The sequence below is a fragment of the Haliotis asinina genome, chromosome 1, assembly GCF_037392515.1.
Source record: "Haliotis asinina isolate JCU_RB_2024 chromosome 1, JCU_Hal_asi_v2, whole genome shotgun sequence".
Lineage (NCBI taxonomy): Eukaryota > Metazoa > Mollusca > Gastropoda > Lepetellida > Haliotidae > Haliotis > Haliotis asinina.
Window position 1 is genome coordinate 11,331,332 of NC_090280.1, and position 558,313 is coordinate 11,889,644.

At 40.8% G+C, this 558,313-nt stretch overlaps 9 protein-coding genes and 1 pseudogene across 11 annotated transcripts; 6 read left to right on the forward strand and 4 right to left on the reverse strand.

The window, feature by feature from the left end:
- Nucleotides 1-13,075: 13,075 nt before the first annotated feature.
- LOC137287091 (ATP synthase subunit g, mitochondrial-like) lies at nt 13,076-15,899 on the reverse strand. The gene is made up of 3 exons (XM_067819222.1): nt 15,762-15,899; nt 14,031-14,191; nt 13,076-13,338 (listed from the first exon to the last, which is right to left on the reverse strand). Exons 1-3 carry the CDS (start codon nt 15,832-15,834, stop codon nt 13,210-13,212), a joined length of 363 nt encoding a protein of 120 aa, XP_067675323.1. The 5' UTR covers nt 15,835-15,899; the 3' UTR covers nt 13,076-13,209.
- A 3,940-nt stretch (nt 15,900-19,839) lies between these two features.
- On the forward strand, nt 19,840-29,186 carry LOC137287097 (lathosterol oxidase-like). Its single transcript, XM_067819236.1, has 4 exons — nt 19,840-19,954; nt 23,656-23,882; nt 24,728-24,860; nt 26,136-29,186. The coding sequence occupies exons 2-4, from the start codon at nt 23,673-23,675 to the stop codon at nt 26,699-26,701; spliced, it is 909 nt and encodes a 302-aa protein (XP_067675337.1). The 5' UTR covers nt 19,840-19,954; nt 23,656-23,672; the 3' UTR covers nt 26,702-29,186.
- Nucleotides 29,187-47,993: 18,807 nt separating this feature from the next.
- LOC137287136 (NADH-ubiquinone oxidoreductase 49 kDa subunit-like) lies at nt 47,994-67,031 on the forward strand. Of its 3 annotated transcripts, none has more exons than XM_067819297.1 (15): nt 47,994-48,158; nt 52,338-52,447; nt 53,565-53,674; nt 53,938-54,018; nt 55,199-55,319; nt 55,671-55,783; nt 59,683-59,757; nt 61,016-61,179; nt 61,617-61,736; nt 62,446-62,575; nt 64,288-64,383; nt 65,125-65,208; nt 65,906-65,963; nt 66,255-66,317; nt 66,817-67,031. In XM_067819297.1, exons 1-14 carry the CDS (start codon nt 48,058-48,060, stop codon nt 66,290-66,292), a joined length of 1,401 nt encoding a protein of 466 aa, XP_067675398.1. In that variant the 5' UTR covers nt 47,994-48,057; the 3' UTR covers nt 66,293-66,317; nt 66,817-67,031. The 3 variants fall into 3 exon arrangements, with proteins under 3 accessions (XP_067675398.1, XP_067675408.1, XP_067675413.1); XM_067819307.1 differs by having other exon boundaries at nt 48,013-48,158; nt 66,620-67,031; XM_067819312.1 differs by having other exon boundaries at nt 48,013-48,158; nt 66,718-67,031.
- Nucleotides 67,032-100,757: 33,726 nt separating this feature from the next.
- On the reverse strand, nt 100,758-450,268 carry LOC137287108 (contactin-2-like). The gene is made up of 21 exons (XM_067819247.1): nt 449,792-450,268; nt 336,070-336,405; nt 289,380-289,661; nt 277,421-277,684; nt 271,247-271,516; nt 265,021-265,299; nt 248,127-248,396; nt 242,485-242,763; nt 231,257-231,538; nt 205,205-205,510; nt 136,783-137,091; nt 133,161-133,268; nt 132,276-132,297; nt 124,529-124,572; nt 116,154-116,198; nt 114,449-114,640; nt 111,007-111,042; nt 107,760-107,789; nt 106,751-106,795; nt 105,219-105,322; nt 100,758-104,827 (listed from the first exon to the last, which is right to left on the reverse strand). The coding sequence occupies exons 1-21, from the start codon at nt 449,829-449,831 to the stop codon at nt 104,651-104,653; spliced, it is 3,720 nt and encodes a 1,239-aa protein (XP_067675348.1). The 5' UTR covers nt 449,832-450,268; the 3' UTR covers nt 100,758-104,650.
- On the forward strand, nt 201,513-204,678 carry LOC137257972 (uncharacterized). The gene is made up of 2 exons (XM_067795500.1): nt 201,513-202,596; nt 204,134-204,678. The coding sequence occupies exons 1-2, from the start codon at nt 201,513-201,515 to the stop codon at nt 204,676-204,678; spliced, it is 1,629 nt and encodes a 542-aa protein (XP_067651601.1).
- Nucleotides 403,341-404,106, forward strand: LOC137257982 (uncharacterized; annotated as a pseudogene).
- A 25,242-nt stretch (nt 450,269-475,510) lies between the features above and the next one.
- Nucleotides 475,511-520,994, reverse strand: LOC137283412 (uncharacterized). Its single transcript, XM_067814924.1, has 5 exons — nt 520,726-520,994; nt 476,322-476,381; nt 476,157-476,198; nt 475,888-476,010; nt 475,511-475,799 (listed from the first exon to the last, which is right to left on the reverse strand). Exons 2-5 carry the CDS (start codon nt 476,336-476,338, stop codon nt 475,676-475,678), a joined length of 306 nt encoding a protein of 101 aa, XP_067671025.1. The 5' UTR covers nt 476,339-476,381; nt 520,726-520,994; the 3' UTR covers nt 475,511-475,675.
- Nucleotides 520,995-523,466: 2,472 nt separating this feature from the next.
- Nucleotides 523,467-525,200, forward strand: LOC137291007 (uncharacterized). The gene is made up of 3 exons (XM_067822287.1): nt 523,467-523,854; nt 523,979-524,156; nt 524,348-525,200. The coding sequence occupies exons 1-3, from the start codon at nt 523,467-523,469 to the stop codon at nt 525,198-525,200; spliced, it is 1,419 nt and encodes a 472-aa protein (XP_067678388.1).
- An 8,088-nt stretch (nt 525,201-533,288) lies between these two features.
- Nucleotides 533,289-533,864, reverse strand: LOC137291083 (uncharacterized). The gene has a single exon (XM_067822399.1). The coding sequence runs from the start codon at nt 533,862-533,864 to the stop codon at nt 533,289-533,291; it is 576 nt and encodes a 191-aa protein (XP_067678500.1).
- Nucleotides 533,865-549,182: 15,318 nt separating this feature from the next.
- LOC137291177 (uncharacterized protein F54H12.2-like) lies at nt 549,183-550,145 on the forward strand. The gene has a single exon (XM_067822501.1). It carries the CDS (start codon nt 549,183-549,185, stop codon nt 550,143-550,145), a length of 963 nt encoding a protein of 320 aa, XP_067678602.1.
- The last annotated feature ends 8,168 nt before the right edge of the window (nt 550,146-558,313 follow it).

Below are 558,313 nucleotides of genomic sequence, written 5' to 3' on the forward strand. Positions count from 1 at the left end.
TTGTTTTCTGACATCTTGAATTTGAACTTATTGTTGGGTGTGCTTATAATGTATGCCATTGTACCACCAAGATTTTTATTGTTTGAACTGTGCGACCTGTGTTTACTCACAAGATAGATTTCCTAGATAAAGATACAGTGAACACCGTTAACATTATCATGGATGCTTGTTAAGCCTGAGTTCAGGTCACCCATTTGCTGCTGTTGAGCATTTGCAACTCCGTGCTTGTATACTTACAGTAGCTGTTAATCCTTTTCAGGGTGGTGGCAAAACGAGGATAAGCCACTCTTTTGTGGTGAACTAATGATTAAAGTTCTTTTCGTTTACAGAGAGCTAGATGGCGGCTGTTTGTAGTCGTTGTAGAAGAATTATGTCTCCCCGTGTATTTTGAATAATGTCCTACCATTTAGGGCATAAGTGTCTGACAATGACACGTTCTGATGGAAACCATTTTAAAGGAGTTATTCAGTTTTTATCGCTGAGTCAGGAAATGGCCATTCTGAAAGTATTACACTTACGATGTGATACGTGGGGATGTCAATAAGTTTTGAACCTTGTATAGAAAAACACAAAATATTGGTATGAACCACATTTATATTTCAACATAGTCCCCTTGTGAGTCAAGACACTCGTTCCATCTTTTCTGCCTGGCGCTGATGCCATCTCTGTAGAAGGCGCCATTTTGGTCCTCAAACCAAGCCTCAGTAGCAGCAATAAGCTCATTATCATCCTGAAATCTACGACCACGCAAGTGTTTCTTGAGATTTGCGAACAGATGGTAATCAGTTTTCGTACCCGCATTCCTGGACAGCAGCGACTGCAACGCGAGAGGTGTGTACTGGAGCATTGTCTTGATGTAGAAGAATACCACGTCTGATCTTGCCCCGGCGCTTCTCCTTGATAGACTGTCGCATTTGCCTCAACAAGTTCATTGTTCTTCCTTTTGGTAAGTAATCTATGTGGATGACGCCTTTGCTATCCCAGAAGACTGTCGCCATTACCTTCTGCACTGATCTGGAGGCTTTGACCTTTTAGGTCCTGGGAGAAGTGACATGTTTCCATTCCATGGATTCTTGTTTGCTCTCAGGTTTATAGTGGTGGATCCGGGTTTCATCACAGGTTACTAGCCAAAAGTGAAAATCTTCTGGATTCTTGTTGTATCTGGTTAGCATAGAGTTGTTTATGGTGACCCTTGTTTGCTTCATTTCATCTGTAAGCCTTCTAGGCACCCATCTTGCGCACATCTTAGACATGACGAGATGTTGATGAAGAATTTTCTCGATGGATCCGTGTGAAATGCCTGTGGTCTCCTCTAACACGTGGAGTGTAATTCGACGATTTTCCAGCACAAGACTATGCACTCTGTCAATGTTTTCCTGACTATTGCTTGTTGTTGGGCGACCTGAACGGGGGTCATCTTCAAGACTATCTCTACCATGCTTAAATTCATTGACCCACCGTTTGATGGTAGCAGATGAAGGGGAAGGCTTCCCATAAACTGCTGAAAGCCTTTCTTCAATGTTCTTCGCCGAGTTTCCTTCAAGAACTAAAAACCTAATTACTGCTCTATACACCATTTTATTCATCTTCACTGCCGTGAGGGGGGTCTCTTTCTGTCAGTGAGCTGTTCAATACCTTGTGAGAGTAGGATACCAAAACTTATATATCACATCAGCTACACCCCAAGGTTCAATGTCGTACCATAGGCTGTGACACCTGGGTATGAAAAATGCTCAAGGCTCAAAACTTGTTGACATCCCCTCGTACAATCAACCATAACACACTCTTAGTCGGAGAAATCCCTCAAATCTGATTACTCGCTTTACACAAAGTTTTCGGGAGGGATCTGACTTAGTCCCTCTTTAAGAAAACAAACCGTAGTTCAGTTTTAATGTCAATGTTTGTCATCGATTTATTCAGTTTGACGTCAGACCTTGAACAATGGCGATTCATCGAGCTATCGACCTTGCTGGTCATTGGTAGTGTTTAACCGTGTCATCTGTTTCAGCCACTTCCTGTCATGGAGTGTTCGCGGAAACGCGCCCGCCGACAACTAGCTGTGTCATGCCTGCTTCGTGACTTGTTCTGTGTAACCAATGTCGTACTATTAGTCATGCTTTGGTATTCTCGAAGACGGAGGAATTGTAATGTGATATCGATGTTTTAACTGTTCGTGTTTTGTGATAAGTGATAGAGAATTCAACAGTCTTCTGTGACGTGCAGGAAAATGTCACTCGTGGGCGCAGAGTTCGATGCAGTGAGAGGTTCATGCTGAGATATAGGATATTGCTGTTGGTCGCTAAATGCAGAATAAACACCAGAGCTATCGGAATATAAGCTGATAGTTAACCTTCGTGCCTGTATATCACATGCCGGCAAAAGCAGATGTCTGTCCGTGTAGGATAGCTTTTATTGTTTTGTTGATTCCTGACTCAAGATTGAAGCTCGGCTGGGATGTTCACTTGAATCAGACTAAGTCAAATAACACTGCAGTGTCGTGCATTTCACAATGTACTAATAGGACAAACACCCCAAGTTCCAAATCATTCATATTTGTACTCAACACTATCTCACCGACACTGTTTAAAACATACTTGATGTTTCACATCCTTCAAATTAAGCAAGCACTCTCCGTTTCACACTGACTGCCAAGATAAACCAATCACTCTCTGTTCCGCGCCGTTCAGATAAACCCACCTCTCTCCGTTTCACACATTCAACTAAACCCATATATCACTCTCCGTTTCACACTGACTGCCAAGATAAACCAATCACTCTCCGTTCCACGCCGTTCGGATAAACCCACCACTCTCCGTTTCACACATTCAACTAAACCCATATATCACTCTCCGTTTCACATCGTTCAAATAAACCCATCACCCTTCGTGTCACACCATGGCTATAAACCCATGTATCACTCTCCGTTCCATACCATTCCAATAAATCCATCACTCTCCGTGTCACTGAGATAAACCCATCACTCTCCGTTCTGCATGACAGAACCATGTCCATTATTGAGCTTTCACACTGTGGTCTTCACTCAAAACTAATGAGCCCAAAGAATTGGCCATCAGCACCTGATGTCTGTCGGACGAGGCGATTGTCCTGGTTGTTAGAGGCGATTGTCCTAGGCGATTGTCCTGGTTGTTAGAGGCGATTGTCCTAGGCGATTGTCCTGGTTGTTAGAGGCGATTGTCCTAGGCGATTGTCCTGGTTGTTAGAGGCGATTGTCCTAGGCGATTGTCCTGGTTGTTAGAGGCGATTGTCCTGGTTGTTAGAGCCTATTGTCCTAGGCGATTGTCCTGGTTGTTAGAGGCGATTGTCCTTGTTGTTAGAGGCTACGAAGGTCATCGATCGATGTTCATGATGTAAATCACTGGTCCGTCTGGTTTAGACTCGACTGATGCCACGTACGTGGACTGAACTGTTTGTGACAGCCAAGAATGCGTTTTGCTGTATCTTATATTTGCTCATTTACTGTGTACATCGCAGCGATGTTGCAGGAGTATTGGCAAAACGGACATAAACACCGCACTTCGACATCCTCCAAAACAGCGACACAGCAGGGACATGGTTTGTGATGTAGTTGCTGGTGAAGCTGCTGTAGTATCTCTCACTAGTCTTGGTGGTTCATAGTCGATTGTTGCTGAGAGCGGCGTGAAACTATAAACTTTGTGCAAAATTGCTTAGACCTACAAACAATACTGCATCGTCATCACTAACCGACCATCATGTCATAGATGTCCTGCTGAATCCCCGGGTCGGACCGAGTCATGGGTGTTTCTGGATTATCTCCTCTATAGGGCGTCCGCACTCAGATTGCCCTCTGTATTATCCGGTTCATACTCGGTTAATTTCGGGTAGCCTTAAAGTAAACCGGAAACTGAAAATTGTGTTAAGTGCAGCGTTGTTGTTTAACGCCGCAGCCAGCAATATTCCATCTATATGGCAGCGGTCTGGGCCGGTGATCAACTGTGGAGGCATCGATCTACCCAAATCAGATACAGTGACCAAGTCAGCCAGTCTGACAACCCGATTCCGTGTAAATGAAAAAGAAGTGTCATGTATTCATGATCCCACCAGACGCCACTTGTGACTAGCACAGGTTCCTGAAGACCTGTTCCAACCGTGATCTTCACAGGCCATTGGCGTGGAAAGATACTATTGCCTAGCAACTATTTATATCACACCAGAAGGTACGCCAGTTCAGAGATGGTGAATGTTTATAGAAAGGTGCATGCTTGTGACAGTAAGTGTCGGGGTGTTTCAATGACTGACGTGTCCTGGGAGGCACCGGCTGTGAAGAATGAGTGAAATGAACGCAGGAATGGATAATAGGGCCCGGATGTGACTGACTGAAAGCTCTCACAGCAGGAATTAAGCGTTTCCGAGCAGCAGCTAGTCAACGGAAACTTGATGTAGATTGTGTAGAGGAAAGAGGAATGTTCCATGGAAGGGAATGCAGGTTTGAGAATATCAGTGGTTAGACACAAACCATGGAGTGAGAGTGACAATTCAGGTTAGGAATTAAGTTGATAATTCTGTTGTTTGGCAGTCGCCTCGCAGCATTCAGCGTTCGCATGCCGGCAGACAAGAACGAGCCCAGTCTTAGTGGATTAGGGTCCGTGGTAAAGGAGGGATGGTTGTCGGTGAGCAGTAGTAATGGCAGCAACAATGACAGGAGGTCTGACAGGGGTTGAGGTAGACTAACATCGAGTCTCTGTAATAAACATATATTACAGAAACAACGGTTCCTGAAGTATACTCAGAAACTAAAACAAAAAGGAGACCAGAGAGAGACATCATTTTCTGAGAATAACCGATTCCGCAGAGCTGAAATTGATCGTAATTTTAACAAGTAAATATTCTTTCCACTAATCACTGACATGCCAGTGGAAGTGTGACAGGAATATCTATTGCAAAAAACACACTCTGCCAGCACCACCCTTTACATGTTTTGTTCAATTTAACCCTATAAGCATTTTTTAAAAAATCATCCCTTCTCGTTACCAGAGTAACACTGAAACAACTTAATATATAGAACTGGTGTGTGTCACTACGACAGCAACGTGATCACACGTTGTCCAAGGAGAGGTCTTGACCATTCTACATGTACTTCATTCAGGGTCTGACGGCTTGAGATCGAGTCTGAGATCTACTAAATCACTTCGTCGACTTGAACTAGCCGTCCGTTGTATTTGTAGGATTTGACAACTGAACGACAAATGAGAGAACTGTATTCTGATTGTTCAATGTGTTTACCAGACTGTCACCATTCTGTTGTTTAACGAAAGAGCCCGATCCAGTAGGCTTTATCCGCAGGATACCTGTGTTCGTATTCTGACGTCCATACCCGGGATCTGATACAGATAATGATCTGTTTCCAAGGGCCACACAATATCTCATGACTTACATGCTACAATGATCTGTTTCCATATCCACACAATATCTCACGGCTTACATACTACAATGATCTGTTTCCATATCCACACAATACCTCACGACTTACATGCTACAATGATCTGTTTCCACATATACACACAATATCTCACGACTTACATGCTACAATGATCTGTTTCCACATACACACAATACCTCATAACTTACATACTACAATGATCTGTTTCCATGTCCACACAATATCTCACGACTTACATACTACAATGATCTGTTTCCACATACACACAATACCTCATAACTTACATACTACAATGATCTGTTTCCATGTCCACACAATATCTCACGACTTACATACTACAATGATCTGTTTCCACATACACACAATACCTCACGACTTACATACTACAATGATCTGTTTCCATATACACACAATATCTCACGGCTTACACACTACAATGATCTGTTTCCAAGGGCCACACAATATCTCATTACTTACATACTACAATGATCTGTTTCCATATACACACAATATCGTACATACTACAATGATCTGTTTCCATATACACACAATATCTCACGACTTACATACTACAATGATCGGTTTCCACATATACACACTATCTCATGACTTACATACTACAATGATCTGTTTCCACATATACACAATACCTCACGACTTACATACTACAATGATCTGTTTCCAAGGGCCACACGATATCTCATAACTTACATGCTACAATGATCTGTTTCCACATCCATACAATGCCTCATGACTTACACATGACAATGATCTGTTTCCAAGGGCCACACGATGTCTCATAACTTACATGCTACAAGGAACTGTTTCCATGTCCACACAATACCTCATAACTTACATACTACAATGATCTGTTTCCATGTCCACACAATACCTCATGACTTACATACTACAATGATCTGTTTCCAGATACACACAATACCTCATGACTTACATATTACAATGATCTGTTTCCATATCCATACAATGTCTCATGACTTACACATTACAATGATCTGTTTCCAAGGGCCACACGATGTCTCATGACTTACATGCTACAAGGAACGGTTTCCATGTCCACAAAATACCTCATGACTTACATACTACAATGATCTGTTTCCATGTCCACACAATATCTCACGACTTACATACTACAATGATCTGTTTCCATATCCATACAATGTCTCATGACTTACATGCTACAAGGAACTGTTTCCATGTCCACACAATACCTCATGACTTACATACTACAGTGATCTGTTTCCATGTCCACACAATACCTCATGACTTACATACTACAATGATCTGTTTCCATGTCCACACAATACCTCATGACTTACATACTACAATGATCTGTTTCCATGTCGACACAATATCTCATGACTTACATACTACAATGATCGGTTTCCACATATACACAATACCTCACGACTTACATACTACAATGATCTGTTTCCATATACACACAATATCTCATGACTTACATATTACAATGATCGGTTTCCATGTCCATACAATGCCTCATGACGTACACATGACAATGATCTGTTTCCAAGGGCCACACGATGTCTCATAACTTACATGCTACAAGGAACTGTTTCCATGTCCACACAATACCTCATAACTTACATACTACAATGATCTGTTTCCATATACACACAATACCTCATGACTTACATACTACAATGATCGGTTTCCACATATACACAATACCTCACGACTTACATACTACAATGATCTGTTTCCATGTCCACACAATACCTCATGACTTACATACTACAATGATCTGTTTCCATATACACACAATACCTCATGACTTACTTACTACAATGATCGGTTTCCACATATACACAATACCTCACGACTTACATACTACAATGATCTGTTTCCATGTCCACACAATATCTCATGACTTACATACTACAATGATCTGTTTCCATGTCCACACAATATCTCATGACTTACATACTACAATGATCTGTTTCCAAGGGCCACACAATATCTCACGACTTACATAGTACAATGATCTGTTTCCATGTACACACAATACCTCATGACTTACATACTACAATGATCTGTTTCCATGTCCACACAATATCTCATGACTTACATACTACAATGATCTGTTTCCATGTCCACACAATATCTCACGACTTACATACTACAATGATCGGTTTCCACATATACACAATACCTCATGACTTACATACTACAATGATCTGTTTCCAGATACACGCAATACCTCATGACTTACATACTACAATGATCGGTTTCCACATATACACAATACCTCATGACTTACATACTACAATGATCTGTTTCCAGATACACACAATACCTCATGACTTACATACTACAATGATCGGTTTCCACATATACACAATACCTCATGACTTACATACTACAATGATCTGTTTCCATGTCCACACAATATCTCACGACTTACATACTACAATGATCTGTTTCCATGTCCACACAATATCTCATGACTTACACATTACAATGATCTGTTTCCAAGGGCCACACGATGTCTCATAACTTACATGCTACAAGGAACGGTTTCCATGTCCACACAATACCTCATGACTTACATACTACAATGATCTGTTTCCATGTCCACACAATACCTCATGACTTACATACTACAATGATCTGTTTCCATGTCCACACAATACCTCATGACTTACATACTACAATGATCTGTTTCCATGTCCACACAATATCTCATGACTTACATACTACAATGATCTGTTTCCATGTCCACACGATATCTCATGACTTACATACTACAATGATCGGTTTCCATATACACACAATACCTCATGACTTACATACTACAATGATCTGTTTCCATGTCCACACAATACCTCATGACTTACATACTACAATGATCTGTTTCCATGTCCACACAATACCTCATGACTTACATACTACAATGATCTGTTTCCATGTCCACACAATATCTCATGACTTACATACTACAATGATCTGTTTCCATGTCCACACAATACCTCATGACTTACATACTACAATGATCTGTTTCCATGTCCACACGATATCTCATGACTTACATACTACAATGATCTGTTTCCATATACACACAATACCTCATGACTTACATACTACAATGATCTGTTTCCATATCCATACAATGCCTCATGACTTACACATTACAATGATCTGTTTCCAAGGGCCACACAATATCTCATGACTTACATACTACAATGATCTGTTTCCATGTCCACACAATACCTCATGACTTACATACTACAATGATCTGTTTCCATGTCCACACAATATCTCATGACTTACATACTACAATGATCGGTTTCCATATACACACAATACCTCATGACTTACATACTACAATGATCTGTTTCCATATCCATACAATGCCTCATGACTTACACATTACAATGATCTGTTTCCAAGGGCCACACGATGTCTCATAACTTACATGCTACAAGGAACTGTTTCCATGTCCACACAATACCTCATGACTTACATACTACAATGATCTGTTTCCATGTCCACACAATACCTCATGACTTACATACTACAATGATCTGTTTCCATATACACACAATACCTCATGACTTACATACTACAATGATCTGTTTCCATATCCACGCAATATCTCACGCATTATGAGCCGAGAGACAAAACACATGAACTCTTTATTACAAGATTCACCTTTTCGCAGACCCTACAGTGGGTTATCTTTGGGAATTTTTTTAATCTATTATAAATTCCGAAAGATTTTATTCAAAAGGCATTATGTAGCTTTCTGAATGAAAGCTTTTGAAAATGGGTACTTCTGATAACAATGATAATTCGGCAAGGAGACGATGGCGTCGTCTTTGGCATCTTTCAACGTGAAGTGTTCATGGAATCGATTCAGAAAATTCCGTGTTGTACATTAGCATGAGTTCTAAATACAATGGATCCGATTGTTTTACACACCACTAGGTTCGGGATATTGCTCTATATATGATGGACACTCTACTGAGACACTGTCATGAAGGTTAACCAAAATAGAAATATGAAATCTATCAATAACCAAACACTATGAACAACTGCGATCTGTTGAAACACAGAGGATTACGTTAAGAATCATGATCAAAAACACAAAAGTGGGTCTTGAATGATGAGTTGAGAAATGTAAAGAAATGGAAACTGATGAGTTCACTGTACAGAAAGGGGACTGAACCTGATAAGTACTCGGACAGGTTTTGAACGATAAAACGTCACCACTAAAGGAGTGAGTTATTCGAGATATGTCGTGAGAGGTTTACTGTAGTCCAACAAAACAAGTAGCATTTTATGAGCGCCTCATTCTAGTGTGATCAGAGACGATGCTTCCACGAACAGTCATCTGAAACAGAGTTACAGCGCACGATGATACAATAACTTGTATTGTTGACAAGACGCCTGTGTGATCATTTCCAAGACAAACTGGAGAAAACAAGATAAAACTTGCCGGAAGTTTGCCGTTTACAGCACTACAGAAATACGTATATGACAATACCTTGAAAAGTTTTATTGATGTTTTCTCACTTCCAGATACTGTATATTATGCGATCAAAACAAAATGTCTAAATAAAAGGACTTATTTCATTTCGGTAAATTTTCACGTAATTAAATAGTATTTACAAACATATACAGTAGTATAGAGGTCAGCTTCATTCCTTCGAGCATGTTAGATCACGACGGTTATACTTAACACCTAACTTATATTATCACTAAAACTTTGTTAGTACTTTGAATAGGTCGAAAGGCTCATTCTTTTCTCGAGTTTAAGACAATTACATTTCTGTGAACGTCTTTCGTTATTGCTTTGTGGATAGTGTGGATAGCCGTCCTTATTTCATAAAGACACGAGTTTATTTTATGGAAGATAACTTCTTTATTGTGAAGAGTCGCGACGTTTCGAAGTATATTCTTACTTTTTCATCAGGTGAATGAAACAATGGAGTACAACAAGCTATTTATGTACATGTAGAAACAACAACATTGTGACAAAGGAAGCCAGTAGTTAATTGGTGGATGGACAGGAGTGGAAGCCTGGGGGAGGGGTTGTTAACCCAGGCATGATTGGTAAGACAAACAATTGGAAGCCAGATAGGGTGGGTATAATGGACAAGGGAATCCAGGGAGTGAGTGTTAATCCAGGTGTGGCTGTTGTGGTAACAGTGGCAGTGTGTATAACGTTTGTAAGAGACAAGTGGGAGCGGGCCTTATTGGTAGTACGTACAAGGATGCTGCAAGGACAAGGACAAATGGGCTGTAAAGATAATGAATTATTCCAATATTAATAAGTCCCAAGAGCTGGGGAGATGTGTTCCTTGGTCACGGTTGATAGCTGGTCGGCTTCTTCTGATGTCTATGACCTCTTGCAGTTTCCTTTGCCGCCAGTTGCTGTTGTTGGTAGATAGGGACTTGGTGACTTCCCATATGATGGTGTGGTCCTGGTTTTTGCTGAGGTTTCAGACTAATTCCAGTAAGGTTTGTCTTCACTTTCTTACCACCACAGTTTCAAACCTTACCACAGCAAAACATAACCACCATGAAATGCAAATGTTCCCTCTCTTGGCTGACTGCTTGGGTGGAGTTGCTACCGCACTCAAAAACAATGGGATGTATAAAATATTCCAAATGTAAGGGTTCAAGTGGACTTGAAAAAGCAGGAATTGGTTTACAAAAAAGAAAGGCATTAAATTTGTTTAAGTCTTTAACAGACTCTAATTGCCAGTGATTTGTCCTGGAAAGGGCCTAAATTTGGCACTATTTGTCAAGTTATGAGTTTATTGTTTGGAAATGTGGTAAACCTGCATTCATGTTTCACACAACTGTACCAGGAAGCTTGGAAGTTGTTACTGATGGAAATTTCACCTGGCATTACATCTCAGATACAAAGCTATCCCCCAGAGCTACAATGCTGATGACGAAACAGGATCATTACTACCAGGTATGGACTAGTATCAGTAGTCACAGATTGTTTATGATTTTTAACAATATGGAGCCTAAAGTTAACAGCCTGTATAAAACCAAACATGTTGTAGATTTGACAGTATAGACATGATGAACACATATAGTGGACTATCATCTACAACCCCAGCAATCTATGCAAAATTAGTTTCTTTGATTCATTTGCAAATTTTATATAAAAAATATCCTAACTTCATACATAGTTGAAGTGCCTGATTGAGAAAAGGAAATGATACCTTTCATCAAACTCCAGATCAATGAAAGGCTTAAGTGTATATGAAGTTTAATGAAGATTTGTTCTAAAAGCCCTATTTTCAGAGTGAGAAATCTGAGTTGAGCTTAAAATGCCAGTTTAGTGTGCCGATCATGGTGGGTCTGCTTAATGTGAGAGGGAAGTCCCAAATGACGTTAGTCTGAGACATTTACCACCTCGGTGGAAACTTTGAGCAAGGTAATGCTGTCAATGAAAAATCAGGGCTAACTGAGATTCAAATTGGTAATCAAATGGCTCCTGCATGCTCAAGAGATGCAACTCTCCCAGCTCTCACAGCAAATACATGTAATATATCTAAAGAATAATAATTCCAGATGACAGTATTCAAACTTAACAAAATATTTCTCCCATAATGAGTGCAGAATGGCATCTGTGGTTACCAGACAAACTTGTCTCCATGGACATTTACTGAGCACTGAGGTCAGAGGATCAAACAAGGGCCATAATTGTGTAAATGAACAAAACTTGATACTGGGTTTTGAAGTCTACCATATTTACCATTTCATCATAAATACAAACGGTCATCCCTGTGTCATTAACTGATTCTCAGAAAAGCTTTTCACTCTTGGGAACTGAACAATTTCTAAACACATCAAGCTACTCCTTTATTGATAATACAGTGGTCAATTTGTATGCACAGAGTTTTGTGAAAAAAAAACCCCAAATTTAGTAATAGTGATGTCCCAGTCTAAGTTAACTTAGTCTCAGTGTATTTTGTTACACTCCACCACTGAGTCTAACAAAACCTAGTAGAACGTCGCATCAGGTAACCTTTGAACGTCCAATCAAACGCGAGGCGGTTAAATAGATTTAACCAATCAGACAATGGCTACTATTTACGGATCGGAGGGACTTTCAAAATATTCAGGTCACTGACACAGATCTCTCCACAAACATATCTGCATATAACACAGTTATTTGACCTGCAGTATATACGCTTTGGGGTTTCTGTTGCCATGGTTACCATTAGCTAATATTTTCGCCAGATAACTTCCTCGAGTATTGCCAAAAACACTATTTTCAGCAACTGTTTACTCACCGTTGTCATGGTTGTACGTACGCCATGTGCATTACCCGGAAGCTAAATAGCATTTGGAATCGTTTGGGTACGAACCTTTTCGAGATTAAAAGTTCAAAAGGTATGTGCGACTGTCCACTTTCGTGATTTGGTAAGCTGTGTTCTGATTGGTCAATCTCAAAGGTTACCTGACGCAACCTCCCATAAGGTTTTGTTAGACTCTGGAGTGGAGTGTAACGAAAAGTACTGAGGATAAGTTTACTTAGACTGGGTGAAGTCCAAACCTGTGCCCATCTCCCAAATCTATTGCAGATGATTCCAAGAGATCCAAGCAGACTCCAGCATTAGTGGTACATACTGAACAACAAGAACACCCTCCTAGATCTTATATTTTTTAATACACCTAAGAAAAGGTTCCATGAATAATTACAAACTGATGGAACATCGAAAGTTTGGATCTTGATGGCAGATGTCTAGCAGTCCAATCAACACACACAGCCTCAATGATGCACACTATACAGAGCCTTCGTAGTGGACCGCGCCTGGTATATAATAACCTACGATGTTTCTCTTGCCAATGATTTCGCCAATGTAGAACCACATGAGTACCTCTAGACCCACTAATGTGTTCAGACCTGCTTGCTGCAAAGAAAGAGATACATGATTCAATCCTTTTGATATCTGAAGTTCAGCTATTAAATACACGTTGGTGTAACAGGTGAGGTGAAATGGGGTTTAATGTCTTACTTAAGAATGTTTCACTCATTTGACGATGTGCATGTGTGGCTAGTCATAAGCTAGTGATATAGATTATAGTAGTGCAAGCTCACTGAGATCCCATGCTACAGTTAAGCATGAATACCCTACACAGATGCATCATGCTGACTCTCAGAGTCAACCAATCCTTGTTGTGCACCAGAATGAACAGCACCAGACAGGGACCAATAAGGTCCATATTTTCTTTTGAAATGACGTGGCCAGAGAGTGAGAATGCTATCTTCCACTCTCCGGGCGGACGCTGTTACCACTATAGCATGGAGGCGGTTAATTTCTGTAACAGCGTGCTCCACGCCGCAGTAGAAAAGTGACACATCGGATCTCTCTCTCTCTCTCTCTCTCTCTCTCTCTCTCTCTCATATATATATATATATATATATATATATATATATATGAACATGTACAGCAGTCTTATTCCATTACAACAGTAAACATAGGCATCTTTTAAGATAAAAAAACCCCAACATTTATGCTGGAATGCCAAGATCAACATGACATAATTACATTTTGGAAATGATTATTCAATCAGCTTTTGGTACCATGAGGATGTTACTCACCCTAACTGTGAGCTGCTTCCACTTCCCTGTGCGTGCCGACACAATGATGTTGTTGATCCCCTCCTGCACCTGACCCATCTCGCCTAGTGATGGGGGCTTCATCTCAACCTTTGCATACTTCCAGAAAGTCTGCAGACGTGGGATGGCATAGGCTTGAAGACCTAATTAAAAAACAGCAAAATATAGATAAATTACAACCTACAGATTGAAACTATATCCACAATTCTGCTGGCAAACACACAGATGTTTAACCCCTGCAAGAATCGAGTTGGTGTAAATGTAATAGCTGTCAATGGCCTATTTCACTGAAGAATTAGGATTTGGCTGAAACTCTGTGCAGCTCAAAACTTACACGTGATTATTAACAGCCACTATCATCATATGTGCCACTGAACCACGACAAAGTATAAAGTGTACTGCCTTTTAGTTTTATTTTCTGTCTTGCTTTTGTGATACTAATGATACTTCTTGATAAGTGAAACAATAAGATAATTGATGAAATCAATGCATCAAAAAGATATTGTGACTAGTACCAAAACCAAATTGTGTCAGTAAGTGTGAGGCACTAAACTTTAATTTCAACTGCGACAGGATAATACTACTATAACCCTGACAACATACATCAGCACCACAGTGAAACCAGTTAAACTTTTATTACACTGGCATTTCCTAGTTTCCCAGCACCAATAATATTGTATGAATGCTTGTTTTCAAATGAAGAGACTCTTGCTCTAACATCTGCACCTATCAACTATTGGATCCATCAGCTGTATTACCACTCTTGACTTTGGTAAAAAAACAAGGTCGTCCACCTCTGACTTCATGAGGCATCTCCCATTCTCGCAGCACGAGAAAGTAACGTTATGAAGTGTAAGGAAGAGGGATCTTGTCTGAAGGCGCAAGTTACGAAGTTAGTAAAAACCCACCAGTATTCATTACATTGAAAAATTTTGATCTTTTGCAGACTTGGACACTTCCTTCTTACCAGCGAGTGATATAAAAAAACTGTTAAGTATTGTGCATCGGCGATCTCGGCAGAAAACGTGTTTACCACCAGAATAGGAGACGGAGCTGTGTTTCCAGAATGAAGAAAACTGTGTAGACAATCTGAATGGCAAAATGCTGGGTCCCTTGTCATTTTAAGAACCTTTGGATTAAAGTGCACAGCAGAATTCTGTGCATTATTTTAAGTGTAGCAATAACCTATACAAAGGTAATTCCTTTGCCATGATAACTAGGCATTTCTTGACCTTGGTCAGCTGGACTTGAACTGCTTGAATAACAATCTATTTCAGTTCGCAGTGATTATTTACTGTTGAATTCACTTAAAACACGTCCCCAGGTCATATTCATCAACTGGTCACAGAACGTCTACGGCAAAGGACCCGTTTATTTGAACGTAATTGATGAAGAATATGACATCAACATACCAGGCACACAATCAGTAATTACTGTAAAGTGGTGTTTGATAGGCAGGAGCTACCTGACCCTTAGAATCGTAAGAGAGAAATCGCACCCATGCCACACCACTTACATTGTGATCATATTAAGCCTGCTGACATTCGAGTTGGTCAATATCCTACATGATTCCACAAAACCATAACAACTTTTACCAAGGTCAAGTCAATACCACGGAGGATTCATCAAGCTGCCAGCGAAATGAGGTCACCGAACACACACTATTTGGAGAACTAATAACCGCGATAGACTGCTATGTTTCTGTATAATCACCCTTAGCTGAGTTCCCTGTCTTTGTGACAAGGGACATGCCCATTCGCGACACGGCTGCTGCAGCTTTCGCCATCTTGAATCGAGGCCGAAACGCTTTCAACACGTCACGGATGTTTCTCCTATATCTCGGATACGGTAGAGCCGAGTGCAACAATCTCGCTCTCTTCACGATATATTCCGAATGAATGCCGCATGGAAATCTAAGGGGCATAACTCTTTATAACTACACGTTCTTGCTTTTGCAGCAAATAAAAACGAGTAAGAAATTCATTTGTTCGGATCAGAAAATATGACTTGACACAGCGTGTCTTTATTGAACGTTTTTCATCCCGTAGAACTAAAATTAAGAAGCACTTCAATAACATGAAACGCTATGATCTTGGTCTAATTACGATTATATTATGTTCAAAAGAGAAATAATGTACGAATGATTGAATTCTCTTCCAGATACATGCCGAATGCAGTATGACAAAATGCCGTTTATACGACATCAATAAATACATTTATCGATATCTCAGATCCGATTTTTCGGGTAATTGTATGCTTAGATGTTCAGTAATTCAATGACTAACCTACCACGAATTACCGATAAAACACATTCAGTCAAAAACATTTCTGTTGATATCTTAAAGTCGGATTAATGATCTCAATGGTTTACTTCTGACTACACACAATCATCACAAAAACATGTTGCTATTTCATATCCTTAACTTGGATTCTGCTATTATAATCAGAGCAATTCTGGATCGATCCATGTTGAACGAGGAATTCTTATATCACAAATTTTATTCATAAAGTTCACCTTTAGTTTAATATATAAAATTAATCATTGTGGTAGATAGAACTTTGTACATAGGTATTATTTCAGTGTTTTATTTCTGAGTACAAGTTTATATACTGATCAGTAGGATAGTTAAGCTAAAACTAAAAAGTCGCCTTGCTGCGAATGAACCGGTCATGTGTCCCTCAAGCCCTTAACAAACCCAAGACATGACGTGCTCAAATGATTGGCCAAGTTCATGGTCTTATTACTATTAGAATGTTTGTAAATATATATCGCGAAGTATATTTGGCTAGACTGGTTGTAACCTTACTGTGTATTGTATGCTAATCTCTTCACAACTACTTGTAAGAACTATTTCAGCGTTGATGGTGGTATTTTATGTACTATCAATGTATCGCTATTTTTATAAATGTTTCAGGGTGAATTATCGACTAATAAATGCTCCATTGGGCAATAGCTCACACCCATAGTATTTCTTTGTAGATAGTAGCTTTTACTGTCCTGCTTCGTCATGGTGTCATTAAATCGAATGAATCATATGAACCATTTCTTTATTTTAAAAAATGACTTATTTACAGAGTGAAATAGGGCATAAACAAGTAAAATAACTCACCAAACCACTATGAAATTTGTTATGGTAAAATTACGTGGGCAAAAATAACTATTCCCCTCAAATCCATGTAATAGGTACATATGCAATATAGTTTCGATTATATTACACATTGAAGACTCTCTTAGAACACTGATGTCAAAACGCAGCCCTTTGGAGATGGAGTAGATGCTTTAAAATGGAAACGTATGTGAGGTATTTGATTTACTGTTGCGATATACAGTGTATCTATAAAATATATATTGCCTATGCAGATTCTGATGTAATGGGGATACTAGGAAAACAAGGGCAGCATATCAACAAGCTTAACGATCAGTCTGTTCAATTCCAGTGTCAAGACGGTCCTACATTATGACATAGAGCAATGTCCAGGACAGGACAAATTTTATTCATTGCATCTTCTTGAGCGCATTTTACTTTACTGCGTTTCGAGCCTTATCCTTATCTGTTAAGCCTACTGCTCAGTTCAGCTCAACCTGATGAAGGGGCTAGGATAAGCCCCGAAACGTCGTAAAGTAAAATAAACTCAAGAAGCTACAAACCATAAAATTTGTCTTGTATTATTACGCAAACTTCTAGATGTCTTTGAAGAATAATATTTATTCCGAGAACCCGGGTTCGACTCTCACATATCTGCTGAGTGAAGCTCTTATGTGCCTTGCGTCGTGATAGGAATACTTGTTTTAAAAGTACTGCAGGAAATAGAGAGAAAAAACTGTTTTAGACTGTTACTCTGTATCCCTAAAATTACACAGTTAAAGAAACAAGAGATTGTAAAAAAATAAATAAAATAAATGACACAGTCGCAAACAGCGTATGTAGAAGTAAACCATTTCGGCCTAAATGGACTTTTGGGATGTGTATTAGGATATCCAGAAAGTATGTTTACTCGTAAAATCTGACAAAATTTAGACAAAGTAAGAACAGCTGTTAAAACAATATACCTGTGAATGCGGCGTAAAACTAAACTCGCTCAGTCAAAACAATAGATCAGACTATAGATTGTCGTAATGTCACAAAGCTAAGTAGGACGACGGACCGTCGGCTCACTTGGCTTGGAATGCACGTGCTGCCTAAAGGCACAATGGGTCATCTCAAGGGGAATTTTATGCTTTGTTTATGTGCTTTGACTGTGTCTCTTTTATTGATTAATTTCATTAAGTTCAGTTGAGATATGTAAAAGTATGATATCCATAGAAAAGATTAAATCAGTCATTGTATTAAATGTCTCAATATATGGACGTGGAATGACCACCCAAAGGTCGTCAGGACTGATATTATTTGTAAATTGTTATGACATGCCGTGTACTTTCCCATCTTACTTGCCCTCGAACATTATTGTACTAGTATCTACGGTGATATCTCAATGCCCGACCCAACCTGGGTCACTCCTCCTGCTTTTACTTTTGAGACGACCCCTTCTATCTGTTAATTTTATAGTGATAGTGAGACACCATGGAGGCATTTTCAGTATTAAAGTTATAATTTTTACGCCAACCTTCGTTTATAATGAAGCTATTTAAATTTCAAGTGTCAAAATAGGCATTTAAAAAGTGTCCTTTGTAATGCAATAGCATCGAAAACTGATTTCCATAAAGCCATGGTCTGTTCAAAATATGTCGCTTTGCAATTTTTATTTCCTACAGTACTCTTTGTGTTTTATTCATACTCACTAATTTAAAAGGTTGATACTACTTATTCATTTTATTCGAACTGCAGGTCCAGTTATTACTCCGCATGTACACAATACACCTCTCATTATCATCACGTCAGGGTATTCGCATGACCATAATGAACTCATAATCTAAATTATTACCACTGATCACGTGGTATTGATAAGTCAGATAAGTCTCTGACGCCGACACGCATAAAAAAGTCGACATTACAGTACTCTGTATACACTGTATTTCCACATTTGTAAAAAGGTTTAGTTTGTGTGTGTGTGTGTGTGTGTGTGTGTGTGTGTGTGTGTGTGTGTGTGTGTGTGTGTGTGTGTGTGTGTGTGTGTGTGTGTGTGTGTGTGTGTGTGTGTGTGTGTTGGGGTTGGGGAGCAGCGCTTGGAGCAGACATCTAGCTCTATAAAAATACACTCATTATAAGACCCTTGTAAATTCTGTTTTCCTGTGTAGGGTTTACTCCTATAACGCAGACCTCCTAAACCGCAGATCTCACTGTCTAACGGAATTTGGAATTTTCTGCATGGAAGGGTGTTAGGTAACAGACCCCATGTGATGTGATCAAAATATGAAATTATGTAAGATCTTGCATTGCACAGGGAACAATCTTCAAAACAAGTGTTTCCGTTTTTGTGTTTGTTTTTTTTTTGTATTTGTATATTTTCCATTTGTTGGGAACACGCACATGTATCTTGTGATGTTTCATATTGCACTGCACACTTATTTGTACATTGCATGTTTCAATATCAGCATACATGTATTCCAGTGGGTGGGTCAGATATACGCAGTCTTCATAAAGGGTTAATCCACTACTGATTAAAATGTATTGGGCCTCATATCTAACCTTGCTTTTAATATAGGCCACAGACTAAGAGTAATCCTGTGTGAGGATGACAAATAATAGATCAAGACATTCACTGAAAACGTGATTCTTCCCATGAATGTACCACTGTGCGGTATGGTCATTTATCGTACGGCTCTGGCTCGACAAACTTCAGCCAATCAGTGGTCGTGTAAGGGCATTACGCGATTACAAGATGGCGGTAGTTCTGTTCGTGGGGTAGCCTGTTATTCTTCAGCACGAACTTATACATCTGTTTCAAAGGTTGACAACTGGCAAAGTGTAAGTGTTACTGTTTCAAAGGCAGAAACAGAAGGTTTTACTGAACCTGTTTAGTTCCCATGGCTTTGTGTTGATGGTTATGTGGATGGAGGATGACAGCTGATCGGTCTACAGGGGCCTGGTAGAGGTTGGATCATTTGTTACTGTCACAATTGGTATTCGATATGTTTGGTTTGTGTTTTGATTTTAAAAAAAGAAAAACTGCACATTTTGTGACATGACATGATATATAATGCTTGCTGCTCTTTCGTGCCAGCTGTCTTGTTGTTTAGGGAGAAATTGTTGAAATTACAGAACTGCTTTCATCGTCAGTTGTGAAATTAATATGACCAGTTGGTATTTAAACTAAAACAAGTTATGAATGGACAAAATTGTTGTGCCTGAAATTCAGAGCAGAGTATGTCCTTACCTTAATGTTTCTGTATCACTGGGAAACTGGAAACTTTATTTGACCATACTACCTTTCACACTGTATTAGTTAATCTAGTGTATATTAGTATATATTTGGGGAACAGGTCAAAATGTCCACACGACAAAATGGCCACAACCCCTAGTCAAAATGGCCACACAAAAAAGTCAAAATGGCCATACATTGTTTTATTAGTTTTTAATGCTCATGACATTTGTATTATTTGATATCAAAGTGTGAAACTGACAAAAGAAGCTATATCACACAACAAAACGGTGTTTGTTATTGAGGTACTTTCCTAATTAATACTTTGAGACTGAGGTGGATGAGAAGTTCACCCTTCTCGAGACTGGCTCACAGAAGGGGAAACCTCTACTGATGGAGTCTAGTGGACGAACCTATGTCCAAAAGGCACTCTAGCAATGTTTTCTTATCTACCACTTGTAGATGTTTATTTAAAACATTGCAATGTTTTCTTTCTTAAAACATGGAGATGTTTAATTAATCCCTCAATGTTTTCCTCCTTGATACTTAGAGGTGTTATTTCAAGACCCTTTAATCATTTGGTAGTGTTCTGATAACAATACAATACGTAAACAACTTACTTACTTGACTCAACTCAGTGTCATGATACATTACTATATAATGCTGGACAGATATGAACATGATATCACTTACCTCTATCATGGCTGTAAAGTGAGTTAAGTGTACCAAGATCGTCAGGAAAAACCAGCATGTTAATGCATTTGCATGTGATGAAGTGCCTTGCAACTGTAATTCATGACTAAGGCGGTTTGTTAATTACTGTTTAGCATGTGATTACATTCATAATTAAGATGCCTCATTATCTGATTAAGCCTTAATTGATTGATTATTTGTTGATCGCTGTGTTTATTGTAATCGTTCTTATACAATCATGTGGAAGGTGAGTATAAATAAATAATAAGTAATGCTGTACATGAATATAGGACATGGACATATATATTTGTTAATTCACTAGAATTAAAATGGTCTCACGAATGACACATAAAAATAAACAGTAAAGAGGTGTTTGTACTTGAAAAACATGCATAAATATATTTGTTATCTGTTGAAAATGATTTAATATTACATGTGTAATAAACATCAAGTTTTGCCTGATATAACTTCTTATGTCGCTTTTTACAAATAAGTATAAATGATAAAATAATAAAATAATGTATGGCCATTTTGACTTTTCGGTGTGGCCATTTTGACTTTTTGGTGTAGCCTTTCTGACTAGGGGTTTGTGGCCATTTTGACTTTTTTGTGGCCATTTTGACATGTGGCCATTTTGACTGGGACCCTATATTTGGAGCATAAATTTATGTAAACAATGCTACAAAATGGGTTTTGGTGCTCATTCTATAATTATATATATAGGAAAATGTTTCATACCATATAGCGCATAAACCAAGCGTTACCTATCTTGACCAACAGTTGTATGGGAGATTGTTATCAGATAAGTCCTGGTTTACCCTCAAGAAATCAGAAAAGTCCTGGTTTACCCTCAAGAAATCAGAAAACTTTGCAGTGTACATGGTTGTATGAAATAAGCCGTAACATCACCCAAGTCACAGAGATTTTCATGCATTGCATGGGAAGGGGTCATCTCATAAGTTAGTTGATCACTGTACAAGAATACCAAATGCCATAAGCACATGCCTGGGGTAAATTGAACTTCTAGCAAAGGAGGCATAGATCAGGTTCATGACTTCAAATAGTTTAAACGTCGTGTTGTTTCTGGATATGAACCCATTGCAATTAGCCCAGACGAGCTCACAGTGCCTGACTGGTGAACGGAGGACAAAGTGACTATGTCGAACAGCCAGGTCATCAATGTGGTGCTGGACTGGATTTTGGGTACTAGGAACTCGCATGTTATGGTAACTAGCGTTATCCATGGTAATGACGCTGAGTTTGTCTAGGGAAGGCAACAGTTGGTGTTCAAACCAGCCCAAGAATACCTCACCATTCATTTCATGGTTATATTCCCCTTCTTTGCCTTGAATACACGATCACACCCCTCTGTCAAGCCCTTGTCAGAGGTGCCTGAGTGAAGGATGACCAGACGCTTGCCCTTTCCTGATGGCAGTGCAGGCGTGTCAGCTTTATACCTTGCCATACCTGTCACAGTAATGGTTATGTGACATCTCCCGATGTGCTTGGGACTAGTCTTCCAAGTGGGTTCATATTTGTAGCTTCTACAGAGATTTTAGCTCTCATAGCCTGTTGCTATGTGTTGTGTATTAAAACATAGTTTTGCCACAAGTACTATGTGGGTAGACCGATGGGGGTCACGGTTGGATGAACATTGGTCAAAAAAAGAGTGAGTGTGTGAGTGAGTTTATTTTTACGCCACTTCAATATTCTAGCATTATCACTGGGTCTCACACATTGTACCCATTTGGGGAATCGAACCCAAGTCTTCAGCATGACGAGCGAGCACTTTCGCCACAAGGTTATCTCATCACCCCCAGTCAGGAAGAGCAACAATATATCTGTGGTTCTGATACTTTTCAAGGAGTGCTCATTCCTGTATTGAGAAACGGATGTATACCTGCCTTGGACAACCCGTGAAGATCCGGGTTAGAATTGATCTTCAGCAACCCATGCCTGTCGTAAGAGACAACTAATGGGATTGTTTGGTCAGGTTTGCTGGCTTGATTGACACGTGTATAGATCAATGCTCATGCTGTTGATCACTGCATTGTTTCTTCCAGATTCGATTATTTACAGACTGCCACCATGTAGCTGAAATATTACCGAGAGCTCTGTAAAACTGAACTGACTCGCTTCCTCACTGCCTCGGACAACTTTGTGATTGCTGACACAGTGATTTAAGCATGTGCTGACACAGTGGTTTAAGCTGTGTGGACACAGTGGTTTAAGCATGTGCTGACACAGTGGTTTAAGCATGTGCTGACACAGTGGTTTAAGCATGTTTAGGGCAAACCCACTTAATGGACGATGGTTGGCATCACTTTGTCATTTGTCTTACTAATGTTCAACTATGAGCAGATTTCATCAATTGAAATTAATTATATGGATGCACCATCTTGACAGAATAGGAAGAATGATTAGATGATGGGAGGTAATTTCAAGAGCATCATGACATCAACCTGTTACAATGTAACTAAAACAAATTCACACCTATGAACACCATCTCAGAATGCAATATTTTTCAATATGATGATGTTCACAATACACAGTCTTTTTGGGTTTTAATGCAAATGTTTCTCTCGCGTTACCAGATTACTATTGATGTTCACAGACTGATATTACTGCATCATGGATCTGGTTCTGAATGTGGCTGACCACTACTTCCTGACTCCCTATGTTTACCCTGAGACGTGGGCGGAGAATGACCATGTACGTCAAGTCGTCAGTCTGCTCGTCATTGCCAATTTGGGGGCATACCTGCTCTACCTGATTGTGGCATCATTCAGCTATGTGTTCATATTTGACAAGAGACACCTGCAACATCCTCAGATATTAAAGGTAAATCTAGTAACTATTTAGGTTATTTCAGATAAGGTCAAAAGGTAAGTATAGTCCATTTGGCTCAAAAGCGGGCTGATACAGTGCAGTGTAACTTGAAAACAAATAAACATAACATACTCAATGAAACTCTGATCATAATCAAAACATCATACCAACTCTGTGAGGTTTTTGAGGAATTTTTGTCCTAATAATAAAAGTGGTGTTTAACAAACTGTCATTAAAATAGACACAGTTCACTGTTTGTTACGAGGGAGGAATTCAGAGAAAGGCACAGCCAGGTGTTCGTAAAGCATGTGTACAAGTGTTGAGAAAGTTGTTGATGGTACCAGGATACACTAGTCATGGGCTGTTATCCCTACTCTGATCCTGGCTTTTGTATTTAATCAAAATCAAAATACGAAATGCTTACATCATAATAGACCATGGTGAAGTTATTTTCATCCTGCTAGTGAAAATACAAATTATACTTAATTGAATATTTTATTTTTTATGCAAGAATTGTTATTCAACTGTCAAATATGCAGATTGCCTGCCAAAGTGTCAGTGACTGATATTTGGCTGAATTTAGGGTTCTGTTTGTTGTGACTCAGACTGAAAGTTGAATATTGTTGTTTCACTTCTATCAGATTTCTCCTTGTACTTAGTAGTATTAAAACCAGTTGTTTAAAGAAATAAAAAATATGGCTGGGTTAATATCATGTAGCTAGCCTCTAATACTAGTACTATGGAACTTTTGTTTCCCACTCTGTAAGCTATATATAAGACTGTGATTAAATTGGACATATTACTGCCATGAACAGTATTCAGTGTTGTACTTGTCTGACTTGTAGTTTGTTCCCCAGAACCAGGTGTTCCTGGAAATCCAGGTGGCCTGCACCTCCATCCCCTTCATGAGCATCCCCACAGTCGCTCTCTTCTTCCTGGAGGTTCGTGGATACAGCAAGCTGTACGACTCAATGCAGGACACCAGTCTAGGTCAGGTTTTACACCATACTTCTCTAACACCTTATCTCATCATCATTTTTAGTTTTGAAACTTGCTTTAAGGTCACATGCAACCAAATAGCAAACATAATTAAAACCCAATTATCACTTATTCATGATATGTAAGAATACATTGCTGATAAACAAAAAAAACAAACCAAAAAAACAAAATTATTGGTGTATAATTGCAAATGAAAAGTGCAGTATTCTGTACTTGAGTTTACCGCCCTCGAAACAAAGCAACCACAATAACTAACCCAGTCAGAGTCGGTGGATGTGCACTCAAGTGTAGCAAAGCCTTTTCATTGGCTTTTGGTTCATTTGCAGATATTTTTAGCCGGGTCTTTATTTATGGCTTATAAGCCAAATAGGTGTTGACTTCAAATTGCATGTGGTCAGTGATTGAAGTTGTGCATTGCATATTGTCATTAGCAGACAGGCAGGCAGACATATTTCTGTCAATAAACCAGACATCGAGCTTTCTCTGTGACAGAGCTTGCTTATTACAATGAATGTGTTTGTGTTTTTTTTTGTTTTTTTTATATGTAACGAGTAGGTTATTTATTTGTTTGTGTACACAACCGAGATTAGACTACTGCTCCCTACCTCATACTCTGGGCAGGCATAGTGATTCAAGCTCTGTGAACCTACTCACTGCGCATGTGTTATGAGTGCAATGAGCATAGCTGTTGAAACCATTTTTTTTCCCCTTTGCTGGTGAATCGTTTGTACTCCGATTTCATGGAGTTTTTTTATATAATTTTTTTTTCAACATTATTGGTTGAATTAGCATGTTTGATGATTTGTTTTGGTAAGTGCATGCTGAAAGGTATTAGAATCTGCAAAGTTGTATTTTGGTGACTAATCTAAGGTTTATCTGAAGTTATGCAGTTTAAAATTACCCGATGAGCACTCATTTCAGTTTACTGTCTATTGGTGAATAATAATATCAATAGGCAGACATGCAATTATTTAAGCACAGTAAAATTGTTTCAGGTTTCTCGAACACAAATGCAGGATGTTAGCTGAAAATATGAAAAAGTAACGTCTACCAGTGCCAAGTACTAATTAGAGCGGTGGTAATCTTATCAAAGATGTGGTAGCACACCCTGGTTGACAATGTAATGAAAACCACAACATGTATGCGGGTATAGTGTCTGTTCATGACAAGTTAGGAGCATAACAAGCCTCAGGTATTGTGTAATGTGTGTTCAAGCTAGCTGGTATTGTTCATAAAATGTCAGTGTTCATCTAATGTCTGTTCCAGGTTGGATCGGTGTGTTCTCGAGTGTGATTACATTTATCCTGTTCACGGACATGTGCATCTACTGGATCCACCGCTATCTGCACCATAAGTATGTGTACAAGTGGCTGCACAAGCTACATCACAAGTGGAAGGTCCCCACCCCTTTTGCCAGCCACGCCTTCCACCCTCTGGATGGCTTCTTGCAGTCCCTACCCTACCACATCTATCCCTTCCTCTTCCCCCTACACAAAGTCACCTACCTTTGTCTCTTCGTCTTTGTCAACTTATGGACCGTGTCCATCCATGACGGAGACTACCGTGTTCCCAGGCTCCTCCGTCCGTTCATCAATGGGTCTGCACATCACATGGACCATCATTTGTTTTACCTGTACAACTATGGACAGTTCTTCACACTATGGGACAAGATCGGGGGGTCCTTCCGCAGCCCCAGTGCATTGGAGGGCTGTGGCCCACTAGACGAGGTCAGGAAGATGCAGAAAATTAAAGATGGAGAAAATGGGACTGTGATGAATGGAAATGCCAAAAGTCAGAATGGGTACAACTTGCGTAGTCGGAAGAATAGTTAAATGATGTGATACAGACATGTGAAGATGGAAGGAAAGAGGAATGTGAAATGATATATCCCCTTCCATGTCCAGATTTCAGTATGTTCATGTGACATAAAGTTTATGTTCGGTGTATGCTGCCCACTGTGTACTGGGTAATGAACCCCAATTTAACTTGACCCTTGCCTACATTAACTGGTAATTTGACATGAATGTTTGTCCATTTATGTCTATTGAGTTGAGATAATCCTGTCAAGTGATAATTCTTATTCCTGTTACCATGACAACAGTAAATTCACCCATCCTGGCATTAATGTCTACTTATTTTAGTACAAGTACCTTTTAATGTGTACATTTTGAAATCTTTTCCTTGCTAGTGTTTACACAATAGTATTTTTTTTAAGTGAAAACTTTGTAGACGTCGTCTAATCATAGTTTTTTTTACACCATAGATTTTCAGACGTCAGCGATCACTTGGGGTGTCATGAGGTGTTGCATCACTCTGAAATTGTAAATCCTATAGTGATGGTTTGTGTGTAGGATAATGTTATGTTTGTAAGCTAGTGACATGTTCTATGATTGGTTATTCAGTAACCAAAACAACAACGGATACACTAAATGTCCCATAATACAAATATGTATTTATGTGTATAGTATATAAAAGAAATAATATTCTTTAATGGGTAATGTTGTCAGTTATGTGATCACTGCTAATAGTTAACATAGGAATTTGTTACATGTCTGTTTACCTATTAAGATCACTACAGATCATGTCTATAGAATAGTGCAGACAGGAACCGTACTATTTTTAGAAATACTGGAGATATCTTTTAAAGGAGTGGTTTGACAGAGTAAGTCACACAATGTGAGTGTGTGTCCTGCCACTTGTGGGAGATAGGCCTTAAGTAAATGGCCAAATATTGTTTTGAATAAACAAAGAATGAAAAATAATGGATCAAAAGCAGTTCATTTTTGTTACAGATATTTAATCCCCGTTTTTATGTTGCATTTTATGCATGATTTGAGTGATGATATATATCAGCATTGTTGTTGAGTGAATGCTGTTTGTGGTCTCGTACGTATTGTAGCTGTTTTACTTGTGTTGTCTTCTTTCAGTATATGTCAGGCCCTATTTATGATCATCATTCCAAAGATCCAGATAATCTGTGTATTTGTGTAACTACGCTAATTTATTCACCATCACCCCATCAGCTCCTGTATCTTGAACACAAATAATCTGGGAAAGATACAGCTGCACTATAGTACGTTGACGCTGTGTGTGACTGCCAAGTCTATCCTGTGTATCAGGATATTTTATACTGAACGTTTCTTGTAAAGATGGACTTTCCTGTTGTGAATAATGCTGAAAGTGCTAATCAGTAGCTTCAAAAGCTGCTGGAAACCATGCTGTTGAATGTATATTGTATTTGTATGTTAAACCAAGGTGGAATGAACATATTGAATACAGTAAGAGAAATATGTTTGTATCCAGTGCAAGTAATAACATAAGGATAAACCTCAGTGGGGGTGGAAGGTTACCTGAAGCCCCGTCACAACAGACATCCTGTTTCTCCTTGATGACATATCATTCAGTTACCTTGGTAGTTGAAAGCCTAACAACCACTTGGACCTCAGTACTATAAACAGTGCCTTTGTATTTGCCAGTGTAGTCTGCCTGAATGCAGGGCTCTCTCATTGCTTGAGTAACTGAATGTACATTTACTGGTCTTCTGAATGACTGAACACTTACGTTTTCTTACAGATATTGGTGTATGTGTGAAGTAAATCACGCTACATGAGAAAAATAGAAACAGTTCTTTAATGCAGGGTTTGATTTAAGCAGTTATGAAGAAGTTGCACTTGCGTCTGAAACAAACTCATATTTGTGGCCATTTTCACTCTGTGCATGTTAACATTTTCAAGTTGTCAACTCCTTTAATTTATGTAGAAATAGTCGTGCTACTTATTGCCTTGTATTCCTTGGTTGAGTGACTTACTGCAGGTCCATATAATTTTATCGTAGTGTTCTCAATCATCAATACAAAATTTCAAGTATTACATATACTGTTTGTTATGCAGCAGGTGCAATTTGTTTTTTTTTCTGGTGCAACATGTTTTTTTTCACCTAATGTTGCAACAGTGAAAGTAGGTTTCATTTCCTTAAATCAAACCCTGTAATGAATTAAACATCATGTCAGTAATTATCCCCAGTGATTTCTTGTGACCCCTGAAAGCACATGCTGGAGTTTGTTCATTTGACTACTGACGAGTCAATTCATGGCTCATTTTAAGTAATTGAATTGTTAATCTGATTTCTGTACAAATTAAAGTTCTGTTGATGAACTCATTAGCAAAGTAGATGATCCACAATAATGGGAATCTGTTGTACAGAAAATACAACATAGGTATTACTGATAGATACTGATGAAAGAAATAAATATCTGTGATAATGAATTGTTATAATACTTTTCATCATACATGTCAATAAAAATCTGGAATTATGAAAGAGTTTGTGTTGTTGACGGCTGTGTCATCTTTGTCCAGTTCTACAGGAAATTCAAAGGCATCTCATGATTCCTGTTTTGAACAGGAACAGGAAACACATCCTTTGTAAATTCTTATACAAATTATTCTTAACAAATTTCATCATTTAAAAACATCCTTCAACTTTTTATTCAAACATCTTTCTCTCTGTATTATTATTTAAATGGTTGTCATATATATAAGTATATTTACCGAGTCATGTATAGATTACACAACTGTTGTTAATACAAACATACCCTCACCAATGAGGGGGTGTGCTGCACTGTGGCAGTAGGGCTCAAATCTGAAGTGTTCTCAAGTACACTACAATCCTGGTTTAAGCTCGTAATAGAGCTGCGATATGATGCAATATTGTCTACACACAAGCAAACATGGCTCAGTTTGTGTTATTCGGTTATGCAATTGTTTGTGGATTTTACAAAGGCTTTATGCACTACACGTTGAGTGTCTTTATTGCACCACAAGGAGTCACATGCTTAAAAGCAATTCTTGTTCCTGTGCACACTTGCCACACCTTATTGTTATGTAGATGTCCATTACTACGTGTGGAGGTCAAGTGCGCTATTGTAGCACAGAAGACTTTACGTATCTGTTGGGGTAATGCCACAATAGCTTTATAAGTTCATTTCAAGTTGGTATTATGGACTGGTCGTTTAAACTGGTTGAAAGTCCATTGATCTGTTTGAGTGTCACCAGTACAAAATGTTTCTTCTGCCTTACTTCAGGGAGCCTATATAGAGGGGAGAAGAAACTCCTCGAAAAGCTGATGAACGTATGTCTCGGGTCGCTACGTAACCAGTGTAGCCAATATGGTGGCAGCGTAGTGAGCCGGTTTATTTTCAACAGCTGATTAAGTTCGCTCAGTGTTGTAACAACTGAAATCCTACTTATAGAAGATAGGTTAACTATTTTGTCACTTCAGTTTAAGTCAAGTAATTGGTATTAGTGTCCGTATTAGGACAGCAGATTTGTAGTAAAGTTTCAAGTCAGCATGTTATAGCTCACTGGCTTCTATTCTCGATTTACCGCGAAGATAGTAGACTAAACTGTCGCGATAAAAACTTCTTTCACACATTCGTTTAATTTTTAAAAGGAAAACATACCTTTAGTTGAAAGGTATTTGCAAGTAATGACTTAGAAAATGGTTAGGGTGTAATTGAGGTGTGTGAAAAATATGACATTTCGCCGATCTGCTCTGATCCGCCATTAAAACGCTATACGCCCTTGTTTGAGTATTCCAAGTTACTTCTTCAAAAATATCCTTCACATACACCTTTAATTCATATGAGGGGAATATACTATTTGCTGAAATGTGTTTGCAAGTAATAGTGAGTTTGAGTTTCATGACCTAAAAAGGAATGTTAGGGTGTATTTGAGGTGTGTGAAAAATGTGACATATCGCCGACCTGCTCTGTTCCGCCAATAAAATACTACACGTCTCTGTTTGAGTGTTTCTAGTTATTACTTCAAAAACATCTTTCACATACAACTTTAATTCTTATGAGGGGAATATACTATCAGGTGAAATGTGTTTCAGAGTAATAGTGATAGTTTCATAATCAAAAACAAAATGTTAGGGTGTATTTGAGGTGTGTGAAAAATATGGTGTAGCGCCGATCTGATTCGCCATTGATGCTAGAGGGTTATAGTTCCATAACTTCTTTCTTTCTTGATGATGTTATTATTTGACAAAACTGGAAAGGTGTCTTAGAACGCCTTGTGACAGTTTTACATATTATTTTTGAGGGCAGTGTGACAGTGCCAGGTAACATTTTGTCCATTCCATTCACCGCATGCAATAAGATATCTGCATTAATTACTAATGTAGACAAAAATGTCTCAAAGTAGATTTTCTAAAAGGACAGCTGATGTTAACACGTGTTCTCGCGATACTTTTGCGTTCTTTAACATGTTTTGGGAGGGAAGGTATCATTTATTCTTTCATTCATTCACATATGTACATCTTTCTTTTATTCGTTTTCTTTGTTTCTTTCATTTATTCACATAATTCTTGGTCTTAATTCTTACTATCATTCATTCATTGTAAAATTCCGACTGATACAATAAACTGGCTGAAGTTCTGTTAAACACAGCTGAAGTTGCGCTGGGAACGAGCCAAGTCACTGGGTGCGTTGGAGCATGACGAGGCACACGTTAATTAGTACAAATGGTAAAGAAAGCAAGCGAGTTGTTGAGTATCCCTGCTTACTTGCATGTGATCACTGGAATATGCTGTTACGTGCTAATATCAATAATGTTCGTTTACCGACCATGAATGAGGATATTGTTTGGTTGCTAGAGAAAACACCACGTATGTCTTTGAGCAGTCTTGTGATCAGCACTCCAAGATACACCAATACCAATAGATACAGGACAGCTACACCAGGTGCTCCACTAGTTTCGTGAAGCGCTTAAAAGCATTCAGACAAAAACAGAACAAGTTTTTCAGCCTCGTGTTTGCATATATTTTGTACACGATAAAGGATCGCAATGGTCACATTTGTCGTATTTATGTTACAAAACGTAAAAATAACTAATAAACTACCCATACCGTCAGCATTAGAATAGATTTTGCGATTAAAAGACATGGACTTAAAACCGATCTGGTGGATCTGGTTCCGTTTCTAAATTGTTTCGAATTGTGTCGACTGTTTTCTTCACTTGTGATCATTACCACATTTTACGGGCGCATTAACATATGGAACGATGACTGCATGTGTAAACCGGTGACTCGGTTTATAATGTCCGCTACACTGACTGAGAACCACATTACTAACAGTAATCTGTCCATCTGAACTGTCGAGTTTGTAACGCTATTGGTCGTCAACAGTTCAAGGTCTGTTTGTACTCTGTGGCTCAGTTAATGATGACGTTTAGCGCAACCTCCAGCTCCAGCACGCCGCACTGTATACAGCTCATAGGAGTCACTGTTTGGGTAAATAACAGACCTATGAACAGGGTGGAAGTTAGGATATCTGCTGGTGTTGGCTCTCCACTTCCACGTAAACAGTTCTGGTCGACGCTGTCAGTCTTATAGCATCACTCAGCGCCTGCAATACAATAACAAAGACAACTGCTAACAAACAGACTGCACAAATACCTACGTTATATTTATACAATTACAGTAACAACTGTTGTGAGGTACATGCGCACACGCACACACAGACTAGCACACACATCTCATCTCTCACGGACGCGCTCACACGCACGCGCACGCACGCGCACGCACGACACACTACGCTCTCTCCAACAGGCTACACAGACAATTATCTTACATACCCACCTTTCTTCGACATAGCGATGCCAAGATTGTGTTGCAGTAAGATGGCGTCTGTACCAAACCAATGCCTTCAGGGAACTCGCCATCGAAATTGTAGCCCATGAACTGGAGAGACCTGCATACACGTAAGAGCATTAAGCCTCCAAACCCTAGCGCATGGAGCAACCACTGGGTCAAGTTGGGGTCATACCCGGTGACCATCACGTCCAGCAAAGCCCACAGTCCGTGCCAGTAACATACCGCACTGAAGCACACCAGCATTACACAGGCGTCCTCGAACGCTACCTGAAGAAGTGGATATGTCGTGTGCAAGTGTCCGGCAAGCTTTCTGGCGGGAAACTGTGTGACGATCAGTATGATTTCCAGCGCGTTACCGGCACTGAAGACGATGATTCCCCGCCAGAGGTCGTTGTTGGGTGAAAAGATGAGTTGGAGAACCATCCATTGTCCCCACCAAACCAATACTACCAGCGTCGACACCACAACCACTCCGAAGAGGACGTCAAGGACATACAGGACGCTGCCCTTCTGAAAATGAAAAAGGAATGGATACACCTTTTACTTTTAATATTACCTTTTACTTGCACCGTTATCTTTTAATATACATGTAGATAGATAGATAGATAGATAGAGAGAGAGATAGAGAGAGATAGTCAGTCAGACAGACAAATAGATAGATAGACAGATAGATAGATAGAGAGAGATAGAGATAGAGAGATAGAGAGAGAGATAGTCAGTCAGACAGACAGATAGGTAGATAGATAGATAGATAGACAGATAGATAGATAGATAGATAGATAACTGGACAATATTTCGTCTGTGTTTTGTTTTTGTTTTGCTTTTTTATTGAACACATTGGGCGCATAAAATATGAAGAATGTTTGTGTTGCTTCAGAAGCACAGAGACTCTAGGTGCAAGGTTCTAACCCGACACAGCACAACAGAACACTTAAAAATATTCCTTCTCGTCTTACCTTTGTCCCGAACAGATGAACGACGGTGAAATAGTTGTCAGTATCAACGTCAAGAACCCAAGCTCCTGGTGGCGTCAAAACATTCCTGTACGAACGAAGGGCCATCAGACCAACAGTTCCGATACCAAGAGTTGCCAGTGAGCCAGGCATTGTTATGCCGATGTACAGGTTGAGAAGTTCCCATATTCCTCGCCAGTTGCTCACCTGGCTAAACGACATGACGTAGGTAAAGAGGCGAGACACCAGGTAAAATGACACGTACTTTTCTTTCTTGACATACTGGTTCAAAAAGTCCTGAGTGAAAAATGACGCCACCATCAATACAATGCTTATTACTACCAATAACAACCCGGATGCTGTCTTGTTGCTTGGCAACAGATATAGTCCAATGAGGTTCCAGGTACTATTCCAGTAACAAACAACCAATGGGCTGAAGATGAACAACACGAACAACGCGTCCATAATGAGTCCATTGATGCTGGTCGCCATCTTAAATATCGTTTCTTACCATTACATTTCACACAGTTTCTTCGTTTATCCCATGTCAGTATAATGATATCCGGCTTAAATCACAATTCAAAACATGAAGTCTAAGCACACCGCGTAGAAGGGAAATTTCGTTTTAAACTGCCAGCGTAGACGTTAATTGGTACTCTCTCTGTGTATTGATGCAGCCAATATCAACTCTGTTTTACAACACCACATATTCATGTTAAACTCTTCTGGAGTTGTATACACGTGCACTGACAGCTGGTTTCTACCCGTAGACCAACTGGAAACTCTGAAACAAAGGTAACAATAGTTTCACTAGTGAGAGTGGACCGTAGCGCCGTGTGGAGACCTTACGTAGCGTTGCTGGAGCACGCCAAACTCTGAAAAATAGACAATAATGGTTTAACTTATGATTTGCAAGATGAAGCAAACAGGAACAGGCACAGGAACTCATCTTTATTCCCAGATATAAATACATGTGTGTTTGCTACAGAGATGTGACATTAGGGATAACGGTACATTTGGGTTTACACAGTTAATTTCCGATGCCTTTTGGAAAGTGGCCAAATATAACCATGCAGACCAATCATTCAATATACCTGTTCGAAGTATTTAAGTAAGGACTAAGTATCCCTTGCAATGTGCACTTGAAATCGTTGCATGGAATATAGTAGTCGCAGCTGCTGAGCGGTCTAGGCGGCCAGCATCTACGAAGGAAGAGTATATTGTTTTGACATGGATGTTCACTAGAGCAGGACAAAGTGCCATATAAGTTTGAAAAGACTTATATGAATGGATTTATAACAGTGCCTTGGATGTAAATTTTAGCACTTATGTTGCCGGTTCAGAAATATAGTGGAGAAGCTGTAGTTCTCTTTAAAATTTGACAGTGGAGTGGTAGTTTAAATTTGTGATGATGACGTGACTCATTGAAAGCAGCATTATGATGGCTTGTAGTTGTCCGTCCATGTGTTGAATTAATATTGTACTTTCTTTGTAAATCATCTTGTTGAATGGTACCATGTCATGCAAATACGTTTGCTATAAATGATTAACACTGATTTTCAAACACCTGGTTTGGGGACATTGACAACAAACAACGTTAATATTTTGAAATGTTTTGATTATGACTTACACATTCAGTGTGAAATGCCAAAACAATACCAAATGCACATTTATTACATGAACTTTATCCGTACATTGATTAGATTACAAAGTTTGAAGTTGTGCTGATTAAATCTTCACTGATAAATGAAGTGTTTGATATGTATACATAACCAATATGAAGGTTTGGATAGGCTATTATAGATAGGGTGCTATTTGGATTGGGTGCATGTTGCATATTGCGGAACGCTTCTCTCCTGTACTGTTTTATCCTGCTAACCGGGTGTTGCTTGTGGGTAGTGATTTGGATAGGGTGCATGTTGCATATTGCGGAACGCTTCTCTCCTGTACTGTTTTATCCTGCTAACCGGGTGTTGCTTGTGGGTAGTGATTTGGATAGGGTGCATGTTGCATATTGCGGAACGCTTCTCTCCTGTACTGTTTTATCCTGCTAACCGGGTGTTGCTTGTGGGTAGTGATTTGGATAGGGTGCATGTTGCATATTGCGGAACGCTTCTCTCCTGTACTGTTTTATCCTGCTAACCGGGTGTTGCTTGTGGGTAGAGATTTGGATAGGGTGCATGTTGCATATTGCGGAACGCTTCTCTCCTGTACTGTTTTATCCTGCTAACCGGGTGTTGCTTGTGGGTAGAGATTTGGATAGGGTGCATGTTGCATATTGCGGAACGCTTCTCTCCTGTACTGTTTTATCCTGCTAACCGGGTGTTGCTTGTGGGTAGTGATTTGGATAGGGTGCATGTTGCATATTGCGGAACGCTTCTCTCCTGTACTGTTTTATCCTGCTAACCGGGTGTTGCTTGTGGGTAGTGATTTGGATAGGGTGCATGTTGCATATTGCGGAACGCTTCTCTCCTGTACTGTTTTATCCTGCTAACCGGGTGTTGCTTGTGGGTAGAGATTTGGATAGGGTGCATGTTGCATATTGCGGAACGCTTCTCTCCTGTACTGTTTTATCCTGCTAACCGGGTGTTGCTTGTGGGTAGAGATTTGGATAGGGTGCATGTTGCATATTGCGGAACGCTTCTCTCCTGTACTGTTTTATCCTGCTAACCGGGTGTTGCTTGTGGGTAGTGATTTGGATAGGGTGCATGTTGCATATTGCGGAACGCTTCTCTCCTGTACTGTTTTATCCTGCTAACCGGGTGTTGCTTGTGGGTAGAGATTTGGATAGGGTGCATGTTGCATATTGCGGAACGCTTCTCTCCTGTACTGTTTTGTCCTGCTAACCGGGTGTTGCTTGTGGGTAGAGATTTGGATAGGGTGCATGTTGCATATTGCGGAACGCTTCTCTCCTGTACTGTTTTATCCTGCTAACCGGGTGTTGCTTGTGGGTAGAGATTTGGATAGGGTGCATGTTGCATATTGCGGAACGCTTCTCTCCTGTACTGTTTTATCCTGCTAACCGGGTGTTGCTTGTGGGTAGTGATTTGGATAGGGTGCATGTTGCATATTGCGGAACGCTTCTCTCCTGTACTGTTTTATCCTGCTAACCGGGTGTTGCTTGTGGGTAGTGATTTGGTTCAAGTATACACGCATGTACATAGTAGAGTGATTTCACTCTGTGAACTGATTTGATCCAAGAATATAAACATTATAGACTGATTTGACCCGTGGAAGTCCAAGAATATAATAATATTAAAACCTTTAGAGTGATCTGAGCCTTGGGAGTGATTCGATCTCAGGATATAAACATTATAGAGTGATTTAATCATGGGGAGTTATTTGGTCCTGGCATCTGAACAGTATATAGTGATAAGACCCTATGAATGACCTAGTCCATGTGCACCAGCATCCAGTCACGCATTCGACAATGTCGTCTTTAGGCTGAGAATTTATAGGCATTTTCATGAAATATAGAAAGTAATCGTAATAGATCAAACACTTTGTTCCAAACAAAAAAGGAAAACGACGACAATTACAATGAACTAAAGTGAACGTCGAAGTTGCTGACCCTTACAGATTATCTACAAATAGCCTCCTGCAGTTCCTGCATCACTGTTGGAGGATTCGGATGACGTGGTAAACGTCTCTCCATTTCACAGTGGGTGGCAAACATGGGGGCCGTGCGCGCCAGGGTTACACAATAACATCGTTTTGATTACGATTGCTATACATTTAGCAACATGTGGCATACTCATAAAACCGTGCGCGGAGGGTCAACTCAATTTGCTACTCGTATTTGCCTTCTGTTTATTGTGACTTCTCAGTCTCATAGGCCTCTGAGTGTATTCGTAATAGCGAATAAGTCCGGTGTTTATCGATCTTAATAGAAAAGAATGAATACGATGGCTGACAGAGGGCGTTGTTGTTCCCTAAATTGCAAGTACACAGAAAATCAGAAACAGCCTTCAAATACAAGCAGTTAATATCATTACGAGAAGTACTGAAAAACTGAAAAAAATACGTGAAATGAACAATTTACTACAATCACAATCGCTGCTGATCAAGAGCATTCGTATGGTTTGCTGTCGGATGGTAGTTCAGGATGGCTGATGGACGGGTGACAAATATGTTGATATTTATGTAGATATATAACTTTAAGCAAGTGATAAAAGCCTTAGTAGCTAATCCAGAACGTCGCTCATATTAATATTAAAGAAGTTGTATATCCACTGAATTCCCCTCGTTGTTTGAAATTGTACAAGATGATGTTAAACTCGTCACAGAACGCACCAGAGTGACGAAAGTGCTTAGTGCGGGAACCCGGGGATTCTTTATCGACGACGTAGTCGTTAGGGAGGCGACTACCTTGACCGACGCCAAGACTGGTCGCACATTCCGCCCTCTTCTGTCGATTGTGTCTCCTAGCTGGTCTCCCTGGAGATTGTCTCTCTGACATACAATATCGGTCAGATAAATATATTACGCAATGTGATGAAAAGTCGCTGACCTTTGCACATGTACACACGTAATATCCGCCGACGGAGGAAGGTGTTAATTGACATGTACAGATAGCCTTGAAAATCCAGGGTCCTGTCGAGGGTTTTATGATAACAGGGGATACGCAGAAAGTTTGCCGAATGCATTAAACAGACAAAGGAAGGAACTTAGGACACACATTGAAACATTTAGGTCGTTTGAAGTTTTAAAGGAGCGTAATGACATGGGTTATTTTATGACAGATGAAGACAACTTCTTTTGTTAACGGCTATTATTTCATCCATATCACCCTATCAAAAAGTATTTGTCTCTATGATTCTCGGGATTTACCCTGAACAGTGAAAAATCTAAAGGTGTAATATAACATTGAATATATATATTTAAAATACCAGGAACCAGTGAATATGGTGAATATGCATTTTGTGTATGATTAGGCTACGTTAGACAGTGCACAACAGTTAAATTATTCAGGATTATCGGTGGTATTAAATGGTAATTTCAGTCAATCAAAGGGCTAGCTGAGGAGGGACAAGAGTTAATCAACTTAATGCGTTAGTAGTAAATAAGGTTAAGAAAAATAAGTTAGACGTTAAACTTTCACTTGAATTTTGTGATACTTGCTCTGTGCCAGTGTTGCAGTATAGATGTCGAATTTAGGACTGGAAACAATCGGAGTGTATTGAACGAAGATATCGTGCGTTCTGTATAACTATTCTCAGTGCAAAAATAGTACTAAATATCTTTTTGTATTTGGAATTAGGAAGATTCCCGGTAGTCATTCTGAGGCAAGTGAATGTGGTTTAAACTATATTAATATAGTATATCATCGAGTTCTTATATTTTAAGGAAATATATACGGTAATGCGGGCAATCGTTCCGGTCATCCGTATTGTTACCTTAAGCATCTACTGCTAGTATCTGAAAAGGTCTTTCACCGTAAATGGTTATCTCCCCTCATTGTCAAGTACCTACTTTTCTGTTAAACTGCCCCAAGGAGAAGAATTTGGCAAGAAAATGTTGGCACATCTAATTGGCCTTATTTGTATAAAAATCTTAAAGTGAAATTCTGTCAGAAAGATTATCTTTACAAAGTTTCAAACTGTAAAAATAGATGTGCACTTACAAGATTACGACTGTCCTCTCATTCTGTATACTTACAGAAACCGGGGCAGTGGGGTAGTCCAGTGATTAAAGCGTTAACTCGTCACGTCGAAAAAACCGGGTTCGATTTCCCACATGGGTACAGAGTGTGAAGCCAATTTCTGGTGTCCCCGCCGTGATATTGCTGGAATATTGCTACAAGCGGCGTAAATTCCCATCTCACCCACCACATATACAAACTAGCAGACGTGGAGGCAATAGAAACCTGCTGTGAAAAAATCTGTTTAAAAAGTGAAATACTGATATAGAATACGGATGCCATTTTGCTTTGATATGTTCTTTGTATATAAGGTTATGTCAGAATATTAAGCAAAACTGCAGCCTCTAGTATTCACAATGCTAAAATATTTACAGTCACGTCAATGCCTAAGTATCCCCATACAAAGAAACTTCGGGAAATATGTTTGTGAAGCGCTGAAGTTGACAAACAATATATAGTAGTCGGAGTGATGTATATAGTAATTGCTAAACCACATTCTCGCCAGGTATAGCTTCTAAGGTTAATCTTGGCTGCCCATCACAAACCACTTTAAATATGACCGACTCTGCACTACAAGAGGTCAGCTATGGCTTGAGGTAATAAAGTATGTCTGTCTGTGACTTCCTGTCCCCTCCCACAAAAATTATTTCATTGTAACAATATCAGTTTTAAGCATCTTTTGCAATTCTGCGCGTGAAATTAGCTGTTATCGGTTCAATATTAACATACAAATATTTATATGACAATGTAATATTTAATGCTCATCACATCTGTGACATTACTCACTTTTTTCTTCCGTTCATCCCTGGCAAATGCAGTCCCACTGATGGATAGAATCCGAGGTTTTCACCGATGATGATCTTGTCTTTGTGCCAGTGATTTCACGGAGGTTGTCCTGGTCAAAGACCTGTCTCAGTCAGAGTTGTCCCCGTACATTAAGAGGGCAAATACCCCATGCTAAAATTTGGAATATTTGTTGTCATCACACAAAGCAGTCAGAGTCAACCTTCAGCAAGCACAAAGACTTCTTCTGTCGGCGACAAGTCACTGTGATGGAAGGGTTATGGTTGTCGCGTGCCACAACGTCACGCTCCGGTGGCCACCTAACTTCCGGTTCAGGGAGCTGACCTGTCCACGACCCGTCATCCCGTAACAACAAGACCAGCTGATATTACTTAAGTTTTATTGATTCTTTGTGGTTGTCCAAACAGATGTATCTAACATCCTTACCCCAGAACAAATGCTAGGTTAAATAGACTACCTGACAATACAGATTTTAAAGAGTTACCATAACAAAGTAATGGTATTGCAGGAAACGTTTCTAGGTGACAGTCAATCATTTAACAACACACGTTCCATTATCTGCTCAGGGATCAGATCAGGGATAGAACTGATCTTTAGTAACCCATGCTTGTCGTACGAGGCGACTTACGGGATCGGTAGTCAGGCTCGCTGACTTGGTGGACACATGTCATCGTATCCCATTCACGTATGCTCATGATGTTGATCAGTGGATTGTCCATTTACAGACTGCTGCCATATAGCTGGAATACTGCTTAGTGCAGTGTGAAACTAAACTCACACACAACTTCTCCCCTAACTAATAGAAACATGAAGTGTGCTTCTCACTATATATTAGGTCATCTCTTGTTTTTCCAGAATAACCGCATCTGAGGTTTTTGTTTTGGAGGGACAGGTTTTACTTTTGGTCAGTAAGACCACTTCCCAGATTTTACTTTTCCTAAGTACAAATGATACATGAGTGTTTGAAATCAACTGAAAAATATCGCTCAAGATTAAACCTACAATACAAATGTTTTCCAAATGGGAAACAGAACTGCAATAGATTCGGAAGCAGACGCTCTACCGCACGGCCACCGGGTCGACGAAGGTAGTGGAGTTAAATTGCCTACTTAAAGTTACTGTCAATAAATTGATTTTGCGCTCGCTTCAGTTATTGTTATGTAGCTTCATTAAATGATCATCTACATTGTAATTACCCTTCATTGACTATATATATATGTTAGAGAAACCACACCTCCGAGGTTTTGGTAGACAATGTAAAACCATCGGGGTAGGGGTTTTTCCCTCCCCCTCCTATACTTAATCTATGCTTCTGTTATCACTATCTAACTGAATGAATACGCCGAGACGAGGTTTTACATCCAGATAACCGTGAGTTCCAAATGAACAACTTGTCCTAGTTACTGTCCTACCACTCAGTATTGGCTTCTACATGATCTGGGGCGGCGGGGTAGGCTAGTGGTTAAAGCGTTCGAAGACCCCGGTTCGATTCTCCACATGGGTACAATGCGTGAAGCCCATTTCTGGTGTTCCCTCGCTGGATTTTTGCAAAAAGCGGCACAAAATCAAATTCACTCAGTCTCTCTGATCTAGATTCTACACATTGCTCTCCATACCCATCATTCAGCGCCTCACAGCAGAAATAATACAGAATGACAATGACATGTGTGTCCTCTGCTCGTCACTCACTGTCCGGACCTGAGAATGTGGTTTCGGTAGTCGCTGCCTTGTGTATGGCATGACTCAATGCCTGAAATAAGCATATAAACTGGATTTAAAATTGTTCTCACAACAAAATTTACATTGAACCTATGAAATCGACTCATTTGAGATGTGTATATAAGTATCCCGGGCTGCTGGGATAACTTTTCTGGGCGGTTGGGATAACTGTTTCTCCACATACACAGGTCCATCAGCGGGTCCACTGGGTCGTGATTAGACGTGTATCATAGCAATGGATATATCTGGCGATCGTCAGCTGAAGGTCAAATCTCGATTAAGCCCAAGCATTATAGTTATTTATCCATGAGAGTCGTGCCCAGGTCACTTGTCGAATTCGCGACACACGTATGGTCAGTTGACAGTATCACGACCTCATCAACATTGTCCTGCATCTGTGGCCAACCAGTCATTCTCTTAACTGTGTTTATGTGACACTGTTTTTCGATATAGAAAGTACAAAGTAGCATCAATTTAGGGTGGGTACAGCGTAGAAAGGGGTGGGGAGAGAACATTGTTCGGGGAAGGTTGAAAATAAGAATCCTCTCCTTCTGACTTTTGATGAAAGACAGGACAGACGTGAATTTCTCAGAACCAGACATTCTGCACCTTTCATCTGCCACTTCGTCACTTTCTATCATGTCTGGCAAAGTGTCATGACGCGTGGTGACATTACATTGAACGATAGTGGGAATGCGTTTCTGAAAATGTGGTCTTTAACAAACTTTTCAACATTACTTTCCAAAAGAGATTTTCTGTCAATCAGCGTTTTGGGGGCTATTACTCTGATTTGACATGATGCAGCAAAGAGGTGTGATGCAGACACGTGGTGAGGAAGTGCTGTGATGTAGACTCGTGGTGGAGAGGGGTTGTGATGCAGACACGTAATGAGGGAAGGGCTGTGATGCAGACACGTGATGAGGGAAGGGATGTGATGCAGACACGTGGTGGGGAGGGGCTGTGATGCAGACACGTGATGAGGGAAGGGCTGTGATGTAGACACGTGGTGGGGAAGGGCTGTGATGCAGACACGTGGTGGAGAGGGGATGTGATGCAGACACGTGATGGGGGAATGATGTGATGCACACACGTGGTGGAGAGAGGTTGTGATGCAGACACGTGAAGAGGGAAGGGATGTGATGCAGACACGTGGTGTGGAGGGGTTGTGATGCAGACACGTGATGAGGGAAGGGCTGTGATGCAGACACGTGGTGGGGAGGGGTTGTGATGCAGACACGTGATGAGGGAAGGGCTGTGATGCAGACATGTGGTGTTGAAGGGTTGTGATACAGACACGTGGTGTTGAAGAGCTGTGATGCAGACACGTGATGGCGAAGGCTGTGATGCAGACACGTGGTGGGGAGGGGTTGTGATGCAGACACGTGATGAGGGAAGGGATGTGATGCAGACACGTGGTGTTGAAGGGCTGTGATGAAGACACGTGATGGCGAAGGCTGTGATGCAGACACGTGGTGGGGAGGGGTTGTGATGCAGACACGTGATGAGGGAAGGGCTGTGATGCAGACACGTGGTGTTGAAGGGCTGTGATGAAGACGCGTGGTGGGGAAGGGCAATGATGTAGACACGTGATGAGTCAAGGGCAGGTATTTCTGAGGTTATATGTATGGTCATGTTTTAGCAGGCTTGTTACCTCCGGACATATTTGCTCTGAATGTATTCTCACTTTTCGCTGTAGCAGATTAACCAGCTACAAACTATTCACGTTTAACTCTTCCCTTTCTCTCGTATACCGTTTGTTCAAATACATTTTGGAGAAATTGTTTCAGTTATTCGGTGGAATGAACTAAAACTGTTTACCTAACCTACTCAGACAACTAACTTATATACCTACCTCTCTTCGACACAACGATGCCAAGATTGTGTTGCAGTAAGATGGCGTCTGTACCAAACCAATGCCTTCAGGGAACTCGCCATCGAAATTGTAGCCCATGAACTGGAGAGACCTACATACACGTAAGAGCATTAAGCCTCCAAACCCTAGCGCATGGAGCAACCATTGGGTCAAGTTAGGGTCATACCCGGTGACCATCACGTCCAGCAAAGCCCACAGTCCGTGCCAGTAACACACCGCACTGAAGCACACCAGCATTACACAGGCGTCCTCGAACACTACCTGAAGAAGTGGATATGTCGTGTGCAAGTGTCCGGCAAGCTTTCTGGCGGGAAACTGTGTGACGATCAGTATGATTTCGAGCACGTTACCGGCACTGAAGACGATGATTCCCCGCCAGAGGTCGTTGTTGGGTGAAATGGTGAGTTGGAGAACCATCCACTGTCCCCGCCAGACCAACACCACCAGTGTTGACACCACAACCACTCCGAAGAGGACGTCAAGGACATACAGGACGCTGCCCTTCTGGAAGAGGGGATGCATTATTTGCTTATACTCATGATAAATGACATACCTTCAAAATGAACGAATATTTTTTTGCTTCAAGTATCTGTTCAACTATAAGAACATACAAACAAAATTTAAATCATTGTGCCATTTGTGCTTGTATGAATCATATGTTGTTTCACAGCATTGTGACAATTCACGATGAAAGGGGTGAATCTACATTGTTTCATTCCGATATGTAGAGAGAATTGTCCGAATCTGAACATCGATTACACTCTGTAAATGCGATGTAAAGAGGGTACCATATGCAATTACATTTACAAAATGCGGTTACCTGGTGTTGAAAGCTCGTCACGCACATGATACTTGGGTACAACAAGTGCGTGTCACTTTTTGGGATATCCGATATTGCTGGGATACTGCTAAATAGTCTCTCAAATACACAAGTTCACCTTTAAAAGACACTGCTCACACTATAACACAACAGAAACAAATGAACATGTACTCTGAAAAAGTATGACATGTCCAGTTCCTTAGCTTTGCCGAACCGCCTATGACTTTGTTTGTATCGTCTTACCTTTGTTCCGAACAGATGAACGATGGTGAAATAGTTGTCAGTGTCAACGTCAAGAACCCAAGCTCCCGGTGGCGTCAAGACGTTCCTGTACGAACGAAGGGCCATCAGACCAACAGTTCCGATACCAAGAGTTGCCAGTGAGCCAGGCATTGTTATGCCGATGTACAGATTGAGAAGTTCCCATATTCCTCGCCAGTTGCTCACCTGGCTAAACGACATGATGTAGGTAAAGAGGCGAGACACCAGGTAAAATGACACGTACTTTTCTTTCTTGACATACTGGTTCAAAAAGTCCTGAGTGAAAAATGACGCCACCATCAATACAATGCTTATTGCCACCGATATCCATCCGGATACTATCTTGTTGCTTGGCAACAGATATAGTCCAATGAGGTTCCAGGTACTGTTCCAGTAACAAACAACCAATGGGCTGAAGATGAACAACACGAACAACGCGTCCACTATGTGTTCTGTAATTCTAGACAGCATATTGAATACTGTTTTATAAAGACTGTTTCCTACATTAGATATAATTAGGATGTTGTTCTGTATATCTCTGACACGGTGTTGTCAACATCAGACGGCCGTACACGACTTCCATACTTAATTCAGTTGCAGAGTGCAATCCAAATCTCGACAACACGAACTTAACTACATACTTTGTTCAATCGATACAGATATAATCATCATTAAATTCTTGTATTATACAGATATGTAACATATTGATGTACACTGTTCCGACTGTGCATTGGATATCTGCCGTAGCTGCCGCTTTCCTTTGACGGAGTTCGCTACTGCAATGCCGACAGCTGTCGTCTGTGGGGCAATCAAATCGTACAGGTGGACATTCTGACACAAAGTTTCAACATGAACTGGGTAATTTTTATACAGCAGATTGTGCCTCACTATAAACTCGTCCTGCTTCCTCTGATTCAGCACTGTCCTCGAACTTTCATGTATGAATAGGCTCATGTCACCTAACGCAGCAAAACACTTATGGTCCACAACGTAATAAATGAAAGTCTTGCTCAAAATAGACGTTAAACTAAAAACTGTCACTATCTATACATATGCACAAGGAATGATACAAGTAAAACATTCTCGTCTGACTCTGAAATGATTGGCATCTTATGTACAGGTTCATGGACCGGACTATGACATGACGGAGAACATATTGAGATGATCTTTATCTCTTGTCACTTTATCAGCAGAGATGATCTTTATCTCTTGTCACTTTATCAGCAGACATAAGTTGATATGACTGTCGACCCCAGTTCAGTGACTCACTGTCAAGAGTTTATCTTTCATCATTCACTTGAAGCTTTGCCACATTGGGTAATTAGAAGATACCATACTTTCGTCACAATATGCTGCATCTGAAAAAGAAATAATTCATTTCCCATTCAGGTGAAAGAATATCTTTAGTGTATCTCATGGAATGACTCGATAAAGACAATGTTGAACAGCAAAAATGAAACAAATTATTAACGAACAGATGTTAAGACGCATGTTCTGATTTTACATGCCTTAAAAATCCCCAGTTTCAGCAGATGTCGCGTAGGTTATTAACTCACTGCAACACTCGTAATCCCGCAAATAGCAGTCATAGGTTCAGATTCATAAAGGAAGTAATGTTCAAAATGAGGTGAGTGAGGGAGTTTAGTTTCACGCCGAATTCTTCAAATATTCCAGCTATGGGGCGGCTGCCTGTAAATAATTGAGTTTGAACCAGACAACCCAGTGATCAACAACATGCCCATCGATCTATGCAGTTGCGAACCGATGGCATGTGTCAACCACGTCAGTAAGCCTGACCACCCGATCCTGTTAGTCGCCTCTTACGACAAGCATGGGTTACTGAAGATCAGTCCTTACCCGGATCTTGACGGGTACTTAATCTTCAAATATGTTAAAACAATATATCAACTTAAGGAATAAAATATAACTAATTACATTATTTTCATATTTTCGGAGATATAGAATACTTACCACGCTTATCACATAGCAGCAAGGCAGGTTGGCCTATGTTCTGGTTTACCGACTTGTCCAGCTATACATCACTGCTCTGGGATGACTGACATGTTCCAGTTTATCAGCTGAAGTATCAACCTGTTGCCAGATAACGTTCTGGTATGTTAGCATATCGGCAATTTAAATGTATTTGTACAATGAATGCTTTTGCATCAAATTGCATCAAATTGCATCAAACTGTTCAGCGGGTCAACTCTCCTCGCCTCTCGATTTACTAACATATGTTTATAGGAAAACGGAAAAAATCCAAGAAAATCGCAATAATAGTCCTGGAGGTGTGAGTAGAGAACATTCTACAGACGTTTCTCTTGTGATTCGTCAGTATGTCATGATTGTGTCTGCAGTAAGTTGACGTCTGTACCAGAAGAAATACCCCAAGGGACTTCGCGATCATAATGAGTGAATTTAGTTTTACGCTGCAATATGCCTTCTATATGGTGGCGGTCTGTAAATAATCGTGTCGGGACCAAACAATCCAGAGATCAATAGCATGAGTCGACAATGGCAACCAAGTCGGCGAGGGTGACTATCCGATCCCTTCAGTCGCCTCTTATCACAAGCATGGGTTACTGAAGAGCAATTCTACCCCAGATCGTCACGGGTCCTCGCAACCGTGCTTGTCTCACAGGCATGTTGAACGGCGTTAACGTCCAAATCATTTACATGACGGAGTAACCATTGTGTCAAGCTCGGACACTATTGAACGATGTAATAAATTTTGCAGTGTTGTCGACGTATTTTTCCCTTGATAAACGCAAAAATTATTTCTTCATCAGCCAATCATATGCTTTGGCATCACACCCAAGGTAATTGTGATCATAATTTAGGTCCGTATAGCGATAACTTGAACTAATGATTAAGCAATGACGTTTGTCTCTTTTGAACCCATATTCCTAACTGATGTATATCTATTTGATAGGGTACTGATAAACATCTGTACTAATTTTGCCTGTAACAGTATGTGACGCCATTCTGCTAACGGCATCGAAACATTATGCAGAGGAAACTAATTTAAATTAATTATACGTAAGTAGACAATTTTCCGCAACAATGGTGCATTTTTCTGTTACAGTGTCAGTGAGTTTAACCAAAGACTATCAGGCGTGTTATATACAACCGTACATATCACTGTTTCCAACAGCAACTGACTATGGGTGGATCTACTCAAAACTTTCGTGGTTATGCGCCAGGCACGTTTAGGTTTTATGCAACGGAAATCAATCAAAACCATGGTATTATATTCAGGGTGGCATTATAACCAGGGTTCACTGTATATCTTATAATGTCTCATTTATTAGGTACCCCCACCCCCACCCCACCCCTCACAATTGTTTGCTCCACTGACGTCTACTAAAAGCGTACTCAGGAACAAAATTGAAACATAATCAAATCAATGCAAGGGGAGCTAACTTATTTCCGCTTCCTGAACGATTTGGCGTCAAGGCTCCAAGATGGCAGCTTTGGGGATATTGCTACGAAAAGCTGGCCCTAATGCCGCGTCGCTTTTGCAGAAAACAGCTTTCCGAAATGGAGCACCTCTTTATTTCGCAAGGTAAGCCCATGCCTGCAACAGCAATACACACGGGTGAAAATTAAACAGTTCACTTCTTCCTTGGGCAACGTTTGACCTTTTATGAAACTTCAAGTTCATCATTTTCCAGTGTTTGTATTTCGATGCACGTTGCTAAATACTGGTCATTACTTACGACAGCTCTGAACATATTTGACATCACAGTTTAGTGCATCATCATATCTGAGAATTCCATCAGTGTGATTAAAGCCTGTCAGGGCTGCAACTTGCTGTGGTCTTCGCTTTTTACGTAACTCATCTTGTTCATATTAAATTAGATCACTTTGCACAATTACTGGAAACAGTTCCGCCCGTTAGCCCCGTTTTATTCATCATTATTTAATCATTCTGTGACTAAGAACGAATGGGTCCTTTTAATCAAACAAATTTAACCGTTACTTTTACCTTAACGCACACCCTAGCCCTATATCCCTAACCATTAGAGCCAAATCCTAACCCTAAACGTGTTAAAACGTCTAAATAATCTAAATAAACAGGCTACATTTCAAATGGGGGCAATGAGCGGAACTCTCGGGAGTTTTTCCGATTTTTTTCGCTGGGCTGGCGGGACTCGAACGCTCTCAGCAGGGTTTGTGGGATTCTAACTGGTGCTAATTAGGCTAATTAGACTAATTAGCGGACACGCTACCTCGGGACCACCGGTGCGATCACAGTAAGTTAGTGCTCGTTTAACGGGTCACTACCCCACTAGCTCTGCCCATGCGCAGTGAATGAAAACAAATTATTATGATTTGTTTTCATTCACTGCGCATGCGCAGAGCTAGGCCCCGCCTACCCATTCATCAAAGCGAGAAGCCACACCTAGGCATTGTTTTCAAGATGTCCTGGTGGGATGAAACGTGTTTCAAATTCACAATGGATGGATATATGGATATAACCCTAACCCTAACCTTGATCTAAGGTAAGCCAACCCTAACCTTTACTCCCTAACCCTAAGGATCTAGAAGGGGGGTCCCTAACCCTAAGGATCTAGAATGGGGTCCCTAACCCTAAGGACCTAGAAGGGGGGTCCCTAACCCTAAGGATACATCAGCGCGGTAAAGTGAACCAGTTCAGTAGCTCTACAGCGCACTATCACTATAGCGCGCTCATTAGCGAGCGCTCAGCAGTCCCGCGCCCAGTAAACTGCACTCTAGCCGAACTCTCATCCAGTAGCTAAAGCATTGATGATCCAGGACCTGTCAACACCATCTGCATGAAAATGTCAAAACAAGTGACCCTCTAAATATTTACAATGTTTGTGTGACATATTGCCAATGGAAGAAGTATCCTGTCAGAAAACCAATAGAATACAGTTTACTGGGCGTACCCCAAGACTGCAAGACATGCATTTTGTGGAGCAATTTTCTTGCTACATAGTAAATGCTATCTTGCTACATTGCTGCTTGCCTCACTTCTTATTAAGATATCCCAGTGTTAGGGGTTTTCGACGATGTAAGACAAAAGAGTAATTTTTATCTTTAATGTCGTTTAAAGATTTGTGACTGATACAGGTATATTCATCTATTTCACACAAAAATATCATGTGTTTCCTACAAAATTAGCGTTGATGACATCGTATCAGCAAAACTATAGCCGCTTGCAACATCCATGTACTTTCTGTTTTCGACGATACGCCCTACTTTTACCTCCGCACATCGAGAGAGTGTTTTGATCACATGGCTTCCTGTTTAATACATAACCTGCATTTTGCATCTGAAATGGTATTAACGAGCTTGGGTAAATAATATCGATGTTCATTTGCTCTTTACATAACTTAACTTCTGGATTTCAGTTGTCAGTAAAACGTCTCATGACAGGAACTGGGCATGTGCCCTACCGATGAAACTGTTTGTGCACTCCAATCACGAACATGCTTCCCCGATGTAGTGCTAGCAATGCAATTGTCAAAATCACCATAATGTGAAATTCAGCTAGCTTTGGGATACAAGGAGTAGCCTAGTGGTTACTACATTCGCTTTTCACTTGGGTTTGATTCAACTCACTCTAAACAAACCTTTCTGATCCTTGCAAACAAACCTTTCTGATCCTTGAGGAGCTGACACATGTTTATAGACAAGCAACCCTTTCTGATCTGTTGGGTTTTGGGAAAGACCTTACTATAGGCAGGGGTTCTAAAAAGATTTTTAAATGCCACTTGCAATAGGGCAAGTGAATTTAGGAATGTAACTTGTCATGACTAATTTGCCTTTTGCCCTGATTTTATTACATAATCAAGAGTGATAAATAGCAAAGAAATGTAACTCTACTTTAATATTAATATTATTGCAAAATTTACTAGCTACATTGTGAGCAGGTATGAAATGAAATCCAAATTTATTTGCAGTTTGAAAACCATAGCTGGAAAACATTGAGTAGCCCACAGACACATAAGGTACCATTTTTTTGCCCAAAATGAAAACTAACTTGTTGCGGGCGTCGGATGATGGGATTTTTGAACCCCTGTATAGGGCAGTGCTATCAGTTATTACCAATTTGAACACATATTGTCCTCTTTGGGACCCTACAGTGCAGTCCTGGAAACAATGGCGGGAAAACATGAATGGGCAAGGCATAGTGTGGTGCATGCACAAGAATTGAAAAACAAATCATTGCAGTTGTGCCTCACTACTGTGCTAATGACTTGTTTAACAACGACTTGTTGAGTTAGTTGTTAATCTGGCGACATGCGTTCAAGCCCCCATTGCTACGAAGTCTGAAAAAGTGCACTGGTAAAGTGCAGTGCTCCCTGATTTAATTCAATGATAATGAAGGAGGTAAACTGGCAGTAGTAAAACAAACATGAACTATTACCTTCTTCTTCTTGACATGCTTTAGTATCAGTTTTACTTTACTTTTCTTTGTCCAGGTGGGTATTGTTCGGGTGGGAATTGTCTGGGTGGGAATTGTCCTGCTCCCTTGTCTGTCAGGTCTAGGACAATTCTCACCTGCACAATTGCAATTTATATTTTATCAGAGTGAATATTGCACAAAATAAAACCTTCATGTGGTGTGGTGGCGATTATAGCGAAAATAACTGGGTAGGAAGTGTCCAGGTGGCATTTGTCTGGGTGGTTATTGTCTGCATTCCATCTTCAACTGGAATCTGCAAAATGTTTGGACACTAGCAAATCTAATCTAAGTAAACTTAGTCTCAGTATTATTCAATACGCACCTCCACTGAGTCGTGTGTCAGGTCGCATCAGGTAACCTTTGAGATTGACCAATCAGAACACTGCTTACCATATCGCAAAAGTGGACATCTGCCCATGCCTCGAAACATTGTTTGTACCCAAACGATTAAAAATGCTATTTTCTGTACGATCGCTTATGGGTGATGTACTTGGAGCACACTGCAACACTGTCAAGAGGGAGTAAACAGTTGCTTAAAATAGAATTTTTGTCAATATTCAAGGATGTCAGCTTGCGGAAATAATAGCCAGTGGTAACCATGTCACCAGAAAGCACTAAGCGTATATACTGCATGTCAGATATCTGTGTTTTATGCAGATATTCGTTTGTTGAGGGTTCAGGGGAACTTCAACTGTGATTGGGGAATTTTGTAAGTCCCGGCAAACCCTAAACAGTAGCTTTTGTCTGATTGGTTAAATGTGTTCAGCCACCTCACATTTGATTGGACGGTCATAGGTCACTTGAAGTGAAATGTTTCTTTAGCATCGCTTTTATTTGTGCGCGTAACAGTTTTTTACTGTTATTTAAAAAGAAATAATTTTGACTTTGTTATGTCCCGATCATCCATTTGTGTCCTATAAGCTGATAAGTGTAAGAGTGAGTGTCTGCAAGAATGAGTGTGACTGAATCTACAACTCATTAAGACATGCTAAAGTTTCTAATCAGTATTTCTGAGAGAAGAAAAAATGTGTTCCTCCCTCATCACTTTTTTCTGTCAAAAGTGTAAACAAGGTCCAAATGCCCTTGAAATGCCCTCGAGATATTAAATAAAAAGTGTTATGCAGCTTTACCTGACACGACCTACTACTAGGGGTTTTTTTAAACTCAGTGTAAGAATGTAATGAATAATGCTGATTCTAAATTTACTTAGACTTGATTAATAGAGTAATGTCTATAATATGCTTAATATAGGAACACATTTACAATGACAAGTATACAATGTTCATGTGTACTTTCTCTGTTTCTCAGCAAAGGAGCCAAGACATGGATACCTGACAAAGACTACTTTGACCAGTTCAACAGCCCTTGCATGTATCCTGACAGCCTCACCTCCAAATGGAAACTCCCAGCCGTAAATGGTATGTTGAGCTCATATGTTGCTCTCTAAAAGTGCAAACAATCCTGGACCTGCCAAGTTTTTATGCATGATATCTAAATTCTGGTTTCATTTGGTCGTGAAATGCAAAGAACTGAATCAACCACAGTTGGTTATTGTGAGTCAGCAGCTACTGATTCATATTTCATGTGAGTTTAATTGATGATTGCTTGGAATACTTCATTTCCATGATGGTTGACCAAAACCTTTTTGTGTCAACTCCCTAAATCATGTGTTAACATTGACAACTTCCAAATGTTTGTACTTGGTTTCCGAAAAAGATGTCAGTGAAAGTTCATTTTGCCTTCAGATCTGAGCAATGTTTTAAACAAGTACCAGTACATAGTAGATCAGTTTAGATTTTGTTCAAGATGGTATTTCTTGTTATGAATGAAGAGCTGTCATTGGTCAGTCATTACCATGATTAGTGATGTATTTCTGTTTTGAATATAAAAGTGTATTCCAGTTATATGTCCTGCCTCTATTATCCACTGTTTGCTCACTGACAGACAGTGTTAATTCTAGGTTGCACCCTTGTGCCATTCGCTTGCAAAATATTTAACATGGCACAGTGTATGTGTATGGGTGAGTTGAGTTGGCACAGCCATAAATGTAAATCTGAAACTCATCACCAGTTGGATTTCCCTTGGCAAGTCAAGCAAGTTAAGCAAAAGTCAAGGACGTCTTTGGTTTCTCTTGTTGACCTCACCTAGATTGCAAGTTTAAATAAAACAAATGAACTCATGCTAGTAACTAGTCATGTATGGCTAAAATGGTTGACATGATCCACAAGAATTGTAAATGACCCATATAACTGAAGGCTGGTGGACCATGGACTCACTTTCTAGAAATGCTTGTATGAACTCTGGACATCTAATGAAATATGATTTGTATTGTAATTAAGTATGGAAGTCAAGAATGTCATGCAGTAAACTGTAGAAGAATTGAGATTTGGGGTTTCAGCTGCAAATGGAAGGAACCCAAAGGGCCTCTTGATTTTTCACAGTGAAGCTATTTCAACATCATAGTCAACAAGCTATAAACAGATACATTATCATGATACTGTTTCAAATTTTGTCAGTTATCATTCATTTGTGCAGAAAAATCTGAGGTTCATGAGAAGCAAGTGCAGAACTTGACACTGAACTTTGGACCTCAGCACCCAGCAGCTCACGGTGTGCTACGACTGGTACTGACTCTTGATGGGGAGGTGAGTAACTCATAATGTGTTAGGACTTATGATGACCATAGTAACTCATAGTGTTTTATGACTTATGATAACCATAGTAACTCATAGTGTTTTATGTCTTATGATGACCATAGATGGGAGGTTTTAACTCCGGGTTTATTCTGACGTGTGATGACTGTAGATGGAAGATGTAACCCACTGCAGGAGTGCTAGAGGTATTTTAGTGAGAAGGGACTAAATGATGATTAATGCATGTGTTTCAAGAAAATACTCGCTTCTTTTAGACGGTGGTTCGAGCAGATCCCCACATCGGCCTGCTACACAGAGGAACTGAGAAGCTGATAGAGTACAAGACATATCTACAGGTATACTCATGAGTAATATGTGTCTCAGTTGTGCCATTTGTGTTCCCTGTCTCAGTTGTGCCATTTGTGTTCCCTGTCTCAGTTGTGCCATTTGTGTTCCCTGTCTCAGTTGTGCCATTTGTGTTCCCTGTCTCAGTTGTGCCATTTGTGTTCCCTGTCTCAGTTGTGCCATTTGATGTCCAGACATATCTCTTGTCTTACTTGTACCATTTACTGTCAAGAGTTATATCCCTTGTCTTAGTTGTGCCAATTGCTCTCCAGAGTAGTGTCCCTTTGCCTTTGTCAGATGTTTCTTGTTGTCATGGTTTTCTTGCATATTTGTCAGTACCATTGCTTTGTGGGTTCCCCAAAGTAGTGAATATTCACCAACTGATCGCTTTTAACCTCCCACATAAAGCTGACACATTCACAACTTATGTACTCAGCAAACGCATTGTTTTTTTTTAGTTATCTAATGTTGGTGGTATTTTTTGTTTCTGTAAGAATTAGTGTAAACATGGTAAATGGACATTACATCACTGAATAAATAAGATCATTAATAAAATTGTCTCTAGGCCTAATGTGTACATGTCTGCTTGTCCTTGTTTTCATTGGAGTGTATTGTGATCTGATGTTACTGGAGCCTAAATGTTTGCCCCATTATTGTTTGTGGTATCCTTACCAATTATCATATTTCTCAGTCGCTGGTTGGTAAGTTCTTGTTTAATGCAGCCCTCAGCAATATGGCAGCTTTACGACAAGGATCAGTAAGAAACTGTGTCTCTAGCAAACATTCATCCTGTGTTGGTTAAATAACACCTCTGTGAAACTTCAGTTTCACTGGGGTGGAAAAATGTACATCTTTACTTCTGAATTAATGAATAGATGTGTTTTATGTGCACCCTGCTTTTCACAGAGGGTGTTTTTAAAGAGAAATGGAGTGCACAATATGCAAGAAAAATGTGGTATACATTGGTAAACTGACACTTGATTCTATTCATTTATTCCTATATAATGACTGTCCAACAATACATGAAGCCCTGTTTATGGTCAAACCATGCACTTTACCATAAGCACTTAACCATGAGCAAAGGTGACAAACAGTGACTCGGGCAGTCTAATCATGGAGCCAGGGTCTCTCTTTGTGACTAGGACTTTCCTGCCACATTCTATTTTTGTAGTTAAACGTCTGTTTGTTTAGGCTCTTCCATATTTTGATCGGCTGGACTATGTGTCGATGATGTGTAATGAGCAGTGTTACTCCCTGGCAGTGGAGAAGCTCCTGAACATCGAGGTGCCAGAGAGAGCCAAGTGGATCAGAAGTAAGTCACACAACACCAAACTGTAAATCATCCATGGTTGTACACCTGTTCACATCCAAGACCTCAAAACTAAGTTTGAGTAGAATAAAACTGGTGAATTGATTTGGAAAAAAACACTGGTTTGCAGTAACCACAGATGGTATGAGTGTTTCATTTAAGTCTAGTAGGTATTCTTTCTATGTATGTGTCGACTGATCGATAATGAGAGTCTCCATCCATCTCCTACTGTCACTGAACATTGCTAGTGTGCTATCATTGAGAATAATTGGAAATGTTATGGCCCAGACTATGAACTCATGTATTATCCTTGTGGGGTAAATTTGTTTCTAGATTATTCCTGTGCTGTTTCAGCTTTATTTGGTGAGATCACCCGCCTGCTGAATCACATGATGGCTGTAGGAACCCATGCCCTTGACGTGGGAGCCATGACACCATTCTTCTGGCTGTTTGAGGAGAGAGAGAAGGTAAACTAGACTAGTTCTCCTGTGATTGGTATTACAGTTGAATATCTGTGTCCATGTAGGACACTTTACATGCAATTGAAGTTTAGTTAATAGTGGTTTCATTTTCATCCTTATTTGGAGTTATATTTGGGTCATGATAACATGACAGTTTAAAATTTTGTTATTTGTTTTGTTTTATTACTATTTTACTTATCTGCTCTGTATGCTTATTATATTATTTTTCCTTATCCTGATTCATGCTAATTGCATATCTCCTCTTCCCTGGCGAAGTTAGTGGAATACCTGAAATCCCTTGAAGTTCCCCTCTAAAAAGAAGCAGAGGTAAAATGACATGTGTCATGTGACTCCTATCGCAGTTCGAAGAGAGATCCTCCTACGTCGAGTGATTGCACCCGCACGGGCGAGTGCACTCGCGTGGGCCGTCAGCACGCATGAGTACACTCATGAGGCACTCGTGTGAGTGAGGAGCACGTGGGTGAGTGTACTCACAGATCTACTTGTCAACGAGGAGGATCCTCAGCAGTCTCCCCAACTGGTTGAAGGCGCCGTCAGCACTTGTCGTCCCCTTCAGACCTGGACTCACATGAGAAGGATCGTTGACATCCATCCATGCGTCCCACTCACAGAAGGGTGAAGACAGATTTTACTGATCATCTTCTCCGAAGGAAGATCTCGTCTCGGACTCAGGAGTCACATCGTGAATCACGAATACCAAGGACTCCAATGAACCCAACATTTATAGGATGAAGAAGGAAGGTATTCGTTGACGTTTCTACCGATAACTTCGATATCTACAATTTCTGAGAAGTTATCTACGGCAAGTTTCAACAACAACCTTTGCCATCTTTCAACGTAGACGAGGCATACAAGATCATCAGCAGCCCCTGCAACAGCTGGACACGGCTTACTCAGCTGGACACCTCTGAGAGACGCACTTTCTTCGGACGGGCTCGATTTAGAGCGGTCACCGAGACTTTCATCTCAAGTTCAGCAATCCTGTGAATGAGGAAGAGTGAGTGATCCTGTCAACTTTTGTCACTCAGAAGAAGGATCAACAGTTTACATCCGAACACCTCGTCACAACTCAACTGAATCTACTTCCTCGACAAGATTGAAGAGGTAGCAAGGAGGATTGCCCAAGACTTCAGAGAAGTCACAATGATCTAATCCATTGACACCTTGACAACAGTGCTCAAGCACACAAGTCAGCTTTCTACTAACAACTCCAGAGTTCTCCAGAGTCCAGAGAGCGAGAGATAAGAATTTTAATACCGGAGCGTCCATTAGATAAACATTGAAGATCAGTTTCGGAAGGACAGGAGTTTCAACCATCAGCCGTTCCCATACAACCGTGTCCAGTGGATGAATGTTTTCAACTCTACTGGAGAAGTGGGGAATTCTCAATGATGAATATGTCACAAAGATTCTTCGAGACGACTGCAACATACCACTGTATACTACACTTCTGATCACAAGAAATGACGGTATTATCTTTGGTGGAGAAATTCCGACACATATCAGATATGATCAGACGAAGACGCCTACTACTGTGTCTATGACAGTGGTTCCTGAGTCACAGTTTCACGTCCTGACCGGTTTATGATGCTGGACATCTTGAGAGCAGACTCGTTATGGTAGACTCGCCAGTCAATATATGCTCAGGAACTTACATGTTAGAGCCGGCATTCAGCAACCATCTCTACGTAGATGGATCGCTGAAAGGCTGGGGAACCCATCTAGACAACAAAGTAGCAGCAAGAATGTGGACCAAAGGAGAGCAAGCTCTTCATATCAACCACTCGCGCCCTTTATGATGACAAAAGGAAGCGGTTTGAGACATACGCCAAGAAGAAAGGCTTCACGGAGATGAAGGCAACATATCCATGGATAGCAGAATATCTATGTCACCTACGACAGTCCAAAAGTCTGACAGGTTCTACATTATCCACATATTTGGCAGCTCTCAGCTCAGTTGTCACCATGGAAACAGGAACCAAGTTGACTAAAGTACCTGAGTTACTTGCCTTACTACGCTCTTTCAAGTTGGAAGATCAATAGCGTAGATTTAAAGCTCCAGCATGGGATCTAAACATCATACTTCAACATCTCAGAAGTGATGCATACGAACCGCTTGATCGGTCCTCATTTGAACTGCTAACTCAGAAGACGCTGTTTTTACTTGCCTTGGCTGCAGCTGCACGAATGTCAGAAATCATACTCTAGACTTTAACGGCACAAGTTTTGATGCAAATCATCAACAGACAGCCCATCGGGGCCTACGATGGGTTTTTTATTGCGAAAAATCAATTGCCAGGTCAACCGGATAGGCAATTTCATATGCCGGCATTATCTTCAATCTGAGGACCGCAGGATACTCAAGATTTATCGTTATGTCCAGTCAGAGCATTGAAGATATACATTGCACGTACTAAGCCTAGAAGGCAGTGTTTCAAGCGTCTGTGTACCCCTATATCCACTGAGACACCTACGGAAGTATCCCGCAACACTATCTCAGTGTGGATCAGAGCTGTTATATTGAGGGCTTATAAAGCAGCAGGATTGGATCCTGCTTCCAACCCACACAAAGTTACAGCCTTGGCCTCTACACTTGTGCTACATGGAAATTGGTCGCTTTCAGCTATAATGGAAGGCTGCTTTTGGAAGTCATACACAGTGTTTGCCAACCATTATCTATGAGACATATCCACGGAGGACGTCTCTGGCATTCATCAGTTTGAGCCACTTGTCGTTGCTCAGCAACTAACAGTTCCCCGAAGGCGTTGAGTTCACTCACCCATTTTATCACATGACTTGTGGAAGCCAGACGCTCTGCAGACTATAATGTTGGAAAGTCCATGCGCTTCTTAAACAGACAAGCATGAGTGATTATGAGCCTGTACTCATAATGAAGATACTTGTACATGAAGAAGGGTCGCAACTAGTCTTGATTACAATGTCTTGGCAATTAGTTGCATCAGAAACTAGCAGGACGCTGGTTACTTTCAATGTCACACATTCCAGTCAACAAAACCTTTGGCTGAAGACAAGTTGGACTGGATGTGATCCCGCCAGAGTCTACAAGATGCTACAGAGTCAGGATAAAGAAAAATATGTAATTTTCTTAATAAAGTTGATATTTTATACTTATCCTGACTCATGACTAAAGCCCTCCCAGCTGCCCCGCACAGGCATGCTGAATTGCTATAATTCTCGTGTCGGGCGATATACAAGGAGAGAGTAAAGAGCATGGCTGGTCACATGACCAATGCGTGGGAAAGGGGAGGCTACACATGGGTGAGTGTATTTTACATTCACTTCTTTTTAGAAGGAAACTTCAAGGGATTTCAGGTATTCCACTACCTTCGCCAGGGAAGAGGAGATAAGCAATAAGCACGAGTCAGGATAAGTATAAAATATCAATTTTATTTAAAAAATTATATGTTTAGGTCAGCTTTTTTTACATGTAGATTTTCTAATTTACCTTATTCTGGTTATAAGAACCCAGTTTATTTTAGTCAGAGACTGGCCAGGCTAACATCAACAGCAACCAGGGAGGGATAGTGGAGTGGTAAAGTGTATATTCAGCTGATAAATACAATACAAACCATATTGCTGTATCATAGGAATGGTCAAAACTGATATGTTGTTTGGAATTGCTCATTTACCGTTCTGATACACCCAGTTTCCATAGATATCCCTAACTGCCTCCTTTAAGGGTTGGCATGTTTATGTAGACAGGGCTATGTAGACACAAATAGGAAGCAGAACTAACTTATAATGATGACAGTGTATTATAACCAAGCATGTATGCCCAGTTAACGTATTACTCAGTTTGCCAGTTTAGAGACGTATTTCTACAGGCCTTCTGTTGTCAGTGATATGTCTAATATTTCTTATAGCTGATGGAGTTTTATGAGCGAGTGTCAGGAGCCCGTATGCATGCTGCGTACGTCCGACCAGGAGGTGTATCACTGGTGAGTTCATCTGTCTCTATAGTTGTGGGCTTTTCAGATTTTGCCCGGGTACAACACGTCAGTGAACTCAGTTTGGCAGTCGCTGTGTTATATTTCCTTTCTGTTAACTGCAAGAGACTCATATTGATGGTTTTGCTAATTGAAATGATATTAAATTTTACAAGAGTATGGAGGACACATTTACCTCTGTTGTTGATGGATTCTGTCAGGAATGTTTGATCTTGTGATGTGGCAGTGTTGTAGTGTGAAGATTCACCTCTTGGTACCTCGTGTGGAGTAGTTAGTTCTCCATGGTGCCTCTCTGATCTATGCATATTTACTCTCAAAAGATAAGAGTTGTGGAACATACATAGTCATCTTGGAATAACATTTTGTTAGAAATTGAATTTTTTTCCCAGATAGTTTATTTTGCATTCATTGCTGTCTTGAAAAATTAAGTATCAAAGCATTTTCCTTTCTAACAGCCCTTTGTTTTAGTTGTATGTTCAGTGGAGTACAAGTCTCTGAAGCCAAGATATTTGCCATAATTACAGTAACTTGAATTTGTTAATGTTAAGATCTATTTGGGAGGGCCCATCTAACACATACTGTAAACCTGCGATCACACATCATCCTCTTAAAGTGCCTAGACAAATCTCTGGACTTATTCCGCATGGTATCAGAATGAGTGGGACACTGTAACTTGATAATGCCCCTAAATTATCATGCCTATCGTTAGGTGATGTGATAAGGAGCTCAGCTCTTGATGTTTAATTACCTATGGCTTGTTTGAACTTTGGTTGAATATTGACAAAATTTCTGACACACATTCATCACATGTACCATTATATGCATTTTTGCTGCTACCAACAATAATAAATGTACCATAAATTACAACATGCAGCTATGGAAACATTGTCTGAAACTCTAACAATGTTAAGCATTGGGAACAAAAAGGTGGCTGGTAGAATGGGTCAAGGTCAAGGTTGAAAGTTGTCACTCTCAATAACGACTTCATCTGTTTTGTTCTATGACGTTTTGGTATTTGTCTAAAGGGTCACTTACATCCATCACACAGTTAATGAAAAACCTTGGGATTCTGCAAATGACAGTGCACTGAAAAATAGCGTTACCTGGTCATCAGCTGTCACTTTGATGGCCAAGAATTTTGGAGTATGTCAGTGACTATTTTTTATGGCTGTCACCAGTGATTGTGTAAACATAAAGTCAGTAGTACCTACTCAACATTCTGGTCAGCCTGTAAAGTGAATTTCCCCAGGACATGCCACTGGGACTGATGGATGACATCTTTGAGTTCATTGAGAAGTTTGGGCAGAGGATTGATGAGGTGGATGATCTACTGACACTGAACAGGATCTGGAAGGCCCGCACTGTTGACATAGGAGTCATTTCTGCTGAAGATGCTCTCAATTATGGATTCAGGCAAGTACTAATGTGCTAGTGAGTGAATTTGGATGTATGTCAGTGTTGTTCATTTATCCAGTGTCTGTAAATCACTTTATAAACAAACATACATAAAAAACTGAAAACACCAGGCTTGATGGGTCAGTAAGTCAAGTGATTAGTCTTATTTTACCTGTTTGGGTGGATTTGTTGGAAAAACAGTAAGCTGGGACCTCAACTGCATGTGATGAGTACAGTTTTCAAGCACCTCTGCTGAAATATCTTGACAACAGTAGAAGAGAACAGAAATTCTGCTACATCATTGCAGAAGCAAGATCATATTACAAGCAAGTGATGTGTCTTCAGACTTCTGTTTACTGCTTAACGGAGCCATTATTATTTGAGGAACCACCCTAATATCAGTACGTATATCATTGCATGTATGTCATGTACAGGATGTATTTATGTCCTTGCAGTGGGGTTATGCTGCGTGGATCAGGCATCAAGTGGGATCTGAGGAAGACACAACCATATGATGCCTATGACAAGGTGGACTTTGACGTCCCTATTGGTCGTGTTGGAGACTGCTACGACAGGTTAGTTTAGTAACAGATTTCTTTCTGTCTTGTATTGAGATTCTTGTACGTTATTGCTTACTGATTGGGCAGTTCCAAATGCCTGCCGGAAAATGCTGAATTTTGTACCAATGCAATTAATGAGTATTCATTTTTTCTGTGGATATATTCACAAAATAATATGGCCATGACAAGACAGTTTAGTTTGCTTTTGTTTTGAAATCAAACATATGCAGCTATAAGTGAATGAATTTTATGCTGCACTCAGCTATATATAATCAAGTCTGGACAAGACAATCCAGTAATCAACAGCTTGAGCATTGATCAACCTAACTGGATACTGATGGTATGTGTCAACCAAGTCAGTGAGCTTAACCACCTGATCCCATCAGTCGCCCCTTATGGCAAGCATGGGCTACTGAAGATCAGTTCTAAGGCTGATCTTCATGGGTGCAGTCATAAAGGGTTATTATGATTGTATAGATATTGATGCCATGTCATGTCAGTGTTTTCGTAAGCTAAGACTTTTAATGGCATGTTATGTTTGAGATACCTCCTTCAATTAGACATATTATTTTATCTAATTTTGACCAGTCAGATTAAAGCGTTCAGTGTCAGTATTAGTATTGAAAATGAAAGATAGCTTGTAACAGTCAAGTTTAATTTTACTAGACAGTTGTTTTGCTTGCGTAGGGCAATGATGATGAAATTCACATCATTGTTGTTGCAGATACCTGATCCGTATGGAGGAGATGAGACAGTCACTGAGGATTATCCACCAGTGTCTCAACAAGATGCCACCAGGTGAAGTGCGTGTTGATGACAACAAGATTTCTCCCCCTAAGCGGGCAGAGATGAAGGTAAATAGTCATTAGGTCTGGTATCAAGTTTCCATCTGTCAACAGAGAAGTTAAGTGGGATCTATGAACAAGAACATTTCTTTCTAGTCTTTTTTTTTAAAATAGACTGTCCTGATATTCTTATAGCTTGCTGGTATACAGTTGAACAGTTACTTGATATCTGGGAACTGTAGTTAAACTAACAAGATAAAAAGACAAAATTTGATCATAGAAGTAAATATATACCATTCAGAAATAGTAGGGGATAATGGATTCACAAGATTGAAAAAATGCAAATGATGAAGCCAAGGAGGAAACAGACGATGAAGAGAAATGAAGGGAAAATGTGACAATTTATTCCATTTCTTTGGAAATGTTTCGTCTGTATGGATATACAGTGGAAACTCTCAAAACTGGCATCCCTCCAATTTGGCATGCTCTCAATATCGGCACTAGAATTTGGTCCCAGCAGAAGCTAGTAAATTTATGATCATTTGCACGCCCTCTAATCTGGCGGTTCCCAGTTGCACAGACTGATGCGCATATTGTTGATCAGATTGTTTGACAGACTGTCCGACGTTTTACTTAGTAATACTGATGTATTGGGGGAAAGTTTCCTTATTTGGAAATACTGGTAAGAATCTTTGTTTTATCAGTTTCTCTCTTCAGTTTGAGAACTGAAATGGTGAAAGTAATGATGAAACTAATATGCAAGGGAAGCAACTCTGTACCTTGGATTGTAAGATTGTCTGCCCCTACTCCACAGGTCTTCCGTCAGCTTCGTTCACATAGCAATCAATACCATTGTTCCATTTTGTGTGGTACTTGCATGTTGCAAACAGCTCACCCTTTGCATACTAACTGAACAGGAGTTAATAAGTAATGGATAATTTTAAATGAAGATTTCTTTGTACATGCTTTTTAATGAAAATATGCCATCTTGTGCTTATGTCTCCAATATTGTTTCACATTATTTGACATCTATAAGCTCACTGTCTACTTGGAGGCTTTCTGTTTATATGTTGAGTGACTTGACACGTCTTTCTCACATAAAATGATGTTTCAACTTTAATATTTTCACTGATAAAAACAAAGTGAATGACTATATTATACAGAAGAGGACACTGTGTGTATGCGAGACTGTTCCTGTTGTGCATGCAAGTGACTATGTGGGAGGTAGTCAGAACTGACTGACTGCCTGACCACACCAGGGGAATTCTCCATGTTACGTAACAACATGTCTAACAGTTATATTTATAAAAAATAATGAAGCAACATTTGGTGCAGTCATTGATGGTTGCTCAAGTTATTGAACGACATGAATGAAAACAAACAGAAAATTCACATTGTCAGATTTTAATAAAAAATATGCATCTTTTTATCAACATCTGATGATTTTCATCTATGTGCATATATTTCAGAAACATAAGTTTAGTATTTTCTGAAAGCTCATTCATCATTGATTCAAAATCAATGTATGCAGATTTCAAGGCAAATGAGTGCACATCTCATGGTCTGGTTGAAACATATTGACTTCCTTTCAAACTGACATGCATAGAAGTGACTGGAGCTGATAGTGGAAGGTAACCGATGCTGGACTAAATTGTTCACTTAAAACATCCGTCCTGTGAAGCGTATGTGAAACGTGTACATAAATATAGGGCTGAATGTATTCAGATTTGTAGACTTTGATTTGGAAAGTGAATGTTCATGATGATGTGTTTGTGTTGCAGGAGTCTATGGAGTCCCTGATCCACCACTTCAAGCTGTACTCGGAGGGCTACCAGGTTCCCCCAGGCTCTACCTACACAGCCATTGAGGCACCCAAGGTGAGCCCCTGATGTGGTGCAATACAGCCATTGAAGCACCCAAGGTGAGCCCCTGATGTGGTACGATACAGCCATTGAAGCACCCAAGGTGAGCCCCTGATGTGGTACGATACAGCCATTGAAGCACCCAAGGTGAGCCCCTGATGTGGTACGATACAGCCATTGAAGCACCCAAGGTGAGCCCCTGATGTGGTACGATACAGCCATTGAAGCACCCAAGGTGAGCCCCTTATGTAGTACGATACAGCCATTGATGCACCCGAGGTGAGGTGAGTTCACAACACATTACTACACAGCCATCAGCAGTCTCTAGGTGAGTATATGACACAGTACTCTACAGCCATCGGGACTCCCAAGGTGAGTTCGTGACACGTTACTACACAGCCATCGTGACTCTCTAGTTGAGTTCATGACACATTACTACACAGGTATCACAGCTCTGCTACATTTGTTGCAGCACACAAGATGACCTAATGACAATACACCCTGTACATTTTGTATGACAAATGATAAAGCTAATTTCTTCTAGATTGCCAGGATCTAGCAATACATATGTATAATACAATTGCAATGATCCTGTGTCCAGTTTACAATCGTACATAACTACTTCTATCCAGGTTGCATTGATGTGGCTGTACTTCTCTCCATATATTGCAAGTTGTGTTCTTCTATTCAGATTGCATTTAACCATCGTTTTATTAAACAACATCAAAATTACCGATCCACTGTTTTGTATTTCAGGGAGAGTTTGGCGTTTACTTAGTGTCTGATGGCACCAACAGACCTTACAGGTGCAAGATCAAAGCTCCAGGATTTGCTCATCTGGTAAGTCACATCGAGACTTACTTGTCATTCTTTGGTTCTGGCACACATTACAATGCATGCTACATCTTCATTTCCAGGGGATCCGTGAAGGTCACAGGCTAGAATAGGCCTTCAGCAACCCATGCTTGTCATAAGAGGCGACTAAAGGGATCGGGTGGTCAGACTCTCTGACTTGGTTGACACGTCATCGGTTCCCAGTTGCACAGATCGATACTCATATTGTTGATCACTGGATTGTCTGGTCCAAACGTTTATTTACAGACCACCGCTATATAGCTGAAATATTGCTGAGTGCGGTGTAAAATCACTCACTCACTCACTCACTCACTCACTCACTCACTCACTCACTCACTCACTCACCCACCCACCCACTTACTCACTCACTCACTCACTCACTCACTCACTTCCTGGGTGCAGTAAACATGTAGCACTAACACTGTTTTATGTCTATGTTGAGGTATGGAACAGTCGCCTTAGGGCTTAGATTATGTACAGTGGCACCCTGGATCATTGCTCATGCTCACATCCTCTGGTTTGCCAGACCCAACCACAGTTTAATCACACTTACAAAATAATGGGCAAGTAATAATTCAAGAACATTTGTATCAGTGTTTATTGGTTCCATGTCAACTTGCCCATAATCTGTAAAATTATGATATCACTAAATTTTGCTTTGAAAGTCAACTCATTATTTCAGGCTGGTTTGGACAAATTGTCAAGGAAGCACATGTTGGCGGATGTTGTTGCTATTATAGGTAAGGCAGACCCTTGCATATTCAAGAATGTTTGCTCCATTTATAAATCGGGATAAGATTATTTAAGCTGATCTCTTTCATGTTTCTCCAGCAATAAAATAACATCAGTCAGGAATTCTTGTGAAGTTCAGGCAATATCCTGGGCAAATATGATTTCATGTTTGAAAGATAATTGCAAGTTGGACATGGGAGGTGACTGTGTAATGTATAATTGAGATTGCATTCCCATGCTCACTACTTGTCTAATCGTGTCATTTTTCACAGTGTACCTGATGTAACTGATTGTTTCAGGAACCCTGGATGTTGTGTTTGGTGAAGTAGACCGATAGAGCAGAAGAGAGCACCTTGAGACAAGTATGTAGTGCGTAGGGAACAATATGTGTTCAGACAATGTAACGTAGAAGATATTAAGGATGATATGTGTTCACAAACCAGATGATGGCCATGTCAATATGTGCTCACACCTAGTTGTGGGTACAGCAATGATTGAAGCACTAGTTACACTGATATGCGCGCAATATGAATATCCTATAATAACAGACATTGTGATCAAGTAGTGTGCTTGGATAGCATGTTCGCATACAATGCAAGAAAATACAAGACTGTGTGATATACATGAACTTAGGCATGTTATGGGTTCACTTATTTGTCTTTAGGTGAAGATTAACTCTCTGTGGCACAACTAGCTGTGGCATGGTTGAAGGAGTGGACGGTATCTCTTTGTTCTCACTGTACCTCTGATTTCACCTTACAGCTCCATACCAAGCCTGATCAAGTTCTGTATTCTTTGTTCTTGGAGAGCTGTAACTATATGACTAGTGTGGCCAGTTCTGATATGTGTGTTGCGTTGCAGACACTATCTCTTGTGACACAGACCAATGAACACAGGAGGGTGAACAGCTACATGAAGAAATATTGTTGTACATATGGTGTGTTGAAGCACTCCCCGTCTCAGCAGTAGATTGCTACACCAGCCTGTCATTGGTAATTGTTCTGTACATAAAGGCCATATTTGTGAAACATTTTGTAAATGTTATGATTTGATGGCATTAAAACTTAACCAACAAAGACAGTCTTTGTTGTTTGTAATGCTTGGAAAACTGAACATAATGCAGGTTACATAACATCATAGACAAGTGTGCTGAGGGGAGTCGCAGTTAGAAAACGTCCCTAGCAGCGTAGGTTTGTTGTACAATGTGACTCTAAATAATGTGGGTCAGATTTATTGATGTGGTTGATAATCTGTCACCTTACCCTGAGATTGTTGATTATGCCGTGGTCATTTAGCAGCAATACTTCTGTGTGTTGTATGAAGCAAGGAGAATATAGATTAGTGGTTCATTTAGTACAGATGTGATTCATTAAAGAAAAGTTAAGAGTGAAGCAGTTAGAAAGTATACAAAGTATGAAATGGGGGAAATGTTTTCCTTCTGAAGCAATAGTGCAAATACTGATATTTTCACTTTATCAATCTCACCAATGCTGCAAATGGATGAAAGTGACATGTGTAGATAGTAACACTTGAAGATTGAAATCAGTACAGTTGGATGACAGTTGGACAGACTGAATAATAATGTGTGTGATATCATCTGAACAGCTGACACCTTTTATTTCAGAATGCTCAATACAGATGCGTTTGCATTGTGAATTGTAATATTTATCTTATGTAATATATCCTACAGTTATTTTGAAAATGTTTTCAGTTGTTTTAGCAGGTCTCATTTCATATTTGTCACTCAACTGAAAATGAACATGTGTGAACATCATGTTGCTTCAAAGTGTCCAACAAACAAGGGTCTTTTTGAAAGTCAGGTCAGCAATAACATAATACTTCAGTCACAAAGACAAGTATCTGAAAAAGCAGACAGAGTACAGGTGTACAGGATGTGAAACTTAGAAAAAGATTTGACATGTCCTGGTCATCCATCTCTGGTGTCTACACAATTCTACTGATTGATTCTCATTGTTTTGCAAATAATATACACGTGCAAAATACATTCATGACAATTTGAAGTTTGTGTTCGTGTCAAGTCACGTACAAGGGGTCTCCCAAAAATGGTCTGCCTCACTATATTCTCGATGTAGAATGTTAGAAAAGCTTCAATTTTATTTTGAAGAAATCATTAGGCAAGGCATATAAAGAATTTCAGGAATGTGGTTAATGTGATTAACGAGATATTTGTGATCACAACACACTGGGTGTAATATTTCTTTAAACATTGCAGAAAGTGAAAAACAATCTGTCATCTGGTACCTCATGGATGACGGCTTGTGCTCAGATAATATGATATAAAATATGCTATGGTATGGTTGACAATATTCACCATTTAAAGATTTGGATTGCTTGATTTATGTTTAGATGAGGCTGTTTTGAAGGAGACCTCCATTCTATTCTTTCAAAAACATTTTGCCCAGACATTCAAGTTGGCACTGTTTACAATTTATTGAGAGCTAACACTTGTGTGACCATTCAGTATTTCGTTTGAACCCTTGGCATCATGCATGAATAAGTGAATACATTAGAATCAGTTATGTCCTTTTAATAATGTGATCTGAAAGTGAAGGTGGATAGTGTCACCAAAACAAGCTCTGTCAGTAAATATCATGGGGGAGTCACTTTAATTAGCAATTGTAGTTTCAAATTGCATTTTCATGCACTTGATATCTACGTTTCAGTCGAGAGTACTTCTGTTTATCTCAAACACATAGAATGTCTCTTTAACATTTTGTTTCCAGAAGTAATTGCTGCATCTATTGCTGATTTTGCAATTTTTGAGGGTACCAAGATCATTGCGAAAACAATTTGCTTAAGCTTGACAGAGAATATGTAGAAAAATCAAACATAAAAACAGTTGAATTATTGTAATTGTCCATGTGAGGCCGACCACTTCTGGGGCACCCCTTGTATAATTCCTGAATACCACATTGTATACTTTGGTATATTGACTTTGATATGTCTCATTTTCCAATTCCCACAAAGCAACAGGAAAACAAAATCTCATGATAAGGGAAAAGTCAGTTGTGACTTGCCTTCTATGTTAGTGCAAATCTACAACTTAGTGAGGGGTAATGGATATGGCTTTAGCAAGCCTTATGAAAGTGTTTTAGATTATGACAGAAAAGGACAATTGACTTTTTGTTCAAAACATGTACTGCATCCTTGTAGGGGCTGTAAAAATGACAAGTGACTTCAGTGTTCTTTATCAACATTTCAGGAAATATCCTAAAAAATGGTTATTTGTTGGTTCAACATCCTTGTAGTGGTTTTATGTAATAACATTTGAATTTTTAAACTTATCCTATCTCACCTTATGCTGCACTCTTCTTACTCTTTGACCATGTGTGGAAACATGCTGTGAGTTAAGTTGAATCAAATCTTACTGGCCTCTGCCCACCCGACCTTTGCCCCACCTTGACAATCATCCCTGCATGCTCTGATGAACATGTGACAATCTGTGCTTGTCATTCTCTTTCTTCCCACTACATCATATGGGCATGTTTTTCACTGATAAGTTTGGTTATTCTTTCAAGAAGATGGGTAGATCTAATTGGAATATTTTGAAGAAACGGAAACAGTGCAGCAATTGTAACAGTAAGTTTTTTGTGGCTGACACGCACACTCTGTGTCTGGATTGTTATCCCCCCCCGCCCATAATCATTTTGTTTCCGGAGCATAACTTAAAAACCATTCGATATTTTTAGACCAAAATTGATAGATATAATAATCTGAACCTGTGGATGTGCCTTTTGCTATTTACAGATTTTTGGCATTTTTATCCGTGAGTTCCCCCCCATCCATAATCATTTTGTTTCCGGAGCATAACTCAGAAACTGTTCAATATTTTTAGACCAAACTTGATAGATATAGTAATTTCAGCCTATGGTTGTGCTTTTTGCTATTTGCAGAGTTTTGGTATTTCTATTTTTGTTTTCTTTCCATGGAACATTTTGGTGTTGGTTTAACGGTGGGGTGGACTTGAGAGGTGGACTTCATTTCTGGAGCAGAACTCGAAAACCTTTCAATATTTTTCTGCAAAATGTGGTAGATATATCAGTCAGAAGCTGAAGTGGTGCCTTTTGCTATGAACAGGTTCTTGTGATTTATTATTTTCTTGGTTTCCATGGAAACGTTTTGGACATAGTCTCAAAATGGAGGGATGGGCTTTGTTCCCAAAGCACAAGACGAAAACCGTTTCATATCTTTCAACAGATCTTTACAGATATATGAGACAGATCTTGAAATTGTGACTTTGCTGATTACAGATATATGGCGTTTATAATTTTCATGAATTCCATGGACACAATTCAAAAAACAATGAGTAACTGTGAGATGACTTGTCCTTTCAAACATGTGGGGGCCGGGGTAATATGTCATCTTCTGATGACTCTTGTTATTTTTTTTTTGTTGTTCCATGAAACATTTTGGTCTTAGTCTGGGGTGTTGTTCTTCGTTTCCGGAGCAGAACTCAAAATACGTTCAATATTTTTCTTGGTAGATATATATATCAATCAGAACCTGTAGTGGTGCCTTTTGCTATTTGTAGGTTTTTGTGATTCATTATTTTCTCGCTTTCCATGGAAATGTTTCGGACTTTGTTTCAAAATGGAGCGATGGGCTTCGTGTCCGAAGCATAACACGATTCGAGCTTAGTCTCAAAATGGAGGCTCTGGGCTTTACTGCCAGGGCAGAACTCAAAAACTTCTTAATATCTTTCTGCAAAACTTGGCAGATATGTAGGGGAGACCCTAATGTGGTGCCCTTTGCTGTTTACAGATTTATGTGATATATCATTTTCCCAGTTTCCATGGAAACGATTCAGACTTTGTCTCAAAATTGAGGGATGGGCTTCATTTCCTGACTATTTGATATCTTTCAGCAAAACTTGGCAGATATTTGAGGGAGACCACAAAGTTGTGCTTTTGCTATTTACAGAGTTTTAGCATTTTTATTTTTCCTGGTTTCCATGGAAACACTTCAGACTTAGTCTCAAAATGGAGGAATGAGTTTCATGTCCAGAGCACAACTTGAAAACCATTTGATATCTTTCAACAGATCTTGGCAGATATATGAGACAGATCATGAAGTGGTGCCTTTTGCTGTTTAGAGATATTTGGCATTTATATTTTACATGATTTCCATGGAAACGATTCAAACGTAATCTAAAAAAAACACCAAGTAACTGTCAGATGATTTGTCCTTTCATACATGTAGGGGCCGCCGGGATATGTCATATGACTCTTGTTTGGGGTGCTGTGAGTGGCACTCTTTTGTACGAACCTGGATGAAAAAGTCTTTTCGGAGTATCAGCAAGTTTATCAGACATCGAAGGAGGTTGCATGAGGGCCCTTCTACACTGAAACAACCTAAGACAGAGTGTTGAAGACGTTGACGGCATGTTGATCTTTGTCAAAGTCTCCTTATGAAGATATTTTGGAGGAAACTTCCAACTCCTACCTTAGCGGGAATCTTCAGCATTTGTTTAGGCCTTGTGCACCTAGTCCTGTTCTGGAGGAAAGTTTATGTCCTCTTCGAGGGGTAGTTTTGTTGTCGTCTGATTTCCTGTCAGTTCGATGGTGGCTGCATAACAGCTTCCCCACATTCAATCTGTAGTTGGGTCCTATGCGCCACTTGGTGTGATTCCCTGTAGAACTTTTCAAGAAGCGAGTTGATATAGTGGTTCAGTCCACATTTGCTTCTTGTGCGTTGTGTGTAGTGCTTCAGCAAGGATAGGTGACGGATTTCGGTTTGGTTCTCTCGTCCTCTTCAACATGGACGTGTTAAGTCAAGGACAACCTTTCAACCTTCACCCCTGTATCAGCACGGGATCTTCACACGTATCGCTTGTGTCAATGGTCACTTGGAGCATGTCTGGGGTGACAGCTGGTCACGGGGCATCTGATTTGGTGTGTCCTCATAGTGCTTGGACTTCGTCGGTGGTATGTGTCGTTCACTTCTGCCTCAACGCTTGCCTCTTATGCGACTTTGGTTCCAGGTATTCTGATACTTTCCCTTGCACCATTCCCTACTTCTCAAGTGTTGGCTTCAGCGGTGACAGTGTCTCCCTTGATGAGTTCTGCCATTTCTTTGCAAGATCTTGGGCTAGCAAATGTTAGCTTCTTAGGCTCCGGTATCTGAAGCGTTAACATCTCAATCTTTGGACTTTGATACATTTGTGCAAATATTGCTTCTGCATTACGTCCCCTAACTTCAGTTTCTGACCCTGCTCCGTCAGCTGTTCCAGTTCAGAATTTGAGTGTTTGTTGCTCTGCTACTCCTTCTCCCGCGCCAGATATTAGCATCAATGTGATTGACAAGGCTCAGTTGTTGGTTTGGATTGCCAACAGTGTTCAGCTACAACAAAGTATTTCGCCTGCGGACTGTTGTCTAGCTTTGATATGAGGTCAGGTGATTAGGCCTCCATCTTCCAGCCATGTCCCTGTATCACTCAACTAGCGGCGTCTTAAGATACGACCTTTGATAACTTAAGGAAGACCATGGATGGGTCTGCAGCTCCACTCTTGAACTGAGCATTAAATAGCTTTTTGGACGATGATTGTGTCTCCTCTGATGGATGATGATAGGACACTGATAGGGTAGGTAGATCTCAGTTGTGGGGCTATTCAGGAAGTGGCCACTCAAGTAGGGCAAGATGCTCACCTAAAAGTTACTGCAGTATTGCTGAAATATGTTTACAGGTTGAAAATTCAATGCACCAAAGACGACCTGCTCAGTATATTCCTTCAAACCCAAATCTGTATTCTGGTTCTACATCTTCCTTTTGAGGTTGAGGGAACAAGGGACACACTGGACACCACACTTGGTCCTTTACTACCACTAGACCTGATTCCACATCCGACCAATCAAACTCGACAAACAATGACTACGAGATTCGAGCATAACTTGGTCCATGTGCCCCCAGTTGTGACTATTCAGATTTCTCCGGTAGGTGGAAGACTTGGAACTGCCCCAAACTCGACCATTTTGAATGACCCTTATGTTCTTGCCACCCTGTTGAAGAGGTTTCAACTTCCTATTGTTGGCAATGTTCTGCAATTGGTTGTGCTACAATCCACAATATACACATTACTTCAAAGATGGCGATAGTCATTAGGCCCAACTCTGACCAAGACGGGTTTCTGCTCTCTAAGTTTTTGGTTCCAAAGAAAGACTCGGACAAGTTGGGACTCGTCTTCAAAATGAAGTTGTTCAGAAAGATGTTTCTTCAGCTGCCATCTCCTTTCAAGATGGTATCAGTGGCCCTTGTCAGAACTATCATCAAGCTGGCTTGACTTGCAGGATGCACTCCTCCACATCCTGATCTGCAAGTTCCTTTGGTTTGTCTTCAAGGGCACCCACTATCAGTGGCGTGTCCTCCCGCTTAGAATTTCGGCTGTTTACACAGGTCATGGAGCCAATTGTCTGCTGGATAGTGTTTGATGCTTAAATTGACCACTACATTCAAGCTCAGACTGTTTGGTCTTTCCTATTGCGAGACATGGATTTCGTGATGTGGCTACTTCAGCTATTTGGTTGGATGGTCAATAGGCAGAAATAAAAAATGATCCCTACTCGCCATCTTCAGTTCACTGGTGTGGTGTTTGACACAGAAGTCAACAAACTGTTTGTCCCTAGGGATCATTTCTGCAAAATGCAATGTCTCATTCTTCTGTTGTAAGCTCAGACATTGACCCTTCAGGATCAACAACTGTTTTGGCCATTGCAACAATTTCTAGCTCCTTGTATCAGATTGGGCGATCGGCTTGCACTGATCACTCTTCCCCTGGAGCTACAACCTTATCTCCTGTGGAGGATGGACGAGTTGAACGTTTGCGGAGGAGTTCATTTAGAGCTGTTTATCCCGTCTCACCACAGTAGATGCATCTCTACAGGGGTGGAAAGCACAGCTACTTGATGAGCAAGTGTTCCTTGCAGTGGTCTCCCACAGATCACGTTTGTCACATCAACGCTGTAGAGCTCAGGGCAGTGATTCTTGCCATCATTCATCAAGTAAGGTCTGGTATGTGAGGGAGATTGGTACTGAACGTTGAACTGGGGTCAGCTGATAAGTCGTGAGGTGGCGGGATTTACTTGCCAAACTGCATCCTTTTGTTTATTGAAAGTTACGGCTGAAAACCACATTAATTCGGGAGCGCCCATTCCTTACAGTTTTGGTGCTGTGTAAGCCAAGGGCTTTTCTAGCAGCAACCCATTACAAGTGTGCAGTTAGCATATCGGGAGTTGGTGCTTCTTTTGGCCTCCTTGTGTTTGTATACTCACATTCACAGAGTTGTCAGGGTAATCTGCGGCCCTCCTGCCAACTATGGGATACTGCATAACATGAGGTAGGATAAGTTTAAAACATATGGAAATTTTAACCATAAATTCTATATCTATATATTTATTCTACGTGATGGATGCCCATCCAACCTACCCCACATCACAGATTACAGGGTAGCTCCAAGACGAAAATGACAAGCACAGATTGTCATGTGATCATCGGTGCATGCTGCACGAGCAGAGATGATTGATAGGTTCCGATGTCAAGGTGGGGGCAGAGGTCGGGTGGTCAGAGGCCAGTAAGATTTGATTCAACTTAACTCATAGCACGTTATCACACATGGTCAAAGAGTAAGAGGAGAGCTGCATAATGTGAGATATGATGAGTATATAAATATACAACTCTTGAGTTATTATCATACTTAACATTCTGAAACTAAATCCTTTTCGAAGATTAAGAGAACCACAAGGCGTCAAAGCCGTGCGTCAAAGGTTACTATTACAAACAACCCCAGCAAAATAGACCAGAACCAAGTACTGTTGGTTAGATTCCCAAACTTGGGTGAGAACGATGTCATAGTGCCAAGTACGGCACGATTAGCGTTTAACATCAAGTTGACTTCGGACAACGACAAACGGGAGCTCGTGAATAATGTGGGCCGTCAAGAAGACCACCATAAAAATTAGCGGCAGCGAGGTGCTTAGCATAGATGACAGCGATGTATATTACTGTTACACAGATCTGTGGAAAAGTGAGGGAGAACGCGCCAACAGCGCGCACCAGGGAATCAGCGGCAGGAAATCGAATGGCTTACGTATAATAGTACGCCTTCACGCCAAAAGAGACGGCCAATCTATCGAAAAGTGAAAAATCAATCGATAATGCATATGGGAAAAGGTTTTGTATCCCACTAGACTTTGAGTTGCTAACTGGGCATGCGCCATTTTACCAAGCCGCATTGGGTGACAGGCTGGAATACGAACTCAAGTTCAAGGATTACGCCGAATGGTGATGAGGGTAGTTATGAGATCGACAACATCTCATTAGAGTTGGACATGGTGACTAGTCAGGATCTTGCCTGGCAGATTCGAAATCAGTACTCTGGGAAAATGACCATCCTGTACGATAGGATACTGTTCACAGAATGATAGTACGTGACAAGGTATGGAATATCAACATGAACGTGCTGGCGCGATCGATGAAAGGTATATTCATCATACCCATGCAGAACGAAGATTCATTCGAAAGAGACAGCGGGAAAGTTTTCAACCCAGAAATCACCAAAGTAGAAGTGACCACAGAGAGAGTGCCTAATCAGTTATTTAGCCATGGAATGAGAGCATACCAGCAGTGGGATGAAATAATGAAGCTACCGGTGATCAAACAAAACTCAGTAGTCAACAATGTGGCCAGTGACCTGGATCTATACTTCGTGAATATCATGTTATGATCAGACGAAACTCAATAGTCAACAATATGGTCAGTGACCTAGATCTATACTCCATGAATATCAGTGAATACTTAACCAGAAAGTATGCGTTGTGGTTGGATATGAGATCAACACATGATAACACTCTACACGATAATGGACGTCACCGCATCAACACCAGAGGCGAGGGTATAACCATTCAAATAACGAAGAAGGCTCAAACATCTGGTAAATTAAAATTATATCTAAAAAAAAAATTTATATGTAATTATGGACGCGCAACTTAACATAGACAATGGGAGATTTGTGCAAGCCATCTATTGACCTGCGGTCGGCCGCCTACTGTGCACGGGACTCAGATGTTCACAAAACTTCACTAGGGGAACTCCCCCACTTACCACGCACTCTGCACTGCGCAATAATATGTGGCCAGACGGGTTGTGGTAAGACCGTTTTCGTACTGGATTTGTTTGAGGGGTGCTATAAATACGTATTTGACAAAATTGTTTTCTTATGTCCTACTATAGACATGTACAAGACTTACAAGGATAGATGCTGGGTGATGATGCACCTGGACGTACACAGAGTCGGTCCGGGGGCACTCCTAAAAGAGTATTTAAAAAAATTTTCGCAACCAATTTAAAGGAAAAACGATGTTGTTCATCCTGGATGACTGCAGAGATAGATAGAGAGATAACAAAAGAGACATATTCTCGTATTTAGGGTTTTCAGGCCGGCACGCATATGGGAGATGACACAAAAATTCAATTCTGTGTTGGAAGATTTGAGGGAGCAGATGCGATGGGTGGCATTATTTCACTGCAAGGACAGGGATTCGTTCGAGGAGTGTTTGATTGAGAACGATGTGATGTGTAAACCAGACAGGAAATGGGTGAAGAAACAGCTCACTTAAAGGTCACATGCAACGTAAAACACAACTTTGCAGATTCTGATACTTTTAGGTATGCACTTACCGAAACAACTCATGAAAAGTGCCAATTCAGTCTATAAAGTTGAAAAAAAACGCGATGAAAAAAAAGCCCGCGAAATCAGAGTTCAAACGATTCACTAAAATTCCCCCAGTGCTCGGGGGAAAACTGGTTTCAACAGCTGTGCTGCGCTGCACCCATAACGCATGCACAGTGAATAGGTTCACGGAGCTTGAAACAGTATGCATGCTCGGAGTATGAGGTCGTGAGCAGTAGTCTAATGTTGGTTGTGTACACAAACAAGTAAATAATCTACTCATTACATAAGAAACTCGTTGATTGCAGTAAGCAGCCTCTGTCACAGAGAAAGCTCAATGTCTGGTTTGTTGACACCTGTATGTCTGCCTGCCTGTCTGCGAAAGACAATATACAATAGACAGCTTCAACCATTGACCACATGCAATTTGAACTTAACACCTATCTGGCTATACGACATAAACAAAATAAATAGATTTATGACTCGTGCAACCGAGTCCAGTCTCTGCCACATTTTGTAATTAGGCGCATGTGATACTTGTACACATGACAAGTTTTTATGTCTATGGCAAACAAACTACAGCCATTTTTTCGGATGACTGGATTTGACGGAAACTGGTGCAAACTCTTTGTCAGTTTCAAGTCCTTCTTTGTACTTGGACAAATGACACTTTCCAGTCACGCAGTAGTTCACCATCTCTGATGAGATGATTTTTGATTCGATCGAACTCAAATTCAGAGAACATGTATTTACAAAACCCAACATCTCTATATACATTCTCTAGGGATGACAACATATTCTAGTGTAAATGATATTGTTTGACAACGGTATATGAATCCATACTGAAACGACGCATCAAGTACACAAAAAGAAGTTATCCATAAAGAATCTTACTTTCTTGTGACTCGCCATACTTCTAAAAGGCCCATCAAACAGATCATCTTTCTGTACACACAATGAGCCCTCAGCATATCAGCAAATGAACCAGCCAATTGGAAGCCGTCGTTACACTTGAGTGCATATCCACCCGCTACGACTGGGTTCGGTCTCCCGAGGGCTTCGTTTTGAGGGAAGTAAGCCCAAGTACAAAATATTGTACTTTTGAATCGCGATTGTACGCTTATCATTTTGTTTATTTGTTTTTTAACAAGCAACAATGTATATTAGATGTCATGAATATGTGATAATTGTGTTTTAATTATGTTTGATTTTTTGGTTGCATGTGACCTTTAAACTAAGCATGCTCCTGTTGAAAACCAATGGATTACCAAGTAATAGTTTAGTAAATTTTAGTAATTTTTAGTAATGTTTTAGAAATTTTTATTAATGTCAGTTTTTGAAGTTCCAGTGTAACATAACCTCTATCTCTCTGTGTTTTGTGTGTGTTGAGTATTATTTTTTAAAAATAAAACCCAGATTACTATGTTATGAAATGGAGTGCGATGAATTACTGGAACAGATGTTACTTGCAGAGGAACAAAAGGACAACAAGCAGTGAGACAGACTGACAACACTGGTTGTGTCCAAAACGTAACTGCTGATAAAGTTTAAAAATTCAGAAACCGGCATAGCATCGCACTTTTTACTGGAACGACGGGCTTAGAGGACAAGATATTTATAAGACGTTTATCGATAATGCCTTGAGCTATATCAGTTGTGCTTTGTATCATAAATATGGTATGCATCTAGCCCGGTGACGGCAGCGATCATCACGGCAAAGCATTGTAAATTTGATAATACAGATAATGAAATTATTTATATCATTGAATTTTCTGTCCCTTTTGACAGCAATGTGATTAGCAAGATTCAGGAAAAGCATGATAAATATGCGGACCTCGCCTTTGAAATGTCTCGCTTGCATCCCAAGTACACTGTCGTCAGGCTCCCCATTGTTCTCGGTGCCCTTGGTTTGGTACCTCCTGATCTCTTGGCGCAGATCAGGAGAGTGCCTAGGTTCTCTACCGGGAGCACAGCCCTTCTGACAATCTGGGTAATGCAGAAGGCTGCAGTGTTGGGGAGCCTCCATATTCTCCAGAAAGTTCTTGGTGGGCTGGACTAGGCAGTGTTTCCTGGGAGAAGTCCCATTCGCTGTCTGGGCTGCGTGTAGAGGGGGTGAGGGCCCTGAGCTGATGATGAGCTTTACCCATTCTGAAGTCTCTTCAGTGTATAGACCTCCCTGAGCGACTACTTGATTTACTCAAGTCTGTAATGAGTTGCTGGTCGACTCAACTTGAGATGTACTCGCAAGGAGAGGTGCAGACATCGGAATCTATTCCAGTCAGAAGGGGAATTTTCCAGGGGGACTCCTTCAGTCCTTTGCTATTTTGTCTGTCTCTAAATCCTTTGAGTTTCCTGCTCAATAGGGAGGGAGGTTACCATCCCGGGCCTCCTCAGCACAGATCCCCAGCAACTCTTACTCATCTCCTCTACATGGATGACATCGAGCTCCTTGCCAAAGGAGATACCAATTTGAAAGAACAGGTTCTCCTTGTCGAGTCCTTCTCAAATGATATGGGCATGACTTTTGGACTGGATAAATGTAATACTCTTCATTTGAAACGTGGCAAGGTAACTAATGATGGATTGGTTAAGTTACAAGGGGGAGGAGTTATGTGAGCATCTTGTGGAAGATCAGGCCTACACCTATCTTGGAATGCAAGTTCGAGACAAGCTCCAGAATGCCCAGATTCAAGATAAACTTCGGGCCGAGTATAAATCTCGTTTAAAGAAAATCTGGAGCTCAGAGTTAAATGCTCGAAACAAGATCAAAGCCACCAATACCTTTGCTGTGCCAGTCCTCTCCTATTCCTTTGGAGTAGTTGATTGGACAAAACAAGACATCCAGAGTCTTGACCGCCTGACCAGGAGGATCATGTCTGATAACAGAGTACACCACCCTCGTTCCTCCCTTAATCGTTTATACATGCCAATCAATTCGGGAGGTCGGGGTTTGATTAATGTGGAAGCTCTTCATAATAGAATTCTATTGTGCACTTTTGCACATATTTATTTATCAGATGATCCTCTGGTGATGCACGGCAAGATTCATGATGAAAGCAAGGAATTCCACAGCTATTTTAAGCGTGCCAAGGTTGTTGGACACAATCTGAAATTTGAAGTTGATTTTGCTCATGGCGATGTACTGCTGGATGGTACAGTGATGGGAGTAAACCAGGTGAAGTCCTTCACCAAGTCTGCCCAGAGTCGGTCCTTTGTGGAGAAGCTGTCTGAGAAGCCATTGCATCGTGTTTACATGCAGTGTGTGGAACAGAACAGCAATCCAACTGACTCCTTCGCCTGGATGAAGTAGGCTGGTCTCAAATGTGAAACTGAGGGCTTCGTTTTTGCTGCTCAGGACCAGTCACTTCCCACTTGCAATCGGCAGAATGTGATTCTGAAAGGAAATATCAATATGAAATATCGTCTTTGCAGTGAATTTACAGAGACTGTCCAACACCTTGTCAGTGGATGCCCTTCCTTGGCACAAACAGCATATCTTAAAAGACATGATGGCATGGCTCGCGGCTTTTACTAGTGTCTCCGCCATGCCTGTGGCTTTGACCCCGAGGTCCATCCATGGTACGACCCTGAACATGTCCAGGGCGTCCTGGAAAATGATGCTTTCAGACTTCTCTGGAATAGGCCAATATACAGCCTGAGACGAATTCTAACAAACCTGATCTTGTCCTTTTTGATAAAACCAATGAAATTATTTATATCATAGAATTTTCTGTCCCTTTTGACAGCAATGTGATTAGCAAGATTCAGGAAAAGCATGATAAATATGCGGACCTCGCCTTTGAAATGTCTCGCTTGCATCCCAAGTACACTGTCGTCAGGCTCCCCATTGTTCTCGGTGCCCTTGGTTTGGTACCTCCTGATCTCTTGGCGCAGATCAGGAGAGTGCCTAGGTTCTCTACCGGAAGCACAGCCCTTCTGACAATCTGGGTAATGCAGAAGGCTGCAGTGTTGGGGAGCCTCCATATTCTCCGGAAAGTTCTTGGTGGGCTGGACTAGGCAGTGTTTCCTGGGAGAAGTCCCATTCGCTGTCTGGGCTGCGTGTAGAGGGGGTGAGAGCCCTGAGCTGATGATGAGCTTTACCAGCCTGACTGTGCCAGGATCACCCAAACCCTCTCTGCTGCATATCAATCTTAATCTGTAAAACATAATAATATTATGCAAGATGGATGCTGCCTAAGAAGAGATAACCAGAGTTGATGGGAATCTTTTCTCCAAGGAGAACAAAAAAGAGTTGAAACTGGCAGAAAAAACGTCTTAGCCAGGCACAAACAAATAATTACATGTGGGGGTACCCCATGTGGATGACAGTCTGTGGTGTAGTAGCCACTGCTGGTGTTTCATTAAATATGTTATATAAACCAAAACAACCCCCACAGGGAAATACCCCCACACCCTGAGTGGAGATCGATCCTCATATTATGTTATAATTAAAATTATATTTCCATTAATCCATATTATGTCTGACGGAAAATCATTCGTTAACGATGCATACCACACATTAGTGATTTCCGGATTAGCAGTAGGATACACTCGGTTGACTAAAATGATTATAAAACAACCGATTATGAAACTCAATTTCGATCTGCAAGATATTTTCATGCTTACTACGAATATTGGTATGGTGATGGCCACCAAGGACGTTCTGGTAAAACAAGGTATTATACCTGAAATTATTTTAAAGTAATATATATAATATGGCCACGATAGCAATGATGGTTGGTGGAGCTCTTGTGACTGCCATAACATTTTCTCGGAGTAATTTTCTTGTTTCTCAATTAAGAGATTCAAACGCGGCTGAGGTAGAACGAAAACGACACAAATGAAAACTACAGGCAGCTAAGGCTGAATACGCTATGAGGCGAATGAAGAGACTAGATTTTATCAATGATCAACTCCAACGCGAAACTCATTCTGTTAGAACTTTCAAGGATGTTGATGAAGCTATGAAAGAATACTACATCTTAATGGGTAAACAACTAGAACCATTAGGTAATGCGCCAAAGATGATAGAAAGATCGTCATTTGGTCTTCATGGCACTTGGTTAAGCAGCGACAGTGTTGTTAAAAAATTAGACTAATTACACAAATTATTATACCAAAAAATGAGAACAGCACCGTTTATGGGCACTTATGGGGAAAACTAAAATTTGCGGTAAAAAAATTACGCATTCAGGGTTATTGTTGCTTTCACCGTAAAGGTTGTACTAACTATATGTGCTTGTTGTGTTTTATGTGCCGATTATGTAAAGCCCATGGCAGGGAAAAATCATGATTTCAATTTATTTACGAGGAAAATAAAGACTACATCCGCAAAGCACTTAGTAAAGATCAAGGTATGATTTGTAGTTATGGGTGTCTCCCTCCTATTCACCCGGTTGATATAAATATCTAACTATCATGTGATCTGGAATTTTTTTTTCTCTTTTGAGATGGGGTGCTGCTGCCTCTGATATGACAGATTTCATTTGGTGTTTCTGTGTGGTTTGCCCAAGTCTAAATTGTGTGAATATTGGTGTGCAAACAAAGGTTCAACTATGGAGCGATTGAATCTCTCATCTATTGCTTGACTTTGATGTTCTCCGGCCGCACCACGTCTTACCTTGGTATTGTTTTTGGCTAGCAGCTGTGACACGGCATCCATGAATTCCCGGTCTGGATCGACTTGTAGCTCCGAGGGCCATGTCAGCAGACTGCTTTTGTATATGCATTGAATCCGCAGACTACATGAGACTCATCCTTCGCGGTCAAGGGTTCGGCTTCCTTGTAGCGGCTGACTACGTCGGGGCGTACTTATGAGTTTTACCTCTGACCTTATTGTGTAGAAGAAACAACAGGTCGGCTTGGTGAACTTGATTAGGTATATGAATACCCAAATTTCTCCTTGGTATATGTTTTGGTGCCGGCAAGTATATTTGTCAGAGAGCTTTTTTCTGTAACCAGACTTTGGCTTTTTCTTCTGAAACACGTGCGGCTTTAGCTAATTTTTTAATAGCGTCTACCCCTTTCCAATCTCCTTCCAGGCTGTAATAAATTTTCTCCATTATGTATATGTAATTTAAATATTTTTATGACCATAAGCGTAGGTATTGACACCATCTGAAGCTATCCATCGTTTTGTATCCATCGGCGATAGAGACGTCTTATTTAAAGTTAGCCCGTATATATGTCATGCCCGTCACCACGCTCTTTTTCATACCTTTAGCCTTTCTTATTTCAACGTCATCTGCTTTTTTGACAGAATACATCTTAAGTCTCAATCCAATGTATTCAGTGATTGGTATGCCTGCACATTCATCCTTCATCTTACCTAACACCTTTTTGTTGACTTCGCTATGCATAGAGTAGTCTCTCATGTAATCACTGGTATTATCGTATTGATGTATATTTTATTCATATCCTCGTACACGTCCTCGGTCTCCATCAGCAGGGAATCCGTATATGTGTACAACACCTCACACCTGTCACCGTACTGCTTCTTGAGCTCATTGTAGTAGAAGTCATACATCAGGTGTTTGGACGGGTCTAGAATACTAATGCTGGCATAGACCAGTCGATTAAGTTTAATGTGACTCTTTTTCATATGTTTGCTATCAGTTTCCGGATCTTGTCATCCTCGTTTGACCGAACTAGCTTCACATTAACCCGTTTTCGTAAATTCTCCATTGTTTTGTCAAATACAGAGTTGTTCTTTAGTTTGTACAGATTTTTCTCGAAGTCATTAGTGGCCAGCTTTCTCAGGTCCGTGTTCATCCTCATGTATGGTTCCATCCAGGGGCTCTGGTCAAACTTCATGCCCAGCGGTAGATACAGTTGTAAATTACGATAGTGAACGATATGCTTTGTTTTGTTCATTAAATTCAATACCAGTTTTTCAACGTTTGTCAGCGGTCCATCCAGTAAGTTATGTTGGTACTCCGACATCCAGTCTTGGTTAACCCTCAAATGTTTGGGGGCCAGGGGGTAGCTGTTGTGTGATGTGTGCAGTTCCTCAGGATACTCTTTGTGGAATCTGGTGCAATGCTCATAATGTCCACCTGCTGGTCAGTCTTGCAGGTCAGGCATCCATTTGAATCCATCAGTGGGTAGATATTGGCTCACAGCCCACCCATACAGGTTGTTGGCATCGAGGTAGAGTAGGTGGTTTCTAGGTTTCTTAAGGATGTAACCTTTCACACTGTTAAACTGAGACCAGTCATAGATGTATTCGTACGGATAAATACCCTTGCGCAGCAGCAAAGCTCTAGTTTTCTCTTCTGTGTAATGATTTAGTTTTAGCCAGATCGTCTAGGTTATTAGCCTTTACTAAACTGTCTAGAGAGGACAACAGAAATTGAACACTATCAATAAATCGCAGGCTATTTAATGAAAAAGATATATATCTTTCCATATTGTTTGGGATATGGGTTATGTGGCCTTCTACCTTTGAAAAAGCCTGCATAATCAAGTGTGAATCATAGATTATGAAATACGATGGGGATGTGCATCAATTTCGGATTTATCCGTAACTTTAAGTTGCACGCATTGTGAGCCACCCCTTGGTATTTCCGAGTAACGTGACAGTGATCTCGCACTGAATCACCGTTCAGAGGTTTACCGCACACATGACAATGCATGCTTTTGTTTTGGGTTTTCCCAATCCGCTGGGGTCATGCGCACTGGTATTTTGTTGTTAAATATTTCTTTGATCGCCTCCTCCTCGTGTTGTAAACACTTCAGAAATTTTGCAGATGCAAATTGGCTCTCTATAAATAACTGGGGGTTTAGTTTTATCATCACAACAAACGACCACATACCCGAATCCACAGGCTTCGTGCTCTTGGACTCTTTGTGTGAAACTTATATCAGTGGATTGGGCTACTGTGCTGATTGGTTTCATGATCGCTTTGAAATCAGCATAGATAATGTACAGCACCAGCATTTGATTTTTGTGGTTGTAAAATTTCAGGATATTATAGGGTTCCTTGGGCATCTCTATCCATACAGTCGCTTCCCCCATTTCCAGTGTGAGATGAGCATATCCGGCTTTGAGAATCCGTGAGGCACCTTTCACAGAAGTGTTTCTTCCCCTTATATTTTGATTGATATACCAAGCGGCTGAAATGTAGTATCGTTATGTACTGACATTGTCCACCTTTTTGTATTAGAAATAGATTAGCTGTTTTTCTACAATAAAGGACTTATCCTGTGGACTATGACTTTTTTCCCTTCACATCTGAATACACCTATAGCCAAATCTGGATTCTGTTTTTGTACACTGAGTGATAAGGGTGGGTTCCTCTATAGCATCCCAAATGATCCCATCATCTTCTGGATAACTGGAAAGTCTGCATGGATGTTTCTTGGTTGGAAATTTGGCGACTCTTTACGCTATGCTCATGCAATTCTCACCTGTATTTGGAATGTTAGCCATAGCGTGTTTGTCTGCGAAATATCTAGGAGTGGGCAAAGATCTCCCTCCTTTCAATGGCACATAATTTGCGATATCCAGGTAGACCATGTCAATCTTGTCAAACACCCAGCCAGATCCCTGATTAATGTACTGTTCTAATGTTTCAGAAATTTTTGCAAATGACCTGTCAATTGTGGAGTTAATAGTTGTAACTTCCTGTTTACCTCTGAAGTAAACATGGGTGTATTCAGTTGCTCCATTCGCCTGTTGTTTCTCTAGTGTCATATTTAACGTGAGTTGAACTTAATACCTCTTAAATCTTTCAGTTTTTCATTCGCTTCATGAAGTACCAATTGTTTGATATCTCCAACATCTATATTTCTTTGAACTTCCATCTTCCAAACTCACAAATATTCTCCTATAGCACGCTCAGTAGGCATGAATTGTAATTCTGTTGGTTCTCATTCCATCACTAATTCAATGCGCTCAGACTTCATATGGGAATACCCTCGCATTCCACGTTCACGAGCTTCCTGTATTAGCTCTTTCACTGTAGGTGTTTTTTGATACTTTAAACCTAATAAATCTTTTATCTCATGTTTGCTCATACGAGAATACCCTCGCATTCCACGTTCACGTGCTTGCTTTTTCAACTCAGGCACTGTAATCATGTTACAGTGTTCAGACTATATGTGAAACAATTGTCTAAATGTACGTGAAGGAAGTGGTATGCATTGTATACTGCCATTGTCATAGAGCTATCACGTGATGACAGTGTTCATAACAGGATAGACCCGTTAAACTGAGGTTATTGCTCTCGTTCCTGAGTAGCTCAATGGGTTAAGGTGTGGGCTTATTGTGTGCAGTTGCGCAGCTGTGCATTGTGAGTTTGTATCCTGCCGTTGCCTCAATTGACTTCCTTGCACAATTTCGAGGCAAGGTACCGTGATCATATCAGCTAGGTCTCTGAAAAGGGCCTTTCTGAGCAGGGCACTCTCAAGGTGACAGAAGGCACCGACACAGCCCTCCTTGGAAGAAATGCGCAAACAAATCTTTCTAGGGTCCCTTGGAGGACTCTTTTACTCTTTTTTATCTTTCTGTGGGGGAAATACACGTAAAGTAGTATAGGGGGTAGTTGGTTTGGGATCACTCCCAAATAAGCCGTCGACGTTGAAAGGATTTTTTAGAATCCAGTCACCTTATGTGGAAGTAGACGGAAAGTGTCTGTATTTTCAGTGTTTGTTAAAAAGAGGGTCTAGATTGTTGTCACTGGCGATTGTATGGCTTAAAGGGGGTGTGGCCCAAAACCCCTATTCCCTATACTACTATTTTTGTTGCTGAATTTAGTGCCTTTTCTCCATGAAGTGAAACATTGCCCTTAAATTAACAATAGCAATTTTCTGTCCTTGACATTTTTAGTTGTTCTTGTTACTAAATGAAAGGGAACCAATATCAAATAGAGAACAGGAGGATAAACTGTACATAATCTTTGTAGAAAAGTTCCCAAAAAAGTTGATTCAATGTGAAAAGATCGAGGCAAGACTGGAAAGGGAGGCAAGACTGACACTGTAGATGCGATCATTATTTTGAGAGAAATGTACGTTATTGTCAATTATAGTGCCAACTACTAACTACTTCTGTGACATTCGCATTGATAATCACGGGATAATTTGTTTGCCTATTTCTCAGAAAATCAATGATAATGATCAGTTCCTCTGTGTTTGATCCCAAAATGTTTTCATTATATCCTATCATTGTATGTCCCCAAACATTCAAAGTAAATTTAAACATACCAGTATCTTTAACCATAGAATATGCATTATCGTAATTTATGGCTAGATTGTCAAAACTTCCTAACAGCTGAAGTGATGGTGTAAATTCAGCAAAGGTCCATGAAGGAAGCAAATGTACTGTAGTCCCCATGGTCCCATGTATGGTGATCTGCCGTCTATTTGTCAAAGAATACCTTAACCTCTTCTTGATGGGACCCATGAATTCCTAGGTAGAACAAGTATTCAGCAAACCATGCTTGCCATAAAGGCGACTGTGCTTGTTGTGGGAGGCGATTAACGGGTCGGTTGGTCATTCTCGCTGACTTGGTTGACTCATGTCATCGGTTCCCAATTGTGTAGATCGATGCTCATGCTGTTGTCCACTGCATTGTCTGGTCCATACTCAATTATTTACAGACCGCAGCCATATAGCAGGAATATTGCTGAATGCGGTCTAACACTTAACTTACTCTTCTTGATGGTAAAATTCCTGTTCCAACTACATGACTGAATACATACCATATGGCTGACAGCAGGTAGACGAGTGGAAAACTGTCAGGGAATTGACTAAATATCTCGGCTGAGTGACCAGTGCACCAAATCTAAAACTGTTAAAATCGAAAATTGGAATTACTGCACAACAGTTTTGTGCTAAAATTGGATGTTTTGCATACACCCAGTGGTGGATGTGTCGACGTGCGATGTGCTCTTGCATACCACGTAAACAAGCAATGGCGAGCAAGGCTACCCGGATCACAGTGCTGAATCTTATACTTGCTCTGCTACTGTGTGCGGGCGTGGAGTCTAACCCAGGCCCCACAGATCGACAGGTGGACAACAGAAGAGAGACTAGAAGTAGCGGAGCCACAAAACAGACGTATTTGTCACCGGAAAACGAGTCTGAACAATCACAGTCTGACCCAGTTTTTCAAGCTGTCCGAGATCTCACACACAGGTTCGACGAAACAGTGAAGTCCAATAAGGATGTGCACAGTAAGTTAGACACTATTAACTCATCGATTGTGAACATGAGTACCTAGTTACATGAAGCTGAGAGACTATGCATACAAACCTTGAAGACAAGATAGACTATCTCGAAAATCAGAGCAGACGTGCAAATGTGATCTTTCATGGAGTTCCGAAAGCAAAGCCGAATGAGTCGTGGGATGATTGTGAAGATATTGTGAGAAATATCATGAAAAATGACCTTGAGCTCGATGAGTCAAATATCTGTATCAATCAGATCAACGGGAAAGCGATAATTGCGTGCGTACCCGATGACCATGATCGATGAAACATATTCACATCAGCCAAGAAACTAAAGGGCACAGATGCGTGGATCAGTGAAGACTTCTCTAATACAGTCTGGGAAAATAGGAGAAAAGTGAAACCAGCGACGATGGATGCCAGGGACAGGGATGAACGAGCATATCTACGGTTTGACAAATTGATTACTGCCGATCGCGTGTACACATACGATCTAAAAAATGACAAACTTGTTATGTTGAAGGAGACACACGGCACGCCCACAAATCCACGTGCTAGAATGACGTCAGATGTCAACAAAAAAACACTTGACTGAAGATAAGAATGCGGCCTGGCTCTGACAGACAGTGAAATTGACAATGAAATCGACAACGACGCAGACACTATTGAGCGTGCTTCCCTCATGTGTTGAAATGTAAATGGATTGAAATATAAACTCTGCATTGACGATTTCAAAGAATATTGTGCTAACTTTAATATTTTTGGGTTACTTGAAATCTGGAATAATTGTATGAAAGAATGTATTGAACTTGCCTTTCCAGCTTATCACGTATTTTGTAGTTACCGGGAGTTTAACGATAGAGGTGGTGTCTCTGTGTGTATTCATTCTTCTCTCATTTGTTACTTAAAGCATATGTTTACAATATACATTGACATATTATTAATTGTATTGGATAGGACCATGTTTGCTACAACACGTGATGTGATACTAGGCTTTGTGTATATTGACCCTGCGACCTCCTCTGTGTTGACCGACACCAGGCCTTGGAAAGGTGTTGACTATCTGAAGCGTTTCCTCTCGGAGGTGCTGTTTGAGTATCCAGATTGTGACATAATTTTGACGGGAGATTTTAATGCTCGTACAGGAGATATGAATGATTTCATCATAGAAGATAATAACCGTTATATACCAAGTCTTGAAGATATGGATTATGAAATAGATGAATTCACTATGCAACGTCAGTCATGTGATGATGTAATTAATGACTATGTCAGATCACTTCCCTTTGTGTGTTAAATTCAACATTGGCACTACATCTAGGCATAGCACGGATGTAGACACGAATAGAATCAGTATCACCAGATTCGTATGGAAGGAAGCTAACTCAGCAACATTTAGGAACATTGTATCTTCCTCCTTAAACGACTCGCATATAGACTTACTACTTCAGAATCAGGTGGATAATATAGATCAGATTGTCAGTGATGTCTCCCTAACTATTCAGAATGCAGCTGTAGCATGTGGTATGTTGAGCAGACCATACCAGGAACGAGTGAACAACACATGGTACGACCATGAGTGTAAAAATCTCAAGGACAAAAAGTTCAAGTTATTGAACAAATTCAGAATTACCGGTGATAAACAACTACTGACTAAATACAATAAGCTCCGAAATATGTACAGATGCATGTGTCGAAGTAAGAAACAACAATACCAAGATCGTCAGATAAATAAATTGACTGATGTGGATATCAACAACAGGGAGTTCTGGCAAAAAGTAAAGAAAATGTCAAGTAATAGAAAAGTAAAAACATCTATTGGTCAGAGCGAGTGGACCGACTATTTCAAAGACATTTTGAATATAACAGGTAATTCGGCGGATCAACTTCATCTCGAAAACGTAGAGGAAACCGTACGTGACCACTGCAGTCTGTTATGTGAGGTATGTCAGGATGACGACATTATGCATCTGCTAAATAGGGACATATCCGGACAAGAGGTCGAGACAGCTATTTGGAACTTAAATGACGGTAAAGCACCAGGTCCAGATGGTATAAAGACAGAGATGGTAAAATGTTGTAATGACTTACTTACTCCTTACCTTACGATCATCTTCAACGAGATATTAGCTGCCGTAAACTACCCCACTGAGTGGGCCTAGGGTATAATCGTACCTATCCACAAAAAAGGTGACGTCAACGATGTGAATAATTATAGAGGCATATCCCTCATGGATGTTTTTGGAGAATATTTTGCTCAACTCTAAACGAACGCTTACAACTGTTTGCAGATGTTTACGATAAAATCCCCGAGGCCCAAGCAGGATTAAGGAAGAATTACAGTACAACTGACAATATGTTTCACTCTTCAAAGTTTGATTCAGAAATATCTCTCAAAACGTGGCGGTCGCTTTTCTTGCATATTTGTGGACTTTAAAAGGGCCTTCGATTCCATTAATGGAAAGCTTCTTTGGTACTCACTAATAAGAAAATATATCCATGGCCGAATATTTACAGTGTTAAGAAATATGTACGCTAAAATACAGTCAGCTGTGAGAATAGGTACTAACTCAATTTCCGACTATTTCAAGTGCAAGTGTTCGTTTCAAGCTCTTCGACAGTAAAATAAAACCAATATTACCTTACGGTGCAGAAGTATGGGGTTATCAGGACAGAGAAGTTATTAACAAATTCCACTCTAATTTTTGTAAATTTGTACTCGGAGTAGGTAAGCATGTGTCTAGTAACGCAGCATCAGCAGAATGTGGTAGATATTGTATTAGTATTATCAGATTTAATGCATTTGGTACTGGTGTAAACTGTTATGTATGCCTACTGATAGGTATCCCAAACAAGCCTATATTCTTATGAAAAAGCTTGATAATTGTTACAGAATTACCCGGGCATGTTATATTAGGACATTGTTAAACATGTACGTATGGCTTTGGTTTTGTTTGGGTAAGCCAAGAAGTTGGTACTGGCAATGACTTTCTAGCTGTATTTAAACACAGACTTACAGATCCTGCAAAGCAAAATACGTTCAGCAAAATAAGTGAGTCAGTTCATTTATCTCATTATAAATGATTTAAGTCATTACTGGATGTTGAGTACTATATCCCCAATGTACATCTAAAGGAACACAGACGTTATTTATGCTTATTACGTATTCAACAATTGCCAATCCTATGTAATGTAAGATTTAAAGATGTCACTGGAACCAGCAAAATATGTAAAATGTGTAACAGTAATAGTTTGGAAGATCAACCACATTTTCTAATTGTTTGTGATGCATATTCCAATTTAAGAAGCAAATATTTACCTGAACTAAATTGTCCATCTAGCGTAGGCAAATATTATAAGTAGTTAACATGTAAAGATAAGAATCTGCTTATGAAAATTGTGCTGTTTATTAAACATGCTCTTTATAAAAGGAATTGTATCCAGAGATAAACGAGACATACATATTTACTCTGAGGTATATCTTAAAACCATTTTGTCAATACATCATATATCACCTTGCATTTATTTACTGTACATGGGCCAATGGCCTCTATACCGAAATAAAATCTCTATTCATTGCCACTATTGCCAGTACTATCTCTAATATAAGGTTTGCTTTGGCGCTGGATGTTCTTTAAAGTTCGTTCACTTACTACTGCCCTTATGCTGGTCACCCTGTCAAAGTGGTGATGGCTACAGATCTCATTTACATTGCTTCAACTACCGGATTGTCCCAGACTTGTCTCTGACACTTTGCCCTTCATATTGGAATATTCAGCCACCTTGCACTATGGACAACCTTCAAATTTCAAGTTATGTCTTCCCTACTTTCTCTGTCGATTGGCAAGGATTCACCAAGCTGACTGCAACGTCCCTTGTCATCCGTAACAACGCAGGGATATCTTTCCTTAATGCCCGTCAACTCCAAAAGATTTTATCACAACCTTTAATGCATACATTGTTAAAGTCCACAACAGTTTCCATAAGGTCCTATATCTGACAGACATGGTGTAAGTAATTTTGTGCGTGGTCATTGCACCTGAGCAATACATTATATTGTGTGCTCGTTTATATATCTGATGTTTGATGTGATTTGTTTCTTGCATTCCCTTCTTCTTGTTTATCTGTATATTGTTTAATTTTTTACTGCTTTGAACATAAAAGCTTTTTTAGGACAAAAGCTCTACGACGCCCAGACTTCAAATCTTCCTTTATCTTATATACATAATTCTGACGTTATGAGATAGTACTAAACAGCACATTTTCTTTTTTCACTCAATAACAAAAACACAAGTGTTAGTGATCTTCATTTTCCAAGCTGTAACATAATTAGCATTGCATGGTCCGTCTTAAGTATTTAATCCTTTTAAAACTGGCAAGGGTAAAATTTTGCGCCAGGCCGAGATGCTTGAAGGGGCTAGAATAAGCGAATGATCTAGGGGGACACCAAACATGGACTTCACACAATGTATACGTACCCATGTGGGGAATCGAACCCGAGCGTGAAGAGCAAGCGCTGTACCACTAGGCTACCCCGTGCACCGCCCACATAGCAATGAAACTGTTTTGGAGTTTTCAATACATATATACATCATCTCACTAATTATGTGTTAACTTGTCTCTGCAAGTGTCTTCACTATTACGACCGGTGAAGTTCCGGGGTAGACTAGGCCTTCAGCTACCCATGCTTGCCATGAAAAGGACTATGCTTCACGTAAGAGGCGACTAACGGGATCGGGTGGTCAGACTTGCTGACTTGGTTGACACATGTCATCGGTTTCCAGCTGTGCAGATCAATGCTCATGCCGTTGGATACTGGATTGTTAGGTCCAGACTCGATTATTTACAGACCGCCTCCATTTAAGCTGAAATATTGCTGAGTGCGGCGTAAACATGTCGACCCTATGATAACACACTCCCCGAGAAAACTGCATCAGTAGTGTATATAACATCCCTTATTCGGGGTATTTCACTCTTGAAGTGTACCGAATAAGGACTGGTCGATGCTCTCTTGGTTATATGAAGGTAATCCATGTTGATCTTATTTGTAAATTATGCTCTGTATTGCGTTCCATACTGTTCGTTTATACCAATATTGTCATTGAAACTATGCAGTATTCAGTACAACAGGAAATGTTTGTATCATCGGTTAGGTAGTCCACGTAGCACCAAACTACAAGTGTATCTCAAAATAGTTTACAATATAATTTACTGGTTTTAAAAACTCGTGGGCGCACATAATCGGTGTTGTTTCATTCTGTTGCTTAAATATTGGTACGTTTTCAATATCGTTAAGCTCTAATTATGTATACGTTGAACACTTTCAGGAGCATGGCAGCGTTGTTAATTCATGATAGCCCACATGATTCAACTAGCAGACTGAACATTTATATTAGTTGTGTAGTTTTATTATTCTGTTTAAGTTGTATTCTGTCAGCATCGCTTATCTTTTACAACCTTCACAAACGTAGCAATTGATAACATGTTCTTCGTGTCTTACTAAAGTCTACACATATGTCTCAGCTGCGCTACATCACATGTGTTCATGTAATGTCATCACTTCCGTGTGATCTTTGCATTGCAATTGTTTATTGCTAAGTGTATTGTCAGTAAGGGTTATCTAATTATTAATTCCCACAATTTTCAAATGTATTAATTGTCGAAGTATGAAATATTACTAATGTTTTATTATAAAAGTTGACTCATGAAATGCACCGAATACAGGCTGGCAACTAATCGATGTACTGGTTATTGGAAGGCGTTGCGGTCCCCTAATGGCTGGCGTCTGAGTTCCTATACTGCTATGTCAGAGTGAATTGATAAAAGAAAACATCTTAATTGGCTTGTAGACGTCATCTCGAACGTGTAGGCTATAGACATAAGTAATCTCTCCTATTTAAGTTAAGTTTCGAGAAATCAAGAATATTCATGAGACTATATGAGCTATCAGAAATATGCTTCAGACTTAGGCAGACAGTAGTCTTCCTAAATTCGCAGTCATGGAAGGGAAACTCCATTACCTTGTTATTGTGATACATTATCTTGTATTCACATACACGTTTCATGCAGGGATAATGGTTAGGTAAACCACTTTCTGCCACTTCCTTGTAGGCCAACCTGTCGAATCATATGAGCTGGGTAGGGAATAGTCTATACGTGCATCTAATACAACAGATCTTTTTTCCAACTTGAATATCACATAACATTGAATTGAGAACGCACGTACCAAGACAATATGCACAAATGTGTGCAAATTCACCCTTAGCTCATAAGACATTGAATTGGATTGAAGCATCGTGAATAGTCCCATGTTATGCGACTCCCTTAGCAACCATGCATAACGTATGAAGTGTATTCAACTACAGGCAAACAAGTACCAATTTGTTTGTCGATTGTTATTTCATGCCTACCTCTAAATGAATTAGATATGTGCATTTGCCTGTGTGCTCCCTTGACGACAACATTCCACGATACTTACACCACATTTTCCTCTGAAAACAATTGTCTACAGCCGCATACTGTGTTGTTGACTATCACGCAATAACACAGCATTTTAAAGTGGACAGTTTTATATTGCAGTTTATGAAGCGAGTGTATATGTTTTCTGCTATAGACGGGTCCAAAGTTTTTACCCGTCTACCCCATCCCCTGTTTCCGTATCCTGATACCCGTTATATTAATTCTTGATATCATATTTGTAAGAAATGGCAATATATTCTTCAGTGACGATTTAACGAGATAGCACGTTTACATAATTTTTGGGGCCCAAGTCTATAAACAAGTAATGGCTGGGAAAGGTGGCCCATTCCCAGCTTGTGTACGTGATAGTGGTCAAGAAGATAGTCGTAGGTGTTCAAGTTCAGTTGAATCGGATCCTCTGATTCCTACACAAACTCCAGATTTCTAAAATGATTCTTGTTCGGGTGTCGTTGTTAGGGATATCACTTTATATGAAGTGGGGTGAAATAAAAAAAGACGCATACCCTCTCTCAAATATCAATTATTGCCATGATGTGCTTGGTGGTTCTGTGTTCATGAGTTCTTTGGATATGGCTTCAGATAGTCATGACTGAAGAGAATAGGGATAAAACTGCGTTTATCATCCATGGATGTGTCCCACAGGAGATATCGGCTAGGAGATATTGCTTTGTCAGTAGATTTTGCACAATGCCCTGACAATGCTATGGCGTCATGAACTTGATGACGCCACAATGCTATGACATGCTATTGCACTGGAAATCTAATGCCAGCGCTGGGTTCAGAGATGTACATTTTTCATTAAAAACTAATGAAGAATGATTTTGGATGATAAACAGTATCTCATACTAGTGTCTACTGAACACTTGTTGATAAAGGTAAAAATATCTATTTGTTACTTTACCAACTCGTGTTGATATGTTTGATATCAGTAGACACTTGTTTGAGATTCTCTATTTATCACAAAGTATGGACTCTTTGCATATGTTAGAATGCCTTTCAGTGTTTGTGATACACCAGCTACGTTTCAGAGAGCGACGGAGAAGGGACTGACGTGGGAAGAATGGTTAGCTCATCTGGACGATATAAATTGTATGGGGAACAAGGTTTGAAGGGCATCTGTCTAACCTTCGAGCAGCTTTGAGCAGACTCGGGCAATACCTCAAACTTAAGCTGTCGAAGTGCTACTTGCTTCAGACAAAGGTAAAGTCTCTTGGTAAAATCATTGGCAAGGAAGGTATATTAGTTGATCCAGAAAACGCTAGTACCGTGATAGACTGGCCACAACCGACCAACAAGAAGCAGTTGGAGTATATATGTCAATTATCATCATAAGCAGATGCGTGGATCTGCAGGTCTGGCGGTTCCTTTGCATCTTCTCACCAGGAAGTATGTATCCTTGTTGTGGCAGCGAGGTCAGGATGAAACATTTCGAAAGTGGAGATCAACATTGGCTATTTCGGCTGTGCTGGGGTGTCCAATATTCTTCTTATTCGATCATTCTTGATACAGACGCTCCAAATTATGTGGTAGGGGCTGAGTCGATTCAGACACAGAACGAACAAGAAAGGACAATTGGGTTTGGTAGTAAAGTTCTCACTCCAGACCAAATACGTTACGGTACAAACAGAAAGGAATTGCTGTTTGTGATGACTTTTACCAAACACTTCAGGACTCACCTACTTGGGTGACCGTTCTTGGTAAGGACTGATCACAACAGTTTGACCTGGTTGATGAAAATCAAGAACACTGAGGGACAGAGGAATGGAATGGAGGAAATTGCCGAGTGTGACATGAAAACAGAACATCGTCCCGGTAGATGACATAGTTTGGGGTTTGGGTGTTAGTAAACCATACTACCTGTTACCTATGGCCGTTCTGCATTGTCGGGGATGATGTTGCGTGCTCGCTTGGTCCGTCCGGGCTGTTACGTCTAGGAATGAGTGGTCTGCCGACCGGGACTCCTAACTAACACATAGCAGCCATGTACAGTCACTCTGGCATACAAGGAATAACCCAACAAAAGGTTCTATGCTCAGGATCACATAGGTTTCCTCGATCCCTCCCTTCATGACAAGCTGACGTGGCCTGGGCAGGATAAGGCAAGCTCTTTAGCAGATATGGAAGTGATCGAACGCGATGCGAACGTTCTGTGGCACGTGAGTGAATATGGCTTATGCTTAATAATGTATGTAAATTAGGCTTAAGACGTGGCAGTGATTCATATTTGTAGTTTTTAGTTATCATGGAAGAACCATACTTTATTCTCGACTATGACAAATCTGAGGACAAAACTGTACGAACTAATCCAGTCTTTTATCATCCACCACCAATTGTTCGAGCAGTTCATTGCACTCAATTTTATTATGGAACAAATGAGTTTACATACTAATAAAAGAATTTCAAAAGCTGACATTTAATATAAAACTATAAACTGACATTTCATATGCCAAAAAGTGTTGACTTGCGGTCATAGTGACCAGGAAGTTGGCGGGGCGAGCAAAAAGTGATATACACACTACCGGAAAGAGATAAGGGACTGATAAAAGCTTTATTTATGAAATAATGCTTTACAGAGGCTTTTGACAAACGTGATATCTCATACCGCAATGTATATTATATGTCATGAATAAGTGATAATTATGTTTTAATTATGTTTGATTTTTTGGTTGCATGTGACCTTTAACTTTCTCATGAGACACCTTGGCAACGAACATAAAAATGATCTGATCTGTGATCTGGTGAGAATGAACTTCAACTATAGGTATCATGTATGGACTGTTTTTCAATAATTAAGAAAACATCTGTGCTTTCAGTCACATGATGAGATGCTAGAGGAAGTAAAAAACACCAATATAAATACTTACATCCTTTGGTGGACACCCTAAAATCAGCAGTCAACACTGGCGAGACTGTGAACTACCCCACTGGTGAACCATCCTGTCCCTGTTGGCGCAGCTTCCACAACAGTGAGTGAGAGGGTGAGTGAGTTTAGTTTTACGCCGCACTCAACAATATTCCAGCTATATGGTAAATGATCGAGTCTGGACAAGACAATCCAGTAACCAACAGCATGAGCATCGATCTGCGCAGTTAGTCTCCTCTTACGACAAGCATAGTCGTCTTTTATGGCAAGCATGGGTTGCTGAGGACCTATTCTACCCCGGGACCTCCACAACAAACAAGAGAGGAGGTAACAGTATGAAATACCTGGATGAAATGCTGGACTCTGCTTTGAGCTTTGTGGATTTATTATTGCAGACATGAACAGACTGAACCGTTTCCAATCAACCAGGTTCCCAACTTTGACAACCGTCTGTATAAAGGTAATGAAGAGAAACAACAACAATCAAAGTTGGAAGGTCATTTTGGAAGGTGCCTTGTATCACTTGGGTTGTTAAAAGTCCATGTTTTTTCGTGTTTCCAGAGAAACAAGTTTGATGTTGACGTCTCATAGTGTTGCGTTCGCCAGGACCATATCTCGAAAAAGTACTTAATATTCTTTCATGCAACCAGATTGTATATACAATAGCGGTCCGAGATCACCCTTATCAGACCTTTATCTCTTTCCGCTAGTGTGTTTGCTCGCCCCGCCAAAGTCCTGGTAACCATGACTGCAAACCAACACTTCCTGGTCATTCAATTGTGTTGTTGTGAAACAATTTAATGTGAACATTTATTATGGTTTCGTAATAAAGGCTTGTTGGGCTCGTTGTATCCCTTCTTCTATGTAATGTTTATCTCGTCTTCACTGATGGCAGTGCTTTTACGAGACTTGGTTCGAATATCTTATTTCATTCTGTGATATTTTGCGAGTTCACAAAGTACTAAATGGAACTCTGAGATTTTACTGTCCGTGAGTGCGGTGGAAATATGGTCGTCTATTGTGTTTAAGTCTGCTTCGGCTAGAATTCTAATTTCATCGTGTTTCAATGTTTACGATGTAATTTGCAAGATGCAAACACCAACCCTGACACCCCAGCTGTTATTTCAATACCCAGCACTATACGTGCGGCTACGATGGTGTTGGGTTGCTGATTCCTATAAGGATGGTATGGACCCCGTCCACGAAACTGAAAGCTCTTTGGTATTTCTTACATAATGCTGCTCGTATGTTGCGATCTTGTTTTAGTTGACGTTTTATGTCACACAACTGTCTCAAACGAAACCCTCGTACGGTTCCCTTTGTTTTTGCTACTTCATCTACGACTGGGTACAATTCTGTGTTTGTATGTTATATTGTAGTAAGATTATATATTATATTATGTCAACGGCTGCCTTTTGCTACTTGGAATATGTAAAATCTGTATCTATTTTTTTCCCTTTGAGTTTGATGCTCTAAATCCTTATTCCATTGTTTGTTTTGGAAACTCAATAACAATTCTTGTATTGGGATGGACAGATTAGACAAAAAAATCTATCCTCTAGATAAATTTTAAGTAACTTTCAGAAGCTTTCTTCCTTCAAATTTGTGGGACTGGGGGCTTTATAATTTTCTGAGGACACTTCTAATAAGTAGTGACATACACCTGTAGCCACTTACCTGACTAGCTAAAACTATAAAAGCGGTTACTGTATATAAACTTGGAACTCCAGGGAGAGGAGAGAAAGATGGTGTTTGAATTTTGTGGGGAGTTTGGGAAATATTCCAGGTTGTTAAAGGTCACATGCAACGTAAAACACAACTTTGCAGATTCTGGTACCTTTCGGCATGCACATACCGAAACAAATCATAAAAAATGCCAATTCAACCTATAAAGTTGAAAACAAAACGCGATGAAAAAAAGCCCGCGAAATCGGAGTTCAAACGTTTCACTAAATTCCCCCCAGCAGTGTGGTTTCAACAGCTGTGCTGCACTGTGTTCATAACGCATGCGCAGTGAATAGGTTCGCAGAGCTTGAAACAGTATGCATGCTCGGAGTCTGAGGTCGTGAGCAGTAGTCTAATCTTGGTTGTGTACACAAACAAGTAAATAATCTACTCGTTACGTAAAATAACTTGTTGATTGTGGTAAGCAGTCTCTGTCACAGGGAAAGCTCAGTGTCTGGTTTATTCACACCTCTATGTCTGTCATCCTCGATATCTCCAGGGTATACGTTCCGATAAGTCTCCACTATACCCTGGACGCATCTACGGCTCTACCAGATAAATTTATTACCTCCCTTGACTGTCTTTTCATCCAGTCAGGTGTCTACGCTGGGAAGTTGAGCGAACCAATCACAATTCACTTTCGTTTTTTGAATTATCTAACCGATTAATACTTGGCAACAGAAACCATTCAGAGGTTCTCTGGAAAGGTTAGACGGCGTTCTTGTATATGTTGTTTTAAAGTTTCGGACCTGTCAATTTGTTTCTATGATTTCCCTAAAATCTGGGACGCACTTTGGGCAAACCTTCGCTACCTTTGTTGACACTGGCAAGCTCTGTTATAACGGCGGCCCAGCTGATTGGCTACTGTGAGAAGGCGAAGCCAGCAAAGGGAGGTAATAAATTTATCTGACAGAGCCATAGATGCGTCCAGGGGTATAGTGGAGACTTATCGGAGCGTATACCCTGGAGATATTGAGGATGTATGTCTGTATGCCTGTCTGCTAAAGACAACATGCAATACACAGCTTCGATCATTGACCACGTGCAATTTGAACTTAACACCTATCAGACTATACGACATAAAGAAAATAGGTTGATTTATGACTCGTGCACCCGAGTCCCGTGTCTGCCACATTATGTAATTAGGCACGTGTGATACACATGACATGTTTTTATGTCTGTGGGTTGCAAACAAACTACATTCATTTTTTTCGGATGACTGGATCTGACGGAAACTGGTGCAAACTCTTGTCAGTTTCAAGTCCTGCTTTGTACTTGGACGAATGACAGATTCCAGCCACGCAGTAGTTTACCATCTCTACTGACATGATTTTTGATTGGATCGAGCGCAAATTCAGAGAACATGTATTTACCAAACCCAACATCTCTAAATACATTCTTCATGGATAACGACTTCTTTTCGTGTATATGATTTTGTTTGACAACAGTATATGAATCCATACTGAAAACGACGCATCAAGTACACAAAAAGAAGTTGTTATCCATAAAGAATCTTACTTTCTTGTGACTGGCTATACTTCTAAAATGCCCATCAAACAGATCATCTTTCTGTACACATAATGAACCCTCAGAATATCAGCAAATGAAACAGCCAATCGGAAGCCGTCGTTACACTTGAGTGCATATCCACCCGCTATGACTGGGTTCGGTCTCCCGAGGGCTTCGTTTCGATGTATATTATATGTCATGAATAAGTGATAAATGTGTTTTAATTATGTTTGATTTTTTGGTTGCATGTGACCTTTAAGTATCTTCTCTTGACACTACTGGATCAAACCACTGACCTCTGCTCTTCAGGCAAATCTTGAATTTTGGAAGCATAATATTATGCAGACTATTGTATACATACTGAAACACATAAGTTGAAAATAAATCATTTAATCATGAATTGTTTAGTATATAATACAGTATAAAAAATAAGAATAAAAATATACATCTGTGATTTAGTCTGGAACCAGTACCAAGGAAGAAGAAGAGTGGCCAAACACTGTTGGTCAGCTTGGATTCATACACTGTAACATTGTTTCCCTATCAAATTCTAAATAGGCATGACAATTTGTCAAGAGCAAGTGAGTTGCGTCTTATGGTAAAATGGAAGTCATAAGAGAATTACCCATGGCCCAAGAGAATATTGTGGCTATTATATGAACTGACTATCCTAGTATTGTGAGTAAAAATAGTATTCTAAATGAAAATTTTAGAGAAGAATGAGACCCACTATAAACAACCAAATACACAGTATTCATTGTACACAGTTTTAAAATGTAACATTTCAAGAGAAAATCTGATAAGTCAAATATGCTCCTAATCAGATATCATTTATATTATTATAACATATTATATCTGTCTGGAAGACTCAACCAACCATGTTCATTTAAGTTCACAGTTTTCAGTAACCAAATAAGAACTGGAATTTTTTTTGCCTGAAGTTGGCCGGTTGGTTATGCATTGTTATCACCACACTCAACAATATTAAAGTTACATGGTGGTGATCTTGACCAGACCATCAAGTGATCAACATTTTACCTGAAAAAGAATGCACGTCAATTAATTGTGTTACACCTCTAGAATGTCATTGCATAAGCTACTTTCTGACTTATGTGCAATCAGTCGATGTGAAATGATTATAAATTGCTGATTTCAACAAGAAGAACTAAGTAACAGTAATAAAGGGACAAAATAATTATACAGTAAGCTGATGAATGGAAACTTCACACACAAATTACATTTGCAACAGTAAACAAAGTTAATATTAACAAATATATATACTATATAGTCTTGTTTCCAGTTTCTTTACCAAACCTTGAATAAAGATTAAAAGACCTGGAATAACATACACTTAACTGTCAATACGCCCACATTTCACAGTTTCTTATGGCCATAAGCATAAGCACTTTGTCTGAACCTTTCTATTCAATTGACCGTTTTGATGAAGTATTGTTTCTCAACATATGACATTGGTCCAGTTGCTATCAGCAGTTTGTTTGAACCCTTTGACTCAATTAGCTTCTAAATGAAACTTTGTTTATCAATGTATGGCATTTGTCCAGATGTCATGAGATGTTTGTTTTGAGCCATGCTATTCAATTACCCCTTTCGATAAAACTTTGTTGATGTATAGCATTGGTCCAGTTGCCATAAACTTGCCGTTTGAGCCATTCTATTCAATTACCCTTTTCAACGCAATTATATTTTTTAATTGCTGTACAACATTATTTAATTTTTTTCAATGAAACATAAGCTGAATGACATATTATGACATATATGATCTGTGTAAAACAAAAAAAGTGTAATAACAACAAAAATCATGCAAAAACAGCAAGCCGGAACATTCATCAATAAAGAAAACAGTATCCAAATCTTGACTTTTATGAGTCCTACACCTATGTCTTTTTTTTCCTGCATCTTTCATCACTGATGAGGGAATTTTCCCTACTCAAAATCTGATCAATTTACCAGTGATCCACAGTACCGAACTTCTTTGGGATCCCTGCCTGTCTTGTGCTCAAACCCATCTCCAGACTTTAGTTTTACACTGCAATATTCCAGCGGTGAGGGCGGTGTGTAAATAAGCAAATCTGGACCAGACAATCCAGTGATAAACAGCATGAGCATCAGTTTGGAACAGATGGCGTGGGTTAAATAAGTCAGCAAGCCTGACCTCCCAATCTGAGTAGCTGCCTCTTCCGACACTAAGAGTCGTCTTTTATGGCAAGCATGGGCTGCTGTTGGTCTGTTCTACCCCAGTCCTTCACAGGTAGACAGGAATATTATCTCTGCCTTCTAACTCTTATAACCATCTGCACTAGTCACACCCCTTTCAAAATCATCTAGAACCAGCTTTCTTTTCACTTCTGCTGTCAAGTCTGCCATGTCAACAAAGGAAGCCGTCTGCTACACCACAGGAGATAACTCTTGAAGTAGTAAGTTTCATTCTTAAGCTCTTAAGATCCATCATAAAATTCCATTATCATTATTACAGTAAACAAATACTTACTCAGTAACTACTCCGAAAACTGTTAACAGAATATTAATGTGCAGTACCTAAACACATTGTAAACATGAAAGAAGCTCTGGTATAAAAGATTAAAATATCACACAAAATTAACAAGAAACAACAAAAGACAATAATAATATTACAAAAACATTATGATTTTACAGTGTTGTAAAGAAGATTTAAACCTGATATGCTAATCAAAGAAGGATCTTTTGTGACTATCTGTGAATTACATATATGCTTCCTTGCCAAATCATAATAAACACTGAGAGATCTGAGTAAATAAAAATATAATTTATAGAACTTCTGTATCAAATCCAAAAAAGCATATCTAAATTGCTCAAAGAAAATACATATGTGAATAACAATAATCAATGACAATGAGGAATCGTTCATGCATTGAACATTTAATAGTAAGTAAGTAAATCAAGTAAGTCTCGGGGGCCTTTTTGTGAAAACACTTATTGTGGATGTTAGTTACTGAGTCAAGCAAATTGTTTGCAAAGTGTTAGCTGGAACACTATATCAAGAAAGCACATGTGGATACCGAGACAAAGCAACAATCTGAAAGTGACATTTTGTCTCAATTATATAATACTGACAGCCCAAAGGAAAATACAGATCTTTGTCTTTAGCTTGACATTTTTAATTTATAACCACACAGCCACTGAATCATAAATAGGGATTAATATTTAAGGGTAGATGTCCTAATTTACTAACAACCTAAATGACTGAAAAGATTTTCCTCACGAAATAGCATTTCTTGTGCATAAGAGTTATAAATACAATATGACACATACGTGAGTGTGTTAATTTCTGTATTATCCCTACTCTTTAAAATGTGTTAACTAAAAATAACAGTATTTTATGGTTGGTGCCAATGTAGAAGGAAATCTAAATATAGCCTAAAAGTGGATGAATACAAATACTGTAAGGTCAAAGTTACTATGCATAGCTAGGAACCTATCCCAGCTTTGTGTTCTTGTCAAATCTTAGAGGGGCATGTAGATGAAAACATAAGAAAGCAAGATTTAAAGATGCTAAGTATATTTATTGTGGATAACATAATGTTTTGGAGCGTATGCTTAAGAATATCCACATTAAAGAAATTGACATCCATAAATCTGGCTTATCCCATGTTATTGTCGTTAACTAACTAAAGTTATTTATAATTTTGTCTTAAAAACTGCACATTGTGAAAAACTCTTGTAAAATGTGATATTTATTATTTTCTTTTTTTTAATGAAACACAGTGTTTATTTGTGTTGATAAATTTGTCAGATGGTAGAAATGGACCAAACCGAAGTTGTAGTAAACACTGTATCTGTAAGAAGTTGTGAATAGAAATAGTAGTCCCACATTCTGATGTCACATGATTGTCTCAACCTGCCGATGAAGAGGCCTTGACAGTTTAATGCATGTGTGCTACATATAAAACACATATGGGTATTTAGGATAGGAACAGTTCCAATAAAATAGTGATACCTATGATAACAGAACCTCTGTATCAAATATAATGAAGTACAAGTATATCTAATTTGCACACCTAAGATATATATGTGGGTAACAATGTTTTCAATATCAACAAGGAATCATTCATACATTAGTTATAGTAAGTATATCAAGTAACACACAGTGTTCCACTGAATTATAAATACTATTAAGGACAATTCTGATATATTCAGATAAACAGTATTGCAAGCATCATTTAACTGAAAAATAAAGTCCACCAGAAAATCAACATGTAATTATTTTCATTCAAGGTGTCTTTTTCTCTTCATCTTCATCTTTGGGCAGCTGTCCAACCACTCCAAACTGGATACCAGCATACTCAGTTGATTCCTCCTCCCTGTGAACCTGGGGACTGGGGTTTTGGCCTCTGAAGTCAATCCCCACATACAGCAATCCATCTTCATCTCTGCCATACTTTGCACCCTAATGGAATGTATGCATATAAAAGATTATTGGCTTTCTTCAAGCAAGTAGATTTTGCCAGTATGTTCACAATGTTTGTGGTAAACTGACTTTGGTACAGGGTATAAAAAATAACAAAATAATAGTGATCAGTCCTAAGTCCAAGATTGTTTATTAGTGTACCATGCCATTTCTTCACCACTCCAAACTTGACAATGGCAGAAAAATATGTAAATCAAAATGTCACACTCATGAGGAAATAAGAGAAGCTGTTATCCACATAGTTTGTTTCATATTGGTATTCTAATAATATACCACTGCACTGAAATATCATACATGCATCATAACTTATGTCCTCAACATTTGATACCAACAACAGGAAACATTGACTTCAACAAATAAATACACCCACCTCTGGAACTGTTTCCTTGTTCACATTTTCGGATTCATGATCAAAAGCATGGTTGATATAGGGATTACCTTCTTCACCAATGCCAGTGTTCTCATACTCTTCACCTGTCAAAGAGATCAAGAAAGAAGTGTTCACTATCAAATTTATCATCAGTCCTTATCAAAACTTATTACTATTAACCTTGATTGCAAATTGTCAAAAGGACAAGCTTCTGCACTTTTCCAGTCAATAGTTTGATACAATAACAGATACCTGATGTAATAATCACACTATGTAAGTTAGCATACACTAAATTTCACATCTTAAACGTAAAACATGAACTTATTGCTAACCTGTTGTAAAAAGGACACGTAATGTAAATCTTATACTGAACCATGAATAACCATATTGTGGATGTGTTCAAATGTTCACAATTTTTGGCTATGGCATTTCATTCTTGCAGTGTTTTTATATTTATTTACATAGTGCTGTAGTCCATCAGACATGCATGCTCAAAGCACTTCTTTGCTTTTCACTTGATTATTGGATCTCAATGTCAGCAGCAATAAGAAATATTTCCCAAATAGCACAACATATAATGACACCTGTACAATGATATATCCTTAACTCTGTAATGTAATGGTCTGAATTAAAAATAAATTGTTAGGGCTGGGACAGGCAACCTGTATAACCAAGACAAGTGGGTAATGAGTTGGACTTGGGTACCCGTCTTGGTATCCTGACCCATCATGTAGCGGCAACAAAATTTTGGAGCTCAGTGCTGGGATTCGAACCTTGGACCTTCTGATCTGAAGTCGGACACCGTGTCCACATGACCAAAGAGGTTAACCCCGTCAACAAGCTGACAAGGTTAGGTCATCTGTGGAATGACTCCACACCATGCTACGATCATGTGACTAACAGATGAAACTATGTAAAATGTTATTCTTTCATGATTAAAAGGTTGTATTGTCTTTGAAGATTTGGACATAACTGCTGTCTCTTCTTTCGAATATATAGTACATGGTTAAGACATTAAAAAACTCAAAAGTTTGGTCTCCGAGTTGAAGAATGTATTGCCATTTCTTTCAAATTTGATGTCAGGAATTAACATCTGGGTAGAGTAGGGTTGTATGGGGTCGGGTACTTGGGTAGAAAATTTAGACTTGTCCCAGCCCTATACAACTGCATACAATCAAAGGGCTCAAATGCCATCTAATAATATCTATCTATAATATCACTTTCTCACATGCATATAACGTACTACACACACAAATAAAGGTATATTTCCTAATTATTTCATGGTCTGCTTCTTTTGTTTTCTGTTTTCCTTGTTACATTAACAATATATTTCTCCCTATGTAAGGAGTTTAATGTTATTTTATCAATAGTGCTAATTTATGGATTTGTGTACCCTTTACAGCTTTTACAGGTAATATGCAATGTATGTTTAAATAACAAGTGATATCAGATAATTTTTAACTGAACAGAAATCCTCAGATCCTGTTTGAAATTCTGGATGTCTGAACTACAGTACAATATGCCAAGTTTACCCTTTGTTCCACCTCTGATCTTAGATTTCAAGGGGGCCTTGTCACCTGCAAAGTTCAATGCAAAATGAACAAATGAAGATATGTTTTCTCTGTTCTGAACAGTGCACATAATTAACTTAATGAACTTATTTAATAATTACCATGTCGTACATGTTTCCTCTCACGTACTATAATGAATTGAAAACTCAAAACACACAAATTGTTATATAACTCAGTAATACAGTTGAAGCCTGTTTATCCGGATGTTTTGGTTTCACTCGAAAATCGTCCGGATAGCGAGACGTCCAGTTAACTGGATCAATCAAGCAAAGCATGAAAATTAAGTGAAAGCAAAAAAATTACTTGTACGTATATCAATAAATCAACAGTCAATAGTAACAACAGTGAACCACCGCAACATATAAGTGTACCAATAATACATGGAAGGCGGAACGCAGGTTACCATTTGTCAAGTTGTCTGGGATGTAATCATGCTAATTAATGCTAATTAACATGTGTTTTCGTTACTGATGAGATGTTCTCACACGCGCCAAATCCTAATGAGTGGCATGCGTAACTAGTGTTTTGATGGCTAATTAATCAATTCACACCAAATGCCTTCCGACAGATTAAGAATGAAATCACAAAGTTGTGCGGTAAATGGTATTGACGTGACACGTACACATGCACGCTGCACAGATCTCTCTGTCCGGATAACTGGATCATTTTTCAATGGAAATCTGTGGGAATGGTTTGAAAATTCGCTGTCTGGGTCTGGAAGCGCAGGGTCCGGTTAAGCGAGTACAATTAATGAACGTAAGTTTCGTTTCACATAAAAACCGTCCGAAAGGCGGGGTTTCCAGCTATGTAGGGTCCGAGTAAACAGGGTTCGACTGTATACCAGATATGTTAAATATCATTATTTACACTATATTCATGTTGTGAATTATCAGTCCTTCAAGAAAATGATTGATAATTGTACATGTAAAACATGAACGGAAGCATCAAAGTAGTACAGGTATTCAGTTACCTTTGTTTTTGCCTTTTTCCTTCTTTGCTTCTGTAAAAAATATTGTTTTCATAGTCAAGTTTTTGAATGGTATTTAGATGTGATACACATAAGGAAAAGATTTTTAAGGATGTCAACTTCTTTATTATGATGAACACAACATATCAGAGTATATGCTTACTATTTGTTCATCAGTGAATGAATGATGATGATGATCTGGAGATTTAACATGCACTCTTTGACATATGGCCCACACAGCCCAGCCAGGTCAATTAGTGTTTGATCAAAAGAGGAATGATTTGTTCAAAAGATATGGCGTTCTGAAAGACTTTTCATACAAAGTATTTATTTGGATGCTTGTAAAAAAATTACAAAACAGGTGGGGTGGAATAAGCGAAGAACAGAATATTGTTTGGTTGGTACTTGTTTTGTTTGTGAAGTTTATTATGGGTTAGCGGTAGATGGTAATGTTGGTTACTATGTGAACTCGTAGGCCAGTTTTGATACGAAATATACCCAATGCTTTTGAGGTTTGAGTGTTATTTATTTGGCTTATATGTGTTTGGTGTGTGTTTGTGTTAATTCTTTAGTTGTTATTTGTGTATGCAGTGTAGTTGGACATGTTCAGCCTTTATATTGTGTAGCAGGATGTGCTTAAGTGTTTCTGTTTTGTTGTTTTGTCTGCATTAGTCTGTTTCATTAGTGTTTTAATTTTATCTATATAGGAATATTTTTGAATGCCCTGTCAAAATATTAAGATTTATGATAGTTTTTCAGTTTCTTGGTTTTTGAAGACATTTTTAGAATAGAATTTTGGTATTTATGTTGCCACTTTTTGAAGACTTTTGGTTCTGATAGGCTTTTGATGTTATTTCTTGATATGGGTATTTTAATTTAACTTCTGGGAGTTAAAATGCTGCTTTGGCTGCTTAATTCGCATGTTTGTTGCCATACACACCAACACGGGCAGGGATCCACATGATCTTTTTCTGCCTAAGGTGTCTAAATGAATGCTATAAGGCAGAGAGCATATACATGTACATGTAAGAAATGAAAACATTAATAGGCCAACAAAAGTGGTGGCAAACCTAAGGTAATGAACCAACAGTTCATTGACATTGACAGGTGTTTGGCAATTGACATATGAAACACTTAACTGTTAAGTGTTGTCTTCCATTTGTCCATTGCCTCTACTAACAACAAAAAACAATTCACACCAGGAGACACCAGTTGGCAATGAAATGTGAGCAGGGAACTTGTCTGCCCAGCACCTTGGACTTATTGCTCTGTGACTCTGTGTTTATTATTTCCTGTGTTTATGTGTTTCCATTTGTCCATCAACATTGTTCTTAAATGTCACATGCAATGCAAAATACCACTTTACAGATTCTGATACTCTTTGGTATGGACTTACACAAACAAATCATCAAAAATGCAAATTCATCTTATCAAGTTAAAATAATAATGTGATGACCCCCACCTTTTGTGAAATCAGATTTCAAAAGATTCACCATTTTCAACCCAGCGCTAGGGTGAAAAGTGGTCTCAACAGCTATGCTGCCCTCATAATGTAGGTTCCCAGAACTTTACACAGGATGCATGCCTGGATTGTAAGGTTGTGAGCAGCAGTAGTCTAAGTATAGAATAAAGCATGATCTGTGGGCATTGCGGAGGAGTAAGGCTGTTTCCTTCCCAATATTTTACAGCCCACTGGTCATGCTTTATCCAAATTATAAACTCACCAAAGATATATTGTAGATATAATTTGGTATTTTAAAAAAAAATCAACTGGGATGAGACTGGCAGCCGACGCCTCGTCTTCCACACACAATACATGTTCTCTGCACCACAGGCCATTGTGTCATTGCAAGGATTAAAGATTTTTGCTATAATATGAAAATTTTGAGATGACCCCTGACTTTAAATGCTTCACAGCACAATATATCTGGACAAGGACGGACACTTAGCAACCCGAACGATAGCAAGCGTCAACCAATTAGAGGGTTTGCTTTGACAACATCTCCTTTATTAGTTGTGGGAAAACACCCTTCCTTATGAGCCTGAAACAGGTTCGTCACTGAGTAGGAACTTCTCAAAATTGTTTTTACTCTCAATTACTATCGAATATAACAGACCCGTGAAGGTCCCGGGGTAGAATAGGCCTTCAGCAACCCATGCTTGCCATAAAAGGTGACTATGCTTGTCGTAAGAGGCGACTAACGGGATCGGGTGGTCAGGCTCGCTGACTTGGTTGACATATGTCATCGGTTCCCAATTGCGCAGATCGATGCTCATGTTGTTGGTCACTGGATTGTCTGGTCCAGACTCTATTATTCACAGACCGCCTCCATATAGCTGGAATATTGCTGAGTGTGGCGTAAAACTAAACTCACTCACTCACTCACTCGAATATAACAAATACCCCCAAAACAGGTTTGTCACGCAGAGGTTTGACGGTCTTTTTGATTGAAGCATATTTTATTCATTTCAGAAATAGGTTGGGCACAAACTTTACTGCTTACAAACGCTCTCTCCTCCCATTCAAGGGAGTAATGAAAAACATTCTTATATCCATAGCCACATTGAATGATGTGGCATTTTTTTAATATTTATACAAAATAAATCACATTTAAGTGTACTCATCATATATCTTAATCCTGTGAGGAAAACCTTTAACTTACTTATTCCATATGAATAATATTAGGTTCTCTCAAGATTTAAGTAATGCAACAGCAATTTTTAACAACTTAGAGAATATTATATCACACATTAATGGCTGGTGGAGTAAACCATGATGTTGGCTAAAATTATAGGAGTTTCTAAAGTCATAGCTTGTCTATGAGTTTGCCTACTACAGGTGGAAGTAAATCCTGAAGAAAAACTGCTGTTGTTTGTTTAGTGCCAAATCATTTTCTATGTCTTTCTGACGAGAAGGGTAAACCCAAATGCTTAAGAAAATCAACTGTTCTGACATTGCAGAAATATCTTTCAAAGTAAATAACATAGCTTCAGTTTCTTTTTGTGTTATTAGTTGGACTATTCCATTGTAATGTGCAGGCAACAGGTAGTAGCTTATCTGTTCCTTGAACTGTAAATGTTGTTCTAAGGTGTCTGCGAACTGCCTGTCTGTGTAATGGGAGGACATCGTTCTCATGACACATTCCTGTGATATCCACTAACGAAGACAAAATGCAAATGCAGCAGCAGAGCAATCATGGTGAAAATATCTGATAGCAGACCATAACAATACTTTTTTAATCAATGTTACCTTTTCCCTTCACTTGCTTCTTTCCCTTGTCACCATCTGCAAAATGTCAATTAACACAATTAGCATTACTAAACAAAGGCATTCTCATGTCTACACACACTTACTCCTTGTAGACCTACAAAGCCAATCCTGGCTACCCTTTCATAGACAGGAGTCTGTTTCATTTCTCACTGGTTTACACATAGAAAAAATTTAAATGTGAAATTATTATATTGATAGCAATTAAGAATATTGTAACCAGTAATGGACTAAATCTACAATAACACATACTCACGAAGCATGACATGTAGTAAGAGGGAATCTAACTACTAAGAATACCAGGTCACCTCTTGGAGATTCAAACAAAACCCAGGGAAGAAATACCTTAATGAAAGGAATGAAAGCAAAATCCATCACCCCTCATTCATTCATTCATTCATTCATTCATATAGCAGAAAAAACATCTGAAAATAGGAAGGTATGACAGTCATCCATGTGTGTTGCTTTACATCTAGAAAACACAATGAAGAAACAGATTATTTGGACTGATGGTTCCATACTTGAAAATTGAAAACCCAGACCAAACTACTATTTTGATGACATGAGAACGGAGAAAGCTCCCATGAAATATGTTCAGAGTCACTCCAGTTACAGTTTTACGATGAACTAATGCGTGAAGAGGGTTAGGTAAGAATACAATAAAACTCAAAATTAAACTAGAAAGGGATTTTCAAAAACAGAAGCTGATCCATCCCCATCTTTTCCTACATGCACCTACACGTACAGCTGACCTCACCAACACCTGTTCATCTTTGACCCCTCATTACACAGTGCAATTTAGTCCCACACTTCTACTTGCTTTAGAACAAGTCTGTGTGTAGCTAATTTAGTACATAAATTGATCTGAACTTCTAATGGTGACCAGTTAGTTTTGTACTCATCATCAAATCCCTTCTTGTTTACATTTTTCTGGAAATTATTACTGCAGGTGACTTTTATTGCAATATCCATATCTCCAGTCAGACAAAACATCTGAAGTATACCTGAAAAACATCACTGTCCTATGTAGATCATATTGCAATCATTATAATGGCATTATGTAGTGTGCCCCAATATTTGATGCCTGTGGAAAGTTGATAACCCCTTCACAGGACACCTTGCTTTTTATGTCAACACTTGCCTTCCTGTTATTCAGCAGAATTCTCTATTGATAATGAGAGGAGACTTCAAACTGAAAGATATTAATGTAATGAGATGATCTTGTCCAGACAATGTTTTTGAAAACTTAACATGCAACCCATATTATAGTACTTATCCCACAGTCAGTCAAAAACACTTTTCATTTGCCAAACATTCGAACAGCCTGGGATATTGAAATCAGATAGCTCAGTTGTATTAGTGATTACATGAGCTCCCGTCTCACACTTTGCTTTGAATGTGTACATCCATGTTGTTCATGCATGTCATATAAGTCATCATAGTTTTCAATATTGCTCTCAGACGAAATGCTGTAGGGTTATAAATGTCCACCTTACATATTAATTTCATAGGTTCCTTCTTTTTTGTACATTTTCCCTTAGCCATTTGACTGATTCATTGTTGAGTGTCTAAAACGTCTTGTCACAAATCTCTGAAATATTCCTGTCTTGTCATTTAACATCAGAAAAGATGACAACCAATAGGCTGAATCATTATCATCTCCTGGGTCTGTTGTTATATAGCTATACTTTTCAACTGAAAAAGTAAATGACTCTGCATTGACATGAACTGTGTTAACAGCCATATCTGGCAAAAAGAATGGATCCTCCTGACTGGACTGTGTTGTGCAGAACAGTCTCAGAATGAACCCAATGTCAGTAATCATGGAGGCCTAAAGTCTGTTCAGCTGAGGACAGTCAAGTATCAAAGAAATACATCTTTTCAACTCTACATATATCCACTCTGAAGAAACAACTGTGGGTGAGATAGTATCATAGAAGATTGTGACACTTATCTTGTGTACACTGAAGATATTTGTTAGTCATGACAATCACCAACTAACTACCTTTTGAACTCAGATTTCTGTTTTGATGATAACAAAGGAGAGGAGTGACAGTTTCCTGTACTGCACATGTACAGGAAATCAAGGCACCACCTTTCGACAAATATTGTTACAAATAGTTAATGATAAAGTGGACCTCTGTTTAAAGTCTGAAGACTTTAGAGTATTGACTGCCACATTAGGGGAAATTGGGCATTGATATAGCATTATGTTGTTTATTTATAATGATAAAAAGAAGTAGAATGATATTTACACAGCTTAGTTCGCTAATTCCACATCATTAAGGGACATGCTCACAGAGCATCACAGTATAGATATATATACAGAAGACAGTCATGGTCTTTGTATAGTTCGGTAAGTAGTTGGTGAATTAAGAGTTTTAGAAGGGGGTCAACATAGATCTGGTATCAGTCACTACCCAGTAACATACTACAAAAAGCAAACTGAAACATAATTTCTAACAAATACCTAGGCACTTAGTGCTGAGTGCCAGACAAAGTACCAACAAGAACAAATGTTTAATGTCTTTTGCTATGCATTTATGCATGTATGAAGATATAACAATATCTAACACAGAAACAATGGGGCATGATGTGCCAAAACCACTGCATGCAAATCACCAGAATGACTCCATCCCTCTTGCGAACTTGGCTATGGCCTTGGCCTGAATCAAAACATTTTAAGATGCAAACAACCACATAGTACCATCAGATGCAGTAGGTACTGAAAATGAATAAAATAATCACTTGAATTGATAAGGATGAGAGCTATGATACATAAGAATATTGTGCAATCCTGTGAACCTTGACTTTCTTTCTAAAGCATTAGCATTTCTAAAGTGTTATTCGCTACACTCCACCACTGAGTCAAACAAACCCCAGTAGAAGGTCACAGGTCGCATCATGTAACCTTTGAGCGACCAATGACCGTCCAGTCAATTGCGAGAGAGTTAAATGACTTTACCAATCAGACAACAGCTACTACTTAGGGATTGAAGGACTAACAAAATATTCAGGTCAGTGACACAGATCTCTCGCCAAACGATCTTACACTAAACAACATTTGGAATTGTTCGGGTACGAACCTTTTTGAGACAAAAAGTTTGAAATATATGTACGAATGTCCACTTTTGTGATTTGGTAAAGCTGTGTTCTGATTGGTCAATCTCAAAGGTGACCTGACGCGACCCAAAAGGTTTTGTTAGACTCAGTAGTGGAGTGTAACGAAAAGTTTACTTAGACTGCTCCAAAAATGAAAATCCATTCATATGTTCTAGTTCTCATAGAAAATTCTTGACCACTGAGCGTTGTAGTCTCCTTGGTTCTGCCAAAATGACAATATTGATAAAAGTCAAGTTAACTGAAAATAGCAAACAATATTTAACAACTAACTTTTAAAGTTAAAATAACTTTCACAAGTTACCTTTCTTTCCACGTGGTTTCTTTCCTTCCTTTCCTTCTTTCTGTATGACAGCATATACTTCACTTTGGTTAGGTGCAAGTTGAGGTGTGGTCTTTTTCACAACAGCATATTCCTCAGACATAGCAGATGCGCCTCCACTGTGTTTCAATCCAGGATCCCCAGAGCTTGCATAGCAAACATTTTCTTGCGTCACTATGAAAAATGCAAGTAAGAACTGTAAGCAAATTTTCAACTATCTTTGACAAAATGAAAAATGATGTAAGGAAAACATCAGTTCCCACTTTCTCAGATTTCTGTTCTGGTATAACAAGGCTTTTAGTGTTTGAAGCAGATAATTTCAAAGTTGGTAAACAAATCTTATTCTTATGCTTTGAGAATATATAACAAGCTACAAGTAATTAAGACATTTCTCTGCTAAGGGAAACATAAACCATAAACCTGAGTTTCAGGTTAGTTATTCTCTTTCTTACCCATAATGAAATTCTTAGCATGCATTCTTATTCATGCATCTAGATCCAGTCACTAAACACCTATGAAACTGAAGTCTGCAACCTCCCGTGTAACATAAAACAAGTGGGTGAGGGAGTTAAGTTTTAGGCTGAACCAGGCAAACCTGTAATGAACAGCATGAGCATCTGCATGACTGGGAAATGATACCATGTGTCAACCAAGTCAGCGAGCCTGGTCACCCAATCGCCTCTTATGACAAGCATGGGTTACTGGAGATCAGTTCTAACCTGGATCTTCACGGATGACAAAGTCTGAGAAATCAACTGTTGAAACTGCCTGCTATTAACATTCAGATTTTGTATACTTGCATTACTTACTCACAAAAGAACAATGTAATTAACTCCGAGTTAAAAAGTTCTGATCAACATCGGTTAGTGCACAAATGTCAGGTAAATGTACATAGTTTGCCAATTTTACACTTTCCAAACATGAAAGTTGATGCCAGGGTTGATGTTTGATATTTATCAACCTGTAGTTAGTTTTGGAAAGAGAGTTACGTGGTGTTATTCCATTTACCACATGGACAACTTACTGATAGAATAAATAAATGGAAAGTGGTATCGGTTAGCCAGAGATCATATGCTTATTTGCCAATAAAACACAAGTTTTTCATTGAAAGTTTTACTACTGATGATGCAAATTTTGACATGTTCACAGAAAATTTACAATAAACATTCTGAAACATCAAAAGGTGGAGACTGATCAACATTTCAGCGCCTTGAGCATGCACTAGTGCGTGGATAAGTGCGCTATATAAATATCCTATGTTTATCTATCTGTCTCTCATAAAGGGAAAGCTGATAGTTGGAAAAGCTGATGTCATCCCTTTTGTCATACAGTCTTGAGGAAGTTTATTGACAAAATTGCTCGGAAGTTTCATGCATAGATCTAACTTTGAAACATGAGGATTGGTTGGCTGGTTGTTTTGTTAATACTACGCATACAATAAATAATCAAGTCTGGACCAAATAATCCAGTGATCAGCTGTGACATATGCAGCTGTAATGAAATGACATGTCTCAACCAAGTTGGCAACCCTGACCTCTCAATCCCCTCAGTCGCCTCTTACAACAAACATGGTTTGCTGAAGATCAGTTCTAACCCAGATCTGCACAGATTGAAACATGAAGAAGTGACACTGGTAATTTTTACTCTAGTTATGGTGGGCAAATCAATGCACAGTATCATACTATACCTGCTTCATCTCTATCAGCTGACTCATATATTGCGTTTCTCATTTCTGAAAAAGAATACAATGTAATAGTAATGACAATTGAACTTGTAATGTTTTTTTTAAAATAACTATCTAAATAGCTGTCAGTTCTGTGGACATAAGTAAAATATTTCTGCTTCACGAAAATGTCATTATGCATTTTTTATCCCTTTTTGCATTACCAATCAGATATTTAGAAGTGTAATTTTCGGAATAAAATTGATACTTTACACATATCCTGACTCATGCTTATTATGCTCCTTCCTCTATGCTAATGATTGTGGAACACTTGAAATTCCCTCTTTTGAAGAAGACATACAATCACACTCAAGCATGAGTAGTCTCCCCTTATGGTTTGGCACCCTTTATGGTCACATGACTGGCCATGCTTGTCACTCTGTCTGAATATGCCTGAAACGTGAATCTACAGGGACATCCAACGTGCGATAAGTGATGAGGTTGGGAAGGCCTGACATCAGTCAGGATAAGTAAAAAATATCAATTTTTTTCAGAAAATTACACATTTTTCCTTATCCTGACATATGCTCAGTCTGCTAACAGAATCCGACAGAATTGCTGGTGGGTCAGGCTATGTCCTGGATTCTCTGTCTTAAAGTATGTCCTGTATTTCCTCCTATGGGAACTATAATGGCCATATGTCAGTCCTGTTCTTTCAACAATCATCTGTTAACTCAGGTAGACCACAACATGTCAGACATCTCTTCTTGTGAAGTGACTGCTGACATCTTCGTGTGGATATACAGATATACTAATGTCCTGCTTGTTGTCTAGCACAACACGTCAAGATTTCCTTTTCAAGGCGTGTTGCAACTCTTCTTCCTGTACGAGCATCTTCTGTTTACAAGTACAAGGTCCATACCTTGTCAGACTTCTTTAAGACAAGTGATTGTCTTGGATTTGTGTGGATTTTAGATACACTAGTTTCATCTTCCAAATAGTTAGCTATAGCAACTCATTCTTCATGATGTGCTCATCATAGAGTTGTGACTTTTCTTCATGTATGAGTGTCTTCCTTACAAGTACAGGGTCTTAATCACTCATGCTGGCCTAATCATAGACATACACATGGACTCTCAACCGTTTGCTCCTCGAGGCATGTGTTATCCCCAAGTCAACGCGATAAAAGGTGAGATTTCAACTTAGCATGTTTGTGGAACTGTTAGTTGGTCCAAAATGGTGAACTGGAGACAACTTCGGTGGTGACATATCTCAGGTACTGGTTGGCAAACACCGTGTCTGACTTCCAGAAGCATCCATCCTTAATTGATAAAACTGAGCTGTTCCCATGTGAAGCGAGTGTAGGTGCCAAGGCTCTGACTTCATGCAGGTTGGATTCTCTTGGAGGTGTCAGTCCTGCTGCTTTGTTGGCCTTCAGTATCATGACTTTCATCCACACTGATATTGTCATTCTGGAGACTTCTAGCGATCTCTCTGCATACAAGGGGATGAACTAGCACTTAACTTTCCCTTTCCTTGTTTTCATCTGGTGTAGATGAATCTTCAGTGCTTATGCTGGACACAAGGATAAGTGTTGTGAGTCCTCCAGGCCGAGGATCATTGATAGTGGTGGAACATGGAACTGTCAATGTGGTTGACCAGGTGATGATTATTTCAACAAATTCACATCTAAGTATTAGATGTGATGCTGCATGATGTCCCAAGTCATGTGTATGTATCTCTGACATCTGAGCTGCCGTTGCTAAGGTGAGGAGAAACAGCGTCTTCTGTGTAAGTACCATACAGGTCTCTTGCTCTGAAGGTTCATAGGCATCCATGGAGAGATGATGTAGTACAACGTTGAGATCCCAAGCAGGTAATTTCTTTGGGTAATCTTTCGCTTAAATGAGAATCTCATCAGGGACTTGTGTCATCACGTGACAAGCAATTGACTTGTTACTAAATTGCCGACTGAGAAATCCAGATTAGGAATCAATTGAATGCTATTGTGTTGTGGGGCCATAAGTGTTACCAAATGGTAGGTTTGTCTGTATGGTTATCCCAGGGTTTCAAAAATATTTTGAAAAGCCACTTGCCACAGAACTACTGACTTCAAGAAAGTAACTTGTCCTGACTAATGTTCCACTTGCCCTGATTTTATGACACAATGCGTGATGTTATTGTTTATTGGACTCTTTTTTTAAAGAGTGTTAATTTCACTCTCTACTAGCTCTACTTTATTATTATTGCAAGCTTTAATAGCTTCATTATGAGCAGAAATGAAATCCCAGATTATTTGCAGTTTGAAACCGTAAGTGGAAAATATCTAGTGGTCCACAGACAAGCAAGATACCATTATTTGATGGCCCGAAATGAAAACTGACTTGTCCCAGGTGTTGGGCGATGAGATTTTTTAACCCGTTATCCTCATGTGTGAACAACCTACCACAGGACCCAACATATCTGGTCAAATGACATAATAACTTGTTATGTATCAAAAGTGACTGACCAGTATTCATGCCAGCACCATATGCCTGTCAGTTATAACTTTGATTTCTTTACTTTGTTTGTGGTGTAGATCCAACTTTTGTATATTTTACAATGGATACTATGACAAGATTACCACATGTATTTGCAATCTCTGTGAGGACAAATAAATAACAGACATGTAATATACTGTTTTCTTTCATGTTGGTATGTGATGATATGCCCAAGTCGATATTTTTCCTGATCCCGTAAATATCAAGACAGTGGTGTTCGACTGTATATAGAAATGTTCAGACCTTCTGGTCATTTGTTTGCCACTTGAGGATGAGATACTTTCATTGATGTGAAGCTTTTCCAGTATGCGTAGAGTTCAACTCTCTGTCACTTGTCGTCATACAAGTTATGAGTTAATCTGCATAGAGCTAAGTCACTGTTTTCGCTGCTGTGGTGGAGTGACCTCTTTTCTCTTGGCAAGTTGATACAATCCATACGTGAAGTTGAAATGGCAGTGGATTCCCATGAGCTTGCTTGGTGTGTAGATGGACAAGTAGGTTTGACCACTCTGGTAGTGTCAGGGTTGGACTTCCTAGTCCATCCCATGATATGAGAGTCTGTTGCTAGGGAATAGGGCATTGTAGAAGCAAATGTTGGTGTCTGTTTGTTGATTCTTGTCGCAAACAGGTCTAATGCCTGAATGATGAGCGGAAATGCTTCTGGGTGTAACATCCATTCCATCGGTGATGGTAGTAGTGGACAAGATACATTCTAGACAAGACATTCTGATGTGAAGAAGTTGTTCTTGACTCATCCACTTTCTTGCTGCCACTCTGATGTCAAGGTGGCCTCCCCAACCCTGTAACGATGCATCTACGTAAAGATGAGTGTTGCAGACTGGCTCTGTCAAATAGGTTCCTCTGCAAACCACCACAAGAGCTAGATTCCTCCAAACTCTATTGTTGAGATGCAGTTGAAAGAGAGCATTTGTATATGTGATCCTCTTCATCCATGAGTGTGTGTGTGTGCATGCAGATCCTTTATGCAGAGGACTTCAGCACAGCTCTTTCTTCTGAGGAGTGGTGCTCCATCATGGTCACCTTCTGCTCTATGAATTGCTTCATGAAGAGCCCTGGGTTGAAGATCTGCAGAGGATGCTAAAACTGCTGGGGGAGTTGATGATGTGTCTGAGTGCACTAAGGCTGCTTCAGGTCTTCTTACCATCTGAAAAGAGTTGTCATAGTTACCATCTACCAGATGTCTGCAAAGATAGAAGGCTGTCTGTAGAGTGATGCACTGATCCTAATGTTGTCGTAGATCTAGCAGATGTAGTCTGCAGAGATGTCTTACTGATGACAGGAACCTTGCCTAGAAGTAAAGAAGGGTCATCACAGATGTACGCTTCTAACAGAGATGCTATCTCCTTGTTGAAGGACCTCGACGTAGAACTTGAATGTGGCTTCAGTGAAGACCTGGGACCTGATGTCTTCATCCTCATCTGTTTTTTCGTCTCTGGTTAAGCTGTTTGAAGATGATCTCTTAATGGACTTGAATATTTCGTCCACTACCTCAAAGACCTGCCCCCCTGATACGCTCAGTACTAGTGATTCACGGGAAATGAACATCAGCAGCACTTAACATATGATTACTTGCACTACCACCAGATTTAACAGATATGGCTTGAGAGTGCCCTCGCACATCTATGAACAGCAATAAGTACAAATGAAATTCTGTTCTAGACAAATTCTAACAAAGTTTACAATATGAATAAATAGTGGTTGATAAAGGACATAATAAATGTGGGTCAGACGCAGAAAAAACAAAAACACAATTTCAGCAAATGAAACACTAGTTCAAGTGATGAAATACATGTCCAACAACATAAATATTATGAAAAATTTAGCAATGATTTTAGGACATAATGATAATAAATAAAGACTAAAAGCCTTGTGCAGTAATTTTAGGACTAAGAAATAACCAGAATTGTCACGTAGGTGACATAATCCCCAACTGCAAATTATCAAATTAAATTTAAAAAGTAATGACAATGAAGGTGGTTTAAGTTAAATTCACTTTCCCAAGATAAAGATTGGTGATGAGTAAGAAAATGCAGTGACCAGTCCTTGAGATAATGTGTTGATGAGCTTGACATGCTGGAAGCTTGTTGCTGAATGTGAAGAAAATCCAGAAAACGGTTCTTCAGGTATCTTGCTGACAAGCTAAACATGCAGCTTAATGTGCTGAAATCTTCAAAGTGTTGCCATGACCTTGAAAATTGGTCATTGTGAAGTCACCCAAATCCACTGGGCCTGCACCTTCCCTAGCATAAGCTTGGTGTTGAATATGAAGAAAATTCTGGAAATGGTTCTTGAGATATCTTGCTGACAAGCGTAAAAAGTTAAAGTCCCATTGTGACCTTGAAATGAAGGTAGAGGTCACCCAACCTGACTGAGACCTATCTTTTACTATGATGAACCTTGGTACCAGATATGAAAAGAATTTAGCGAATGGTTCTTAAGATATTTCAATTCGCACGTACAGGCGAAGCCTAATACTATATCCCCTACTTTGCTAAGGGTGTCTACTCATGGTCGAGTGTGACTGTACATCCTCTTCAAAAGAGGGAACTTCATGGGATTTCAAGTGTTCCATTATCATTTGCATAGAGTGAGGAGACCAGCATAGCAAGAATGAGTCAGAATAATGAAAAATGTGATAAATCTGTAAATGTAGCATTGACTTTTGTTCATGTTCCCTAGGCCCAAAGGGAACAAACATTGAGGGAACATTAATCCAAGGGCCATGAAGGATCAGTTAACAATGTATTTATCTCATTAAACACCATAAAAAATTCATTCTGAACTGTTTGAAGCATGGGTATCAGATCGCACACTTCAGCCAGCCTGTGTGAATCAAATGATTTGAATCTTGCATCTTGCTGTTTTAACCCCAGGTACTGCCTCAGTAAAGATGCCGCAGTCTAATTCACCTTCTTAATATACGCAGGGACAATGTTTGAACCTTTTGTCAAAATTTATTTATTGGAATGGAGGCATATCTTTTTGTAGCCATCGCTAGATTTTTTAGACACAAGAAAACAAATTTAGAGTTATCTCCTTCCATTAATTTGCATTTGCAAAACATCAGTAATTTCCATGCATCATGCTTGATTCAATGTACACTACCACAAAATACTGCATGAATTGCCATTAGCAGCAGAGTACATTGCAATGTACCTTGCTTGTAAGTTGGGCACATTGAAAATAATAGAAGAGCGCTCAGACAATCAGAAAATGACGCGTGCGAGGTAAGATAAATGAGTTTACCTCACCTCAGAAGTCAAAAGACATGGTATAGGTTACCTGTTTTTGGCTTTAAAGTTTCTCTAACATAATGCAGGTGTATATGGAGGGGTCTCCCTTTGCTGCTATAAGGGCATACGTTGACATTAAAACTAAGTAATTTCCTTGACATAGAGTGAACAAGAGAAACTTATCTTGAAACTTAAAGGTCAGATGAAATTTCTTCTTGGAACCACCACACGACTTTAAAAAACAGGCATTTACAATTTTTAGTTCGTTTCAAGCTATCTAAATTCAGGTGCAATAGGTTTGTTGCACTCCCCACCAGACTGTCAATAATAATGAGAGATTATGGTCTTTCACTCTCTTATTCAAGCATCTTCACAGCTGCATGAACACCAGAATAAGATGCTGGGATCTGATGCAAACACTTTTCATAAAATCTTTAATGGACTTAACAGCTACCAATAAGACCTCTTTTGTTACATATCTTACTGCCACTGCTGTGTCTGGAGAAAGCTGATGTAGATCCAAATCAGACAGAACAATGTGGTTGTCTACCATTCATAGAAGTGTGAAAACATTTAGGAATTATTTCATTGTCAGCGACAAAGCTGGCCTGGACATAAGAACTTCCATATCTGACATGGCTGTATTATGCAGAAAGTAAGCTCACACCAATAAATGATATCATCAACAACCAGAACGATAGTTTTAATACTGACAGGCACCTGAAAAAGTTTTCTGTTACAACCATCTGCAAGCATCACACCACAGAAAAAGTTAAAGCAAATAAAGGCATTTCATAGGTCATCATTAATTTCGGTGAATAAACTTTGCGAGTTCATAGTTGCATTGGGGCAAGTCGATTGTCATACAGTAGGGGAGATGAATAATTCACTCGAGAAAAATCAAATAATTTTACTTGCTCACTGTATAAACTGCATGTTTTTTTTTTATCTATGCATGTTACTGTCACAAAAACAAGCATAATTGTTTCCTGAAATATAGCATTTATGCTGTTGAAAATGTCTTATTTTGTTCATTAAACAACCTGTCACTCAACTGGATGATTCCAGGTGATTTCTAAGAAAAGACAACTTCATGCCTTGCCGAAGAGTTTTTAAATGCTTATCATTCATGATAGAATGAGGATAAAGGCACTCTGTTTTCAGTTTTGTGGCCCTTTATGTTGATTTAAGAAGGCCAAAGCATTCAGTTTTTAAGTTACATTTAATGGTTATAAAACAACAATAAAGGTCCACAAAACTGAGAACAGAGTAGCTTTATCTTCTAAATACAGCTCCCTCTATCCCCATGCATAGCATAATAAAGTACTGAGGGTTTATAAAGTACAAGGGTGTTCCTTTCCGAGTGCTTTAAACCTATAATAGTTTAAGGCAAAGGTGTACCTTATTACACTGTACATGGGGGTAGAGCAAATTGCATTTTTTTCTAAGATGCCAAATTTAATACACACAGGCATTAATCTATGCAGTAAACAAACATAAAAGAGAAAGTGTTGGTAACTTAAATAACAATCCTCGCTCAGGAATAACTGACAGGCTCTTCCAGCGATGTGTATGCCCCTTTTGAAAACAACTGATAAACAGTTTGGAAATGGTTTACACTTGGATAAAATATCTTCTCAACATTATTGTACTTGCATTGTTTTGTGAACATTGTAAACCATAATGGACAACGTTCACATCACAGTTCCATTGCCAGTGTAAGTTTTGAACTGTAGATCCAAATGAAGTTGATGATCATGAGTCATGCAACATTCCACAAATGCTTTGTGGGACTGTGGACATAGGCATTGTCAGCAAACATTGCTGTGTAATTGTTATTCCAGTTGAGAGATTTATCTGTCGAAAAAAGTTAAAAGTAATATTTCCACTAGTGCTGTTACCTGAGTGAAACAACTGCAAACCAAGAAATGGTGGTAGGCTGTACAAGGCAATGACAACTGACATGCATTGTGACATCAGTTACCAAGGGTATGTTTCAATATGAGGGGGTAGGCATAGTGACGTCAGTACAGTGTGACATCATGCAAAAAGCATGCATTATTGCCTGATAAAGTACTGTTGGAACCTTTGATCTTTTACTGAAGCATCTTAGAAATTGGGATAAGATAGGAACAAGGACAACACAGACACTAAAAGCAAGCAGGAGAAATGTTCATTCTGAGTGTTGAATAAATAAATCATTTATACTTTTGTTTATCGATCTTGACTTCATTTTTTTATGTTGACTGCATATATATTATGGAAGAACCCCCACTCTTTCATTATACCATTTTTGGCCAACTGTGACCCAAATCAGTTGATCTAAGTGAGTGACATAGTTTCTTTCCAATTGCTTAAGCAAAATTACCTAGTGGGCTATTCATGAACGTCAATGTTTTTCTAGACATACAAAAAACCTAAGGTCATTTTTACATGTTTTTTTTCTATAAATTAATCTTAAATAACTTTCATGCCAAATACAAGAACTTGATCACTCAAATGATGTTTAAAGCAAAAGCAAACACCAAGACAGATTCAGAAGAGAATTGCAATAACAGTTAATGTGTTAATACCAATGTTATGTGACAATATTGGTTTCATTTACCTAATTTGTCATCTTCATTCATGTTCTTTTTCTCGCCATTAGTTCTGTAAAGAGGACAAAGATAATAATGTGGTTATCTGTCAAACTGGTGAAGGTGAGGTGAAAGAGAATACAGTGGCAAGAGAGAACTGTAGTGAGGTCTACATGTAGAGGTGTGACCATATAGAAAATTCATGATACAATACGTATCGCGATATCCTGGAAAGATACGATTCGATTCAATTTGATTCACATCTAAATATGCTATCTTTAGTTTAGTTATTTTCTCTAAAAATGTATATTTGATATCAAGTAACTGTGTACATGTTAAAACGATTCATATCATGATACCAAAAATAATAATGATATATTTAGTGTCCGATAAAGTATCACGATTATCGATACTATGATACATTGTCACAGTCCTATCTAAGAGGTTTCCCAGTTGTATCCTAACTTCACTTTGTATTGCCCATGACCATATTTTGCCTTCAGTGAAACCAATTGTGCTAAAATGTCTGGATTAAAGTTAAATGTCACAATAATAATTCATAATGTGACATGAACAGAAATGTTGGACCGCATCGCTCATTACACCTATGACAAGTTTCAACTGATTTCAAAACATGGTTTTGATTAACAATGGGTGCTCTTTTTGTTCCCGGGGGTGGCTTTTGAAACGATTTAAGTGATAATTTCTAGCTTCCAGCATGCTTCCCTTTCTACACTGTGACAACATGTAACATGAAAAGATACGGACAAGCTAACTAAAGGCCTTTTTGCATCTCTATGAAAAATGGTCACTTACAAACGATTACTTTAATTGGTACATAATTTGTTGTGATTTAGAATAACTTTATGTTTCATCTCTAAGTAAAACTTGAATTAAAATGATGAATTAAAACAGGAATCATGCCATGAAAAAAAAGTACTTTGTCATGGCATAACCCATGTCAGAAAATAATGAAATATTGTCGATCTGGGGAAACACAGCATCAGTGAAACACATGAAACATGAACAGAGTGAATTTCTATAGGTTATTGTTTCACATATATACATATTTCTTATATAAAAATCACAGGTGTACAATTCAAATCGACAGCATGTACATCATTCCAGAAAGGTATCACACAAACAATCTGTTGGTGAAAAGGAAACAAATAATTACTGAATTGTTTGTGAGGGATTTCCTGCATCAGCTTTTAAAATATGGAACCATAAAAGGCAATGTGTCATGAACTAAAAAATAAGTGTTGTCAAATAAAATCTTCTGATCATATTCTAGGCAAACAGCTAACTGACACAGTAAATTTAAACCACTTGATGCATATTCTAAATACATAGATTGAAAGTGAAAATGAATATATAACTATTATTACTTGATTTATCAGTTAAGATATTGAATATGTACTTAAACCTAACAGAGTACCTTTCATATGACAACGGTGTAGATATGCATACAATGCAAATATACTTCAAGTTTAAAAGTTTAAAGATGTTCAAACAAGGGCAACACTTAAAGCACCAATAGCAAAACAACAACAAAACTGATCCCACCATCTCACATCTCACTTAACAGCTACGTAGGGATTTATAAAAGCAGTATAACTAAACATGGTCATCTTGATGTATCATGGAAGGGGTGCATATCGTGTTTGGATGAAAGAAACACTGTCGGTACACAAGTGTGAATGCTATGGGTAAAGGTGAAGGCTGTACCAGTTAACTGTCTCCAAGTGTAATCATAATGTGTACCACTCATATTACGCATACGACATGTACTCTCTGTTAAAGATCACACAGACATAAATCAGTTTATTGGCATTGTTATAAATTGACCCCCATCATTAAAACTACTCATTAACTTAAATCAACCTTTTTGACAACAGCACATATTTCACTCCAACAAACAAATTTTCAACCAATCAGAGGGGCAAATCTCCATGACATAAGGTGCCTATGAGGGGTGCTGTAGAATTCATGTACATTTCTGGGGCTAAACTGTCTTGTTTACAGGTTTGTCTTAACCTGAAATTGTGACAATTTTTGTGAAAAAATGAAAGTTTTACGTTTTCACAGTCTACTGTCATTTAATCTTTTCACCTGCTTTGCTTAGGTTCTCAGTTACAACTTGTTTTCATAGACGATTCTGCCAAAATCGCTATGTAGTCATAACAGTTCCCTGTTGGGTAGGTCTGGCTTTTGTTCCCCAATTTAATTGGGTGTTAGCTTATCAGGTTTACAAGTAGAGGACCGACTGGTATCTACATGCTTGTGAGTGGATGTTAACCATGTGAATGAAGCAAGAAATTTATTGCACAATATTGTCAATATATCTTGCTTCTATGGAAGAAATTATGTTACTAGTTGTGTCATGCAAAATCCTTTTGGCCAGGATTCAGATACATATTTAACAACGAGTTGAAAGTGTTTTTTTTTTCAAAACAAACCATAATCTATTTGACTCTCAAACTGACTTTTGTCATGATGTCCAGTCACCAACTTATGCCAGTCTGAGAATAAATGCTATTCAGGTTTGTTTTCACTGAATTACAAAATCAAAAATACTTTCTACGAGGAGTAAAACATGTATTTAATTGATGGTCAATAGGATTTTGGATGATAGCTTATAACATGTTGTGTCACACAAAATCCTCTTGGCCATCAATCATTTAATGCAGTAAGTACCTTTGATTTTCTAACTGGATGACTACAAATCTCAATAGCTTTTTCTATTTTGGTAGCGAGGTAGGGGTTTATAATAAGGTTTATTCTCCACTAAACTTGCTCATTAACATTATCTGACGTCTTTGTACAGTTATAAGGATATTTAATATTTATAAGAATATTTAAAAAATCTTTAAATTTTGTTGACATTGGAGCTACAACAAAGGTGGGTATAGATAAAAACATATCACAGTCACTTTGCAGGAGGCGCATAAGATCCTACACAATGCTGTTAAGTGATTTTTCTTTTGTCTTCTGCAGTCAGTACATGTTTTGTTGATCAATATTTCTATTTACAACTGTTTGAAATGTTCTAATTTCTAACAAAAATTTATGTGTAACCCTGAACATAACATTTTGTGTTGCATTTGTTTTTTTGACACCAACTCTTACGTCTTAAAGTATATCCGATATACGTTTCACACTTTCCACTGCTCATAAAATTCCTCTTAACAAAAGGACAATTGATTCTGAAGCTCTTGGTAAGTCAAAACAACAGCTACATGTCCAAAGACACATTTACTTCACCTTATTACGAAAGAACAATCATGCTAACATCATTTGTCACTTTAGATTTTGACCAGCAACATTAATAAAATCCCCCCAGCATAAATCCCCTTGATTGACATTTCCAGGTGAAAAGACAACGTGAAATACCCCTCTAAGACCTTGAGCTCAAAATTTTATGTGACTGCCCTGAATAACTGCAATGAAATGGATTATAAAATTAAGTTAAAGGTCACATGCAATGTAAACACAACTTTGCAGATTCTGGTACCTTTCAGTATGCACTTACCAAAACAAATCATAAAAAGTGCCAATTCAACCTATAAAGTTGAAAAAAAAACGCGATGAAATAAAAGAATGTGAAATCAGAGTTCAAATGTTTAACTAAATTTCCCCCAGCGCTGGGGGGAAAACTGGTTTCAACATCTGTGCTGCGCTGCGTCCACAACGCATGCACAGTGAATAGGTTCATGGAGCTTGAAACAGTATGCATGCCCAGAGTCTGAGGTCGTGAGCAGTAGTCTAATCTTGGTTGTGTACACAAACAAGTAAATAATGTACTGGTTACGTAAAAAAACTTGTTGATTGTGGTAAGCAGTCTCTGTCACAGAGAAAGCTCAGTGTCTGGTTTATTCACGCCTATGTGTCTGCCTCCCTGTCTGCTAGAGACAACATGCAGTACACAGCTTCAATCATTGACCATGTGCAATTTGAACTTAACACCTATCTGACTATACGACATAAAGAAAATAAGTTGATTTATGACTCCTGCACCCAAGTTTCGTCTCTGCCACATTATATAATTAGGCACGTGTGATACACATGATATGTTTTTATGTCTGTGGGTCGCAAACAAACTACATTCATTTTTTTCGGATGATTGGATCTGACGGAAACTGGTGCAAACTCTTGTCAGTTTCAAGTCCTGCTTTGTACTTGGACGAATGACAGATTCCAGCCACGCAGTAGTTTACCATCTCTACTGACATGATTTTTAATTGGATCGAGCGCAAATTCAGAGAACATGTATTTTCAAAACCCAACATCTCTATATACATTCTTCATGGATACCGACTTCTTTTAGTGTATATGATTTTGTTTGACAACAGTATATGACTCCATAGTGAAACGACGCATCAAGTACACAAAAAGAAATTGTTATCCATAAAGAATCTTACTTTCTTGTGACTCGCCATACTTCTAAAATGCCCATCAAACAGATCACTTTTGGCACACACGATGAACCCTCAGCAGTTCAGCAAATGAAACAGCCAAACGGAAGCCGTTGTTACATTTCAGTGCACATCCACCCGCTATGACTGGGTTCGGTCTCCCGAGGGCTTCGTTTGGGGGAAGTAAGCCCAAATACAAAATATTACACTTTTGAATCATGATTGTACACTTATAATTTTGTTTATTTGTTTTTTAAAAGCAGCAATGTATATTATGTATCATGAATAAGTGATAAATGTGTTTCAATAATGTTTGATTTTTTGGTTGCATGTGACCTTTAACCAGATACGTTACAACCAGGTATAAAACCATTTTCAACCAAAAAACTTTTACACCTGCCCAACTCGAGTTTTTGGATAATAACATTTCCTCAGACATATACTACCGACAGAAAATAAGGGAACCAAGAAATTGAATGTAGATGACTTTGACTGTGACAGGGTCATGGCGTATCTCCCAAACGCAACATCCAATGACAATGGAATTTCGCATAATGCATGCCCATGTGCTACACGTGCATACAGAAGTTAACTCCTGTAAATGTACTGGAGAAGTCGCAATCACTAATGCAATAGAGATTGACACTTACTGACAGAAATGCCTCCGAGGCAGTATCTCGGTGAAGCAACAAAATGGAGAATTGTGGGGATGATAGAGGGGGGGGACATCATTATGTGAAGTTGCCCGGCAGATGGGTAAATCAAAAAGTGTAATTTCACACCTGTGGGATAAGTACCGTCAAACGGGTGGGGTTGCAATGAGACCTGGGCGTGGTAGACCAAAATCAACGACACCACGACAGGATCGTCTCATTATGTTAATTGCTCTACGCGATAGGTTTAAATCGGCTCCTGCCATCAATAGAGAATTCCGCACACTCACTGGAAGACGCATTTCAACCTTGACCGTTAAAAACTGACTCTATCAAGCTCGTCTGAAAGCAAGACGGCCTTTTAAGGGTGTCACCCTTTCAGCTCACCATAAGCGCCAAAGATTGGCATGGGCTAGGCAGCATCAGGGACAGGCTATGCGCCACTGGCGTTACACCATGTTCTCTGATGAGTCAAGGTTTTGCCTACGATTCACAGATGGCAGAAAACGTTGTTGGCGTCGGAGCGGGGAGCGATATGCCAGAGCAGCAATTCTTGACCATGATCGATATGGAGGTTGTAGTGTCATGGTTTGTGGTGGGATTACACATGACAGACGATCAGATTTGGTCATCATTAACGGAGCCATGACTGGTCAGCGATACGTTGACCAAATATTGCGTCCTGTTGTGGCACTATTGGCTAGAGTTATCGGCCGAAATTTTGTATTCCAAGATGATAATGCCAGACCACATCGGCCCCGAATTGTCTCCGCTTATCTCCGGAAGAAGGTATCCAGACATTGGACTGGCCCTCTAAGTGCCCAGACCTGTCCCCAATTCAACATCTCTGGGACGTTCTTGGTCGAAGGGTGTACGCCAGGGACCCAGGACCCGCCAACCTGGCCCAGCTTGGTGCAGCTCTCCAAGAGGAATGGCGGGCAATACCACGGGCAACCATCCAGAAATTGATTAACAGCATGCCATCAAGGTGCCGTGAATGTGTTGTCCAACATGGTGGACACACCAGATATTGAACTTGACGCCTAAAATTGATTTAGTGGATATTTAAAGCAGTTTCAAATTCGCTATTATTTCATTAGTTCCCTTATTTCTTGTCGGTAGTATAGTTATAGTAACACATAGTAATGGTAAGAAAAGAAACATGACATATGTGGTTTTAATTTTAACATATTTTTTTTATGGAGTTAGGGCTGGTTGAATCAAATGAGCTTCTATCAATCTGGCAGAACTAGATAAACATTATATTGTATTATTATGATGGGGAAATTCAGTGTGCCTGCAGAGAAAGAAGAAAGCCAAATCATCTAGGGTTTTTAGAAAAATAGTAAGAATAAGGCAAACCAAATATAGGATTCCTGTTGCTATGTTGTCAAGATCAAAGTTGAAAAGATGAAGGCTTATTGATAAAGAATACTCTGCAGACAGAAAAAGTAATGTTAGGAAAGCATTGCTTTCTACCTATTTGTTTTTTGGTTTGATGTTGGTGTTTTATATGTTAGAAATGCCTTTGTTTAAACCAGATAGGTTACCATATTCAATAGCAATGTTGATCATGCAAGGGCATTAGTTTCAAATGATATGCATTGAAATGTTAAGAAAGTTATGATACCAAAAGACTGTGATTTTAATTAAATGTTTGTTTCTTTGCTTGGTCTTCATAAATGGGGATTTACTCTTACCAGATACGTTACCTTTTCATATTCATTTGCATGGGTGAACAATATCTACAAACTGCACTTATTTTGTTCATGACAATATTCATGTTACTAAAAACTCTGCTGCACTTCAAATTGTTCTGTGTAATTTTCAGTTTTGGACTAAACATTAATTTCAGACATGACTAGTGTTAACATAAACTCTTTTTGTGTACTTGGAACAGTGAGAACATATTGTTTTATAATATCAAGCTAGATCTTAACTTAAATTGTTAGGCATACAAACTACAGCATACAGTTCTAAAGAAAACATAACCACTTTTTTCACATTTTCAAGAAGCTGTTTCAAAATCACCTGGTAATGTATCTAGTTGGTCTCAAATGGGAGACGACACTTTGAAACTGCATGAGACATGCACAGTGTCTTTCACTCAGTATTTCCTTGGAAATATTGAAAAAACAGTAACATAGGAAAAAAAGTAGTACCTGATAATGAAGGTTAAATGATGTTACTTAATCAATTTTTGCCCAAAATTTATGTTTTATGTGCTATTTTGCAAACCACATGAGCACAACACATAAAATTTGATACATGCAGAAGTTGCGGAGTCATAGACAAAAAATGTTGTTTTAAATATGGTTGCCATGACATCCATTTATAAAGGGAATTCACATACCATGGCTATGATCATTAAAAGTTTTACATCTTGAAATGCCAAAGCTAAATTAATGTACAGGTATCTGACAACACACCCAAGTAAGGGCTCACTTGATTTTCACTTCAGCATATTCACATAAGGGACCATTGATAATTTAAGGATACGGTGAGTGTGTGTGTGATGATGATTTTTATGGAGAAACATAATGTACAACATCCATGATGACCGCCATGGAACAAGTGTACAAAATTGATGAGCCACCCCTCATCTCTCCAAAACAAAATGAGTGACCCCTCTCCTAAAATCATCATCATCCACATAGTGATTAAGTATTGGAAGTAACCCATTCATATGAAACTTGTCTTTTACTTACGCAATTTTCTCAGTGTCATCACCTGCAATCATAACAATGGTCATGAGAAATGTTAGGCTCTTGTACACAACAAATTGTGAAAGAAATAGTTATGTAAGTAGGATCTCAAATTTTGTGTTCATGAAAATAATATCCATGTGAAATTATGGCTTAACAATGAAGTGTTTTGTCTGCATCTTGATGAGCTGAATTTGTTGCATGTTAGTTCATTCATTTCCCAATAAATCTGAACTCAGCCAAACACACGAAAGTGATCTAATGTCCTTGAATCCCAAAGTTGTGTTGAGGGAATTCTCTTTTTGCTGGGTCATAAACAGCATTTCCCGGCAAAATTTATACATATTCCTTGTCCATGCGACCCATATGCCTGGAATGCACGATGTTAAGGCAGCTGACTAGACATCTTTTGACAGGGGATGATGTTGAATATTACATCATTTTAATGTCTTTAGGGCAAAGTTACTAATTCATTGCTCAACCCTTTAATTTAGGAATGATAAAGGAATTACCCAGGTACAGAAGCTCATCATCATTTCAATTGAATGACATTATAATAAATGATATGTTGGTCGGAGAAGTCAGTTTTACAACACTTTGAATAGGATCTTTCCATAATGAAAATATCAACATGCTGCTGGCACAAACACACAGAAAGGGTCAATGCCCATAATGCAAGAGTTGTACTTTTCACATTTATTTTGATGTCTCTTTGAATCACTGGAAGCGTAAGATATTGAAGGAATATGATACAGATATATGAGGAAAGATTGAAAGTATTATGCAAAAAAAACCATTCCTATTTATGGACAGTCAATGGATAAACACTCATAAAAACCTTTCCTTATGATGGAAAAGTAATAAATCACTATTAAATGAAAGAATTACCTGTTGTCTTTCTCTTGTAGCGCATGAAAAGAACAGCAACCAGTGCCAGCAACAAAAGTGCAGCAATGCTACCCCCAGCAGCTCCACCTATCAAGGCAGCTGACGATCCTGTGTGTATTTGTAAATATATGAAGTTGAAGTTTATTTGAACCAGCATCTTTGAAACTATCTATGAAATATATACTTGTTCCTATTTTGACTTATGTATCTAACAATCAACTAGACTTAAATTTGCCAATAAGGATTATGGCGGTATTTGGAAAATCTCTCATGGAGTAATACCTGCTAAATTTTGCTGAAATACATAGACATGCTAGGCCTGTGGAACCAAAATGATTTCTTCACTATCGTTGGAAATACTTGCCAAATTCAGTGAAATTTAGAACCACTCACTCACTGTACGTCTGAGAGGTACCACAAGAGAAAGAGCTCATGATATCTCTGAGATGTGAAAACATTGTGTCAGAAAATATGAGCACCTTAGAATACAACACCACAACTTCCCATGAGGGAGTTAGGGTTACCCTGCCCTGCCCTGCCCTGCCCTGCCCTGCCCTGCCCTGCCCTGCCCTGCCCTGCCCTGCCCTGCCCTGCTCCTAACCTTCACCCAAACCCAAACCTAAACCCTAATCATCTACAATTATGTATTATGATGTGTTTTCAAAATTTGTGGTGCTGTATTCTAAAGGTAGGCCGCAAAATATGACACCAAGAAAATTCCAGTAATGAATAAATTCTGTGGAGCTGTTCATTTATCACCATATACAGACTGGGATATTTAAACTTGGAACACTGTCAACAATAATGACAAATCTTTCTGCTTCACATGATTCCCTTTTTCCTGCAGCTTGTTTCTGATCATACAGGTTTAGCATGAATTAAAATTTCATGCATTGCCTTCATTCCTAGGGGTCTGTTGTCTTTCTTCCTAGTGGTCATGAAGGTAATCTTCCCTAACAGATGCATTGGGAAACCTAATAATTTTTTCCTAGGGAACCTTACAAAGTGTATTCTGGTATGGGAGAGCTTTTATCTGAAGTTTTACAGGTAGTATTCCAAAAATAATTATCACTGTTGATAATGTTCCAAAATTCTTATGAATACACAACCTCTAACACTAGTTGTTGGTTTGCTGCATCCAAGATATGCTTGGTTAGTTCATTGTCCCATAAAACACAGACCTTTTCTGGGCTTGTAAACCTCCGATGATGTCACTGTTGTCTGGTTAGGTTCCCCTTTCAATAAGTAAACATCTACCCTTAGTTTTACAGGCTTTCCCGATGAAATCCCATGGATTTTCTCACAGAATTACTGGGGATTTTCTGAGGAATAATCCTTAACTGTAAATTATTTACCCTGGTACAGAATTATTTTGAAGTTTGATATACCTTTGTCTGAATAACTCATTGAATATAATTGTAAAAATATTTCATTTTTTAAAACTTCCAATATATAGAAAAGATGCCTAGTTTAGAACTTGCAACCCTTTGCTTTTTACTTTGTCATTTGTATCCACTAGGTTTTGATCCAGCTTAGGAGTGAAAGGTAGGATAGTGCATGCTTATTGTTCAAGATGTCTCATCGATGACTTTTGAATCTTGGCCAGGAACTCTTGCAGTGCTCTAATAGCCACCCTATACATACCTTAACAAAATGCAACTCTAAGACATGTAGCTCTGAAAGCCTTGAAGCTGTAGGAAAGCAGTCTTCAATGACAGATTGAGTGAATAATTTCACCACAGGTTCAAAAGGATGACCATATATTCTAATAACACTACTGATAAATTCCTTTTGATAGTTATGGGTTGTCTCATTCAACAGACTGTAACATTTGTAACAACCAGATCCTTCTCAATATGAAACTCTTGCTTAGTAAGGACAAAGGCCACAGCCAAGTCATATGCTATGTCAAAGACGGAGATCTTACCTAAGAAATAACTGGCACTCGTTATTGCAGGAATTTGTTCCACTAAAATCCACATGAGTCAAATATTGAAGATCTGATTAACTGCATAACTGATGACTAAACTTTTTGTGAAAATCTTCCTGGCGGAATGCGTGGCTGTACAGTTTCTATACGGAAAGTGGAGTTCAAGGTTGCATACCAGCAAATTTAAACTTGTGTCTCCAAGAGTCTGATTGTTGGAACAGGTAGATGTGCATGCTGCAGGTCCCATATTGAATGCTATTTTGAGATCATTTACCATATGTTCCAGATGGACTCCATTAAAAACTTGGGAGTCTTTTCAGGTACTCCTAATTTTGGATCTTATTATCAATAATCATTCTGTTGAATCTTCAGTCTAAATAAAGTTAGTTCCATTACTTTTTGTCACACTCGACTACTGAGTCTAAAAAAAGAATAATAGGAGGTCTCATCAGGTAACCTTTGAGACTGACCAATCAGAACATAGCTTACCAAATCATGAAAGTGGACATTTGCACATATCTTTTCAACTTTCATCTCGATAAGGTTTGTACCCGAATGATTCCAAATGCTATTTTCCATACGATCGCTACTGGGTAATGCACATGGAGCACGCTACAATCATGTCAACAGTGCATAAACATTCACTGAAACTAGCCTTTTTGTCACTGTTCAAGGATGTCATCTTGCAGAAATACTAGCTAATGGTAACCATGTCATAGAAAGCCTTGAGCATATATAGTGCAGATCAAATACCTGTGTTTTCTGAGGAGTTGACAAATTTCTTAAGTCTCACCAAACCCAAAAATGTCGCCTTCATCTGATTGGTCAAATCCATTCAGGCTTCTCGCGTTTGACTGATGGTCATAGGTTGCTCAAAGGTTACCTGACGCAACCTCCTACTAGGTTTTGTTAGACTCAGTAGTTGAATGTGGTTGAATCTTCTGCACATGATCATTGTCTATAGCCTATACACACAAAGTACGCAGTCTAGACTTCCAGTTGTCTGACTTTCATTTTTGTGGATGTCATGATGGCTGAGCGGGCTAGGCGACCGACTTTGTGTGCTGGCGACTAGGTGCCTGACTCTGAGGGTGCGGATTCGAATCCCGGATGGGACTCAGCCAAAGAAGTACTAGAATTTGTACTTTACTAAGAAAGTGAAATCCCAAATATGACATATGTTACCCTCAATAACCACCAAAAAAGCCAAACCTCAGCAAAATAACTTTTGATAATTTTGTTCAGAAAATTTTAAATACATGTGTACACATGTGCCACTGGAATAATCTTTTAGACTTTTACGTTCTTCAGTTAACTCCTGTGAATAGTGCTTGGGAGACCATGAAGGAAAAAGATATTACAAGATTATTTAAGCTGAACCTGTGGATTCAGGAACAAGTTTCAGGTCAAATGGCAATGAGGTGCTAGAGGGACGTATTAACCATAGAAGCATAGACATCACATGAATTATTTTCCTGTGAGTCATTTCCTCTGAGCAATATATATATGTGCTTAATCGTGCTTAACTGTTTCAATATTTTCAAAGAGATCCATATAACATGATGTCATATATCAGTAAGATCCATTGATTGTGACATCACATATATTAACCTCAGCAGAAACTACTAATGGACATCAGGTATTATGGTACACTTTAGTACAACAAATGATTGCAAAACAGGATTAACTTACCAGTAGCTTTCACCTCTTTTCTAGTCAGTTCTCGCACACTGTTTGTAGACAAACTTCTTCCATTGACGTTCTCTGCAGTCACTCTGACATAATAAACAGTCTGTGGCTGGAGACCTGTGATATTTGTCTGGTATTCCTCCATTTCATTCTCTACATACTTTCCAGCTTCTTTCCAAGATGCATCATCTGTGCTGTATTCTATGATGAATGTTTGAGTATCACCGCCATTAAAGCCTTTGATCCAAGACACTTGAAGGGAAGATGGACCAAGAGGAATGACTGTGACATTTGTTGGTGGACTTGGTCGACCTACATTTCATGGAAATTAATGACCTTGGCTTATATTTCTAAACATATAAGATATAAGGTATTTTCAGCAATGTTTTTTTTCTGACAAGGTAAGGCCTTTTTCTTAATTATCTGGTTTATGGATTTTGAAAAAAAATGGTAGGTCAGTAAACAGGAAAAAAAACACAAAGGAAAAAAAGGGAATATGGAGATGTTATTTGCATGCTTGAATATATTGTGGCATTATGAGTGATTTTCTTTTGTAAAATATGAAATAGTTTCAGAGAATATTTGAAAGGTATAATTTACTATTTTTTATTTTCACTTTGATTTTTATCAGATTGATGCCATATAATGGCAAAAAACTTGCAAAAACAACTTTTCCCCCCACTTACTTCACATTTCTGGTCGATGGATCCGTAAACCAAGTAATAAGAAAAAGGCCTAAGATATTCATCTATTGTGACAATGCTAAAGAAACAAAAGATGCAATCTTAGCATGTCCTAAAACATGGGTCCTAAAAACACAATTCTCTTTCAATGTGAAAAATTTGCGAGAGCTTTTGAACATAGTAATATCATACATTTTTGAGTGAATGACTTGAATTTGATCTTCATGAGTGGAGCACAAAAACATTATCTTTTCTAATTTCATGCTACGATTGATTGTGTATTCTTTACTGTTTTTCAGCAAACTCAATTATTGACTTGCAGTCGGTGGGCAAATTGGGATTAAGCAGACAAAAAATAAACAAAATCAAAGTGTAGGTGATGATCATATTGTTATGTAAATTAGGGAAGGTAATGCACATGTGCTGGTTGTGCTAAATGTAGCACAGGCAATGAAATGGCTGCTGCAGATTAAGCTGGAGATCCCATAAAACAGCACCTCTGAAAAGGGAATTGCAGGTATTCGTATGTAATATTGCAGTTAAATTGAGACTAATCTTACAAATTAAGCAGTTCTTACTGCAAGCAGCAGATGACAATCTGGGGAAGACCCCCTTGTGGAGATGCAACTACAATATTTACAGTGCAACAAAAAGGTAAAAGCCAACAAATCCAAACCTAAACAGCTGATGAACTTAACCCACTGGATTCATATATACCGTGTATACCCGCGCATAATGCGACCCTGTGTATAATGCAACCCCCATCTACACCCGTTCAAAATCGAGGATAAATCATATACCCTCGGGTACAAATGTTGAGGCGATGTTTCATATATGCCTGTTAGAGATATTGAGGATAGAAAGTGACTGTGTAATAAAACGAGTTAATAATTTGGTATCAAACGAGTGAAAGCGAGTTTAGCATTCTGTTTATTACTCTGGAAACAAATTGATAGAAACTGCCTACAGTGTGATGACTCTCAAACAAATTTTCCCTGAGTTAAGAAAGATCTAACAGCATAACTGTAACCATTATGACATCACATGTCACTCATATGATATATAACTTGATTCCTCATAACAAACTGAAAAACAAATTGTCTGTGTCAACAGTGCAAACTGTCTGTGAAAGGTATACACTGATTGGGTATAAGAAATCAGTACTGCCACCCGCTTCAGCATCAATCATCTAATCACGTCCCTTGTTAAGAGCCTCCCACTCCCTCATCTCACTGTTGTTTTGCATGCACATGCTATCTGTCTTGTAGCTTCCTTCACCTAAAGAAGGAGTAGGAATAAACTCTGAAATGTCATATTTATTACTCTCCCGTTGAAGATACTGCAGTGTAATATTTTTACGTGAATATTACACTAGTGTAATACCGCTTGAACGGTTCTAAGTTGTGGCATCACAATGCTAATGTAGCTGTTGCAATTTTACTAGACCTTGCTTGACTTGCGGAAAGCTGAGAGGCCTCACACTGTAGGCAATTTCGCCACAGTTTCTGTCAAGTTTTGTTGGCGAGTAATAAACAGAATACTAAACTCGCTTCCGTGAAATACCATTCTTATTAAACTCACTCGTTTGATACCTAATCATTAACTCGTTTCATAAAAATGGTATTACAAGGAAGGTCGTTTAGTATCCTCTATATCACAGAAGCTGAGATCAATACATATTCATGTTTTACCAGTGCAAACAGTCTTTATGGAAACTGTGAAAACAGTAACAGAGCAAAAGCTAACAAAACAAATTATCTATATTCCCCATCCTTTGTCAGGGTAGCATACATACACAAAATTCAGATTAGGAAAACGATCATTGTCTCTCAGTTTTCCCACTAGAATTTTGACTGGGATTCAACTTAGGGAGACATTAGGGGCCATTTATCACCTTGTCTTTACAAGGACAAAGAATGTCTGACACAATTGCCAGAGTACATGTGCTGTTATGCCTTACTACCACTCATATTTACCATACACCTCAATCAATCCTAACTGCACTACACAAAAGTTATATCATTTGACAGATCGTAGACTTGGTTTGCCTATCTTGAAGAGTATAAGATGTGTAATTAACATGGTTTTACTAATGTAAGAATCTACAGCATTAGATGAGAAATTCTTCTCATATTTCACCTTTCACACTTATTTTGATGGGAGTAGACCAAGTTGGAAACATTACTAGTCTTCTTGGTGTTGTACATGTGAAAATAAACAGATTGGATTTCTTCACAATTTACCAGCCTCAGATCACAAGAGGTATCAGACAAAGAGGGTACTCATGTCACTATTAACTATGGCTCCTGTCATAAGAATGAAGATTTTATGGATATCAACTTCTTTATATGAGAACACAATGTTTCGGAGTTAATGCTTACTCCTTCATCAGGTGAATGAGAATGGGGTACAGAGCTATATTTATATGCACAGGTAAAACAATAACAAAGTAACAAGTGGAATGATTTAATGTACCTGTACATATAAATATGGCTCTGTACCCCATTCTCAATCACCTGATGAAGGAGTAAGCATTAACTCCGTAGCGTTGTGTTCTCATATAAAGAAGTTGATATCCATAAAATCTTCATTCTTATGCATTTCACTTCTAAATGCCCTTCAAAGACTTGGCTCCTGTCATGTTCCAATGACACACTGGGGAAGATTATAGGTAACAGAGATCTCAGAATCAACTGGCCCTTTTCGTTCTCCTGATTCCAAGATATGTGAATCCAACTGCTGAGCTTATACATCAGGTGTGCAAGAAGATGATGTTTTAAAGTTATGTTCTAAGGTTTCCTGAATTTACCAACAAACCTGGACTCCAAATCAAGGGATTCTAGATGGAGTAAGCAATGTTTTGATGCTCCACTTCAGTCTTGACTCCCACCAGTCTCTCATCTGTTGCTCAACTTAATGTTAAGAAAACATAATATCTTCTAGATGCCTATCTATATGTCACAGACCGCATTTTTTATATTGCAACAACACCCATCACAAATTAATAATTTTGTCCCTAACAGCTTGCCATACAGTTGCGCTGGTTGCCAGCAGGTGCATCCAGGGCTCTGGCACATGCTGCTCCTGCAGTGTGTGCACTGAGGTGCTATAAAAACTGCATGTGCCATGTGCCTGGCACACACCATGCTGGCAGTGGCAGCTCAATTACGTCGGGTAATTTCACTAATTACAGGTATGCAAGTTTGTTTGAATTGTTTATTTTAAAACGGTTTCTTGTTGGCAAGTATTTAAATAATTGTATTTAATGATAGGTTAGAAACCATTAGTATTCATAATTACTTATATCTAATAATGGTTTAGTAATAGGTAATTTCTACAATTGTTTTTATATTTCATGTAAATGTCGCAATAGTTTATAAAATGTCACTAATGGTGGACACACCATGCTGGCAGTGACAGCTCAATTACGTTGGGTAATTTCACTAATTACAGGTATGTTCATGGCGCATGTTTTGGCAAGTGACGGTAAATAAAGGCATCAAACACCAGCCCAGTGGCCCGGTTATAGAAAACCTGCGACATACATGTTCCAATACATTCATCATTAGTTTGACTGATCTTCATCTGGTCCATCTCCATTATTACCACGATGATATTAAGAGGCCACTCAAGACATTAACTTACAAGTTTGTAGCTACTACTGACCCAGTTATGGAGGTCCACAGACTGCATGGCTTACATTGGTCACAAGGACAGAAGATCTACTGAGGAAGAGCACATTACAGCTGATTACAGGTGATAACAGCACTACACAGTATGGACTTTGAGGTTTAAAAGATATATTCAAGTTAAAATTGTGGATCAGAATCAGGTTTCAGGAAATAAGGCAATCAAGTGTTACAGACGTATTTACAAGAAACCATTATCCATTACTAACCATCATCTTGTATGTGCATCCTTGTCAGTAGATGATAAACTATGACAAAAAAAACCTTTAAAAACACTCATCAACCCTCTTAAATACTGTTCCTTGTGTAAATTAGCTCACATAGACAAGTTTTTGTCTGGTGTCAGTCGTGATGACCAGTCTGCCTCGGCTAAGCATGATTCGGGCCCGCCATCATGACATCAAACGTGGTAAAGTTTGATGGGCTTTTGGATAAACAGATGGAAAAAAATATGTGAATGAAAATTAACTATGGAGATAAAGATGGAGATAAAGAAAGGGTCAGACCCAGTATATGGTATTGAGAAAGGTCTCCAGTCCCATGAAAATGCCATAAGTGATCTCAAAACAAGCATGAAGGAGACAGAAAATGCTCTTAGGAGACTGCCAAGTGTAATCAAAGATGGCTGGAAACATGCTATTCATGCCAAAGAAACTTTTTCTTACAGGTGAAGATGTAGTGAAAAAAATCTGAGATTTTCTGAAGATTTCCTTGATGTTACCAGAAAACACAGTCAATGAAGATGTCTCGTCCAGACAGAAACATGGTGCAGGTTCCTACCCCTATCTTTGTCATAGGTCACATGCAACACAATACACAACTTTGCATCCATGTAAACCTCAACACGATCAAGGCCTGATGTGGCATTGTTGATGAGTCTCTGGAACGTCGCTGGAGCATTCTTCAGACCAAATGGCACTACCTTGTATTGATACAGCCCATCTGGTGTAGTGAATGCTGATATTTTCTTTGCACGGTCTGAAAGTGGAATCTGCCAGAAGCCCTTCAGTAACTCAAACTTACTTATATACTTGGCTTGACCAACGTGATCAATGCAATCGTCCACTCTCGGAATAGGATACGAATCAGTTCTTAAGAGTGCATTGACAGCTTTCATGTCAGCACAGCAGCGCCAACCACCTCCACTCTTCGGTACAAGAACACATGGTGAACTCCATGGACTGTCACTGGGTTCAGTAACATCATTGTCCAGCATGTATTTCACCTTTTTCCGCAGAATTTCATGTTTCACTGGATTCATCCGATAAATGTGTTGTTTTACTGGCACAGCATCACCTACATCTATATCATGGCTAACAACATCAGTTCGACCAGGCACATCAGGAAATAAGTGAGAGAACTCATGAATCAAATCTAACATCTGAACTTTCTGTTCAGGGGATAAATGTTATAGTTTCTTATCAAGGTGAGCTAACACACAAGAATTTCTCAACTTTGGTGAAACATTATCACTAAGATCATCAAACTTCACATTGCTAACACAATCATCAATGTTGTCAACATTTTCACAATTGTCTTTATTACAATCAGCAACTGGGGAGAGTGTGGCAATACAATTGACATGTTTGGTTTCTAACCTGTCATGATATTTCTTAATCATGTTCACATGACACAATCTCTTTTGTTTATGACGACCAGGCATCAGGACGACATAGTCTGTGTCGCTAACCTTTTCGTCAACAACATATGGACCTTGATATCTTGCTCTCAGTGGCTGACCAGCAATGGGAAGCAAAACTAACACTTTCTCACCACAAGTGAAATTTCTCTCTTTTGACTTTTTGTCATAGTTTAGCTTCATTTTTTCTTGTGAAACTTTCAAGTTCTGTCTGGCCAGCTCACATGCTTTTAATGGTCTGTCTCTAAATGTAGACACATAGTCGAAGAGATTGATCTCAGGTCTGTCATTGAGGCATTGTTCTTTTAAGTGTTTTAGTGGCCCATGCACATTGTGACCAAATACAAGTTCAAAGGGGCTAAACCCTAAACTTTCCTGAACTGACTCTCTGACAGCAAACGACAACAAATGCACACCCTCATCCCAATCTTTCTCTGTCTCAAAACAATAAGTCTTGATCATATTCTTTAAAGTTTGATGAAATCTCTCTAAAGCTCCCTGTGACTCTGGATGATAAGCACTAGAATTAATTTGCTTAATACCTAACTGGTACATAGCTTGTTGAAACACCTTACACATAAAATTTGAGCCCTGATCAGACTGAACAACATCTGGCAAACCAACTAAGGTGAAAAACGTGATCAAAGCCTTGACAATCACAGGAGCATCAATCCTACGAAGCGGAATTGCTACAGGAAATCTGGTAGAAGCACACATGATAGTGAGCAAATACTGATTACCAGACTTAGTCTTAGGTAGTGGTCCAACACAATCAATAATAACTCTACTGAAAGGTTCCTCAAAAGCTGGTATAGGTTTCAAGGGAGCGGCAGGAATTTTCTGATTTGGCTTTCCAACAATTTGGCATGCATGACAGGTTTTACAAAATTCAGCCACATCTCCTCTCAGACTGGGCCAAAAGAAATGTGCCAAAATTTTCTCACAAGTTTTGTTTACACCCAAATGACCTGCCATGGGACTTTCATGTGCCAGTGAAAGTACATGTTTTCGAAATAATTTCGGTACCACAATTTGATGGTACAATTTCCATTCATCCTCCGCAGGAACATCCGGCGACCTATATTTCCTCATCAGAACACCATCCTAGTAATAACAAACTGGAACCTTGCTAACCTCCTCAAAAGAAACAGCCTTACTAGCCAACTTCTGCACTTCAACATCCTCACCCTGTGAACTAATAAGCTGCTCTCTGGAAAGAATGTGTTCACCACCTGTTAAACTATCTGACTTATCAAGAAGTCCTGAAGAGCTACTACTCTTTGAAGATAAGTCATCCATCTCCAACTCACAAAATGAATGTACATGACAAATCATAAAAGGTATCATTCTGCAAAGAAGTCTTGGAAGAAATGCCTTTTGACATTGAACGAGTCACTGCACAAGAGGGAAAAATACCCGGAAATTCATCCTCCAACTTTTCTGTACTATCTGAACTCTCCGGCAAAACAGTGACAATTGGATCAGCGCTAACTTTAGCCCCCATAAGATCATTACCAATCAACAAATTGACACCTGGAACTGGGAGAGAGTCAAGAACACCAACTTTCACCTCACCTGAAATCAGATTTGAAGTCAAATTCACAAAATGGAGAGGAGCAGAAGAATTGCCACCTATACCCTGAAGCAAAACATCTGAGTTAGCCGAAGACGCATCAGAAAAAGGCAAAATATCCTTCAAACTCAGATTGAAGAGCTCCAAAGGTAATAAAGGGTCGTGGGGTAGAATTATCTCCCATAAGTGACACAGAACCCTTATACACAAAGGTCAAAAACTCCTTCCAAACTACAGAATTGGAGACTTACTCTCACAGTCAAAAGCTCTCCTCAGAACCACCTGTAAAGAAAGGCTTAGGTGCAATGGACACAAAAGCATTTGGGGAACCTGTAGCCTGATTTTTAAACTGGAGTTTGTAACATGCAGACACCAAATGACCTGGCATCTTACAATATGCACAAACAAGATCAGAACCACTGGTAGTCTTAGGGTTAGACTGAAAAGAATGTGACTGCTTGCCACTAGAATTTGAACCTGTTCTAACACCACTGTATACGTAACCTGCATGTCCTGAAGTCTTCACTGGGGAAAAGCTCTTTAGGCCAGAAAACTTTGTATTACCCGGAGACCTAAAAGAACTCTTGTGAGTAAAACAATAATCATCTGCTAACATTCCTGCCTTATGTAAGTCATCAACCTTTTGTTCATCCAAATAAGTCTTAAGGTCAGCATGAAGACACTGCTTGAAATCTTCCATCAACACTAACTATCTCAAACCATCAAAATCTGTGACTTCCTTAGACCCACACCACCTATCAAACAATGTTTACTTTTCTCTAGCAAACTCTACAAAAGTCTCATTGTCCCTTTTGTGAGCATTTCTGAATTTTTGACGATAAGCCTCAGGTATTAACTTATCAACTTTCAAAAGTGTACTCTTCACAAGATCATAATCTGAGCTTTGCTGTACTGACAAGCCTGAATAAGCATCCTGAGCTTTACCCTTCAAAACAGTTTGCAGTAACATAGTCCATGACTCCTAGGAGACTTGAGATTTTTAACAACTTTCTCAAAATGTAGAAAATACTTGTCTACTTCTTTCTCATTAAAAGGGGGTACAAGCCTAGCATGTCTTGCAATGTCAAATGAGGAAGAATATAAGGACTGAGATGGGTTTTCAAGTTTTTTCAGCTTAATTTCTCTGTCAAATGCTAATGTTTTCAGTTCTATTTCTCTGCTATTTCTTTCTCCATTTCACTTTTTCAATTCCGACTCTTTTTTTTTGCTAATTCCAACCTTTTCAATTCTAATTTTTTCATTTCCAACAGGTCTGAACATTCCTCTGGCACCATTTCCAAAACATCATCTTCAAAAACTCCCTCATCAATGTAATGATTCAACACAATTTTCAAAATCTGAAATTTCCTCATAGCAGGTTTGGCATAAAGTTTGAGATGTGAAGAAATTTGCAATAAATCTGATTTCCTCAACTGACTAATTGTTTCAGGGTCAGGGGACAATACAAACTTCTCAAGTTCAAACACCTGGTTCCTCAATTAACTTGTTGCAAATTTCCAGAAATTTGGAATATATTACACAAAAAGGTCTCAAATGTCAAATGAATTCAAATGAGCCCCCAATTTTGTTACGGTTAAGAATTTACCGTGACAAACGATGTAAGAAATCCCCTTGTGAACCAGCAAAACAGAACAAAGACAAGTCACAACCGTTCAAATTCTGTACTATTATTATGCAATGTCAGCAAGGTGTACAAAGTCACAAGTCAATATAACAATGCTGATTACAAATACAATTGAAGAGAGACAAAATCTAAGTCAGTGGGTCACAAGATACAATATATCAAACTCATCAAAGTCTTGGTGTGAGAGAGAACAGCTATGCAAAATGTCAACACAGTGATTGGTATGACAGCAGATAATGTAGGTCATGCGTTGACGGGTTTTGATGATCAAGCGTGACAGTGATGTAACTCTAGCAAATATGAACGAGTGTGTGTGTCACCCTCCACACGGCAACCAGACTTCATATATATTTACTAGGTCATTTAAAATTGAAAGTGAACAAGATCTCCCTAAAATCAACATATCAAAATTCAGTGGTAAAGCAGTGGAATGTCCGCGCTTCATCAAGCAATTTTATGCACATGTGCATTTACGTCCAGGCATAAATGATGTTTGTCATATATATCTTTTACAGTCACATTTAGAAAGAGATGCAAAGCACTTGGTATCAGGACTAAGTTACTCAGGCCGCAATTATGTGCTTGCCTTACAAGAACTGAAGAATGCATTTGGTCACCGCATCAAGGTCACAAGGACCTTTGTAGAGCAAATCGCCTTTGGTCCAGTGGTGAACAGCATCAGCACTCCAAAAGTTCTATGTGCTATTATGGGACTGTATCACTGTTCTCGAGCAGTTCAACTATTCGTCGGACTTGAACAGTTCAGACCTTTTGATTAAAATTGTAAGGCGTCTTCCTATTGATAAAGTGTCACGATGGAATAAGTTTGCGAAAAATGTACCCAGAAATTGAGAACCAAATCTGTATGAGTTGTTGCAATGGCTCAGGGACAGAGTGGATACTGACTTTAACCCCTTTGCTATTTTGATCTCTAGTGAGAAAACATGTGGAAGATGGGCAGGACATACACCTTCTAAAGAACAGGGAAACTATGGTTCACAATACAAAGATTGATGTGGTACCAGGGAAGCGACAACCCAATTGGGAATCATCCATGCCTGAAGGTAGGCAGTCCCACAGCAACTTATCACCGTGTGACAACACAGTTGGAACCCACGAGATCACATCAAAAGACCAAAGCTCCAAGCAAAAATTGCCATGTCCTATGTGTAAGGAACCACACTATTGGTATCATTGCCCAATATTTCTAAACAAGTCTGTGAGTGATAGATGCTTGATTATTGCAGAAAACAAGCTTTGTTTTAACTGTCTGAAACCTTCGCATCAGGCTGAGAAAGTGCTTTTCCGCTATGACTTGTCGTGAAGACGGATGTGGTAGAAAACATCATTCGTTATTACATGAAACAAGATTTACATCAGCTCGAACCTTCACGAAGAGGATGCAGACATCTAGAAATGCAGTGCATCTCCAGATAGTGCCTATTCAAGCACAGGGGCCAAATGGAAGAGTGATGAAGATGTATGCGTTGCTAGACCCTGCAAGCGATACCACATTGATTCATGAACAACTTGTTCATGACCTGGGTCTTCGAGGGGACCCACAAGCTCTAAAGGTTACAACAATCAATTGTACAACAACAGAGCCATCAATGAATGTTTCTTTGGATATCAAGTCAGCTCTTGATCCAGATGCTCCGCTTATACATGTTAAAGAAGCATGGTCGGTCAGATCTGATACGTTTGACTGCCAGCCACAGTGTCTGGATGAGAAATGGGAACACATGAAGAAGCTGAACATTTTGCCAGTCAAACCTCAGCAAATTCAAATGTTGATCGCAATGGACATACTGAAGGCACAGTTGTAGTTGGAAGTTGTTGAAGGTGAGAAAATTCAAGCTTCTGCTGTTTATACTGTACTAGGATGGTCCTTAATGGGAGTATCAGTAAGTCACTTCAGTCGTAATGAGATTGCCCAGGCAATAATCAAGTTCACAACTGCATGTGATAAACAAATACATGAAGATATTGAACAGTTTTGGAAGACAGAGTCTTTTGGCGTTGTCTATGACAAAGGGAACCCATCGAGGACCGAAGAGTCGAAGAGATATTGAAATCAAGTACTAGTTTTGTTGATGGACATTATCAAGTTGGCATGTTGTGGAAGGTTGGGAATGTAGTCCTACCTGATAACAAAATTGCTGCAGAAAAGCGATTCAAGTCTACTTAACAACAGAGAGTTCGAAGCTCTTTATAGTTCCACATTGAATGGTTACATTCTCAAAGGCCAGACGAGAAAACTTATGCAATAAGAAGTGTCAAATGTTTCACCACATGCATGGTACTTACCGGATCATGGAGTGACAAACCCAGATAAACCTGGCAAAGTGAGAGTGGTTTTTGATGCTGCTGCATCATTTGGACGTACCTCTTTGAATGACAACTTATCAACTAGTCCAGATTTAGTGAACAATCTGTTTGGTGTCATACAGAGATTCAGGTTGTATCAGATAGCAATCACTGCAGATATACAAGGCATGTACCACCAGGTCCATGTATCTGAAGGACTCTGACTCAGTGAGATTTCTTTGGAAACCAGATATTAAGCAGCCAGGACCCCCGGAAGTATACAAGCTGTTATTCCTCTTTTTGGTGCTACTAATTCATCGTCTTGTGCAATTCATGCTCTGAGGAGCACTGCTATAGACAACGCTAATCATTTCGATCAATTTGTGATCAACACTGTGCTCAATCACTTCTACGTTGACGACCTGTTGTAAGTCTGTGGACACAGTACCCAAAGCGATGCAACTGACTAAAGAACTTATTAGGTTGATGAAAATGAGTGGATTTCACCTGCACAAGTGGGTGTCGAATTCCATTGATGTACTTGACAGCATTTCGGAGGGCGAGAAAGCTATTGAGGGCAAGTGCATAAATCTGGAAGAACAAACCACACAACATGCACTGGGACTACAGTGGAATGAGAAAGGTGATTATTTCGCTTTTAACCCCAAGATCAAGGATCGAGTAAACACAAAGAGAAGTGTTGTTAGTGCAGTATGCTCAATCTTTGACACATGTGGATATATAGCACCTTACATAGTACGAGCAAAGACACTGATACAGGAAATATGGAAACGAGGCCTCAATTGGGATGATCAACTTCCTGTGGATCTTCAAACAGAGTGGGAAAAATGGCACAGTGAACTCTGTGATCTGAGCAGTTTTAATTTACCAAGACATCATGTGCACTTCTCAATGCAAGAATCTTGAGATGCACGTGTTAGCTGATGCTTCCGAGAAGGCCTTTGCAGCAGTTGCCTATCTGTGATACAAACCAGACCCAAAGAATATTATGTGCTCACTTCTTGCAGCAAAAACTCATGTGTCACCTATCAAGCCATCATTAACAATTCCAAGATTGGAACTCCAAGGAGCAGTGCTTGCAGTGAGGCTATGGTCAACGTTCAATAAGGAGCTGCACATGAAGCTTGACAGAAGTGTATTCTGGACAGATTCCAACACAATGTTGCAATATCTCCATAACAAAGCAAAACGCTTTAAACCCTTTGTAGCAAACAGAGTTGTAGAGATTCTTGACACAACTAGCTGTGACCAATGGCACCATGTATCGAGTAAGGATAATCCAGCAGACTTTTGTACACATGGACAATGTACAACTTCAATCACTGACCACATGCAATGTGAATTTAACACCTATCAGGCTTATAAAGCCATACACAAAGAATCGGCCAATGAACCAGAGGCCAGTGAAAAGGTTTGCACACCCACCAGCTCTGACTGCGTTTGATATCATGGCTGCTTCAATTTAAGGGTGGTAAACCCAAGTACAAAATATTACACTTTTGATTTGCGATTATGCGCTTATAACTCTGCTTATTGTTTTTTCTTAAACAACAATGCATTTAAAATATCATGAATAATTAATAACTGTTAATTAATCATTATTTTAGTAGTATATACAATGGGGGTTTTAAAACACTTTCAAGAAAAGTCTCTACAAAGCCTTATTTACTAAATAAGGCTTTGGTTGGGTCCTTAGCTCTTGCTACTATTACCCCTACTACTTAACGTGTGTTGGAGGTAACACTGTGCCGTACGGTACGATCAATAATTCTTCTCTTACAAACCCCCTACCCGGCCCATCCCTCAAGTAGTACAAGTTAGGTTCGTCGGCTTTCATATCCACTTTATCTATGTTGTAAGTTTTGACTGACCATATAGGATCGGTGGCCCGCTTACGGCTATCACCCTCATGTTCCCCCGGCTGGTATAGATACCTCACTAGGGCCCTATCTGGTATCTGTTTCTCCTTCCCACGCAATGGAGCGGCCGACTCTGCAACTATTGATTTTAGTTTGATAGCGTCTGCCGGTTTCTTACCGGTGAGACGGGTGACTTCATGGTTGATTGCCGACACCACCTTGGGTAACCTCGTGACCCATTCAGTCGATCGTTTTCCAGGGGTGGCCATCTCCCTAGCATACTGATGGCCGAACAAGCGCTCAGCCAAAGTCCTATTAAATCTCTCAACTATGGCTTGGCTGCGATGGGCTCCGGCCGTTCCACGCCTGACCTTTGTATCGTGTTTGGCTAGCAGTTGTGACACGGCACCCATGAACTCCCGTCCGGGGTCAACTTGCAGCTCTGTTGGCCACGTCAGCGGACTGCGTTTGTATATGCGTTCGAATCCTCTGGCTACCTGGGCCGAATCTTTCGTGGTCAAGGGTTCGGCTTCCTTGTAACGACTGGCTACGTCCACTACGGTTAAGGCATACTTGTACCTCTTGTCGTGGGGTAGGAACAGTAGGTCTGCCTGGTGAACGCTATTAGGTATGTTAATACCGAACCTCCTTCTAGGCACGTAGCGTGGTGCCGGCAAATAGATCTGCCACAGGGCTTGTTTTTCAAGCCACGCTTTGGCTTCCTCCGGGGGTACTCGCGCTATTTTAGCTAGCTTATCTACTGCGCTAGCTCCTTTCCAGTACCCACGCGGGCTGTAGTAAATAGCCTCAAATTTTTTCATGTCCATACGCGTATGTGTTTATCCCATCAATAGCTATCCAACGTTTCGTGTCCATAGGCGACAGGGACGTCTTGTTTATAGTCAGTCCGTATATCTTATGTCCATCACTTCTAAGTGTGTTCATTTTATGTCTAAAGGTACGGGTCTTGAACAGGGCTTCCTTGAATCTGGCGTGTTTGATGTGTTGTTTCACCACATACTTCTTAACCCCCTTAGCCTTCCGGATCTCACTATTGTCGGCTTTCAGTATGGAGTACATCTTAGGTCTCAAACCTATGTACTCGGCTATGGGCGTGCCAGCACACTCGTCCTTCATCTTACCTAGGACCTTTTTATTTACCGTACTGTGTATGGTATGGGTCTTAGGGTAGTCGCTGGTGTCGTATAAATCGAGGTGTTTTTTCATGTCCTCGTACACGTCCTCGGTTCGAATCTCCATCAGCAGGGAATCCGTGTCAGTGTACAGCACTTCACACCTGTCACCGTACTGTTTCTTGAGCTCGTTGTAGTAAAAGTCGTACATCAGGTGTTTGGATAAATCGAGGATGCTCATCCCCACGTAAACAGGCCGGTTGAATTTTATGTGGCTTTTCTTCATGTGTAGGGCAACCAGGTTGTCTGTGAATATCTTACTACGGTTGAATGCCGGACTGGCTATCAATCTCCTGAGCTTGTCTTCCTCACTCGACCGAACCAGCTTCACGGTCACGCGTTTCCTCAGGTTCTCCATAGTCTTACCAAACACCGAGTTGTTCATGAGCTTGTAGAGATTTTTCTCAAAATCACTGGTGGCTTTTTTTCGTAGGTCTGTGTTCATTCTGATGTAGGGCTCCATCCATGGGCTCTGGTCGAACATGAGCACCCTGTGTATTTTGGTCAGTCTCATACCCAACGACAGGTACAGCTGTAGGTTGCGATAGTGAACGATGTACTTGGTCTTATTCATTAAGTTAGGCACGAGTTTTTCAACGTCTGTCACACGACCACCTGACAAGTTATGTTGGTACTCAGACATCCAGTCTGGGTTAACCCTCATACGTTCGGGGGCCAGGGGGTAGCTGTTGTGTGATGTGTGTAATTCCTTGGTATACTCTAAATCAACCTCGAGGATATACCCTTTGTTCGAATCTGGTGCAACCCCCATAACATCAACGTGGGGTACCCATTCGAATCCCCCTGTAGGTAGATACTGACTCATGGCCCAGCCGTACAGGTTGTTTGCGTCGAGGTAGAGAATGTGATTGGTTGGTTTGTTAGGATCGTAACCTTTCACGTATTGATTATTTGCTTTCGCGTATCGTTTGGATGCCATGGAAATCCCACCTCGCAAGCCTTTCTCAATGAATAGGTGCATGTCGTAATCTGTGAGCAATTCCAAATTAACTCCGGTCTTTTTAAGCAAGGCGTCCCACGACAGACCTGGGCTGGTGTAATACCATGCGGGGTCGAGTTTATACTGCTTGAAACACGTCCACCTAAACGTTTCAAACACGTCGGCTAACAGCAGTACATCTGTCCTCAAGTACAGGTCGTGATAATCACCCAGGTTCTTACAACCCAGTTTATTCCATACGTTAGTCGCGTGCGAGTAATCATCTCGTGAGACGGACGCCTCATTCAGCTTGCTATAAAAGCAGTCAATAGGGGGTAGTCTGGTCTCGGTGAACTTGACCCAACTATCCATGTACTCATAGGGGTACACACCCTTCCTCATAAGCAGGGGTCTAGTCTCGGCGTCTGTGTATCGATCGGTGATAGGGAAGGTATTGTTAGCCTTGACCAGACTGTCGAGTGACGACAGGAGGAACTGAAACGAGTCAATGAATCTAAGTCCGTTTAAGCTGAAGGAGATGTATCTCTCCATGTTGTTGGGGATGCACGTTATATTACCATCGATTTTCGCGATGGTCTGCATGATCAAGTGTGAGTCGTACCCTCTCAAGTTGTGAAAGACAACGGGGATGTTTATTGTCTTAGGGTTGATTTTAAGCTTGAGGTTGCACGTGCTGTGAGCGGCGCCTCTATACTTACCAGTTATGTGGCAGTGATCTCTCACCGAATCACCGTTAAGTGGTGAGTCACACACGTGACAGTTAGTGCTACTAGCGTGAGCTAGCTTGTCGTCTTGGGTCAGACGCATGGGAGCGATTCTATACAATGCATTCCTAATAATTTTTTCTTCCTCCTGCAAACACTTTAGAAACCTTTCAGCCGCGTCAGGGCCCCTATACACTACCGGAGCTTTCGTTTCCCCGTCACAACGGACGACAATGTATCCAAACGAACAGGCTTTATGCTCTTGTGTCTTGTGGGTGAAGCTACCACTGGGAGCCTCGCCGGCGGCACCACTGGGGGGTGTGGGGGTATCCCCCACAACTAAGGCTTTGAAGTCGGCATATATGATATAAGGCACAGACATTTGGTTCTTGTGGTTACTGAATTTTAAGATATTATCACCTTCCTTAGGCATGTCGACTCGTATGGCCGTCTGCCCCACACCTTGACAATCATCCCGGTGGGATTCTAATAAATCAGCTCGGGTGAAGCCATGTAGGCATCGTTCACAGAAGTGGGTCTTTTCTCTGTGTGCCGATTGGTCATACAACAGCCTGCTAAAGTGTTTTATCCATGTGTAGTGATACTTGTCACCTCGCTGGATCATGAATATATTGATAACTTGGCGATCCTTCACTTCGCTGACCCTGTGTACTATTGTTGTGTTACCTTCGTGCCCAAAGACATTTATAGCCAGATTATTCTGTTTTTCTACTTTAGTGATCTGGGATATGGGGGTGGGTTCATCTATACCATCCCAGTTGAGCCCATCGTCTTGGGGATAGCTAGAAAGCCTATCTGAATGAGTGCCAGCTGGAAATAAGGCTGACCTGATAGCTAGCCTCAGGCAATCGTTTCCTCTATTCTTAATGTTTACTATAGCATGTTTGTTCCTATAGTAGGGAGGCAAGGCTAGGTATGACCCGCCTCTGAACGGCATGTAGTTAGCTATGTCTAGATAGATATTATCGATTTTATCTACAACCCACCCGGACCCCAAGTGTGTGTAGCGTTCTAGGTATTCTCGTATCTGCTGAAAACTGGTATCGATTGATGTATCAATGGTCTCTGTATGTGTGGCGACCTCTTATTGACCTCGGAAGTAAGGCTGAACATACTCAGTGGTACTCCCAACCTGCTTATCGAGCGACATTTTCACTGTGATCTGAAACTTGATACTTCCTAGATTATTTAGTTCCTGGTTGACCTTATCAGCTATCAGAGGCTTGATATCTGTAATGTCTATGTTTCTATCAACGTGCATGCGCCAACCTCTCAAATAGTTGCCTACAGCGCGCTCAGTGCGCACGAACTGTAGGTCAATAGCTCTATTCTGTCGTAATAATTCTATAAGCTGTGGTTTTCTCATACGGGAATACCCGCCTAAACCCAAATCCTGTGCCTCGGCTTTCAGTTGTTTTACAGTGGGACGTGCTACGGGGGCATGTGATAACAATGCTGTTAACCCGGCTCTCCCTAGGTTTGAATAACCCGTGTATCCAAGCTGTTTTGCTTGAGCTTTTAATTGTGTTACCGTAGGAGGGGCTTCTAAACCTAGTAATCTCAACAATGCTGACTTCCGCATTCGAGAATACCCGATCACACCTCTCTGTTTTGCGACCCGCTTGAGCTCGCGTACAGTAGACATAGTGTTTACACCTAAGAGAACTAATGTCTAATTGCTTCACAGTAAAGGGAGGTAACCCTTTCACGCATTGGAGTCTATCTTGAGCAGTCGCCTACGTTCTTTTATATAGCCTTTTTTATTCTCGTAGATGAGTTGATGTCTGACTACGTTCGCTCCGTGAGCTTTACATAGACAGTAGTGTCCTTTAACCCCGATACCACACACAGAACACGTGTAGTTAGGACTTCCCATATGGAAACAACAGAACCCCTGATTCCTGCATTTCCTACCACAGGCCTCGGTCTTCCCCATAAGTATGTATTCGCATCGGTATGGAGCGGGTCTCATGTTTACTTATATAGGTATTTTAATTTAATTGCTTCGCAACCAACGCAGTAGCTGCTATACCCAACACTATGAAGCCCAGTTCACGATTCATTTGTCCCTTGGATGGTGTGTAGTACTGAGCGAGTGTGGGTTTATTGAGCGGTTCCAGTTGTTTACCAGTTAGTAGGTAGTATTCTTTCATTGCTTCATCGACATCGTTGAATGTTTGAACGGCATGGTTTTCACGCTGGAGTTGTTCGTTAATAAAATCGATCCTCTGGAGGCGTTTTTTAGCGTACTCGGCCTGTGCTCTTTGTAATTTCTCAGTAGCGAGATCGTGCTGCTTCCTTTCTTCCTGTATTTCAGCCGCGTGATCATCTCGTAGTTTCGAGAAGAGGAAATTACTACCGGAAAATGCTAGGGCATTCACTAACGCCCCACCGACCATCATAGCTATCGTGGCCATCCCTATATTTATTTCATTATATTATCAGGTATGATCCCTTGTTTTACTAGGATGTCTTTTGTGGCCATCGCCATACCAAGGTTCATTATGAGCATACCCATATCCTGCAGGTTGAAATCTAGCTTGATAGTTGGTTGTTTAAGCACCATTTTAGTCAACCGAGCGTACCCTACGGCTAGACTGGCGACCACTGTGGCGTGGTATGCGTCGTTGACGAACGTTTTCCCCTCAGACATTATGTATATGATATAAAATATTAAAATTATAACATGATATGCGGGTCTACCGTGGGGGTGGGGGGCTCACTGTTGGGTGGTGGCTCACTGTGGGAGGGTACACCCACGTATAACCATGTTATAACCACGGCAGCAGTTACACCTACAGCCAACAACAGTCGGGTTGGGTTGGTCACTTTATGTTGGTTACACCACCGTTTTTTACCGGCAGCTACTCTCTTAGGATTCTTCTGTCTGGTTACTGTTGGGGGCACCCCCACTGAAGGGGTTTCCACCGTCACTGTTGGGGGTGGGGTCTCCACCGTCACCTCGGGAGGGGTTTCCCTCACTGGGGTTTCCTGTGCAGCATCCATCTATACTATTATTATTATTTTTTCTCTCAAATTGACAATGTTTTGCCGTGATAATCGCCGCCGTCACTGGAGCCAACAACATACCATATTTGTGGTACAGCCCGCAGCTGATAGAGCTCACGGCGTGTTCGATAAAAGGGTCTTTCTCGAGGTCCTCCCACAGCTAAAGTCGGCGCTCTGGTGGAATGGGAAGGAAGTGTGATACAATACCGGTGTATATCTGGGTCATAGCCGATCCTATTGTCTTTGTCATTTCTGCTCCGAGCCGGGACTCGTATCTAGCGTACAGCTTATCGATTTCTTCGACTGACATTTTGTGAATTTTATCCGGAGTGTAGTCTCCAAAGTAATGTTTGGCTTTGCCACCAACAGCCAACGCCACCAGTTTCTCTCGCTTGGGGGAATCCTCCACACCCCCACTGGGGGTACCCCCCAACTGTTCGAGCAATTCCTCACACTCCATCTTATAATATAACAAGTAAGATTTAGTTTTAACTATATAATACCCGATGCAGGCAAAACACAGTGAAATGAAGGTTAAGTTGCACACAACAAACACTTCAAATATCATAGCTATGCTTAGCATTTGCTTAGCTTTGCTTAGCTTTGCTTAGCATACTATATATGCTACGGGTTGGTCGGTTTTTAGAACGAGCTTAGCGTGTTTAGTTTCAGCGAGCTGTTTCTTCACCCGTTCCCGTTCTAATTTGCTCATCACATCGTTCTCTCTCAAACACTCCTCGAACGAATCCCTATCCTTGCAGTGAAATAAGGCCACCCATCGCGTCTGCTCCCTGAGGTCTTTCAACACCGAGTTGAACTTCTGCGTTAGCACCCAGACGCTGTGATTTGCATGCCGGCCGGAGAAGGCCAGGTACGATAGCATGTCTCTCTTTTTTGTTATCTCGCGATTAGCGCTGCAGTCGTCTAGTATGAACAGCGTCGGTTCCCCTTTAAATTTCTCGTGAAGAGCTTTCAACCAGTCCTGCAGGCGTGTTCCAGGGTCGATTTTGTGTACGTCCGGGTCCGTCATCACCCAAGGTCGCGCGTACGTTTTATTCATGCTCAGAGAAGGGCACATGATAACGATGTTATCGAACACATCCTTGTAGTAACCCTCCAACATATCCAAGACGAAAACGGTTTTCCCACAGCCAGTCTGCCCGCACACTATGGCGCAGTGTGGGTCAGTGGGTAGTTGTGGGTACCCCTGGGGGGTGTGGGGGTCTCCCCCACTAGTAGATGGCTTGCACGAATCTCCCATTGTCTATATTAAGTTGCGCGTCCATAATAACGTACAGATATAATTTCAACTTACCAGCGGGTTGAGCCTTCTTAGTAATCTGGATGGTTATCCCTTCGCTGCCGTTATCTATACGGCGCCCGCTACCGTGCAGTTTATCATCATCCGTGGATCGCATGTCCAACCATAGGGCGTACTTGGTGGTCAGGTATTCACCGATCTGCACGGAGCCGAGGTCCAGGTCCTTTGTTATGTATTCCCCCACTGGTAACTTTTTTATCTCATCCCACTGCTGGTGTGGCCTCATACCATGACTGAACAGCTGGTTTGGCACGCCCTCGATGGTCACTTCCACCTTTTCAATCTCGGGGTTGAAAAACTTCTCGCTGTCCCTCCGGAATGGCTCGTAATCCTCCACGGGGACGACCAGGATACCTTTCATCGATCGCGCCGGCACGTTCAGGTTGATATTCCACACAGTGTCGCTCTTATCTCGCACGACTGATCTATGCCTCAGTACGCGATCGTACAGGATGGCCATCTTCCCAGAGTACTGGCTTCGAACCTGCCTGGCCAGCTCCGGGCTAGTGACCATGTCGAACTCCAGAGAGATGTTGTCTATGGCATAACTAGCCTCATCACCGTTCGGCGTACGCACTACTTTGCTATAGTCGTTAAACGTGAGCTCGTATTCGAGCCTATCACCCAGCGCGGCCTGGTAAGACGGCGCGTGTCCCGTGAGCAACTCGAAGTCGAGCGGCACGCAGAATCGATTCCCGTATGCTCGAGTGATGGCCTTTTCACCGTCCGATAGCTTGTCTAGCTGGTCTGGCGTGAAGGCATACCCTATGCGCGACCGGGTTGATTTGCTGATACCCTGGTACACATCATTGACTTGTTCTCTCTCGCTTTTCCAGAGATCCCCGTAGCAGTGAAACACGTCGCTGTCGTCGATGCTCAGTACCTCGTTACCGCTGATCTTGACGGTAGTTTTCTTGATGATAGCTCGACCCACGTTCCGCACTAGCTCGCGTTTGTCGTTGTCGGAGGTCAACGTGATATTGAACGCCAGTCAAACAGTGCCTGGTACAATAAGGTCATTCTCACCAAGGTTCGGAAATCTAACCAGCAGAGTTTGATTCTGGTCTATCTTGCTGGGATTGTTGGTGATGGTCACCGACTGTCGCACGGCTCTGGCTCCTAATGGCTCTCTCAATCTTCTGAAAGGATCTAATTTTCTACCGTACATTGTTATATAAATGAAATATATTTTTAATACTAATGGATGAAGACATACCTATGGATGATATGTGGGACGATAGTGCCCAGGCATTCAATGATGACCAGGAGACCTCATTCTCGCAAGGTGATGAGCTCCTTAAGGGCGCCGTCGACGATTATTACAACGTGCAATGGCACGCTGCGTTTGAAGGCTCACCCAGAGATCGATCTCATGCATAAACACACGAGAAAACCGCTTGCCTTATCAACATTGGCCGGTAAACATGGAAGTCAGTTTGTCCAAGATGAACTAGGCTTCAGAGATTACGGTGGCGCGCGACCTAAGCAGTATCCTCCGAAGTTAGCTCAAGGTCTGCAAGACATCAGGGACGCCATATCAGATCAAAACATGACTTATGATATTAAAAAGGTGTTGGCCGACTACGAGAACAAACCCTTCCCGGGGCTCGAATTTACCGTTCGGGAACTGCGGGGGTTGGATCTGACGATGCAAACCATTCGCGGACATCTCGCGAAAAGCACGGCCAAAATGAGTGAGATACACGACGACATCGCCTATGAAAAGAAAAAACTCGGTGAAACTGATGACGAGGCTCTGAAAGCCCACATCGAGAGACAAATACGTAATTTGGAAGAGGAAAGGCAGACCTGGCTGGAGACAGCATCCTCCTTCAAAGAAAAGCTTCGATCCCAGGTCAACCGTATACGGGAAACCGTCAACCAAGTCCTCTACCGAGACACCACGTTAGCAGACAGGATTCGGATATTGTTCCGGGAGCAAGGGATCACCATCGCCAGCATTGTGACTGCATTGGGTTTCATCATATCAACCCTGGTGGTGTCACTGACAGGGGGTACCCCTGTGGGGCCTGCCGGCGGCGGGGGAACTCCAAGTGGCGGTGGGGGTGTTAAAGACTGGATAAAAAAACTCGGGGAAGGCCTAGCTAAACTGGCTGGTAAAGCCGCCGAAGCCCTTCCCGGCATCCTGGGTAGCATCGTCTCGTGGTTGTTGAGCGCTCTGTCTAAAACTGCCATGTGGCTCAGTCAAAACCTGTGGGCAGCCATCGTCGCCGTGGCGGGTCTGGTGTACGTAGCGGCTAAGAAATCTTTAACCAAATAAGTCCCAAAGTTACCTCACCAACCACCAGGGCCGTTTTATTATCAATATGCTGCTGATAGGGGGGTACCCCCACATGCATATGGGGCACATGAACTTTAGACTCCGGGGGTGGCGCCACTATACCCGTTTCACGTGGTGGGATGTGTGGGATATAGGGGGTGTTAATATCGGGGTTGATACCCAACTTTTGGTCCGCCGTGGCTATGACTATTTTGTTGTTATAACCCACCACTTTTTTTACTCTCAATTGCATATCACTCGGAGCCATGTACAGCCCCACTCCGAACACATAATTGACTTTCGATCTGGCGTATTCTAACACGTTTTGGTAACGGTCGATGGCCCGCGGGAGATCAACTGGAGAATTGATAGCATCCTCAACGTTGGCAACGAACTGTGTCTGAGCGTCGTAAGCAGTTCCCTTACCGAGGATGTTGGAACGCGTCATCGACTGCGCACCCAACAGCGCCCACACATACGTTCGAATCGAGTCGTTCAAGCGTATTGTACCAGCACGAGTGAATTCTTTCGATGTTTTTGAGATCATTTTAGTCCAGGCTGTGGCTGCATCAGGATTGGTTTGCTTTATACAGCTGACATGGATCTTTTCATTCGTTGTGGGGCCTGTAAATGTATGACGGTTTGGGTTGTATGAACCATCTTTAGAACCGGCCTGATATGTTCCGGACCTGTAGAAGTACACGAGAACTATACCGAGACCATGGTTCACACCAGGAAGGCGAAAGTCTCAAACTCCCCACAAACACGTTCATAAGCGCGTCTATCATAGGGGTTATTTGTCATACTCCACGCTTTATCTTGGGGAAGAGGAGCACTTATTTCCTTCAATATTCGTCTCGTTTGATAATAAATATGAAACAAAATAACCGCCTTACTCAGTTCGTCTATACCGTAGTCTGGTGTCACACCCGACCCTGTCGTCGCACACCACACAGCAAAGTTGAGTTGGTTCTGCCAAAACTGCATTGGGTTTTGATTCCAGTTTACCACCGCCTGCGCGTTATTAACGGACACGATATATTTTTCAAAGATATTAATAAAGGTTGTTTTAAACCCCGTACCATCTGCATTCACCACGATTTTCAAGTGTGCTAAATCCATATTATAATATATAAATTATATATTATAATATGTACATAACACTTCCAGGAATAACGAGCGGTGAGGCCGTTCAGCTGACGCACGCGATCGATAACACGTCAGGTCAACTCGAAGTCGCACTCTGCAATATCACCTACCTACCGCAATGGACTAACATCAATATCAGCAACAATAAGCTGTTCGTCAGTGGAACTCGCAGTCAGATAACTGACGGCTACTACAGCGTGTGCTCTCTAAACGACGAGGTCTTCAAACCCCTGGGAGCCGAACTCAAGATGAACGACTCAAACGGTACAGTGGTGTTAATCAACAACGGAAGAAACCCCTTGAGGCTCGGCCAACCATTAGCGAGGATACTCGGTATGTCTCCTGACGAGATAAAACCAACAACAACCGTCACAGGCACGAAGTTACCCGACCTAGTACCGTACCGAGAGCTGTACATCCATCTCGGCCAGGTGAGCACAACGTACAACATTCAAGGAGGTCACCCTTCCACTATACTGAGAGCAGTGCCGGTGAAAACTGAGAAATACAACGACGGTAGAACCGAGTCGTTTTCACCACGGCAGTATAAAAGATTAACCCAGGGCAACATACCTGAGCTGACAATATCGGTGTTAGATATAAATCATAATCCTGTAAATATAGGATACCTCAGCTTAACACTTCATGTAAAATGACCAGCGCACAAGGGCCCGGAGTGAAAAAATGCGTCAATATCGGGATCTCCGACCTCGGAGACACACGCGGTTTCGGCGCTCCCGGAGTAGATGGTAAATCGTATGCCTTGCAACTGAAAAACAACATTTACAAACGCGTTGAAATCCCCTCCGGTGGAACCCTAAGTGATATAGTAGATACCACAAGAGCAACAGTCAACACTAAGTACACCCTTGTCAACACCGGTGATAATAATTGGGTAATATACCCATCGTTCGGGGGTAAACTGTTCGACTTAGACGATGTTGAGAGCACTACCGTCGCCCGAAACAAGCCATATATGCTCGTCTTCACCGAAGATGACAAGTGGGTGTTGTTACCCGATAACGACTGGTTTATCAATATTAGACTCGTCTCTCCCTACTTGTTCACGGATAACAAAGACAACCACCTAAACAAAGTCGTGAACAATGGAACCATGCTCTTGGCTTACGTCCCAACTCAGAGACGTAGCGTAGTCGTCAGCCCAGTCCACTCTGTGGCAGCCCACATGCTATCGAGTAAACCGGCCATACAAAACGTGAAATTGCAGTTGGTGTCTGAATTCGAAGGTATGGCCACTCTACTAGAGAGTCTAACGGCAAACGCAACACTGATCATCAAAGTCTACCTAGGGGAACCATCGGGGAATGATGTTGAGATTGTGAAGGGGATCAAACTCAGGTGGGGCAAACAACATCAGTATCAAGTTTGCAATGTTTACGTGCGGGTGGGTGTCGACTCCAAGACCAGTCTGCAGGAGGTCAACGTGATCGTGGAAAACAAGATATCACTAATCAATATCTTCCTGCCTGACAACATACACTTCATGGGTATGAAGTTAACCCCTGAATTATTATCAGAAAACCAGTTGGAAATTATATCGTAATAGTATAATAATGACCAGTCATCATCCCAACACTACGCTTAACGACCTAGGAGATACGGAGGGATTCGATCAGCCTGGTGAGGAAGATGAATTATATATCCTGCATTTCAAAGACAACGTGTACAGACGGGTGCCGTTACCAGATTTAAAAGAGCCCAAATGGTTGATCAACTTAACACTCGCCTCACCTTATATCACATTAACCGAATTGGGGCGTATCTCTAAGATTAGGAACAACGGTATCTGGCCCGGGGATTTCATTCCGGAGAAGGGATTAATAAGAACTTACAAAAATAGGATAACGTCTTTATTTGAAAATAAATTAACATTTAGTAATCCTGAAATAATATTCCCCCCTTTCACACTCATAATAGAAGTCTTCTTTGAGTATTCAGACAATGGAGACCCCCAAATAGTACACCAAATTTTACCCGGGGTGTCAATACACTGGTTTAGAGTACACAAAGGCGAATATTGTCGTATTGTTATACAACGGGATACCCCCACGGGTCCTATAAAACGCTTAATAAGCCTCAGTGGGGTTTTTATTACAACAGAAAAGTCTATTAGCCTCTCACCTATTACCCTGACTAGTAGTCTAGAACTTGGAGACTTCAAATACATTGATAGATTTTTAACTGAAACCCAATTAAAATATCTTTCAAAATATATATTATAGGATGGGTCTGTACCCAGTCGTAGAGGAAGTAGCGAAGACGCTGGAAACCGTAGATGGGTTCCGCTTGAGGCAGTTATGTGATGTGAAACGTCAACTAGAACAAGACCGTGACACGCGGAAAGCACTATGTAAAAAGTACAATAGAGCTTTCAATATCGTGGACGGGGCTGACACTACCCTTATGGCAACCAGCATGGGACTAGGGGCGGCAGGCGTTGGGTTGTTGGCTACCATCGTGGCTGCACCTATAGTGCTAGGTATTGAAATAACGGCAGGGGTGGCAGGGTTAGCAGGATTGGCGCTTAAATTAGTATCACGCAGACTTAATCGTAAGGCATTGAAACACGACGAGATCAGGGTTCTGGCCGAAGCAAAGCTGAACACAGTGAGTGAGCGTATTTCCACGGCACTCTCTGACAGTAAGATCTCAGAAGAGGAGTTTCGTTCAATCCTCTCTGAACTCAAAAAATATAACGGAATGAAACAAGATATTCGATCCAAGTCTCGTAAGTCTGCTATCAGCGAGGACGAGAAAAAAAAGTACATAGAACAGAGGATACAAAAAGCCCAGCAAGCCTTTATTATGAACACCAAAGAGATCGTAGGCGGTTCACGTTAAACTGTTTCATCGATATAAACGTGACATAGGCCGCCAAAGTGAGGTATCTATACCAGCCGGGGGAACACGAGGGTGATAGCCGTAAGCGGGCCACCGATCCTATATGGTCAGTCAAAACTTACAACATAGATAAAGTGGATATGAAAGCCGACGAACCTAACTTATACTACTTGAGGGATGGGCCGGGTAGGGGGTTTGTAAGAGAAGAATTATTGATCGTACCGTACGGCACAGTGTTACCTCCAACCAATACACGGTAAACTGTTTCATAGACACCCAACCTTTTTGTAGTAGGGGTAATAGTAGCAAGATCTAAGGTCCCAACCAAAGCCTTATTTAGTAAATAAGGCTTTGTAGAGACATTTCTTGAAAGTGGTCCAGAACCCCCATTGTATATACTACTCGGGCTGTAGTAAATAGCCTCAAATTTTTTCATGTCCATACGCGTATGTGTTTATCCCATCAATAGCTATCCAACGTTTCGTGTCCATAGGCGACAAGGACGTCTTGTTTATCGTCAGTCCGTATATCTTATGTCCATCACTTCTAAGTGTGTTCATTTTATGCCTAAAGGTACGGGTCTTGAACAGGGCTTCCTTGAATCTGGCGTGTTTGATGTGTTGTTTCACCACATACTTCTTAACCCCCTTAGCCTTCCGGATCCCACTATCGTCGGCTTTCAGTATGGAGTACATCTTAGGTCTCAAACCTATGTACTCGGCTATGGGCGTGCCAGCACACTCGTCCTTCATCTTACCTAGGACCTTTTTATTTACCGTACTGTGTATGGTATGGGTTTTAGGGTAGTCGCTGGTGTCGTATAAATCGAGGTGTTTTTTCATGTCCTCGTACACGTCCTCGGTTCGAATCTCCATCAGCAGGGAATCCGTGTCAGTGTACAGCACTTCACACCTGTCGCCGTACTGTTTCTTGAGCTCGTTGTAGTAAAAGTTGTACATCAGGTGTTTGGATAAATCGAGGATGCTCATCCCCACGTAAACAGGCCGGTTGAATTTTATGTGGCTTTTCTTCATGTGTAGGGCAACCAGGTTGTCTGTGAATATCTTACTACGGTTGAATGCCGGACTGGCTATCAATCTCCTGAGCTTGTCTTCCTCACTCGACCGAACCAGCTTCACGGTCACGCGTTTCCTCAGGTTCTCCATAGTCTTACCAAACACCGAGTTGTTCATGAGCTTGTAGAGATTTTTCTCAAAATCACTGGTGGCTTTTTTTCGTAGGTCTGTGTTCATTCTGATGTAGGGCTCCATCCATGGGCTCTGGTCGAACATGAGCACCCTGTGTATTTTGGTCAGCCTCATACCCAACGACAGGTACAGCTGTAGGTTGCGATAGTGAACGATGTACTTGGTCTTATTCATTAAGTTAGGCACGAGTTTTTCAACGTCTGTCACACGCCCACCTAACAAGTTATGTTGGTACTCAGACATCCAGTCTGGGTTAACCCTCATACGTTCGGGGGCCAGGGGGTAGCTGTTGTGTGATGTGTGTAATTCCTTGGTATACTCTAAGTCAACCTCGAGGATATACCCTTTGTTCGAATCTGGTGCAACCCCCATAACATCAACGTGGGGTACCCATTCGAATCCCCCTGCAGGTAGATACTGGCTCATGGCCCAGCCGTACAGGTTGTTTGCGTCGAGGTAGAGAATGTGATTGGTTGGTTTGTTAGGATCGTAACCTTTCACGTATTGATTATTTGCTTTCGCGTATCGTTTGGATGCCATGGAAATCCCACCTCGCAAGCCTTTCTCAATGAATAGGTGCATGTCGTAATCTGTGAGCAATTCCAAATTAACTCCGGTCTTTTTAAGCAAGGCGTCCCACGACAGACCTGGGCTGGTGTAATACCATGCGGGGTCGAGTTTATACTGCTTGAAACACGTCCGCCTAAATGTCTCAAACACGTCGGCTAACAGCAGTACATCTGTCCTCAAGTACAGGTCGTGATAATCACCCAGGTTCTTACAACCCAGTTTATTCCATACGTTAGTCGCGTGCGAGTAATCATCTCGTGAGACGGACGCCTCATTCAGCTTGCTATAAAAGCAGTCAATAGAGGATAGTCTGGTCTCGGTGAACTTGACCCAACTATCCATGTACTCATAGGGGTACACACCCTTCCTCATAAGCAGGGGTCTAGTCTCGGCGTCTGTGTATCGATCGGTGATAGGGAAGGTATTGTTGGCCTTGACCAGACTGTCGAGTGACGACAGGAGGAACTGAAACGAGTCAATGAACCTAAGTCCGTTTAAGCTGAAGGAGATGTATCTCTCCATGTTGTTGGGGATGCACGTTATATTACCATCGATTTTCGTGATGGCCTGCATGATCAAGTGTGAGTCGTACCCTCTCAAGTTGTGAAAGACAACGGGGATGTTTATTGTCTTAGGGTTGATTTTAAGCTTGAGGTTGCACCCGCTGTGAGCGGCGCCTCTATACTTACCAGTTATGTGGCAGTGATCTCTCACCGAATCACCGTTAAGTGGTGAGTCACACACGTGACAGTTAGTGCTACTAGCGTGAGCTAGCCTGTCGACTCGGGTCATACGTATGGGAGCGATTCTATACAATGCATTCCTAATAATTTTTTCTTCCTCCTGCAAACACTTTAGAAACCTTTCAGCCGCGTCAGGGCCCCTATACACTACCGGGGCTTTCGTTTCCCTGTCACAACGGACGACAATGTATCCAAACCCACAGGCTTTATGCTCTTGTGTTTTGTGGGTGAAGCTACCACTGGGGGTATCCCCCACCACCACCAAGGCTTCGAAGTCGGCGTATATGATATAAGGCACAGACATTTGGTTCTTGTGGTTACTGAATTTTAGGATATTATCACCTTCCTTAGGCATGTCAACTCGTATGGCCGTCTGCCCCACACCTTGACAATCATCCCAGTGGGATTCTAATAAATCAGCTCGTGTGAAGCCATGTAGGCATCGTTCACAGAAGTGGGTCTTTTCTCTGTGTGCCGATTGGTCATACAACAGCCTGCTAAAGTGTTTTATCCATGTGTAGTGATACTTGTCACCTCGCTGGATCATGAATATATTGATAACTTGGCGATCCTTCACTTCGCTGACCCTGTGTACTATTGTTTTGTTACCTTCGTGTCCAAAGACATTTATAGCCAGATTATTCTGTTTTTCTACTTTAGTGATCTGGGATATGGGGGTGGGTTCATCTATACCATCCCAGTTGAGCCCATCATCCTGAGGATAATTAGAAGGCCTGTTCGGATTAGTGTCAGCTGGAAATAAGGCTGACCTGATAGCTAACCTCAGGCAATCGTTTCCTCTATTCTTAACGTTTACTATGGTATGTTTGTTCTTATAGTAGGGGGGCAAGGCTAGGTATGACCCGCCTCTGAATGGCACGTAGTTAGCTATGTCTAGATAGACATTATCGATTTTATCTACAGCCCACCCGGACCCCAAGTGTGTGTAGCGTTCTAGGTATTCTCGTATCTGCTGAAAACTGGTATCGATTGATGCGTCAATGGTCTCTGTATGTGTGACAACCTCTTGTTTACCTCGGAAGTAAGGCTGAACATATTCAGTGGTACTCCCAACCTGCTTATCGAGCAACATTTTCACTGTGATCTGAAACTTGATACTTCCTAGGTTATTTAGTTCCTGGTTGACCTTATCAGCTATCAGAGGCTTGATATCTGTAATGTCTATGTTTCTATCAACGCGCATGCGCCAACCTCTCAAATAGTTGCCTACAGCGCGCTCAGTGCGTACGAACTGTAGGTCAATAGCTCTATTCTGTCGTAATAATTCTACAAGCTGTGGTTTTCTCATACGGGAATACCCGCCTGAACCCAAATCGTGTGCCTCGGCTTTCAGTTGTTTTACAGTGGGACGTGCTACGGGGGTATGTGATAACAATTCGACTAACCCGGCACTCCCCAGGTTTGAATAACCCGTGTATCCAAGCTGTTTTGCTTGAGCTTTTAATTGTTTTACTGTAGGAGGGGCTTCTAAACCTAGTAATCTCAACAATGCTGACTTCCGCATTCGAGAATACCCGATCACACCTCTCTGTTTTGCGACCCGCTTAAGCTCGCGTACAGTAGTCATAGTGTTTACACCTAACATAACCAATGTCTAATTGGGTCACAGTAAAGGGAGGTAACCCTTGATAAAAAATATGTGGTATATGAGTAAAACATTTATTTGGAGTCTATCTTGAGCAGTCGCCTACGTTCTTTTATGTAGCCCTTTTTATTCTCGTAGATGAGTTGATGTCTGACTACGTTCGCTCCGTGAGCTTTACATAGACAGTAGTGCCCTTTAACCCCGATACCACACACAGAACACGTGTAGTTAGGACTTCCCATATGGAAACAACAGAACCCCTGATTCCTGCATTTCCTACCACAGGCCTCGGTCTTCCCCATAAGTATGTATTCGCATCGGTATGGAGCGGGTCTCATGTTTACTTATATAGGTATTTAATTTAATTGCTTCGCAACCAACGCAGTAGCTGCTATACCCAACACTATGAAGCCCAGTTCACGATTCATTTGTCCCTTGGATGGTGTGTAGTACTGAGCGAGTGTGGGTTTATTGAGCGGTTCCAATCGTTTACCAGTTAGTAGGTAGTATTCTTTCATTGCTTCATCGACATCGTTGAATGTTTGAACGGCATGGTTTTCACGCTGGAGTTGTTCGTTAATAAAATCGATCCTCTGGAGGCGTTTTTTAGCGTACTCGGCCTGTGCCTTTTGTAATTTCTCTGTAGCGAGATCGTGCCGCTTCCTTTCTTCCTGTATTTCAGCCGCGTGGTCATCTCGTAGTTTCGAGAAGAGGAAATTACTCCCGGAAAATGCCAGGGCATTCACTAACGCCCCACCGACCATCATAGCTATCGTGGCCATCCTATATTTATTTCATTATATTATCAGGTATTATTCCTTGTTTTACTAGGATGTCTTTTGTGGCCATCGCCATACCAAGGTTCATTATGAGCATACCCATATCCTGCAGGTTGAAATCTACCTTGATAGTTGGTTGTTTAAGCACCATTTTAGTCAACCGAGCGTACCCTATGGCTAGACTGGCGACCACTGTGGCGTGGTATGCGTCGTTGACGAACGTTTTCCCCTCAGACATTATGTATATATAAAAATATTTAAATTATAACATGATATGCGGGTCGACAGTGGGGGTTACCTCACTGTTGGGGGGTACCACCTCACGGTGAGGGTTTCCCTCACGTGTATACAACCACGAGATAGCCAAGGCAGCAGTTACGCCTACAACCAACAACAGTCGGGTTGGGTTGGTCACTGTAACAATTTTATGTTGGTTACACCACCGTTTTTTACCGGCAGCTACTCTCTTAGGATTCTTCTGCCTGGTTACTGTTGGGGGTTCCTGTGAAGGGGTCACTTCCCCCACTGGTTCCCTGGTCTCCACCGTCACCTCGGGAGGGGTTTCCCTCACTGTGGGGGGTATCACCTCGGGAGCAGTATCCATCTATACTATTATTATTATTTTTTCTCTCAAATTGACAATGCTTTGCCGTGATAATTGCCGCCGTCACTGGAGCCAACAACATACCATATTTGTGGTACAGCCCGCAGCTGATAGAACTCACGGCGTGTTCGATAAAAGGGTCTTTCTCGAGGTCCTCCCACAGGTAAAGTCGGCGCTCTGGTGGAATGGGAAGGAAGTATGACACAATACCGTTGTATATCTGGGTCATAGCCGATCCTATTGTCTTTGTCATTTCTGCTCCGAGCCGGGACTCGTATCTAGCGTACAGCTTATCGATTTCTTCGGCTGACATTTTGTGAATTTTATCCGGAGTGTAGTCTCCAAAGTAATGTTTGGCTTTGCCGCCAACAGCCAACGCCACCAGTTTGAATCCCCCACACCCCCAGGTACCAACAATTGTTCGAGCAATTCCTCACACTCCATCTTATAATATAACAAGTAAGATTTAGTTTTAACTATATAATACCCGATGCAGACAAAACACAGAGAAATGAAGGTTAAGTTGCACACGACAAACACTTCAAATATCATAGCTATACTTAGCATTTGCTTAGCTTTGCTTAGCTTTGCTTAGCTTTGCTTAGCTTTAGCACACTCTATATGCTACTGGTTGGTCGGTCTTGAGCACGAGCTTAGCGTGTTTAGTTTCAGCGAGCTGTTTCTTCACCCGTTCCCGTTCTAATTTGCTCATCACATCGTTCTCTCTCAAACACTCCTCGAACGAATCCCTGTCCTTGCAGTGAAATAAGGCCACCCATCGCGTCTGCTCCCTGAGGTCTTTCAACACCGAGTTGAACTTCTGCGTTAGCACCCAGACGCTGTGATTTGCATGCCGGCCGGAGAAGGCCAGGTACGATAGCATGTCTCACTTTTTTGTTATCTCGCGATTAGCGCTGCAGTCGTCCAGTATGAACAGCGTCGGTTCCCCTTTAAATTTCTCGTGAAGAGCTTTCAACCAGTCCTGCAGGCGTGTTCCAGGGTCGATTTTGTGTACGTCCGGGTCCATCATCACCCAAGGTCGCGCGTACGTTTTATTCATGCTCAGAGTAGGGCACATGATAACGATGTTATCGAACACATCCTTGTAGTCACCCTCCAACATATCCAACACGAAAACGGTCTTCCCACAGCCAGTCTGCCCGCACACTATGGCGCAGTGTGGGTCAGTGGGCAGTGGGGGGTACCCCCCATCAGTAGATGGCTTGCACGAATCTCCCATTGTCTATATTAAGTTGCGCGTCCATAATAACGTACAGATATAATTTCAACTTACCAGCGGTTTGAGCCTTCTTAGTAATCTGGATGGTTATCCCTTCGCTGCCGTTATCAATACGGCGCCCGCTACCGTGCAGTTTATCATCATCCGTGGATCGCATGTCCAACCATAGGGCGTACTTGGTGGTCAGGTATTCACCGATCTGCACGGAGCCGAGGTCCAGGTCCTTTGTTATGTAATCCCCCACTGGTAGCTTTTTTATCTCATCCCACTGCTGGTGTTGTCTCATACCATGACTGAACAGCTGGTTGGGCACGCCCTCGATGGTCACTTCCACCTTTTCAATCTCGGGGTTGAAAAACTTCTCGCTGTCCCTCCGGAATGGCTCGTAATCCTCCACGGGGACGACCAGGATACCTTTCATCGATCGCGCCGGCACGTTCAGGTTGATATTCCACACAGTGTCGCTCTTATGTCGCACGACTGATCTATGTCTCAGTACGCGATCGTACAGGATAGCCATCTTCCCAGAGTACTGGCTTCGAACCTGCCTGGCCAGCTCCGGGCTAGTGACCATGTCAAACTCCAGAGAGATGTTGTCTATGACATAACTGGCCTCATCACCGTTCGGCGTACGCACTACTTTGCTATAGTCGTTAAACGTGAGCTCGTATTCGAGCCTATCACCCAGCGCGGCCTGGTAAAACGGCGCGTGTCCCGTGAGCAACTCGAAGTCGAGCGGCACGCAGAATCGATTCCCGTATGCTCGAGCGATGGCCTTTTCACCGTCCGATAGCTTGTCTAGCTGGTCTTGCGTGAAGGCATACCCTATGTGCGACCGGGTTGATTTGCTGATACCCTGGTACACATCATTGACTCGTTCTCCCTCGCTTTTCCAGAGATCCCCGTAGCAGTGAAACACGTCGCTGTCGTCGATGCTCAGCACCTCGTTACCGCTGATCTTGACGGTCGTTTTCTTGATGATAGCTCGACCCACGCTCCGCACTAGCTCGCGTTTGTCGTTGTCGGAGGTCAACGTGATATTGAACGCCAGTCGAACAGTGCCTGGTACAATGAGGTCATTCTCACCAAGGTTTGGAAATCTAACCAGCAGAGTTTGATTCTGGTCTATCTTGCTGGGATTGTTGGTGATGGTCACCGACTGGCGCACGGCTCTGGCTCCTAATGGCTCTCTCAATCTTCTGAAAGGATCTAATTTTCTACCGTACATTGTTATATATAAATGAAATATATTTTTAATACTAAATAATGGATGAAGACATACCTATGGATGATATGTGGGACGATAGTGCCCAGGCATTCAATGATGACCAGGAGACCTCATTCTCGCAAGGTGGCTCACTCATGGAGGGCGCCGTCGACGATTATTACAACGCAGTTGAAAATAAATCCAAACTCAAGCCGTTGGGAAGGAACTATTCCAGGTTTACCCTCGATAGCAATGGCACGCTGCGTTTGAAGGCTCACCCGGAGATCGATCTCGTGCATAAACGCACGAGAGAACCGCTTGCTTTATCAACACTGAGCAGTCGACATGGGAGTAACTTTGTCCGCGATGAACTAGGCTTCATAGATTACGGTGGCGCGCGACCTAAGCAGTATCCTCCGAAGTTAGTTCAAAGTCTGGAAGGCATCAGGGACGCCACATCGGATCAAAACATGACTTATGATATTGAAAAGGTGTTTGCCGACTACAAGAACAAGCCCTTCCCGGGTCTCGAAATTACCTTTCGGGAACTGAAGGGGTTGGACCTGTTGATGCAAACCATTCATGGTCAGCTCTGGAAAAGCACGGCCAAAATGAGTGAGATAGACGACCACATCGCCTATGAAAAGGAAAAACTCGGTGAAACTGAGGACGAGTCTATGAAAGCCACCATCGAGGAACGAATACGTAATTTGGAAGATGAAAGGCAGACCTGGTTGGAGACAGCGTCCGGCTACAAAGAAAAGCTTCGATCCCAGACCAACCGGGTGCGGGAAACCATCAATCAAGTCCTCCACCGAGACACCACGTTAGCAGACAGGATTCGGATATTGTTCCGGGAGCAAGGGATCACCATCGCCAGCATTGTGACTGCATTGGGTTTCATCATATCAACCCTGGTGGTGTCACTGACAGGGCCTGCCGGCGGCGGGGGAACTCCCACACCTGCCGGCGGCGGTGGTGTTAAAGACTGGATAAAAAAACTCTTGGAAGGCCTAGCTAAACTGGCTGGTAAAGCCGCCGAAGCCCTTCCCGGCATCCTGGGTAGTATCGTCTCGTAGTTGTTGGGCGCTCTGGCTAAAACTGCCATGTGGTTCAGTCAAAACCTGTGGGCAGCCATCGTCGTCGTGGCGGGTCTGGTGTACGTAGCGGCTAAGAAATTTTTAACCAAATAAGCCCCAAAGCTACCCCACCAACCACCAGGGCCGTTTTACTATCAATATGATTGGAGGCCTGAATATGGGGGTGTGTGGGGGGTACCCCCACATGAACTTTAGGCTCCGGGGGCGGCGCAACTATACCCGTTTCACGTGGTGGGATGTGTGGGATATAGGGGGTGTTAATATCGGGGTTGATACCCAACTTTTGATCCGCCGTGGCTATGACTATTTTGTTGTTATAACCCACCACTTTTTTTACTCTCAGTTGCATATCACTCGGAGCCATGTACAGCCCCACGCCGAACACGTAATTGACTTTCGATCTGGCGTATTCTAACACGTTTTGGTAACGGTCGATGGCCCGCGGGAGATCAACTGGAGAATTGATAGCATCCTCAACGTTGGAAACGAACTGTTTCTGAGCGTCGTAAGCAGTTCCCTTACCGATGATGTTGGAACGCGTCATCGACTGCGCACCCAACAGCGCCCACACGTACGTTCGAATCGAGTCGTTCAACCTGACTACCCCGGCACGAGTGAATCCTTTCGACGTATCCAGCATAAACATTTTCCACCCGTCTGCGGTTGACTGCTCCACTTTCTGGATTATGAAAGCAACACCACCTTCAAAATTCATATGATCATCCCTCCATTCATTACTCGACAAAGCAAAGTCCTGCCTAAGTATACCTCGTTTCACTAAATCATCACTTGCATCTTTCACTGGTTTTGGTCCATATTTGGTAGGTTTAGGAACAATATCATCTAATACATGGAAAAAATTCTCAGTACTAAACATTTTTCGTTTCATAAAGTTTGTTAGTAAATCTTTCTTAAATGCTTTTACTGAGAGCCCATCGCTGTAAGGAATACCCAACCCGTGGTTCAGCCCCGGCAAACGCCAATCCGTCTTCGGGTTTATTTCGAATTCATTGCAAATACGTTCGTAGGCCCGTCTATCGTACGGGTTGTTTGTTGCGTCCCACGCTTTGTCCTGTGGGAGGGGGGCGCTGATCTCTTTAAGGATACGTCTGACTTGGTAGTACACGTGGAACTTGAACACAGACTGACTCAGCGGTCCACGCCGAGTGTCGGTCAATGTCACACCACACCCCGTTGTAGCGCACCACACGGCAAAGTTTAATTGATTCTGCCAGAACTGCATAGGGTTGTTGAACCAAGCGTGGACTGCCTTGACGTTAGTCACCGAAAGCTTATACTTATCGAACACATCTAAAAGCTGGGCATTGAAATACAACCCAGGAGCAACCACGATCTTCATGGGGGAGAAATCTACGTCCAGTTTAGGGTAAAACAACATTTTAAAACTCTTATATAATGAGCATATATACTCTAACATGTACATAACACTTCCAGGAATAACGAGCGGTGAGGCCGTTCAGCTGACGCACGCGATCGATAACACGTCAGGCCAACTCGAAGTCGCACTCTGCGATATCACCTACCTACCGCAATGGACTAACATCAACGTCAGCAACAATAAGCTGTTCGTCAGTGGAACTCGCAGCCAGATAACTGACGGCTACTACAGCGTGTGCTCTCTAAACGACGAGGTCTTCAAACCCCTTGGAGCCGAACTCAAGATGAACGACTCAAACGGTACAGTGGTGTTAATCAACAACGGAAGAAACCCCTTGAGGCTCGGCCGACCATTAGCGAGGATACTCGGTATGTCTCCTGATGAGATAAAACCAACAACAACCGTCACAGGCACGAAGTTACCCGACCTAGTACCGTACCGAGAGCTGTACATTCATCTCGGTCAGGTGAGCACAACGTACAACATTCAAGGAGGTCACCCTTCCACTATACTGAGAGCAGTGCCGGTGAAAACTGAGAAATACAACGACGGTAGAACCGAGTCGTTTTCACCATGGCAGTATAAGAGATTAACCCAGGGCAACATACCTGAGCTGATAATATCGGTGTTAGATATAAATCATAATCCTGTAAATATAGGATACCTCAGCTTAACGCTTCATGTAAAATGACCAGCGCACAAGGGCCCGGAGTGAAAAAATGCGTCAATATCGGGATCTCCGACCTTGGAGACACGCGCGGTTTCGACGCTCCCGGAGTAGATGGTAAATCGTACGCCTTGCAACTGAAAAACAACATTTACAAACGCGTTGAAGTCCCCTCCGGTGGAACCCTAAGTGATATAGTAGATACCACAAGAGCAAAAATCAACACTAAGTACGCCCTTGTCAACACCGGTAGTAACTGGATAATATACCCATCGTTCGGGGGTAAACTGTTCGACTTAGACGATGTTGAGAGCACTACCGTCGCCCGAAACAAGCCATATATGCTCGTCTTCACCGAAGATGACAAGTGGGTGTTGTTACCCGATAACGACTGGTTTCTCAATATTAGACTCGGCTCCCCCTACGTGTTCACGGATAACAAAGAGAACCACCTAAACAAAGTCGTGAACAATGGAACCCTGCTCGTGGCTTACGTCCCAACTCAGAGACGTAGCGTAGTCATCAGCCCACTCAACACTATGGCAGCCCACATGCTATCGAGTAAACCGGCCATACAAAACGTGACATTACAGTTGGTGTCTGAATTCGAAGGCGTGGTCAGTATACTAGAGAGTCTACCGGCAAACTCAACACTGATCATCAAAGTCTACCTAGGGGAACCATCAGGGAATGATGTCGAGATCGTGAAGGGAATCAAACTCGGGTGGGTGAAACGACACCAGTATCAAGTTTGCAACGTTTACGTGCGGGTGAGTGTCGGCTCCAACACCAGTCTGGAGGGGGTCAACGTGATCGTGGAAAACAAGATATCACTAACCAAGATCTTCCTGCCTGACAACATACACTTCATGGGTATGAAGTTCACCCCTGAATTATTATCAGAAAACCAGTTGGAAATTATATCGTAATAGTATAATAATGACCAGTCATCGTCCCAACACTACGCTTAACGACCTAGGAGATACGGAGGGATTCGATCAGCCTGGTGAGGAAAACACCTTATATATCCTGCACTTCAAAGACAACGTGTACAGACGGGTGTCGTTATCAGATTTTAAAGAACCCAAATGGCTGATCAACTTAACACTCGCCTCACCTTATATCACATTAGGCGCAGATATATTGATCTCTAAGATTAGGAACAACGGTATCTGGGTCGGGGATTTCATTCCGGAGAGTAAATTATACATGATAACTATTGATATCGAAAAACATAAGTTAAAGTCTGTAGCAAAAAATAAATTAACATTTAGCAATAATGCTTATAGTATATATCTTGATAGAATATTAACCCCTTTCACACTCATCATAGAAGTCTTCTTTTTCTATTTAGACAATGAAAACACCTCAAGAGCACACCAAATTTTACCTGGGGTGTCAATACACTGGTTTGACGAACACATAGACCAATATTGTCGTATTGTTATACAACAGGATACCCACGGGGGTCCTATAAACCACTTAATAAGCCTCAGTGGGGTTTTTATTACAACAGGAAATTCTATAAGACTCTCACCTATTACCCTGACTAATAATCTAGATCTTGTAGACTTCAAATTCATTAATAGACTTTTAACTGAAACCCAATTAAAATATCTTTCATAATATATATTATAGGATGGGTCTGTACCCAGTCGTAGAGGAAGTAGCGAAGACGCTGGAAACCGTAGATGGGTTCCGCTTGAGGCAGTTATGTGATGTGAAACGCCAACTAGAACAAGACCGTGACACGCGGAAAGCACTATGTAAAAAGTACCATAGAGCTTTCAATATCGTGGACGGGGCTGACACTACCCTTATGGTAACCAGCATGGGACTAGGGGCGGCAGGCGTTGGGTTGTTAGCTACCATCGTGGCTGCACCTATAGTGCTAGGTATTGAAATAACAGCTGGGGTGGCAGGGTTGGCAGGTTTGGCGCTTAAGTTAGTATCACGCAGACTGCATCGTAAGGCATTGAAACACGACGAGATCAGGGTTCTGGCCGAAGCAAAGCTCAACACAGTGAGTGAGCGTATTTCCACGGCACTCTCTGATAGTAAGATCTCAGAAGAGGAGTTTCGTTCAATCCTCTCTGAACTCAAAAAATATAATGGAATGAAACAAGATATTCGATCCAAGTCTCGTAAGTCTGCTATCAGCGAGGACGAGAAAAAAAAGTACATAGAACAGGGGATACAAAAAGCCCAGCAAGCCTTTATTACGAACACCAAAGTGATCGTAGGCGGTTCACGTTAAACTGTTTCATTGATATAAACGTGACATAGGCACAGTGTTACCTCCAACACACGTTAAGTAGTAGGGGTAATAGTAGCAAGAGCTAAGGGCCCAACCAAAGCCTTATTTAGTAAATAAGGCTTTGTAGAGACTTTTCTTGAAAGTGTTTTAAAACCCCCATTGTATATACTACTATTTTTTATTTTTTTATTACATATGACCTTTAAGTTTGTTTTGATGTTTGACTGAAACAGGGTACTATTTGCTGCCTGAAACGAACTGAGGAATCCCAAACAAAGTGTGGTGACAGATGTACCTGGTATCGTGAAAATGAAAACAGCGCATCTACTGACAAAAGTCAAGGTACTGTGACAGACAGGTGTGTTTGCTTTTGTCCAGGAATCGAACTTTGACATCTACATCATCTCCAAACGCTCTCCTGAGGACAAGTGGACCAAATTTGAGCATTGGAGTTTATAGATAAATCTGCAATTTCCCTAAGTCTCACAGAAAGTTTTTATGGGAATGCGGTCAACGTATTCTACTCCTTGAGTGATATATTTTGATCTTGTGAATCCTTGCTTTTCATGTCATAATGCTGAAATATGTTGGATAGGATCTCCCTCTGTGGAGGGCTTTCAAGGTTTATTCTCTCATGGACATACTACTCAGTTAAAAAACAGTTGAAACGAAATGGTATACACAATCGTCCTGAAAACACTAAAGAGGAAGAAGAAAGGCTTTGTGTTAATCTTGTGATTTTTGGGATATTCAATCAAAGAAGTATGTTTTACTTTCCATATTAAACAATTGAAATATATTCGCTCGATCTATAAAGATTCTGCTCTTTTAAGGACTTTATCTTCTCATATGTAGACATACTTGCCAGCCACGAATAACAGTGGAAACGAAATGATATACTCAATCATTTTGAAAGACGTTATAACTTTTTGCAGATTCATACCTATCTGATTGTCTTAGTGTCTGGAGAATTTTTATGCATTCATATAATATTGTCTTTTCACTGCATTGCTTTTAATTAATTCTATCAATTTAGTACTGTAGAGTAGTTAACAGGCCAACAGTAGCCAGATAAACTTAACATGTTTATCTCCCTTTATGTTTGAACTTGCTCTATGGGTTTATTTCTCAAAGACACACTGTTGTGAGATAAATGACCACCTGCTGAGAAGTGTGTATCTGAAGGATTATGTTCATGTTTTGCTTGTTAAGCTTGTTCAATGTGTGCGAGCAAAACAGTCTTCAATATCATTTTGTTTCATAATTCATGCATTTTCGTATCAATTTTTCTTGAAGGGCATATGTCAGTGTTTTGTAAGATTTTCACACCAATACATCATCCTAGATAACAGTCTGTGGACTGTCATGGATGACAAATTTAGCTGTTGTTCTCAAAACTGTTGAGGCTTTGGAGATTCTAAGAAAAGGAAGGATGTTTTCAATTTTTTGAGTGCTAAGAGGCACTCAATTTACTTGCTCCAAGATACTCATTTTGATAGTAAGTTAGAGTTGGACATTTGAGGTGAATGGGGTTTTGATTGTATCTTTAACTGTAATGATAGCCAAATGAAAAGAAAACTATCTTTTATAAAGGGTGTTCTCAAAAAGGTATCTCTCAAAATTGTGATCTTGCTGATGAAAATCACAGTTATCTGTCTCTGGTTAATTTCAATGGAAGATATCAACTGAATGTATCTTTTTTCGAATACTATAGTGTCAATAGCTCTATAAGAAAATATTTTGCTGGTTTGTCAATAGAAATGAAAGAAAACATTGGACAATGTGCAGGAAATACACCAATAATTAGGTGGTTACTTTCATTTAATAAATGCTCAAAAGCCTTTTACTATATATATCCCTTGTTCTTCAAACAGGACACCATGAGCCCAGTTAAAGTGGAAAGGGGATTTTCAGTGTGATCTTCACTGGAACTGTATTTTCCTAAAATTGTTTACATCAACACAAGACACCAAACTGATTGTTTCAGTACAAGGTACTCCATAGAATTGTAACTATCAATACATTTCTATATAAAATTAAAATAAAAGATTCAGATTCATGTTAATTTTGTAATGAAGAAAAGGAAACTATTTGTCACTTGTGGGAATGTGAATTTGTGCAAGCCTTTTGGTCAAACTATTCATCATGGTTAACAGAAAGTTGTGATCACAACCATTATCTCAAACACACTACAGAACTGATAACTTCTGGCTGCAAGAAAAATGCTTTTACTGAAGAAAAATGCTTTTACTGACTTGTTCATATTATTGGGAAAGTATTACTTGCATATAAATGCATGGTCAATTCTGCTTTACAAAATACTGCTCAGTTCAGAAGTGAGTTGAAATTGAGATATACTATTGAAATATGTATCTTCTTATCTTCTTAAGTCCAGACTCGATTATTTACAGACCGCTGCCATATAGCATATAAAACTAAACTCACTCACTCACTCTTATCTTCTTAAACAAAAGCTGTACAGCTGAATTTGATTCTAAATGGCTTTTACATCATAACATATTTAAAGACGACTGAATTAACTATATTCTCACTTAATGTGTTTCATAAATAATTATCTTGTGTTTGAGTGAATGGTGAGTAAATGGATTGTTTTTTTTCATAAAATTTATACCTACATACTGTTAGACTGCTCTGTCTCTACTGACTGAATTAATTTAAAATGAAAAAAAAAGGAAAAGGATAATTCTCTAACCTTTAGGATCAAGTGTCATGGAATACTCCACTATCTGATGACTTACAACAGGATAATTCTCTAACCTTTAGCATCAAGAGTGATGGAATACTCCACTATCTGATGACTTACAACAAGATAATTCTCTAACCTTTAGGATCAAGAGTGATGGAATACTCCACTATCTGATGACTTACAACAGGATAATTCTCTAACCTTTAGGATCAAGAGTGATGGAATACTCCACTATCTGATGACTTACAACAGGATAATTCTCTCACCTTTAGGATCAAGACTGATGGAATACTCCACTATCTGATGACTTACAACAGGATAATTCTCTAACCTTTAGGATCAAGAGTGATGGAATACTCCACTATCTGATGACTTACAACAGGATAATTCTCTGACCTTTACGATCAAGAGTGATGGAATACTCCACTATATGATGACTTACAACAGGATAATTCTCTAACCTTTAGCATCAAGAGTGATGGAATACTCCACTATCTGATGACTTACAACAGGATAATTCTCTAACCTTTAGGATCAAGAGTGATGGAATACTTCACTATCTGATGACTTACAACAGGATAATTCTCTAACCTTTAGGATCAAGAGTGATGGAATACTCCACTATCTGATGACTTACAACAGGATAATTCTCTAACCTTTACGATCAAGAGTGATGGAATACTCCACTATATGATGACTTACAACAGGATAATTCTCTGACCTTTAGCATCAAGAGTGATGGAATACTCCACTATCTGATGACTTACAACAGGATAATTCTCTGACCTTTACGATCAAGAGTGATGGAATACTCCACTATATGATGACTTACAACAGGATAATTCTCTAACCTTTAGGAAAAAAGAGTGATGGAATACTCCACTATCTGATGACTTACAACAGGATAAGTCTCTAACCTTTAGGATCAAGAGTGATGGAATACTCCACTATCTGATGACTTACAACAGGATAATTCTCTGACCTTTAGGATCAAGAGTGATGGAATACTCCACTATCTGATGACTTACAACAGGATAATTCTCTAACCTTTAGCATCAAGAGTGATGGAATACTCCACTATATGATGACTTACAACAGGATAATTCTCTAACCTTTAGGATCAAGAGTGATGGAATACTCCACTATCTGATGACTTACAACAGGATAAGTCTCTAACCTTTAGGATCAAGAGTGATGGAATACTCCACTATCTGATGACTTACAACAGGATAATTCTCTGACCTTTACGATCAAGTGTGATGGAATACTCCACTATCTGATGACTTACAACAGGATAATTCTCTAACCTTTAGCATCAAGAGTGATGGAATACTCCACTATCTGATGACTTATAACAGGATAATTCTCTAACCTTTAGCATCAAGAGTGATGGAATACTCCACTATCTGATGACTTACAACAGGATAATTCTCTGACCTTTAGCATCAAGAGTGATGGAATACTCCACTATCTGATGACTTATAACAGGATAATTCTCTGACCTTTAGGATCAAGTGTGATGGAATACTCCACTATCTGATGACTTACAACAAGATAATTCTCTAACCTTTACGATCAAGAGTGATGGAATACTCCACTATATGATGACTTACAACAGGATAATTCTCTAACCTTTAGGATCAAGAGTGATGGAATACTCCACTATCTGATGACTTACAACAGGATAATTCTCTAACCTTTAGGATCAAGAGTGATGGAATACTCCACTATCTGATGACTTACAACAGGATAATTCTCTAACCTTTAGCATCAAGAGTGATGGAATACTCCACTATCTGATGACTTACAACAGGATAATTCTCTGACCTTTACGATCAAGAGTGATGGAATACTCCACTATCTGATGACTTAGAACAGGATAATTCTCTAACCTTTAGGAAAAAAGAGTGATGGAATACTCCACTATCTGATGACTTACAACAGGATAAGTCTCTAACCTTTAGGATCAAGAGTGATGGAATACTCCACTATCTGATGACTTACAACAGGATAATTCTCTAACCTTTAGGATCAAGAGTGATGGAATACTCCACTATCTGATGACTTACAACAGGATAATTCTCTGACCTTTACGATCAAGAGTGATGGAATACTCCACTATATGATGACTTACAACAGGATAATTCTCTGACCTTTAGGATCAATAGTGATGGAATACTCCACTATCTGATGACTTACAACAGGATAATTCTCTAACCTTTAGGATCAAGAGTGATGGAATACTCCACTATCTGATGACTTACAACAGGATAATTCTCTAACCTTTAGGACCAAGAGTGATGGAATACTCCACTATATGATGACTTACAACAGGATAATTCTCTAACCTTTAGGATCAAGAGTGATGGAATACTTCACTATCTGATGACTTACAACAGGATAATTCTCTAACCTTTAGGATCAAGAGTGATGGAATACTCCACTATCTGATGACTTACAACAGGATAATTCTCTAACCTTTAGGATCAAGAGTGATGGAATACTCCACTATATGATGACTTACAACAGGATAATTCTCTAACCTTTAGCATCAAGAGTGATGGAATACTCCACTATCTGATGACTTACAACAGGATAATTCTCTGACCTTTACGATCAAGAGTGATGGAATACTCCACTATCTGATGACTTACAACAGGATAATTCTCTAACCTTTAGGAAAAAAGAGTGATGGAATACTCCACTATATGATGACTTACAACAGGATAATTCTCTAACCTTTAGCATCAAGAGTGATGGAATACTCCACTATCTGATGACTTACAACAGGATAATTCTCTGACCTTTACGATCAAGAGTGATGGAATACTCCACTATCTGATGACTTACAACAGGATAATTCTCTAACCTTTAGGAAAAAAGAGTGATGGAATACTCCACTATCTGATGACTTACAACAGGATAAGTCTCTAACCTTTAGGATCAAGAGTGATGGAATACTCCACTATCTGATGACTTACAACAGGATAATTCTCTGACCTTTACGATCAAGAGTGATGGAATACTCCACTATATGATGACTTACAACAGGATAATTCTCTAACCTTTAGCATCAAGAGTGATGGAATACTCCACTATATGATGACTTACAACAGGATAATTCTCTAACCTTTAGGATCAAGAGTGATGGAATACTCCACTATATGATGACTTACAACAGGATAAGTCTCTAACCTTTAGGATCAAGAGTGATGGAATACTCCACTATATGATGACTTACAACAGGATAATTCTCTGACCTTTAGCATCAAGAGTGATGGAATACTCCACTATCTGATGACTTACAACAGGATAATTCTCTAACCTTTAGGATCAAGAGTGATGGAATACTCCACTATCTGATGACTTACAACAGGATAAGTCTCTAACCTTTAGCATCAAGAGTGATGGAATACTCCACTATATGATGACTTACAACAGGATAATTCTCTAACCTTTAGGATCAAGAGTGATGGAATACTCCACTATCTGATGACTTACAACAGGATAAGTCTCTAACCTTTAGGATCAAGAGTGATGGAATACTCCACTATCTGATGACTTACAACAGGATAATTCTCTGACCTTTACGATCAAGTGTGATGGAATACTCCACTATCTGATGACTTACAACAGGATAATTCTCTAACCTTTAGCATCAAGAGTGATGGAATACTCCACTATCTGATGACTTATAACAGGATAATTCTCTAACCTTTAGCATCAAGAGTGATGGAATACTCCACTATCTGATGACTTACAACAGGATAATTCTCTGACCTTTAGCATCAAGAGTGATGGAATACTCCACTATCTGATGACTTATAACAGGATAATTCTCTGACCTTTAGGATCAAGTGTGATGGAATACTCCACTATCTGATGACTTACAACAAGATAATTCTCTAACCTTTACGATCAAGAGTGATGGAATACTCCACTATATGATGACTTACAACAGGATAATTCTCTAACCTTTAGGATCAAGAGTGATGGAATACTCCACTATCTGATGACTTACAACAGGATAATTCTCTAACCTTTAGGATCAAGAGTGATGGAATACTCCACTATCTGATGACTTACAACAGGATAATTCTCTAACCTTTAGCATCAAGAGTGATGGAATACTCCACTATCTGATGACTTACAACAGGATAATTCTCTGACCTTTACGATCAAGAGTGATGGAATACTCCACTATCTGATGACTTAGAACAGGATAATTCTCTAACCTTTAGGAAAAAAGAGTGATGGAATACTCCACTATCTGATGACTTACAACAGGATAAGTCTCTAACCTTTAGGATCAAGAGTGATGGAATACTCCACTATCTGATGACTTACAACAGGATAATTCTCTAACCTTTAGGATCAAGAGTGATGGAATACTCCACTATCTGATGACTTACAACAGGATAATTCTCTGACCTTTACGATCAAGAGTGATGGAATACTCCACTATATGATGACTTACAACAGGATAATTCTCTGACCTTTAGGATCAATAGTGATGGAATACTCCACTATCTGATGACTTACAACAGGATAATTCTCTAACCTTTAGGATCAAGAGTGATGGAATACTCCACTATCTGATGACTTACAACAGGATAATTCTCTAACCTTTAGGACCAAGAGTGATGGAATACTCCACTATATGATGACTTACAACAGGATAATTCTCTAACCTTTAGGATCAAGAGTGATGGAATACTTCACTATCTGATGACTTACAACAGGATAATTCTCTAACCTTTAGGATCAAGAGTGATGGAATACTCCACTATCTGATGACTTACAACAGGATAATTCTCTAACCTTTAGGATCAAGAGTGATGGAATACTCCACTATATGATGACTTACAACAGGATAATTCTCTAACCTTTAGCATCAAGAGTGATGGAATACTCCACTATCTGATGACTTACAACAGGATAATTCTCTGACCTTTACGATCAAGAGTGATGGAATACTCCACTATCTGATGACTTACAACAGGATAATTCTCTAACCTTTAGGAAAAAAGAGTGATGGAATACTCCACTATATGATGACTTACAACAGGATAATTCTCTAACCTTTAGCATCAAGAGTGATGGAATACTCCACTATCTGATGACTTACAACAGGATAATTCTCTGACCTTTACGATCAAGAGTGATGGAATACTCCACTATCTGATGACTTACAACAGGATAATTCTCTAACCTTTAGGAAAAAAGAGTGATGGAATACTCCACTATCTGATGACTTACAACAGGATAAGTCTCTAACCTTTAGGATCAAGAGTGATGGAATACTCCACTATCTGATGACTTACAACAGGATAATTCTCTGACCTTTACGATCAAGAGTGATGGAATACTCCACTATATGATGACTTACAACAGGATAATTCTCTAACCTTTAGCATCAAGAGTGATGGAATACTCCACTATATGATGACTTACAACAGGATAATTCTCTAACCTTTAGGATCAAGAGTGATGGAATACTCCACTATATGATGACTTACAACAGGATAAGTCTCTAACCTTTAGGATCAAGAGTGATGGAATACTCCACTATCTGATGACTTACAACAGGATAATTCTCTAACCTTTAGCATCAAGAGTGATGGAATACTCCACTATCTGATGACTTACAACAGGATAATTCTCTAACCTTTAGCATCAAGAGTGATGGAATACTCCACTATCTGACGACTTATAACAGGATAATTCTCTGACCTTTAGGATCAAGTGTGATGGAATACTCCACTATCTGATGACTTACAACAGGATAATTCTCTAACCTTTACGATCAAGAGTGATGGAATACTCCACTATATGATGACTTACAACAGGATAATTCTCTAACCTTTAGGATCAAGAGTGATGGAATACTCCACTATCTGATGACTTACAACAGGATAAGTCTCTAACCTTTAGGATCAGGAGTGATGGAATACTCCACTATCTGATGACTTACAACAGGATAATTCTCTAACCTTTAGGATCAAGAGTGATGGAATACTCCACTATCTGATGACTAACAACAAGATAATTCTCTGACCTTTAGGATCAAGAGTGATGGAATACTCCACTATCTGATGACTTACAACAAGATAATTCTCTAACCTTTAGGATCAAGAGTGATGGAATACTCCACTATTAGCATTTAGCGTTAACCGCTAAATTGTGTTATTGATGGCGTGGCTATACCACGTGCCTTTGTTTAAATATTACCTTGGCTCGCGCAGCTGCAAACATTACGTCAAATCATGATGTCATCAGTTGTTACATCATCACAACACGCGACAGATAACGGTGCTTCACTTCTCGCGTCTCCGCCGAACACTACTTACCGTCGCTCACTACCGTCGCTCATATTAACATCGATAAGCAGGTTAACGTCGCCAATCTGTAATGGGACCAAAAAGAAGAGCAGCATTACAGCACAGGCTAGTCCCGGCACCTGCAGCTGGAAAGAAACGCAGATCAACAAGGGGTAGCAGTACCATCAGCACATCAAGTCCGCCGGTGGATATTCAAGGGACGACCTTGGGGACGACCTTCGATCCTCCTAGGAACGCTCCCATGCAAGGTAGGTTTAGCTTAGCTTCAGAATTGCATCAAGGAATGAACAATCCCATTTAGATAGACCCAAACTTATTATTAGCTACACCGTCCCTAACACCCGCGCCGGTTACCCAATCCACGGCAGCGCAGCCGGCGGCAGACGCACACCCCAGTAGTCAGCAGGCGGTAGATGCACGCACAGGGTTTAATCCGGATTTAGATGCATGCACAGTTCCTTCTGCATCAAGCATTCAGGCCACGATACAATGGCTTTCTAATCTAGCTTCGGGTGGGGGATCTTCACAGCTAAGCCTCCCCACGTACAGGCAGGTACCTGATGCCACTGCGGTTAATGCGGGTTTGCCTCAGCTTTCTTACAAAACGGACCACATCGGTGCTCATGTTAAAGATTCGGTCAGGCAAAAAATATGGAACGGCGAGTTCGTAGACTTCCAAACACTCCTCCCTTCTCAAAACGTTGCGCAGGATGGCGATGTACCGTTACAAATGGTTTTTAACCAGGCAGGTCAGGTCATGTTTAAACCGGCAAGTAAACAATCTTCTAAACCCCTCAGTATTGCCTCCTGGACTACGACCTTCCATATTTTTATGAGTATTTACCTGCAAAAACACCCAGGTGCAGTTCAAGAACTGTTAGGATACGTTGACGCAGTTCGGGGCGCCGCACACAAGTACGGTAATGACTCGTGGTACACCTATGATTATTATTTCCGCCATAAAATGGCTAGAGATCCCACGCGTTCCTGGGGAGCCATCGACGGCGATCTGTGGCTCCGTTACATGGTTCACGGTAGGCAGTCCTACAATCTCACAGACACTAAGTCCAGCACTGCTGGTTCCGTCACTGCTGTCACTGATTAGCAAGTCTGCTGGGATTTCAATTTTTCCCAATGTTCAAGATTATCTTGCAAGTACCCCCACAAATGTTCCAAATACAAAAGTTCAAACCATAGTGCCCGTCAGTGCAATTCTTTTCGTAGCAAACCCACAAACAATGCACAAATGCAACTCCGAAACAGGGCCAGCTTACCCCCAGTAGTATAGGGAATGACAGTTCTAAAACACTTTCAAGAAAAGTCTCTACAAAGCCTTATTTAGTAAATAAGGCTTTGGTTGGGCCCTTAGCTCTTGCTACTATTACCCCTACTACTTAACGTGTGTTGGAGGTAACACTGTGCCGTACGGTACGATCAATAATTCTTCTCTTACAAACCCCCTACCCGGCCCATCCCTCAAGTAGTATAAGTTAGGTTCGTCGGCTTTCATATCCACTTTATCTATGTTGTAAGTTTTGACTGACCATATAGGATCGGTGGCCCGCTTACGGCTATCACCCTCGTGTTCCCCCGGCTGGTATAGATACCTCACTAGGGCCCTATCTGGTATCTGTTTCTCCTTCCCACGCAATGGAGCGGCCGACCCTGCAACTATTGATTTTAGTTTGATAGCGTCTGCCGGTTTCTTACCGGTGAGACGGGTGACTTCATGGTTGATTGCCGACACCACCTTGGGTAACCTCGTGACCCATTCAGTCGATCGTTTTCCAGGGGTGGCCATCTCCCTAGCATACTGATAGCCGAACAAGCGCTCAGCCAAAGTCCTATTAAATCTCTCAACTATGGCTTGACTGCGATGGGCTCCGGCCGTGCCACGCCTGACCTTTGTGTCGTGTTTGGCTAGCAGTTGTGACACGGCACCCATGAACTCCCGTCCGGGGTCAACTTGCAGCTCTGTTGGCCACGTCAGCGGGCTGCGTTTGTATATGCGTTCGAACCCTCTGGCTACCTGGGCCGAATCTTTCGTGGTCAAGGGTTCGGCTTCCTTGTAACGACTGGCTACGTCCACTACGGTTAAGGCATACTTGTACCTCTTGTCGTGGGGTAGGAACAGTAGGTCTGCCTGGTGAACGCTATTAGGTATGTTAATACCGAACCTCCTTCTAGGCACGTAGCGTGGTGCCGGCAAATAGATCTGCCACAGGGCTTGTTTTTCAAGCCACGCTTTGGCTTCCTCCGGGGGTACTAGCGCTATTTTAGCTAGATTATCTACTGCGCTAGCTCCTTTCCAGTACCCACGCGGGCTGTAGTAAATAGCCTCAAATTTTTTCATGTCCATACGCGTATGTGTTTATCCCATCAATAGCTATCCAACGTTTCGTGTCCATAGGCAACAGGGACGTCTTGTTTATAGTCAGTCCGTATATCTTATGTCCATCACTTCTAAGTGTGTTCATTTTATGCCTAAAGGTACGGGTCTTGAACAGGGCTTCCTTGAATCTGGCGTGTTTGATGTGTTGTTTCACCACATACTTCTTAACCCCCTTAGCCTTCCGGATCTCACTATTGTCGGCTTTCAGTATGGAGTACATCTTAGGTCTCAAACCTATGTACTCGGCTATGGGCGTGCCAGCACACTCGTCCTTCATCTTACCTAGGACCTTTTTACTTACCGTACTGTGTATGGCATGGGTCTTAGGGTAGTCGCTGGTGTCGTATAAATCGAGGTGTTTTTTCATGTCCTCGTACACGTCCTCGGTTCGAATCTCCATCAGCAGGGAATCCGTATCAGTGTACAGCACTTCACACCTGTCACCGTACTGTTTCTTGAGCTCGTTGTAGTAAAAGTCGTACATCAGGTGTTTGGATAAATCGAGGATGCTCATCCCCACGTAAACAGGCCGGTTGAATTTTATGTGGCTTTTCTTCATGTGTAGGGCAACCAGGTTGTCTGTGAATATCTTACTACGGTTGAATGCCGGACTGGCTATCAATCTCCTGAGCTTGTCTTCCTCACTCGACCGAACCAGCTTCACGGTCACGCGTTTCCTCAGGTTCTCCATAGTCTTACCAAACACCGAGTTGTTCATGAGCTTGTAGAGATTTTTCTCAAAATCACTGGTGGCTTTTTTTCGTAGGTCTGTGTTCATTCTGATGTAGGGCTCCATCCATGGGCTCTGGTCGAACATGAGCACCCTGTGTATTTTGGTCAGCCTCATACCCAACGACAGGTACAGCTGTAGGTTGCGATAGTGAACGATGTACTTGGTCTTATTCATTAAGTTAGGAACGAGTTTTTCAACGTCTGTCACACGCCCACCTAACAAGTTATGTTGGTACTCAGACATCCAGTCTGGGTTAACCCTCATACGTTCGGGGGCCAGGGGGTAGCTGTTGTGCGATGTGTGTAATTCCTTGGTATACTCTAAGTCAACCTCGAGGATATACCCTTTGTTACCCCCATAACATCAACGTGGGGTACCCATTCGAATCCCCCTGTAGGTAGATACTGGCTCATGGCACAGCCGTACAGGTTGTTTGCGTCGAGGTAGAGAATGTGATTGGTTGGCTTGTTAGGATCGTAACCTTTCACGTATTGATTATTTGCTTTCGCGTATCGTTTGGATGCCATGGAAATCCCACCTCGCAAGCCTTTCTCAATGAATAGGTGCATGTCGTAATCTGTGAGCAATTCCAAATTAACTCCGGTCTTTTTAAGCAAGGCGTCCCACGACAGACCTGGGCTGGTGTAATACCATGCGGGGTCGAGTTTATACTGCTTGAAACACGTCCGCCTAAACGTCTCAAACACGTCGGCTAACAGCAGTACATCTGTCCTCAAGTACAGGTCGTGATAATCACCCAGGTTCTTACAACCCAGTTTATTCCATACGTTAGTCGCGTGCTAGTAATTATCTCGTGAGACGGACGCCTCATTCAGCTTGCTATAAAAGCAGTCAATAGGGGGTAGTCTGGTCTCGGTGAACTTGGCCCAACTATCCATGTACTCATAGGGGTACACACCCTTCCTCATAAGCAGGGGTCTAGTCTCGGCGTCTGTGTATCGATCGGTGATAGGGAAGGTATTGTTGGCCTTGACCAGACTGTCGAGTGACGACAGGAGGAACTGAAACGAGTCAATGAACCTAAGTCCGTTTAAGCTGAAGGAGATGTATCTCTCCATGTTGTTGGGGATGCACGTTATATTACCATCGATTTTCGCGATGGCCTGCATGATCAAGTGTGAGTCGTACCCTCTCAAGTTGTGAAAGACAACGGGGATGTTTATTGTCTTAGGGTTGATTTTAAGCTTGAGGTTGCCTGTGAGCGGCGCCTCTATACTTACCAGTTATGTGACAGTGATCTCTCACCGAATCACCGTTAAGTGGTGAGTCACACACGTGACAGTTAGTGCTACTAGCGTGAGCTACCTTGTCGTCTTGGGTCAGACGCATGGGAGCAATTCTATACAATGCATTCCTAATAATTTTTTCTTCCTCCTGCAAACACTTTAGAAACCTTTCAGCCGCGTCAGGGCCCCTATACACTACCGGAGCTTTCGTTTCCCCGTCACAACGGACGACAATGTATCCAAACCCACAGGCTTTATGCTCGGTGATGGGAGCCTCGCCGGCGGCACCACTGGGGGAATCCCCGCCCACAACTAAGGCTTCGAAGTCGGCGTATATGATATAAGGCACAGACATTTGGTTCTTGTGGTTACTGAATTTTAGGATTTTGTTATCTTCCTTAGGCATGTCGACTCGTATAGCCGTCTGCCCCACGCCTTGGCAATCCTCCCGGTGGGATTCTAATAAATCAGCTCGACTGAAACCGTGTAGGCATCGTACACAAAAGTGTTTTTCCCCATCGTGTTTCGACTGGTCGTGCAACAACTGGCTGAGATGTTTTATCCACGTGTAGTGATACTTGTCACCTCGTTGGGTCATGAATATATTGATAACTTGGCGATCCTTCACCGGGCTGACCCTGTGTACTATTGTTTTGTTACCTTCGTGTCCAAAGACATTTATAGCCAGATTATTCTGTTTTTCTACTTTAGTGATCTGGGATATGGGGGTGGGTTCATCTATACCATCCCAGTTGAGCCCATCATCCTGAGGATAATTAGAAGGCCTGTTCGGATTAGTGTCAGCTGGAAATAAGGCTGACCTGATAGCTAACCTCAGGCAATCGTCTCCTCTATTCTTAACGTTTACTATGGCATGTTTGTTCCTATAGTAGGGGGGCAAGGCTAGGTATGACCCGCCTCTGAACGGCACGTAGTTAGCTATGTCTAGATAGACATTATCGATTTTATCTACAGCCCACCCGGACCCCAAGTGTGTGTAGCGTTCTAGGTTTTCTCGTATCTGCTGAAAACTGGTATCGATTGATGTGTCAATGGTCTCTGTATGTGTGACGACCTCTTGTTTACCTCGGAAGTAAGGCTGAACATACTCAGTGGAACTCCCAATCTGCTTATCGAGCGACATTTTCACTGTGATCTGAAACTTGATACTTCCTAGGTTATTTAGTTCCTGGTTGACCTTATCAGCTATCAGAGGCTTGATATCTGTAATGTCTATGTTTCTATCAACGCGCATGCGCCAACCTCTCAAATAGTTGCCTACAGCGCGCTCAGTGCGCACGAACTGTAGGTCAATAGCTCTATTCTGTCGTAATAATTCTACAAGATGTGGTTTTCTCATACGGGAATACCCGCCTAAACCCAAATCGTGTGCCTCGGCTTTCAGTTGTTTTACAGTGGGAGGTTTTGCTACGGGGGCATGTGATAACAATGCGGTTAACCCGGCTCTCCCCAGGTTTGAATAACCCGTGTATCCAAGCTGTTTTGCTTGAGCTTTTAATTGTGTTACCGTAGGAGGGGCTTCTAAACCTAGTAATCTCAACAATGCTGACTTCCGCATTCGAGAATACCCGATCACACCTCTCTGTTTTGCGACCCGCTTCAGCTCGCGCACAGTAGTCATAGTGTTTACACCTAAGAGAACCAATGTCTAATTGGTTCACAGTAAAGGGAGGTAACCCTTAAGTGGCTGTTTCACGCACTGTTGGATAACATTTAATTGGAGTCTATCTTGAGCAGTCGCCTACGTTCTTTTATGTAGCCCTTTTTATTCTCGTAGATGAGTTGATGTCTGACTACGTTCGCTCCGTGAGCTTTACATAGACAGTAGTGCCCTTTAACCCCGATACCACACACAGAACACGTGTAGTTAGGACTTCCCATATGGAAACAACAGAACCCCTGATTCCTGCATTTCCTACCACAGGCCTCGGTCTTCCCCATAAGTATGTATTCGCATCGGTATGGAGCGGGTCTCATGTTTACTTATATAGGTATTTTAATTTAATTGCTTCGCAACCAACGCAGTAGCTGCTATACCCAACACTATGAAGCCCAGTTCACGATTCATTTGTCCCTTGGATGGTGTGTAGTACTGAGCGAGTGTGGGTTTATTGAGCGGTTCCAATTGTTTACCAGTTAGTAGGTAGTATTCTTTCATTGCTTCATCAACATCGTTGAATGTTTGAACGGCATGGTTTTCACACTGGAGTTGTTCGTTAATAAAATCGATCCTCTGGAGACGTTTTTTAGCGTACTCGGCCTGTGCTCTTTGTAATTTCTCAGTAGCGAGATCGTGCCGCTTCCTTTCTTCCTGTATTTCAGCCGCGTGATCATCTCGTAGTTTCGAGAAGAGGAAATTACTCCCGGAAAATGCCAGGGCATTCACTAACGCCCCACCGACCATCATAGCTATCGTGGCCATCCTATATTTATTTCATTATATTATCAGGTATTATTCCTTGTTTTACTAGGATGTCTTTTGTGGCCATCGCCATACCAAGGTTCATTATGAGCATACCCATATCCTGCAGGTTGAAATCTAGCTTGATAGTTGGTTGTTTAAGCACCATTTTAGTCAACCGAGCGTACCCTACGGCTAGACTGGCGACCACTGTGGCGTGGTGTGCGTCGTTGACGAACGTTTTCCCCTCAGACATTATGTATATGATATAAAATATTAAAATTATAACATGATATGCGGGTCTACCGTGGGGGTGGGGGGCTCACTGTTGGGTGGTGGCTCACTGTGGGAGGGTACCCCCACGTATAACCACGAGATAGCCAGGGCAGCAGTTACGCCTACAGCCAACAACAGTCGGGTTGGGTTGGTCACTTTATGTTGGTTACACCACCGTTTTTTACCGGCAGCTACTCTCTTAGGATTCTTCTGCCTGGTTACTGTTGGGGGCACCCCCACTGAAGGGGTTTCCACCGTCACCTCGGGACTCACTGTTGGGGGTGGGGTCTCCTCCATCACTGTGTCCACTGGGGTTTCCTGTGCAGCATCCATCTATACTATTATTATTATTCTTTCTCTCAAATTGACAATGTTTTGCCGTGATAATCGCCGCCGTCACTGGAGCCAACAACATACCATATTTGTGGTACAGCTCGCAGCTGATAGAGCTCACGGCGTGTTCGATAAAAGGGTCTTTATCTAGGTCCTCCCACAGGTAAAGTCGGCGCTCTGGTGGAATGGGAAGGAAGTATGACACAATACCGGTGTATATCTGGGTCATAGCCGATCCTATTGTCTTTGTCATTTCTGCTCCGAGCCGGGACTCGTATCTAGCGTACAGCTTATCGATTTCTTCGGCTGACATTTTGTGAATTTTATCCGGAGTGTAGTCTCCAAAGTAATGTTTGGCTTTGCCGCCAACAGCCAACGCCACCAGTTTCTCTCGCTTATCATCAGTGGGGCCTGCCGTACCCCCAGGTACCAACTGTTCGAGCAATTCCTCACACTCCATCTTATAATATAACAAGTAAGATTTAGTTTTAACTATATAATACCCGATGCAGGCAAAACACAGAGAAAGGAAGGTTAAGTTGCACACGACAAACACTTCAAATATCATAGCTATATGCTTAGCTTTGCTTAGCTTTGCTTAGCTTTGCTTAGCTTTAGCATACTATATATGCTACTGGTTGGTCGGTCTTGAGCACGAGCTTAGCGTGTTTAGTTTCAGCGTGCTGTTTCTTCACCCGTTCCCGTTCTAATTTGCTCATCACATCGTTCTCTCTCAAACACTCCTCGAACGAATCCCTGTCCTTGCAGTGAAATAAGGCCACCCATCGCGTCTGCTCCCTGAGGTCTTTCAACACCGAGTTGAACTTCTGCGTTAGCACCCAGACGCTGTGATTTGCATGCCGGCCGGAGAAGGCCAGGTACGATAGCATGTCTCTCTTTTTTGTTATCTCGCGATTAGCGCTGCAGTCGTCCAGTATGAACAGCGTCGGTTCCCCTTTAAATTTCTCGTGAAGAGCTTTCAACCAGTCCTGCAGGCGTGTTCCAGGGTCGATTTTGTGTACGTCCGGGTCCGTCATCACCCAAGGTCGCGCGTACGTTTTATTCATGCTCAGAGTAGGGCACATGATAACGATGTTATCGAACACATCCTTGTAGTAACCCTCCAACATATCCAACACGAAAACGGTCTTCCCACAGCCAGTCTGCCCGCACACTATGGCGCAGTGTGGGTCAGTGGGGAGGTCAATAGATGGTTTGCACGAATCTCCCATTGTCTATATTAAGTTGCGCGTCCATAATAACGTACAGATATAATTTCAACTTACCAGCGGTTTGAGCCTTCTTAGTAATCTGGATGGTTATCCCTTCGCTGCCGTTATCTGTACGGCGTCCGCTACCGTGCAGTTTATCATCATCCGTGGATCGCATGTCCAACCATAGGGCGTACTTGGTGGTCAGGTATTCACCGATCTGCACGGAGCCGAGGTCCAGGTCCTTTGTTATGTAATCCCCCACTGGTAGCTTTTTTATCTCATCCCACTGCTGGTGTGGTCTCATACCATGACTGAACAGCTGGTTGGGCACGCCCTCGATGGTCACTTCCACCTTTTCAATCTCGGGGTTGAAAAACTTCTCGCTGTCCCTCCGGAATGGCTCGTAATCCTCCACGGGGACGACCAGGATACCTTTCATCGATCGCGCCGGCACGTTCAGGTTGATATTCCACACAGTGTCGCTCTTATCTCGCACGACTGATCTATGCCTCAGTACGCGATCGTACAGGATAGCCATCTTCCCAGAGTACTGGCTTCGAACCTGCCTGGCCAGCTCCGGGCTAGTGACCATGTCGAACTCCAGAGAGATGTTGTCTATGGCATAACTGGCCTCATCACCGTTCGGCGTACGCACTACTTTGCTATAGTCGTTAAACGTGAGCTCGTATTCGAGCCTATCACCCAGCGCGGCCTGGTAAAACGGCGCGTGTCCCGTGAGCAACTCGAAGTCTAGCGGCACGCAGAATCGATTCCCGTATGCTCGAGCGATGGCCTTTTCACCGTCCGATAGTTTGTCTTGCTGGTCTTGCGTGAAGACATACCCTATGCGTGCCCGGGTTGATTTGCTGATGCCCTGGTACACATCATTGACTCGTTCTCTCTCGCTTTTCCAGAGATCCCTGTAGCAGTGAAACACATCGCTGTCGTCGATGCTCAGCACCTCGTTACCGCTGATCTTGACGGTCGTTTTCTTGATGATAGCTCGACCCACGTTCCGCACTAGCTCGCGTTTGTCGTTGTCGGAGGTCAACGTGATATTGAACGCCAGTCGAACAGTGTCTGGTACAATGAGGTCATTCTCACCAAGGTTTGGAAATCTAACCAGCAGAGTTTGATTCTGGTCTATCTTGCTGGGATTGTTGGTGATGGTCACCGACTGGCGCACGGCTCTGGCTCCTAATGGCTCTCTCAATCTTCTGAAAGGATCTAATTTTCTGCCGTACATTATTATATATAAACGAAATATATTTTTAATACTAAATAATGGATGAAGACATACCTATGGAGGAGATGCGGGGCGCTAGTGCCCAGGCATACGATGAGTAGGAGACCTCATTCAGTACTAGCCTACAGCCGGCTGTCGAGCAGGAGACCTCATTCTCGCCAGTTACCACACTCGTGAAGGGCACCGTCGAAGATTATTACAAAGCAGTTGAAGAAAGAGACAAAATCAAGCCGTGGGTAAGGGACTATACCAAGTTTTTTGTTGATCGCGAGGGCACGCTGCGTTTGATAAAGCACCCGGAGATCGATCTCTTTCATCAAACAACTAGAGAACCGCTTGCTTTATCAACACTGAAAAAAGACCATAAGATGAACTTTGTCCGCAAGGAACTAGGTTTCACAGAGTACGGTCGCGCGCGACCTGAGATTCCCCCGAAGGCCCGTCAAGATCTGGAAGTCATCAGGGACGCCACATCGGTTCAAAACATGACTTATAATATTGAAAAGGTGTTGGCTGACTACGAGAACAAGCCCTTCCCGGGCCTCGAAATTACCTTTCGGGAACTGAAGGGGTTGGACCTGTTGATGCAAACCATTCGTGGTCATCTCTGGAAAAGCACGGCCAAAGTGAGTGAGATAGACGACCACATCACCCGTGAAAAGACCAAACTTGGTGAAACTGAGGACGAGTCTATGAAAGCCACCATCGAGGAACGAATACATACTTTGGAAGATGAAAGGCAGGTCTGGTTGGAGACAGCGTCCGGCTACAAAGAAAAGCTTCGATCCCAGACCAACTGTGTGCGGGAAACCATCAATCAAGTCCTCTACCGAGACACCACGTTAGCAGACAGGATTCGGATATTGTTCCGGGAGCAAGGGATCACCATCGCCAGCATTCTGACTGCATTGGGTTTCATCATATCAACCCTGGTGGTGTCACTGACAGGGGGAACCCCCACACCTGCCGGCAGGGGAACTCCCACTCCCACAGGCGCTGGTGGTGTTAAAGACTGGATAAAAAACTCGGGGAAGGCCTAGCTAAACTGGCTGGTAAAGCCGCCGAAGCCCTTCCCGGCATCCTGGGTAGCATCGTCTCGTGGTTGTTGAGCGCTCTGTCTAAAACTGCCATGTGGCTCAGTCAAAACCTGTGGGCAGCCATCGTCGGCGTGGCGGGTCTGGTGTACGTAGCGGCTAAAAAATCTTTAACCAAATAAGTCACAAAGCTACCCCACCAACCACCAGGGCAGTTTTACTATCAATATGCTGCTGATAGGAGGCCTGAATATGGGGGGCCACCTCCTGTGGTGTTGGTTGAACTTTAGACTCCGGGGGTGGCGCCACTATACCCGTTTCACGTGGTGGGATGTGTGGGATATAGGTGGTGTTAATATCGGGGTTGATACCCAACTTTTGATCCTTCGTGGCTATGACTATTTTGTTGTTATAACCCACCACTTTTTTTACTCTCAGTTGCATATCACTCGGAGCCATGTACAACCCCACACCGAACACGTAATTGACTTTCGATCTGGCGTATTCTAACACGTTTTGGTAGCGTTCGATGGCCCGCGGGAGATCAACTGGAGAATTGATAGCATCCTCAACGTTGGAAACGAACTGTTTCTGAGCGTCGTAAGCAGTTCCCTTACCGAGGATGTTGGAACGCGTCATAGACTGCGCACCCAACAGCGCCCACACGTACGTTCGAATCGAGTCGTTCAAGCGTATTGTACCAGCACGAGTGAATTCTTTCGATGTTTTTGAGATCATTTTAGTCCAGGCTGTGGCTGCATCAGGATTGGTTTGCTTTATACAGCTGACATGGATCTGTTCATTCGTTGTGGGGCCTGTAAATGTATGACGGTGTGGGTTGTATGAACCATCTTTAGAACCGGCCTGATATGTTCCGGACCTGTAGAAGTACACGAGAACTATACCGAGACCATGGTTCACACCAGGAAGGCGAAAGTCTTTATTCGTTGGAATCTCAAACTCCCCACAAACACGTTCATAAGCGCGTTTATCATAGGGGTTATTCGTCATACTCCACGCTTTATCTTGGGGAAGAGGAGCACTTATTTCCTTCAATATTCGTCTCGTTTGATAATAAATATGAAACAAAATGACTGCCTTACTCAGTTCGTCTATACCGTAGTCTAGTGTCACACCCGACCCTGTCGTCGCACACCACACAGCAAAGTTGAGTTGGTTCTGCCAAAACTGCATTGGGTTTTGATTCCAGTTTACCACCGCCTGCGCGTTATTAACGGACACGACATAGTTTTCAAAGATATTAATAAAGGTTGTTTTAAACCCCGTACTACCTACCACCACGATTTTCAAGTGTGCTAAGTCCATATTATAATATATAATTTATATATTATAATATGTACATAACACTTCCAGGAATAACGAGCGGTGAGGCCGTTCAGCTGACGCACGCGATCGATGACACGTCAGGCCAACTCGAAGTCGCACTCTGCGATATCACCTACCTACCGCAATGGACTAACATCAATATCAGCAACAATAAGCTGTTCGTCAGTGGAACTCGCAGCCAGATAACTGACGGCTACTACAGCGTGTGCTCTCTAAACGACGAGGTCTTCAAACCCCTGGGAGCCGAACTCAAGATGAACGACTCAAACGGTACAGTGGTGTTAATCAACAACGGAAGAACCTCATTGAGGCTCGGCCGACCATTAGCGAGGATACTCGGTATGTCTCCTGACGAGATAAAACCAACAACAACCGTCACAGGCACGAAGTTACCCGATCTAGTACCGTACCGAGAGCTGTACATTCATCTCGGTCAGGTGAGCACAACGTACAACATTCAAGGAGGTCACCCTTCCACTATACTGAGAGCAGTGCCGGTGAAAACTGAGAAATTCAACGACGGTAGAACCGAGTCGTTTTCACCACGGCAGTATAAGAGATTAACCCAGGGCAACATACCTGAGCTGACAATATCGATGTTAGATATAAATCATAATCCTGTAAATATAGGATACCTCAGCTTAACGCTTCATGTAAAATGACCAGCGCATAAGGGCCCGGAGTGAAAAAATGCGTCAATATCGGGATCTCCGACCTCGGAGACACGCGCGGTTTCGACGCTCCCGGAGTAGATGGTAAATCGTATGCCTTGCAACTGAAAAACAACATTTACAAACGCGTTGAAATCCCCTCCGGTGGAACCCTAAGTGATATAGTAGATACCACAAGAGCAAAAATCAACACTAAGTACACCCTTGTCAACACCGGTAATAATAATTGGATAATATACCCATCGTTCGGGGGTAAACTGTTCGACTTAGACGATGTTGAGAGCACTACCGTCGCCCGAAACAAGCCATATATGCTCGTCTTCACCGAAGATGACAAGTGGGTGTTGTTACCCGATAACGACGACTGGTTTATCAATATTAGACTCGTCTCTCCCTACGTGTTCACGGATAACAAAGACAACCACCTAAACAAAGTCGTGAACAATGGAACCCTGCTCGTGGCTTACGTCCCAACTCAGAGACGTAGCGTAGTCGTCAGCCCAGTCAACACTACAGCAGCCCACATGCTAACGAGTAAACCGGCCATACAAAACGTGAAATTGCAGTTGGTGTCTGAATTCGAAGGCGTGGTCACTATACTAGAGGATCTACCGGCAAACTCAACACTGATCATCAAAGTCTACCTAGGGGAACCATCGGGGAATGATGTCGAGATAGTGAAGGGGATCAAACTCGGGTGGGTGAAACGACACCAGTATCAAGTTTGCAACGTTTACGTGCGGGTGGGTGCCGACTCCAACACCAGTCTGCAGGGGGTCAACGTGATCGTGGAAAACAAGATATCACTAACCAATATCTTCCTGCCTGCCAACATACACTTCATGGGTATGAAGTTCACCCCTGAACTATTATCAAAAAACCAGTTGGAAATTATATCGTAATAGTATAATAATGGCCAGTCATCATCCCAACACTACGCTTAACGACCTAGGAGATACGGAGGGATTCGATCAGCCTGGTGAGGAAGACGCCTTATATATCCTGCACTTCAAAGACAACGTGTACAGACGGGTGTCGTTATCAGATTTTAAAGAGCCCAAATGGAAGATCAACTTAACACTCGCCTCACCTTATATCACAATGGATGAAAATGAGTGGATCTCTAAGATTAGTAACAACGGTAGCTGGATCGGGGATTTCATCATTCCGGAGAGGGGATTCAAGATAATTATTAATTTCGTAAATAAATTAAGTTCTGTAGGGAAAAAAAAATTAACATTTAGAAATCGTTTGAGTAATATAAATATTCTTGATATATTCTCCCCTTCCACACTCATCATAGAAGTCTTCTTTTATTTAAGCAATGAAAACACCTCAAGAGTACACCAAATTTTACCCGGGGTGACAATACGCTGGTATGACGAACACATAGGCCAATATTGTTGTATTGTTATACAACGGGATACCCCGGGTCATATAAACCGCTTAATAAGCCTCAGTGGGGTTTTGATTACAACAGGAAAGTCTATTAACCTCTCACCTATTACCCTGACTAGTGGTCTAGACCTTATAGACTTCAAATTCACTTATGGACTATTAACTGAAACCCAATTAAAATATCTTTCATAATATATATTATAGGATGGGTCTGTACCCAGTCGTAGAGGAAGTAGCGAAGACATTGGAAACCGTAGATGGGTTCCGCTTGAGGCAGTTATGTGATGTGAAACGTCAACTAGAACATGACCGTGACACGCGGAAAGCACTATGTAAGAAGTACAATAGAGCTTTCAATATCGTGGACGGGGCTGACACTACCCTTATGGCAACCAGCATGGGACTAGGGGCTGCAGGTGTTGGGTTGTTAACCACCATCGTGGCTGCACCTATAGTGCTAGGTTTTGAAATAACAGCTGGGATAGCGGGGGTGTTAGGGTTGGCGCTTAAGTTGGTATCACGCAGACTGCATCGTAAGGCATTGAAACACGACGAGATCAGGGTTCTGGCCGAAGCAAAGCTGAACACAGTGAGTGAGCGTATTTCCACGGCACTCTCTGATAGTAAGATCTCAGAAGAGGAGTTTCGTTCAATCCTCTCTGAACTCAAAAAATATAACGGAATGAAACAAGATATTCGATCCAAGTCTCGTAAGTCTGCTATCAGCGAGGACGAGAAAAAAAAGTACATAGAACAGGGGATACAAAAAGCCCAACAAGCCTTTATTATGAACACCAAAGAGATCATAGGCGGTTCACGTTAAACTGTTTCATCGAGGTAAACGTGACATAGGCCGGGTAAGAGAAGAATTATTGATCGTACCGTACGGCACAGTGTTACCTCCTACCAACACAAAGTAGGCACAGTAATTACCGCCAACTTTTTTGTAGTAGGGGTAATAGTAGCAAGAGCTAAGGGCCCAACCAAAGCCTTATTTACTAAATAAGGCTTTGTAGAGACTTTTCTTGAAAGTGTTTTAGAACTGTCATTCCCTATACTACTCCCCCATCTCCCGATGTCGTTAGCTCCGGTACCCATAAAATATAACACACTGATTCCATGGATCGATGTGTACTATGCAGTGTGCTCAAAAGATGCCGATCTATTACGGGTAGGTTTTACCTCAGGTTTTAATTTACAGTTCACTGGTTCGTTCACTCCTAACAACGCTCCCAACCTTAGATCAGCAAGGCAGTTTCCTCAAATTGTCAACACCAAGCTACAAAAAGAAATCTCTCTTGGTCGTATCGCCGGGCCTTTCCCCTCATGCCCGATTCAAAACCTCAAGGTTTCTCCCGTTGGTTTAGTCAAAAAGAAATCAGACACATCAAGTGTCACCACAATCGCGGATAACTACCGTCTTATACACCACCTCTCCCATCCCCGGGGATCGTCCGTAAACGATGGAATTTCCGCGGAATTTTGCTCCGTTCAGTACTCACGATTCGATGAGGCGGTTAGTTTAGTGCAGCAATTAGGCAAGGGAGCTCAGTTAGCAAAATTTGATGTTAAGTCAGCCTTCCGTTTACTACCAGTCCGTCCGGAAGATTTCCACCTGTTAGGTATGTACTTTGAAGGAAATTACTATTTTGACAAATGTCTCCCTTTCGGTTGTTCGATATCATGCGCTCTTTTTGAAACATTTAGCCGTTTCTTGCAGTGGTGCATAAACAAACACACACACAGTGCATCCATCATGCATTACCTAGACGATTTCCTGGTGGGAGGTCGCGCCCAATCAGGCACATGTAAATACCTGTTAGATTCAAGCATTCAGCTTTTTCGACATTTCGGTATTCCCATAGCCCAGGAAAAAACAGTTCAACCAACCACGACCATCAAATTCCTAGGCATAACCATAGACACTATCTCTATGGAGATTAGGATACCACCTGAAAAAATCAATCACTTGTGTCAAGAAATTGTCGCCTTACTGCAGTCACAAAAGCGCAAACTAAAAGTTCACCAGTTACAATCTTTGTTAGGCAAGCTGTATTTTGTGTGTCGCGCAGTTAGGTGCGGGAGGGCTTTTTGTAGACGCTTGACTGATGCCCTTTGCGGAAACGTCTACCCCTATCATAGAATAAGACTCACTAACGGTATGAAACAGGACCTGCAAGTATGGTTACAGTTCCTCAGCATTACAATGGCGTATCCGTGTTTCATGATTCCATTTGGCTGTCTGGTCAGCATTTACGTCTTTTCACGGATGCATCTAGCACACACGGCTTCGGGGCGTATTTCCAGGGCAGCTGGACATGTGCGTCCTGGCCCCAAACGTGGATACAAAAAGGCTACACCAAGGATATGACACTCCTTGAATTATTTCCTATTGTGGTAGCGTTAAAACTGTGGGGAAATTGTTTGAGCAACAAAAAGGTTATGTTCACATGTGACAACCAAGCAGTCGTACATATTATCAACAAGCAATCATCCAAGAACAAGAGGGTCATGGCACTAGTAAGGTGCTTAGTATTACTCTCCTTGCAGCACAACATAATATTTCACGCCAAGTACATTAGCACGCATGATAATGCTATAGCTGACGCCCTTTCGCGCTTTCAGTGGCACCGATTTCACCAAATGGCTCCAGACGCGGACCCGACACAGACCAGCTTACCAAGAGACATTTGGGAGATTGTATGACAGAATCTCATATACTTATCGTGTCTTCTTTATCACGCAACACTAGACGCACTTATTACACGGCGCTGCAATGTCTCGAAACGTTTAGGCGCGCGTTTAGTCTACCATTAGGAGGACCCATTTGCCTAGACCAACTTCTGCAATTCATAGGCTACATGTCAATTCAAGGTAAATCCCCTCGTACTGTAAGGGCTTACATTTCAGCCTTATCCACCTGGAATAGACTAAATAACCTTATCAATCACTGTGAACATTTTTTGGTTAGAAAAGCCATCATTGGGATGCACAAGATTAAAGTTAGGAGGGACATACGAAAGCCCATCACATTTCCAATTCTTCAGCGCATCGTAGGTGTTTTGCCTGCTATCTGCAGCTCTTCTTACGAGGCTCAGGTTTTTAAGTCAGCATTTACCTTAGCCTTTTTTGGTTTCCTGAGGGTCAGCGAGTTGGTTTGCAGTTCACAAGCCGACGATTCAACAACTTCACTACAAATTAATGATGTTTCATTTTCAGGCGAGGGATTAACCTTGCGCATAAGATTTTCTAAAACCGACCAGTTCGGTAGAGGAACTCTGCTTTCAATTTCTCCTACTGCCTCAGAGCTATGCCCCGTTAGAGCTCTCTCTCTGTATCTCGCGTCCAGACCACGCACTAGCTCACAGCTGTTTGTCCATTTTGACGGCTCACCATTAACGCGCTATCAATTTCAGGCGATTCTCAATAAGTCGCTATCACATGTCGGTTATGACGCGACCCAGTATACATCACATTCTTTCAGAATAGGCGCTGCTACAACTGCGGCGATTAATGGTTTGGATGAAAGTATAATTCAGCAGTATGGTAGATGGACATCTTGTGCATACCAGGGTTATATTAGGATCTAATAAAGTAACCACGCATAATTAACTGATTCTACTTAATATTTACTAGCCTTGCTCTTACCAATTACATTGTAGCAATTTTTTCTGCTGTCCGATCTCTATGTTACAGATCTGGCCTGGGTGATTGGTGACAGCTACATGGCCAGGGCAAAGGGGAGCTTGGAACAACGCTTGCAATGTCTCGGCCGTACACGGTGGCAGGTCCGAGGCGGGAGGCGATGGAGCCACTTCCGAGCTTCGCTTAACAGTCTTTTGGCTTCCGCGTCTAACACCAGTCCTAAATGGCTCGTGATCCACTTAGGCTCAAACGACTTGTCCCAAACGTCCGCCAGGTCCATATATGAAGACATTATGTGTGATTTGCTGTATGCCAAGCTACGTATGCCTGATACGAGGCTGGTGTGGTCTTTCATGTTGCCACGGGTTGCGTGGCCGGCTGCTATGGACATCAAAAAGCTTGAACTTTCTCGTAAAAAGCTAAATCGAAGACTCTCAAACAGAATCTATGAGCTTCATGGGATCAGCGTCCGCCACGACCAGTTTGATCCGGTCAAATGTGGCCCGGAACATTACTTGGCTGACGGGGTGCACCTGTCAACCACTGCAATGGACATTTTTGTGCACAATATTGTTAGTGCTTTAACTGCTAGTTAACTCGGATAAATAAAATAACGGCAGTAAGTGAGCACGCGCTTGCATTATTTCCCAGCACAGTGTAAGTCGTTTATGCTGTTCGCGTATCCACTATTTTCTAATATCTATATGTTGCTGTGTGGATGGCCGGCGATTTATATCGCGGTGGCCTGCTTGGGGTGAGAAGCTATCAATCGCTATGCTGCTGGTTGTACGCTTTCACAGCAGAAACCAAAAAATCGTAATTCCAGCCTGCTTCACAGTAGGTGGAACTCATCGCTCGCTACGCTCACCTCGTCTGCTTGTCACAGCGGAAAGGTGATTATGCATTAATACTATGCTCTCGCTCGCTGCTGCTGCTCCTTCTCACCCCCGTAGCCATCCACACATATTGGCCATTACTCCCAAGATAATATCTTCCTTTTCATTTAAAACGCAAGTCCAGCAATAACTGATGACTTACAACAGGATAATTCTCTAACCTTTAGGATCAAGAGTGATGGAATACTCCACTATCTGATGACTTACAACAGGATAATTCTCTAACCTTTAGCATTAAGTGTGATGGAATACTCCACTGGCTGCCCCACTCCATTGTTGACATACACTTGGTATTCTCCGAAGTCGTCCTCCTGCACGTTTGTCAGGGTCAGAGTGGACATCACCGTGAGGTCTGAGATGCGGGTCAAGTTGGTGGAGGAGGTAAGGTTCCTCTGGGTGGTGATGTTGGTGCTGCTCCAGGTGATGTTGGGACTGGGATATGACAGGATATGAACTGACAGATTGATGTCACTGTTGGTGGCTGAAGCATATCTGTCCTGTACAGGGTAGGACTCATCGTATCTTGGTGAACCTGTAATGCAGAATAGCTCAGTAAGTGGACAGAGATGAATAGAATCAGTGAGGTTCATATCTCTGGAGGCGGTGGATCATATTCATCTTGTACAGGGTAAGATTCATCTTATGTTGGTGGACCTGTGATGACTTAGAGCTTAATAAGCGGACAGACACAGATGAAACCAATGATATAATGAGCAGAGGGGTATCACATGCTGCTGATGGATTCCTCCTTGATTTTACCTCGCAAAAATGTCCATAGATTCTGAAGCAGGAAAGGACATTCCTGAAGTCATTTCTGAAATGAATTCTAGACTGAATCAGTGTGATACAATTTTACATCTTGGTCGACATTGAAGATGAAGAAGAAGAATCAAGCAAAACAGAAGCACCAATTAAAGTCCAAATAATTTGAAAAATAGACCATATCATATATGTACTATTTGTCAGCAAAATATGAAACAATTCCGAACAGCACACCCATCCCTGTAAATAAATTACCAATCCCTTAGAATTTGTTTTCAAATGTGGTTGCAGTTCCTTTTGTGTCATGTTGACTGTAGGGAATCTGGGATTTAAAAAAAACCGTAATTACGCTTCAGACAGGGAAAGATAGAAATTATCAGCTACAAAAATTATACTGGAAATTTTCTGTGGAAAAAAAATATAGGATTCTTGTTCTCATTGCTTACACAATGCCATTTAAAAAGTGGTCAAATGTAATATATGTCATATTTGGGACAACTTTTAGTCTTGACTGCATACTTTGTGTACTCCTTCGATAGGTGTGAAATGGCAGGGCTCCCATGGCTGAAAGCTATGATTACACAATGCCATTTAGAAAGTGGTCATATGAGCTTGAAAGTGTAATCCCAAATATGACATGTTACTTGTTCTCACTGTCTCCCTAGTTCTTGGTTATGGAAATACTTATCATACTCATTCATCTTGCTTGTTTGAGTGGCATTTTAGAAGTTGAGGTGTACAAATAGGACAAATTGTTATGGATAACAACTTCTTTATTGCGTGATTGCGACATTTCGGTGCAGGTTCTTGTACCGTTGTCAAGCAGGAATGATGCATGAAATCCAGAACTTGCATATATGTATTAATAAAAACAATGAGATAACATAGAATACAAAGAAAACACAATTGACAACCGGAGCAACATAATGCCATGATTGGAGAAGCAGAAAGCTGGAGAAGCCAGTAGTACACAAAGGATAGTGAATGGAAGCCAGACATATACAAATAAAGGGGGCTACAATGAAGGAATTACAATGGAGGATGATATGTTTATACAATTGATTGGGCTTGGTAGAGGAGTGAATCATAAGCAGATGGAATGAAATCTCCTTGGTCACGGTTGATGGTGGGCTTGTGGCGTTTGATGTGAATGGCTTCATGAGCTTGCGCTTGGTGAAGTCTGTTTGGTTGTTGGCTAGGATTGTGATGTCAGACCACTGTATTTGATGATTAGGGTTTTCTTTGGTGTGGTCCGAGATGGCTGATTTCCTGTCCGAGTTAGTAAGAGAGGTGCGATCTTTCTGCTTCTCCAATCATGGCATTATGTTGCTCCGGTTGTCAATTGTGTTTTCTTTGTATACTATGGTATCTCACTGTTTTATTAGTATATATATATATATACAAGTTCTGGATTTTATGCATCATTCCTGCTTGACAACGGTACAAGAATCTGTACCGAAACGTCACAATCATGCAATAAAGAAGATGTTATCCATAACAATTTGTCCTACTCATTCATCTTGTCAGCCAATGACAATACAGAGCAACTTTCACAGCACACACTATTAACAAATAGTGAGTATGATGTCGACGTGCGCAACTGGACCAAATGAAAGCAACAAGTATGTCATGATTTGCTTTTGTATTTGGCAATGATTTGGGTAGACAGTAGCATTTAGTGCTCCGAACCAATAAGAGCATCATATCAAAACACTTTCAAGTTCATATGAAATCTCTTACTGATTTTGATAATACATGTATCTATCTTATGAGTACCAGTTGAAAGTACCAAACGCTCCTAAAAAGTTGGTCATTGGTCAAATACAGAAATGACTAAATATGTCATAAATGAATAGTTTTTGTCAATTTTGACATTATGTACTTTGTATTTAAGCTATTTGGAACTAATATTTTTGATAAATGCTCCATTAGTAAACACATAACTGTATACACTTTTATATGAAGAACATTATATCAAGGTTGACACAAACTATACATTTATAGTCAATAATTCATCATTTCAAATAAACTTGGACATTTTAACAACCCCTAGGGCATTTTTACCAAAACTGAGACAAATTTGACAAAACTTGTTCAGGCTTTTCCAGCTGAGGCAATTCAACTGGCAATAGGACTTGATATAATCTCTGTTAAAAGTATCACTAACAGGGAATCATGGAGTACATATGAATCGCATGGGTTCTTCTTCCTTCTTCAGTCTAGCTTTTGGATTTATACAACATGTGAGCATGTCTCTTTTATATATGCTTGACTTGGAATGATCTTAACATTTCTCCTGCCAGCCTAAATCTGTCTCCTTACATCGAAAATGAAAAAAGTGGTAGCTCTTTCCACTGTTTGAAGACTGTGTATCCCCAGGTAATGGAATACACCATCGTATCATGTACAAAAACAACAGAAACAACATAATTTGTATTACTGTAGCGCTTGGTTTTTGGCAATATAGTGAACTTGAGTTACATGGTGGTGAGTGTTCTTGTGTGCAGTGCTCAGGTCACCATCAGTTGAAGTTAAGCACCATCGAGCTCGGACAGTACTTGTTTGGCAGTTTGACTCCTGAGACTTCGGTCCTGCCCTACAACAAAGCACATGGGACACATGTGGTCTCACCTTAGGCAAGTGCGTTTGTTCAAATTTGCCTCTGTTCACCCAGCAGAAAATGGGTACCCGATGAGACAGAGTCCTGTGACTATGACCTTCTAGCTCCTTAGAGACAAAGCTGCTGCCTTCTTCAACAGGATAACTGAGGGATGACCCAGAGTGTCCTTTGAAGAGATAATGAACGATATGAGGATACGGTTCACATTCAGAGAGTCCCCAGAGACTTATACGGTTTGCAGCTATGAAACAGGAGAAAGAGGAGGCATTACTCGATTGGCCAGACAGGGTTCAAGCTCAGGTGTTCTATGCATTTGAAGGGTGTTCACAAATACAGAATCTGACCCAAGCCATCACCAAGATTTGTCAGGGCTGTTATGATAGCAGGAGTGTTTGCATCAAGTGTGCAACAAAGTTGCCACCAAGAACGGTTGTGTTGTGCCAGTGCAACGTGAATCACCAACAATCAAGAGAAAAACTTGATAGAGCCTGCTCCCAGCTTAGACATTATGATCCCAAGAATCCTAGATTCAGAATCAAAACCTACAATCTGCTTAATAAATCCCTCAGAGGTAGAAGTGACCATAAGAAAGGGATTTATCATTGGCAGGGCCACTCTTGCAGTTGTAGAGGAAGGATTCCCCAAAGGGACATATGGAAGTTGCAAAGCAGATATAAGAAGGACAAATGGTGAAGCTAGGTCATCAGAGAACCTCACAGAGGATCAGGCCATCCTGCTGGAGGAACTCTTGATTGAGTACCACGATGTGTTTGCAATGCATGACTTGGATCTGGGTAACTTTACAGCACTTGAACACTGTATTGACACATGGGACGCCAAACCTGTTAGGATGAGAATGCAGAGAACCCCTCCTAATTTTGCGGATGAGGAGTTGACAACCTTGAAGCGAATGTTGGAGAGTGACGTCATTACCCCCCATCAACATCTGAAGGGGCCGCAGCACCAGTGCTTGTATGCATGCGATGCGGGGGAGTGCGCTGGTTCCTGGATTATCAGAAATTGAATGAAAGAAGCAAGAATGGACTTCAATCTGCTGTTGGTGGAGGAATGCCTGGAAAGTTTGGCAGGGAATGTTTTCAACTCAAAACTCGATGCCAATTCGGCATATTGGCAGATCCAAATCAAGGAATCTGATTGACACAAGACTGCATTCATCACGAAATATGGGCTGTTTGAATGCAAGAAAATGAGTTTTGGTCTATGTAATTCACCAGCAACTTTTGACAGGGCCATCAATCTCATCCTCGCAGGATTGAATTGGAAGATCGTACTAGCGTTTCTAAATGATACCTGTGTGCTGGGCAAGACTAGTAGTATAGTAGTATAGGGAATGACAGTTCTAAAACACTTTCAAGAAAAGTCTCTACAAAGCCTTATTTACTAAATAAGGCTTTGGTTGGGCTATTAGTTCTTGCTACTATTACCCCTACTACTTAACGTGTGTTGGAGGTAACACTGTGCCGTACGGTACGATCAATAATTCTTCTCTTACAAACCCCCTACCCGGCCCATCCCTCAAGTAGTACAAGTTAGGTTCGTCGGCTTTCATATCCACTTTATCTATGTTGTAAGTTTTGACTGACCATATAGGATCGGTGGCCCGCTTACGGTTATCACCCTCGTGTTCCCCCGGCTGGTATAGATACCTCACTAGGGCCCTATCTGGTATCTGTTTCTCCTTCCCACGCAATGGAACGGCCGACTCTGCAACTATTGATTTTAGTTTGATAGCGTCTGCCGGTTTCTTACCGGTGAGACGGGTGACTTCATGGTTGATTGCCGACACCACCTTGGGTAACCTCGTGACCCATTCAGTCAATCGTTTTCCAGGGGCGACCATCTCCCTAGCATACTGATGGCCGAACAAGCGCTCAGCCAAAGTCCTATTAAATCTCTCAACTATGGCTTGGCTGCGATGGGCTCCGGCCGTGCCACGCCTGACCTTTGTATCGTGTTTGGCTAGCAGTTGTGACACGGCACCCATGAACTCCCGTCCGGGGTCAACTTGCAGCTCTGTTGGCCACGTCAGCGGACTGCGTTTGTATATGCGTTCGAATCCTCTGGCTACCTGGGCCGAATCTTTCGTGGTCAAGGGTTCGGCTTCCTTGTAACGACTGGCTACGTCCACTACGGTTAAGGCATACTTGTACCTCTTGTCGTGGGGTAGGAACAGTAGGTCTGCCTGGTGAACGCTATTAGGTATGTTAATACCGAACCTCCTTCTAGGTACGTAGCGTGGTGCCGGCAAATAGATCTGCCACAGGGCTTGTTTTTCAAGCCACGCTTTGGCTTCCTCCGGGGGTACTCGCGCTATTTTAGCTAGCTTATCTACTGCGCTAGCTCCTTTCCAGTACCCACGCGGGCTGTAGTAAATAGCCTCAAATTTTTTCATGTCCATACGCGTATGTGTTTATCCCATCAATAGCTATCCAACGTTTCGTGTCCATAGGCGACAGGGACGTCTTGTTTATAGTCAGTCCGTATATCTTATGCCCATCACTTCTAAGTGTGTTCATTTTATGCCTAAAGGTACGGGTCTTGAACAGGGCTTCCTTGAATCTGGCGTGTTTGATGTGTTGTTTCACCACATACTTCTTAACCCCCTTAGCCTTCCGGATCTCACTATTGTAGGCTTTCAGTATGGAGTACATCTTAGGTCTCAAACCTATGTACTCGGCTATGGGCGTGCCAGCACACTCGTCCTTCATCATACCTAGGACCTTTTTATTTACCGTACTGTGTATGGTATGGGTCTTAGGGTAGTCGCTGGTGTCGTATAAATCGAGGTGTTTTTTCATGTCCTCGTACACGTCCTCGGTTCGAATCTCCATCAGCAGGGAATCCGTGTCAGTGTACAGCACTTCACACCTGTCGCCGTACTGTTTCTTGAGCTCGTTGTAGTAAAAGTCGTACATCAGGTGTTTGGATAAATCGAGGATGCTCATCCCCACGTAAACAGGCCGGTTGAATTTTATGTGGCTTTTCTTCATGTGTAGGGCAACCAGGTTGTCTGTGAATATCTTACTACGGTTGAATGCCGGACTGGCTATCAATCTCCTGAGCTTGTCTTCCTCACTCGACCGAACCAGCTTCACGGTCACGCGTTTCCTCAGGTTCTCCATAGTCTTACCAAACACCGAGTTGTTCATGAGCTTGTAGAGATTTTTCTCAAAATCACTGGTGGCTTTTTTTCGTAGGTCTGTGTTCATTCTGATGTAGGGCTCCATCCATGGGCTCTGGTCGAACATGAGCACCCTGTGTATTTTGGTCAGCCTCATACCCAACGACAGGTACAGCTGTAGGTTGCGATAGTGAACGATGTACTTAGTCTTATTCATTAAGTTAGGAACGAGTTTTTCAACGTCTGTCACACGCCCACCTAACAAGTTATGTTGGTACTCAGACATCCAGTCTGTGTTAACCCTCATACGTTCGGGGGCCAGGGGGTAGCTGTTGTGCGATGTGTGTAATTCCTTGGTATACTCTAAGTCAACCTCGAGGATATAACCTTTGTTCGAATCTGGTGCAACCCCCATAACATCAACGTGGGGTACCCATTCGAATCCCCCTGTAGGTAGATACTGGCTCATGGCCCAGCCGTACAGGTTGTTTGCGTCGAGGTAGAGAATGTGATTGGTTGGCTTGTTAGGATCGTAACCTTTCACGTATTGATTATTTGCTTTCGCGTATCGTTTGGATGCCATGGAAATCCCACCTCGCAAGCCTTTCTCAATGAATAGGTGCATGTCGTAATCTGTGAGCAATTCCAAATTAACTCCGGTCTTTTTAAGCAGGGCGTCCCACGACAGACCTGGGCTGGTGTAATACCATGCGGGGTCGAGTTTATACTGCTTGAAACACGTCCGCCTAAACGTCTCAAACACGTCGGCTAACAGCAGTACATCTGTCCTCAAGTACAGGTCGTGATAATCACCCAGGTTCTTACAACCCAGTTTATTCCATACGTTAGTCGCGTGCGAGTAATCATCTCGTGAGACGGACGCCTCATTCAGCTTGCTATAAAAGCAGTCAATAGGGGGTAGTCTGGTCTCAGTGAACTTGACCCAACTATCCATGTACTCATAGGGGTACACACCCTTCCTCATAAGCAGGGGTCTAGTCTCGGCGTCTGTGTATCGATCGGTGATAGGGAAGGTATTGTTGGCCTTGACCAGACTGTCGAGTGACGACAGGAGGAACTGAAACGAGTCAATGAACCTAAGTCCGTTTAAGCTGAAGGAGATGTATCTCTCCATGTTGTTGGGGATGCACGTTATATTACCATCGATTTTCGCGATGGCCTGCATGATCAAGTGTGAGTCGTACCCTCTCAAGTTGTGAAAGACAACGGGGATGTTTATTGTCTTAGGGTTGATTTTAAGCTTGAGGTTGCACGCGCTGTGAGCGGCGCCTCTATACTTACCAGTTATGTGACAGTGATCTCTCACCGAATCACCGTTAAGTGGTGAGTCACACACGTGACAGTTAGTGCTACTAGCGTGAGCTAGCTTGTCGTCTTGGGTCAGACGCATGGGAGCGATTCTATACAATGCATTCCTAATAATGTTTTCTTCCTCCTGCAAACACTTTAGAAACCTTTCAGCCGCGTCAGGGCCCCTATACACTACTGGAGCTTTCGTTTCCCCGTCACAACGGACGACAATGTATCCAAACGAACAGGCTTTATGCTCTTGTGTTTTGTGGGTGAAGGGAGCCTCGCCGGCGGCACCACTGGGGGAATCCCCACCCACAACTAAGGCTTCGAAGTCGGCGTATATGATATAAGGCACAGACATTTGGTTCTTGTGGTTACTGAATTTTAGGATTTTGTTATCTTCCTTAGGCATGTCGACTCGTATAGCCGTCTGCCCCACACCTTGGCAATCCTCCCGGTGGGATTCTAATAAATCAGCTCGACTGAAACCGTGTAGGCATCGTACACAAAAGTGTTTTTCCCCATCGTGTTTCGACTGGTCGTGCAACAACCGGCTGAGATGTTTTATCCACGTGTAGTGATACTTTTCACCTCGTTGGATCATGAATATATTGATAACTTGGCGATCCTTCAACGGGCTGACCCTGTGTACTATTGTTTTGTTACCTTTGTGCCCAAAGACATTTATAGCCATATTATTCTGTTTTTCTACTTTAGTGATCTGGGATATGGGGGTGGGTTCATCTATACCATCCCAGTTGAGCCCATCATCCTGAGGATAATTAGAAGGCCTGTTCGGATTAGTGTCAGCTGGAAATAAGGCTGACCTGATAGCTAACCTCAGGCAATCGTTTCCTCCATTCTTAACGTTTACTATGGCATGTTTGTTCCTATAGTAGGGAGGCAAGGCTAGGTATGACCCGCCTCTGAACGGCACGTAGTTAGTTATGTCTAGATAGACATTATCGATTTTATCTACAGCCCACCCGGACCCCAAGTGTGTGTAGCGTTCTAGGTATTCTCGTATCTGCTGAAAACTGGTATCGATTGATGCGTCAATGGTCTCTGTATGTGTGACGACCTCTTGTTTACCTCGGAAGTAAGGCTGAACATACTCAGTGGTACTCCCAACCTGCTTATCGAGCGACATTTTCACTGTGATCTGAAACTTGATACTTCCTAGGTTATTTAGTTCCTGGTTGACCTTATCAGCTATCAGAGGCTTGATATCTGTAATGTCTATATTTCTATCAACGTGCATGCGCCAACCTCTCAAATAGTTGCCTACAGCGCGCTCAGTGCGCACGAACTGTAGGTCAATAGCTCTATTCTGTCGTAATAATTCTACAAGCTGTGGTTTTCTCATACGGGAATACCCGCCTAAACCCAAATCGTGTGCCTCGGCTTTCAGTTGTTTTACAGTGGGACGTGCTACGGGGGCATGTGATAACAATGCTGTTAACCCGGCTCTCCCCAGGTTTGAATAACCCGTGTATCCAAGCTGTTTTGCTTGAGCTTTTAATTGTGTTACCGTAGGAGGGGCTTCTAAACCTAGTAATCTCAACAATGCTGACTTCCGCATTCTAGAATACCCGATCACACCTCTCTGTTTTGCGACCCGCTTCAGCTCGCGCACAGTAGTCATAGTGTTTACACCTAACATAACCAATGTCTAATTGGGTCACAGTAAAGGGAGGTAACCTTGATAAAAATATGTGGTATTTATTTGGAGTCTATCTTGAGCAGTCGCCTACGTTCTTTTATGTAGTCCTTTTTATTCTCGTAGATGAGTTGATGTCTGACTACGTTCGCTCCGTGAGCTTTACATAGACAGTAGTGTCCTTTAACCCCGATACCACACACAGAACACGTGTAGTTAGGACTTCCCATATGGAAACAACAGAACCCCTGATTCCTGCATTTCTTACCACAGGCCTCGGTCTTCCCCATAAGTATGTATTCGCATCGGTATGGAGCGGGTCTCATGTTTACTTATATAGGTATTTAATTTAATTGCTTCGCAACCAACGCAGTAGCTGCTATACCCAACACTATGAAGCCCAGTTCACGATTCATTTGTCCCTTGGATGGTGTGTAGTACTGAGCGAGTGTGGGTTTATTGAGCGGTTCCAATCGTTTACCAGTTAGTAGGTAGTATTCTTTCATTGCTTCATCGACATCGTTGAATGTTTGAACGGCATGGTTTTCACGCTGGAGTTGTTCGTTAATAAAATCGATCCTCTGGAGGCGTTTTTTAGCGTACTCGGCCTGTGCCTTTTGTAAGTTCTCAGTAGCGAGATCGTGCCGCTTCCTTTCTTCCTGTATTTCAGCCGCGTGATCATCTCGTAGTTTCGAGAAGAGGAAATTACTCCCGGAAAATGCCAGGGCATTCACTAACGCCCCACCGACCATCATAGCTATCGTGGCCATCCCTATATTTATTTCATTATATTATCAGGTATGATCCCTTGTTTTACTAGGATGTCTTTTGTGGCCATCGCCATACCAAGGTTCATTATGAGCATACCCATATCCTGCAGGTTGAAATCTAGCTTGATAGTTGGTTGTTTAAGCACCATTTTAGTCAACCGAGCGTACCCTACTGCTAGACTGGCGACCACTGTGGCGTGGTATGCGTCGTTGACGAACGTTTTCCCCTCAGACATTATGTATATATAAAAATATTTTAAATTATAACATGATATGCGGGTCTACAGTGGGGGTTACCACCTCACTGTTGGGGGGTACCCCCACGTTTACCTCACGTCCCTCACGTGTATATAACCACGAGATAGCCAAGGCAGCAGTTACGCCTACAACCAACAACAGTCGGGTTGGGTTGGTCACTGTAATAATTTTATGTTGGTTACACCACCGTTTTTTACCGGCAGCTACTCTCTTAGGATTCTTCTGTCTGGTTACTGTTTGTGAAGGGGTCACTTCCCTCACTGTGGGGGTTTCCCTCACTGTTGGGGGTGTGGGGGGTACCACCACTGGGGTTTCCTCCTCCTCCCTGGCATCCATCTATACTATTATTATTATTTTTTCTCTCAAATTGACAATGCTTTGCCGTGATAATCGCCGCCGTCACTGGAGCCAACAACATACCATATTTGTGGTACAGCCCGCAGCTGATAGAGCTCACGGCGTGTTCGATAAAAGGGTCTTTCTCTAGGTCTTCCCACAGGTAAAGTCGGCGCTCTGGTGGAATGGGAAGGAAGTATGATACAATACCGGTGTATATCTGGGTCATAGCCGATCCTATTGTCTTTGTCATTTCTGCTCCGAGCCGGGACTCGTATCTAGCGTACAGCTTATCGATTTCTTCGGCTGACATTTTGTGAATTTTATCCGGAGTGTAGTCAGGTATTCACCGATCTGCACGGAGCCTAGGTCCAGGTCCTTTGTTATGTAGTCCCCCACTGGTAGCTTTTTTATCTCATCCCACTGCTGGTGTGGTCTCATACCATGACTGAACAGCTGGTTGGGCACGCCCTCGATGGTCACTTCCACCTTTTCAATCTCGGGGTTGAAAAACTTCTCGCTGTCCCTCCGGAATGGCTCGTAATCCTCCACTGGGACGACCAGGATACCTTTCATCGATCGCGCCGGCACGTTCAGGTTGATATTCCACACAGTGTCGCTCTTATCTCGCACGACTGATCTATGCCTCAGTACGCGATCGTACAGAATGGCCATCTTCCCAGAGTACTGGCTTCGAACCTGCCTGGCCAGCTCCGGGCTAGTGACCATGTCGAACTCCAGAGAGATGTTGTCTATGGTATAACTGGCCTCATCACCGTTCGGCGTTCGAAGTCGAGCGGCACGCAGAATCGATTCCCGTATGCTCGAGCGATGGCCTTTTCACCGTCCGATAGCTTGTCTAGCTGGTCTGGCGTGAAGGCATACCCTATGCGCGACCGGGTTGATTTGCTGATACCCTGGTACACATCATTGACTCGTTCTCCCTCGCTTTTCCAGAGATCCCCGTAGCAGTGAAACACGTCGCTGTCGTCGATACTCAGCACCTCGTTACCGCTGATCTTGACGGTCGTTTTCTTGATGATAGCTCTACCCACGTTCCGCACTAGCTCGCGTTTGTCGTTGTCGGAGGTCAACGTGATATTGAACGCCAGTCGAACAGTGCCTGGTACAATGAGGTCATTCTCACCAAGGTTTGGAAATCTAACCAGCAGAGTTTGATTCTGGTCTATCTTGCTGGGATTGTTGGTGATGGTCACCGACTGACGCACGGCTCTGGCTCCTAATGGCTCTCTCAATCTTCTGAAAGGATCTAATTTTCTACCGTACATTGTTATATAAATGAAATATATTTTTAATACTAATGGATGAAGACATAGATATGACGGAGATGCCGGGCGATAGTGCCCAGGCATTCGATGATGACCAGGAGACCTCATTCAGTACGGGCCTACAGCCGGCTGTCGATGCAGTTGAGACCTCATTATCGAAGCAAAGGGCCGAACTCATTAAGGGCGCCGTCGACGGTTATTACAACACAGTTAAAAAGGAGACAACATCAAGGCGCCGGGAAGGTACTATTCCGATTTTACCATCATCGATGGCACGCTGCGTTTGAAGGCTCACCCGGATGCCGATCTCGTGACAAAACGCAAGGGAGAACCGCTTGCTTTATCAACATTGGCCAGAAAATATGGGATTGACTTTATCCGCGATAAACTAGGCTTAGAATATTACGGTGGCGCGCGACCTAAGCAGTATCCTCCGAAGTTAGTTCAAAGTCTGCAAGACATCAGGGACGCCATATCAGATCAAAACATGACTTATGATATTAAAAAGGTGTTGGCCGACTACGAGAACAAACCCTTCCCGGGGCTCGAATTTACCGTTCGGGAACTGCGGGGGTTGGATCTGACGATGCAAACCATTCGCGGACATCTCGCGAAAAGCACGGCCAGAATGAGTGAGATAGACGACAACATCGCCTATGAAAAGAAAAAACTCGGTGAAACTGATGACGAGGCTCTGAAAGCCCACATCGAGAAACAAATACGTAATTTGGAAGAGGAAAGGCAGACCTGGCTGGAGACAGCATCCTCCTTCAAAGAAAAGCTTCGATCCCAGGTCAACCGTATACGGGAAACCATCAATCAAGTCCTCTACCGAGACACCACGTTAGCAGACAGGATTCGGATATTGTTCCGGGAGCAAGGGATCACCATCGCCAGCATTCTGACTGCATTGGGTTTCATCATATCAACCCTGGTGGTGTCACTGACAGGGGGGTGGGTACTGTGGGGCCTGCCGGTGGGGGAACTCCCACACCTGGCGGTGGGGGTGTTAAAGACTGGATAAAAAAACTCGGGGAAGGCCTAGCTAAACTGGCTGGTAAAGCCGCCGAAGCCCTTCCCGGCATCCTGGGTAGCATCGTCTCGTGGTTGTTGGACGCTCTGGCTAAAACTGCCATGTGGCTCAGTCAAAACATGTGGGCAGCCATCGTCGCCGTGGCGGGTCTGGTGTACGTAGCGGCTAAGAAATCTTTAACCAAATAAGCCCCAAAGTTACCCCACCAACCACTAGGGCTGTTTTATTATCAATATGCTGCTGATAGGGGGGTACCCCCACATGAATATGGGGGTGTGTTGGGGGCACATGAACTTTAGACTCCGGGGGTGGCGCCACTATACCCGTTTCACGTGGTGGGATGTGTGGGATATAGGGGGTGTTAATATCGGGGTTGATACCCAACTTTTGACCCGCCGTGGCTATGACTATTTTGTTGTTATAACCCACCACTTTTTTTACTCTCAGTTGCATATCACTCGGAGCCATGTACAGCCCCACGCCGAACACGTAGTTGACTTTCGATCTGGCGTATTCTAACACGTTTTGGTAACGGTCGATGGCCCGCGGGATATCAACTGGAGCATTGATAGCATCCTCAACGTTGGAAACGAACTGTTTCTGAGCGTCGTAAGCAGTTCCCTTACCGAGGATGTTAGAACGCGTCATCGACTGCGCACCCAACAGCGCCCACACGTACGTTCGAATCGAGTCGTTCAAGCGTATTGTACCAGCACGAGTGAATTCTTTCGATGTTTTTGAGATCATTTTAGTCCAGGCTGTGGCTGCATCAGGATTGGTTTGCTTTATGTAGCTGACATGGACCTTTTCATTCGTTGTGGGACCTGTAAATGTATGTTTGCTTGGGTTGTATGAACCATCTTTAGAACCGGCCCTATATGTTCCTGACCTGTAGAAGTACACGTAAACTATACCGAGACCATGGTTAACACCAGGAAGGCGAAAGTCTTTATTCGTTGGAATCTCAAACTCCCCACAAACACGTTCATAAGCGCGTTTATCATAGGGGTTATTCGTCATACTCCACGCTTTATCTTGGGGAAGAGGAGCACTTATTTCCTTCAATATTCGTCTCGTTTGATAATAAATATGAAACAAAATGACTGCCTTACTCAGTTCGTCTATACCGTAGTCTAGTGTCACACCCGACCCTGTCGTCGCACACCACACAGCAAAGTTGAGTTGGTTCTGCCAAAACTGCATTGGGTTTTGATTCCAGTTTACCACCACCTGCGCGTTATTAACGGTCACGATATAGTTTTCAAAGATATTAATAAAGGTTGTTTTAAACCCCGTACCATCTGCATTCACCACGATTTTCAAGTGTGCTAAATCCATATTATAATATATAAATTATATATTATAATATGTACATAACACTTCCAGGAATAACGAGCGGTGAGGCCGTTCAGCTGACGCACGCGATCGATAACACGTCAGGTCAACTCGAAGTCGCACTCTGCAATATCACCTACCTACCGCAATGGACTAACATCAACGCCAGCAACAATAAGCTGTTCGTCAGTGGGGCTCGGCCAGATAACTGACGGCTACTACAGCGTGTGCTCTCTAAACGACGAGGTCTTCAAACCCCTGGGAGCCGAACTCAAGATGAACGACTCAAACGGCACAGTGGTGTTAATCAATAACGGAAGAACCTCCTTGAGGCTCGGCCGACCATTAGCGAGGATACTCGGCATGTCTCCTGACGAGATAAAACCAACAACAACCGTCACAGGCACGAAGTTACCCGATCTAGTACCGTACCGAGAGCTGTACATTCATCTCGGTCAGGTGAGCACAACGTACAACATTCAAGGAGGTCACCCTTCCACTATACTGAGAGCAGTGCCGGTGAAAACTGAGAAATACAACGACGGTAGAACCGAGTCGTTTTCACCACGGCAGTATAAGAGATTAACCCAGGGCAACATATCTGAGCTGATAATATCGGTGTTAGATATAAATCATAATCCTGTAAATATAGGATACCTCAGCTTAACGCTTCATGTAAAATGACCAGCGCACAAGGGCCCGGAGTGAAAAAATGCGCCAATATCGGGATCTCCGACCTCGGAGACACACGCGGTTTCGACGCTCCCGGAGTAGATGGTAAATCGTACGCCTTGCAACTGAAAAACAACATTTACAAACGCGTTGAAGTCTCCGGTGGAACCCTAAGTGATATAGTAGATACCACAAGAGCAACAGTCAACACTAAGTACGCCCTTGTCAACACCGGTGATAACTGGATAATATACCCATCGTTCGGGGGTAAACTGTTCGACTTAGACGATGTTGAGAGCACTACCGTCGCCCGAAACAAGCCATATATGCTCGTCTTCACCGAAGATGACAAGTGGGTGTTGTTACCCGATAACGACGACTGGTTTCTCAATATTAGACTCGTCTCTCCCTACGTGTTCACGGATAACAAAGACAACCACCTAAACAAAGTCGTGAACAATGGAACCATGCTCGTGGCTTACGTCCCAACTCAGAGACGTAGCGTAGTCGTCAGCCCAGTCAACACTGTGGCAGCCCACATGCTATCGAGTAAACCGACCATACAAAACGTGAAATTGCAGTTGGTGTCTGAATTCGAAGGCGTGGCCACTCTACTAGAGAGTCTACCAGCAAACTCAACACTGATCATCAAAGTCTACCTAGGGGAACCATCGGGGAATGATGTCGAGATCGTGAATGGGATCAAACTCGGGTGGGTGAAACGACACCAGTATCAAGTTTGCAACGTTTACGTGCGGGTGGGTGCCGACTCCAACACCAGTCTGCAGGGGGTCAACGTGATCGTGGAAAACAAGATATCACTAACCAATATCTTCCTACCTAACAACATACACTTCATGGGTATGAAGTTCATCCCTGAACTATTATCAAAAAACCAGTTGGAAATTATATCATAAATAGTATAACAATGACCAGTCATCGTCCCAACACTACGCTTAACGACCTAGGATATACGGAGGGATTCGATCAGCCTGGTGAGGAAGACGCCTTATATATCCTGCACTTCAAAGACAACGTGTACAGACGGGTGTCGTTATCAGATTTTAAAGAGCCCAAATGGAAGATCAACTTAACACTCGCCTCACCTTATATCACAATGGATGAAAATGAGTGGATCTCTAAGATTAGTAACAACGGTAGCTGGATCGGGGATTTCATCATTCCGGAGAGGGGATTCAAGATAATTATTAATTTCGTAAATAAATTAAGTTCTGTAGGGAAAAAAAAATTAACATTTAGAAATCGTTTGAGTAATATAAATATTCTTGATATATTCTCCCCTTCCACACTCATCATAGAAGTCTTCTTTTATTTAAGCAATGAAAACACCTCAAGAGTACACCAAATTTTACCCGGGGTGACAATACGCTGGTATGACGAACACATAGGCCAATATTGTTGTATTGTTATACAACGGGATACCCCGGGTCATATAAACCGCTTAATAAGCCTCAGTGGGGTTTTGATTACAACAGGAAAGTCTATTAACCTCTCACCTATTACCCTGACTAGTGGTCTAGACCTTATAGACTTCAAATTCACTTATGGACTATTAACTGAAACCCAATTAAAATATCTTTCATAATATATATTATAGGATGGGTCTGTACCCAGTCGTAGAGGAAGTAGCGAAGACATTGGAAACCGTAGATGGGTTCCGCTTGAGGCAGTTATGTGATGTGAAACGTCAACTAGAACATGACCGTGACACGCGGAAAGCACTATGTAAGAAGTACAATAGAGCTTTCAATATCGTGGACGGGGCTGACACTACCCTTATGGCAACCAGCATGGGACTAGGGGCTGCAGGTGTTGGGTTGTTAACCACCATCGTGGCTGCACCTATAGTGCTAGGTTTTGAAATAACAGCTGGGATAGCGGGGGTGTTAGGGTTGGCGCTTAAGTTGGTATCACGCAGACTGCATCGTAAGGCATTGAAACACGACGAGATCAGGGTTCTGGCCGAAGCAAAGCTGAACACAGTGAGTGAGCGTATTTCCACGGCACTCTCTGATAGTAAGATCTCAGAAGAGGAGTTTCGTTCAATCCTCTCTGAACTCACAAAATATAACGGAATGAAACAAGATATTCGGTCCAAGTCTCGTAAGTCTGCTATCAGCGAGGACGAGAAAAAAAAGTACATAGAACAGGGGATACAAAAAGCCCAGCAAGCCTTTATTACGAACACCAAAGTGATCGTAGGCGGTTCACATTAAACTGTTTCATCGATATAAACGTGACATAGGCACAGTGTTACCTCCAACACACGTTAAGTAGTAGGGGTAATGTATCTATACCAGCCGGGGGAACACGAGGGTGATAACCGTAAGCGGGCCACCGATCCTATATGGTCAGTCAAAACTTACAACATAGATAAAGTGGATATGAAAGCCGACGAACCTAACTTGTACTACTTGAGGGATGGGCCGGGTAGGGGGTTTGTAAGAGAAGAATTATTGATCGTACCGTACGGCACAGTGTTACCTCCAACACACGTTAAGTAGTAGGGGTAATAGTAGCAAGAACTAATAGCCCAACCAAAGCCTTATTTAGTAAATAAGGCTTTGTAGAGACTTTTCTTGAAAGTGTTTTAGAACTGTCATTCCCTATACTACTAGACTTTTGATGACCTCTCAGCAAAATGTGGCAGGTATTGCAGCGTTTCCGAGACTATCAACTCAAACTCAAGCCAGCAAAGTGCAAGCTGTTTCAACACAAGGTCGAATTCCCAGGCCGCACTGTCAGCAAAGACGGTCTGGAGTCTGGCATGAATACAGAAGCTGTACTGTCTTGGCCATGCCCGACATGCATAAAGGATGTGGAAAGCTTTATGGGTTTGGCAAACTACCATCACCAGTTCATAAAGAATTTTGCTCAGGTCACTCAACCGCTGTACAAGTTGACAGGCAAAAGGAAGACATTCACATGGGGCAAGGGAGAGGAGTCGGCATTCCAGGAAATGAAGGTTGCCCTAACAACAACACCGGTTCTGGCTATTGCCAAAATGGATGATGCTTTTTTGCTTGATACTGATGCAAGCAACACTGCTATCGGAGCCGAACTCATCCAGATTCAGAATGGATCAGAAAGGGTCATATGGAAGTCTGGCACTTACTTCGGAGCAGTTGAATTACTGCACTACCCGAATGGAACTCCTAGCAATAGTGAGGTTCACAAGAATGTACTGACATTACTTTCTGGGTACAGAATTCACTCTGAGGACAGACCACAGAAGCTTGCTCTGGCTTAAGAACTTCAAGCAACCCATGCGGAAACCTACATTACCCAGTATCCATTGGGTTTCCACAAAAACAGAAACTAAGTTATTTGTGCTGTGCCATGGGACAGTTAGTCAGATGGCTCGAAGAACTTAGCCAGTATCACATGAAGTTGAAACATACGCTAGGAAGGAATCATGGGAATGCTGATGCTGTATCCAGGATTCCTGTAGCTGTGGATCACCCCAATGTTGACATCAATGTCTGTCTGGAAGATTTACCATGACAGGGTTGCAGATACTGTGTTAGGGCTCATCAAGCTGGGTCGCATTTCAGGGACACAGTGGATGACATAGCGGCAGCTAGGACACTGCGCTGAAGTGAAGGTTATGAAGTGTCTGATGGTCTCCTTGGAGAGGGATGGGACCTATCTCTGCTTACGGAGGTGGCGGACAGCAGTCCAATGGATGCTGGTTGTTTGGAAGACTCTCAACCTCTTGCAGTAAACATCAGTTAAGTAAAGACATACCAGCCAGCCATGAGTGATACAGTTCCAACCATGCCAACCCTTGAAGACATCAGGAATGCCCAGAGAGCCAATCCAGACCTAGATATCATCTTGGGATGTTTTAAATGACATCACCCCTCGCGAAGGAGACCTGTTTTTGAGTAGTCCGGCAAGCAAGGCCTACAACATCAACAACGAGTTGCTCTTCCTAAGAGATGGGGTCCTATACATGAAAACAGATGAAGGAGATGTACCAACAGTAGCCAGGAAGTTGAGGGATGAATCAATTTATCTTCACCATGATATCCACTCATCTGGTCATTAAGGAAAGAACAGGACAAAGGACGAAAGCCAAATATTATTGGTATGGCATGTCTAGAGACATAACTCACTATATTGCCTCATGTCCACAATGCAATACTTGCAAGAAACCCAATCGTATTGCAAAATACGAGATGGCACAATACTGTGCATGGTACCACATGGAGAAGGTTCATGTTGATTTTCTGGGTCCTCTTCCTAGAACTCCCACGGGCAATGAGCACATCCTTGTGCTTGTTGACCAACAAATGTGTTAAAAACAATCAAGATCCACAAGACACACACCACGGCCTACCACCCGTTCTCGAATGGCCAGGTTGAAAGATTCAACAGAACTCTCATGGACGCGGAACGGTGTTATATTAATGGGCAACATCACGAGTGGGACTTGTACTTAGAACAAGTTGCAGGAGCCCTGAGGAGCTCTGTCATCAGGAAGACTGGCTTCACCCCAAATAAGCTCATGCTGCGGCATGAAGTCTGTCACCCAGTCGACATAGTCTACCCCTTCCCACAAGCAGAGTCGGAATCGACTGTCGGAGAGTATGTCAGTCGGATGTTGGAAAAGATGAGCTCTGCTCATGCAGCCACAAGGCAAACATTAAAGGCCACAATCAAGACCCAGAAGAGAGACCATGACTTACGGTTGATAAACAACTCGTACAAAGAAGGAGACCTTGTCCTTATCCTTGACAAGGCATCGAAGAAGGGGCAATGCAAGAAGTTGTCGGCACCTTGGAAGGGCCCTAGCTTCATTCCCGAAAAGCTTACCCCTTCTCTTTTTAGAGTTCAATCCAGAAATGCATTAGTGGTAGTAGACCATGATAAGTTGAAGCTCTACAAGGGTAGGGACATCCTGCAGTGGCTATGCAGGTACATTTCACAAGACATAATCAAATGCCTGTAGAACCAGTGGAGATCAAGAACTCAACAAGAGACATTTCTGAGGAAGCATTCAATTAGAAAACTGGTATGGGTGATGACTCAGTCATGGAAAGCACCCTTGCAGCTATGGCAAAGGCTGTCGATTCAGACTTAAATGATTATACATTGCACTGCATCTGCAGACAACCCTTTGCAGGAAGATTTATGACTGGGTGTGACTGGTGCCTTGAGTGGTACCATGGTGATTGTGTTGGTATATATATAATGAGTCATTCTCAAAAGTTGAAGCTATTTGGTGTACAAAAGACAACATAATTCAAATTCAAAATAATCAATCACTATTTTCACAAATGGCAAACTACATTGTTAAGGTTCACATATCAATAATATTTGAGGCTTAGTTATGTTCAATATTGTGATGAAAACTAATTAAACTAATTAGGTTGAAGCCACAATGTCTTTCCTGTAACAACAGTGATACTTATATTTTTCTTAAAAAATACATTGATACCTAAAGATACTGCATTGTAAATTCTACCTTACCTGTTATTTTGTTACACACACTTCTATGATTGCATGTTTATGAAATAAACCTGATCTATACTGTGTCAGATGAAAAAGTGAAATCTGCTGGTACTTTTCAATGTTCTCGATATCCCTGCAACTGTCTGTCATAACAAAACATTGCACTGAAGGCGATTTGAAGAGAAGACTGATTTCTGACAATGTCTTACTCTGTAGATCATAAAACACTTTTACTTTCAAGTCCTGTTATATGAAAGACAGTATCGTTATGCCAAAGACACCCTATGTTATTGGAAAGAAAATATGTGAAATAAATTTGAAAAACTACGTTTAATAGTAACAAAAATCTTTGATCTATCTGTAATGAAAGAAAGAGTTCTTTGTGTGTTACCCTCAGAAGTATAGTAAGTGTTACATGTTACATCCATATATCAAAATAAGGTGACTAACAATGACATGTTTGTTACAGAGAAGACAATTCAGTTTCTAAAAGTACTGTTTTTGACATACTTGTAGACCAAAATATATAGTCTATGTTTTAAAACTTTGCCAATTTGTTACCTTAAAGGCATGTCAGTGTTACTGGAAAGCCATTTTAGAAGAAGCTGATGGAAGGCAAGGAAGAATTAAAAAACTATAGACTTTGTGCTTTAAATAAACAACAATTAAAGTAGCAGTTACCATCTTGAAATTTGTTTCTTTTCGGAACAACAAAAAAAAAATTAATGACAAGTTTGACAGTATTTGTCATGAATTTATGAAAATGTCAAACAGGTTTACAAGTGACAAATGGATCAAAGTTTGGATCACCATCCTCAAACTGTCAAACAGGTTTACAACTAACAAAAGAATCCACGTTTTGATCATCTGCCTCAAACTGTCAAAGTAACATATGAATCAACAAAATTAATCTCCGTATTTGTCATACCCATCTTGCCAGTTCTGCAATACATACAGAAATGAATGTTTCACTGAGTTTTTGTTTTAGATTAACTTTATTGAGGAAACTGGATGTTCAACGCTTTGATTGTTTTTGCAGACTGATTATTACAGTGTCATAATTAGTATGATCAGTCACACACTGTCTTTCAAATAACAGTCTTTAAAATAGATACAAGCATGCAAAGTTTCAAGAACAGACTTCTGTATTAAGCATATGGTAATTTTGTCTCATATCTGAATGCACATCTGAATAAGTCAGGAAAGAAAAACAAAAATGAAAGATCATGTATATTAAACTGTCTTTGCAGTAACAACATAAGTCCTTTAAATAACAGGAATTTTTGAAAGGTGTGAAACATACAAATTGTTATGGAAAATATCAATTGTTACTTCAAATATAAACCTAATGGTCCTAATGTAAGGACATAGCAAATCCTGATGAACAAAGATCTACTAGATATATTGGGTATTTTCAAATTTGTATTGAATTGTCTTTGCAGTTACATAACTTGTCTCTCCAGTAACAACCTTTTACAAAAATAAGTATAGCTGCATTCAGAAGAGAAAGTGTAAAACATGTTTCAGTTTCTGCATATATACACCTTAGATCTTTATCACAATTAAACTGTTAATGACACAGACATTAAAATGAAAAGAATATGTGACAAGATATTTTTCTTTGAAGTAACACGGATGGTCTTTCCAACAACCAAATAGCAGTTACAGAAAAGACTGTTATTTGAGAGACAAAATGCAAAAGTAAATTCAGAAAAAAATAATGATTATTCCCTTTCTCATTTCAGACATCCCTGCATTGTAATTATGGTTCCAAATGCAAAGAGAAACACATATTTTTGGAAAATTGTTTCTTTTGTTAACTGATGTTACTTAAAAGACACCCATACGAAATAATTGCAAATGTTTACCTTTTCTACTTGATTTTCTTTAAAAGTTTTGTCTTGAACTTAACACCACATGTTTATCACTCTCAACCAGAAGTTGTTAATGAGTATGATAGGGAGTTCCACTTCCACAAGATGAGAGATCACTGATTATTTCATACTTTTATGGAACTGTTACAGGAAAGACAATTTTCTTGTATACACGAGAAAAAGATTGTTTTTTACTTCAAAATTTAGCTTGAAAATCACAAACATCTGCCAGGAATGGGAAAATAATATTTTCTTAAATGAAATTTCGTGCACAGCCAACACCTGATGTTAGGTTTCTGCACCCGGATACATGACAAAATGCATATCCTTTGTTACAAAAAGGAATAAAATAAAAAGTATTTGGTCATTTTGTTTGTCATAAAAAATTCCCAAGATAGATTAGATAATGCTAATGAGGGAGAGATCAGATTTTTAACATATTGATCAAATTTGGCGATGATATTGAAGTTTGAATCCTGATACGTGAAAAAGCTGCATCTTTTGAGAATGACTCGGGTATATCGCCAGCTCAAGCATCCGGGATAGACAGGTACAAATGATCGGAGCAGGTCTCAGACCTCATGGTACGCATTTGCAGATGCAGACATGTCACAGGCGTAGATGTTTCAGAAGACAACATATACATAGGTGTACATAGGTGTTAGTTCCCATATTGATATTTATGTTATGGTTCCACAATTCGCATCGTTGCCACTATCTCAAGTTATATCATTTGGGCTGGAAAGATGTCGAGCAATGAGGAAAGATTCTGCTGCTTGAGGAACGAGACCCACAGTGTTCCACTGCAGAAAACCCCAAGGTTGAAGAGTACAGTGGTAAGGAGTAAAGATTGGACACGAAGGGCAATGGTAACTGCTTCCAGAAGAGACAGGACCCACAGCTACCAGGATCAGGACAAGCACAGGATACGGTTCGGCAAGGGGCTCCAGCAGTCAAGTTACATCACCGTGCTGTTTTGTCAAGTCACATTCCTGGGCTCCCCCAATTAAGTCACATCATCTCCCCCTCAACCATGCTCCTTCCTCCAAGTCGCATCCCCCGTCTCGTCTAGCATCACATCAAGTCACATCACCGTGCTCCTTCTATCAAGTCGCGTAAGCCCCTCAAGCTCAATCACCAGGCTCTGCCTGTCAAGACAGGATACCAGGCTCTGCCTGTCATATCAAATTACAAGACGCTGCTTGCCGATATGAACCACCCAGCCACCAGTCACAGCTCAAGCAATATTAGCTACACTAGCTGCAAACCCGTATTTGATTGCCGTTTTTCCCCCTCCCTACTGGCGAAGAGGCTGCAGAGTGAAGCCTCAGACCTGAACACACTACAGAATCTAGAACCTCACATCCCCAGTCCGCTGCTCAAATGCGGGGTCACTGTGACCTTGACTCCAGAAGCATGGCCAGTGATATCTGACAGGTTGTCGGCCGAGGATGCTGTGCTACAGGGTATTGGCTTCAATCCATGCCGGGGGAAGTGGTATGAGGATAAGACTGACACCTTCCTCCAGCTGCTGCATAGCTGCGATCCCCTAGTAATTGAACCTATAGGTCTATACAGGGTGGATCAAGACCAACACCTGCCCCGGCAGATCAAGCTACTCAGAGAAACATGTCCAGAAGCCTGTTCTGTTGGATGTTCGGTCTTCTATGGAAGACGGTCTTCTATGTCAGTGCTGCTCAAGAAGCTGCTAGGCCTGATTGGGTCTCACAGGCTGTGGCATGAGACCTTCATTATTGATGGATTGGTGGCTATGGATTCACAAGATTGTTTGGGACAACACCAGGACATTAGTTAGGAACGCCAATGACTTCACAAAACGGAAGCTCCTAGAAGCCATTGCAATCAAGCGGAACAAGCCCTCAATCAACAGAGACGGAGGTGTTTACTTACCCAATGCATGGAACCACCTTATCCTCAGTGACAAATCTTTATCCAAACATCTTTACCTGTAACTCGTTAACCTAATCAACACAAGCCTGCACACCAATCAGTTGAAGCCTGTACATAAGTTGAAGCCTGTACATCAATCAATCGAAGCCTGTACATCAATTACTACAAACCTGTATATCTTGTTACCCATTGTTATCGGTCTACTGTTATGTGTATATATACTACAACCTTTAGTTTTACCCTCACTTCACCTGAAGAAGAGACTAGAATCTGTCTTGAAACATTGTGACCTTGTATAATAAAGAAGTTGAACCATAAAGCACTTTTAGTTTAGTTTAACTTCATTAAACATTAAAACAACAGCAATCTCATTAGTTACTCTCAGTTACTCCCAGCTACCCTCAAACAACTGTTGAACAAATCTTTAAAACAACATGCACAATACAGAAGCGTCTACGAAACATTAAAGCAACAGCAGCAAATGGGATAACGAGGTAACAAATTAATCTCAATAGTTACTCTCAGTTACTCCCAGTTACCCTCAATACAGAAGCGTCTCCAGGATAACGAGGTGACTCATTAGTGACTGAGTGGGTCACCCTCACTATCATCAGTGACTGAGCGGGCCGCTCATTTTTTTATTATGTAACAGGCTAGTGGCCCACTCCAGGAATATACCACAAAAGCATGTCATGAAAAACAACTGGTACATAATTGGGACTGGTGATGAAGTCAATGAACAAGGGGATGAAATTGTAACAAGCTGATAGGGTCCTTTGATCATCCATAAGTTTGATTAGTTCTTCATAGGATAATGGAATTTGGTATCCTTGATCTCTGTTGATCTCAGGTTTGTGGCAGTGGATTTACATATGACTTTATAGTAAATTATGACAAAAAATAGGAACTTTTTTTTTAAAAAATGTTACATTGAAAATCATGTGGGTATTTCTGAGAATGTATAAAAAGTCATCAAGAAATTAGTTTGTTATATTTGGCAAACTCCATGCAAGGGAGATTGACTCTAAGTATGGGCATTGGTTGTTATTTGACATTTAACATCTATTATTGTATATTGTAAGTTTTGGTATGGATTTCTCATTGTAGTTTCCAAATCCTTTGTTCAGTTCTTACCAAGTTCAGTTCAGTTACCATCTTCAGTTCAAATTCAATTCAACTTCAAAGTCACATGTCATGCACTTCTTCAACAAAAAATGACCTTACTTTTATTCTTCATCAGTCCTTGAATGACTGACATTAATATATATGATGTGGCATATCAAACATATCAAGGCAACACTCCAACTCCATATCATCACACCTAAACACCAGAGTCCAAGTGGCCATGTGCTATTATCTCAAATCCATGTGCCACTACCAGAATTACTTCCCTTGGCCCATGGCTAGAGCTAAGTGTCTCTAAGTGTAGACCAGTTTAGTTTCGCACAAAAATTTAAGTTTTGACACAAAAATCATTCCAACTCATAATTTTGGCCCAAATACTTATTGCTTGATACCATGTTATATAAATAACCCATTTTAACACCTTTTGCTGGGATTTTGGTAGACTTTTTTTCTGTTGATAACCATACCAAGTAGGGTACTCTGGTGTAATGTATATATTTCCCTGTTCACTAATTAATAGTAAGATGTAGAACTATTTTGTCATCTGTCTTGCCTTAAATATTTGTCGTTTATATTTTTCTAATGTTATTTTGTATTATGCTTTGAGTGCATCCAAAGCGCATCTCCCAATCATCAATATCCTAACTGAATCCTAGGACACTAAGACGGACTGAATAATTAACATTGTAAGACTCTCACAGTGAATAAGCAGTTCCACTACTCTCCTCTGTTCACCAGATCCAATGTTGTTGTCAGCTGTACAAGAGTAATTCCCCCTTTGTCTACATTCTGCATGTGGCCATCCTTTCTGGTCTGACTCAGAGTTGTCTGCCCTTGATATCTCAACACTTCCATTATACAATACGATGGATGACCTTGGATTGCCATCCACCTGACAAGTTATGGTCACTGGGTCACGTTCATTGACTGTCACTCTGTTCTGTTTAGAGTTGATGGAGAAAGACGTGATGTTGGCTGAATCTGGAACACATGGACATTGAGTGTCATTTGTCACTTCAAACAAAAGACGAAGTATAAACCTCAGTATTACTGTGGTAAAACATCCTGTGCTTCTGATTTCCTCAATAACAAAACATGCTAGCACTATAATGACATCACACTTTGTTTGGGAAAACATATGCTTCACACATAGTAGCTTCAGAAAAAAAAGAAAAACAATTTGCTCTAAATAAAGAAATAATAGAAACAATGACCTTACTACTCTGCGGCAGCTTAAAATGTAAAGCATATGTGTCCTTACATGCATAAAAGCCAATCTGACTGCTGTTTGATTTTTCTTTTTAGCTCAGTAACATAGCACTTGCCATGTTCCAGCTATATGGTATATAATTAAGTCTGGATAAGACAATCCAAAGACTGACATCATGAACATTGATCATTCATCAACCAAATCAGTGAGCCAAGCAAACAGATCCATTTAGCATATGTGACTGGCATGTGTTGCTGCAATAACATTGCAGCTTGGGTCCTAGTGCAAACTTTCAGTGAATGACCTTGACATTTGAAAAAATCTCTGAGTCCAGTGCTGGGATTCGAACCACAGACCTTATGATCTGAAGTTGGACACCTTGTCCCTAAGACCAAAATGGTTAACCCGGTCAGCATGCTGACAAGGTAAGGATGGCATCTGTGGGATGACTAAACGCCTGCTAAACAGGCTTAAAAACAAGCACGTCCAGCAGGGTACTAGTTTGCTAAAGGTTAATATAAACATGCTGACCCACTTGCCAAAACTGGAATTGTCCATGCCTTTAATCAGTATGAACTGCACTGATCTGGAAAGTAATTTTGTTTCAAAGACTATTTCTGAAAAGGCCAAGGGTCGCTGGGGCCATGTCATTTAAATAAGAACAATTGCATGTATTATTAGTAAATATTAGTAAACTTACCTCTGGGTCATGGTCACCTTTCTTCTGTGGTTACACAGAAACATACAGAGAATCAAATGAAATTTTAAGCACTAAGACCTAAATATTCATAGTGGTGCCTATAATTGACTACAAAATTATCTCCGATGATCCTGATGTCATGGCATGGAATAAACCTGATACACATGACATCTATGATATGATCAGACGGGAGGAACGGGAGGGCAGTAGATACCATAATCCAGATCTAAGTTTACTAACAATTACTAACAATACATGTAATTGTTTCTAATATTAATACAAACATTCCCTCTCCCTTACATTAGCCTGAATCCCACATAAGGACAGAGGGTCCCTTTAGACGACGTTCCCATACATACCAACTAGATGATCCCTTAGCCACTACAAGTATCTATAGTCATGATTTCACAAAGACATCCAAAATGTCTTAAAACTCTTTATCTGTCATCATAAGCACCTTCTGATGCTGTATGTCCAGGCTGTGGAAAAATAATATGTGCCTAAACACAGAAAAACATGTGGTACAACCCAGCAACATGTGATCTGGCCAGGAAACCACAAGGGATGACAACCCGCATTGCGCCCACTTGTCTGCACTACTGCTAGGCTATGTGTTGACAAGATAAAAAGATCAAAGCACTCATAAAATGTCATGTCAATGATGAAAGTAGAAACATGAGAAGTTACAAATTATGATGACACTTCTATGACTAAGAGATATCATTAGGTTATATCCAAATTGGGTAAGTAGTTGCGTGGGATGAAATCTCAAGGTGATCTTTTCAACTCTGGGGTAACATTCTGGACTGTAAATGACATAATGTAATCACTTCCCCTTACATACTGTCACTTCCTGTCCTATGACGTCACTTTTGTTTTCATGAGGTCACACTCAGTCCTATGACATCACTTCTGGTTCTAGGATACGTGAACAAATTTGTTCCCACAGTTTCCTTCCTTGTTTCTGATAGACTGAATTCTTGAACGCGAGATACCTAGACGATTGTCAACCCTAAGAGGAAGAAGACAAAATCTTCCCTTTAACCTTACAAAGGTGACTGGTTAGAAGGTTCAAGGACTCATATTATTAAGATCCTTACACCAACTTTTCAGCAATGTGTGATTTCATCAACCCAGTGATCCCTCTTAATGCTAAATACAAATTAATTTATATGCAGTGATGTTCAGAATGTTAAACCAGGTATGTATGAACATATTGTATGGTGGCCTAGTGGTTAACACACTTGACTTGTGGTCCAAAGTCCTAGGCTTCTAATCCAGCGTAATGCCAAAAACTTTTGCAAATTTATTCAATAAATACATAGCCTTGCTTTCAATATTTATGATCACACGACCTAACCATTGCATAAAAACTTCATGCAAAGGCTGATTCACTGTGCTACCCACATGGTCACTTGGCTGCCAAATGTGAGTATGTTTCATCAGATATTGTATACTTGATATGACATTTGAATCACATATATTGTAGGAATTATCATTTTGACCATTATTATTGTGTACTTTGATAGAAAACTGTTACTGAAGCATGTTATTGAAATGCATTGTCTGTCAAATCTAACAATTTTGATAGTCTTGAAATCCCATACAGTAGAAGCTGCCAAAACCAGCATCTGTCTACTCCAGCAAGTTGTCAACACCGGCATAAAATTCAAGTCCCTTCTGTGGCTTGTACATTTATCATCACCTCTGCAATCCAGCACATTGCCTAAAACAGAGTATTTCCTCAGTCCCAATGAGTGCCAGATTAGACAGTTTCCTGTGTATTTGAAAATTCAGAAAAGTTATATTTTAATGCTGAAATTAATGTATTAGCTAAAAGAATCATTTTGGTTTTTTTAGTTTCTTAAACCTCATTGATGGACTAGTCAACGATGATTGTCAATGACTACCGAAAATTATTTCAATAAATCCCTGTCGATGTGAGTTTTGGACTAGTGTTCTTGCATCTGCAATCCCTTTCCATCTATAATCTGTCACATCCAAACTTCTGCTCTGAGCCAGTCTGCTGCTGTCATTTAGTCTCTCCTTCTCTCTCTCTCACACACACAAATACATGTACACAGAAGCATAGAGAGAGACAGACAGAGATGAAGAGAGAAGAGAGTGTGTGGAGGGTAAAAAGGCAGAGGGAAGGTGCTCCGCTGCCAGGAAGTGGCAGAAAGAACATCTTTGTGCTAGAATTTTATTAATGTATTAGGAGATATTCACTGACAACTGAAAATAACTTGAATTAGAGCCATGATTTCATGAGGTGAGAGCCTTTTACTGAATGAAAAGCCAGTGACAATTATGTCCAATGGTGGACTTACCTGGCCCCAACAATCAGCGACATTTTCAAAGAGACCCTACTTTGAAGAATTATCGGACATAAGGGATAGTGAATTAGCTTTAACATGCCATCAACTGGAGACTGGAGTGGGGCAAGATGTTAAACAAAGTGGCCATGACATGCTGGATTTCGCTGGAAATATATGCGACACCGAACTCGTATCTTCATGCGAGAGAGCCGAAACCAACAAGATTCAGGGCTCCGAAAACAGATACAGAACTTTCATCTCTCAGTCACAGAAAGAAGGAATTTCGATAAAACAGTATGTTTTAACCATCATGGTTTTCTTAGGTTTAATATCAAGCATAATGAATGAAACTTTGAAAATCTTGTGCGAAAGTTGAGTAAGTTGAATTCTTAACACAAGACATTCCCTCCACAAATCAGACGCACATTTACCAGACTTTGCGTATTAGAGCAAGTCACCAGGATCCAGTCGTATCACTGCTTCAATGACTAATGCCAGCACTAAACCCTAATGATACATTAAACCCTTTATGCATCATTACTTAATAGCATCATTAAAATGGATGTATCAAACACTCATTAGCACATCATCATCTAATGACGTCCTAATGTCAATATTTTCATTAAATTCGGGGATTTCCCTACTCTATGTTGTCTGTCAAAATTATTTATGGCTAAACCTTGCAAAAAACCTGTACAACTGTGAAGAAACATATCTCAATAATTCTGAAATGTCCCCGAGAAAACTAGAATCAGTTGGGATGTTTTGGAAAATAAACGAACATGAACGCTGAAATGAGCCTTTCGCCATATTGGACAGTCACAGACAGATATTCACAAAAGAAAAAAAGTTTCAATAAGGCTGGTCATATAGGACACCAATTACATCATGCATATTTCATATTCATTTGTAACAAATGGATCGTTGAATTCCTCATGCAATTTAGAATCAAATTCCAAATGGTCTTAGTCACTAATACCAAGTGACTAGATAGAAGAAAATGAAACATATTGGGTGTGAAAACGACTGCTGTGGTCATAACACTGCACTTTGCTAGAAATATAAACAAAGAGAACATCAGATTTTATACTGAGCAGCATTTCCTCTCTGATTAAGACATCAATTTGCCCATCTGTAGCATGTGTAGGTGCAATATTTTTCCATGCTCAGTAAGGAAAGAGTGTCGTTACAAGAACTACAATATCAAAAACAGATACAATACAGATATATTCACAAGAAAGTTCTGTCCACATGATGCCATGCCAGATGTAAAATCATGAAGAATGACATAGGCAATTGTCGACATTTCTGGCCTGTTCAGTGAAAACAGTAAAAACCAAATAACTATACACTGATAGTCAGAACATTTCTGATTACTTACACAATATTTTTATAAACAAACGTTCCCTTGCAAAATCCTGTGTACCCATATCATGAAGCCCCCATTTCATGAAATGTCGGTCAACTGTAGTGATGTCATACAGCAACATTGTTGGCAATTTCTTTGAGGTGCAAGCAGGCTGAATAATATAACACATCACCCTGTCCTGCAGATTACGCTTTCACTATGTATGCATATGTTGTGTATCGTTTGAGATAAGTTTTCATGAAACTAATTTCATTATCGACATTTAGTAGATCTATTTCATCCTCATGTAAAACTATTTTAAATAATTTCATTACTTTCGTGAAATGCATATGCACACATTTTCAAAGTAATTGTCTTGGTCACTGAATTTGTTCATGTTCTTTTATTGACAAAACAATGGCGTATCTAGTCATTGGCCAGGTGCACGTTTGTCACTGATGTTTTGCCTATTATTGTTTTCAATAATTATGTGAACCAAACACTACAAAAAGTCAGTGCCCTTACCCACAGCAAATTCTTCCCAAGTGACATGGGTTACAATGACTTTGTGTAAGAAAAGCGGAGTGATGCCTCTTTATCTATAAAAGAGTACGATTTCCCCTCGTCGTTTGACGTGATAGGAGAAAAGCCATTTCTGCATATATGACTCATTTTTAAGGTTGAGTGTATGTTATACATAAGCACACAAACTAATTTAATATATAATTTACTTATGTCATGCAGATATCAGGCAGTATTTTGTTCATTCACACTAATTCCGCAAAGATATCAAACTTAAAATATAGTAGCAAAGTACTATTATCAGTGTATGATAAAAAACAGAGAAATTTACCTTTCTTAACGCATAACAAAATGCGGGATAACAAATAGCAGTATCAGCACACCTGCTCAGCCATTGGACACCCATGTCTACTTGATTGGATTACATTTTGCATTACACGGGGGTCAGGAGATCTATGTAAAGGGGATGCGTTGCAACATCAGGTGTGTGAGTGTAACAGTGGAAGATGCCTGTTGTACACTGAACACACATCCAAATCTCACAGTGGAGCACTCAAACATCGCCATCTCGAGAACAAATGAGTTGTTGCATGTGAAAACCTGGAGAAACTTGACAGGTGGTAAACTGATGCATTTTACTTGTGTCCGCTAGATAAACCTGCTGGTGATGTCTGGTATGTGGATTAACAATTGGGAAGACATAAACTTGCGTCAGTCATTGCATGCCTATGCAAAACTGCAGGTCTGAAAGGACACCGCACAAATCATTCTCTCTGGTCATGAGCTGCTAGTTGACTCTTCCTGGCATGTGGTGACAAGCAACTGATCTGTGAAGTAACCAGAACACGATCCTCAGCTGTTCATTGCTACAAACAGACAGTAGAAGAGGGACATTAGTACCATTCTCCAGGGCAATCTGACCTTGAGCAAGAGCAAGACCACTTCCACATCATTGCAAACATTAATGTAAAAAAAATGATTGACATGCCCATGTTTACAAAACCCGCGATTTTTATTTGATAATAAATATGTAAGTGTGCATACTTCACTGGTTATTGAAAAGCACAAGGTGTTGATAGTTCATATTTTATAAATACCTGGGAGTTGCACAGGGTATTTCCCTTAAAATTAAATGTTGAAATGAAACCAACTATCAAAGTCATACATTTAAAACTCGTACACAGCACTCCATTCCAGAAAAATAATTGAGCGAGCAGACAATGGAATGACATCACAAATGTAATTTAATCGCCGCTCTCATCTCCATTGCTTGAATCATAACCACTTAACATTACACAGGGTTGTTGATGGCCTAACGGAATCTGCAATAGCCCTGCAGTGAAACCTTGCTCCTTGGGGGAACTGCAGCATTGACTGCCTGGGACATCAGATCTAGTACTGAGCAAACGAAAGTCAGGAGTCAGTTGTTCCTGGAGGTGGTGAACAAATCTGTTCCCCAAACCTGGCCTGTGAGTTTGAAGCCTTCCCAAATGAATGTCCATTCCATGGAAATAACCTTGCCTTGACATGAGAGTGAGTCGGCCAGTATGTTACCCATCCCGGAATGTGGCGCGCTGCGATATAACTTCTCGTGGCATCTGCTGCTTGGAAAATATTCTGAGTGATGCTGGGAAGTTGTCATGATTTTGTACTGCCCTGCTTGCTCAGGTAAGCTACCTCTGTGGAAATGTCTGATAGCAACAGAAAGGAAGCCCAGCTAAGAATTGCTTCAACAGTTCTATCATCTCCAAGCAATTGATGTGTAGATTGCTCTCCTTGGTGTTCCCTGGCCCTGAATCTGCAAGTGATAGAGGGGGGTGAGCTTAAGGTGTCCAAATACAAGGCTAGATGTGGTGGCTGACAATGAAGTGCAACTCTAGGAAGAGCAACCCCAGTATATCTCGTTGAACTTGGTCCAGAGGTACAATGTGATATTCTAAATCCTGAGAACGAAACTGGTTAAGCCAGATCTGTGGTATCTTTAAATGTAACCTTCCCCTTAGAGTGCAATCATGTTGCTGAGGTCAGGGAGCCCAGGAGGGACATCCACAAATGAATAAAGACTGCTGGGGGTGTCATTAGGCTGGAAATTTTTCAACAGAATCCAATGCTCTGGAGGAGTGATAATCCAGAAAAAAACCCTAAAAACTTGATCTCATTTGTAAGGTTCAATTACAATTTTACTGGATATACTAACTAACCCAGGTGCATGATTATGTGGAGAATGAACTGTGAGAAGTACAGTTGTGACCACATGTCTTGGTAGAAAATCATCCAGATACCTGTGTATTGTCATGTGACGATGATGAAGGAATGCTAGGACTGGAGTTAGTACCTTTGTAAATAACCATGGAGCTAATGAGATTTCGACTGGTAGAACTTGGAACTGGAAACTGCAACTGTTCACAGCAAACCTCAGGTATTTCTTAGAATGAGGATGTATATGAATTTATAGGTTGTCATCCTTGAGATCTATGCTGATGGTGTTGGCATGGATTAGACTTTGCAGATTTGTCAAAGATTCCATTTTGAACTTGAGAGGTTTCTGTAGAAAGTTCTTGTTTAACACATTCAGGCCTATTATCATGTGCATCTTGTCTGTCTTTCTTGGGGACAACAGATAAAAGGGAATATAACAAACTGGGAAGGTCTAATGGATGAAGCGTGACAATTGCCTTTTTCTTCATCAACTGGTCTATAGCAAGATTTCCCCCACTAAACGTTCGCCCTGGAGGGAAAATTGCCGTCCTTTCAGTAAACAAGTCACAGGAGGTAGATTGTTCCACAAAATGATATAACGTCTCTCTACAACAGAAAGAATCTATTTGTCCGAGGTTATGAAGTTCCAGTTCTTGGTGTATCGGGATTGTGTCCCCCTACCAGAGACTGAGTAGCTCCCTGCACAAAACTGAATTCTGCTTCAAAATCGAGAGATGTTTCCGGTTCGAAAGGATGACTAAACGTTGTTGCATGACTTAAATCGAAATTTCATTGCATTATGCCTTGAACCTTAAAAAGACCTGGCACTCCTACCTTTACCTGAGTTTGAGCCTCTGGATGATGAATAAAGTGGAGTGTATGCCCTTGATTCCGAAGCCCTATCAAAGGCCAACATTTAGAGAGGGTGAAAGTGACTTGCTGTTCCTGAAGAACCCTGAGATGTAGATCATGAGGCTTCCTTCTAGACCTAAAAGGTGTTCTACTTTTGTTCTGTTGTAACAATGCCTTTGCCACCCTCTGGGTCAAATTCCAAGATGTCATCGCATCTCTGACTGGCCATTAAATGTACTGAGTCCAATGACTATTGAAAAAGCATCTCCTTAGACAACTCCGGAAGATTCCTGATGGACCCTAATTTTTTCAACTCTATCAAAAGCCGTGAGGAGGCCCAAAATACCAGCTTGATTGTGCATAGCATCTGTCAAAGATTGATATACCACATCCAGAAGGGAGTGTGCCAGGGCTACTCCCTGAGCTGACATTGATACTATACTTTTTAATACCAGTATAATCCTGGAATAAGGGAGGTGAGAGTGTGCATACACCTGCAGCAAACCAATTTGTGTGTGAGAGCATGTCAATCGATGAACAAGGCTACATATCAAAATCCTCAAAAGTCCCAGACTGAACATGGAAAAGGCTGATTATGGGCTGCAGTGAGTATTGTAATCGAGTCTTCACCCAGGATTGGTGGGTTGGCTGGGATAAGTTTGGTGTGGTTTGCATACACTGGCTTTGTATTAATCCTAGGCAAGTTAACAACTGATGTAGTCTTTGAGATGCCTGTACTGTAGTTCCAACGCAGACCAAAGAGATGACGAATGAGGCAGGGATAATAGATGTGTCTGTTCCGGAGGCAACTAACTCTATAATCCCAACTCCAGTAGGATGTCCATTTCATCATCTTCAGTAGAAAGTCGCAGCGTATTAGGATGAAGTCCATGTAAATGCTCAAGTTTTTCCTTAAATGACCATCTAGGTGCAAAATCATCCCTTGAAGCATCCACATGTTGCACCATAAACAACCCTCCCCTCACAGTAAAGGGATAAACAAACAAGCCACGAGGGTCCAACAAATCAGAAGCCAGTGGTTGTTTTTCCATATCATTGAAAGCTCTGTCTTCAGAACTGCTAGGCATGTGGGTCTCGGGCTTTCGAGTTGGGAAACCAGTCTCCATCAATGCTGGCCAGGATTCCTGTGCATGGGTTACTGTGCAATCCTGTGACAGTCCTGCGGCCCAGACCCTCTGTGGGGAAAGGTGGCAGGATTTGGAAGACTGGGAGCTGTCACACACTGGTTGCTCTTGGTGATAAAGGTCATAGCACGTACCTCAGCCACAATCCCGTTATCTGTATTGCTGACACAATCCCCGTTACCTGAAGCCTTAGGCTTCTTATCTTGAGGGAAGCAACCCTGAGATCGGCAGGACATAACAGTGGTTGACAGCTCATGCCTTCGGCCAAGTCATTGCAGTTAAAATCTTGCCAGTATACCATTCCTCAAATTGGTTACAAAGTTTGTTAATTTTCACATCATTACAAATCTCCATGTCTCGCATGGACTAATCCATAGACGTCTGGATGTCTGATATAAAGGAAGCTAGTAAGTCCAATATGGTTGACAAATCAAGATGAACTTTACTCAATTTAGATTTTCACTTGGATCATGATTATAAGCCGGACTAAATAGACGATGATGGGGATTCTGAATTACTTTTCTTACTTGACATTGAAGACACTTATTTTTTTCCACATGATATCGTGATTGAGAAAATGGCCAGAAAATTGAAGTCCCATACAAGTAAAAAATCAAAGCAAATAAAGATATGAAAATGGAATGTGATTGTCTTATCAAGTAATGAGATTCAAACTGACCAACTGTCTGTAGCTTGATGAAGAAAAATATTGCACCTACACGTGCTTAAAATTTCATTTGATTTTCTGTATGTATCTGTGTAAGCACAGGAATAAGGCAACCATAACCAGAGGGATTTTTACTAACATTTACTAATGTAATTGTTCCTGTTTAAATGACATAGCCCCAGTGACCACTCCAGACTTTACCAAATCCACCTGCCAAAAATAACAATGAAAGAAGATAAAACCTTTTGTTTGAAGTTCTGCACACTATCTTCTCTGACTACAAGGGACCAAAGAACCTGTGTAATTCTTATGAATATACCTCTGTTACAAGAGAGTGGATAACAATTTTATTGAACAAAAAGTCAGATTCTGTTGGCATGTTCATCACTTAGGTAACAAACTACTGAATGTATGCACTTGGCCACAATAACAGGTTTTAAAAAAGAATTCAGTGAATCTGACTCCCTGTTTATATCTGCATCATTCTTTATTACACTGCTTCTGGTGAGATTGTGTATGGAACTAAATGGCAATGTCTATTGCTTCATTCAGTGAAATGTTTTTGACACCTCGTTTCATCAGGTTCAAAGAAATTTCAGATTTACATGCACAGAGTAGTGGTGTTTTGACTTTTGCGAACATGGGGTAACTGGTCCATCAACTAAATTGGCAAAACCACCAACCTGTTGTCTGTCCATGTCTCTAACATGACTCCAACAGTTTCTTTAGTCATCCACCCACTGTCATCTCCCTACACTCTCACTGTGGTAAAGCTGTCCCCCAACATGGACTGAGGGTGTTGGTAGCTGTACACACATACGGCCAGTATTCTAACAATGATACTTACACTGTACATCCACTGTCATCTCCCTACACTCTCACTGTGGTAAAGCTGTCCCCCAACATGGACTGAGGGTGTTGGTAGCTGTACACACATACGGCCAGTATTCTAACAACGATACTTACACTGCACATCCACTGTCATCTCCCTAGACTCAGACTGTGGTAAAGCTGTCCCCACACAAGGACTGAGGGTGTTGGTAGCTGTACACACATATGTCCCTGCCTGTGATCTCTGTATGTTACTGATGGTCAGAGTAGATCCAGACTGAGAAGTAAAGCTGCTGTCATCTTTCTTTGTCCATGTCACAGCTGCTGCAGGGTTGGCATCCACAGAGCAGGATATGTTGAGAGTCTGTGACTCCCTGACAGGTGTGGAATGGGGAACTGACACTGAAGGTTTGTCTGGAAGCAAATACACAAATTCAACAAAAATGAGCACATAATTGTTTGACAGGGCTGCCAAATAATTATGATTATGTTTTTTTCATACAGACTGATTCAGATATTGAAATATTTTAGTTTCCTGGTCTTCTCTCTTCTGGCACACTCCCTTCTGGATGTGGTTTATCTCCCAAATAATGTCTTGTCAGTTATTACCAGACTCCCTTATGATAACTGATGTGCAAACAGAATAAAGACAATATCTTATTTGAATCTGCATCAATTATCTCAGAGTGCAAACATGTTAAAATGTATATCTTATGCAAAAAGAAACGTTGGATTTTCACAAACACACTTGTAGATGTTCACTAGTAAGTGTGTCTTTTGTGAAGTAATCATTTATTCAAATCCTTTGCATCAAAAAGAAATAAAATAAGAAGAATAAGAAATTATAGTGAGACATACTTTAATTGTTACTCTGTCCAGAGAATGAGAACCTGGGCTGACATAACATGATCTTATCACTGATTAAGAGATGACCTCCTCCTTTCCCACAATGCTTATGCATGTTTTTCTAATATTACTACGTACAGAATTGCAGAATCAACCTCTACATGCCCCCTAGTACATGTAATCATCCCCCTAGTACATGTGTACAAAATGGTTGACCCCCCAGTGCCTCCCCAGAACAAAACAGGTGAAACCCCATTCAAATCATCACCACAACCCAATGTTCAATAAATGAAGCTGGGACTATCTGAAAATTAAATTAAATTAAAATTAAATTATTTCAGCCTCCCTCTTATGTAATGCATCAATGACAATGTAACACAGAACTGGATCAGCAAACTGGAAAAGAGAGAAGCGTACACATGTACATGCACATGCACATGCACAAGCACACACACACACATCCTTGTCTGTCAGTAGTGTAGTCATGTTACTTACACTGCACCTCCACTGTGACAGCTGACACACTAGACGTCCCCATGGAGCTCCTCCCAGCACATGTGTAGCTTCCCCAAGACACACACACATCCTTGTCTGTCAGTAGTGTAGTCATGTTACTTACACTGCACCTCCACTGTGACAGCTGACACACTAGACGTCCCCACTGAGTTCCTCCCACCACATGTATGGCTTCCCCAACACACACACATCCTTGTCTTAGAGTAGAGTAGTCATGTTACTTACACTGCACCTCCACTGTGACAGCTGACCCACTAGACGTCCCCACGGAGCTCCTCCCACCACATGTATAGCTTCCCCAACACACACACACATCCTTGTCTGTCAGTAGTGTAGTCATGTTACTTACACTGCACCTCCACTGTGATAGCTGACACACTAGACGTCCCCACTGAGTTCCTCCCACCACATGTATAGCTTCCCCAACACACACACACATCCTTGTCTGTCAGTAGTGTAGTCATGTTACTTACACTGCACCTCCACTGTGACAGCTGACACACTAGACGTCCCCACGGAGTTCCTCCCACCACATGTATAGCTTCCCCAACACACACACACAACCTTGTCTGTCAGTAGTGTAGTCATGTTACTTACACTGCACCTCCACTGTGACAGCTGACACACTAGACGTCCCCATGGAGTTCCTCCCAACACATTTATAGCTTCCCCCCCACACACACAACCTTGTCTGTCAGTAGTGTAGTCATGTTACTTACACTGAACCTCCACTGTGACAGCTGACACACTAGACGTCCCCACTGAGTTCCTCCCACCACATGTATAGCTTCCCCAACACACACACACATCCTTGTCTGTCAGTAGTGTAGTCATGTTACTTACACTGCACCTCCACTGTGACAGCTGACACACTAGACGTCCCCACGGAGTTCCTCCCAGCACATGTATAGCTTCCCCAACACACACACATCCTTGTCTTTCGGTAGTATAGTCATGTTACTTACACTGCACCTCCACTGTGACAGCTGACACACTAGACGTCCCCACGGAGTTCCTCCCAGCACATGTATACCTTCCCCAACACACTCACACATCCTTGTCTGTCAGTAGTGTAGTCATGTTACTTACACTGCACCTCCACTGTGACAGCTGACACACTAGACGTCCCCATGGAGCTCCTCCCAGCACATGTGTAGCTTCCCCAAGACACACACACATCCTTGTCTGTCAGTAGTGTAGTCATGTTACTTACACTGCACATCCACTGTGACAACTGACACACTAGACGTCCCCACGGAGTTCCTCCCACCACATGTATGGCTTCCCCAACACACACACATCCTTGTCTTAGAGTAGAGTAGTCATGTTACTTACACTGCACCTCCACTGTGACAGCTGACCCACTAGACGTCCCCATGGAGCTCCTCCCACCACATGTATAGCTTCCCCAACACACACACACATCCTTGTCTGTCAGTAGTGTAGTCATGTTACTTACACTGCACCTCCACTGTGATAGCTGACACACTAGACGTCCCCACTGAGTTCCTCCCACCACATGTATAGCTTCCCCAACACACACACACATCCTTGTCTGTCAGTAGTGTAGTCATGTTACTTACACTGCACCTCCACTGTGACAGCTGACACACTAGACGTCCCCACGGAGTTCCTCCCACCACATGTATAGCTTCCCCAACACACACACACATCCTTGTCTGTCAGTAGTGTAGTCATGTTACTTACACTGCACCTCCACTGTGACAGCTGACACACTAGACGTCCCCATGGAGTTCCTCCCAACACATTTATAGCTTCCCCCCCACACACACAACCTTGTCTGTCAGTAGTGTAGTCATGTTACTTACACTGAACCTCCACTGTGACAGCTGACACACTAGACGTCCCCACTGAGTTCCTCCCACCACATGTATAGCTTCCCCAAGACACACACACATCCTTGTCTGTCAGTAGTGTAGTCATGTTACTTACACTGCACCTCCACTGTGACAGCTGACACACTAGACGTCCCCACGGAGTTCCTCCCAGCACATGTATAGCTTCCCCAACACACACACATCCTTGTCTTTCGGTAGTGTAGTCATGTTACTTACACTGCACCTCCACTGTGACAGCTGACACACTAGACGTCCCCACGGAGTTCCTCCCAGCACATGTATACCTTCCCCAACACACTCACACATCCTTGTCTGTCAGTAGTGTAGTCATGTTACTTACACTGCACCTCCACTGTGACAGCTGACACACTAGACGTCCCCACGGAGTTCCTCCTAGCACATGTATACCTTCCCCAACACACACACATCCTTGTCTTTCGGTAGTGTAGTCATGTTACTTACACTGAACCTCCACTGTGACAGCTGACACACTAGACGTCCCCACTGAGTTCCTCCCACCACATGTATAGCTTCCCCAAGACACACACACATCCTTGTCTGTCAGTAGTGTAGTCATGTTACTTACACTGCACCTCCACTGTGACAGCTGACACACTAGACGTCCCCACGGAGTTCCTCCCAGCACATGTATAGCTTCCCCAACACACACACATCCTTGTCTTTCGGTAGTGTAGTCATGTTACTTACACTGCACCTCCACTGTGACAGCTGACACACTAGACGTCCCCACGGAGTTCCTCCCACCACATGTATAGCTTCCCCAACACACACACACAACCTTGTCTGTCAGTAGTGTAGTCATGTTACTTACACTGCACCTCCACTGTGACAGCTGACACACTAGACGTCCCCATGGAGTTCCTCCCAACACATTTATAGCTTCCCCCCCACACACACAACCTTGTCTGTCAGTAGTGTAGTCATGTTACTTACACTGAACCTCCACTGTGACAGCTGACACACTAGACGTCCCCACTGAGTTCCTCCCACCACATGTATAGCTTCCCCAAGACACACACACATCCTTGTCTGTCAGTAGTGTAGTCATGTTACTTACACTGCACCTCCACTGTGACAGCTGACACACTAGACGTCCCCACGGAGTTCCTCCCAGCACATGTATAGCTTCCCCAACACACACACATCCTTGTCTTTCGGTAGTATAGTCATGTTACTTACACTGCACCTCCACTGTGACAGCTGACACACTAGACGTCCCCACGGAGTTCCTCCCAGCACATGTATACCTTCCCCAACACACTCACACATCCTTGTCTGTCAGTAGTGTAGTCATGTTACTTACACTGCACCTCCACTGTGACAGCTGACACACTAGACGTCCCCATGGAGCTCCTCCCAGCACATGTGTAGCTTCCCCAAGACACACACACATCCTTGTCTGTCAGTAGTGTAGTCATGTTACTTACACTGCACATCCACTGTGACAACTGACACACTAGACGTCCCCACGGAGTTCCTCCCACCACATGTATGGCTTCCCCAACACACACACATCCTTGTCTTAGAGTAGAGTAGTCATGTTACTTACACTGCACCTCCACTGTGACAGCTGACCCACTAGACGTCCCCATGGAGCTCCTCCCACCACATGTATAGCTTCCCCAACACACACACACATCCTTGTCTGTCAGTAGTGTAGTCATGTTACTTACACTGCACCTCCACTGTGATAGCTGACACACTAGACGTCCCCACTGAGTTCCTCCCACCACATGTATAGCTTCCCCAACACACACACACATCCTTGTCTGTCAGTAGTGTAGTCATGTTACTTACACTGCACCTCCACTGTGACAGCTGACACACTAGACGTCCCCACGGAGTTCCTCCCACCACATGTATAGCTTCCCCAACACACACACACATCCTTGTCTGTCAGTAGTGTAGTCATGTTACTTACACTGCACCTCCACTGTGACAGCTGACACACTAGACGTCCCCATGGAGTTCCTCCCAACACATTTATAGCTTCCCCCCCACACACACAACCTTGTCTGTCAGTAGTGTAGTCATGTTACTTACACTGAACCTCCACTGTGACAGCTGACACACTAGACGTCCCCACTGAGTTCCTCCCACCACATGTATAGCTTCCCCAAGACACACACACATCCTTGTCTGTCAGTAGTGTAGTCATGTTACTTACACTGCACCTCCACTGTGACAGCTGACACACTAGACGTCCCCACGGAGTTCCTCCCAGCACATGTATAGCTTCCCCAACACACACACATCCTTGTCTTTCGGTAGTGTAGTCATGTTACTTACACTGCACCTCCACTGTGACAGCTGACACACTAGACGTCCCCACGGAGTTCCTCCCAGCACATGTATACCTTCCCCAACACACTCACACATCCTTGTCTGTCAGTAGTGTAGTCATGTTACTTACACTGCACCTCCACTGTGACAGCTGACACACTAGACGTCCCCACGGAGTTCCTCCTAGCACATGTATACCTTCCCCAACACACACACATCCTTGTCTTTCGGTAGTGTAGTCATGTTACTTACACTGCACCTCCACTGTGACAGCCGACACACTAGACGTCCCCACGGAGTTCCTCCCAGCACATGTGTAGCTTCCTCCACTGCTCCTGGAGACAGGACTCAGACTGTACTCTCTGCTTGTTGCTGATGAGATAGGAGAACCGTTGTGTGTCCAGATGTAAGATGTCACTGATGGGTTGGCTGCTGTCACTTGACAGATCAGTTGAGCATTGGGCTGCCCTACATAGACTCTGTGAGGTTGACACGTGGGGCTCAGTGTTACCTCGGGGACATCTAAATGTAAAAGGAATGTCATATGTTATGAAGGATCATTTTATTAATATTTATATCAATATGCTCAAGAAATCGTAAAATAAGTCAAATTTGTTGATATCAGACAGGTTTTTGTAATCATATAGATTTTACCCTGCACCTAATTGTAGATGTACAATAATTATAATTGTGTAACATTCCAAGAATACTATCTCTATTACATCATAGGGATGTGTGACAAGGATATTACTGAAGATCAGTACCATATGCCTCTCATCTGTCTACAGTAAAACAATCTTAGGAGGTGTTACCATCTAAGTATATGTCCTGTCCCACATCTTACAAAAGGGCATACTTGAAAAGCAAAACATAAATTTGTCACAAAAGGAACATATATTAATTTCTTTTAACAGCTCTGTGCAAATAACGAATGAATTGGGGCAAAAAACAGCAGTCAGATATATAATATCGACACAGTTATCAACCCTTCAGTCGATCTCTTGGTGAAGCATACTACATATGCTTTTCCTCATTGTGTTGGTAATCTTGTGGGTTTGAAACAGGGAAAGTGTGTGTTTAAATCATCAAAGAAACAACACAGTATTTGTTGTACAAACAGCATTTACTGGACAAAAATGGTCAGCACAATTATGTTATTTCATTATATACTACCCATCAAAAGTTTAGACTCACTTAATACAATGTAGATATCTTGGAGGGAAAAGGCATATGTGTTATAAAATAATCAAAAAACACTACATCGTTCCTTTATTTCTTTAGTCAGTGTACAATATCGGGGGTTAAGTTGACCCAAATTTAAACATGGAGCACTAAAGAGTACTACCCTCAAAACGTGAATGACAAAAAGTCAATATCGGGTGTGACCACCCCTGGCTGTAACACAGGCATTGCATCGACGTGGCATACCATGCACCAACAGTCCAATCTGTCTCTGGGGAATGTTTCTCCACTCTTGCAAAAACGCATTTCATAGCTGGTCAAGGTTGGATCATATCGGGGGATAGTGCTGGCCATTCCATGTGATTGACACCATTCTGCTGCAAAGAGGCTGTCATGATGCGAGCTCTGTGTGGTCTGGCATTGTCATCTTGAAAAACAACACGTCTTGGTATGGCTCTCAGGAATGGAATTACAACTGGAATGAGAATTTCATCTCGGTACCTCTGGCCAGTCAGATTACCATCCATCACCACTAAATCAGTTCTGCCATTCATTGTGATCCCGCCCCACACCATAACTGATCCTCCTCCAAAGCGATCATGTTCAACAACGCTAGCGTCAGCGAAACGTTCACCTTGACGTCTGTAAACAGGGATTCGACCATCATTGAAGTGCAGGTTAAATCTTGATTCATCTGTGAACAGAACACTTGACCATCTGCGTGCATCCCATGGCAAATGCCCATTTGCCCAATTCAATCGAGCCTGACGGTGACGTGGTGTAAGAGGGGGTCTAACGGCTGGACGTCGCGCCTGCAGTCCATAGTGACGTAATCGGCACCGTATTGTTGATACAGATACACGGTGTCCAGAAGCCTGTCTAAACGCTTTATTGACTGCAGTGGCAGTGACTAGTCTGCTCCTGAGAGCAATCAAACGAATATATCTGTCATCCTGTTGTGACATCACTTTAGGCCTACCGGATCTTGGTCGATCCTTGACAGAGTTTGTCTGCTGGAACCGTATCCATAGGTTGGAAATTGCCTTTTGGGATACACGAAGACGTCCAGCAACATATCGTTGTGATCTCCCATCTTGTAGGAGTGCTAAGGCTTCATGTTGTTGATCAATGGTTAAACTTCTTCCACAACCCATGGTCACTTCAAGGATAAATTCTGCCACAAACTCAAAGGAATCAACTGCAAACCTTATAAAGGTGAATTGCACGAGGATCATGCTGCAAATTGCTGAAGTGCACATGAAAATTGCATGCATGTCAGCAGCTGCGTTACGATGTGATGTTCTGAAGAAATTTTACCATTTTTCAAAAACTTTCATTCTGTATGGAACTCAAGATAGTGAGGGAACCGGTGTTACAAATTTGCTTTACATTACTTCAAGACCTGTGTAAACGATACATCTAAACAGTTCAGTATAATTTGACAATTTCAGTAGTGAAAAGTTGGTAGAAGAAATGTACTACAAATACACTAGTGAGTCTAAACTTTTGATGGGTAGTATATATTACTTCCACTCAAAGTGCAGAAATCAAGAAACAAAAATCCACTCAGGAATAATTTTAACATGCCATTCCTCTGGGGAAAATTATAGATGGTAATGTTTTCAGCAAAACAAGTTATAGACCGTCTCTGTTGCTTCTGTCAACAAGCAGCAACCACATGTCGAGACCAATGAATTCAAACCATGCATGTCTGACATAGGTCTGTCAACAACCCTTACAGTCAGTACCATAACCATGTATCGATGACACATGGCCAATTCTGAAGTCAGTGTCAAAGTTGATACCTCTAGTGAAACATACAAACGTGTGAGGTGGGTAGAGCCGACTTCTCGTAACTGATGAGTCATGCTTCATCAAGTGAAGGACATGGCTACAGGCTCAACAGAGTGATTGAACAGAGGAGTTAAATGTAAATATACTTGTTGAATTATGTGTATGGAATACTTGAGAGGTTACCTCTCCTGCTTCATTCACTCACTACGCCAAATAAATGTTACAAACATTTAACAATTTTATGAATGTTTGTATATTAATAGTTTCATTGCAGTTGCAGATATATCACTTAATATTTGGATAATTTAGGATACTTGTATATTAACAATCACTTTTCGTTGCAGGAATAGCATTTCTCATATATATCAATGAATAATGGTCATTGTGAAACTGACTATACTCATCTTAACACATGTCTATTAACAGGCATGAGGTAAGTGTTATTCTAGTTTCATTAAGGGTGGTTAGGTAGGGTCATTACATTATTATGTGGCCTTAGATGATCCAGTCTGACTGGACCATTCAAACTCTTGCCCTCTTTTACTAATTCAAATCTACACTTCCCTCTCTATGTTTGCACTGACAAGACATTTATCCTGTGTTGGAATTTATCATCCTTATAACATCACCACAGGTCGGTTGAATCTGTTATATCAATTAATCTGTGTGTAGTAGACCTTTAAATGCCACATTGTTTATGTGTAAACATAAGCTGTAACTTGTGTGTAAGTTTACAAGTGAAGTTCACCTTATTAAATTAAGCTAAATTACAATCAAATAATGTTTTAGTGTACATAATGTTTAATAAGAGAGTATTCAGATTTAGCTCATTAGAGGGTTTTTAGTCTGTTATAGTGTCTAATTCAGGACAGCCATTATCCCCCTTGCTTCACTCCAATGGACAGCTTGCATAACATGTAAAACATTTGCCACATTGGACCTTACTTCATAGAGTTGAGTATTTATTCCAGACATCAGAAAGCCCTGCACACACAACCCCACCAGAATACATGCAATATCAGACATAACCCTTCAATCGTTGAATTAATTTAAACAAGTTCATGTCTTTGAATATAAACTAAGTTACTATGGAGATGGCCATCTAATTCACGTAAGCTTTGTGAGGTTTAAACTTGTAGGCATTAGAGGGGTTTTCCTGCTATTTTGCACATCAAACAGATAATTCTAATGTCTGTGTGTGAGGAAGTTCCGAATGAGGGACATAATTTGTATTTTGGCTGCTGTATGGAAAATGTTTGGCTTACATATGCAAAATATTAAAGCTCTGTAATAATGTCTAATTCAGGACAGCCATCATCCAAATATTTCTAAACAAACGAAACTATGTAACCAAGCCATATGAGACTTATTTGTGATTATTTAATCTGCATTCTTAATTTTTATCACTACCGCAATGTACCTTTGTCTTAACAGCTACCCTTTTCCTCTTTGTCACTCCCCATTATTTACAGTACATCACATTTATGGCCTTTATTGGTTATCCCCTTTGCTGTGTTTGTCATTGCATAAACTGTAGAAGGAAGTGCTATTGTTTCTCTATCTGCCCATTGTTGAATCTTTGCCTGTCCATTGTTGTTGAAAACTGTATATATATGCATGCTGACATCTATATAGAGTGTGGATGTCCGGTATTCCGACTGTCTGTGTAGGGATGACCGCGAACAGGATTATGTCGCTTGTAGGAAAGGACCTGGGGTCGAGCATGAAGTCTGCTCACCTCATTCATGTATACTTGTTTGTAAACAACTAAAGAAGTTTGAACTCAACATACTTGTTCGTCTTCATCAACATAATTTTCATCTTAATCATGAGTTAATCCCCAGTTGACGCATCAACCATATGAATGCGTTGATCTCGTCAAAGTATTGTATGTATAATTCACCACGAGCCGATGACCACAGGCATGAGTTGACCAGTCTCCTGTGAGTGAATGGTTGCACATTTGATTCCATGATTTTATAAATGAGAGAAATTATACAGTGTATGTAAATGTAAGAATGTAAGTTTTACCTGGTTATACATGTATTACATCTTCGGTTTTGAAATGGTAGAATCCCATCTTTACAGGATTCATGTGCTTCTCTACCTTAACAATATTTATGACAGTAAAGTGAGGAGTGATCGTCCCATTATTATTTGTCCAGAATGTGTGTGATAGTAGTGCTCCCTCTACATGATGTGATGACTTATTTTAAATCTTATGCATATATTATGCCTTTGTACTTACTGAATCATGTAATGTTTCAGGGTGTTATCATTAGGGAATAAAAGTTCTCACCCCTTGAATCTAGTGTCCTGGATTTCTTAGCATCCAACCACTATCCCAGTTACATTAGTGACCTACTACAGAAACCATCCGCATGAGAAGTTTTGGTGCTGTATTCTAATGGTGTTACACGGTCACAGCCTTTCTCCTTGCAGGATGAGGTGTGTTATATACCAAACTCTCCTTCTGAGGAGCAAAAGTGTAAACATCTTGATTCTGGAGCACAAATTCCCTTTCTCCTACAAAGATATCTTGAGCATAGATGTCTGTCCAGATGACAATGGCTATGGAGAATTGATCTCCCATGATACAATTAAGTTACATTAACATTTAATCTTCCTTACTTGCAGTGGGTACTGCTGGTGTTTGTATCTTGTCTTGAAAGAGCATCTTTAACATCTACAATGTGCTGTACATGTGAAGTTTACCACACAAGAACATATGATATTTTCCTGCCTCACAATGCCCTGTGATCACGGTTTAGATCAACATTAATCTTATCATAGATAAGTTGGCAGTGAGGTGGACATCTGCTGAAAACCTACATGATTTTACGGTGTGATGGCACACATAATAGAATTTATGGCCATTTATTCACTGCTTCTGATCTTTGTTCATATCTAAGTTCTACTTTATATGAGTCAACCATTTGACCTCTAACCTTTTTGGCATGATCCCTAAAGTGATTAACAATCTTTATCTGTCTGCAAAAACAGGGCATAACTATTAAACACATTTTGAACAAATATGGTTATGAAGCTCAGTAATTTTATCATACTTGAACCCTATTTAGGTAAAAAATATCAAAAATAAGATCTAACAGATTTTTAGAGCTATGGTCAAGTTGTGATACAATTCTAATCCAGAAAACATTACTTACATTGTCATAAGTTCATGTTTCTTTTACAGAGCAATCTCAATCCAGAAATATTTCTACTTAAATTTAAATGCCATAGATAGGATTTCATGAGCAGATCAAGACATCTATACCCCCAGCAATGGCAAAATACTCTTCCTGAATTTGTTTACTAGTTCTGATGAAGTCAAATCTTTTGGAGTGTATATGGCAGAGTGGAAGGAAAGTATTGAAAGGTTTTCAGGTTCTGCATCAGAATGGAACACAGACACAAAATTCAGTTAAGGCCAAACTTGTTGGAATGGAAACACAAAAGATGTCTTATTCAGAAATCTAGTAGTGCCAACAGATACCAGTATACAACCAGACCTATCTTTGAGTCAAGTTTGGTGAAGAAATAGTGAATGATTTTAAGTTCTGCTCCAGAAAAGAGTACAACCTCCAAATTCAGTCAAAGTCAAAATTGTTACAATGGAAACATAGATATATAATATATTTTATTCAGAATTCCAAAACTACCAAAAGGCACTAGTACACCACCAGACCTGTCCATCTGCCAAGTTTGCTGAAGAAATAGTGAACAGTTTTAACATTCTATTCCAGAGAAGAGCACACTCACCAAATTCAGTCAAACTTGTTGCCATTGAAATGCAGAAAAATATTTTATTCATAAATTTAAAACTACCAAAAGGCACCAGTACACCACCAGACCTGTCTATGTGCCAAGTTTGGTGAAGATATAATGAACGAGCACAACCACAGATTGATATCTAGGTCTTATCCCCAAAAGGATCATCTAGGGACAATGCTTGGCATATATAACAAGGTTACTGAAGCTAGCATGTATGGTTTAGGAGATCTGCTCTATCAGAGTTACATCCTAAGTCATGTTTCAGTGATAGCAGCAAAACATAAAATTAATATTTTTCATACAATAAACATGACTTTCACTGCTATTGATAAAACTATCTGAGAAGATAGCGACGACTTCCTGAGAGAAATTGACCCTGAAGTTTTGTCAGAGAAAGCGCAACTTTCCCAACAGAGATGTTGTAGGGTCCAGGGTAGAGTAAAATATAAGGCAAAAGTCTAAATGAATTGTGCAAGAATCTGAATCTCTTTGCTTACAATGATCACATTAGTAAGGATGCTCATGCTGTTAAGAACACATCCAATGACAAGAGCATGATGGATTACATTATTGCCTCTGCTCCATGTATATCACTGACAAATGATTTCGATGTTCTTGATTTCGCCTCTTTACTAGGATGAGCACTCTTTCATTTAGGAGAAGTAATAACAGTCAAGACATTGATCAAATGTTGGAAACCAAAACTGACAACAAAAGCAGACAAAAATGATATGACATTGTTATGGCTAATTCAAAATATTGATGTAGATACCATAAACATGTTTAAAGCAAGTGCTGACTTGATACTGTATGATGATGTTGATATCAAGTACAGGGTCAGCAGGTTAGCGGATGACATTGCGTTGCTGGGTGTGGCTGCATGTAAAACATTTGGTAAACACTCATAAACCTATACCACTTGTCAGCCATGGTTCAGCAAAGAATGCAGAAATATGAGAAGACTCTATTGTAAAGCAAAAGGGCGTTACAATAAAAAATGCAGAACTCATGTTAATATTTCTTATTATTGCCAACATGGAAAAATGCCTAAACAAACGCATTAAAAGACACAAAGATGAAACAAGCAATATGTTAAGAAACCAAGATAAATATTCTCTCAAGCAATTCTGGAAATCCCTTAACACTTAAAAAGATGACAAGAAGTTTCATACTGCCAGTTTGAAAGAATTTCACAACTTCTTCTAAAAAGAATTAATGAGAAATGACGTAAATGACATTGATCATACTACTTCTACATTACCTTAACCAAACACTGGTTAACTGGGATCCTTTGGCCTATATATACTGAACCACTAAAGAAAATTCGCCTTTCAAAACCAAATGCAAAATTTTAGAATCGTTTGTACACGGTGGTGTCCTTTCATGTTTGTTAAATCATCTATATTTTTACACAGTCACCATGACTTGGGACGATTGCAAGTTGTCCAGACTGCATGGAGGGTACGATGTTCGATGTTCAGGTGTAAACAATCTCCAGGGGCATGACTTGTGACACTGTTCTGCAGTGACAATCTTTTCCTAAAAACATAAGCTATTGTCCCGACAACACCTCATACCTAAACACATTCAACACGGGTTGTCAAAGATGGATAGGTATAAAAACGTAATAGTAGGAACGAAAAACACAACTCACCCAGACGGGTGTTTCTTCCAACGACGCCATGTTTTGCTGCGCGAGTTTCCGCTCGCGACCGAAAAATCTCCGAAGATGGCCGAGCGTGTTTCCAGTATTACCGACATTGCTTCCGATAGGGCCGATGTGTTTCTGTTATTACCGCTAAACTACCGATATCGCTGCAATTGTTTCGCGAGTGGGCTGCGTTTGTTTCCATTTGAGATGCAATTCCTTCAAAGTTGCTGTAATTCCTTCAATTACTTAGGGGGGCCTGTTTATGAGGAAAGGAAAAGTAGGCCTAAATTTTGGAAATTTAGTAATTCATTGCTTAAGGATCAGGAGTATGTAGATAAACTTAGACCCAACAATGGACTGGATTAAATTCCAAATATTGACAATAGCTCATGTGCATCAAAATGTTTATTTTATTGTATGCTGATGATGCCATCCTCTTAGGAATATCTGCAACTCACACTGGATATATTTAAAAGATTATTGTGACTCTTGAAAACTTATGGTAAACAAATCAAATATAAAATCATCTAATATAAAGTTCTAAATCATCTAAACCTAGCATTAGATACTCTTCTGAATTCTTCCATGTTTTGGTATCATCCATTGCTTTATATGGATTTGGGGGTAAATCACAAAACCTGTACATAGTGAAAGGCACTACTTCAGCTTCTGATTGATATATCTACCAAGTTTTGCAGAAAAATACTGAACGTTTTTTGAGTTCTGCTCCGGAAACGAAGCCCACCCCACCATAAGACTAACACCAACATGTTCCATGGAAAAACAAAAAAAATATAAATGCCAAAAATCTGTAAATAGCAAAAGGCAGAACCATAGGCTGAGATTACTATATCTATCAAGTTTGGTCTAAAAATACTGAAAGGTTTCTGAGTTATGCTCCAGAAACAAAATGATTATGGACGGATGGAGGGACGGACGGACAGAAGAGGTGTCGACTATATCCCCCCACATTACACACCAGGGGGACAAAAATGGAATGAAACCATAAATAGCAGTTCTAAAGGCATTGAGAGTTGAAAAGTTTACTATACATTTGACAAATACTTATGGAAAATTTGAAGCTAAGGAATTCGAAGGGTCAACATACTGGAAAAGTGCATTGATCAAGTAACCGAATATTTATTGATTCCCTTTTCTTAGCAGGGATGGCAACCCTGAATTGAAAGTAAGCAGCATCATATCTTGCTAAAAGCAAGTCCTGAGCCCTCAAGGTGCATGCTAGGGGTGAGCATGAGAAGGGGCTCGGCTCCTTTGACGATTGGGGTCTGGGCGGGCCATTGAACATTGTTGAATTTAGCCTGAAATATGCAATTTCTGGGCATACTTAACCAGATAATACTTAACTCAAATAAACATATTTGCATGGCTACAGAATAAAATTCTTTCAAACATTCTGAATTTATAAACATACTTGTACTTTCTAAACAAGAGTCATCAGAAGATGACATATCCCACAGGCCCCCACGTGTATGAAAGGACAAATAATCTGAGAGTTACTCACTGTTTCCTTTAGACTAGTAAGTTTGAATTGTTTCAATGGAATTCACGAACATTATAAATGCCATATATCTGTAGCCAGCAAAGTCACAATTTCAAGATCTGTCTAATATATCTGCCAAGATCTGCTGAAAGATATCAAATGGTTTTCGAGTTGTGCTCTGGGAACGAAGCCCACCCCTCCATTTTGAGACTAAGTCCGAAACGTTTCCATGGAAACCAAGAAAATAATACATCAGAAACACCTGTAAAAACCAAACGGCACCACTTTGGGGTCTGCCACACATATCTAGAAAGTTTTACTAACAGATATTAAGAAGTTTTTGAGTTCTGCTCTGGAAATGAAACACACCTCTCACTTTCCAAAACGTTTCCATGTAAACCGAGAAAATAATAAATCACAAGATCCTGTACATAGCAAAAGGCACCACTATACGTTCTGTTTGATATATCTACCAACTTTTGCAGAATAATATTGAATGGTTTTTTAGTTCTGCTCTGGAAACAAAGCCAATCCCTCCATTTTGAGACTAAGTCTGAAATGTTTCCATGGAAACCAAGAAAATTATAAATCACAACAACCTGTAGAGAGCAAAAGGCACCACTTTGGGGTCTGCAACACATATCTGCCAAGTTTTACGGACAGATAATAAGAAGTTTTTGAGTTCTGCTCCGGAAACAAAACACACCTCTCACTTTTCAGACTATGTCCAAAACGTTTCCATGGAAACCGAGAAAATGATAAATCACAAAAACCTGTACATAACAAAAGGCACCACTTCAGCTTCTGACTGATATATCTACCAAGTTTTACAGAAAAATATTGAACGGCTTTTGAGTTCTGCTCCGGAAACAAAAATGATAAATCCCTGCGCCTTCACCAGATAAAACTTGGCGTCAAATATGAAGAAAGTCCCGAGAATGGTTCTTGAGATATCTCAATGACAATCTTTGCATGCAGGTTAACATGCTGAAATCTTCAAAGTGTTGCTGTGACCATGAAAATTATGTGAAGGTCACCAAAATCGACTGGGCCCTGTGTCTTCCCTTGATGAAGCTTGGCGTTGAGTATGAAGAAAATTCAGGGAACGGTTGTTGAGATTTCTTGCTGACAAGCCTAAACTGTTGATATCTTCAGTGTTGCCATGACCTTGAAAATTGAGTGAAGGTCACCTAAATCGACTCAGCCCTATGCCTTGAAGCTTGGTGTTGAATATGAAGAAAATCCAGTGAATGGTTCTTGAGATATCTTGCTGAAAAGTGGAGAACTTTGGTCATGAAGATCATCAAACCTGTCTTCTGCTGTGATGAATCTAGGTACCAAACATGAAAAGAATCTAGGCAATGGTTCTTAAGATATTGTAATTTGTACAGATGTACGGAACCTTATACAACATCACCTACAATGAGGACAGATCAAATAGAAGGTATAAATGATTTCCTTATCATCACTGGCTTTATAACTTCTGTTTGATCTGTCTTCATTGATTGTACGTACATGTACATCTCTGCCTTCCTGTAAATCTAATTCATTAGCTGTATTCACATCTCCTTATCCTTGTTCTTTGTGTAAGCAGGCTTTACTTTACCATTTTTTTTTTAGACTGGATTGATCAATCCCCTGTGACTGATCGTATATACATGTACTTCTCTGGGTTCCTGAAAATTCTGGAATATATAGTGTGGTAGGATATTTAGGATTGGGTTACATTAATATGGGCTATTAGTGTGTTCCCAGCTATGCTGATATGCATAGCCACAACACACCTGGCAGGTTAGTGTGGTCTGCCTGGCATGTGCAACCCATGCAATGCCTATCTCCAGCCTATGAAAGGAGTAGCTTCATAGCATTCCTTGTCTTTAGTCCACTGGTCCGCCAGAGGTGAGGACATTTATTTCAGTTGCTTGAGTCCTGGCAATCCAGACCAAGTAGACAGGCTTTTTAGTTTACCACAGGAAATCAATATATACTGAGCCTAAAATGAAACTTCACATTCTTTCTTCAGGGCACTGTAAAAGAACAAGAGATGGTAAGAATGGTTAAATTGTTATTATTGCTGAGATCTGTGTGATGTACTCGATACACTGACATTGACACACTCACTTCCATTAGGCTACACCGCCATTCCAAATCATGCGTATACAGAAGGTCAAGTCACAAGAATATATATTCGCAATTTCTCAGTACAATATTGTGAAATGGCCGCCCCGCGCATTCACCACTGCACAACACCATCTCCTCATCGACTGCCTGATGCTTGTGAACATGTGGTTGGGGATTCTGTGCCATTGCTCTGGCAAGGCAGCACCAAGTTCCTGCAAATTCTGATGTTGGTTCCTAAGACCACAAAGTCTTCTCCCAGGTGCCTCCCAAATATGCTCTATTGGAATAAGGTCAGGGGACCTTGATGACCAGCCCATGATGTTGATTTCAGCGTTTTAAAGGAAATTTCGTGTCAGCATTGTGGTATGCCGTCGAGCATTATCATACTGGAACTGTAGACCTGGACCATGAGTCGCCATAAAAGGAAGGAGTTCAGGAGTGAGCACCTGGCCATGGTAAGCAGAAGCTGTGAGGTTTCAGTGGATGAAGTCAGGAACGGTTGTTCCCACAGAAAGCACCCCACACCATGCAACTTCCGCCCCTGAATCTGGCGACTACCTGTATACAACACTGAGCATACCATTCACGACATCGTCTCCAGACTCTATGCCTGCTGTCCACGAATCTGAGGTAAACCTGCATTCATCGCTAAAGATGACTCGATTCCTGTCTCTCTGAGTCCATCAGAGGTGATGTTGGGTCCACAGCAAACGTTGATGTTGATGAAATGGCATCAATATTAGCCCATGATATGGATGTCTAGAATGGAGACTGGCAGTCCGCAACTGATTCTGAATGGTCTTTGAGGACCGTCGACCTCCCAACATCTCAGCCCTAGTTTGTGTAGCCAGCAGAAATCTGTCACATAGGTGACGTAGGACGATTTGACAGTCTTCTGCTCGTGACGTCACAAGTGGATGACCCAACCTTGGGCGATCAGAAGTGGTGCCTGAGTTTGTTGTAGATGACCTCGCAAGTCATACATGCCATTGCTCTTGCGATGTCAATAACTCAGATATTCCCGCTTGCAACAAGTCAATGGCACGTTCACGTTGCACATTTGACAATCGTGGCATTTAAAGTACCATTAGAACTGTGGTTTAAAAGTGGGTTTTTTTCAATTCTTGAGGGCAATGCAAACACGTGCAAATGAAGAAAACTTTGATGTGAAGATCATGTGATCGACTGCATGTGCAAAACCTGATTTGGCACTAATGTCATTTGCATGTCAATAGATGGGTTTGAGTGGGTTTTGCTAACATTTTTCGAAAGATACAGTGTTTCAGCCAGGATTTCTCCAAAAAGTGCCAATTGGCACACTGATCTTTGAAAAGTGTGCCAACTCTGAGTAAAAGTGTGCCAACTGCCAAGCAATAGTTAACTAAGTTATTTATTAATGAATAATTACGGCAATCAACTTTTAAGCTTACCATAAGAATATCCACCATCTGGGTTGATATCTACCATAGACTGTCACAACAGTCTGCTGCTGCTGCTTTAAAAATACAATAGTCTCTCCCACAGTGTCACATTAGTCATACTACTGCTTTCAAAGTACCACAGTCATACATTGTCACAATGTCAGTCCACTGAATCAGAACTGAGTCTCACACAATCTCACTCTACTGCAAATGAAACTGTTCTTCTTTACTCTTACATTCATAATTCTCCATTTTCTCTGACTGTCCCATCTTTTTACTGCTTTAAGAAAATCAAATTTTCCCCTGACCCTCTAACATGATAGTCAATAGTCTTTGCAGAGTAGCTGGCTTCACTCTGTTTCTTAAAGCAGTGTGGATGTTATTTTGGGCACTAAAGCCCCGTTCAGAGTCTGTAGTTTGTAGAGGCATTAATAACGCCAACTCTGCCAACTCAATCATGTTTGTGATGTAATAGGCTTTTCTGCCCACTGACAGCTGAAGTTGGCTATTCTCTAGTTTTGGACCTTGCGTTGTGTATTTTATTTATGCGGTGATAATAGCTTAGCCAACTTCAAGTAGGCTCTATGAATCAGGCCTCATTGCTGGTAAAACAGAACAAACAGACAAAGGAAACTCAATAATTTATTTATAACAAAATTCCTGAACCTATCCTTACCCACCCATCAACCTAACCTAATCTATACCTAACCTAACCACCTAACCTAACCTATACCTAACCTATACCTGACAACCTAAGCTGACCCCAAATCCTACCAAGACATGGCTCTGATTTCAAAGCCTATGCCTAAAACAAATAAATATATTAACTTCCTGTGGTAAACTAAGAAAAACTTATCTACTTGGTCTGGATCACCAGGACTCAAACAACTAAAATAAATGTCCTCACCTTGACCATGGAAGTCTGTCAGTATTTTCATTTCTTTGGTTCCAAACTCTTAAAGTTCGGCTTGTGAAAGAAATGATAAAGGCCTCATTCCCAAGACACTGAATGAGACAGCAATGTCTGATGACACTTAAGGAAATCTCCTCTCAACATTTGCAATTATGTTATCAATGAACTTGCTTCTGATCTCTCTGAACTCTGCATGGTCCTCTTTAATGTTTCTGTTACTCAACACAACACCTTTAAATTTCACTTTGCCTTCTTTCTTCTCTGTTCTCTCTTTCATTTCTTGTTGAAAATGTGTTTTTCCTGCATTTCCTCTGCTTTCTGCCAGGATGTGCATTTTTCTCACAGTCCAAAGTATTTAAAACCTCACAGCCTTGAAGTTTACAGAATGTTGCTAGTGATTTATATTTCATTGTTGATACGCCTTCCTGGGCTAACCAATAGATACATCTCATAGCGGCAACTAATGCTTCTGTGAAATAACTTTATTTGTTGCAACAGCAAAATTCTTTCGTATGGAAAGTTCGCGAAGTGCATTTTGGTGTTCACTACAATCAATGCGTCGCTTTAATATTGAAGTGCGAAAACAGTCCGTTCCAACAGTAACTGTGGTTCTCTTTTTGAATTCTGTGCACAATTTGCAATGCATTTTACCAGTGTCTTCATGATAATCAAGCCATGTGAAATCTCTGAGCCACAATGTTTGGAAATGATGTACGAATTTCTTTCGCTTGAAGTCAGGCACGTGTTTGTCTTCTTCCACCTGACCCAACATATTGACCTCGTTATTGTCAGTAAATACATCCGATACAAAACGTTCACTATTTGTACTATCAGTTGTATGAACTGCATCGGGAACTTTACTTGCATCGGGTGGCATGCTAACACCACTCTTCTTTGAAAAGAAACCTGTTATTCGCCATTTCATTTTAAGAAAGATCGACTAAAATGGCGACCCACTAATGTCCACTTCAACTTCAATTGGATTGTTTCGCTTTGCCAATTCCATATGTGCAGGTCATTTTTTTCCGTAATGTCACGTGACTTATTGACCAATAAATTACAAGTATTTAATTACGTCAGTTTCCAAACAACTCCGAGCTAGTAAAAGCGTAGTAGGACTTCCAAATATGGCACACGTTTCCAAGAAATTACAGTTTTGTCAATTCTAAGAATGCGGAAGTGTCGCTATCCTCTTTGCTTAACACTAGAAACTGATACGTTTGTTTTCCGAGCAAAGTATGATTTCTTTTTAGTTTAACATATTTTTCAAGAGTGTTGTGACAGATTATAAATAATAAATGTTTGCTTTTAATTTTATTGACTGAGAAGTGCGCCAAGACATACGTGTCAATGTCTATTTTTAGCGCCATTTTCAATGACTTTGGGGAATGGCGCAAGGGCGCAGCCTATCTGAAACACTGAAGATAGGGATCCCATTTCAGATACATAGATGTATCATCAGAGAAAACTTATTCATTATTTTGAAAACTTACATTTTGTGAAGTTTCTTATTTCATTTTTGATTTATTTGTTTTGGGCATAGGCTTTGAAATCAGAGCCAGGTCTTGGTAGGATTTGGGGTCAGATTAGGTTGTTAGGTATAGGTTAGGTTAGTTTAGGTGGTTATGCTAGGTAAATACATTATTGAGTTTCCCTTGTCTATTTGTTATGTTTAAGCAGCAATAAGGCCTGATTCATAGATCCTACTTGAAGCTGGCTAATTTATCATCAGCGCATAAAAAAATACACAACATAAGGTCAAAAACCAGAGAATAGCCAACTTCAGCTGTCACTGGGTGGAAAAGCTTATTACAATAGTATCTTTTGTACTCCTGCCTTTCATCACCTAATGAAAGAGCTAGATGTAGGCCAGAAACATTGTGTTACATAATAAAGAGGCTGTCACTCATACTGTTTTTATACACATATATCCAGTATTCTAACAGTGACACTTACACTGTACATCCACTGTCATCTCCCTAGACTCAGACTGTGGTAAAGCTGTCCCCACACAAGGACTGAGGGTGTTGGTAGCTGTACACACATATGTCCAGTATTCTAACAATGACACTTACATTGTACATCCACTGTCATCTCCCTAGATTCAGACTATGGTAAAGCTGTCCCCACACAAGAACTGAGGGTGTTGGTAGCTCTACACACATATGTCCAGTATTCTAACAATGACACTTACATTGTACATCCACTGTCATCTCCCTAGACTCAGATTGTGGTAAAGCTGTCCCCACACAAGGACTGTGGGTGTTGGTAGCTGTACACACATACGGCCAGTATTCAAACAATGGTACTTACACTGTACACCCACTGTATTTTCCCAAGACTCACACTGTGGTAAAGCTGTCCCCCCACAAGAACTGAGGGTGTTGGTAGCTGTACACACATATGTCCAGTATTCTAACATAGATACTTACATTGTACATCCACTGTCATCTCCATAGACTCAGATTGTGGTAAAGCTGTCCCCCCACAAGGACTGAGGGTGTTGGTAGCTCTACACACATATGTTCAGTATTCTAACATAGATACTTACATTGTACATCCACTGTCATCTCCCTAGACTCAGATTGTGGTAAAGCTGTCCCCCCACAAGGACTGAGGGTGTTGTTAGCTGTACACACATACGGCCAGTATTCTAACATAGATACTTACACTGTACACCCACTGCATTCTCCCTAGACTCAGATTGTGGTAAAGCTGTCCCCCCACAAGGACTGAGGGTGTTGGTAGCTGTACACACATACGGCCAGTATTCTAACATAGATACTTACACTGTACACCCACTGCATTCTCCCTAGACTCAGATTGTGGTAAAGCTGTCCCCACACAAGGACTGAGGGTGTTAGTAGCTGTACACACATATGTCCCTGCCTGTGATCTCTGTATGTTACTGATGGTCAGAGTAGATCCAGGCTGAGAAGTGAAGCTGCTGTCATCTTTCTTTGTCCATGTCACGGCTGCTGCAGGGTTGGCATCCACAGAGCAGGATATGTTGAGAGTTTGTGACTCCCTGACAGGTGTGGACTGGGGAACTGACACTGACGGTTTGTCTGGAAGCAAATACACAAATTCACCAACAATATGAAAAACAGGTTTGACGGGGCTGCTAAAATCATAATACGTTGTCAAATCACAAAGACGTCTTTCCAGATATATACATTTGTGCGGTGACAGAGGAATGGTACAAATGTTTGACACCAGACTGCCAGTCATTGAGGTAACTAAAACACACATGCACATCCTATCCAGATACCTTTCAGACATTGACTGGCAACATTAACACTCAACATTTCTATGATTGTCGGCATGCATGTGTATTCATAGCTTATGGAGATTATTGTTTCACTGGTGTCAAGAGGTGAGGTCCGCATTGTTTTTCAATGCTTTCTAATAATTGAAGCTGGGACACTAAATCATTTCAGCAATGTAACACATAACTGGAAAAAAGAGAGAAGCGTACACATGCACACACACACACACATCCTTGTCTTTCGGTAGTGTAGTCATGTTACTTACACTGCACCTCCACTGTGACAGTTGACACTCTAGACGTCCCCACGGAGTTCCTCCCACCACATGTATAGCTTCCCCAACACACACACACATCCTTGTCTTTCGGTAGTGTAGTCATGTTACTTACACTGCACCTCCACTGTGACAGTTGACACTTTAGACGTCCCCACAGAGTTAATCCCACCACATGTATAGCTTCCCCAACACACACACATCCTTGTCTTTCGGTAGTGTAGTCATGTTACTTACACTGCACCTCCACTGTGACAGTTGACACTCTAGACGTCCCCACAGAGTTAATCCCACCATATGTATAGCTTCCCCAACACACACACACATCCTTGTCTTTCGGTAGTGTAGTCATGTTACTTACACTGCACCTCCACTGTGACAGTTGACACTTTAGACGTCCCCACAGAGTTAATCCCACCACATGTATAGCTTCCCCAACACACACACATCCTTGTCTGTCAGTAGTGTAGTCATGTTACTTACACTGCACCTCCACTGTGACAGTTGACACTCTAGACGTCCCCACAGAGTTAATCCCACCACATGTATAGCTTCCCCAACACACACACATCCTTGTCTTTCGGTAGTGTAGTCATGTTACTTACACTGCACCTCCACTGTGACAGTTGACACTTTAGACGTCCCCACGGAGTTAATCCCACCACATGTATAGCTTCCCCAACACACACACATCCTTGTCTTTCGGTAGTGTAGTCATGTTACTTACACTGCACCTCCACTGTGACAGTTGACACTCTAGACGTCCCCACAGAGTTAATCCCACCACATGTATAGCTTCCCCAACACACACACACATCCTTGTCTTTCGGTAGTGTAGTCATGTTACTTACACTGCACCTCCACTGTGACAGTTGACACTTTAGACGTCCCCACAGAGTTAATCCCACCACATGTATAGCTTCCCCAACACACACACATCCTTGTCTTTCGGTAGTGTAGTCATGTTACTTACACTGCACCTCCACTGTGACAGTTGACACTCTAGACGTCCCCACAGAGTTAATCCCACCATATGTATAGCTTCCCCAACACACACACACATCCTTGTCTTTCGGTAGTGTAGTCATGTTACTTACACTGCACCTCCACTGTGACAGTTGACACTTTAGACGTCCCCACAGAGTTAATCCCACCACATGTATAGCTTCCCCAACACACACACATCCTTGTCTGTCAGTAGTGTAGTCATGTTACTTACACTGCACCTCCACTGTGACAGTTGACACTCTAGACGTCCCCACAGAGTTAATCCCACCACATGTATAGCTTCCCCAACACACACACATCCTTGTCTTTCGGTAGTGTAGTCATGTTACTTACACTGCACCTCCACTGTGACAGCTGACACTCTAGACGTCCCCACAGAGTTAATCCCACCATATGTATAGCTTCCCCAACACACACACATCCTTGTCTTTCGGTAGTGTAGTCATGTTACTTACACTGCACCTCCACTGTGACAGCTGACACTCTAGACGTCCCCACAGAGTTCCTCCCACCATATGTATAGCTTCCCCAACACACACACATCCTTGTCTTTCGGTAGTGTAGTCATGTTACTTATACTGCACCTCCACTGTGACAGTTGACACACTAGACGTCCCCACAGAGTTCCTCCCACCACATGTATACCAGTAGTATAGGTAATGAGAGTTCTGGACCACTTTTCAAAAACCCCTCTACAAAGCCTCATTTACTAAATGAGGCTTTGGTGGGACCATTAGCTCTTGCTACTATTGCCCCTACTACAAAGCCACGCCATCACGTTTACCGTGACTTGGCAGGCGGTAACACTGTGCCGTACGGTATGATCAATAATTCTTCTCTTACAAACCCCCTACCCGGCCCATCCCTCAAGTAGTATAAGTTAGGTTCGTCGGCTTTCATATCCACTTTATCTATGTTGTAAGTTTTGACCGACCATATAGGATCGGTGGCTCGCTTACGGCTATCACCCTCGTGTTCCCCAGGCTGGTACAGATACCTCACTAGGGCCCTATCCGGTATCTGTTTCTCCTTCCCACGCAATGGAGCGGCCGACTCTGCAACTATTGATTTTAGTTTGATAGCGTCTGCCGGTTTCTTACCGGTGAGACGGGTGACTTCATGGTTGATTGCCGACACCACCTTGGGTAACCTCGTGACCCATTCAGTCGATCGTTACAAGATACGAGAAACGATTCGGGCTGCCGGGGGAATAGAACGCCTACGGTTAGTGCGGGAACCGTTTCTATGCAAGCTCGGTAAAATCTGCTACTCACCTATATCAGAAAAGAAAGACGATAGAGAAATCGAATTACTGCTTCCAGACATTGGACGAGAATAGGTCCGGCAGCTCGCCTAGTATTTTGGTAGATGCAGTCGTGGGCTTACAAAGGACGAATACTTATCTAGGCTAGTTTTCGTATTCCAACTGCTTTTCGTGGTACCCTACTACTTTTTTCCCCTCAAAAACAACACTCTACTGCATAATGAAGGGATCCCCACGTTTCGTCTTGGGTGTTTCTACCTTCTCGGTCGGTGTGTGCACTGGTTTGCTGTGCTTCCAGGTCTTGTAGACGACCTTCCAGAGAAAAACAGCGGCTAGCGAAAGGTAGGTCCACCTTTGGGCTGTTTCTAGTATCTGCCGCACCTTCTGGATATCCAGATGGGTCTCTTCTTGTTCCTCCTCAACGTTTTCTATTTCCTCTTCCTCATTGTCCTTATCCAACATCGACAAGATGTCGACCAACAAATTCGTGGTTTGCTCCATATGAGCCGGCAACGTATTCGTGGTTTGTTCCAAACGAGCCGACATCGCTGCAGTTTGCTTCACACTAGCCTCTAGCCTCCCCAAGCGGTTGTAGAAGTCCTGGATGGGGGGCACAGTCGGCTCTGCAGCAGGCAATACGCTCTCGCTAGGGGGTAAGATGGCCGCAGGCAATACGCTGCCGGCAGACGTCTCACTAGCGGGAGCAGGCAATGCGTCTGTGCTGGTCGGAGGTTCTACAGCAGGCTCTCGCCATATGTCGTAGAGTCTTGTGGATCCAATACCGAAGCGCTTTTTGACCTCGCTTGCTGGGAGCACCCCTCGAAGGGAGCGTATTTCTTGGACCTTTTCCGAAGACAAATCTCTTCTTGGTGGCATGGGGTGTTTTTCCTGGGAATATATATATATACCATACTTCCTACTTGTCTATATAGGAACCAATCCTCTCCCAGGAAACTTCTAATAATGCTTAGCAATGCTTAGCAAATGCTTAGCAAATGCTTAGTATTATTAAGCATGCTTAGTATTATTAAGCATTGCTAAGCATTGCTAAGCATTGCTAAGCATTATTAGAAGTTTCCTGGGAGAGGATTGGTTCCTATATAGACAAGTAGGAAGTATGGTATATATATATATTCCCAGGAAAAACACCCCATGCCACCAAGAAGAGATTTGTCTTCGGAAAAGGTCCAAGAAATACGCTCCCTTCGAGGGGTGCTCCCAGCAAGCGAGGTCAAAAAGCGCTTCGGTATTGGATCCACAAGACTCTACGACATATGGCGAGAGCCTGCTGTAGAACCTCCGACCAGCACAGACGCATTGCCTGCTCCCGCTAGTGAGACGTCTGCCGGCAGCGTATTGCCTGCGGCCATCTTACCCCCTAGCGAGAGCGTATTGCCTGCTGCAGAGCCGACTGTGCCCCCCATCCAGGACTTCTACAACCGCTTGGGGAGGCTAGAGGCTAGTGTGAAGCAAACTGCAGCGATGTCGGCTCGTTTGGAACAAACCACGAATACGTTGCCGGCTCATATGGAGCAAACCACGAATTTGTTGGTCGACATCTTGTCGATGTTGGATAAGGACAATGAGGAAGAGGAAATAGAAAACGTTGAGGAGGAACAAGAAGAGACCCATCTGGATATCCAGAAGGTGCGGCAGATACTAGAAACAGCCCAAAGGTGGACCTACCTTTCGCTAGCCGCTGTTTTTCTCTGGAAGGTCGTCTACAAGACCTGGAAGCACAGCAAACCAGTGCACACACCGACCGAGAAGGTAGAAACACCCAAGACGAAACGTGGGGATCCCTTCATTATGCAGTAGAGTGTTGTTTTTGAGGGGAAAAAAGTAGTAGGGTACCACGAAAAGCAGTTGGAATACGAAAACTAGCCTAGATAAGTATTCGTCCTTTGTAAGCCCACGACTGCATCTACCAAAATACTAGGCGAGCTGCCGGACCTATTCTCGTCCAATGTCTGGAAGCAGTAATTCGATTTCTCTATCGTCTTTCTTTTCTGATATAGGTGAGTAGCAGATTTTACCGAGCTTGCATAGAAACGGTTCCCGCACTAACCGTAGGCGTTCTATTCCCCCGGCAGCCCGAATCGTTTCTCGTATCTTGTAACGATCGACTGAATGGGTCACGAGGTTACCCAAGGTGGTGTCGGCAATCAACCATGAAGTCACCCGTCTCACCGGTAAGAAACCGGCAGACGCTATCAAACTAAAATCAATAGTTGCAGAGTCGGCCGCTCCATTGCGTGGGAAGGAGAAACAGATACCGGATAGGGCCCTAGTGAGGTATCTGTACCAGCCTGGGGAACACGAGGGTGATAGCCGTAAGCGAGCCACCGATCCTATATGGTCGGTCAAAACTTACAACATAGATAAAGTGGATATGAAAGCCGACGAACCTAACTTATACTACTTGAGGGATGGGCCGGGTAGGGGGTTTGTAAGAGAAGAATTATTGATCATACCGTACGGCACAGTGTTACCGCCTGCCAAGTCACGGTAAACGTGATGGCGTGGCTTTGTAGTAGGGGCAATAGTAGCAAGAGCTAATGGTCCCACCAAAGCCTCATTTAGTAAATGAGGCTTTGTAGAGGGGTTTTTGAAAAGTGGTCCAGAACTCTCATTACCTATACTACTATACCTTCCCCAACACACACACACATCCTTGTCTTTCGGTAGTGTAGTCATGTTACTTACACTGCACCTCCACTGTGACAGCTGACACTCTAGACGTCCCCACAGAGTTAATCCCACCACATGTATAGCTTCCCCAACACACACACATCCTTGTCTTTCGGTAGTGTAGTCATGTTACTTATACTGCACCTCCACTGTGACAGTTGACACACTAGACGTCCCCACTGAGTTCCTCCCACCACATGTATAGCTTCCCCAACACACACACACACATCCTTGTCTTTCAGTAGTGTAGTCATGTTACTTACACTGCACCTCCACTGTGACAGCTGACACATTAGACGTCCCCACGGAGTTCCTCCCACCACATGTATAGCTTCCCCAACACACACACATCCTTGTCTTTCGGTAGTGTAGTCATGTTACTTACACTGCACCTCCACTGTGACAGCTGACACATTAGACGTCCCCACGGAGTTCCTCCCAGCACATGTATACCTTCCCCAACACACACACACATCCTTGTCTTTCGGTAGTGTAGTCATGTTACTTACACTGCACCTCCACTGTGACAGCTGACACATTAGACGTCCCCACTGAGTTCCTCCCAGCACATGTGTAGCTTCCTCCACTGCCCCTGGAGACAGGACTCAGACTGTACTCTCTGCTTGTTGCTGATGAGATAGGAGAACCGTTGTGTGTCCAGATGTAAGACGTCACTGATGGGTGGGCCGCTGTCACTTGGCAGATCAGTTGAGCATTGGGCTGCCCTACATAGACTCTGTGTGGTTGACACGTGGGGCTCAGTGTTACCTCGGGGACATCTGAATGTAAATGGAATATCATGAAGGACTACACCTTAAACATCTTCAAACCATCTGAATTTGTATTAAGGCAGAGAATAATAAAAACGCATGAGTTATGTATAATCAACAAGACAATATATCTAATAAGGATACAATCTTGCATCATTCTTAACGTTTACTGTTGTCAAATCAGCCTTATAATATACTGCTTCTTTTAAGCATCACATACATTTTGATCAATCTGCTGTTTGTGTGTTCTACTTGGAAAGCAATCCTATCAACACAAATGATATATGCATGTGACATCTCATAAATTATCTGCAGAATCTGTCTAAATAATTGATAGCATTGCAAACTGCTCAAACAAAATATAATTAAAACTATTTACACCTCACTCCAATCTTAACATTTCACAAACATTTCTGGAATCAAATATGTATAACTACAGTCTGTTTGAGTCAGAAATGGACAGATGAATTGGAAATTTTATCATTGTACAAAATTGCCACATAAATACAAATACTTATACCCAACAGATTTTGAACATTTTCCAAACTCCACCAAAACATTTTTAAAGAAACTATCATCATTGAAAATGCAAAAGTTGTTATCTGTCGTGTCGAGATTGCAGTTCAACTTTTCTCATGGGAGTCACAGATTACCCTGGGGATTGGAAGCGCGTTATTGCGAGGGACGACTGTATCATCATTGAAAACACAAAAGTTGTTATCTGTCGTTGAGGGGTGAAACCGCAGAGATGGAATAGCCAGTCATGGCTGGGGACATCTGAAAATCTATTTTGGGAGACCTGTCAGACTCTGCTGTAGTGTCATAATCACGACTTGAAGGGATGACAAGTAGTGCCACAGTTGCCTGTTGTAAGCTATCCTCTGACCAGTAACCTTGTTCAATCACCTTAGCTACCTTGTTGATAGAGTTCTGCCAAGTATCAGTTGTGGAATTCCTTGACCGAAACCCCTATGTCACGTAATCCAAGAGTTGTGTTTGATTTGGCAACATGTCCTTTGACAATACGCCATATCATTTCAATGGGGTTAAGGTCACAGTGATAGGGTGGAAGCCGCAGAATATTGTGACTCTTACTTTTTATGTAACTGTCAACTTTGTAGAAAGCTTCACCTTTGTGGGTTTTTATGATCTCATATAGCTGAGCCTTTGAAGGCAGTGCGATCTGAAATTTGTCGAGCCATGATATCATATGGCCTTTCTGACTGTTTGATGTCAGGGCTTTACTGTCGGGAACCTTCAATCTGTGGTATGGGGCATTATCCATTACAATAAAAGACTTCTGCGGTAGAGATGGTACCAACTTGTTTTCAATCCATTTGAGGAAAACCGCAACATTCATTTTGGAATGGCAGTCTCTGTTCTCTGGGGACTTTGCCCTAAATACCAAGTCACAGCCTGGGAGAAAGCCTTTGCTGGAGCAACCAGCATGGAGAATGACCAGTCTCTCTCCTTTCCTTAGTGGCAGCTTTTCACGTGACCCGTTATCACCCCCTCGGGTACCCACTGACTACTGGCAGTGTGTGAGTACACTGGCTTGAACCCTTCCTTGCGCTTCTTCTTCATTACCCTGAGAAAATTACTTCTCAAGTGAATGATATCTGGGTGTTCACAGAGTACTGACTTATTCTCATAATGATACCCAAAAGAGTGTAGAGTCGCAAGAGTGTGTACTTTGAAACTCTGAGGTTGTGTTCTTGATTCAAATGATTTTTACAATTTTAGGTGACGTGAATTTGTTTTCAGAATAGAGCTTGTTGATAGATTGCAAGGTTCTCTTGAAAGTAGAATCTATATGACAAAAAAACACACACTAGATCGCGTATGTGTGTGAAATAGGATCCACATTGGCAATCTATACAATATTTAAATGTTACAGTCATGTTAGAAGAAATTTACTCAGTATAAGCAGACCGTGTGTTCTTTTATTAATTTTCATACAAACATGACAATAAACTAATCAGGGTTCTGAGACAAAATACAGATACATTTGCTTCGTTATTTTTCCGTCCTAATAGTTTTTTACCATTTCTACAACTGGCAGATGATTAACCTTCAAAGTGTTTCATTTGTTTTCATAATACATTTGTAATGAAGTAAAAATGACTTCACCTTAGTTGATCTGTCTATAATTAAACTCTCAATTTCGCATACGGACTGCGCAGCAGAGGTCATGAACCAGTCACGAATTCTGGGATATCATCTGGGTACTCACGGGAGAAAAACAATAACAACGGTTTACACCAGTCCACGGAAATTGCTCCGCATCAGCGCCCCTTTAATCCAACAACACTGCTATATATTCATAATAAGATGTATTCATTCTATGAGTCATGTTAGCTGGAACAATTCACCACTAATTCTATTATGCTGTCATAGTATTCCTGTTGTTACTGGTATCATAGCATTGTGATGTCATAAGCATTGTGAGGTCATAGGCAGAGTTAACAGTTAACCCCCTTTTTTTTTTCAGGTGCACATTTTCGTAAGGTTTGAAAAGTGAACGTTGTGCGAGATTTGCGCTTGTGTGGTCCTGGATCTGCGTACCACTATAAAATTTCGCAGAAATGTAGAATATTTAATTTCTTATCTGTTGGTATAAATATAACTGCGACTACCTCCGAGGTTTGAGAAACAGACACTGCTAAGTGTTGTCCAAAACTTTCTGTTAAAAAACAGTGAATTTCTCTATTTTTTATTGTGCACCAACAAAAGCACTCTGCTACGATTTTTGTAATTTGGCATCTTTGTGGAAAGTGTGAGCGAAGAAAATACAGCTTGGTATCTGAACGACATAAGTGTATATGAAATGGATGTATGTCCTAATGCATAACGTCATACTCACAAAATCAAAAATGGCCTGCAATAAATGTCAAAAATCGATTTTCCTCTATAACGTCAAATGTCGACAGAGAGGTCATGCATGTATAAAGATAAGGGGGCATAACTTCACTATGCTCTACAGTAGGTCAATGTAACTCAGATCACATGAAGAGAATTTGCTGTGGATACGGACAGTATATTTTTGTTATGTTTTGTTCACAGTGAAGCAAACTATTCCAATACAAAGTTCCCCAATGTGAGAGGATACCATTTGGTAGTTTCACAATTTGTAAGAAAAGATGCCAGTTTACTACATCAGAAAGTAATATCGATTTGGATGGCTGTACCTGATACATAATTTAGTTCTTAGATTACCATATTCTGTTTGTGCAGACATATTTTGATTAATTTTTAATCATTATTAACGGAGTAACAGAACCATTTTTAATTTGTAATGAAATACCTGAAAATAATGCGTCTTTTACTGGATGTCATATCAAGTTTTGTGCATTTTGTGACATCGGAAAAAGACGACACTGGTTCGCTGATTAGTATATACCTCACCTAATTTCAATTCTATGAAAGCTACTGTGTCGGAAAGGTCTCAACTTCTATATCAGAATTCAACATCTTTTAGACAAAACATAAAATGAATGGTTTTACCACTGAAATAGTGTCCTGAATATATCAACAATTACACAGTTTTACTATGTATCTTATTGTGAGCTACACGAGCACCTGTCTGCCAGCAATTTAGCTTAAATGAAAATTTCACAACACCTGAATATTCATTGAATAATCATTTAGGACATAGACTTTTCTTCCTATGATTATGTAATTATGTCACTTCATAAGTATGCAATGAAGGGTATAAAGAGATCGCTTTTTTAGTAAGGAACTATTAGAATATGGACGTAAGGTTTGTCCAAATTAAGACATGACCCGGTTTATATATTTTCAACAATTTTCTTATACATATTGTTTCAGTTAGATCTTCTGCCATCAGATATATTTCAATCGAATCTGAATTGACTTTATTATCTAAAAAAATGATAATGAATCATAAAACGTTTTTCACAAACCCGCACCTGGTCAATCATTATTCATAATTGTTTTGTCTATAATAATGACACAAAGCAATGCAACAAACAAGATAGTTCGTATAAATATATGTGCCTCTACATTTCATAAAATGTACAAAGCATTTTCATTAATATTATCAGTTTTACTTATAAGTTGGAATTAAATCGTTGTTTATTTACCTGTTCATATGAAACTGCAATATCTATCCTAGCGTATTGAATATTGTACATCAAAGTTAACTAAAGCACATGTTGCAGTAATGACACTCGTGTAGAGGCTTAAAATGTGGTTTAATACACTTACTGAGTCAATTTCCAATGTAAATATTATTCAAACAATCAAAAGCTTTCAAAGAATAATGCATGCCTTATAATATCAACATGATATGGTGTTGAACATGGATATATGTAGATACTGAAATCAGGTTCATGACAAAATATCTGAACAATACGAAAAATATACATGACAATACTGAAAGTGCAATCTGAATGACAGGGCCATTGTGTTTACTCTTGTTCAACCGACCTTCACCTAAAAAAATTGCCTAATATGTGCAACAATGTTGACGTATGACATCACTACCGATGAACGATTTCTTTCAAAATGGCTGACAAGGGTACACAGGATTTTATGAGGACTCTTTCCTTGATTCAGGGATATTTTGTTCATAAATGTGAGATGTAAGTATTCTGACTATCTGTGTATTGTTATATGTTTTTATTGTTTACATTGTAAATGATGGAAGAAGCCAGAAATGCCGACAAGTACCGTTGTCGTTCAGCGTGATTTTGCGTCAGTCGTGGCGTCACGCTGCACTAAAAGTTTGACAGTTTCTTATGAATTATCAAATGACTGCATTGTATCTATTTTAATTTGCTATTTCTTGCTACGATATTCTTCCCCTGAATATTCTAAGCGTATTGAGCCATTGTAAGCAATAATTACATGGCTCGATGCTTGGAAATTTCCTAAAATGCTAGTCAGTGTAAAATCGGATTTTTTCTTTGTCTACATTTCAACCAAGCGCTGTCTTTCGAGCACAGTGTTCCTGTTCATACCCAGTATCTTTCGTTTCATTTTATGTAGACAGTTGGTATTGGTGATAAAGACCATTTGTAATTTGATTCTAAGATGTTTGGGGAATTCAATGATGCATTTGATGAAGCTGACTATGATGTATACGTGATGTAGTAGGCGTCTCAGTAACGGCTTTCTCGAAACATGATTTTGTAAAAACTATCCAATATGGCGGAAAGCGCACTTCGGCATTCCTGTAAGTGTATTTTTGAAAACATTCCAACTGATTCTGGGTTCATCGGCGACGTTTCAGAATTATCATTACTGGTTACTTGAAAACTTTATATCGGTGATCATTAACATGTTATTTTTGAAATTCAATACTCCCAGTAATTATCTGATTTTCACACTTCAAAACATACAGCAAATAACGCTGTGAATCGCAATTTTGTATAGTGTGAAAAATGGCGATGAAGCCTATTTTGAAAGGCAATTTAACTTGGTCTGAGATAATAGAGGACAGTATCAGGAAACAGGGAATTTTCCGCAGAATTCAAAACTGTGAAGTATATATATATGTGTGGTATATTTAGAGTTTTATTGGACTAAAAAGTGAGGGGTGAAGAGGAAGGACATATATGTCCCTGTGGCATCCAGGGGGCCTTACTTTTCAGTTCAGCTGAACATAATGAGGGGGCTAGGATAAGCGTCGTGAAAAATAAACTCAAGAAGTTGTTATCCATATATATCCATATATATCCATATATATCCATATTGCCACCATATAGCTGGAATTCTGAGTTTGGCAAAAAACTGAGTTTACAATAGAAAGTTTTTAGCATATTGGAATGACATTTTAAGGGATGACTTTCAAAGGTTGTATCTATCAATATTGTAAAAGTGTGTATACAAAAGCTTTTCTGATAGAAACATTTCGAACTATGCTTATAACATAGAGAACAGTTCACTCACATGTAACATCCACTGAGACACTTGAGCTGTCAACAGTCCCATGTGTATTGGAAGCCTGACACTTGTAGGATCCTGTCTGTGACCTGTCAGCCACCGGGAGAGTCAGTGTAGCTCCATCACTGTGAGGTGTCCCATCCTTGAACCACTTGTAAATACACGCAGGTTTGCAGGTGGCTGAACACAGGATACTTGGTACACTCTCTTGACCTTCCCGTCTGGTGTAGGACAGAGTGGAGGGTTGTAGGGTCACAGCATAGGGACCATCTGTCAGAAAGGAAGAACAGTGAAACAGATTAAACCAATGTATGTACACACAGGTGGGGGAACACAGGATACTTGGTGCATTCTCTTGACCTTCTCTCCTAGTATATGGCAGAGTAGAGGGTTGTAGGGTCACAGCAGCTATGGTTAGGATAACTACATATCAACGACAACAAGCCACTGGATGTCTAGACGCAGGTTAATGTGTTTGACTCATTGCTAATGACTTCAGTTATAGCGTATGAATGAAAGAATGTCGAAGACAGCAATACATCATCAACAGCACTGATGATGCTGACATAATGGTCAATCCAGAGTAAGTGCACACTGCCAAGATCTTCATATTGTCCATCAACACCTCAATAGTCCAGCCATATTGCTGTGCTTGTAAATTGACAAATTTTATACTGTATTTTAGATGGCTCAGATGACAACACATTTCAATAAAAATGTTGCACAAAGAGTTGAAATTAGTCACAAGTGAAAGCTGCTGACTTGTTTGATATACATAAATTTTGAAGGATGTTCTGCAAATATAAGGACTTCACCTGGTTTATTCCCATTGCTGTACCATCCAACAGTACATCACCATCAACAAAATCATTAAATTTCAGATTCTGTCCAACAACCATGGCAAGCTTAAAGTATTCCTTGCTTTCATCATTAGCTTTGACCTGCATCACTAGAGGACCATCCGATAAGCTCCAGATTTTCTTTAAACAAGATTTATACTCGGCCCGAAGTTTATCTTGAATCTGGGCATTCTGGAGCATGTCTTGAACTTGCATTCCAAGACACATGTGGGCCTGATATTCCACAAAATGCTCAATAACTCCTCCCCCTTTCAACTCTACCGATTTATTGTTAGTTACCTTACCATGTTTCACATGAAGAGCATTACATTTGTTGAGTCCAAATGTCTGCCAATATCATTAGAAAAGGACTCGACAAGGAGAACCTGTTCTTTCAAATTGGTATCCCCTTTGGCAAGGAGCTTGATGTCATCCTATTATGAGAATGTATTTTGTGTAAATTGTATTATTGAATAAGTCTTGCTATATATTGGGCCACAATGTTTTGAGTTTCGAGTGATAGTTATTATGGGTGACATTTCGTATTATAAATGTTCAGTGCTAATAGTATTTTAGTGACAGGCACTTACGGCAGTGTTCTAGAGTTGCCTCCCTTGATTGGTTATGTTTACTTTCGGGAGTCTGCGAGATAACTCTAAGTTGGTGGTGATTTGGTTGGAAAGTGCTCTAATATTCAGGAATCAGTGATGGTGTATATATAAGGTTGGTTATTGTGCTGATGACACACACAAGATGGACACACAGATAACTGAAGTACATCATTTGGCCTACCTAATCTGCCTGCCTCTTCGTCAATGCTTGACCTTCATTCAACATTGCCGAATGCTATTACATTCAGTATAACAGCTTCTCACTCTCAAACTAAGACTTTGGCGAGTTGATATCATATTTGTGACTCATTACTTTAGATTTGACTCAGTTGCGTTGTACATGAAAGCTTCATTATGAGTCATTGTCCAATGGAAGATGTCAAAAATCGGCATCTGTCCAAACCAGCAAGTTGTATACTGGCATAAAATCTCAGTCCAATTCATGACTTGTACATTTATCATCAGCTCTACAATATGGCATGTTCTCTAAACTGGATTATTTCTTTGTCCCCAATGTGTGCCTGTTTAGACAGCTTCCACTGTGTTTTGCTCTCCAAAATAATAAATATTTTAGACTTGTTTGTGATATATTTTAGGGTCCTGAGGGAACTTCTTGTACCTTTTGTCACGGCAAATTCTTCACTGTAACAATCCATGTAGAGGAGATGAGTAAGCAGTATTCGGGATCTGTGCTGAGGAAGTCCAGGATGGTAACCCTCCTCCCTTATGAGCAGAAAGCTCAAAGGATTTAAAGAGAGACGAAAAAGTGATGGGCTGAAGGAAATATTCCCCTTCTGATTGGAATAGATTCTGAAATCAGCACCTGCCCTTGCATGTACATCTCAAGTTGTGCCTGTAAAACCTTGAGTAAATCAAGAAGTTTCTCAGGGAAGTCAATACAATGAAAAGACTTCAGAATCCATTCATGAGTGTCTGAGTCAAATGGTTTTTTACAGTCAATCCAGCACATGGAGAGGCTGCGATGGTACTTCTTAGCTTCTTCCCAAATCATTTTCTGTACAAGAAGTTGACCCTTGCCAACCCAATTTCCCTTTCTCATCCCATTCTGCTCTCTGCAAATTATGTCATTAGAACAGCAGTAACATGACACAAATTTCTGTCAAACACCCTGTGAATAATTTGTATTGTGCATTTAAACAAGTGATAGGGCAGAAGTTTTGGGGATCAGTCAAGTCTCCTTATTTGGGAAGGAGTATTGTGCAACCTTAGCAGAACCATGAAGGAACATCACCTGTCTCCACAAGAAAATTGAAACTGTGATGTAATTAGGAGATAATCATCATGATGTTTCTCCAATTTCTGGGTGTTCAAATGAAATATTCCCATGCGTCAAATACTCAATAACACCCGGAAATTGGCCAACACATGATGTTTATCGACATTGTAAACACAAAAATAAACCAAAGGGTTTTAGTGTCTGCACTTGTTTCCATCAAATACGGATACAGCAGTGAAGTGTCATCAGCTGGCCGTTTCAGCTGGTTCCCATGGTAGCATCTGGAGCTGCTCATTTGTGACGTCATTCTAACTTTACGTCACAATATGATTTGAATGACGTCACCACTGTTGATGACACAACAAAACAATTGTTTACGTGTCAATACGCGGTGAATAGTCTTTCAGTTTCTGGGAATCTAATACCATTTAATCATGTTTTTCAACCAATCAGATTACAGAACACAGTAACTTTTGGTTTACAATTGCCCATAAATCCGATTACACTTTCAGTATTATGATGTATTGTTTTTCCATCTGATTTCAGTATCCTTGCTCAACATCTTGTCATATGTGGATATATTGTGTATATATATATATACTATTTCCGGGACCCAACCAAGAAAAAGCATTTCATGAGTTAAAGGACAGACTTGTATCACCCCTCTACTTGGATTTGTGAATTATTCAAACCCTTGTGAATTGCACACTGATGCCAGTACACATGGACTAGGAGCTGTGTTGTACCAGGAGCATGATGATCACCAACAAGTTATTGCTTATGTCAACCATAGTCTCAATAAGTCTGAAAGGAACTACTCTGCTCACAAACTAGAGTTTTTGTGTTGGACATGGGCTATCACAGAAAAATTCCATGATTACCGTTATGGACATGAATTCATAGTACCTAGGGATAACCACCCTCTCACCTATGTACTCACAAGTGCGATGTTGGATGCAACAGGACATAGATAGCTTGCAGCACTCTCCGCCTATATCCGACTAACTTCACCATATCATACCGGGAAAGAACAATGCTGATGCTGATATACTGTCACAACTTCCAACACCCCAAGATCAGTCCACAGTCAGAGAGATTTCATTTGATTCTATTAGCACCATCTGCAACATGATATCAACCCCTAGCCTAGTTGAAAGTGTATCTGTTTCACCTGACATCCTTCAAGAGCCTGAGATGAGTGATGATAAATGTGAAATCAATGCCCGTGATTGGAGGCAAGCTCAGACTAGAGACACAGCACTGGATATTATCAAGGCTTATTTGAGGAATTGAACCAAACCTAGAGCAAATGACTGCCTTGCTGATCCTGAGATGAGTGGTTTCCTTAAGACCTTTTTAAGTCTCAAGCTGAAAAGAAGAGTCCTCTTTTGAATTACATCCTGGGACAGTGAAACCTGTGTTCTGCCCCTTTGATGTCATCAATCTGTGCTTTGATGCCATCATGATCAGGTGGGACATCCAGGACGTGACAGGACCAGCTCTCTCATACAAGATTGTTTCTTTTGGCTGGGGATGACTAAGGACATTGAGAATCATGATGCATCAGAAGGAAAAGTGAATCCACAGTGAAGGCACCACTCGTAAGCATCAAGACAACTCAGGAATTGGTTTGCACGGATTTTCTTACTCTGGAACCATCCAAAGGAGGACAACAGTGTATACTAGTAGTCACTGATCACTTCACCCGCTATGCCCAGGCTTATCCCATAAAAAAAACATGATGGCTCGGACAACAGCTGAGGTATTTTTCAAGAACTGTCATTAATTATGGATTACCCAAGAGAATACACACAGACCAATGAGCAAATTTTCAGGGAAACCTCATGAAGGAATTGTGTAATCTCACACAGATTGATCAGTCCAGGACTACTCCTTACCACGCTATGGGAAACGGACGGTGTGAGAGGTTCAACAGAACACTACTGAACATGCTTGGAACCTTGGATGCTAGTGAAAAGAAGGACTGGAAGAGCCATGTTGGTCCTCTCGTGCATGCTTACAATTCTACAAGGCATGAGACAACTGGGTATTCATCATTCTTTCTCATGTATGGAAGACACCCAAGACTTCCTGTAGACCAAGCGTTCGGACTAGACACAGACCCAAGCAATTCCAAGTCAATGCTGCAATACACAACGTCCCTAAAAGATCGGTTGAAACCGGCATATGATCTTGCTGCTAAACCTGCCACCAAGTCTCAAGGAAGACAGAAGGCCAACTATGACATCAAAGCCAGAGCTGACATGTTGGACATTTTTGACAATGTGCTTGTAAAGACTGTCACATTTAATGGGATTGCTGACAAGTGGAGGGAAGATGTATATGTTATTCTTTATCAGCCTGATCCCGCTATACCTGTGTTTGTAGTTGGGAAAGAGAAAGATGACAGCAAACGGAGAACTCTCTACAGGAATTTACTTCTTCTCATAGGGTCTCTATCTCCAGCAGTCCCAAGCGCACCCATCTGCATTCCAAAACCTCAGAAATCCAGGATGCCAGACTCCATGTGAATCATCAACCCAGGAGCAGGAGGATTCGTGTCAGGATCAAGAGGAAGATTTAAATGATTTTATTTATTTCTGTGCCCGCGATCCAATCAGTACCCTCAGTTTCAGCTGGTGTACTGGCTGATAGGCCACCCAAGAGTGAGGCTAAAGTTGTGACAGATGCCGCTCTGCATGAGGATCACAGGGATGAAGAGTCAGAGAGAGCCACAGATAGATGTAGTCATGTTAAACAAACAAATGGGTTCATTTTGATTCTTGTACACAACGTTTACTTCCATCTCATCATCATTACATACACTACAGTGTTCACCAATTCTTGTGTTCCTCCACCTTTCATCATCATTGTCACCGTTGACTTTGTCGTCGCCATCGTCATAGTTGTCGGTTCAAGAAAATTTGTAAACTCATGAACTGACAACTTCACTGCAGTGAAGCACATGGTCAACTGTCATTTCAACCTTTTGAGTTACCTCCCTTGCCCGTTGGGCATAAAAAATATGGATTGCAATCCGAAACGATTAAATTTTTCAGTTACAAAGTAGGTATCGCAATCCAAAATGACTAAATGTTTCAGTTACAATAGCGATGAAGTTGGAGATATCCAAGGTGACAATGTTTCTGTACATGCAGATGGAAGCTGAAATGCCGGGATCATCTGTACCACCTGCCAACATATCAGGATGTGCAGGTAGAAGTAGAAGCTCCAGAGCCACCACCAATAAGGTTCACACCCGAGAAACAGCGGGGGATGCTGCCTACCCCACCACTAAGGCAGTCCATGAGAAAATGTCAGAAACCATCGTGGCAAACAAGTGGCAAATACGTGATGGCAGCTAGGACAACACCAAAGCCGGACTGGATCTCATAGCAACAGCAGTGGTAGCTAGTAAATGTGACAAGGCATAAGACGTTCTTGTAGATCTTGTGGCCGGGAAGTTGTGATGATGAGGACATCATTTGTCGTACGGGGGAAGTGTATGATGGAGTCATATTTATATAAATTATTATTTGAGTAAATATGATATCAATCTTTAAACAGTGTGTTTGTGGTTTTATTGGAGTAGATATTTTGTAGTATGTATGGTATTTGTCTCTAGCTTGATTGCCCCAAGCTGGACCCTGGCTCTATTGTGTTCTATTGTTCACAACTCACATAGGGTAAGCTATACTTTGACCTCTAATTGGTTAGTTTAAAGTTGTATGTTTCCTTTTTACTCACATCAGCACAGTTTACTTGGTCTACCACATACAGCCGTCCGAAAAGCACTTTGCATGACATTTCATATTTAATGGACGGCTAATTTCTTCTGCCATTATTGTCTGGTGACAACCTCTCTGTGCCTCAGATGTGCAGCAGCCATATAATTTAAAGATGGACACTACTCCATCACTTGACTACTATATATTTGGGTGAAACCAAAACAGATGCCAACCTAATTATGGCACATGCAATACAGGAGCAGCTCAGCTGTCGAAACCACTTTCCACCCAGCACTGGGGTGAACTTAATCATTTGAACTCTGATTTTGTTGTTTTTTTTCATCACATTATTTTTCAACTTTATAAGTTGAATTTTTAAACTTGTCCTTTCTCATGATGTGTTCTTCTCTCTCTTGCTTCGACACAGAGTGGAAAGACTGAGAACTTTCCCTATAGGCCTCTCTTGTCCATACATCCAGGTTACCATTGCTGCTATCCTTACAGGACAGGTCCCTAGTCCCATGCTGAGCATACACAGTGCTGTCTACCCACATGACTACCTCAGATGATAACCAAAGCCATCCATTCAACGACTCATATTACCTGCTCGTTGTTTGAAGATTCCACTTTCAGAAGGTGATGATTTTATCAACGCATCATCAAATTAAGTACAGTTTTTGTTGGGTCAAGTCCCTTGTGACATTCAAATCCACACCTATATGGCCTGTGTAATGAGATGTCTACTCCTCTGTTTTCTTCACCGAAACAATTCACCTCCTTGAACCAGTTCACCTTGGCAGGAAGATTTCACCTTGACACAATGACTCATCTAATCTCTCCATCAGCTGATGTCCTTGAAACGTTATCAAACCAATCCAAATCACAACGCTGATCCAGATCAAGGAATGATCCAGATTACATCAACTTTCTGCCTCACCATTCTAAGCCCGATCACTACGCTGAACTGATTCACCAGCCTGAATCGAATCACTTTACTTTGCTGTACTATGTCACTAGGCCAAACAGGTTCATATTGCCATATAGGGTTTGTCAAACTATACTAGTTTTTAACATGATCCTAGTTTTCAGAGCATTTGTGAAGCTCTGAATTCCTCACCACTCAGAGGCAAGCTCTGAACATGACAGTCTTGTTTATCCAGACTGCCAATGCATCTTGAGCATTTGCTAGTTGTGTGGATAACTGCTATATAAATATCTTATAGTTATTAACTTACAGATTGTGAGGTGCTTGAAGTTTTTAGTCACATAACTTATCCCACCTGGTACCCTTTTTCTGCTGGATTCACCATACTGAATCGATTCACATTTGATGCTGGTAGAGCAAACATCTAGACATATTACACTTGGCACCTAATGTTCTGATGATCCCAGATCTCAACACTCCTCAGTGACCAGGGCTCATCTCATTCTAGATTTAATCTACCTTCCGATCTTCCCTTTTCATGAATGATTCGGTTGAATGAATCTACCCTTTGGTGTATATATCAGCTCTACAACCAACTGTGTGGGCGTTACTAGATAAGTTTGCTATCCATGTATATTCTGCAACGCTTCACTGAGTCAACTTACTATAGACTACCCTTAACATTGTTTTGTTGGGTGTAATCTTTGCTTAGTTCATCATCTTCACCTCCGTTCCTTTATATCTTCAGCAGAAGGGTCAAATTCCTGTGCATGGTAGCAGTGATGTTTTGTCAAGCAGCCATCATTGCTTAGCCCAGATTTCACGGGTTGTGACTTGACCAGTTGACCAAAGATCATGTCCAGATTTTTGTCACTTTTGCATCGTGAGTAACGTTTGCAGTGGTGGACTACTGTTTGTTTACTGCACATTTTGATGATTAGAGTGACTATGAAGTGTCCTGGCCGACTCAATGTCTTGGTCCCATGAGTCAAGTCATCAATTGCTAGTAACAATGAACAGTGCCATTCGTGGCAATTAAGACTGGTTGCATTGGGATTTCATTGTAACAGAAACACCTGAGAACGGTTTGAGTTTGGGTGGGGAGACTCGCTTTTCTACCTTAGCTGAAGCACTGAGTTCACAGGTAACTGCAGTTATGTCCGGATGGTCACCAACCAGTGATCTACTATTTCTATTACTCCCTGGTGAATCATCATTTTGGTTGGCCAAATAAAATTCCTGAGATTGCAGATTCTGTAGATTGACTCATTATCTCCATGCACCAAACCTACTACATTGAGCACTCCATTAGTACTGTCATGGTTACTCGACTAACTGAATGTTCCTATCTCAGGAGATATCCCTTTGTCAAAGGTAAAAGTAGCTTGACCTTTCATTTCCTTCAACCTGCGAGACGCCTACCTTCACATCCTGATACATCCAGACCATCAGAATTATCTTCAATTCACTTTCAAGGGGCAACATATCCAATGGAGGATTCTGCCATTTGGCATATCTAAGCCCCTGTTGCATTTTACTAGGGTAACCAAACCAATAACAGGACAGATGGGACAAAATTCAGGACTTTCACCTTCATCATTGACCAGTTGCAGGAGTTACTCGGGTTACTGAAGATGACACAAGAAATGACTTACATGGGCCAACTGCAACGTCTCCCTCTTCAGATGTTTTCTGTGCATGTACATCCGGAACGACATATCCAGGCAGTTGATTTGACTTCCCATGCAAATACAACCATTTCTTCAGTGATGGCTCAAGGAGCAGAATGCCCTTCACTCGTCACCTGTTCATCGACTCATCCCTTTCACTTGAATTGAGTTGGAATTCAGTGCTGTCATTCAGTGCCGTCATTCAGTGCCCTGTCACGTCCATAATGGCCATTACCAACAGAGAGGGAGTTGCTGCCCCTGGTACTCCTGTCAATGATCCTGGTATTTCGACCAGATGTAGATCTATTCGCCACTCGGTACAACTATCAGCTTCTACAGTTCATGTCCCCAATTCTGCACCATCAGGTGTTGGACCATGATGCATTAGTCATACGATGGGAGGGTCTAAATGCTTACGTGTTTCTTCCCATTGACTGCACTACCCAACATAGTTCTAAAGTTACTTGCAACCAGCATGATTCGTCTGCTCTTGGTTGCATCCTTTTGGCCAGTAAAAAGCTGGTTTGTCAGCCTAGAAAAGCTAGCAGAACCGAATTCGGTACCGTTACCTGCCCGAAATGACCTAATTTGTCATCCACATTCAGACAAGTACCTTGGGTCATCACAAAACCTCAATCTACATGTACGGTGCATTTACAAAATTTAACCAAGGGTTACTCTTTCAGAGTAGATAAAGCTACAACATCTGCGCACAGGATATCGACTCAATCACTGCATTGTGATAAATGGAAGATATTTGAACATTACTGTAGAATTAGGAGGTACATGCACTGGATGTGAATCGTGTGTGTTTTGAGTTTTTCTTGAATTGCACTGGGGCTTTGTTGCAAAGGACCAGTTACCAGGACAGCTGGATAGAACAGTTACTATCCCACTGGGAGAGATGATGTTGAAGATTTGTCTCTCTGCCCTGTCAGAGTTCTACGGATATTCCTAGCTGCCTCCAAGAAGTGCTGCCATCTTTGTAAAAGGCTGTTCATTCTGCTGTCTACTATATCCAAGGCTGAGGTCTCACAGATAATTTTATCATTTTGGTTGTATGCTACCAAACTGAGGGCATATGCCTTTGCTGGATTCACACCCCAGCAACATCCAATCCACATGAAACCCAGGCATTAGCCTTTACAATGGTTTTACACAGCAAATGTTCCCTGATGCCATCATGGAGGGTTGCTTTTGGAGCTCAGAGTGTTTTCCTCAAATAACTGGAGGACACTGACATCCAGGGTTTGCATCAATTTTGACCCCTTGTCTTGGCACAACAATCACTGTCCCATCAACGGAGATGAGCTCAGTGTGTGTCTACGCATTCGCTCTTGTGTACATCCTGAATAAAATTCTGAATTTTATTTGCTAAGTACCTTATCATACTGTTGTAGTCTTACTGTGGTAAGTTGTCAAAGCCATGTGGTATTGTTCTGGCACTGAACGTTAAACTTGTGAGCTTTCCAATTCAATTTCCTTTTCCCCTCTTCACGATGGGGTCTTGGGGGCTCTCTTGAAGCAGATGCGAGCGTCCATGGGAGCCATTGTGCCGTGTAAGCCAAACGGTTCAGGATAACCCATCACTAGCATATGGACTATGCTAGATGGATACCTCCTCCCTTGTTCATGGCTATCTACCGTTATCATTAGCCTACTGTCATTAACAGTGCACATACTGTCAGTACTTTTTGAACTAAGGGTAATATGGTACCTGCCGTCCAACAGTGGGATAAATGCAAATCATGAGATAGGATAAGTTTAAAATATTTTAACTATTAATTGTATTTATATACTTATCCCATCTCACGCGATGTATACCCACACAGCCTAAATGCTAATTACAGATTATGGCAGTGGCACCAAGAAGAGAATGATAACACATGAGTAGACATGGCTGCATGCTCAGCATGGGACTAGAGACCTGTCAACATATAAATATACAGTTTGGTCAGCAGGAACTATACTAGTTGTGATATAAAACCGAAAGCATTAAATCAAACTCTAATATTTGGTTTAATTTACCTTTTATTACAACTATCTTACCTTGCTAACTTTCTATGACATTAAACCTCTGGCAAACAATCTACTTCCTAAATGACACTATCACTAACTGACAATCTCAAGGTGTGCTGCATAATCAATGTATTGAAACGAACTAGCGAATTTCACTCCTATCCCTGCATATGGCGAAAATGCATGCCTTTTTCATGCTCGAGCGCTCCGTAAAGTAAGGTGTTGTCAGTTGTGTTTTCACGAACCGTTCGCAAGTACACAAACTGAGACGTAATGACCTGTCTCATTAACAGTACAATTAGTACAATGAATAAACCATGATGAACAATACATTTGTGTGGACAATCCTTTTGTCCACAGTTTATGGTTAAAATTTCCAAATTTGCAGTTTTGATTATTTGTTACTGTAAGTCCATACCGAAAGGCATCAGAATCCACAAAGTTGTGTTTGGCACTGCATATGACCTTTAAAATATTTCTTTCAAACTAAATAAATACATCAAAGCTGCTTGCATAGACAACCATATAAAATGCTACTTAATCTAGACAATTTTTAGTACTCAACTCATGGTTTTGGTTATGTATGTATCAGTAATAAGGGTGCACATAAATCTAATCCTGAGTCCAAAGGTTAGGGAGAACCTCAGGGAACATTTATTCTGGGGTCTCTCTCCACATCCCAACCCCATCCTTCCGGATCTGCCCTTGCAAAAGCCATGCCAGATGTTTTAAATCAATAATTGTCTTTAATTGAACTGGAAGTTTGTTTAAACATGCTCATATGCAACAATAACTGGAATTATCTGAAATAATGGATAACATTGGAGGACAACTTTCTACATCAAAACCACTGAGATTCAGTCATATCTATCAAACTTGTATGGAGGATGAGCTTCATCTACTGTTTCATTCACAAGGAAGAACTCTTAAACTTACACTGTGGCTCCAAGGTGTATGCCTGGCTCCACTCTGACTCCAGACCCCGACTATCCCTCGCTCTACATCTGTAGCTGTGACTGTCCCGAGAACTCACTGTGAAGGTGTAGGGGGAACCAGGGGAGGCAACTGTGATGTCAGTGTTGTTCCACTGCCAGGTGTAGGTCAAGGTCAGACCATGGTCAGCTGGGACAGTGGTAGAAGTGGAGTTGCAGGACAAGGTGACCTGTCTTCCATACACAGGAGCAGATGATTCATTAACTGTTGGTTTGGTGGGCTGACCTACAAACAAATAATTGATAACTTCCTTGAGTGGCAGTTTAGAAGTTGGGAAATACAATATAGAACAAACTTTATGGATAACAACATCTTTTATTCCTGAGAATGACATTTTGATACATATTCTTGAGCCACTGTCAAGCATCAATGTGTACATATATCTACCCTCCACTTCATGTTCCATTCATGCTTGACAACGGTACAAGAATCTGTACCAAATCACTCACAAATAAAAGTTGTTATCCATATTCATATATCAGATAACTGACACAAAAATAAGCCCACCAATAGTCCATGAAACAGTTCAGATACTTTATAAAGTGAAATAATCTCATTCTTGGCTTTATTAATCTTCTCTAAATCTTACCCTTTAGGCAGATAAATTGATTGACCCATATCGAGAAGCACTGGCTGCAATAAGTTCTAGTTCATTTAGACTGGTATAGTCTGGTTCATAATTATTGAGAATTTTTCTTCTTACTTTGAGCTATCCTAACACCTCAACTGATTCACTGATACTTAAAACTAAGTAATGGTATAAGGGAGGTAACTCATCTTGGCCTACTGAGTATAGTACAATTAGAGTTACCTCCCCTGAATTTGTAGCAGACGTCATTTTCCTCAGCACTGTCAACAATGTCTGCTGAAGATAAAAGAAGGTTGATTTTTTGAGTTGTGTAATCAAGGAATTGATGATGTAAATACATTGGCAGAGAGAACAGGAACTCCTCTTTCTACTGTGTATAGGATTAGGAAGAATTTTAAAGAGGGAAAGGATTTTGGGCACCAGAAAGGAGCAGGGAGACCCAGAAAATTGAACTTCTCAGATCGCGTCCGGCTGGGAATTTTAGCGTCTAAAAAGCAAAGGGCAAGCATCTCCAACATCAGGTATGAAATGATAGAAAGGGGATCAACAGTTGTATCAAAATCTACAGTTAGAAGAAATTTGATTGATCTTGGATGGGAGAAAAAGACTGGAATTCCTTCTCCTCTCATGAAACAAGAACATAAAGACAGGCGTGTTGAGTGGTGTTTGGCACATGAAAACTTTGACTGGGAAAATGTGATTTTTACTGATGAAAGCTCAATATGGGTATATCCCAATAATGTGAAAATATGGACAAAGTCTGCGTCAGCACCGTTGTATCGACGACCTAAATACAGCCCAAAGTTTCATGTATGGGGAGGGATATCCTTATTAGGAACGACCCTGCTGTGTGTGTTTGAGGGAAATCTGACAAGTCAACGCTACACTAACATATTAGATAATTTTCTCCTTCCAAGTGCACATGTGTTTTATGGAAATGACTGGATTTTGCAGCAAGATAATGATCCTAAACACACCGCAAAACATGCCAAGCAGTGGTTTCAGGAGAAAAATGTGACTGCATTACCATTTCCTGCATATAGTCCTGACTTAAATCCCTTTGAGAACATTTGGGGGATGATGAAGGAATGTGTGAATCAAAAGGGGTTGACAAAAATTGAAGACATGAAGAGAGAAGTGGTCCGATACTGGGACAGCATAACTCACGAGACACTAACCTCTCTGATAGGAAGTATGCCTACCCGTCTTAGACTGTGCCGTGAAGCTCAAGGAGACTTGATAAAATATTAAATTGTTACCTACACAACATGAAAAGGTCAGTTCACTTTCACAATACATTCAATTTTATCTGATTCGTTCTCGTTTAATAATATGAAATGCTTTAGCTATTCTCAATAATTTTGAACCATACTGTACAACATAGATGTGTGCTTATTAAAGTTTCATCCCAAATGTCCTCATTTATTAAATCATAATAGTTACTGGTTTATGCACTAAAGAATCATATAATAAAGTAAAAGAAATTACCATGTTTGTCATGTCAGTGCATGACACTACATGTGAAGAGGAGGGCAACCTAATGCCTTTTACCAGAAACAATAAAAAGTAATTAGAGCATTGTCTAACAATAAATTAAACTGCCATTTAACTATTAAGAAAAAGAACCATAAGTGTTGCACTGTGGTATATTTCCAGATGTTTTTGTGTGTTCTCCAAATCCCTAGTCAATCATTACATGCTAGGTGCCATGGTGTAAGAGAGTTAGTGACTATGAAGTACAAACACAAGACTGTTGTTAAAAGATGACTACAGGATTACAATATCATGATAAAAATTAGAGTGTTGACACTGTGTTGCCCACACATACTGCATCAGATATGTTGCTTTTGAATGTACATTTATATGCCATTTCATCTGTATCCACTACCGATCACAAAAAAATTATCATCATACAATTATTACTAGTGTCACGATTAATAAAAGGCAGTGACAAAAGGTATAAGAAATATCCTTGAAAGCAGCAAAATCTACCACTGACAAGTCCAAAATATTCAATGATATATATGAGAAAAACAACGAACAAGTTACAATGAATGACAATACAGATTTCTAGTTCAATGCAGTTGAGTCACAAGTCTATGGTAATGGGCCAAAAATATAACATATCAACTCCCCAGAATTTGGCATTTTACAGTGAGATCAGATAAACTAACTGAAAGTAGTTTACAAAGTCAGTGGTCAGGCACGCTGCATTAATCTTCTAGGTCAGATGATTTGACAAACAGATGATGTCGGTAGTAAGAGGCACACAGTATAATCTCGAATGTAAGTCCATGTGATTTTCCATGTGTGACTTCCCTTTCGCACAACAACCAGCCTTTATAAATATGTACTGACACAGTGTTGGGAAAACAAAGTGGGGCTGTATCATTATTCAGTCAGAACATTCATGAACAGGAAGTAAATAATAGATTGCCAAGGGCAGGTAACTGGAGCGCTATCAAGAAGGCCTGCTGCTAAAAATAAGTTCTTTTGTATGTAATCAATTGCATGCCTGTACCTTATAACTATGAGACAGCGTGGAGAAGAATTCTATTTAAGGATTAACAGGTTTATACATGGTGCACACCCTCTTGTGGCAAACATGCAAGTTGAAATGGAACCACATAACACAAAGCAGTAACACACTCCAATACAGTAGTTTTCACAAGAGAAACAGAAGCACGCCTTTTACAATAATAACAATTGTTACGAGAGTGTATTTTCCGTGATTTGAGTTGTTATTAATTATTATTGTAGTAGTTGTAATTGGGTTACAATATTTAAGGTTTCAGTGTTTGTTACTATGGGTCACATTTCCTACGGAGAATTATTTAAGCAGCGCACCTCTAAGGCAGTACTTTAGAGTTATCTCCCTTTGAAAAACATAAACACGAGACTGTTCTAGAGAATTCCACGTTAGTGGTGATGGTCGTATGAGCTCAAACTTTCAGGAAATGACTGAATGTATATATAAATGCTAGTTGCTGTGTTGGACGAACAGGGACAAACACATTAAGTGTAGTATATCTTCCTGCATCTGTCAACGCCTGACCTACATAACTGCTGCCAAACTGCTCGCTGTGTTACATTCTGCATAACTGTTACTCGCTCTCATATCAAGACTTTGGTGAGTTTGCTTTATATTTTGTGACCCACAGCCTTAGATTTTGTCTCATTTGTATAGTATTTGAAATCAGTTTTGTGCAATTGACTTCAGACTTTGTATAACTTGCTCTCTTTGCTAAAAAATAATACAATATTTGAATGTTTTAGACTTGTCTTTGTTCTGTTTTGCTGGTTCACAGGGGATTTCTAACACCTTTTGTAACAACAAATGTTTAACAATAACACAATGAGTATTTATGAAGTTCTGTATCCATCCACAAGGTGCATGCTCAAAGTGCAAAGGTTAAGACAAGGTTAATATTTAAAATACAGCAAAAAAACATCCTGATATTATTACTATAATTTTAACATTTTATTAATTTTTTATTTGTTCCTTGCAGCATTTAGCAGAACCATTCCATTTCATTACTTTTAGCTTCGAAGATCAATGAGACAAACAACATACACTAAGAAGCACTTAGGACGTGTGTGAAATATTCATGTAGACAATCTGTAAAATATCTAGCTATTACCATGTAACAAAGTCAGCCCTGTGGGCCTGGGCCGGTGACAGCAGCGGTCAGGGACAGGACAACAGACTACGACCAAAAAGTCCACAGGAAGGACTGTTAAAAGGGTTCTTGAAGTACCCTTCTAAATTGCAGAACAAGCAGAAGAACCTCATAAACTGCAGTGACAACAGCGTGAAAGACAGGACCACCAAGTAGCCAACAGAAAACATGAGTGAAGCTATGACTTATGCCCGACCCCTAGTTGACCGGTCAAGGGACATGAACACATTCATAAACCTCTTGAGATGATTTCTCTTTATCTTGTAGGTTCCTTCAAACATGATGAAAACCTCGAATGCATCTTAGTTGGAGGAAGTCCCAGGGACTTCTACATGAAAACCTGGGTACTTGGTAATTACCTCTATAACTTTATGTATAATTTTTTACCAAGTACCTGGGTCTTCATGTGGAAGTCCCTGGGTCTTCCTCGATGTAAAAACTACAGGTATGCACTCTTAATGAATGCAATCAAAAATAAAACCAACAGCTTTCTTTCATTTCTTGTTGACCATGTACAATCAGAAATTGAAATTGAAAGTAATGTTCCGTCTGGTCAGTTTTCCTTCCTCCTGTGGAGAAACAGTGTCCGGTGTCTCCTCTGTGCAGCTCGCTGTGTCTTCTCTGGCCTTTTTAGTTGTCAGGATATTCGAGGGACCGTACTTCTGTTCATCAGAAGAATGCTTATAGGTACGGACAGCGGCACTTCTGTGTCCTGAAAGAAAAACTTAACTGTTAAGCATTTTGAAAATGTTCTTCCTACTTGAATTATCTAAATCTAGTGATAACAGTTTTGAGTGAGTGAATTATTGTTTAACGCCACTTGGGCACTATTTCAGCCATGAGCGTCGATGAGACAATTGAAATGAAACAGTAAATATATATCTCTAAATATAATACTGTAATATGTATTAAATTTGCACTAAACTTATCCTTCCAATTAGCCAATAACATTGTCATAGTTAAAGGGAACTTGCCTGTAATTTCGCAGATCTGCTGTTCTGCACTGCAAGGTCCTCCAGAGCGGAAATCAAAGTCGTCGTCATCGTCGTCATTTTCTATTTCACCAACTGGCAGTGTTTCTGTTTGAGTTAGGAAAATTTTGTCTATCTCCTCTCTCAGTGACATCTTGCCATTGAATGATAGCTGAGCGGTCGACTAGGCCACGTGGTTGACGACTCCTGCACGTGCACTCCGTGACTGCACGACCCTGTTTACCTTGAGTCGATTCTCTATAGCGCACCAATACGGAATCGTTTCGCTATAATGCTGATTTTCCTGAGTTGTGTTATTTTGCTTATTCACTTATTCATTTTTCTATGGGATTGTTTTGAATAGCCAACTGTAAGGATACTATTTATTAGGCATCCAGAGAGTATGTCCTACTTTATTCCTTTCATTTAAGACCTGTGGTGAAGGGTGTATAGTTCCTTGACTGATACCCACAGTCTGTGTTACCTAGTCCCTTGAGTATAGTTTTGCTGGTTTGACTCACTCTGTTCTACAATTTATAGTTGTCTGACAGCCACCGCTGTACTGTGCATTTTCTAAGACTGTTACCAATACAATATCATTGCCACCGAATCTGTGTTTGTTCATCTTTGACTCCTAGCATATTAGTCCCTTTGTGGAAAAGTCCCTGTCCCTGTAGTTTTTGTTATGCATGGGAACTAAGGCAACTGTCCCCCAGTATACCAAAAGGGGTCAGCTGGTGCCGTAACATTGACATATAAGAATACATTTGTATTGGCAGGAATTATTCTTGTGTGCTTTGTTTTCTTTCTGTTGAATTTTTGCATCCCTTTGCTGTTGGTATGTTGGTGCGATTCAGTCCTCAAAAACAGTAAGAAAAAAGTGTTTGAGAAGGCTTACAATGATAAACTTCAAATTGTGTTTATTTGTGTTATAAAATGAAGATGGAAATATTTCATCTGTTTTCATCCATACACATGCTTAACTCAGTCAAGAATCATGGGATATCATCTGGGTACTTGCTTGGGAAAATATTAATAAAAGCAACAACCAGTCCAGGGGAATTGCTCTGGATCAGTGTCCCTTTAAACATTGCATATTCAGTTGTTTGGGAGTTCTTTGTGGGACCTTAAAGCCATTGTTTCTTTTGTTATTGCATTATGCACAATCAGTGTGTATACTACTCAAAATTTGCATTATCAGGACATACACACAAAAATGCAAACTCAGTGTGCATACGTTACCCTGGACACAAAGATATTTCTATGCCCCCAAAATAACCATGTGTCAGTCGCTGACCATCACCAACAATCCAAGCACAATTGATTCAAACCAAACACTGCTCATTCAGTTTCCCATCCCTGGCAAGAACGATGTCATTGTCTCTGGCACAGTTAGACTGGCGTTCAACATCACGTTGACTTCCGACAATGACTGGTCAGGAGTTGTGCAGAACCTTGGTCGCGCCATCGTCAATATAACCACCTTCAATATCAGCAGCAACGGGTTGCTGAGCATCAACGATAGCAACGTGTTTTACTGCTACGCAGATCTCTGAAGAACGGAGAAAGAACACAATGACAACACATATCGAGGCATCTGTACACAAAACTGTAAAGTGACTAGGTTGCCCGTGGGGTATGGTTTCATGCGGAAACCAATTTTGTGAATACGAACTCATGTTCAATTACATTGGCAATGTTGTGTGCAGCCTGTATGGCGATGCTGGCAGCTATGGACTCCCAGCTGAACATAGACAAGGAGAGATTTGTGCAAGCCATCTGTTGATCTGCCCCACTGCATTTGACGTTGTCATCCTCTGCCTGACTCAGAGCATCAACAGGATATACACACAGACAGCAGGGGTGGCAATGCTCCCAGATGTACAGAGTCGATCTGTCGATGAATTGAACAGGCTAGAAAAATCTTCTCCTCTCACATCAAGGCATGCTAGACTTGTACCATCTTTTAATGAAAAAGAAGTAGACAAATAATTTCTACATTTTGAAAAGGTGGCTGAAAATCTCATGTGGCCTAGGGAATCATGGACTATGCTACTGCAAACTGTTTTGAAGGGTAAAGCTCAGGATGCTTATTCAGCCTTGTCAATACAACAAAGTTCAGACTATGATCTTGTATAGAGTACACTTTTGAAAGCTTATGAGTTAGTACCTGAGGCTTATCGTCAGTTCAGAAATGCTCACAAAAGGGACAATGATACTTTTGTAGAGTTTGCTAGAGAAAAGGAAACATTGATAGGTGGTGTGGGTCTAAGGAAGTCACAGATTTTGATGGTTTGAGACAGTAAGTTTTGATGGAAGATTTCAAGCAGAAGGTTCATTCTGATCTCAAGACCTATTTGGATGAACAAAAGGTTGATGACTGATATGAGGCAGCGATGTTGGCAGATGATAATTGTTTTACTCACAAGAGTTCTTTTTAGTCTCCGAGTAATACAAAGTTTTCTGTCCAAAAGGTCATTTCCCTGGGTAAGACTTCAGGACATGCAAGTTATAGTGGTGTTAGAACAGGTTCAAATTCTAGTGGCAAGCAGTCACATACTTTTCAGTCTAATCCTAAGACTTCCAGTGGCTCTGATCCTGTTTGTGCATATTGTAAGAAGTCTGATCATTTGATTTCTGCATGCTACAAACTCAGTCTGCAGGTTCCTCAAATGCTTTTGTGTCTATTGCACCTAAGTCTTTCTTTCCAGTGTTTATGAGGAGATAAGGTTGTGTTGTGATCTTCGTGAGGTGAACGAAGCAGTTGTCAGGGAGAGATTTGCAATTCCTGCAATTGGCGATACACTTTATGCTTTGAAATCAGCTAAGTATTATGCTAAGTTGGATTGTAAAAGAGGTTTTCAGTAGATTGAACTTGCTGAAGATTCCCCATGACTCTGTAAACTTATTAATTTATTATTTCTTTTGTTCTGTTAGAGTTCTTACTGTTGATATGCATAATGGATCTTGCATGTGACATATTTATTCATGAAAACTGAAGGAATAAGCCATATTTTGTATAGTCCATTTGTGCTTTATATCAATGCAACAGCGTCTGGTGCGTGAAAACATGAAAGTTGATGTGTACAGCCAGCATTTATCTATACACCAAATACTTGTGCCTGTCAGATGTCTTGCCTTTTCTCGAGATCATCATCCCAAGCTCATTCCAGTGATTTTACCACTCTACGTCGTGGGAACTATATGCAACCTCTTTTATGTTGGTGCTCATTAACAGTGTTATGCAATTGGCGTATTCACGAAATCTCATAAACATGTCAACAGATAATTGGTTGTGGTGTCAGTATGTGTGGATTGGAGCAAATACTCAAATGAATTAATACAAATCATTGTGTAACAAGATTTATATAATCATTTACAAGAAGTATGTTACAGAATATTTAAATGGTGCGTGCCTGTCTATCATTTGTTTATGTTCGGTGTACATAACTTTTTAATTTATCATTCATACATAAAACATAACTTACATAACTGTACACTCTGCTTTGCTTTTGGTAACTACATAAATATAAGAAATTCTTAAAGTGCTACACAATCATACATCATCAGTGTCAACAGTGATAGTTCAGTTCATACACAACTGACTCAACAAGATGGGAAAAAACTTTTCCATACTCTGTCATGGTCTTCCTTTCTGCTTGAAGATGTTTTTTTGTCTTAAGTCTATGGTTTTTCGGGGAGTATCCACAATTTTACCATCAAGACACCAAAAATAATTATCTTACCAATAACATTCTCATAAATGCTCTATATTGATACAATTAGTTTGTATGTGTGGAATGCACTTTACAAAGGTAAATAAACCAAAGTTCTAATACAAGATTATTATATTACAAACCATGAGGTTAATTCTTCAATCATATTTAGTATCAAATCTAAAAGAAGCAGTGACGAAGAGGTAGGCAGATCTTAAGATGGACAGATTATTAAGATCAGATGATTCACTATTTCCGTATAAGATTGTCTTCAAGCTTTACCCATGTTTGTAATTCAAATTTATATACATATGTGACAACACATGCTGCATTTAAATTTTGTATTTGATGTTGTATGGTACCGGTGTCGATATAAACTGTAAAGCTGTTCACAATCCCATTTCACTTTTTATCAATAAAAAACAAACACAATAATTAACCACAAAAAATGAGATAAGTAAATCATTCCCTCTGCTGGTGATGGCCGTGTGGGATTAGTTAAACGACCAAACCCAATTGAGCATGCCTTTTAATCCTCTTACTCTTAAAATAAACAACTTAAGTCCAAAGAGGATACCACTAGTGGGATTATTTGACTGATTTGGGTTAGTGTTTTGATAACGCTCAGTCTTGATGAACAACAGTCTATTTCAACAACATGGTCAATTGGTAAAATTCATATTAAAGTGACATACCTTTATTTACATGTTTCACAAACCGTTGTGTACATGTGCACTGTCCATTGTATTTCTTGGTTGGAAAAGTTACAGAGAGGAAGAGTAACTCAAAGTAATTTGATGACCTTCTGAGATCTAAATAAATATATGAACACCCGATGGGAATATGCAGTTGATCATTGCACACGAACATACGAACATTTTAGCTATCGTGAATTTGAGACTTTACATCTACAAAGCCGTTCTGAATGTCTGTCAGCGATATTTCTTCAGAGGGCACATTCAGCTCAGGTGAGTATATTGCAGATGACGTAAGTATATTATTTGTAAAATCAGTAAGGCAATCCTGATGACGCCATGTGTTCCTTCAGCAGCATGGCTGTTGAGAAATCTTACACTCAAGACTACCATACCATTTAGCAGGGAGCTCAATACACAGAGTTGTAGCGTATCCCTGCCATTCAGTAAGTGTTTAGTATATGGAATCACGATGTGAGAACAACAGCCCAACTAATTGGCTCATCAAAGGTTTAATCACTGTATAATATATGTCAGTTTTATTGAAACAAAAAGTTTCTGTCAGGGTATTGTATTTTGTTTGTTGCAGTGGCTATGACAAGATGTTTGCAAACAAAAAGGGAAAACGTCTCAAGAAAGAAAAACAACCAAAACAAACACAATGATGTCATGAGAAAATATTCCAGAAAACTACAGTAAGTAAACATGAAAACCAATTTAACTAGCTTTCTGGAATCAAGAATTAGATGAAACTATTTAAGAGGATCCACTACGTAACTTGGCTTATCATCAATTAACAAGGAAGATGACCACAGAAAGGAAGAATCAACAGAAATAACAAAAATGAAATATTTCAAAAGGTGATCTATCCCATCTGTATCACTGGTACTATTGGTAAAGGTTGGATCGACCACATGATTCATAGCAACATACACTGTCATGTGTTATGTTATCACAACACAATCTCTATCATTTAGCATATTATCAGAGGTGACAAGGTGATATTGTTTATGGTTATTGCTATTCACTCTTCCCAAACACAAAATAAGTGGGATACTGAGTCGGAATTCTTTTCTAAACAGCTTGCGCATAGTGAAAGAAACACCCATGCATCTTCACTCCACCGAACACTGTAGTAAGAGCATCAGCATCCTACCCCTAACAGAGTGACCCCTGTCCACTGAACAGTGGTCTGTCCCACTCTTATTTCACGCCCCAATTACCTCAATAATTATGTCGATGGGTCAAACTGTAATTAGCCTTTGGGATTTATTAGGTGTGAATTTGAGGCCTTGCGGACCGTTTTACCATCACCCACCAGTTATCTCCCCTTGTGGATCTCTACAATTTGTAAATGTCTTGTAAACATCATCTTTCCAAAATTGTAAATGTCTTGCAACATCATCTTTACAAAAGATTTAAAAGCTTGTAAATGTGAACTTTTTTCCAGAGCACCCAGTGTATGCTGTTAACAAAACTGAAGACATTGGCTGCAACATTTTATGGAATGTTGCATTAACTTAAGTTCGAAAAATGGACAAAGTGTTGTGGTCAAGATCAATAAGATCAAGGTCACCCAAATCAGCTGGTGTTTGTCTGTTCCCCTAATGTAGACTCACCAAAGCAGGCTGTCACATCAAATAAAATAGTTCAATAGATGTGTTAAAGAGTGTGAAAAGTGTTCCGTGTCACAGTGACCTTGAAATAAGCAGGAGGTCACCAAAACTGACTGGTGTCTGCATAATCCCCCAGTGTAGGCTGTTAGCAAATTTGAAGATATTGGGTACAACAGATCATGAGATATTGCGTTAACAAGAATTTGAAAAGTGGCCAAAGTGTCGTTCTTGTAAGTATCAAGATGTTGCCTCCTGTGGACTTGAAGCAGAAACCCTGCCAAAATCAGTGGATTCAGTTTACACTCATTCACTACATGGCTAAAGTAACTTAACGTCACAATGACACTTAGATTACTAATTAACATTTTAAATCCTTGAATGTGATGCAATGAATACTTATTTACAAAACTGAAGAGACGCACTGTTGACAACAAAGTACAAAACCTGTTTGGTCAAACAGGGACATTGTACAGAATCGCAAGCCTCACACTGAGAAGTATGAACATAGGTTTGAAGCTTAATACAATTGGGGCTTCATGCTCTACATGCCAACTTTAAATTTTCAAGATTCGACTCATGGTGAAATTAATATTTGTAACTGTAACCGGGAGTTACACTCTCGGTTTTTTAATGATGTTTTATTGTTAATTTAAATGTTAATTAAAATAATTTTGTACATTGTAATTTACATGAGTTAGGAAGTGTATATGAATTTTGTGTTATAAATATAAAAGAAATTGTACATGAGGACAGGGAGCGCAGATAGTGAGGGATTTAGGTAATTAATTGATTGTCCGATTTTAGTTGACATCGGGCAGTATTACAAGCTTTGGGATTATGTCTATATCAGTAAAGACAGAGTACGTGATTATGAGAAGGGGGGATACAAGTGGAGAGTTGTTAAAAGGGACAAGGGGTGATGTAGTGAGGGATCAGTAGGACCACTTGACATGGGAACCGAGATACAAATTGCGGTTCTTTTCATTTTTATAAGCCTTGATAGTTTATCAAGATTTAAGAAGCAGGTGTAGAGGTGGATAATTAAAAGGACAGTCCAGCGATGTGTGATGTTTTTACAATTGTAGGTTGATAGATTATAGACTTTGATGTTAGGGGGACTGGGATAAAACTAGGGGGAAAAGTTAGATTCGGGGAGACAGTTTGCAGGGCTAAGTGAGACGGTCAGAGGTCGCTGCGCTCCCGAAGTTTCAGGTCTGCTTACAGTAGGTTTGTAAAGCACCTGAATAGTCTTCAATATAACCGTTGATGAAAACTATAATACACCACTAGACGATCTACGAGAGACATGGCTGTTTGTTCCTGATTTGAAACCACTTGAACACGAAGCCCAAACAAAGAACCGGGTTACAGGCTTGACGAGAGTCAATCTTGAAATGTTCTGGTGCCGTGACCCCGGATATTGAAGAGAAACTTCACAAGTGGGAAAAGAGCACAACCAGGAGAAAATATCTCAAGGAAAGCTCTACCATTCGTTTTAGATTTGTTCGTTGGCTAGTAAATTTAGTAAGGGCATAGACTAATAATATAGGATAGTTAAGTGTATAGGAAGAAAAATTAAGTTGGATTTAGAAAGTTAAAGTATACCTTGGGAGTATAAAAAATGGTGGAAGGAAATGAGAGAGTACCAGATCTACCCGCCGATTTGGTGGCATCCCATTTGACAAGGGTGGAAAAAGCAATTCAAGCTCGGGGACTGACTCAACAGGTTAGGAATTTTTCGGGGGAAGGCTATAAACGTTTTACTGATTGGATTAAGGAGGTGGAGAAGGCATGCATTTCGGTTAGCGCTCCAGATACAGCTAAATGTACCTTAGCTATTCAAACCGCAGTAGGACCTGCTGCAGACTTTTTAGTTAGGAAAATGAGGAAAACTCCCCACATTACCTGGACTCAGCTGAAGACAGCGTTGAAAGACAGATTTAGTGATTTGAGCGATATACAATACGCACAACAAAAATTGAAGAAACTCAAACAAAATTCTGGGGAGGTTATACAAGGATATTCGGATAGATTTCAGTCATTAGCAGATGAATGTTACACAGAAGAGGAATTGCAATCGGCCATTGTCCAGGAAATCTTAACAGACGTATTTATAGATGGACTTAGGGATGATCATATTGCCCGAAGGTTAATAAGGGAACGGCCAACTAACTTGAAGGATGTGATGAAGAAGGCTGCATACGAACAGCAAACTGCCCGAACCTACAATTTAAGAAGTCATAGGGAGGAAACTCCCATGGAAATCGATTCATTAGGCAGAGATGCTAAGTATGAAACCTTAGAGAAACAAACTGAGATACTGACAGGACGGACGGAAGAATTGGCAGAAAGAATAGATAGATTATTATCTTTAAATGCAACTCAGTCTATGACCGGAGTGCCAGGGCACATATTTGCAGCTAGGAATGGAACCACTGATCTGGGTAAACCAATGGGACCAATAAATCCACTGTTGGGTCGAAACACCATAGGCGCGCCCTGGCAATCTAACCCACAAAGAGCAAGGTATCAAAATACCTGGCCTAGACCACCTAATCCAACGTGGCCTAGACAATCTAGTCAACCACCACCACAATATCAGTGGGCTCCAGATGGGTTGCCTTTATGTGCATACAGTGGGGTAGTAGGACACACAAGGAGAAGGTGTAGGCAGCGGTACCAGAATGTGCCATCGCGGGGAACTGAAAAACTTGAGTGATATGTGCCGTGCTCACTCAAGGGCTGAAACTACGGCAGCTGAAGCAACTGAGAAAGAATTTGGTGGATTATCTACAGTTTTAGGAATAGGACATTTAGAGATAGAGGCTTTAGTAGATACTGGAGCGGATATAAGTGTAATTGATAAAGAGGTTTTTTGGAAAATACCTAAGAAATGGATTTCAGCGTACAATACAGACCCAAGCGCATTAGTGTCAATGGTAGGTGTATCAGGGAAAAGATTAAATGTGGTAGCGAAAGCCAAAATTGAAGTCAAGATAGGAAGGGCAAGATTTAAGGTGAAAGTGCAAATCATCAAAAATCTCAGGAAGAAAATGATTTTAGGAAATGATTTTTTAACAGGATTCGGGGCAATGATAGATTTTAATATGAAAACTTTGGCTGTAAATGGGAAAATCGTGATATTAAAACCTGAAGGTAGGAAGGGAGATGAGAACCAATTGTACCTAGCCAGAGCACAAAAGGCCCTGCATATCGCCCCTAGCTCAGTAACTAGAGTTACATGTACAATTGGAAAAGGGATTACTAACCCCTGTGTGGTAGTGTTACCATTGGATAATGCTACATTTTTAAAAAATCAGCCAGGACTGCCAATGGCCAGTGCTATAGATCATCCAAAGAATGGAAAAATAACTGTAGAAGTGGTCAATGAGACTGGACGAGCCTACAGAATTAAGAAGCAACAGGTAGTGGCCGTGGTAGAAGGTGTATCTGAAAGGAACATACAGTCGATAGAAGAAGTAGTTGACATAGGCAAGGATGAACCCTTCTTACAGAAAGGAACCAATCAAACAGGGAAGACTGAGGAAATAGACAGATTGAAGAAAATAGAACTAAGTCATATACCCCCAGGTCAAAGATATGTATTACGGAAGTTGTTAAAAGCAAACTCAGAGTTATTTGTAGAGACAGACCTAGAACTGGGAAGAACAGATATTATCAAGGCAAAATTAGACATCGGTGACCATCCTCCATTTAGGCAAAAACCCTACCGGGTACCTTTAAACCAACGACCTGAGCTAGAGAAGAAAATACATGATTTATTAGATGCCGGAATCATTAGACCCTCCACCAGCGAATATGCATCCCCAGTAGTACTTGTGCAGCAACCAAACAAGCCACTCTGGGTATGCATAGACATGAGGTTATTGAACCGTCAGTTAAGACAGAATAGCTATCCCCTACCCCATATGGAAGATGTAATAGCAGATTTGGGAGGAGCTAAATATTTTTCAGTTTTGGATTTGAAGAGTGGGTACTTTCAAATAGAATTGGAGGAAGAATCAAAAGCTAAAACGGCTTTTATCACCAGATATGGGTTATATGAGTTAAACAGACTACCGTTTGGCATCTCTACTGTTCCTTCAATATTTCAGAACTTGATGGACAAGGTTATGGCCGGAGCCCTCAATCAGTACGTTAAGGCATTCATAGATGACATTTTGGTGTATTCAAAGACATTTGAAGAACATTTGAAACATTTAGAGGATGTGTTCACTCGGCTGAGGAAGGCAGGACTAAGGCTAAAAACCTCCAAATGTGAATTTCTTAAGAGAGAGTGAGTGAGTGAGTTAAAATTTAATGTCACATCGGCAATATTTCAGCCATATCGTGACGGGAACGGAACATTAAAATGGAATATATGAGTATTATAACAATCAGTCGACGAAGGACAGTAAAACAACTAGAACATCACAGAAATGAATGTAAAACTAGTAGCTATGCCTAAAACAATTTATCTTTAGAGGACAAAACAATATAAAATCGGGCTATAGATTGCCAACAACTGAAGGGAGATCACCATACAAGGGACCATGGGGACTTACAGTACTTTTGCTACCTGCATGGACCCTAGCTGGATTTACATCATCCCCTCAGCCGTCAGCAATTTCAGAAATCTAGCCATACAATAAAAATACACTTATACTACCATTAAAAACGTGGAAATTTAGAATTTACTTTGTATGTTTGTGGACTTACGTACCCTCTCAGGAGGACAATAATTTTACAATACTTCAACCCCCTTTGAGGGTACAGCCACCAACAATTCAAGTTACTAATTCAAACTACCAGTCATTAAAATACATCTATTTACAGAAACATATTATTCAAAATTCAACCAAAAAATCAATTTCTTTTAAAAAACCTATAATTACATGAGAATTAACGCTGGTAAAAAGATCCTTAATTGTTTTAACTGTAAAATACTTATCCCTTGTGATGGAGAATTCAACACAGTCAAGCAGAATATGCTTGACCGTGACTCTCTCATCACAAGGGATACAAAATGGAGGATCTTCACCTTTTAACAGGTACGCATGAGTGTATCTAGTGTGGCCAACACAACATTGTCTCAAAATAACCTCTTCAAATCTGGACTGACAACCCAAGTGGGTATAACCAATGTAAGGTTTTGTCTCATGTAATTTATTGATACCCACTTGGGTGTCCCACTTCTTTTGCATCAGATCACGGATATAAGATCTAATGGTGGCTTTGTAATCACTATATGGAATAAGAAGTGGTGTCACAGATTTGTTGAGTGTTGCTTTAGCAGCAAGGTCAGCCAATGTGTTACCAGAAATGCCTACATGGCTGGGTAATCAACAAAAGACGATGTCGTATTGGCCAGTAGCAAGATCATTATACAATTCAATAATTTCTATTAAAAGTGGATGTTTGCAAGAAATATTTTTAATAGCCTGAAGGCAAGAAAGAGAATCAGAATAGATTATATATTGTTTACGTTTCGGGTGTCTTTGAATATATTTGAGAGCTGTTAATATGGCGTTAGCTTCAGCTGTAAAAATAGAACTATTATCTGGTAATCTAGAAGATATTGTTCTAGATCCAATGACAGTGGCACAAGCCACTGCGCCACCGTCCTTGGACCCATCTGTAAATAAGGGTTTGTAATTGCTATATTTATGCTTTAATTGATGATATTTTTGTTTATATTGTAAGTCATTTGTTTCTGATTTTTTGAAAAATGTTAATGTTAGGTCAACTTGTGGCCTAACCAACTGCCAAGGAGGAGAAGAAAGAAGACGGGAAGGCGATATACTTTCCAGCTCAATACCGGCAGAAGAAATAAATGGTTTAATTCTGTGCCCAAGAGGTGGAACAAGAGAAGACTTTTTGTTATACAAATCCTCATAAAGGGGATTGAACACAGAGTTATAGGCAGGGTTAGATTCATTAGAATATAATTTAGTAATGTATTGTAAAGACAATTTTATACGACGTTGAGTAAGAGATGGTTCATCGGCCTCAACGTAGAGACTATCAATAGGTGAAGTTCTGAAAGACCCAAGGCAAAGTCTCCAGGCTCCACCATATACGATGGAACCATAATCGAGTTTCGAACGTATGAGTGATCGATACAGGTGTAAGAGGGTTGCTTGATCCCCTCCCCACTTTGAGTTGGAAACAACTTTCAACAAGTCAAGAGCCTTCAAGCATTTAGTTTTAAGGGACTTGATATGAGGCAGAAATGTAGTAGTATATACAATGGGGGTTTTGGCTCACTTTCAAGAAATGTCTCTACAAAGCCTTATTTACTAAATAAGGCTTTGGTTGGGACCTTAGCTCTTGCTACTATTACCCCTACTACAAAAAGGTTGGGTGCCTATGTCACGTTTATATCGATGAAACAGTTTAACGTGAACCGCCTACGATCTCTTTGGTGTTCATAATAAAGGCTTGCTGGGCTTTTTGTATCCCCTGTGCTATGTACTTTTTTTTCTCGTCCTCGCTGATAGCAGACTTACGAGACTTGGATCGAATATCTTGTTTCATTCCGTTATATTTTTTGAGTTCAGAGAGGATTGAACGAAACTCCTCTTCTGAGATCTTACTATCAGAGAGTGCCGTGGAAATACGCTCACTCACTGTGTTCAGCTTTGCTTCGGCCAGAACCCTGATCTCGTCGTGTTTCAATGCCTTACGATGCAGTCTGCGTGATACCAACTTAAGCACCAACCCTAACACCCCCGCTATCCCAGCTGTTATTTCAAAACCTAGCACTATAGGTGCAGCCACGATGGTGGTTAACAACCCAACACCTGCAGCCCCTAGTCCCATGCTGGTTGCCATAAGGGTAGTGTCAGCCCCGTCCACGATATTGAAAGCTCTATTGTACTTCTTACATAGTGCTTTCCGCGTGTCACGGTCTTGTTCTAGTTGACGTTTCACATCACATAACTGCCTCAAGCGGAACCCATCTACGGTTTCCAACGTCTTCGCTACTTCCTCTACGACTGGGTACAGACCCATCCTATAATATATATTACGAAAGATATTTTAATTGGGTTTCAGTTAATAGTCCATAAGTGAATTTGAATTCTACAAGGTCTAGACCACTAGTCAGGGTAATAGGTGAGAGGTTAATAGACTTTCCTGTTGTAATCAAAACCCCACTGAGACTTATTAAGCGGTTTATATGACCCGGGGTATCCCGTTGTATAACAATACGACAATATTGGCCTAGGTGTTCGTCATACCAGCGTATTGTCACCCCGGGTAAAATTTGGTGTACTCTTGAGTTGTTTTCAGTGCTTAAATAAAAGAAGACTTCTATGATGAGTGTGGAAGGGGAAAATATCTCAACAATATTTACTATATTACTCAAACTATGGCTAAATGTTAATTTATTTTTTCCCCCTACAGATATTAACCTATTTACGAAATTAATATACATCATGAATCTCTTCTCCGGAATGATGAAATCCCCGATCCAGCTACCGTTGTTACTAATCTTAGAGACCCACTCATTTTCGTCAATTGTTATATAAGGTGAGGCGAGTGTTAAGTTGATATTCCATTTAGGTTCTTTAAAATCTGATAACAACACCCGTCTGTACACGTTGTCTTTGAAGTGCAGGATGTATAATTCATCTTCCTCACCAGGCTGATCGAATCCCTCTGTATCTCCCAGGTCGTTAAGCGTAGTGTTGGGTCGATGACTGGTCATTATTATACTATTACGATATAATTTCCAACTGGTTTTTTGATAATAATTCAGGGGTGAACTTCATACCCATGAAGTGTATGTTGGCAGGCAGGAAGATATTGGTTAGTGATATCTTGTTTTCCACGATCACGTTGACCCCCTGCAGACTGGTGTTGGAGTCGGAACCCACCCGCACGTAAACGTTACAAACTTGATACTGGTGTCGTTTCACCCACCCGAGTTTGATCCCCTTCACGATCTCGACATCATTCCCCGATGGTTCCCCTAGGTAGACTTTGATGATCAGTGTTGAGTTTGCCAGTAGATCCTCTAGTATACTGACCACGCCTTCGAATTCAGACACCAACTGCAATTTCACGTTTTGTATGGCCGGTTTACTCGATAGCATGTGGGCTGCCATAGTGTTGAGTGGGCTGACGACTATGCTACGTCTCTGAGTTGGGACGTAAGCCACGAGCAGGGTTCCATTGTTCACGACTTTGTTTAGGTGGTTGTCTTTGTTATCCGTGAACACGTAGGGAGAGACGAGTCTAATATTGAGAAACCAGTCGTCGTTATTGGGTAACAACACCCACTTGTCATCTTCGGTGAAGACGAGCATATATGGTTTGTTTTGGACGACGGTAGTGCTCTCAACATCGTCTAAGTCGAACAGTTTACCACCGAACGATGGGTATATTATCCAGTTATTATCACCGGTGTTGACAAGGGCGTACTTAGTGTTGACTTTTGCTCTTGTGGTATCTATCATATCACTTAGGGTTCCACCGGAGGGGATTTCAACGCGTTTGTAAATGTTGTTTTTCAGTTGCAAGGCGTACGATGTACCATCTACTCCGGGAGCGTCGAAACCGCGCGTGTCTCCGAGGTCGGAGATCCCAATATTGACGCATTTTTTCACTCCGGGTCCTTGTGCGCTGGTCATTTTATATGAAGCGTTAAGCTGAGGTATCCTATATTTACAGGATTATGATTTATATCTAACACCGATATTGTCAGCTCAGGTATGTTGCCCTGGGTTAATCTCTTATACTGCCGTGGTGAAAACGACTCGGTTCTACCGTCGTTGAATTTCTCAGTTTTCACCGGCACTACTCTCAGTATAGTGGAAGGGTGACCTCCTTGAATGTTGTACGTTGTGCTCACCTGACCGAGATGAATGTACAGCTCTCGGTACGGTACTAGGTCGGGTAACTTCGTGCCTGTGACGGTTGTTGTTGGTTTTATCTCGTCAGGAGACATACCGAGTATCCTCGCTAATGGCCGGCCTAGCCTCAAGGGGATTCTTCCGTTGTTGATTAACACCACTGTGCCGTTTGAGTCGTTCATCTTGAGTTCGGCTCCCAGGGGTTTGAAGACCTCGTCGTTTAGAGAGCACACGCTGTAGTAGCCGTCAGTTATCTGGCTGCGAGTTCCACTGACGAACAGCTTATTGTTGCTGATATTGATGTTAGTCCATTGCGGTAGGTAGGTGATATCGCAGAGTGCGACTTCGAGTTGACCTGACGTGTTATCGATCGCGTGCGTCAGCTGAACGGCCTCACCGCTCGTTATTCCTGGAAGTGTTATGTACATATTATAATATATAATTTATATATTATAATATGGACTTAGCACACTTGAAAATCGTGGTGAATGCAGATGGCACGGGGTTTAAAACAACCTTTATTAATATCTTTGAAAACTATATCGTGTCCGTTAATAACGCGCAGGCAGTGGTAAACTGGAATCAAAACCCAATGCAGTTTTGGCAGAACCAACTCAACTTTGCTGTGTGGTGTGCGACGACAGGGTCGGGTGTGACACCAGACTACGGTATAGACGAACTGAGTAAGGCAGTCATTTTGTTTCATATTTATTATCAAACGAGACGAATATTGAAGGAAATAAGTGCTCCTCTTCCCCAAGATAAAGCGTGGAGTATGACGAATAACCCCTATGATAAACGCGCTTATGAACGTGTTTGTGGGGAGTTTGAGATTCCAACGAATAAAGACTTTCGCCTTCCTGGTGTGAACCATGGTCTCGGTATAGTTCTCGTGTACTTCTACAGGTCCGGAACATATCAGGCTGGTTCTAAAGATGGTTCATACAACCCACACCGTCATACATTTACAGGCCCCACAACGAATGAACAGATCCATGTCAGCTGTATAAAGCAAACCAATCCTGATGCAGCCACAGCCTGGACTAAAATGATCTCAAAAACATTGAAAGAATTCACTCGTGCTGGTACAATACGCTTGAACGACTCGATTCGAACGTACGTGTGGGCGCTGTTGGGTGCGCAGTCTATGACGCGTTCCAACATCCTCGGTAAGGGAACTGCTTACGACGCTCAGAAACAGTTCGTTTCTAACGTTGAGGATGCTATCAATTCTCCAGTTGATCTCCCGCGGGCCATCGAACGCTACCAAAACGTGTTAGAATACGCCAGATCGAAAGTCAATTACGTGTTCGGCGTGGGGTTGTACATGGCTCCGAGTGATATGCAACTGAGAATAAAAAAAGTGGTGGGTTATAACAACAAAATAGTCATAGCCACGAATGATCAAAAGTTGGGTATCAACCCCGATATTAACACCGCCTATATCCCACACATCCCACCACGTGAAAAAGGTATAGTGGCGCCACCCCCGGAGTCTAAAGTTCAACCACAGGAGGTGGCCCCCCATATTCATGTGGGGGTACCCCCCTATCAGCAGCATATTGATAGTAAAACGGCCCTGGTGGTTGGTGGGGTAGCTTTGGGACTTATTTGGTTAAAGATTTTTTAGCCGCTACGTACACCAGACCCGCCACGGCGACGATGGCTGCCCACAGGTTTTGACTGAGCCACATGGCAGTTTTGGACAGAGCGCTCAACAACCACGAGACGATACTACCCAGGATGCCGGGAAGGGCTTCGGCGGCTTTACCAGCCAGTTTAGCTAGGCCTTCCCTGAGTTTTTTTATCCAGTCTTTAACACCACCGCCTGTGGGAGTGGGAGTTCCCCCGCCGGCAGGTGTGGGGGTTCCCCCTGTCAGTGACACCACCAAGGTTGATATGATGAAACCCAATGCAGTCAGAATGCTGGCGATGGTGATCCCTTGCTCCCGGAACAATATCCGAATCCTGTCTGCTAACGTGGTGTCTCGGTAGAGGACTTGATTGATGGTTTCCTGCACATGGTTGACCTGGGATCGAAGCTTTTCTTTGTAGCCGGACGCTGTCTCCAACCAGACCTGCCTTTCATCTTCCAAAGTACGTATTCGTTCCTCGATGGTGGCTTTCAGAGACTCGTCCTCAGTTTCACCGAGTTTGGTCTTTTCACGGGCGATGTGGTCGTCTATCTCACTCACTTTGGCCGTGCTTTTCCAGAGATGACCACGAATGGTTTGCATCAACAGGTCCAACCCCTTCAGTTCCCGAAAGGTAGTTTCGAGGCCCGGGAAGGGCTTGTTCTCGTAGTCAGCCAACACCTTTTCAATATCATAAGTCATGTTTTGAACCGATGTGGCGTCCCTGATGCCTTCCAGATCTTGACGGGCCTTCGGGGGAATCTTCTTAGGTCGCGTGCCACCGTACTCTGTGAAACCTAGTTCATTTTTAACAAAATTAGGATCAGTTTTTCTGACCAATGTTGATAAAGCAAGTGGTTCTCCCGTGATTTTATTAATGAGATCGATCTCCTGGTTATTATATAAAAAATACAGCTTGCCCGTTCTATCAACGGTAAACTTGTTATAGTCTCGCCACAACGGCTTGATTTTGTCTCTTTCTGCAACTGCTTTGTAATAAGAGTCGACGGCGCCCCTCACGAGTGTGGTCCTTGGTGAGAGCTCGACAGCCGGATTACTGAATGAGGTCTCCTGATCGGCCCCTGTATCATCCATAGTATCATCCCACATCTCCCTCATAGGTATGTCTTCATCCATTATTTAGTATTAAAAATATATTTCATTTATATAACAATGTACGGCAGAAAATTAGATCCTTTCAGAAGATTGAGAGAGCCATTAGGAGCCAGAGCCGTGCGTCAGTCGGTGACCATCACCAATAATCCCAGCAAGATAGACCAGAATCAAACTCTGCTGGTTAGATTTCCAAACCTTGGTGAGAATGACCTCATTGTACCAGGCACTGTTCGACTGGCGTTCAATATCACGTTGACCTCCGACAACGAAAAACGCGAGCTAGTGCGGAACGTGGGGCGAGCCATCATCAAGAAAACGACCGTCAAGATCAGCGGTAACGAGGTGCTGAGCATCGACGACAGCGACGTGTTTCACTGCTACAGGGATCTCTGGAAAAGCGAGAGAGAACGAGTCAATGATGTGTACCAGGGCATCAGCAAATCAACCCGGGCGCGCATAGGGTATGTCTTCACGCAAGACCAGCAACACAAGCTATCGGACGGTGAAAAGGCCATCGCTCGAGCATACGGGAATCGATTCTGCGTGCCGCTAGACTTCGAGTTGCTCACGGGACACGCGCCGTTTTACCAGGCCGCGCTGGGTGATAGGCTCGAATACGAGCTCACGTTTAACGACTATAGCAAAGTAGTGCGTACGCCGAACGGTGATGAGGCCAGTTATGCCATAGACAACATCTCTCTGGAGTTCGACATGGTCACTAGCCCGGAGCTGGCCAGGCAGGTTCGAAGTCAGTACTCTGGGAAGATGGCTATCCTGTACGATCGCGTACTGAGGCATAGATCAGTCGTGCGAGATAAGAGCGACACTGTGTGGAATATCAACCTGAACGTGCCGGCGCGGTCGATGAAAGGTATCCTGGTCGTCCCCGTGGAGTATTACGATCCATTCCGGAGGGACAGCGAGAAGTTTTTCAACCCCGAGATTGAAAAGGTGGAAGTGACCATCGAGGGCGTGCCAAACCAGCTGTTCAGTCATGGTATGAGACCACACCAGCAGTGGGATGAGAAAAAAAAGCTACCAGTGGGGGATTACATAACAAAGGACCTGGACCTCGGCTCCGTGCAGATCGGTGAATACCTGACCACCAAGTACGCCCTATGGTTGGACATGCGATCCACGGATGATGATAAACTGCACGGTAGCGGGCGCCGTATAGATAACGGCAGCGAAGGGATAACCATCCAGATTACTAAGAAGACTCAACCCGCTGGTAAGTTGAAATTATATCTGTACGTTATTATGGATGCGCAACTTAATATAGACAATGGGAGATTCGTGCAAGCCATCTACTGATGGGGGGTACCCACACCTACCCACTGACCCACACTGCGCCATAGTGTGCGGGCAGACTGGCTGTGGGAAGACCGTTTTCGTGTTGGATATGTTGGAGGGTTACTACAAGGATGTGTTCGATAACATCGTTATCATGTGCCCTACTCTGAGCATGAATAAAACGTACGCGCGACCTTGGGTGATGACGGACCCGGACGTACACAAAATCGACCCTGGAACACGCCTGCAGGACTGGTTGAAAGCTCTTCACGAGAAATTTAAAGGGGAACCGACGCTGTTCATACTGGACGACTGCAGCGCTAATCGCGAGATAACAAAAAAGAGAGACATGTTATCGTACCTGGCCTTCTCCGGCCGGCATGCAAATCACAGCGTCTGGGTGCTAACGCAGAAGTTCAACTCGGTGTTGAAAGACCTCAGGGAGCAGACGCGATGGGTGGCCTTATTTCACTGCAAGGACAGGGATTCGTTCGAGGAGTGTTTGAGAGAGAACGATGTGATGAGCAAATTAGAACGGGAACGGGTGAAGAAACAGCTCGCTGAAACTAAACACGCTAAGCTCGTACTAAAGACCGACCAACCAGTAGCATATATATTACGCTAAAGCTAAGCAAAGCTAAGCTAAAGCTAAGCAAAGCTAAGCAAAGCTAAGCAAAGCTAAGCTAAAGCTAAGCAAAGCTAAGCATATAGCTATGATATTCGAAGTATTTGTCGTGTGCAACTTAACCTTCATTTCTCTGTGTTTTGTCTGCATCGGGTATTATATAGTTAAAACTAAATCTTACTTGTTATATTATAAGATGGAGTGTGAGGAATTGCTCGAACAGTTGGGGGTCTCCCCCACGCCGCCGGCAGGCCCCACTGATGATAAGCGACAGAAACTGGTGGCGTTGGCTGTTGGTGGCAAAGCCAAACATTACTTTGGAGACTACACTCCGGATAAAATTCACAAAATGTCAGCTGAAGAAATCGATAAGCTGTACGCTAGATACGAGTCCCGGCTCGGAGCAGAAATGACAAAGACAATAGGATCGGCTATGACCCAGATATACACCGGTATTGTATCATACTTCCTTCCCATTCCACCAGAGCGCCGACTTTACCTGTGGGAGGACCTAGATAAAGACCCTTTTATCGAACACGCCGTGAGCTCTATCAGCTGCGAGCTGTACCACAAATATGGTATGTTGTTGGCTCCAGTGACGGCGGCGATTATCACGGCAAAACATTGTCAATTTGAGAGAAAGAATAATAATAATAGTATAGATGGATGCTGCACAGGAGGTACCCCCAACAGTGACGGTGGAGACCCCACCCCCAACAGTGATGGAGGAGACCCCTTCAACAGTAACCAGACAGAAGAATCCTAAGAGAGTAGCTGCCGGTAAAAAACGGTGGTGTAACCAACATAAAGTGACCAACCCAACCCGACTGTTGTTGGCTGTAGGCGTAACTGCTGCCTTGGCTATCTCGTGGTTATACGTGGGGGTACCCTCCCACAGTGAGCCACCACCCAACAGTGAGCCCCCCACGGTAGACCCGCATATCATGTTATAATTTAAATATTTTTATATCATATACATAATGTCTGAGGGGAAAACGTTCGTCAACGACGCATACCACGCCACAGTGGTCGCTAGTCTAGCCGTAGGGTACGCTCGGTTGACTAAAATGGTGCTTAAACAACCAACTATCAAGCTAGATTTCAACCTGCAGGATATGGGTATGCTCATAATGAACCTTGGTATGGCGATGGCCACAAAAGACATCCTAGTAAAACAAGGAATAATACCTGAAAATATAATGAAATAAATATAGGGATGGCCACGATAGCTATGATGGCCGGTGGGGCGTTAGTGAATGCCCTGGCATTTTCCGGGAGTAATTTCCTCTTCTCGAAACTACGAGATGATCACGCAATACAGGAAGAAAGGAAGCGGCACGATCTCGCTATTGAGAACTTACAAAGGGCACAGGCTGAGTACGCAAAAAAACGCCTCCAGAGGCTTGATTTTCTTAACGAACAATTCCAGCGTGAAAACCATGCCGTTCAAACATTCCACAATGTCGATGCCGCAATGAAAGAATACTACCTACTAACTGGTAAACAATTGGAACCGCTCAATAAACCCACACTCGCTCAGTACTACACACCATCCAAGGGACAAATGAATCGTGAACTGGTCTTCATAGTGTTGGGTATAGCAGCTACTGCGTTGGTTGCGAAGCAATTAAATTAAAATACCTATATAAGTAAACATGAGACCCGCTCCATACCGATGCGAATACATACTTATGGGGAAGACCGAGGCCTGTGGTAGGAAATGCAGGAATCAGGGGTTCTGTTGTTTCCATATGGGAAGTCCTAACTACACGTGTTCTGTGTGTGGTATCGGGGTTAAAGGGCACTACTGTTTATGTAAAGCTCACGGAGCGAACGTAGTCAGACATCAACTCATCTACGAGAATAAAAAAGGCTACATAAAAGAACGTAGGCGACTGCTCAAGATAGACTCTTGAAAGGGTTACCTCCCTTTACTGTGAACCAATTAGACATTGGTTCTCTTAGGTGTAAACACTATGTCTACTGTACGCGAGCTGAAGCGGGTCGCAAAACAGAGAGGTGTGATCGGGTATTCTCGAATGCGGAAGTCAGCATTGTTGAGATTACTAGGTTTAGAAGCCCCTCCTACGGTAACACAATTAAAAGCTCAAGCAAAACAGCTTGGATATTCAAACCTGGGGAGAGCCGGGTTAACCGCATTGTTATCACATGCCCCCGTTCCCACTGTAAAACAACTGAAAGCCGAGGCACACGATTTGGGTTTAGGCGGGTATTCTCGTATGAGAAAACCACAGCTTGTAGAATTATTACGACAGAATAGAGCTATTGACCTACAGTTCGTGCGCACTGAGCGCGCTGTAGGCAACTATTTGAGAGGTTGGCGCATGCACGTTGATAGAAACATAGACATTACAGATATCAAGCCTCTGATAGCTGATAAGGTCAACCAGGAACTAAATAACCTAGGAAGTATCAAGTTTCAGATCACAGTGAAAATGTCGCTCGATAAGCAGGTTGGGAGTACCACTGAATATGTTCAGCCTTACTTCCGAGGTCAACAAGAGGTCGTCACACATACAGAGACCATTGACGCATCAATCGATACCAGTTTTCAGCAGATACGAGAATACCTAGAACGCTACACACACTTGGGGTCCGGGTGGGCTGTAGATAAAATCGATAATGTCTATCTAGACATAGCTAACTACGTGCCGTTCAGAGGCGGATCATACCTAGCCTTGCCTCCCTACTATAGAAACAAACATGCCATAGTAAACGTTAAGAATAGAGGAAACGATTGTCTGAGGTTAGCTATCAGGTCAGCCTTATTTCCAGCTGGCGCTAATTCAGATAGGCTTTCTAGCTATCCCCAAGATGATGGGCTTAATTGGGATGGTATAGATGAACCCACCCCCATATCCCAAATCACTAAAGTAGAAAAACAGAATAATCTGGCTATAAATGTCTTTGGGCACGAAGGTAACACAACAATAGTACACAGGGTCAGCCCGGTGAAGGATCGCCAAGTTATCAATATATTCATGATCCAGCGAGGTGACAAGTATCACTACACGTGGATAAAACACTTTAGCAGGCTGTTGTATGACCAATCGGCACACAGAGAAAAGACCCACTTCTGTGAACGATGCCTACATGGCTTCACACGAGCTGATTTATTAGAATCCCACCGGGATGATTGTCAAGGTGTGGGGCCATACGAGTCGACATGCCTAAGGAAGGTGATAATATCCTAAAATTCAGTAACCACAAGAACCAAATGTCTGTGCCTTATATCATATACGCCGACTTCGAAGCCTTAGTTGTGGGTGGGGATTCCACCAGTGGTGCCTTCACCGAGCATAAAGCCTGTTCGTTTGGATACATTGTCGTCCGTTGTGACGGGGAAACGAAAGCTCCGGTAGTGTATAGGGGCCCTGACGCGGCTGAAAGGTTTCTAAAGTGTTTGCAGGAGGAAGAAAAAATTATTAGGAATGCATTGTATAGAATCGCTCCCATGCGTCTGACCCGAGTCGACAAGCTAGCTCACGCTAGTAGCACTAACTGTCACGTGTGTGACTCACCACTTAACGGTGATTCGGTGAGAGATCACTGTCACATAACTGGTAAGTATAGAGGCGCCGCTCACAGCGCGTGCAACCTCAAGCTTAAAATCAACCCTAAGACAATAAACATCCCCGTTGTCTTTCACAACTTGAGAGGGTACGACTCACACTTGATCATGCAGGCCATCGCGAAAATCGATGGTAATATAACGTGCATCCCCAACAACATGGAGAGATACATCTCCTTCAGCTTAAACGGACTTAGGTTCATTGACTCGTTTCAGTTCCTCCTATCATCACTCGACAGTCTGGTCAAGGCCAACAATACCTTCCCTATCACCGATCGATACACAGACGCCGAGACTAGACCCCTGCTTATGAGGAAGGGTGTGTACCCCTATGAGTACATGGATAGTTGGGCCAAGTTCACCGAGACCAGACTACCCCCTATTGACTGCTTTTATAGCAAGCTGAATGAGGCGTCCGTCTCACAAGATGATTACTCGCACGCGACTAACGTATGGAATAAACTGGGTTGTAAGAACCTGGGTGATTATCACGACCTGTACTTGAGGACAGATGTACTGCTGTTAGCCGACGTGTTTGAGACGTTTAGGCGGACATGTTTCAAGCAGTATAAACTCGACCCCGCATGGTATTACACCAGCCCAGGTCTGTCGTGGGACGCCTTGCTTAAAAAGACCGGAGTTAATTTGGAATTGCTCACAGATTACGACATGCACCTATTCATTGAGAAAGGCTTGCGAGGTGGGATTTCCATGGTATCCAAACAATACGCGAAAGCAAATAATCAATACGTGAAAGGTTACGATCCTAACAAACCAACCAATCACATTCTCTACCTCGACGCAAACAACCTGTACGGCTGGGCCATGAGTCAGTATCTACCTACAGGGGGATTCGAATGGGTACCCCACGTTGATGTTATGGGGGTTGCACCAGATTCAAACAAAGGTTATATCCTCGAGGTTGACTTAGAGTATCCCAAGGAATTACACACATCGCACAACAGCTACCCCCTGGCCCCCGAACGTATGAGGGTTAACCCAGACTGGATGTCTGAGTACCAACATAATTTGTCAGGTGGGCGTGTGACAGACGTTGAAAAACTCGTGCCTAACTTAATGAATAAGACCAAGTACATCGTTCACTATCGCAACCTACAGCTGTACCTGTCGTTGGGTATGAGGCTGACCAAAATACACAGGGTGCTCATGTTCGACCAGAGCCCATGGATGGAGCCCTACATCAGAATGAACACAGACCTACGAAAAAAAGCCACCAGTGATTTTGAGAAAAATCTCTACAAGCTCATGAACAACTCGGTGTTTGGTAAGACTATGGAGAACCTGAGGAAACGCGTGACCGTGAAGCTGGTTCGGTCGAGTGAGGAAGACAAGCTCAGGAGATTGATAGCCAGTCCGGCATTCAACCGTAGTAAGATATTCACAGACAACCTGGTTGCCCTACACATGAAGAAAAGCCACATAAAATTCAACCGGCCTGTTTACGTGGGGATGAGCATCCTCGATTTATCCAAACACCTGATGTACGACTTTTACTACAACGAGCTCAAGAAACAGTACGGCGACAGGTGTGAAGTGCTGTACACTGACACGGATTCCCTGCTGATGGAGATTCGAACCGAGGACGTGTACGAGGACATGAAAAAACACCTCGATTTATACGACACCAGCGACTACCCTAAGACCCATGCCATACACAGTACGGTAAATAAAAAGGTCCTAGGTAAGATGAAGGACGAGTGTGCTGGCACGCCCATAGCCGAGTACATAGGTTTGAGACCTAAGATGTACTCCATACTGAAAGCCGACAATAGTGAGATCCGGAAGGCTAAGGGGGTTAAGAAGTATGTGGTGAAACAACACATCAAACACGCCAGATTCAAGGAAGCCCTGTTCAAGACCCGTACCTTTAGGCATAAAATGAACACACTTAGAAGTGATGGACATAAGATATACGGACTGACTATAAACAAGACGTCCCTGTCGCCTATGGACACGAAACGTTGGATAGCTATTGATGGGATAAACACATACGCGTATGGACATGAAAAAATTTGAGGCTATTTACTACAGCCCGCGTGGGTACTGGAAAGGAGCTAGCGCAGTAGATAAGCTAGCTAAAACAGCGCGAGTACCCCCGGAGGAAGCCAAAGCGTGGCTTGAAAAACAAGCCCTGTGGCAGATCTATTTGCCGGCACCACGCTACGTGCCTAGAAGGAGGTTCGGTATTAACATACCTAATAGCGTTCACCAGGCAGACCTACTGTTCCTACCCCACGACAAGAGGTACAAGTATGCCTTAACCGTAGTGGACGTAGCCAGTCGTTACAAGGAAGCCGAACCCTTGACCACGAAAGATTTGGCCCAGGTAGCCAGAGGGTTCGAACGCATATACAAACGCAGCCCGCTGACGTGGCCAACAGAGCTGCAAGTTGACCCCGGACGGGAGTTCATGGGCGCCGTGTCACAACTGCTAGCCAAACACGATACAAAGGTCAGGCGTGGAACGGCCGGAGCCCATCGCAGCCAAGCCATAGTTGAGAGATTTAATAGGACTTTGGCTGAGCGCTTGTTCGGCTATCAGTATGCTAGGGAGATGGCCACCCCTGGAAAACGATCGACTGAATGGGTCATGAGGTTACCCAAGGTGGTGTCGGCAATCAACCATGAAGTCACCCGTCTCACCGGTAAGAAACCGGCAGACGCTATCAAACTAAAATCAATAGTTGCAGAGTCGGCCGCTCCATTGCGTGGGAAGGAGAAACAGATACCAGATAGGGCCCTAGTGAGGTATCTATACCAGCCGGGGGAACACGAGGGTGATAGCCGTAAGCGGGCCACCGATCCTATATGGTCAATCAAAACTTACAACATAGATAAAGTGGATATGAAAGCCGACGAACCTAACTTGTACTACTTGAGGGATGGGCCGGGTAGGGGGTTTGTAAGAGAAGAATTATTGATCGTACCGTACGGCACAGTGTTACCTCCTACCAACACACGGTAAACGTGACATAGGCACCCAACCTTTTAGGGGTAATAGTAGCAAGAGCTAAGGTCCCAACCAAAGCCTTATTTACTAAATAAGGCTTTGTAGAGACATTTCTTGAAAGTGAGCCAAAACCCCCATTGTATATACTACTAATGTTAAATGGGAGTCAAAGATTAGGCCCAAGAACTTGGCCTCCTTTACAACTTTGATGGGAGTGCCATCTAGAGATAGTTCAGGGTCCTTATGTGGTTTATATTTTCTGCAAAAATGTATACAGTTAGTTTTGGATTTAGAAAATTTAAAGCCGTTTTCAAGACATCATTTATTTATTTTGTTTAAACACAACTGCAGTTGCCGTTCAATAGTATGCATATTTTTCCCATGACACGAAATATTAAAATCATCCACAAATAACGATCCATCAATTGAATCGTTTAAAACTTTTGATAAACTGTTTATCTTTATACTAAAAAGTGTGACAGACAAAATACTGCCTTGTGGAACACCCTGATCCTGATTGTAATGATCAGACAGGGTAGAACCCACTCGAACTTGAAACTGTCTGTCATTTAAAAAATTTGCTATAAATTGAGGTAAACGACCACGCAAGCCGTAGTCATGTAGGTCTCTTAAAATACCATATTTCCAGGTTGTGTCATATGCTTTTTCTAGATCAAAAAAGATAGACACAGCATGTTGTTTATTAATTAGTGCATTTTTAACAAATGATTCTAAACGCACTAGGTGATCGACAGTACTTCTGTTTTTATGGAAACCACACTGTATATCAGTTATAAGGTTATTTGTTTCCAAGTACCAAACTAGTCGATTATTTATCATGCGTTCCATGGTCTTGCAAACACAGCTAGTTAGTGAAATAGGTAGATAATTGGACGGATCCGTATGATCACGTCCAGGTTTAGGTATGGGTACTACTATGGCGTCACGCCATGAGGGAGGAAAGTTACCCGATGTCCAAATATCATCAAAAATATTGAGAAGAGTTTCTAGGCAGGATACTGGTAAGTGCTTCAGGAGTTGATAATGTATGTTATCAGCTCCAGTAGCAGTGTCATGAGCTTGATCAAAAGCAGTATGGAGTTCATGAATAGAAAACGTTTCCTTATAATCTTCCCCATTATCAGAATTGAAATTAATAGTTTTCTTTTCTTCTTGTTTTTGATATTGCTGGAATTTTGGTACATAATTTGAAGAGGAAGAGTGTTTAGCAAGGGTTTCACCTAGTTTATTAACAATATCTGATTTATCAGTAAGCAATTGATCTCCATGTTTGAGATGATGGACAGTAGATTTAGTACCTTTACCTTTGATTTTCTGGACCATGTTCCATACCTTGGACATGGGTGTCCGAGAATTTATTTTGGACACATAATTTTGCCAAGATTGGCGTTTGTTTTGTTAAAAAGTACGCCGCGCTTTAGAATTTAAAATTTTAGATTTATTTAGATTATGTACCATAGGATGGCGACGGAAATAATGTTCTGCCTTTTTCCTTGCCTTCCTAGCTTGTTTGCACTCATCGTTGAACCATGGTTTTCTTATGTGTGGAACTACAGAGGAATTTGGTATACACTCATCAGCTATGGAATTCAGTTCATCAGTAAAACATTTAATAGCATCAGGAACGTCAATAAAAAGTTCGGGTTTAAGTTTTTCAGCACACAGTGTTTCATATAAAGTCCAGTTAGCCTTTGTAAAATTCCGCCTTGATGATGGAGGAACATCAGATGGAGTTACAGCTTTTAATATAGTAGGAAAATGGTCACTTCCACAGAGGTCATCGTGGACTGACCATTCGAATTCATTTAATAGTTCTGAATTTGTCAATGACAAGTCGAGAGCAGAATAAGTCCCTGTACCAGGGTGTAAATATGTGTTGGAACCATCATTATAAATACATAAATCATTGTCAGAACAAAAGTCCTCCAACAATTTACCTCTAGTGTTTGTATTTACACTACCCCAGAGTGGGTTGTGGCCATTTAAATCTCCCATTATAATACAGGGCTTCGGGAGCTGATCATATAGAGCTTGAAGATCGGTTTTGGCAAAAGCTGAAGATGGTGAAATATAAAGAGAGCATAGCGTAAACGCTACATGTAAAATAATTCTCACTGCAACAGCCTGCATATTAGTATTAAGTGGAACAGGGCTTTGAATAACGTTTTGTTTGACTAGAATGGATGATCCGCCAGTGGCCCTATCACCCAGAGGTGAAAAACAATGATATGCATTAAAATGACGAAGGTCAAATGCATCTGTTTGTTTTAAATATGTCTCTTGGAGACATAACGCTGAAGGTGTGAAATCTTGGACCAATAGCTGTAATTCATGTAAATTAGTCCTCAATCCTCTGCAGTTCCATTGTACAATATTATTGGAATAAACTATCTTTTAGGGGGATTTTTTGGGGATGTACCCCGCACTCTTTAGGAGGGCGACAAGCTATGTGTCCTAGAATGGACGTTTTCAGAAACATCCATATCTTCAAGAGACCCATATTTATTAAACAATTGAATTTTATTTTGTGACCCCTTAGGAGCTCTGCCACTTTGTTGTTTTGAAGCATCAGACTTAGGTTTGGGTTTAGTTTTAACAATTTGTTGTCTATCAGCTGTTGAATGAGACTCAGAGCGTGACTGTGAAGATGACTTATGATCAGAGGACTTTGATGTAGTAGGAAGTGATTCCTCAGTCTGGGATGATATAGCAGGGTATAAAACCTGTGGGGAGTCGGAACTGACCCAAGTCAAGGTAGTTTGGCATCCTGTGGATGATTTTGTTATTTTAGAGCTGGATTCAGATGATGATTTTGCTACTGTAGCATAACTTTCTAGAAGGTCAGATCTCTTCACCAGTTTCTTTGCCTCAGAAAAAGAAATATTTTGGGTGAACTTTATTTTGTTAATCGCCATTTGCCATGAATGGTCACCAGAGCAGTTAGTGCATTTTTTGAAATCACTGTCACAATCTTCTGTTGTGTGTGTCTTCTCACCACAGTGAGCACACACAACAGACAATGTGCAGGTAGATACACCATATTGCAGTAACCCGCCTTTACTGATTTGGGAGCATTCGGCAATGAAAGAAAAAAACAGATAGGTATTTGTTTGGATTGTTGCATTGTTTTTTCGGGTGGAAAAGCGCTTCACATACAGCACACCTTGATCCTTCATTTCGCATGCTATATCAAGCTCGGACATGTCAGCAAACGACCGATCACGATCTCTGACGATACCTTTACTTGTGTTCAAGGTCTTGTGAGCAGAGACCGTGACCGGAATGCCCACAAAAGATTCAATGTTCATCAGATTGGTTGTCTGCTGTTTCTTGCTACACTCAATTAGCAGTGCACCCGAACGCAAGCGTCTAATGTTCTTAACATCCCCAGCAATACCTTGAATGCCCTTAGATACTGCGAAAGGGTTCAATTTCAATGGTGTCTTGTCCGGAGTCTCAATAACGAGGAAACGTCGCCAATACTCAATCGATAGAGACGGTCTATGAGAAGTATCAACGGGATCAATTTCAAGTGGACGTTTGGTTTTTTTGGGGGGTATTTCATAAGCCATGATTGGTGTCATATGGTTCATCATCCGAGCTCCCCACCCACCACGGAGTATCACAAGGACAATGCTAAAGCAAGCGGGCCTCCAGCTTGCAGCACCAAGGATACCCGGATGATATACTCCAGCAGAAGAATTAAGAGATTACACGAAAATTGTTAAAAATATTTAAACCAGGTCATTTCTTAATTTTGACAAACCTTACGTCCATATTCTAATAGTTCTGTACTGAATAAGCGATCTCTTTGTACCTTTCATTGCATACTTATGAAGTGAAATAATTACATAATCATCAGAAGAAAAGTCTATTTCCTAAATGAATATTTAATGAATATTCAGGTGTTGTCAAATTTTCATTTATGCTAAATTAATGCCAGACAGGTCTGTGTGTTGCTCACAATAAGATACGTAGTAAAACCGTGTAATTGTTGATATATTCAGGACACTATTTCAGTGGTAAAACCATTCATTTATGTTTTGTCCAAATAATTCTGACACAGAAGCTGAGATCTTTTACACATTGAGTGGAAATTAGGTTAGATATATAGTAATCAGCAAACAAGTGTTGTCTTTTTCTGATGTCACAAAATGCACAAAAAATGCCATGACATCAACTAAAATGTCGCATTATTTTCAGTTATTTCATTAAATTTGGAAATGTGGCTGTTACTCCATTAATAATGATGCAAAGGGTGAAACTGCTCAGGAGAATGGTCCTAATATGCTTGCAAAACAACATACTCTTCAAAGCACGGTATATTCCTACACAGGACAACATAATAGCTGACGCTCTTTCGAGATTTCAGTGGCCATGGTTTCGAGCAGCAGCCCCCCAGGCAGATCAACAAGCCTCTGGAATTCCAGCGGACATCTGGCTCATTTAACAGCAGAAGCAAACAGCCTAGTAGCAAAATCAATGGCGGCGAACACTTGGAGGACTTATGAGGCAGCAGTTCTGTCACTACGGCTATTTTGGGTGGTGTAGTCCCTGCCTGACATATGCCCTTTCCTTTCTAATCATATGCTACATTTTGTTGCTTACTTACCGTTATCAGGTAGGTCTCCCAGCCCGTTCTTACGTTTCAGTTGTATCCTCCATTCATAGGCTCAATTCTTGGCAGTGCATGAGTAATCATTTTCTAGCGCACAGAGTAATTGCAGGTATGGCCAGGAGATCCAGCAGTCGATCACACCGGATCTACTAACTCGCATTGTGCAACTCCTCCCCACTGTATGTAAATCATCTTATGAAGCTTCTCTCTTTTTAGCTAGCATTCTTTGTTTTTTTCAAGGTGAGTGAGGTAGTCACCGGCTCCAGTAGTGACGTGTCACAGCGAGCATTGTTGCTGAATGACATTTCTTTTGCTAGTGATCAATCCCGTGTGAAGGTGCTTTTACGGGTCTCCAAAACAGACCAATACAGCCGCAGCATATGTATCGTCCTTCAGGCGCTGCCTCGGTCCATATTATGCCCTGTCAAAGCATTGTTGAGTTTTTTGGCAGTGCATCCGCGTACAGATGGGTGTTTCTTTATTCATATTAATTCAGCTCCTTTAACAAGACTTCAGTTTCAGGCAGTGCTCAGGAAGACACGAACGGCAGCAAACGAACAGACAACAACTAACCTTTACTCTTCTTGTTCATTTTGGATAGGGGCAGCAACCACAGCGGCTAAACAAGGAAATCAGGCAGTGCAGCTTCAGAAATTTGGCCACTGGAGATCTAATGCCTACCGGGCGTATATCCGTATGCCGCAGCTAAACACATGAATCTAACTGAAGTAATTATGGGTTGCAGGATCATTGTGGCTGCTTGGTTCCAGCTACATGGTGAGGCTACAACAATACCTTGGGCTGCAGTGAAGTAGCCTGGACCTCGCCCAGGGGGTCATCTGGTCGGCAATGGGGGGCCTCAGGTGTCAGACCTGCGCAGTAGGGTCTCACAAGGGCGAGGGGCCCATGCAGGCCGTTTCTTTGGATTCACCTCGGAGCCAACCACCTGTGTGAGGTCCCCACCAAAGTCCTGTATGATGACATGCATGAGGACTTGACGATCGTCTGGTCAGCGATGCTGCCTTGACTCGAGTGGCGCGGAATGACTTCGTTCGCATCCAGGTTTGGAAACGCACAAACATTTGGTTCTCGTGCTTGTATTGTTGGTGATGGTCACCAACTGAAGCACAGCTTTGACCCCCAGGTGTTCTCTTAACCTGAAAGGATTCGGTTTTTGTCTGTAGGCCACTGGCATCGTGGATATACTAAACGTAGGTTTTTACATCCTCAATAGAAAAACCAAAGCCCAAGGTGGTTAGGATGATTTTGGTTGGATGATTTGGGTGCAATGGAGCCCCACAGATGAACTAAGCAATGGTTTAAAATGGGATAAAAATCATGTCACGACATCAAGACTATTTGTTTGTTATTGATGTTAGAGACATGCTGCTATTGAGAACGGATCCTAAGATTGCTCTCATGAACATCTGCACAAGAAAACCACTCGCTGTGTCAATTCTGGCCAGAAAACATTGCGCATGACCCAAACAACTTCCACCCAAGATCGTGCAAGATAGGGGGCCTGCTCCTTCCTTGAAAAGGTGAAAGCGACACCACCTTTAAAATTCATACCATCAGCTCGCCATTCATTGCTTGACAAAGCAAAGACCTCACGTAGTAAACCTCATCTCAGTAAATCATTCTTGATTTCTTTAACAGTGCCTGCTCCACTTGGCATTTCCTGAATAGGAAACACTCCCAGCATGGTCATTTCACCACTTGGAAGAACAAACTGATGGTGAAGCATGGCGTTATTCAGTAAATCTTCTCTTGATTTATTTAACAGAGCGCCCTCCACCATAGGGAACACCCAACCCATGGTTTGTACCCAGAATATGCCAATCCGTCTTCGGATCAATGTTGAATTCACTGCAAATTTCTTTGTAAGTACGACGATCACAAGGATTGTTCAATGGATCCCATGCCTTGTCCTGCAGAAGTGGGCATTTTTTTCGGGATGCTTCTGGTCTGGAGGTACATGTGAAAATAAAACACAGACCGACTCAAATCATCACAATCCATGTCGTTCAACGTCACTCTCCACTTGATCATCGAGAAAAACACATCAAAAATGAATTAATTCTGCCGGAATTGGATCTGATTCTGAAAACAAGCATGTTTCGAAGTCGCACTCTGCGATCTCACCTGTTACCTCTGATGGACCAACATCGATGACACCAACAACAAACTCTTCGTTGACCAGCAGTGACACATCATGACAAAAGTTTCAAACCTCTGGGAGACAAACACTCACAGACAATCCAGTGATCCACAGCATGAGCATCAATCTGGGAACCAATGACATGTGTCAACCATGTGAGTGAGCCTGACCAATCGATCCTGTTAGTTGCGTCTTACGACAAGCGTAGTTGCCTGTTATGGCCTTATGGGGTTGAAGTGCACATCCAAGAAACCATCGAATGACAGAAAACTAATTAAAGCTTATTTCCTAACTTATAAAAAAAATAGGATTGTATCCGGCCATGAACAACATGGCTCACCTGAAACCATCGATGTTTTCGTTTGGGACAGATCAGTCATATTAACTCCAACTGGAACGAGAATGTGACTGGGATTACACCAGAAATACCATAGGGCGACAATCCATGATTGATGGGGTTAACACCGCCCTCGTGGCTGCAGGGATGGGATTACGTGTGGCAAGCAACGCCTTGTTGTCCACCATCAAGGAAGCCCCTGCCGTCCTGGGGATGGAAATAGCCAAAGGTTGTGGCCACAAAGGACTTTAACTATTTTTCTTATTTATTAATTTTCGTTTTTTTCAGCAAGTTTTACAGGTCTAGGCTGGCGGCACATTCTAGGTACCATCGTACCCTCATCATAATACTACTGTTGTACTGACTCTCTTTGGCAGTGATGTTATTCTGGTTTCGATAATAAAATTGTAATAAGTTTCTTGTGACCTCAGAGTCTTTGCTGAGCTAATTCCCCACAAGTAGACCAGCACACCAGTTAGAATAGGGTTTTGACAAGGGACCATATAGGGACCCGAAATCTTATAGAAACTGCCTAATATGTACAACAATGCTGACGTATGACATCACTAATGATGAGCAATTCAAGGGTACACAGGATTTTGTGAGGACTCTTCCCTTGGTTCATGATTGTTTGTACATGAATATGAGATGAAAGTAATCAGAATGATTCTGACTATCTGTGTATGGTTATATGTTTTAATCGCTTTCATTGAAAGGAAGAGAAGGAGTATGAAATGCTGATAATTAACATGCATAATTTTGCTTCAGTCATGGCATCACAGTGCACAGAAACTTTGACAGTTTCTTATGAATTATCAAATCAATGCATTGTATCTAATTTTACTTTCCCATTTTTTTCTATGAGACTCTTTCCATACATATTCTAAAGACACTGATCCATTGTAAGCAATGAACAAACAGCTGGATGTTGGTAAATTTCAGCAAATGCTATATAGTGTAACACCAAAATTTGTCTTTGTTTACATTTTAAACAAATGCAGTCTTTCGAGTAAGGGTGTTCATTTTCACACCCAATATCTTTCATTTCATTTGATCTAGACAGTTGGTATTGGTGACAAAGACCATTGGTTATTTCATTCACTGATGCATTTGTTGCAGCTGAATATGATATATTTCCTGCAAACAGTGAAGTATATATTTGTGTGTGGGACATATTAGAATTTTATTGGACTTGAACGTGAAAGTTGAAGAGGAAGGATATACATGTCCTTGTGGCACCCAGGGTGTTACACAGCTTTCACTTGCCACATTTTTTTAAGGTTATTATGAAAGTTTTGAATTGTAACTGCTTGCAGGTCAACATAGGGAATACAATGCTTGGGCCCTCACAGAGAAAGCTAGCTCATTATTAAAAGATCTTTGAAAGCAGACTCTTTGTGTTGCCTCATTTCAGACTGTGATTCTTGGCTGTGGCTGTGATGGAATGTGATGGAATGATGTCATTCCTACCACAATCTAAAGAGATGAAGTTCAAAAGGCTTTCTGAAACTAAAGATGCAAAACTACTTGTGGTATCTTCATCACCTTAACCACAATAAATGATAACAGCAATGCAATGCAATCAGTTCCAGATATATATCGTGAGCCCGTTACATATTAGGCAGAAGTCGGTCGCTGGAGTTCCCGGATGTAGATAGGGAGTAATCATTGTAGCCTTTTAACTATTACACTACTATTAAAGTATTTTAAAGGAGAATATGAGATAATTTCAAATATGTGCTGTGTGAACAGTAAAGTCATCAAAAACATATACCCCAAGTTTCAAGTACGAATTATGAATATTTACGTCTTAATCACGAAAACAAGTTTCTGTTATCTCAGCTTCGGCCATTATGCATATTCCACTGGAAGTTACGTGACCTTTCCGCTTGTTACGTCAAATATGACTAGCTTCCAAAGACCAGCACCAGCAATACAAGCTGTGTTGTTTCTATTGTTTTAGCAAATGGTATGATGGTATATTTAGTTGCCTGGGATGGAAGGAATCATCAAACAGTGATAAAGAGCCACCATTTCATCCGTTTTTCAAGTATAAAGACAGAAATAGGAAAGAGAAACATTCCGATCATTCCGAGTCAGGAGCCCTTACTTTCAAGGCCAGTCGGAATGCCCTCACCACAGTCACACCTAAGACTATATATATTAAAGTACAATGAAAACAACTCTGTGTGTTTGAACTGTAATATCATCATTTATGAAATTCATCTGTTTAAACAGATTAATAAGTACTTCATGAATAAAGTTTTTATATCACAATTTGGCACCTTAACAATGTAACTGAGCCGATAAAACCGATTATTCAACAATTGTTAATATGACGAACTTATGAAAAGAGAACTGTTATTCAAAGAAGTCCCTCTTAGATAAACATTTCTAATGCATTTATCTTGTAAAAGCGATTGTTCTTGTATAAATACATTTATTGTAATTGTTAGCCACTATTTCAAGCTCTCTCTACTCAACAAACACCTGTCCTATAGTAGCTGTATCATGGTCCCACTTATGAAATTGTTAAAATCTAAATATTATAGATATTTAAATACTTACCTTACTATAGGTCTATAGAATATTACCTCAAGCTTCGCTTAATAGGAGATCTGATGGAGTTGAATTGCACTCAATCTTGAATGGCTACCTCGCAATCACGACTGTCAGGATACGGAAGTATCTGGATCTCCGCAATGAGCATGCGTGCCGACTCCATGCAAACTTAACGCAAACTTCACTTTTACTTCCCAGTTCAAAGAGTCCAAAGTGGGGAGGAGCATCCTGCGTTGGGAGGGACTTACCGCCCTATGGTAAGGTAAGTATTTAAATATCTAAAATATTTATATTTTAACAAATTTTTTACATACCTTAGGTCTATAGCATATGGATACAACAGCCTGGATGGTGGTGAAGGATTCCAGAGGACCGTCAGCGTGTAACACAATCCCACATATGCCTCGGGGCAGCCGGACCACTACAGATTCCCTTGTATGTCGGTCTGCCGCAAGATCCACTTGAACAGGACACTGGAACCAGAACGCTATCACGTACTAACCACCGTAGGGGTATGGTGTCTAATCTCATGTAAGTACAAGACCCCTATAGACCACGGTTAGTAACTTCATATCTACTAGGCGGTTGGATGAGTAAGTTGCTGTGCAACTACTAAAGGTCCAAACAACTGCAGTCCCTCTACTGCTAGGTCACGCAAATAGTGACTAGCAAAGACTGTTGAAGATTTCCAGAAACACATCACCATGATGTCCGGAAATGAAAAGTTCCTGTGCAGGGCCATCGTTGATGCGGGTTGTTAGCCGCCGGGTGAGGAAGACTCTGCGCATCATAAGCTGCTAGGATGGTCTGCCCCAGCCACAACGCTATGGTGTTTCTGGTGACTTCTCCTTTTGTCGTCATAGAAATAGGTAGGAACAGCCTTTTCCTAGTTCCTGGATGAGGAGTGGATCTCTTGATGTATAATCTAAGATCTCATACCGGACACAATAATTCTCTGTCCTCTGGTCTTATGATGGTCGAAAGTGTGCCGCACCTTGTTCAGATTGCTCAAAACGGAGGTCCAAGTGCATAGATGAAATCGTGCTGGGTCCGGGTGTAACATCTGGCTGTGGGGATGATGCAGCAACTGGTCCCACGTCAGAACAGACTTCTTTCTGTGAGACGGCATAATTCTGGGAACCATGTCTGTGCTGGCCACCAGGGCGCGACCAAAAGCAGACAAATTGTCTCTGTGATTTTGAGTTTCGCCATCACCGCTGAAATCAACACTGGTGGTGGGAAGGCGTAAGCGTCTAGTCCTTCCCACAAAATCTACAGAGTGTCAGTCGCCCAAGCTGCTGGGTCTGGTATGGGCGACACGTATACTGGAAGTTGAGAGTTGAACTTCGTGGCGAACAGATCTATCAATAGATGTCCGTGATTCTGGCATATGAGTTGGAATATCTACTGATGGAGCATTCACTTGGTAGGCAACGGCTTTCCTGGACGCGAGAGCATGTTGGCTAGAATGTTCCTGCACCCTGGAATGTGACGAGCTCTTGCCTCAATGTTGTCTGCGTTTAACACACTGGCTAGGTGAAGCATTTGATCCAATAGGGACTTGAATCTGGTTGTCCCTTGTCGCAGAATCAACCCCACCACTGTTGCATTGTCGGATACAATCAGAACCTTGGAGTGTCGCAACGGCAACGCCCAATGAGTTACACCCCGAATCACCACTGACAACTCCAGGTTGTTGATATGCCAGCTTTCTTCTTCATCTGACCACAGCCCCACGGTGGTTTGATTGTTTAGATGCACCCCCCATTGATGGAGCGACGCGTCGACAAACAGTTTGTGGTTCTGCACAACTTGCTCAAACAAACTCCTTCGCAGACGTTCGATTCGCTTGTCCACCAGTGCAGGTATTTGTGCAGATGTACCGGAAGCAGCAAGTGTGTCTTGACGTCGTCTTCCTGTACATACGGGAGAAGGTACCGCTGCAACGGCCGTAACATCAAGCATGTAGGATCTTGTGCTGATGTCAGAAGGCCCAACAGTGACTGCCACTCTCTGAGGAGTAATGGTTCCGAAAGTCCCCTCATCACAAACCGAGAGATCTTTCGCCACCGATCAATGGGGATGCACACTCGATTGTACTGAGTCTGGAGGTTGAAATGAATCTCTGGCCTCGAACTCTGGTAAACGCTGACCTGACTGATTCTCTCCTGGGACAAAAAGAGAGATGATAAATGCTCCAATCTCGATTCATTGTGTTCAGTTAGGTCCACAGCCGCTGCCGACGTAGCTGACACTAAGGCTGATATAGGTTTTAGGATGCATCGTAACTCGGTATCTATTGCCTGCAGTTTAGAGTCCTGCACCTTGTAGGAGGTAGACGATGACAGTCTCTTAATGGCTTCGTATAGCGCAGCCCCTGAGTCCGCAAAGTCCAAACTATGAACTTTGTATTCCCGCTTCTTCGCTTTGATAGTAGCATTCAACGATAACATAGCGAAATCCTCATTCAATGATGAGATGGTATCCGTTACCATCGGGTGAGGTGGTATCAACAACTCTGGCTCCAATCTAATCGCTCTATCACTCTCTATTCCCAAAACCCGAAACCAAACATATTTCACCGATAACGGTAAGTATGACCCTTTTCCATCTGTGTAGGATCCTCCTCATAATGCGGAGAAAAACTTTGCTCCTCATCCGCAGTCCATGATACGGTGGGCTTGTGCTCCAGCGTCCGTCTCCTCCCTAACACTGGTCTAGCCCGTGGAGACACCGAACAAGATCTGGGCCGCCTATCCCTGCGTCTGCGGTGAAGGGATCTGCTTCAACGATCCGGCGATCTAGATGGTGAGCCTCGGCAGGCACTAAATGAGCTGCTATGAGGGCTCCTCCGCCAAGTCCACCCATCCACCAGTCTGAGTGGTAGGCGTCGGCGGTGGCGTCAGTATCGGCATCAGCGTTCAAGGCGGCATAGGCGTCTGTGGCGCCGCTGCACTTGGCATCGGCGACGGCATTGGCGCTGCCCTCTGAAGCGCAGAACGATGCTGGATCAACGGTGTCTCTAGCTGGGTAGTCGTCTCCGGCATCGCCATAGGAATGTTCGGCGCAGGTAGATTCCCAGGAGTACCGGGGAGAGACACTCTGGATCCCGAAGACGACGCTGGAGACCTCGACATCTTCCTTAGCCGTTGCGTTTTCTTCACTACAACCAGGTACGTCTTAAAATCATGCGTCGACAGATCTGCACACACTGAACACCGTTGTAGTAGGGAGCAGGTACCAACAGCGCAGTCTGGACAAAATGGATGTGGGTCCTTGCAGGACTTCAAACCTCTACAAATCTCACAAAAGTGTCCTGTCATACACAACAGCTGTAACAAATTGAAATAATAAAAACGGTAAGAAGGGTGGAATATAAAGCGCCCCTTATCATGAAAAGGACTATTCCACACAACATGCTTGCAATAGACAAGTGAAATCGGTGTCACTCTCAAAGAGAGCACAAAGAAAATTAGCCTAAAGTAGCACTAAATAATACAATCGTGACCCTGGTGGACACCTAAAATATCAATAGACCAGATCACCAGCCAACAAATTACTCCTCCATATAAAAACGACGGAGGTAAAATGTAAAAATGGAGACACTAAGACAATGCCTCACTCGAGGTAGCCGACATAGTGTACCAAACGTAAATTACACGTTAAAATCGACACAAATATTGAAAAGTATACATACCACACTGAAAAATCCACAAAAGAACGAGAAAAAACTTTCAGCCATCCAAACACTTCTAAGTCAGACTACACTTGAAGAATTTTTTCGTGGAGTCTGCAGGGGGAGATCCAGATACTTCTGTATCCCGACAGTCGTGATTGCGAGGTAGCCATTTAAAATTGAATGCAATTCAACTCCATCAGATCTCCTATTAAGCGAAGCTGGAGGTAATATGCTATAGACCTATGGTAATGTAAGTAAAAAGTTAAACCCTTTCTGACGAACTTACCAGTCTGTGTTACCGAGTTTTCCGATATTGACATGAAGTGGACAAGATGTTAAAATTGTAAGTAATTATAGCTACCTTTGTGTTTTGTTCTCATCATCAATGAAGTGGTCAAAAGTATGTCAGACTATCTGCCTCAAAGCTAGTTACGTAATTTGCTCAATGTACAGATTATTAAGCATATTTCCTTCACAGTTGCATGTGAAACATTCTATAGTAAAATCATGCCTGTATTACTATATGGTTCTGGAATCTGGGGGGCTAGGCATTATGGATGCATAGAAAAAGTACACACTACATACTTAAAATCTTTTCGAAATGTTTGCAAGTGAAAATAAGGCCATGTTGGGCTGGTGTGGTAGGTACGTCTACGTTTTTACTCAAAGGCCTGTTATAAAGTTTTGGTTAAAAATATTAAGAATCTAATCACACCAACTTCCTCACTAGTGTTATCTAGTCCACTAAAAGCTTGATGAAAATGGTAAGGATACATAGGTTTCAGATGTCCGTCACTTATTTTTCACAACTGGTGTTTCATATGTCTGGATACAGCAAGATGCAGGAAAAATACAAATAAGTAACAGCACTTTTGCACAAAGAATCTGTGATATATATTCCCAGATTTGGCATGACTCTCCTTCTTTATCCACAATTTTAAGGAATTACTTGACTTTCAAATCATCATTACAGTCTGAAATATACCTTACAGTACTAAGTGATAATACCTTGATTCGTGCTATTTGTAAATTACGTATTGCATTGCTTTAGTTTAAAGTTAATTTATTGAGAAAAATGACATTGTACTAATGACAGCATTCCTGTATGCACTATGTATGTATGCTATAGTAATCTAGGAGTTCTTCTTCATCTTCATACAGAAGAGGATGCCACCGCTTTAGTCACATTTGACGTCATGTCACGTGATACCGCCTCTGCTCATTAACTGTCGAGAGTTTCCGTAAAAAGCAGAAATCTGACGTCATTTTTCACATTTTTATTGCGATTTTACAAACTTTTTGAGAAATTTTCCGTCAGATACAGAAAGTGATCTTTAGGATGCACTTTTCCATATATCAAAAAATAGTTTTACGTTAGTATTATGCTAGTATCCTTTAACACACCGCTTTCAATATTGTTTTGAACATATCTTCCAGTTAAGATATATTAGATCAGTTGTAAGTCAAAATAAGTAAATCCCTCCTCCTGCATGTCATATCCAATGGTCCTTTCTTTGACCACTAGATAACCACTCAACTAGTCAAACTCTGTCTGCCTTTTGACATGAAATTCACTGTTGTTTCAGGCAAACTTCAATTGCTTTACATCTGATTGTTTCAGAAATATACATATCAGTTGTTTTCAGGAGTTATTGCTTTGACACGAGCCAAGTAGTTCAAGAGCCAACTATGATCACTCAAAGTTGAAACTTCTTCCTATTTCATAATTTATCTTAACATTTGAATGACACAGTTGAAATATTTGTAAAAATATCACTTACCTAAACAAACAGAACAACAAGCTGTTATGTATGAAGTGACTAGAACTTATTTGTTGTGATATCATTTGTTATCATTATTAGTCCAAAGAATGGCACAGTTTCTACACATAAATCTTACCCAGAACAACCAGCTTCTGTCCACACTGAGGTATGATGTCAGTTGGTCCATTCCTCCCACAGGTGTAGTTCCCTGCATCAGACCTGACAACACTGCGGAGGTCAAAGGCCATGACCATGGGGTCAGCACTCAGATTCCCGACGTAGGTGACACGAGCTGTGTAGTCAGGAGATACCTGGTGGTTATTGACTGTGTTGGCCAGTAGTACTGTAGCTCCAGGTGGACTGATGATATACAGGGTAGCAAATCCCCCTGGTACAGCAGGTATCTGCCACCTGAAGCTGGCTGTCTCAGACTCCCTCACTGACACAGGACTGGCCAGCTGGGACTGTACACCTGTTGGGGAAATCATGTCTCATGAATAGATTGAAAAGAAACACAAAAGTGGTGGTTATGGAAGTCTACTTCCAGAATAACTTTATATTTGCTACTCTTCAAAAAGATTGAAAAGTTTTAGATTCGTCAATCATTTTATTTCCTGCTCCGTACACAAACAACACAACATTTTGCCTGCAACAAGACTTAAAAGCCCTTTACCCATTAATGTTGCACATGCAGAATGTGAAATTCTTTTAATGACTAATCAGTGCCATGCCTGGGTAGTCTGAAGACCTACAATTATTCAAAATTATTATCAGTTATAACTTCCGCTTCTAAGATTTACGTTTGTTTGAATGCATGTGCCCCATAAAACAAACAAACAAACAAACAAACAAACAAACAAACAAACAAACAAATACTTGCTTCAAATTAAAAGTCCCGCTTTTGTTCATACTGAAATACTGGAACTAGTAAAATAAAAGTTAAAGTCCATTATTTCACTATGACATTGTCACTTTGATCTATATTATTTTGACACAAAGTCTCTTTCATATGCTGAAAATGATACTTTATTACCCCTAGGGGAATTCTTTTTACATTTGAAAGCCTTCACATAATAATTAAAGGGCTACTGATCTGAACGATTAATTTTTCTCACCAACAGACTAACTACGTAACCAAGCTGCTAGCTGGTCAGTACCTTCTTCCTTGACCTTGATGGACACAGGAACATGGCTACTTGGCTACTGTCCACCGGTTTATGCCCGGAGTGGGCCGTGGCTGACCTGGCCACGAATGTTCACACCCTTTTACAAGCTTGTGCTTGTGTGGGCCATCATCTGTTTAATGAGTGACTGAGAGGACCATCATACGATATTGAAACAGTGGATAACATGAAGGAATAAGAAAATTAAATTTTGATTTATATATTTATTTACACTTCAGTATCAGTATTCATTCTCTAGAAAAGGCCAGTCAACACTGACCCACAACCAATGATGTACGAAATCATATCTCTGTCGCATAACATGTACTGAAGTCCCAGTTTGTACAGCTGAGAATTTTCATCTTCCACACGGCAACGTTTTGGTGGTCGTCGTCCGCCCTCTAGTTGCAGTATGTATGCAACCTTGTTGGACTGCTCTTCTTTCAAAAGTAGCACTAATTAAAAAAAGTTCAGGGGTGACTTAACTGCTCTCTTGGCCAGTCTTGAGTTGTACCCCTCACAGTTGTTGTTGGATCTGGGTACAACACTTCTGAAGTGGTTCCGTATGTGGGCCGGGAAATGGCCATAGATCCAGGTGTCTCTGAAGTAGGAATGGAACAGTTCACACTGTGGGTTACTTGGGATGTATGATGATACAGCCTCAAACCAAATGTCAGCCTGTGACACTGGAAGAAATGCAAGTCCAACATACATTCGAAACCATTTTTTTCATCTCCTGATTACTTGTATTCTGATGAAAGTCCCAATTCCTGCAACTTTCTCCAAAGTGCCTGTCCAAAGTGGAAAAGTCCACTGTAATCGTCTTGGGTGAAAAGCCGAGTCACAACTCTTCACACTTTCTCTTGATCAGCAGAATAAGGCAATGATACATGCTTCCTCTCTTGGCTGGCAACAAGCAGAATAGCTCTGGAAGTGAGCCATGGGATGCAAAGGAGTGGATAATATACAGCTGACAAAATATTCTCGGGCAGATCTTGAATGTTCCATCCATGCAAACAGTTTCTCTTTTACACAGTCTCACCAAATTTTCACATGTGCCAAACACTAAGATCCTCTGATTATGAGAAGTATCAATTACAAGAAAGTCTTCACCTTCAAATGTCTGGTTCCAACATCTTGTGGTGATGCAGCTCTATATCCGGTCAAACACTGGTTGAACAAGATCTTTATTAAACATTATAACAACAGCAATCTCATTAGTTACTCTCAGTTACTCCCAGCTACCCTCAAACAACTGTTGAACAAATCTTTAAAACAACATGCAAAATACAGAAGCGTCTACGAAACATTAAAGCAACAGCAGCAAATGGGATAACGAGGTAACTAATTAATCTCAATAGTTACTCTCAGTTACTCCCAGGTACCCTCAATACAGAAGCGTCTCCAGGATAACGAGGTGACTCATTAGTGACTGAGTGGGCCACCCTTACTCTCGTCAGTGACTGAGCGGGCCGCTCATTTTTTGATTATGTAATAGAGCAGTAGCGCACTCCAGGAATACACCTGTCCACCTGGTTCATGGTGGGGAATCCAAAATCAATATGCTTCTTGGTTCAATGATCATAGCCTTTGTGGTATTTGCAATGTTATGGCTGAATGAACACTTTGAAGGCTATGCTGAATTACAAAGAGCACAGAAAGAGCTCTTTAATTTGAGCACATATACAAATATTCATAAGTTATTTACACATTTTCATGTCTATTCAATATACATTTTCTTTTTCTCATTTTCGACCTAAAATTGTCATTTTCCATAGTAAAACATATTTCTGTCAATTTACTTTGAGTTTAATACAATTCAAACACTTCAGACATGCGGTCTGTCTTCCTGTTATAATTTTTTTCTGGGAGGCTCGCGCCAGTTGCCCTGCAACAGTAGTCGCTTCACATCTGTTAGTGACTGCTCCCTCTTTAGAAGATGGAAGACGTCATAGATGTTTTTTGTATTCCTTCAGAGTCACCTTGCTGATCTTGTGGTGGTAGCCTACCAGATGGTCATATGTTCTGTGTCCGCCGCTGCCAAAGTGGTTCAGCATGGAAGTCGAACACATGGATCCCTCGATCCATGTGGTTGTCAACTAGCCCATGAACTTAAATACAAACGCCACTTAAATGAAGTTCTAAACAAGGATAGACAAATCTGTTGGATAAATGCTCTATTACAATATTGTTTTCAAAAGAAATCTATCATTACCTATGCATAGTGACCATTATTCCAATATTTGGATAATTTAATACATCTGAAATACAAAAGCTTCTAAACAAAGTTCTAAACAAGCGATGAAGATTAACACTTGACGATAACAAAGTTTTGAAACTAAATCCATCTACTCCCAAAATGGATTACAGTGTTCATTCTAGGCCGCGCCCTTGTGCAATGAAAATTTGTAGGGCACACTTTAAATATAGTGGTGGGCCGTGTTGGCATACATGAGACATTAAACATAAATCTCAGGAGCACTACAAACTTGTTTTCAAGTGTAAACTCAAGCAAAACGCAAAATGCAGGCTTAGTTTAACTGTAACTGCTACCTTCTCTTACTCAAGCGAGCGGTTATTGTTTTGAGTCCCAAGAACTCTACACATCATTTTCTACTGCTAGCTATTTCAAACTACAGTGTGAAGCCTACAAATCTGTGCTATGAAAAATCTGATGCACTTTATGAAACAGTTTCTGATTAGTCGGTTTCTTTGAGGGATCCTGTCACTTTGCATGAAGCACTTTGTACTTTTGTTGCCATGGGGGCACACCTGCTGTCAAATCTCTTTTTTGTTGTGGAAAAGCTAAAGGGTTGTTATGATGGTGATACAGAGAGCGTACCAACTGCGACAATTATATCCGAAAAGAGGATGGGTTGGAGAAGAAATGCCAGGACGATGTATCAATGTGTTTTTCAAAATATGTGGTTGCAACTTTAATCTTTTATCATGAAATAATAATTCATACCAAAATTCATCATGAATTGTAACCAGTACAAGCAATACATTAATAAATTAGATTCAGATATTAGGAAAATATAAATACAGAATATTAGTTTCATCATGCATCAGCAATAGCTTAGACGAAGTCTTCAATCAAAAGTAGTAAAACTCATCTCACAGACATTCTATTGTATAAGTTATACACTACACAATTTCACAGATGTTCTAGGGAAATCCTATTCTGAGGTAATCAGAACTCCACTGTAAGACAAACCATTCAGTAAGACAAGGATTATGTCTAGACAGTGTTGTGATGTCTGTCACATCAGCTAGTTCTTATTCAAGACAAACACACTGACTGTGCTTCTAAGCTTGTTTACTTTCAATGCCATGTGCTAGTTACATGTGAAATAGGAATCAGGTTGTTTATGGAATCGAATCTTTCGGAATGTAATTAAATGAACAAGGATTATGAATTTAAAATTGATATTACAACATCCCCCTTTCTTCAAAAGGAATTACCGAAAATTTCTTAGTTAATTAGAGTCCAATAAATTGATAAAGCTTTAGCACTTTTTCTTTAAGACTGAAATGAAGGGAGTCAGTCTCTGTATCTCCTTGGCACTCTGAGGGGACGGCCTTCATGAGATGTTCTCACACCTGTAGACTGCTGCGGGGCTGGAGCTCGATGGCTGGAGGAGGTGGCTGCATCGCTGGTGCTGCTGGCGCAGCTGGTGCTGCTGGAGTTGTTGGTGTTGTTGGACTGCACTTCCCCATAGCTGACATGTCGACAAACTTAGGTGCCATTTCCGGTAAGTCGCACCTGTTGTGGCGTAGAGTGTTACCCCCCGCAGTTGTGATGAGGTAGGAGTGAGGTGTGGTCTCGTCTAGCTTGACAATCTTTCCAGGTATCCAGCTTCTGGTGATATGATTGTAGACTCTGACTAGCTGACCTGGTGTCAGAGTGGTTGGTCTGACCAGAGAGCGCCTCTGTCATGTTGATCTTTCATGACCTCTTGACTGTTTTCCAGGTGCATTCTCTGCGTCTGTGCTACAGTGTTTGGGGCATGTCGTGACAGCAGAGTAGTGAAGATAGGACGTCCCAGCAACATCTCACCTGGCGATGGAAGGGTTGTTGATACTGGGGTGCTTTATCAATGTCCTGATGATCTTCCAGGCACTTCTTTATGAGTGGCTTGACAGTTCCGACCATCCTCTCCAAGGCTGTTCGATCGAGGATAGTGTGGAGACAAAGTCAAATGCTGGATCCCCCATTCTTCACAGAATTCTTGGAATGATCGTCCACTATACTGTGTGCCATTATCACTTACAATGGTATCAGGTTTTCCAAAGGTGGCGCACAAGGTTTTCATCTCAGCCATCACTGCTTTACTTGTGACGGGGTTTGGAAGCTGTTTCACAAAAGGGAACTTGATGAAGTAGTCTGTCACTAGAAGGAAGTGTCTGTCTTTGATCTGGAATAGGTTGGTTCCGATCTTCCGCCATGGAGCGCTAGGTACTTCTTGTGGTATGAGCGTCTCATGTTTGTTTTGACTTCCTGGCAAGTTGAGCATCCTCTGATGAGCTTGTCTATGTCTTCATTGATCCTAGGCCAGTAGACAGATTCTCTTGCTAGTTTCCGAGTTTTCTCTATCCCTTGGTGAGATGTGTGGAGTTGCGTCAGTATATCCTTGCAGAGACTTTCAGGAATCAGCACTTGCTTTCCTATGAAGACAACTCCGTCTTCAACTGGGTCAGAACACGTTTCCGTTTCTTTCTTCGTGGCTCCGAAGTTGATGAGATCCACACTTGTCTCATCTTCTTCAACATGTACACCATCAACGCGCACATCAAGTTGGATTTCACCCGAGTTTGGGGGATTTGGAAGCTGTGAGAGGGTGTCAGCTATGGTCAAATCCTTGCCTGGTCGGTAGACCAGGTCAAAGTCATACCCTGTCACCTTGACGAGCATGCATTGGACTCTTGGCGGTGTTTTGTTGATCGGTTTTTGTTGCAGCATGACGAGTGGTTTATGGTCTGTTATGGCAGTGAATTCACGGCCATAGAGATAGGTATGAAAACGCTGAATGCCATGGAGCAGTCCGAGGTCTTCTTGCTCGATGTTCGCGTACGCGGACTGCGTCGGGATGAGAGCTTTCGAAGCCAAAGCAATGGGTTTCTCTTGTACAAGTGCTGCTCCGAGGACTTTCATTGAAGCATCAATCTCTAATGTTAAAGGCTTTGACATGTCGTAGTAGCCAAGACACGACTCGAGGGTTTTCAATCATTCGAAACAGTTCTGATGGTCTGCTTCCCACAGAAAGAGTGCGTCCTGTTTGAGGAGATCCCTGATCAACTTGGACTCTGCACTGTAGTTTGGTATGTACGGACTGAGATGTGTCATTAATCTAAGAAATCTTTGCAGATCATCTTTTGATTCTGGGGCTGGCATGATCTTTATGTCTCTGATTTTAGCTGGGTCTGGGCGAATCCCTTGGTCCATGTACAGGTTTCCAAAGAAAGGGATACATGACTTTTTAATCATGCACTTCTCAGAGTTGAAAACTAGTCTTCTTTCCTTGGCTCAATGCATGAGGTTGGCGAGATTTCTGTTATGATCTTCCTCTGTGCTACCGCAAACACATACGTCATCAGTGCTACTTGCTGTTCCTGGTAGACCTTCGAGTATCTCTGACATGTGATGTTGAAATATGTCCTGACTCACAGATAGTTCGAAAGGTGATCTCGTCCAACAATAGTGTAAGTAATGTGTACGAAACATTGTCAGTTGTTCGCTGTCCTCGTGGAGAGGTACGGACCAATAACCCACTTTCGCATCTACCTTGGAGAAGTATTTAGCAACTGCAAAGGTTGGGTTTAACTCTTCAAGCGTTGGTACCTTTGGTTGGGCATTTTTCAGGGCTTTGTACAGGTGAAATGGGTCTAGGCAAACCCTCAGATTGACATTTTTCTTTGTCACATTGGTCAATGATGAACACCAGTCTGTGTGTTCTGTCACACGTCTGATTACGCCAATGTTTTCCATTCTGTTCAGTTCATTGAGTATTTTGTCTCGTAAATGTATGCTACATTTCGAGGAGCATCGCAGTGAGAGGTTGCATCATCTTTCAACTATAGCATGGCCTGGCACTTGAAATCACCTATTGTGTCAAACTGGTCTCGGAAATCTCTCTTGAGTTCAACGAGCTGTATGAAGTTGGTGTCTTTACTTCGTCACAGTGAATCGTCAGTAACAGGTTGGCAAACCTACTACGGCAGGAACGGGGACATCCACGAGTGTCTTGGAATTCTGTCTCACCGAATCTAGACTGTATCTTGAGTGAGCCTACACACTTTATTTGTCTGTCATTGTATGCTGTCAGCTTTGCGTTTTTTACTGGAGATAGGATTTTTGAAAATGGGGTTTCCCCATACGTTTGACGATATGTGTGGATCATGAGAGTGTTGCCAGATGCACCTGTGGCGATTTTCAGTTTCAGGCGTTGGATAACTTGTATTCCTGGACCCTTTATGTCCAGTAGTGTCTATGCGGAGTTGCACGGTGAGTTGTCTATCGAGCCCATGCAATGGTTTGACACTGTCACTGCAGGATACTGGAGGGAGAAATCTTCTGTCTCACTGGTCTGGGACTCTCCTTCATCATCTTCGATTTTCAATAAGATGGAAACATCAGTTGCAAAGTACTTGACCTCTAGCATTTTGACGTTTTGGCCGGGTTGTCTCATCATTATGATTGCTGTTGCAATACAAGGATTTCTCCCTTATGTGTTACAATAACTGCTCCCGTCATCCAGGTCACTTGTATTGCATGGCTGACTAAAACATACAAGCGTGATATGGCGTTGTCTCCTATTTCCATAAGTTTGGATGACTTATGAGAATATTCATAAATGAAACATGATGGCAGCAGTGAAAACCGACCATGGGAGTGCTGAAACTTGCGCTGGTTGCCTTGTTGATAGCATTTCGTGTGTAGACCGCATGTTCGCGTGAGTCAAGAGCAGGTGGTTTCAATGACAGTATGGTTTACTGTATTTGTGCCTTGTTTGGATGACAACATTCTTTGTAATCACTATTACTGTGTTTGAATTGACATTCACTAATGCCGGAACAGCAAAACCAACCGTTAGAGGGGCAGGCAGCGGGTGTTGAACCCAAATTACCTTTGCCGCACGTTACCCCCACCGCCATTACAAGTGTCGGGCAAAGTTGCGGACAACTTGAGGATATGGAAAGCTTCGTGGGAAAATTATGTTATTGTAGCACAGATACACAAATTTCCTGAGAATTACAAAGTGGCTGCTTTCTTACATTCTATGGGGACTGAGGAAAGTGTATTCTGCTATGGAATTTCTTCCCGAGGAGGAGAAAGATATGGAGACAATAATCGAGAAGTTTGATGCATATACCATCGGTGAAACTAATGAGACCTGTGAACGATATGTTTTGAACAACAGAATCCAAACAGAATCAGAATCCTTTGATGAGTACCTAACTGTAATCAGAACGTTAGCATAAAGCTGCAATTTTTGTAATTGTTTGAAAGACTCTTTATTGAGGGATAGGATTGTCACAGAAATTAGAGATTCCAATCTAAGGAGAAAGCTGCTTTCAGATCCAAAACTAAAATTTAAGTCATGCATTCAGATGTGTGAAGATGCAGGAGTGAGAACTAAAATTATGGACACTGAGGAAATGCATAAAGTGAAACAGGGAAAAAGAAAATCACAGAAGAAATTTGATGAACCACCTCAGAAACCAAATTTTCCGAGCTGTAAATTCTGTGGCTACAAACATGTGATGAACCGTACAAAGTGTCCTGCATGGGGAAAAGTGTGTGAGAGATGTCACGGGAAAAATCATTTCAAAATAAAATGTCGCCATAACAGACAGAAATCAAATCATGTGAATGCTGTGTCAGATGATGATTATGATGACAGTGATGAGGAAACAGAACTGATCAGTGGTGTAACCTTTGATTGCTTCGAAACATGTAATCAAGTTGGAGGCTCAGACATTTATGCTGAGATGACTGTTGGAAAAGATGTTCGGGTTGTATTTCAAATTGACTGTGGTCTGTCTGTGAACATATTGCCGAGTAGGAATTGAGCCCTGATGTGATTGTCACCTACTCAAAAAGTTCTTCAGATGTGGAATGGTTCAGTCTTACACCCTGATGGTGTATCTAGAATTCAGTTGAAGAACCCTAAGAACAGAAAGACATACAAAGTGGAATTTGTGGTTGTGTCTGATGACACTAACATGCTAGTACCATTGTTGGGATCAAATGCAGTGCAACAAATGGAGCTTTTGGCCGTCAATGAGGAAATCTTTGTGAGGATAAATTCTGTAGGAATACCGTCACCCCAACAGAATGATGTGACCTCTGCTGAAGAGCTCATAAAGTCGTTTTCAGATGCATTTGCCGATGAGGTTGGGCAGTTACTTGGCAAAGTTCATCTATATGTTGATCCTGAAATGCAACCATGTGTGTCGCAGCAGAATAGAGTTCCCATATCTAAGAGGGATGAATTGAAAAAGGAACTTGATTGCTTAGGGAAGCTTGGAGTGATTGTACCTGTGGATGAGCCAAAAGATTGGGTTAGCTCCTAAGTGACTGCCCAGAAATGATCTGGAGGCCTTAGGGTATGTATTGACCCGAAAGACCTCAATCGAGCCCTTCGACGGGATCTTCATGAATGAAACAACTGCGATGTTTATCTCTGCGACACATTTTAACCATGTGTCCTTTGATACCACATTCGTCATGGTATGCAGGGCATGATCTAGGTTTGTGCTGAAGACCACATGGTTTATTACTGTTTGACATTGTGTATGTCTGTTGTGGCTTCGCTGTTTATTTGCCTCATATCTATGACCTTCCTCCAGGGCTGCATCCAGCTTGCATCCCTTGGGTTGGCAAAGAAGATCATGCTGGAAAGCTTCAAAAGCGGTGCTTGCTACGAGGAGTTTTAGAATTCTTTCCTGAAGTTTGTCATCATTGAACTCACACTTGAGAGCAAGTGTCTTGCATCTAGTGTCAAAATTGTCTATACCCTCATCTTGCTTCTGTCTGTATTGCATCAGCTCTAGGCGGTATACATAGAAGTTCACTTGCAATTTCAACTGTTTTTCAAAATATTCCCAGATTTTGTCTGGTTTCTTTAAATCTACATCTGATAGTGCTGAGGCATTTAACCTGCATAATCCCTCATTACCTAGGCCTCTTTTCATTTTAAGAGCAATTTTATCCTCACAGAATAACTGTATGTTTTGTTTAAATAGACTGAAAGCCTCACCAGTGTCCGTCTGGCCCAAATCCATCTCAGGAATTCTAGGCATTTTCATGATTTTGATAGTGCCGTATGTAGGTCACCCAGAAAGGAATGGTCCAGGATAACGATTTATGTTGAGAAGGCTGTATGGTTGTACCCGACTCTCTGTGGCCACCCTTGCTATTCTATCTCTTGTTAATAAAGTTGTAATTAGCTTCTTGTGACTTCCGACTCTTTGCTGAGTTAATTACCCAAAGCAGACCAGCATGCCAGTTAGAAAAGGGATTTCACTGGTACCCTCCTTTAGACCCAAGACCCATATCATAACACTATTTTCACAGTGAACATCTGTCGTCAAAACAATTTACATCAAAGTAGTTGCAAGTACAAGCAGAAAAAGAAAAGAATGACGTCTCAAAATTTCGCTGTGTGGAGAAAAATGTCTGTCGCATGAACAATAATCTAGAAGGTTGGCATCATCATTTGAACAAGGTCTATGAGCAGTGTACGCTCTTATAGTAAAGCACAATGATTACACCCAATGATACTCTCCTGAGATGCACAGTGCCTAACCCCATGTGAGGAGCAGACAACATCTTTGCAATGCCACAAATACGAACATTACATCAATGCATGCCGACACATTAGCAGTTACGGCTTAGGAGCTACACTACTAAAACAGCAATTTTGACAAGCTTTTGCCAGTAGCATTCCACTCACAGATCTTAACTCCTGCTCCGATCAAGTACACTCAGATCAAGAAGGAATGCTTAGCAAGCGTGGATCATTTAGACAAAACCTGTGTTGAATCATAAACTCACAGAGATTCAGAAAGCCATGGAAAAAATTTGTGCTGGATACATCGAAAGGAACACTGAGAAGAGCCCACACGTATGTTCTAATGGAATCGTTCAAATGGATAATACTGGTGTGAGTGTTCCTTTTGATGTGTCCAGCACAATCTGTGCTGTCCTAAATCTGTTTTGAATGCTTTTTCTGAGAGCCCATCACTGTAAGGAATTCCTAAACCATGATTTACACGGGGCAAACGCTGTACTTGAGAAAGAAGACAAGAGGCTCTTACCCCTTGTAACAATGAAAGACCTTGTTGCTGCAGAGGCCTGGTATCACAAGTCCTGCTACAAGAAATACACTAAAGGTACAGGAAAAACAATGCATGAGGGTGTACCACCAGACAAACCTGACGACCAGGAAGATAACAATTACAAAAAAGCTGAAGAAACCGCCCTGAATTATTTATTCCATTTTGTCAGAACAGATTTGTTTGAATCTCCTAGAGTCATGCCTCTTACAGATATGACAAATTTTGTCTCAAGCAAGATGACAGAATTGTATAGTGGATGGCATGGCAGTAGTCCAAAAGATAAAGGGTGATGGGAAGACTTTTGGTGAGTTGGCATCTGCAATCCTATCTGTGGCAGTATGTGAAGCACGGACAGCAGAAAGAATAGACATTGTCTTCGATGTTTACAACCAGACCTCGATAAAAAATGCAGAGAGACAGCTGCGGGGAATGTCAAATGAAGACACTGTACAATACAAGGGGATTTCATCAAAGCAGACTATCACTCAGTGGAGAAAACTTTGAAAACAAACAATAAAACAGAACTAATCAAATTTCTGGTGGACGAATGGCAGCGATCTGAACTCAGAGAAATGTTGGGCAACAGGGTACTTTATGTCACCAGAGAAAAGGAGTGCTTCAAGGTCAGTAAAGATGGCTCTGTCAGAGATGAAGATCTCCAGTCAAGTCAGGAGGAAGCAGACACAAGGCTACTTCTTCACAGTGCTCATGCTGCAGACCAAGGCTTTCAGAACATTTTGATGATTTCAGATGACACAGATGTATTTGTCATGTGCTTGATGTATACCTGGAAAATTAAAGCAAAGATCTTCTCGAAGGCTGGGTCAAAACTGAGAGTACAGTACATCAACATTCACGCCATTTCAGCAGCGCTTGGTAAGTCACTGTGTGATGCTTTACCTGGGCTACATGCCTTCAGAGGATGTGACACAGTTAGCGCATTTGCTGGCCAGGGAAAACTATCAGCTCTGAAACTCTTAAGAAGTGATCTGCTATGGCAAGGCACATTCAAAGAACTCGGGAATGATATGCAGGAATCAAATTCTCTTCAGAGTCAGCTGGAGGAGTTCACTTGCCTCTTGTATTCAGCCAAGACTAACACAAAGAAGGTGAACAAACTCAGGTATGAAATGTTCGCTAGTAGGAAAGGAAAGATTGAGCCCCATCAACGGCCACCATGTGCTGATGCCCTTCAGAAACACATTCAAAGAGCCAACTACCAAAGCACCATATGGAAGAACAGTCTTGTGCAGATGCCAGTTATACCATTACCAACTGGTCATGGATGGAAACTTGAAAATGGAAATCTTAGTTTTGATTGGATGGATGGAAGTCCCGCATCTGAAGGTGTCCTAGAACTGATTTCATGTCCATGTCGTAGGAACTGTTCTCTGCCTCAATGCATTTGCCTTGCGAACAACCTGAAGTGTTCCGAATTATGTAGACTGGCAGACTGCTCAAATCAACCAGATGATGAAGAAGATGATGAACATGGCCATTCTTTTTCCGGAGAAGACAGCGACAGTGATGAGGAGTTTGCACAGTAACAGAAGTGACTGTATAATTAAGAGTGGATGTACAAGTGATACTGAAGCCCCACCATGATAATAGGGGAACTGCTATCATGTTGATATTTGTTATCATTCTCTCTGAAAATGGATTTGTTTTAATCAAAAGTATCAAATGGTTACAGGTTATTCTCAGTAATTTGAACTTGTGTCCACTGAAAAAATGGCAGCAATCTCAGTATTCAATATTCATATAATGTCATTGATTTGGTTTATTACCAGCCCTATGTTGCTTTTATGTATCATATTTTCTCCAATAAGGATTTGTGTTAAAGTAGCATTTAGGAAATAATCGTGCGGTCTTTATTAAACATCAGATGCAATTTTTTATTTATAAACGTATTCCCCGTTGATCCCAAAATATATTTATTAAGGAATGTTTTGCCTTTGAGGTAACGCTCACTAACAATTAATTAATTTCTCCCACCGGGCGCTTATTAGAGGAAATACAGGATATTTTAAAAGTCTAAATACCATTACTAACTATGATTACTTAATATCTGTTATATCTTTTTTAGATTATTAGAGATGATTTCTTAATAACTACTGCATGGGATTTCTATTGATTGTAGTACAGTGAAAATCATGCTGCGGATGAGGTTTTCCGTGTAGGGGGTACCCATATTCAAGTAGCCAGGGAAAGTGTAAGCTGTGTCACCCATCTTGCTATCATGTTTCTTATTAAACTAGATATATTGAGCTTCCATAAAAATACAACAAACCTTAGTCACCTCAAATGGTACTGATGACTCAATTTTCAAGCCGTACCTCATGGACTAATATGAACACCAGCCAATTGTGCAAACACATCAAAACATGCATCCAAATATATAGAGTAATAACATCCAGTAGTCCAGGGGGGAATGAAACTGCTATAAATAGAACACCACATGTACTTGTTGACAAACATTAGATGCAAAGCAAGCACTCAACATTTCAGTAAGAATGACTCAAAGAATAGGTCTTGTTAACTAACTGTCAAATTCATAAGTTTCATTAAGACCACTGTTGTATCCAGTTGATTAACTAAATTCTTCATATGCAATGCAAAACACAACTTCGCAGATTCTGATACCTTTTGTTATGCACTAACATTAACAAATCATCAAAAATGCAAATTCAACTTGGAAGATGAAAAATAACAAAATGGAGCTCAAACAATTCACTAGGTGGTTTCAACAGCTGTGCTGCGATGCGCATATAGTGTGGTGCAGCTTGGAACATGATACATGGATTATAACTTGGTGAGTAGGTGTGGGCCAGTTTTAGAGCAGACAAACAACAAATCAAAATAATCGACTCATTACATAGAAAACAAAACAACAAAAAACATGTTGATTGTGATACACAGCCTGTGTCAAAAAGATCAAACTAAATGTCTCTTTTATTGACGCCTATGTGTCCGTCTGCTAATGACAATACGCAATAGACAACTTGAATCACTGACCACATCCAATTTGAACTTAATACCTATACACCATAAACAAAGAGCTCTGGGCATGTTAGCAAACAAACCAGTCAATGAAGTCTTTGTTACACTTGAGTGCACGGGACCCATGAAGATTCAGGGAAGAATAATTGTAGGATATTTATAAAGTGCACATATTGCTTGCTCAAGGTGCTGGTATATGTTTCCCTCGATCATTGGATGTCCGTCTCAGCATCACATATTATCAATTTTAACTCCCTGGGGAGTAAACTTACTCACTTGAGTGAATGCCCACCCATCCACTCAAAACTGGGTCTGGTATCCCGGTTGCTTCGTTTCAAGGGTATTAAACCCAAGTAAAAAATACTGCACTTTCGATTTACAAATGTATGCTTACAATTTTGCTTATTTGTTTTCCCATAATTAGAAATTTATATTATATGTCATGAATAAATGATAATAGTGTTTTATCTATGTATGTTTTTATGGTTGCATCTAAGCCTTAAGGCCATCAATCAGCTGTATTGTCTATTTGGGTTTTTTGTCCTGGTGATCGGGAAAAAAAGTCAAGAGTAATGAAAAATGGGTATTGTAAAACATCCTGTTCTCCAATAATTTACTTTGGTTATACTGTATTTTATAAAGTCTATTTTCATCGTCAGTTATAAAAACATCCTGTTCTACAGCTAATTGCACAAAACTAAATCAACAACAACTTTTATATAAACATCCTGTTGTCCATTTACTTTTTATACTGCTTCACTTTCAAGTTAATTACTCCCTTTAGAAAAATGCTGTAAGCGACAGGATCTCATCAAAACACAAGGTATGATGACATTAGCCATTCAGTTTTTAAAGGATTATGGGATTAAAAGTCACAAGACATATGATTGTTTAACTTGCTTTGGAGATTAACTTGCCAAACAAATTAATGAACTCATTGGATTATCAGTTAATCCGTTCACTCCAATCACATCCATCTCCAGAAAAAAAACTAAGAAATCTGTATTTGGACAGAGTTGCCGGCCGAAAAGACCTTTGACTCAAGACTCTTCACAGTATTGGCTGGAGCATTCAGGTAAAATAAAATATGCAAAGACAAAACAGCATAGACTCTGCGAGATTGATGCAAACTCCTAGAGCCCTAAACAGTCTTTCTACATTGTTTAAGCTTGTAGGGAAAACAAATGACTTAACTGTATCACAAGGTGACCTTCAAACCACTGCCAAGGGGTTCAACACATACTTCATGGAGGAAAATCACCACCTTGTGTCATTCTCTTGGAACGGTGTGTGAGAATATCTCGTCCAAAGAATTTACTGGTCAGCTGTTAGTGTCTTTTGACCCTGTCTGTGATGTTGATATTAGGAAGATCATTATGGCCTCCAAAATATCATGTTGTCACCTGGATCCTGTACGCACCATGTTCTTCGTGAAAATTCTTGACACTCTTCTACCCACAGTCACCAGGACCACCCAGTTTCATGCTATAAAATTATGTTTAACACAACACAACAGTCATTCATAATATGGAAACCAAACACATAGTTATAATTTCGTTAAATGAGCTGGCTAAAGTGTCAATCCATCAACTACCAACACTGCTGCTACTTTCGGCTGTAATTTATTGAAGATCATATGGGGGCACTAAGAAGATTATGAATAATCATGTCCAAAACTATGGTCAGTACACAAAGTTCTCAAAAAACGTTCACTGTTCAATCCTAAGCCAACAGTAATGGTGACAAAAGTATTAGGTGTATCCACCCCTCGCACGGATAACTGCTGCAGCCCTCTTCCTCGTGCTGGAATGCACATCATACCTCATAGCCTGGGCTAATAGCGAGATTGAGGCAAACTCTCAAAACCCTAAACATCTATTTTCCATATTGTTTAAGCTCTTAGGAAAAACAAATAACTTGACTTTACCACAAGGTGACCTCCAAATCACTGCCGAGGGATTGAACACATATGTCACAGAGAAAATTATGTCATTCTCTTGGAACGGTGTGTGAGAATATCTCATCCAAAGAATTACTGGTCAGTCGCTAATGTCTTTTGATCCTGTCTGTGATGTTGATATTCGGCAGATCATTATGTCCTCATCTTCTACCCACAGTCACCAGTATTATCAACAAAAGTTTGGAAACCGGCATCTTTCCATCCAGCTTCAAAACCACAGTGATTAGGCCTCACTAGATTCTGAACAGTATTCAAACTACAGACCAGTTTCAAACTTATCTCTTTTGACTAAAGTGCTGGAGAAAGTTGTGAAACACCAGTTAGCTTGACACCTTAACAAATTTCTGGTAATGGATAAGCATCACATATATCAGAAACAGCTTTGAACTGTGTGTTGGACAAGTTCATTTAGTGCTATTGACTACTAAATCACAAAAACCTGTAAATACCAAAAGGCACCACGTTGGGGTCTGCCACATATATCTGCCAAGTTTTGCTGACAGATATTAGAAAGTTTTTCAGTTGTGCTCAGGAAATGAGACACATCTCTCACTTTTGAGACAAAGTCCAAAATGCTTCCATGGAAACCTAGATAAACAATAAATCACGAAATCCTGTCAATAGCAAAAGGTACCACTTTAGGTTCTGACTGATATATCTACCAAGTTTTGCAGAAAAATATTGAATGTCCATGCCACCATTAGACTAGGACCAATATGTTTCATGGAAAAACAAAAAAAATAAAAATGCAAAAAATCTGTAAATAGCAAAAGGTGCAACCATAGGTTCAGATTACTGTATCCATCAATTTTGGTCTAAAAACATTGAACGTTTTTTTGAGTTATGCTCCGGAAACAAAATGATTACCGACGGATGGACAGATGGACACGCGGATGGGTGGACAGACAGACAAGGCGTTGACTATATTCCTCCGCATTACATGCAGGGGGGATAATAAATCAAAATGCCAAAATTCTGTAAATAGCAAAAGCACAACCTTAGGTTCAGATTATTACATCTATCAATTTTCATATAAAAATAATGGACGGTTTTTGAGTGAAACTCCAGAAACAAAATGTTTATGGACGGACGGATGAACCGACAGACTAGGCATCGACTATATCCCCCCGCATATAATCATTTGTGATTCATATTAATGTAACTGCATCTGATGTGTGAAGAGACACATTCTTGAAAGTTGGGATCATGTTTAAAGTAGATATATGTGTTTCCTATTTGTCGTCCTCTGCCATCAACTAGGAATCAATTCTATTTATTAGTATAACTTCATTCATCTGCATCCTTCTTGTCCTAAGTGTAAAAAATTGATATTAACAGTTATATTTACCCCTAGTATGGCAAGCATTTTGCAATACTGTTTTAAGTGTATGCTTTACTTATCCACAGAAGTTTCCTGCCACCAATTGAATAAACACAAATTACATAAACCTATATTACATCATGGATTAAATCAAAGTTTACTGGACACACTGACTTACAGGACAGTGTTTATTACATGTCATTAAAGTAAACCCTTGCCATGGAATAATAGGCTAATTGTTGTACAATATATTCTCTAATCGGTACCTTCTAACTAGCATCTGCCACAAGGAATGGAGTATTTAGGTGGTTTTTCATTGCGTAATCAATAGTCAACAGACCATGAAATGTTGTTGAAGACTATATGTGAATTTGAATGTAGACAAATAGAGGACAATCTGTTTGGGTTTGTGGTTAGAGACAGTGTGGTTCATGACCGAGAAGGCTAAAATCATGACGCTTCTCGGTTCAATGAGCGTAGCCTTCGCAGTACTTGCAAACTTGCAAACTCACTCAGAGGCTCAGACAAATTACAAAGAAAACAGGGATAACATAGACACCGTATTTGGGCACATTTAGAAATATGAATAAAATTATTTACTTCAGTTGAAGATATCAATGTTTATCAAAGCAAATGACAAAAACAATGCTAACTGTAATTCTTTTGCACATTCCGATATCCTGTCTCACGATTTGCACTTCTCTCTCTTGCCTCGACACTGAGTGGAACGAATTAGAACTTTCCTGTAGGCCTCTCTTGTCCATATGCCCCTGTTCCCCAGGCTGCTCTCCTTACAGGACGGCTCCCTTAACCCATGCAGAGCATGCAGCATGCTCCCCTATCTACTCATGTGACTACCTCAGAGGGATCATTCTTCTTCTTGTCGCACAACAGAGTGGATGTATCATAGTTCTTGTATAGAGTTTGAGTTGTTTTGTATTATGGGGTAAACAGATCCTCTAAACAAGAAAGCGCAGGTTTTGCGCTCAGTGTAAAACTATTTTTTCGACTTTGGACCCACACATATCGTATGTTGATTGTGTAGGTCAATGTTCTTGGGAGAAACGTTGTGAAAAGTGTGCAGGCATATCAACTGTAGATTTCAAGGCTTATAAGCGGGTCTGTGCTCACAGGATTGCAGACAGAGCTAGGAATGCATCTGTTGACCAAGGCCCTCCCTGACAGGTTTGTCTCGAATCCATCTTGTAGATCGACTGAGCGGTCATGTTCACCCTAGCAGAGTGGCGTTGGTCATCAGTCTGTTTCTACTGATCGTACCAAAACACATATTGATTCAAATGGTGGTATCGGCACTTCCTCCCGTTTGGATTCACCAGGCCAAATCAATTCACCAGATCGAATCAATTCACCAGATTGAATAAGTTCACATGGCCGGATCACTTCACCAGACAGAATCAATTCACATGGCCGTTTCAATTCACCATGTACAGGTTTGCGTCAACGGGTTGGTTCACCTTTCTATGATGTTTCATATCGCCGAACCAGTTCAGTACACAGTTCGGTTTCACTTAATCATACTGAGGCAGTTTCTCGAACCACGGCTTCTAGACGAAGTGAGTCCTGGGATCGAATTGATTCAGGTACATGCACTGGTTTGCCTCATCAATTTGATTTGTCTGCTCATCCTGATTCACGCCACTTATGTGATTCGCATCAGCGTTCTGGGGTTGTTTCCCGGACTGCATCACTTCAGCATTCAGGTTCACCTGCTCACTCAAGGTCATCCCATCGGGATGGTAGGTCAGGCTCTACTAATCGATCCAGATCGCCAGATCGAGTTAGGTCATCCCATCCTTCTGTCTCAACCCACTAGTCAACATGCTATGGTTCGTTTGATTTCACCAGTTCGCTCCCCATCCAGACGCCAGTATAGTTCCAGGGACCGTCGCTCTCCTTCACGTCAAACTGATTCGGATCATATTGCGGAGGCGACAATTTTACCTCAATCATGGAACCCTAATCAGGATTCCTCTTAAGGGCCAGATTTAAATACAATGCTTCGGGCTATTACAGTAGCTTGGAATCGATGTCAACCTTCGACTACTACGTCAAGTTCAGTTCCAGTTGCATCAACTGGTAACCTGTCTTCCACTGGTGTGTCTCATCAACCCTCATCCCGTTCTCCAAACAATTCGGATATTTCTACCCCAGAGGGTAGTGTCGATTTAGTAGAACCTTCACATGTACTTGCCTGGATTGTTGAAAAGCTTCAGCTGTCGGTGCGCAGATCTCCGGATGACCTTAATGTTTCTTATGCTCTGAAGAATAGAGACCTATCGAAAATTGCCTTGCCACCATGACCGTGCATTCTGCAAATGAAAAGTTCATTAGATGATGCGTTTAAGAAATTGAAACGCGTGAAGGATAGTTTGTCTTCACCCAAGTTTATTCAATCCATTGCTCATGGTCATGGGTTTTCTGTGTTGGCTTCGTCTCCATCAGTTGACGAGGATATTTCTACCCTATGTGGCAAATGCGCTGCTTCACCTTTCTTTGAGGAAGATAGGGAATTGGCACATATGGATATGACTATTCGTCGCACACTAACCTTTATCAATTGTGCTATTTCGGCAGTGGATGCCGTTGCTGTAGTTGTTGACAACGCATATATTGACCAAGATGCTTATATCAGGTGATGCATGGCATTGGTCTTAGACCAGTTTCAGGTCATTCTAGACCAATTATCCAATTTTTTCGGGTATGTACTTGCAGTGTGCAGGAGAGGCCCCCTCAACATATTATCTTGGGATGAACGCTTCAAAGCTGAATTGTTTAGACAGCCTTTTTCCTCAGATATGCTTTTTGGTGGAAACATTGGAGAAGTTTCAAACAAGGTGCATCAGGACACTCATTTTCAGGTCTCTGTTGAATTACTGAAAATGCAGAAATCTCAGCTGCAAAGTTCATTGAAATAACGCAGAATGCCTCATTTCTCTCCAACCAACCCAGATTTGAAAGACTGCTTTCATGACAGACCCTTTACCCAAATACGGAAAAGGAGTAGAAAACCCTCCCGGGATGGCGCCTCTCGTTGTTCCACCAAGACAGGTCCCGACACTGGAAGTGGCACCTCTATGCAGTGACTCACAGAGATTGCTGCCTGACTTGGTCATACCGTCCCCGATCGTCCCGATCTTCGAATTAACGGTGGGCGGAAGATAAGGAAAGTTTGCACCCAACTGGGAGATTCTCAGAGATCCATATGTTTCGGCGATTCTCACTCACGGATCACTCATTGTTACGCCAGGGTTCTACTCCCCCTTATTTCTGGTGCCAAAAGAGAATTCAAACAAACTTCGTTTGATATTCAACATGAAACAGTTCAATGCCTGGTTTCCCTCACCACCACCCCACTTTCAGATGGTGTCAGTCAACCTGCTACACACCATTCTGAAGAAAGAGGACTATCTGATTTCCCTCAACCTGCAAGATGGTATTTTCACATACCAATACATCCAGATCACAGGAAGTGTCTTTGGTTCAAGTTCCAAGGCCGTCATTACCAGTGGATGGTACTACCATTTGGAATATCTACGGCCCCATGGCTTTTTACTCGGGTAACCAAACCAATAACAAGCTACCTGCATTATTGGGGAATTACTTTCGAGAGCTAAATCGACGACTGTGTTCGAGCTCAGCAGGATCCAGTTGTCCTTCATCTCCACAGGCAGTTCACCATCAAGTTGCTAATGCAATAAGGGTGGCTCCTTATTTACGGGAAGTCGGAATTAATAACGTCGGCACAAGCACTGACATACAGGGGCCAGCTACAACTTCGCCCTCTCCAAATGTTTTTGTGCCCATACATCCGGAACGACAACCCCAGGGAGATGATTCGTCTTCCAGAGCAGCTACGGCCAGTTCTTCGTTGGTTGCTCAATGAACAGAATGTTTGCGCCGGAGTCTCTATGGTGCCATTCACCTGTTCGTCGACACATCCCTCATCTAGTGGCCGTGCAGTGGTCATCTGCAGAAAAGAGCCGTCACACCAACGAGTTGGAATTCAGCGCAGTCATTCTAGCCATTCAACATTGGGCAGCAGAAATCCAGTCGTCCCATCATCAACCATCAAGGCTCGACAGGGTCAGCAGCTCTGCTTCAGTGGACGTTTCGGTTTTACCACCTAATCGATTCACTTCACATTGCGGCAAGAGCCCGACACATTCCCGGAGTGAGGAATGTCATAGCCGACGCCTTGTCTCATCCCAAATGGCCGTCACCAACAGAGTAGATGTTACTGCCTCTGATATTTCAGTCAATGATCTACCCAATATCTCAACCAGAAGTAGATCTATTCGCCACTCGGTACAACCATCAGCTTCCACGGTTCGTATCACAATCCAGATCCTCAGGCGTGGGACCACGATGCAATAGCAATATCTTCGGAGGGACTGAACTTCCCATAGTTGTTCAGAAGTTACTTATAACCAGCAAGATTCCTCTGGTCTTGGTTGCACCCTTTTGGCCAGCAAGAAGTTGGTTCGTCGATCTAAAGCAATTAGCAGAACCGAATCCAGTACCGCTACCCGCCCGCAACGACTAACTTCGTCATCCTCATTCAGACATGTACCACGGGTCACCACAGACCCTGGATCTGCACATATGGTGCATTTACAGAAATCTTTGAGAGCTAAGGGTTACTCTAACAGAGTAGCTGCAGCTATAACTTCTGCGCACTGGACTTCAACTCGATCATTGTATGACAATAAATGGAAGACATTTGAACATTATTGTGGTACTAGGGGAATTATTTCTCCCACCACTGCATCACCTCAAGTTGTTGCAGAATTTTTACAGCATTTAAGAACTACGAGGAGGCTTAAAGGGACTACATTGTCAACCTATTTGGCTCACATTAATTCGGTTCTTGCCACAACTACTGGAACAAAGGTGTCTACTAGTCCCGAGCTCCAGTCTCTGCTTCGCTCGTTCAGGCTTGCTGACCAGTCCAGGAAGTTCAGACCTCCTGCATGGGATTTGTCAGTTGTCCTCCGTCATTTAGTGTCCACTGACTATGAACCACTACATAAGGAGTTTGAACAGATAACGTTCAAAACTTTCTTTTTAGTAGCATTGGCTACTGCGGCTCGTATTTCAGAGTTACATGCACTTGGTGTGAATCGTGTGCAATTTGAACGAAAATGGCAGAGCAGAGTATTTCTGGGATTGCTTTGGGACTTTGTCGCAAAAAACAGTTACCAGGACAACCAGATAGACTTTTTACTATCCCCTCTTTGTCAACGATTCTTGGGCCTGATGATGTGGAAGATTTATCTCTCTGCCCTGTCAGAGCTCTACGGATCTTCCTAGCCGCCTCCCAAAATCGCTGTCGTCTTTGCAAGAGGCTATTCATAATGCTGTCATCTACGAGGGGATGTCAGTAAGTTTTGAGCCTTGAGCATTTTACATACCCAGGTGTCAGAGCCTATGGTATGACATTGAACCTTGGGGTGTAGCTGATGTGATATATAAGTTTTGGTATCCTACTCTCAGAAGTTATTGAACAGCTCACATTGACAGAAAGAGACCCCCCTGACAGCAGTGAAAATGAATAAAATCGAGTATAGAGCAGTAATTAAGTTTTTAGTTCTTGATGGAAACTTGGCGAGGAACATTGAAGAAAGGCTTTCAGCAGTTTATGGGAAGTCTTCCCCTTCATCTGCTACCATTAAACGATGGGTCAATGAATTTAAGCATGGTAGAGAGAGTCTTGAAGATGACCCCCATCCAGGTCACCCAACAACAAGTACTAGTCAGGAAAACATTGACAGAGTGCATAGACTTGTGCTGGAAAATCGTCCAATCACACTCCACGAGTTAGAGGAGACCACAGGCATTTCACACGCATCCATCGAGACAATTCTTCGTGAACATCTCATCACGTCTAATGTGTGTGCAAGATGGGTGCCAAGAATGCTTACAGATAAAATGAAGCTAACAAGGATCACCATAAGCAACTCCATCCTAACGAGATACAACAAGAATCCAGAAGACTTTCACTTATGCTAGTAACCTGTGATGAAACCTGGATCCTCCACTATGATCCTGAGAGCAAACAAGAATCCATGGAATGGAAACATGTCACTTCTCCCAGGACCAAAAAGTTCAAAGCCTCCAGATCAGTGCAGAAGGTAATGGCGACAGTCTTCTGGGATAGCAAAGGCGTCATCCACATAGATTACTTACCAAAAGGAAGAACAATGAATGGGGAATATTATGCTAACTTGTTGAGGCAAGTTGAGGCAATCAAGGAGAAGCGCCGGGGCAAGATCAGACGTGGTATTCTTCTACATCAAGACAATGCTCCAGTACACACCTCTCGCGTTGCAGTCGCTGCTGTCCAGGTACGAAATCCCACTTACTCTCCAGACCTGGCACCAAGTGATTACCATCTGTTCCCAAATCTCAAGAAACACTTGCGTGGTCGTAGCTTTCAGGATGATAATGAGCTTATTGCTGCTACTGAGGCTTGGTTTGAGAACCAAAATGGCGCCCTCTACAGAGATGGCATCAGCGCCTGGCAGAAAAGATGGAACAAGTGTCTTGACTCACAAGGGGACTATGTTGAAAAATAAATGTGGTTCATACCAATATTTTGTGTTTTTCTATGCAAGGCTCAAAACGTATTGGCATCCTCTCATATATCCAAGGCTGAGGTGTCACAGACAACCTTTTATCTTTTTGGATGCGTGCTACTATACTGAGGGCGTATGCTTTTGCTGGACTGCCACCCCCAGCAGCATTCAATCCTCATGAGACCCGTGCGTTAGCGTCTACGATGGCTCTACACAGCAACTGTTCCTTGACGTCCATCATGGAGGGTTGCTTTTGGCGCTCTGATACAGTGTTTTCTTCGCATTATCTGAGGGATTTGTCAGTCACTGATGTCCAAGGTCTTCACCAGTTCGGACCCCTTGTCTTGGCCCAGCAGCTGTCATCAGCCCATCAACGCAGATGAGAAAGAGATTCTTCTGGGAACTCAACTCTTTACTCAATTATTGGGTAATTGCTTTTAGTGTCTATACGGATCTACAGTAGTTACATCCTGATTTTGCGATGTAGAAGAGTTCAATAATCTTGCTTGCTGACCTCTCTACTCACGTCAGTGTAGTGAGTCCTTCCCGATTTCCTTCATGGATTTCGTAGCGTTCATAGCTCCTAAGTTCCTTAGCACATTTTTGTGGTCTTACTGTGGTAAGTAGTGGAAGCCATGTGGTGGTGTTTTGGTACTGAACGTTAAGCTTTCCGATTCACTTTCCTTTTCCCCTCTTTGTGATGGGATCTGGGGGGCTGTCTCGAAGCAGATACGGGTCCGATTATGCAATTCATTTATTCCCAAAAGATCATCAACTTGTTAATAGATAATTGGTTATATGGTCCACACTAGGGCAGACTGCTGCAAAAACAACCCAAATGAATTCCTTCTTAATACCTTCATAATGACAGGTGACTAAATGTTTAATACATTATTTATTTTAGATCACATTTATATCAGATGATTCCAGCGACAAATAGGTTATGAGATTGTAGTTTATGAAGGGCATTAAATTCCAATAAAACCAAGCCATTCTGACCCCAAATGCTCAGGAATTAGTATCACTGGGTGAGTGAGTGAGTTTAGTTTTACGCCACACTCAACAATATTCCAGCTATATGGTGGTGGTTTGTAAACAATTGAGTCTGAACCAGACAATCCAGTGATCAACAACATGAGTATCGATCTGTGGAATTAGGAACCGATGACATGTGTCAACCAAGTCAGCCAGTCTGACCACCCGATCCCATTAATCGGAAACCATCCTTTCGAATATTTTTTAGGCTCAGGACTTCAACAAGCAGTGCGCTTTGAATTTAGGGTGCTGTTTTAGCACATAACTCATCTCCTGTGGCATGTTACTACAAGGAGGTGGTTGGTGAAAGTAAGCATGTCTCACATGGCCGACTGTGTCAAAACATAAACAAAATAATCATATGAAGAACACACTGAAAGGGACACTGATCCAGAGCAATTTCTGTGGACTGCTTGCTACTTTTGCTATTGTTTTTCTCTGGGATGATATTGCCAGCACACAAAGTCAGCTGCCAAGCCCGCCTGTGTGCTGGCAATTAGGTGTCTAACTCTGAAGGTGCAGGTTCGAATCCCAGATGGGACTCAACCCCTAAAACTACTAGAATTTGTACTTAACTAAGAAAGTGAAATCATATAAGACATATGTTGCATCTGAGCACTTTCTAAATGGCATTGTGTAATCATAGCTTTCGGCCATGGGAGCCGTGCCATTTTACACTTATCAGAGGGGTACAAAGTACGCAGTCTAGACTACCAGTTGTCTGACTTCCATTTATTGAGGAAGTCGCACTGTAGCCGAGCGGGCTAAGTGGCTGACTTTGTGTGCTGGCGATTAGGTGCCTGGCTCTGAGGGTGCAGGTTCGAATTGTTGATGGGATTCAACCCAAGAATGTACCAGTTCTAGAATTTGTACTTTACTAAGAAAATGAAATCCCAAATATGACATGTTGTATTCCACTGCTGTTATCAATATAATAGTTACTACAACCATGTGAAAGGAAGCATATATGCAAATTAACAACAGTTAATTTAGCAAATAGCACATCATCAGATGGGGGCCAACAGACGAGTAAGATCAACAAGGCTGATAGGATGCAAACTGAACACCTAATCAACTACACTATGACAAAGTCGAAACCCACTCCATTGTCCAAGTGATGGAATCAATCAACATTCAATAAGCTTTTTTATCCTAAACCTTGTACATCAAACTGCCGCTCTATGCAGTTGTTAGCACATAAGTGGTATGTTTTGTTATGTATCCCCATACTGTTTACTGCAGAATACGTGGAACGTGCTTCAATTTGCAAATGATTGATCTTTTGAAGTTATTTCAAGTTCTACTTCAGTAAAGTGCTACCTAACAAATTGATCACAGATTAAAACATCTCATTCCAAATTTGTGTAATCCCATTTCAGGTTCAAAGAAATGATGATCTTTTACATATTAGATGAAAAGTCTATCGGTACCAGCTTGACATGTTTGGTTGTGGGATAACTAACATAGTGATTATATAATGAACAAAATAACTTAGGGATATTGTTATTTTTATGACTGATATCTTATCAGTTTGTAAATGAATAAATAAATCATTATTCAAAATTTCCTTACCTATTTCTGTCCAGTATATATGTTTTTACCATTACACGAGTCATTAAAGCGTAATTTATGCCATTATAATGTTCTCGGATCCATTTCATCGTACAGCATTTATTTCATTCAGTGTGTGGAATCTCATGTGATAACATGGAAAATGTTACTGTTACAATTTATTTTGTAGTGTGAAATTATTTTCATTCATCTAGTGATTTAACCAATATAGTCATTATGACCTGATTTCCTATGCATGCACGCACACACAAAATATCTGTAATTAGTAATTACGGAATTCTGTTTGGATGAAAAAGAATGATCAAATTTGATAAGAATCACTGCATAGACCATCTTCCCTCACTCTGTGAGAAGCTGATAATGGCATTATTTGTTCATTTATTAATAATTCTATCTGCACAAAAGAAAGGATTATCAAAAATATGAAACAAACTTCCGAGTACTATCATTGCACCTAACATTGCGACATTGACCACAGAATAATGTTAAGTCCAGTCAGTTTTCAATGTCATGATATGCGAGGTTCCTCATTGGTTTAAACATATTTCTATTTATGAAAGTGAATTTGGATTGGTGAACAAGCATTACTGCTTATGCTAACCGTAGTGTATTGATAAGGCAAGACCAGTTTTCTGTTATCCAGACAGTGTGTAGTTCACATAACTGAGTGCGCACATGTACGCGCCGGATGTTGATGAATGTAGCTGCCTGCTTGCAGACCACATGGCTGTTGACTGTTCTTAATTTGAAGTTAATGATGGAATACATTGTTAAAGAAAACAGCTGTTTGTCGTTGCTGCCAAGTTCATCACATCAACGCTGATCCATGCAGCATAATGTACAACTTCATATGAACTGGAGGATTCGACGTAGATATTGACTATTGTGTAAATACAATACTTTCAATATGTATAAACATATACAGATAACATCAAATACAAGTATTCTCTAAGTAGTCATAGGTTAAAGAGTTACAGCTGAGTGTGTCTAATGATCCTCATTCACACATAGATGAAAACTAAGAGCTTAACACAAAACAATATGCAATTAACCAAATTTTTATACAATAGACCTTTCATACTTACATACTACGCTGTTGACAAATCTCTCAGGTGTATTAGAGAGATAATCACATGGCCACATGTGGAACAAACCTACAGCTCAAATGATGCTGCATACACAACCTGAATGTCATTGTAACGTTCCTCAATAACGTGGATCACAGGTAAACTGTAGCGCAAAAGGGTTACACAGCATAGAGAAAATTATATATGCAAGCCAAGCGAGCAAAGATTGGCAACGTACTTCCCTCGCTTCGGTTCGAAAAATATTTTTCATTTCAAAATGAAACATTGCCACCATCAAAAGTACACACCCATTTCTTCACCGGGTTGTACTCTCACATTTCCAATCCAATGTTGAACAATTACTCACATGTCAAGGAGTGAGTCCGGGTCAACGAAGTGAAGGAAGAGGAGGGTATTATTCCATATGGAATACTTACAGTTACCTCCCCTGCATCATTCACCCATTATGCCAGAAGTGTTTTTATGTAGAATAAATGTTGCGAAAATTCTACCAATAGCGATGACAGACAAGACAAATAAACTCCAACATTTTCACGATAAAATTAGGCAATATGGTATTTCTTTTTAATTTCGGCTTATATTTGTTCCATCGCTCCGTTCAACTGGAAGCTGGCAGGGGTAATGGAGGCACAGAATGATCTGAATACCACGAATGGCGCTTAAAATGTTGAATAAAACATATTTCACTTGAGTAATTACTAAACATGGGGTAAGAAGTGCGAGAGCACAGTCAAGTTAGGAAATGGAAGTGAACCTTTCATGGTGGCGATATTTTATTTTGACATGAAAAATATTTTTCGATCCGAAGCGAGGAAAGTATGTTGCCAACCTTTGCTCGCTTCGCTCGCATATAAGAAGACTTGTCATATTCTCTATGCTGCGCAACCCCATTTGTGCTAGAGTTTGCCTGTGCGTGGATGCTTCCATTACATTGTGTTTGCATGTGGTGATAACATTGAATGATGCTGCATACACAAGATGAATGTCATTGTAACGTTCTTCAATGGGTTGTCTTTCTACCAGACTCCAAAGCTCACGTTCCCCTACTTTTTTTTATAGAGTATATTTACAACTATCTTCTACCAGTCATTCATGTGCCTTTAGGTGTGTTTGTTTCTTAACGGTTTGTGTACGCTTTGAGCATGCCCCTTAGTGGCATGGAGTATTGCGCAATATAAGTACCCTCATTATTATATTATTAACTGATCTAGTGCTGTTGCAGATAGTCCTGTTGTGATCTAAGCATTTTATGATGTCATGTATTTTACTTGAGTAATTACATTAAGTTTATTAATAGGTTCAAATGCGGACCTGCTACTGATGATAATATTACTATTACTTGTCAAAACAAGAAGGAAAAATAACAGAAAAAAGTAACAACTTTCATATAAACACTTTTATGTATGTATTTAAGTTGTACATAAAGTTGCACATTAAACTTGTACCCTCTAAGGATGCAGAACATGGCAAGGGTGTAAATAAAGGGCAGGTCATGCTTGTGGTGAAATGAGCCACTGCTGTCTGAAAGACCCAAGGACAGACCTTGGAATGTTATATTTTGAAATAAATCAAACCATGCTCATCCTTGATCATACCAAATAACTATCTGACCATGGAGTCATTTAAAAAATGAGATAAGCTCAATATGTAAATAAACTGACAGACAAGATACATGTGTATTGCTTTGTGGACACCCTGATTCTGACCAAAATAGACAGACATGGTTGACTGACCCCACAAGAACTTGAACTTGACATCCCATGAAAACAGATTTAAACTGAGGCAACCACCTTCTAAAGATGTCATGAAAATTTGGAAATTTTAACTATAAATTGTATATTTATATACTTATCCTATCTCACATGTGTACTCTCTCTCATGCTTCGACAGCTGAGTGGAAACGAACTGAAATTAAGTGTGTACCATTCCCCAAACACTCCCCTCTGTACCCCCATTCACAGACAACCTCAACCTCTGTGGAACATGCAGCATCTCCCGCATAAATCCATTACCTGATCATTCTCTACTTGGAGTGTAATCTGCACAGAGGAGGTCAGGCAGGCATCCATCATGTGAGATAGGATAAGTATACAAGTATATAACTAAAAGCTAAAATTTCCATATATTTAAACTTATCCTATCTCAATGTATGATTCCAAATCAGCCTGGAGTTTATCTAACTTATCTCCAGGACTCTGTATGTTCAAATGCATTATTTTACGATCAGCATTTCACAATGATCTGGGATTTGGATGAACATTACCACAGATTGAAAGAAGAAGAAGAAATCTGTTTACTATAAAGACATGATATCAAGAATTGATAATACTGTTATCTAAATTTACTAGCACATTTGCTATGAATATGAAAAACAAATGAGCCCACTGCTTGTCTATATTACATATCATTCATCATGATATGTAATAGCTTAAAGGGCAACAATTCATTTCAAAGACATAGTATTAAAAAATGTACAAGTTATGACTATATAACTAAAAGATTACAAATATTACTGTAATAAAACACTGGTTAAAATAACTGAAGATGCCTTCTTATAGGCTAACAAAGAAATGTTACAATATGATGAAGCTATTTGATAAAAATGGACATACAAATTGGGTTTCTTCTGTTAGAAATTTTCTATCCTTGAAAAGGTTTTGTTTTGAAAGGAAAGATCAGTATACTGATTGTGAGTGTACGTGTTATGTATCTATGATTTAGTTACTATCAAACAGTATATTTGAAATGTATGATAGCTTGTGACATTATGTAACAATCATCAAGAAAACCATATGAATATATGACTAAAACATGATAGCAAGTTATTTTAGAGCTAACACAAAGATTAAGAGATATCTATTTGCAAGATTGGTTTGAAAAGATATCACTTTCCAGTAAATGATTATATTATAAGATGTTTTAATGTACTTTTAATGCCAAAATATATCTCTCACGTCTAAGCATTAAAAAGTATATGATAGTATCAAGCAGACCGAGATGTCCTTCACATGATTAATTTATCAAAACTGTAACTCATTGGCTCCCGCCCTCTCTTACCCAACACTGCCTGTGTTACAGGTCATTGGCTCCCTCCCTCTGCAAGCTGTCAGCGTTCTGCTGTTTATTTTGTTGACACTTACATAGACAGATTCTTTCATACAATCGGTGATTTACAATGTGATTAGGTAGTCTGACAAAACATTCACTTGCAAAATTTGAGATTGATTGGATCATTGTGTGAAGAGTTATTTACAAAAAAAATGGGCCCACATGCATTTCATGTTATGGTAAGTCTTCTTTTTATCCCATGATGCTGTGGTAAACATACAATTTGTTCCAAATGGCCGAGATGGTAGAAGTTTAGGGTATCAGGGATACAAGTTTCGAATTAAGACTAGCATAAGCATGACTTAATGAAGAAGTAAACGTAAATGCCATGCCATGTTCAGCATACATACCAGCTTCTACCAATTCAGTTCCAACGATCTAACCCCATTGCCAACATCTCATGCCAACATCGATCTTCAAGATGACTACAAGAAGACAACTACAGATCAAGACTTTCTCATCCAATGTGACAAAAACATCCTGATCTTCGCCACTTCTGACAACCTTCAACATCTTTCAGCAGCAGGTACCTCAAGAAAAGCAGATGGATGAACATAAACCTTTGGCCACAGACCATTGTCATGGAGTATGAAGATGCTGTTTCTCATCTTGTTTGACTTAAAGTCAACTGTGTGTAAACCTTCATTGTGGACATTGATGATATATGATTGTGACTTCAACATAATGCTAAATATTGTGTACAGTTATGTATGTTCTGTATTATGTATTATTGTCTTTTATAGTAATATTTATTAATTTCTTTAATATTTATGTCGTTTAATAATGCTAAATATTATGTACAATTATGTATATTATGTATTATGTATGATTGTGGTTAACAGTTATTTAAAAATTTCTTACATTTATGTCCCTTCATGATGCTAAATACTAGGTACAGTTATGTATGTTAAGTATTATGGTTTATGTATGCTGAACATAAAAACATAATAACTAAACTAATTACAGTTTTATTTACAAGTGATAGAGTAACATGGGTGGCCACAGAGAGTCGGTACAACACTCTGGGCTGAGGGCTACAGCTGACCTGTATTGGGAGTCTAAACCCTACTGGTGGACAAATGAAGGTGGAGACTATTTAACTACAATTGAAACAATACAAAGATTCTGATTTGCTGACTGATACAAAAATGGGTATAACCTACAATAGCCAATGAAATACAGAATAAACAAAATGGGCTGTGTCCTACCATAACAACTTCAGTGACCAGACAGTGGGAGTACTTAATCTTTTAATCCTATTCTAAGTGGTATTAATCTTGTTGGCACATTTACTGGATGCTCGATTGCTTACTCTGGGCTGGATTAATTGGTGTTTATTTTACTGTAGGTGATGGCATGTTTACCTCATCAAAGCAGTTTATTAACCTGTGTGGACATGACCCTTGTCTTAGTGAATGGTTTGTCTTACAGTGGTGTTCTGATTACCTCAGGCTAGGATTTTAACTCTATGAAATTGTGTGGTCATAACTTATACCTTCTTCAATAGAATGTCCGCGAGATAAGTTTTACTGCTTTTGACAGGAGTCTTGACTAAGCTATTACTGACATAATGATGAAAACTAATATTCTATATCTATATTTTCCTAATATTTGAATACTAATGTATTGCTTGTACTGGTTACAATTAATAATGAATTTTGGTATGAATTATCATTTCATGACAACTGTTGTCCACACTGGGGCCTGTAGTCATCGGCTCGGGGTGAATTAGCTCATGATTTTGATGAACATTACGTTGACGAAGACAAATGAATACGTTGATGTAGACGAAGGCATAGTTTAGTTGTTCGAACGTCTTTAGTTGGTTTCACAAGACATGACAAACAAGTATACATGAATGAGGTGAGCGGACTTCCAGCTCAACCCCACGGCCTTTTCAGCGAGCGGTATAATCCTGCTCGTGGTCGTCCCTACACACACAGACGGATTGCCGGACTCCACACTCACATTCACACCTACAGGATAGATGTGAGCATACATATATATAATTTTAAACAACAATAGACAGGCAAAGATTCAACAATGGACAGATAGAAAAACTGATAGCACTTCTTTCTACAGCTGATGTGATGACAGACACAGCCAAGGGGGATGACCAATAAAGGCCATAAATGTCATATACAGTAATTAATGGAAGTGACAAAGAGGAACAAGGTAGCTGACAAAACAATGTACTCTGCGGTAGTGATAAAGATCAAGATTGTAGATTGAATAATAATAACTAAATATCATATAGCCTGGCTACATAGTTTTTGGTCTGTAGAAATATTTGGACATGGCTGTCCTGAAGTAGACACTATAACAACTTGTTCCGTAAAGCTTGGACCCCTAGTTTAAATAAATTGAGTCCAAACTGATAGGAGTGAAGCTTTGTAAATTCAAACAGTGCGAATCAGTATATAATCACTGTAAAGTGATTCTTGATGTCATTGACATCCCGTGCAGCAAGTATATCTATGCACTGACGTTAAGAGGGTGATCATCTTGTCAATCATCATGACACCACCAAAATAATCAAAGGATCATTGCAATGTACATTTCACATTCAGGTATTGGCTACTTCGGACAGTTTCAAGAAATATTTCAAAGTCTGAGCAGGATATTCAAATCTGGTGTCTGGCTTTGTGGTGAGGCTCAGTAAGAAATAATGACAGGGCTCTACATTGCGAGTCAAACAGTCACATACGCGAGTGAATTTTTGAAGTGGCGACTAAAAATACTAAAACAGTTATGAAATGGCAACTGCTACATTTGGTGTCATTAACTTCCATCCTTAAATAATTTACCTCAAATATTAACAACACATTATTCTTAAAACGATTGCAGTTTTCATTCATCATGATATTCAGTTCATTTCCGCGGTTCCAAAAACAGACATCTAGGTAACACAAAGGGAAGTAAGCGAATGCAAATGAGATCCCAAAATTCATTGCCCGAGCATGCTCAAAACTGCTAACCTAGTTTTTACACTCTATATATAGACATCTTATGTCAAAAATACGCTAAGAGCATAAGCCATATGCAAATTAGGTTTCCCAAAATTCAATTTGTCTTGGTGAACATGCGCAAAGCTGCAACCTTATACTTCCATGTTTAACCATGGCAATGAAGAAAACAAACTCTAGACTGATATCCAAACACAAAACAACAAAAATCTTGAGTGAACAAACTCAAGTTGACAGTGAAAAGAAACAAAATGATAACCAGTCTAATGTTGAAACACAGAAAGGAAGTAAGCCATCAGTTAGTGTGCGTGAATTCAGATCACTTTGGCTGTCAATTTTTTCATGGCTTCGTTATGACAAAGAACAAAATACAATGCATTGTGACTTTTGTCAACAGGCCGGTCGTCATTTGGCAGGCAACACAGACTTTTTAGATGGAATGGGAAAACATTCTCGCTCACAGCAATAGCGTGAGACATGGAAAGTGCCGTGATCGTTTTATTAATAGATCGGGCAAACTATCGTTTGAAACCTCAGCCATTGCAAAACAATTTTTGGAGGCTGAAGTGAAGTCTAATGAAAAGGATCTCACAGATCTAACAATAAAGTTTAACACTGTGTATTGCATAGGGAAGGAAGAGATGTCTTTTACTAAAATAAAACCTTTGCTGTTGCATTGCATTGCAAGTACAATCAGGGATGAGACAATGGACTTTATCAATGACTCACATTACTTATCAGTTATGATTGATGGTGCCACAGACACTTCTGTGTCAGAAAATGAAGTGATCTATGTAAGAACAGTATTAAATGGCAAAGCAGAAACACACATGCAGGAATTAGCCCTTTTGAAGCTTCAGAAACAATTCCCTATTATGCAGTCAGTCAATGACTGCCGAAATCTCATTTGGAAGACTTACCACTTCAGTCCCATAAGCAAAAGAGAACTCAAGATAATAGGAGAGGAACCTGAAGCCAGGATATATTCACCAGCCCCAGTGAAGGGTACCAGATGGGTTCCCCATTTAGACAGGGAAATGAGGGTCTTTCTACAAGGAAAGAAGGATGAAGATTTGGCCACAGGTCATGGACAATATGCAGCAGTCTATACACACATGGACAGTCTGGCAGCATCATCATCTAATGCAGACATTGCAGGAAGAGGAAAGAAAATACACAAAGAAAAGAAAGATTTGGTGTCCATCGGGTTTTGTCATTTTGTGTCTGATCTCTTTGCTGAGGTGGCTTTAGGGTTAGGGTTAGGGTTAGGTATAGGGTTAGGGTTAGGGTTTGGGGTTTGGGGTAAGGGACCTAATCCAATATAGTAGGTAAATGCATGAGTACTAATTTTTTTCCTTTTCCATTTTTAATACTTTGTTCACGAAGAAAAATGGGAGACCAAAAACGTCAAAAGTTAAATAAACGATGAAATGGTTTAATGTCAAAATTTAGGGCTGATGGAAATCGGCCTCCAGCAACTTTCACCTCAAGATCTACATATATTTTCAATAATGATTCGAAGTCTAACTCACCCTCGTGCCGTCACCAAACATGCCCATGTCTCACTCATTCCTTAACGCGATCCACATTATCCTTACTGCCCTACAACTTTTTTCTGTCACGAAAGCACATGATTATTTTATACAAGCACGTCATTCATGCATGCACCGTGAAATCAACGTCTGACGACTGACGTCAACAACCGTTTTCAGTTCGAACCATATCGGCTAATTCAACACAACATTGTATCTTGTAGATTATGGAATAGGACGATCGTGCCAAATGATATCGGGACCATTCGGCAACCATCAGTAGATTGAAAGCACGAGGCACCAAGTCTACCCGTAATCATCGTAATTGTCCGCAACCGATTCGACTCTTTCCGTTCATTTCCGTGACGTCACATGAGTGACTAGCTAAATTTGCACATTGTCCAACAATGTGGATGTAGCTCAGTCGGTTAGCTGTCGGGCTAACAATCTGAAGGTCGTGGGTTCGCGTCCGACAGGTTCTTACAAACTGGTTGCCTGTCTCACTGACATGTGACCTACGGCTGGGAATGTCCACACGAGAAATTGTGGTGCTGAATTCTAAAGGTGCTCCCTGACTTTAATTTCGTATATTTGCATCGGCAAATATCCGCGCGACGACAAATTAAAAAATATTTCTGAAAAAAAAAAAAAAAAAATTTCATCGTAAACAAATCAGATTTTCGATGTCGTGACAGGTCTTAGTGAAATGGCACTATTACGTTTATCTAAACGTGTCATGTGATGAAAATAGCAGAATAAAAGACATGATTTATAGGCATTCATGAGTGCAAATTTCAAGTGTTATGGTTCATTAATTTTTGCACAAACCCACAAAAAGACGGTGTTAAATCGTGTTACACGTACGAAAAACAAACATGGCGCGCTTCGTCTAACTCCTAACTCCTACATAATTAGCTTTTTTGGTCAGAAGAAAGATTACAGAACTCTTCTGTGTAAGACCTGGCGAAAGAGGGAGAATTTCTCATTCTACAAGAGTTCCATGTATCATTTTCCGTTTAGTATGACGAAAGACGGACGAAAATTAAGATCATGAACTCTAACTTGTTTTCTAGTAAGTGTCACCGAATGTGATATCACAGACAGGGATTGCCTGATGAAATTCATTCGCTATTGAATATGAACAGAAAAGTTGGAGATATTTGGTCTGACAAACCCAAATTTAGCACAAATAACTGTTTAAAATGATTAATCAGAGCTCATAGAATTTTCTTGGTGTATTTTTTACTACATAATTCGCACATAGCCGAACCAGTTTGACCTTGTATGCTCCCGTGACCCGGAAACAGTAGTCGATCAACACTGCAGATGCAAGTTTTTCAGTATTTTTTATTTGAATTTTTGTTCATATTAGGCGCATAACTTTACTGTCCACTGAATATAAAGATAGCAAAGATATAATTGTGATGCATGTTGATCCCAGCTTATTCTTTTTTTCACATGGTCCGACAAAAAAACGTTTACAAACATCAATCTCAACAACAGGTGCGTGGATATGGGCGTGGCATTTGTGTTTCAAAGTAACATTCATGCTTTTCTTTTTATGACGATGTAGTGTAGTAGGAACTGCAGTATACATGTTTTATAAACTAAAATATATTTTCAGTTATAGTTTCCCATGAAATCGGAGATGATTTGACAAAAATTGCATTCATATTACATGATTGGAAAAATTATATGTCTCACTTCAGAGCAAGTTGAATTACATTCATAATTTTATGCAATAAATTAACGTTCTTGATGAATAATTATGATAGATTTGTCAATGCTTTATGTTTCATAACTGGTTACAACTTTAAATCTTTTCATATACTTTAATATGTTAATTGATATTAATAATATGACAATTATTTTTCTCTCCCAAATAGTCAAGGGCAAAGACACTTAAAATCTGTCAATGCATTAGCAACGTGTAAATAACCAAATTGTAATTAATGTCTTTCGGTAAAGTGGAAAACTGACAATTTTACACAATTCTTTAATACAACTACACATAAGACATAAAATATATGGCTAGATGTTACATATTATTTTGTGTATTTTATTTCTTCATAATATCGTGCCAAAATGTACATCAAATACAAATAGTTGATGAGCTATTTTTGTTTTCAACAGTACCACTTTGTTTGCTGAATTATTTTGAATCACACATGACTAAAGTCATTTATGTTGTTGTAGTAACAGTACATGTAAATTTATCAGAAAATGTTATCATTTGATAAAAAAAAAGAAACCATATACATATAATAAGTTATATTGTCTCTGGTGAAAGTAAACAGGATTCATATTCTGTAAATATATATTATTCTACCTTATTGTCTTTTCCTGGGTTTAGGAGCAATGTCACAATATGAAATGTGTCTATTGAACTTTCAAGGATTGTTTCTGTTTGCTGAAGTGTCTGATGGTGATATACTCCAATTATTTAGTGTTCAATAGCCTAAACCATCATGAAACAAGAAACATGAAGAACAGTCTTCTTTGAATAACAAAAATTCCAAGGACTGAGCAGTCCTCCGTGTAAGATCTGGTAGCATTTGATATATATGTCTTTGCCATATACACATGGCAATGAAAAAAATCCAAATTGAAATCTTAATCAATAGCTCCAAACTGGACAACAAAAGCCACTCACTGCAGAGCTCAGTATTAGGAAAGGGAAATCTACTTGTCCCTGGTGCCACCACATGATTACCTTGATGCCACAGACTAACACACGTTGCACATCCTGCTCAACAGTTAGCTATCTGTCACTTGTAGTTTTGATATTCCATATTCAAAATATCACTACAACAAAATTATTCAAGGTCTGGTATAATAATTTCATATTACTTCACGTAATTTCATCACAAGAAAAAAATGAGTCTGTCTTTCAATCACAGTCAGTGTAATCATTGCTCCAAGAGGTTGGATCATCAGTCTAGTAGTATAGGGAATGGGGGTTTTAAAACACTTTCAAGAAAAGTCTCTACAAAGCCTTATTTACTAAATAAGGCTTTGGTTGGGTCCTTAGCTCTTGCTACTATTACCCCTACTACTTAACGTGTGTTGGAGGTAACACTGTGCCGTACGGTATGATCAATAATTCTTCTCTTACAAACCCCCTGTCACGTTTATATCGATGAAACAGTTTAACGTGAACTCCCTATGATCTCTTTGGTGTTCATAATAAAGGCTTGTTGGGCTTTTTGTATCCCCTGTTCTATGTACTTTTTTTTCTCGTCCTCACTGATAGCAGACTTACGAGATTTGGATCGAATATCTTGTTTCATTCCGTTATATTTTGTGAGTTCAGAGAGGATTGAACGAAACTCCTCTTCTGAGATCTTACTGTCAGAGAGTGCCGTGGAAATACGCTCACTCACTGTGTTGAGCTTTGCTTCGGCCAGAACCCTGATCTCGTCGTGTTTCAATGCCTTACGATGCAGTCTGCGTGATACTAACTTAAGCGCCAACCCTAACACCCCTGCTATCCCAGCTGTTATTTCAATACCTAGCACTATAGGTGCAGCCACGATGGTAGCTAACAACCCAACACCTGCCGCCCCTAGTCCCATGCTGGTTGCTATAAGGGTAGTGTCAGCCCCGTCCACGATATTGAAAGCTCTATGGTACTTCTTACATAGTGCTTTCCGCGTGTCACGGTCTTGTTCTAGTTGACGTTTCACATCACATAACTGCCTCAAGCGGAACCCATCTACGGTTTCCAGCGTCTTCGCTACTTCCTCTACGACTGGGTACAGACCCATCCTATAATATATATTTTGAAAGATATTTTAATTGGGTTTCAGTTAAAAGTCTATCAATGAATTTGAAGTCTACAAGTTCTAGACCATCAGTTATGGTAATAGGTGAGAGTCTAATAAACTTTTCTGTTGTAATAAAAACCCCACTGAGGCTTATTAAGCGGTTTATAGGACCCGTGGGGGCAGGGGTATCCTGTTGTATAACAATACGGCAATATTGGTCTAAGTGTTCGTTATCCCAGTGTATTGACACCCCGGGTAAAACTTGGTGTACTCTTGAGGCGTTTACCTTGTCTACATCCTTAAAGAAGACTTCTATGATGAGTGTGTAAGGGGAGGATAGTCTATCAAGAGACCACGTGTTCAAATAATTATTGCTAAATGTTAATTTATTGTTTGGTCCAGCACTTAACCTAATGAAATCCCCGACCCAGATACCGTTGTTCCTAATCTTAGAGACAAACGTATCTTCGTTTAATGTGATATAAGGTGAGGTGAGTGTTAAGTTGATCAGCCATTTGGGCTCTTTTAAATCTGATAACGACACCCGTCTGTACACGTTGTCTTTCAAGTGCAGGATGTATAATTCATCTTCCTCACCAGGCTGATCGAATCCCTCCGTATCTCCTAGGTCGTTAAGCGTAGTGTTGGGACGATGACTGGTCATTATTATACTATTACGATATAATTTCCAACTGGTTTTCTGATAATAATTCAGGGGTGAACTTCATACCCATGAAGTGTATGTTGTCAGGCAGGAAGATCTTGGTTAGTGATATCTTGTTTTCCACGATCACGTTGACCCCCTGCAGACTGGTGTTGGAGCCGACACCCACCCGCACGTAAACGTTGCAAACTTGATACTGGTGTCGTTTCCCCCACCCGAGTTTGATCCCCTTCACGATCTCGACATCATTCCCCGATGGTTCCCCTAGGTAGACTTTGATGATCAGTGTTGAGTTTGCCGGTAGACTCTCTAGTATACTGACCACGCCTTCGAATTCAGACACCAACTGCAATGTCACGTTTTGTATGGCCGGTTTACTCGATAGCATGTGGGCTGCCATAGTGTCGAGTGGGCTGACGACTACGCTATGTCTCTGAGTTGGGACGTAAGCCACGAGCAGGGTTCCATTGTTCACGACTTTGTTTAGGTGGTTGTCTTTGTTATCCGTGAACACGTAGGGGGAGCCGAGCCTAATATTGAGAAACCAGTCGTTATCGGGTAACAACACCCACTTGTCATCTTCGGTGAAGACGAGCATATATGGCTTGTTTCGGGCGACGGTAGTGCTCTCAACATCGTCTAAGTCGAACAGTTTACCCCCGAACGATGGGTATATTATCCAGTTATTACCGGTGTTGACAAGGGCGTACTTAGTGTTGACTGTTGCTCTTGTGGTATCTACTATATCACTTAGGGTTCCACCGGAGGTGACTTCAACGCGTTTGTAAATGTTGTTTTTCAGTTGCAAGGTGTACGATTTACCATCTACTCCGGGAGCGTCGAAACCGTGCGTGTCTCCGAGGTCGGAGATCCCGATATTGACGCATTTTTTCACTCCGGGCCCTTGTGCACTGGTCATTTTACGTGAAGCGTTAAGCTGAGGTATCCTATATTTACAGGATTATGATTTATATCTAACACCGATATTATCAGCTCAGGTATGTTGCCCTGGGTTAATCTCTTATACTGCCGTGGTGAAAACGACTCGGTTCTACCGTCGTTGTATTTCTCAGTTTTCACCGGCACTGCTCTCAGTATAGTGGAAGGGTGACCTCCTTGAATGTTGTACGTTGTGCTCACCTGACCGAGATGAATGTACAGCTCTCGGTACGGTACTAGATCGGGTAACTTCGTGCCTGTGACGGTTGTTGTTGGTTTTATCTCGTCAGGAGACATACCGAGTATCCTCGCTAATGGTCGGCCGAGTCTCAAGGGGTTTCTTCCGTTGTTGATTAACACCACTGTACCGTTTGAGTCGTTCATCTTGAGTTCGGCTCCCAGGGGTTTGAAGACCTCGTCGTTTAGAGAGCACACGCTGTAGTAGCCGTCAGTTATCTGGCTGCGAGTTCCACTGACGAACAGCTTATTGTTGCTGGCGTTGATGTTAGTCCATTGCGGTAGGTAGGTGATATCGCAGAGTGCGACTTCGAGTTGGCCTGACGTGTTATCGATCGCGTGCGTCAGCTGAACGGCCTCACCGCTCGTTATTCCTGGAAGTGTTATGTACATATTATAATATATAAATTATATATTATAATATGGACTTAGCACACTTGAAAATCGTGGTGGTAGGTAGTACGGGGTTTAAAACAACCTTTATTAATATCTTTGAAAACTATATCGTGACCGTTAATAACGCGCAGGCGGTGGTAAACTGGAATCAAAACCCAATGCAGTTTTGGCAGAACCAACTCAACTTTGCTGTGTGGTGTGCGACGACAGGGTCGGGTGTGACACTAGACTACAGTATAGACGAACTGAGTAAGGCAGTCATTTTGTTTCATATTTATTATCAAACGAGACGAATATTGAAGGAAATAAGTGCTCCTCTTCCCCAAGATAAAGCGTGGAGTATGACGAATAACCCCTATGATAAACGCGCTTATGAACGTGTTTGTGGGGAGTTTGAGATTCCAACGAATAAAGACTTTCGCCTTCCTGGTGTTAACCATGGTCTCGGTATAGTTTACGTGTACTTCTACAGGTCCGGAACATATATGGCCGGTTCTGCAGATGGTACATACAACCCACACCGTCATACATTTACAGGTCCCACAACGAATGAAAAGATCCATGTCACCTACATAAAGCAAACCAATCCTGATGCAGCCACAGCCTGGACTAAAATGATCTCAAAAACATCGAAAGAATTCACTCGTGCTGGTACAATACGCTTGAACGACTCGATTCGAACGTACGTGTGGGCGCTGTTGGGTGCGCAGTCGATGACGCGTTCCAACATCCTCGGTAAGGGAACTGCTTACGACGCTCAGAAACAGCTCGTTGCCAACGTTGAGGATGCTATCAATTCTCCAGTTGATCTCCCGCGGGCCATCGAACGCTACCAAAACGTGTTAGAATACGCCAGATCGAAAGTCAATTACGTGTTCGGCGTGGGGCTGTACATGGCTCCGAGTGATATGCAACTGAGAGTAAAAAAGTGGTGGGTTATAACAACAAAATAGTCATAGCCACGGCGGATCAAAAGTTGGGTATCAACCCCGATATTAACACCCCCTATATCCCACACATCCCACCACGTGAAACGGGTATAGTTCAACCAACACCACAGGAGGTGGCCCCCCATATTCAGGCCTCCAATCAGCAGCATATTGATAGTAAAACGGCCCTGGTGGTTGGTGGGGTAGCTTTGGGACTTATTTGGTTAAAAATTTCTTAGCCGCTACGTACACCAGACTCGCCACGGCGACGATGGCTGCCCACAGGTTTTGACTGAGCCACGTGGCAGTTTTAGCCAGAGCGCCCAACAACCACGAGACGATGCTACCCAGGATGCCGGGAAGGGCTTCGGCGGCTTTACCAGCCAGTTTAGCTAGGCCTTTCCCGAGTTTTTTTATCCAGTCTTTAACACCACTTGAGGTTCCGCCACTTGGGGTTCCGCCGCCGGCAGGCCCCACAGTACCCCCTGTCAGTGACACCACCAAGGTTGATATGATGAAACCCAATGCAGTCAGAATGCTGGCGATGGTGATCCCTTGCTCCCGGAACAATATCCGAATCCTGTCTGCTAACGTGGTGTCTCGGTAGAGGACTTGATTGATGGTTTCCCGTATACGGCTGACCTGGGATCGAAGCTTTTCTTTGAAGGAAGATGCTGTCTCCAGCCAGGTCTGCCTTTCCTCTTCCAAATTACGTATTCGCTCCTCGATGGTGGCTTTCATAGACTCGTCCTCAGTTTCACCGAGTTTGTCCTTTTCATGGGCGATGTGGTCGTCTATCACGCTAATTTTGGCCGTGCTTTTCGCGAGATGTCCGCTAATGGTTTGCATCGTCAGATCCAACCCCCGCAGTTCCCGAAAGGTAAATTCGAGACCCGGGAAGGGCTTGTTCTCGTAGTCGGCCAACACCTTTTTAATATCATAAGTCATGTTTTGAACCGATGTGGCGTCCCTGATGTCTTGCAGACCTTGACGGACCTTCGGGGGATACTGCTTAGGTCGCGCGCCACCGTAATCTATGAAGCCTAGTTCATCGCGGATCAAGTCACTCCCATGTTTACTGCCCAATGTTGATAAAGCAAGCGGTTCTCTCGTGCGTTTATTCACGAGATCGATCTCCGGGCGAGCCTTCAAACGCAGCTTGCCATTGCTATCGATGGTAAACTTGGAATAGTCCCTTACCAACGGCTTGAGTTTGGATTTATTTTCAACTGCGTTGTAATAATCGTCGACGGCGCCCTTCATGAGTGAGCCGCCTTGCGAGAATGAGGTCTCCTGGTCATCATCGAATGCCTGGGCACTATCACCCCGCATATCATCCATAGGTATGTCTTCATCCATTAGTATTAAAAATATATTTCCTTTATATAACAATGTACGGCAGAAAATTAGATCCTTTCAGAAGATTGAGAGAGCCATTAGGAGCCAGAGCCGTGCGCCAGTCGGTGACCATCACCAACAATCCCAGCAAGATAGACCAGAATCAAACTTTGCTGGTTAGATTTCCAAACCTTGGTGAGAATGACCTCATTGTACCAGGCACTGTTCGACTGGCGTTCAATATCACGTTGACCTCCGACAACGACAAACGCGAGCTAGTGCGGAACGTGGGTCGAGCTATCATCAAGAAAACGACCGTCAAGATCAGCGGTAACGAGGTGCTGAGCATCAACGACAGCGACATGTTTCACTGCTACAGGGATCTCTGGAAAAGCGAGGGAGAACGAGTCAATGATGTGTACCAGGGCATCAGCAAATCAACCCGGTCGCGCATAGGGTATGCCTTCACGCCAGACCAGCTAGACAAGCTATCGGACGGTGAAAAGGCCATCGCTCGAGCATACGGGAATCGATTCTGCGTGCCGCTCGACTTCGAGTTGCTCACGGGACACGCGCCGTTTTACCAGGCCGCGCTGGGTGATAGGCTCGAATACGAGCTCACGTTTAACGACTATAGCAAAGTAGTGCGTACGCCGAACGGTGATGAGGCCAGTTATGCCATAGACAACATCTCTCTGGAGTTCGACATGGTCACTAGCCCGGAGCTGGCCAGGCAGGTTCGAAGCCAGTACTCTGGGAAGATGGCTATCCTGTACGATCGCGTACTGAGGCATAGATCAGTCGTGCGAGATAAGAGCGACACTGTGTGGAATATCAACCTAACGTGCCGGCGCGATCGATGAAAGGTATCCTGGTCGTCCCCGTGGAGGATTACGAGCCATTCCGGAGGGACAGCGAGAAGTTTTTCAACCCCGAGATTGAAAAGGTGGAAGTGACCATCGAGGGCGTGCCCAACCAGCTGTTCAGTCATGGTATGAGACCACACCAGCAGTGGGATGAGATAAAAAAGCTACCAGGGACAGTGGGGGGGACCCCACATTACATAACAAAGGACCTGGACCTCGGCTCCGTGCAGATCGGTGAATACCTGACCACCAAGTACGCCCTATGGTTGGACATGCAATCCACGGATGATGATAAACTGCACGGTAGCGGGCGCCGTATAGATAACGGCAGCGAAGGGATAACCATCCAGATTACTAAGAAGGCTCAACCCGCTGGTAAGTTGAAATTATATCTGTACGTTATTATGGACGCGCAACTTAATATAGACAATGGGAGATTCGTGCAAGCCATCTACTGATGGGGGGTACCCCCCACTGCCCACTGACCCACACTACGCCATAGTGTGCGGGCAGACTGGCTGTGGGAAGACCGTTTTCGTGTTGGATATGTTGGAGGGTTACTACAAGGATGTGTTCGATAACATCGTTATCATGTGCCCTACTCTGAGCATGAATAAAACGTACGCGCGACCTTGGGTGATGACGGACCCGGACGTACACAAAATCGACCCTGGAACACGCCTGCAGGACTGGTTGAAAGCTCTTCACGAGAAATTTAAAGGGGAACCGACGCTGTTCATACTGGACGACTGCAGCGCTAATCGCGAGATAACAAAAAAGAGAGACATGCTATCGTACCTGGCCTTCTCCGGCCGGCATGCAAATCACAGCGTCTGGGTGCTAACACAGAAGTTCAACTCGGTGTTGAAAGACCTCAGGGAGCAGACGCGATGGGTGGCCTTATTTCACTGCAAGGACAGGGATTCATTCGAGGAGTGTTTGAGAGAGAACGATGTGATGAGCAAATTAGAACGGGAACGGGTGAAGAAACAGCTCGCTGAAACTAAACACGCTAAGCTCGTGCTCAAGACCGACCAACCAGTAGCATATAGGGTGTGCTAAAGCTAAGCAAAGCTAAGCAAAGCTAAGCAAAGCTAAGCTAAAGCTAAGCAAATGCTAAGTATAGCTATGATATTTGAAGTGTTTGTCGTGTGCAACTTAACCTTCATTTCTCTGTGTTTTGTCTGTATCGGGTATTATATAGTTAAAACTAAATCTTACTTGTTATATTATAAGATGGAGTGTGAGGAATTGCTCGAACAATTGTTGGTACCTGGGGGTGTGGGGGTCTCCCCCACTGATGACAAGCGAGAGAAACTGGTGGCGTTGGCTGTTGGCGGCAAAGCCAAACATTACTTTGGAGACTACACTCCGGATAAAATTCACAAAATGTCAGCCGAAGAAATCGATAAGCTGTACGCTAGATACGAGTCCCGGCTCGGAGCAGAAATGACAAAGACAATAGGATCGGCTATGACCCAGATATACACCGGTATTGTGTCATACTTCCTTCCCATTCCACCAGAGCGCCGACTTTACCTGTGGGAAGACCTCGAGAAAGACCCTTTTATCGAACACGCCGTGAGCTCTATCAGCTGCGAGCTGTACCACAAATATGGCATGTTGTTGGCTCCAGTGACGGCGGCGATTATCACGGCAAAGCATTGTCAATTTGAGAGAAAAAATAATAATAATAGTATAGATGGATGCTGCACAGGAGACCCCTCCCGAGGTGAGGGAAGTGACCCCTTCACAGGAACCAGTGGGGGAAGTGACCCCTTCACAGGAACCCCCAACAGTAACCAGGCAGAAGAATCCTAAGAGAGTAGCTGCCGGTAAAAAACGGTGGTGTAACCAACATAAAATTATCAACCCCCGACTGTTGTTGGCTGTAGGTGCTGCCGTGGTTATAACATGGTTATACGTGGGGGTACCCTCCCACAGTGAGGTGGTACCCCTCAACAGTGAGGTAACCCCCACTGTCGACCCGCATATCATGTTATAATTTTAATATTTTTATATCATATACATAATGTCTGAGGGGAAAACGTTCGTCAACGACGCATACCACGCCACAGTGGTCGCCAGTCTAGCCGTAGGGTACGCTCGGTTGACTAAAATGGTGCTTAAACAACCAACTATCAAGCTAGATTTCAACCTGCAGGATATGGGTATGCTCATAATGAACCTTGGTATGGCGATGGCCACAAAAGACATCCTAGTAAAACAAGGGATAATACCTGAAAATATAATGAAATAAATATAGGATGGCCACAATAGCTATGATGGTCGGTGGGGCGTTAGTGAATGCCCTGGCATTTTCCAGGAGTAATTTCCTCTTCTCGAAACTACGAGATGACCATGCGGCTGAAATACAGGAAGAAAGGAAGCGGCACGATCTCGCTACTGAGAACTTACAAAAGGCACAGGCCGAGTACGCTAAAAAACGCCTCCAGAGGATCGATTTTATTAACGAACAACTCCAGCGTGAAAACCATACCGTTCAAACATTCCACGATGTCGATGAAGCAATGAAAGAATACTACCTACTAACTGGTAAACGATTGGAACCGCTCAATAAACCCACACTCGCTCAGTACTACACACCATCCAAGGGACAAATAAATCGTGAACTGGGCTTCATAGTGTTGGGTATAGCAGCTACTGCGTTGGTTGCGAAGCAATTAAACTAAAATACCCATATAAGTAAACATGAGACCCGCTCCATACCGATGCGAATACATACTTATGGGGAAGACCGAGGCCTGTGGTAGGAAATGCAGGAATCAGGGGTTCTGTTGTTTCCATATGGGAAGTCCTAACTACACGTGTTCTGTGTGTGGTATCGGGGTTAAAGGGCACTACTGTCTATGTAAAGGTCACGGAGCGAACGTAGTCACACATCAACTCATCTACGAGAATAAAAAGGGCTACATAAAAGAACGTAGGCGACTGCTCAAGATAGACTCCAATTAGGTGTAAACTATGACTACTGTACGCGAGCTTAAGCATATCGCAAAACACCGGGTATTCTCGAATGCGGAAGTTGAGATTACTAGTTTAGAAGCTCAAGCGAACACGGGTACACATGATACCTCGCTGAAAGAAGACTTACGAGAATTGGTGACGAAAATCCTCACCTAGTTTTGATTGGCGGCTCTCTTAATACCAAATAAAATATTTACAATACTATATCCAACAGTACGAGTACTGGATTCACTATATTTTTTATCAACTCCCTTTACTGTGACCCAATTAGACATTGGTTCTCTTAGGTGTAAACACTATGACTACTGTACGCGAGCTTAAGCGGGTCGCAAAACAGAGAGGTGTGATCGGGTATTCTCGAATGCGGAAGTCAGCATTGTTGAGATTACTAGGTTTAGAAGCCCCTACGCTAAAAAAATTAAAAGCTCAAGTAAAACAGCTTGGATACACGGGTTATTCAAACCTGGGGAGAGCCGGGTTAGTCGAATTGTTATCACATACCCCCGTAGCAAAACCTCCCACTGTAAAACAACTGAAAGCCGAGGCACACGATTTGGGTTTAGGCGGGTATTACCGTATGAGGAAACCACAACTTTTAGAATTATTACGACAGAATAGAGCTATTGACCTACAGTTCGTGCGCACTGAGCGCGCTGTAGGCAACTATTTGAGAGGTTGGCACATGCACGTTGATAGAAACATAGACATTACAGATATCAAGCCTCTGATAGCTGATAAGGTCAACCAGGAACTAAATAACCTAGGAAGTATCAAGTTTCAGATCACAGTGAAAATGTCGCTCGATAAGCAGGTTGGGAGTACCACTGAGTATGTTCAGCCTTACTTCCGAGGTAAACAAGAGATCGTCACACATACAGAGACCATTGACGCATCAGTCGATACCAGTTTTCAGCAGATACGAGAATACCTAGAACGTTACACACACTTGGGGTCTGGGTGGGCTGTAGATAAAATCGATAATGTCTATCTAGACATAGCTAACTACGTGCCGTTCAGAGGCGGATCATACCTAGCTTTGCCCCCCTACTATAGGAACAAACATGCCATAGTAAACGTTAAGAATAGAGGAAACGATTGCCTGAGGTTAGCTATCAGGTCAGCCTTATTTCCAGCTGACACTAATCCGAACAGGTCTTCTAATTATCCTCAGGATGATGGGCTCAACTGGGATGGTATAGATGAACCCACCCCCATATCCCAGATCACTAAAGTAGAAAAACAGAATAATCTGGCTATAAATGTCTTTGGGCACGAAGGTAACACAACAATAGTACACAGGGTCAGCGAAGTGAAGGATCGCCAAGTTATCAATATATTCATGATCCAGCGAGGTGACAAGTATCACTACACATGGATAAAACACTTTAGCAGGCTGTTGTATGACCAATCGGCACACAGAGAAAAGACCCACTTCTGTGAACGATGCCTACATGGCTTCATACTAGCTGATTTATTAGAATCCCACCGGGATGATTGTCAAGGTGTGGGACAGACGGCCATACGAGTCGACATGCCTAAGGAAGGTGATAATATCCTAAAATTCGGTAACCACAAGAACCAAATGTCTGTGCCTTATATCATATACGCCGACTTCGAAGCCTTGGTGGTGGGGGATTCCCCCACACCCCCCAGTGGTGCCGCCGGCGAGGCTCCCAGTGGTAGCTTCACCCACAAAACACAAGAGCATAAAGCCTGTGGGTTTGGATACATTGTCGTCCGTTGTGACGGGGAAACGAAAGCTCCGGTAGTGTATAGGGGCCCTGACGCGGCTGAAAGGTTTCTAAAATGTTTGCAGGAGGAAGAAAAAATTATTAGGAATGTATTGTATAGAATCGCTCCCATGCGTATGACCCGAGTCGACAGGCTAGCTCACGCTAGTAGCACTAACTGTCACGTGTGTGACTCACCACTTAACGGTGATTCGGTGAGAGATCACTGCCACATAACTGGTAAGTATAGAGGCGCCGCTCACAGCGCGTGCAACCTCAAGCTTAAAATCAACCCTAAGACAATAAACATCCCCGTTGTCTTTCACAACTTGAGAGGGTACGACTCACACTTGATCATGCAGGCCATCGCGAAAATCGATGGTAATATAACATGCATCCCCAACAACATGGAGAGATACATCTCCTTCAGCTTAAACGGACTTAGGTTCATTGACTCGTTTCAGTTCCTCCTGTCGTCACTCGACAGTCTGGTCAAGGCCAACAATACCTTCCCTATCACCGATCGATACACAGACGCCGAGACTAGACCCCTGCTTATGAGGAAGGGTGTGTACCCCTATGAGTACATGGATAGTTGGGTCAAGTTCACCGAGACCAGACTACCCCCTATTGACTGCTTTTATAGCAAGCTGAATGAGGCGTCCGTCTCACGAGATGATTACTCGCACGCGACTAACGTATGGAATAAACTGGGTTGTAAGAACCTGGGTGATTATCACGACCTGTACTTGAGGACAGATGTACTGCTGTTAGCCGACGTGTTTGAGACGTTTAGGTGGACGTGTTTCAAGCAGTATAAACTCGACCCCGCATGGTATTACACCAGCCCAGGTCTGTCGTGGGACGCCTTGCTTAAAAAGACCGGAGTTAATTTGGAATTGCTCACAGATTACGACATGCACCTATTCATTGAGAAAGGCTTGCGAGGTGGGATTTCCATGGCATCCAAACGATACGCGAAAGCAAATAATCAATACGTGAAAGGTTACGATCCTAACAAGCCAACCAATCACATTCTCTACCTCGACGCAAACAACCTGTACGGCTGGGCCATGAGCCAGTATCTACCTACAGGGGGATTCGAATGGGTACCCCACGTTGATGTTATGGGGGTTGCACCAGATTCGAACAAAGGGTATATCCTCAAGGTTGACTTAGAGTATACCAAGGAATTACACACATCACACAACAGCTACCCCCTGGCCCCCGAACGTATGAGGGTTAACCCAGACTGGATGTCTGAGTACCAACATAACTTGTTAGGTGGGCGTGTGACAGACGTTGAAAAACTCGTGCCTAACTTAATGAATAAGACCAAGTACATCGTTCACTATCGCAACCTACAGCTGTACCTGTCGTTGGGTATGAGGCTGACCAAAATACACAGGGTGCTCATGTTCGACCAGAGTCCATGGATGGAGCCCTACATCAGAATGAACACAGACCTACGAAAAAAGCCACCAGTGATTTTGAGAAAAATCTCTACAAGCTCATGAACAACTCGGTGTTTGGTAAGACTATGGAGAACCTGAGGAAACGCGTGACCGTGAAGCTGGTTCGGTCGAGTGAGGAAGACAAGCTCAGGAGATTGATAGCCAGTCCGGCATTCAACCGTAGCAAGATATTCACAGACAACCTGGTTGCCCTACACATGAAGAAAAGCCACATAAAATTCAACCGGCCTGTTTACGTGGGGATGAGCATCCTCGATTTATCCAAACACCTGATGTACGACTTTTACTACAACGAGCTCAAGAAACAGTACGGTGACAGGTGTGAAGTGCTGTACACTGACACGGATTCCCTGCTGATGGAGATTCGAACCGAGGACGTGTACGAGGACATGAAAAAACACCTCGATTTATACGACACCAGCGACTACCCTAAGACCCATGCCCTACACAGTACGGTAAATAAAAAGGTCCTAGGTAAGATGAAGGACGAGTGTGCTGGCACGCCCATAGCCGAGTACATAGGTTTGAGACCTAAGATGTACTCCATACTGAAAGCCGACAATAGTGAGATCCGGAAGGCTAAGGGGGTTAAGAAGTATGTGGTGAAACAACACATCAAACACGCCAGATTCAAGGAAGCCCTGTTCAAGACCCGTACCTTTAGGCATAAAATGAACACACTTAGAAGTGATGGACATAAGATATACGGACTGACTATAAACAAGACGTCCCTGTCGCCTATGGACACGAAACGTTGGATAGCTATTGATGGGATAAACACATACGCGTATGGACATGAAAAAATTTGAGGCTATTTACTACAGCCCGCGTGGGTACTGGAAAGGAGCTAGCGCAGTAGATAAGCTAGCTAAAATAGCGCGAGTACCCCCGGAGGAAGCCAAAGCGTGGCTTGAAAAACAAGCCCTGTGGCAGATCTATTTGCCGGCACCACGCTACATGCCTAGAAGGAGGTTCGGTATTAACATACCTAATAGTGTTCACCAGGCAGACCTACTGTTCCTACCCCACGACAAGAGGTACAAGCATGCCTTAACCGTAGTGGACGTAGCCAGTCGTTACAAGGAAGCCAAACCCTTGACCACGAAAGATTCGGCCCAGGTAGCCAGAGGATTCGAACGCATATACAAACGCAGTCCGCTGACGTGGCCAACAGAGCTGCAAGTTGACCCCGGACGGGAGTTCATGGGTGCCGTGTCACAACTGCTAGCCAAACACGATACAAAGGTCAGGCGTGGCACGGCCGGAGCCCATCGCAGCCAAGCCATAGTTGAGAGATTTAATAGGACTTTGGCTGAGCGCTTGTTCGGCCATCAGTATGCTAGGGAGATGGCCACCCCTGGAAAACGATCGACTGAATGGGTCACGAGGTTACCCAAGGTGGTGTCGGCAATCAACCATGAAGTCACCCGTCTCACCGGTAAGAAACCGGCAGACGCTATCAAACTAAAATCAATAGTTGCAGAGTCGGCCGCTCCATTGCGTGGGAAGGAGAAACAGATACCAGATAGGGCCCTAGTGAGGTATCTATACCAGCCGGGGAAACACGAGGGTGATAGCCGTAAGCAGGCCACCGATCCTATATGGTCAGTCAAAACTTACAACATAGATAAAGTGGATATAAAAGCCGACGAACCTAACTTGTACTACTTGAGGGATGGGCCGGGTAGGGGGTTTGTAAGAGAAGAATTATTGATCGTACCGTACGGCACAGTGTTACCTCCAACACACGTTAAGTAGTAGGGGTAATAGTAGCAAGAGCTAAGGACCCAACCAAAGCCTTATTTAGTAAATAAGGCTTTGTAGAGACTTTTCTTGAAAGTGTTTTAAAACCCCCATTCCCTATACTACTAGCCTGTTTCCCAGATGAAGTCTGTTTTATCAGTGAAATATGAACATAGACTCAGTGCAAGTAGGTAAAAAGTATGGCCATAAACATGAGGTACATTTTGCAGTTCAGATTGCACTAGTGCAATATCTAAAAGCTGTATGGAGCCACGGACTGAGCCACATGACATGATTTTTTTTATACAAATATGCACACACGTCAAACAATTTGATTTGAAACATTACCTGCATTATACTAGGTAGAATTAACTCCAAAAGCTCTGTTTTTTGGAGTAACACAATAATTTCAAGTTTGCTCTAAATTTGTGAACAAAAGATGTGATTTTTAGCAGTTGTAATGTCTAAAATAAATACTGATTCACAAAGACGATGACAGTTGTTTTCTAAGCAGTAATTAATTTTTATGAAATACATTTACTGTACGTTACATTCTCACACTAGCTCTGGTTTCGTTCGTTTCTGCAAAGGGAAAAATGATTTTATTCATGACATCTTCAATCATCAAAATTGTACTTCTGTGACGATATACACAGAACAATATAATGTTATTGTTACGACACACTGACAATTTATAAGGCTCCCCGTGTCAGAACAATCTTTGAAAAAATAGACCGCGAAAATCATCGACTTTGGATTTGCTAAACTAAAGATCAACACATCGACGGCTAACTTGAGGAGAAATACTACAACACAAGCAACAAATGACAACTGCTATTGAACACAACTAACAGTAAATAACTGAGGATGACTGAAAGGTAATTTGGTGTATAGTATGGATCTTACAGGAACTTGAATCAATTTAGAAAATGTATCAATGGTCGTTTTCCAACTCGTTTATATTTTACCTCCACGAGTGCCATGCCGTGTACACGCTTCCGGTTTCATCAAGGGTGGGTACAATTACAAATATTGTGCTATTGTTTCATGATCTGCATTATATAGGTACTGAGTCGTTTTTTTCAATGTATATGAGTTCAGATTCTGCTTATGAACGCGTATTTTCAAACATCCTTCGTGTCTTGTCACTTAGAAAAACCGCAAGGTTGGCCACGCCCTTTCGGGTCACCTACGGCTGTCAACATAGTGAATGTTGGAAGGTTTATCAAACAAAATCAAAATAAACTTGCGAAATATGGTAATTTCTGTGCAGAGACAATAACATTTACCTATTCACACCATGTTATTAATTCCAGATAAAATAGTTGGATATATCAAAAGGATGGCACATTTTCTTAGGCATCACGATGCATGTGGACTTGTTTGTTTACCACCGTTGCCATGATCGTTCTTGTTCGTCCAATCAATGATGTAACATTGAGATTGGTTTTGTTTGTAATTATTTAAACCGAAAGTTACCAATTTTTAGAAAATGGGAAACTTGTGAGCTTTCTCTTCGTCAGAGAACAAAAATATTGATTAAACTATCAAAAAATATTTCATTATGAAGAAAAGATTAGACTGGGTACCACTCGATGTGGTGTGCTTGAAAGTCAACAATGGCCGTTATTTTCCGACTGCATGCCGAGAAATTTGGCGATCACATTTTCAATTCGCAGGCATTTCGTTTTAAGGAACATATACATACTGAGGATTATATATTTATAAAGCTGAGAATTAGTGCATTCCACACATAAATCATATGACATAATTATTGCAAGTTTTATTTGGAGATGTCATTATCCTGCACTCCAATCGAATGGGTTCGACGGCAGCATTGAGAGGATTAATCATGATACCTGGCCAGATAGTTCAGCAAGCTAAACGTCGTGTTCCTGCCAAGGCATACACCGACGTTTAGCGTCCCAACCCTATTTTATGAGGAGCACTTTCCCGGCGATTTTTACCAGGAAGGTTTTTGACTGCAGAAACACTGAAAAATGAAGTATCGCATGTATATTTGTACACGGATCGAAAGATCTATCCTTTAGGTACAAAATCCGATTGCTGCCTTACCTTGAAAAAATTTATTTAAAATTCAACACAATTATATTCATCACCACCCCGTATTTTCCACAGTCGGATGCCGCCATTTTGCCTCGTGACGTCACAGGGTCGTGTGTACCAGTTGGGTTTGTTAAAACTGGGATCGGCAGGCAAACGAAACAAAGCAGTTTTTGAATACTAACAATAAATGCACAAACTGGCTTGGTACTGGAGGGGAGTCAATTTTGTACAGGCTTCAAGTGGGCTAAGTTGAAATATTAATGTCCCTTTTGATGATTAATAATTAAATAATAACAAAATACCAATGTTTGCTTTTTATATTTTACTTTTTGACTGGGTAAAGATATTGTTTAATACTGTTAAAACAACATTCTACTGTCTCACTGTTTTCCTTCCCTTTTTACACATTGACTTAATTTTGTTGTAACTGTTATGATGAAGTGTTTTTGTTAAGTATACTTTCTCTTCTTACCTGTAACTTTTTCAGAATATTTAAGATGCTGCAACATTCCAAGTCGGTTTGCACAGTGTTTAAATGTACACAGCATATAAAAGTTCCTTAGAGAATCATAGTTGCAACTGTTTACAAACTCAGTACACTTCCTAAGTTCATGTACTTTTCAACTCAAAGCTATATTAACTACTTTTCCATAGATAAATAAAATTTAAACTGAGAAGTTGTCAATTATTTATGCTATAAAGTTTTCCATTTTATAATTAATAACATCTTCATTGGGACAGTTTGATCTACAACAATCATAAAAAATTTATATGATTAAGATTGTAAGGTATGTTTGAGCTGCAAAGTTCAGGATATGAACATTGTTAACACTGAGAAGTGACTATGGCTGAAAGAAAATACTATATATAAAATCTATGATTAATCTTTGTTTAAGTGGAGGCCATTTGTTTTCAAAGGCATTATAGTTGTTGCTCTTACATGCAATAAACCTTTCAATGGCATAAAATTGTCTGATGTTATTTATAACCTTATTAAACGATAAGGCATTGCCCTCTAGAAGGCATAAAAAACATGCCTTTTGCTCAGTAGGATTAAGTGATACAACAGGTTATGCTGGCCTTGATAGTCAAAAGGAACTGCATTGGTATCCATAGTTATTTCCATATTAATGTGGGCATCCAGACTCTCCCAAAATTGTTTTACATATTCACATTCACATTCACAAGTGTTCCTGGTCAGTTTTACACAAAGAGCAAATATCATCATTGATTTGACGTAAATATATTTTATTCATTAAGAAAAGGATTGGGCACAAGTTATCCAACTTAGAAAAGCCTTCTCCCGATAATTGCAAATTCATCTTAATCTTACAACATACGCAAGAGACAGACAGAGGATAGGGTATGTACAACAGATGTTAACTAAGAAAGCGTTTTGTTTGAGAGATATAGATATGTACACATTTGAAAACATTCTGATTTTCAGTAATTGAGAGACCTACACTGCCATTTAAGATGAAATTAATATCAATATCATCGTTTGTTAGGTTCATAACCATTAATTCTTTCTACGTATAGATGTGGAGTAGAAATGTAAGTGGAATTCTATAGGTTTAATATCTTTCGTACAACACCAGTGCTGGACAAATATATTTGGCCATTTGGAGAGGTCAGATTAAAGCTTTGCACTCACTTATCACACACCATGAATAGGTTGTGTTATTCAATCATGTGGATGCTATTTCTGTGGAATTATTCTCTCTCAAGAGGTTTTCAAATTTATTTTCATTACATGTGGACTGAATTGTCTTTTAAAAGAGTGTGTGCACTGTGCAAACCGACTTGGAATGTTGCAGCATCTTAAATATTCTGAAAAAGTTACAGGTAAGAAGAGAAAGTATACTTACCAAAAACACTTCATCATAACAGTTACAACAAAATTAAGTCAATGTGTAAAAAGGGAAGGAAAACAGTGAGACAGTAGAATGTTGTTTTAACAGTATTAAACAATATCTTTACCCAGTCAAAAAGGAAAATATAAAAAGCAAACATTGGTATTTTGTTATCATTTAATTATTAATCATCAAAAGGGACATTAATATTTCAACTTAGCCCACTTGAAGCCTGTACAAAATTGACTCCCCTCCAGTACCAAGCCAGTTTGTGCATTTACTGTTAGTATTCAAAAACTGCTTTGTTTCGTTTGCCTGCCGATCCCAGTTTTAACAAACCCAACTGGTACACACGACCCTGTGACGTCACGAGGCAAAATGGCGGCATCCGACTGTGGAAAATACGGGGTGGTGATGAATATAATTGTGTTGAATTTTAAATAAATTTTTTCAAGGTAAGACAGCAATCGGATTTTGTACCTAAAGGATAGATCTTTTGATCCGTGTACAAATATACATGCGATACTTCGTTTTTCAGTGTTTCTGCAGTCAAAAACCTTCCCGGTAAAAATCGCCGGGAAAGTGCTCCTCATAAAATAGGGTTGGGACGCTAAACGTCGGTGTATGCCTTGGCAGGAACACGACGTTTAGCTTGCTGAACAAGACCGGCTGGCATAATGGTCTCGGTGCAAAACTCAAAGCAAGAAATGGACGTTGGTTCAAGTGCATTGTGTTGCACATTGCCTAAATTTGGCTGTCTCACAACAATATCCCTCCATGATACACAGTTTGTACAAGTTCTATGCTGATTCATCTGTTAGATACGACAAGCTCCGTGAACTACAAACTCTTCTACATGGTAAAGCAAAACAAATCACTGAGCCTACTTCCGTGCGGTGGCTATCAGTTGAAGCAGCTGTCTTTCAGTCATATGATGCTATTGTTTTGTCCCTGGAAAAGCTGATGGATTTTTAAGTTCACTGGGAACAGTCTGTTTGTGTTGATGACAGCATTACTCATTGATGTTCTCTCAGAGATTGGAGTACTGAGTTTAACTTTCCAGTAGACACAGTGTGTCCTCAAGCAAAGTTACAATAAGAGCAATGGGGAATGGATCTAATAAGCTGGATGGGGTACTGACGGAGCTTGGCAATGTACCAGTACCCGGACAGAAAAAAACCTACAAAGGTGTTGATACTGTTGACAATCAACCAATGAGAAATAGGTTTAACCACATTAGAAATGTGTACTTGACAAGTCTGCTTCAGAAGTTAGAGGATAGGTTTGAAGATGAGCTTGATATTCTAGAGTGTTTTGACAAAACTCTCAACCCAAGCAGGTACCCAGACATTCATGCAGATCTTAATACGTAACGGTGTTGTCCAGTTACACAGGCTGTGTAATCATTACCATGATCAGGTGAACAGACACAGAGCTGTTGAAAGCTTTCTTCACTTCAAGCATCTGGTCAGGTCTTACAAACAGGTGGTATCATTTGACAATTTCCTTAAGCTTCTAATTAATGATTTTGCTGATCAGTTTCGAGACTTTGCAACTGTCTCCAAAATTGTACTCATCATATCTGTGTCCAGTCACCAGTTCCCCATGTGAAAGGGGATTCTCAGTTGAATTAAGTCGCTGTTTACTAACCTGTTCATATGAAACTGCAATATGCAAGATATTCTAATACTTGTGTGGTGGCTTAAAATGTGGTGTAGCACACTTAAACACAAATATATCCACATATGATATGATGTTGAACAAGGATATATGTAGATACTGAAATTAATTCCATGAAAAAAAATCTGAACGATACGCAAGATATACATCAGCCCATCTGAAAACGACACTTATGTGTGAGGTATGATAAAGTTACCAACGTCATTTGGTTTCGATCCTTTCCTAGGGTGCATGTTGGGTAGGCCTGTTGTATGAAAACACTCACACTATACAAACATTTCAAATTGCAGAGATAATACACCGGTGGAAGTACATTTCCCATTAAATTTATCGTGTGGAGTAGCATATGGTATGGAAGGTCCTTGATTCTTCATCCAACTACAGCCCCAAGATTACATAATATACACTGCCATTAACTGGCCTTTCTGACACTGATAACTTTCTACTAACAAGAAATTTAAACAGCACTACTTTCTGTTTACAAACATATTTTTCCATTCATTGCCGATTTAACTGATCAGTTGTGTGATTTTGGTAAGCCAATCAGCATGGTCACTAGGAATAGGAATATGATCTTTTAAGGTAGTATGTAAATGAAGCATGCAAAACAATTAAGGCATCTTTGGAGTAAAGATTTAGGATTTTTATGCATTTGATTATGAGACAGATCAAGATCATTCAAGATCCCTGAGTCACAATTAGTCTTCGTAGTTTATTCATTGCTGTTGACACATGAAAATTTGATTCATAGTATTTTGATGTCCCATCAATAGCAGGTACTGCCTTGAAGATATGCATTCTAGCGCTTTTCATGGATTTTTGCACATTACCGTGCTATAAACGGGAATAGTAATGGCTGATCGAAAACATATGACGATCAGTGTCCAAGTGTTAAAAACAACCTTAGCTAAGATCAAATTTAAAGACTAATGTTAGAAATACGATCATCTTAAGAAAAAGATATGCCTGTAGCATAAAACAACCTTAAGGCAACCTTCACTTGGACTCCAACCTCAACCGTAACCCTAACCCCGTGGATGCCAAGTTTTTTTTTAAGGCGCACATTTTCGTAAGGTTTGACAAGAGTTATCAGATGATGACATATCTCCCAAGCGCCCACATATTTGAAAGGAAACATCATCTGGAGGTTACTTGATGTTCTCTTGACTAAGTTTGAATCGTTTCCATGGAAGTCATGAAAAATATAAATGCCATATATCTGTAAACAGCAAATGGCACCACTTCAAGATCTGCCTCATATACCTGCCAAGACCTGTTGAAAGATATTAAATAGTTTTCAAATTATGCTCCAGAAATGACGCCCATCCTTCCATTTTGAGATTAAGTCAGAATCATTTCTGTGGAAATTGGGAAAACGATAAATCACAAAAATCTGCAAATAGCAGAAGGCACCACCTTAACTGCCAAGTTTTGCTGAAAGATGTTGCGAAGCTTACAAGTTGTGCTCTAGAAACAAAGCCCATCCCTCCTTATTTAGACTAGGTCCCAATTGCTTCCATGGAAAATGATAAATCATAAAAGCCTGTAAATATCACAAAGGCACCACTCTGGGGTCTGCCACACATATCTACCAAGTTTTACTGACTGAGATTAAGAAGTTTTTTAGTTCTGCTCTGGAAACGAAGCCAATCCCTCTATTTTGAGACTAAGTCCGAAATGTTTCCATGGAAACCGAGGAAAATAGTAACTCACAAAAGACTGTAAATACCAAAAGGCACCACTTTAGGTTCTGAATGATATATCTACCAAGTTTTGCAGAAACAGATTCAACTGTTTTTGAGTTCTACTCCAGAAATGAAGCCCATTCCTCTATTTTGATACTAAGTCTGAAATGTTTCCATGGAAACCAAGAAAATCATAAATCACAAAAACCTGTAAATAGCAAAAGGCACCATTTTAGGTTCTGACTGATATATCTACCAAGTTTTGCAGAAAAGTATAGAACAGATTTTGAGTTCTGCTCCAGAAACGAAACCCATCCATTTTGAGACTACGTCCGAAACGTTTCCATTGAAACCAAGAAAATAATAAATCACAAAAACCTGTAAGTACCAAAAGGCACCACTTTATTATCTGCCAGACATATCTATGCATGTAACACGTTTAGCAGAAAGATATTTAGAAGTTTTTGAGTTGTGCTTCGGAAAAGAAGCCCATCCCTACATTTTGAGATTGAGTCTGAAACGTTTTTATGGAAACCGAGAAAATAATCAATCACAAAAACCTGTAAAGAGCAAAAGGCACCACTTTGGGATCTGCCACACATATCAACTAACTTTTGCTGACAGATATTACAAAGTTTTTGAGATGTGCTTCAGAAACAAAACACACCTCTCACTTTTGAGACAAAGTCTGAAACCAGAAAAAATACTAGAAAATAAGAAATAAAAAAAAACCTATACACAGCAAAAGGCACCACTTTAGGTTCTGGCTGATATATCTACCAAGGTTTGCAGAAAAATATTCAACGATTTTAGAGTCATGCTCCGGAAATGAAACGTACATGTCAGTTTGAGTCTAAGTCCTAAATGTTTCCATGGAAACCGAGAAAATAATAAAGCACAAAAACCTGTTAATAGCTAAAGAGCACCACACTGGGGGTCTGCCTCCCATATCTGCCAAGTTTTGCAGAAACACATTGACCATTTTTTTAGTTCTGCTCTGGAAACGGAACCCATCCCACCATTTGACTAAGACCAAAGCATTCCATGGAAAAACAAACAAGAAGACACAGTCATCAATATCCCCAGCATTACGTCCAATTTCAGTCAAAGTCAAACTTGTAGTCATGGAAACACCAAAAATATTTTATTCAGAATTCCCAAACTATCAAAAGGCACCAGTACACCACTAGACCAATCTATGTGTCAAGTTGAAATATTGAACGGTTTTAGAGTTCTGCTCCTCTGCTCTCGAAAAGATAAATGTGCTGGGACGGACGAGGGTGCATATTAAAACCCCAGTAAAACACATTGCTGGGTATAAAAAAATGAAAATGCTAAAAATCTGTGAATAGCAAAAGGCACAACCATAGGTTGAGAATATTGTATCAATTAATTTTGGTCTAAAAATATTATACAATTTTTCAGTTATGTTCCGGAAACAAAGTGAATATGGACAGACGGACAGACAGATGAGGCGTCGAGCAGTACATGCCGGGGGATGAAAACTAGTACAGATCCTCTCCTTTTTTCACTCATTATGTTTATCTGCATTTCTCTTCAGTTAAGTGTGAAATAAAAATTCAGAAGGTGTTGCCCAATGTTATGTTGCCCTTACGTTCCTTAACATTTGGACATATTTATGGTGAAGAGTTTTGATGGAAAATGTCAACAGTAACTTTAATGTATCTCCCTTAACCCCCTGGATGCTGAGGTTTTTTTTCATGTGCACATTTTCGTAAGGTTTGAAAAGTGAATGTTGTGTGAGAATTGTGCCTGCATGGTCTTGTATCTGCGTAAGGCTATAACATTACAAAGAAATGCAGAATATTTAATTTCATATTCGTCGATATAAATATATCTGCAACTACCTCAGGGCTTTGTGAAATAGACACTCCTAAATGTTGTCCAAAACTTTTGTGTGCGTTAAAAATCAGTAAATTTCTTTTTTTCTTATCGTGCACCAATAAAAGCCCCGTTTCAAATGTTTCAATTTGCCATATATACGAAAAGTGTGAGCGAAGAAAATACAGTCTGATGTCTGAAGAACATAAGTGCATATGAACTGGATTTACGTCTTTATGCACAATGTTATACACTCAACATTAAAAATGGCCCACAATAAATGTCAAAAATGGATCTTCTTCTGTGACCTCAAACATTGACAGAGAGGTCATGCACCTATAAACATAAGGGGGCATAAATCCGCTATGCTTTACACTAGATCAATGTAACTCAGACTACATGGAGAGAATTTGCTGTGGATACGGGCAGTACATTTTCGTTATGTTTTGTTCACTGTGAACCAACCTATTCCAATACAAAGTTCCCTAATGTGAGTGGATAACTTTTTGGTAGTTTCACAAAATATAAGAAAAGATACCAATGTATTACATAAGGAAGCAGGTAATAGTCCTGGATGGATGGCCCTACCCTATACATAATTTAGTTCTTTGATTCGCATATTCTCCTGTTTGTGCAGATGTATTTTGATTAATTTTTCATCATTATTAACAGAGTAACAGAAACATCTTCAAATGTAATGAAATAACTGAAAATAATGCGACATTATAGTTGATGTCATGGCATGTTTTGTGAATTTTGTGAGATCTGAAAAAGACGACAATGCTTTGCTGATTAATATATACCTCACCTTAGTATTTCACAACACCTGAACATTAATTGAAAATTAACTTTTCTTATTAAGATCATATTATTATTTCTCTTCATAAGTGTGCAATGAAAGGTACAAAGCAAGGCACTACATTGTGAGTGAAACAGTCGCATGTACGAAAGAAATTTCGAACTGCTACATTCGGTGTCATTAACTTCCATCCTTAAATAATTTATGTCAGATAATAACAACACATTATTTGTAAAACAATTTCATTCATCATGATATTCAGTTCATTTCCACGTTTCCAAAAATAGACATCTAGGTCACACAAAGGGAGTTAAGTGAATGCAAGTGAGATCCCAAGATTCATTATTCGAGCAAGCGCAAAACTACAAACCTAGTTTTTACACTCTATATATAGACATCCTATGTCAAAATTATGCTAAGGCATATGCAAATTAGGTTTCCCAAAATTCAGTTTGTCTTGGTGAACACTGTATTGCATAGGGAAGGAAGAGATGTCTTTTACTAAACCATAACCTTTGCTGTTGCTTCAGCATAAAAATGGGCTTACGGTGACACCTGCTTACAGTAATGATGTTAAGTGTGGAGAAATGTTGGCAACCATTGCAAGTACAATCAGAGATGAGACAATGGACTTTATCAATGACTCACATAACTTGTCAGTAATGATTGATGGTGCAACAAACTTCTGTGTCAGAAAATTAAGTGATTTATGTAAGAACAGTATTGAATTCTAAAGCAGAAAATAAACTTGTTGAAGTTATTGCCATCGAACATGGTCATGCTAAGGGTGTTATCTCTGCTACTAAATGATGAAGGATGAAGATTTGGCCACAGGTCATGGACAGTATGCAGCAGTCTATACACACATGGACAGTCTGGCAGCATCATCATCTAATGCAGACATTGCAGAAACAGGAAAGAAAATACACAAGCAAATGAAAGATTTGGTGTCCATAGGGTTTTGTCATTTTGTGTCTGATCTCTTTGCTGAGGTGGCTTTGTTGAGCCTGAAACTACAGTCTAGTACTCTGATTCTTCCTACAGTAGTTGCATCCATCCAGGATTGTCTGGAAGCTATCACAAGCATGAAACAGGATTACATTCCAGGGGGACTGTACAAGAAATTTGGGCTGTTTATTGAAAGCCAAGAAAATCTCCAGGTCCAATCAAATTTCAAGGCATTGAAATGACTGGTAGTGTTGGTGTGGCCAAAGAAGAACTGAAGAAACACGTGGCATCTACCGTTTACATCACCATCAAGGAGTTGGGAGTCCAGGTTTGAGAATCTGCTTGGTTCAAATACAAATGAAGGGGCCCAAGGCGCTGTGAAGAGCTTCAACGTGTTCAATCATGACACCTGGCCAGAGTGTAAAAGGGAACTTGTACATTTTGGAAATCATGAAATAGATGTTCTGTGTGATTGGTTCAGAATCCCCCTTGTCTCTGCTAGATGCAATGTGGAGGCAGTTCAGACAGAGTGGAGGCAGATGAAAGTCTTCGTGGCAAACACCTTCAAGGATAAATCTTGCTCTGATCTCTGGCAAATCCTACTCAGCAAGGATATATACTAAACAGATTTCAGCAATATACTTCATCTTGTGAAGATCATGTTAACCCTGCCGATTAGCTCTGCTGAATGTGAACGGGCTTTCTCAACCCAGAAAAGAATTAAAAGTGATGTTTGGAGCTGCTTGTCTGTGCAAAGACTGTCTGATTTGATTTTGATTTCATCAGAAGGCCCCAAACCTGCTGAGTTTAACCGAGAGAAGTCAGTTAATAAATGGATGTCTAATAGCAAGAGAAGGATTGCTGGTGGCTCTGGACAAACAGACTGGTCAAAGAACATTGTGATTGTGAAACCAAAGTGTGAAGACAAAATCTGAGCTCTCAGTGGCAGTTACAGAAAAGCAGGAAACTTTAGTCAGTAGTTAAATATGTCTGCATTTAATTGAAGTTTCTTTGATACAGTGACACTTGACAAAGTTAAAATTCTTCTGAAACAGGATGTCATTCTGAAGTTTAAGATCCTGAATACCCAGTCCTGCAAAAGTAATCATTTTTCTTATCAATATGTTCAGTGTTAATAGTTAACTCAAAGTAAGCCAGTTACTACATATGTGTTGATACCTCATAAAGTAGCTTCCAGATGGCATACTTCTTTTGAAATAGTTTGTTTTTGAATCACTGGACAGAGTGAGGAAATAAAACAAAACGTTGGTTGGAATCGTAGTAGTTTATTCACAAAATACTAGGTGTAATACCACTACATGTGCCTGGCTAGTATTTGGCTAGTAAAAGAAAAAAATATTTGCTAGTCAAAGGTCAACTGAATAAAATTATGTCCGTAAAGCCCTGAATGATAATAATTAGCGTCATAAAAGTATGCATTAAACATCTCAGCAAATACTTCACATTAAGAAATTTGAAACCAGTTGTCTAACTTTACCGTGCGACTCAGACGGTATTTGTGGGTACTGTTGCCCTTTTAAGTATGATGGGTGTTCTTCCCGTGTCTGTGACAGAGCTTGCCTATATATTGTGGGTGCTATGCCCAATAAAGAAGCAACAACCCTACTCTGACTTCAAACTTCTAAAATGCTGAATATTGCTGTTAGTGAATATTTGTGGACATTTGTCTCTTGCATATTTGACCATCAGAGTATTGTGTAATGTGTAATACGAGATGATGGCAAAGGCAGGGGATAGTGTGTTTTACGTGCACGATGAAACATGTGATTTGGCATTGACTGGACTGGCTGAAAATGTAGATGGTAATTAGCAAACTGTAGTGGCTTGTCTGGTGAAGATACATCTCCTGCTGACCAGTCTGACACTGAGCACACAAAAGTCAAGGTCAGAGAGTCGAGAAGAGTCAGAACTCTGACTGAGAAAGGGAAAGGTTACGAGTGTTGAAGAATAGAGAAAATGCAGCCCTTTCAGCCATAACTAAGGAGAGAAATGAACTTTCCAGATTAATGTTGAACAGTGGTAGTGGTAGTGACAATTTACATTGAGTGAAGTTTTGTTTTGTCAAGTTGATTGATTTGTGTAAACAGTATCACACTTACTTTGCTTCATATTATGAGCAGCTTGATTCAGAGGCAGATAAGAGAGTGTGAGAGAAAACATCATGAAGAAAAGGCAATTTCCATTGAAAATCAAAATTGAAAGTAGTTGAAAGTTGGATTTCAGATGAGAGACGTTTGTTAGATAAAAGTGATAGTATGTCAAATAGGGATTCCCAAGCTTCGGGTAAAACTACAAGTTTCGATCAGCTCTGGGAAAAGGCAAAGTTGGCAGAACTTCTTGCAGAAAAGAACATGTTGGAAGCAACGCCTAAAATGAAGGAGCTTCAGTTGAATATAGTATAACCAGGAATTTTAAAATACATTTGACAAATATTTAAGGAAAATTTGAAGTCAAGTTAGGAAAGAGTCAATGTACTGGGAAAGTGCATTGACCAAGTAACCAAATTTTTATGGATTCACTTTTCCTGGGGGAATGGTAATTCCTCTGAAGTAACCTAAACTAGGACCTTGTAATTCTACATGATTAGGCGGATGGAGATTCGGATACTAATGGTCAGTTTGTCAATAAAAGGGACACACAAGGGTTCTGAAATAATTTGTTTAAGTATCTTCTGGCGCCTACCAGTCAGAAATATTATTTGATATTTTGTCAGATATGCCAGTGTTTGGTTGATGGATGGCTAAAAGTTGATTAACGAAGATATTTGATACTGAAGGAATTTGATAGTACCGATAAAGTCTCGAAAAGGGACTAATGAAAGTAACTAATCATTAAGATTGGGTATGAGTCATTTTTGTATGACGTAGGACATTATTTCGGTCAAAGGAGCCTAAATTGTCATGACTTCTATTTTCTTAGTTGTCCGGTGAGTGGTGCACGATTCTGGACCCCAGCATTGACTTGAGAGGTTCTCTCTGTATATTGAGAGAATGGCTCAGATGAACTTATAGTATCAGAAGTTATGCGAGAAACCAACAAGTTCTTCCAGGACATTGTAAACTAAGGTAACAGATGGTGGAGATGCTTCAAATTCTCTGTACCGTGCTGAGACTTTTTTTTCAGGAAATTTTCTTAATGTGTGAAAAATTGTGACTGTGTCAGACTTACAATTCATGAGGACGTGAAATGTTTCCAATTATAGCCATGAACATTGTTGTCCTGGAAGAGACTACTATCATTCACTGTAGGTAAGGGCACATTTTGCCTTTAAAGTTCATGGGACTCTCAATCCCGCAGACTACGAACTCAATTTTTTTTTCAATGCGTGGGACTTACTGATCACCAGCGAGTGTGGTCACTCACAGAGGCGTGTTATTGATTTTCTCGCACGGGACAGCTTCAGTGGTGCTGACTCCTACAGTGGCCTGTTTATGTGTTCAATAACTTTCTCTTATGAACAATGACTGTTAATTGATGTATTGTGAGACTGTGTTGCTAACTCTTTCCTTAAAAGCTTGTGACTATTGTTAGTACCAATTATGCGTTATACCACATCATGTCATCTGATGAGGAGGGTACAGTAGTTAAGTTTTCTACACCCATTAACCGTGCAGCTGCCTCAATTGATCTGCCAGCATTGTCACCAAGTTTCCCTACTTTATCTGATCCCATTGTTAGGTCTCCTATCACCAACTTCTCCAAAAAAGTTAGACTGTTTTGAGGAATCCACTGTTGATACAACTCTTAATTTCAAAATGCCTTATGACAGAGAAGAGTGTGGTGCAACCAATATTAAGAGAGAGGGGCAGTCCAGTTTCTTTCACATACAGTTTCATGGGGACAACCCTGACAGATTGGACAGAAGAGTTTGTACATTAGCTAATACCTTGGCCCTTAGTCACATAAATCTAGAGAAGTTTGATGGCAGAGAATCAGGGAAGGCCAGGGCTTGGTTGAAATGTTATGAAAAGTTCACATCTCTGAACAATTATTCAGATGAGGGCAAGAAGGAAGCTTTCAGTATGTGTTTAGATGGAAAAGCTCTCAAGTGGTTTGAGGCGAAAGACTTTGATGATGCTTCTTGGGAGGAGGTCAAATCTGCCTTCCTTGCTAGGTACAAACAAAATTCTGTGAAAATTTATGATAGGTTAGGTAGGTTGTACAGTACGAAAGCAGAAGGACACTGAGAACTTTGAGGACTTCCTACAGGACATAGAACATGAGGCCAGATGTCTTGATCGACTTGACGATAATTTTGTCAAGGATGCTGTGACCAGGAACTCCAAGCCTCAGATAAAGCAGTTTATGTTAACAAGGCCTCACGATACAAAGGTAGAGGTGCTTGAGAGTGCTAGGATGGCTGATGCTGCTTTTGGTGGCACATCACCCTCCTCAGATAAACTTGTGGCTGTTATGGAGGACCCTAAGGGACAAATCCTATCTTTGACATCAAGGGAGAACTCTCGTGACCAGAGAGACAATTCGCATGGACAGGTCTATAGAGACAATTCATATGGCTGACGTAGTGCTTCTTCTGGACGAGTGACATTCCAAGGTGATAGCCGGGACAATGCAGCTTCCAGCGTCGAGGGTCTTCTCGGCCTCAGAACTTTTATCAGTCTCAGGGACAGCGACCAGTGATGCCCTTCCAGAGGTAAAATTCCATGGACAGAAATAGCTACCATGGACCTTGGCAAGGCTCCATACTAAGGAACAGTCAACAGATGACACGTCCGATCAGGATGTGCGGAGGTTGTGGTAAGACACATTTTAGTATGTCTGAGTGCTCTGCTAGATCATTACGATCTTTTCGATGTGGCGAGATAGGACTCATTAGCCGATTCTGTGTCAATGCGCTAAACTTGCACCAGAGTCAGGGTAGAAATATTAAATGAGGGTGCAGGCCTGCTGCCGAATTAGTAGATATCAATACTGATAATGCCATTACCAGCGGCAGGCACATGTATACAATGGATGATGATCAAGAATCACATCAGAGTGAGAATAGTGATTTGCATGAGGTTGTTGTTTTGACATGTAGTGTGGGATTATCCTATAGTTAGGGTTAGAATCTCAGGGAAATCATATAACTGCCTAAGTGACTCAGGTGTCAGTTTGAGCTGCATGAAATCAAATGTTTTTTTGTCCATTGGTGGTGAGAATAAAATTCCCATTACAAAAGAAAGTGCTAGGACATTGGTGGGAGCAGATGGGAAAGCGTTAGATGTGTTAGGCATATCTCACATTCCTCTAAGGATTGGCCAATTATGTGTTGTACAGGAGTTTCATGTAGTGTCCGCTTTATCCGTTGATGTATTGATAGGTTTAGACTTTTTGAAGAGTCAGAGAGCTGCTATTGATGTGAGTCGCAACAGACTGACATTGTGGGATCGACTCGCAGAGGCAAAGTTCATTGCTTCTTGTACCAATTCCAATGTTGTTACTTGTGTACGTGATGTCATGCTGCTGCCTCATTCAGAGACCTTGATACCTGTTTATGTTGAAGATCCAGATATTGAATTAGGGGTTATTGAACCAATTGTGTCTGTTACAAATTCCTTAAATGTGTTGGGTGCCAGGTGTTTTAGTTCACCTGTCAACCACATAGCATCCTTTAGAGTGATGAATGCTACAGACAGGGAGATCAGGGTGCCTGCCCAGGTAGAAATACGTATCATAGAGGAAGTTGATGTTAGTGACATGTATGGGGAAGCTGATACTGTTGACTGCATTCAAACAATACATGTAGATGCCAATGAGATATTGTCTGAACAGGTCAGTCTCAGGTGTTAGGTGACAGTTCTTTGACAACTTGTGATAGTGTAGAGGATCAAGTGTCATGTCCTGAAGGGGGATTCGATATACACATAGGTACTCAAGGTACAGGCCTCAATGTTGATATTCAAGTTGATATGTCACCACAGGTCAACACTCCTGTTGATGTTCCATTAGTGTGTGCCTGTGATTGTACAAATGACACCTTGAGTTTGTCAGGTGAGATCGACTTGCCTCTTGGTGATGATGCAACAATGTCATCAGATGAGTCTGATGTGACCTCAGGTAAGTCACCAGGTGTACTTGATGGGATCTCAGGTGGGTCACCAGGTGTCAAAGGTATGACTCCAGATGGGTCATCAAGCGACACAAGTACGACAGGAGGTGTGCCATCAGGTGACACTGGTGGGTGTACAGGTGAGGGCTCAGGTGAGTCCACAGGTATGCACAGGTGTTACAGGTGGTTCCACAGGTGATTCAGATGAGGCAACACCCCAGCTTTTGGTTCATCCACGTGGGTTGGATGAAGCCACTTTGAGAGCCAAGGCAGGGGAATTGAAAATTTCTTTAGCTGATGATGACATGACTGACAGTCAGAAGAGCGACTTTGAATTGTTTTTAGGGGAAAATAGAGATGTTTTTGCGGTTGACATGTCGGATATAGGTAGAACACACCTGTTCTCACACAAGATCAAAACTGGAAATCACGGTCCAGTATATCAGAGGGCATACGCATGCTCACCTGCAACCAAAGATGAGATCGATAGGCAGGTGGATCAATTACTTAAGTATAACATGATTGCTCCTACAATTCTCAGTGGAGCTCACCTTGTTTGCTTGTTAAAAAGGCTGACAATACATTTAGGATGGTCATAGATTACCGCCGTGTGAATGTGTTGACCACTCCTCAGGTTTGGCCTTTACCCGTGATTGACAAGAGTTTAGCTTCGTTAGGGAGTCAACAAGCTCAGGTGTATAGTTCCCTGGATCTTTTTAAGGGCTTTTGGCAGTTACCTGTTGACGAGGACAGCGAGATGTCACTAGTTTCACGGTCCCATCAGGTAAAAGCTATAAGTGGCTCGTTATGCCCATGGGCTTGGTTTCAGCACCTAGCTCATTTGCATATCTTATGTCAAACCTATTCTCTTCTATGGCATTCAAGTTCACCTTGGTGTACTTGGATGACATATTGGTATATAGTAAGACATTTGAAGAACACTTTGTGCATCTGAAGGCAGTATTTGATAAGCTGAGAGAAGCAAATCTGAGACTGAAGCCTTCAAAATGCAGATTTGCTCTCAGGCAAGTAGCTTTCCTGCAACATGTGATAAGTAAAGAAGGTATCAAGACTGATCCCAAAGAGACAGAAGCTGTGAAATCCTTCCTAAACCTTAGAATGTAGGCGAACTGAGAAGCTTCTTGGGTTTATGAGGATATTACAGGAAGTTTGCTAAGGACTATGCACACATAGTTGCTCCTCTGAACACACTACTTGGTAAGGACATACCATTTGTTTGGTTGGAGGAGGCTGATAAAGCATTTCTGACCTTAAGGGAAGCATTGATATCTTCTCCTATTCTGGCTTTTCCAGACTTTAACAAACCCTTCATACTGTACACTGACAGTAGTGCTTTTGCAATTGGGTTTGTACTGGGCCAGCATGACTCTGAAGGCAGAGAGAGAGAGTGATAGCATATGGTGGGAAGAGCTTGAACAAGACACAACTCAAATACCACATCACAATGAAAGAATGCTTGGCGTTGGTGACAGGTGTTAAACACTTTCACCTGTATCTTGCCCCAAATAAGTTTCAGGTTATCACTGATCATGCTGCTTTGAAATATCTGAAAGATATTAAGGACCCTACAAGTAAATTAGCCAGGTCGTCACTGCTGCTAACTCAGTATGACTATGAGGTGATCTACCGTCCTGGCGCAAAGAATGGGAATGCAGATGCCTTGAGCATATGGGAGTATGATGCGTCTTCTATCAATGATTATGATGACATTGAGGATGAGGACTGGATCTTGTCATTGTCTGACGATGACCATCAATGGGAGACACTGATCACAACAGTGTCATCAGTTTCTCCCATGGCTGACATGGAGAAGAAGACCGGATTGACAGCAACTAAGTTGCGGAGCTTACAGTTGGTTGATGAGAAGTTCAAAAGCATCATTGATTATCTGGAAACAGACGTATTGCCAGATGATGATGACCGAGCACGACATGTGTTGTTGGAAGCTGATGACTTTTTCATGGAGGAAAAGGTTCAAGAGAACTTCGCTATGTGAAACAACTTGCTGTGCCTAAGGAATTGTATGACACAATTCTGCATGCTTATCATGATGACATACTGGCATCCCACATGGGTGTGGAGAGATGCTATGCATTCATCAGACAGAAGTATTTCTGGTATGGGATGTATGAAAGGATACAAGCTTGGGTAGCTTCATGTGTTGATTGCCAGTCAGCAAAGAGACACATACACGCAAAGCCGGCACCTTTGCAACATCTACCAGGTGGCACGTGGACCTGATATACCCTTTGAAGGAATCTCCTGAAGGATTCAAATATATCATGCTTTGCATTGATGCTGCTTCCAAGTGGCCTCAATGCTTTCCGATGAAAAGCAAAGGGTCATTTGAAGTAGCCAGAGTGTTGAATGATCAAGTCATAAGCAGATACTCAAGCCCTCAAAGCATACTCACTGACAGAGGTAAGGAGTTTACCTCCAAACTGTTGAATGAGCTATACAAATTACTGGATACAGGCAGACTTAAGACTAGCCCTTTCCATCCAGAAACAAACAGCCATGCTGAAAGCATGAATAGAGTCATCAGTCAAACACTCAGAATTTAAGGTGACAAGGAACAGGAAAAATGGCCGACACTGTTGCCTAGTATACTAACTGGCTAGAGAATGAGCCCAGCGGTTAGCTCAGCAGGTTTCTCTCCCTATTTCATGGTGTTTGGTAGGAAACCTAGGTTGTCAATTGACAATGTGTTGGAACCTCAAAAGCAGGGGCTTCCTGTCCAAACTCGCACTGATTTAAGGCAGTTACTGAGCAATATTAAGATTATCAGAGAAATTGCTCACGAAAATGTGAAGATTGCACAGGAGGCATACAAACAACAAGTTGACAAGAAGTCAGCGGAACCTCCATACCGTGTTGGAGACAGAGTCTGGCTCTATTGTTCGAAGGTGCCAAAAGGGTTAAGCAGAAAACTGTACAGGTCTTGGCAGGGACCATTTTATGTGGTATGGAAATATTCATCTCACACGTTTCAGCTATGCAGATGTGGTGATGACAAGTTGATAAGATCACCCATTCATGGCAACAGACTGAAACCATACTACAGTCCAGATACTCGTCCACTAGCAACTCTGTTGGATTTATCTGACGATGAGGAATTAGATAATGAAATGATTCCTGATGAGGAGATCATCATGTCAAAACACAGGTACTCCTTCATATGAAGAGATTTCTGGAGATGAATTCAGTACAGATATACATGATGTGCCAGATGCGTCAGACGATGATGTTCCTGATGTAACTGAGTGCAGTCCTGCAGCAGAAGACAAACAGATTGAAGCCATTGAGAAATGTATGTCAGATCGCAAGGGAAAATGGTACAAGGTGCAATACGCAGGTGTCGCAAAACGCGAATGGGTCCTACGGGAATTTCTTCCAGCAGAAATTGTAAATGATTTCCACAGCAGAAAGACAATGAAGGGGAAAAACAAAACGGAAGTCCAAACAATAGGATTCCTGATCAACATGTTCCTAAACTCCGAGTATAAAATAGTTACACATATTTTTTTGAAGTCCCAATATTATTATGACACATGACAATTTACATGGGTACCCACAGTTAAGAGAAGTGATCTGAAAAAGTCGTAGAGGGACATGCCCACGCATACGAGTATTGACGTATATGAAGCAGAGGGACATGACTGCATTTAAGAGAATTGATGTATATGAAGCAGAGGGACATGCCTGCATTTATGAGAATTGATGTATATGAAGCAGAGGGACATGCCTGCATTTATGAGAATTGGTGTATATATGAAGCAGAGGGACATGCCTGCATTTATGAGAATTAATGAATACGAAGCAGAGGGACATGCCTGCATTTGTGGTATATATAAAAGCTCAAAAGAGTCTAGAGATGACTGACACTCTCTAGTGTGGGGTAGATGAACATCTACCTCAGGTTTCTGAACGATGAGGACAGTCAAAAGACTAACGATGAATTCATTCAGGACGAAGGACGGAGTGTTGATCTGTCTCGTAGCCTGGGTGAAGACCTATAAATCGGTCGTGGAGTGTAAGTGGAGGCCAATTACATCGATGGGTGACAATTTTTTTTTTCTCCCCTGGTCAGAGGCAGTTGTAAATGAGACTTAAAGAGGATTCAGCTGAATATAAGTAGAATTAATTGGTTGAAAGACCAAAACAAGGGACTAACATTGGAAACATTACCTATAACTAGGACTAAGAGAGTGATCATGAGTGAACAAAACAGCTTGACATATAAAAATTAAGGAGGCCTCTATTGTAAAATATTTGATGGACTCACAAGTACCACATGTTATTTTCTCACGAACTAAAACTATATGAACGGTGTAACTGTTCTTCAGTTAACTGAATGTTCCAAACATTACTCATGGGACGGTAATATGGTGTATACAACATTGGTGACGACCAATTAGGATTGTTGAATATTCTCTTTACTTGTAAGAGACATTTGCATAATACTGAGTGGAACAACGTATTTGAAACAGGAGCTTACTCAGATGTTTGTATTCTACAGGACCCTTCGGATTCACGTTTAAGGTGATGATGATACTAGTGACGATGTGGAACTCAATACCACTGGCAACTTGTGTACTGGATACGTATCGACTTCATTGGGGTACTACCTTCAGCCATATGGGAAGGCTTATGACACATGAACAGACTTGGTACCATACATTTGCAATTGAACTTCCAAAACTCTCCAAATACCCTACTCTTCCAAAGAATACATGCATCAATATAAGTGCCACATTGAATGAAACAGCTTGTGATGAAAACATGATGTCAATATTGAATTTTACATACAAAATTCATGACGACACTGTCACTGACTTGGTGGATGGAATTACTCTCATCAAAAACCTTATTCCTCAAGGTCCACTTCCTGGTTCTCAAACACGTTCTAGGCGATCATTGTTACCTTTCATTGGTGAATTTTCACACAGTCTGTTTGGTACTGCCCATGACAGCGACGTGAACATAATTAGACAACATGTCAATATCTTGACTTAACGAATGAAGGCAGAGGACTCAGCATTTAACATTTCACAAAATTATATGGGTTCATATATGGCGAAAGCTAATGATAGAATGGAAGGTCTAAGACAGAGTATTCTAGAAAACCACAAGGGACTGAGTGAACTTGTGGCGATGGAATATGGTAAAATGGTTCAAAGCACTGTATGCACATTGGACACAGCTCGTTGCTAAAGAACTTCATTTTGCTACTATGCTTGAGAGAAAGATCAATTGCCTGAGTACAGGATTATATAAACTGTTGCAAAATGAACTATCACCAGAACTGATACCTTTCCGACATTTAAGACGAGCACTTTCAAAGATAAGACAAGAATTAACTGAGAAGTATTCAAATTTCCACTTGGTTCATAAGGACTTACCATACTACTGAACAGCTACCAAGGTACATTACGTCAGAAGGGACAGCACTATATATGTTATTATGATGTTACCAGTAGCATCCAAAGACAGAAATACTCAACTTTATCAAGTAAAGTCATTCCCCATTCCTCTCAATCATACTTCTAATGACACTACTGTTGTCCGTGAGACAACACCTTACATTGCTATTTCGACTGTTGATCAGACATTTGTAGAACTCTGCTCTCATGATTCCATGCTTTTAAAATGCCAGCATTTACCAGCTCAAAGATCCTTCAAATACCCTTCATGTAACCTAGCTCTGTTCTTAAATGATATAGACTTGGTTCATGAAGCTTGTGAAATAGCATTCATTGCTGATGGTGCAGGTCATTTTATGTATGAACTGAACTCAGGTGATCTCCTATTATCGGGAGTCTCAAATAGTCTATACCTGTGTAGGACAAACTAAGCAGTTGAAAGGCTGTAGTTTGTGTGTCATTCCATTGCTATGCAAAACTAGCTTCAAATATCCTTTGAATGTTGGACTATTAAGGCATTATTTTCTGCTGATGATCTCAGAGCTGAAGTAGCAGATTTCTTGACAGATCAACCTGCTAGTTATGATATTCCAGAATTCCAGGTTGCTAATCACACCTTTTCAAAAAGGAGATGACAGACGGATAAGTATTAATCTCCGTAGAGCAGTACAGTTGGCAAAACAGAATAAGATCATCTATACAGACCCAACTGACCCTATATTTATGAATAATTGGACTCCCATAGGGGATACACAGTGGCTATCGGGGACTTCATATCTGTTATATGGATGTTTATTGGGACTCCTTTATTGGGACTCAATTTACGCCCAGCCCACCGCATTTGTCCGACAGAGTGAAAAGGGCTTCGTAGCTGCACAACCGTCACGCCTAGGAGATGGAAATCCATTACGCATGGAGAATACAGATAAGGCTATGGAGATCGGGGCGGCGATACTCCTGGTGTATGGCCTATATTTTGACCTTCCCCTCCTCGTGGCCCTAGGCTTTAAAGCAGCTGTATGAAACCAGGATGTGACTATCTTGTTTCACTTGCAAGAGCTGCACACGGATATGGGCGTGGAATTACACGGTAGCTTAGAAATTTATTGGCGATTACTACCTATTCCAAACATGGTAATTTGGCAATCAATCACTGCTCCACAATCGGACAGAGTAGAACAGTGTTTTAAGGACGCTTCGCAGTTCATCCTTTATCAAGGGAACATATATCCTTGCAAGGTTGCTCTGCGATGTTGTGCTGAAAATTTTTCCCATTCAAAATGACTGTAGCAATTTTTCCCCCGATGGCATTCTGTGGATGGTGCCAAGGAGTCCAGCATTCTGGGTGTGCGGCCACATTTTTGAAAATATCATGGGGAAGATTCCACCTGGTCGCACTGGGGGATCGGATACCTGGGGAAGAGTGTGTACATTTCAATTTGCCCAGTGGTGACGGTTTGGAGGCCTTGCTGGCATGGGGTTCACCACCCTCACATCTACGAGGGTTGGCTGAAAAGTTCTAAGCCTCACTGTGAAAAAAAGTTACAAAGTCATGTTTGTAATTTATTTTTCAACATAGTCCCCTTCCAAGTTCACACACTTTTGCCAGCTATGCTGCAAAGCCCAAATCCCTGTCAGGAAGAAATCTTCTTCAGCTACCCTTCACAGCGGAAATGACGTCATCATGACTTGCAAAATGGCGACTGGCGAGTTCCTTTTTCATTTTGGGGAACAGGTGGAAGTGAGAAGGAGCCAAATCAGGTGAATAAGGAGGATGGTCAATGAGTTCAAAGCCACAATCGCGGATTGTTGACATGGCCACCACCGATTTATGGACAGGCGCATTGTCTTGGTGGAAGAGGACACCTTTAGCGATCATCCCTCGTCGTTTGGCTTTGATTGCTTCTCGCAACTGGTGCAGTAGATCAGCATAGTATCTGCCGTTGACAGTTTGACCTTTTTCAAGATAATCAATGAGCAGAATACCCCTGGAATCCCAAAAAACTGATGCCATCACCTTTCCAGCTGAAGGAACAGACTTGGCTTTCTTCGGAGCTGGTGAATCAGGATGCTTCCACTGTTTTGACTGTAGTTTTGTTTCTGGTTGAAAGTGATGTATCCAGGTCTCATCCATGGTTACAAATCATGCCACAAAATCATCGGGATCTGCTTCAAAACGACGCAAATTGTCAAGGGACGTCTGGAACCTGACACGTTTCTGTTCTGCTGTCAAGAGCTTTGGCACCCATCTTGCAGAAACTTTAGTCATTCCTAATTCGTTGGTGATAATATGCTCAACCCTCTCATGAGAGATGCCCACTACACTAGCAATATGTCGAGTAGTCAATCGTCGATCATCCATCAACATATCGAGCACTCGCGTGATGTTTTCTGGAGTGGTTGCTGTTGAAGGCCTTCCTGAGCGTGGGTCATCATCAAGGCTTTGTCTGCCATGCTTAAATTCTGCAGCCCACTTCTTTACTGTGGAAAATGAAGGAGCATCATCCCCTAGAATGGAGACCATGTCAGCAGAAAGAGGCTGAGGGTGTGGGTTCGAATCCCGGATGGGACTCAACCAAAAAACGTACTAGAATTTGTACTTTACTAAGAAAGTGAAATCCCAAATATGACATATGTTGCATTTGACCACTTTCTAAATGGCATCGTGTAATCACAGCTTTCGGCCATGGGGGGTACACAAAGTACGCAGTCTAGACTACCAGTTGTCCGACTTTCATTTTTGTGGAAGTCGCGGTGGCTGAGCCGCTAGGCGGCTGACTTTGTGTGCTGGCAATTAGGTGCCTGACTCTGAGGGTGTGGGTTCGAATCCCGGATGGGACTCAACCAAAAAACGTACTAGAATTTGTACTTTACTAAGAAAGTGAAATCCCAAATATGACATATGTTGCGACTTCTAAATGCCTCTCAAGAACCTCAAAGCTGTTTTGTCTGCCCAAAAGTCAGTTCTGGGACTGGTTTTACTGGTACCACTCAGCCTTGGGGCTAGGCACCAAAATACGACAAATGAAGGTAGTTGATACAAGCCATGGATTAATGGATTAACAGCTGGGTGTTGTAAAACTAGTGTAGTCTGCATGAAAGGAAAAATGAGAAAATGTGCAAGAATGTTTACCTGCTGTTCGATTTGCACTGATTTTACTATACATCTGCATCAACTATTTTAAATGGGATATTGTTTCAAGGTTATTGATTATTAAACGACTGTTTCGCTTCTCAGATAGGTACAACCACAGACTGAGTGAGTGAGTTAATATTTAACGTCACATCCGCAATATTTCAGCCATATCGTGACGAGAACAGATTGGAAATTGAAATAGGAAATATGGATACTATAAAAAACTGTCATCAAAGGACAGTAAAACAACTAGAGTATCACAGCTACGGATAAAACTAGTGTGGAACGGTAAAACTGATAGAACTATTTGGACAAGACAAGATAAAACACGGGCTATACACGTCACCAGCAGCTGAAGGTAGATCACCATGCCAGGGTCCATGGGGACTTACAGTACCTTTGCTACCTGCATGGACCCTGGCTGGATTTACACCATCGCTTCAGACACTGGCGATGATAGGAAGATTTAGCCAGAATTTAAAACAACAAACACACTATGACTAAAAAGTATGGTTCAGCAAAATCGACTTTGAAAGTTTTTTGGGACTTATGTACCCTCTTGGGAGGACAATAATTTTACGCTACTTCAACCTCCCTCGAGGGCACAGCCACTAATGATCGCAGTTGCTAATTTACAATACCATGCATAAAAGATATATTATCTATGTACAAAACATATTCAGAATTTATGTAGCAATTCTATTTCCTTTAAAAATTCAATTATTAAATGATGATTAACGTCATAAAAAAGATCCTTTACAGTTTTCTCTTTGAAATATTTATCCCTTGAGATGGCAAAATCAACACAATCAAGCAGGACATGCTTAACAGTGATTCTCATCACAAGGGATACAAAACAGAGGATCCTCACCTTTTAACAAGTGTTCGTGAGTATATCGCGTATGGCCAATGCGACATCGTCGTATTACAACCTCTTCAAATCTGGACTGACAACCCAAGTGGGTATAACCGATATAGGGCTTTATTCGATGTAATTTATTGATACCCACTTGGGTGTCCCACTTCTTTTGCATTAGATCACGGATATATGATCTTATGACAGCTTTATAATGAGAATAGGGTATGAGACGCGGTGTCACAGGTTTGTTGAGTGCTACCTTGGCAGCATGATCGGCCATTGTGTTACCAGAGATTCCAACATGGCTGGGTAACCAACAAAAGACGATGTCACATTGGCCAGTAGCAAGTTCATTATACAATTCAACAATGTCAGCTAAAAGTGGATGTTGAGAAGATACATTTTTAATAGCCTGGAGGCATGAAAGAGAGTCTGAATAAATGATATATTGTTTATATTTAGAGTGTCTTTTAATATAGTTTAGGGCTGTTAATATGGCATGTGCTTCTGCTGTAAAAATGGAACTGCTATTTGGTAATCTAGAAGATATTGTTCTGGATCCAATGACAGTGGCACAAGCAACTGTGCCACCATCCTTGGACCCATCTGCAAATAAGGATTTATATGTACTATACTTACTTTTTAATTGATTATATTCCTGTTTGTATTGTAAGTCATTAATTTCTGATTTTTTATATTTACTTAATGTAAGGTCAACTTGTGGTCTAACCAGTTGCCAAGGAGGAGAAGAAAACAAGCCAGAAGGAGCTATATTTTCTAGCTCAATGCCAGCTCAAAAAGAAAAGGTTTAACTCTCAGTCCAAGAGGCGGAACAAGAGAAGACATCTTATTGTACAAATCCCCATACGGGAGATTGAAGACACAGTTATATGCAGGATTGGACGTATTTGAATACAGTTTAGTGAGATACTGTAAAGACAATTTAATACGACGGTGGCCAAGAGAAGGCTCGTCTGCTTCAACGTATAGGCTGTCAACAGGAGAAGTTCGGAATGATCCAAGACAAAGTCTGAGACCTTGGTGATGGATAGAATCAAGTATTTTGAGGTTACCTTTACAGGCCCCACCATAGACAATGGAGCCGTAATCCAGTTTAGATCTGATGAGTGACCTGTATAAATGTAGGAGGGTTGTTTGGTCTCCTCCCCACTTTGTATTTGAAACGACTTTCAACAAATCGAGCGCCTTCAGGCATTTGGTTTTTAGGTATTTAATATGTGGCAGAAAGCTTAAGTGTGAGTCAAAGATGAGGCCAAGGAACTTAGCTTCCTTGACAACTTTGATGGGAGCACCATTTAAAAATAAGTCAGGGTCTTTGTGAGGTTTGTATTTTCGGCAGAAGTGAATGCAGTTTGTTTTAGATTGAGAAAACTTAAACCCGTTCTCAAGGCACCATTTATGAATTTTGTTGAGACGGATTTGTAACTGTCTCTCAATGGTTCGCATGTTTTTGCCACGACAAGAAATATTAAAGTCATCCACGAAAAGAGAACCATTGATTGAATCTGTTAAAACCTTTGAAAGACTATTTATTTTAATACTAAATAAAGTCACAGACAAAATACTGCCTTGTGGAACACCCTGGTCCTGTTGGTAATGATCAGAGAGGGTAGACCCCACTCGGACTTGAAACTGTCTGCCCGTTAAAAACTGTGATATGAAATGAGGCAAACGACCTCGTAAACCAAATTCATGTAAATCTTTTAAAATACCATGTTTCCATGTAGTATCATAAGCCTTTTCAAGGTCGAAAAATATAGATACAGCATGCTGGTTATTAACAATAGAATTCTTAATGAAAGATTCCAATTGAACCAAATGGTCAATAGTGCTTCTGTTTTTACGGAAACCACACTGAATGTTAGAAATCAGATTATTGGTCTCCAAATGCCACATTAAACGATTATTTACCATTCGTTCCATAGTTTTGCAAACGCAGCTAGTTAATGATATAGGTCGATAATTAGATGCATCTGAATGGTCTTTACCAGGCTTAGGTATAGGAACCACAATAGCATTCCGCCAAGAGGGAGGGAATGTTCCTGAAGTCCAAATTTCATCAAATATGTCTAAAAGTACCTCAAGACATGAATCAGGCAAATGCTTCAAGAGCTGATAGTGAATATTATCAGCCCCTGTTACTGTATCATGAGCTTGCACTAGAGCAGTTTGTAGTTCATGTAAGGAAAATACTTCGTTGTAGTCTTCACCATTGTCAGAGTTGAAATTAATGATTTTCTTTTCTTCTAACTTCTGGTACCTATGGAATTCAGGAAGATAGTTTGATGAAGACGAATGTTTAGCTAATGTTTCACCAAGTTTGTTTGCAATATCTGAAGCATCTTCCAAAATGTGATCTCCGTCTTTAAGGTGTTTAACGCTTGTTTTGGAACCCTTGCCCTTGATCCTTTGTACCATATTCCACACCTTTGATATAGGTGTGCGGGAGTTAATCTCGGAGACATAAGTTCTCCATGACTTCTGTTTATTTTGCTTAAATGTACGTCGAGCTTTAGCTCTGGTTACTTTAACATTATTCAAATTATGTACACTTGGATGTTTGCAAAAATATTTTTCCGCCTTCTTCCTGTTTTTCCTAACCTGTTTGCATCGCCATCAAACCATGGCTTACGAATGTGTGGATTTACAGAGGACTTAGGAATTGTTTCGGTAGCTATAGTATGCAGTGTATCTGAAAACAATTGAATGGGATCAGCAATATTCTGGAACGTTTCATGTTTGAGTTTCTCAGTACACAATGATGTGAATTTAGACCAGTTAGCCTTTGAAAAATTCCACCTTGATGAGGGTGGAACATCAGACGGGTTATTGACTGAGAGCAGTGTTGGGAAATGGTCACTTCCACATAAATCATCATGAACTGACCATGAAAATTCATTCAGAAGATCTGCATCTGTGAGTGTAACGTCCAAGGCAGAATAGCTACCTGTAGCTGGGTTTAAATATGTGTGTGTACCATCATTAAATATGCAGAGACTGTTGTCAGAAATAAAATCTTCTATTACTTTCCCCTTGGTATTGAAAACATTACTTTCCCATAAAGGATTATGTCCATTAAAATCCCCCATGAGTATGCAGGGATGAGGAAGCTGATCATACAGAGCTTGAAGGTCAGATTTCTGGAGGTTTGAAGATGGAGGGATATACAAAGAGCATAAAGTAAACGCAATGTGTAACGAAATCCGAACTGCAACAGCTTGAAGGTTAGTAGTAAGATCAACAGGGCTGTGTATTATACCCTTCCTCACCAAGATAGAGGAGCCTCCAGTGGCTTTGTCACCCGGTGGAGAAAAGGAATGGTGAGAGCTGTACTGACGTAAGTCAAATTTATCAGTCTGCTTAAGATATGTTTCCTGGAGACAGAAAACTGATGGTTGAAAATCTTGTACTAATAATTGTATAATCTTGGTCCTAAGGCCTCTGCAGTTCCACTGGATAAGTGTATTATTCATGTTACATTAGGTGGTAACACAGGCGATCTGTTCCTGGACCGTGGCGAGTGACTTTTTTGGCGCACACGGTGGTGAGGAGTGACATCCATATCTTCCAGAAGTTGATACTTATTAAATATTTGTACCGGATTCCGTTGACTCTTTGGAACCCGATCTGACTTTTTTTAATAGTTCACTGTCTTGCTAGCATTCACTATAACAGGTGATGGTGAACAAGATTGTGGACGGGATTGTGATGCTGTTTGCGTGGAAGCAACAGTTTGCATTTCACACGTAGAAAAAGTCTCAGTATTCACCCAAGTGATTTCAGTCTGGCATTCAACTGATTTAACAGTCTTAGTACGTTGACGGGTAACAGCTGCAGAGTATGACACAGTTGCAGTTGGAGTGCTATCATGTGCAACCAAACGTTTAGCCTCTGCAAAAGTAATGTTTCTTTCATGTTTAAGTTTCACTATCTGATGTTGTTGTTGCCAGACAGGGCAAGATTTTGATGAGGCAGCATGATCGTTAGAGCAATTAACGCATTTAGGGTTGGTTGGACAATCTAACGTGTCATGAGCAAGTTCTCCACAGCGATGACATTTCTTGCTGTTGGTACAAGATTTAGCACCATGACCAAACTTTTGACATGAGTAACACCGAAGCGGGTTCGGTATGTACTTATCAACATTGATATTGCAGTACCCTGCTTTGATGGATGACGGAGGAACAGGAACAGAAAAGTTGAGCAGATACATGTTTAAGTTTACAATCTGACCATTTTGCTGACTTGTAAAACGTTTTACACCTGTTACACCCTGATCTTTTAGTTCAAACGCTATCTCATCTTCAGACATGTCTAACAGACAATGTTCTCTGTCTCTGACAATGCCCTTAGAACTGTTGAGAGTTTTGTGTGGGGACACAGTAACAGGCACGGACACGAGATGGTTAACAGCTAAGAGTGTAGATGACTGAAACGCTGATTGCATTCAAGTAATATAAGACCAGATCGCATCTTTTTCATTGACACAACGTCACCAGCAATGCCGTAAATCGCTTTTGACAGAGCAAACGGATTCAGTTTCAACGGACCGTCATCTGAATAACGAGACCAATGGTCAGATTTGCCTTTGGAGACTGTGTCATCATCAGAAGATGAACTATCCTCTAACGTATGTTTGAGTTGTTTTGGGGGTATCATGGTAAAGTCATAGAACTTCATCATCCCAGGTCCCCACCCACCACGGAGTATCATAAAGACAATGCTATATGCCAGTGGGTTTCCTATTGACAGCACCAAGGATACTGGGATGATATACTCCAGCAGAAGTATCAATTCAAGATCAATAAATCCACCAGATTGACCCATGAGTCATCGCCTTCTGGGCATTAGACTCTTGGTAAGAACAGCTTGGTTAATGTGGCATCAATATATCAATAGATATTACTGGTCTACAAGCTATATGACAAAGGCCCATCTACAAACATTTGAAAAAGTCAAATTTGAGCAAAAACAATGAGAATGCTCAGGGCTTGGCATGACCAGCCGATTGGTCAAACCGGGCCCATTCGACCACCCGTCTAGGCGAAGTCAGGGCCAAAGTGGTGTATGGAGCAACAGGAACACGGTTGCAAGCTCCTATTGACACCACTATGGGGGTGTCGGCGAGCTCTTAGCATTACCCAGCACCCACCACGAGGAGGTGGCTCGCCACGGGTGCCCAACCAAAGACTGATCCTATCTGAGACATTTACCTGTATTTTGACATTTTGAGTTTTCGGGTCCTCAGACATGTAGGTACTCTACTGATATTTCTTATTAATATTGTATCATTTATGTATATCTTAATCTTTGCTATTGATCTGGATATGATGTTTATATGTGTATGTTGAAACTTAAGCCATCTATCAGCCGCATGGGACATGTTCTCCATCAGGAGGGGCATGTATAACCAGGAATTTTAAAATACATTTGACAAATATTTAAGGAAAATTTGAAGTCAAGTTAGGAAAGGGTCAATGTACTGGGAAAGTGCATTGACCAAGTAACCAAATTTTTATGGATTCACTTTTCTTGGTCGAATGGTAAATCCTCTGAAGTGACATAAACTAGAACCTTGTGATTCTACATGATTAGGCGAATAGACATTCGGATACTAATAGTCAGTTTGTCAATAAAAGGAACACAAGGGTTCTGAAATAATTTGTTTAAGTATCTTCTGGCGCCTACCAGTCGGAAATATTATTTAATATTTTGTCAGATATGTCAGTGTTTGGTTGATAGATGGTTAAAAGTTGATTAATGAAGATATTTTATACTGAAGGAATTTGATGGTACCGATAAAGTCTCAAAAAGGGACTAATGAAAGTAACTAATTATTAACATTTTGGGGATGAGTCATTTTTGTATGACATAGGACATTATTTTGGTGGGACGAGCGTAAATTGCCATGACTTCTATTTTGCTGTCCGGTGAGTGGTGCACGATTCTGGGCCCCAGCGCTGACTTGAGAGGTTCTCTCTGTATATTGAGAAAATGGCTCAGATGAACTTATAAGTATCAGAAGTTAAAAACAAGAAACCAACGAGTTCTTCCAGGACATTGTAAACTAATGTTGTGCTTAGACCAGGAACTAGGAACTATCTGAGGACCTTTGTCTGAAAAATAATTCCAAAAATAAAAGGACTTGAACGCCAAACTGGACTCATCCTTGAGTATACCGTCTAGCTACATTATCCCCAGACAAAGAGTGGAGGAAATACAGATTGCCTAGGGAGAAAGGTATAACACCCCGACACCCTCAGGTAACAATAGAAATAGCTAAGACTAGGGCAAGAGAGAAAGTTTATGCAGATATCGAATCTGAGAGATAATGTGACTCACACCTCAGTGTCACTAGTCAGGGTGTTAATAGTGAAGAGCCTGAGACAAAATACAAGCCCCAAGGTCTGAACCCAGATGCAAGTTATTTCACTCCTTCAACACAAGATAACCATCCTTTGACTATGAATACTATGGATTCAGCTGTTCAGCAAACACTGCACTAGAGTAATGTTCTGCTGAAAACCCACAGCCTGAAGTACCCAAGTTTAGAGGTGACCCAACAGCATACAGCTCATTTATGATGTCATTTGATGGCCGGATAGTTCCTCACACCACAAACACCATAGATAGATTGTACTACATGTATCTGGACCAGCAGCTGGAGGAAGAACCAAAGGAGTTAATAGCTGGATGCTTGTACACCGTTGGAGGGATAATTGATCGCTCGGGAAGTGCTGGCTCAAGAATACAGTGATCCATACACGGTGTCTACAGCGTACGTCAATCAGGTACTTTCATGGCCAGACATTAGGAGAGAAGATAGTCAGAAACTGAAACAGTTCTCATACTTTCTCCCCAAATGTTCACATGCTATGAATAATATATCTCTTATGACCATCCTGAACCATGCACCCAATTTCCAGGCAATTGTACAGAAGTTGCCTTCATACCTCCAGAACAAATGGCAAGATCATACTACCAAGTGTAGGATCCAAAGCAACAGGATAATTGGATTTAAAGATCTTGTGGAGTTAATTGACTTTGCAGCCAAATTAGCGAATGAGCCCATCTTCAGTAAAGAAGCCATGAGTAAAACTGAAATTAACTGTGGACATGCTCCAAGCAGACGATTTCAGAAGGACAAGCTGATTTCTAACAAACCAAGGTCCAGCACTTTCGCAACAAATGTCGAACAGAACTACACTGATCATAAGAAAGTATCCTGTCACTTCTGTTGGAAGTCTCATTACATTGATGACTGTACAGCATTCAAGCCAAAGTCACGGAACGAAAAACGGCTTACTTGAGAGAGAAACACATGTGGAATGGATGCTACGGATACAACCACACCATCAAAGGATGTCTAAGAAAGAGAATTTGTGGTACACAGCAATCAACATTCAACAGATACCAAGTATCAAAGAGAAAGTGAAGGCAACCAGGCGGATGTAACAGAAACAGTGTCATCTTCTTGTAACAGTACCAAGGCGGACTCTGTGGAAACTGTGCTACAGTCCACTCTACCTGTCATCGTGAGCCACCAAGGTAACAGTAAAGCAGTGAAGACTTATGCACTCTTAGATAACAGAAGTACTGGTTGCTTTATCAAAGAGACACTCAAAGATCAGCTTGGTGTATCGACAACTGCAACAACTCTGAAACTACAAACCATGCATGGTGTTGAAACAGTAGAAACCTCAGCTGTAACTGATAATCAGGGCACTCATCCAGTCTGTCTTCCAAGAACATTTGTGAAGGAAATACCAGTCAATCACAATCAGATTCCTAACTCAAAGTTTCTCGAGTGATTCTCTGATCTTGAAGATATGGCAAGTAAATTACCTGAATTTTACCCAGAAGTAACTGTCCTTCAGCTTTACAGCCTCAAAAGGTGATTCCATCAGATGGGGATGGTCCATTTGCAGTGTTGTATAAACCTGGCTGGATAATTAATGGCCTTCTGCATATGAAGTATAGAAACGAGAGAAACACTCTTGTATGCAACAGAGTGATCCTTTGTGAAAAGAGCTCTGTGAAGGAAAGTCTAGCCCCGAGTACTATAGTGAGGATCTCCGAATGTGACTTCAGTGAGCAGGATATTGGCAAAGTACAAGGTGAGAAAGGTTTTTCGAGAGAAGAGAAGACAGGAGGTTTATGGAGACAGCAGAGGAACAAGTGAAATATATCAATGGTCATTATGAGCTTCCATTACCATTCAGAGACATTGATATGTCATGTCCAAACAACAGAACTCAGGCAGAGAGCAGAGCAACATGGCAAAGAAAGAAAATGCTCAGGAATGAACAGTACTACAAGGGTTATGTTTTATTGACAATCTCCAAGAAAAGGGCTTTGCATACAGGATACCTGAAGATCAAGTGTCAACTGAATCACAGAGTATTTGGTATCTTCCACACCATGGAATATATCATCCCAAAAAGCCAACAAATATCCGTGTGGTTTTCGACTGTAGTGCAAAGTATGGAAGAACATCGTTGAATGACAGGGTCCAGACCTAACAAACTCTTTGATAGGTGTTTTGACTAGATTCAGAGCTGAACAGATTCTATGTCTGCATTCATGGCAGACATAGAGTCCATGTTTTACCACATGAAGGTGCCAGTGACTCAACATGACAACCTAAGATTTCTGTGGTGGCCCAACGGTGATCTTAATGCTGAATTACAGGAGTACAGAATTGGGAGTACATATCTTTGGAGCAGTCTCTTCTCCCAGAATATCAACTTCGCATAACTTTATGTCGATGACTGTTTAAAATCCGTAGAAGATGACAAGACAGCTATGAAACTAATCTATGACATGAAAGCTGCATGTGCAGATGGAGGTTTCAGATTGACCAAGTTCACTTCAAACAGCAGAGAAGTGTTGAAGTCAATCCAGGTTGGTGATCATTCCAAAGAGATTCAAATCCGAGACCTGGATTATGATGAACTACCAATTGAACGTGCTCTTGGAATGAAATGGTATGTAAATACAGACACATTTGGATTTTCCACTGATTTCATTGAGAAACCAGTCACACATCGTGACCTCCTATCAACGGTTTCATCTCTGCATGATCCCCTCGGGATTGTTGCACCTATCATTCTTCCTGCCAAGCGAATAATTCAAGAATTGTGTGCCAACAATGATCTGGACTGGGATAATGCCATACCAGAAAAGTATGAAACACTGAAGATTGAACAATGCCTGAAGCCTGCTGAATTTGGTAAGGTTGTATCTAAACAGATTTATGTGTTCTCTGATGCCAGTTCGGTAGGGTATGGCTGTGTAGCTCATCTTCGGCTTTCTGATGCTGAACAAAATTTTCATGTCTCTTTTCTAATGGTGAAATCAAGACTGAATCCTGTGAAACCTATCAGTATTCCACGTCTCGAACTGACCGCTGCTACTGTCTCTGTTCAAATAGCTCAACTCATGCTGAAAGAACTTGACACAAATATAGACTGTGACCTATTTCATAGACTCAACTACTCTCCTACCTTACATCAGAAGTGAGAAGAGATACTCAGTATTTGTAGCTAATCGTGTGAGAATGATAAGAGACTACTCTGAACCAAAAGATTGGAAATATGTAGAATCTGAAGAGAACCCAGCGGTTACAGCATCCTGAGGAGCAAGCACAGCACAACTACAGGGGCAACCTGACTGGTTTGAAGGACCAAAATTTCTCTGGAGGTCTGAATCCACTGAAGAGGAAAAAGTTGCAACTATGTGCATTTCAGCAAGTAAGATGGAATGTGAGGGGCTTAACACTTTGATCAAACATTATTCAAGTTGGTATCATCTGAAGTGGGCGGTAGTTATCTATCTCCAACTCATCAACAATCTCCACACTCACATCAGGAAAAGAAAAGGTGAAGTGCAATTAGATATCTGTAGCAGTAAACCTCTTTTCACAGTTGAGAGACTTGAATATACAGAGAATATCATCCTGAAGTTTAGGCAGTACAAAAGTTTTGACGATTATTATTTTTATTTCGTGGTGTGATATATCGTGTTGGTGCGGGCCTATTGACGATGAAGGACAAACATGGTGGACTCGATCACTCGATGTACTGAGAAAGTGCATTGATCAAGTAACCAAATTTTTATGGATTCACTTTCCTGTGAGGAAATGGCAATTTCTCTGAAGTAACATAAACTAGGACTTTGTAATTCTACATGATTAGGCGGATGGAAATTCAGATACTAGTGGTCAGTTTGTCAATAAAAGGGACACGCAGAGGATCGGAAATAATTTGTTTAAGTATCTTCTGGCGCCTACCAGTTGGAAATATTATTTGATATTCTGTCAGATATGTCAGTGTTTGGTTGATGGATGGCTAAAAGTTGATTAACGAAGATATTTTATACTGGAAGAATTTGATGGTACCGATAAAGTTTCAGAAAGGGACTAATGAAAGTAACTAATTATTAAGATCGGGTATGAGTCATTTTTGTATGACGTAGGACATTATTTCGGTCAGAGGAGCCTAAATTGTCATGACTTCTATTTTGTTAGTTGTCCGACGAGTGGTGCACGATTCTGGGCCCCACCGTTGACTTGAGAGGTTCTCTCTGTATATTGAGAGAATGGCTCAGATGAACTGATAGTATCAGAAGTTGTGTAAGAAACCAACAAATTCTTCCAGGACGTTGTAAACTAATGTTGTGCTTAGACCAGAAACTAGGAAATATTTGAGGACCTTTGTTTGTGAAAAACCATTCCAAAAAAATAAAAGGACTTGAACGCCAAACTGGACTTATCCTTGAGTATACTGTTTAGCTACATCATCCCCAGACAAAGAGTGGAGGAAATACAGATTGCCTAGTGAGAAGGGTATAACACCCCGACACCCTCAGGTAACAGATGGTGGAGATGCTTCAAGTTCTCCGTACCATGCTCAGGGTTTTTCCTGTTGTGTGAATTGTTATGATTTGGCTGGACTAACAACTCAAGATGAGAGGTATGTGAACAATTCTCCTGCTATGGGTATATGCTATGTGGATCTGGAAGAAACTGTCGCCATTCATGGGAGGTTATGTACTGAAAAGGGTGAATTCCCCCTTCAGCAGTGTGAACATATCTCCACATGCCTGATAGTGAACAGTAACTCTATGGGCATCGGGACTTATTGATTTCCTGGACAGTGTGGTCACTACCAGAACGATTTCCTGGTGTTGGACAGTTTCTGCGGGACAGACCCCACCCCAGCTGACTACTTGTGTGATTAGTAGCTTTCTTCTGTGTTAACTGAATGTTTAGTATGTGTACTGTGAAACTCTGATTCTGACTTTTATATAACTTTGTGACTGTTGTTTGTACCTCTTGTGCATTTTTTTCATGTCATCTCATGATAGGAGTACAGTAGTTGAGTGTTCTACTCCCATTAACCATACTGATGCCTCAATTGATCTGCCAGCATTTTCACCAAGTTTCACTGCTTTAATGGGTCATGTTGTTAGCTCATGTTAGATCTTAGATCTAGATCTTTGGCCCTTAGTCACATCAGTCTAGAGAAATTTGATCTAAGTGAATCAGGGAAGGCCAGTGCTTGGTTGAAACATAATGAAAAGTTTATATCTGAACAGTTATTCTAATGAGGGCAAGAAGAGAACTTTCAGTTTGCAGTAAGATGGAAAAGCTTTCAAATTGTTCAAGGCAAAAGACTTCGACAATGATTCATGGGAGTAAGTAAAAGCTGCTTTTCTTGCTAGGTACAAGCAGAATTCTGTGAAAATGTATGTTAGGTTAGATATGTTGTACAGTAGGATGCAGAAGGACTCTGAGAACTTTTCATAAAAGATCTAGAACATGAGGCCAGAAGTCTTGATCGGCTTGACGATAGCTTTGTCAAGGATGCTGTGATTGGGAACTCCAAGCATCAGATAAAGCGGTTTATCTTGACAAGGCCTCACGATACAAAGGATGAGGTGCTTGAGAGTGCTAGGACGGCAGATGCTGCTTTTGGTAGCACAACGCCATACCCAGGTAAACTTGTGAAGCTTACTGAGGACCTTGATGGAGAGATACTGTTCTTGACATTGAGGGAGAACTCAAGGGATCAGAGGAACAATTCATATGGACAGCATAGTGCTACTCCTTGCCAAGTAACATTTCAGAGTGATATTCAGGATTTCAGCCTCAAGAGCCTAGTGGAACACAGAACTTTTATTGCTCTCAGGGACAGAAACCATGGGCTCTGTATCAGATGTCTCAGTCCATAGACAGGCTTTGGTGCCATGGACCATGTCGATGGTACACAGATGCCAAATCCTAAGAGGATATTCAGAGGTTGTGGTAGGACACATTTTAGTATGTCTGAGAGTAGTATAGGGAATAGGGGTTTTGGCTCACTTTCAAGAAATGTCTCTACAAAGCCTTATTTACTAAATAAGGCTTTGGTTGGGACCTTAGATCTTGCTACTATTACCCCTACTACAAAAAGGTTGGGTGTCTATGAAACAGTTTACCGTGTATTGGTTGGAGGTAACACTGTGCCGTACGGTACGATTAATAATTCTTCTCTTACAAACCCCCTACCCGGCCCACCCCTCAAGTAGTACAAGTTAGGTTCGTCGGCTTTCATATCCACTTTATCTATGTTGTAAGTTTTGACTGACCATATAGGATCGGTGGCCCGCTTACGGCTATCGCCCTCGTGTTCCCCTACTACTTAACGTTTGTGCCTATGTCATGTTTATATCGATGAAACAGTTTAACGTGAACCGCCTACGATCTCTTTGGTGTTCATAATAAAGGCTTGCTGGGCTTTTTGTATCCCCTGTTCTATGTACTTTTTTTTCTCGTCCTCGCTGATAGCAGACTTACGAGACTTGGATCGAATATCTTGTTTCATTCCGTTATATTTTTTGAGTTCAGAGAGGATTGAACGAAACTCCTCTTCTGAGATCTTACTATCAGAGAGTGCCGTGGAAATACGCTCACTCACTGTGTTGAGCTTTGCTTCGGCCAGAACCCTGATCTCGTCGTGTTTCAATGCCTTACGATTAAGTCTGCGTGATACTAACTTAAGCGCCAATCCTGCCAACCCTGCCACCCCTGCCGGTATTTCAATACCTAGCACTATAGGTGCAGCCACGATGGTAGCCAACAACCCAACGCCTGCCGCCCCTAGTCCCATGCTGGTTGCCATAAGGGTAGTGTCAGCCCCGTCCACGATATTGAAAGCTCTATGGTACTTTTTACATAGTGCTTTTCGCGTGTCACGGTCTTGTTCTAGTTGGCGTTTCACATCACATAACTGCCTCAAGCGGAACCCATCTACGGTTTCCAGCGTCTTCGCTACTTCCTCTACGACTGGGTACAGACCCATCTATAATATATATTTTGAAAAATATTTTAATTGGGTTTCAGTTAATATTTCACGAATGAATTTGAAGCCTACAAGGGATAGTTCATGATTAATGATAATAGATGTGAGGCCAATAGACTTTTCTGTTGTAATAAAAACCCCAGGGAGGCTTATTAAGCGGTTTATAGGACCCCCCGGGTTATTCCGTTGTATAACAATACGGCAATATTGACCTACGTGTTCGTTATACCAGTGTATTGTCAACCCGGGTAAAATTTGGCGTCCTTTCGAGGAGTTTTCCTGGTTAAAATACGTAAAGACGACTTCTATGATGATTGTGTAGAGGTAGTTTATTTGATCAAGATGCTCCTTGGGTAAAAAAAACTTACTGTTAAATGTTAATTTACTTTCTATTCCAGAATTTAACCCAATTTTTCCTCCAATAGAACTTATCGAGGCTGTTGCTTTATCCTCAAAAATGAAATCACCGGGCCAGATACCGTTATTCCTAATCTTAGAGATTAACCCCCACTTTTCTTCTTTTAATGTGATATAAGGTGAGGCGATTGTTAAGTTGAGCAGCCATTTAGGCTCTTTTAAATCTGATAACGACACCCGTCTGTACACGTTGTCTTTGAAGTGCAGGATGTATAATTCATCTTCCTCACCAGGCTGATCGAATCCCTCCGTGTCTCCTAGGTCGTTAAGCGTAGTGTTGGGACGATGACTGGTCATTATTATACTATTACGATATAATTTCCAACTGGTTTTTTGATAATAATTCAGGGGTTAACTTCATACCCATGAAGTGTATGTTGTCAGGCAGGAAGATCTTGGTTAGTGATATCTTGTTTTCCACGATCACGTTGACCCCCTCCATACTGGTGTCGGCTCCAACACCCACCCGCACGTAAACGTTGCAAACTTGATACTGGTGTCGTTTCACCCACCCGAGTTTGATCCCCTTCACGATCTCGACATCATTCACCGATGGTTTCCCTAGGTAGACTTTGATGATCAGTGTTGAGTTTGCCGGTAGACTCTCTAGTATCTTGACCACGCCTTCGAATTCAGACACCAACTGCAATGTCACGTTTTGTATGGCCGGTTTACTCGATAGCATGTGGGCTGCCATAGTGTTGACTGGGCTGACGACTACGCTACGTCTCTGAGTTGGGACATAAGCCACGAGCAGGGTTCCATTGTTCACGACTTTGTTTAGGTGGTTGTCTTTGTTATCCGTAAACACGTAAGGGGAGACGAGTTTAATATTGAGAAACCAGTCGTCGTTATCGGGTAACAACACCCACTTGTTATCTTCGGTGAAGACGAGCATATATGGTTTGTTTTGGACGACGGTAGTGCTCTCAACATCGTCTAAGTCGAACAGTTTACCACCGAACGATGGGTATATTATCCAATTATTATCACCGGTGTTGACAAGGGCGTACTTAGTGTTGACTGTTGCTCTTGTGGTATCTATCATATCACTTAGGGTTCCACCGGAGGGGATTTCAACGCGTTTGTAAATGTTGTTTTTCAGTTGCAAGGCGCACGATTTACCATCTACTCCGGGAGCGTCGAAACCACGCGTGTCTCCGAGGTCGGAGATCCCGATATTGACGCATTTTTTCACTCCGGGCCCTTGTGCGCTGGTCATTTTACATGAAGCGTTAAGCTGAGGTATCCTATATTTACAGGATTATGATTTATATCTAACACCGATATTGTCAGCTCAGGTATGTTGCCCTGGGTTAATCTCTTATACTGCCGTGGTGAAAACGACTCGGTTCTACCGTCGTTGTATTTCTCAGTTTTCACCGGCACTGCTCTCAGTATAGTGGAAGGGTGACCTCCTTGAATGTTGTACGTTGTGCTCACCTGATTGAGATGAATGTACAGCTCTCGGTACGGTACTAGGTCAGGTAACTTCGTGCCTGTGACGGTTGTTGTTGGTTTTATCTCGTCAGGAGACATACCGAGTATCCTCGCTAATGGTCGGCCGAGCCTCAAGGAGGTTCTTCCGTTGTTGATTAACACCACTGTACCGTTTGAGTCGTTCATCTTGAGTTCGGCTCCCAGGGGTTTGAAGACCTCGTCGTTTAGAGAGCACACGCTGTAGTAGCCGTCAGTTATCTGACTGCGAGCCCCACTGACGAACAGCTTATTGTTGCTGGCGTTAATGTTAGTCCATTGCGGTAGGTAGGTGATATCGCAGAGTGCGACTTCGAGTTGACCTGACGTGTTATCGATCGCGTGCGTCAGCTGAACGGCCTCACCGCTCGTTATTCCTGGAAGTGTTATGTACATGTTAGAGTATATATGCTCATTATATAATAGTTTTAAAATGTATTCCCCTGGTGTGTTTTACCCTAAACTGGACGTAGATTTCTCCCCCATGAAGATCGTGGTTGCTCCTGGGTTGTATTTCAATGCCCAGCTTTTAGATGTGTTCGATAAGTATAAGCTTTCGGTGACTAACATCAAGGCAGTCCACGCTTGGTTCAACAACCCTATGCAGTTCTGGCAGAATCAATTAAACTTTGCCGTGTGGTGCGCTACAACGGGGTGTGGTGTGACATTGACCGACACTCGGCGTGGACCGCTGAGTCAGTCTGTGTTCAAGTTCCACGTGTACTACCAGGTCAGACGTATCCTTAAAGAGATCAGCGCCCCCCTCCCACAGGACAAAGCGTGGGACGCAACAAACAACCCGTACGATAGACGGGTCTACGAACGTATTTGCAATGAATTCGAAATAAATCCGAAGACGGATTGGCGTTTGCCGGGGCCAAACCACGGGTTGGGTATTCCTTATGATGGCGCGCGACCAGTGAAAGAAGTCAGTGATGATTTACTGAAACGAGATATACTACGCCAGGACTTTGCTTTGTCGAGTAATGAATGGAGGGATGATCGTATGAACTTTAAAGGTGGTGTTGCTTTCACAGTCCAGAAAGTGGAGCAGTCAACCGCAGACGGGTGGAAAATGTTCATGCTGGACACGTCGAAAGGATTCACTCGTGCCGGGGTAGTCAGGTTGAACGACTCGATTCGAACGTACGTGTGGGCGCTGTTGGGTGCGCAGTCGCAAACGCGTTCCAACATCATCGGTAAGGGAACAGCTTACGACGCTCAGACACAGTTCGTTTCCAACGTTGAGGATGCTATCAATTCTCCAGTTGATCTCCCGAGGGCCATCGACCGTTACCAAAACGTGTTAGAATACGCCAGATCGAAAGTCAATTACGTGTTCGGCGTGGGGTTGTACATGGCTCCGAGTGATATGCAACTGAGAATAAAAAAAGTGGTGGGTTATAACAACAAAATAGTCATAGCCACGGCGGACCAAAAGTTGGGTATCAACCCCGATATTAACACCCCCTATATCCCACACATCCCACCACGTGAAAAGGGTATAGTGGCGCCACCCCCGGAGTCTAAAGTTCATGTGCCCCACACACACCCCCATATGCATGTGGGGGTACCCCCCTATCAGCAGCATATTGATAATAAAACAGCCCTAGTGGTTGGTGGGGTAACTTTGGGGCTTATTTGGTTAAAGATTTCTTAGCCGCTACGTACACCAGACCCGCCACGGCGACGATGGCTGCCCACATGTTTTGACTGAGCCACATGGCAGTTTTAGCCAGAGCGCCCAACAACCACGAGACGATGCTACCCAGGATGCCGGGAAGGGCTTCGGCGGCTTTACCAGCCAGTTTAGCTAGGTGTTCCCCTAGTTTTTTTATCCAGTCTTTAACACCACCGCCTGTGGGAGTTCCCCCGCCGCCAGGTGTGGGGGTTCCTCCCACCAGTGACACCACCAGGGTTGATATAATGAAACCCAATGCAGTCAGAATGCTGGCGATGGTGATCCCTTGCTCCCGGAACAATATCCGAATCCTGTTGGCTAAAGTTGTATCCTCATTCAGTATTCTATCGATTGTTTCCCGAATACGACTGATCTGGGATCGAAGCTGTTCATGATTCGAGGAAGCGGATTCCAATCGTGTACGTCTCTCGTCTTCTAAATCGCGTAGTCGTTCATTGATATGACGCTTCATATCATCGTTTTCAGTTTCGTTGAGTTTGGTTTTTTCCCTAGCGATGTGCTCGTCGATTTCGTTCAGTTTCCCCATGTTGTTCACGAGTTCTCCACGCACGCGTTTCACGGCTTCGTCTAAGCCGCGCAGTTCCCTTACCGGAAAGTCAAACCCCGGTAACGGTTTGTCCCAGTAGGTGCTCAACAGTTTTTCTATGCTGTCCGAGGCTTCTGTAGCACGCTGTGGTGTCATTTCATCTCTAGTGGTGAGGTGGGATCTGGTAGCTTGCAGATCTTCTTTAACGGCCTTAGGTATTGCACCACCGTAATCATTCATGTTTAGATTTTTACGGATAAATTCAACACCATGGCGGCTGGCTAGAGTTGACAAGGCCAGTGGTTTTTTATTGCTCTTGTTAAAGAGGTCAACCCCTGGGTCAGACTTAAGGCGTAGAACACCCTTTGTATCAATAAAAAAATTCTTATGGTATCGACCCTGTGGTTCAACGTAGTTTTTATCTCTTCTTAAACTTTCGTAATAATCATTTACCGTTGTTTCCAAGAGTTCTTGGTTCAATGGTGAACTAGTAAATGAGGTCTCCTGCTCATCATCGAATGCCTGGGCACTAGCGCCCGGCATCTCCGTCATATCTATGTCTTCATCCATTAGTATTAAAAATATATTTCTTTTATATAACAATGTACGGCAGAAAATTAGATCCTTTCAGAAGATTGAGAGAGCCATTAGGAGCCAGAGCCGTGCGCCAGTCGGTGACCATCACCAACAATCCCAGCAAGATAGACCAGAATCAAACTTTGCTGGTTAGATTTCCAAACCTTGGTGAGAATGACCTCATTGTACCAGGCACTGTTCGACTGGCGTTCAATATCACGTTGACCTCCGACAACGACAAACGCGAGCTAGTGCGTAACGTGGGTCGAGCTATCATCAAGAAAACGACCGTCAAGATCAGCGGTAACTAGGTGCTGAGTATCGACGACAGCGACGTGTTTCACTGCTACAGGGATCTCTGGAAAAGCGAGGGAGAACAAGTCAATGATGTGTACCAGGGTATCAGCAAATCAACCCGGTCGCGTATAGGGTATGCCTTCACGCAAGACCAGCAAGACAAGCTATCGGACGGTGAAAAGGCCATCGCTCGAGCATACGGGAATCGATTCTGCGTGCCGCTCGACTTCGAGTTGCTCACGGGACACGCGCCGTTTTACCAGGCCGCGCTGGGTGATAGGCTCGAATACGAGCTCACGTTTAACGACTATAGCAAAGTAGTGCGTACGCCGAACGGTGATGAGGCCAGTTATGCCATAGACAACATCTCTCTGGAGTTCGACATGGTCACTAGCCCGGAGCTAGCCAGGCAGGTTCGAAGTCAGTACTCTGGGAAGATGGCTATCCTGTACGATCGCGTACTGAGGCATAGATCAGTCATGCGAGATAAGAGCGACACTGTGTGGAATATCAACCTGAACGTGCCAGCGCGATCGATGAAAGGTATCCTGGTCGTCCCCGTGGAGTATTACGATCCATTCCGGAGGGACAGCGAGAAGTTTTTCAACCCCGAGATTGAAAAGGTGGAAGTTACCATCGAGGGCGTGCCAAACCAGCTGTTCAGTCATGGTATGAGACCACACCAGCAGTGGGATGAGATAAAAAAGCTACCAGTGGGGGATTATATAACAAAGGACCTGGACCTCGGCTCCGTGCAGATCGGTGAATACCTGACCACCAAGTACGCCCTATGGTTGGACATGCGATCCACGGATGATGATAAACTGCACGGTAGCGGGCGCCGTATAGATAACGGCAGCGAAGGGATAACCATCCAGATTACTAAGAAGGCTCAACCCGCTGGTAAGTTGAAATTATATCTGTACGTTATTATGGACGCGCAACTTAATATAGACAATGGGAGATTCGTGCAAGCCATCTACTGATGGGGGGTACCCCCCCACACCCCCCAACAATAAACAGTCCCCACTGCCCCACACCCCCCAGGGGTACCCACAACTGCCCACTGACCCACACTGCGCCATAGTGTGCGGGCAGACTGGCTGTGGGAAGACCGTTTTCGTGTTGGATATGTTGGAGGGTTACTACAAGGATGTGTTCGATAACATCGATATCATGTGCCCTACTCTGAGCATGAATAAAACGTACGCGCGACCTTGGGTGATGACGGACCCGGACGTACACAAAATCGACCCTGGAACACGCCTGCAGGACTGGTTGAAAGCTCTTCACGAGAAATTTAAAGGGGAACCGACGCTGTTCATACTGGACGACTGCAGCGCTAATCGCGAGATAACAAAAAAGAGAGACATGCTATCGTACCTGGCCTTCTCCGGCCGGCATGCAAATCACAGCGTCTGGGTGCTAACGCAGAAGTTCAACTCGGTGTTGAAAGACCTCAGGGAGCAGACGCGATGGGTGGCCTTATTTCACTGCAAGGACAGGGATTCGTTCGAGGAGTGTTTGAGAGAGAACGATGTGATGAGCAAATTAGAACGGGAACGGGTGAAGAAACAGCTCGCTGAAACTAAACACGCTAAGCTCGTGCTCAAGACCGACCAACCAGTAGCATATATAGTATGCTAAGCAAAGCTAAGCTAAAGCTAAGCAAAGCTAAACAAAGCTAAGCAAAGCTAAGTATATAGCTATGATATTTGAAGTATTTGTCGTGTGCAACTTAACCTTCATTTCTCTGTGTTTTGTCTGCATCGGGTATTATATAGTTAAAACTAAATCTTACTTGTTATATTATAAGATGGAGTGTGAGGAATTGCTCGAACAATTGTCGTTGGAGGGTTCCCCCACGCCGCCGGCAGGCCCCACTGGGGGTGTGGGGGATTCCCCCAAGCGAGAGAAACTGGTGGCGTTGGCTGTTGGCGGCAAAGCCAAACATTACTTTGGAGACTACACTCCGGATAAAATTCACAAAATGTCAGCCGAAGAAATCGATAAGCTGTACGCTAGATACGAGTCCCGGCTCGGAGCAGAAATGACAAAGACAATAGGATCGGCTATGACCCAGATATACACCGGTATTGTATCATACTTCTTTCCCATTCCACCAGAGCGCCGACTTTACCTGTGGGAAGACCTCGAGAAAGACCCTTTTATCGAACACGCCGTGAGCTCTATCAGCTGCGGGCTGTACCACAAATATGGCATGTTGTTGGCTCCAGTGACGGCGGCGATTATCACGGCAAAGCATTGTCAATTTGAGAGAAAAAATAATAATAATAGTATAGATGGATGCTGCTCCCGAGGTGATACCCCCCACAGTGATGGAAGTGGCCCCTTCACAGGAACCCCCAACAGTGAGGGAAACCCCACTGGGGGAAGTGACCCCTTCACAAACAGTAACCAGACAGAAGAATCCTAAGAGAGTAGCTGCCGGTAAAAAACGGTGGTGTAACCAACATAAAGTGACCAACCCAACCCGACTGTTGTTGGCTGTAGGTGTAACTGCTGCCTTGGCTATCTCGTGGTTATACGTGGGGGTACCCTCCCACAGTGAGCCCCCACCCAACAGTGAGCCCCCCACCCCCACGGTAGACCCGCATATCATGTTATAATTTTAATATTTTATATCATATACATAATGTCTGAGGGGAAAACGTTCGTCAACGACGCATACCACGCCACAGTGGTCGCCAGTCTAGCCGTAGGGTACGCTCGGTTGACTAAAATGGTGCTTAAACAACCAACTATCAAGCTAGATTTCAACCTCCAGGATATGGGTATGCTCATAATGAACCTTGGTATGGCGATGGCCACAAAAGACATCCTAGTAAAACAAGGAATAATACCTGATAATATAATGAAATAAATATAGGGATGGCCACGATAGCTATGATGGTCGGTGGGGCGTTAGTGAATGCCCTGGCATTTTCCAGGAGTAATTTCCTCTTCTCGAAACTACGAGATGATCACGCGGCTGAAATACAGGAAGAAAGGAAGCGGCACAATCTCGCTACTGAGAAATTACAAAGAGAACAGGCTGAGTACGCTAAAAAACGCCTCCAGAGGATCGATTTCATTAATGAACAACTCCAGCGTGAAAACCATGCCGTTCAAACATTCAACGATGTCGATGAAGCAATGAAAGAATACTACCTACTAACTGGTAAACAATTGGAACCGCTCAATAAACCCACACTCGCTCAGTACTACACACCATCCAAGGGACAAATGAATCGTGAACTGGGCTTCATAGTGTTGGGTATAGCAGCTACTGCGTTGGTTGCGAAGCAATTAAATTAAAATACCTATATAAGTAAACATGAGACCCGCTCCATACCGATGCGAATACATACTTATGGGGAAGACCGAGGCCTGTGGTAGGAAATGCAGGAATCAGGGGTTCTGTTGTTTCCATATGGGAAGTCCTAACTACACGTGTTCTGTGTGTGGTATCGGGGTTAAAGGACACTACTGTCTATGTAAAGCTCACGGAGCGAACGTAGTCAGACATCAACTCATCTACGAGAATAAAAAAGGCTACATAAAAGAACGTAGGCGACTGCTCAAGATAGACTCCAGTGCGTGAAAGGGTTACCTCCCTTTACTGTGAAGCAATTAGACATTGGTTCTCTTAGGTGTAAACACTATGTCTACTGTACGCGAGCTGAAGAGGGTCGCAAAACAGAGAGGTGTGATCGGGTATTCTCGAATGCGGAAGTCAGCATTGTTGAGATTACTAGGTTTAGAAGCCCCTCCTACGGTAACACAATTAAAAGCTCAAGCAAAACAGCTTGGATACACGGGTTATTCAAACCTGGGGAGAGCCGGGTTAACCGCATTGTTATCACATGCCCCCGTAGCAAAACCTCCCACTGTAAAACAACTGAAAGCCGAGGCACACGATTTGGGTTTAGGCGGGTATTCCCGTATGAGAAAACCACAGCTTGTAGAATTATTACGACAGAATAGAGCTATTGACCTACAGTTCGTGCGCACTGAGCGCGCTGTAGGCAACTATTTGAGAGGTTGGCGCATGCACGTTGATAGAAACATAGACATTACAGATATCAAGCCTCTGATAGCTGATAAGGTCAACCAGGAACTAAATAACCTAGGAAGTATCAAGTTTCAGATTACAGTGAAAATGTCGCTCGATAAGCAGGTTGGGGGCCCCACAGGGGCCACTGAGTATGTTCAGCCTTACTTCCGAGGTCAACAAGAGGTCGTCACACATACAGAGACCATTGACACATCAATCGATACCAGTTTTCAGCAGATACGAGAATACCTAGAACGCTACACACACTTGGGGTCCGGGTGGGCTGTAGATAAAATCGATAATGTCTATCTAGACATAGCTAACTACGTGCCGTTCAGAGGCGGGTCATACCTAGCCTTGCCTCCCTACTATAGGAACAAACATGCCATAGTAAACGTTAAGAATAGAGGAAACGATTGCCTGAGGTTAGCTATCAGGTCAGCCTTATTTCCAGCTGGCGCTAATTCAGATAGGCTTTCTAGCTATCCCCAAGATGATGGGCTCAATTGGGATGGTATAGATGAACCCACCCCCATATCCCAGATCACTAAAGTAGAAAAACAGAATAATCTGGCTATAAATGTTTTTGGGCACGAAGGTAACACAACAATAGTACACAGGGTCAGCCCGGTGAAGGATCGCCAAGTTATCAATATATTCATGATCCAGCGAGGTGACAAGTATCACTACACATGGATAAAACACTTTAGCAGGCTGTTGTATGACCAATCAGCATACAAAGGAAAGACCCACTTCTGTGAACGATGTCTACATGGCTTCACCCGAGCTGATTTATTAGAATCCCACCGGGTTGATTGTCAAGGTGTGAGGCAGACGGCCATACGAGTCGACATGCCTAAGGAAGGTGATAATATCCTAAAATTCTGTAACCACAAGAACCAAATGTCTGTGCCTTATATCATATACGCCGACTTCGAAGCCTTAGTGGCTGCCGCCGGCGAGGCTCCCAGTGGTAGCTTCACCCACAAGACACAAGAGCATAAAGCCTGTTCGTTTGGATACATTGTCGTCCGTTGTGACGGGGAAACGAAAGCTCCGGTAGTATATAGGGGGCCTGACGCGGCTGAAAGGTTTCTAAAGTGTTTGCAGGAGGAAGAAAAAATTATTAGGAATGCATTGTATAAAATCGCTCCCATGCGTCTGACCCGAGTCGACAGGCTAGCCCACGCTAGTAGCACTAACTGTCACGTGTGTGAATCACCACTTAACGGTGATTCGGTGAGAGATCACTGTCACATAACTGGTAAGTATAGAGGCGCCGCTCACAACGCGTGCAACCTCAAGCTTAAAATCAACCCTAAGACAATAAACATCCCCGTTGTCTTTCACAACTTGAGAGGGTACGACTCACACTTGATCATGCAGGCCATCGCGAAAATCGATGGTAATATAACGTGCATCCCCAACAACATGGAGAGATACATCTCCTTCAGCTTAAACGGACTTAGGTTCATTGACTCGTTTCAGTTCCTCCTGTCGTCACTCGACAGTCTGGTCAAGGCCAACAATACCTTCCCTATCACCGATCGATACACAGACGCCGAGACTAGACCCCTGCTTATGAGGAAGGGTGTGTACCCCTATGAGTACATGGATAGTTGGGCCAAGTTCACCGAGACCAGACTACCCCCTATTGACTGCTTTTATAGCAAGCTGAATGAGGCGTCCGTCTCACGAGATGATTACTCGCACGCGACTAACGTATGGAATAAACTGGGTTGTAAGAACCTGGGTGATTATCACGACCTGTACTTGAGGACAGATGTACTGCTGTTAGCCGACGTGTTTGAGACGTTTAGGCGGACATGTTTCAAGCAGTATAAACTCGACCCCGCATGGTATTACACCAGCCCAGGTCTGTCGTGGGTTGCCTTGCTTAAAAAGACCGGAGTTAATTTGGAATTGCTCACAGATTACGACATGCACCTATTCATTGAGAAAGGCTTGCGAGGTGGGATTTCCATGGCATCCAAACGATACGCGAAAGCAAATAATCAATACGTGAAAGGTTACGATCCTAACAAACCAACCAATCACATTCTCTACCTCGACGCAAACAACCTGTACGGCTGGGCCATGAGCCAGTATCTACCTACAGGGGGATTCGAATGGGTACCCCATGTTGATGTTATGGGGGTTGCACCAAATTCGAACAAAGGGTATATCCTCGAGGTTGACTTAGAGTATACCAAGGAATTACACACATCACACAACAGCTACCCCCTGGCCCCCGAACATATGAGGGTTAACCCAGACTGGATGTCTGAGTACCAACATAACTTGTCAGGTGGTCGTGTGACAGACGTTGAAAAACTCGTGCCTAACTTAATGAATAAGACCAAGTACATCGTTCACTATCGCAACCTACAGCTGTACCTGTCGTTGGGTATGAGGCTGACCAAAATACACAGGGTGCTCATGTTCGACCAGAGTCCATGGATGGAGCCCTACATCAGAATGAACACAGACCTACGAAAAAAAGCCACCAGTGATTTTGAGAAAAATCTCTACAAGCTCATGAACAACTCGGTGTTTGGTAAGACTATGGAGAACCTGAGGAAACGCGTGACCGTGAAGCTGGTTCGGTCGAGTGAGGAAGACAAGCTCAGGAGATTGATAGCCAGTCCGGCATTCAACCGTAGTAAGATATTCACAGACAACCTGGTTGCCCTACACATGAAGAAAAGCCACATAAAATTCAACCGGCCTGTTTACGTGGGGATGAGCATCCTCGATTTATCCAAACACCTGATGTACGACTTTTACTACAACGAGCTCAAGAAACAGTACGGCGACAGGTGTGAAGTGCTGTACACTGACACGGATTCCCTGCTGATGGAGATTCGAACCGAGGACGTGTACGAGGACATGAAAAAACACCTCGATTTATACGACACCAGCGACTACCCTAAGACCCATGCCCTACACAGTACGGTAAATAAAAAGGTCCTAGGTAAGATGAAGGACGAGTGTGCTGGCACACCCATAGCCGAGTACATAGGTTTGAGACCTAAGATGTACTCCATACTGAAAGCCGACAATAGTGAGATCCGGAAGGCTAAGGGGGTTAAGAAGTATGTGGTGAAACAACACATCAAACACGCCAGATTCAAGGAAGCCCTGTTCAAGACCCGTACCTTTAGACATAAAATGAACACACTTAGAAGTGATGGACATAAGATATACGGACTGACTATAAACAAGACGTCCCTGTCGCCTATGGACACGAAACGTTGGATAGCTATTGATGGGATAAACACATACGCGTATGGACATGAAAAAATTTGAGGCTATTTACTACAGCCCGCGTGGGTACTGGAAAGGAGCTAGCGCAGTAGATAAGCTAGCTAAAATAGCGCGAGTACCCCCGGAGGAAGCCAAAGCGTGGCTTGAAAAACAAGCCCTGTGGCAGATCTATTTGCCGGCACCACGCTACGTGCCTAGAAGGAGGTTCGGTATTAACATACCTAATAGCGTTCACCAGGCAGACCTACTGTTCCTACCCCACGACAAGAGGTACAAGTATGCCTTAACCGTAGTGGACGTAGCCAGTCGTTACAAGGAAGCCGAACCCTTGACCACGAAAGATTCGGCTCAGGTAGCCAGAGGATTCGAACGCATATACAAACGCAGCCCGCTGACGTGGCCAACAGAGCTGCAAGTTGACCCCGGACGGGAGTTCATGGGTGCCGTGTCACAACTGCTAGCCAAACACGATACAAAGATCAGGCGTGGCACGGCCGGAGCCCATCGCAGCCAAGCCATAGTTGAGAGATTTAATAGGACTTTGGCTGAGCGCTTGTTTGGCCATCAGTATGCTAGGGAGATGGCCACCCCTGGAAAACGATCGACTGAATGGGTCACGAGGTTACCCAAGGTGGTGTCGGCAATCAACCATGAAGTCACCCGTCTCACCGGTAAGAAACCGGCAGACGCTATCAAACTAAAATCAATAGTTGCAGAGTCGGCCGCTCCATTGCGTGGGAAGGAGAAACAGATACCAGATAGGGCCCTAGTGAGGTATCTATACCAGCCGGGGGAACACGAGGGTGATAGCCGTAAGCGGGCCACCGATCCTATATGGTCAGTCAAAACTTACAACATAAATAAAGTGGATATAAAAGCCGACGAACCTAACTTGTACTACTTGAGGGGTGGGCCGGGTAGGGGGTTTGTAAGAGAAGAATTATTAATCGTACCGTACGGCACAGTGTTACCTCCAACCAATACACGGTAAACTGTTTCATAGACACCCAACCTTTTTGTAGTAGGGGTAATAGTAGCAAGATCTAAGGTCCCAACCAAAGCCTTATTTAGTAAATAAGGCTTTGTAGAGACATTTCTTGAAAGTGAGCCAAAACCCCTATTCCCTATACTACTCTGAGTGCATTGCTGAATTATTACGGTTATTATATTAAGTTATTGATATGGTAGGAAATTAAGACTACATTTGGCGATTCTCAGTCAAACTTCCACCAAAGTCACAGTGTGATACTAAATGCTGACAAATTAGCACAAATTTACAAATAATGCTGTTAACAGCAGTAGGCACAAATTTACAACTGACAGGGCTCTACGGACATAATTTTATTTAGTTGACCTTTGACTAGCAAATATTTTCTTTTACTAGCCAAATAAAAAATTTACTAGACAGGCACATGTAGTGGTATTACACCTAGTATTTTGTGAATAAACAACTACAATTCCAACCAACGTTTTGTTTTATTTCTTCACTCTGTCCAGTGATTCAAAAACAAACTATGAAAATGATTACTTTTGCAGGACTGGGTATTCAGGATCTTAAGCTTCAGAATGACATGCTGTTTCAGAAGAATTTTAACCTTGTCAAGTGTCCCTGTATCAAAAAACTTCAATTAAATGCAGACATATTTAACTACTGACTAAAGTTTCCTGCTTTTCTGTAACTGCCACTGAGAGCTCAGATTTTGTCTTCACACTTTGGTTTCACAGCCATGTCGTAACAGTGAAACAACACTCTGGCCCATATTGACATTCGCTCCATCTGCACAAAAACCAACAATTCTAGATGTCAATGTTTCATCACTGATTCCCACTCTTGAAAGAGCTGATTTAGTAGCAGAGATAACAACCTCAGCATGACCATGTTCGATGGCAATAACTTCAACAAGTTTATTTTCTGCTTTGCCATTTAATACTGTTCTTACATAGATCACTTCATTTTCTGACACAGAAGTGTCTGTGTCACCATCAATCATAACTGATAAGTAATGTGAGTCATTGATAAAGTCCATTGTCTCATCCCTGATTGTACTTGCAATGGTTGCCAACATTTCTCCACACCTAACATCATTACTGTAAGCAGGTGTCACCAGGAGCCCATTTTTATGCTGAAGCAACAGCAAAGGTTATGGTTTAGTAAAAGACATCTCTTCCTTCCCTATGCAATACACAGTGTTAAACTTTATTGTTAGATCTGTGAGATCCTTTTCATTAGACTTCACTTCAGCCTCCAAAAATTGTTTTGCAATGGCTGAGGTTTCAAACGATAGTTTGCCCGATTTATTAACAATATGATCATGGCACTTTCTATGTCTCACGCTATTGCTGTGAGCGAGAATGTTTTCCATTTGAATTTGTTAGTTCCATCTGCACAGTCTGTGTTGCCTGCCAAATGACGACCGACTTGTCGACAAAAGTCACAATGCATTGTATTTTGTTCTTTGTCATAACGAAGCCATGAAAAAATTGGCAGCCAAAGTGGTCTGAATAATCACGCACATAAACTGATGACTTACTTTCTTTCTATGTTTCAACCTTAGACTGGTTATCGTTTTGTTTCTTTTCACTGACAACTTGAGTTTGTTCATTCAAGATATTTGTTGTTTTGGGTTTGGAAAAATAGGCCGATATCGGTCTAGAGTTTGTTTTCTTCGTTGCCATGATTAAACACGGAAGTATAAGGTTGCTGCTTTGCACATGTTCACCAAGACGAATTGAATTTTGGGAAACCTAATTTGCTTATGGCTTACGCCCTTAGCGTATTTTTGACATAAGATGTCTATATATAGAGTGTAAAAACTAGGTTAGCAGATTTGAGCATGCTCGAGGAATGAATCTTGGGATCTCATTTGCATTCGCTTACCTCCCTTTGTTTGACCTAGATGTCTATTTTTGGAACCGCGGAAATGAACTGAATATCATGATGAATGAAAACTGCAATCGTTTTAAGAATAATGTGTTGTTATTATCTGAGGTAAATCATTTAAAGATGGAAGTTAATGACACCAAATGTAGCAGTTGCCATTTCATAACTGTTTTAGTATTTTTAGTCGCCACTTCGAAAATTCACTTGCATATGCGACTATTTCACTCGCAATGTAGAGCCCTGACTGAAGATAATCCAGAGCCAAATCCCAGTAAGATTAAGAATGGTGATTTGAGTGATGATGTTTTCACAAGTAGTGGTTAAGATTCAGGGTAATACAATGTGCTCTGTGACTCAGGTGCTAGTTTGAGCTGCATGAAATAAGATGTTTTCTTATCTAACGAGAGTGAGAACACATTTCCTATTACAAAACAAGTTGCAAGGACATTGGTTGGAGCAGATAAAAATCAGTTATATGTATTAGGTATATCTTAAGAATTGGCCATTCAACATTAACTACAGGTATTGTCAGGTTTAGATTTTTTCGAAGAAACAAAATTGCCATTGACATAAGTCGCAATAGACTGACTCAGAAACATATACTTATGGATTTGGAATGGCAGAGTTCATTGCTTGTTCTTTTAGCAAATAGTGTGTCTAGTACAGACACACTATTACATGTTCATGTGGATGACCTGAATATAGAATTAAGGGTTTGTGAACCAACTGAGCCCATTACAGAATCTTTACATGTGTATGGTACTAGATGTATTACTCCACCTGAAAATCAAATTGAATCATTCAGATTGATGAATGCTACCAGTCATTAAGTCGTTAAAATACTCACTTAGGCAGTTATAAAGGTAAAAGAGAAAGTTGTCTTGGATAATATGTAAAGTGAGACCAGTACAGCAAACACACTATACAAGTCGACGCAGGTGACAGTTCTTTACCTATTAGTCACTGTGTAAGAAACTATGTGACATGTCCTAACATGGTTTTGGCTATGCACTATGTACTTGCCTCCATGTTGGATACACAAAGTGACCTGTCTTTACAGGTTGGTTCACCAAGTGACAACTCATCCTTCTGAGTAGCCAGTTGGTGATGCAGGTGGCAATGTCATATTGTTTAACAATGAACACATAAACACCATACATGTCAGTGATGACATATGCATGTCAACAGGTATGACTACAGGTGAGAGTTTAGGTATGTCCACAGGTATACCATCAGGTGTTCCAGGTGTATCAAAAGATGAATTAAATTAGAAAAGTAAATCGCAGGTGGTACCACAGGTGCAGTTACACCTATGTTTCCTGATATCTTACTTGAATCTCAATTTGACAATATAATAGTTAAGGCAGGTGAATAAAACTTTTCGTAGCTGACGCTGACATGACGGACAAACTATAGAGTGTGTCTCAGTTTTTGTAGATGTGAAAAGGGGTTAAGGGAAACTCTATCAAACTCGCAGGGACTGTGGTATGAAACCAGTAATGCAGTGGATAACAGACAAATCAAAGCAGTAGACAATGTATGCTGTCTCACAGGGGTGAAATGCACAAGGTCAAGTATCTAGATGTCTTAAAAAGTGAAATGGTCCTATGGGAGTTTTTCCCAGCAGAAATAGTGGAGGATTTCCACTTCAGAAAGACGATGAAGGGAAAAACAAAACGGAAGCACAAGTCCAAAAGATAAATTCCTAAACATGATGTTCCTAAACTCCGAGTATAAGGTAGCTACATATATTTTTAAGTCCCGATATTATTATGACACGTGTCAGTCTATATGGTTACCCAAAGTTATGAAAATAGTTATGGAACAGTCGCGGAGGGACATGCCCGCGCACACGAGTATTGATGTATATGAAGCAGAGGGACATTCCTGCGTTTATGAGAATTGATGTATATGAAGCAGAGGGACATGCCTGCACTTATGAGAATTGATGTATAGGAAGCAGAGGGACATGCCTGCATTTACGTGAAATGATGTATACGAAGCAGAGGGACATGCCTGCATTCGTGGTATATATAAAAGCTCAAAAGAGTCTAGAGATGACTGACACTCTCTAGTGTGGGGTAGATGAACATCTACCTCAGGTTTCTGAACGATGACGACAGTCAAAAGACTAATGATGAATTCATTGGGACGAAGGACAGAGTGTTGATCTGTCTCGTAGCCTGGGTGAAGACCTATAAATCGGTCGTGGAGTGTAAGCGGAGGCCAATTACATCGATGGGTGACAATTTTTTTCTCGCCTGGTCAGAGGCAGTTGTATATGAGACATACAGAGGATTCAGCTGAATATAAGTAGAATTAATTGGTTGATAGACCAAAACAAGGGACTAACATAGGAAAGATTACCTATGACCGGGACTAAGAGAGTGAGTGAACAAAACAGTTTACCATTAAATATGAAAAAAGGCCTTTATGATAAAATATTTGACTGACCCACGAGTACTGCAAGTTATTTTCTCATGAACAGAGACAATACGCGCTGTTCTACGGTCTATTTGATGTAGTAAACATCCCTTGTGGGAGAGTGATATGTTGTATGGTATATTGGTGATGACCGATTGGGATTGTTGGATATTTGTTTACTTAGGAGAGATATTGACTCATTTGGATAATCCGATAAGGAGAAGGAACAGAGTGTTTGAAATCAGGATGTTTTTTTTGTATGAAATTGTTGATGTTCCATGGGACCTTTCAGCTTCAGAACTTCAATACACCGTTGACAACAGAACTAAGTACCATTGACAACATGCTTCTTACATACCTATAAATTTCACTGGGGTACTATCTTTAGTCAAAGGGGAGTGACTTATCTTTATGCACCAAAATCCACAGTATCTTACATTGGTAACAGAATTTCATGAAACTGTAAACTTCCAAAGGATAGGAATACTCAAACACTACACAATTTCGAAGGTATATTTCATCAGTCAGGACAGTACTGTTTATGTCACAATGATGCTCACTGCAACATCCAATGACAAGGCCACTGAACCTTATCAAGTAAAGTCATTCCTGTGAGTATTTTCTTTTACTAGTTTTAGTCTTTGAGAGTTGTAAAACTAGCGAAAGAGAAAATAATAATTTACCTACACTCAACTGGTCATCTCTCTACTGATAACTAGACTCTGATAGGGGACATGCTATGGCTATTATTAAACTTCATATCTTTTATCTGGACACTTAATTGGACACATTATTTCATTCATGTTCGTTTCACTGATACATGGACATGAACAATACCCAGTACTTATTAATGAGTCAGGTAGATTTTCTGCTCCATCACCTTGTGTAACAGTAAAGACAGAATACGTAAAGTTAAATTCTTGTTAAGTTTTTTTAATACAAGAGAACATTGCAATGATGTCAGCACATGGGACTTAGAAAAGAAACTCACTCATGATAACATATGTGAACTCAGACATACTAGTGTCCTCATGTATTAATCATTCCATATTGTATTTAAATGTTGCATGCTTTGTGAATTTATAATCAGAATGTGTAAAATGGTGTTGTAAAACTATTGTAGTCTGTGTGAAGAGAAAAATGTGAAAATGTTCAAGAGTCCAAACAAGAATTTTTACCTGCTTTTCGATTTATACTGACCTTACAACACATCTGCATTGGCTATGTTCACTGGGTTACTGTTTCAAGGTTATTAATTATTAAATGACTGTTTCGCTTCTCAGATAGGTATAACCAAAGACAGATCCTATCTGAGACATTTAGTCTCACTTGTATTTTGGCATTTTGAGTTTTCAGGTCCTCAGAGATATAGGTATTCTATTGATATTTCTTACTAATATTGTATCATTTATGTATATCTTAATCTTTGCTATTGATCTGGATATGATGTTTCTACGTATCATGAAACGTAAGCCATTTATCAGTCGCATGGGACATGCTCTCCAACAGGAGGGGCATGTATAACCAGGAATTTTAAAATACGTTTGACAAATATTTAAGGAAAATTTGAAGTCAAGTTAGGAAAGGGTCAATGTACTGGGAAAGTGCATTGATCAAGTAACCAAATTTTTATGGATTCACTTTTCTTGGTCGAATGGTAAATCCTCTGAAGTGACATAAACTAGAACCTTGTGGTTCTACATGATTAGGCGAATAGACATTCGGATACTAATAGTCAGTTTGTCAATAAAAGGAACACAAGGGTTCTGAAATAATTTGTTTAAGTATCTTCTGGCGCCTACCAGTCGGAAATATTATTTAATATTTTGTCAGATATGTCAGTGTTTGGTTGATAGATGGCTAAAAGTTGATTAACGAAGATATTTTATACTGGAAGAATTTGATGGTACCGATAAAGTTTCGGAAAAGGACTAATGAAAGTAACTAATTATTAAGATTGGGTATGAGTCATATTTGTATGACGTAGGACATTATTTCGGTCGGAGGAGCCTAAATTGTCATGTCTTCTATTTTGTTAGTTGTCCGGCGAGTGGTGCACGCCCCACTGGGTTCTGGGCCCCACTGTTGACTTGAGAGGTTCTCTCTGTATATTGAGAGAATGGCTCAGATGAACTTATAGTATCAGAAGTTGTGTAAGAAACCAACGAGTTCTTCCAGGACCTTGTAAACTAATGTTGTGCTTAGACCAGAAACTAGGAAATATTTGAGGACCTTTGTTTGTGAAAAACCATTCCAAAAAAATAAAAGGACTTGAACACCAAACTGGACTTAACCTTGAGTATACCGTCTGACTACATCATCCCCAGAGAAAGAGTGGAGGAAATACAGATTGCCTAGGGAGAAGGGTATAACACCCCGACACCCTCAGGTAACAATTCATTCAAAAGGGAATTTATCTGGCTTTATTTCAGTAAGAATTACATTTTAAAGAATGCAAAAGTATCGCGAGAACACGTGTTAACATCAGCTGTCCTCTTAAAAAATCTACTTTGATACATTTTTGTTCACATTAATAATTAATTCAGATATCTTATTGCATGTGGGGAATGGAATGGACATTAACAAAATGTTAACTGACACTGCCTTCAAAAATAGAGTGTAAAACTCTCACAAAGCGTTCTAAAACACCTGCCCTGTTTTGTCAAAATAATAAGATCAACAAGAAAGAAAAAAGTTGTGGAACTGTAATCCTCATGATCAGATCAGCAATATGCCAAATTTTTCTCACACCTCAAATACACCCTAACATTTTGTTTTAGATTATGGAACTATCACTATTACTTGCAAACACATTTCACCTGATAGTATATTCCCCTCATATGAAATGTCATATTTTTCACACACCTCAAATACACCTTAACAATTTTTAAGTCATAAAACTGTCACTATTACTTGCATATACGTTTCAAGTAAAGGTATGTTCTCCTTCTAAAAAATTAAACGAATGTGTGAAAGAAGTTTTTATTGGCACAATTCAGTCTATCTTCGCGGTGAATCGAGAATAGAAGCCAGTGAGTTATAACATAGCGACTTGAAACTTTACTACAAATCTGCTGTCCTAATATGGACACTAATACCAATTATTTGACTTAACCCGAAGTGACAAAATAGTTAACCTATCTTCTACATTTTGGATTTCAGTTGTTACAACACTCTGTGAACTTAATCAACTGTTGAAAATAAACCGGGCTCAATCTTAAATACTATGCTGCCACCATATTGGCTACACTGGTTTCGTAACGACCCGAGACATACGTTCAGCGGCTTTTCAAGCAGTTTCTTCTCCCCCTCTAAATAGGCTCCCTGCTATAATTCATAAATTCGTTGTAAACTTTTGACTGAAACAATAAACAGGCTGCGGGACAGTTAAACACAGCTGAAGTTGCGCTGGGAACGAGCCAAGTCACTGTGTGGGTTGGAACATGACGAGGCACATGTTAATTAGTAATGGTAAGGGAGTGACCACATCCCTGTTGTAGATTATATGTGATTAACCTTACGTGGTACATGTATTTAAATCGTACTGACTGCATAGCCCACGGGTGACTGTAGTAATTTAATCTGTTAAGAGGCAAGTCTAGATAACTGGACAGACGCTATCATATTTATAATTTTTTAGAAATTATTTTGAACATTATTATTAACTTTAAGTAAATCGTTAAGACTTTGGTATACATCAACATAGAATTATTGTTTTTCTCCATTACCTGAAATGGCAATCAGTAGACACATCACAAGGCGTTCCATTCCTGAAGGCAGCTTGTTGCAGATACATGCAGGGCTAATCTAAGGCATTTCATATTCCACTTCCTTGTCCAAAATAACGACGACTTTGACCCTACGTGCGATGGTAAGTCCAATCTCGTAATACAGACAATTTCGAAGTAGGTTTTGTCGTAACTTGCAAGAACAATTTGCGATTCGGGCTGCGTTTCAACAGCCTTGAATCCTTGAATCCAGGCGTCGCTATTTTACAACCTATTTTACACCCTCTCAGGGGACATAAGCATGAACTAGTTTTATCGACTGGACTGTTTTCGAGGGAGGTAATTCACCGTCTCTGCCTGTCTCCCGTTTAACATTACAGACGTTCGGAGTCAGTTGACAAACGTCAGCCCAGCCCACCGGTATTTCCACCGCCAAGTGCTACGTGTAATCACAGCGTATATGTGTTGGTGTTGTTTATCTGTACTAGGTCAGATGTGACCGGCGTCAGGTTCAGAATATGAACATGTTGCCGGTGTGAACTTATTGCTATTAGTCAAATTGACTCCAATAGACAGTACCCAGCTGCTCTAATGGAAGCGTTGTTAATTAAATTCCTTTCTTGGTACTATTGTCTGCAAGAAAAAAATTGTAAGAATTCTTTGTAATGTTGTAATATGAATTATAATATTTATAAATTGATATAAACTAGAATTATTTAAAAAACCCTAACAACGATACTAGAATAGAGGTTTCATAAATACACTGAAAGCCTCAAAATTAAGTACAGTTACAATATATAAGGCTGAATCACTTGGTGTTACCTCTGTTAATTTGCGGACGAAAGAATATGGGGAAATGGAAGGTTAAGGGGAAGGAGAAATGTTCATACCTTTAATATTGGTATTTGAACAATTCTAAATAATATATATGTTAACTCATTCATTTAGGTTTGTTTAGTAATGCTCTATGGTGTTACGATATGCAACATGTTTTTGGATATACTTGCCACTGTGCCATACAGAAAAATGGTTCTTTTAAAAATTTGCTTTTAACTCACACTGTTGTAACTTTTCACGAATTGATTATAAACCTCAGTTTCATTTCATGATTGGAAAGCATATTGCTAGGGTTTGGTGTTGCAAACTGTTCCTCACAACTGTGAAAGTAATTCCTTCGTAGCACCCATAAGTATGGTATATTGTCTTTAACACAAAACAGTTTGACGTTCATGAAGGCACTCGAACAAAGGGAAGAGGAAGATATTACGTGTAATATATTCTACAGTTCTTTCACTGGTCTGTCGATTACTAGTTTACAGTACTAGTAACTTCTAGTAACTACTGATGCACGAACACACTTTTTATATTCATAACTGTCGATTTATTTTAAACTGATTGGACAAAAAGGTTTAAATGTTTGTCACCTGTCTTTCATGTGATTGGATACATGCATCAGAATTATTTTAAATTGAGTGGATGAAAGGTTTAAATGTTTATCACACATGTTTCACGTGATTGAATACACACATCAAAATTGGTATTGAAAATGACACTTGTTACATGATATAATAGGATCAACTATAAACAGATGTATCAAATTGTACTATCATTAGAGATTTCTTAGAACTCTGCTCTCCATTCGTTCTATTCGCCTCAGTGTTAAAAAAACATTTATTTCTATATTCAACGTCCTCATAAATGAGCGTGTAAATGTTGTCAAAGTCTAGATTTGTGGCAGTTCTTTGTACTCTCGCCTCCTGAAGTATACTGTCATGTGAGATATCTGCCAAGGCTTCATCGAAATAGGTGTCCACACATTCTTCCGGATCCATCATGAGACAGTGGTGATGACACTGGGACGGGTGATCGATCTCACACCCATAACATCTGTTAATGCGCATCTCATTTACTCTCATAGTAGTATAGAGGCCTATATGCTCCCACATTTGACCTAGTTTTTTTGAGTCAAAATCTATTTTTAGAAAATGAGTCACTCCTCTCTATTGTATAGGGAGATCTATTGTGTGAACACCTGGTGTGTGTATGTTTAGACCATGAGTCACTCCTCTCTATTGTATATGGAGATCTATTGTGTCAACACCCGGTGTGTCTATATTTAGACCTTCAGTCATTGTCTCATGCCTGCATTGTGATCTTTAGTGCCATCGCTTGGTGTGCCTGTATTTAGAGCATGATATACCTCCACACATCGGTGCAAACAACATCTAAGGGAGAACAGCTTACCTCGTGACATCTATAAGAAATTCCTCAACACAGATATGTCCATGATAGATCCATACATACATCCATTGTATCCAGCAGCACAGTGTCACTTAGAATAGTTCCATGAAATATCCAGGTATGTCCATGAATGGACAGATCCAATATTGAGAATATATCCAGCATGTCTAGATGTTTGAAGGGGTTGGGACAAGTAACTCATTCATGTGAAGAAACAGATTAGGTATGACTGTACTCCAACAATGAATGAATCATTTACCCACCCGTAAGTCCGACCGACAGCCATGTAAAGCTATGTTTACGATCCACTGAAGGGAATCCCCTCTCCTGCCCAAGCATGAAGATTAAGAAAACATGAAAACATTAACTTGTAAATAACATCACATACATGTTCCCGAGTGTTCGTGTTAATCTTTCTTTTCATGCGCGACAGCCTCCGCGTGAGGTGTATTTGCCCATAACATTGAATTTCAATGAACCATGAAGCATGACGGCCCTCGTGCCCAACGTGAAACCAGGTCATAGATCGCGTCCCCCAGCCGCCATGTTGAAACCCAATGACACTTTTCATATTATATAAATGAAAATATTGAAAATCATAGTTATTATCGTTATGAATGCAGAATACTGTTTATTAGAATCCCTGTAGAATCGCTATGCATACAGAATATTAGAATCGATGTAGAATGAGCCACATGTGTTATATCAATGCAACACAATGATGTGAATACACTTTGGTGTGTCATACAAATGTACATGATATACACTATTTAGGCGAAAATTATGCTCTAAACGAATACTTTTCCTAATAACTTAACAAAGGAAACAACCATAAAAAATATACAATCATATGCGGTGAAGAGATTTCAAAATATTGATTTTATTTCTTGTTATTTCACTTTCAATAAAACAGTTGCTGATATTTCTTGTTATTTCAGTTACAATAAAATTAGTTGTTGAAAAGAATAAATAAGTATTTTTAACCATGTCTGAATCCTTATAAACATGACTCATAATAATACCAACACATCACTTAATGTATATAATATAATTATTTAATAATAAACAAAAATAGACGAAGAATAATACTGATAACCAGGTCTAAATCATGACAAAACCATCACAAATAGTATTCATAGTATGTCTATATAGTCTGTGATGACTTAAAAAAACACTTCATACACAGTTCACAAACTCTATTAACGTCTACACATCTTGTACCATGTGTGGTGATATTAAACATACCAAAGTAAATGTAGATGGGATTAAAACCATCATCAGTTCACACATACCTCAGGGGTGTCTGGTGATATTAAAATGAGTGAGTTTAAAAACAAATTGCCGTCACATCGGCAATATTGCAACCATATCGTGACGAGAACAAATTATTTTATACCATCCAGTACATCTCTATTCAGCTCACGTGTACGTGAATACATTTGCCGGATACCTTGCTCTTCGAGATCAGCCATCTTACTTTTCCTGTTGTTGACATTGCTTAATGATTCATCATCATCATAATCATCCTGCTCCATTTCAGGACATTGCTTGTCGTGTAAATGTCGTTGTAAGTTACTGCTAAACACTTGACCACAATAGTCACATTCTGGAGAGGATCTCTAGCAGCTGCTGCTGCTGCTGTTGCTGCTGCTGCTGCTGCTGCTGCTGTTGCTGCTGCTGCTGCTGCTGTTGGATTGAATGTTGGATTGTCTGCTTCAGACAAAAACTGCAATAAACTCACTCACTTCTTAATACCAATGTGAACCCTATGTTCTCAACCTCCTCATACAACCTCATCCTATAACCAGTCAAGTTAAAACTTCTTCTTAAAATGTTCTTCCATTTCTTTCCTTCTTTTTTTTTTTGTTTGCTAGACACATATTGTAACTTTTTGTTTTGCTTAAATGGGATTATAGCCATAAGGACGGGATTCTATGCCATCTGCCAAAAGATAACGCTTGCCATCTTGTGGTGTCAGAGCTAATATTGTCACTCTGTCTGTATAGAGTGTGTTCTGAATAGAGCGAATCTGATGATAAGAAGCTGTGCTTTGTTTGTGTTTGAAAAGGCAATCTTTAAACATCTGGTGACGAAGATGTTTTTTGACGAATGCTTTTTGCACTAGTTTGGCACTGCGTTTCTCGACCCGTTCACATTGAGTTTTGTCAAAAATGAAACTATAGTTTTTGGGACGAAGCCCAACAAACTCTCTGTTAGTCTGACCACCCACTTCGTCTTTCATCAAACCGATGGCTTTGTGTCTTTCCATGGAATGAAGTGGGTGGTTCTTAGGGTAGTTTGGGGTGTCAAAGAGATGAGGGTTAGCTAACATAAAGTCTTGAGGGTCGCGAAGGGGGGGGGGGGGGGGGGGGGGGGGGGGGGTACCCACTGGGGACCAGATTTGATCAAATAAACTATCTGTGTCCGTCATGCAAACCCGAACATGGTTGCTGGTGTATTCCTTCAACATCACATTGTTATCTGTTATCTCATCGTGGTGTGATCTCCTGAGAGCATCCATAAACTGCTGGAAAATGCTATATCTCAGGAGAAAAAACATCAATTCTCGATTTGATTCAATTCTATGCCTTTGTTTTAAAATATACCTAAAATCATCAAAGCTTGCAGAGGTAATCATAGCCTTCTCAAACAAAATATCAAGAAAGGATGAAGTATCTAAATTATGGATGATGTACACCCAGTTCACTTGGATGCTGCTGAATTCGAGGAGTCATTTTAGCTATCTAATGAGGCTTTAAAAGTATTGAAGTAAAATAGTTCAATAATATGGTCTAGCAAACAATGAAGATGGGTCGAATTAACCTGTAACAATACAAATATAATTGTTATGAATACGATTGAGCAGGAAAGTGATATTGATTACAGAAAAAGAAAAACAAAAAAAATAATTACCTTCAGTCAGGGGAAAATGATGATACAATTTCAAAATATATCCACAGTTCCAGTGCAATTTTGAGCAAGAAAACAAGTGAGTGACGCTGCTTTGACCAAAGTGTGACACAGAGCAAGTGATGGTGCTTAGTGAGGCGGAGAAGAGAACTCCACAAGTTTTATAGTGTGTGCAGTATTGCATTCACTTGATTTCAATACACTACCGACACAGGTGCATCCAGGACAATAGTTACCCACTTCACACTCAGACTGAACTCTAGAGTGGTACCACCAAACAATACCCATTCAATTTGATTCTAAAAGTTCCGTATTGATACAGCTGCATCAAAACTCAAATACCCATTCATTTTGTTTTTCCATACCTTATAAGTATATTGACAAAGGTAGGTTGAATACGATACCTATTGAAGCCACTGTTGATGCAGGTGGATTGAATGCAATACCCATTGAACACCCATTCACATTTTGGTTTTTCACACCTTCTCATTATATTGACACAGGTGGGATGAATACAATCGGTATTCAATTCCAATTTCAATGGCTTATTGACACAGGTGGATTACTTACAATAGGTATTCAAATCCAATTTCAATGGCTTATTGACATAGGTGGATTACATACAACAGGTATTCAATTGAAATTTCGATACCTTATTGACACAAGGCGTGGTACTGACGCTAAATCTGCGACGCAATACACCAAGGGGATTATTCAATTCGATTTCAATACATTATTGACACAGGTGCGTCGTGATTACAATACTTATTCAGTCCACTGTTGACAAAAGGAAAATACCTTCCAACCCACTGTTGACATAAGGACAATACCCATTCAACCCGCTGTTGACATAAGGACAATAGGTATACTAGTGACGTCAGAGAGCCACGTGTGGGAGCCCCTGTGCCACCGATGTGGCTTTTTACTTATTAATATTTCTCTACTGTTATTGTAGAAACACCTGCAGTTTTACTTGTTGAATGGTTTAATGCATTGAAACTCTTGCAGTTACTGTATATAAATCATATTAAAATATATTCTTACGTCTGTTGTGGATTTAGTGTCATTCCTCTTATAGACTCAGCATTCCGTAGAGCCTGCCTCACAGTTGTCTGTGAAAGTAAATTCATGGGAAAAATTTAACTAGCATTTTGAAAAACCTAACAAAAAGACAAGCAGGTATTACAACTATAGTCTTGAATAAAGTCGAATTACTGCTAATACAACATCGTATAAGAATATCTTGTCTGAAAACGTTACAAACATTTGCAAAGAAATAAACAATCAATTTAGTTTTTAAAATATATTTGTGTTAAATTTGATTTTGAAGTGCCTTAGCGATTTTGAAAATGATGTGTTTTGTGAGTAAATGGGTTTATATCTATTAAAGTCACTATTCCATCCATATGATGGAATTATCTGATCTTAATAATCTGTCCATCTTAAGATCTGTCATGACCTCTTCGTCACTGCTCCTTTTAGATTTGATACTAAATATGATTGAAGAATTAACCTCATGGTTTGTCATATGATAATCTTGTATTAGAACTTTGGTTTATTTACCTTTGTAAAGTGCATTCCATACATACAAACTACTTGTATCAATATAGAGCATTTATGAGAATGTTATTGGTAAGATAATTATTTTTGGTGTCTTGATGGTAAAATTGTGGATGCTCACCGAAGTAACCATAGACTTAAGACAAAAAAAACATCTTCAAGCAGAAGGGAAGACCATGACAGAGTATGGAAAAGTTTTTCCCATCTTGTTGAGTCAGTTGTGTATGAAGTGAACTATCACGGTTGACACTGATGATGTATGATTGTGTAGCACTTTAAGAATTTCTTGTATTTGCGAAAGTTACCAAATGCAAAACAGAGTGTACAGTTATGTAAGTTATGTTTTATGTATGAATGATAAATTAAAAAATTATGTACGCCGAACATAAACAAACGAATGATAGACCGGCACGCACCATTTAAATATTCTGTGACATACTTCTTGTATGCCTTAGCGATTTTGAAAATGATGTGTTTTGTGAGTAAATGGGTTCATATCTATTAAAGTCACTATTCCATCCATATAATGACGTGTGATATGGGAACCCAAAATACGTATACGCATGAATACTGGGTTTTGTCTGTATTGCTCCGTCATTGTTTTTGATGAAACCTATCTCTTAAAACAGAAAACAGAACGTTTTACATCTGTAAGAATACGTACCAAATCAGTCTTATACTAATTATACATTATAATTGAAATTACATGCAATGGTAATCCTTCAGCTCAACCACAAAAAAAAGAGAAAAAAAACAGCTGCTGTTACCTGGGGAATATATTCCACCCCCATAAGCCGCAAGAAGGATATTTATGATATGTAATAAATCTTTGATCAGCCAATTAGTCGGGCTGTTGTTCTCATATCGTGATTCAATATACTAAACACTTACTGAATGCAGGGATACTCTACGACTCTGTGTATTGAGCTCCCTGCTCAATGGTATTCAGTGTACGATTTCTCAACAATCATGCTGCTGAAGGAACAAATGGCGTCATCAGGATTGCCTTCCTGATTTTACAAATAATATACTTGCGTCATCTGCAATATACTCACCTGAGCTGAATGTGCCCTCTGAAGAAATATCGCTGACCGGCATTCTGAACGGCTTTGTAGATGTAAAGTCTCAAATTCACGATATAGTCCATGAGGTACACAACTTTTGATGCCCACATGGGGTGACCAATGTTTGAGGTGTTTAAAATAAAGATACATCACTAATATCAACTTTAAAGCATGTTAGCAATCATATATTAGCAGCTGTTGACTTTTATGGCAGTTTTAAAAAGTTCCTGACGCTGTTTCCCTAAAAATAGATATGTAATTAGTTGTAAGGTAATATTATGCGTAATCCAATATGGCCACACTTCCTGTTTATACTGTTGCTACAGAGGATGATGTCACTGATGACATCAGAAACCACTACAAGCCGTGAAAGTGGTAAGATACTGATTCTAGTTGATAATTATAAGCAAAATGAATTGTTTTTCTAACATATTTGCTTATAAAGAGAGCACCAAAACTGTCAATCAAATGTCTTAGATACTATTCACCTTCAACTTTTTATATATATTTTTTCAAAGCAACATGTCTGGTGGTTCCTAGAAATTTTAGAGCCTGATTTTGTCAATTCAACTTCATCAAGTCTGAACATGATTATGATTATATTGTACCATTTTATTGTTTATTTGATTCGATGTATTTTCTATGTTGTAAATATTTACTTTTTTTCCATCAAACATCAAAAATTCAAATATTCATCATTTTTCCCCCCTTCTTCAGGATTTTTTTTTCTGACACTATCTTCTACTTATTCGTATTAAACTGTAATGCATATGCTGTAAAGAAATCAGAAATATTTACAATTATTTGGGCAGAATGATGGACAATGGAAAGTTTGGAATCTTCTCCAAAACTCCTAAATGAAATTTGGTAAATACAATCATTTCAACTTAAATTTTATCAAATTTTTCTGTTTTTTTTATTTTTGTGTTTATTTTATTTCATTTTGAGGGGAGGTGGGAGGCTTCTGTGTGTTTTTGGAAGGTGTGTGTAGGGTGAATAGAGGCAGAAATTGTATGGTTGAAACTGCTCTTTAGTTTTCAATGATAATGTCTGATAGGATTTCAGCCTATTGATGATCATGTATGTTGTTAACTGACATGTTGACAAGGTTATATTATATTGGGTATTATGTCTCGGGAATAACCCTACAATCATAATGTTTTCCAGATGTTACTTCATCATGATAGCCCCAGTGTGCATGATTCATACTGGCACAGAGGATACCTCATCCAATCTGGTATCACCAAGAGATCTCGAATCATGGACTACGCTTTACAGGGCAGCCCAGTTAAAAGGACATAAACCAATCCTTGAGTTATGTGAACATTTGCCTGAAGGTTGTATACCTAATGTTCACTATCACAGAAAATGTAGGCAGATATTTACCATGAAGAGGGATTTAGCTAAACATGAAAAAGAAAATGAGTCAATGGCAAAATCCCCTAGGAAATCTGCTCGTGAGAGAGATAAGAGATCAACCAACATTCTTGACAAGGTTTGTATATTCTGCCCTCCTGGAAGATGCAACAAGTACCTGAAGTCATCAAACACAATGGAACCTCTTACACAGTGTGTGGAACTTCAAGCGGACAACACAATTAGAAAAGCTGTACTTGAGAAAGAAGACAAGAGGCTCTTATCCCTTGTAACAATGAAAGACCTTGTTGCTGCAGAGACCTGGTATCACAAGTCCTGCTACAAGAAATACACTAAAGGTACAGGAAAAACAATGCATGAGGGTGTAACACCAGACAAACCTGACGACCAGGAAGATAACAATTACAAAAAAGCTGAAGAAACCGCCCTGAATTATTTATTCCATTTTGTCAGAACAGATTTGTTTGAATCTCCTAGAGTCATGCCTCTTACAGATATGACAAATTTTGTCTCAAGCAAGATGACAGAATTGTATAGTGGATGGCATGGCAGTAGTCCAAAAGATAAAGGGTGATGGGAAGACTTTTGGTGAGTTGGCATCTGCAATCCTATCTGTGGCAGTATGTGAGGCACGGACAGCAGAAAGAATAGACATTGTCTTCGATGTTTACAACCAGACCTCGATAAAAAATGCAGAGAGACAGCTGCGGGGAATGTCAAATGAAGACACTGTACAATACAAGGGGATTTCATCAAAGCAGACTATCACTCAGTGGAGAAAACTTTGAAAACAAACAATAAAACAGAACTAATCAAATTTCTGGTGGACGAATGGCAGCGATCTGAACTCAGAGAAATGTTGGGCAACAGGGTACTTTATGTCACCAGAGAAAAGGAGTGCTTCAAGATCAGTAAAGATGGCTCTGTCAGAGATGAAGATCTCCAGTCAAGTCAGGAGGAAGCAGACACAAGGCTACTTCTTCACAGTGCTCATGCTGCAGACCAAGGCTTTCAGAACATTTTGATGATTTCAGATGACACAGATGTATTTGTCATGTGCTTGATGTATACCTGGAAAATTAAAGCAAAGATCTTCTCGAAGGCTGGGTCAAAACTGAGAGTACAGTACATCAACATTCACGCCATTTCAGCAGCGCTTGGTAAGTCACTGTGTGATGCTTTACCTGGGCTACATGCCTTCAGAGGATGTGACACAGTTAGCGCATTTGCTGGCCAGGGAAAACTATCAGCTCTGAAACTCTTAAGAAGTGATCTGCTATGGCAAGGCACATTCAAAGAACTCGGGAATGATATGCAGGAATCAAATTCTCTTCAGAGTCAGCTGGAGGAGTTCACTTGCCTCTTGTATTCAGCCAAGACTAACACAAAGAAGATGAACAAACTCAGGTATGAAATGTTCGCTAGTAGGAAAGGAAAGATTGAGCCCCATCAACTGCCACCATGTGCTGATGCCCTTCAGAAACACATTCAAAGAGCCAACTACCAAAGCACCATATGGAAGAACAGTCTTGTGCAGATGCCAGTTATACCATTACCAACTGGTCATGGATGGAAACTTGAAAATGGAAATCTTAGTTTTGATTGGATGGATGGAAGTCCCGCATCTGAAGGTGTCCTAGAACTGATTTCATGTCCATGTCGTAGGAACTGTTCTCTGCCTCAATGCATTTGCCTTGCGAACAACCTGAAGTGTTCCGAATTATGTAGACTGGCAGACTGCTCAAATCAACCAGATGATGAAGAAGATGATGAACATGGCCATTCTTTTTCCGGAGAAGACAGCGACAGTGATGAGGAGTTTGCACAGTAACAGAAGTCACTGTATAATTAAGAGTGGATGTACAAGTGATACTGAAGCCCCACCATGATAATAGGGGAACTGCTATCATGTTGATATTTGTTATCATTCTCTCTGAAAATGGATTTGTTTTAATCAAAAGTATCAAATGGTTACAGGTTATTCTCAGTAATTTGAACTTGTGTCCACTGAAAAAATGGCAGCAATCTCAGTATTCAATATTCATATAATGTCATTGATTTGGTTTATTACCAGCCCTATGTTGCTTTTATGTATCATATTTTCTCCAATAAGGATTTGTGTTAAAGTAGCATTTAGGAAATAATCGTGCGGTCTTTATTAAACATCAGATGCAATTTTTTAATTATAAACGTATTCCCCGTTGATCCCAAAATATATTTATTAAGGAATGTTTTGCCTTTGAGGTAACGCTCACTAACAATTAATTAATTTCTCCCACCGGGCGCTTATTAGAGGAAATACAGGATATTTTAAAAGTCTAAATACCATTACTAACTATGATTACTTAATATCTGTTATATCTTTTTTAGATTATTAGAGATGATTTCTTAATAACTACTGCATGGGATTTCTATTGATTGTAGTACAGTGAAAATCATGCTGCGGATGAGGTTTTCCGTGTAGGGGGTACCCATATTCAAGTAGCCAGGGAAAGTGTAAGCTGTGTCACCCATCTTGCTATCATGTTTCTTATTAAACTAGATATATTGAGCTTCCATAAAAATACAACAAACCTTGGTCACCTCAAATGGTACAGATGACTCAATTTTCAAGCCGTACCTCATGGACTAATAGCAAAAATGTCCGCATGTTGGTGTGCAATGATCAACTGCATTTTCCCATCGGGTGTTCATATATTTATTTAGATCTCAAAAGGTCTTCAAATTACTTTGAGTTACTCTTCCTCTCTGTAACTTCTCCAACCAAGAAATACAATGGACAGTGCACGTGTACACAACGGTTTGTGAAACATGTAAATAAAGGTATGTCACTTTAATATGAATTTTACCAATTGACCGTGTTGTTGAAATAGACTGTTGTTCATCAAGACTAAGCGTTATCAAAGCACTAACTCAAATCAGCCAAACAATCCCACTAGTGGTATCCTCTTTGGACTGAAGTTGTATATTTTAAGAGTAAGAGGATTAAAAGGCATGCTCAATTGGGTTTGGTCGTTTAACGAATCCCACACAGCCATCACCAGCAGAGGGAATGATTTACACATCTCATTTTTTGTGCTTAATTATTGTGTTTGTTTTTCATTGACATGTTTTTATTGATGAATTACAAACATGGGTAAAGCTTGAAGACAATCTTATACGGAAATAGGGAAATATCTGATCTTAATAATCTGTCCATCTTAAGATCTGTCATGACCTCTTCGTCACTGCTCCTTTTAGATTTGATACTAAATATGATTGAAGAATTAACCTCATGGTTTGTCATATGATAATCTTGTATTAGAACTTTGGTTTATTTACCTTTGTAAAGTGCATTCCATACATACAAACTACTTGTATCAATAAAGAGCATTTATGAGAATGTTATTGGTAAGATAATTATTTTTGGTGTCTTGATGGTAAAATTGTGGATGCTCACCGAAGTAACCATAGACTTAAGACAAAAAAAAACATGTTCAAGCAGAAGGGAAGACCATGACAGAGTATGGAAAAGTTTTTCCCATCTTGTTGAGTCAGTTGTGTATGAAGTGAACTATCACGGTTGACACTGATGATGTATGATTGTGTAGCACTTTAAGAATTCCTTGTATTTGCGAAAGTTACCAAATGCAAAACAGAGTGTACAGTTATGTAAGTTATGTTTTATGTATGAATGATAAATTAAAAAATTATGTACGCCGAACATAAACAAACGAATGATAGACCGGCACGCACCATTTAAATATTCTGTGACATACTTCTTGTATGATTATATGAATCTTGTTACACAATCATTTCTATTAATTCGTTTTGGGAATTTGCTCCAATCCACATGTACTGACATCACAACCAATTATCTATTGACATGTTTGTGAGATTTCTTGAATACGCCAATTGCATAACATCGTTAATGAGCACCAACATAAAAGGTCTAGTGACAGGTGTTATTTAGAGAATGCATATAGTTCCCACAGAGTAGAGTGGTAAAATCACCGCAGTGAGCTTGGGATGATGATCTCGAACAAAGTCAAGACATCTGTTTTAACAGGCACAAGTATTTGGTATATAGATCAATGCTGGCCGTACACATCAGCTTTCATGTTTTCACGCACCAGACGCAGTTGCATTGATATAAAGCACAAAGGGACTATACAAAACATGGCTTATTCCTTCAGTTTTCATGAATAAATATGTCACAAGCAAGATCCAATATGCATATCAACAGTAAGAACTCAAACAGAACAAAAGAAATGATAAATTAGTAAGTTTACAGAGTCATGGGGATTCTTAAGAAATGGCAAAATTGAAAGAAGTAGTGGTAAAATCCTTCCTAAATTTACAACAATTTACAAGCCTTGTAAATATCACCTTTACAATCGTTGTAAATGTTTGTAAATATGACATTTAAATTTTGTAAATTTTTGTACATCACCATTTTTTTCTTGTGCAACATTGACTTCAGTCAAAATATAGCAGGTGCAACTTGATATGAAAACCTTGTTGATGAACTCAGTTTTATTATCGGTTGCATTTACGTCTTGCACCTAGTGCAAGCTGATTTGAGACATGATTGAATGAGAGAAACATAAGACTGAATGATATAACTTAATGAAAACATAAGGACAATGTAAGCAAGATTATTCTTTTATTTCATTGCTTCCCCTCCCCCTTAAATGACAGATACAAAACAAAACAAAACAACACATTAATGACATAGTGACGTCATGCACAAATGTTACATCTTTTTATCCAACTTCAACATTTTTACAACACGTTCTTTCAGTCCACCTATCCATTCAGATGTTTCAAAATGAGTATCGAGATAATCCTTGCTTCTATACAGGTTAAAGTCTCTCATTTCTTGCAAAGATGGGTCCTCTGTCAGCAGCTGTCTCCAGTTTTCATGAACGTCTGTGTTGTCGACCTCTGAATTGACATGTTACAGTATTTCTCCACGAGGTTATGTTCAGACAAGTCACAAGTGTGCATGTGCTCGCCTTCCTCTTCAAACATACATCCAAAGCATAGTTCACGAGACAGTCGTCTGATGATCTTAGTGACCTCGAGACAATAACACAAAGAGTCAACAAGTTTTCAGCGAGTTTCATCTTCTCACCGATGGAAACCTCATCAGCCGAGAGTGCCCAGCGAGATGTTTTGATAATGACTCGCTTGGTGACATTGCAGTCAACTCTAAACTTGCGTTTGGCATCATTCACACATCGATCACGATTCGAAAATCAGTTGTGGCATTGTACAATGATAGGTTCGCTCCGAGTGTGAGGCACTCTCATGACCTGCTTCCACGAGTAGTAAGTAGATCTGACCTTTCTTCCTGCTATGTTATACACCACAGAACAGCTACATTGTCACCAAGGGTGGAGTGTAACTATTGAAGCACGAGCACACTTTTTTTTAAAATATACGTTGCTACTGAATTACTTCAAATTGGTTGGACAAAAGGTTTAAATGTTTTTCACGTCTTTCATGTGATTGGATACACGCATCAAAATTATTTTAAATTGATTGGATGAAAGGTTTAAAGGTTTATCACACGTGTTTCACGTGATTGAATGCACACATCGGGATCAAGTATAAACAGATGCAATACAAACATGTATCAAATTATATTATCATTATATATTTTTAGCCACTCTCCTCTCCATTCGTTCTATTCTACTCGATGTTAAAAACATCTATTTCTGTATCCAGCGTCCTCATAAATGAGCGTGTGAATATCGGCAAAGTCTAGGTTTGTGGTGGTTCTTTGTGCTCTCGCCTCCCGAAGTATACTGTCATGGAAGATTTTTGCGTTATTTGTTTTGTTGTATTTCTCTACAATTTCTACCATGCAAGTTTTGTTTCAGTTTTACACATTTTAATTTCCCACATACAATTTTTATTTTCTAGCGTACAAGTTTTTGTTTCTGTTTAACACATTTTAATATCTGACAGACAATTTTTGGTTTTCCGACATACATGTTTTTAATTTCCATCATACAGATTTTGTTTCTGTTTTACACATTTTGATTTCTGAAATATATTTAATTTCTGACATACAAATTTTGGTTTCAGACATACATGTTTTAATTTCTGTCATACAAGTTTTGCTTCCTTTTTACACAATTTAATTTCTAACATGTAGGATTTAATTTTCTATCATGAAATTTTCTTCTTTTTCTATCATGCAAACTTTTGTTTCCATTATACACAGTTTGTTTAGTGTCATGATCAGTTTTCATTGTCCGTACCTTTATTTTTTTTCCCATTGTCGAAGACTCAGGAACACAGTGACATGCTCATGGAGAGGTGGAGAGCCGCGTCTCATGACGTTCTCCCATTCACACCTGCAGTTTTACTTGTTGAATGGTTTAATGCATTGAAACTCTTGCAGTTACTGTATTTAAATCATATTAAAGTATATTCTTACGTCTGTTGTGGATTTAGTGTCATTCCTCTTATAGACTCAGCATTCCGTAGAGCCTGCCTCACAGTTGTCTGTGAAAGTAAATTCATGGGAAAAATTTAACTAGCATTTTGAAAAACCTAACAAAATGACTAGCAGGTATTACAACTATAGTCTTGAATATAGTCGAATTACTGCTAATACAACATCGTATAAGAATATCTTGTCTGAAAACGTTACAAACATTTGCAAAGAAATAAACAATCAATTTAGTTTTTAAAATATATTTGTGTTAAATTTGATTTTGAAGTGCCTTAGCGATTTTGAAAATGATGTGTTTTGTGAGTAAATGGGTTTATATCTATTAAAGTCACTATTCCATCCATATGATGGAATTATCTGATCTTAATAATCTGTCCATCTTAAGATCTGTCATGACCTCTTCGTCACTGCTCCTTTTAGATTTGATACTAAATATGATTGAAGAATTAACCTCATGGTTTGTCATATGATAATCTTGTATTAGAACTTTGGTTTATTTACCTTTGTAAAGTGCATTCCATACATACAAACTACTTGTATCAATATAGAGCATTTATGAGAATGTTATTGGTAAGATAATTATTTTTGGTGTCTTGATGGTAAAATTGTGGATGCTCACCGAAGTAACCATAGACTTAAGACAAAAAAAACATCTTCAAGCAGAAGGGAAGACCATGACAGAGTATGGAAAAGTTTTTCCCATCTTGTTGAGTCAGTTGTGTATGAAGTGAACTATCACGGTTGACACTGATGATGTATGATTGTGTAGCACTTTAAGAATTCCTTGTATTTGCGAAAGTTACCAAATGCAAAACAGAGTGTACAGTTATGTAAGTTATGTTTTATGTATGAATGATAAATTAAAAAATTATGTACGCCGAACATAAACAAACGAATGATAGACCGGCACGCACCATTTAAATATTCTGTGACATACTTCTTGTATGATTATATGAATCTTGTTACACAATCATTTCTATTAATTCGTTTTGGGAATTTGCTCCAATCCACATGTACTGACATCACAACCAATTATCTATTGACATGTTTGTGAGATTTCTTGAATACGCCAATTGCATAACATCGTTAATGAGCACCAACATAAAAGGTCTAGTGACAGGTGTTATTTAGAGAATGCATATAGTTCCCACAGAGTAGAGTGGTAAAATCACCGCAATGAGCTTGGGATGATGATCTCGAACAAAGTCAAGACATCTGTTTTAACAGGCACAAGTATTTGGTATATAGATCAATGCTGGCCGTACACATCAGCTTTCATGTTTTCACGCACCAGACGCAGTTGCATTGATATAAAGCACAAAGGGACTATACAAAACATGGCTTATTCCTTCAGTTTTCATGAATAAATATGTCACAAGCAAGATCCAATATGCATATCAACAGTAAGAACTCAAACAGAACAAAAGAAATGATAAATTAGTAAGTTTACAGAGTCATGGGGATTCTTAAGAAATGGCAAAATTGAAAGAAGTAGTGGTAAAATCCTTCCTAAATTTACAACAATTTACAAGCCTTGTAAATATCACCTTTACAATCGTTGTAAATGTTTGTAAATATGACATTTAAATTTTGTAAATTTTTGTACATCACCATTTTTTTCTTGTGCAACATTGACTTCAGTCAAAATATAGCAGGTGCAACTTGATATGAAAACCTTGTTGATGAACTCAGTTTTATTATCGGTTGCATTTACGTCTTGCACCTAGTGCAAGCTGATTTGAGACATGATTGAATGAGAGAAACATAAGACTGAATGATATAACTTAATGAAAACATAAGGACAATGTAAGCAAGATTATTCTTTTATTTCATTGCTTCCCCTCCCCCTTAAATGACAGATACAAAACAAAACAAAACAAAACATTAATGACATAGTGACGTCATGCACAAATGTTACATCTTTTTATCCAACTTCAACATTTTTACAACACGTTCTTTCAGTCCACCTATCCATTCAGATGTTTCAAAATGAGTATCGAGATAATCCTTGCTTCTATACAGGTTAAAGTCTCTCATTTCTTGCAAAGATGGGTCCTCTGTCAGCAGCTGTCTCCAGTTTTCATGAACGTCTGTGTTGTCGACCTCTGAATTGACATGTTACAGTATTTCTCCACGAGGTTATGTTCAGACAAGTCACAAGTGTGCATGTGCTCGCCTTCCTCTTCAAACATACATCCAAAGCATAGTTCACGAGACAGTCGTCTGATGATCTTAGTGACCTCGAGACAGTAACACAAAGAGTCAACAAGTTTTCAGCGAGTTTCATCTTCTCACCGATGGAAACCTCATCAGCCGAGAGTGCCCAGCGAGATGTTTTGATAATGACTCGCTTGGTGACATTGCAGTCATCTCTAAACTTGCGTTTGGCATCATTCACACATCGATCACGATTCGAAAATCAGTTGTGGCATTGTACAATGATAGGTTCGCTCCGAGTGTGAGGCACTCTCATGACCTGCTTCCACGAGTAGTAAGTAGATCTGACCTTTCTTCCTGCTATGTTATACACCACAGAACAGCTACATTGTCACCAAGGGTGGAGTGTAACTATTGAAGCACGAGCACACTTTTTTTTAAAATATACGTTGCTACTGAATTACTTCAAATTGGTTGGACAAAAGGTTTAAATGTTTTTCACGTCTTTCATGTGATTGGATACACGCATCAAAATTATTTTAAATTGATTGGATGAAAGGTTTAAAGGTTTATCACACGTGTTTCACGTGATTGAATGCACACATCGGGATCAAGTATAAACAGATGCAATACAAACATGTATCAAATTATATTATCATTATATATTTTTAGCCACTCTCCTCTCCATTCGTTCTATTCTACTCGATGTTAAAAACATCTATTTCTGTATCCAGCGTCCTCATAAATGAGCGTGTGAATATCGGCAAAGTCTAGGTTTGTGGTGGTTCTTTGTGCTCTCGCCTCCCGAAGTATACTGTCATGGAAGATTTTTGCGTTATTTGTTTTGTTGTATTTCTCTACAATTTCTACCATGCAAGTTTTGTTTCAGTTTTACACATTTTAATTTCCCACATACAATTTTTATTTTCTAGCGTACAAGTTTTTGTTTCTGTTTAACACATTTTAATATCTGACAGACAATTTTTGGTTTTCCGACATACATGTTTTTAATTTCCATCATACAGATTTTGTTTCTGTTTTACACATTTTGATTTCTGAAATAAATTTAATTTCTGACATACAAATTTTGGTTTCAGACATACATGTTTTAATTTCTGTCATACAAGTTTTGCTTCCTTTTTACACAATTTAATTTCTAACATGTAGGATTTAATTTTCTATCATGAAATTTTCTTCTTTTTCTATCATGCAAACTTTTGTTTCCATTATACACAGTTTGTTTAGTGTCATGATCAGTTTTCATTGTCCGTACCTTTATTTTTTTCCCATTGTCGAAGACTCAGGAACACAGTGACATGCTCATGGAGAGGTGGAGAGCCGCGTCTCATGACGTTCTTCCATTCTTTCGTTTGTTTGCTAGACACATAATATAACTTAAATTTTGTTTTGCTTAAATGAGATTATAGCCGTGGGATTCTATATCATCTGCCAAAAGGTAACGTTTGTCATCTTGTAGTGTCAGAGCTAATTCTGTCACTTTGTCTGTATAGAGTGTGTTCTGAATAGAGCGAATCTGGTGATAAGAAGCTGTGTTTTGTTTGTGTTTGAAAAGGCAATCTTTAAACATCTGGTGACGAAGATGTTTTTTGACAATGCTTTTTGCACTCCTTTGGCAGGGCGTTTCTCGACCCGTTCACAGGGTGTTTTGTCAAAAATGTAACTGTATCAAACTCTCTGATAGTCTGACCACCCACTTCGTCACTTCGTCTTTCATCAAACCGATGGCTTTGTGTCTTTCCATGGAATGAAGCGGGTGGTCTCCGGGATAGTTGGAGTTGTGAAAGAGATCATGGTTAGCTAACACAAAGTCTTGAGGGTCGCGAAGGGGACCAGATTTGATCATGCACACCCGGACTCGGTTGCTGGTGTATTCCTTCAACATCACATTGTAATGAAAATCATAAAGGAGTCTCTTAGCATGTTCCAAAATGGTGAAGCCTACAGACACGGGCTGGTTTAAAGTCACAGACACTCTTTCCATGCACACCACAACCAAGTTTTCCGAAAAGATACTGACACTTTTGAGATTTGGCTTTGCTGCAAACTTCCCCAGCCTTTCCTCAGTGGTGATTAATTCAATTTGCTTGTACTTTCTTACATTTGCACCTGTTTTCCATACACGGCATTCGACGGCAATTTAAACAAATCTTTCGAAAAGTCATCTGTGGCCTGTTTTCGTTTTTGTGTGTTAAAGTCGATGTAAGGCTTCATCCATTTGCGAGCCACCTCCTCGTGGTGGGTGCTGGGTAACGCGAAGAGCTCGCCGACACCCCATTGAGGACCCGGGGGGATATTTGGTCCACCAACCCGTTTGCCGTGGGTTGCGGCCCTGTGTCGGAGGAGAAAGGGATCCTGGTGGTTTAGAGCAATAGGGGCCTGCAATCGTGTTCCTGTTGCTCAATACACCACTTTGGCCCTGACTTTGACTAGACGGGTGGTTGAATAGGCCTGGTTCGACCAATCGGCTGGTCATGCCAAGCCCTGTGCTAAATTTATGTACTATTGTTAAAAAATTGGAAATTATAACATGTTTAAAGACTTGGCGAATGTTTTGATCTCAGAAATGTTGTTTGTTTTTGCCTAGAGTCGTATGCCAGAAGGCGGTGGCTCATGAGCCAATCTGGTAGAATCATTAACCTTTTAATTTTTCTGCTGGAGTATATCATCCGGGTATCCTTGGTGCTGCAAGCTGGATATCCGCTTGTTTTTAGCATTGTCCTTGTGATACTACGTGGTGGGTGGGGAGCTCGCATGATGAAATCTCAACCCTAAATATGGCTTGTGAAATCCCAACAAAAAAACAAACGTCCTCTTGAAAATGATGTTGATGATGATGACCTTCGACCGTCCAGATCAATTGAGTTTTGGCCACACTTTCTTGTGATTGAATCTGTTGAAAAAACACCTCTAAAATTGAACCCGTTCGCAGTTGCCAAAGGTATTCAAGGTATTGCTGGGGAAGTTAAGAACATTAAACGGTTACGTTCAGGTGCACTGCAGGTTGAGTGTGGGAAACGGCAACAGTCAGTCAATTTGATGAGCACAGAATCGTTTGTTGGAATTCCGGTTACTGTTTCTGCTCACAAGACGTTAAACACGAGCAAAGGGATCATCAGGGACCGTGGTCGATTGTTTTCTGACATGACAGAACTTGACATCATGATTGAAATGAAAGATCAAGGTGCGCTCTACGCCAAACGCTTTTCAATCCGTAAAAACAATGAAAGTGTTCCAACCAATACTTATCTGTTCTCCTTTTCATCTCCGACAGCTCCAAAATCATTGAAGGCTGGTTACTGCAACATCAAGGTTGACGTGTACAATCCGAACCCGCTCAGATGTTTTAAATGCCAGAAGAATGGCCATGGTGTAAATACTTGTAAATTGTCCGTTGTGTGTGCTTACTGTGGTGAGAAGGCACACACAACAGAAGATTGTACCAGTGATTTTAAAAAATGCACCAACTGCTCAGGCGACCATTCCTCATTTCATAAACAATGTCCTGTTTGGAAAGAGCAAATGGAAATAAACAAAATCAAATTCATTCCAAATATCTCTTTTTCTGGGGCCAAAAATCTGGTAAAACGATCTGATCTTCCAGAACGTTATGCTGCAGTAGCAAAAACAACATCGGAGTCACTCTCTAAAATAACAAAATTATCCACAGGCTGCCAATCTACCTTGACTTAGGTAAATTGCGATTCTCCAGAGTTTTTGTACCCTGTTATATCATCACAGGCTGAGGAGTCACTTCCTAGTACCTCAAAGTCGTCTTCTGATCACGAATCATCATCATCTCAGTCACATTCAAAGTCTCAATCGACAGCTGATAGTCAACAAACTGTTAAAAGTAAACCGAAGCCAAAACCTGATGCTTCAAAACAACAAAGTGGCAGAGCTCCTAAGGGGTCACAAAATAAAATTCAATTGTATAATGAATATGGGTCTCTTGAAGACATGGACGTTCTGGAGCACATAGCTTGTCGCCCTCCAAAAGAGTGCGGGGTAGATCCCCAAAAGCTCCCCCAAAAGATAGTTTATTCCAATATTATTGTACAGTGGAACTGCAGAGGATTGAGGACTAATTTACATGAATTACAGCTATTAGTCCAAGATTTTACACCTTCAGCGATATGTCTCCAAGAGACATATTCAAAACAAACAGATACATTTGACCTTCGTCATTTTAATGCATATCATTCTTTTTCACCTCCGGGTGATAGAGCCACTGGCGGGTCAACCGTTCTAGTCAGACAAAACGTTATTCAAAGCCCTGTTTCACTTAATATTAATATGCAGGCTGTTGCAGTGAGAATTACTTTACATGTAGCGTTTACGCTATGCTCACTCTATATTTCGCCATCTTCGACGTTTGCCAAAGCTGATCTTCAAGCCCTATATGACCAACTCCCGAAGCCCTGTATTATAATGGGAGATTTCAATGGGCACAACCCACTCTGGGGTAGTGTAACTACAAACACTAAAGGGAAATTGTTGGAGGACTTTTGTTCTGACAATGATTTATGTATTTATAATGATGGTTCCAACACATATTTACACCCTGGTACAGGGACCTATTTTGCTCTTGACTTGTCATTGACAAATTCAGAACTACTAAATGAATTCGAATGGTCAGTCCACGATGACCTCTGTGGAAGTGACCATTTTCCTACTGTATTAAAAGCTGTAACTCCATCTGATGTTCCTCCATCATCACGACGAAATTTTAAACAGACTAACTGGGCTTTATATGAAACACTGTGTGCTGCAAAACTTAAACCTGAACGTTTTATTGACGTTCCCGATGTTGTTAAATGCTTTTCTGATGAACTGAATTCTATAGCTGATGAGTGTATACCAAATTCCTCTGCAGTTCCACACATAAGAAAACCATGGTTCAATGATGAGTGCAAACAAGCTAGGAAGGAAAGGAAAAAAGCAGTCGCCATCCTATGGTGCATAATTTGAATAAATTTAAAATTTAAAATGCTAAAGCACGGCATACTTTTAAACAGAACAAACGCCAATCTTGGCAAAATTATGTATCCAAAATAAATTCTCGGACACCCATGTCCAAGGTATGGAACATGGTCCAGAAAATCAAAAGTAAAGGTACTAAATCTACTGTCCATCATCTTAAAAATGGAGATGAACTGCTTACTGATAAATCAGATATTGCGAATAAACAAAGTGCTAAACACTCTTCCTCTTCATATTATGTGCCAAAATTCCAGCAATATCAAAAACAAGAAAAGAAAACTATTAATTTCAATTCTGATAATGGGGAAGATTATAATGAAACGTTTTCTACTCATGAACTCCATACTGCTCTTGAACAAACTCATGACACTGCTACAGGAGCTGTTAACATACACTATCAACTCCTGAAGCACTTACCAGAATCTTGTCTGGGAACTCTCCTAAATATTTTTGATGATATTTGGACGTCGGGTAACTTTCCTCCTTCATGGCGTGACGCCATAGTAGTACCAATACCTAAACCTGGACGTGATCATACGGATCCATCCAATTATCGTCCGATTTCATTAACTAGCTGTGTTTGCAAGATCATGGAACGCATGATAAATAATCGACTTGTTTGGTACTTGGAAACATATAAACGCATAACAGATATACAATGTGGTTTCCGTAAAAACAGAACTACTGTTGATCACCTCGTGCGACTGGAATCATTTGTTAAAAACGCGCTGATCAATAAACAACATGCTGTGTCTATCTTTTTTTATCTTGAAAAAGCATATGACACTACTTGGAAATATGGCATTTTAAGAGATTTACATGACTTCGGGTTACATGACTTCAGGTCGTTTGCCTGAATTTATAGCCAACTTTCTAAATAACAGACAATTCCAGGTCCGTGTGGGTTCTACCGTGTCTGATCATTATAATCAGGATCAGGCTGTTCCACAAGGCAGTATTTTGTCTGTCACTCTTTTTATTATAAAGATCAACAGTTTATCGAAAGTTTCAAACGATTCAATTGATGGATCGTTATTTGTGAATGATTTTAATATTTCTTGTCATGGTAAAAATATGCATCCAATATCTAAATCGAAAACTAACTGCATACATTTTTGTCGTAAATACAAACCACATAAAGACCCTGAACTATCTCTACATGGCATGCGGATTAAAGTTGTGAAGGAAGCCAAGTTTTTGGGTCTAATCTTTGATTCACACTGAACGTTTTTACCACATTAAGTTAAATCACTTAAAACTAAATGCCTGAAAGCACTTGACTTATTGAAAGTGGTGTCAAATTCTAAATGGGGAGGGGATCAAGCTACCCTTCTCCATCTATATCGATCACTCTTACGTTCTAAACTTGATTATGGCTCCATCGTATATGGTGGAGCTTGCAAAAGCAACCTTAAACTTCTTGATTCTGTCCACCACCAAGGTTTAAGACTTTGTCTTGGGTCTTTCCGAACTTCACCTATTGATAGTCTTTACGTTGATGCCGATGAACCATCTCTTGCACAACGCCGTATCTAATTATCTTTACAATATATCACATATATTGCATATAACTGTGTCTTCAATCCTCTTTATGAGGATTTGTATAGCAAAAAGTCTTTTCTTGTTCACCTCTTGGGCTCAGAGTAAAGCCGTTTATTGCTGCTGCTGGTTTTGAGCTGGACAATATAGCTCCTTTCCGTGTTCTTTCCTCTCCCCCTTGGCAGTTGGTTAGACCACAGGTTGACCTAACATTAACGACATTTAGAAAATCAGAAAAGAATGAGTTACAGTATGAACAAGAATATAATCAACTGAAACATACATATAACAATTACAAATCCTTATTTATAGATGGGTCCAAGGAAGATGGCGCAGTTGCTTGTGCTACTGTCATTGGATCCAGAACAATATCTTCTGGATTACCAGACAATAGTTCTATTTTTACAGCAGAAGCTAACGCCATATTAACAGCTCTTAAATATATTCAAAAACACCCGAAACGTAAACAATATATAATATATTCCGACTCTCTTTCTTGCCTTCAGGCTATTAAAAATATTTCTAGTAAACATCTGTTGTGTATCCCTGCTACTTGAAGAAAATATCCTCCATATTGGATTCATGACGTCATCAACACCTGGACACCTGGTGTGTGTATTTCTAGAAAATGAGTCACTCCTCTCTACTGTATATGGAGATCTATTGTGTGAACACCTGTTGTGTCTATATTTAGACCATGAGTCACTCCTCTCTATTGTATATGGAGATCTATTGTGTGAACACCTGTTGTGTCTATATTTAGACCATGAGTCACTCCTCTCTATTGTATATGGAGATCTATTGTGTCAACACCTGGTATGTCTATATTTAGAGTATGAGTCACTCCTCTCTATTGTATATGGAGATCTATTGTGTCAACACCTGGTATGTCTATATTTATTTGGAATTCCCTACAACTTATTTTTAGACTCTGGTGAGGTATATAAGCCCTAACAAATAGCCCCATGTCATATTCTGTCTCCGAAGTCACTAGTGGATATACGTTCAAGTGGTTTCACATATTGTTTCTCATTGGATTGCAACCCTCCCCTGGATTATACTGTGTACAATTCACTGGATCTAACCTTCTCGGGATTGTACTGTGTGCAATTCACTGGATACATATTTTTCACCAGCCTCTCAACAGAACATCAAGGTAAGTTATCCTTCACACATTGGTACAAACATCTAAGGGAGAACAACTTACCTCATGGCATCCATAAGAAATTCCTCAACACAGGTATGTCCATAATAGATCCATACATACATCCATTGTATCCAGCAGCACACATAGTTCCATGAAATATGCACGTATGTCCAGTATATCCAATATGTCTAGATGTTTGAAGGGGTTGGGACAAGTAACCCATTCATGTGAAGAAACAGATTAGGTATGACTGTACTCCAACAATGAATGAATCATTTGCCCACCCAAAGGGCTCCTTTATTACACAAAGTTGACAAATTATACAAAATATCTACAACAAATCCTAATTATTGTATTTACAAACAAACCTAATGAACAAGATAAAAAAATATACAGAAATGTACAAAATAACTACAATATACAAAACTAACACTACAAAACTAACAATCATCTACAGTTAATTCTAATATATCTAGTAAGGACTCTTCGTAGTGAAGAGCCCTTTGTTGTTTTTCTATCTCCCCTGTCCTCCAGGAAATGTGTTTCACAAAGTATTCCTTTAATCTGAAAAACAAGTATGAAAACAATCTTAAACAATGACAGCACTACATTTACTTCAGATAGTAATAAATCTATTATAATCTATACTTACAAGGAGGGGGAAGAGGAAGAGGAGGGAGATGTTGTCCGTTGAGGGACTGTGGCAAGCAGTGGTGGTGGTGGTGGTGGTATAGCAGGCATGGACACCCCTGTGATGATGCAGTCGTCATCATCACTGTAATGCAAATAATATTCACATAAAATGGTTGTAAATCCTTATTTCAACCACAAACACCCATCCACCCACACCCACACCCACAAATAATACTTTAGTTAATACACCATCTATTACAATGTTATGAAACCATTAATATAACTTACACATCAGGGGTGTCCATGCATCCCTCCTCATCACTGTCATCACTGTAAAAGAAAAATGACATTATTACTATTGTTTAGGCGAAATTGTGATTTGCAACATTACCAAGGATTACAACTGAATCTGGTAACACAAAAAAAATGTTTTAAAGTGAACACAATACTCACTCCACATCCCAATCCATGTCCTCAAGGGAGGTTATGGGAGTTTTCCCCAGTTTGTCTTGACTGAAAAAAAATATTTTAGGACTGTCATTTGTACACTCATATCATTTCAAGGAATCATGTTAAGTAAGATGTCTTGTCTGAAATTACCATCATGAAAAAACATTGTACACTAGCATCATTTTATGGAATCATGTTAAATAAGATGTCTTGTTTGAAATTACCATCATGTAAAACCATTTTACACTCACAGCATATTCAGGCCCCCCTAATTAATTGAAGGAATTACAGCAAATTTGAAGGAATTGCATCTCAAATGTAAACAAACGCAGCCCACTCGCGAAACAATTGCAGTCAATTTTGGCGGTAATAACTGAAACACATCGGCCATATCGGAAGCAATGTCGGTAATACTTGAAACACACTCGGCCATTTTCGGAGATTTTTCGGCGCACTTCCGTGATTTGTCGGTCGCGAACGGAAACTCACGCAGCAAAATGGCGTCGTTCGAAGAAGCACCCGTCTCGGTGAGTTGTGTTTTTAGTTCCTACTATTACATTTTTATACTTATCCATCTTTGACCACCCTTGTTGAATGCGTTTAGGTATGAGGTGTTGTTGGAGCTATAGCTTATTTTTTTAGGAACAGACTGTCACGGCAGAAGGGTGTCACAAGTCATGCCCCTGGAGGTTCAGATGTAAACAAGCTCCAGTGGGCTGTGTTTGTTTACTTTTGAGATGCAATTCCTTCAAATTAATAACAGTTGTAAATAGAAATATTGATCAACAAAACATGTATTGACTATATACACACTATTTGGATTTCAGTTACAATAAAATAGCTGTTGAAAACAAATATATAAGTATTGTTAACCATGTCTGAAATCATACTGAACATGAATTATAATAAACCTATCACATCACTTAATGTATATAATATAATTACTTAATAATACACAAAAATAGAAAAAGACCTAGGATTGCCTCAAGGGCAATACTTAACGGTCTTCAGACTTCCTCCAATCACCCCCGGTGGCTATCTTCACTTGAATAGTTTCTTTGGACGCCAGCTGGACCGTCCATTACTATGTTTTTCACATTAATTTGGCGCAGAGTCAACACTGTTAACACGAACACAAAATTCAGAAACAGTAGAAAAAGAAACTGGGTGGCAAAGTCAGATATACAAACCACTGGAAAGATTACAACCTGACATTTCCCAAGCACTAACTGTTTTGTTTGTAGATCATAGGTTCCCAATTGCGCAGGTCGATGCTCATGCTGTTGATCAATGAATTGTCTGGTCAAGACTCGATCATTGACAGACCGCAGCCATATAGTTGAAATACCGCTCAGAGTGGAGTAAAACAATATACAAACTAATAGGTTCCCAATTGCGCAGGTCAATGCTCATGCTGTTGATCACTGGATTGTCTTGTCCAGACTCGATCATTGACAGACCCCAGAGTGCGGCGTAAAACAATATAGAAACTACTGGAAAGATTAGAGCCTGACATTTCCACAACACCAACACAGCTGAGTGCGGCGTAAAACAATATACAAACTAATAGGTTCCCAATTGCGCAGGTCGATGCTCATGCTGTTGACCACTGGATTGTCTGGTCCAGACTCGATCAATGACAGACCGCAGCCGTATAGTTAGAATTCTGCTAAGTGCGGAGTAAAACAATGTACAAACTAATAGGTTCCCAATTGCGCAGGTCGATGCTCATGCTGTTGACCACTGGATTGTCTGGTCTAGCCTCGATCAATGACAGACCACAGCCGTATAGTTAGAATTCTGCTAAGTGCGGCGTAAAACAATATACAAACTAATAGGTTCCCAAATGCGCAGGTCGATGCTCATGCTGTTGATCACTGGATTGTCTTGTCCAGACTCTGTCAATGACAGACCACAGCCATATACTTGGAATACTACTGAGTGCGGCGTAAAACTGCACTCACTCACTGTAACAGAATCGACTATTTCCTTAACCCTCATGTACTTCTGTGAACATTCACTCCTATGCCTGTGTAGTGCAGGAATGCGGCGTAAAACTATATACAAACTACTGGAAAGACTAGATCCTGACATTTCCAAAATGCTAAATATTTGGACTGTAGACCTAAGGAGAACAGAGGTACGGCCTGTTAAAGAATCGACTGTTTCCCTGACTATTAGAACCCCGGGAAGTGGTCAGTGTTGCTAGATTTTACGAAAGCTTCCTTCACTTATCTGTGAAAAATGCCAAAATCCGAAGCACACACCCCCTCTAAGTCTTTCTGGCGTAATTGTGGCATAACTATTGACTTTTACATGACCATAATGTGAAGCAAAAATGTTCTCCAGTTAATCAGCTACCGTTTGATAGCTTCATACATCAAATTCATAATGTTTTCGCAGAGTTGTGACATGTTTAAAAACCTTAAAAACTGCGTTTTTACAAAATTGACCAAATTTCGAGGGCGATAACTCCGAAACTTTTCAAGATATCAATATGTCTTTAATACATATAAGTAGCACGGGGTGTGGGCTTTCGATCGACATATCAAACACTAGGGTACTGTTCACCGTTCAGGAGGAGGCAACCTTGAAACACAAGCATGGTCAAAACTTGCGAAAATGTGCAAAATCGCAAACTTTGTCTTTCGGTCGTTATTGTGACGTAACTATTGATATTTACATAACCATAATGAGAAGCAAAAATGTTCCCCATTCAATTCTGTATGGTTTGGTGCTATGTACGAAGACATATCACGATTTTCCGCAAAATTTTGAAAGTTTTATGAACCTTATGAAAACGTGTCTTGAAAATTTTGGCCAACTTTCAAGGGCGATAACTCCAAAACTTTTCAAGATATCAAGATGCCTTGAACAAATTAAGCTTTCCAGGGTATGGGCTTTTTAACGGAGTATCGAACTCGGTTGTGCTATATGTCGTTCTGGAGAAGAAGATTTTTAAAGACAGGCACTGTCAAAAAGCGAAAATCGACGAAAATTTCAGTTTTTCCAAAATAGCCGATAACCTATCATGACGGCCAAATTCCGCTATGTGTTGAATCGCTGGAGATTGGTGTTGTCTGCATTGTGTGAAAATTTGGTGAATTTATCTCTAATAGTTTTCGAGTTATTTGGGGTGGAAGAAAATCACATTTTGGGTTATCTGCCCATACCGGAAGTCAGAACTCGGGATTTTTTGTTCATTGTATACCTTTCAGCATACAGGCTATCATCCCTGAAAGTTTCATCGAAATCGACCCAGTGGTTAGGTCAGGAGAGCTGGTACAAAATTCGTACAAATAAAAAGAATAATAACTAGGATTGCCTCAAGGGCAATACTGACGGTCTTCAGACTTCCTCCATACACCCTCCGAGGCTATCTTCACTTGAACAGTTTCTTTGGACGCCAGCTTGACTGTCCATTGCAGTAATTTTTACATTCATTTGGCACTGAGTCAGCACTGCTGACACAAACACAAAATTCACAAACAGCAGAAAGTATGCTGAAAGGGACAATCAAATATACAGACCACTGAAAATATTAGATCCTGACATTTCCAGAATGCTAAATATTTGAACTGTAGACCTAACGACAACGGAGTTACGGCCTGTTAAAGAATCGACTGTTTCCTTGGCCATTAGAAAAGCAGAAGTGGGTGCTAATTCTAGATTTTCCAAATTGAGCAGGTTCATGCTGATGCTGTTGATCAGTGGATTGTCTTGTCTAGACTCGAGCATTTACCTGCTAGCCCAGTGTAAAGCAGGTATGGCCAGTCATAGGTTCCAGATTGGGCAGATTGATGCTCATGCTGTTGATCACTGGACTGCCGGGTCCAGGCTCGATCGTTTACAGATGAAAGCCATATAGTTGGAACACTGATGAGTGCGGCGTAAAAAATATACAAACTAATAGGTGTCACATTTCGCAGATCGATGCTCATGCTGTTGATCACCGGATTGTCTTGTCAAGACTGGACCATTTACAGACCACAGGCATATAGTTGGAATACTGCTGAGCGCGGCGTAAAGCAATATACAATCTAATTGCGCAGATCGATGCTCATACTGTTGATTACTGGATTGTCTTGTCCAGACTCGATCAATGACAGACCGCAGCCATATACTTGGAATACTGCTGAGTGCGGCGTAAAACAATATACAAACTAATAGGTTCCAAATTGCGCATGTCGATGCTCATGCTGTTGATCACTGAACTGCAGCGTAAAACTGCACTCACTCACTGTAACAGATTCGACTATTTCCTTAACCCTCATGTATTTCTGTGAACATTCACTGCTAAGCCAGTGTAACGCAGGAATACTGCTCAATACGGCGTAAAACAATATACAAACTACTGGAAAGATTAGATCCTGACATTTCCAAAATGCTAAATATTTGGACTGTAGTCCTAAGGACAACAGAGTTACGGCCTGTTAAAGAATCGACTGTTTCCTTGACTCTTAGAAACCCGGGAAGTGGTCAGTGTTGCTAGATTTTACGAAGCTTCCTTCACTTATCTGTGAAAAATGCCAAAATCCGAAGCACACACCCCCTCTAAGTCTTTGTGGCGTAATTGTGGCCTAACTATTGACTTTTACATGACCATAATGTGAAGCAAAAATGTTCTCCAGTTAATCATCTACCGTTTGATATTTTCAAACATCAAAGTCATTATGTTTTCGCAGAGTTGTGACATGTTTAAAAACCTTAAAAACTGCGTTTTTACAAAATTGACCAACTTTCGAGGGCGATAACTCCGAAACTATTCAAGATATCAATATGTCTTTAATGAATATAAGTAGCCCGGGGTGTGGGCTTTCAATCGACATATCAAGCACTAGGGTACTGTTCACCGTTCAGGAGCAAGCAACCTTGAAACACAGGCACGGTCAAAACTTGCGAAAATGTGCAAAATTGCAAACGTTGTCTTTCGGTCGTTATTGTGACGTAACTATTGATTTTTACATAACCATAATGTGACGCAAAAATGTTCCCCATCCAATTCTGTATGGTTTGGTGCTATGTACGATGACATATCACAATTTTCCGCAGACTTTTGATAGTTTTATGAACCCTATGAAAACGTGTCTTGAACATTTTAGCCATCTTTCAGGGACGATAACTCCATAACTTTTCAAGATATCACAATGCCTTGAACAAATTAAGCTTTCCAGGGTATGGGCTTTCTAACGATGTATCGAACTGGTTTGTGCTATATGCCGTTCTGGAGAAGAAGATTTTTAAAGACAGGCACTGTCAAAAAGCCAACATCGACGAAAATTTCAGTTTTTTCAAAATAGCCGAAAATCTGTCATGACGGCCAACTTCCGCTATGCGTTGAATCGCTGGAGATTGATGTTGTCTACATTGTGTGAAAATTTGGTTAATTTATCTCTAATAGTTTTCGAGTTATTCGGGGTGGAAGAAAATGACATTTTGGGTTATCTGCCCTTACCGGAAGTCGCAAGTCGGGATTTTCTGTTCATTGTATACCTTTCAGCATATAGGCTATCATCCCTGAAAGTTTGATGGAAATCAGAGGCAACAGCCATGTAGGTTGAATACTACTGAGTGCGGCGTAAAATTCAACTCACTCACTGCAACAGAATGCTGATGAGTGCGGCGTAAAACAATATACAAACTAATAGGTGCCAAACTGTGCATGTCGATGCTCATGCTGTTGATCACTGGATTGTTTGGTCCAGATTCGATCAATCAGAGACAACAGCCATGTATGTGCAATATTACTGAGTGCGGCGTAAAATTCAACTCACTGTAACAGAATGCTGATGAGTACGGCGTAAAACAATATACAAACTAATAGGTTCCAAACTGTGCATGTCAATGCTCATGCTGTTGATCACTGGATGGTTTGGTCCAGATTCGATGAATTAGAGACAACAGCCATGTAGGTTGAAATCTACTGAGTGCTGCGTAAAATTCAACTCACTCACTGTAACAGAATCGACTATTTCCTTAACCCTCATGTATTTCTGTGAACGTTCACTTCTATGCCAATGTAACGGAGGAATATAGCTGAATGCGGCGTAAAGCAATATACAAACTACTGGAAAGTTTAGAACCTGACATTTCAATACCACTAATACTGCTGACTGCGGCGTAAAGCAATATTCAAACTAATAGGTTCCAAAGTGCGCAGATCGATGCTCATGCTGTTGATCACTAGCTGGAATAATGCTGAGTGCGGCGTAAAACTCAACTCACTGACTTTAACACAATCGACCATTTCCTTAACGCTCCTGTATTTCTTTGACCATCCATTGTTAGGCCAGTGTAATGCAGTTGAAGGGAAACTCGAGTTCTAATTTGACTGTGCTATAGCGGCGTTAAAAATAGATTTCTGCCTGCCACAGCGGGACGCGAGCATTTTGTTCAAACTTGAGTTGATTTTGGCTGGAAATGGGCAATTTTTCTTTCCGGCGTAATTGTGACGTAAGTATTGATTTTTACATAACCATAATGTGAAGCAAAGATGTTCCCCATTCAATGAGCTACAGTTTGGTATCATAAACGATGAGATCCAGTGTGTTTTCGCAGAGTTATGACATTTTAATGAACCCTACCAAAATGCGTCTTTGAAAATTTGACCAACTTTGAAGGGCGATAACTCCGAAACTATTTGAGATATCAAGATGCCTTGAACAAATTAAGCTTTCCAGGGTATGGGCTTTCTAATGGTGTAACAAACATGATCGTGCCATATGCCGTTCTGGAGAAGAAGATTTTCAAAGACAGGCACTGTCAAAACGCGAAAATCGGCGAAAATTTCAGTTTTTTCAAAATAGCACAAATTTTCTTCTGCTGCAAATCTTTTTTTACATGTTAAGTCTATGGGGAATTCACTTGTCTACATTGTGTGTAATTTTGGTTAATTTATCTCTAATAGTTTTGGAGATATTAAGGGTGAAAGATTTTCACATTTTGGGTTGTCCGCCCTTACCGGAAGTCGGAAGTCGGGATTTTTTTTCCATTGTATACCTTTCAGCATATAGGCTATCATCCCTGAAAGTTTCATTGAAATTCATCCAGCGGTTAGGTCAGGAGAGCTGGCACAAAATTCGTACAAATAATAATAATAATTCGGATAATAACAGTATGTCTTCCGACTTTCAGTCTGAAGACCTAACTAGGATTGCCTCAAGGGCAATACTTAACGGTCTTCAGACTTCCTGCAATCACCCCCGGTGGCTATCTTCACTTGAATAGTTTCTTTGGACGCCAGCTGGACCGTCCATTACTATGTTTTTCACATTAATTTGGCGCAGAGTCAACACTGTTGACACGAACACAAAATTCAGAAACAGTAGAAAAAGAAACTGGGTGGGAAATCAGATATACAAACCACTGGAAAGATTACAACCTGACATTTCCCAAGCACTAACAGTTTTGTTTGTAGATCATAGGTTCCAAATTGAGCAGGTCGATGCTCATGCTGTTGATCTGGTCAAGACTCGATCATTGACAGACCGCAGCGATATAGTTGAAATACCGCTCAGTGTGGCGTAAAACAATATACAAACTAATACGTTCCCAATTGCGCAGGTCAATGCTCATGCTGTTGATCACTGGATTGTCTTGTCCAGACTCGATCATTGACAGACCCCAGAGTGCGGCGTAAAACAATATAGAAACTACTGGAAAGATTAGAGCCTGACATTTCCACAACACCAACACAGCTGAGTGCGGCGTAAAACAATATACAAACTAATAGGTTCCCAATGGCGCAGGTCGATCCTCATGCTGTTGACCACTGGATTGTCTGGTCCAGACTCGATCAATGACAGACCGCAGCCGTATAGTTAGAATTCTGCTAAGTGCGGCGTAAAACAATATACAAACTAATAGGTTCCCAAATGCGCAGGTTGATGCTCATGCTGTTGATCACTGGGTTGTCTTGTCCAGATTCTGTCAATGACAGACCACAGCCACATACTTGGAATACTGCTAAGTGCGGAGTAAAACAATATACAAACTAATAGGTTCCAAATTGCGCAGGTCGATGCTCATGCTGTTGACCACTGGATTGTCTGGTCCAGACTCGATCATTGACAGACCGCAGCCATATAGTTAGAATACTGCTGAGTGCAGCGTAAAACAATATACAAACTACTGGAAAGATTAGAGCCTGACATTTCCACAACACCAACACAGCTGAGTGCGGCATAAAACAATATAGAAACTAATAGGTTCCAAACTGTGCATGTCGATGCTCATGCTGTTGATCACTGGATTGCTTGGTCCAGATTCGATCAATCAGAGACAACAGCCATGTAGGTGCAATACTACTGAGTGCGGCGTAAAATTCAACTCACTGTAACAGAATGCTGATGAGTACGGCGTAAAACAATATACAAACTAATAGGTTCCAAACTGAGCATGTCAATGCTCATGCTGTTGATCACTGGATGGTTTGGTCCAGATTCGATCAATTAGAGACAACAGCCATGTAGGTTGAATACTACTGTGTGCAGCGTAAAATTCAACTCACTCACTGTAACAGAATCGACTATTTCCTTAACCCGCATGTATTTCTGTGAACGTTCACGGCTATGCCAATGTAACGCAGGAATATAGCTGAATGCGGCGTAAAGCAATATACAAACTACTGGAAAGTTTTCAACCTGACATTTCCATACCACTAATACTGCTGACTGCGGCGTAAAGCAATATTCAAACTAATAGGTTCCAAAGTGCGCAGATCGATGCTCATGCTGTTGATCACTAGCTGGAATAATGCTGAGTGCGGCGTAAAACTCAACTCACTGACTTTAACACAATCGACTATTTCCTTAACGCTCCTGTATTTCTTTGACCATTCATTGTTAGCCCAGTGTAATGCAGTTGAAGGGAAACTCGAGTTCTAATTTGACTGTGCTATAGCGGCGTTAAAAATAGATTTCTGCCTGCCACAGCGGGACGCGAGCATTTTGTTCAAACTTGAGTTGATTTTGACTGGAAATGGGCAATTTTTCTTTCCGGCGTAATTGTGACGTAAGTATTGATTTTTACATAACCATAATGTGAAGCAAAGATGTTTCCCATTCAATGAGCTACAGTTTGGTACCATCAACGATGAAATCCGGTGTGTTATCGAGGAGTTATGACATTTTAATGAACCCTGCCAAAAGGCGTCTTTGAAAATTTGACCAACTTTCAAGGGCGATAACTCCGAAACTATTTCAGATATCACGATGCCTTGAACAAATTAAGCTTTCCAGGATATGGGCTTTCTAATGGTGTAACAAGCATGGTTGTGCTATATGCCGTTCTGGAGAAGAAGATTTTTAAAGACAGCCACTGTCAAAACGCGAAAAACGGCGAAAATTTCAGTTTTTTCAAAATAGCGAAAAATTTCTTCTGCTGCAAATCTTTTTTTACATGTTGATTCGATGGGGAATTCAGTTGTCTACATTGTGTGAAAATTTGGTTAATTTATCTCATACAGTTTTGGAGATATTAAGGGTGAAAGATTTTCACATTTTGGGTTATCTGCCCTTACCGGAAGTCGGAAGTCGGGATTTTTTTTCCATTGTATACCTTTCAGCATACAGGCTATCATCCCTGAAAGTTTCATCAAAATCCGCCCAGTGGTTAGGTCAGGAGAGCTGGTACAAAATTCGTACAAATAATAAGAATAATAATACTAGGATTGCCTCAAGGGCAATACTGACGGTCTTCAGACCTCCTCCATACACCCACCGTGGCTATCTTCACTTGAACAGTTTCTTTGGCCGCCAGCTGGACCGTCTATTCCAGTGTTTTTTACATTAATTTGGCACAAAGTCAACAATGCTGACACGAACACAAACTTCACAAACTGGAGCAAAAAAACCAGAACAAACTGGATGGCAAAGTCAGATATACAAACTACTGGAAAGATGACAACCTGACATTACCCAAACACTAACTGTTTTGTTTGTAGGTCATAGGTTCCAAATTGCGCAGGTCGATGCTCATGCTGTTGACCACTGGATTGTCTGATCCAGACTCGATTAATGGCATAACGCAGCCACATGGAATATGGAATACTGCTAAGTGCGACGTAAAACAATATACAAACTAATCAGTTCCAAATTGGGCAGGTCGATGCTCATGCTGTTGATCATTGCATGTTTTGGTCCAGATTCGTTCATTAAGAGACAACGGCCATGTAGGTTGAATACTACTGAGTGCGGCGTAAAATTCAACTAACTCACTGTAACAGAATCGACTATTTCCTTAATCCTCATGCGTTTCTGTGCACATTCACTTCTATGCCAATGTAACGCAGGAATACGGCTGAATGGGCGTAAAACAATATACAAACTACTGGAAAGATTAGAACCTGACATTTCCATACCACTAATACTACTGAGTGCGGCGTAAAACAATATACAAACTAAGAGGTTCCCAATTGCGCAGGTCGACGCTCATGCTGTTGACCACTAGATCGTCTTGTCCACACTCGATCAAAGACAGACCGCAGAACATACTTGGAATACTACTAAGTGCGGCGTAAAACAATATACAAACTAATAGGTTCCCAAATGCGCAGGTCGATGCTCATGCTGTTGATCACTGGATTGTCTTGTCCAGACTCTGTCAATGACAGACTGCAGCCATATACTTGGAATACTGCTTCGTGCGGCGTAAAACAATATACAAAGTAATAGGTTCCCAAATGCGCAGGTCGATGCTCATGCTGTTGATCACTGGATTGTCTGATCAATATTCGATGAATGACAGACGGCAGCCATATACTTGGAATACTGTTAAGTGCGACGTAAAACAATATACAAACAAATCAGTTCCAAATTGGGCAGGGCGATGCTCATGCTGTTGATCATTGCATGTTTTGGTCCAGATTCGTTCATTAAGAGACAACAGCCATGTAGGTTCAAATCTACTGAGTGCTTTGGTCCAGATTCGATGAATTAGAGACAACAGCCATGTAGGTTGAAATCTACTGAGTGCTGCGTAAAATTCAACTCACTCACTGTAACAGAATCGACTATTTCCTTAACCCTCATGTATTTCTGTGAACGTTCACTTCTATGCCAATGTAACGGAGGAATATAGCTGAATGCGGCGTAAAGCAATATACAAACTACTGGAAAGTTTAGAACCTGACATTTCAATACCACTAATACTGCTGACTGCGGCGTAAAGCAATATTCAAACTAATAGGTTCCAAAGTGCGCAGATCGATGCTCATGCTGTTGATCACTAGCTGGAATAATGCTGAGTGCGGCGTAAAACTCAACTCACTGACTTTAACACAATCGACCATTTCCTTAATGCTCCTGTATTTCTTTGACCATTCATTGTTAGCCCAGTGTAATGCAGTTGAAGGGAAACTCGAATTTGAATTTGAGTGTGCCATAGCGGCGTTAAAAATAGATTTCTGCCTGCCACAGCGGGACTGGAACATTTTGTTCAAACTTGAGTTGATTTAGGCTGGAAATGGGCAATTTTTCTTTCTGTTGTAATTGTGACGTAAGTATTGATTTTTACATAACCATAATGTGAAGCAAAGATGTTCCCCATTCAATTAGCTACAGTTTGGTACCATCAACGATGAAATCCGGTGTGTTTTCGCAGAGTTATGTCATTTTAATGAACCCTACCAAAATGCGTCTTTGAAAATTTGACCAACTTTCAAGGGCGATAACTCCGAAACTATTTGAGATATCAAGATGCCTTGAACAAATTAAGCTTTCCAGGCTATGGGCTTTTTAATGGTGTAACAAACATGATTGTGCCATATGCCGTTCTGGAGAAGAAGATTTTCAAAGACAGGCACTGTCAAAACGCGAAAATCAACAAAAATTTCAGTTTTTTCAAAATAGCGCAAATTTCAACCTGCCGGCTAACATTTTTTACATGTTGAATCTATGGGGCATTGAGTTGGCTACATTGTGTGAAAATTTCGTCCATTTATCTCTCATAGTTTCCGAGATATTCAGGGTGAAAGATTTTCACATTTTGGGTTGTCCGCCCTTACCGGAAGTCGGAAGTCGGAATTTTTTTTTCATTGTATACCTTTCAGCATATAGGCTATCATCCCTGAAAGTTTGATCAAAATCGGCCCAGTGGTTAGGTCAGGAGAGCTGGTACAAAATTCGTACAAATAATAATAATAATATTCGGATAATAACAGTATGTCTTCCGACTTTCAGTCTGAAGACCTAATAAGAATCGGATAAAAACAATATGTCTTCCAGACTTTCAGTCTGAAGACCTAACTAGGATTGCCTCAAGGGCAATACTGACGGTCTTCAGACTTCCTCCATACACCCTCCGAGGCTATCTTCACTTGAACAGTTTCTTTGGACGCCAGCTTGACTGTCCATTGCAGTAATTTTTACATTCATTTGGCACTGAGTCAGCACTGCTGACACAAACACAAAATTCACAAACAGCAGAAAGTATGCTGAAAGGGACAATCAAATATACAGACCACTGAAAATATTAGATCCTGACATTTCCAGAATGCTAAATATTTGAACTGTAGACCTAACGACAACGGAGTTACGGCCTGTTAAAGAATCGACTGTTTCCTTGGCCATTAGAAAAGCAGAAGTGGGTGCTAATTCTAGATTTTCCAAATTGAGCAGGTTCATGCTCATGCTGTTGATCAGTGGATTGTCTTGTCTAGACTCGAGCATTTACCTGCTAACCCAGTGTAAAGCAGGTATGGCCAGTCATAGGTTCCAGATTGGACAGATTGATGCTCATGCTGTTGATCACTGGACTGCCGGGTCCAGGCTCGATCGTTTACAGATGGAAGCCATATAGTTGGAACACTGATGAGTGCGGCGTAAAAAATATACAAACTAATAGGTGTCAAATTTCGCAGATCGATGCTCATACTGTTGATTACTGGATTGTCTTGTCCAGACTCGATCAATGACAGACCGCAGCCATATACTTGGAATACTGCTGAGTGCGGCGTAAAACAATATACAAACTAATAGGTTCCAAATTGCGCATGTTGATGCTCATGCTGTTGATCACTGAACTGCAGCGTAAAACTGCACTCACTCACTGTAACAGATTCGACTATTTCCTTAACCCTCATGTATTTCTGTGAACATTCAATGCTAAGCCAGTGTAACGCAGGAATACTGCTCAATACGGCGTAAAACAATATACAAACTACTGGAAAGATTAGATCCTGACATTTCCAAAATGCTAAATATTTGGACTGTAGTCCTAAGGACAACAGAGTTACGGCCTGTTAAAGAATCGACTGTTTCCTTGACTCTTAGAAACCCAGGAAGTGGTCAGTGTTGCTAGATTTTACGAAGCTTCCTTCACTTATCTGTGAAAAATGCCAAAATCCGAAGCACACACCCCCTCTAAGTCTTTGTGGCGTAATTGTGGCCTAACTATTGACTTTTACATGACCATAATGTGAAGCAAAAATGTTCTCCAGTTAATCATCTACCGTTTGATACTTTCAAACATCAAAGTCATTATGTTTTCGCAGAGTTGTGACATGTTTAAAAACCTTAAAAACTGCGTTTTTACAAAATTGACCAACTTTCGAGGGCGATAACTCCGAAACTATTCAAGATATCAATATGTCTTTAATGAATATAAGTAGCCCGGGGTGTGGGCTTTCAATCGACATATCAACCACTAGGGTACTGTTCACCGTTCAGGAGCAGGCAACCTTGAAACACAGGCACGGTCAAAACTTGCGAAAATGTGCAAAATTGCAAACGTTGTCTTTCGGTCGTTATTGTGACGTAACTATTGATTTTTACATAACCATAATGTGAAGCAAAAATGTTCCCCATCCAATTCTGTATGGTTTGGTGCTATGTACGATGACATATCACAATTTTCCGCAGACTTTTGATAGTTTTATGAACCCTATGAAAACGTGTCTTGAACATTTTAGCCATCTTTCAGGGATGATAACTCCATAACTTTTCGAGATATCACAATGCCTTGAACAAATTAAGCTTTCCAGGGTATGGGCTTTCTAACGATGTATCGAACTGGTTTGTGCTATATGCCGTTCTGGAGAAGAAGATTTTTAAAGACAGGCACTGTCAAAAAGCCAACATCGACGAAAATTTCAGTTTTTTCAAAATAGCCGAAAATCTGTCATGACGGCCAACTTCCGCTATGCGTTGAATCGCTGGAGATTGATGTTGTCTACATTGTGTGAAAATTTGGTTAATTTATCTCTAATAGTTTTCGAGTTATTCGGGGTGGAAGAAAATGACATTTTGGGTTATCTGCCCTTACCGGAAGTCGCAAGTCGGGATTTTCTGTTCATTGTATACCTTTCAGCATATAGGCTATCATCCCTGAAAGTTTGATGGAAATCAGAGGCAACAGCCATGTAGGTTGAATACTACTGAGTGCGGCGTAAAATTCAACTCACTCACTGCAACAGAATACTGATGAGTGCGGCGTAAAACAATATACAAACTAATAGGTTCCAATCTGTGCATGTCAATGCTCATGCTGTTGATCACTGGATTGTCTGGTCCAGATTCGATCAATTAGAGACAACAGTCATGTAGGTTGAATACTACTGAGTGCAGCGTAAAATTCAACTCACTCACTGTAACAGAATCGACTATTTCCTTAACCCTCATGTGTTTCTGTGAACATTCACTTCTATGCCAATGTAACGCAGGAATATGGAATACTGCTGAGTGCAGCGTAAAACAATATACAAACTACTGGAAAGATTAGAGCCTGACATTTCCACAACACCAACACAGCTGAGTGCGGCATAAAACAATATACAAACTAATAGGTTCCAAACTGTGCATGTCGATGCTCATGCTGTTGATCACTGGATTGCTTGGTCCAGATTCGATCAATCAGAGACAACAGCCATGTAGGTGCAATACTACTGAGTGCGGCGTAAAATTCAACTCACTGTAACAGAATGCTGATGAGTACGGCGTAAAACAATATACAAACTAATAGGTTCCAAACTGTGCATGTCAATGCTCATGCTGTTGATCACTGGATGATTTGGTCCAGATTCGATCAATTAGAGACAACAGCCATATAGGTTGAATACTACTGTGTGCAGCGTAAAATTCAACTCACTCACTGTAACAGAATCGACTATTTCCTTAACCCGCATGTATTTCTGTGAACGTTCACGGCTATGCCAATGTAACGCAGGAATACGGCTGAATGCGGCGTAAAGCAATATACAAACTACTGGAAAGTTTTCAACCTGACATTTCCATACCACTAATACTGCTGACTGCGGCGTAAAGCAATATTCAAACTAATAGGTTCCAAAGTGCGCAGATCGATGCTCATGCTGTTGATCACTAGCTGGAATAATGCTGAGTGCGGCGTAAAACTCAACTCACTGACTTTAACACAATCGACTATTTCCTTAACGCTCCTGTATTTCTTTGACCATTCATTGTTAGCCCAGTGTAATGCAGTTGAAGGGAAACTCAAGTTCTAATTTGACTGTGCTATAGCGGCGTTAAAAATAGATTTCTGCCTGCCACAGCGGGACGCGAGCATTTTGTTCAAACTTGAGTTGATTTAGGCTGAAAAAGTGCAATTTTTCTTTCCGGCGTAATTGTGACGTAAGTATTGATTTTTACATAACCATAATGTGAAGCAAAGATGTTCCCCATTCAAGTAGCTACAGTTTGGTACCATCAACGATGAAATCCGGTGTGTTTTCGCAGAGTTATGACATTTTAATGAACCCTGCCAAAAGGCGTCTTTGAAAATTTGACCAACTTTGAAGGGCGATAACTCCGGAACTATTTAAGATATCACGATGCCTTGAACAAATTAAGCTTTCCAGGGTATGGGCTTTCTAATGGTGTAACAAACATGATTGTGCCATATGCCGTTCTGGAGAAGAAGATTTTCAAAGACAGGCACTGTCAAAACGCGAAAATCGGCGAAAATTTCAGTTTTTTCAAAATAGCGCAAAATTTCACCTGCCGGCTAACATTTTTTACATGTTGAATCGCTGGGGGATTTGGTTGGCTACACTGTGTGAAAATTTCGTCCATTTATCTCTCATAGTTTCCGAGATATTCAGGGTGAAAGATTTTCACATTTTGGGTTGTCTGCCCTTACCGGAAGTCGGAAGCCGGGATTTTTTTTCCATTGTATACCTTTCAGCATATAGGCTATCATCCCTGAAAGTTTCATCAAAATCGGCCCAGTGGTTAGGTCAGGAGAGCGGGCACAAAATTCGTACAAATAATAATAATAATAATATTCGGGCAAAAACAGTATGTCTTCCAGACTTTCAGTCTGAAGACCTAACTAGGATTGCCTCAAGGGCAATACTGACGGTCTTCAGACTTCCTCCATACACCCTCCGAGGCTATCTTCACTTGAACAGTTTCTTTGGACGCCAGCTTGACTGTCCATTGCAGTAATTTTTACATTCATTTGGCACTGAGTCAGCACTGCTGACACAAACACAAAATTCACAAACAGCAGAAAGTATGCTGAAAGGGACAATCAAATATACAGACAACTGAAAATATTAGATCCTGACATTTCCAGAATGCTAAATATTTGAACTGTAGACCTAACGACAACGGAGTTACGGCCTGTTAAAGAATCGACTGTTTCCTTGGCCATTAGAAAAGCAGAAGTGGGTGCTAATTCTAGATTTTCCAAATTGAGCAGGTTCATGCTCATGCTGTTGATCAGTGGATTGTCTTGTCTAGACTCGAGCATTTACCTGCTAGCCCAGTGTAAAGCAGGTATGGCCAGTCATAGGTTCCAGATTGGGCAGATTGATGCTCATGCTGTTGATCACTGGACTGCCGGGTCCAGGCTCGATCGTTTACAGATGAAAGCCATATAGTTGGAACACTGATGAGTGCGGCGTAAAAAATATACAAACTAATAGGTGTCACATTTCGCAGATCGATGCTCATGCTGTTGATCACCGGATTGTCTTGTCAAGACTGGACCATTTACAGACCACAGACATATAGTTGGAATACTGATGAGCGCGGCGTAAAGCAATATACAATCTAATTGCGCAGATCGATGCTCATACTGTTGATTACTGGATTGTCTTGTCCAGACTCGATCAATGACAGACTGCAGCCATATACTTGGAATACTGCTGAGTGCGGCGTAAAACAATATACAAACTAATAGGTTCCAAATTGCGCATGTCGATGCTCATGCTGTTGATCACTGAACTGCAGCGTAAAACTGCACTCACTCACTGTAACAGATTCGACTATTTCCTTAACCCTCATGTATTTCTGTGAACATTCACTGCTAAGCCAGTGTAACGCAGGAATACTGCTCAATACGGCGTAAAACAATATACAAACTACTGGAAAGATTAGATCCTGACATTTCCAAAATGCTAAATATTTGGACTGTAGTCCTAAGGACAACAGAGTTACGGCCTGTTAAAGAATCGACTGTTTCCTTGACTCTTAGAAACCCGGGAAGTGGTCAGTGTTGCTAGATTTTACGAAGCTTCCTTCACTTATCTGTGAAAAATGCCAAAATCCGAAGCACACACCCCCTCTAAGTCTTTGTGGCGTAATTGTGGCCTAACTATTGACTTTTACATGACCATAATGTGAAGCAAAAATGTTCTCCAGTTAATCATCTACCGTTTGATATTTTCAAACATCAAAGTCATTATGTTTTCGCAGAGTTGTGACATGTTTAAAAACCTTAAAAACTGCGTTTTTACAAAATTGACCAACTTTCGAGGGCGATAACTCCGAAACTATTCAAGATATCAATATGTCTTTAATGAATATAAGTAGCCCGGGGTGTGGGCTTTCAATCGACATATCAAGCACTAGGGTACTGTTCACCGTTCAGGAGCAAGCAACCTTGAAACACAGGCACGGTCAAAACTTGCGAAAATGTGCAAAATTGCAAACTTTGTCTTTCGGTCGTTATTGTGACGTAACTATTGATTTTTACATAACCATAATGTGAAGCAAAAATGTTCCCCATCCAATTCTGTATGGTTTGGTGCTATGTACGATGACATATCACAATTTTCCGCAGACTTTTGATAGTTTTATGAACCCTATGAAAACGTGTCTTGAACATTTTAGCCATCTTTCAGGGACGATAACTCCATAACTTTTCAAGATATCACAATGCCTTGAACAAATTAAGCTTTCCAGGGTATGGGCTTTCTAACGATGTATCGAACTGGTTTGTGCTATATGCCGTTCTGGAGAAGAAGATTTTTAAAGACAGGCACTGTCAAAAAGCCAACATCGACGAAACTTTCAGTTTTTTCAAAATAGCCGAAAATCTGTCATGACGGCCAACTTCCGCTATGCGTTGAATCGCTGGAGATTGATGTTGTCTACATTGTGTGAAAATTTGGTTAATTTATCTCTAATAGTTTTCGAGTTATTCGGGGTGGAAGAAAATGACATTTTGGGTTATCTGCCCTTACCGGAAGTCGCAAGTCGGGATTTTCTGTTCTTTGTATACCTTTCAGCATATAGGCTATCATCCCTGAAAGTTTGATGGAAATCAGAGGCAACAGCCATGTAGGTTGAATACTACTGAGTGCGGCGTAAAATTCAACTCACTCACTGCAACAGAATGCTGATGAGTGCGGCGTAAAACAATATACAAACTAATAGGTTCCAATCTGTGCATGTCGATGCTCATGCTGTTGATCACTGGGTTGTCTGGTCCAGATTCGATCAATTAGAGACAACAGTCATGTAGGTTGAATACTACTGAGTGCAGCGTAAAATTCAACTCACTCACTGTAACAGAATCAACTATTTCCTTAACCCTCATGTGTTTCTGTGAACATTCACTTCTATGCCAATGTAACGGAGGAATACAGCTGAATGCGGCGTAAAGCAATATACAAACTACTGGAAAGTTTAGAACCTAACATTTCCATACCACTAATACTGCTGACTGCGGCGTAAAGCAATATTCAAACTAATAGGTTCCAAAGTGCGCAGATCGATGCTCATGCTGTTGATCACTAGCTGGAATAATGCTGAGTGCGGCATAAAACTCAACTCACTGACTTTAACACAATCGACTATTTCCTTAACGCTCCTGTATTACTGTGACCATTCATTGTTAGCCCAGTGTAATGCAGTTGAAGGGAAACTCGAATTTGAATTTGAGTGTGCCATAGCGGCGTTAAAAATAGATTTCTGCCTGCCACAGCGGGACGGGAACATTTTGTTCAAACTTGAGTTGATTTAGGCTGAAAAAGTGCAAATTTTCTTTCCGGCTTAATTGTGACGTAAGTATTGATTTTTACATAACCATAATGTGAAGCAAAGATGTTCCCCATTCAATGAGCTACAGTTTGGTATCATAAACGATGAGATCCAGTGTGTTTTCGCAGAGTTATGACATCTTAATGAACCCTACCAAAATGCGTCTTTGAAAATTTGACCAACTTTGAAGGGCGATAACTCCGAAACTATTTGAGATATCAAGATGCCTTGAACAAATTAAGCTTTCCAGGGTATGGGCTTTCTAATGGTGTAACAAACATGATCGTGCCATATGCCGTTCTGGAGAAGAAGATTTTCAAAGACAGGCACTGTCAAAACGCGAAAATCGGCGAAAATTTCAGTTTTTTCAAAATAGCACAAATTTTCTTCTGCTGCAAATCTTTTTTTACATGTTAAGTCTATGGGGAATTCACTTGTCTACATTGTGTGTAATTTTGGTTAATTTATCTCTAATAGTTTTGGAGATATTAAGGGTGAAAGATTTTCACATTTTGGGTTGTCCGCCCTTACCGGAAGTCGGAAGTCGGGATTTTTTTTCCATTGTATACCTTTCAGCATATAGGCTATCATCCCTGAAAGTTTCATTGAAATTCATCCAGCGGTTAGGTCAGGAGAGCTGGCACAAAATTCGTACAAATAATAATAATAATTCGGATAATAACAGTATGTCTTCCGACTTTCAGTCTGAAGACCTAACTAGGATTGCCTCAAGGGCAATACTGACGGTCTTCAGACTTCCTCCATACACCCTCCGAGGCTATCTTCACTTGAACAGTTTCTTTGGACGCCAGCTTGACTGTCCATTGCAGTAATTTTTACATTCATTTGGCACTGAGTCAGCACTGCTGACACAAACACAAAATTCACAAACAGCAGAAAGTATGCTGAAAGGGACAATCAAATATACAGACCACTGAAAATATTAGATCCTGACATTTCCAGAATGCTAAATATTTGAACTGTAGACCTAACGACAACGGAGTTACGGCCTGTTAAAGAATCGACTGTTTCCTTGGCCATTAGAAAAGCAGAAGTGGGTGCTAATTCTAGATTTTCCAAATTGAGCAGGTTCATGCTCATGCTGTTGATCAGTGGATTGTCTTGTCTAGACTCGAGCATTTACCTGCTAACCCAGTGTAAAGCAGGTATGGCCAGTCATAGGTTCCAGATTGGGCAGATTGATGCTCATGCTGTTGATCACTGGACTGCCGGGTCCAGGCTCGATCGTTTACACATGAAAGCCATATAGTTGGAACACTGATGAGTGCGGCGTAAAAAATATACAAACTAATAGGTGTCACATTTCGCAGATCGATGCTCATGCTGTTGATCACCGGATTGTCTTGTCAAGACTGGACCATTTACAGACCACAGGCATATAGTTGGAATACTGCTGAGCGCGGCGTAAAGCAATATACAATCTAATTGCGCAGATCGATGCTCATACTGTTGATTACTGGATTGTCTTGTCCAGACTCGATCAATGACAGACCGCAGCCATATACTTGGAATACTGCTGAGTGCGGCGTAAAACAATATACAAACTAATAGGTTCCAAATTGCGCATGTCGATGCTCATGCTGTTGATCACTGAACTGCAGCGTAAAACTGCACTCACTCACTGTAACAGATTCGACTATTTCCTTAACCCTCATGTATTTCTGTGAACATTCACTGCTAAGCCAGTGTAACGCAGGAATACTGCTCAATACGGCGTAAAACAATATACAAACTACTGGAAAGATTAGATCCTGACATTTCCAAAATGCTAAATATTTGGACTGTAGTCCTAAGGACAACAGAGTTACGGCCTGTTAAAGAATCGACTGTTTCCTTGACTCTTAGAAACCCGGGAAGTGGTCAGTGTTGCTAGATTTTACGAAGCTTCCTTCACTTATCTGTGAAAAATGCCAAAATCCGAAGCACACACCCCCTCTAAGTCTTTGTGGCGTAATTGTGGCCTAACTATTGACTTTTACATGACCATAATGTGAAGCAAAAATGTTCTCCAGTTAATCATCTACCGTTTGATATTTTCAAACATCAAAGTCATTATGTTTTCGCAGAGTTGTGACATGTTTAAAAACCTTAAAAACTGCGTTTTTACAAAATTGACCAACTTTCGAGGGCGATAACTCCGAAACTATTCAAGATATCAATATGTCTTTAATGAATATAAGTAGCCCGGGGTGTGGGCTTTCAATCGACATATCAAGCACTAGGGTACTGTTCACCGTTCAGGAGCAAGCAACCTTGAAACACAGGCACGGTCAAAACTTGCGAAAATGTGCAAAATTGCAAACTTTGTCTTTCGGTCGTTATTGTGACGTAACTATTGATTTTTACATAACCATAATGTGAAGCAAAAATGTTCCCCATCCAATTCTGTATGGTTTGGTGCTATGTACGATGACATATCACAATTTTCCGCAGACTTTTGATAGTTTTATGAACCCTATGAAAACGTGTCTTGAACATTTTAGCCATCTTTCAGGGACGATAACTCCATAACTTTTCAAGATATCACAATGCCTTGAACAAATTAAGCTTTCCAGGGTATGGGCTTTCTAACGATGTATCGAACTGGTTTGTGCTATATGCCGTTCTGGAGAAGAAGATTTTTAAAGACAGGCACTGTCAAAAAGCCAACATCGACGAAAATTTCAGTTTTTTCAAAATAGCCGAAAATCTGTCATGACGGCCAACTTCCGCTATGCGTTGAATCGCTGGAGATTGATGTTGTCTACATTGTGTGAAAATTTGGTTAATTTATCTCTAATAGTTTTCGAGTTATTCGGGGTGGAAGAAAATGACATTTTGGGTTATCTGCCCTTACCGGAAGTCGCAAGTCGGGATTTTCTGTTCATTGTATACCTTTCAGCATATAGGCTATCATCCCTGAAAGTTTGATGGAAATCAGAGGCAACAGCCATGTAGGTTGAATACTACTGAGTGCGGCGTAAAATTCAACTCACTCACTGCAACAGAATGCTGATGAGTGCGGCGTAAAACAATATACAAACTAATAGGCTCGAATCTGTGCATGTCGATGCTCATGCTGTTGATCACTGGATTGTTTGGTCCAGATTCGATCAATCAGAGACAACAGCCATGTATGTGCAATATTACTGAGTGCGGCGTAAAATTCAACTCACTGTAACAGAATGCTGATGAGTACGGCGTAAAACAATATACAAACTAATAGGTTCCAAACTGTGCATGTCAATGCTCATGCTGTTGATCACTGGATGGTTTGGTCCAGATTCGATGAATTAGAGACAACAGCGATGTAGGTTGAAATCTACTGAGTGCTGCGTAAAATTCAACTCACTCACTGTAACAGAATTGACTATTTCCTTAACCCTCATGTATTTCTGTGAACGTTCACTTCTATGCCAATGTAACGCAGGAATATAGCTGAATGCGGCGTAAAGCAATATACAAACTACTGGAAAGTTTAGAACCTGACATTTCAATACCACTAATACTGCTGACTGCGGCGTAAAGCAATATTCAAACTAATAGGTTCCAAAGTGCGCAGATCGATGCTCATGCTGTTGATCACTAGCTGGAATAATGCTGAGTGCGGCGTAAAACTCAACTCACTGACTTTAACACAATCGACCATTTCCTTAACGCTCCTGTATTTCTTTGACCATTCATTGTTAGCCCAGTGTAATGCAGTTGAAGGGAAACTCGAGTTCTAATTTGACTGTGCTATAGCGGCGTTAAAAATAGATTTCTGCCTGCCACAGCGGGACGCGAGCATTTTGTTCAAACTTGAGTTGATTTTGGCTGGAAATGGGCAATTTTTCTTTCCGGCGTAATTGTGACGTAAGTATTGATTTTTACATAACCATAATGTGAAGCAAAGATGTTTCCCATTCAATGAGCTACAGTTTGGTATCATAAACGATGAGATCCAGTGTGTTTTCGCAGAGTTATGACATCTTAATGAACCCTACCAAAATGCGTCTTTGAAAATTTGACCAACTTTGAAGGGCGATAACTCCGAAACTATTTGAGATATCAAGATGCCTTGAACAAATTAAGCTTTCCAGGGTATGGGCTTTCTAATGGTGTAACAAACATGATCGTGTCATATGCCGTTCTGGAGAAGAAGATTTTCAAAGACAGGCACTGTCAAAACGCGAAAATCGGCGAAAATTTCAGTTTTTTCAAAATAGCACAAATTTTCTTCTGCTGCAAATCTTTTTTTACATGTTGAGTCTATGGGGAATTCACTTGTCTACATTGTGTGTAATTTTGGTTAATTTATCTCTAATAGTTTTGGAGATATTAAGGGTGAAAGATTTTCACATTTTGGGTTGTCCGCCCTTACCGGAAGTCGGAAGTCGGGATTTTTTTTCCATTGTATACCTTTCAGCATATAGGCTATCATCCCTGAAAGTTTCATTGAAATTCATCCAGCGGTTAGGTCAGGAGAGCTGGCACAAAATTCGTACAAATAATAATAATAATTCGGATAATAACAGTATGTCTTCCGACTTTCAGTCTGAAGACCTAACTAGGATTGCCTCAAGGGCAATACTGACGGTCTTCAGACCTCCTCCATACACCCACCGTGGCTATCTTCACTTGAACAGTTTCTTTGGCCGCCAGCTGGACCGTCTATTCCAGTGTTTTTTACATTAATTTGGCACAAAGTCAACAATGCTGACACGAACACAAACTTCACAAACTGGAGCAAAAAAAACAGAACAAACTGGATGGCAAAGTCAGATATACAAACTACTGGAAAGATGACAACCTGACATTACCCAAACACTAACTGTTTTGTTTGTAGGTCATAGGTTCCAAATTGCGCAGGTCGATGCTCATGCTGTTGACCACTGGATTGTCTGATCCAGACTCGATTAATGGCATAACGCAGCCACATGGAATATTGAATACTGCTAAGTGCGACGTAAAACAATATACAAACTAATCAGTTCCAAATTGGGCAGGTCGATGCTCATGCTGTTGATCATTGCATGTTTTGGTCCAGATTCGTTCATTAAGAGACAACGGCCATGTAGGTTGAATACTACTGAGTGCGGCGTAAAATTCAACTAACTCACTGTAACAGAATCGACTATTTCCTTAATCCTCATGCGTTTCTGTGAACATTCACTTCTATGCCAATGTAACGCAGGAATACGGCTGAATGGGCGTAAAACAATATACAAACTACTGGAAAGATTAGAACCTGACATTTCCATACCACTAATACTACTGAGTGCGGCGTAAAACAATATACAAACTAAGAGGTTCCCAATTGCGCAGGTCGACGCTCATGCTGTTGACCACTAGATCGTCTTGTCCACACTCGATCAAAGACAGACCGCAGAACATACTTGGAATACTACTAAGTGCGGCGTAAAACAATATACAAACTAATAGGTTCCCAAATGCGCAGGTCGATGCTCATGCTGTTGATCACTGGATTGTCTTGTCCAGACTCTGTCAATGACAGACTGCAGCCATATACTTGGAATACTGCTTCGTGCGGCGTAAAACAATATACAAAGTAATAGGTTCCCAATTGCGCAGGTCGATGCTCATGCTGTTGATCACTGGATTGTCTGATCCATATTCGATGAATGACAGACGGCAGCCATATACTTGGAATACTGTTAAGTGCGACGTAAAACAATATACAAACAAATCAGTTCCAAATTGGGCAGGGCGATGCTCATGCTGTTGATCATTGCATGTTTTGGTCCAGATTCGTTCATTAAGAGACAACAGCCATGTAGGTTGAAATCTACTGAGTGCTGCGTAAAATTCAACTCACTCACTGTAACAGAATCGACTATTTCCTTAACCCTCATGTATTTCTGTGAACGTTCACTTCTATGCCAATGTAGCGGAGGAATATAGCTGAATGCGGCGTAAAGCAATATACAAACTACTGGAAAGTTTACAACCTGACATTTCCATACCACTAATACTGCTGAGTGCAGCGTAAAGCAATATTCAAACTAATAGGTTCCAAAGTGCGCATGTCAATGCTCATGCTGTTGATCACTGGATGGTTTGGTCCAGATTCGATGAATTAGAGACAACAGCCATGTAGGTTGAAATCTACTGAGTGCTGCGTAAAATTCAACTCACTCACTGTAACAGAATCGACTATTTCCTTAACCCTCATGTATTTCTGTGAACGTTCACTTCTATGCCAATGTAACGGAGGAATATAGCTGAATGCGGCGTAAAGCAATATACAAACTACTGGAAAGTTTAGAACCTGACATTTCAATACCACTAATACTGCTGACTGCGGCGTAAAGCAATATTCAAACTAATAGGTTCCAAAGTGCGCAGATCGATGCTCATGCTGTTGATCACTAGCTGGAATAATGCTGAGTGCGGCGTAAAACTCAACTCACTGACTTTAACACAATCGACCATTTCCTTAACGCTCCTGTATTTCTTTGACCATTCATTGTTAGCCCAGTGTAATGCAGTTGAAGGGAAACTCGAATTTGAATTTGAGTGTGCCATAGCGGCGTTAAAAATAGATTTCTGCCTGCCACAGCGGGACGCGAGCATTTTGTTCAAACTTGAGTTGATTTTGGCTGGAAATGGGCAATTTTTCTTTCCGTTGTAATTGTGACGTAAGTATTGATTTTTACATAACCATAATGTGAAGCAAAGATGTTCCCCATTCAATTAGCTACAGTTTGGTACCATCAACGATGAAATCCGGTGTGTTTTCGCAGAGTTATGTCATTTTAATGAACCCTACCAAAATGCGTCTTTGAAAATTTGACCAACTTTCAAGGGCGATAACTCCGAAACTATTTGAGATATCAAGATGCCTTGAACAAATTAAGCTTTCCAGGCTATGGGCTTTTTAATGGTGTAACAAACATGATTGTGCCATATGCCGTTCTGGAGAAGAAGATTTTCAAAGACAGGCACTGTCAAAACGCGAAAATCAACAAAAATTTCAGTTTTTTCAAAATAGCGCAAATTTTAACCTGCCGGCTAACATTTTTTACATGTTGAATCTATGGGGCATTGAGTTGGCTACATTGTGTGAAAATTTCGTCCATTTATCTCTCATAGTTTCCGAGATATTCAGGGTGAAAGATTTTCACATTTTGGGTTGTCTGCCCTTACCGGAAGTCGGAAGTCGGAATTTTTTTTTCATTGTATACCTTTCAGCATATAGGCTATCATCCCTGAAAGTTTGATCGAAATCGGCCCAGTGGTTAGGTCAGGAGAGCTGGTACAAAATTCGTACAAATAATAATAATAATATTCGGATAATAACAGTATGTCTTCCAGACTTTCAGTCTGAAGACCTAACTAGGATTGCCTCAAGGGCAATACTGACGGTCTTCAGACTTCCTCCATACACCCTCCGAGGCTATCTTCACTTGAACAGTTTCTTTGGACGCCAGCTTGACTGTCCATTGCAGTAATTTTTACATTCATTTGGCACTGAGTCAGCACTGCTGACACAAACACAAAATTCACAAACAGCAGAAAGTATGCTGAAAGGGACAATCAAATATACAGACAACTGAAAATATTAGATCCTGACATTTCCAGAATGCTAAATATTTGAACTGTAGACCTAACGACAACGGAGTTACGGCCTGTTAAAGAATCGACTGTTTCCTTGGCCATTAGAAAAGCAGAAGTGGGTGCTAATTCTAGATTTTCCAAATTGAGCAGGTTCATGCTCATGCTGTTGATCAGTGGATTGTCTTGTCTAGACTCGAGCATTTACCTGCTAACCCAGTGTAAAGCAGGTATGGCCAGTCATAGGTTCCAGATTGGACAGATTGATGCTCATGCTGTTGATCACTGGACTGCCGGGTCCAGGCTCGATCGTTTACAGATGGAAGCCATATAGTTGGAACACTGATGAGTGCGGCGTAAAAAATATACAAACTAATAGGTGTCAAATTTCGCAGATCGATGCTCATACTGTTGATTACTGGATTGTCTTGTCCAGACTCGATCAATGACAGACCGCAGCCATATACTTGGAATACTGCTGAGTGCGGCGTAAAACAATATACAAACTAATAGGTTCCAAATTGCGCATGTTGATGCTCATGCTGTTGATCACTGAACTGCAGCGTAAAACTGCACTCACTCACTGTAACAGATTCGACTATTTCCTTAACCCTCATGTATTTCTGTGAACATTCACTGCTAAGCCAGTGTAACGCAGGAATACTGCTCAATACGGCGTAAAACAATATACAAACTACTGGAAAGATTAGATCCTGACATTTCCAAAATGCTAAATATTTGGACTGTAGTCCTAAGGACAACAGAGTTACGGCCTGTTAAAGAATCGACTGTTTCCTTGACTCTTAGAAACCCGGGAAGTGGTCAGTGTTGCTAGATTTTACGAAGCTTCCTTCACTTATCTGTGAAAAATGCCAAAATCCGAAGCACACACCCCCTCTAAGTCTTTGTGGCGTAATTGTGGCCTAACTATTGACTTTTACATGACCATAATGTGAAGCAAAAATGTTCTCCAGTTAATCATCTACCGTTTGATACTTTCAAACATCAAAGTCATTATGTTTTCGCACAGTTGTGACATGTTTAAAAACCTTAAAAACTGCGTTTTTACAAAATTGACCAACTTTCGAGGGCGATAACTCCGAAACTATTCAAGATATCAATATGTCTTTAATGAATATAAGTAGCCCGGGGTGTGGGCTTTCAATCGACATATCAAGCACTAGGGTACTGTTCACCGTTCAGGAGCAGGCAACCTTGAAACACACGCACGGTCAAAACTTGCGAAAATGTGCAAAATTGCAAACTTTGTCTTTCGGTCGTTATTGTGACGTAACTATTGATTTTTACATAACCATAATGTGAAGCAAAAATGTTCCCCATCCAATTCTGTATGGTTTGGTGCTATGTACGATGACATATCACAATTTTCCGCAGACTTTTGATAGTTTTATGAACCCTATGAAAACGTGTCTTGAACATTTTAGCCATCTTTCAGGGACGATAACTCCATAACTTTTCAAGATATCACAATGCCTTGAACAAATTAAGCTTTCCAGGGTATGGGCTTTCTAACGATGTATCGAACTGGTTTGTGCTATATGCCGTTCTGGAGAAGAAGATTTTTAAAGACAGGCATTGTCAAAAAGCCAACATCGACGAAAATTTCAGTTTTTTCAAAATAGCCGAAAATCTGTCATGACGGCCAACTTCCGCTATGCGTTGAATCGCTGGAGATTGATGTTGTCTACATTGTGTGAAAATTTGGTTAATTTATCTCTAATAGTTTTCGAGTTATTCGGGGTGGAAGAAAATGACATTTTGGGTTATCTGCCCTTACCGGAAGTCGCAAGTCGGGATTTTCTGTTCATTGTATACCTTTCAGCATATAGGCTATCATCCCTGAAAGTTTGATGGAAATCAGAGGCAACAGCCATGTAGGTTGAATACTACTGAGTGCGGCGTAAAATTCAACTCACTCACTGCAACAGAATGCTGATGAGTGCGGCGTAAAACAATATACAAACTAATAGGTGCCAAACTGTGCATGTCGATGCTCATGCTGTTGATCACTGGATTGTTTGGTCCAGATTCGATCAATCAGAGACAACAGCCATGTATGTGCAATATTACTGAGTGCGGCGTAAAATTCAACTCACTGTAACAGAATGCTGATGAGTACGGCGTAAAACAATATACAAACTAATAGGTTCCAAACTGTGCATGTCAATGCTCATGCTGTTGATCACTGGATGGTTTGGTCCAGATTCGATGAATTAGAGACAACAGCCATGTAGGTTGAAATCTACTGAGTGCTGCGTAAAATTCAACTCACTCACTGTAACAGAATCGACTATTTCCTTAACCCTCATGTATTTCTGTGAACGTTCACTTCTATGCCAATGTAACGCAGGAATATAGCTGAATGCGGCGTAAAGCAATATACAAACTACTGGAAAGTTTACAACCTGACATTTCCATACCACTAATACTGCTGACTGCGGCGTAAAGCAATATTCAAACTAATAGGTTCCAAAGTGCGCAGATCGATGCTCATGCTGTTGATCACTAGCTGGAATAATGCTGAGTGCGGCGTAAAACTCAACTCACTGACTTTAACACAATCGACCATTTCCTTAACGCTCCTGTATTTCTTTGACCATTCATTGTTAGCCCAGTGTAATGCAGTTGAAGGGAAACTCGAATTTGAATTTGAGTGTGCCATAGCGGCGTTAAAAATAGATTTCTGCCTGCCACAGCGGGACGCGAGCATTTTGTTCAAACTTGAGTTGATTTTGGCTGGAAATGGGCAATTTTTCTTTCCGTTGTAATTGTGACGTAAGTATTGATTTTTACATAACCATAATGTGAAGCAAAGATGTTCCCCATTCAATTAACTACAGTTTGGTATCATAAACGAAGAAATCCGGTGTGTTTTCGCAGAGTTATGACATCTTAATGAACCCTACCAAAATGCGTCTTTGAAAATTTGACCAACTTTGAAGGGCGATAACTCCGAAACTATTTGAGATATCAAGATGCCTTGAACAAATTAAGCTTTCCAGGGTATGGGCTTTCTAATGGTGTAACAAACATGATTGTGCCATATGCCGTTCTGGAGAAGAAGATTTTCAAAGATAGGCACTGTCAAAACGCTAAAATCGGCAAAAATTTCAGTTTTTTCAAAATAGCGCAAAATTTCACCTGCCGGCTAACATTTTTTACATGTTGAATCGCTGGGGGATTTGGTTGGCTACACTGTGTGAAAATTTCGTCCATTTATCTCTCATAGTTTCCGAGATATTCAGGGTGAAAGATTTTCACATTTTGGGTTGTCTGCCCTTACCGGAAGTCGGAAGCCGGGATTCTTTTTCCATTGTATACCTTTCAGCATATAGGCTATCATCCCTGAAAGTTTCATCAAAATCGGCCCAGTGGTTAGGTCAGGAGAGCGGGCACAAAATTCGTACAAATAATAATAATAATAATAATATTCGGGCAAAAACAGTATGTCTTCCAGACTTTCAGTCTGAAGACCTAACTAGGATTGCCTCAAGGGCAATACTGACGGTCTTCAGACCTCCTCCATACACCCACCGTGGCTATCTTCACTTGAACAGTTTCTTTGGCCGCCAGCTGGACCGTCTATTCCAGTGTTTTTTACATTAATTTGGCACAAAGTCAACAATGCTGACACGAACACAAACTTCACAAACTGGAGCAAAAAAAACAGAACAAACTGGATGGCAAAGTCAGATATACAAACTACTGGAAAGATGACAACCTGACATTACCCAAACACTAACTGTTTTGTTTGTAGGTCATAGGTTCCAAATTGCGCAGGTCGATGCTCATGCTGTTGACCACTGGATTGTCTGATCCAGACTCGATTAATGGCATAACGCAGCCACATGGAATATTGAATACTGCTAAGTGCGACGTAAAACAATATACAAACTAATCAGTTCCAAATTGGGCAGGTCGATGCTCATGCTGTTGATCATTGCATGTTTTGGTCCAGATTCGTTCATTAAGAGACAACGGCCATGTAGGTTGAATACTACTGAGTGCGGCGTAAAATTCAACTAACTCACTGTAACAGAATCGACTATTTCCTTAATCCTCATGCGTTTCTGTGAACATTCACTTCTATGCCAATGTAACGCAGGAATACGGCTGAATGGGCGTAAAACAATATACAAACTACTGGAAAGATTAGAACCTGACATTTCCATACCACTAATACTACTGAGTGCGGCGTAAAACAATATACAAACTAAGAGGTTCCCAATTGCGCAGGTCGACGCTCATGCTGTTGACCACTAGATCGTCTTGTCCACACTCGATCAAAGACAGACCGCAGAACATACTTGGAATACTACTAAGTGCGGCGTAAAACAATATACAAACTAACAAACTAATAGGTTCCCAAATGCGCAGGTCGATGCTCATGCTGTTGATCACTGGATTGTCTTGTCCAGACTCTGTCAATGACAGACTGCAGCCATATACTTGGAATACTGCTTCGTGCGGCGTAAAACAATATACAAAGTAATAGGTTCCCAATTGCGCAGGTCGATGCTCATGCTGTTGATCACTGGATTGTCTGATCCATATTCGATGAATGACAGACGGCAGCCATATACTTGGAATACTGTTAAGTGCGACGTAAAACAATATACAAACAAATCAGTTCCAAATTGGGCAGGGCGATGCTCATGCTGTTGATCATTGCATGTTTTGGTCCAGATTCGTTCATTAAGAGACAACAGCCATGTAGGTTGAAATCTACTGAGTGCTGCGTAAAATTCAACTCACTCACTGTAACAGAATCGACTATTTCCTTAACCCTCATGTATTTCTGTGAACGTTCACTTCTATGCCAATGTAGCGGAGGAATATAGCTGAATGCGGCGTAAAGCAATATACAAACTACTGGAAAGTTTACAACCTGACATTTCCATACCACTAATACTGCTGAGTGCGGCGTAAAGCAATATTCAAACTAATAGGTTCCAAAGTGCGCATGTCAATGCTCATGCTGTTGATCACTGGATGGTTTGGTCCAGATTCGATGAATTAGAGACAACAGCCATGTAGGTTGAAATCTACGTGCTGCGTAAAATTCAACTCACTCACTGTAACAGAATCGACTATTTCCTTAACCCTCATGTATTTCTGTGAACGTTCACTTCTATGCCAATGTAACGGAGGAATATAGCTGAATGCGGCGTAAAGCAATATACAAACTACTGGAAAGTTTAGAACCTGACATTTCAATACCACTAATACTGCTGACTGCGGCGTAAAGCAATATACAAAGTGATAGGTTCCACATTGCGCAGATCGATGCTCATGCTGTTGATCACTAGCTGGAATAATGCTGAGTGCGGCGTAAAACTCAACTCACTGACTTTAACACAATCGACCATTTCCTTAACGCTCCTGTATTTCTTTGACCATTCATTGTTAGCCCAGTGTAATGCAGGTGAAGGGAAACTCGAGTTCTAATTTGACTGTGCTATAGCGGCGTTAAAAATAGATTTCTGCCTGCCACAGCGGGACGCGAGCATTTTGTTCAAACTTGAGTTGATTTTGGCTGGAAATGGGCAATTTTTCTTTCCGGCGTAATTGTGACGTAAGTATTGATTTTTACATAACCATAATGTGAAGCAAAGATGTTTCCCATTCAATGAGCTACAGTTTGGTATCATAAACGATGAGATCCAGTGTGTTTTCGCAGAGTTATGACATCTTAATGAACCCTACCAAAATGCGTCTTTGAAAATTTGACCAACTTTGAAGGGCGATAACTCCGAAACTATTTGAGATATCAAGATGCCTTGAACAAATTAAGCTTTCCAGGGTATGGGCTTTCTAATGGTGTAACAAACATGATCGTGTCATATGCCGTTCTGGAGAAGAAGATTTTCAAAGACAGGCACTGTCAAAACGCGAAAATCGGCGAAAATTTCAGTTTTTTCAAAATAGCACAAATTTTCTTCTGCTGCAAATCTTTTTTTACATGTTGAGTCTATGGGGAATTCACTTGTCTACATTGTGTGTAATTTTGGTTAATTTATCTCTAATAGTTTTGGAGATATTAAGGGTGAAAGATTTTCACATTTTGGGTTGTCCGCCCTTACCGGAAGTCGGAAGTCGGGATTTTTTTTCCATTGTATACCTTTCAGCATATAGGCTATCATCCCTGAAAGTTTCATTGAAATTCATCCAGCGGTTAGGTCAGGAGAGCTGGCACAAAATTCGTACAAATAATAATAATAATTCGGATAATAACAGTATGTCTTCCGACTTTCAGTCTGAAGACCTAACTAGGATTGCCTCAAGGGCAATACTGACGGTCTTCAGACCTCCTCCATACACCCACCGTGGCTATCTTCACTTGAACAGTTTCTTTGGCCGCCAGCTGGACCGTCTATTCCAGTGTTTTTTACATTAATTTGGCACAAAGTCAACAATGCTGACACGAACACAAACTTCACAAACTGGAGCAAAAAAAACAGAACAAACTGGATGGCAAAGTCAGATATACAAACTACTGGAAAGATGACAACCTGACATTACCCAAACACTAACTGTTTTGTTTGTAGGTCATAGGTTCCAAATTGCGCAGGTCGATGCTCATGCTGTTGACCACTGGATTGTCTGATCCAGACTCGATTAATGGCATAACGCAGCCACATGGAATATTGAATACTGCTAAGTGCGACGTAAAACAATATACAAACTAATCAGTTCCAAATTGGGCAGGTCGATGCTCATGCTGTTGATCATTGCATGTTTTGGTCCAGATTCGTTCATTAAGAGACAACGGCCATGTAGGTTGAATACTACTGAGTGCGGCGTAAAATTCAACTAACTCACTGTAACAGAATCGACTATTTCCTTAATCCTCATGCGTTTCTGTGAACATTCACTTCTATGCCAATGTAACGCAGGAATACGGCTGAATGGGCGTAAAACAATATACAAACTACTGGAAAGATTAGAACCTGACATTTCCATACCACTAATACTACTGAGTGCGGCGTAAAACAATATACAAACTAAGAGGTTCCCAATTGCGCAGGTCGACGCTCATGCTGTTGACCACTAGATCGTCTTGTCCACACTCGATCAAAGACAGACCGCAGAACATACTTGGAATACTACTAAGTGCGGCGTAAAACAATATACAAACTAATAGGTTCCCAAATGCGCAGGTCGATGCTCATGCTGTTGATCACTGGATTGTCTTGTCCAGACTCTGTCAATGACAGACTGCAGCCATATACTTGGAATACTGCTTCGTGCGGCGTAAAACAATATACAAAGTAATAGGTTCCCAATTGCGCAGGTCGATGCTCATGCTGTTGATCACTGGATTGTCTGATCCATATTCGATGAATGACAGACGGCAGCCATATACTTGGAATACTGTTAAGTGCGACGTAAAACAATATACAAACAAATCAGTTCCAAATTGGGCAGGGCGATGCTCATGCTGTTGATCATTGCATGTTTTGGTCCAGATTCGTTCATTAAGAGACAACAGCCATGTAGGTTGAAATCTACTGAGTGCTGCGTAAAATTCAACTCACTCACTGTAACAGAATCGACTATTTCCTTAACCCTCATGTATTTCTGTGAACGTTCACTTCTATGCCAATGTAGCGGAGGAATATAGCTGAATGCGGCGTAAAGCAATATACAAACTACTGGAAAGTTTACAACCTGACATTTCCATACCACTAATACTGCTGAGTGCGGCGTAAAGCAATATTCAAACTAATAGGTTCCAAAGTGCGCATGTCAATGCTCATGCTGTTGATCACTGGATGGTTTGGTCCAGATTCGATGAATTAGAGACAACAGCCATGTAGGTTGAAATCTACTGAGTGCTGCGTAAAATTCAACTCACTCACTGTAACAGAATCGACTATTTCCTTAACCCTCATGTATTTCTGTGAACGTTCACTTCTATGCCAATGTAACGGAGGAATATAGCTGAATGCGGCGTAAAGCAATATACAAACTACTGGAAAGTTTAGAACCTGACATTTCAATACCACTAATACTGCTGACTGCGGCGTAAAGCAATATTCAAACTAATAGGTTCCAAAGTGCGCAGATCGATGCTCATGCTGTTGATCACTAGCTGGAATAATGCTGAGTGCGGCGTAAAACTCAACTCACTGACTTTAACACAATCGACCATTTCCTTAACGCTCCTGTATTTCTTTGACCATTCATTGTTAGCCCAGTGTAATGCAGTTGAAGGGAAACTCGAATTTGAATTTGAGTGTGCCATAGCGGCGTTAAAAATAGATTTCTGCCTGCCACAGCGGGACGCGAGCATTTTGTTCAAACTTGAGTTGATTTTGGCTGGAAATGGGCAATTTTTCTTTCCGTTGTAATTGTGACGTAAGTATTGATTTTTACATAACCATAATGTGAAGCAAAGATGTTCCCCATTCAATTAGCTACAGTTTGGTACCATCAACGATGAAATCCGGTGTGTTTTCGCAGAGTTATGTCATTTTAATGAACCCTACCAAAATGCGTCTTTGAAAATTTGACCAACTTTCAAGGGCGATAACTCCGAAACTATTTGAGATATCAAGATGCCTTGAACAAATTAAGCTTTCCAGGCTATGGGCTTTTTAATGGTGTAACAAACATGATTGTGCCATATGCCGTTCTGGAGAAGAAGATTTTCAAAGACAGGCACTGTCAAAACGCGAAAATCAACAAAAATTTCAGTTTTTTCAAAATAGCGCAAATTTTAACCTGCCGGCTAACATTTTTTACATGTTGAATCTATGGGGCATTGAGTTGGCTACATTGTGTGAAAATTTCGTCCATTTATCTCTCATAGTTTCCGAGATATTCAGGGTGAAAGATTTTCACATTTTGGGTTGTCTGCCCTTACCGGAAGTCGGAAGTCGGAATTTTTTTTTCATTGTATACCTTTCAGCATATAGGCTATCATCCCTGAAAGTTTGATCGAAATCGGCCCAGTGGTTAGGTCAGGAGAGCTGGTACAAAATTCGTACAAATAATAATAATAATATTCGGATAATAACAGTATGTCTTCCAGACTTTCAGTCTGAAGACCTAATAATATTCGGGCAAAAACAGTATGTCTTCCAGACTTTCAGTCTGAAGACCTAATAATTCGTATAATAACAGTATGTCTTCCGACTTTCAGTCTGAAGACCTAACTAGGATTGCCTCAAAGGCAATACTGACGGTCTTCAGACTTCCTCCATACACCCACGGTGGCTATCTCCACTTGAACAGTTTGTTTGGACGCCAGCTGGACCTTCCATTGCAGTCTTTTGCTCATTATACAAACTAATAGGTTCCCAATTGCGCAGGTCGATGCTCATGCTGTTGATCACTGGATTGTCTGGTCCAAACGCGATCATTGACAGATCACAGCCATATAGTTGGAATACTGCTGAGTGCGGCGTAAAACAATATACAAACTAATAGGTTCCAAATGGCTCAGGTCCATGCTCATGCTGTTGATCACTGGATTGTCTGGTCCAGACTCGATCATTGACAGACCACAGCCATATAGTTGGAATACTGCTTAGCTCCGCATAAAACAATATACAAACTTATAGGTTTCCAAATTGCCCAGGTCGATGCTCATGCTGTTGATCACTGGATTGTGTGGTCCAGACTCGATCATTGACAGACCGCAGCCATATAGTTGGAATACTGATAAGTGCGGCGTAAAACAATATACAAACTAAGAGCTTCCCAATTGCGCAGGTCGATGCTCATGCTGTTGATCACTGGATTGTCTGGTCCAGACTGGATCAATGACATACTGCAGCCATATAGCTGGAATACTGATGAGTGCGGCGCAAAACAATATACAAACTAATAGGTTTCCAAATTGCCCAGGTCGATGCTCATGCTGTTGATCACTGGATTGTCTGGTCCAGACTCGAACATTGACAGACTGCAGCCATGTAGCTGGAATACTGATGAGTGCGGCATAAAACAATATACAAACTAATAGGTTTCCAAATTGCCCAGGTCGATGCTCATGCTGTTGATCACTGGATTGTCTGGTCCAGACTCGAACATTGACAGACTGCAGCCATATAGCTGGAATACTGATGAGTGCGGCGTAAAACAATATACAAACTAATAGGTTCCCAATTGCGCAGGTCGATGCTCATGCTGTTGATCATTGGATTGTCTGGTCCAGACTCGATCAATGACATACTGCAGCCATATAGTTGGAATACTGCTGAGTGCACCGTAAAACAATAAACAAATCAATAGGCTCCAAACTGTGTATGTCGATGCTCATGCTGTTGGTCACTGGATTGTTTGGTCCAGATTCGATCAATTAGACACAACAGCCATGTAGTTGGAATACTACTGAGTGCGGCGTAAAATTCAACTCACTCACTGTAACAGAATCGACTATTTCCTTAACCCTCATGTATTTCTGTGAACATTCACTTCTATGCCAGTGTAGCGCAGGAATACGGCTGAATGCAGCGTAAAGCAATATACAAACTACTGGAAAGATTAGAATCTGACATTTCCATACCACTAATACTGCTGAGTGCGGCGTAAAGCAATATTCAAACTAATATGTTCCACATTGCGCAGATCGATGCTCCTGCTGTTGATCACTAGCTGGAATTATGCTGAGTGCGGTGTAAAACTCGACTCACTCACTGTTACACAGTCGACTATTTCCTTAACGCTCCTGTATTTCTGTGACCATTCATTGTTAGCCTAGTGTAATGCAGTTGAAGGGAAACTCGAATTTGAATTTGAGTGTGCCATAGCGACGTTAAAAATAGATTTCTGCCTGCCACAGCGGGACGCGAGCATTTTGTTCAAACTTGAGTTGATTTAGGCTGAAAAAGTGCAAATTTTCTTTCCGTCGTAACTGTGACGTAAGTATTGATTTTTACATGACCATAATGTGAAGCAAAAATGTTCTCCAGTTAATCAGCTACCGTTTGATAGCTTCATACATGAAATTCATAATGTTTTCGCAGAGTTGTGACATGTTTAAAAACCTTAAAAACTGCGTTTTTACAAAATTGACCAAATTTCGAGGGCGATAACTCCGCAACTTTTCAAGATATCAATATGTCTTTAATACATATAAGTAGCACGGGGTGTGGGCTTTCGATCGACATATCAAACACTAGGGTACTGTTCACCGTTCAGGAGGAGGCAACCTTGAAACACAGGCACGGTCAAAACTTGCGAAAATGTGCAAAATTGCAAACTTTGTCTTTCGGTCGTTATTGTGACGTAACTATTGATTTTTACATAACCATAATGAGAAGCAATAATGTTCCCCATTCAATTCTGTATGGTTTGGTGCTATGTACGAAGACATATCACGATTTTCCGCAGAATTATGAAAGTTTCATGAACCTTATGAAAACATGTCTTGAAAATTTTGGCCAACTTTCAAGGGCGATAACTCCAAAACTTTTCAAGATATCAAGATGCCTTGAACAAATTAAGCTTTCCAGGGTATGGGCTTTCTAATGGTGTAACAAACATGATTGTGCCATATGCCGTTCTGGAGAAGAAGATTTTCAAAGACAGGCACTGTCAAAACACGAAAATCGGCGAAACTTTCAGTTTTTTCAAAATAGCGCAAAATTTCTTCTGCTGCAAATCTTTTTTTACATGTTGATTCGATGGGAAATTGAGTTGTCTACAACATGTGAAAATTTGGGTTATCTGCCCTTACTGGAAGTCGGAAGTCGGGATTTTTTGTTCATTGTATACCTTTCAGCATATAGGCTATCATCCCTGAAGGTTTCATCAAAATCGGCCCAGTGGTTAGGTCAGGAGAGCTGGTACAAAATTCGTACAAATAATAAGAACTAGGATTGCCTCAAGGGCAATACTGACGGTCTTCAGACTTCCTCCATACACCCACTGTGGCTATCTTCACTTGAACAGTTTCTTTGGATGCCAGCTGGACCGTCTATTCCAGTGTTTTTTACATTAATTTGGCACAAAGTCAACAATGTTGACACGAACACAAACTTCACAAACTGCAGAAAAAAAGAAACTGGATGGCAAAGTCAAATATACAAACTACTGGAAAGATGACAACCTGACATTACCCAAACACTAACTGTTTTGTTTCTAGGTCATAGGTTCCAAATTGCGCAGGTCGATGCTCATGCTGTTGACCACTGCATTGTCTGGTCCAGCCTCGATCAATGACACCGAAGCCATAGAGTTGGAATACTGCTAAGTGCGACGTAAAACAATATACAAACTAATAGGTTCCCAATTGCGCAGGTCAATGCTCATGCTGTTGACCACTGGATTCTCTGGTCCAGACTCGATCAATGACACTGCAGCCATATACTTGGAATACTGCTAAGTGTGGCGTAAAACAATATACAAACTAATAGGTTCCCAATTGCGCAGGTCGATGCTCATGCTGTTGACCACTGGATTGTCTGGTCCAGACTCGATCAATAACAGACCCCAGTCATACACTTGGAATACTGCTAAGTGCGGCATAAAACAATAACCTGACATTTCCATACCACTAATACTACTGAGTGCGGCGTAAAACAATATACAAACTAAGAGGTTCCCAATTGCGCAGGTCGATGCTCATCCTGTTGATCACTGGATTGTCTGGTCAAGACTCGATCATTGACAGACCGCAGCCATATAGTTAGAATACTGCTGAGTGCAGCGTAAAACAATATACAAACTACTGGAAAGATTAGAGCCTGACATTTCCACAACACCAACACAGCTGAGTGCGGCATAAAACAATATACAAACTAATAGGTTCCAAACTGTGCATGTCGATGCTCATGCTGTTGATCACTGGATTGTTTGGTCCAGATTCGATCAATCAGAGAAAACAGCCATGTAGGTGCAATACTACTGAGTGCGGCGTAAAATTCCACTCACTGTAACAGAATGCTGATGAGTAGGGCGTAAAACAATATACAAACTAATAAGTTCCAAACTGTGCATGTCAATGCTCATGCTGTTGATCACTGGATGGTTTGGTCCAGATTCGATGAATTAGAGACAACAGCCATGTAGGTTGAAATCTACTGAGTGCTGCGTAAAATTCAACTCACTCACTGTAACAGAATTGACTATTTCCTTAACCCTCATGTATTTCTGTGAACGTTCACTTCTATGCCAATGTAACGCAGGAATATAGCTGAATGCGGCGTAAAGCAATATACAAACTACTGGAAAGTTTACAACCTGACATTTCCATACCACTAATACTGCTGACTGCGGCGTAAAGCAATATTCAAACTAATAGGTTCCAAATTGCGCAGATCGATGCTCATGCTGTTGATCACTAGCTGGAATAATGCTGAGTGCGGCGTAAAACTCAACTCACTGACTTTAACACAATCGACTATTTCCTTAACGCTCCTGTATTTCTTTGACCATTCATTGTTAGCCCAGTGGAATGCAGTTGAAGGGAAACTCGAATTTGAATTTGAGTGTGCCATAGCGGCGTTAAAAATAGATTTCTGCCTGCCACAGCGGGACACGAGCATTTTGTTCAAACTTGAGTTGATTTTGGCTGGAAATGGGCAATTTTTCTTTCCGTTGTAATTGTGACGTAAGTATTGATTTTTACATAACCATAATGTGAAGCAAAGATGTTCCCCATTCAATGAGCTACAGTTTGGTATCATAAACGATGAAATCCATTGTGTTTTCGCAGAGTTATGACATCTTAATGAACCCTACCAAAATGCGTCTTTGAAAATTTGACCAACTTTGAAGGGCAATAACTCCGAAACTATATATTTCAGATATCAAGATGCCTTGAACAAATTAAGCTTTCCAGGGTATGGGCTTTCTAATGGTGTAACAAACATGATTGTGCCATATGCCGTTCTGGAGAAGAAGATTTTCAAAGACAGGCACTGTCAAAACGCTAAAATCGGCAAAAATTTCAGTTTTTTCAAAATAGCGCTAATTTTCTTCTGCTGCAAATCTTTTTTTACATGTTAAGTCGATGGGGAATTCAGTTGTCTACATTATGTGTAATTTTGGTTAATGTATCTCTAATAGTTTTGGAGATATTAAGGGTGAAAGATTTTCACATTTTGGGTTGTCTGCCCTTACCGGAAGTCGGAATTTTTTTTTCATTGTATACCTTTCAGCATATAGGCTATCATCCCTGAAAGTTTCATTGAAATTCATCCAGCGGTTAGGTCAGGAGAGCTGGCACAAAATTCGTACAAATAATAATAATAATTCGGATAATAACAGTATGTCTTCCGACTTTCAGTCTGAAGACCTAATAATAAGAATCGGATAATAACAATATGTCTTCCAGACTTTCAGTCTGAAGACCTAATAATAAGAATCGGATAAAAACAATATGTCTTCCAGACTTTCAGTCTGAAGACCTAATAATATTCGGGCAAAAACAGTATGTCTTCCAGACTTTCAGTCTGAAGACCTAATGATACTGATAACCAGGTCTAAATCATGACAAAACCATCACAAATAGTATTCATAGTATGTCTATATAGTCTGTGATGACTTAAAAAAAACACTTCATGTACAGTAATAAAAGTAATGCAATAAACCTTTCAATGGCATAAAATTGTCTGATGTTATTTATAACCTTATTAAACGATAAGGCATTGCCCTCTAGAAGGCATAAAAAACATGCCTTTTGCTCAGTAGGATTAAGTGATACAACAGGTTATGCTGGCCTTGATAGTCAAAAGGAACTGCATTGGTATCCATAGTTATTTCCGTATTAATGTGGGCATCCAGACTCTCCCAAAATTGTTTTACATATTCACATTCACATTCACAAGTGTTCCTGGTCAGTTTTACACAAAGAGCAAATATCAACATTGATTTGACGTAAATATATTTTATTCATTAAAGGTCACATGCAACCAAAAAATCAAACATAATTAAAACACATTTATCACTTATTCATGACATATAATATACATTGCTGCTTTTAAAAAAACAAATAAACAAAATTATAAGCGTACAATCGCGATTCAAAAGTGCAATATTTTGTACTTGGGCTTACTTCCCCCGAAACGAAGCCCTCGGGAGACCGAGCCCAGTCTTAGCACCTGGATGTGCACTCAAGTGTAACGACGGATTCTGATTGGCTGTTTCATTTGCTGATCTGCTGAGGGTTCATTGTGTGTACAGACAGATGATCTGTTTGATGGGCATTTTAGAAGTATAGCGAGTCACAAGAAAGTAAGATTCTTTATGGATAACAACTTCTTTTTGTGTACTTGATGCGTCGTTTCAGTATGGATTCATATACTGTTGTCAAACAAACTCATACACACTAAAACAAGTCGTTATCCATGAAGAATGTATATAGAGATGTTGGATTTTGAAAATACATGTTCTCCGAATTTGCGCTCGATCCAATCAAAAATGACATCAGTAGAGATGGTAAACTACTGCGTGGCTGGAATCTGTCATTCGTCCAAGTACAAAGCAGGACTTGAAAATGACAAGAGTTTGCGCCAGTTTCCGTCAGATCCAGTCATCCGAAAAAAGTGAATGTAGTTTGTTTGCAACCCACTGACATAAAAACATGTCATGTGTATCACACGTGCCTAATTACATAATGTGGCAGAGACGGGACGCGGGGGCGCGAGTCATAAATCAACTTATTTTCTTTATGTCGTATACTCTGATAGGTGTTAAGTTCAAATTACACGTGGTCAATGATTGAAACTGTGTACTGCATGTTGTCTTTAGCAGACAGGCAGGCAGACATATAGGTGTGAATAAACCAGACAATGAGCTCTGTGACAGAGACTGCTTACCACAATCAACAAGTTTTTTTTACGTAACGAGTAGATCATTTACTTGTTTGTGTACACAACCAACATTAGACTACTGCTCACAACCTCAGACGCTGGGCATGCATACTGTTTCAAGCTCCGCGAACCTATTCACTGCGCATGCGTTATGGACGCAGCGCAGCACAACTGTTGAAACCAGTTTTCCCCCCAGCGCTGGGGGGAATTTAGTGAAACGTTTGAACTCCGATTTCGCGGGCTTTTTTTTCATCGCGTTTTTTTCAACTTTATAGGTTGAATTGGCAATTTTTATGATTCGTTTCGGTAAGTGCATACCGAAAGGTACCAGAATCTGCAAAGTTGTGTTTTACGTTGCATGTGACCTTTAAGAAAAGGATTGGGCACAAGTTATCCAACTTAGAAAAGCCTTCTCCCGATAATTGCAAATTCATCTTAATCTTACAACATACGCAAGAGACAGACAGAGGATAGGGTATGTACAACAGATGTTAACTAAGAAAGCGTTTTGTTTGAGAGATATAGATATGTACACATTTGAAAACATTCTGATTTTCAGTAATTGAGAGACCTACACTGCCATTTAAGATGAAATTAATATCAATATCATCGTTTGTTAGGTTCATAACCATTAATTCTTTCTACGTATAGATGTGGAGTAGAAATGTAAGTGGAATTCTATAGGTTTAATATCTTTCGTACAACACCAGTGCTGGACAAATATATTTGGCCATTTGGAGAGGTCAGATTAAAGCTTTGCACTCACTTATCACACACCATGAATAGGTTGTTATTCAATCATGTGGATGCTATTTTTGTGGAATTATTCTCTCTCAAGAGGTTTTCAAATTTATTTTCATTACATGTGGACTGAATTGTCTTTTAAAAGAGTGTGTGCACTGTGCAAACCGACTTGGAATGTTGCAGCATCTTAAATATTCTGAAAAAGTTACAGGTAAGAAGAGAAAGTATACTTACCAAAAACACTTCATCATAACAGTTACAACAAAATTAAGTCAATGTGTAAAAAGGGAAGGAAAACAGTGAGACAGTAGGATGTTGTTTTAACAGTATTAAACAATATCTTTACCCAGTCAAAAAGGAAAATATAAAAAGCAAACATTGGTATTTTGTTATTATTTAATTATTAATCATCAAAAGGGACATTAATATTTCAACTTAGCCCACTTGAAGCCTGTACAAAATTGACTCCCCTCCAGTACCAAGCCAGTTTGTGCATTTATTGTTAGTATTCAAAAACTGCTTTGTTTCGTTTGCCTGCCGATCCCAGTTTTAACAAACCCAACTGGTACACACGACCCTGTGACGTCACGAGGCAAAATGGCCGCATCCGACTGTGGAAAATACGGGGTGGTGATGAATATAATTGTGTTGAATTTTAAATAAATTTTTTCAAGGTAAGACAGCAATCGGATTTTGTACCTAAAGGATAGATCTTTCGATCCGTGTACAAATATACATGCGATGCTTCGTTTTTCAGTGTTTCTGCAGTCAAAAACCTTCCCGGTAAAAATCGCCGGGAAAGTGCTCCTCATAAAATAGGGTTGGGACGCTAAACGTCGGTGTATGCCTTGGCAGGAACACGACGTTTAGCTTGCTGAACTACATATACAGTTCATAAACTCTATTAACGTCTACACATCTTGTACCATGTGTGGTGATATTAAACATTTCAATGTAAAATATAGATGGCGGTCCAGTCTCTGAATCATAATCATCTGTTCATACATACCATGAATCATGATGCATGGTACCATTAAAACAATGTAAAGATACATGCGTGATCGGCATGAAAATCATGAAGGGTATACTCACAAACAACGTCCTCTCCCATCAAAACAAAGAATAATCCATCGGAAGAAAGAATATCCCGTCTAAATATTGCATATCACACATATTCCACACATTTGTACATTATAATCCATGAAGCCGCAGAGTAACACGTCGCACAACCCACGCCTCTGCCCTCTCACTCTCAGGGTAGGTAGACAAAGACGCTTACAGTCAAACAAAGATATTTTCGCGCGGTTTTAGGTACACACGTGTCTCAGCCTAAAAAACCGGTTCTGTGTCAAAACGGTTCTGTCAAACCTGTGCGCAAACGCCCCTCACTCAAAACGGACACACAACTAAAACGGCTACCTATCCCAAACAGTTGCCCACATTTCTAAATAAGTCTTATTTGTAACTGTATATATGAATAATAATAATGACATACTATTTGTATTTGGTATGTTAGCACAATGTGGATGAAAATGACACAATACTGCATTCAGGGTGAATATTTATTTTATTTCAGATGGATCTCCAGACCAAAATAGATACGTTTGACAATTATGACAACTTGATCAAGTGGGCAGAAGAAAATGGGTTGTCCAGTGATGAGCGAGTAGACATGAGGGCTATATGCTTGCTATGTAGACAGACAGAAGATCAGTCAGTAACAACACCTGAAGACCAGCTAGTAAAAGATCTTCAATTTACCCATGAGGAAATGGAGGAAATGACGTCTTTATATAACCTCAGCTCTAATGACAGTCCCCACTTGGACAGTATTGATCCAACATTAAACCAGGTCCAGAGACAGAAGGGTTTACCATATTCCTTCTGTGGAACTACATTCAGGAAAATGACCGCACTTCGTCTACATAAAAAGACCTGCACCAAGCGCCCCTCAGATCTGTCAACTGACCTCCATCCTCCAAAAAGACAACGTACAATTAACCAGTATGGTGGTGTAGGGTCACCCCTCCCTGATGCTGAGTCTCCTAAAACTCAACCCTATACTTTTACAGAGAAGAACACCAAGACCTTTGCCAAGACTGGGGCCATAAGTACAACGTATGAAATCAAATTTAATGACGAATGGCAGGGTCAAAGTCTCAGAACTTTGTACACCAAGCTTCAGGACATGTTTCAAGCAATTTTACAGCAAGCCACCCCTGATGATGGGGCGGGTCATTATCCACCATCAAGCCTTAAATAAGGCTATTGTCATACCACTACAGCCTCTGTCGCATCTAAATACAGAACTGATAATGAAAGCCATCGAGAAAGTGTTAAACAGTCGTGAAGAACTGGCCTTGGATGTCTCCTTTCATGTGGATATAGGAATCATACGTATATCTCGAGGTGGTCGATCCAATAAGACCATAACGCAACTCACAGGTTCAAGCAACTCTATTCATCTGAAACGGTCTGTAGTGCAGATTGTCAACGAGGATGACCTATGTATGGTCAGAGCCATCTCTGTGTGCTGGGCGAAAGCTAACCAAATCGGTCAAGATGAATGGAAGAAACTCACTGGTCATACTCAAACACCCCTGATAGACTTGGTCCTACAGTATCGAAAATGTCCCAAACATTTTTATACAAAATTAAGAGGCAAGTCACGCCATGATCAAGAAAAGATGGCCCTGAAGTTATGTAGATTGGCCGACGTTCCTACAGATCGTCCTTGTCAATTGAATGATATTCCGGCTTTTGAGAAAATACTAGGATGTCAGATTCTAGTGGTCAGCGCTGAAAGAGGGAACAAGTTTATCAGGGTTGGTGTTCAAGAGTCAGAACAACCCAAACTCTTTCTCTACCTGGTCGAAAAACCACAAGCACACTTCCATGCCATTGTCAGCATTACTGGATTTTTCTCGGCCTCCTATTTTTGTGAGCGGTGTTTGAAACCTTACAATAACAAATTGCATCATTACTGCTCTGAGACCTGCATTGTATGCCATGGTCAAAAGTGCCCTGAAACAGATACTCCACTGACTTGTCGTCATTGCCATATGACTTGTAGATCACCCGAATGTTTCCAGCGACACCAAGCTGGAAAAAGAAATGTAAAGAAAGGCACATACATATCCTCTAAATGTGAGAGTTTCTGGAAATGCACCACATGTAAGAAAGTATTGTGTTGAAGTGAAAGGGATCCCAAACTACACCAGTGTGGAGAATGGAAATGTCCTGGATGTCAAGAAGTGGTAGAACAAGAGCATCTCTGTTACCAGAAACCTAATGAAGTGGACCAGACCAAGAGTAAATTTATCTTTTACGACTTTGAATGTAGACAGGATGAACAGTTGATGTGTGGAGAAGGTTACTCGCCGCAAGGACCCTGTCCTACCTGTCCTCCTGATAACTGTCCCCATCAGTCCTCTACTTGCCAACATTGTCACCAATCCTGGTGTGGCAAATGTCAGCATGTTCCCAATTACTTGGTGGCACAGTCAGCCTCTCCTGCTTGCAAAACAGAGCCGGTCGATGAAGAATCCAAATGTCATCACTGTGGATCTAGATGTCCTGCCTGTAATACAAGGGACAAGAAAACCAAGCTATTTGACACACCTCCTTGTGAAAAAAGCTGTGGATTTCGCCAGATAATTTTCAAGGGAGATGAAGCTCACATTAAATTTTCAAGATGGCTTTTCAGTGACAATCATAAAGACTTCACAGCCATTGCTCACAATAGCAAAGCCTATGATGGATACTTTCTTTTGGAGTATATGATAGATCAATCCATGTATCCAAGCAAAATCATTTACACTGGTTCTAAAATCATGTACATGCAGATTGACAAAGGCCTGAACATCAGAATCATAGATAGTCTCAACTTTCTTCCAATGAAATTGGCCTCCTTACCTAAAGCTTTCGGACTGACAGAAGTGAAGAAAGGGTACTTCCCACATTGGTTCAATTTGAAGGGGAACCAAAATTATGTTGGAGCTTTTCCAGATCCCCACATGTATGGAGTGGACTACATGGGAGCTAAATACAGAGATGCATTCTTGTCATGGTACAGCCAACAACGTGGGCAGTTTGACTTTTCTGAAGAAATGAAGGAGTACTGTATCTCAGATGTCACTGTGCTTAGAGAAGCCTGTCTGAAGTTTCAGCAACTGATGATGGAGGCCACGGGAGAGGAAACGGAAGGAGAGATCACGGGAGGTGTTGATCCCTTTGCACAATCTATAACTATAGCCTCTTTATGCAGGAACATATTTAAAACGAAAAGTCATGAACATGTCAAGCTGATTGATGGACAAACTATCATAAACTGGATGTCTTGCAGACCTTCCTCCAAAGAAGACGATCATGGGTCATACAATGTCAAGCTTGAGAGTGGTCAATGGATTTCACAAAGACAACTTCAACAGAGGGGTATTACTGTCCATGAAGCAGAAACAGTTCCAAGTCCTATTGCTCAAGTACCATGTCAGGGGTATGTTGGACATGGACAATATAGTAAGGTTTCCATTCAATGGTTAGAATGGATGATGCATTCAGAAAATATGGACATACAACATGCCCTGAATGTAGGTGAACATGTAGTGTCTGGAACCAACTACCGAGTGGATGGTTATTGTCCCAAAACAAACACAGTACTAGAATTCCATGGTTGTTGCTACCATGGTTGTAAGACATGTTTTCCACACGACAGATCATCTACCATACTCCCCAGGACCAAACAGTCTGTGGAAGAACTTTATGCTCTCACCTGTAAGAAATCACATCTGTTGAAACAGAAAGGCTACAAAGTGATTGTCATTTGGGAACACGAGTTCCACCAACAATTAAAGGATAAACCAGACATGAAGGCTTTTGTCAGTACGCTGGACATACAGGATCGCTTAGAGCCACGTGACTCCTTTTTCGGTGGCAGGACTAATGCCAGTACACTTCACTACAAGGTGAAAGAAAGTGAAGAAATCCATTACGTGGACTTTACAAGTCTCTACCCATGGGTCAACAAATATTGCCAGTACCCTATTGGACACCCCCAAATCATTCACAAGAATTTCCAGTCTTTGGATCACTATTTTGGAATTGCCAAGGTGAAGGTATTACCACCTAGAAAACTCTATCATCCAGTACTCCCCTATCGATCTGAAGGCAAGCTTAAGTTTCCTTTATGCTCTACCTGTGCTGACAAGGAGCAACAGACCGCTTGTGAACATTCAGATGAACAGAGAACCATCCTAGGAACTTGGTGCACACCTGAAAAACTGAAAGCCATTGAGAAAGGATACCAGGTGATCAAGGTGTATGAGGTATACCACTGGTCAGAAACAGCTCAGTCCGACACTGAGACAGGATCATGTGGACTGTTTACAGATTACATCAACACCTTCTTGAAATTAAAACAACAAGCCAGTGGATGGCCGGTATGGTGTGAAACGGAAGACGACAAGGAGAAATACATAGCAGACTACAGAGAGAAGGAGGGTATACAGTTGGACAAGGATCGCATAGAAAAAACCCAGGGCTATGATCCCTGGCGAAATTATGTTTGAACAGTTTCTGGGGAAAATTTGGACAGCGTTTGAACATGAAACAATCTGAATTCATCCATGAGACAGAAGCAGAAAAATTCTTCCAGATGTTGACAGATCCCACCAAAGAAGTGACAGATTTTCACATCCTGACAGCTAGGATTCTACAGTTGGAATATAACCACAAATCCAGCTTTGTCCCAGAAAACAACAAGACCAACATCTTCTTAGCCATATTCACCACTGCATGGGAGTTATACAGTGTCCTAGAAAAATTGGATCAACAAGTGTTGTATTATGACACTGATTCTGTGATCTATGTAGCCAAACCCACTGATTACCATCCAACTCTCGGTGATTATCTTGGTGATCTCACCAATGAACTGGACAACAATGACTACATTGTGGAGTTTGTGTCTGCAGGGCCTAAGAATTATAGTTACCAAACTAAAAAGGGGAAGCAAGTGTGTAAAGTTCGTGGTTTTTCTTTGAATTACAAGAATGCGCAACTCATCAACTTTGAAGTCATTCAGGACATTGTACTTTCACCCCAGAGAGACAAAACCGTCATAGTAACCAATCCTTCCAAGATCTCACGAGAGAAAAGGAAACGGAAAATCTACAATAGAGAAGAGAAAAAAAGTACCAGATGGTTTACAACAAGCGTGTCATTCAACCCAACTTAGATACTGTGCCCTATGGGTTTTGAGGTTCGTACTTGGCAGGGACATTTCTACTGTCCCAAGGCCAAATGACCTTTAGGGAGCCACAGGGAGCCATTTGACAGCCACAGGGAGCCACTTGGGAGCCACTTGGCAGCCACTTGGGAGCCACAGGGAGCCATTTGGCAGCCATAGGGAGACACTTGGGAGTTACTTGGGAGCCACAGGGAGCCACTTGGCAGCCACTCGGGAGCCACTTGGGAGCCACAGGGAGCCACTTGGCAGCCATAGGGAGCCACTTGGGAGTTACTTAAGAGCCACAGGGAGCCACTTGGGAGCCACTTGGGAGCCACTTGGGAGCCATTTGGCAGCCATAGGGAGCCACTTGGGAGCCACTTGGGAGCCATAGGGAGCCACACTATATATAGGATTAGTTTCATAAATGAAAGAAATTCAAACAAGATGGGTAGGTTAAGAAAAGACTGCCCTGTACCTGGTTGTTCAGCTCGACATCTATTGAGACTTCCCTTACATCTATCCAAAGTTCACAAATTAGATACTCAAGGGCAGAGGCACTGGTTAATGAAGAGGGAAGCCATGACTGAAGTTCAACCCACTACACCCAAGGCAGCCCTTACTTGGAGTCCTCAAGCTGTGATTGATCCGACTAAACCTTGGTGGGAAACACAGAGTTTAACACCTTTAGAGCCCTGTTCCAGTATTTGTGTGTCTGGACCCACAGGGGCGGGAAAGACGCAGTGGGTGTATAGACTGTTGCAACGTGCGAAGGGGATGTATGTGAAGGACCCACCCCAGAAAATACTGTACTGTTATGGTGTTTATCAATCTCTGTTTGACGATATGGAAAGAACTGTGTCAAACATTGTGTTCCAACAGGGATTACCTACCGAAGCAGACATTGAACAGTTTTCCTCTGATGGACAACATGGGCTCATTATCCTGGATGATCTTTTACATCACGTATTAAGTTCTCACGACATGGAACTGTTGTTTACACAAGGCTGTCATCATCGACGTCTGAGTGTTGTATTTATAACTCAGAACTTGTATGGACAAGGCAAAACTGCACGAACCATAGCCCTGAACACGTGGTACCTGGTCTTGTTCAAGAATGTGCGTGATACATCACAAATGATGACCCTTGGAAAACAGTTATTTCCTGGACATGCAGGGATTCTCGTGGAAGCTTACACAGATGCTATGAAACAACCCTATGGCTATCTGGTGTTGGACATGTCTCCACGTGCAGAAGATAAACTGAGACTCAGAACCAACATTTTTCCAGGGGAAGATCCCATTGTGTATGTGCCAAGAGTATAAACAGTCGACATTAGGAGAGACCTTATCATTTGTAGACATGGAGTCTCAAGCTGAGGACTGCCGTGTGTCTCTGAATATTCCTGCAACAACCAAAGTAGAACTACCCCCTGTACTGAAACGTATTATTATCTGCCTATGGTGTATACTTGTGTTGTTAATAACTGCAGGATACACACTGACCCTCACATGGAGAGGTAGGAGTATGGTACCCATGGACTATATTGTGAATGGCAGTCACTACCACACATGACTCAGTTGGAGGAGCCTATAAATATCAGTGACATTTGTTTGTCATGTGCATTCAGCAGTGAGTCACCAGTGATCAAAACTGTTGTGCTTATAAATTGTGCTGAACACTGAATGAAATGCCATTATGTCTAAGACACTCAGACAGAACGGATATTTCTTACGGTTTTTGCAAGCGAGTACATCTCCTGTTCAAAAGAAGTTGCTGTTGCAAAGCGTGACTGATGACCAATTAAAAGTTTTGGTGGAGATTATTTATAATCTGTTAAATTCTGATGTTCGCCTGTCGAAGAAGCAGTGGACTGTACTGAAAAAACACCGAAAAGTGCTTCGTTTTCTCGGTGATAAAACCGTATCTAAGACAAAGAAAAAACAATTATTGCCAAAAAGTGTGGCTGTCATTAGTTTAGTGTTGAAGGTTGTTGGGCCTTTATTGAAGACTTTGTAATGGAGCATATCCAAAAACAGGTGCTCATTCCAATGGATAAATATAAACGGCTCTTGAAATATCACATGAATCCAATGAGTGGTGGGACAATGAATGCGCCCTCCTCAGATGTGAATCATCATACCACCATTGATGAGTCAGAACCCATGGATACCAGTTTGATTCTGAGTGTGCTCCCCAAACCTTACAGACAGAGAGGTGCTGCTTTATTGAGACATATTCAGAGTGACCCTGAACATAGACTATCATGGGATGAGAAAGGTGTCCTCATCTACAAGGGTCAAGTCATTGAAGGGAGTCATATTGCAGACTTACTCAAGGACTCCCAGTATCTGTATAAACGTTTTCAACCCAAGGGCCTGACTGAATTCTATCAGGCCTTAAAAGAGATACATGTGCCTCAAGGTCTTGTAGGCAACAGAAAACGACTGGAAGTGGACATGAAATCCAAAACACCAGAAATGACCTCAAAACCTCCTGGGATACCAGCTCATACTCGACAGAAGAAAAAAAAGAAGCCTTTCAAATGGATTACATTGTAAAATATGGTTGTAAAGTAGACTATGGGTTGACCCCTAACCTGTAGTGCTACATCTGTGTGAAACGGGGTCATTAAACAATGAAAATGTATACCTTGTTTGTTTGTTTGTTGATATCAATAATAACAGAACACAGTGCCATACCTCCCAACCGTCCTTCTCCGATTGGGGACTTCTGTGGGCTAGCGGAATTACAGTGTTTTTTTATGTTTATTTCCAGGTACATTGTCTCATCACTATAAACACGTGCTAAATCTAGATAGTATGGACAGTTTTACATACATGCATTAAAATACTGAGAGGCATAGCCATACATCATTTCATCATTGACCTTTGCATTTATATTGAAACTACTTTGAATGTCATGCAACACATATCCTCTACATTTCATGATAATGTAGTAAACACAATAGAGTCCACAGGTAGAGCTGTCACTGCTTTGAAGTACTTTGGTATTGTACTGATAACGTGATACATTTTTACATAAAAAGTCTTGAAATTCTCTTCGATAGTAACTGGGTCTTTTTCCAAAGCTGTCAAAGAATTCTCCATAATTTGGTGAATGTAACCAAATAGCGATCCAATGCTGGCCTCCTTGTGTTGAATCTTGGGTATTGATGATAAAACCTTGAGGGTACGAGATGATTCTCTTAGGAAGTTGGTCTGCTGCACCTATTGTCACATGAAACTGTTTTGTGATTCCATTCGTATTGAGGGCACACATCAGTTGTAGTGTATTCATGGTGTAGAGTACAATATATTCCTCGCGTTATCCACAGTCAGCATGAGATTGTCCTCGGAATAGAGAATCAGATTTGTTGTCTCAGGTAATGCCTTGCTAAACTGGAGGTTAAGCCTTAGGTTTCCTCTTTTTATCAGATCCAAGTAGTCATCTTTCAAATGATAGGGTTCAAGACAAAACTGGTACAGAGCATAACCGCCCTTAAAGTCGCCCCTTTCAATATCCAAACCTATGCATGCTCTTCCTTCGAACAAAGCATTATAAGCTGTGATGTACTGTTTCTTAGTTACCCCGTAGGACTTCCCCGGGCAGTGATTCTCCATCCACATAAAGAACAATAGAACTGAGATCATACATTTGAAAATTAAAGGGTGACTTGGTGTAACTGCCATTGACGGCTTCAGAAGATGCCAATGCTACTACAATTTTGTTGGGGACCTTGTTTTGAAACAAAGTATCCACTGTGTAGTTCAGCTGTCCTTTCGGTAACGATACAGTTTTGATGTCACTCTTGGTGAAAGGATACTTTGCTGTGTGATGAGAGAGAACTTTGGCATGACTGGTGGTGATGGCTGAGCTGGGCCTAATCTTACACATTCGCAAATAGATATCTTGTATTTTCACCTTGTAACTGGATGAGTCTTCTGCACACATGAGATTAAATGCAGGAGGGGTGCGGAACATTCGTATTTGTAAATCCACGCCATTAATCAAGTAACGTTTTGAATCCATCAGATCTTCATAAAGAGGATCACACATATCCACGGTTCCATTACGAGTGTATTCATATCTTAGAAAAAGACCCCCGTTGGTTGAATTAGGATCAGATTCATCCATAGAATCTGCACTGTCTTTGTAATAGAGTTGAGATTGTAGTAGAGATTGTTTCGATGCTGTGGTTTTGTTCAAGAACCTTGATATAACTCTTGTAGGAATATAGATTGGTCGAACTCGTAATGAGTTTTCCATTGAGAGACAAATCCCCTTGAGAGAACAGGCTTTGAAGCCATAAATTGACTGGTCTTACTTTTTTGTCTGTTGTAATGTCTGTTCCATCTGCTTTGAGTATCTTGGCCTGTACATGTAATTGAGTTCTCTTCAAGTCAATGTAATCTACCCCTTGTCCTGAGGTGTTAAATTCAATGGGACTGGAATCGGTTGTAATTTGAGACGTCGGTCTGTAGGTCATATAATACTGTTTATTCACTGACGCATAGGTAGGAGGTATAGTAAAGAGGTTAAATTCATCAGCGTTAGCCTCAACGGATACACTCTCTGTATATGAAGCCATTATTTCTTCCTGCTTTTGGTGGGTATATCCAAGTTATCACCAGAGCCACTTCGTTTAGATGTGCACGGCTTGCGCTTCTGTGAGGAACTGATTTTTCCACCTTTAGTTTGCCTTTTTATAGGTTTCTTCTGCATCTGTATACGAGCCTCAGCCTGTACGACTGCTTGTTGAGTAGGGGTGAGGAAATTAATTTTAGGTTGTTGTTCTGAGGTTTCTTTTGGTTTTTCCTTCTTCCACTCTGGATCGTACAGTTCTAAAAAACGATCCACTGACATCATGGCAGATTTTTCTCCTCCACGCATAATGGAGTGATAAGGACCTCCTTTCCCTTCAGCCTGTAGCATGTAAAATCGGGTCCATTTTTCGGCATCGGGTACGAAGAGTTTGTATCGTGGATTATTCATGATGAATACCAAAACGGGAGCAGCTTGAGGTGAAATGTCACTGTCACTGGACCGCGGATAAATGAAGCTGGATTACCCTCATGGTCATTTATATAGACATCCACAGTCTGCACATCTCCCAGGACAATATAGATATTTCTGTCGGTCCTATTCTCCATCTTTGGTCAAGATGTAAAGAATCATTCAAATCTTCTCTGAAGTTATAAGGTTTGTTACTGGGATACAGGCGTTCACTGTCTGTACTTCTGAAGGTAATGAATTTATCCATGTTGAGATTTAATCTTTGGATTTGGTAACAGGTATCCTAGACTGGAACTGAGGAGAGCTGTCCACAAATTGGAGTTTCCTTTGTCTAGTGACAAATTGACAATACACGTAATCACCACAATGTAAATTATGATGATTTGAGAGAAAAACATTGTTTCTGTTTTGGCCACTTTTCGACCTAGCAAAGTCCAACTTTCACCAGACCTGCTGCGTGAGAGAGGTTGTGTCTCTACTGTCTCTTCCATCATAAATGACGTTGAAAAGAGTTTACATTGTGCTTTTATACTGTTTCACATCTGCTTCTGGTATCCAAGAATTGTATTTTTTCGACCAATGAAGCCATTTCACTAAGACTTCTTTCCGTTTATTTCTGGTCCGTGTTTTGACAATGTCTTGAATTCTACACTCCTGATCTGGGTTCTCTATCACGGCTTGTAGCTCTGATGAATAAAACGCACCTTCAATAGGATCACCACCCCAATCTTTCAACTTGTACATGTCATTGTCTTGTGACCAATATCTCCTGATGACTGTAAAGATTTCACCAGACCATTTCTCCTGGTATTCTCTGTCAAATGGTCTCCTAAGATGACTCACTCTGACCTTATCCCCCACCTTGAAGGTGAACTTCTTTTTACTGGGTTTAAATGTCCGGGGTTGAATTAAATATTGAGAGAGTCGCACTTCATCTTCATTTTTATGAGTTACACTAGCAGGCGACTGTCCTAACATTCTGTGTTTGGTGTGGTTGTAACTCTTGACTACATCTTGTAAGATATCCACATATCTGTGTTTAAAGCGTTTCAACATGTAACGATACAGTCTCATTCTAATGGTTTTAATCACTCTCTCAGCATAAGGGGCTTTGGTTTCATTCAGTGTAAACAGTTGACTTACATTATGCTTTTTCAAAAAAGCTTTTACCCATCGATTTTTAAATTCTGTGCCCATGTCCGATTGAAAAAGTTTTGGTTTTTGTGTTTTGGTTTTCCATAAGTTGGTTAACGCTTTCACCACATCTTGACCTTTTGTAGACAGGAGTGGAATTACCCACAAGTAACGTGAAAACAGATCTATGATGACCAAGAGGTATTTGACCCCATCATTGTACTTTGCCAGTGATACCATGTCCATGAGATCAGACTGCCAGTGACTGTCTACACCTTCCACTATATACTTGTTTCGTGGAAACTTTCTTCTGACTTGATGAGTCATCGCATAGTTCTCCTGACCTTTCAACCATTTCTGGATTCGATGTAGACCAATTTTAAAATGACCCTCAGCTTTGACAGCGTCGTATAACTTCTGGGGTCCAGCATAACTACCAGGATGTTCTGGATCATAATAGATCCTGTTCAAGTAGTCTTCCCAAGGTGCCATCTCAAGCACAACTAAACATGACTCACATTTATCATGCTATTTAAGCAAAACCCAAGACAAACATACAATACAATATTTTATTTACAGCAAGGACAATATTTACACCACCTTTTTACGGATGTACATTAACATTTTTCCCAACAAGTTTTCCCCTGGCCATTTCCAGGGTTTGTCAATATCTGGATGGGATGCATCAATTCCTATTCCCCATCGTTTATCAAAGGGGCTAGCTTCAGCTAAGGGCTTAGGATAGGATTGAATCAACACATGTTTCAAGTCACTGTTCTGAGAGAATTTAGCCATGACAGCCTTTGTCATAACATCAAGACTGACAGTGTCCCACGCTTTCTGAGTAAAGCCTTTCACACATCTCCCAAGACGTTTTTGCTTTGCTGGTGAAGTGTCCTGTAGTATAGACTTTGCACTGTCCAAATCTCCAAAGTACATTCCTTTAGAGTACATGTAACACTGCTCAACACAATTAAATGTAATACCATCCAAGGTAAACACAGATGGATGAAAATTGCTGAAGGGTGATTTCAATCCGTAGAAAAATAGTCAGTTACTCCACATGTCATATCCAGAAGGGTTGCAAAAAGAGCACATGAGATATCCCATCTGGTTCTGATGATCCTCTTGTGCCATACAGGGAACCATGTTCTTCAGTTCGGGTACAAAGTCTGCCATCACTTCCACACAACAACCTAGTTTCTTCCATTGATCCATGGACAGCAGAATACCTTTGGCACGAGGAACCATAGACTGCATAGAGTTATCCCAACAACACTGTCAAATCTCTATCCCCGTACTATCCATGGTAACAAACACATTAGCTCCCAAATGCCATTGGGAGTTAGGTTTCCCTTCCTTGACAGCCTCCTCAATGGATCGAATAGCTCCAGGGAGTTCCATCCAGTGTTTCAAACTCAATACAATACCCCTCTTGGTTGGGTAGGCCATGCCACTCGGGTACACTTCATACTTTCTCACATGTATGCTCAAAACCTCGCCCCATGTCTTGGCTGTCACATACACATTGTCACCTAGATGTAAATGGCATCTGGGATCCTGTAGTTCAGTCATCTCCTGATCTGTCTCAAGTCCCAGTAATGTTAGGGCCTGTACCTCCCCGCATTCCTCTAGGGCTTTGCAAAACAGGGTGTATGCTTGAGGCCCTCGTCTAGGTAACATGTTGAGTAACTCTCTGGCCCGGTCAAAGGACAGTTTCTCCATAATCTCCGCTTTCATGAGGCAGGTAAGGACGTTAAACTGCACGAGTTTGTCGACCACCTCTAGTACACGCTGTATAGCCTGCACAAGGTCAGAATAATTCTTCCTTAGTATCTCCCGGTGAACCGTTTCCATTTTCTGTCTTCAAAGTAAACAGCTACCAGAATCAGTAGAGTCAAGAACATAGACTGGAGAGGTTACGTTCTCTTTGGCAAGTGAAGTCGGAATGATCTGGAGGGCTGTTTGGGGGACCTTATATACCCCATATGAATCTAAAAATAAGTTGTGGGGAATTCCATGTGACTCATACTCTAAATATAGACACATCGGGTGTTGACACAATAGATCTCCATATACAATAGAGAGGAGTGACTCATGGTCTAAATACAGACACACCAGGTGTTCACACAATAGATCTCCATATACAAAAGAGAGGAGTGACTCATTTTCTAAACATACACACACCAGGTGTCCAGGTGTTGATGACGTCATGAATCCAATATGGAGGATATTTTCTTCAAGTAGCAGGGATACAACAAACATCCACTTTTAATTGAAATTATTGAACTGTATAATACTCTTGCTACTGGCCAATACGACATCGTCTTTTTTTGGTTACCCAGTCACGTAGGCATTTCCGGTAACGCAATGGCCGATCTTGCTGCAAAAGCAACAAATCTGTGACACCACTTCTTATCCCATACCCTGATTACAAAGCAAGCATTAGAACCTACATCAGTGATCTGATGCAGAAGAAGTGGGACACCCAAGTAGGTATAAATAAATTACATGAAATAAAACCGTATATTGGTTACATCTACTTGGGCTGTCAGTCCAGATTTGAAGAGGTTATTTTAAGACGATGTCGTATTGGCCATACTAGATATACTCATGTATACTTGTTAAAAGGTGAGGATCCTCCGTTTTGTATCCCTTATGATGAGAGAGTCACGGTCAAGCATATTCTGCTTGACTGTGTTGAATTCTAGATCACAAGGGATAAATGTTTCAACGTCAAAACTGTTAAGGATCTTTTTAACACTGTTAATTCTCATTTAATAATTGTTTTTTTAAAAAGGAAATTGATTTCTTGATTGAATTAGGAATAGTATGTGCTGTAAATAAATGTATTTTAATTATTGGTAGTTTAGATTTGTAACTAGAATTGTTAGTAGCTGTACCCTCAAAGGGGGTTGAAGTATTGTAAAATTATTGTCCTCATGAGAGGGTACATAAGTCCAAAAACATTCGATGTAAATTTAAATCTGTTGTAATTTTGGCTAGCATATTGTACACTCGCCAGCAGCTGAAGGGATGATGTAAATCCAGCTAGGGTCCATGCAGGTAGCAAAGGTACTGTAGGTCCCCATGGTCCCTAGTATGGTGATCTACCTTCTGTTGTTGGTGATCTATAGCTTGTTCTTATATTGCATTATCTAAATAGTGATATTGGTTTTAACTTTCCATGCTGGTTTTAATTAAACTCGTGATATTCTCGTTGTTTTACGGTACTTCGTTGACAGATTTTAGAATGTGCATATATTTCATTTAAGTGTTCATTTAAGTGTCCTCGTCACGATATGGCTGAGATATTGCCGATGTGACGTTAAATATTAACTCACTCACTCACTCACCTCACTCATTTCATCCATTTGCACGAGAAAATTTCAAAATTTTGTGTACCTTTTTCAGTTTCATACCCAACTGTAAATACTGCTGCAAAGTTTCGAAGTAAACGACATAATTCTGTTTGTCTTTTAGAGTGGAGAAGAGTATGGTCCCTGTATGTGGCTTCTTTGTATTCCTTTTCCCTAACATACCTAATGCTGCGAGCAAGTCACTGTGATAAGGTGACAAGTCTTGGAAAGGAATGCTTTCCTTAGTGGGAGCAAGTGGCAAAATCTGGTAGACAGTGAAGATTAGGTTGGGTATTATAACTCACATTCTACGTTATAACCTACGTCATGTTCTGGGTCAAGCTACAACCAATCAATGGCGTTCATTTCTGATTCATCTATCCATTCAAACTGACCTCGAGGTAAAAATCAACTCATGGCTGCACCATACAAATTGTTTATGTCATAATACAACAGATACGATTCAGGTTTGGAACGGTCAAAATCTGACGTGTGCTTGTTGTTGGCTACTGCGTACCAATGATTGATACAGGCGACTCCACCCCTTATTGCGTTGGAGACAAAATTATACATGTTAGGATCGGTCATGAGGTCAAGTTTCACTCCGGTCATCAACAGACATGCGTCCATGGCCATTCCTGGGAGAGTAAAGTAGTGGCATGGATCGAGCCTGTAGTAGGTGAGACACATGTCTCGAAATGCTTCAAACACATCGGTCAGAATCAAAGTGTCAACGGCAACGTACAGTTCCATGAACTCTCTCACTGACGTAATTTGGAAAGTCTGCCAAATTTGATGAGCAAAGGCATACTCTTCTTCCGAAATGGTCTCTTCAGACAAAGAGGAATAAAAGTCGTCACGACTCGGAAATTCTGTCTGGTTCAGTTTTTCAAAACTGTCTACATGTTCATAACAGTAGGGAAATTTTCGAGTCAGCAAATCCACATGTTGAGGATAGTTCTTTGCCACACAGACAAATTCCTCTTGTCCTTTTTTCCTCAAATTGTTTGCCAGCGTTTGCAGGCTGGTATTCAAATTTTGAAAAACGCAATTGATCAATTTTAACCAAATACTTCTGCTGCTTGAAGAATCAAATGGTTGTCATACCTTGAGGCATTGTGGCAAATAACATTCACAAATGAGGATTGTTTGTAGTTGACATTACAATGATTGTGACAAAGACCTCTGACTCTACCTGTCAAATGGTCATAATCAGTATGTCTCTGTTGGGGTTGTACTTCCTTTCCCCAAAGATAGCAATGGGTTTCCAAATCTATCACTAACTTATCATGGGGGCTCATTTTCATGGGAATAGGGTGGTTTATTATGTCCATGAGGTAGTCGTAATCCTCTAAAATGTCATGAAATGTTGGGCCGCATTTCCCTGCACACAATTTGATAACTGTAACCACAAGAAATGTGCTTTTGAACGTGTTGAGTTTTCCCTTCTCTCTCGTTATGTCCTAAAGGAGCCAAGGCGGATTCAAAATCAGCATAGATGACAAAGGGGACTTTATTCATCCTAGGATATTGACCCAGTCCAAAAGCTCGAAAAGCTTGATCTGGTTTAGGCATTTTGATATGCTGTGCTTTTTCGTAACAGTAGGGAACATGCTTTTCCTAAACATCTTCTGAGCTAAATGTCCACAAACATTTTCTACAAATGTATTTATGGTTACCAAGCTGACAAACTTGAGATCAAAACATAGTGAAAGAGTGGAGATTCATCTTCCTCCTCTACTTCTTGAGTTAGCAGTAGCAGGTCAGTGTGTCGCTCTTTGGGTAAATGGATCATACTGGAACCAGTTCTCAACGGGTTCTTGATTTTCCCTTTCATCTACACCATACACGTTAATACTGAGATTGTTTGCTTGTTCAAATTTTGAAATTTGCCTGAGACTCATAGGAAATTCACAACCGTTCAAATTCATCTCTTGTAATTTATCCCAGTAATGACTCACTTGTTCCCTCACCAAATCTGGTTGAACAGGGAACAAGTGAGCCAAAACACAGTACGCAAAGCACATGCCATCATCCACGTTCCTAATGTTTATCAGACAGCGCCTTTTCTTCAATGACGGAGGGAGGGGAGGTATGAACTACCGCGAAAAGGTTGACATTTGACCACAGACAATTTCACGCTCAATACCTTTTCAAAATTCAAATTTGAGCTTTCCCCTTCATAGTTATCCATCAGTTCCATGATGGTATTGATGGCTTTGGTGTACAACTCATCCAAATCATCAGCACCTGTCGCTGGAGACATTTTGGTTCTAAAGTAAGGTTCAGTGAAGGAACTCAAACCATCGGCATTGGTTTTACTAAATCGAAATTGAGTACAAAGTGCCCACTTGATGGATCTTTTAGTTTCAAGTTAAGATTTTAAATGTTCAATGATTTGAGGTTGAATTTTCACAAAATAAAAGTAGGGATCGTTTCCTTCATCACCCTGGGGCACAAATCAAATTCTCGTCCATTCCCATTCAATGCTTGTTTGGAGCATTTCGTATTTTTATTCTGCACTTGCCCCTGCACCACTTTGCTTATTATGAAACTGGACTTGTCCTTTATGATTAGCAAAGGCTTTTGCAGAAGAAAAAGTATTTGAACATGAGTGACAAGAAAAAATTGTACTCGGTGATGAACTGTGATGACTCTTTACATGTCTTAGCAATGTACCCTTGCACAAGAAAACACTGGAACAAAGTTCACAAGTGAAAGAAGAAGAAGAAGGTCCACAGTTTTTCTGATGTCTGACAAGTGAATTTTTGAGAGTGTAGTTTTTTTCGACTAAACTCGCATGTGTATAAAGGTTTTGTGAAGACATGTTCAATAATATGGTCTAGCAAACAATGAAGATGGGTGGAAATAACCTGTAACAATAGAAATCAATTTGTTATGAATACGATTGCGCATGAAAGTGATATTGATGCGTAGAAGAAGAAGAAGAAAAGAATTAGCTTCAATCAGGGAAAAATGATGATGCAGTTTCGAAATATCCACAGTTCCAAGTCAGTTTTCAGAAAGAAGACAAGCTTTGACCAAAGTGTGACACGAGCAAGTGATGGTGCTTAGTGGGGTAGAGAAGAGAACTCTGTATGTTTTATAGCGGGTGTAGAACTGCGCAATTCACTTGATTTCAATACACTACTGGTGCAGGTGTAAGCAGGACAACAGTTACCCATTTCACACTGAGACTGAACTATAGAGCGGCACCAGCGAACAATACCCATTCAATTTGATTACAAAATCTCTATTGATACAGCTGCACCAGAATTCAAATACCCATTCAGTTGTGTTTTTCCACGCCTTATAATTATATTGACACAGGTGGGTTCAATACAATGCCTATTCGAGCCACTGTTGATGCAGGTGGATTGAATGCAATACCCATCATACGCCCATTCAAAGTTGGGTTTTCCACACGATTGCCACAGGTGGGTTGAATGCAATACCTATTTGAGCCACTGTTGATGCAGGTGGATTGAATGCAATACCCATCATACACCCATTCAAAGTTGGGTTTTCCACACGATTGCCACAGGTGGGTTGAATGCAATACCTGTTCGAGCCACTGTTTTGTATTGACACAGTTGGATTGAATACAATAGCTATTCAATTCCACTTTCAACAGCTTATTGACACAGGTGGATTAAATACAATAGCTATTCAATACACTGTTGACATTAGGACAATAGTTATTCAATACACTGTTGACATTAGGACATTAGTGACGTCAGAGAGCCATGTATGGGAGCCAAAAAGCCACTTTGCCACCGATGTGGCTCTTTGCTTATTAATATTTCCCTACTCGCATGTCATATATCAGCAAAATAGCCAAGTTTATATCATGCATACTCTCCACCTTCATCTAGAAATATTCCTGTTATCCCCACAATACATTGTAAATGAGTACAGCCACATTACATTATATTTGTACATCCATGTAACACGGTGAGTGGTCTTTGGAATAAAACCTGATTGATTGACAGCCTTCACGTGGCAAAGCTGATATAGTGGGGGGTCGCCTCACTTTGCCCAACCAACCCGTTGGCCGTGGGTTGCAACCCTGTGTCGGTGGAGGAAGGGATCCTGGTGGTTGAGGGCAATAGGTGCCTGCAACCGTGTACCTATTTCTCAACACCACTTTGGCCCTGACTTCACCTGGACGGGAGGCAGAAATGGCCCTGTTCTACCAATCGGCTGGTCATGTCATGCCCTGTGCATGGTCAACCTCAATGTGAATTATGTATATATGTGTATCTTTTCCACGAAACATTTTTGTGATACTCTCACGTTTGAAAATTGTTACTATGCCTAGAGTCCTATGCCAGAAGGCGGTGGCTCATGGGCAATCTGGCAATACTGACCTCAGGGTTCTATGTGTTTTCAGATAATAGCCATGGGCGGAACCAGCCTGACTTTTCTTCTGTTTGACAATTTTAGCTACCTGTGTCTGTACTGCTAGAGTATGACAACCCTGTAACCCTGGTGGTTTGGAGTCGGTTTCCACTTCGAAACCGTCCTTGTTGACACTCCATGGTGGGTGGGGAGCAAGGTTGTCGAATATCCTTTCTTCTCGATTCTCGGTTCTCGATCAAAATAAAAAAGGCGACATGTTGAAAGAGATGGTTTATCATCTTCTGATGATTCCTCTACTGCAGTCAGTAGTGAATCCTGGTCACGCTTTTTAGTTGTGGACGGAATTGATGGACAACCCTTGAAGCTTAACCCCTTTGCCATATCAATTGCTGGAATATGTGGTGAAGTGAGAAATGTAACACGTCTCAGGACAGGTTCTCTGTTAGTTGAATGTGCAAAGAGACAGCAAACTGTTGATTTGCTCGCAGCTCTCCAGTTTGCGAATACTGGGATTACTGTTTCCGTTCATAAAACTCTTTAATTCGTGCAGAGGCATCATACGTAATCGGGCAAAATGTCTTGCTGACATGTCAGTAGGCGAAATTGCTACTGAACTGAAGTCCCAGGGTGTCACCTCTGTCAAGAGATTCTCAAGGAAACTAGGTGATGATATCATTGGGACGAATACATACTTGTTTACTTTCTGTCTCACGTCCTTACCAAAATCAATAAAAGCTGGATATTTTAACATTGAAGTGGAAGTGTATATTCCCAATCCGCTTCGATGTTTCAAATGTCAACAGTTTGGACATGGAGCTAAGTCATGTCACAGCTCCCCAATTTGCTCCCGTTGTAGTGGGAAACATGAAAATGTCAACTGCACACATGAAATCAAATGTGCGAACTGCAATGGTAACCATATGTGATTTTCCAAATATTGTCCAGCATATGAAAGACAAGCACACATTTTGAAATTGAAACACACCAACAATATATCCTTCAATGAAGCAAAGAAACTTTTACCAATTACAAGTCATATGTCGTCTGCAAAAACGTACAGAGTAGTTCTTTCAACTCCTTGTACAAAGGTTGATCAGGGCTGTCAAACTGCGATCACCTGGGTCTGAGATGACCAAACTGTTTCGTACAGTGTTTCCGGTGCCAGAAATGGTGCTGCCACTCAGACACTGAAGCTGACAATATGCTGCCAGCAATGTCTCCCACACCATTAACCACCACTACATCGCCAGCACCTGAAGTTCTTTCAGACCCTGAAGTACAGCCAGCATCGGTAAACAAACCTAAACGTGTTACGAACAAACAACAGAAACAATTCAAAAAGAAAGAAACCTCTTCCTTTAACTGTTCCTGTAGAGGTTCACAACACTTTTGAACCTCTGGACATGGAGGTCACGCCATCGCTATCAGATCAGCGAAGACCTTCTCCACGTGCTCGATCTCCAATTGAACCACCATGACTTCTTCCACAATTTTAATTTCAATGGAATTGTAGAGGACTTCGGAATAATTTTAATGATCTTCAGCTATTAATACAAGATCTAAAACCATCAGCCTTTTGCTTATAGGAAACTTTCCTTAAAGCTACAGATAATTTTGACTTGAGATCATATGCTTCTTACCATCACTTTTCCCCTCCAGGTTATAAAGCTACTGGAGGATCTTCTGTTATGGTGAGGCAGAGTTTTATTTACAGTCCTGTTCCTCTTAATACCCCTCTCCAGGGGGTACGCGTAACCCTGAATATTGTTTTTACTGTTTGTTCTTTATATATTCCACCTTCGTTTTGTCTCCAACAGGTTGACCTTCAAGCATTATATGACCAGCTACCGAAGCCCTGTGTCATCCTGGGAGATTTAAATGGTCATACCCCTCTTCGGGGTAGTACTAACATCAATACAAACGGTAAAATCTTAGAGGAGTTTTTCTCAAACAATGATTCATGTATTTTTAATGATAGTTCTTACACTTATCTTCATCCTGGAACTGGCAGTTACTCTTGTCTGGACTTGTCAATAGTGGATTCCAATTTACTGGGTGAATTCGAGTGGTCGGTTCACGATGACCTGTGCGGAAGTGACCATTTCCTTACTGTTCTCACAGCTGTGTGTCCATCTGATGTTCCTCCATCATCCAGATGGAATTTCACTAAGGCTGACTGGAATTTGTATGCAACTCTTTGTACTAGTAAACTAACACCTGGTGCTTTTATAGATGTTACAGATCCTATAGAATCTTTCTCTGCTGAACTCCTCAAAATAGCTGAAGATTGTATTCCAAAGTTCTCTCCAAATTCTCACATACGTAAACCATGGTTTACAGCTGATTGCAAACAAGCTAGGAAGGCACGGAAGAAGGCTGAACATTATTTCCGTCGCCATCCCATGGTCCATAACTTAAATAAATATAAAATACTAAATGCTAAAGCCCGGCGTATTTTTAAACAAAATAAACGCAAGTCTTGGCAAAATTCTGTGTCAAGGAAAACTTCACGAACGCCAATGTCAATAGTTTGGAAAATGATCCAGAAATTAAAGGTAAGGGGACCAAATCAAGCACCCACCATCTAAAATCTGGAGATCAGTTGTTAACTGATCGATCCGATATCGCAAATAAACTGGGTGAAACGCTTGCCAAACATTCTTCCTCGTCCAATTATGTTCCAAAATTTCAAAAATACCAAGAACAACAGGAGAAGAAACCCATCAATTTTCATTCGGACAACGGGGAAGATTATAACGAACTCTTTTCTACCCATGAGCTTTATAATGCTCTTGAACAAGCTAATACTACCGCTACAGGAGCTGATGGTATACATTATCAACTCCTGAAACACTTACCCGGATCATGTTTAGAGACTCTGCTGAATATCTTTGATGAAATTTGGACGTCAGGTAAATTTCCTTCATCCTGGCGTGATGCCATAGTTGTTCCCATACCTAAACCTGGACGTGATCATAAATATGTGACTGTCATCACCAAAATGGATAGTAAGGATACCATTACAGAACTAGAATACTAAAACATATTTTTCTAAAGTGCCAAAATATTTTTAAAATGTTCCTAACCACCCAAAATGGCTGAAAAAAATGTTGGTTTTTTTTCTCAGGGTGCGTGTCTTGTAAATTTAAGAACGTTTTAATAAAAAAATTTAATATAAAAATCAAAGTGTTTTGTTATTATTGAAACTTCATTCTAGTAACACACCAAATTTTGTTGAAAAATTCCCATAAATAAAAAATGACTGGTTATGCCTACTAATGGTCACGTCACATCCCCGACGTTTAGTGTCTAGTCTTCCAAGAAAGGGATTCATTGGAATCAAACTGCCTCAGTGTTAAGAACTTACCTTTACAGTGATAAGGAAACAACAACATAAGCAGTAAAAGGTTGTATCCATCCATTTCGAATTGTTATTTTCCGAGCCTGACAGATCTGTCTGTTTCCTGATTTTCCTTTTTTTCTGATTCTGTTAAGCTTTTGTCAAGTTTCACTGGGCAGTGAGTACCCGCCCGCTCCTGTTGCTCGTCTCTCACGGTCGTCCCTAACAGTAGATAAAGTGAATACACGCACACGGTCTTTGAAAGCGTGAAATATTGCAACGACCGTTCCTGCTGCATTTACTACAAGAGCAATGTAAGTTCGTTCACGGACTGGTACCGGGAACCTCTAGAATACAGCCCAACAACTTCACCCGAGAACGTCCCCTGTCGCTGGTAGGTCACGAGTCACTAAGACAAGCAACCAGTTGTGAGAATCCGTCTGATGCGAAACCGCGACCTTCGCTTTATTTGTACCAAGGCAGCCTGGTTCCCTAGATCTGTTGCGCCTGCGCTCAAAGCTCCGACTCCGACCCACTCAACCACTGCCGAATGGCGGCCTTCACTGCAGGGAGACGCGCCATACATTTACATATGAAAACCCGAAAACGGGTGGTTAGAACTTTTTCATAGCATTTTCATCGATACTATGGCAAAGTCTACGTCACCAGAACAACGGCCACCGTTACTTTCAGTGATGGAGAACGTTAATTAAGCAGTTTTGAAACACGAAAATCGTTGTAATCCGTGAGTTTGCTCTTGAATATTGAGTAATTTACTCAGTACTTGTTGACCAGTTGCCTATTGTGATTTAAAAAAAAAAACAATTCAAAGGACCAGGTATGATAGAGGCCCTTTTTGGCCCACAACATGTCATGATTATCAAAATTTTACAACGTGATACTTTTAGCAGGCTGTCTAAATTAATTCTTGAAGTTACCTCCAGTTGCTTTTTGTGTTTTTAGTGTTGTTATTTTTCCTCTTTGAAGAGATCAAAGTTAACATATTTTACAATACCTTCTAGAAACCTACATTTCCTACATTGTCTATTATTGCATGTCATTATTATATATGAATTGATGTATTGTGAATGCCAAGACACTTGCTTGAATAAACCCAAGGAACTCACAGCTCTCTCCTTTCTTGTTTCAAGGTTCGCTCCCAATAGTTAATTCCCCAAATCGAGGCTTGACAGCCCCTATAATGAGCATAACAATTATCAGAAGATATTATGCCAATTTACTTGAAAGAATTGTTTTTGTGTTTTTGTAGTGGTTAAAAAAATATGATGTTTTCCGTACATGTTCCATAGCTAACTGGTGATCTCAATTAGTGTTATGACCTGAGATATGTTAACTAATTAAAATGAGTATAATTTGATAAATTGGTGAGTGGTTATCAGGTGATACTGTATAATGACCTGAACAACAAGATGTGTCATCGCAAAATGGCAAATGTTCAGGTTGACATAGAGCTTGTTCCCAACATTCGCGTTGGCAAAAGCCTTGTGTATCAAGGTTTCAAGTACAGAGTGAAGAGAACCAGAGGCACCAGTATTCACTGGAAATGTTGTTTGGATACTTCCAAATACCTCATTACGACAGTCAACAACATCCACAACCATGAAGCTAACCTTACCAAGATTGCAGTTTACAAATTCATTTCTTCAGTGAAGGAAATAGTCAAGACGGACAGCAGAGCTATTCCATCTCTGTGCCTGGCAGAATTAAGTGGTATGTATTGTCTATACAATGTAATATGATGTAAATGTGTAAAAATGTATTAAACATACTTGATTTCTTATCAAATAGAACGTAAAATATAAAAATAATATAAGCAGATATATTTTGTGCATGTGTGTTGTAACCCTGCTACTTGAAGAATTTATTCGCCATATTGGATTCATGACGTCAACAACACCTGGACACCTGGTGTGTGTATTTTTAGAAAATGAGTCACTCCTCTCTATTGTATAGGGAGATCTATTGTGTGAACACCTGGTGTGTCTATATTTAGACCATGAGTCCACTCCTCTCTATTGTATATGGAGATCTATTGTATCAACACCCGGTGTGTTTATTTTTAGACCTTCAGTTATTGTCTCAGGCCTGCATTGTGATCTTTAGTGCCATCGCTTGGTGTGCCTGTATTTAGAACATGATATTCCTCCACACATTGGTGCAAACAACATCTAAGGAAGAACAACTTACCTCGTGGCATCTATAAGAAATTCCTCAACACAGATATGTCCATGAACAGATCCACACATATATTCATTGTATCCAGCAGCACAGTGTCACTTAGAATAGTTCCATGAAATATCCAGGCATGTCCAATATATCCAAGATGTCTAGATGTTTGGAGGGGTTGGGACAAGTAACCCATTCATGTGAAGAAACAGATTGGTTCATACTGTACTCCAACAATGAATGACTCATTTGCCCACCCTGGGGCTCCTTTATCTTACAAAGTTGACAAATATGTACAAACATATCTACAAAATAACAACCAAACCTAATGAAGAAGACGATAATGTATACAAAAATGTACAAAATAACTACAAAACTAACAATACAAAAAAAAGCCCCTAGTAATCCCTAAGGATTATTTCTATTAGAATAATACCGACTCTTCATGTTGAAGAGCCAGCTGCTGTTTCTTCAGTTCCTCCCTCCTCCATTCCAGATGGTTCTGGAAGAATTCCCTTAATCTGAAAATAGAAGGATATAAATAATATCAAAGAATGGTGGCAAAACATTTACTTTACTAACACTGATATAATATATACTTACGAGGAGGGGGAAGAGGAAGAGGAGGGAGATGCTGTCCGTTGAGGGACTGTGGTGAGCAGTGGTGGTGGTGGTCCAGCAGGCATGGTCACCCCTGTGATGACACATTCGTCACTGTAATGAAAACAAGTACCCGAAAGTAACACGAAAATGTTCAATATTTTCAATATAAGTTAATTACATCAAGTGTTACATACAATAGTATTTTCCGAAATAATAATAACTCACTCATCAGGGGTGTTCATGTCTTCCATCTGTAGCGTCTCATCACTGAAATAGGAACAGAATGACATTAGTTAACCTACTGCTTGTCAGAAATTGTGATTTGCGACATTAAATGCAATGATTAAATTGGCTAACTTGTAAAAGAGTGTTTCCAATTACAATAACATGAGTATGCTTACTCGGTCTCTATGTCAGTCACATCAGAGTAGTGGGGAGAGGAGACTGTGGGAAATTCCTCAAGTATATCTTGTCTGAAAAAAGAAGATATTTTAGCACTGCCACTTTCCAATCATATCGCTTTAGGGAATGATGTTAAATAATATGTCTTGTCTGAAAATTAATAATTGTTACACTCACATCATTTTAAGGATCCATAACAGCCAGAAAAACATTACTTTTACAAAACTTTAACATAGAAATACTCACAGTTCCAGGAGTTCTTCAGCCATATTCTCTTCTTCAGCAACGTTGAATAAGTCAGGGGAAAGGTGAAATGTGTAAGGCAAGGGGGACCCCAGGTATTATATAGGGAATATTGCCACAAAGAACTTCCATAGCACTATAACTTTTCATCAATGACCCACCATATGTTTATGGTCACATTACCTCAATACAACACACGTCTTCTTTTCAGGTTACCATTCCCTCTCAATCTGACCTGCATCTTTAGAGTCAGCAGCTGGAGCTGGACAACTCCACTATTTTCACCAAGAGAGGCCCCCAAAGGTACAGGCATTGTAAAATTATTTTGAATGCTACCCATTCCTTCAGTGTTGATAAAAGACCAGATGCATAAGCATTCACCTAGCTAACATATGGCTGTGCTCTTAATAACTTAACAGAGAAAACAACCACAAAAAATATACAATCATATGCGGTGAAGACATTTCAAAATATTGATTTTATTTCTTGTTATTTCACTTTCAATAAAACAGTTGCTGATATTTCTTGTTATTTCAGTTACAATAAAATTAGTTGTTGAAAACAAATAAATAAGAATTGTTAACCTTGCCTGAATCCCAATAAACATGAATCATAGTAAAAACTAATACTGCAAAAACAAACACTATTTATTGCATGTTTATATAGCATGTATGGTAAAATCACTATGTATAAATACACAGTTCATAAACTCCATTAACGTCTACACATCTTGTACCATGTGTGGTGATATTAAACATACCAAAGTAAATATAGATGGGATTAAAACCATCATCAGTTCACACATACCTCAGGGTGTCTGGTGATATTAAAATGAGTGAGTTTAAAAAAAAATTGCCGTCACATCGGCAATATTGCAACCATATCGTGACGAGAACAAATTATTTTATACCAATATTTAAAGCCTGTCATCGGAGTACAGTTAAAAAACTATAAACTATCACATATATGAAAAATAGCACTCAAAGCTGAAAACAAGGACAATACGATATAAAACACAGGCTATAGATCGCCAATAGCTGAAGGTAGATCACCATACTAGGAGGAACCATGGGGGACTTGGTGATATTTATATGTAAACATACCTGATGATCGGCATGAAAAGCATGAAGGGTATACTCACAAACAAGGTCCTCTCCCATCAAAATAAAGAATAATCCATCAGAATAAAGAATATCTCGTCTAAATATTGCATATCACACAAATTCCATACACTTGTATAATCCATGAAGCCGCAGAGTAACCCGTCGCACAACCCACGTCTCTGTCCTCTCACTCTCAGGGTAGGTAGACAAAGAACAGTCAAACAAAGACATTTTCGCGCGGTTTTAGGTACACGCGTGTCTCAGCCTAAAAACCGCTTCTGTCAAACCTGTGCGCAAACGCCCCTCAATCAAAACGGACACATAACCAAAACGGCTACCTATCCCAAACAGTTGCCCACATGTCTAAATGATGAGATATTTTAAGTGAATGAATATAATATTTACAGATCATGACAGAGCAAAAATGAACAGAGAACAGATTCTTGCCGTCAATGGTATTATCAATAGGTTATTAAAAGGAAGATTACCCGTGACTCGATATGAAAGACGTCGTTTCCTAAGGAAAAATGATAGAAATAACTATCTAACCGTGTTACGAAGATTAGTTCACCCTTTTGGATGACATACAGTTTTTGGAAGAGTCTTTTCTCTAGTAACATGCCTATCGTAGCATTTGTTTTGAAACCACAGTTTGTCAATGCACTTAGAGATGAGGCCATTCAAAATGCCTGGTTATTCAATAGAGCATTGGCTTAGAGCTATGACTAACAGTGATACTAAACCAAGCCATGGATATAAATCACCACGAGGACAATCTTGCTTCATTTAGTCGTGGACCAGTGACAGTGACATTTCACCTCAAGCCGCTCCCGTTTTGGTATTCATCATGAATAATCCACGATACAAACTCTTCGTACCCGATGCCGAAAAATGGACCCGATTTTACATGCTACAGGCTGAAGGGAAAGGAGATCCTTATCACTCCATTATGCGTGGAGGAGAAAAATCTGCCATGATGTCAGTGGATCGTTTTTTAGAACTGTACGATCCAGAGTGGAAGAAGGAGAAACCAAACGAAACAACCTCAGAACAACAACCTAAAATTAATTTCGTCACCCCGACTCAACAAGCAGTCGTACAGGCTGAGGCTCGTATACAGATGCAGAAGAAACCTATAAAAAGGCAAACTAAAGGTGGAAAAATCAGTTCCTCACAGAAGCGCAAGCTGTGTACATCTAAACGAAGTGGCTCTGGTGATAACTTGGATATACCCACCAAAAGCAGGAAGAAATAATGGCTTCATATACAGAGAGTGTATCCGTTGAGGCTAACGCTGATGAATTTAACCTCTTTACTATACCTCCTACCTATGCGACAGTGAATAAACAGTATTATATGACCTACAGACCGACGTCTCAAATTACAACCGATTCCAGTCCCATTGAATTTAACATCTCAGGACAAGGGGTAGATTACATTGACTTGAGGAGAACTCAATTACATGTACAGGCCAAGATACTCAAAGCAGATGGAACAGACATTACAACAGACGAAAAAGTAGGACCAGTCAATTTATGGCTTCAAAGCCTGTTCTCTCAAGGGGATTTGTCTCTCAATGGAAAACTCATTACGAGTTCGACCAATCTATATCCCTACAAGAGTTATATCAAGGTTCTTCTCAACGAAACCACAGCATCGAAACAATCTCTACTACAATCTCAACTCTATTACAAAGACAGATTCTATGGATGAATCTGATCCTAATTCAGCCAACGGGGGTCTTTTTCTAAGATACACTCGTAATGGAACCGTGGATATGTGTGGTCCTCTCTATGAAGATCTGATGGATTCAAAACGTTACTGGATTAATGGCGTGGATTTACAAATACGAATGTTCCGCACCCCTCCTGCATTTAATCTCATGTGTGCAGAAGACTCACCCAGTTACAAGGTGAAAATACAAGATATCTATTTGCGAATGTGTAAGATTCGACCCAGCTCAGCCATCACCACCAGTCATGCCAAAGTTCTCTCTCATCACACAGCAAAGTATCCTTTCACCAAGAGTGACATCAAAACTGTATCGTTACCGAAAGGACAGCTGAACTACACAGTGGATAATTTGTTTCAAAACAAGGTCCCCAACAAAACTGTAGTAGCATTGGCATCTTCTGAAGCCGTCAATGGCAGTTACACCAAGTCACCCTTTAATTTTCAAATGTATGATCTCAGTTCTATTGTTCTTTATGTGGATGGAGAATCACTGCCGGGGGAAGCCCTACGGGTAGCAAAGAAACAGTACATCACAGCTTATAATGCTTTGTTCGAAGGAAGAGCATCCATAGGGTTGGATATTGAAAGGGGCGACTTTAAGGGCGGTTATGCTCTGTACCAGTTTTGTCTTGAACCCTATCATTTGAAAGACGACTACTTGGATCTGATAAAAAGAGGAAACCTAAGGCTTAACCTCCAGTTTAGCAAGGCATTACCTGAGACAACAAATCTGATTCTCTATTCCGAGGACAATCTCATGCTGACTGTGGATAACGCGAGGAATATATTGTACTCTACACCATGAATACACTACAACTGATGTGTGCCCTCAATACGGATGGAATCACAAAACAGTTTCATGTGACAATAGGTGCAGCAGACCAACTTCCTAAGAGAATCATCTCGTACCCCCAAGGTTTTATCATCAATACCCAAGATTCAACACAAGGAGGCCAGCATTGGATCGCTATTTGGTTACATTCACCAAATTATGGAGAATTCTTTGACAGCTTTGGAAAAAGACCCAGTTACTATCGAAGAGAATTTCAAGACTTTTTACGTAAAAATGTATGCCTCTCAGTATTTTAATGCATGTATGTAAAACTGTCCATACTATCTAGATTTAGCACGTGTTTATAGTGATGAGACAATGTACCTGGAAATAAACATAAAAAAACCCACTGTAATTCCGCTAGCCCACAGAAGTCCCCAATCGGAGGCGAACATCAGAATTTAACAGATTATAAATAATCTCCACCAAAACTTTTAATTGGTCATCAGTCACGCTTTGCAACAGCAACTTCTTTTGAACAGGAGATGTACTCGCTTGCAAAAACCGTAAGAAATATCCGTTCTGTCTGAGTGTCTTAGACATAATGGCGTTTCATTCAGTGTTCAGCACAATTTATAAGCACAACAATTTTGATCACTGGTGACTCACTGCTGAATGCACATGACAAACAAATGTCACTGATATTTATAGGCTCCTCCAACTGAGTCATGTGTGTAGTGACTGCCATTCACAATATAGTCCAAGGGTACCATACTCCTACCTCTCCATGTGAGGGTCAGTGTGTATCCTGCAGTTATTAACAACACAAGTATACACCATAGACAGATAATAATACGTTTCAGTACAGGGGGTAGTTCCACTTTGGTTGTTGCAGGAATATTCAGAGACACATGACAGTCCTCAGCTTGAGACTCCATGTCTACAAATGACAAGGTCTCTCCTAATGTCGACTGTTTATACTCTTGGCACATACACAATGGGATCTTCCCCTGGAAAAATGTTGGTTCTGAGTCTCAGTTTATCTTCTGCACGTGGAGACATGTCCAGCACCAGGTAGCCATAGGGCTGTTTCATAGCATCTGTGTAAGCATCTGTGTAAGCTTCCACGAGAATCCCTGCACGTCCAGGAAATAACTGTTTTCCAAGGGTCATCATTTGTGATGTATCACGCACATTATGGACAGTTTTACATACATGCATTAAAATACTGAGAGGCATAGTCATACATCATTTCATCATTGACCTTTGCATTTATAGTGAAACTGCTTTGAATGTCATGCAACACATATCCTCTACACTAGTTCAGCTGTCCTTTGGGTAACGATACAGTTTTGATGTCACTCTTGGTGAAAGGATACTTTGCTGTGTGATGAGTGAGAACTTTGGCATGACTGGTGGTGATGGCTGAGCTGGGTCGAATCTTACACATTCGCAAATAGATATCTTGTATTTTCACCTTGTAGTAGATTGTAGTAGAGATTATTTCGATGCTGTGGTTTCGTTGAGAAGAACCTTGATATAACTCTTGTAGGGATATAGATTGGTCGAACTCGTAATGAGTTTTCCATTGAGAGACAAATCCCCTTGAGAGAACAGGCTTTGAAGCCATAAATTGACTGGTCCTACTTTTTCGTCTGTTGTAATATCTGTTCCATCTGCTTTGAGTATCTTGGCCTGTACATGTAATTGAGTTCTCCTCAAGTCAATGTAATCTACCCCTTGTCCTGAGATGTTAAATTCAATGGGACTGGAATCGGTTGTAATTTGAGACGTCGGTCTGTAGGTCATATAATACTGTTTATTCACTGTCGCATAGGTAGGAGGTATAGTAAAGAGGTTAAATTCATCAGCGTTAGCCTCAACGGATACACTCTCTGTATATGAAGCCATTATTTCTTCCTGCTTTTGGTGGGTATATCCAAGTTATCACCAGAGCCACTTCGTTTAGATGTACACAGCTTGCGCTTCTGTGAGGAACTTTTTTTCCTATCTTTAGTTTGCCTTTTTATAGGTTTCTTCTGCATCTGTATACGAGCCTCAGCCTGTACGACTGCTTGTTGAGTCGGGGTGACGAAATTAATTTTAGGTTGTTGTTCTGAGGTTGTTTCTTTTGGTTTCTCCTTCTTCCACTCTGGATCGTACAGTTCTAAAAAACGATCCACTGACATCATGGCAGATTTTTCTCCTCCACGCATAATGGAGTGATAAGGATCTCCTTTCCCTTCAGCCTGTAGCATGTAAAATCGGGTCCATTTTTCGGCATCGGGTACGAAGAGTTTGTATCGTGGATTATTCATGATGAATACCAAAACGGGAGCGGCTTGAGGTGAAATGTCACTGTCACTGGTCCACGACTAAATGAAGCAAGATTGTCCTCGTGGTGATTTATATCCATGGCTTGGTTTAGTATCACTGTTAGTCATAGCTCTAAGCCAATGCTCTATTGAATAACCAGGCATTTTGAATGGCCTCATCTCTAAGTGCATTGACAAACTGTGGTTTCAAAACAAATGCTACGATAGGCATGTTACTGGAGAAAAGACTCTTCCAAAAACTGTATGTCATCCATAGAGGGTGAACTAATCTTCGTAACACGGTTAGATAGTTATTTCTATCATTTTTCCTTAGGAAACGACGTCTTTCATATCGAGTCACGGGTAATCTTCCTTTTAATAACCTATTGATAATACCATTGACGGCAAGAATCTGTTCTCTGTTCATTTTTGCTCTGTCATGATCTGTAAATATTATATTCATTCACTTAAAATATCTCATCATTTAGACATGTGGGCAACTGTTTGGGATAGGTAGCCGTTTTGGTTATGTGTCCGTTTTGATTGAGGGGCGTTTGCGCACAGGTTTGACAGAAGCGGTTTTTAGGCTGAGACACGCGTGCACCTAAAACCGCGCGAAAATGTCTTTGTTTGACTGTTCTTTGTCTACCTACCCTGAGAGTGAGAGGGCAGAGACGTGGGTTGTGCGACGGGTTACTCTGCGGCTTCATGGATTATACAAGTGTATGGAATTTGTGTGATATGCAATATTTAGACGGGATATTCTTTATTCTGATGGATTATTCTTTATTTTGATGGGAGAGGACCTTGTTTGTGAGTATACCCTTCATGCTTTTCATGCCGATCATCAGGTATGTTTACATATAAATATCACCAAGTCCCCCATGGTTCCTCCTAGTATGGTGATCTACCTTCAGCTATTGGCGATCTATAGCCTGTGTTTTATATCGTATTGTCCTTGTTTTCAGCTTTGAGTGCTATTTTTCATATATGTGATAGTTTATAGTTTTTTAACTGTACTCCGATGACAGGCTTTAAATATTGGTATAAAATAATTTGTTCTCGTCACGATATGGTTGCAATATTGCCGATGTGACGGCAATTTTTTTTTAAACTCACTCATTTTAATATCACCAGACACCCTGAGGTATGTGTGAACTGATGATGGTTTTAATCCCATCTATATTTACTTTGGTATGTTTAATATCACCACACATGGTACAAGATGTGTAGACGTTAATGGAGTTTATGAACTGTGTATTTATACATAGTGATTTTACCATACATGCTATATAAACATGCAATAAATAGTGTTTGTTTTTGCAGTATTAGTTTTTACTATGATTCATGTTTATTGGGATTCAGGCAAGGTTAACAATTCTTATTTATTTGTTTTCAACAACTAATTTTATTGTAACTGAAATAACAAGAAATATCAGCAACTGTTTTATTGAAAGTGAAATAACAAGAAATAAAATCAATATTTTGAAATGTCTTCACCGCATATGATTGTATATTTTTTGTGGTTGTTTTCTCTGTTAAGTTATTAAGAGCACAGCCATATGTTAGCTAGGTGAATGCTTATGCATCTGGTCTTTTATCAACACTGAAGGAATGGGTAGCATTCAAAATAATTTTACAATGCCTGTACCTTTGGGGGCCTCTCTTGGTGAAAATAGTGGAGTTGTCCAGCTCCAGCTGCTGACTCTAAAGATGCAGGTCAGATTGAGAGGGAATGGTAACCTGAAAAGAAGACGTGTGTTGTATTGAGGTAATGTGACCATAAACATATGGTGGGTCATTGATGAAAAGTTATAGTGCTATGGAAGTTCTTTGTGGCAATATTCCCTATATAATACCTGGGGTCCCCCTTGCCTTACACATTTCACCTTTCCCCTGACTTATTCAACGTTGCTGAAGAAGAGAATATGGCTGAAGAACTCCTGGAACTGTGAGTATTTCTATGTTAAAGTTTTGTAAAAGTAATGTTTTTCTGGCTGTTATGGATCCTTAAAATGATGTGAGTGTAACAATTATTAATTTTCAGACAAGACATATTATTTAACATCATTCCCTAAAGCGATATGATTGGAAAGTGGCAGTGCTAAAATATCTTCTTTTTTCAGACAAGATATGCTTGAGGAATTTCCCACAGTCTCCTCTCCCCACTACTCTGATGTGACTGACATAGAGACCGAGTAAGCATACTCATGTTATTGTAATTGGAAACACTCTTTTACAAGTTAGCCAATTTAATCATTGCATTTAATGTCGCAAATCACAATTTCTGACAAGCAGTAGGTTAACTAATGTCATTCTGTTCCTATTTCAGTGATGAGACGCTACAGATGGAAGACATGAACACCCCTGATGAGTGAGTTATTATTATTTCGGAAAATACTATTGTATGTAACACTTGATGTAATTAACTTATATTGAAAATATTGAACATTTTCGTGTTACTTTCGGGTACTTGTTTTCATTACAGTGACGAATGTGTCATCACAGGGGTGACCATGCCTGCTGGACCACCACCACCACTGCTCACCACAGTCCCTCAACGGACAGCATCTCCCTCCTCTTCCTCTTCCCCCTCCTCGTAAGTATATATTATATCAGTGTTAGTAAAGTAAATGTTTTGCCACCATTCTTTGATATTATTTATATCCTTCTATTTTCAGATTAAGGGAATTCTTCCAGAACCATCTGGAATGGAGGAGGGAGGAACTGAAGAAACAGCAGCTGGCTCTTCAACATGAAGAGTCGGTATTATTCTAATAGAAATAATCCTTAGGGATTACTAGGGGCTTTTTTTTGTATTGTTAGTTTTGTAGTTATTTTGTACATTTTTGTATACATTATCGTCTTCTTCATTAGGTTTGGTTGTTATTTTGTAGATATGTTTGTACATATTTGTCAACTTTGTAAGATAAAGGAGCCCCAGGGTGGGCAAATGAGTCATTCATTGTTGGAGTACAGTATGAACCAATCTGTTTCTTCACATGAATGGGTTACTTGTCCCAACCCCTCCAAACATCTAGACAGCTTGGATATATTGGACATGCCTGGATATTTCATTGAACTATTCTAAGTGACACTGTGCTGCTGGATACAATGAATATATGTGTGGATCTGTTCATGGACATATCTGTGTTGAGGAATTTCTTATACAGTATGGTTCAAAATTATTGAGAATAGATAAAGCATTTCATATTATTAAACGAGAACAAATCAGATAAAATGTAATGTATTGTGAAAGTGAACTGACCTTTTCATGTTGTGTAGGTAACAATTTAATATTTTATCAAGTCTCCTTGAGCTTCACGGCACAGTCTAAGACGGGTAGGCATACTTCCTATCAGAGAGGTTAGTGTCTCGTGAGTTATGCTGTCCCAGTATCGGACCACTTCTCTCTTCATGTCTTCAATTTTTGTCAACCCCTTTTGATTCACACATTCCTTCATCATCCCCCAAATGTTCTCAATGGGATTTAAGTCAGGACTATATGCAGGAAATGGTAATGCAGTCACATTTTTCTCCTGAAACCACTGCTTGGCATGTTTTTGCGGTGTGTTTAGGAACATTATCTTGCTGCAAAATCCAGTCATTTCCATAAAACACATGTGCACTTGGAAGGAGAAAATTATCTAATATGTTAGTGTAGCGTTGACTTGTCAGATTTCCCTCAAACACACACAGCGGGGTCGTTCCTAATAAGGATATCCCTCCCCATACATGAAACTTTGGGCTGTATTTAGGTCGTCGATACAACGGTGCTGACGCAGACTTTGTCCATATTTTCACATTATTGGGATATACCCATATTGAGCTTTCATCAGTAAAAATCACATTTTCCCAGTCAAAGATTTCATGTGCCAAACACCACTCAACACGCCTGTCTTTATGTTCTTGTTTCATGAGAGGAGAGGGAATTCCAGTCTTTTTCTCCCATCCAAGATCAATCAAATTTCTTCTAACTGTAGATTTTGATACAACTGTTGATCCCCTTTCTATCATTTCATACCTGATGTTGGAGATGCTTGCCCTTTGCTTTTTAGACGCTAAAATTCCCAGCCGGACGCGATCTGAGAAGTCCAATTTTCTGGGTCTCCCTGCTCCTTTCTGGTGCCCAAAATCCTTTCCCTCTTTACAATTCTTCCTAATCCTATACACAGTAGAAAGAGGAGTTCCTGTTCTCTCTGCCAATGTATTTACATCATCAATTCCTTGATTACACAACTCAAAAATCAACCTTCTTTTATCTTCAGCAGACATTGTTGACATTGCTGAGGAAAATGACGTCTGCTACAAATTCAGGGGAGGTAACTCTAATTGTACTATACTCAGTAGGCCAAGATGAGTTACCTCCCTTATACCATTACTTAGTTTTAAGTATCAGTGAATCAGTTGAGGTGTTAGGATAGCTCAAAGTAAGAAGAAAAATTCTCAATAATTATGAACCAGACTATAGATGCCACGAGGTAAGTTGTACTTCCTTAGATGTTGTTTGCACCAATGTGTGGAGGAATATCATGTTCTAAATACAGGCACACCAAGTGATGGCACTAAAGATCACAATGCAGGCCTGAGACAATAACTGAAGGTCTAAAAATAAACACACCGGGTGTTGATACAATAGATCTCCCTATACAATAGAGAGGAGTGACTCATTTTCTAAAAATACACACACCAGGTGTCCAGGTGTTGATGACGTCATGAATCCAATATGGCGAATAAATTCTTCAAGTAGCAGGGTTACAACACACATGCACAAAATATATCTGCTTATATTATTTTTATATTTTACGTTCTATTTGATAAGAAATCAAGTATGTTTAATACATTTTTACACATTTACATCATATTACATTGTATAGACAATACATACCACTTAATTCTGCCAGGCACAGAGATGGAATAGCTCTGCTGTCCGTCTTGACTATTTCCTTCACTGAAGAAATGAATTTGTAAACTGCAATCTTGGTAAGGTTAGCTTCATGGTTGTGGATGTTGTTGACTGTCGTAATGAGGTATTTGGAAGTATCCAAACAACATTTCCAGTGAATACTGGTGCCTCTGGTTCTCTTCACTCTGTACTTGAAACCTTGATACACAAGGCTTTTGCCAACGCGAATGTTGGGAACAAGCTCTATGTCAACCTGAACATTTGCCATTTTGCAATGACACATTTTGTTGTTCAGGTCATTATACAGTATCACCTGATAACCACTCACCAATTTATCAAATTATACTCATTTTAATTAGTTAACATATCTCAGGTCATAACACTAATTGAGATCACCAGTTAGCTATGGAACATGTACGGAAAACATCATATTTTTTTAACCACTACAAAAACACAAAAACAATTCTTTCAAGTAAATTGGCATAATATCTTCTGATAATTGTTATGCTCATTATAGGGGCTGTCAAGCCTCGATTTGGGGAATTAACTATTGGGAGCGAACCTTGAAACAAGAAAGGAGAGAGCTGTGAGTTCCTTGGGTTTATTCAAGCAAGTGTCTTGGCATTCACAATACATCAATTCATATATAATAATGACATGCAATAATAGACATAATAATCAATCATATCCTAATACACATTAAGTATAAGCCAGGTAATTTAAGCAATGTGTGGTATAGCAGGGTATGTATGGTAACTGCTTACAGAAACATAATACAAGTAATACAACATTTCTTGGAGTAACTACGGTACTGATAAATAACCTAATCTCAAGGATAATTTGATTCCTACTGTAACGATTTATGACCATTAGGGGTGTAGCGCCCAATGTGTTAACTACAGTCATGGCATAGATGTGTAAATGTGATGGACAGTTTTTAAAGAAGTTATTTTATGTCAATGTTTATTTTTTGAGATGCT

Coding starts and splice junctions, on each gene's coding strand:
- LOC137257972 (XM_067795500.1), top strand. CDS start 201,513: ATGTCGTTAGCTCCGGTACCCATAAAATATAACACACTGATTCCATGG. Junction 202,597..204,133: donor TAGAATAAGACTCACTAACG/GTATGAAACAGG, acceptor TCTATGTTACAG/ATCTGGCCTGGGTGATTGGT.
- LOC137287136 (XM_067819297.1), top strand. CDS start 48,058: ATGGCAGCTTTGGGGATATTGCTACGAAAAGCTGGCCCTAATGCCGCG. Junction 61,180..61,616: donor GCTCTCAATTATGGATTCAG/GCAAGTACTAAT, acceptor ATGTCCTTGCAG/TGGGGTTATGCTGCGTGGAT. Junction 62,576..64,287: donor CTAAGCGGGCAGAGATGAAG/GTAAATAGTCAT, acceptor TTTGTGTTGCAG/GAGTCTATGGAGTCCCTGAT.
- LOC137291007 (XM_067822287.1), top strand. CDS start 523,467: ATGTACATGCAGATTGACAAAGGCCTGAACATCAGAATCATAGATAGT. Junction 523,855..523,978: donor GGAAGGAGAGATCACGGGAG/GTGTTGATCCCT, acceptor GATGTCTTGCAG/ACCTTCCTCCAAAGAAGACG. Junction 524,157..524,347: donor GACATGGACAATATAGTAAG/GTTTCCATTCAA, acceptor TCCACACGACAG/ATCATCTACCATACTCCCCA.
- LOC137287108 (XM_067819247.1), bottom strand. CDS start 449,831: ATGGAACGCCTTGTGATGTGTCTACTGATTGCCATTTCAG. Junction 242,764..248,126: donor TGTCACAGTGGAGGTGCAGT/GTAAGTAACATG, acceptor ATTTGCTTCCAG/ACAAACCTTCAGTGTCAGTT. Junction 205,511..231,256: donor AGTGGAACTGCTTATTCACT/GTGAGAGTCTTA, acceptor TCTGCATTACAG/GTTCACCAAGATACGATGAG.
- LOC137291177 (XM_067822501.1), top strand. CDS start 549,183: ATGGAAAACTCATTACGAGTTCGACCAATCTATATCCCTACAAGAGTT.
- LOC137287097 (XM_067819236.1), top strand. CDS start 23,673: ATGGATCTGGTTCTGAATGTGGCTGACCACTACTTCCTGACTCCCTAT. Junction 23,883..24,727: donor AACATCCTCAGATATTAAAG/GTAAATCTAGTA, acceptor TTTGTTCCCCAG/AACCAGGTGTTCCTGGAAAT. Junction 24,861..26,135: donor AATGCAGGACACCAGTCTAG/GTCAGGTTTTAC, acceptor TGTCTGTTCCAG/GTTGGATCGGTGTGTTCTCG.
- LOC137291083 (XM_067822399.1), bottom strand. CDS start 533,864: ATGGAAACGGTTCACCGGGAGATACTAAGGAAGAATTATTCTGACCTT.
- LOC137287091 (XM_067819222.1), bottom strand. CDS start 15,834: ATGGCGAAAGCTGCAGCAGCCGTGTCGCGAATGGGCATGTCCCTTGTC. Junction 14,192..15,761: donor GACAGGGAACTCAGCTAAGG/GTGATTATACAG, acceptor TTTTTTAATTAG/GTCTTCAAGCCTATGCCATC. Junction 13,339..14,030: donor GGAAGCAGCTCACAGTTAGG/GTGAGTAACATC, acceptor CTTTCTTTGCAG/CAAGCAGGTCTGAACACATT.
- LOC137283412 (XM_067814924.1), bottom strand. Junction 476,011..476,156: donor TGCATGGACACCCCTGATGT/GTAAGTTATATT, acceptor TTTGCATTACAG/TGATGATGACGACTGCATCA. Junction 475,800..475,887: donor TCTTCCTCTTCCCCCTCCTT/GTAAGTATAGAT, acceptor CTTGTTTTTCAG/ATTAAAGGAATACTTTGTGA.